We start from the raw sequence: 407,420 nt of genomic DNA on the forward strand, positions 1-407,420 counted from the left end.
GGGACCAACATTATGCACTAGTCAGGGTTGTGGGCAGCTGGGGGGGGGGCGCAGGTGTAATAGCTGGGGGGCATGTACAGATGGCCCTCTAATGTGATGTCACCACTTCCATCTGGGCAGGTGGCCAGAGGCCATCTTGGCATGGCAATACATTCCAGTCCTTGAGTGAAATATAGAACAGTTTTATTATTAGTAGAAACCCCCACTGTTTTTTTTTTAATTGTTTTTTTCTTTTTTACTCCCATGAACTGGGAGCTGTAAGATCAAGACAACTTTTGGATTGTGGGTAACAGCTTTTGTTAAGGAAGACAGACCAAATGTGCTTTTGTTCATTAGAGTGGCCAGGCCTGGATGTTATTTGCAGGATGGTTCCTGATCAAAGTTCTGCATACACTTCATTAGGGGAGAGCATTCTATTTAACCAAAGAGCAGGTTGACTATTTATGTGATCAGTCCTTGGGGATTATTTCAAACAAGTTTGAAAAAGCTTTGTCTCAAGTAGATGACAGATGTTGAATAGTGACTAAGACTCATGGAGGAGACTATCACTCTGAGTAGTTAAAATTGGGTATTGGGCTGTGTTGGCTGTAAGAAGGAATCTGGCTGTTGATGCTAAAGCATGAAGATTTAAAAGCATCATTCCCTAACCTCCCTTATCAGCACTTAAAGTTCAGACTATAGAAAGTAAGTTTTAAATATTACTGCCTTTGCCTGTGTGAACAAAAATGGTGATCCTGATCAATATCTTCAGAAAATCAGCAAGAAATAATCATGTCTACCAGTTATACCAACACGTTGTCAAACTAATTAAGTAATCTGGCCAGTTTTGTTGTTTTCTGTAATTTATCCCTTATATGTATTTGTTTGTTTGAATGTCTGTGCTTTTTTGTGTGCGTGGGGCTGAAAAAAGGACTTTTGATTTTATTGCATAGACCAATTTGATTACATTGTTTAATTTTTGCTCTGCGATTGTTACTATATTGTTAAGAAATTACTATGTACTTTGCTTAAAATACAAACTGGAATTAATTTACCAGACTGGGTTTTCAGAAGTCTGGTTAAGAAACATCAGAGCCAATTTTGAGGATCTTTGAAGGTTTTAATTTTACTGTGTTGTGAACACAGGGTTAGAAAGGCTGATTTGGTTTGCCTGTTTATTTCCATGTCATTAAGATGCAATATGAAACCTATGTGCAAACTGGCACAAATTCGACTGTCCTCAAAGAATAAGGTTTTAACCTGAGACAATGGTTGTGTAATTGGTGCCTCGATTAATCAGCAGCAGCAAATAATTCAGTTGTTGTTTAAATTCTTCATGTTTTGATGTTTCGTTCTAATCCGTTCTAATACCAGATACTTTTGGTTCTTAAGAGGCCGTGAGAGGCCTTTCCAGATGATTTCAGTCACAAATTCATTTCTGTTGCTATACCCCAAGAAGCTGCTTGGTATACAATGTTATAGACTAGGCCAGACCACTCAAAATATTCTAAAGCAGGCAGCCCCAGACCATAACTTTGCAACTTGTTTTGGTAAGTGTACAGTGAAACTCATCCAGAGTAAGCTAGTTCGGTTCAGTACTAGAGGGTAAAACAGACAAAAGTGTATTCACAAAATTACACAATGAAACGCAAAGAACAGAATATATAACTCCTGAAAAACTCAACCTATCCAACCAGATTTAATTATGCTGTTCCAAATATATACACCAGTCCCAATAAGTATTCTCCCTTTAAAAAATAGAATAAATGGAACACATGCTTACAGGTTGACGTTGAAGGCAGAAAAAGAGAGAGAGATTTTCCACACAGCTCCCTGTTGAACTTCCAACCAGTTCAAGACTGAACTAAAACTGCCCAGCTCAGCTACAGAGCTGACCACTCCCTGTTTATCACACAGGTCACTTCTAAAACATGACCACTTTGGCCTGACGTCTCATCTGCTTACATATAAACAAAAGGCCTCTCAAAATCCTTTTCATCTTTGTACCAAACAAGACTGACCGGAGCCTGGCCCAGTTTATTGCCCCTCTGAAAAAATTCAAGGACAGTCTCCTTTAGCCAAGGAACAGCATTTAGAAAAAAAGGGACTAGCTTTGTGACAACAAATCAGTTTATGTATTTTTATGTTTGAGTTCACTGTCTCCAAATGTGATCATTGAAGATGATGTCTTTCACCTCTAATATGTGGAAATGTATCAATCAATCAGCTGTAAGTCAGAATAGGAGACAAGGGGTTCAGCATGTCTCAGTTGATTGACTTTGGTGCCTTTTTGATAAAAATGTTAAACGAAGACAATGCAAGTTAAGATTATCTCATTATGTTTTCCTGACTTGGGCAACTTTTGCTCTGGAAAGTGCTGTGTCCATTTTAATCACTATATTTTCCACTTTAACCATTTTGAATCCATGAAAATCGCAGGTATTAAAGACCAGATAATGAAATTGAAAATTCACCAGTTTAAAGTTTGATTTTAAATTGCTGACTGTTGGGTAATGGCAAATCAGTGGTAGTTAATAACATATATTATCTTGTTGAGTATTTCAACAGAGTTAAGCTAATTTTTAAAAATTTTTATTTGGTCTATCTTTTGACTATAGTGCAAGATTAAGGTATCTTCCATGGACTAAAAGTATATTGTTGGGAGACCCTTGCCCTGTTGAATGAGATGAACAGATGTCCACGTGCATGATATTAAAAATCACACAACACCAGGTTATAGTCCAACAGGTTTATTTGGAAGCACTAGTTTTCAGAGCGCTGCTCCTTCCAAATCATTACATGCACGATGGCATTCCAATGAGCATCTGATCTTGTTGGAGTGGACCAAACAGAGCAGTGAAATCGACGTTTCGGGCAAAAGCTCTTCATCAGCAATAAAGGCAGTGAGCCTGAAGCATGGAGAGATAAGCTAGAGCTTATCTCTCCACGCTTCAGGCTCACTGCCTTTATTCCTGATGAAGGGCTTTTGCCCGAAATGTCGATTTCGCTGCACTTTGGATGCTGCCTGAACTGCTGTGCTCTTCCAGCACCACTAATCCAGATATCTGGTTTCCAGCATCTGTAGTCATTGTTTTTACCCCAAACAGAGCAGTATTGACTCAACTCAATATGGAATGATGCCAACTCACAGAATAAAAATGTAATCATTTCTGACTCTTTGAGCTTTGCACATGCGCAGTCGATAACTGCTGCCGTACTAAAATGCTTTACAGGGAATGAAATATATCCATTTAACTATAAAATTACACTTTGTATTGCCACGATTTGATTTCTCATGTTAGCTTCAATGTCCTGTTCTTAAATAGAAGCAAGATACTCTGAGGATATGTTCACAGTATTTTCACAAGGTTTTAATGGATAATTTTCTTAAAAGATTAGCTTTCTTCCTCTGAAAGCTGGTCAGAAAGAAAACATTTGTGTCACCATGGATTCGGCTTAACAAAATTGAGAAGTGAAGTGAGCCAAGACTGGCTTTATGTACCTTCACTTCCTTAGATGTTCCCTTGCATTTAGAAGAAAATAAGAATCAAAAAAACATTTCCATCTCAATTTATGTGCATGAGATTTAAGAGCCAAATGAAATGACCATATGCTGCTCACTCTCTGGATTGGTACATTAAGTAGTAAGCAAGCAGGTTAATGTGTTTAAAGCTTCTGCGAAGTTGCATGCTTTCGGGGTAAACTAAAGGACAAATCAAATTCCTGGTTTTAAACTACATTTACTGGAAAGATAACCCTCTTTTCTAATGCCAGTAAAACAGGACTTAACTGATTTAAAAGAAACATGGAGGAACTCTTCAATTGTGATTAATACTGATCTAAAGTAGATTGAAATTTTCAATGAAAAGTGAACAAAAAAGCAGAAATTGGTGCAGTTGAGTGGAAGGATCTATAGTGTTCAGTGCATAATACAACATGGGATGTTTATTATTCTGAAAATCTTTGGAAGAAACTTGATGTACTTAAATCAGACAATGAAAGTAAATCACATGCCATGTTGGGAACAGAAAGAAAATCTATCTTATATTGCTGTACGAATTTATTCACCCCAGAGGAATGGTTTCCTACTGCTGATTTTAGTAGACTAATAATTCAGAACCCTAGACTAATGATCCAGAAATACGGGTTCAAATCTCCATCACATCAGTTAGGACATTTTAAGTCCACTTAATTAAATAAAATGAGAATAAAACAATTAATACTGTATCACTAATGATAACAACACAACTGGTTCACTAAGGTCCTTTAGGGAAGGCAATTAATTGCCCTCATGCAATCAAGGTTGCCTAGTCTCCAGACCTTCAGCAATGTAGTTGACTCTATAGTGCCTTCTTACATGGTCTATCACAGCGTTTAGTTAATAAAGCTGCTCACAATCATCTCAAGGACAATTGCAAAAAGCCAATTAAATGTTGGGCTTGTGCTGCCCACATCCCAGACTGAAGTGAAACAGATGATTGAGACTTTAATCTAGTGGACCAACAACCAGAGACCATGAATTTAAACCTTGTGGTAAACTGTGAAAATGGGGAATCAAGTAACAATGAAGGCTGCTGGATTATTGTAACATACAACTAATTAATTGATATTTGTGGGGGAAAGTTAATTTTCCCATTCCTTTCTGATCTGGGATAAAGGTGATTCCACCTCCACACTACTTGAGTATTAGCCTCCACTCTTCAAACCGTTCATTTGTAAAACCTTGGAACAAGAGGCTAGGCATCAAGGTACTCATAAGACAAAGTTATGGAGTTTAGAAATCCCAAGACTAATTATCATCCATGCTTCAAGGTAAATTGCTTTATTCTCTACTCCCACTAGTTTATCAGGTTTTGTTATCCTAGAATACATTAGGTGCTGTATTAGAATTGGAATTTGCAGACAAGGGTGAGAGAGAACAAAAAACAGTTTCCCACATCTGCACTGACTTATCATAGCCTTGTGCTACTCATGGACAGAAATTCAGCACTAGTACAAGTACATATCCATCAAGACCATCAATAAGGATTCCATCAAGCTAAGTGCACAAAGCAGAACCTCAGGCAACTGGACAGGTCACCATGGGTGAGGACCTTTGTCATCTCCTACATGGTCCAGAGCTTTCTTTTGTGACAGGACCATGGGGTTCAGGGGCGACAGTCCAAAACTGAAGGCATCAATGTAAGTGCAGGCAATGTGGAAGCAGTTACAGAAGCGTCAATATATTAGGTATTCATCCAAGGTATATTTCGCTGTGACCAACATACATCAATGAAATTGCCTGAAGCTGCCTTCTTCAATGCAGTTCCCTGTGAGGCTAATTTGCAATCCACCAGCTTTAGAGGTTTTGACTGCATCATTATTTCCTCCGTAGCAGTGACTCTTCTTGTTTCCAACAAAAAAAACCAGGCCACAGGAAATGCTAGTATCTATCTGAGCTCCAGCATATCTGGATCCAGGCAAACACTGAAACTGCTCCATTGGTTTCCATTGGAGTAGTAACAAAAGTCCGCTGGGATGACCATGCAATTTTAGCAAGATGGTCTTGCCACTCGATTCTCATGGTTTCCTGCAGTTATGTGACTTTGAACCTATTTACTCATATTAATGTGTTTATGCACTAATGGAGTAGGTGTGTTGTTGACTCACATTATTGACAACCTATTGAGATTCTTGTCAATACGCATCCCTGGACTGGTCCAATATGTAAATCAATTCTGTCCAAGATTGACAATTGAATAATTTTACTCCTATGTTCTTTCATGACACATTTTGAGAGGTACCAATCAAAGTTTTTGTTGGGTCCTGAAACTCATCTTGAGTATTTTAGGGGTCAGAGAGGAGCTGAAATCATTAATACTAACAATAGAGTGAGTTAGAATCAGGAGAATAGTAGAAAGATTTGGAATTGGAACAACTTACATTGGTGGGGAGGATGAGGCCATGCAACATGGAATGAAGGTTTTGAATTTAAAATGTCAGAGAACTGGGAGGCAATACAGCCAATGGGGACAAAAGGGTAATAGATTAGTAGGATTTGATGCAAAATAGGCAAAATATTTATAAAAACTGGAGCCTATAGATACTAGACAGATGATTTACCAGGGAATTATTACACTAATCAGGGCAGATAGGAGAAAGACACAGATAAGGGCTTGATTGGCAGATAAACTGAACTTGGGGTGGAGATGGTCAAGAAGATGGAAAAAGACAGTCTATGTGATAGTGTCTGCAGAGGAACCTTGATTGTCCGAACAAGATGGGCAGGAACTATTTCGTTCAGATAATTGATTATTCGGTTAATTGATTCAATGCCTCTCCTCTGGGGCTCAGAGTTTTCTGAAGTTTCTTTTTTTCCTTGCTCTGCCTGCCTTGCTCTGTCTCTGTGTCTCAGGTTTTGTTTCTGAGCGGACAAACATTTGTGTGTAAGGGACCTGCAGCATTGCTGAAGTCTGCCCCCCTCCCATCAGTTCAATGGGATTGACACAGTGGGCACTTGCTAAGTACACTGCATGCGAGCCCCTGCCCCACCCCCCATCTGCCCCAATCGCTGCCCCAACCCCATCCAACCCGCCCCACCATCTGCCCCACCCATTGTCTGCCCCTCCCCTGTCCGACCCAGCTGCCCCATATCCCGTGCGCCTCCATCCCAGTCAGCTTCCGTGAGCCCCCATCTGTCCCCCCACCCCCTCTCTGGGCAGCCAGACTTGGCACCAACAGCAATAAGACTGCAAGACTGCTGCTGCCTTTGGTGAGTGAGTTTCAACACACACACATGCACGCGCATACACTCACACAGACACACACAGACACACACACGCACACACAGACACACACACACACACGCACATATGCACACAGCCATACAAAAATCTTAGCTGCAACTTGTTGATAGGTTCCATCTTTGCCCTGTACAGGACAATGTTGGAGAGATTATCTGAGGAAGGTGGGGGTTTAGGGTACACCCCTGTGTAGAACTCCGGGGAAAGTGTGAGAGAGAAAGAGAGGGTGGCAGGTTAGTCATATGGAATCGGTGCTTAGGCTATCATCTATGTCTAGAACTGTTCTCGGTAGCATTTCACGAAGCTGGGTTTCATTTTAATCATTGTAAACAAAAGACGCGATCAGTGGTGGAAACACCTCTTTGATGTAATGTTTCTATTGGGACCTTGAGATCTTCTTCAGATAATCCGAAATTCGGATAATTGATATTCAGATAATTGAGGTTCCTCTGTATAAGGAGCTCAGCTTTGCGAAATTAATTACATCACTGAGGTTGTGAATAAATAGTGGCTTGGAGAGTAATAAAGTTGAAAGTGGAAGTATGGAGTATGTGGTTTTGAGTTAGAAATGATCATCTTGATTTTTTTCCAATGTTTACTGGGTGAAATGTATTGGATGCCCAAAATGTGGACGCGCTGGTGTAGGACTGGGGTGGACCAAGTTAAAAATCTCACAATTCCAGGTTATAGTCCAACAGGTTTATTTGGAAGTACTAGCTTATGAAGCGTAGCTACCTGAGGAAGGAGCAGCACTCTGAAACTGAGTGCTTCCAAATAAACCTGTTGGACCTTAACCTGCTGTTGTATGATTTTTTTAACTTGGTTGACCAAGACTGGGCATTGGGATAACATTCACTGAACAGAAGGCGAGGAGCTGGGTTGAGAGTAATGGTGGAAGGATATAGCAAGGTATTATCAAGACACATGTGGAAGCTGACTGCATCAATGGAAGAGGGCACTGCACAGGGAAATAGCAGATTTTGCAGATGAAAGATGGGCCTCGTGTAACCATGCTGTGGTTTAAACCAGATAGGTAAAAGTGGAGAGAGGAGAAGACAATCCCACCAAGTTAGACAACATCAGAGAGGTATTGAGGAGAAGCACATTACCAACTATGTAGAAGATCATGGTGGCACAATGGTTAGCACTACTGCCTCACAGCGCCAAGGTTCCAGGTTCGATTCCAGCCTTGAGCGACTGTGTGGAGTTCGCACGTTCTCCTTGTGTCTACGTGGGTTTCCTCTGGGTGCTCTCGTTTCCTCCCACTGTCCAAAGATGTGCAGGTTAGGTGATTTGGCCATTCAAAATTGCCCATAGTATTAAGTGCATTCGTCAGAGGGAAATGGATCTGGGTGGATTACTCTTCAGGGGGTTGGTTTAGGCTGAAGGGTCTGTTTCCACACTGTAGGTAATCTAATCTAAAAATCACGAAATGGAAGTTGAAATAGAATATTAGGCCCTCAGGCCAGTTCAATCACTAAATATGATTAGAGCTCATCCTTAGCCTCAATTTCATTTTCCTGCTGATTCTCCTTATCCTATGGTTTCCTGATCAATTGGTTTTCAATTTTTTTGGCACCGCACTTTATCGCATTATACTCCATCTGCCATCTTGTCACCCACTCGGTTCCTTTAGATCAGTGGCAAACTTTGATAAATTGTTCTCTGTCTTTTCATCTAAATCTAAGAATGATAATGCATCATAACCATAGAATACTGTTTCTGACTTTGGTTGAGGTTGTTTCAGTACAGTTCTCAAAGGGATGAATAGAAACGTGATTAGAGATTCCAATAGAGTTACTGGGAAGATTGGCATGGATTTCTAAAATAACAATACATTGGAATTTTGACAGGGAAAGAAGTGTAGAGATGGAGCAACTTATCAGCACAAGAAGAGTCAAAGGTGTGCCTTTTAAGGGAGAAGCAATTGCAGCTACCTGCAAGGGAAAGAGACAATAAGCTCTTATTTACAATGTCAGCTAGTACAGGGACCATTAAGGGAATTCATGTGTTCAGCAGTTTTGTTGGAATAGAATTGAGGGAGCTGGAGAATGAATGAGATAAGCTTATCAACAACTGAGGTAGAGTGGAGGGAAATTAGGCATAGACATATCCCAGCACTATGTGGAAACAGGTATCTAATTTGCTGTCAGTATCAATCAGCCTGTCTGCAAATTAAATGCAGACAAAATCCTTTTCCATCTCTATTAGAAATTCTGCTACATCAGAGTTCTCAGTGCAGTTCCAAAAAAACAATCACTTTTGTGTCTCATTCCCACTCTAACCGTTCTGCAGTATCCCATTTCCTTTCTTCATTGTATCATTATTAATGCTACATCTGCAGCCAAAATCACCGTTCACTTCTGGTAATACCTTGAGTCTTATAAATGCTCACAGTAATATCTTCATCCCTACTATCTCATATATTACCTCCAGCAGTCCTGCCACATTTATGTCAGTGACAAAATTTGAAAGCAGTCTGCGCATTTGCAAGACAAGTATTAATCAGCACATTAGCACAATATCTCGAGGCACTTTTCTCCCCTATACTGGGTGATATTTTCTGTAATGACTTCTTTTGATAGCAGAGATAAATCTGAATGCTGCAGTCCACAGTGGCTGTCAGCCTTGGGTAATCATTTCGGAAGTGTTTGCAAGTTGGAATAAAAACCCAGCCTAGTTTTTGCACTCTGTTTTTTACAGTTGTCACATCATATTTGAGTACCAAAGACCCATCTCTGATGGGATGGGTGGGATCACAATTAATGATACGTGAGCAGAGGTCAAGAACAAATTATGTTCTGAAGTCCTACATCCAATGATTCTTTTTGATGTGTTAAACTATTTTGTATTGTGAAGAATATGAGATGGTTTAACAGTTTGCAACATGGATATTTGTCCTTTTCAGATTGACAGTTCATTAAAAATGCATCAGGTTAATGAACACTAGTTAGCTGCTAAAGGAGGTAGCACTATGTGTTAATATTGATTGCAGACATCTGGTTGGCTGTATCATGGTTTTCATTACCTTCAATAAAACTAAAACTTGTGTAATTAGATCCACTGCATTATTTTGCTGCTTACATGAAAGGTCACCTTTCCAGTACAGTGTACTGGACGATGTGACGCAAAATAGCACATGGAACAGCAAGTCAAAACAATCCTGGTCATTGTCTCTGTCTCTGGGGAATAGTGCAGTTTCCCCACATTTTAAAAAGTACCTGCTACAACTCATCAGCACCAACAAGTTTTCTCCATTGCCTACCGGTAGAAGCTTAGACCACACTGAACTCAATTTCTGTCTCACAAACAGAATGTGCTGGAGAAACTTAGCAGGTTGGGAGGTACCTGTAGAGAGAGAAGCAGAGTTAATGTTTCAAGTCCAGTGACCCTTCTTCAGAGCTCAAACTTGTTGGGGAAGGATGGTATTGATGTTGATGGCTGAATGAGGTTGCAGGTGGGGAGAAAAGAGCACATAGAAATGTTGCCCAGAGAGAGAGAAACTGAAAAAGGGTTAGGCAAACAAAGTGAATGCTGGTGATAAGCTGAGAGTGAAATAATTGCTACGAGGGTGCGAACAAGAAGAGTAAATGGTTGAAAATGGGTTGGCTGTGCGGGAGCAGCCCAAAGAACCTGGAGGTTTGCAGGTAGATAACGAACAAGGAAGGGGGAGTTCATGTTCTGTCTGCATGTGTACTGTCCAAACTGGCGTCATGACTCATGGCTGCATGAGTATACCTTATGTCTATTAGCCAACCACCAGACATATACATCAGCCTCCCTGAACATGTTGGCTCCAAAGTTGTTTCTTACAATGAAACCTTCAAGGGCTGACACTGCACTGCATTGCATCGAGACACAGGATGTACAGGTTGGGATCTCATACAACCTGAATATTACAGGGGAATCCTTGGCTTTTCAAGATAATCTGCAAGTCTTCAGGGATAAGGATAAACTTCAGTGTCACATGAATTCTGCCGATTACCCCATTGGCGTGGCGAAGCTGATGATAGGCTTAAAATAGAATGGCCCTTTTTTAGTACAGTTTTAAATATGATAAAGCCATTAGCTATACCAAACAGTCATTTGTTGGATGTTAGTCCTTGCATTTGCCAAGCTGATGAGATTCAGACCATACCCTGGAAAGCTGTTGTCCGCTTCATTTTCGATATGCTGCATGTCCTGATTGCTCCTCAAGGCCTTCAATGGTGTTGCTATAAATCAGAGCTGCACGTTACAGGGTTGAAGCATAGATGGTACACAATCAGCTCCTCCAATTTTTCCAGACACTCGAATGAACTAACTATAAGTAACATGAATATTCCTCCAGTGGTCACATACGTCGCATTTGGGTTGATCATCTCCACTTCCCTGGGATTCCTTTCTCTTCCTTTAAGTATCTTTAAGTCCTTTAAGAAGATACCAGAGCATTTTGTCTCTTATGGCCAGACTGTGCAATAATTTATTTCCCCAAGCCATCAGGCTTCTTAACAATTTTTAGATTAGGTTCCCTATAGTATGGAAACAGAACCTTCGGCCCAACAAGTCCATACCGACCCTCTGAAGAGGAGCCCACCCAGACCCATTCCTCATATTCCCCCCTGACTATGGGCAATTTCAAGTGACCAATTCACCTGGATTGTGGGAGGAAACCGGAGCACCCCCACGCAGACACGGGGAGAATGTGCAAACTCCACACAGACAGTCACCAAAGGCAGGGTTTGAATCTGGGTCCTTGGAACTGTGAGGCAGCAGTGCTAACCACTGAGCCACTGTGATTACACACTTCCATTGTAATTTTTGGATGGTTATTTGAATTATAGAGTCATAGAGTCATAGAGATGTAGAGCATGGAAACAGGCCCTTTAGTCCAACCCATCCATGTGGACCAGATATCCCAACCCAATCTAGTCCCACCTGCCAGCACCTGGCCCACATCCTTCCAAACCCTTCCTATTCATATACCCATCCAGATGCCTCTTAAATGTTGCAATTGTGCTAGCCTCCACCACATCCTCTGGCAGCTCATTCCATACATGTACCACCCTCTGTGTGATAAAGTTGCCCCTTAGGTCTCTTTTATATCTTTCCCCTATCACCCTAAACCTATGCCCTCTAGTTCTGTATTCCCCACCCAGGGAAAAGACTTTGCCTATTTACCCTACCAATGCCCCTCATGATTTTGTAAACCTCTATAATGTCACCCCTCAGCCTCCAACGCTCCAGGGAAAACAGTCCCAGCCTGTTCAGCCTCACCCTATAGCTCAAATCCTGGCAACATTCTTGTAAATCTTTTCTGAACCCTTTTAAGTTTCACAATTGTTGCTAAAATAATGTTTTTTTAATTATCAATCATTGTTACATTATAATTTGTCCACCAGTGTACCTGTTGTTTTGTCCTGTCAGGAATTGCTGTGCTGTCTTGCATGTTTTGCACTTTTCTATGCACTTTATGCTGCCCTGTGTATGACTGTGTGTAGTCTGTGTGTTCATGTAGCACGTTGGTCCAATGTAGTCTGTGTGTTCATGTAGCACGTTGATCCTGGAGGAACACTGTCAAGTTTATTATAACAGCTGTAAATGGTAGACACAACAAATAAAGCTACTCTACTCATCCTTCCCCTTCACCACCTCTCCATTTTCTATTATTGGAGCAATGGAGTAGCTATCAAGTTGTCTACTTAACATCTGAATTTAAACCAAAATAAATGACCTAAGGGAAAACTGCAGACTCTAATGAGTTCATAATGATTTAACTATTGCTGTAATGTAGATGCAGTATAATCCAATTACAGTGACTTATCCTAATTCATCTATTTGCTGGTGTAATGATTATGGATCACTGGAATCACGTAACTATGGGTGCCGATGCACACAAGAAAATATTAGTGTAACTTGATGTTTCTTGAATGGTTGTCAATGGCAAAAATGTTCATCTTCTTTATTTCAGTCCATCGGCCAATTGGCTTTGGGTGCAGTGACCTTTCAGCCAACATTAAAAAATCATGATTTGTGAGACAACTCACTTTTATTGAAACTCTTGTCCTTTACTGTGGTTCAACAATATCCAGCCAGATTATGCAGATCTGACAAGTGTAAATTGAAACAGAAATTCTACCTCTATCCCCTTCCAGTTGACACTTCCCCTCTGAGCGATCTCAAATTGGAGAACTCAAAGGTAACTTTTGAAAAATAATTATGTTGAATTTGTAGACTTTTGAACAAATACTTGCTTGGAGCACCTATCACTATAGACATTGACTTTCACAGTTTCTCCTTTACTGAGCATATTCATAATGAACTAGAAGTCAGTTGGTCATGTGATTATGGTCTCAAAAGATCCACTCTATGTTCTCATGAAGAAGACCCATTTATGATACTTCGTAAGAATCAAGCTAATTTTTTATCTGCTAAAAAGTAATCAATGAACCCAAAACAATTTCACAATATTTCTAAATCTGCAATTTGCAAAATGAAAGGTTAAACATTCACATCATCAATTTTTGTTTTGATTTTGAAAGTTAAAATCTTTTGGTTTGTCAAGTTGGGTTGCTCACCTAAAAATAACATTCTTAATATAGTAAGCACATTGTGAAATCCAGCTCATTCAGTGACAGAGCAGTGGGGCTTGTTGCTGAGTTCAAACGAAGCTGACTACAAACATTCATAATTGGAGCTGGGTTCACTTTTCCCAAGGTGTGTTTGAAATCAGCACTAAGTCTCCAGGCATCAGGCAAAAAGAATGTCTTCGAGCAGGACAAACAGCCAATCACATTGAAGTATTCTCACAGGAAGCAAACCAGGAAGCAAAAACAACAATCATTTCACTTAGATTTTGCTGTCTGTAATGTTTAAATTAATGGAAGGAGAACATTGGGTTAAGGTAGATGCTAAAGGATCAAACAAACTTTTAAAAAGCAGAAGTTTATTATTTCTTCTCTCAATGGAGAAATTTGATTTTCCACAAATATAAAGTTATTCTTTCAAGACCAGTGTGGTTTCTCAGTGGTAATCATGAATTTATTACCTCATTAAAAATCGAATTATAACTTGTATGGCAAGATGAAAGGTTTGTTTTAAAGGCTTTTGCAGTGAGACTAAAATCATGAAAGTGGAAATCCACATCAGTTCAATAATTTTTAGTTGATTAGGCAATCTTCAACATCACTCATAAATCCTGGAACAATGTTGCTGTCCATTTCTGAGATGTGATAATAGTGAATGCTATGTTTTCACCTACCTCCTGTGGTAATAGCACAAGAGCTGGATCATTGAACAGTCATTGATTATTGAAAGCAAAATTAAAGACTATGTCAATAAGCTCTGTGACCTAGCTTTCTAAAACTTTGTACATCTTGTGGGAATATCCAAGGTCTGATATTAGCTGCACTGTCCTCTAACCCTTATCTGCAGAGAGTGACCAGATAGAGATTTTTTGAGTTAAAATTACTTAGCTACAGCCAGGGACTCGAGAATATGTAAAACTTAAATGCTGGAGACAGAGAACAGCGGTTACTCTTGAATTCAGCCACAAGAAATTAACATATACCAATTAAGATATACCAGTTATCTAAATTGAATCATTGCTATTGATTGGGTTTACGTCACACATAAAATATAACTGGAATTAACCTATCACTACAGAGGTATGCCTATCTAATTGTAATGATTGCACTATCAGGTCTGATCGCACTATAGCCTACAATTCGTCCTCACGCAATAGATCCTGTCTGACTAGAGTATATCAATCAATAAGGGTCCTAGTTGCCAATCTCCCCTCCCACCTATCTGATTCACCGTCCCCTGACCTATCACCTTCATCCCCAACTCCATCCACCATTGTACTCTTTGCTACCTTCCCCCACCCTCCCCTCTGACCTATCACCTCCATCCCCATCCCCTTTCACTGATTGTACTCTTTGCTATCTTCTCCCAGCCCCACCCACCCCTACTTTATCTCTCCTCCTTGAAGGCTCCCTGCCTCCATTCCTGATGAAGGGTTTTTGCCTGAAACGTCGAATTTCCTGCTCCTCGGATGCTGCCTGACCTGTTGTACTTTTCCAGCACCACTTTAATCTAGACTCTGGTTTCCAGCATCTGCAGTCCTCGCTTTAGCCGGTATCAATCTCTCTCACTTGTCCAATGCCCTTGGTATTTCAACAGCTTCTTTCAAGGCTCAGGGAATCTAGGAATAAACAATTCCTTGTTTAGACTATGGGCATCGTCATCCTTTTCCTTTGCTATCTTGCAAAACGTTGGCTCCGAGACAAATGTTCCAATGTATTGTTTAACTAACAGTGTCGTGTCCATGTGAGTTATTGCAGCCAAAAGTTTCCAACTGTATGCTAAAAATATTGTTCTGCAAGTTTTTTTTACTAAATTATTATTTTTAAACTCTTTCAGTACAAATCTCTGCTCGTGCATGGACTTGGTCTTGCAGAATGCTGTATCCAAGATCTGGGAATTGTTTTTAAATCTGAGAATTGGATAGGGGGAATAGCCAAGATCTTTTTCCTAGGTTGGGGAGTCCGATACTAGCGGGCATAGGTTGAAGGTGATTGGAGGAAGATTTAAGAAGGACCTGTGGAGTAATCTTTTCTCACAGAGGGTGGTATGTAAATGGAATGAGCGGCCAGAGCAAGTGGCGGAGGTGGGTACAATAACAATACTTAAAAGGAATCTGAATGGGTATATGTACAGAAAGGGTTTAGAGAGATATGGGCTAAATGCTGGCAAGTGGAACTAGGTCAGATTAGGATGTTTGGTCGGCATTGCTGAGTTTGACCAAAGGGTCTGTTTCCATTCTGTCTGACTCTAATTCTTGCAATGGCTTGCAGTTGCATGTTAAAATGCTAACAGCTTCCACTGGGGCTACCAAATATGTATGAATTGGCATTAATTCCTTGGTGTTGTTTTACACATGCAAGTATCATTATACTTCTTGTACTTTCACAGCTGAAATGGTTTTTCATCTCCTCATGCTGCTCAGAATCACTCTCACCCATTCCTGGCAGTTTGAGATTCTTTTAACAGATATAGATGCTGTCTCTCCTGCCTCCATCCCATTTTTTCCATCCCATCTGCTCAGCAATCTTAGACTGGCATACTGTCTTCATTCAGGTTTCACAGAAAGAGTGCTATTTAATTATTGGATCTTAAATCCTTCATCATTGTCAAAACTATGGAAGCCAAGTGGTTTTCAGCTGCATTCTCAAAAGGTGTCCTAAATTACAGAAAATGCATTTGGCGACATCCACATTTTTCATTGGTCGTGGATGCCACTGTTAGTAAGTCCCATAAGTGGTTGTACTTTTGAGAGTTGAGCTACATCTGCATTTATAATAGAGTCCCAGAGCTGGTACTATAACATTTCCTTGTCACGTTGAATAATTTACATATCATTTGCTTATCTTTTGCAGTCTTTGAAGGCAGACTGTACAATCATTTAGTGACTCAAGGTTTCATAGAACAGTGACCTTATCTTAGAGCAAGGTAAACTTACAAAATGCAGTTATTATTAAACTCACTTGATATAGAAGTACAATTGATGTTCTACAAAATAGAACATCCAATGCTAGCTTTCAATCTCACTGGCCATACTTGTTTCAATTTTTGAATTCTATTCACAGCCAGACTGGAGGAATCAACTTTACAACAAAATGGGTATTATATATTGTCTATTATAGACAAGATGACAGATTCTGCATTGTTTAGTCTCTGAGGAAAATTCAGTTCAAAACTTTTTGTCCAGAATATGGTGAAAAATATGACATAATAACGAGTGTCTTTCGTTTCATGCAGTAATTATCCACTTATTCTCACTTGCCGGTAGAAATATTCAGTAATATGATTTTGGTGAATTTAACCCTCTTGCTGCAAGATCAATTCAATATTTCTGTTTTGTTCATTTTATAACTTCATTTATTTTCAACTTTAGTGTTCTCTCAAGATTTTCAATCATGATTTAAAGAGTTTAAAATGGAACCAGTTTGTAATTCAGATGAAATCAGTAGTCCATAGAGTAATTTAGATAAGTTTGCAAGGTAGATGCCAGTTAAAGTGAAAGATGCACTTTGTGATGGGAAAGTCCATGCATATTTACACCATTTCGGCTTCCTATTAAAGGTGACAGATTAAGAGAGCAAGTTGCTAGTATTTGTCTCCCATTACAGGCAAACAAATTGAGAGGTAGTTACAGGAAAAATAAAAGTATTTTTATATGTGCATAACTGCAAAAATGCACTATAATTTGCATCTATAATATCTTCATGTATCTGCATTTGGGTGATTATACATAGTGTTTGTTTTTGCAAATGATGACATTTTAGAGAAAGTAAAGGGAGGATACAAATGAGGAAAATACTTCATCACAAACCATCAATTATAAGCTTACAGCCAAAAGAGTTAGGGTTATTTAGTTTGTTGAAATGCCTGTGATTGAGCTTATGACTGAGGGCTATGAAATGATGCCAGCACAATACTGTGAAGTGATACATTCTGGTAGCAAAGATGATGAAAGGCAGTATAAAATAATAGTACAATTCGAAACAAGGACCTGAGGGTGTATGTGCATAAATCATTCAATGGGGTAGGAGATGTTGACAAAGCACTTAATGAGGCATACGTATCCTGGAGTTTTCTGTATACAGGCATCGAATACAAAAAGAAAGAAGTTTTGATTAAGCTTTATGAAGCAGTGCTCTCGATTGGAGTGTGGTGCCCAATGCCGGGCACTGCACTTTAGTGGGGATGTGATTGCTTTAGATAGTGCAGAAAAGATTAATGAGTGATTGATTCCAGAGCTGAGGAACTTCAATTAAATGGACAGTTGGAGCTGGTCTCCTTGGAGAAGAGAAAGTTGAAAAACTTCTGACAAAGGTGTTCAAAATTTTCAGGTTTAGACCAAGTAGGTAGGTAGTTCCCATTGGTGGAATGATTAAGAACAAGAGGATGCCAGATGATGATGACTGACAAAATAATTAATGGGGACTCAAAGACTTTTCAAAGAATTCAGTGACTGGTTCAGAACTCAAAGTTACCAGAGAGTACGGTGAAGGTAGAATCAATCTCAGCTGTAAAGGCAGAATGCATAAACACCTGGAGGAGAAAACATTAATATGGGGGCGGGGTGCTATAAGAAAGCGATGGGAATGGAACCAGCTGAATTATTCTTATTGAGTCCCACATGGGCAGAATGATACAAATAGCCTTCTGAGCTACCAATATTCTTTGATTCTGTTCAACAAATTGGTTGCTAAGTCAGTCAGTCTGTCCATTACTTTCTGGAGAATTTAACAGTCCGCATTGTTTGCTAAATCTCTAACTTTGTACCATCAACAGGTTTCAAGGTTAATTCCTTCGATAATGTTCTACCCCATCCTGATGAGTCCAGAACAAAGGATGGCACTAACACTGACCTGGCTATTTTCTCGTCCACTCCTCCTCTGACAGATACTAAAATGTCGAACACTCAGTCTGTTTGCGAGGTTTCTATCCACTCTGTTGCAATTCTTCTTTTCCTGTACATCCAATGTTTTGTTTCGGAAAAAAACATTCTTGTGGGATTTGAATATTTTCTGAAGAAGTGTTGGTTTTGATTTTCCATTCAGGTTTAAACTAGCATTGTGAATGACCTGCTGAATGTAACTAATGGAATCAGGCATTACCCATTTTACATCAAAAAAGCAAATTGAAAATCTATTTTCACACCAATCATTCTCTGTACTTCGGTAGATGATTGCTCCTCCAAAAACTTGTCAGTTTGTCCGATACCTGCATCTTTAAGAAATGCACGATGGGCCATGATTCGTTCAAGTATTTGCAAATCTTAAATACTGACCACTAGTTATCCAAAGAACATACTAATCATCCTTCGAAGTTCAAACTATTTAAAACCAAATTAGTTGAGCAATAGTGTTTTATTTGTAGACAAGCAAAATTAACTACATTCATTTTAAAATGCAATCAAAACAAAGGATTGTGATAGTGAATAATTTGTATAAAGAGCACTTCGGCCATAATTTCAAACAATGGATAACATGCAGTTTGTGAGATTTGGTATTGTCAATGTAATTTATAATTATTTGTGGCATTGCTCCTGAACTTGTTGGTTAACACACAGTTGATATATTTTTCCTGTATGATTAGAGTTCAATATATGCACACTAATGTATGATTTAAATATGCACTGAGTTGCTTTACCTAGCATTATACAAATAGCATTTCTTCCGTGTTACCATAACAACAGTTCTCAAGCCCGTATAATGTAATAGGTAATTGCATTGACAGATCATTAGACATGTATTTATCTTCCACTCTGCCTATATAGTACAGAATAACTAATTTTATTATTCAATACGTATTAAAAATGATTTGAAATGACCTAAAAGCCACAATTGGAAAAGAAAACAAACCACACTGACCATGTACCAAACTCAAGTAAGATCACAATTTGCTGGATCTGCATGAATGCTATGATATACTAAAATTCATGCGGGTTTTTATTTCTCCTGCCCATCAGTACTTTCAACAAAATTTCTGCTAGTCACTGCAGCATATGGAGTGCAAAAAAATGCATGAATAAACAACAATCATGTCCCTCCATTAATTTTCATTGCTCAAAAAACAACTTAAAATTTTGAAGCAATCATTGCACATAAGTTACGGCAATTGTGGAAGCACTTGCAAATATTCTAGCAATCATTTAAAAATATAGAAATTAATCTACAAGTATCAGCATAAAAAAAAGCAACATCAGTATAAAGCTGTATGAATAGGATTTTTGGTCCCTTTAAATGTTTAGCTTTAATCTCTGCCTCTGCAGAGCATCAGTGTGAAGTCAGGAAATTAAGATGAGCAGTTCTTTTGCTTGGAGTTAAGTCACCGATTCCACCCTCACCTCGTGAGGGCATTTAGTCAGAGGTTTTTTACTGTATTAGTACAACAGATCAAAGAATCTTAAACATAGTTTAAAGGCTGCTGCAAGGCAATTGAAACTCAATTTTAATGTTCTTGTATGTAAAATTGACACTATGGTCATATTTAGCCTGTTATTTTGACTCAAGTTTCCTGGAAGCTCTGTTCCATAATACCATTGTATACAGTTCAGTCTGGTCCTCATGATAATCTGTCCAATCAAAGCATTCGTATGCACCATCTTTCTTACCATAATTTGATTTTGTTGGTGCAACTAAAAAACAACAAATTTTCTCATGAACCACCTGATGGGCATGAGTTATTGAAGAGTGTGATATTTGAGCTAATTGCTGCCACTAGTACCTCTGCCAGTATGTGGCAAAAAGCAAAAGGTTGTGTTAGTCTGTTGTCACCAATCCTCTTCTGTCTAGGTCTGTCTGTCATTGGCCAGTCTTAACAGAAGAGGAACTTAACTTAGTCAACTATTGCATGATAGCAATAAATTCAATTTACATTACTACTCAGGCATAATTACTAAGAACTCTTGGGAGTGGTAGAAAAAACATATGCTCCCTATGAAGGTTAATATCAAACACAACTGCCTGTACTCTATATACAATTATCTCTTCGCGCTGAGGTCAATTTAGCATGAATATTAGCTACTCCAAAACCATTACCATGCACAACTCAGTGGTTAATATTTGACAACAAGATTTTATCTACCTAAATATCACAACAGGATAATATCTTGATACAAAATTGGTCTCTATTGGCTAATGATTTATATTTGACATAGTTAGCAAATTGAAAAACATATGTTACTGTTTACCATTACATTTCACATATTTTAAGAGAAGATTGTCACAGTTTCCAATTGATTTTGTTTCTCACCATTCTGTTCTTTCTAATCTTGTCAATCCTGAATATTTCAGAATAAAAGTAGAGATTCGCCAAGCAGCTTTATTATAATTTTGAGATCTTTGTATCAATGGACTAAATTTGCATGTGTCTTGATGTGCTGTGTATGCAGCTTTAGGGAGGTGTATTTTAAATTGCTGCCATTCATAGTGTACCTCCAAAGGATGTGATCCAATAATCCCATGATTTTCAGTCAGCCTGAGAAACACTATTAGAAATCAGAATGTACTATACTGAGCTCCCAGTGAATGTATTTGAAAATAAGATTGCATCTAAGTTAAAAATCCACATTGTTCCACCAATCTTTGTGTATGATTGGTATGTTCATGTCAAAGAAAAAAATGCAACAATATTCACCTTTTTGCATAACGAATTAGTAATAAAGCTTTGACTGAAATCTGTTAAACCCCTTCCAGTGAATACACATACATTTCCTGATAACTTACATATACAGCTTCTTTTCATTTTTCCTAATTCAGCTTTGCCCTATGTTGTCCGAATTTCATTTACAGTCATGCTTTTGTTTTCCAAAACTCTATTTTCCTTTATTCCTTGAGTCAAATTCCAGTTTGTTCTCCTTCACATTTACACACATTCACCTCTGTTCTTACTCAGCCAATGTTATTTAGATCAAAGGTAATTATTTTTACATAGATGACATATACTTTCATAACAATTTTTGGCCATTTAGAGCTTCCAGCATATAAATATCCTTCATTACAGTTATTATCCTATTATAATATATACTCACTGGAGCCTGAGAGAAAACACTGGCAATCCCTCATGCTGAGCCTGTTTATTAATTTGACTCCAACTGTAATTGATACCATTTATTAAGTTTCTCACCTGGTTGTTCTGAAATTTGATGTTAAATTCAGAATCCAAATGGGGAAAAAAATAATGTTGGAAATATTAAACAACCAGAAAATGCTAGAAATGAAACATTTTGAATTGTAGTAAGAGTCTGAACACAATGAGTATTAGATTTTAGCAGTGCTTTGCTGCTCTCACCCCACTGCTGGTGGAATTTAGCTTGCTGCCTTTTTTAAATATTTAAGAGCTTTACTGAATAACCAAGGGAAGGCAATGGAAAAAGCATCTGACTCAGCAAGGTACACATTGGACTGACTAAATATGAACCATGTATGGGAATAGACAACCTTTTAACATTTTGAGAATAGAATAGTGTCACAAAATGAAAGATCTCTTTAGGCTATCTGGATCATGTAATGGCTGCGGGGTAGCTTTGTTTCATGTTGGGTTGTTCAGGTCTGACATTCCTTAGGTGAGAGAGTGGTCCTCATAAAGCCCCAGTAAAATCATTGAAGATAAGTTTCAGTTTATTAAAATCATTGGCATTTACATTAACAAAAATGCAACACCAACACCGACGAAGCATCATGTTGACCATTGTAACAATGTGGGGAAGCAGACATAAAATCTAGAAGATCAATCACACCCAGCAGCAGTAGGCAGTGCATCCCATATGAGAGTTAGTGTTTTCCTAAGCATCATAAATTATTTCTGCTATACGGAACAACCTCGATTATCTGAACAAGACAGGTGGGGAGTATTTTGTTCAGATAACTGATTGTTTGGATATTTGATCTGATCGTCAACAAAGCAAGCATTTACAGGACCTTAAGATCTTCTTTGGATAATCTGAAATTCAGATAATTTGATGTTCAGATACCTCAGGTTGTTCTGTATAGCACTACCCACACGATAACTTTGTGGTTTTTCTAGTGGGGAGACCAAATATTGGACATCTCTGACACCCATTAAAGACAGTCAGCATCTCTTAAAGGGAATGTGCATTCAGGGGTCAGAAAACAAGGAAGCAGAGCTATATAGTACAGCAAGTACTGAGAGGTCACCAGGTAATTGAAGGGAGGACAAAGATCACCTCACCCCACCCCACCCCCCTCACCCATTGCTAATAATAGCCCCACTCATGCCTACCAGTGGCAAGACCAATCATGTTCCCTTATACTCAATGCAAAATTCCACCAGAATTTCTTGTCCACCTCCTTCCATTCTTATGTAGCCACTTCACACTTTATCTCACTTCCTTCTCAGATTCATACCCTCATCACAATTGCAACTCTCACTTCCATCCTCTTACAGCGTGACCCACCATAGGTTAACTACTGACTCAGTCCAGTAAACACTACATTGGTAAACTGCAAGTGCTTTAGAGCCTTTTATCCCTGTACATTCACGACTGTGTGGCCACATTCTGATCGCATGCCATCTACAAGTTTGCTGACGACATGGTAGGATGGGTATCAAACAATAGTGAGTCAGAATACAGAAAGGAGTTAGAGGGCTTGGTGTGGTGGTGCAATGATGATAACCTCTCTGTCAATGTCAGCAAAACAAAAGAACTGATGTTTGACTTCAGAAAGAAAGGAAAATGTGTCCCCATCTACATCAACAGTGGAGATTGAGAGTGTCAAGTTCCTAGATACAATGATAACCAACAGCTTGTCCTGAACTTCCCACATCGATGCCATGGTCAAGAAAGCATAACAATGCCCCTCTGTCTTGGTGGCTTAGGAAGTTCGACATGTCCATAAGGACTCCCACTAACCTGTACAGATGCACCAGAAAAAGCATACTGTCCGGGTGTATAACAGTCTGGTATGGCAACTGGTCTACCATAAGAAACTACAAAAAGTTGTGTGCACAGTGCAGACCATCAAGGAAACCAATCTCCCATCCAGGGAGTCCATTTTCACTTCTTGTTACCACAGAAAGGTTGTCAACATCATCAAAGACTCCTCCCATACTGGTAATGCTCTTGTACAATCTCTTTCATCAGGTAGGAGATACAGAAGCTTGAACACATGCACCAATAGATTCAAGAACAGCTTCTTCCTTGCTGTTATAGACTGACAAAAGAACTCTCCAACTTAAATAATGTTTGTCTTGTTCATGTTGATCATGCTTCATGCACCTCCTGCGTAGTGTAACCTGTATGCCTCACTCTGTATGACCTTGCATACTACGATCTGCCTGTACTAGTCGCAAACAAATTTTTTTCTCCGTATACTTTCAGGGCATGTATTTGCCATTTCAGTGAGGGTCAACCTGCCTGCTTGATAAAGCTGCATCAATGTATCTCACGCTGATAAGCACCAATTCAGAGACTGCAGCCACATCAAGATTAGTTTGGGACACTTTATCTATGACTTACTGAGGGCAACATTGGAGCCAAGACAGGAGGTTAGAATGTTCCGGATGCCAGTTTTCATGTCAGTTCTGCTGCAGGGAGCTCAGATGCACTAGCCTATCTTCTTTCAAAATTACCATTGTGGTAAAATGGGGACAGAGAATGTGAATGGAATTGCCAGGATTGGGAAATTTGAGCAAACATCATCACTTGCTCCTTTGGGGAGCATGGTAGCTTTGCATTGATTTCAACTGGTGCGTATGGATTTGGGAATATAGTCTGCAGAAAGATATTTGTAATTGAAATGTTAATAATCCAGAAAGACAGGGAAAGTCTGTGACAATGGATGCCATAAGGTTGTTTGTGTGACCTGGGGAACATGCCTGCGCAGACACTGATTAAATGAACAGATATTGTTTAAAACTTGAACCAGTCCACCTCCAGCCGAAAGAAGTTGTATGTAGAAGAGTTGTGATTCCCATTTTATCTAAAATATAGTGTGAGGACAAACTAGAAAAGGAGTGCAGTGATAATGATTTTATCTAATAAAAACTGTGGCTGTTAATGACTTTATATGAAGAGGAACATTAAACCATGTCAATCAGAAGCATATAAGTTTTCAACATTCTTGTCCAGATGCAAGAATATTATTGTTGATCAATAGTTCACTAGAGAAACTGTGATTTTCAGTTTCATTCATTGTAAAAAGATATATAAGGCAGTGAGTTGAATACATAAATATTCTATAATATAGATACATGTCCCTTTAAGGTTACAGAATTTCATGACTCTTAACTGAATGAGTTAGTTGACTACTATTTTAGATTGAAGGTCAATAAAGAACCTAAAGGTTTTCTAGCACTTTTAAAGAAGGCACAAAATGCTTCTTGAAACACTAAAGACAACCAAGCAGAGCTCAGTAGTTTCAGTTCAAGCTAACACATTTCCCTACCTTTTGCAAATCACTCGTTCATAGTCCCTGCCACGCACAGCCATTTCATTCTCTTGTCTCTTATTCTGTTGACAGTCTACCCCATGCAACCACCTCTCCATTAAAAAGGAAACACAAATCTAAGCTGCAATATTAGCAACTAACATAAATGGAAGAGCTAAAACTGATAACTTTATTCTTGCCAACTCTCCAGAATGGATGAGGACATTTTCATTGTATAAAGTTATTGACTTCCTTGGCCAAAGTAAGCATTTTGTTCAAACAAAAATTATTTTCTCCCCCATCAAAAGCCTTCAGAAAATTTATATTCAGCTATCATTATGATGTCAGTTATTTTACTTTTCAGCACTTGTAACTTCTTCAAAATTCATATCACCAACTTATTTGAACAATCCTGTCTCCATCTGGGTTTGAAAGCTGACAAACTAATTATTGATCATTGGATGTGTCAGCCTCTAGTGGAATGACCACCTTTTATGAAAGGTGACCTGTATACAATATCTTTCATTCCGCCATCTATAATAAGTGAAATAGTGAAATCTTATCTAATTCAACTAAAACAGATTCAGTGGTTTTAAATCTGCAACTTTAATAGAATTTCACTGGTATGTCCTTGTACTTTTTAAAAGCTTCATTGAGGAAACATAACTGTCCATGAAAGAGCTTTGAAAAGCACAACATGAATTTGCATAAGCACATTAGTGGTTTGTGACAGTAGCTATGTTTATTTACTAAGAATATTTTTATTTGGCATCCGAGATAAGCTCAAAAGCCCATTTCTGATCATTTGCAATAGATAATAGTGGCTAAGGGAGATAACCCTGGGGCAAATAGATACATCACTGCATAGCATGGAATACTAGTAAGCTTTCTAACACTTTAGATCCATCTCCATGAAACTGACAACGTAATTTTGGACTTTGTCAGATTTCTGTTTAAATTCTAAGGCCCTGCATTTGACAAAGTGGCAGATTATATATCACACCTTCTAACTATCAGGCAGCAAAAGCTTTACTTTAGGATTATATATAACATTGAAACAGTAGCTTTGCAATATAGTGTGGCTAGCTTTAGCTACACGAGTCCACCCTCTTTTTGGATGACTGAGAGGAAAGTGAAGCAGAGCCTGTGTACCAGATAATGCACTCTTCTATTGCTTCAAATCTAACTTGTTCAAAGCTTGTTCTCTTTTTGTTGTGATCTTGTTGATCAGCATTGAACTCACTTTCTGTACAGAAAGCAATTATTTCTAAAATTGTGACTACTTAGAATGAGCCAGTTGCAAAAGGGTACTTGGCTGCATTTTACAGTGGCACCATTTGTTAGATTTGCACTTTTTTGTTAGCCTCTTGTATCACAGGTTCCTGTCCAGTAACTGTCAAAAAGACACAAAATCTTCTGAAATAGGATTTGCTTTGACAGACGGTAAGCAAGAAGGCATAAATTCATTGTGTGAGAGTTGCAAATGGAATTGACCACATCTGACCTTCCAGTGGAGGGAAGGTCACTGATGAAGTTGTTAAACATGGTTTGGTCTCGAACTCTATCTTGAGGAACTTTTGCAATGATGTGTTGGAGCAGAGATAATTGACTCCCAACTTTAAGAGCAGAACTCTTTTTTTTTGGAAGACATAAAGATAGGTAGGTCCTCTGGGCCAGACGGGATATACCCTCAGTTACTACAGGAGGTGAGGGAAGAAATTACTGGGCCTTTAATGATAATCTTTGAGTCCTCACTGTCCACTAGAGTAGTGCCAGATGATTGGAGGGTAGCAAATGTTATTTCCTTCTTCAAGAAAGAGAGTAGGAATAATCCTGGGAATCACAGACCAGTCAGTCTTACGTAAGTGGTGGGCAAAGTATTGGAGAGGATTCTGAGAGACAGGATTATTTGAAAAATCATAGTTTGATTAGTGATAGTCAACATGGCTTTGTGAGGGGCAGGTCATGCCTCTCAAACCTTATTGAATTCTTTGAGGATGTGACAAAACACGTTAATGTAGGTAGAGCAGTAGATGTGGTGTGCATGGATTTTAGCAGGCATTCGAGAAGGTTCCCATGGTAGGCTCATTCAGAAAGTAAGAAGGCATGGGCTACAGGGAAATTTGGCTGTCTGGATATGGAATTGGCTGGCCCATAGAACACAGAGGGCGAAGGTAGATGGTAGATTCAGCTTGGAGCTTAGTGACCAGTGGTGTTCCACAGAGATCGGTTCTGGGACCTCTGCTCTTTATGATCTTCATAAATGATTTGGATGAGGAAATGGAAGGGTGGGTTAGTAATTTTTCCAATGACAAGAAGGTTGGTGAAATTATGGATAGTGTGGAGGGTTGTTATTGGTTGCAACAGGGCATTGACAGGATGCAGATCTGGGCTGATAAGTGGCAGGTGGAGTTCAACCTGGAAAAGCGTGAAGTCATTCACTTTGGAAGGTTGAATTTGAATGCAGATTACAGGGTTAAAAGTGTGAAAAGAACAGAGGGATCTTGGGGTCCACATCCATAGATCTATCAAAGTTACCATCCAAGTTGATAGGGTTGTTAAGAAGACACATGGTGTGTTTGCTTTCATTTGCAGGGGAATTGAGTTTACGAGCCGTAAGGTTATTCTGTAGCTCTATAAAGTCCTGGTTAGACCACACTTGAATATTGTGTTCACTTCTGGTCATCTCATTATAAGAAGGATATGGAAACTTTAGAGAGGGTGCAGAGGAGATTTACCAAGATGCTGCCTGGACTGGAGGGCATGTCTTATGAAGAAAGGTTGAGGAAGCTAGGGCTTTTATCATTGGAGTGAAGAAAGATGAGAGGTGGCTTGATAGAGATGTACAAAATGATGAGAGGCAGAGGTAGAATGGATAGCCAGAGACTTTTTCCCAGAGTGGATATGTCTATCACAGGGAACATAATTTTAAGGTGATTGGGGAAGGTTTTGGGGGAATGTCAGAGGTAGGTTCTTTACTCAGAGAGTGGTGGGTGCGTGGAATGCACTGCCAACAGTGGTAGTACAGTCAGATACATTAGGGACATTTAAGCAATTCTTGGATAGGCACATGGAAGATAGTACAATGATGGGGACATAGGTTAGTCTGATCTTAGAATAAGATAAAAGGCTAGCCTGACATCAAGGGCTGAAGGGCCTGTACTATGCTGTACTGTTCTATGATCTATGTAACTGACTACTTAGCTGCTTGAGCCCACTTGTCCATTCAATATGATCAAAACTCATCTTTGGCCTCAACTGCATTTCCCCAGCAGCTCCCCATATACCTAGATTTCCTGAGTTCAAAACTCTGCCTATCTTCATCTTAAATATATTTAATAATGAAACATTTATAACCCTTTGTGAGCAGAGAATCATAAAAATTTATAAATTTTTGATTAAAATTTCTCAGCTCAGTTAAACAAGTGAAAACAAACTACTGAAGAGGCTGAAATAAAAACAGTTCTGGAGAAACTCCACAGATCTGGCACCATCTCTGTAGAAAGAGAAACACAGTCGAAGTTTCAAGTCCAATATGACTTCTCCAGAACCCTGGGTTCCAAAGAAGTGTCATTGGACTCCAAACATTAACTCTGTTCTTCTCTCTCTATAGATGCTGCCAGACCTGCTGAGATTCTCCTGCACTGTATTTCATTTCAGTCCTAACTGATCCGCTATTTATTCTGAGACTGTGCCTTATGTTCTAGATTAAACCCTTTCTGTTAAACCCCTTCAAAATCTGGTTTCTTTAAATGAGATCACCATTTAACTCGAATAAATTCCATTGATTTGATTTTGTTGTCACGTTTACCTAAGTACAGTGAAACACTTTGTGAGCAGTACGGGCAGATCATAGTAAGCAAGGACATAGAGACCATAGGGTGCTTAGACAGAGTGAGGCGTACAGGTTACATTGCACAGGAGGTGTGTGAAGCAAGATCAACATTAACAGGATCAACATTATTTGAATTTAGAGAGTCTATTTGTCAGTCTAATAGTGGCAGAGAAGAAGCTGTTCTTCAACCTTTTGGTTGATGTGTTCAAACTTCTGTATCTTCTGCTTGACAGAAGAGGTTGTAGGAGTGCATTACCGAGGTGGGATGACAACTTTTCCATGGCAATGAGAAATGTCAATGGAATCCATGGATGGGAAGGCTGGCTTCCAGGATGCTCTGCGCTGTTTACACAAACTTCTTTAGTTTCTTACGGTCCTGGGCAGAGCAGTTGCCACACCAGACTGCATCCCTGGGAGAATAGACCAAATTTACTCCATCTCTCCTCATACCAGTACAAAGGAAGATGACTATAACTCCAGCCAGTAGAGAGTTTTTTGTTACCTAGACAATTAGACAATAGACAATAGGTGCAGGAGTAGGCCATTCAGCCCTTCGAGCCTGCACCGCCATTCAATATGATCATGGCTGATCATTCCTAATTAGTATCCTCTTCCTGCCTTATCTCCATAACCCTTGATTCCACTATCTTTGAAAGCTCTATCCAACTCTTTCTTAAATGATCCAGAGACTGGGCCTCCACTGCCCTCTGGGGCAGAGCATTCCACACAGCCACCACTCTCTGGGTGAAGAAGTTTCTCCTCACCTCTGTCCTAAATGGTCTACCCAGTATTTTTAAGCTGTGTCCTCTGGTTCGGCACTCACCCATCAACGGAAACATGTTTCCTGCTGCCAGAGTGTACAATCCTTTCATAATCTTATGTCTCAATCAGATCCCCTCTCAGTCTTCTAAACTCAAGGGTATACAAGCCCAGTCGCTTCAGTCTTTCAGTGTAAGGTAATCCCGCCATTCCAAGAATTGACCTCGTGAACCTCCGCTGCACTCTCTCAACAGCCAGAATGTCTTTCCTCAAATTTGGAGACCAGAACTGCACACAGTGTTCCAGTCTCACCAGGGCCCTGTACAGCTGCAGAAGCACCTCTTTGCTTCTATATTCAATTCCACTTGTTATGAAGGCCAGCATGCTATTAGACTTCTTCACTACCTGCTGTACCTGAATGCTTGCCTTCATTGACTGGTGTACAAGAACACCCAGATCTCTCTGTACTGCCCCTTTACCTAAATTGACTCCATTGAGGTAGTAATATGCCTTCCTGTTCTTACCACCAAAGTGGATAACCATACATTTATCCACATTAAACTGCATCTGCCATGCATCTGCCCACTCTCCCAACTTGTCCACGTCACCCTGTAATCTCCTATCATCCTCATCACATTTCACCCTGCCACCCAGCTTAGTATCATCAGCAAATTTGCTAATGTTATTGCTGATACCATCTTCTATATCATTAACATATATTGTAAAAAGCTGTGATCCCGGCACGGATCCCTGCAATACCCCACTGGTCACTGCCTGCCATTCCGAAATGGAGCCATTTATCACTACCCTTTGTTTCCTATTAGCCAACCAATTTTCAATCCAATCTAGTACTTTGCCCCCAATACCATGCGCCCTAATTTTACTCACTAACCTCCTGTGTGGGACTTTATCAAAAACTTTCTGAAAGTCCAGGTACACTACATCTACTGGATCTCCCTCATTCATCTTCAGAGTTACATCCTCAAAAAATTGAAGAAGATTAGTCAAGCATGATTTCCCCTTCATAAACCCATGCTGACTCTGTCCTATCCTGTTACTATATCCAGATGTGCTGTAATTTTATCCTTTATAATAGACTTCAGCATCTTTCCCACCACTGAGGTCAGACTAACTGGTCTATAATTTCCTGCTTTCTCTCTCCCCCCTTTCTTAAAAAGTGGTATAACATTAGCCACCCTCCAATCCTCAGGAACCGACCCCGAATCTATCGAACTCTGGAAAACGCATACACGATTTCCCGAGCCACCTCCTTCAGTACCCTGGGATGTAGACCATCAGGCCCCAGGGATTTATCAACCTTCAGACCTAATGGTCTCTCCAACACTAATTCCTGGCAAATATAGATTCCCTTAAGTTCAGGTCCTTCAGCCACTGTTACCTCAGGGAGATGCTTGTGTCTTCCCCAGTGAACACAGATCTGAAGCACCCATTTAATTCTTCTGCCATTTCTTTGTGCCCCGTAATATATTCCCCTGTTTCTGTCTTCAAGGGCCCAATTTTGGTCCTAACCATTTTTTTGCCTTGCACATACTTAAAAAAGCTTTACTATCCTCCTTTATATTATTGGCCAGTTTACCTTCATACCTCATCTTTCCTCTGCGTATTTCCTTCTTCGTAATCCTTTGTTGCTCTTTAAAAGCTTTCCAGTCCTCAGTTTTCCCACTTATCTTTGCTATGTCATACTTTTCCTCTTTTAAGTCTATATGTTTCTTAACTTCCCTCATCAGCCACGGCCACCCATCCCTCCTCCTAGGATCTTTCTTCCTTTTAGGAATGAACGTATCCTACAACTTCTGCATTATACACAGAAATATCCACCATTGTTCCTCCACGGTCATCCCTGCTAAGGTATTGCACCATTGAACTTTGGCCAGCTCCTCCCTCATAGCTCCATAGTTCCCTTTATTCAACAGAAATATTGTCACTTCGATTGTACCCTCTCCCTCTCAAATTGTAGATTGAAACTTAATGTATTATGGTCACTATTTCCCAATGGCTCCTTCACTTCAAGGTCTCTGACCAATTCTGGTTCATTACACAATACCAGATACAGAATTGCCTTCTCCCTGGTTGGCTCCAGCACCAGCTGCTCTAAGAATCCATCTCAGAGGCACTCCACAAAGTCCCTTTCTTGAGGTCCAATACCATCCTGATTCTCCCAGTCTACTGCATGTTAAAATCCCCCATAACAACTGTAGTAACATCTTTGTGACAGGCCAATTTCAGCTCCTGATTCAACTTATATCTGACATCCAGACTATTGTTTGGGGGCTTGAATGTCTCCCAAGAGGGTCTTTTCACCCTTAGTATTTCGCAGCTCTATCCACACTGACTCTACAAGGCCACCCCACCCCCTCTGCCCATCAGTCTGTCCTTACGATAGCACGTGTAGCCTTGAATATTCATTTCCCAGGCCCTGTCCACTTGAAGCCACGTCTCAGTTATCCCCACAATATCATATCTGCCAATTTCCAAAAGAGCCTCAAGCTCATCCATCTTATGTCTAATGCTTCGTGCATTCATATATAGTATTTTTAATTTGTTACTGCTCTCACCCTTCCCATCAACCCCTATTTCACTCAACCTTACAGCATGATCCCTTTCCGAGTTTTCTGCCTCATTGATACAGTTGACTTCTCTTGTTCTAACTTTCCCTTCAATTTCCTTTTTAAACATCCAGTTTGTCCCCTCCTCCCCGCTACTTAGTTTAAATGTAGCGGTGTTGCAGTAGAAAACCTGCCTGCCAGAATGCTGATCCCTAACCTATCAAGGTGCAAACCGTCTCTCTTGTAGAATTTATGCTTACCACAAAATATACCCCAGTGATCGAAGAACTTAAATCCTTGCTTCCTGCACCAGTTCCCCAGCCACACGTTCAAGTCCATTATCTCCCTGTTTCTGGCCTCACCAGCCTGAGGAACTGGAAGCAAACCAGAGATAACCACCTTGGACGTCCTGCTTTTCAGCCTGCGTCCTGGTTCTCTGAAGTCCCGCTGTAGTATGTTCCTCCTCTTCTTCCCGACATCATTTGTGCCGACATGTACCACCACCTCTCGCTCTTCACCTTCATCCTTGAGGATTTCCCGCACTCTGTCCGCAATGTCTTTCACCCTGGCACCAGGAAGGCAACACACCATCCTTAAATCCCGTCTACTGCCACAAAAACCCCGGTCAGTTCCTCTCACGATGAAGTCTCCTAATACCTCTGTGCGATGTAAGACTCTTCCACTCTGCCTCTGCACCAACGTTTGATTGACAGGCCTGGCCGCCTCGCGGACTGGCAGTGCCATCAGTCTCTACTGTTTTCAAAAGCTTCAACTTGTTCCTGACAGGTACTTCTCCCGGGGTCTCTTGCACCTGTCTCTTCTCTGCCTAGTTCTCGTTTAAGTTTTACAAGGCCTATTTGATGCCATGTGCAGTCAAATTATGCTTAGGTATCAAAGACAGTCACTCTCACCATCTGGATCATCACTAAATGCTTGAAGGAATTGGCCCCATCGAATTTTGTACATTGTACAATGATCCGAGTTATGGGAACCCTGGACGAGTTGGGTTTTCAATATGCTGATATTATGGTCACAATTCTTTGAAGAACAGAATGTTTGAAATAACTAAAAGAAAAGAAAATAAGTGTCAGGATCCTGGGGTTGAACTGTAACACCAAAAACAAAGATATGTATATGCACTTTAACAAAATAAACATAAGTAATACAGAGCAAACATGTATACTGAGCAGGCAAGATAATGATGCTAAACAGTGTGGGAGTAGGAGTAGGCATTCAGCCTATTGCAACTGCTTCACCACTCTCTTCCCCACAATCTCCATATCCGTTGATGCAATTGATCTCCAATCTATTCATTTCTCCCTTCATCCTCTTTGCCCTGCCCCCAAATTCCGAAGATTCACCACCCTTGAAATCAAGAGATTTCTTGCAATCTCTGTTTTAAATGGCCTCATTCCTATCCTGAGATTATGGCCCCTGGTTCATATTCACCAGCCAGGAGAAACCTCTTCTCTAGTTCTATCCTAAATATTTAGATTCTAACTTTCAGGATTAACATGAGGTAAATATGAGTTAACAGTAAAACTTGAGTTGAACATTGACAGACGTTTATTTGAATGGCCAGTGTGATTAAAATAGATCTCTCTCTGGCATCAGTGAGCCACTAAATCTCATTAAGACTGTCTCCATCACAATGGACTATAATTCTACAAGCCTGAAGACATAGTTTTGTAACAGCCTCAGATTTAGACAACCTCAACAAATGCTCACATCTTGATAATTCAATCACTTCTCCAAAGACCGACCTCCCCAGGATTCCTGAAACTGCACCCGGTCTGCCCTGAAGCATCTGATTACTAACACAATTTCTGCAGCTATCAAACAATCAGTTTCACCATACTGCTGCTTAATTTCTCAAAGTTCCAATGTTTCTGATCTGCATCAAATAAATAATGTTTGTAAGCATCTTTTACTCTATTCTCAGCTGCACCAAACTATCAATGATTCGTAGGGCTTATTTTTGATTAAAAGGCTCCCCCCCTCCCCATAACACCATTCCCTAAAACATCCCCTCTGTCTTACATGCCTCGCATTTTTGCAAGAGGTAGGGTGGGAAGAGGTGTAATCCTGGTAGCTGTGAGAGTCAGTGAGTTTGTAAAAAATGTCAGTGTCAAGTCGGTCGTCATTAATGGAGATGGAGAGGTCCAGGAAAGGGAGGGAGGTGTCAGAGATGGTCCAGGTAAATTTAAGGTCAGGGTGGAATGTGTTGGTGAAGTTGATGAATTGCTCAACCTCCCCGCGGGAGCATGAGGTGGCGCCAATGCAGTCATCAATGTAGCGGAGGAAGAGGTGGGGAGTGGTGCCAGTGTAATTACGGAAGATCAATTGTTCTACGTAGCCAACAAAGAGACAGGCATAGCTGGGGCCCATACATGTGCCCATGGCTACCCCTTTGGTCTGGAGGAAGTGGGAGGATTCGAAGGAGAAATTGTTACGGGTGAGGACCAGTTCGGCCAAACAAATGAGAGTGTCAGTGGAAGGATACTGTTGGGGACACCTGGAGAGGAAAACACGGAGGGCTTGGAGGCCCTGGTCATGGTGGATGGAGGTGTAGGGGGATTGGATATCCATGGTGAAGATGAGGTGTTGGGGTCTGGGGAAACGGAAGTCTTGGAGGAGGTGGAGGGCATGGGTGGTGTCTCAAATGTATGTGGGGAGTTCCTGGACTAGGGGGGATAGGACAGTGTTGAGGTAGGTAGAGATGAGGTCAGTGGGGCAGGAGCATGCTGAGACAATGGGTCGGCCAGGGTGGTCAGGCTTGTGGATCTTGGAAAGGAGGTAGAACCGGGCAGTGCGGGGTTCCTGGTCTATGAGGTTGGAAGCTGTGGGTGGGAGATCTCCTGAGGTGATGAGTTCTGTATGGTCTGGGAGATGATGGTTTGGTGATGGGGGTGTGGGGTCATGGTCGAGGGGACAGTAGGAAGAGATGTCCTCGAGTTGGCGTTTGGCTTCATCGGTGTAGAGGTCAGTGCGCCAGACTACCACTGCACCTCCGTTATCCGCTGGCTTGATGGTGAGGCTGGGATTGGAGCAGAGGGAGTGGAAGGCTGCACGTTGTGAGGGTGAGAGGTTGGAGTGGGGGAGGAGGGTAGACATGTTGAGGCGGTTAATGTCCCGGCGGCAGTTGGAAATGAAGAGGTCGAGGGCAGGTAATAGGCCAGCATGGGGTGTCCAGGTGGATGCAGTGTATTGGAGGTGGGTGAAGGGGTCCTCGGAAGATGGGCGGGAATCCTGATTGTGAAAGTGAGCTCGGAGGCGGAGACGACGCAAGAATTGTTTGACGTCACGGCGTGTATTAAATTCATTGATGCGTGGACAGAGGGGGATGAAGGTGAGTCCTTTGCTGAGGACTGATCGTTCATCCTCAGTGAGGGGGAGGTCTGGAGGGATGGTGAAAACTCGGCAGGGCTGGGAGCTGGGATATGGTATGCGTGTGGAACTGGGAATAGGGGCAGAACCTGTAAATGGAGTGGGTGTGGTGGTTGGGGGAATGGGGGTGGAGTCATGAGCAGGGGTATTGTTCCCCTTGGGGTTCTGGGGGGTGGGGATAGTGACATTGTGGTTTGTGGGGAGCGTGTCAGTGGAATGCAAGTGAGTGGCGCTGGTGGGGGTGGAAGTGGTGGTGACCACGGCAGTAGGAGTGGCGGAAGTCACTGAGCATGTGGCATCAGCGATGATGTGAGGAGCGGAAGTGATGTCACGTGTGATGCATGAGGAATTGTGAGGGGCGGAAGTGGTTGTGGGAGTAGCCATGATGGGGGCGGAAGTGACATCATTAATCAGCATGGGAGTGGCAGCTGCATCAGTCGCATGGCTAATGCCATCTGAGTAGTTTCTGAGGCCAGGGGAATCTTCTGGAATGTTTGAGGAGCGCTGGTTATGGAGGTGGGGAGATAAAAGTTTGTTTGAGATGGAATTGAAATACTTTTCGTTGAGAGAATGAATTCTCCTGAGGATATAGTACAGAAAGGGTCCTTTGCAATTCTGAGAGAGTGTGGCCCTCAGCTGAGGCAGGGTTGACTGTAGAGAGGTTAGGTGCCGGCGCATTGCTGCGAGGGTGGAGCGGAGGATCTTGAAGGAGAACCGTTGCTGGTGTTTTTGAATCTGTAGTCTGTACTGTTTGTCCTACTGCCTACTGCCCCCTCTTCCTACTGTCCCCTCGACCATGACCCCACACCCCCATCACCAAACCATCATCTCCCAGACCATACAGAACCTCATCACCTCAGGAGATCTCCCACCCACAGCTTCCAACCTCATAGTCCGGGAACCCCGCACTGCCCGATTCTACCTCCTTCCCAAAATCCACAAGCCTGACCACCCTGGCCGACCCATTGTCTCAACATGCTCCTGCCCCACTGAACTCATCTCTACCTACCTCAACACTGTCCTATCTCCCCTAGTTCAGGAACTCCCCACATACGTTTGAGATACCACCCACGCCCTCCACCTCCTCCAAGACTTCCATTTCCCCAGCCCCCAATGCCTCATCTTCACCATGGATATCCAATCCCTCTACACCTTCATCCACCAAAGCCAAGGCTTCCAAGCCCTCCGTTTTTTCCTCTCCAGGCGTCCCCAACAGTACCCTTCCACTGACACTCTCATTCGTTTGGCCGAACTGGTCCTCACCCTTAACAATTTCTCCTTCAAATCCTCCCACTTCCTCCAGACCAAAGGGGTAGCCATGGGCACACGTATGGGCCCCAGCTATGCCTGTCTCTTTGTTGGCTACGTAGAACAGTCGATCTTCCGTAATTACAGCGGCACTGCTCCCCACCTCTTCCTCTGCTACATTGATGACTGCATTGGCGCCACCTCGTTCTCCTGTGAGGAGGTTGAGCAATTCATCAACTTCACCAACACATTCCACCCTGACCTTAAATTTAACTGGACCATCTCTGACACCTCCCTCCCCTTCCTGGACCTCTCCATTTCCATTAATGACGACCGACTTGACACTGACATTTTTTACAAACCCACCGACTCTCACAGCTACCTGGATTACATCTCTTGCCACCCTACCTCTTGCAAAAACGCCATCCCGTATTCCCAACTCCTCCGGCCCCGCCGTATCTGCTCCCAGGAGGACCAGTTCCACCACAGAACACACCAGATGGCCTCCTTCTTTAGAGACCGCAATTTCCCTTCCCACATGGTTAAAGATGCCCTCCAACGCATCTCATCCACATCCCGCACTTCTGCCCTCCGACCCCAACTCTCCAACCGTAACAAGGACAGAATGTCCCTGGTGCTCACCTACCACCCTACCAACCTTGGCATAAACCAAATCATCTGCCAACATTTCCACCACCTCCAAAAAGACCCAACCACCAGGGGTATATTTCTCTCCCCACCCCTCTCCGCCTTCTGCAAAGACTGTTGCCTCGGTGACTACCTGGTCAGGTCCACGCCCCCCTACAACCCACCCTACCATCCTGGCACCTTCTCCTGCCACCACAGGAACTATAAAACCTGTGCCCACACCTCCTCCCTCACCTCTATCCAAGGCCCTAAAGGAGCCTTCCATATCCATCAAAGTTTTACCTGCACATCCACTAATATCATTTATTGAATCCGTTGCTCCCGATGCGGTCTCCTCTACATTGGGGAGACTGGGCGCCTCCTAGCAGAGCGCTTTATGGAACATCTCCAGGACACCCGTACCAATCAACCACACCGCCCCGTGGCCCAACATTTCAACTCCCCCTCCCACTCTGCCAAGTACATGGAGGTCCTGGGCCTCCTTCACCACTGCTCCCTCACCACCAGACGCCTGGAGGAGGAACGCCTCATCTTCCACCTCGGAACACATCAACCCCAGGGCATCAATGTGGACTTCAACAGTTTCCTCATTTCCCTTTCCCCCACCTCACCCTAGTTCCAACTTCCAGCCCAGCACTGTCCCCATGACTTGTCCAGACTTGTCCTACCTGCCTATCTCCTTTTCCACCTATCCACTCCACCCTCTCCTCCCTGACCTATCACCTTCATCCCCTCCCCACTCATCTATTGTATCTGTGCTACTTTCTCCCCATCCCCACCCTCCTCTAGCTTATCTCTCCACGCTTCAGGCTCTTTGCTTTTATTCCTGATGAAGGGCTTTTGCCCGAAACGTTGATTTCGCTGCACCTTGGATGCTGCCTGAACTGCTGTGCTCTTCCAGCACCACTAATCCAGAATCTTGGTTTAATAAGCCCATCTACTGTTTTGACAGTTCCATCCCTTTTGTTTAGATTCTATTAAAAAAATGTGGGTAACCCCCAAAATTACCATTTGGTTTAGATGTTTTTGTAATCAATAAAATCCAAATTTCAATTAACTCATCTTCTTAGGTACTGACCTCCTTAAAACAACATGATCCCAGATGAAGTTCAAAGAATTTCAATTGCATTCATCCCACTTTCTACTGTTAATTTTTACTTTGAGAAATTAAAGTTTATACTGAAACACATGTATCCTTAGATATTCACAACAGTAGTATGGTACTTCATATGGTGCCCCCAAACATAAAATGATAGAATCTCCTAATCCCTAAAAGCCCCAGTATTGTATGAATAACAGAATAGACTACGTAAGTAAAAAGGGGCATGTTACAAAGTGACCACACTGAGGGCATTGCATTCCTAGATGTTGTGTCTTGCTGTTGATCTAGCTATCTTCAAATAAAGCAGTTGAACTAAACTGGTGCCATTTTCCCTCATAAATCAGCCACTGATACATTAATGGTTATCAGTTGAGATCTTAGCTATCTTTTTTATGACAGATCTATCAGTCATATTTCTGTTTGCTGCTCTGTCTCTTTTTTTTTGTTAGGCTGTCATACACTCTTTCCGAGAATTAAATGTTAGGAATTCGCTCAAGTCAATTCATGACAAGAAATTCATCCCCTACATCATAAACATACAGCCTAATAGCAGTGTAATCATTTTTCCAGCCTCCAATGCTTTCACAGTCAGATTAAAATAACCACAGTAAAATAATTTCCATGACACCAGCTAAGCCCGACAGTCAGAAACGTGCCATGTTGCTTGACCCAGCTGAATGACTGATGTCCAAATTATAGTGTTACACATGCTTATATCTGACTGTGAAAGGATGGGTCATTTGGTTTATCTGGCACATCAACAACTTTTTTAAAAACAAGAAGCCAGAAATTATCAATGTATTGAACGTTGTATTTACAGACCAGAAATAGGCTGTTTGGTGAAACTGGTACATCCCGGCTTTTATGTTCTATTTGAGCATCCTCCAACCCTCTCCCATCCCCTCTATTAGCATATCCTATCCTGCAGGGTTTTAAGCATAGCAACAATCCCAAAATTCTTCAGAAGTGTCTAATCAGACAGATTTTATTAATTTTTACCTATCAAGTGTAGTATTGTAAAAGAATGACATGATGTGTTAAATTCAGTTGTGTTTTCCTTTTAGTTCTCCACACCAACGTTGGAACATCTGAATAAATTGAATGTGTACTGTAGTTTCCTGCGACAACTGAACTTCAAGTTTATTAATCTGACTCTGAAAACAAAGACAGCTTTGACTAATTTAACTAATGTCTGATATTCTACTATAATGCTTTGGTGTAAATCGTAGAGGTACCGGCTATAACCTCCCAAACCTCCTTAGATACAGTTGCAGTGCCAGAGGGCTGCAGAACTACAAATATTATAAACAAAAGCAGAAATTGCTGGAGAAGTCTAGCAGCATCTATGGAGAGAAAACATGGTTAAAATTTTGAGTCCTGTGATGTTTCTTCAGAACCATTCTTTAGAAGTCGAAACATTAACTCTGCTATCTCTCCATAGATTCTGCCAGATTTCCTGAATTTCTCCAGTAATTTCGGTTTTTGTTTGTTTCAGATCTCCAGCATCCGAAGTTCATTGTTTTGTTTTTATACAAATGTTACACTGCTGTTGAAGAAAGACCTGCAGTTTCTGAGCTAATCCTTACACCTTATCAGTTTGATCGCTGTTTCAAAAGCTTTGGGAAATGCGATTTCAGCGGTTTGCAATAGGGGGCACTCATAATTGCAAAAGATCAAAACAAAACATCTCCAATTAGATGTGATCCTGCAATTGGGCAGCATTTGCTTAACAATTCTGAGTGCACTTCCAGCTATGCTAACGACAGTTTAAGATAATGATCTGATCATGTAATGTAGCTCATTTATGTATGTTAGTAGTGCATTGCATTCAGACTCAGGATCCATTCTCTGTCATCCAAAAGAATATGTTCAAGATTTGCATCTTTTCCGGAAATTATTCAAAAGCCGAGGGAATCTTTAGTTTCCCATTGCTTTCTCCATGGCAACATCTCAGTCAGTAGGAATTGACTTGAGGAATAATCAGCACCCTTTTATTTTGCATAAAATTTTGTACACATTTAAAACTTGGCATTCTTTTGCTTGTCCAAATGAGGGAAAGATGAAACAGTTTGGCACCGTATCACTCTACAACAATATAAAATTGTACTGTTTAGATCCACATATTAGAATAAAGCAAGCCACCATCCCCAGAGAACTTTGTACTGTTAAAAAAAACCCGATGCCATTTTTAGCAGTGGAATGAAACCGGTGTCTGTCACCTGTTGGAAAGAGTTGTTACGTATGACGCTGGCCAGATTTAGGTCTAGTAAAAATTCAAACAGTTTAGCAACAACGAACTTGTCCTTTGAGTGTAAAAATGTTTGGATCCTTCCCAGTTATTTTGACATTGAGATAGAAGTTATATATTTTGTTTCATTGGGCAGAATTCAGCCTGAGTGGGATTGCAAAATAAATAGTATCACAATTGCCACATTTGTTTTGCCAAAACTAATATTTAATTTCATTCACTTCTCTTTTAATAAGCTTTGCTGTCAGCATGTTTGTGGAATTTGTCATTGTAAAAGCTAATCCAATTCATAAACAAAGATGCACAGAGCTTTGTATCTAAATTCCTCTCTATTTAGTTTGTTTTGTTGGCAAATGCTTATAATTTGGCCATCAGATTCATAGTTATCACTTCACGAATTTGCTTAAGCTCCCTCTCTCAGATTCATCCGAAAAGCAAAGTCCCAGCTGTTCATACATTCTAGTGAGGGTCCTATAAATGTTCTTTTCTGACATTCAGATTATTGTCAGAATCAAAGGAGGCATATACAAGAAAAAGATGCTGAACATTTTGAGACCTTAAATTTAAAACTTATGAATTGGCTGGAAGGGTGACAAATTCTCACAATTTGAGCTGTTTTAAGGGGCTTGAGGCTTTAAGAAAATGTGCATGTGCTTTCCATTTAAGAATGGGACAGGTTAGAAGCAAGCTTTGTCACAGTAACATCACGTTAAAGTAAGCACTTTGCTTTGTTTTAAGTTACATTGTGCAATATATAAATGAAAGCTGATTTCTAAACACTTTCAGTAATACCTACAAAGAACTTGATGTGGCATTGGTATATAAGAAGCAATGCTTCAGATCATTCTTCAATATCTTCAAGTGCTGCATGCTCAAAGAACTATGAAAAGTTCTCAATTTTAAGAATATGTAGAGTATTTGTTGGAGAAGGCAGATCGTACCATACATCATGGTAGCGCATCAGGGTAGCAGTACAGAAAGCAGAATATAATGTTACAGCTACAGAGAAGGTGCAGAGAGAGAGGTCAGAACTAACATTTGAGAGGTCCATTCAACAGTCTGATAACAGCAGGGAAGAAGCTGTTCTTGAATCTGTTTGTATGTGTATTCAAACTGTTATATCTTATGAGCGAAGGAACAAGGTAGGAGGGGTCTTTGATTATGCTGGTTGCTTTCCCAAGGCAGCTGGAAGTATAGATGGAGTCACTGGATGGAAGGTTGGTTTGTGTGATGGACTGGCCTGCTTTTGCAACTCTACTTTTTCTTGCAGTCTTGGGAAGAGTAGTTGCCATACCATCCAGGTAAGATTTTTTCTAAGGTGTATCTATAAAAATTGCTGAGAGTCTTTGTAGACATTTTGAATTTTCTTAGCTTGCTGAGGAAATAGCCAAGTTGTTGTGTTTTTTTTACCATCACATTGATGTGGGTGGACCAGGACTGATTGTCGATCGTCACTCCCAGGAACTTGACGCTCTCAACCATCTCCACTTTTGACGCAGATGGGCATGCCCTCCAATCCTCTTCCTGAAGTCAATAACCCCAGCTCCTTCATTTTGTTGATGGAGAGACTGTTGTCTTTACACCATGCTGCTAAGAACTCAATCTCTTTCCTGCACTCAGTCTTGTCATTGTTTGTGCTCCGACCTACAATGATGATGTCATCAGTAAACTTATAAATGGAGTTGGGGTGAAATTTGGCCCCAGAGTCATCAGCGTATAGGGCGTATAGTCAGGGTTTTTTACATAGCCTTATGGACCACACTTTTCACTGTTTCTCTGTACATGTGACAATAATAAATGAAACTCAAACACAAGCTAACTGCCAATGTTAACTTGAAGCAACGAGTGATGGCTTAAGCCTGCAAAACAAAGTTAAGCCAAAGTAGGTAAGGTTTGTTATTGAACTTCGCAACAGAAGGAGGATCCATGAATATTAACCTGCCAAATCCTTTGTCCTACCTACTTGGCTGGCCGAGTTTTGAGCTGATTCAGGGAAAAAGACTTATATCAAACCATCTACTTTGGTAGCCAGATTGGAGGAGGCAGGGGTATTCGCATCAGTGCTCATTCCTTCACAGTGAAATAGACCAGCATAGTAATGTATGACCTGTGTTTCAGAATTTCTAGTACTGAATCTCATCTGCTTTTGTAAAACTTATGGACAAGATAGCTGCATCACATCTTTTTTGAGTATTATGAAATTGAGATTAAAGTTGGGTGTGCTAAGAAACATTTATAGATGTTGGCATCTTGACTTCACTATCTTTTCTAAATAAAAACTACAACTCCCAAGCTTCAAAGAGTTTCATGCACCATCAAGTCATGGAACACATGATCTGTATTTTCCCTCGACATCTAATCATTCTACCAGCGACACAATCTTTATTGTGCCTCTGTTACAAAAGCTACTGTGGTAAATAATTGTCAAAGCTTCTGCCTATCTTGTTTTGTTTAAACTCCAAATATGATGTTTTATACATGCTCCTACCTTTATGCTTCAAGGCAGTCCTACATCTAGGAATGTCCTACTAATAAAAGTCATCCAACACCGAGGTGTATTAATATAAATTTTGAAGATCCAACGTGTGAAAGTTTCTTCATAATTACAAAAAGCTATTTTATATTATCCTGTACTATGTTCTGACTTGTGTACAAATCGACTTGTGAAGTGAGTTAAGAATGGAACCCACTTACAACCTGGGGACTGCCGAGGTATTGTTGTAAAATCTGTTTCATTACACACTTTTCAACTCCTACTTTCCCAGGGCATGAAAATGTCATCCCATTGTTCAAACCTAAGCTTGTCTACAATTTTAAGCCATTGAAGCCCAAACTTGGTACTACTTTAAATCTCATCTCTTTCAGGCTTTTGATTTTTGTGGAGCCGCATGAAAAGCGTTCAATAGGAACAAATGCTGGGTGCACATTAAGTGTGTGGTCAGATCATTGGCCTGTTGATGAATTGTTCCCAGGCCCTCGGAGAGATATTCCTGAAAGCTGACCATCTCAGCCACCTCTCTCCAAAACAGTGAACATTTGTCCAGGAGTTCGCGTATCTCAATTGGTGGGAAAGAGAATTTCTGTCTTTACCAGCTCTTCTTCCACCTGCACCTCCAAAAGAAATGGTGAATTGTCTGCAGTTTATTTTGCACTTTTGCAGCATTGAAGTAGCAATATCATTCGAGTGAATCCGATGTCCCTTTAAAAGTGAACATTTCCTACTTTGAAAAAGCCTCACCTGGTTCCTTTTTTTATTATTTATTTTTTAAAAAGCTTTATTTGAGTAACTGGAAATTAAGTTTGTGAATGTTCAGCACACAGGACCAATTTTCTTCTGGGGTGGGCTAGGGGTGAGTGGGTGGATGATAGGATTGTGGGGAAGGATGGGCAGCATTCACACACAAGCGCACGTGCGTGCACACTTACACATGCGTGCGCACATACACACACACACACACACACACACAGTCTCTCCCGCAGACCATCTCTCATGCACATACTGTCTCTCAGAGACACACACATACATCCTACACACACATCCTCACAGGCTTATACTCCGTCACACTTATGCACACACATTTCCCCGCTCGCGCACTCATACATACACGCACACTCTCTCACTGTCTCTCTCAAACTCTCTCCCTCACGCACTCTCTCCCTCACGCACTCTCTCTCTCCCGCACTGTCTCTCGAACACACTCTCTCTAACGCACTCTCTCTTTTACTCTCTCTTGTGCTCGCTCTATCTCTCGCGCTCTCTCACACTCTCTCTCACTCTCTCTCTCTCTCACACACACACACACACACACACACACACACATAAGTCTATGGGGTGAATTTGCATTTGCAGATTTGTATTTGCAGATACATTCTATTTTGTTCAAAAAGCGCACAACCTGAAGGCAGTCAATCCATGTAATATTTCATAAATTTCTACTTTGGAGATAGAACCAGTCTGACTCAAGATTAGAATACAGACAGACTCTAATCTCAAACCTTTAATGCTTGTCTGAGCTGAGATGTCACTTTTTTTTTATCATAAAACCTTCAGTTATGTCAGGAATGTGACTTGAAAGAAGTTCTGGCATTTACACATTAATTAATTGAAACCTGCAACCCATTCTAAAAGGTGAAAGATTTAACAGCAATCTAAGTTTGTTCAATATATCATATCAGTTGCATGACACTATGATCTTTTGCTATAAATTCTGTGTTTTATGATCCTGCCCTGCTAATTACCTGAAGAAGGAGCAATGCTTCAAAAGCTCGTAATTCCAAATAAACCTGTTGGACTATAACCTGGTGTTACGACTTTTAACTTTGTCCATCCCAATCCAACACTGGCACATCCACATCAAAAGAAAGTAGGCCATTTGTCTAGTGATAATCCTTGTTAACGTAGCATATTACTGAAGCAAAGCTTTCAAATGGTACCAAATCATCAGTAAAAACTATTTATTTGAGACATTTGCTTACTTCCATAGCAGCAAAATTCTCAAAAGGAAATTCCTTGTCATGGTAAATAAATCATTAAATTCTAATAAGCACATAAAGACTGGAAAACTAAAGCAATGCCTGCTTCTCGCAGCAACTCCATTTTGTTTCTGTCAGGACTCATCCTGGGTAAAGTAAAATGCTATTTTAATTTCCACATGGTAAAATTGCACATCAGATTGTTGTTCTTATAGGGAGAAATCATCTTCCCCATCCCCTCACCCCCTCCATATAAAAAAGTAAATCTTATTTTTGCATTTTTCTCCACAGTTTTACAGAATTTCTGGATCCATTCCAGCGAGTTATTCAACCAGAAGAAATTTGGCTGTACAAAAACCCCATTGTGCAGTCAGACCACATACCTACTCGCATTATGTTTGTAAGTACAATCCTGGACTTGTGTAGCAATTGAAAAATGCCAGAATATCAGTTAATAGTGATTCATTTCAGATTGTCCAGTGAGATCTTGCTGAACAATTGGTTATATTAATAATATCATAACTGGCTTCTTTTCTGCAGGAGGACTTTCTGTCAAGATGTGCATCATTAGCAATCAATATGATTAGATAGAACTAAAAGTGAACTACAATAAGAAATATGTAGACATCAGAAACTGGGCTAATTTTCCACAATTGGAAGTCTGAGAGGAGCATTATCCAGTGTTGCAATTTCTATAGATTTCAGGATGTAATTCACTAATTGTTGCTTTAAATGGTCAAATGATCATATACAATGTGTGCTTATTTGCAATATATGCTCACTGTGGGTAAGGTTTTATACTGAGAGTACAAGGTCAGAAAATTATCCATTAAAAGTGTAGCAAATGACCAACAGAATTAGTGTTCCATAAACATTTGAATTGCTCATTTCACAGATCTTTCATTGCATTCCTTACAATATTTTTGTTTGATCAAGAAAGATTCCCAAATCTTTTTCCTCAAAAAAAATTAAAAGCACAGATCCTTGAATCAATTGGCTTTGTCAAGAGATTAAAACTAATTTTAAAACTATTCACTAATCAGATATTCATTTTCTGGGGTGCTGTGTCTTTAAGCTTTACTCAGCTCACTGCTAAATACTGTTTGAGTCGTTCATCTGCTGTGCCCTTGGTATGCAGTTTGGGGTGTGGAATACATGAAATTGAAAGGCTGTCAATTTTATCTGGATCTCCAATAACAGAAAATGTAACATTAAAAACAGCCTAGATCTCTGACGCAATGGTGTCAGGAAACAATCACTACTTCCTAATCTCAATATTTGCTTTCTTTTAAAAATTGATTGGCCAGGAAAAGAATAAATTGGTTCTAGTTTTATGATTTCTGTTCAATTGAAATATGACATTTTCCATCTGTTGATTCAGCATTTATGGATCTTTGTAATTCAAGAGAATTCTGCACCGTGGTTGAATGAAACTTGTGAGAAATTCGACTTGTGTCCAAAACAGACAAAAGCCGGCAGAGTGGTGGTTTCATAGTCTGTTAAGAACGAAGCCAAATTCAGTGAGGCAATGTCAAAATGCCCCCAGCAAGTTGGCATCACTAAGTGGGATCCTGCTGCAGTTTGCCTGTCGTTGATGGTGAGATACTGGTGGTTCCTGGACTTTCCTGAGGTCTAGGAGAGGAAAGTGAGCCCATGAGAGGACTCCAAAGTTCTGACACTGGCCCAGGAATGTTGTTTTTAGTTTCAGGCCAAAAATACCACTCTGGTTTCTCCTGGATGGACAAAAATAAAACTGATAAAGTCCTGTCCTTCCTTTTGTGGTCTTTTCAAATATCTTTCTAATTCCTGGCGCAGCTAGGTGCAACTCCATTCTGTTATCTCTGAATTTTACATTTGGGTTCCTAAAACAGATACAGAACTCCACTTTCCACCCCTGTATGAATATTATAATTACTGTTGTCTGTCCTTATGGTCAGATTGAATAAGATTTATGGGTAATCTGTTTCAGTATAAATTTTACGGTAGTTTTACACAATAAAACTCGCATTCAATGGATACAGGATTGAAATGATGCAAACCCCTATTTCATATGATAACGATTACAGCTGTCAAAAAATAAGAAAATTTAATTAAACCTATATGAATTTGACTTGAACATAAGACTATTGAACAATAATGCCCACTGGATTACATGATTCCTCCAAGAGCAATGTTTAATAAAAGCTATTTAATTAAATTCTGACTTCTGCAGCAAACTGCATAATTGTGACCCAATGTTCAGCACAGCTACAATGTAAGGCTGCTTGGAAGAAGGTGGAGCAGCTGCTAAAAAGGAACCATCATGGTGCACCAAGTTGCTTTTGGTGTCCTGGGACCTTTAAAGATATGAACAAAATCATAAAAATCCATTATATATCAATGTAAATCCACACAACCACTTATATTATACGACCACGTGAAGCCATATTTTTGTCTATTATTGCATGTTGAGCTTGATATATTAAAATCTAAGGTCTCTAGATTTAGATCTGTTTACACAATTTTATAACCAGGGTGGGCATTAAATTTAGGATAACATCCAAAATCCTTGGATGGACTTAACAGTTTTGGAACATGTCCACTTCCTCCCTTTCTATTAGGATCAAGAGGGAAAGAATAAAGCAGATCGTACATCAGTTTAATTTATCTTTTATACACAGGAGACCATTCATTACTCAACCTAAATTGTTGTAAATGACTGTTCCCATTGAACTGCTGCACTGCTTGTGCTCAGCCAATGCTGCTGATTCTCAGAATTGTCTGTGCCAACATCTCATCCTTTAACCCACTTTAGATGGGAGCACAATTATATACTGTACACTCAAATGGATTTGACTCTGCAAGGCATTAAATCAGAAGGTTCATCTAAAACAAAGGAATGGCCGAAGCAAAGTATTGCATACATCAAAAGAAGGTACAAATCTATTCATGTTAGTGCATGAAGCCACCCTGAGTGAAGAGTACAGTGGTCAGAATAAAGTCTTCTAGCTCTCCTATACAAATAGCACTGAAAGGAAAAGCAAGATGGAATGATCATCATGCATGTGGGAGGCAGTTTTACACGTAAGAGTTACAATTTTAAATGGCAGTTAAGCTTTTGACAATTTGAGTACAGGAGCAAAGATGCCTTGCTCCAATTGTATGCAGCCTTTAGTGAGGCTGCCCCTGGAATGTGGAAACACAAAATGCTGGAAATCACAGTGGGTCAGGAAGCATCTGTGGAGAGAGAGCAAGCTGACATGTCAAGTCTAGATAACTCTTCATCAGACCTGGAGGAATGTTTATATTTCTGGTTTCCTTACCTAAGGACAGATGGAGTGCCAGAGAGGAAGTCCAATGAAGGTTCACGTACTGATTCTGAGGATGTTGGATCGTCATTTGAGGAAACTGGTCCTATCTTCTCATGAGGTTAGAAAAATGAGAGGCGATCTTATTGGAATATGTAAGGTTCTCGCAGGATTCAACAGGATAGACACAAAAACAATGTTTACCCAAGTTGGGTGTTCTAGAACTACTGGAATTTCTTCACTCAGAGAGTGGCAAGTCTTTGAAATTCTATACCCCAAAAGGAATGGAAGCTCCATCATTGAGTACGATCAAGAAGGAGATTTCTGATTAAAATTATCAAAGAATGTGGGGATGGTGCTGAAAATGATTTTAAGGTAGAAGATCAACATCGCCTACTGGAATGACACAGAAAACTTGAAGAGCTAACTTCTGCTCCTTGCTACAGTATAAGCTTACTTGTTAAGCTTAGAAAGAAATGTTGGACTTTTGCGGTACAGTGCTACTGTCTCTATCTGCGTCCCATGTTCAAGTCCCACCATCTCCAGTGATGTATCATAACATATCTGAACTGGTTCATTCAAAAATATCTAAAAGCAATGTTTTCTGAAGCCCTTATATTCTGGCTGAGTCAAGATGTAACGAGATGGCCTGCATACCTTGCTTATTGACAATGCTGGCGAACTGTGCCAGACCTAATGTAGCAATCTGTGCCACGTTCCCTGGATGATAGAGATATGTTGAAGTGTTTCTGCTGACTGGATTGCCAGTGAATACCACTGCCCTTTGTTCCATTCCATTTAGAGGCATCCAGAATACTGACCTTCTTCTTTCAGCCATTTAATCTAACCTCACATAAAAATATTCTGTCGTTTAGCATCCACAGCCCTCAGGAGATTCAGTTGTGAATTTCTTTCCTGGCCACGTCACTAGAAGTTCCATGGACAATGCTACTGGGACAGAAGGCTGCAATGAATATATCATTTCAAGAATTCATGTGATCGACTTAATACAAATTTTGTAGGTGTTGTGCTCACTGCTACAAAAGTCATCCTACTTTAGAACTATGATTCTGCTTCAGTATGAGAGAGAGCTTTGAAACTACATTCTGATACTTATCACTGTAAGTGGTTTATAGTATTATTGCCAGAATCATAGTTACTGTCATTGTTTAGAATGTGATTATTCTTACTATGATAGTCTTTAAAATCCATTGCTAACTCAATTTTTTCACATCAGTGTATCGACTGGGTTTTGTAAGTAAAAGTAATGAGGGTAAGGCCAAAAATGTCACTGCAATTAAGGGTAAATTGGAGAGCAGTATCTAGTGACTGCGTTGACACAGTTAATGATGGAAATAAAGAAGCTGTTGTCTGGGATTAGCCTATTTCCCATCATATTGATACTTTACCAGAGACCTAATATTCAAATGCAGAGTGACCAGACCTGAGGTGGTGATTCCGATGTTACACATTCCCACCAAACTTACTGAAAACGTTGGGTGTTGCCTGTTCCACTGTAAGTTAATTTGTATTGGCATGATATGTATCAATTGCAGCCAAGCAGCCTGTATGGCACTGAAAATTAATGTTTCTAATTAAAAAGCCACACTCCTTCAAATTTTGATTATTGTTAGAGTTATTTTAAAATGTATTCTTTTACACTTTTTTCTGTCTCATTTTATTTTCTGTTGTTTCACACTCTTCTGTATTTGGTGTTGAATTAGGTATTTTAATTGACACTTCCTAGTTCAGTACCTTTATACTAGGAATCATCAAGCTGCAGTTTTTGAGCATAGGGTCACACAATTTGGGACCAACTCTCTCTCTCATTCAACCTCAGGTGGCAACACATGAACTTGGTCGCCTGAATGATTATCCTATTGGTCCAAGTGGCTACTAGAATGTTCTTCTGTCTTAAATGTTTCTTACCTCCACAGTCACACTGTGGGACCAGGCTGTATTGCAGGGAACCTGTATGGTCCATCTGGCCCACTCTCCTCGAAGGCTGACTGTTCCTCTTCAATGGGTGTTACACTGAAGCACGTTGCTGCAAGTTAAAATGGATAACAATTGAATACCTGGGCAAGGCAGAGATAGGGCTTCATCATGATTGATATGATGGTGAAGGCATTGGTAGTAGAGGTGGACAAGACTAGCAGTGTCATGACTTTGTAGGAGGCCAAGGGAACCTCAAAGCCCACTATTTGAAGGGAATTACAATGTGAGAGGTAAAATCCCAGATTCTGGATCTGAGAACATGGCAGCAGTGCTATATAACGTCAGATGACTTCAAACATGTGGTCAAGGTCATTTGTAGATGACTTTTTTTTATTCATCACAACATCTCTACCAGTCAACATGCCAATTTCTCACATGGCCCCATGCACCATACTGCCATCACTACAGCACTGCCTGGCACTCTGGGCATACAACTTTACATCCAGACACTCCATTTCACTTCAAAGTTTGGGAGAAGATTTGTAGCTCGGATGCTCATTGTTGTGATTCTGTTCGCCGAGCTGGGAATTTGTGTTACAGATGTTTCATCCCCTGTCTAGGTGACATCCTCAGTGCTTGGGAGCCTCCTGTGAAGTGCTTCTGTGATCTTTCCTCCGGCATTTGTAGTGGTTTGAATCTGCCGCTTCCAAGTGTCCGACAGCTGGAACTGACAACCAGAAGCGGCAGATTCAAACCACTACAAATGCCGGAGGAAAGATCACAGAAGCGCTTCACAGGAGGCTCCCAAGCACTGAGGATGTCACCTAGACAGGGGACGAAATGTCTGCAACACAAATTCCCAGCTCGGCGAACAGAACCACAACAACTCCATTTCACTCAATACCGATGATACTTCCAGCTCTGGCAAGTCTATCATTCGAATACTATGCTGTGTAACTATAGGCATTTTTCCCTCCCTGTCAAAACAAGGTGGCATGTAATACAAGGTAACAGAGCAGAATTGGCAAGAGCCAAGGTCCCCTGCACTTCCTGAATCTGCCTTAGAGGACTGCTCCCAGCATCAGGGAACTGGCTGTGACAGTACTCCTGACATCCACATGGCTGAGAACATTGAGGTTGACAGTACATTTCTGCCTTACGCCCCTTCCAAACTCTCAGCACATCCTAATCCCACTGTCTAACATGATCAGCAAGCTTCTGATGGTGTGACCATGGATCCCACATCTCATCTCTCCAACCCTCAAAACTGATTCCTGCTTTCAAATGTCCTCTGCCCAGCCACAGCAGAGGCTGCCCAAAGAGAGAAAGAGACAGAGAGTGAGTGAGTGTGTGAGAGAGACAGCAGGAGTAACAGTAAAATAGATTACTACTTGAATGGTAAAAGGTTGCAGCATGCTGCTGTGCAGAGGGACCTGGGTGTCCTTGTGTTTGAATCACAGAAGATTGGTCTGCAGGTACAACCACTAATTAGGAAGGCAAATGGAATTTTAAATGTCTTTGCTAAAGGGGGTGAATTTAAAAGCAGAGAGGTAATGTTCAAGCTGTACAAAGTGCTGGTGAGGCCACACCTGGAGTAGTGTGTGCAGTTTTGGTCTCCTTACTTGAGAAAGGATGTACTGGCACTGGAGGGGGTGCAGAGGAGGTTCACTAGGTTGGTTCCAGAGTTAAGGGGATTAGCTTATGAGGACAGGATGAGTAGATTTGGATTATATTCATTGGCATTCAGAAGAATGAGGGGGGATCTTATAGAAGCATATAAAATTATGAAGGGAACGGATAAAATAGAAGTAGAGAGGATGTTTCCACTGGTGAATGAAACTAAGACAAGAGGACATAACCTCAAGATTAGAGGAAGCAGGTTTAGAACTGAAATGAGAAGGAATCTCTTCACCCAGAGGGTTGTTAATCTGTGGAATTCCTTGCCCAGGGCAGTAGTTGATGCTACTTCAGTAATCACTTTTAAAGCCAAGATAGATACTTTTTTGAAAAATAAAGGAATTAAGGGATATGGTGAAAACATGGGTAACTGGAGCTGAGTCCATGAAAAGATTAGCCAGGATCTTATTGAGTGGCGGAGCAGGCTTGAAGGGCCAGACGGCCTAATCCTGCTCCTAGTTCATGTGACAGACTCACAGAAAGGCAGGTCCCATCATTTGGATCATAGTCAACCATCTGCTCAGACAGTTGCATTGTTCCTACCTTGGAGGCTAGTATAGGGTTCAGATCAGCATGTAATGAGTCTCTGAGCACATATGAATCGAGACCAGCTTAAGGGTAAAGACAGTTCATTTTCCAATTCTTGCAAGGGTGATGTAATGAATGATATTTTCTGCAATGGACTCTGATGAGGACTTCACACTAAGTGAACACTGCTGGGAATGCTTGAAGTTTTTGCTCAAATAACAGCCAGTCACTGCCCAGAAGAATGGAGGCGTTCAACTCCATGTTGGCAGAGAGAGTAATGTGTAACCAGTTTTCTAAACAAACTATGTTGTGTACTTGTCTTGTGATAAATCTAGAGACAGTGGAAATACAGCCATCTTAGCTGCTGTAGCTTCCCATGGATAGGTCTCCTATTCCTCTGACCTGTCTTTGGGAATCTTACAGTGTCCCTGCTGGATCTGTTGAAAGAATGATGAGTGTGTTCACACGCACGACCCGTGAGGTCCAGGTTTGGACTCCAGGTGATGCACTCCAAAGGAACTGTAGTGGGCCACCATAGTGCCTCTTGAGGCAGCTCCAACTGACTAGTCTTCCAGCCCTTGCTGTGTTTGAGGAAGAATTTGTGAATCAGATGGCAAAGCGATCTCCTGTAGAGAGAGAGAGACTCTTAAAATGGATTTGTGAATATGGCATGTTTGGATTGAAAAGCCCATTGAAATATGTGGGCAAGTACAAGAATGAGCTCGTTTGCTGCTAAGAATGGATTGTGGATGCTTCCTTCATTTTATCCCCAGGTTCACCATTTCCCCCTGTGATCAGACTTGAGATGATCAAAATTTGAAATACATTGTTCAACAAACTTTGACAAAACTGGGCTGTTAAAGATGGATGTTTCAGCGGAGTGCCAACTTTGTCTTCAATTACCAATAGAAAAATGTTTTTTTTTTCTGTAAACACTACAATAATGTGTAACTTGTATACAATACTGTACAAACCAAATCTGACCCAAAGGGTTTTGAACTCATTCCAAATTGAAATTCTGTTCCTTTGACGGTTGAGCTACCAGTTTTGTAGAATCACAAATAACTGAGAAGGTATGTGTACACTGTCAATGCATGACACTGAACATAATTTCAAAGCAGCAGTGCATCCATTACTTATGTCATACAAGAGTAGGAGATCTGTCTGGTTCTGTCCCTAAACTGCATGTGGTTATTTTAAGTTTAGTGATTGAAATATTACTTCTGTCCCACTAACTGTATTCATTCATTTTAAATTTTGTCAGCTTATCTACCAGGAGCAATGATCACACTTTGTTTCATATTTTGAATACACAAACTATGGCACAGATGGTATTTTGGGGTGGCAGTAGTTAGCACTGCTGCTTCAGAGGAGTCTGATATGCCTCGGGTGACTGCCTGTGTGGAGTTTGCACATTCTCCCTGTGTCTGCGTGGGTTTCCTCCGGGTGCTCCAGTTTCCTCCCACTGTCCAAAGATGTGCAGGTTATGTGGATTGGCCAAGCTAAATTGCCCATTGTGTATAGGGATACTCTTTGGAGGGTCGGTACAGACTCAATGGGCCAAATGTCCTCTTCCTGCACTGTAGGGATTCTATCTTTCCACCATTTGTCCCTTTGAACCTGAAACAACTTTGCCTGGAAAGTATTGGCCAACCAAAAGGGGTCTTGAAATGCTGAACTGTCCATTTTTAAATCACATTCCTTGATGTTGAAACAATCTCTCTACTTAGTTGGCAGAAGTAACTTAACTACAAAATTAACTACAATCCAACAATTTACATTTTATATCATGTCTTTGTAATGGTAGAAGACAGGCCACAATTTTTTTGTTTATCGAGGACTCCCCTTATGTGCTATATTTTGATTTTTGGGGCTTTTCTTCTGTTTTTGGGTTATGCTATCAATCTCACTGATTCCTTTATTCGCTAATATAGTTACATTACCTTCTGTATTTCTACTGTTAGGGAGGATATCTGAATTTTGAACAGAAGCAAAATTAGAAGAATTTATATCCTCAGTAATTATCAACTCCATTAATTTTAAACCCACAACACACAAGGAGCAGATTAATATCTAGGTACAACGATGTTGAAGTTGACACAACACAACAGCCAATAGTTAGCAAGAGTTTTTTTTCAAAAATTTCTGACACATGACAAACCAAAAATTATCTGCCAAAACCTATCTTTTAGGGACTGCTGAGGACAGAGCTAATGAGTTTCTGTCACACATTCACAAAGGTGGAGTATTTTAAATGAGCAGTTAGAGTCCTTTTTAACCAGATCTTGGATCTTAATCTCAGACTTAAATTTAACAGTTGACAATGTGGCTGCTGTTTTAATGAATCTAACGACCTTTCCTCATTTAGGAGCTCCTGAATGTGTGCAGCTTAAGCTAGTGACACCACATTCATTTGAGAAATAAGGTATTACCTCAGTGAATATTGAAGGCCGTGCAGATGCTTCTTGCTTCTGAACCTTACACCTCACTCCCTCACCCAACTGCTCCTCCAACCACAGGAATCAGTAGCTTCCATTCTGTTTACATGGGGTGACTTTTCTTAAGACAGCCCAAGACTGAGTTTTCCTGGGTGATTTGGGGATTTACAGTTGTGGATTCGTCCACTGTCTCCATGTAACAAGCGTATGGCCTTCGAGGGATTTATAAACTTTAATGCAAGTTTTAATTTCAGCGTTACTTGTCATGGGAAGCCAGTTGGGCTTTTACACAGAAACATAATTAGAAGAATTTATCAATATATCCCATTAAGCACAAAACACAAGGGTAATGTGTGAATAATATTGGTGCAAATCAGCATCTGCCCAAAGCTCATTGCAGACGCTGGTTGTCAGCTCTTCATGGTTCAGCAGTGAGATCATTGAGCATTATTATGGTAATGTACTCTGAAATTTAACTGTGTAATAGTGGATTGAGAGAGTACTTAATCAAGATCGGCTGATATATGTAAGACCAAGGTGCCAGTGAATAGTCAGTTTTTGTCAACCTCAGCTAGAATTCATTGTGGCTAATCATAAGAATTATGGATCTGACCTGTGATACCAGCACATGTAGCCATTGATATATAGTGATTACTAAAGGTTAAAAAAATCCATGCTTATGAGAATCACAGGAACATAGAAATGAACCTGGCATGCAAAGGAATTCTTCCAGATGGAAACTGAAGTTCCTGCACAAATATCCACTCTGTTAGAAACTGGCTGATCCAATCATTTCTGACTGCCAGCCTAATGAAATAGAAAATACAAGTTCAAATTTAGTTACAGCAAACAGCTTGTTCAACTCGTAACTCCTACATACTTACGCTTGATTCCCAACAAGTATGTACATAGAACCACAAAGCCGATCTCAGTTTTGCACAACTGATAGTGTACAGAGTCAAGGGGGCCCACATGAGACACAATGAGTTTCTCCAGAACCTGAGCCTTTTTGACAGCCATACATTCTCTCATTCTGCAAGAGTGAGGATAACGCTGTTGAAAAGACTGCCAAAATTTGGACTGTGACCTTTCGGAGAAGGGACTTTTTAAGATGGTAGTATTGCACCAATCTCAGAATGAGGTCCTCCAATCTCTGTTTGCTGCCATGCAGGATGAAATTGCTGCTATCCTGGCTGTAGATGCAAGAGGATCTTGTGAGCTCCGACAGCAATCCACCAATCCGTTCTATCCACAGACTGATAGAATTGTTGAGGTCCAGGGAAGGGATGTCTACAGCATGGAACAACCATCCCCTCTGAGGATATCAGTATTTGTGCTTTCTGACATTGTCAGTGCCCTAGCTGTTACCGATCCACCAGCTTGCCTAGACTGCAGCTGTTTGTGCCAAGGAAGAGCAGACCAAAGGTGGGCCAACCACTGCCCACTTGGACTCATCCTGCCTGGCTAGCTGCAGCTTCTCTCACTGAAAGCCAGCAGCCTCTGACTGCCCTGCTGCTGGGAGTGTGTGAAAGGACACGGACAGGCAAACGCACCCCCTAAGCTAAACACTGAAGGAAGTGCACAAAGAGAATTAATTGGCTATTGAATAGCTAATTAGATGAAGTAGAAAGAACATTTACTGTTTGGTTTTGTTTTCGGATTGAGGCTAAGAGGATTCTGTGTCTGTGCTTATGTTTGAGCCCAGGTGTCTTTTTGAGAGGGCGCATTCAGTGTCTATTGACGCTCTGGATGCCTTTAGAGACAGGTAGGCACTGCAGGGTATACAGCATTTTATTCTCTTCCTCCAACTCCATTTTGATTTCATTCCTCTCTCTCTCTTCCTCACTCTGCATGCTCCTCCCCCCCCACACCCATGGTTTGCATTGCCCATAATAGGCTCTGTTTGTAAATATTCAATTGCCTACCTGAGTGGTTTACTAGTGATGTTTACTCGTTTGAAAAACTAAGTTAATGTGATTTTGGTGGTGGGAAAGTCACTCGATTGTGCATAATGGCACTTCAGATTATTTAAACAAAAGTCACGGTGATTTGATGTTGGGAAAGTTGTTCAGCTGTGTGTGATAGCACTTCCGGATTTAAAAAAGAAAGAGGATGTTGTGATGGTCAGTATCAGAGGGATGATAAAATGGGTGATTCTTGTACAATGGGGACATTATTTTGTGCTCACAGGAGCCAAAGGTGACCATGGACAGCCTGGTCAGTGAAGTGGTCTCCTTCCTCTGCTCCCTCATCCCCAACCTGTTTTCCTCCTTCCACCTCTGCTGCTCACACAGTGTCTTTGGTATTAAGGACTGGGTCCTCACAAAGTCCAAGTTGTGGAAAATACACCATGACTCAGCCACCTGTTCTGGTGAGCCCTATTACAGGTGCATCTGCTCTCTGCTGCTTTGCTGTCAGCCAGTCTGACTGTCACCAAGTTCCAGTTGGCCAATTGTGGTTGGATTGCAACGTAAAGCCATAGGCCAACTGTTAAACAGATAGGCCTTATCATGCAGCAGCCACCTTCTCCTTTAAAGTGTCAAATACTGAGGAAATCATAAACTGGCACAGAATGAAAGCACTACTGTTCAGATATTGGGCACTGACTATGCAGAGTTTGGTTCCACACCTATTGCATGGTGAGTGGTAGACTTTGCAGCTGTGGTCCATGTCTGTATTAAAATATGGCCACTACAAAGTTGCATGTGAGCACTGAGTGGGAGCCTGCACCACAGAGAAGCTTGCTGTACTGGCAAAACTATGTTCATGCTACACCTGTTTCTCTGTGGTCAGAGAGAGCAATTGCATCCTCCTCCAGCAGTAAAATATTTGATACCTCTGTCTGTCTTATGCAGCAAGAAATGTTCAAGACATCACTTGCTCCAGCCTGGGATGAAATGAAACTCCTTGCCACAATCACCTTCGCAGCCACTGACAGTGCCTTCCTTACCCTGTTCTGATCCAGTAAGTCATGGCAGAGCTCACGGAGTACCTCATTCATAAAATCCAGATAGTGCCTCCATCTAGGCCAGGACAAGTGTGTGTCATGCTGCAATTGACCTTGAATGAATAAGACCTCCAGCTAAGAACCTCTGTCTACTTTCTCTCATCCCTGTGTAGGTGGCTTCTTCTTTGTTGTCTCTGCCCTATCTCCCTTGCTGTTCTCATTGACCTGTGATGATAACACCATGACTGGGAGCGAGTGCTAGAGCAGAACCTTTTGAAGTCAGAGCTAAATGCTTTGCCATATTTAGTGATGCTTGCTGTCAGATCTCACCACTTTTAAACAACTTTGAAGACCAAAAAGCACTTCTACAAACTCAGAGTCCAAAGCAAACCTCATCACTTTAAACAGAACTGCAGCAATGTTTCTTTCTGCTGCTGAATGCCTGTTCAGTTATGCAAGGATATGGGAGAGCATTAGCTGGAGTAGTGAAGTAGTGAGTGTTGGTGTGAAAACTGTGGGTAGAATCTTACTGGAGCCTGAGAGGTGTGGGCTACACTGAAATGGTCAATCGGGGCAAGTGGTCATCTTGACATCGTGACCGCCTTGACATAACTTCCCCCTCCACCCCCAACCTTTGTTCGGGTGATTTGTTGAGATTCACCAAATCCCCAAGTTCCCAATTGTTGCTCTTTGTTGTTTGTTAAATGGCTTTTCAGTCTAACTCCTCACGGCTTGTGATCTTACCAAATGCACCACACAAACAGCAGGAAAATGAAACAACATGAAAGCCAGAATGGGGCTTGGCAGTTTCAACTCGTCATTTGCTTCAAAAGGCTCCATGCTGATCACCAGGCGCCATTATCTCAGGGCACACCCTACAGGCACTGGCCACATGCATCCCATGTTCACAGTCATCAGCATCTAGTATATTGCTGGCCTCAGTGAACCCTCATGGCACTGTCCTTACAGGATACTTCTGCCCCTTCGATGTTGTATCTCGAGCTACACCAGTAACTATTTTTGTAAAATGGCAGTGAGGAGTCTGTGTACTCAGGCCCACACACCGAGCTCATGGACCAGACCAGCTTGCATCTCCGGGCTCCTCGCTTGCTGTCACAGCACTTGCTCACTCTGAGCCTAGCCGAGTGCTCACAGTCATGGCATTTGGCATTGACACAAAGCCAGGAAGTTTGCCATGTTTGTCAGTAAGTTTAAGTCCAGTCAAATGGGTTTAGCCTTTGCTCCAGGATCCTGGAAGAGGTCAAGGGCAACCTCCTAAATCAGCTGAGATCCTGCTCAGTGCAGTTAGAGTCAGGATCTTCCACTCATGAGATGTGAGGAGCTGAATGATGTGCAGTTCATTGCCTGTATTAGTAATTTATGCCCTGTTGGGTGTTGTTATGTCCCTGGAATGAGAGGTGGGTGGGTATTATGAAGATGAAAGTAGGTGGCACTACCAGTACTGTTAGTACAGGTTTCCTGAGTGAGTGAGTAAGCAGGTGTTGCCTTTGGAGTGGGTGAGGGTGAGTGTGGAAGATGTTGCAGGCATTAGTGAGATTGGTAATCATGATTCTTCATGGGATATGGTACAGGAGCAGCGATAGTGAGTGTGAAGTATTGGAGAGAAATTGTGACACTTGCACTGAAGGAATGGAGAAGGACATTGACCTCTTGTCTGTGTAGCTGGGCATTCCTTCAAATGGCTAAGACCGCTTTAATTCAGGGAACAACCTTGGAGCTGGCATGGTCTACTGTTGTGGCTTTGCTGCTGGCCCTGAGGGCAAGGGAGGTCCTGCCTGAGTACCAGCCTGTCCAGTGAGATCTCCAGGACTATGTCCACAAAATGGGGTGAGGATTTTCCCTCAGTCTGCCAATAAATATTCCCTCTAATTCTTTCTTTTGGAGCAGACTTCTGTAGCCAATGCCTGGCATCGACTTCTGAAACAGAAGCCAACATGTCAGCACACTGTCTGGCTGGTGTGCAACTTCGGAGAAACCTTGGCGGGACTGTGCAGTCAGGCAGCTTCAGGGAGCATCAGGTAAACGTCAGCAACTGTCCAGAGCAGGTCCAGGCTGGTAGTGCCATCTGGGTACTGAACAGCTAGTGCCAGGGATGATGCCCAATTCCAGAATCTCCTGTGAGTGGTGAGTTGACCCGGGGAATGGCAGATGGAGAGTTGGGACAGATAATCCGTCCTGATTCTCACTGCGAGGACTCAAAGAGTGATTAAAGCAGCAAGTTTAATGAGATATGACAAGCAAACGCAGACAAGTTCACAGCAAGAGTCACTCTGCCAAACTTGCTCTCTGCCAAAAATATGGCAAGGTTCTGCCTGGTGTTAAACACTGACTGAAGAAGTCACAATCTGACATCTGGGCGAAGTTCTAAAGACTACACACTCACCCTCTCCAAGTGGTTTTTGTAACAGCTACACTGTACACTCTGCCCTGATGCCAAAACAGCACCTGCTGAAACAAAATTCTGGTTATTGTATATTTCATGGTGTAAATAGCAGGATGTGGAGCTAAGTATCTAAGTTGCTTGATAAAATAAAGACAAGCAATACAGATGGAAGCAAACATCTAGAGCTATCCAATGATTAAATGAATGAACAAAAATGTGGCAAATGAATCACACCATAGGTAAGTATCCACTCCAGATCTCAAAAGAATAATGTAGAGTACTTCTTAACTACGCAAAGTGAGAAGCAGTGTTGATCCAAAGGATGCTTTATGAGTTCATGCACACAATCCGTTGCTCTCTAGGCACTTGCCTCAGCTTATAGAGTGTCTCTTAAAACTACCACCAACATTAAAGCTTGTTCTAATTCTTCTGTCCTATTAGCAGTCTGTTCCAGGGCACGTACTCCAGAATCCCGAGAAAGCTGCAGGATGTGTCCCTTTGACTGTAGGTTATCTCCCTCCCACGTCTGGCTCTGATAACTCTCAAAGCAAAGCTCTTTCTCATCCCTGCTGATGACACAACTACGCACAGTCCATAAGATTAAATTTATAAGGAAGCTGATTCCAAATTGCTTCCTCTTTCACATGGCAAGTTAAAACAAAATAGCTTTGAATCTGAGTAAAAATGGTCATTATCTATGATCAACCTCCTCTCTTTCATCTTGGAAATAAATGGACAGTTTATTGTACAACCTGATATTTACAGCAATTTTTTGGGACCTTGGGAGACTTAGTCTATTCATTGGAAATGGAGACAGCTACGATATCTCCAATTGTAGCTGTCTCACTTTTCAGAAAAACAAATTAAATCTTCCTCTGATGTCTAACAATCAAACCACTTGAGGCTTACAATCAGGCAGACTTCAGAACAGGGTGCATGACCACCTCATATTCCGCAAATATAAAGCTACAATCCCAAAATGTAATAATCTTTTAACCTACATGGTGGCACGGTGGCTCAGTGTTTAGCGCTGCTGCCGCACTGTGCCAGGGACCTGGGTTCAATTCCAGCCATCTACTCTGTGTGAAGTTTGCACATTCTCCCTGTGCCTGTGGCGTTTCCTCCCAAGTCACAAAGATATATGGGTTAGTAGTGGGCAGTGCAGGGATGGTTCTGGGTGGGATGCTCTTTGGAGGGTCAGTATGGACTGAATGGCCTGCTCCCACACTATAGGGATTCTACGACATGATTGCATCAACAACCTTGAATACTGAGGCAGAACTTTTCTCTCATTGGTGTGGCATGGGCAATGATGAAAATGGTAGGAAGTTATGGTGAGAATGAAAATAATCAGAATTTCAATGTGAGAAATTCTTTTCTGACTTTCCCCTTAATCTTCAATGGCAACATCAGACCCTTATCTATCAAGTGGCAATTACTGTTTTTCAATGCAGTTGAGACTCTTTAAAGCCTCAACCTACTTTATCAGGACACTACTTCCCATTCTCCTTTCCTTCTGAGGAAACATGCAAATCCTGACATGTCAATCAAAACGGGAACCTGCTGGCTGCAGCTTGCTGGCTGCTTGTCCTGGCCAATCAACAACACGATATCGATCAGGATAAAGCAGCGTGGTTGTTTGGCACCACTTCCACAGGCATCCGGTCTCTCCACTGGCGACAGTAGCAGCATCTGAAGGATATACTGCAGAAATTCATCAAAAATCCTTAGACAGCACCTTCCAAACCCACAATCACTTCCATCTAGAAGGACCAGGGCAACAGATACATGGGAACAGCACCTGTATGACCTCCTCCAAGCTGCTCACCATCCTGACTTGGAAATATATCACCATTTCTTCATTTTCACGAGGTTCAAAATCCCTGGATTCCCTCCCTCATGGCATTGTGGACCTACCTCCAGTACAGGGACTGCAGCAGCTCAGAAGGGCAGCTCATCATCAACACCTTCTGAAGGGCAACTAGGGACAGGCAGTAAATGCTGGCCCAGCCAGTGGCATCCACGCCCCACAAATGAATTAGAAACAAATTCCACAGCAACCTTCTGAGGATGATGTTGAGGATCAAGATCATGACTTTGACCAGGAAGGACAAAGAGTCATAGTCATACAGTCATAGAGATGTCCAGCATGGAAACAGACCCTTTGGTCCAACCTGTCCCTACGGACAAGATATCCCAACCCAATCTAGTCCCACCTGCCAGCACCCAGCCCATATCCCTCCAAAACCTTTCTATTCATATACCCATCTAAATACCTCTTAAATGTTGCAATTGTACCAGCCTCCACCACATCCTCTGGCAGCTCATTCCATATATGCACCACCCTCTGTGTGAAAAGGTTGCCCCTTAGGTCTCTTTTATATCTTTCCCCTATCACCCTAAACCTATGCCCTCTAATTCTGGACTCCCCGATCTCTTGGAAAAGACTTTGTCTATTTATCCTATCCATGCCCCTCATAATTTTGTAAACCTCTATAAAGTCACCCCTCAGCCTCCGACGCTCCAGGGAAAACAGCCCCAGACTGTTCAGCCTATCCCTATAGCTCAAATCCTCCAACCCTGGCAACATCCTTGTAAATATTTTCTAAACCCTTTCAAATTTCACAGCATCTTTCCGATAGGAAGGAGACCAGAATTGCACACAATTTTCCACAGTGGTCTAACCAATGTTCTGTACAGCCGCAACATGACCTCCCAACTCCTGTACTCAATACTCTGACCAATAAAGGAAAGCATACCAAACGCCTTCTTCACTTTCCTATCTACCTGCAACTCCACTTTCAAGGAGCTATGAACCTGCATTCCAAGGTCTCTTTGTTCAGCAACACTCCCTAGGACCTTACCATTAAGTGTATAAGCCCTGCTAAGATTTGCTTTCCCAAAATGCAGCACCTCACATTTATCTGAATTAAACTCCATCTGTCACTTCTCAGCCCATTGGCCCATCTGGTCCAGATCCTGTTGTAATCTGAGGTAACATTCTTCACTGTCCACTACACCTCCAATTTTGGTGTCATCTGCAAACTAACTAACTGTACCTCTTATAGTCGCATCCAAATCATTTATGTAAATGACAAAAAGTAGAGGACGCAGCACCGATCCTTGTGGCACTCCACTGGTCACAGGCCTCCAGTCTGAAAAACAACCCTCCACCTATCTTCTACCTTTGAGTCAGTTCTGTATCCAAAAGGTTAGTTCTCCCTGTATTCCAAAGAAGCATAATAGAATGATGAGCCAAGCATGAGAAACCAAAGAGAACCAAATTAAAACCCATTTTCAAGATGAGTGGACTTCCTTTAATTGCAGAAGACTCTGTTAATCTGGAAAGCAGACCTTGCTTAGCGCAAAGGCCATGACGGCCATGTTCTTGCTTCAGTCCTTGACATTTACTGTTCCTGAATAAACATCTCATTGTCCCCTGATTGTACACTTGATATCTTCAAGTGATCCCACTTTCAAGTATCTAAACATTATACCCCCTTTCTTCCCTCCCACAACAATCAATAGGGTTCTTGGTCCTGACTTTCCACCCCACTAGCTTCTATATCCAAAGGATTATAATTGTAATTTTTCCAGTGGAATGGCACTATCAGACACACATTCCCCTCCCCTTCTCTTGTCAGAATTTCACAAGTTTCCCTCCCGGACACCGTGGTACACCTGTCCACTCCCAATACTTCCCCACAGCACCATGACACCTTCGCATGCAATTGCAGGGAAATGTGCCTGTTTACCTTCTCCCCCTCAGTATCCAAGGCCCCAGGCACACCTTCCAGATGTTTAGCTGCACTTCACTCAATTTGGTTGATTGTATTCACTGCTCACAGTGTGGTCTTCTTTACACAGGGAATATGAAATGTAGTCTTGACAATAACATGCATTCTGTCTATAAAAAATTACCCTGAGCTTCCTGTTCCCTGCCACTACAACAATTCGACATCTGTGTCTCAGGCTTGCTGCGAAGCTCAGCACAAGCTGGAATAGCTACACCTCATTTTCCACTTGGGCGCCTGGAGACTTCTGGACTCAAGATCAAGTTCAATAATATTCGAGTCTGATCACCTTTTTCCAAGTCCCTTACCCATCCCGACACCAAAAGCCTATCATAATATTGGCTGCTTTCTGCACAACCAACCCATTTTCAACTACTCATTGTTTCCATTACCAATTCTTCTCCCTCTTTGGCTCACTACCAGCCATCTCAATCTGTCCACTTTCCCCATGCCCACGACCCCCCCCCACCACCAGCCCTCTCATCTGATCCCCTTTCAACAGCATATGTACTTCCCTTTCCTAGCTACTGTCAGCTCTGTAGATGGGTCACTGCACTCAAAACTCTCAGTTGTGGCCAGACTTGCTGAATTTCTCAAGCAACTTCTGTTTTCATTTCAGATCTTCAGCATCTGCATTTCTTTGTTTTAGTTTACACGTTACATGTCCTGTTGACCATTAAGAGAAACTCAGCGACAAAAGTGGGCAAAACAATATCCCATCGTGCTCAGATTGGATAGCTCTTCGGGATTTAGTCAGGACCTCACATCCAAGTGCTGCGCAGTGAAGTCTCTTATGATAGACTCTGGTAGAGAGGAATCCTGAGGAAACTCCTATTGACCTTCTATCATTACTCTTGCTTCAATATTTGAATGTGCGTAGAATATAATGTTCTCCTGAAATGCGTGAGCATCCTGGAGGCCAGTGTTAAATCTGAGACAGGGCTCAGTGCAATGTAGGGCTGAGCAATTCTGCACAATGAAGGAGAGAACATGTGAATTACCCATTGTATGCCTCCCAGCCTTGAATGACAGTATGCTCACTTGAAGAGCTGATAGCTAAAAAGAGCCTTTCCTTCCAGAGAGATGTACTATCAGTGATTCCATACTCACTCACGAGATGGATTAAATATAGAATGGGGTATGCAGGCCAGACCTGAGCATTATCTCTGTATATTGCCTTTAGCCTCTGTCTTAACCAGATTAAAGTACAATGTCTTGGCTGCAGTCTGAACATCGTGGTTCAAGGATCCCTGACTTCTGAGGCTATCTGCGATAAAGCAGTCTGTAGCGAGGGAGAAATGAGCAATGCTTGGCGAATTACAAATGCTTTTATTCTTGCTATATCTGAAGTTAATCTTTCACATTGGTATTACTTAAACAGGTCCAGCAGTGAAAAACACTCTGGAAAAGACATTTTGAAGAGTGCATGTGAAGATATAATTACAAACTTACAAGGTAATTTAAAGTACGCATCAGCTATGCTAACTCTGAGAATATATTTTTCTTCTCCTCCCTCCCAATACACTAAGTGCGGCCCTGAGTCCCACAGTTGGGGTGAAAGGAGCCTGCTCCTTAGTTGAAGTTCTTGGGCATGGGGCATTTAGTCATGGAGCGCCCACACCTACTGAGAATGCTATGCCCAGATATAGGTTCAGTCCTTCAGCTGGAGCCCATGGGATCAATTTCTGCCTGGACACATTTTCAATTACCCCCATCTTCACTGCCTTCTGAGGCAGTTACTTCTAAAGTCGCACAGCCCTCTGAAGAAAAACAAACATTTCCTCATTTCTGTCCTTACAATGGAGCCATTTTGAAACAGCGCCCCTTATTTTTGGACTGACCCACAAGAGGTAACATCTTTTACACATTCACCTTGTGAAGACCATTCAGGGTCTTAAACATGTCAAACAACTTACCTCCCCATTCTTCCAAGCTCCAGTGGGAATGAGCCCAGTCTGTCCAATCAACCTCATAAAACACACTATTCCAGTTATCAATCTCGTAACCCTGCTCTGAACTTCCACCAATGCATTTACATCCCTCCTTAAATAAGGAGACAAAAACTCACCATATTTGAGGTGTGGTCTAATCAAAGCCCTGTATGACTGAAGCATAAGATCCTTACTTTTATATTTAATTCTTATCGAGATAAAGGATAGCATCACATTAGCTTTCTTGATACTTGCTGTACCTGCACACATAATACTTTGTGACTTGTGCACCAGAACACCAAAATCTCTCCGCAGCTTGAGAATTCTGCAGTTCAAGTGGTACTTTTTATCTTTCCAGCCAAAGTGAACCACTTCACACTGTCCATATGGTAGTCCATCTGCCAGATATTTGTCCATTCGCTCAACCTATTCAAATTCATATGTGACTTCCTTATGTTTTCTTCACCAGCTATTTTCCTACCTATATTGGTGCCATCTCTGAATTTAGCTCCTATGCATCTGTTCTGCTCATTCAAGTCATTGATATGAATTGTAAAAAGTTGCATCTCCAGCCCAGATGCCTGAGGGACTCCTCACATCCTGATAATCAGACACAGGCCTGTTGATGCATACTGTTTCCTGCTGGCCAGTCAATCTTCTATTGATGCAAATATGTTAGCTCTAACACCATGAGCTTTTATTTTTCACAATAACATTAGATGTGACACCTTATCGAACACCTTCTGCAAATCCAAGTTTAGTACATCTCACAGGTACCTCTCTATTCACAGTGCATTTGAGTTCTTTGCAGATCTCCAGTAAACCAGTTAAACATGATTTCTCTCTGACCAAATATGGTGAGTTTTTGTCTCCTTATTTAAGGAGGGATGTAAATGCATTGGCAGACGTTCAGAGCAGGGTTACGAGATTGATAACTGGAATAGTGTGTTTTATGAGGTTGATTGGACAGACTGGGCTCATTTCCACTGGATCTTAGAAGAGTGGGGAGGTAAGTTGTTTGACATGTCTAAGTGACCTACTCAGTGTGTTCATACGGGTTTCCAATAGATTCTGCAACATAGAAGTGGGGAGGGGGGGGGGCTTTCACCCATTAGCATCTCTTTTCACTTTTACCAGTCAGCAGGAAACTTGCAGCAGCTTACATATCATGCAATAAAATCCTCATCTGACATTTCTTTTCATCGGCATCCAGCCAAATGCAAATCGGAAGTGCTGTATAGATGAGCACTCCACTGTCAGCAGTTTTTTATTGTATCTATGCCATTTTTCTGCTGGAACAATTCCAAACTAAATTCCACTTTCCCGATTTCTCTCAGTAGGCTTGTAATTATTTTCTGCTTTGAATATTTATCCAGGTTTACAGCAAAGACCACAATGGTTTCTGCTACAGCCATTCTCAATGGGAATATATTCTATGTCCCAGTGATGTTCTGAGGAAATAAATTTGTTCTAACGTCTCTGATCGATCTTTTAGCAATAACTTTAAATTAATGAGCCTTCATCACTGTTCTTCCAGTCAGAAGAAATTGTTATTCTCTATTTCCTCTGTTAAAACACTTCATCATTTTATAAAACTCTTAAATCTCTGAACATTCTCGGTTCCCCACGAAATAGTCATACTGTGCAGAATCTTACACCTGATTGTTGTGGTGGGATGGGACTTAATAGAGCAGGAGTAGACCCCACCACTTTAGTGTCTACACTTTGAATAAAGCCCTGGTTGCAAGGCTTGGTGAACATTCTTAGTGCTCCACTACTAATTGAGACCCCTGCATGGGTAATGAATGCCCACTTAAAGGTATCTTCCTTCTGCTGCTGATATTGACCCAGTAGGAAGGCAAAGTACTGGGCATGTGAGAATCATGACAAATAAATCCATGCAGGGCTACCTGTGGCCTGTTGGATGGGGCATTTCATTTGAATAGGTACTCATTGTCTGATTGAGGAACTCAGTAACTGGAAAATTCACTGAAAGACCTTGCTGTCAACCCCCTTCTCATTCTCCCATGACCCTTGCTCCATAACCTGCCCCCAATCTCCCGTCCACCTGTGGCCTGAGATCCAGCCTGTTTGTAGGTGGAACTTATGCCTGGTGGGTCTTGATCCATGGGATCAAGATAAGGCCCATTGCTGTCCTGTTAAATCCTCTGAGTGACTTTACCAGGCCATTCCCATAAAAATTAATACAGTGTTCTTGCTGGACTTTGAGCCAGTGGCAAGATCCACTTTGACTCCAATAAAGACCACTCATTATTATAAATTGCTCTTATAACTTTGGTTCCCCTTCTATCATCCAGATAAAACTAATGCCTTTCTAAAATTGGGGCACTCAAAACCATACACACCACTTTCTGTGGTCATAAGACCCATAAGATACAGGAGCAGAATTAGGCCATTCATCCAATTGAGTTTGCTCTACTATTTGATGATGGCTGATATATTTCTCAATCCCATTCTCCTGCCTTCTCCCTGTGACATTTGATCCCGTCAGTAATCAAGAACCTAGCTATCTCTGTCTTAAATACACTTAAATACATCCTGGCTTAACAAATGATTTATATAAATTGATTACTGCTTTTTTTTCTTGTGTTCTTTGCTCTTATTTATATAGTCAAATTTCAAGTTAATTTTTTCATGTCTTATCTTCCCTGTGTTAACTTTCAGGAAATTATTTGGATTCCTATTTGTTTTTATCTCTCCCCCATCATGTTATTCCACACTTATCCATATTAATTTGCATATCTGCCTCCCATCTGCCATATATATCAGCTTGTTTATGTTTTAGTAGTTTATTTTGAAAGAAACAATCTCAGCTATTTGATAATTCTCTCATCTTTGCTATCATCAATAAATTTCAATAGTATGTTCACTATGTCTAAATCAAAATTGGCCATTTTTGATAAACACCAAAGTGGATCCAGCATTGATCCCTATATATCACCACTAATGTTCTCCAGCCTAAATAACACCCATTTATGTCACACTTTATTTCATATCTGTCACATAACATTATTATTTCATCCCTTTAGGATTCCTCGCCAGCTTTTTGTAAGATGCTTTAACAATTGCCTTTGGAAAGTCCATTTATAATACATACCATCAGTTTTCTTCTGATTCTAAGGTTTCAATAGAAGATGTTGTGTATTTTGCACAATAGAAGTGACTTGTCAAATATACAGAAACCTAAGCTTCAAAAAGTTAAGCTTCCAGAAGTGTCATTGGTCTAAAAAGCTGCTTCTAAATAAAACTCCTCTTTAATCAATCTCATCTGCCATTAAATTTTAAATTTATTTTTAGAACAACATATTATTTTAAAGAAGGTTAAAAGTTAACAGAGGAAAATATTCAGTATTCTGAATTATGCAAACCACAGCATAGAAACAAAATGGATTCCCAATAATGGAAAACAATTGTAAGTAGCGTTATGCTCCCAGCTGCTAGACAAATCAGAATGAAACCTGTTCTTTAAGATCCTAGCTTTATTTTTCTTAAACTCTAGAGGTCACTTACTGAATACATGCACAAGAGACTATTCCACTTTTGGTAGAAAACATAAATTTTATTTGTCACAAGGAACACAAATGATATTACAGAAAACAGAAAAATTGAAAAGGCTTCATTACAATATCAAGAAAAAAAAAATTCACATTAATCCTTTGATACAGCCATGTCCTTCCAAAAACACCCAAATCTCTCTCTCCAGACTAATTCAACCTAGTAAGCTGATAACTTGTTTCTTTTCAAATAATTGTTGTGCATTCACTTTTCTTCATTTTTCTCCATCTGATATCTCTCCCTAATGTACTTAAAACAAGTGGTAAACTAAACTAATTCATGTTAAAAGCAAGTTCCCTAAACTCAGTTTACTGCATTTCTTTAACCAGAATCGTTACGGGAGTTTTGACACTGCAGCCTCCGCTCTCTAGGACTCTCTCACACACTCACTGACTTTCTGGTTTGGTCTGTCCTTCTGTATATTACTGGATCCCTGTAACTAGGCAAAAGAGTACATGTTTTTCTCTAAATATTTTTTAATGCATTCAGTTGTTAAACACCAGTTCTTCACTGCATGATTGTAAAACACATTAAAATGCAAGGAAATAAAACAGGCTTTCAGACTTATTGGCACTAAGACAACAAAATCCACTCAAAAAATGATTGTTTCTTGCTCTTGTTATCACAAAAAAAAGTTCAACTGAAGTTAGACATTTTTCTTAACATTGTAAGTGGCACAGTGGCTTAGTGGTTAGCACTACTGCCTCACAACACTAGGGACTGGGGTTTGATTCCAGCCTCAGGTGACTGTCTGTGTGGAGTTTGCACATTCTTCCCATGTCTGCATGGGTTTCCTCCCACAATCCAAAGATGTGCAGGTTAGGTGAATTGGCTGTGCTAAATTGCCCATAGTGTTCAGGGATATGTAGGTTAGGTGCATTAGTCAGGGGTAAAACATAGGGGAATGGGTCTTCAAAGTTTGTGAGAAGATTTGTAGCTCGGGTGCTCATTGTTGTGGTTCTGTTTGCCAAGCTGAGAGTTTTTGTTGCAAACGTTTCGTCCTCTTTCTAGGTGACATCTTCAGTGCTTGGGAGCCTCCTGTGAAGCGCTTCTGTGCTGATTCCTCTGGCATTTATACTGGTTTGAATCTGCCGCTTCCGGTTGTCAGTTGCTGTCCGCTGCAGTGGCCGGTATATAGGGTCTAGTTCGATGTGTCTGTTGATAGAATTTGTGGATGAGTGCCATCCCTGGCTGTTCTCTGTTTGGCCTGCCCTATAATAGTGGTGTTGTCCCAATCAAATTTGTGTTGTTTGTCATCTGAGTGTATGGCTACTAGGGATAGCTGGTCCTGTCGTTTCGTGGCTAGTTGGTGTTCATGGATGCGGGTTGTTAGCTGTCTTCCTGTTTGTCCTATGTAATGTTTTGTGCAATCCTTGCATGGGATTTTGTACACTACGTTGGTTTTGCTCATGCTGGGTATCAGGTCCTTTGTCCTAGTGAGTTGTTGTCTGAGAGTGGCTGTTGGTTTGTGTGCTGTTATGAGTCCTAGTGGTCGCAGCAGTCTGGCTGTTAGTTCAGAAATGCTCCTGATGTATGGGAGTGTGGCCAGTCCTTTGGGTTGTGGCATGTCCTCATTTCGTTGTCTTTCCCTAAGGCATCTGTTGATGAAATTGCGCGGGTATCCGTTTTTGGTGAATACCTTGTATAGGTGTTCTTCTTCCTCTTTTTGTAGTTCAGGTGTGCTGCAGTGTGTTGTGGCCATTTTGAATAATGTCCAGATGCAACTTCGTTTGTGTGTGTTGGGGTGGTTGCTTTCATAGTTCAGGACTTGGTCTGTGTGTGTGGCTTTTCTGTATACCTTCGTGGTGAATTCTCCATTTGGTGTTCTTTGTACCATCACGTCCAGGAATGGGAGCTGGTTGTCCTTTTCTTCCTCTCTCGTGAATCGGATTCCTGTCAGTGTGGCGTTGATGATCTGGTGTGTGTTCTCTATTTCTGTGTTTTTAATGATTACAAAGGTGTCGTCCACGTATCTGACCCAGAGTTTGGGTTGTATTTGCGGTAAGACTATTTGTTCTAACCTTTGCATTACTGCTTCTGCTATGAGTCCGGAGATCGGTGAGCCCATGGGTGTTCCGTTGATTTGTTCATATATCTGGTTGTTGAATGTGAAGTGTGTTGGGAAGCACAGGTCCAGTAGTTTAAGTATGCCGTCTTTGTTAATAGGTTCAGCGTCCTGTTGTCTGTTATGTATGTCCAGCAGGTTGGATATTATTTCTCTGGCTAGGGTTTTGTCAATAGAAGTGAACAGTGCCGTTACATCGAATGGGTCTGGGTGCATGACTCTTCGGAGGGTTGGTGTGGACTTGTCGAGCCAAAAGGCCTGTTTCTGTACTGCAGGGGTTCCATGATTAAACTCAAGATGGAAGAAGAGCTGGCAGTGTAAGCTGTCCCATCATCAGACTTGGTGGAAATTTCAATTTCTACCCTCTGAAGTTCAAAATACACCAGAATTATGATCAGATCTTTCTCATTTAGTCTATAACAGTGCAATGAATGCTAAAATCAGAGGTCACCATAGCTGAAGAGAAATTAACAGATACCTACCTTTTGAAATAAGTCATCAATTAAACATTTCCAAATTATCATATCACTGCTGTTTAAATAATGTTAGAATTTTGCTAAGCCTGAGGTTCTCGCCCATAACACCATTAATCTTGTGTATGATGAAGAGGAGTTGGATCTGCTCCTGACATTGATTTACAAATGAAGTGGTCATTGTTTTGCCTAATCCTAATGTATTGCAGTGCCAAGCCATGATGATTTTCTTTGTGAATATTCAGACAAAGAAAAGTGCCTTTAACTGCACAAGTGAAGAGAGTCTTATCGGGCACAAGGGAGTGATCTTATTAGATTTGAAATGTAAGACATCAGGTTGAAATATGTGCTGTTGTATTGGCCAGATTTATACTTAAAGACATCAATGTTGTGATGACAGCCAAAAAACTGGTTAGTTGTACAGGGGAGCGGTGTGTGATTAGTGTGCTTAACTGGCAACAGATTGAATATCAACTAATGGCCTTGCAACAGACCTTCAGAAAAAGGCGAAGGAAAAACATCCAGACATGTGATGTGCAATTATTTTAACAACAAGAAATAATTAGGACCAAACCTTCCGAGCTGTCTTTTTTAATATTTTCTTGCTAAAGTTAGCAACTGCTACTATTATAATCACAGCATTCTTGCAAACAGGGCAATTCTAATATTTCTACCTTAATGGAGTCTCAAAGCAGATGTTGTAATGGGGAAGTTACGCGACAGCAATCGTGTGTGCCTGTGGGAAAAGAACTTGTTGGTTTTTTTTGTGTGGAAGTAAAGATTTTCCAACGTAGTGGTAAGCAAATAGATCTTGTTCATTTGTTGTTGTTTCCAAGAGGAATTTGCAAAATAGATGCTTACAGGGCGAAGGCAAAATAATCCAGATTCTAGAAATCCGAAATACCAACAGGAATTCTGTTTCACACTCCATATGCTGCCAGACATGTTAACCATTTCCAGTGTTTTCTGTTTTTAATATGAATAAACTAGTGTTTACTGTATGGCATTGATTTATTTTCTGCATTTTAAGTAGGATAATAATTAGGGATAAGTGGGAGATATGGCTAGCATTAATTTGATGTAAGATGAGAAAGGTTTTGAGAACTCTTCCTGGATGTGCTTAGGCAGACCAAAGATTTTCCAGTATGCAAGGTACTGATACCACAAGATTACTAGGATGTGCCTGGTTTACATTGCTTCAGTGATTCCCATTGACAGTTTTATCTAAGTGGTGGAGTTCACTACAGAGAAAGGAGCAGGAGATTCGCGATGCTGCACAATTCTGCTGCCATTCTGCAGTGTAAATGGAAGTCCTCCTTCATGCCAAAAACAATGTATTTGGCTTGTTTCAACAATTGAGGTTACACTTTTATTCTTGAGCAGTAATAGTTGACAGGCCTCAGCATACAGCATACATTCTTTGCTGTGTTGTAACACACAGTTGGATTTCTTGAAGCCAGTGTCCTGATCTGCCTCTATCTGTCTGCAGTGGAGAATTAGCAACATCCTTGATATAATCAGGATAGAAAATATTACCAGTACAGATGACATGTACAGGCTTACTGATGAAAACATAAAATTCTGTGCTTAAGTGCATTCCCTGAGGAATGTCTGTGTAGCTTTTGCAGTAGGATGACAAATGCTCATTTATCATAATCTCATGTTTGTGTCCAATGGTTAACAATCACCAGGCAGAGTGCAAGAGGTCAGCATCTTATGGAGACCAGGACAATATACTGTACACTGTTACAGACAATGGAATACATTGAACAGTGTTTTGCCTTCTTGTTTTCCAGCCAGTTTACATTTCAAATAATTGAACTTGTAGAGCAGTTAAATTGTTCCAGGAGTGCATGATCTACTAATGTGTTTGTCACTGCACTGAAAATAACTGATAGACAGTTGTCTGAAAGACTTCCATCAAACATGCCTGTTACCTGCCCATTTCCATAACAGGCTTTAAATTTGCTTTTGTTTCACATATAGTTTAACCAACTGTTGGCCAACCTGCCATTTCATGAATCTTCTGATAAGCCTGAGATCCATGCACCAGTCTTCAGAGACCAGTTAGCAAAGGAGTTCTTATCTCACCTATGATGATGTTTTTCTGTGTGGACTGTACCACAACGACCTGTCCTGTGCTCCTACAAGCCATCCCTGGATTGGCACCTTCCTGAATGCCAGATTTGTGGTCAGGTTCGCTGTTGTGATTGACATAGAATCATTTGAGGATTTTAGTTTTGATCAGCTAGTTGTTTGGCACACAGATTTGACAAATCTTCACCTCTCAATTCTTGCATAATATTATAATGGTTGGATGTGGGGTAATTGTTAGAATGTTGCTGTCACTGACAATGTTCCACATTTCTGTTCCAACACAGTGCAAGATCGTAAAACAGAGGAGCTGAATTAGGCCATCCAGCCCATCAAGGCAGCTCTGCCATTTGATCATGACTGATATGTTTCTCAATTCTATTCTTGTAAAACAGTTGTTAAATATATTCAATGATGTGGCCTCCACAGCCCTCTGTGACAATGTCTTCCACAGATTTACGACCTTCTGGCTGAAGATATTTCCTCTCATCTCAGTTCTAAAGGGTTGTCCTTTCACTCTGAGGCTGTGTCCTTGTGTCCGAGTCTCTTCGACTAGTGGAAACATCTTATCCACATTCACTTTATTCAGGCTTCTTGGTGTTCCATAAGTTTCAACAAGTTTCCTCCTTCATCCTTTTAAGTAACATCAGGTGCAGACACAGAGTCCTCAACTATTCTTCACACGACAAGCTCTTCATCATCATCATTCTTATAAATCTTCTGTGGATCACGTCCAAGGCTAACACATCCTTCCTTACATATGGGGCCCCAAGCTGTTCACAATATTCCAAATGAGGTGTGACCAGAGATGTATACAGCCTCTGCAGGATGTCTCTGCTCTCAGATACTTGTCCCCTTAAAATGAATGCTAATGTTGCATTTGCCTTCCCGATTGCCAACTGAACCTGCATGTTAACATTAAGAGAATCCTGAAGTAGGAGTCTCTAGTCCCTTTGTGCTTCAGAATTCCAAAGCCTTTCCACATTTAGGCAATAGTCTACGCTTCTTTTTTTCCTACTAAAATAAATAACCTCACACATTCTCACATTGTATTCTACCTACCACTTCTTTGCCCACTCTCCCAGCCTCGTCCAAGTCCTCTGGCGGCCTCTCTAACTTCGAGTAAAAAATGAGGTCTGCAGATGCTGGAGATCACAGCTGAAAATGTGTTGCTGGTCAAAGCACAGCAGGCCAGGCAGCATCTCAGGAATAAGGAATTCGACGTTTCGAGCATAAGCCCTTCATCAGGAATGAGAGAGAGTAGCCAAGCAGGCTAAGCTAAAAGGTAGGGAGGAGGGACTTGGGGGAGGGGCGATGGAGGTGGGATAGGTGGAAGGAGGTCAAGGTGAGGGTGATAGGCCGGAGTGGGGTGGGGGCGGAGAGGTCAGCAAGGAGATTGCAGGTTAGGAGGGCGGTGCTGAGTTGAGGGAACCGACTGAGACAAGGTGGGGGGAGGGGAAATGAGGAAACTGGAAAAATCTGAATTCATACCTTGTGGTTGGAGGGTTCCCAGGCGGAAGATGAGGCGCTCCTCCTCCAGCCGTCGTGTTGTTATGTTCTGCCGGTGGAGGAGTCCAAGGACCTCTCTCATTCCTGATGAAGGGCTTATGCTCGAAACGTCGAATTCCCTATTCCTGAGATGCTGCCTGGCCTGCTGTGCTTTGACCAGCAACACATTTTCAGCCTCCTAACCTGCAATCTCCTTACTGACCTCTCCGCCCCCACCCCACTCCGGCCTATCACCCTCCCCTTGACCTCCTTCCACCTATCCCACCTCCATCGCCCCTCCCCCAAGTCCCTCCTCCCTACCTTTTATCTTAGCCTGCTTGGCTACTCTCTCTCATTCCTGATGAAGGGCTTATGCTCGAAACGTCGAATTCCCTATTCCTGAGATGCTGCCTGGCCTGCTGTGCTTTGACCAGCAACACATTTTCAGATCCTTCCATATCCGCCACAAGTTCACCTGTACCTCCACAATCCTTCCATATCCGCCACAAGTTCACCTGTACCTCCACACACATCATCTATTGCATCCGCTGCACCCGATGTGGCCTCCTCTATATTGGGGAGACAGGCCGCTTACTTGCAGAACGCTTCAGAGAACACCTCTGGGCCGCCCGGACCAACCAACCCAACCACCCTGTGGCTCAACACTTTAACTCTCCCTCCCACTCCACCGAGGACATGCAGGTCCTTGGACTCCTCCACCGGCAGAACATAACAACACGACGGCTGGAGGAGGAGCGCCTCATCTTCTGCCTGGGAACCCTCCAACCACAAGGTATGAATTCAGATTTCTCCCGTTTCCTCATTTCCCCTCCCCCCACCTTGTCTCAGTCAGTTCCCTCAACTCAGCACCGCCCTCCTAACCTGCAATCTCCTACTGACCTCTCCGCCCCCACCCCACTCCGGCCTATCACCCTCACCTTGACCTCCTTCCACCTATCCCACCTCCATCGCCCCTCCCCCAAGTCCCTCCTCCCTACCTTTTATCTTAGCCTGCTTGGCTACTCTCTCTCATTCCTGATGAAGGGCTTATGCTCGAAACGTCGAATTCCCTATTCCTGAGATGCTGCCTGGCCTGCTGTGCTTTGACCAGCAACACATTTTCAGCGGCCTCTCTACCTTCTCAACACACCCTGTCTCTCCATCTATCTTTGAGTCACTTGTGAACTGAGCAACAATGCTCTCCATTCCTTTGTCCAGATCATTAATGTATGATGTGATTAATTGTAGTCCCAACACTGTGGAACTCTGCTAGACATCAACTACCACCCTGAAAAAGACCCCTTTATTCCCACGCTGCCTTCTCCCAGTCAGGCAATCCTCTATCCATGCTAGTACCTTGCCATTGACACCATCTTATCATAATTAACAGCAAAGTCACAACTTGTCAAAGGCCTTCTGGAATTCTAAGTAGATCGCATTTGTCTCTTTTGTCTAATTTGTTTGTTACCTCCTCAAAGAATTCAAACAGATTTACCATGCATTACCTCCCCTTGATAAGCCATACTAACTCAGTCCTATTTTACCATGTTTTCCAAGTACTCTGCAATCTCATTCTTAATAATGGTTCTCTAATATCTTACAACGATGGGTCAGGCTAACCAGCCTATCATTTCCCATCTTTTGCCCCCCTTCCTTCTTCAACATGAGCATTGCCTTAGCCATTTACCCATCCTCTGGGACCCTCCTGACTCCAAACATTCCTGGAAGATCAACACCAATGCCTCCACAATCTCCTCAGCTATCTCTGTAGTATATCCAGTCTAAGTGATGTATCCACTTTCAGACTTTTCAGCTTCCTGCACCTTTTCCTTAATGATGGCGACTACACTTAACTCTGCCCTCTGACTCTCTTGAAGTTCTGATGTGCTGCTTGTGTCCTTCACTGTGAAGATTGATGCAAAGTACCTATTCAGTTACTCTGCCTGTACTGTTACCCATTACCAATTCTCCAGCCTTGTGTTCTAGCAGTCCAATATCCACTCTTGCCTCTCTCTTATCTTATATATATCTTTTTTAAACAAACGGATCGGGGCAGAGGTGGTAGAAATACCGACCTCCAATGTTGAGGAATTTCATTTTAATGTTCAGTTGGGAGAGGAATGAAACTGAAATCTATATCTGTCTCACAATTCTGATGGGTGCAAATCCTCTGAAAGAATTGGGTTTTATAAAAACATGAAGTTAAAATGATATTCATGCTTTTCTGGAAAGACTATAGAAATATGTTTACATTTTTTGAGCCCGTTGTTTGTCACTTGCCCTGTTGACACTTCATCTTTCCCAAACCTTTGTCTTTATTGACGTAATGATTTAAACTTTGAGACCAGTATTGACACTAATGTATTTTCAAATGGAATTCTTGCATTAGACCTGTCTCAAAGAGGGCACAGAACTATAGAAGGATGCCAGATTGATCTGGGTGCATGTAAAATCCTTTGTGCCAACCTGCATATATGCATGAAGATGAATGTGCTGGTACAGACTCCTCTTGCCAAATGCACTTAGGGAAGCTCAAATGGCTGAGACTTTATAAGTATTGCTGCATTAAAAGCATCCCAGTCAGAAAGTATCATGATCTCACAGTATTACATGAAATGAGACACTGCAGTGAGATCAAAAGCGGATGCTACTAGGCTTTTTTTTTCAGACATTGGTACATTCAACATGGTGCAGAATGACAGCCCTGAGGACTGAATCAGCAAACAGTATTACAATCCTAACTCTTCAAAGGACACCTTCAGCTACAACACAGCACTGGGATGCTGCATGGTATAATAATTCTGCCACTGCCAGGTTGATACTTCAGTTATTGGAAAAGGTTATAAGAGATAGGATTTATAATCATCTAGAAAAGAATAATTTGATTAGGGTTAGTCAGCACGGGTTTGTGAGGGGTAGGTCGTGCCTCACAAACCTTATTGAGTTCTTTGAGAAGTTGACCAAACAGGTAGATGAGAGCAAACCAATTGATGTGGTGTATTTGGATTTCAGCAAGGTGTTCGAAAAGGTTCCCCCCAGTAGGCTACTGTACAAAATGCGGAAGAGTGGGATTGTGGGAAATATAGCAGTTTGGATCAGTAATTGGCTTGCTGAAAGAAGACAGAGGGTGGTGATTGATGGGAAATGTTCATCCTGGAATCCAGTTACCAGCGGTGTACCGCAAGGGTCGGTGTTGGGTCCACTGCTATTCATCATTTTTATAAACGACCTGGATGAGGGCGTAGAAGGGTGAGTTGGTAAATTTGCAGACGACACTAAGGTCAGTGGAGTTGTGAATAGTGACGAAGGATGTAGTAGGTTACAGAGAGATATAGATAAGCTGCAGAGCTGGGCTGAAAGGTGGCAAATGGAGTTTAATGCGGACAAGTGTGAGGTGATTCACTTTGGTCGGAGTAACCAGAATGCAAAGTACTGGGCTAATGATAAGATTCTTGGTAGTGTAGATGAGAAGAGAGATGTCGGTGTCCAGGTACACAGATCCTTGAAAGTTGCCACCCAGATTGACAGGGTCATTCAGAAGGCATACAGTGTTTTAGCTTTTATTAATAGAGGGATCAAGTTCCAGAACCTTGAGGTTATGCTACAGCCGTACAAAACTCTGGTGTGGCCACATTTGGAGTATTGTGTACAGTTCTGGTCACCGCATTATACGAAGGATGTGGAAGCTTTGGAAAGGGTGCAGAGGAGATTTACAAGGATGTTGCCTGGTATGGAGGAAAGGTCTTATGAGGAAAGGCTGAGGGACTTGAGGCTGTTTTCGTTGGAGAGAAGAAGGTTAAGAGGTGACTTAAGACATATAAAATAATCAGAGGGTTAGATAGAGTGGACAGGGAGAGCCTTTTCCAAGTATGGTGACAGCGAGCACGAGGAGGCATAGCTTTAAATTGAGGGGTGATAGATATAGGACAGATGTCAGAGGTAGTTTCTTTACTCAGAGAGTAGTAAGGGTATGGAATGCTTTGCCTGCAACGGTAGTAGATTCACCAACTTTAAGTACATTTAAGTCGTCATTAAACAAGTATATGGACATACATGGAATAGTGTAGGTTAGATGGGCTTCAGATTGGTATGACAGGTCGGCGCAAAATCGAGGACCGAGGGGCCTGTACTGCGCTGTAATGTTCTATGTTCTATGTTCTATGATATGGGTGCCTGTGAGATGCTTTTTGCCAAGATGCCTGCTAATGTACCAGCCTAAAACTGCCATACTGCAGTGGGATGCCTGTTTGAAGCGTGCATTTCACTGGCCGCAATGCAATGAAACCTGCCTCTGAAATGAATGGGCTAATGCTTCACTGGAGAGCAAGGGTTACCATCAGAGTGTTATATCAGCTGGCTATCCAAGAGCCCAAACCTCCCCTTATGAATAACTCACAGGCGCAAATATATCGGACCGCCATCTTTCAGCAGCTCTTCCCTTGCAGTTAATATCAACAATATCTGAGCTGTTGCAGGAGAAATTAAAAACCTTTCAGAATTCTTGGCCTACTGACGTTTTATCTGGTTCATTCTGTTGATTGTAGTAAAAGTACAATGGTCCAATTTATAGCTTGGGTGTGAAGTTCAGATACTGTAATTTTATAATAATCAGGGGAGGGATTCTTGGCAAGTAAAAGGTTTTACCCCTCACTGCCCCCCGTTGCACCAATTAAAGGAAACAAAACTTTGATGGGGTGTTTCTACATTTTCTAATCAACCTGTTGAGAGATATTGTTACAGCCTCTTGGCTCAGCAGTACAGACGCTATCCCTCTCAATAGATGCTTTAAATTAGAAGTAATAATTACAAAGTTAGATTACAAAATGACACTGTAACAAAATAATGTGGTTTTACTTGCTCTTTCTTTTCCAAAATTCACTAATCCATTTCTGCTTCACTGTTTTATAATGAACCTGTTCTCAGTATGTCTTAAATATCTGACTCGATCTATAGGTGGGAGTTGAAGAAATTCTATCTCTTGCCTGATAATTAACTTTGGCATCAACCCCCACAATATCAAGATACTGGGAAATTGAGCTGCTCTGTAACCATGCAATACACTGCTCCTAAATGTTTTTTTTTCTCCCTGATGTATTTGTCACATCATTTCAACAGCAGAAGTGGATTTTTTCTTGCAAACTGTTTTTATATCCTAACGTACAGCTCAGTACTTGTGTGGCGCATTTAAACCCAAGGAAATCTGGAGCTTGGGTACCTAAAGTTTATTTCATGCATGGATGTATTAGATTGTATTTAAGTACTTCTGATACACCTTAATACATGGGCTCAATTTTAATTGTTTTTGGCTTAGTGGTTTAATCAATCAGTGATTAACACAGAACATGCTCAGTTGCTCATTTAATTCCCACATAACATTAATAGCTGCCTTTATCTTCGCAGAAACTGCCATCAGAGAGCTGCCTCCTGGCATTCATGCTGCTAAATCCAGTTTCCTATCCGAGCTGTGGATTTAGACGCAAGTTGTCACGGGTCTATGAGCATGCCACTCATAACAAAGCCCATGTTCAGGGCATCAACTTGGGCTCTTGGGCATCAGTCTTCTGATATTGAAGCAGTGCCAACACAGACAACTAATTCCTCACATTTAACGAGCATGTTAAAACTGCAGAAGGACTCAGCAGAATCCCATTAAGTAACACCATTTGGGAGGTAACTAATGGAATAATATTTTGTGAATTCTACAGTGTAGGTACCACAGCCCATTTGGTACTGTTACATACTTAGCAAAAGGAGCAGCAGCAACAACCATATGGTTCAACAGCCTTTGGCATACAGCACAGAATGCAATTCAGTCCATTGTGTCCCTGTCAGCTCTTTGAATAACTATCCCAATCAGTCATACAAAAGTCCTGCAACTTTTTTCCCCTTTTCAAGTACTTACTTAGCTCCCTTTTAGAAGTTAATATTGAATCTGCTTTTGCCGCCATTTCATGGAATATATTCTTAATGACTTGCAGAAAGGGACTTACAGAACATGATAGCAACTTCACTGGAGGGAGACAATTGCTAAAATGCATACCATAAGAACATTAGCAATGACCTATGCTTAATGGGAAGGTACCTTGAACCTGGAGTTGGATCTTGTAACTCAGAGTTAAGCCACTGTTTGGCAATAAGATGGCTCAACTGGGAACTGAGCAACCAACACACTCAATTTCAGTGTCTGATATTTCCAAGGTGACAACAGGAAACACTTCAGTCCAACTAGTGTTTAGATATAATATGTAATGACACAGAGATAGCAAGCTAAACTGAATCAGCCTCACTATCACCGGATTCACAATACAATGCAATTAAAACATTCAATGACCCTCAACATTGTCCCAGTTGAATAACAAATCTTTGACACCAAGTATAACTGGAACAAAAATTAACAATTTATTATTAATCATGTAACTTCAACAGAACACAAATAAACAACAAGATAATGTAATTAATATCTATGATCTAAAGTGCTATCCTCTTTGATTATAACCTCCACTGACAGAGAGACAAATAAGCATTGTAATTTGTTAGTTTAATAAACAATTTCAAATGATAGATACCAGGCCTTCAAGAAATCCTTGGGCAATGGTTTATTCACAGGAAAGTAGGACCATATATCTTGCTTGAATTACAAAGTCACTGGCTTCCAGAAGCATTCACCTATTTCTTATTGACTGGGATTCCTTTCTCAGAACATTCAACAACTCAATGACTTGATAGAAAGCTAGAGAGAGAAGAAGACAACAACAGTCTCCAGAGCTTCCAAAAAATCACTCTACTGCCAAAACCTAGTCAGAACCATTTACTTTTGTCATTCTTATCTATATTTGCTGTGGTTGGCAGGTAAGCACTAATCCTCCTTTGATTAATTAATTCAACATCCAGCCAAATGCTAGCCCTGAACATAGCAATAACTTTGTGGCTAATTCATCTGCAGTGTCCTTCACACAATAATTAAGTTGCATTATCATCAACTCCAGTTCCCAACAGCAAGCATCTGTCTTTCTTTTCCCTTTAAAATAAGCTGCAGTTTAAAGTTCAACTCTTAACGTGAACTCAGTTCCAAACCAAAAAAAAAGTGGAAGTAAAATAGTGAGGGTTTCTATAGTATGCAATGGATACAAACTCCTTTCTGCCATACAATGGTCTGCGTCAAATTTAGAAGTGACGTGCAACAGTAGCTGACAATAATGATCCAATTTAAGCAGGCAATTATGGAATTCTCCAAACACTACCTCCTTTGATTGCACTTGTAATGCTACTTACGTACTTTTGGATAGTAACTTCCTATCTAACAGCTGTTCACTCAATGTTTGAATGTGGTGCAACCATCAGCGAAAACAAATGAAACCAATTAAGTTAATTCAAAATTTAGAATTTGCTACTACATAGCATTACAGTAATTAAATAGAAGCCAGAAAAACACACAAGGCTTTCACATTTACAGCATTGTCATCAGATTGACTTCTTTCTTCAAGTTACATATCTAGATCTGTGGGTAGGAAATGGATTTAATGTGGTAATCAGACCTTATAGCTGTGAGATGTCATGTTTTTCTGAATCTAACAGGTTCTCCACCACTTCCACCCCCTCCTCCCCCAGTATTAGGACCAACTGACTCCTCCCATCCCTTGCTGTTGTGTGGACGAAGTTGGTCAACAGTATAAGACAAAATATAAAGAAGTGGGCTGCTTGTTAAATAACACAAAAACGTGTGTGGTTTCTCTGGCTACAGAGTTGTGATTATCTGCAATTATGGCCACAGTCTATACATTACGATGGACTGGCAGTGCAAGTGTATGACTTTGAATGCCTAATAGGCATGCTGTAATCAAAACTCTTAATAGATCTCAGGATGTAATCAATGCTGCTTTCACACTCCACAAAATGTCATCTGCACAAAGCTGGCTAAAGAATGAATTAACCATTTGTTGAAGGTCTTCATTTATAAAGTGATTGAATTAGGACAAATAATGGGAGACCATTTCAACATTCAATCCAGGCCATCTCTGAATGGGGCTACTTTGATCCCAATTATCCCTCAAGTTGTTCGGGGTAAATGGATCAGTAAGAACAACAACTGACCCCCATGTCTGCACTGAACTTGTGGCTCTCACCTATGGTGTTGGTCAGGTCATGACAATATGAAGGAAGAATGGGCTAAATTTGTCACTACCTAATTATCAACCCTTGATCTAGGCTGGGTTTGGTTCTGCTTTGATGCATTCTGCTAAGCCGGTCAGATTTATTTTTTTTTGGCAACTTGACTTCGGGGTCATCTGACCTTGCACTTACCGCAGGGAGTTCTTGAAAGCAATGTCCTCACTTGTTGGGGGATTCTGCAGGGCTACTCTGAGGGCTGCAATTCTGGACCCTCCGGCCAACAGGAGAAGCAGGTACTGCTGATGTTCTTCAACACCGGTGAAGATGCCTTGATACGGTGGCTCCATCTCCCTGTGCGGCATGGGCAACTCCCCATTCCAGTGGCAAGATTGGGATAGAGGCAAAATCTCTCTGTCAGCGTCTTAACACAAGGGCTGTTCCAGCTGTGGGAAAGGTTTGGCAATGCTATGAAATTACCCAGAATTTGGGCCCAAGCGATTGTTGCGGATGTATTTTTAAGGTGTGAGGAGAGAGATTTAAAAAAAGGCATGAGAGGCAAATTTTTTACACGGAGGGTTGTTCACATGTGGAATGAACTTCCTGAAGAAGTGGTGGATGTGAGCACACAGTTACAACATTCAAAAGACACACAGATAAGTACATGAATAGGAAAGGTTTGGAGAGATATGGGCCAGGAACAGGCAAGTGTGACTAGTTTGGGATTATGTGCGGCATGGACTGGTTGGATTGAAAGGTCTATCTCTGTGCTGTATGACTTGATTTTTGTGGTTGCATTGGGGAGTATACTATCATATCTCCTCAACCCCTCCAACTCTGTCTCCATGGGTTTGGGAAAATCTAGTATGATCTCGTTCAGGTTTGAGATTTCATTAAGGTAATTGAACCTCAGTGATGAGGCATGAGGGTAAGATAGAGAAAGAGATGATTATTCATGTAGTTTATTATTGGCCCACAAGGCAATTTGTAGATCCTCCATCATAAAGACGTAGTTTAAATGAATATATGTCCAAAATGCTTCTTCATTTTCAAGAGTTCCTTGTCTTAGTGGTCTAGAAAAGCTTCTAATGAATGAATAAGTACCATTAGTTTGAATTAGTTGTGCATTGATAGATTTAGTTACTTCTAATGTATTGACATCATCTCTTACCAGAGAAACTGAATTACTTTTGGGATTGTAGATTTTCTCTCCTGATCTAGCCATCCTTCTTGAAATGCTTTGAAACTTTCAGATGGCGTGTTGCTCCCTTGTTTATATTGACCCATCTTTCAGAAATGCCTGAGTTATACATTTTCCATTGCAGCATAGTACTGTAGTGTTGCTGACTTTTATCCCACAAAGACATTTGAAAGCTGCACTGGTTAGCTGAATTGAGGTTATTTTTTGCTTGTTGTTATTTTAATTGGACCTGTTATGACACATATCTCGGGCAGGTCAGACTTCAACCTGGCCCAGACCTTCTGACCCAGATTTCATTTGTAGATATCTTTAATCAATGCTATGACATACTTCTGGAATAATTGAACCCAGTCCTTCTGGCCCAGAGATACGGACATTGTGCAAATTGTCCATGACTTTATAACCCCTTTTTAAAATTTGTATCGGTAGTGTGTAGGTGCATACTTTTCTAATCAGAGCTTAATTTTTGGTATTTTTAAAAAATAACCCATTCAGACATGAAATGGCACACATATGGGGCAGGTGGGATTTAAACCTAGATTGGCAGGCACAAAGGTAGGGACACTACAACTGTACTGCAAGAGCTTTCAATTTTTGTTTGTATTCTTGGCTGTAGAACAGCTGAGTGTTTGATTAAAGTTATCTACAGTAGAGAAGGCAGATTATTGGTTATTCTGCCTTCAACTTAATTAATTTAAAGGCTCAATAATGGCTGTCTAAAGATTGCCAGTTAATTCCTGAGTCCCTACATAACAGCTGCCAATTAATAGGAGCTAGTTTAGTTAAACAATCTGTGTCACCTTTTGCCTTTTAGGAAACTATTTGAAAAAAGGTTTAAAAGTGTCCAGCGGGGAATTGTTTTATGACTTGGCTTGCATTAATTGCTTTTACTTAATACAAATTAATCATCAATCTGAAACAGTCATTCTGGGCAGAAATAAAATCACAAACTCACTTCATAGCTTGAAGGCTTTTTTGTTGGAAGTATTAAAGTCGCTTGCCTTGTTGTAATTGGACAGATTACCAGTGTTAGTCTAAAATCAATAGAGGGAAATTTGTGGTTCACCAAGCTGATTTATAATGGGTTTATTATGATGTTGTAATTAGATTTATTTTGTTCTGAAATCAACACAAAATAAGATCCTTGAAAATGGTTCGAATTTTATTCTTCCAGCTGAAACGTGCTCAGGATCAAAGAACATATTTTCAATGTTTACTGGTAGTTTCAAAATATATATTGATTTTAAACCACTGTACTTTTGCAAGCAATCTCTTTTCAATTCTCCAATCTAGCAAATTGATCCTTTTCTTGTCTCTATTCAATGTTCAAAGATCCTTGCTGTTCTAACTGCTTTTCAATTGCTTTTTTAAGATACCAAAGAGAATCTGATCTGGCTGTTTAACATTTAACTTAACTAGCTTCTTTTTCAATATCACTACATTTTGAAGACATTATTAAATAGAAATTAATTGACTACTAACTAATATTCAGTAAAAATATGGTTGTGTCATACCAAAATATTTTCATTTTGAGAAGTCACCTATGTTTGTTTCCATTAGTGTATGAAATGATTTATTCAATTATCTTTCCAGATCTTATCTGCCACAGGAACATTTGCAAAAGTTACATGTCCTATTTTATCGCTTAACTGATAAAAGATTATTGATCTGAACCATTCACCCAGATCTTCCAAATGGAAAAAAAGCCATTGTGCATTTTTTCCTGCAAGATATATTATGGGATTGCTGAGATGTCTCAACAGAGTGACAGGGAGGAAATTGCCTGGGAAGTTTAAACTTCTAATGGCAATTAATTGACATCTGGAAGGCTGTAATGAAGTCTTCAACTCTGAGTTATACAGTCAGAAACCACAAAGAATTCTGACTAACTTACCCAAATAATTACCCAGGAGACATTGGACAGTTGAGAATGTCTGAGTGATTCTACAACTAACCTCTCACTCCGGCTCTGGTCCCCGATCCTGAACTGTTGTATTGCATTGCTAAAAAAGATAGAATCGGTACAATGCTGAGAGGAAGATCTCTGATCTGAAGAATAAAATGTGGAATCTGTTTGGGTGGTGCTAAGAATCAGCAAAAGCAGCAAACATTGAGGGCAACAAAGGCTGAGGTTTCTTTATAGACCACCAAGCAGTAATGGAGTATTAATCAAGACATTAGAGAAACATGCCATGTAAATAATGCAATAATCATGGGTGACTTCATTCTCCACGCCAACTAAATAAATACAATGAACTTTTATGCTGTGGTTGGGGAGTTTCTGGAATATACCAGTGATGGTTTTCTAGAATAGCATGTCTATGAACTGACGAGAGAACAGGCTACGTTAGATCTAGTGTTATTTCATAAAAAAGGCTAATTGATAAACTTAATGGAAAGAACCTTTGGGGGTTGAGTAAAGATAATTTGGGAGAATTTGACATAATTTTTGAAAGTGAGATAATTCAACCTGAATCCAGAGTGTAAAATCTGAATAAAGAAACTATGGAGGTATAAGGGAAAAATTGTTTGAGGTGGATTGGAATAATACATTAAGATGTATGATGGTACATTGGCAATGGATAATCTTCAAATAATTTGTACATAGTTTAAAGCAACTGCCAATTACGGCAAGGTGATAAAAGCTAAAGAAGTCAGTTAACTATGGCTAACAAAGGAAGTCAAGTATAAGATTAAAAGAAAAGACGTATAAAGTTAACAGAACGAATAATAAACCTGCCAATTGGGTTAAGTTTAGAATGTGACTAAAGAATTAATTAAGAGAGGGAGAATACCATATGTATGTAAACTAGCAAAATACATAAAAACGGACTATAAAAATTCTATAGATAAGTAATAAGGAAATGGTTAGCAAAGACAAATGTGAATCATTTCAGAGTCAGAAAATTTTGTAAGTAGAGGGAGTAGAGAAATACTAAAGAAGCTAAATGATTAATTTATGTCTGTCTTCACTAAGATAGAAACAAGAAATTTCCCAGGACAGGAGATCCAAGGGAGGATAAAAAATTGAAAAAATGTGTTATTAGTAAGAAGGTTATATTGAAGAAATTAATGGTATTGAAAGTTGGTAAGTTTCCAGGAGATGATATTCTACAACCCAGTATGCTGTAAGAGGTAGCTATGGTAATTAATGGATGCATTGGTGATCATCCAATATTTTTATAGATTCTGTAATGGATCCTAGAGATTTAGAAGGTAGCAATGTTATCCCACCATTTAAGAAGGGAAGGAGAGAGAAAACAGATCTTTAACCTTACATCAGCAGTAGGGAAAATGCTACAATCCGATTTATATTATGTGATAAATAGATACTTGAGTAATAATGATTAGACATAGTCCACATTGATTTGCGAATGGGAAATCATGCCTAATGAACCGATTGAAGTTTTTTGGGGATATGAATAATGATAAAGGGGAGTTGATGGACATAGCTTCATTGGATTGTCAGGAAGTTTTGATAAAGTCCCCCAGCGAAGGCTTGTCAGCATAATTAAAGCACATGGGATAGGCAGTAATGCACTGGCATGATTTAAGATTGACTAACAGGCAGAAAACAAAGAACAAAGATCAACAGCTCATTCTGGTATTGGTAGGCTGTAACCAGTGAGATACTACAAGGATCAGTACTTGGATCCCACCTGGTCATGTTATATATCAATGATTTGAATGTATGAATTAAATGTAATATTTCTAAGTCTGTGAATGATACAGGACTAGGCAGTAATGTGCAAGGGTATGAGGAAAATGCAGAGTAGCTTCAAGAGGATTTAGAGAATCAGCTAGAGCATAGCAGATGGAATATAATGTGGAAAAAACAAGAGGTTATCTGTCTTGAGAGAAAGATCAAATGCATAGCATATTTTTTGAATGGTAAAAGGTTAAAAAAAATCATGATGTACAAGATGTACAAAGGGATTTGGTGTCCTCATCTATAATTCATTGAAGGCAGCAGGTAATTAGGAAGGCTAATGGTATGTCAGCCTAATCATGTGAGGATTTCAGCACAGGAGATGCAAATGTTATAGATCTTGGTTAGACTGAGTCCAGAACACTGTAGTTTTGTTCCCCTGACCTTAGAAGGGATATTATTGCCACTGAGGGAGTGCAATAAAGGTTCTCCTGACTTTTTCCTGAGACTGTGGAACTGTTCTGTGAAGAAGAGTTGAGCAAACTGGGTTTAGATTCGCTAGAGTTTATAAGATGTCATTGAAATCCTTATATCATTGAAATACTTAAAGGAATAGACAAAATAGATGCAGGTTAGTTGTTTCCCTTGGTTGGGCAGCCTAGAACCAGGGGATACATGGAACCAAAAGAGGAGAATGTTTTTCACTCAGTGGATGAGGATTCTTGTAATTCTCTACCCCAGAGGGCTATGAAAACTCAGTCATTGAATGTGTATAAAGTAGACATTGACAGGTTTCTGTTGAACAGTAATGCAGGCTCTACACATCAAATGGCCTGTTTCTGTTTCAAATCCTCCAACCTCCATCTTATCCATTTGCCCGGCACTTTATTCCCCCTCACAGATTCATTTGTCAATCTAGCCTCCATCTACCTGCTGCCCTATAAAATGAGCCATTCTCCCCACCCACATACCAAGCTACTTACTTAGCAACCTGGCATACAAATCCCCTCTCCCATCTGCCTCCCTACCCATCCACATTCCTTCCATTCAAGCCTTTCACCCACCTGGCAGTCTACCCACTACCTACCACTCTATTCCACACTCCTGTACCCACCCACCATCCACCCTGCTACTACACCCAGCAACATGGCACCCGGCTCTCTCATCTACCTACTTTCTCCACCACACCTGCACCCACATGCTTCCCTCCTCACTACCTCCCACAGTAGCACCTCACCCCACTTACCTTATATACTTACACTCTCTTTGTTGCTCATCAAAGTGGTTTTTGGATTTTCAAACCCCTGAACAGGACGTGGTTTGCCTTCAAATGATGATCTTGTGGTATGATGGAGACTCCCAGAAGATGAACACTCCTTATTTCTCAAGAGACCAACTTCAAAACTCCAGACCAGAATTGCAGAGCCCCTGGGCAAGATAAAAGAAAGGAGTAGTTGGCAAGTCAGCTTGGAAAATTCAATTCATTAACTCTCTCCATTTCTGCACATTGCTGCCGTATCCATTGGGTGTTTCCACTGCTTTCAGTTATTTATTTCAGCTTTCCAGTGACTGCATTACGTGTTTTTGTATTTGTGCTTCATTCACAGCCACCTGTGTACCAGGAACACCCGACTTATGTCAGTGCTGACCTCCTATTCAATGCGATTCCTGTTTGTACCTTTTCTCTTATTTGTTTTCAGTTGCTTTTTTTTTGTTTCCCTTTTTGTGTTTGATCGGTGTTTGACTTGATCATTAAATCTTACTCTCATAGCCACCATTCCAATGAGAGACCTGAAATGTTAACTCTGTTTCTTTCATCACAAAGGCCATTGGATCTGCTGAATATTTCCAGCATTTTCAGTTTTTATTTGAGATTTCCAAAATCTGAGTATTTTGCTTTAAGACTATAGTTTCTATTTTGGTGGGCTGACTCTAGAAAAATTTGTGAGACAAATATAGAAGACATTATATTCTACTTCATACATTTTCATAATGATCGTATATAAAAGTTTTATTCACTTGGTATCAAGGATCTGAAAATTATTGGCATATAGAGTCATACAGTTGTTGTTTAACATGGAAACAAACCCTTTGGTCCAACTCATTCATGCCAATTAGATATTCCAAATCAATCTCTTCCCATTTTCTAGCATTCAGCCCAGAACCCTCCAAACCCTTCCTATTCATGCATTCATCCAGGTAGTTTTTAAATATTGTAATTATACTAGCCTCCACTAGATTAGATTACTTACAGTGTGGAAACAGGCCCTTCGGCCCAACAAGTCCACACCGACCCGCCGAAGCGCAACCCACCCATACCCCTACATTTACCCCTTACCTAACACTACGGGCAATTTAGCATGGCCAATTCACCTGACCTGCACATCTTTGGACTGTGGGAGGAAACCGGAACACACAGACACGGGGAGAATGTGCAAACTCCACACAGTCAGTCGCCTGAGTCGGGAAATGAACCCGGGTCTCAGGCGCTGTGAGGCAGCAGTGCTAACCACTGTGCCACCGTGCCGCCCAACTTCCTCTGACAGCTCATTCCGAACAAACACCACTCTGTGCATGAAAAAGTTGTCCCTTAGGTCCCTTTTAAATCTTTCCCCTCTCACCTTAAACCTATCTCCTCTAGTTTTAGACTCCCCTACCCTGGGATAAACATCTCAAGTGGGCGGCACGGTGGCACAGTGGTTAGCACTGCTGCCTCACAGCGCCTGTAGACCCGGGTTCAATTCCCGACTCAGGTGACTGACTGTGTGGAGTTTGCACATTCTCCCCGTGTCTGCGTGGGTTTCCTCCGGGTGCTCCGGTTTCCTCCCACAGTCCAAAGATGCGCGGGTCAGGTGAATTGGACAAGCTAAATTGCCCGTAGTGTTAGGTAAGGGGTAAATGTATGGGTGGGTTGCGCTTCGGCGGGTCGGTGTGGACTTGTTGGGCCGAAGGGCCTGTTTCCACACTGTAAGTCTAATCTAATCTAAATCTAATCTAATCTAATCTCAACTGTTCACCCTATCCGGTGTCTGCAGTCCAGGGAAAATGGCCCTAGTCTTTTCAGCCTCTCCTACAGCTCAAACCCTCCAGCCCCAGCAATATCCTTGTAAAACTTTTCTGCATCCTTTTGAGTTTCACAACATCTCTCCTATAGGAGGGAGACCAGAATTGAATGCTGTATCCTAAAAGAGGCGTAACCAATGTCCTATACAGTTACAACATGACATCTCAACATCTATTAAGATGCAAATTTCTAATCATGAGAACTTGGTGTCTTTATGGAAGCCACTTTCTATCCAAGGGCATGTGGTGCCAAAATGAAGCTTGGACTTTAACATTCCTAGATGTTATTCTATTTTTCTGTGTCTGTCCTGCAGACAGTGCTGTCCACATAGTATTGTGATATCCATTTTGGAATTTGTATTATTTCTCCCTTGCATCTCATTATCATATTTGGCATAATCATCAATTTTACAGAATCTTGTCTGCGATATAGAATTATATTTTAAAAACAGAATACAATCCTGCATGTACTCATTGACTAATAACTAGTGACCATCCTTTGGGTTTCATGAAGGTAAATTTGAGCACTTTGGAGTTGAGTTGCTAGGAAGGAGATATCTCTGGTAGTAGGAGATTAAAAGGAAGTCCTGGAGGGTTTTTTGAAAGTGAACCAAAGACACGAGACAAACTCCAGGCCCCCACTCAGTCGTCCCAACAAAGCCATTTTTTAATTCACGTGACCTTTGGTCAGGGCGTAGGCCTGGCAACCTGGAAGATGCCTGTATGGCACCGTTGACAAAGGCAGGAGGCAGCCATGTTCAGGCTGATGTTATGTCAGTAAGCAGGCGGCTACTCAGAGGACAAGCAGCATCGTGGGGGATGATTGGGGCTAAAAAAGAAAATCACATCAGAGTGTAGTGCATGGGGAATTAAAATTCACAGGCAAATAACCAAGCTGAACATATGGAAATGCTGCTGAGCTGTGTGTTTTAAATATTTTAAATTCCAGGGGTGTCCCTCTACATACTCTTGCATATTCTCAACATATCACCAGTAGTTCCTAGGTGCTCTGGACTTAGATGAGTTAAATACAACTGTAGGGATCGAAAATGATTCATTACATGGATTTCTCAGTATTCTTTTGAATCTTTTAATGCTGATTGGCAAAATAATTCTGTCAATATTTGCATACTTAGTTATTGAATATTTCGTTATTGTGGCTCAGTATTCATGATGGTCCATTTGAATATTGGGCATTTCTCACAACAAGTGTGATCTGTTGGGAGGTGAATTGAGTCAAAGTTGATTTCAATTTGAGCCTTTAACCTCTTCCATTAATGGTACCAATGTTTTTTTCTTCCAAACAATAAAGTTCATGACGTGAAGATGCTGTGGCAAGCATTACACGGTGCTGCAGCTTGAACAGTAATAGGAGTGAAAAATGTACTGAAGAAGGGAAAGGCAATTAAAAATCTGGTCGAAAAAGATCTTGAGTAATGGATTTTACAAAATGTTACAACCATTATATTCACAGCCTAAGGAAAGCTTTTCATATGAAAAGATTGTACTGACACATACTACGTGTCGGACTTTGAGAATCTAATTGTAATTGCAGCTCTCTGTGTCTGATATATGATAATAAACCTTAAGCAGCAGAAGCTGGGCTATTTTTTTCTCTCTCTAGCTGCAGTGCTCCTACTGAGATTGAATTATTCCTTGTATCAGCTTCCATCCCATTTCATTGCATGATGTTCTGACTTCAGCAGCAATTAGGTGGCAGTCCAAACTGGAAAAGACAGTTGCTCTTGTTTCCACTCTTGCCTTAAGCTACTTATATAAATGATTCACTACAATGCCCAGTTTTTAATATACATTATTTTCCTTTATAAACAACTGCCAGATTTTGCCATTTTTAATGTGTAACCACCCAAATAATTCTCAACTTTTCAGAAACAAATCATTATTTTCACCGAGATATAAATAAACCCAAGCACATAATACTCCATATCTTTGAAAACAAGTTAACACCAAATCATGGAATGCAGGGTTTGGAAACGTGAGAAATATTTCTTTACAGCTTGACAATAAATTACCAACCTAGTTGCTAATGATAAAAAGAGACAATTTTAATAGAGGCCAAGTTTCTAAAGTATCTTGTGCTCAAGATTATTTTTTGTAAATCTTGCAGTCATTTATACATCTTCCAGAATAAACACATGAGCAAGTCTCACTGCTCGATCTTCTTTACTTCTCCCATTCTCAAGATCTCAAAATGCAGAATCTTGCTCCCTTGGTTCTTTGTTTTCTCATCCAATCTTAAAGCTATTGTGTAAGAGATGCCCGACAGGCAGAAGAGTCCACTGAGGCAGTGACAGCTACTATCCTTGTTAAGAGTTGGGATTAGAAGAAGATGAGCTGCATTACCGGGATGATCAGTGACACTGATCGATTGATTATAACATGTTTGACATTATTCACAGGGGCATTGGGTGGCACAGTGGCTCAGTGGTTAGCACTGCTGCCTCACAACACCATGGACCTTGGTTTGATTCCATTCTCGGGTGACTGTGTGGTTTTGCACATTCTCCCTGTGTCTACATGGGTTACCCCCAGGTGCTCTGGTTTCCTCCCACGGTCTAAAGATGTACGTGCTCAACTGTCCCATAATATGCAGCCTAGGTAGATTAGCCATGGGAAATGCAGGTTTAGGGCAGGGAGGATTGGTTCTGGGTGGGATATTCTGTGAAGGGTCAGTGTGGGCTGAATGGCCTGCTTCTGTATTGTTCAGTGTGATCTATTGCACAGGATGCAACTCACTGCTATGCCTCCTAACATGAAAAGGGATGTAACTGTAATTATAAGCATCTGAGTTCATGTCTGACTCCAGGATTTGAACACAAAAACGACAGCCGACACTCCAATTGCAGCAACTTGTTGGAGGTCTTATCTGTCAGAAACGATGTTAAGCAGAGGCGACTACCTGCCTCCTCGGGTAGATATGAAAAAGAACCACGTCACTAATTTGAAGAAAAGCAAGGGAGCAATCCCAGTTTATTGCTCAAAGACATTAAACATTGCTAAAAAATGACATGAAGTCATAACTTTTCAACTTGCACTTACCAGTACTGAAACACAAGAAAAAGACAATAAAGGAAGCAGCAGTTCATACAGCAAAAAAAAAAGGCAATTGTTGTGACTAGGGATGGCATGCAGATTCAGCTGGAAATATAAAATATCTTAAATAATAGACCAAATTCAAACTCGACAGGTTAACTCTAATTGGTCACGGCAGTGCCATGGAATTAAGTAGGAACTGGCTTGTCTGGATAACTGTTTGGTTAGTGTATGGACATATTCCTTTTGGCTGTGAAGAACAGGGCCTTATGTGTAAATAAATGCAGCTTCCAGAATGTACAAATGAAAAGAAATATAAGCCTGATCTCTCACTAACTCATTCTTTATGACATTCATGTCAACATATGTTTCTGTAGCCACCTCAGGGTCGCTCATACCCCTGTGCCACCCATTGGCCATTTAACCATCAATCATCAATGTTCTATTCATTCCATGATCCTTTGCAGGCCCATGACAACTCATCTGCTACCCACCACCTCTTGTCCTTCCCTCACCACACCAACACATCTATGATCATGTATAGGCATTCAGATGTCAAGACAGAAAATCAAGTCACCACTGTATTAGTTAAGCCACTATTGAAAATAACATGCCATAATTGATGCAAAACAAACCAATACAGTGAAATTGAAACAACAAGTTCCTTATGAAAACAAACGTTTCACTTATGTTTTCCAATACTTATTGAAACAAACATTTTGCTTGTGGTTAATACCTTGTGGCAATTAATGTCTACCTTAAATATTTAAAAACCTTAAGTCAATAACCATTTTGATTCAATGAGCAGGTGGAGCTGTTCCTCAAAGACACACCATTGAGAAAATTGTAACTTGGAAAATCAGCCATGCAGTACAAATCTTACAGTGATGTTATGTAGCCAAGCACTCTCAACTACCCTAGCAGTATTTATTTTTAACCATACCTAGGTTTTTGGACAAATTTGCAAATCCGAAGGAGTTTTCCCATTTTTTTTTACACACAAGGCTACCTTTCACAATCCTGAAGGGTATCTTACCTCTCCCAAAGGATACAAAGGTGTTTCAGGTCCATATCCAGAGAGGTACCTTACCACTCTAAAAGTGAGAAATTAAAAAATTCCTCCAGGATTCACCAATCATGCCCATACCTTGTTCCTTCACTGTCGCTGGGGCAAATTCTGGAATTCCCTCCCAGTAGCATTGTGGGTCAACACACAGCAGGTGGACCACAGCGGATCAAAAAGGCAGCTCATCACCACCTTCTCAAGGGCAACTAGGGATGGTCAATAAATAATGCTGGTCAGCCAGTGATGCCCACATCCCACGAATGAATAAAAAAACATATACCTATGCCAACTCACGCAGCCTAATACCCTCTGCGCATCCCCTGTATGACCCCAATACCACTATGCCAATTTACAGACTACTTTCTTCTCTCTTCACCTACCATGGGCCAACACTGATTATTCTGAATGAACAAAGCTGTAAAGCATTGGAAATCTTAGTGCTATCCCAGACAAGGCACTTATTGCACCCATCCACTACCTTTAATATTCCCTCCCTCCACCATTGACGGACAGTGCCAACAGTGTATATTTATATCATGCTCTGTAACAACTTTTCCCAAGACTCCTCAAGAGCGCCTTCTACATCAGTGAACCGTACACTATGAAGGGCAAAGAGTGAAGATACATGTGAGTACTAGCTTTGCACATTCCCCTCTATGTCATGCATCATTCTGACTTGGAAATATATCGCTGTTTGTCCACTATCGCAAATCTTGGAACTTCCTCCCTAACAGCACTATGGATGTCCTTACACCCTTAGGACTGCAGCAGTTCAAGAAGTCAGATTACCATTAGCTTCTCGCGGGCAATTAGACATGGACAATCAATGGTGTTCTAACCACAACGCCTAGATCTCAAGGATAATCCGCATATACTCACGCACATAGGAGAAAAAATATAGATCTGTTACTTAAATTCCCAACTACTTGAATGACTGCCATGTGGTATAGATATATCTATGATGTTGTTTGATAGGGAGTTCCAGAATTTTAATGCAATAACAGTGAAGGATCCACAATATAGTTCCAAGCCCAGATGGCACATATTTTGACAGGGAATTTGCAGATGGAGGTGTTCCCATGCATCTACTTCCCCTCATCGTTCTTGATAATAAAGGTCATGGATTCGGACAGTGCTGTTTGAAGGAACCATGGTGAGCTGCTGTAGTGCATTTTGTATGTGTCCCTACACACTGCAACAGTGGTGAGGGGAACAAATGGTTCTGGTGGTGGATGAGGTCCAGATCAAATGGGTTGCTTTATCCGGATGGTGTCACGCTTCTTGAGAGTTGATGGAGCTGCAGTCATCCAGGCAAGTGGAGAGTATTCCATTACCTTCCTGACTTGAACTTTGTAAAAATGAACAGGAGGTGAGCTGCTTGCTGCAGAATTCCCAGTCTTGGGTAATCCCAGTATTTGTACAGCTAGTCCAGTTCACTTACTGACCAATGTTGATAGTAGGGCATTGAGTGATACTATTGTCTTTGAATATCAAGGCAGATAGTTAGATTCTCAGATGGTTTGATTTTGAAGAGTTCTGAATAGTATTGGCACTGTATAAACATCAGGGGACATTCCAACTTTCAACTTGGTTTGAGAAATAGATCACATAAAGAAGTATCAAATGTAAGACTTGGGTTGGACACTTGAACTGAATGTAGTAAGGAATCATGAGTCAGGTATTTGTAGATCCAAATTCAAATCCAGAACGTGAGCATAATATTCAAGGTTGACGGTACAGTTCAGTACTGGCTGAGTGCTGCACTGTTGACAGTGGCATCTTTCAGATAAACAAGTAAACCAAGACTTGGTCTGCCATCTTGGATAAATTTGAAAGATCTCAAAGCTTCAGAACTTCAGAAAAGAGCAGGGCTATTGTCCCCAGTGTCTTAGCCAATATTTATCCCTTAACTGGCATCACAAATCCAAATAATTTGATCCTGTCACATTGCTGTTTATGGGAGTTTGTTGTGTGAAAATTCATTGCTATTGTTCCCTATATTACAATAGGAATAACACTTCAAAAGGACTTCATTATGGAAAATGCACCTTATAGATGCTATATAAATGCAAGTCTTTCTTTTGCTTCATGATTTAATTGTGGCATTAGATCAATGCGGAGTTAATTCTTTGAGCAATTTACATTTTAATTGAATTAAAGCTTTGTCACCACTCCATACTTTCCTCATTTTCATGTTTATCAGCTTCCATATTGAATGTTGCTAACTCATCAGTGGCAATTAATGCATTAAAAGTGTCCACTTTACAAAATACCATTGTGCTCCTTCGTGAATTATATGTACTTAACAATGAGCAAGGACAAGTCATTGTTGGATCATTATATACTGGCAAATTGGGCAGCATAGTGGCTCAGTGGTTAGCACTGCTGCCTCACAGCACCAGGGACTTGGGGTCAATTCCACCCTTGGGCGACTGTCTGTTTAGAGTTTGCACATCCTCCCCATGTCTGCGTGGGTTTCTTCCGGGTGCTCTGGTTTCCTTCCACAATCCAAAAAGATGTGCAGATAGGTGAATTGGCAGTGCTAAGTTACCCATAGTGTTCAGGGATGTATAGGTTATGTGCATTAGTCAGGGATAAATGTAGAGGAATGATTCTGGAGGGTCAGTTGTTGGGCTGAAGGGCCTGTTTCCACACTGTAGGGATTCTAATTCTAAAATGTAATGATATGCAACTTGCATTTATCTTAAGGTGGAAGAATGTTTAAAACTATAAAATTAGTTCACATTAGCATCAGAGTGATAATTGTGGAACAGACTTTACATCGGCTGTCTGTGAGAAAGAAAATATTGAAAAATAATTGTTGATTTAGTTTGATGTTTAATTAAAAATCCCCATCGTGCTGTTGATAAAGGATTGAAATTATTTTATTTGAGAGCAATTAATGACATCAGTTAAAACACAGAGATATCAGATGTCGGATATTGTGTATGATTTGCTGCATTCAGTAATAATCATGGAGGTGGAATTCTAAATGCACTTCTACTTTTGTGCCTCATTGTCTCCACAGGCTATTTCTTTCCTCACACCCCTGGCAGTGATCTTTGTTGTCAAAATAATTCGCAGAACAGATAAAACAGAGATTAAAGAGGCCTGTTTAGGTAAAGTATTCATTCAGTGTATGTTACCATGTTATGTATTTCAAATTCACATCCAGATATTTGTGATTCTCTGTTTTTAGTTTGAACGCATCTTACAATGCTTGTTTTTCTTTTTCAATACTTAGCTGTTTCTCTGGCCCTTGCTCTGAATGGAATCTTTACCAATACGATTAAGTTAATAGTGGGAAGGTAAGTTGTGATTTGTACAATACAGCATGTTAAAATTAGTGGTCCCATGAATTCTATAAAATTATGTAGCGTTGAGTTAGGAAAAAAAAAATGATCTCAGCTGGACAAATAAACAAGGAGCAAGTTAGCAAGAAATTTACCACAATGTTTCTTTAGAAGATCTAATGGGTAGTGCCTGTGATGTCATGGATTACATTGTATGGCAGACAAAATGAACAAAATTAATGTTTTGTTTTGAACAATTAAGAGTTTAACATCACATAAGAAGACTTAAGGCTTAGATGTAAAACAACTACAATAATGGAAGATTAAGATAGCCAACTTTGGTAAAAAAATCACAATATTCTGATAAACCAGTTGTGTTTTTGGATATGATGTTGATGGATAAGAGCTTGGTCCCGAAATTCACAAGGGCAGAATGTAACAGTTAATGGATGAAAACTGGGAGTTGGTGAGGTGGGGGATGTGATTGGTTGTTGGGAAGGGTTATAGTGACATCACCATTATTTCTAGACAGGCAACTGCTCTTGAGAAGAAAATGGTACTACACAGGAATTCAAGACATCAGTTATTTCCATATTCTGTAATTTTTCAGCATAGAGATGGTAAAGTCCCCTTTTGAAGGTACATAACAGGAGCCATTTCAGACTTGCTTCAGATGTAGCAAAGCCAGATTTTTAACACTGAAGTCTTTTCTCACACAGTGACATGCTTCTGCTTGAAAGCAATTGGGATTGTGCTGGGTGATGCATTTGTGTTAAATGGCTGTACAGTAGAAATTGGAAAAATGTTACTACCTTCTGGTTACCCCTGTTCTTGTCTGGAGTTGTCTGGTATTATGGATGACCTTGAAATTCACTTTGGCATTTTACAATGTGAAAAATTGAACGGTCAGGAGCAGTAATTTCATGACTTTGAGACCTTGCTGAGTGCAGTGCTTGGATTTGTGCTTAGCTTGAAGCCAGTTGGTGTGTTTTTATTGAGCTCAGCTCATTGTAAATCTGAGCACTGTGTATGAAGAGAATTTGCAACATTGCTGGCTTCATGCTGCACATCTGCTGCGTGCTTAACGCAACCACTTCCAGTGGAGTACAAACAGGAAGTGTTGGAGCAACTCAGGAGGTCTGACAGCATCGCTGGAGAGAGAAACAGAGTTAACATGTTGCATCCAATATAACGGAATTATGCCTAGAGTTGGTAAGGTTCTCATGCATTTGGAAGTAAAACTTGACAGTAACAGCATCAGTTCATTTTTGCTCAGCTTAAGGGGACTGCGTTTAGTGATCCCTCTCTTGTGATTTATGGAGGAACACTAAAAAAGGAACCAAGGAGAGCTGCCGACCAACCTTGGCAGCCTGTTGTAACTGTGGGCCCAGCAACAATGACCAAGCAAACCCTCGGCATTGCAGCTGAAGGCAAACTGAACCCCTTCTTTAGCCAGGAGGTTGCTGCACCTCCTTTGTCACCATCACTTGGTCAACTTGGCCCATACAATGCTTTTTCTTCTATTGCTTTCTCCAGTTTGTTATCAATTTCATCTGGCTTATGTCACACTGTGTTGCTGCTTGTAAATGTTTGGTGAGAATTACTCAGTGCATTGTGGGGTATTGATTTTCTCTGGATCACTGACAGCGACAAGCAGACTGTTGTACTCAGCCTAAGGGGAAATTAAACATAAACATGCACGCTGATGCTGCCCTACAAGAAACAATTCGAGGAGGCACAGTACCTTGTGGAAGTGATGGTCCTCTCCCCGGCCAGTTGGATAACCAACATGGAACCTACAGTACCACCTTTGGGTAAAGTCCACTGAAAGATAATCCATTCAGGCACTGGAAAAGTCAGCAAGGAACAGGACCCCAGCGACTCAGGTTCTACCTACCAAGAGCTGCTGGCCAATCAGAAGGTGGGAGGTCTCCAGGTTGATAGCGCCATAGGGAAGATGGTGGCTGCTACACAGAAGATCCTGACTGGAGATTCAGAAACATGGAACAACCCAAGCCCAGGTAAATGATGACGGGAGGAGATTTGTATGTGTGGTTAGGGAACATGAGGAGTACAACAACAGCTGAGAACAGTTCTCACCTGGCTCCTTTTCCTGGTGTCCTTGATCAGACCTTGATCTAGAGTGACCTGAACTCGAGACTAACTGAGAGAACTGGCTGTCTGATTTCTGTCAGTTTTACAATATTCAATTATGATCTTAAGTTGCTTCAAGAATGTTGCAGTTTCAGATAACAAACCTTTATAGGGACTTGATGATTTGCAGTGAATAAAGTTTTTTTAACATTGTGGTTTTAACATGTGCAAAGAGATGAATAAATCGCTTTTCTAAAAGCACTTTTTGTGCATTCTACTGTCACTCTATGGCTCATTGTTTTGAGAAAGTGCATTGTTGGGTAATGGGAACGGAAGGGCCATTTGTTGACATGATGGGTGATAGGGCCATGATGTCAGTTAGGTTGGATGATCAGGGCTGTGTGAGGGGTGAGGGCTGCAGGATGTTCCTGTTTTATTTTACATTGAGGATAGTCCCACAACCTTTTAAATGGGCTGGCTCCACAGCTGACATGCCCTGTGGCTGCCTCCGCACTTTGTCCGGGGTCAGCTGGTCCAAACTGCATCCATTCATGAAGATCTCACCCTTCTATCCAGAGTTTCCCAAGGTGGGCATGCAAAGGCAGGGATTGTCCAGACTCCCACTTCTCACCTTGGGAATAATTGGGGGCTTAGGAGAAAGTGAGGACTGCAGATGCTGGAGGGTCAGAGTCAAAAAGCACAGGAGATCAGGCAGCATCCGAGGAACAGCAGATCGACATTTCAGGCATATACCCTTTATCAGGAACGTGGTTGGAGCAAGGGGGCTGGGAGATAAATAGGAGGGGTGTGGGGCTGGAGGGTGAAGGTAGCTGGGAAGGCAATGGATAGATGCAGGTGATTGTGATAGGTTAGACGGGAGGCTGGGAAGGAAGATGGACAGGTAGGACTGTTCAAAGAGGGCTTGTGGAAGCTTGCTGTGTGAAAATTAACAGTGGCTTACCGACAATGACATCAGTGACTGTGCTTCAAAAGTATTTCATTGGCTGCAAAGCAACTTGGGACAACATGGAAAGTGCTATATAAATGCAAGTCTGCTTCATTTCTTTGTCTGCATTCCCATTCTTTATACCATCTTCAAGTAATGAAAGGTTTAACTTACAGGCCTAACAAAAAGTTTGCAACAATTTTTGTTAGTGCTTGCAAGTGGACATCCAAAAGGCAGATAATTCTACAACTTGAAACGATATTGATCTGGTTGAGACACACTTTATTGCTACTGGGCTATAGTGACATTTTATAAAGCCACTTAAAGCTGAGAATCTAATAATGGCTTCACATAATCAGAAACATTTTTATTGCCTGGAGAAGCTGAAGATCAAAAAGTGTAATGCCAGATTTTCATTTCAATGGCATTACATGCAAGTTACGCTGTAATCCATTTCAGTGTATTTTTCTCTCTATGTTGGAATAGTGTAGCAAATGAAAGCTTTATCAAATACATTTTCAAACCTTTATGTGTCTAATAACTTTACTTGCCACAATATTAGATTCACAATATTGTTTCCCTCCGAGAAGTGACAGGAAATGTCTACCACTCCTCAGCAATCCCAATTTGAATTCACCTAACAATCAGGTCAGAACAAGTGAAAAGTTAAGAAGGAGGATCATTTATGGGATCTGACTTGGTTCTGGATTGTAGTTATGTCTTAACTGTAATGAGAAATTGTATGATATTCAAAGAAAATGCATTTGTACACTTGGAGACAATGGTTTTGATGTTTACTAGGGACCATAGTGAGGGTGGAAAGAGAATTTCCCACGTGAAACTGCAGAGGAATGGATTCCCAGACACCTTGTCAAAGGAAACAGCAGCACACCTTGTCAATTTTTCATCAGGCTTGCCCCCTGTCAGCCTCCCTGATTGGCAGGTTGACTGTTAGGCAGGAAAGCAGCTGAGTGGATGGCAGCTAAACAGGATGAGTTGGAAATTGTTGGAAGATGGGAGGGCAATGGAAAGCAGGTTGGTGATTGCAACTTCTGTAATGACACCAGCTTGTTGGGGCCAACAGTAATGCTCCTGCTCATCCGGGCCCACATGAAGGGAGGAGCATAACTGATGGTCAATGACAGACCCTTCTTGCACTCTTCACCTACAGCATTCCCAGCTACAGAACCACTCGCTGGTTAAAAATTTTTTAAATCCTGAGAAGTAGGAGGTGCAAAGCCTTTTCCTGACTGACCACTTCAGTTCAAACCACCCCCATGTGGTTTTGAGTCTGATGTGAGGTTTAAGAATGGATTACTTCCCCACTGTCCCAAAGCTGCCTGTCCTTGCGGGGCTGACAATTGCCTCTTATATATTGTGGGGTCATATGCAAGTTCAGTTTTAAAAACTGAACCGCTGTTGCAATCTCTTACGTGGAATGCAACAGCTGGAACTAATGTGAAGAGGTCTCTAAGCATCTGGTATATTATATCAAGATATGTTCTGGTTGAATGTGTAGTTAATAAGGTATGCCCACATTACACTGAATGTGTGAGACTCCTCTATGTCCATTTATTAGTCTTGTCAGCCTGAATAAAGAATGATTTATACAAATTTGTATGATGATTGTGTTCATTCTGTGATGTGTTGAGATGGGAATTATGATTAAGTTTAGCAACAAAATTCTTACCATCTGTTTTAATCATAGGTATAAGCTAGTAGGGAGCTAATAAAATTCTTCTAGTACGATATTTGGGGGCAAGCATCCTAATGGTTAAAGCATTTATTGTTGACCAAGCGTCAGGCTGCTAATGACAAAGACAATGAATCTCAAGAATCAGATAACTTATGGATAATATGGCTTTAAGATTCCACCTCATACACACACCAAATTTGTATTCCATAAACTTTACTCAGTTGCAAAAGTGGAGAGAATGGGAGAAGACGAATAGCAGAACATGATGATTTATTTCCCCGACCTGTCTAAGACACAAAAATTGTACTTAACAATAGAATATTGTGTGGGATTGTACAAGGTGCAACTGCTTTCCCCACACCACCACCTAAAAGGGAAGGGGTTGTGTTTGGTCCTTTGCCACGATCACAATGGCTGCCCTGCACCAGTTTAATGCTGAGAGCGGAGTTAATTGCTTTAAGCAGGACTTCTGCCTCTATCCCAGCCTAGAGAGCTGTCAACCAATCCAATGGCTCCTGCTCTGTAGTGGCAGCAGTGCATGCTTGTATTGTGGCTACTGCTGGTACTACAGGCACACCTATCATGACAAAGTGCCCAGGGAATGAGTCTGGGATCTTGCTGAAGGGACATGAACATGTTCAAAAGACTGATGTAGAAGGTTAAAAGGTGGCATGACCTGAAGGACAGAGTCTTTTAGGAACACAGGGGATCTGTATAAGAATTTCTGTGCACTTTACCCAATACCAGGCAACTCAATCAAAACTACCAATCTTCCCACGCGATGGGGTGGGATGACAGAGGCCATTAATTGGGCCTGAAGGCTTCAATAAGCCCAAGGGTAGCATGCTGCCAATTCCTCTCCTGGCCCTCATGAAGTTTCAGATGGGCTGGAGGCAAATGGCTAGGCCACCTGTTGAATTTTACATGCCAACCCCCATCCCACTAACAATAGGTATAAAACCAGGTTCATTATTTCAATTTGCAAGCCAAATCTTAATACCTGAAAACTTCCATAATAAGGTAAATTCCCTGATCCTCTTTTATTTGAATGGAATATGAGTTGGCAAATTTTCACCATCTTTGACCTTTGTCCTCCCTAAGTGGAAGGTCTGCAGCTATCAGTGGTGAATTGCCAGACCTGCCCTAATAATTTATTCAATGTTGCTGCTTATTTGACTTCCCCATTCTAACCTAATTATAATTTGGTGCTGGCCCATCTTCCAATCAAGCCTCACTTTCAGTAAAGAGGCTTGGGAACCAAAAAATCAAGCAACGTTGGCGGGCTGGAGGGGTGGGGGGGATGGTGGTGGGTGGGGGGGAAGAAGTTTAATTTCCAAAATTCTCCTCACACTCTCCACTGTCTGGGTCAGGCATTCTTCTATTGCTTGAAACAATTTTTTCTTTCACCCATGACTGAGAGATTTTGATAAATGAACCATTAAGGACAGAACTGTAAACTTTGGAAGTATGAAAAATGGTGAAAATCAGAGTCCATAACAGACTGTTCAGAACTTGATAAAGGAACCTAGGTTAATGTTTCAAATGGAGTCCTGGAACTGATGGAGGATCCCATTCAGAATAATTCCCTGCCCACCTTCTCTTTCTGTTTTTTGTTGAAAAGTTTGATTAAGTAATTATACTTTGTAATGGTGTGTCATGAATGGACAGTGGTTATAATTTCTAATATTTCATCTATAGTCTAACAGAACTCTATAATATCGTTACAGAGCTCTTAAACATTTGGCAAGGGATTTCTGGCTCAATGCCTGGTTAATAATACAATGCCTCTTTATATTGCATTTTTTCTCTCTTTGTTTAAATGTATTAGCACTGTCAGATAGATGGTGCAAAGATTTATTCAGGCTATTTTCCTACAGTGGCATTCGTATTTTCCTTTTTCTCTAAATTGATCATTATGTCTGTATGCAAAACCAAAATAAAACTAATATTTGAAAACTGTGCGAAGAGGAATGAGCTAGGTCTCACAATAATTCAAAATTAGGCAGAGCAGTAGTGCGGCATCTCGAGGGGGAATAACAAGCTTGTGTTGATGTAATCCATTTTACCACATCAAGACATCCCAAAGCACCCTGCAGATAAGGAAGCACCTTTTAACTATAATACTGTCATAATGTCACAATCGTTCACTTTCTTCCTATTGGATAACCTGTTTTCATGGTGTTGGTTGATGGATAAAAATTTTGCCTGGGGAGCAGGGTAAAATTCCCTGTGCATTTTTGAAATGGTGTCCTGGAATCTAATTGCATCCAACTGGTAGGCTGGACAGGGGAAAGGTCAGTACCACTCTTAGTACTTAAATCCTAATTCTAATATTTCTATATGCTACCTGAGCTTTAATGTGTAGATAGCCCCTGCAAACTACAGTAATATAAATCACGTGGGATGGAGAATGAGAAACAAGCGTCCAACATACACCTCAGCAACCACACACCCCCACCCCACCGGTAACCACACAAGACCAGGAAGCCTGGCTATCCAAAGTTGAAGGGCCACTCTCACACTCACTCTCAGGTGCTGCTGCTGCTGCTCTGAAGGGAAACAGCCTCACTCACTGGCTCCCACATTGGGAATGGGAGTGGGATTAGGATTCCAGTTACCAGGGTCAGCGTCAAATTGCCTTCATGGAAACAGATAGATCCTCAGGTTTGTGACATTCCAGAGAAAGAGTCACCTGAGTGTCCTGTAGCCTTGAAGAGATTCTATACTTTGCAATTCAATTGACATTATCCTTTTCAAATGGACTACATAATCCTTCAATTGGTGTCTTCATATTGAGTTTTTTGACCTGCTGAGGCCTCTCCCTGAGAGGAGAGGCATGAAGATGTTTCTGGAATTGTTGGGTTCTTCACAAGGCATTACAATGACCATGGCAATCTTTATCTGTTGATGTTAGAGCAGAAAATTCCACAGGCATTCCAGCAAACTGATGAGGCTGCCCAACAATGTCAGATACATCCGACTCTCCGTGACAGTCCTTTTGTATATGAAGGACACTGAGATCAAGATTAATACGCTTTTGTAGCCAGTGTCTGACAGTCTTTAAGCCTCTTGTTTCCTGTTGTTCCAAATAACCCTGTGCACCTACTTCATGGCCACAATGACTCTTAGCAATTTTTTTAGATGCACCATAGAAAGCATCCTACCTGGATGCATCACAGCGTGGTATGACAACAGTTCTGCCCAAGACTGCAAGACGTTAGGTTTGTGAACACAACCCAGTCCATCATGAAAACTTCCTTCCATTAATTCAGTCTATACTTCCTGCTGCCTCAGGAAACAACCAAAATAATCAAAGACCCCTCCCAACCCTGTTATACTCTCTTCCACCCTTTTTCATTCAGCAGAAGATAGAAAAGTTTCAAAACTCGAACCAACAGGTTCAAGAATAGCTTCTTCCCTGCTGTAATGAAACTTATGAATAGACCTCTCATATTATAGTTGACCATTCTCTGCACCTCTCTGTAGCTGTAACACTATACTCTGCATTCTGTTCCATTACCCTGATGTATTTATAAGGTATGATTTGCCTGGATAAAACAAAACAATACTTTACACTGTATTTTGGTATATGTGACAACAATAATCTAAATTCAAATTTTAAAATATTTGCAGTGTTCATAATCCACTCCCTCTCCTTCCCACAGACTTAGTGACTATTTCCAAGTGAACCAAGTTCGGTGAATGATATTGTTGGTGGCAATGCTGTCTGAGAGGCAGGGAATTGAAATGTCTTCCATTTCCAGAATTGTAGGCTCTGGAGGATAAAAGTCACTATTGCTAACTTCAGTCTGTGCAAGCAGCATGCTATTTTATTGAGACACTTTCAATCACTTAAAAGAGCCTGGCAGTTGATGAGTGCTTGAAGAGTACATGGAAACAGTAAAGAATAGATACATGTAATCACGAACTAACTGAAACATCTTGATGCCCACATCTCTATTCCCAACTGCCAGGCCAGAGTTTGTTTCAATGATTGACAGAGTATCCGCTTCATAATAAATTAATGTGCAGATCTCTGTGCTTTCTCCTACAGTGACCTGCAGTTCCTTGCATTATATGCTATTCTCTTTTGCTGGAAGAATATGTTGTGCTAATTAGCTGTCACAATCTCCAGATCCTACAGCCAGAATCTTTTAGGATTTGTGAAATGCATGATGATAATAGTAGACGAAAGGAAACACAAAACTTGGATGAGAGACTTCAAGGTGCTGGCATGCATTACAGGCTAAAAGTGAAGCCAGGTTTCAGTGATTGTGAGGCAAGAAACAAAGTGGATATGATACCCTGAAGTCAATCCTTGAATATTACAGCTGGAAGTACCCAGCTGACTTTCTGTGTTTCTGTCAACTTTCCGATTATTCCGCTGACAACTGATTTTATTTTTTGCTAATCCTGTGATATTATTAGATTTCCTCTGACACTGCACTGGGATTCTTGAAGTTATTGAGGTACATTCAGACACAGATGTTTCTTTCTACTTGATCCGTGTTGCTGCATTTGAAGTTTTATTCCCATTTATTTCAACAGTTGCAGTCACGTTTTTGATTTAAAGCAATATAGTTTCATCAGCTGTCTCACAGAATCCTTATAGTATAGAAGCAGGCCATTTGTCCGATCAAGTCACACTGACCCCTCCAAAGAGCATCCCATCCAGACCCACCCTATCCTTGTAACCTGCATTTCCCATGGCTAATCCATCGATCCTGCACACTACTGGCAGCTTAGCCTGCCCACTTTACCTAGTCTGCATATCTTTGGACTGTGGGAGGAAAGCCGAGCACCCAGAGGAAACCCACACAGACACAGGGAGAATGTGCAAACTCCATACAGACAGTTGCCCGAGGCTGGAATCGAACCTGGGTCCATCAGTGCTGGCCACTAAGCCATCATGCTGCTCAGAAAATTAAACATTCAACCATTTCCCCTCTTCCAGCTATTTGCTTTAAATAGATGGTGTTCTGTAAATGAGAAATTACAGGACAGGTCTGCCAAATTTTAAAATATTCCATTCCATCAGCAAGACTTGTACTTTTGTCCTAGCTAGGATTCCGTAGAGGATCCGGGAATTCCAATCTGATCAGTGTCTGTTCCATAAAATGAATACAATTCAGTACAATTTATTTGCTTAATATGATGTCAGCAGAAATCACATGAGTATGGGAAGCCACAGTGTATAAAAGTATAGTTATTCAAACATTCCTTCCCATAATGTGAAAAGGGTATTGCATGCAGTATAATTTGCAAGTCACGCCACATCTAGAGTGTATAATGAAAATGATCATGCATGAATAAAAGTCTGTTTGTGCTTTCAATTTCATGTGTCCCTGCACACATGATGCACGCACAGTTTTTGTCACATCGTTTTGTGGTACCCTCGTGGGTTATTATCTGTTTGCTTGGTTTAGGCTTGTTCCTGAGGTGATGTTGCAACCCTTGGGAAATTTGCAGACAACATGGCTGTTGGCTGTGGGAAGGTATCAATGGTTCAGTTGAATGGGCATGGAAATGGTAAATAGAATTCAATGTGAAGAAGTGAGTGGTTATGTATTTGAGGAGGGAAAGCCAATCAAAAAAATGTAATATATAGGAGGATATTGAGAGGGATAAAAGAAGTGATAGACCCTTGAATACATGCCTATGGGTGCCTGAAGGTGACAGAATAGATGCCAAAGGTTGAATAGAAGGCATATGAAATGCTTTCTTTCCATGATTGAGCTAGTTAATACAAGATGTAATGCAGGAACTGTATTAGACACTAGATAGGCCGCAGCTGATTTTCTGTGTAGAGTTCAGGTCATTACATTACAGGAAGAACATATTTATTGTATAGAGAGTAGAGGAGAGCATGTTGTCAGAGCTTGAAAATGTAGCTATGGGGCAGGAATAAAGGAGGTTGAGGGGTAACCTTAAGAAAGTGCATGTTAAAATGAGAGGCTTGGATAGAATGAACAGTAAAGATGTGTTTCCCTTGGTGGAGAGAGAGGTAAAATATCAGTGAGAACAAATTTAAGACCAAATGATTAGAGGGGACATGAGGAAAGTCTTTTTCACCTAGAGGTTGGAGAATGTTTGAAATTCACTGGCCTGTTTGGTGATTCAGGCAGAAAGCCACAATCTGTTTCGAAGGAACCTGGATCTGTATCTGAACAGCTGTGAGCTGCAGGGCCGCAGACCAGCTGCTGAGAAACAGAATTAGAATATGGAGTATTTTATTTAGCTGGCACAAACATGATAGGCTGAATGGCCTAGTTCTGTACTGTACTTTTCTTATGGTTCCAAAGTAATTTGAAGTTACTAAGTGGACTAAACTTTTTTTAATCTTTAGCAATGTGTTTTTCATTTTAAGATTATAATATAGCTGAACTGATTTTCTCATGGTCCTTTTAGCAAATTTCAGCATTCCCTCAAACTTCCCATTTCGATGGGGGTAAAGTGGAGATGATGTGTAGTGCTGAATTTTTCAATCATTCAGGAAGTGTCTGAATTCTTCACTTGTGTACTGATGGGTCATTGACTTTGATCACATTGTCAGAAATACCATGATATCTGAATTGTGCTTTCAGGCTTTCTGTGACCTCAGGAGTAGTCATTGATGTCAGTTGGTCTAACTCACAGTGGTGTGACTGTGATGGGAGAATCAGTTCCAGTGAGAGAGGAGAGGTCTACTCCAAGCTCTATCCATGGTTTGTCTGGGATGCCATGAATGACAAGCTCAGAGAAATTTTGCACAGCTTTGTGATGTTGTATTTGACTTATGAGGGAGTGCATCTTTTGTCATCACCTGTGGAGTCAAACAAAGATATGTGTTTCCACTTTATACCATTTTGTACTACACTTGACTCTTATGCTTAATGCTGGAACTTGTTCCCATGTTTCCCCACTCTCCTGCAACTGCAAACTGGGGAGACTCCAGGACTCAAAAAAGCTCAAACAGCATATGGGCTCAAGGGGGTCTGCAGTTCATTGCTAGCTAGTGAAGAAAAGATCTCTCTATTTTCTTTTTTTTTAGCAATAACCTTACCAGCGTTTACAATGTTATTGAGAAGGAACTGCATTTGCATGGGATTAGCAATGCACCGTCTATGGATGGTGACCTGCCCCATGCAACAATGAAAACTAGGGTGGCGATATTTTTGTCAGACCTAGCAACCCCATGTTTAGTGAAACTGATTTTGTGCCATTTTGTGCTGGATTCCTGGGAGACCAGTAGAAGCCCTGCCGATTGTGAAGACCTTTGTGAACTAAAAGCAAGGCAATGGCAAAATATCAAAAAGCAATGTTTCTCTTGGCACATCCTTTCAAAATGTGTTGTCAATGGTATAAATAACAAAGAACAAACTATGAGCATTATTTGTAACTGTGTTTATCAGTATAGCAGCACTGCAATGGAATTAATGACCCAATACATCTCCTCTCCATTATACAACACTTGAATAGCCTTGTCAACCAGTTAGTTATTTAAAATCTTATGTATGTGAGAGGATTTCCCAGATGCCTACACTAATATAGGATGTTTTACGTGCACTGCTATGTTTTATGATTAGCTGCATTATTTTCCAAAACAGCACTGCTAGTTTACACATTTAAACACAGCTTGACACATTAGAGAAAATCTACAATTTACGGTCACTTTTGCATTCTCTGCACATTGCTGAATGTAAATGGGGTTCTGCAATCAATAGTCAATGATCATATTAATCTGAGTGATCAATCTTGTCACAAGCTCATTGCATTCCTCTAAACAGCTTCCCACAATGTTTAGAGGCTGATTTAAAAGTCTATGATCTCCCATTAGTTTCAGTATTCTGGACCTAGATCTATTACTTGAATCTTCAACACTAAAAGGAAGATCAACAATAGCAGATACTGCCAACAGTACTGATTCAATTTATTCATCAGATTCAGAGTTACTGAGTTTAATTTTCCATCTCACGCGAATGGCTTTATTATTGTTTTACTGCTTCACATTTAGGTTTCTTTCAGGTATTACATTGAAATGTAGAAGAATTTAGAGCAAAGTAGGAAATTATACAGTTGTTTGTGTCTTTGTTAATGTTTCTAGCGCTTTGACAGATTCAAGCAGTAATGCCATTGAACTAGTAATCAAGAGATCCATTTTGGTGATCTGACAACGAGGGTTCAAATCCCATGATGTGGAAATTGGTGGAATTTAAATACAATTAATAAATTTTGAATTTGTATACCATACATTGTTTGGAAAAACCCATTTAGTTCACTGACATCCCTAAGGAAGGACATCAACTATGCTTACCTGGACTGGGCTACATCATTGCAGACCCACAGCAATTTAGTTGACTCTTAAATAGCCTCTGAAATGGCTGAGTTATTCAATATTTCTGATTTAAATGAACACATTTGGAGTGTTCTAGGTGTAGAGGAGTTACCCAGTGCAATCTTCCATTTCCAGGCAATTCCTTCAGAGTCTGCCATGATAGAAATCCACAACATACCCACGCTGGGTGAACAACGTTCTTACCAACAGAAAATCCAGGCCAATTTTCTTTTCGAAGAATGAACATCTGTGAAATCTGTCTCCTGGACCTGTTTATCACTCTAGCTTGTGAAAGCTGTATGTATCAGTTTATGTGAAGCCACTACATGAATTAGTTCACATCCTTCTACGTTGTATAGAAAATAATGGGCACAGCGAAGGCTTTTCTTATTTGGTCACCATCAAGAGATTGTGCAAAATATGAAAGAGAATAGGCAGCAAAGGAAGGCCTCAGTCACTCTGTAACCTCTGACCTCAATGCTCTTAGTGACAACAAGTAGAACAGAGTTAAATGAGTGAATGCACATTCCTTTTCATAGATCAATTGGAAAACATTCAACACTTCTCAAAACATTATGTGACTTGACTTAATTTATTGTAGTCACATGTACCTACGTACAGTAAAAGCTTTGTTTTGCAAGCAGTACAGGCAAACGAGGAGATCTAGATCATTGGATGCTTCGACAGAGCAAGGCATTCAAGCTGCACAGGAGGTGCACAAAGCAAGATTAACATTAGCAAGATCAACATTATTTGATGTGGAGATGCCAGTATTAGACTGGGATGGACAAAGTTAAAAATCACACGACATCAGGTTATAGTCCAATAGGTTTATTTGGAAGTACAAGCTTTCGGAGCACTGCTCCTTCATCAGGTAGTTAGTGGGGCAGGATCATAGGACACAGAATTTATAGTAAAAGATCAAAGTGTCATATAATTGATGCGATGTATTGAACAAGCTAGATTGCTGTTAAGTCTTTAATCACTTAGAATAACAATGCAGGTTTCATGTTCTTCACAGCCTGCAGCACATTGTCGATGAGGATGACACCTCCGCAAGAGCTTCCCTAGCGTCCACTTCTCACCTTTAAACAACCACCAAACCTTAAATAGACCCTTGTTCGCAGCAAACTGCCCAGCCTTCAGGATATCACCAACTATACCTCCATACAACCCTGCCATGGCAACCACTGCAAGAGGTGTCAGAATGTTGATACTACCATTACATGTAGGGACATCACTCACCATGTGTGCGGCTGGTACCCCATGTGACTCAGCCAATGTTGTCTATCTCAAATGTTGCAGGCAAGGATGTCCCAAGACATGGTACATTAGCAAAACCAAGTAAACATTACAACAACAGATGAATGGACACAGTACAACAATCACCAGACAGGGATGTTCCCTTCCAGTCAGGGAACACTTCAGTGGTCTGAGACATTCGGCCTCAGACCTTCGGGTGACCACACACACCACACAGACATATACTTAGTCACACACACTCTCTTCTCTTTCTGTCTCCTTCACACATGCACACAGACATATAAATCTATGGGGTGAATTTGCACTTGCAGATACATTCTATTTTGCTCAAAAAGCATACAATCTGTAGGCAGTCAGTCCATGTTGCATTTTATGAATTTCTACTTTGGAAATAGAACCAGTCTGACTCAAGGTTAGGATACAGACAGACTCTAACCTCACACCTTTAATGCATTGTCTGAGCTGAGATGTCACTTTTTTTATAAAACCTTAAGTTAACTCAGGACAGTGACTTGAAAGAAGTTCTGGGACTTACATATTAATCACTTGAAACCTGCATCCCCATTCTTAGTGATAGACCTAATAGCAATCCAGGTTTGTTCAAGACTTTGCATCAGTTGTATGACAATTTGATCTTTTACTAAATTCTGTGTCCTATGATTTTGCTCCACTAGCTATCTGACGAAGGAGCAGTGCTCCAAAAGCTTGTATTTCCAAATCAACCTGTTTTACCTTTTATAACCTGTTGTTGTGTGATTTTAACATTATATGAAGTTAGAGGGGTCCATTCAACAGTCTAATAACAGCAGGGAAGAAGCTGTTCATCAACCTGTTGGTGCGTGTGTTCAAACTTCTGTATGTTTTGGATGTAGGTTTGCTTGCTGAGCTGGAAGGTTCGTTTTCAAACATTTTGTCACCATACTAGGTAACATCTTCAGTGAGCCTCCAGATTAAGCCCACTTTCTAATTATGTGTTTGGGTTTCCTTGGGTTGGTGATGTCATTTCCTATGGTGATGTCATTTTCTATTCTTTTTTTCAAGGGGTGATAAATGGTCTGTATCTTCTGCCTGATGGAAGAGGTTGGAAGAGAGGGGTCTTTGATGGTGTTGGCAGCCTTTTCATGGCAATGGGAAGTGTAAATGATGCTTATGAATGGGATTTTGGCTTCCATGATGGTCTGGGCTATGCACACAGCCTTGCAGCATTTCTTACGGTCCTGGGCAGTGTAGTTGCCATACCCGGCTGTTATGCACCAGACAGTATGCTTTCTACGGTGCATCTGTAAAAGTTGGTGAAGGTCCTTGTGGATTTGCTGAATTTCCTAAGAACAAGTTTAGAGCAAATTGTTAAGTAGTTTGGTCTGAGATAATTACTTAACTATCAAAGTATTGCTTTCTTCATTACAAAAACACTAAGTTATTGCACCTAAATCTTCATGATATATTTTCTTTCAGACCACGTCCTGATTTCTTCAACCGCTGCTTTCCGGACGGTGTGATGAACCCTGAGATGCACTGCACAGGTGATCCAGATATCGTGTCAGAGGGTAGAAAGAGTTTTCCTAGCAGTCATTCCTCCTGTAAGTCTAAAATTACCCTCTCTCTGTCTTCGTTACCCTTGGGTTACCGTTTGCATCTGCATGGATTATCGTGCTCCCAGTAGATTTGTCCTTTATCTACATGTTGATATGACTTTGACAAAGCACTCTCCTGTTCCCCTTGTTTATCTTCATATGCAAAAAGATAACTTCACATTATGTTATTTGAAACTTCTTTTGAAACAAGCTCCCTCTCAAGATCACACACCAACAGGTTATTATGCATCCTTCCCAAACATTATATTCAGTAAGTAAAGTTCAACTGTGAATATCAAAGTTAGCACCAAGAAAAATGTAAATCAAATTGACATGCTAACATTTGCAAATGTTCCCTGATGAAGAGCTTATGCTTGAAATGTTGGCCCTCCTGCTCATTAGATGCTGCCTGACTGGCTGTGCTTTTCCAGCGCCATACATTTTGACTTTGCAGATATTAGCACAAGTTAATATGATAAAGTTGGACTTCACCCACTTTCCCATGATAACTTTGGTAAAAGGATGCTAAAAGTCCTGGAGAAATACAGTAGAAGACCACTTATGCCCTATCTTACGATTTACAATAATATTCTTTCTTGGAAAGAAATCAGAATACCCCACAAGAAATTCCAGATGTACGAGATCCCAGATACAAGCATCTACTATTGAGATTTTTTTTGTTTGGAATATAAAACCTTGTGAAGCTAGCTTTATTTTTCATTATTCTAGTGTTACTTTCCCTCTTCCAGCAGTATATACAGATTTTGAGCATTGAAGGAGACCATTCAGGCCAAAACTTCGAGACTTGCACTTCTCTACACCAAGCATAAAACTAACCCCACTGCAGTTTTCTCTCTCCAGAGTTATGTATATTCCCCAGCTTTCAAACTTGAGGCACCTTTCCCCTCAAGCCTCAGTTGCCTCAGCAATTCCCTGTGGCAACAAATGCTCTATTCCAACAACTTTCTGCAAGGAAACATTTTTACAAACCTTTCTTTGTAGTCACTTAGTGGCTATTTTGCTATAGAATATGTGAAAGGACTTGAAGTGAATCTGTTGTTCTTTGATCACTGAGAACCCATTATCAATGAACAGTATTAACTTGACTAGCAACCCACAGCAGGAGATATGTCTGTGTCCCTGTGTTCATTCCAACTGAGATCTATTATTTAATGTGGAGCTATGGAGGACTTTCTTCTGAGAAGGTTATGAATGTTTGGAATTCTCTTCTCAAATGCTGCTAGGTCATTGAATATATTCACGACTGAGATAAACAGATTCTTGAAGTATAGCCGTGTTAATGGGAAACATTAGGAAAGTGGAATTGAAGCCAAGATCAGATCAGCCATGATTTTATTAAATGACAGAGCAGGTTTGAGGAGCAGTACTGCTCCAATTCTTTGTATTCTTATTCGTCTAACCTGAATATCCAATCTAACAGCTGTGTGTTGAAAAACATGAAGTGTTTAATAATCTTTCTTCAACCAAACCACAATGTATAAAATTCCTATGAAATGCAAAATTATACTTTTCCCATTATTCGATAATTCAAACTATTGCAACAGGTTGACATTGTTCATGCTAATGTTTTATTCTTTGGTGTGAGGCGGAGTGGAGAGATATTTGTGGATAAGGATTTCTTCTGAATTTGCTTATTTTGGTGAGTTATGTTCAGCTTCTAAAATTGTTCAATCTGAATATTCTGTATGCTTAAAAAACCTTTATCAGAAACATGCAGAAGCCAGGAGAGTCACAACTGCTTTGTATTCTAATAGTTTACAGTCACAAAATTACATCTAACAAAATAGTGACTGTGAGGTCCTTTCAACGGTTACAAAATTTTACAATTTCTTGCTTGATGTGTTGTCAAAATGCTATGTTGCCACTCTAAAGGTTAAGGTTTCAGTTGAGGCTGCATTGAATTTGCAATCTCTGATGGAAAGTGTTTGCATTATATGGGTTAATTTAAAAATTGATATCATGTAAATATAATGGTTTGGTGAAATAATATATAAAAGGTGACAGTATTGTGAAATAGTTTATTTATGCCCTCTACAGACTCAATACAACATCAACATTTAATGGGATGTCATAATAAATTACACTGGAAACATATCTTTTAGCATGGCATTCAGTCATTTCAGTGCAGCAGGCTGTGGCGAAGTTGATGGATGGGGCACTGTTGCTAAATTTAATTCTATCAAATTTAGGGAATCATTTTCAGCTTGATATTCACAGTGGTATGATTGTAGATTTGTATAACCAGCTAGTACTTCACATGAAATATCAAGTGTTCACCTTCCTACCTGTGCTGATTTTCTTCAGTCCTTGCCACTGCTCCAACATACAACAACAAAGTGTGCAGGGGGAACAGGTGAAGCAGAACCAAGCCCCCGAGTTATTGTGAAATTGTTAATTCTTTTCACATTGCTTATTATCTGTCATGTTTGTCATATAATTTAAGAGGAGGAATGCTAATATTGCCACATTCTTACGTCCCTGTTGTTGTTAGCCTTGTATCCATCTCCATATTCACATTTAATTGCACAATGATTACTGGATAACGGCAACGTTCTGACACAATTTAAAGTTTGCTCCCCAAATTGTTCTGGATGGTGCAATGGTGTTTGATGGGGTTGGTAATTATGCTTGAATGTAAGTATTGGATGCAGAAAGGGAACATTGAAGCAGCAGTCAAGTTCAGATCCAATATGTTACCATGTCAAATCAGAATCCAGTGGGACATATGATCCATTTCATAGAATCCATACAGCGTGGAAGCAGGCCATTCCACCTGTCGGGTTTATACTGGCCCTCCAAAGAGCATTCCACCCCCCCCCACCCACTCTCCCACCCCAACCCTATCCCTGTACCCCTGCATTTCCCATGGCTAATCCACCTAGCGTGCACATCCCTGGACACTATGCTCAAGTTAGCATGGTCAGTCCACCTATACTGCACAACCTCGGACTGTGGGAGGAAACTGGAGCATCTGAAGGAAGCACACACACAGACACAGGGAGAATGGGCAGCCTCCACACAGGCAAATGCCCAAGGTTGGAATTGAACCCAGGTTTCTGATGTCTGTGCTGTCCCAATTTCAATCTGCATATGCTACTGCAACTGTTGCTAACACTTCAGAACACCTTCTGGCCCAAATAAGTATGTGTAAAATAAATAAATACGTAGATATCACCCTTTGAATGTTACCATAATAGAAAATGGACCAGGATTAATGTGAGTGACATCCTGAAGGTAAATAACATTGATCCTTTTCTTGTCTGCGTGTAGACAATGAGATGCCTGCTGAATTTTTTCTGCTGAATATTCCTGCTGAATATAGTGCAAATGAAGTACAAACATTGCAGACCTCTCAAAGATAGAAGTTCTATCTGCTCTGGTTTTGGACCATGGGCAAAAGACTTTACTGACGTGGGCATTCCGAAAATACTTTGTGCACATTTTGTGTATAAATCTATTGCTAAGAATAGACATAGCTGCAAGCATTTCTTTAAGAACTAAAGGAGAAATTGCTGGAGAAACTCAGCAGATCTGGTAGCATCTGTGGAAAGAGGAACAGAGTTAGTGTTTTGAGTCTGGTATGATTCCTCTTCGTTAACTCTGTTTCTTTTTCCACAGTTGCTGCCAGACCTGCTGAATTTCTGTCGCAATTTCTGTTCTTGTTTCAGACCTCCAGCATCCACAGTATTTTGCTTCTAATTCCTTTAAAGATGTTACTTGTGCTATTAATTTAATAGTTCTATTGTCTGTCTATCTCAATGGGGAGGATGTGTTTTAATGAACACACTGTGAACAACAGACTTCAAAATCATCAAAGTCGACATGTTTACCGCAATATTTTACAGTCACACTTGGTATCATCCTCACAATCTTGAGTGATTAAGTCGGTTTTCACAGCTTCTAGCTCTTTAAATGCCCTCGGGTAAATTGTTCAGCAGTTTGCTGTTCATTTGCAGTGAATTGTTTTTCTCTGGCATCCATTACTAACGGCATTTCATTGCTATTCGTTTGGTATCCATTTTCCCTTGAATTGTCAAGAGACATCACTATGTCATCCACAGCCTTTACTCTCTTCACCTGGGACATTGTATTCAATTCCATTTATTTTCAAATATTCTGCTACAGGTCTTTTTTTTCTCTTTTTGTATATAGGACCTTCTCTCAAGCTTTTTATAGTGCCTTTTCAACAAAGGTACTGATTTTTGCAAATCGGGGAAGGAATTGGTTCAGCTTAGCTGTTGCTAAATCTGTTACCTTCCAGTACATTCAAATACACTCCACACTCAAATAAATACATGCAATTATAAAGTATTTACCTAAATGTCTCTTCCTTCAGAGCAAACAGTCATACTCAGGAGGTGATCATTTCACTGCATTGTCAATGTTCTGGCTTCATAACACACGATGGACGTATGACCATTTGGCCTTCAAAAAAGATTTGCAATTCTATAAATCAGTTACAAAGTTAAATTATTCCTAAATATGGAATTGGAACTGGATTAGGCCATTCAGAAACAGAAACCCGTCCACCACTCAATTAGATTAAAACAAAAACCAAGAACTGTAGATGCTGGAAATCTGAAACTAAAACAAAGTACTGGAGAAACTCAGGAGCTCTGGCAGCATATATGGAGGGTGAACAACATTAACTTCATTTCTCTGTTTGCAGGTTTTGCCAAATCTGCTGAGATTCTGTAGCACATTTTACCATTCAATTAGATTGCGGTGAATCTGCATTTCAGTTGCAGTTTGCTGGAAGATTGGATTCTTGGTGTAAACTGGATTACCGTACTTTCATAGCTGGAATTGTGGGCAAAATCTTGAAATAGTGATTTGAGGGTTGGCAAGGGGGCATTGATAGCTTGTGGGAGAATGTATCACTATTGATTTACTTGATGTCTGACTGTTTACAGTGTGAGACTCTCTTCCTTCTTCTATTACAGGCAAAGGACAGCAATACACTGAAACCACTAATTTACCTGCTGTCTGCAGAGAAAGCGATAGGATGTAATGCATGCAGATCAGCCTCTGAGGTATACTGTGATCTGCAAGTCTGGCCTAAGCTTGTATGAAGAACAGAAGAGCCCATACTAAAACAGTAATTAGACAATAGACAATAGGTGCAGGAGTAGGCCATTCAGCCTTCTGAGCCAGGACCACCATTCATTATGATCATGGCTGCTCATCCACAATCATTATCCTGTTCCTGCCTTATCCCCATAACCCTTGATTACACTATCTTCAAAAACTCTATCCAACTCTTTCTTGAAAGTGTCCAGAGACTTGGCCTCCACTGCCTTCTGGGCAGAGCATTTCTTATATCCACCACTCTCTGGGTGAAGACGTTTCTCCTCAACTCTGTTCTAAATGGCCTACCCCTTATCTTTAAACTGTGTTTAAAATGTATTTTAGTGCTTGAAAAAGCTAATGTTGGTGTTCCCAAACCTCCCATCAGTGTGTGGTCAATTTAAAACCAACAGCCGACTTTCATGGATTTAAATAGGCAAAGTTGTTGATTCATGCACACAGCTTGAAATGACTTCCAATTCTCAATCACACATCATACAACCAAGAGAGATAGAAAGTACTCATCACCAACCATTAAAACCCCACAAGATAGTTAGCAGTTCACATGTCTTTAAGAACAAATTGAAAATACTGGGGATACCTGTAAGAAACTCAGACAAAGCTGGAGAAACTCAGCAGGTCTGGCATCATCTATGCAGCGAGAGAAACAGAATTAACATTTAGAGACTGTTCAGAGACATGCCGTACAACTCTCAAAATTTTAACTCTCTTTCTCTCTCTGTGAATGCTGCCAGACCTGTTGAGCATTTCCATCATTTTCTAAGTTTGATTCATATATTTTTAAGAATCCAGTGAAGGAGAGGGCTTTCATTGCTCGGGTAATATTGTTAGGGTATCTTCAGATACTGAGGTCAGATTAAGATTAACTGCAGGGTTGCACTGAAATGAAGATTGTTCAATAGGTCATGCAGACAGGCACTGGTGACTACTGTAACCAGAAGACTAATTTCTTTACATGTGAAGTTGGAGCTTGTCAAAAGCCTTTAGAAGACTTCTTAAACCTCGCAGTTATTGAAAGGCAAGATTGCATAATGTTTCTCTGCTCCTGTTGTATTCTTGATGCTGAATTGCAGACATCCCAAGTCTTTCCTTGGTGTTTAAAAAGTAAGTCAGTATTTGAAAATAGGTTCAATCACATGATTACTGGCTATTGATACACAATAGAAAGAGGAAGAATTGGTTTCAGTTACATGCCCAAAGGCCAACAATATTCATTAGAGGGTAAATGATGGTCTTTCACATTTCACTTGTGGATATCTAGTCTGGATCACTGTCCTCTGTTACACTGCAGTCCTCTAGTTACAGTGTCCAGGAATCTACTGTCACTGTGTTTTGGACTATGCTTTGATAATAATAGTGAGAACTTCCACAAGAAGTTGTTGTGTTGGTTAGACATGTTCATTCAAGGGAAGCGATCGACACATATTAAGACTGAATTCAGAACTTTTCAGAAGCTTGATGGTCTATTTTGAAGTTTTAAAAAAGCCACATCATTCCTTGGTTTCTTAAGGAATACAATGTTAAAAAATGTTGTAACATTTTCCTGCCTGTACTAGCATGAAACTGCATAAAGCAAACATGAAGATATTACCATTTCTTTTAAAAAGCATATTTCTTCAGAAGTCAAGGAATCAAGCAGGCACATATGGTAGTTACTGGCACATTACACTGTTAAAAGTGACTTATATTAGCATATGATTGAATAATGGTTTCTGCACAGCAGATACTTGAGATGTTTTCAGAGCTTTAATGCAATTGCTCCATAGAGAGAATAATAATGTTACAGAAACATGGAGTAAACTTTTTAACTAATGGTTAATTGCAGGAATTATTGCTGTTTGGGAACCCATTGACAGCTTCAATAGCCTTAACCAAGCCTCTTAAATTGAACCACATCATTAGTTTCCAAGTAGACATGGATGAAAATGAATAGGTTAGTGTGTAGCAGGCGTGCAGATCCTCTAAATTAGACCAACAGAATCCAAGATCCTAGGAAGGTGATGAAGTTACATTGCATAGTACATTGAGGTGCCAAACTCAACACTAGCTGAGGAATAGACAGCAAACTCTGGTACTCTGTTGAGGTTCTTCCTGATACTTCTGTTGCTTTCAGTGTTGGGTGCTTCTTGAAGAACGAATCTTCCATAGTCTTCAGACTGCCACGCATGCATCTCTTTGACCAGAAAATATCTCTTTCCTGCATTCTACCATGTAGCTCACAGAGGACATACTGCCTTTTCCATTCTGCTGGGCAGACTGGCTTCAGCGTTTTATCTGTATGAAATGCTTCTCTCTCACTCTCCGTTCAAAAACTCAGAGTCTGAAGTCACAGGACACCAGGTTATAGTGCAACATGTTTATCTGGAATCACAAGCTTTCGGAGCAGTGCTCCTTCTTCAGGTAACTTCACTTGGTGTCACATGACTTCTGACCTTGTGCACCCCAGTCCAACACTGACATCTCCACCTCAAAATCTCAGACTGAAAACCCATCTATAGTTTATCCAGCTATTCTTGCCTTTGGTTTCAGGTGTAAACATCTTGCACGTTTCAGCAGTAAATCTCAACCCAGACACTTCCCCCGCCACCTATTTTCATAGTAACTAAGCCACTGAAGCTTGTTGCCAGGCAGAATTTGAAGCCCATCGCGTGATCCTCTTCATTCTGCTATTCTTTCTTGAAATAACGACATCCCAAAGCATAATTATCATATAAGACCTCACTTTCATTATACTGTCCTCCCAAAACATGAAAATTATTACTATGGTAATGCACTACCAAAATATACCATTATAAACTCCTAATGAAGTCACTTCCTTCGTACAGTCCAAGTAATATCGTCTACCTCTTTTCTTACCTGTAGAATTCACTACTCCAGAATTTGGTGGATGCTGGGACATTGATTAAATTTTTAAATAGAAATGGGTTGAAGTGTTATGGAGAGCAGGAAGGACCATAGAGTTGAGGCCAAGATGAGATCAGTCATGATTGTATCAAATGGCGGAGCAAGCTAAGGGGCTGAATTGCCTGTTCCTGCTCCTAATTTTTACATTCTTATGTGATATTCTCCTGGAGATCACATTTCCTCATTAAGAGTCTGCCTTGGGACTACTAAGGCTTAGCCCATCACAGCTAGTCTTGTATGTCAATTAAGATTTAAAGTTCAGTTTGTAGCAATATTTGGAATTCCAATTTTCCACCGTAAGAGAGTTCATCTTATTACAGGTTGCTTCAAATGACAAAAACTGTCATTTTCCTAAGTCTGCTTTCAGGACCCTGTCATAGGTGCCATTTGATCGATCGAGTTAGCTCCACCATTCAATGAGATCATGGCTGACTTTATCATCCTCAACTCAACTTTCCTGCCTTTTCCCCACTATCCTTGATTCCCTCGCTGATTAAACATCTGTCTATCTCAGCTTTGGATATACTTTTAACAACTCAGCCTCGACGGCCCTCTGCAGTAAAAACTGTCACAGACTGACCACGGTCTGAGAGAAAAAATTCCTCGGCTAACCCCATTACAGAGTGCACCACCTCATCCTGGTATGAGGTGCCTTTGGAGCAAGCAAAGTTGTGATGTACTGGATGCTAAGGGATTGGGGGAATGGGAACATGTTTTCCAATGATGAGGATGAGGACATTGAGAAGGAATTGGGAAGAATTTATCTATGACAGAACTCAGCTACATTGGGTGCGAAATAGACAGGACGTGGTTAATGCCTGGTTCTAGTTGATCAGAACTGGATGCAGCAGAGAGTTATGAAATGTAATATAGCTTTTGGTCATCATACCAGATGTCGGGGTGAAATGCAGTTTTGATTAGTTTTGTTCGTGTTCACTTTTGATGACTGCAAATAAAATGTTCCTTTTAATGATTCTGAGGAGTATCTGTGTTTTCATTTCTACTATCTTTGCCACTTTAAACAGATTCCGTTCATTATCAGATCTTTCATCTCAGCAGTTTTGCCAACAGTGATCTGCTGCTGCTCACACATTTATGAGACAATTTGTAACCATCAACCATAAATAGCAATTGTCCTTATCTAAGAAGCTTTATGGTCTTCTAGTTAGGACCCTTTTCCTAAAGGGACACCTTTTAGAATTATTCCATTAGCATTACTTCCCTGAGGCATTCAAAATCTGGTTCAATCTTGATCCCTTTATGACTTGTCAAGTATTATTTCCTTTTCCGCAATAAATTCCTCAAAAATCTGGTCATGTTTCTTCCTCAGATTTCTAGACTTCTGTCTGCAAACTTCTAGCACAAACCTAAAGGCGTTGTGAATAGCATTCTCCAGTTTGCCATAATCACTAGACTGGACAACTGAAGGCACTGAAAATACTTCTAATGCTTTCTCCACAAATTGCTGTGCAATAGGACTCTCCAATGTTTCCTCAGCCATTGTAACTTCATAGCAATTCTCACAAATTGAGACAAAATGATATCTTTCTCTTTTCTTTAATTCCTTTTTCACTGAATTTAGAAGAATCTTCATTGTCAAATCAGAACCTAGAGTTAAATCTGAAACATTGTACAGTTTCCTTGTATCTCCCAATTAAATTGTCTCTGTTGATTAAAGTTTCCTTTCTAATTTGTCTTGTCTCTGTTTCTCTTTTTTTATGTCTCTGTCTCTCTTTGAAATGCAAGTATTTCCTATTCTTTTGCTACTTGGAATTGAGGTTTTAGCAACTTTCCTCTCTTTTGAATTTAAATTCTTAAACTCTTTTGTTCTCAAAATCAGCTTTCCTCTTTCCTCTTCAGAATTCAGCCTATCTGATTGAAATTCTAGTTGTTTCATTTGTAATTGAATTCCAGCTACCCTTGGCTGTTTTGAATCGATTTTCAACTTCTCTGATACCGCCTTCAAATTTGTTGATGATCAAAAAACAATCACAGACAGATTTATATTAGATTAGACTAGATTCCCTACAGTATGGAAACAGGTTCTTCCGCCCAACAAGTTCACAGCAACCCTCCGAAGAGTAACCCACCCAGATCCACTTCTCTACTCTATATTTACCCTGACTAATGCACTTAACACTATGAGCAATTCACCTGACCTGCACATTTTTTGGATTGTGGGAGGAAACTGGAGCACCCTGAGGAAATCATGCAGACTCAGGGAAAATGTGCACACTCCACACAGACAGTCGCCCTAGGCAGGGATTGAACCCAGATCCCTGGTGCAGTGAGCCAACAGTGCTAACCACTGATCCACCATGCCACCCATTTTTTCTTTGAAGAGACACATCAGTAATATTTAGCCACACTAACCATTCAATGAATAGAACAGTAGCAACTGTGAAATCTTGAATTTTTAAACACTGGAAAATTCCAACGCACTCTCAATCTCAAAATTCATTTACTGACATTTTTTTTAAATGATCTCCATACAGATAGACAAGTGAATTCCCATTGACCAGGGGTAAGATGACAAGATTTCAAACTTTAAGATTTTTGCTGTAACTAAATCAACATCGACTAAACATTACCGCATCTGCAATTAATACACTAAACAACAGAAAAGATGACCATTATGAATGTTTTAATGTGATTGATAGCCCCACACTATATACATATGTATTACAACAGCACTCCACAGGATTACAGTCTTTACAGGAAATACAGTCCATTGTCACTCAACTTCCAATGTTTTCAGGTCTTCCCTTTTCACCGAGCAGCAATGTCAAGAGATGTTCAAAAGGCTCATCCCTGAGTTTTTCAGAGAATTCCAACCACCAGCAGTAAGACCCACTGGGATCATTTCTCTTCCCCATTTTGCAGAATGAATCTCCAGAGTCTTTCAATACATCTCTTTGCCCAGAGACTGTCCTCCAGCTTGTATTCTGCCTAGTGACTTACCAAGGACTCTCAGCCATCTCCACTCTGATGATCACATCAGCTGAAGTCTTTTGTCTCTGTGAAAATGTTGTGTCTCTCTCTATCATGTCATCAGGCTGAATTCAAAGTGAACTGCATTAGCTGCTTCATCCCTGCATTTGTCTTCAATTAACAGACATTCCAAAACACAATCATCTTAAACAACTTTGCATTCATAACACATATAAGGTGACTCAGTTGATGGACTACATTTTCTACTTTGGGTAGCTAATAGTGGCACTCCTGAGGAGGGATCAGAAACAGCCCAAGATATACTTCTACTCAATCACAAGAATATGCATTCATTCAAATCTCTGCACATATCCTATAGGTGTGCCCTCCAAAAATGGAGCTGTTATAACATAATGAACTAAAGTGCTGGACGTAGACAGCTAGCCCATTAATATCTGACAGCAGAAAAGATAGATTCATTTTTCAAAAGTCAAATCTTGTTCAGACCTGGAAACTGGTAGGTGAGAAAGCCCCTTGGAAACTATTGAAGAATCAGGAGTGATGTATAGGGAGACAGCTTGTTAATAAGCCAATTATCCAACAACACAACTCTTGAGAAACCAATGAGACTAGATCATAGTCAGGAGTGTAGTGCTGGAAAAGCACAGCAGGTCAGGCAGCATTCTAGATCATGCACAAAGAAAAGGTGCAGGAACAGACACAAACAGCTGCTCAAAATATAGCCAAATGAGAGATACAAATAAGGAAGTTAAATTATAAAAGTACAAATATTGTAGCTGATGTGAAATAAGAAAAGTAGAGTCTTCTGGAAGCACAGATCCACCAAAATCAAAACAAGGATAAGCCCAGGCCCCTCATGGATTTTCCTTTCACCTCCATTTTCCTCAACAACCATTCTCCCAAAAGGCTGACTTCATCTGTTCTTCACACAGCACAAGCGCCTATAATTGTAGCAGTTCACACATCATTCTCGTTTTTCAATAAACGGCAGCAATTTGCATCATCCCTTCAATCTAATATACTGCCACGTCTGATCTTAGTGCAGCCTCCTCAACATGACCCATGCCCAATCCCTCAACTCTTTCTGATTTTATGTCATCCTATATAGCAGGCTGTCTTATCTACCAGTTCTGAGAAAGGGTCGATAATCAAAACTTGTATTGGGTCTTTTCAGGTGCTATGAGCCCTCTATTACAGACTTGAGGCATTTACAGTCCTGCTTTCTTGAACCCAAATTCACTGCTTGAACCTCTTCTTTCTCAGTGGGAAGGCATCGAACTGAGAGGCCTCATAAGAAAACAACAGAAGAACTGGGAAATTAAGGGTGGGAATTCTTTTTCTTATAGTTCATAAATCATCTTGAATCCTAGACACAAACAGCATTTAATCTGAAATTCATTTGCCACACTTAATAGTTCTAGTCCCAGGCGACTTGCTCGCACACTTGTAAATGGAAGAGTAGGCACCTCAAGGGAAGAATTAAAACTGGATCAAAATGCATCAATCTGTACACTTTTTTTATTTCAATGGCCAGAAGTTGAAATAAAAAAATTCAAATTCAAAGTAGTCATATAGTGAAGTGCTGCCTTGGGGCCTTTCCTGAAAGTTCGAAGCCTTAGTATAATAAAAAAAACTGTCAGTGCCTCAATGTGGTTCACTATATTGTCTTCAATATAGTGAATGGATGGTTGTTGATAACATTAGACAATGAATCAAACCATCACGCCTTGTGTTTATAACCTTAGTAAACATGGAAGTCAGTATATAATACAGCAAACGAGGCTTTTTTGGCACCGTGGTAATATCCCTAGTTCATGTGTCATATCACGTCCAAATAAATTGATTGAAAGTAATTTTTACAACTCATAGCATTAAATCAATGTGATTTTTAAATGTTAACTTTGAAATAATACAGAAAATGATGGTAACACTCATCAGAGTAGATGATATTGATGCAAGCTAAAGTAAATTGGATGTAAAATATAAGTAAATTGTTGGTAGGGAAATGGTTTTATGTTTTCTAGTGAACATGCTGTTAATATTTTCAGTCATTCTTTCACTAGCTGCATGATACTTAATTAGAGACAATGAGCCACTGGGTCGTGAACTCCACGTATGGAGTCAGATATTACGAGGGGGCATAGCTTTAGATTAAGGGGTGGTAGGTATAGGACTAATGTTAGGGGTAGATTCTTTACTCAGCGAGTCATGAGTTCATGGAATGCCCTGCCAGTAACAGTGGTGGACTCTCCCTCTTTATGGGCATTTAAACGGGCATTGGATAGGCATATGGAGGATAGTGGGCTAGTGTAGGTTAGGTGGGCTTGGATCGGCGCAACATCGAGGGCCGAAGGGCCTGTACTACGCTGTATTTTTCTATGTTCTATGTTCTATGTTCTATGAATCACACCATAGTCATGGAGCAGAATATGACCATTCAGCTTATGGAGGATTAAAACTTGAGATATTATTCTTTTAAGTTGCTCATTGAGAATTTAAATATCTTTAAAAAGTTGTCCACATGTATGTGGATCATGTAAAAAACAGGATATGAATCCAGAAGTTGGACTGAGTGAGCTGGAATTTTCTCTCTGATCACTTTAACTTGGCGCCGATGCCCTGCCTTTTCCCTTTAACCCAGTTATTTTTAAATAATCATCCAATGCTTTGTTAAATACTTCAAGTGAAGCTGCCTCCAGCATACTTCCAGGCAATGCATTCCAGACCCTAACTACACACTGGGTGAACATGGTTGCTCTCACTTTGCATTTGCTTCTTTTACAAAACTCTTCAAAATTGTACCTTTTGGTTCTCAAATAATTGTATGAGTGGGAATTGTTTCTCCCTACCCACTCTGTCCTGATCCTTCATGATTTTGAAAACTTCTATCGATTCTGTTCTTAGCATTCTGCTCTGTAAGGAAACCTATTCCAACTTTTCCGTTCTTTTCTCATAACTGAGATGTCTTATTGCTGGAACCATTCTCATACACATCTTCTGCATTCTCATCAGACGCAGCCTTCCTATAGCATGTCATCCAGAACTCTGCACAGTGCTCCACTTGCGGTCTGGACAGTGCCTTTTATAAATTCATCATAACCACCCCGTTTTTATAATGTAGACCCTGATTTATGAAACTCAGAAACTGTATGCTTACTAACAGCTCTCTTTACTTGTCCTGGCACATATATGCATATATTCAGGTCTCTCTGCTCCGAAACACCAGTTAGAGTTGTACCCATAGTTCTATCACTCTATTCTGCAATTTCTTAGAATGCACAACATTTTTTTAAAAATTATCAATCTCCTTTAAAATTGCATTATACTTTTTAAAAATGTATTCATTTGAGGTGGACAGAATTTTTCTTCCATAACGGGCATTAGTAAATCAGTTCTTCACTCCAATCATCAATGGTTGAAATGGTGCAATCTTGGGAAATGTGAGGTTATCTATTATGCTAGGAATAGCAGTAACATGAACTATTATTTAAATAGTGGAAAACCGCAACATGCTGCCATGCAGAGGGATTTGGTTGTCCTTGTGGAAGAATTACAAAATGTTGGTTTGCAGGTGCAGCAGGTAATTAAGAAGGCAATGGAATATTGTCCTGCATTTCTAAAGGGGTGGTGTTATGCTGTTATAGCATGTACAGGGTGCTGGTGAGGCCATGCCTGAAGTAATTTCTACAGTTTTGGTCTCCTTACTTGAGAAAGGATGTACTGGCGCTGGAGGGGATGGAGAGGAGCTCATTAGGTTGATTCTGGAGTTGAGAGGGTTGGCCTATGAGGAGAGATTAAGTAGACTGGGAATATACTCATTGGAATTTAGAAGACTGATTGGTGGAATCTTACAGAAACATATAAAATTATGAAGGGAATCAATAAGGTAGAAGCAGGAATGTTTATTTCACTGGCAGGTGAAATTAGAACTAGAGGGCATATCCTCAAAATAAGGGGGAGCAGATTTTGGACTGAAATTCGGAGGAAATTCTTCACCCAGAGGGTTATGAATCTGTGAATTCAGTTGAGGCTACCTCACTGAATGTTTTGTAAGGCAAAAACTTATGAGCAGTAAAGGAATTAATGGTCATGGTGAGCAGGCCAGTGAGTGGAGCTGAGTCCACAAAAAGACCAGCCACAATCTTATTGAATGGCGGAGCAGGCTCGAGGGGTCAGATGGCCTACTCCTGCTCCGAGTTCTAATGGTTGCCATTAGGCTAGCCATCTCCTTTTATAGTAAATTAAAATTTCACCATCTGTTGTGGTTGGATTTGAACCCCTGTCATCAGAACATTAGCCTGGAGTCTGGAGTAGGGGCAGGGAATTCCATAGGTTCATAACCCGATTGGGTGACAAAGTTCCGCCTCAACTCAGTTCAGTGCTATTATAATTATGCAACCATTTCCCTCTTTCTTTGTCATTCTGTCTTTGTCTGACTATCTCTAATAGTTTATTTTTAATTCACTCATGACATGTGGGCATTTATTGCCCATCCCTAGTTCCCCTTCTTAAACTGCTGTTGCCCGTTTGGTGTAAGCACATTCACAGTGCTGGTAGGGATGGAGTTGCAGGCTTCAGGCCAAGTGGAGAGTGGCTTGGAGAGGAACTTGCAAGTTGTGGTTTCCCATGTATCTGCTGCCTTTGTCTTTCCACATGATTGTGATCGTGAGTTAGTATACACCAACTGTATAGCACAGAAAGGCAGCACAGTAGCTCAATGATTGGCACTGCTGCCTCTCAATGCCATCAACCTGGGTTTGATTCCAGCCTTGGGTGATTGTCAGTGTGGAGTTTGTAGTTTCTCCCCGTGTCTACGTGAGTTTCCTCCTACAGTCCAAAGATGTGCAGGCTCGGTGGATTGGTAAATTGCCCTGTGATGCTGAGTGATGTACATTCTAGGTGGGTTAGCCATGGTAAATGGGGTTATGTGGATGGGTGGGATGCTCTTCAGAGGATCAGTGCAGCCTTGATGGACTGAATGGTCTCTTTCTACACTGTAGGCATTCTGTGATTCTACAAAGAGATCGTTTGACCCTTTGTACTTGCACTGGGTTTTTTGTAAGAGCTGTTGTATAGTCCCACATTCCTAAGTTTATCAGGCACAAACTCTATAATTCTTGCTCTTCATGCACCTGCCCAAGTCCCTTTATAAATTATGTATGAAATCAGCTTCTACCAATTTTTCAGGTGCAGCCTTCCAGATCGTGATAAATCTGTCTGGAAAATGATTCTCTTTATTTCACCTTTAGATCATTTTGCAAATAATTTTAAATCTATGACCCCTCATTATTGACCCATTCACTCACAGAAATAATATTTCTGGGTCTAGTCCATCAAGAGCACTTATTATCTTGAAAACTTCTATTAATATCGGTGCATTTAAAAGATGTGATTATAAGTGCTGACAAGATCATTCGTTTTGATAATGAATAGAAAGGAAAGGTATTTAAAATGGTATGGAATTTTATGTATATGGGATTAAAGGTTAAAGTGTTATTGGATTAACTTAAATTGAGATGACTCTAGGTGGTGCTCAGATTGAAATTTAACTGACTGGAAATGATGTTATTCATTACCTTTAGTTTTCAAGAGCACTTCATTTAGCTGGTTATTTTTGCATTGGTTTTAGCATTGGGGTAAATGCAGCTCAGACGCAGAGGGCTGTAAGCTTAGCAATGAGGAAGGGAGAGTAGCTGAGGTCGGGAGAGCAATAGATCCAGTGATAATTGTCTTCCTTCCTGGGCCTCATAGGCTCTTGCGCAGGTGGTACTGTTCCAAAGCCTTGAGATCTCTGCTGTAGATAGTCCACATCTCAGAGCCATATAGGAGAACAGGAATCACCAAAGTTCTGTATACTATGAGCTTAGGTTCGATCTGCAGTTGTTGTCCATGAACACCCTTTTCCTCAGACAGCTGAATCTTGCACTGGCACACTGGAGGCTGTGCTGGATCTTGTCAACAATACCTGCTTTGGTCCACAGGACATTCCTGAGGTATTGGAAGTGACCAACATTCTTTAAGGCGTCCCCATCGACCTTGATGATTGTGGGTTCGCTCCACAATGCTAGGCCAGATTGGTGGACGATGTTCAGAGTGAGAGCAGTGCTCTCCTATGCCACCATAAATGTGCTGACGATGGTCTGGATGATCCAAGTGTAGCAAAGTCTATGGAAGTCACATTGGACTCACCCTCAGAGAGGAAAAGAGTCAATCTCTTTACAATGGACTGCCATTGATGACGATGATAATGTTGCGTGGTAGAGATTCTCAGTGTTGAAAACACGAGAGAGAATGGAAAACCATACATTGAAGCAGAAGAGGAGGATTCAACTTCTTAGGAACTGTAGAGAGACATAGAGTTAGAAAGGGAAGAAAAAGATAATCCCAATTGAAATTTTGACAGAGAAGATTTCTGCAGGTGAGAGAGATAGGGTAATGGTGTTTTTAGCAGAGGTTTCTGAATCACAAAATTATGTAATCATTTCAAAATCAGCACACTGAAGGTTTTTGTTTCCATAAGGCAACCAGAAACTGTTGGAGAAACTCAATAGGTCTGGTAGCATCTGTGGAGAAAAAAGTAGAGAATCCAGCAACCCTTTATCACAACTGAAAGCAGCTGCGAAAGGCTGGTGGTGAGGGATGGGAGTAGGGTTTGGGGGAAGACTGAAGATAGTAGATTGCATGGAGATAGTGCTGAGAAAGAGAAAGAAGGAGAGGCAGCCAGAGGAATTGCTGTTGATAAGCTGAGAAGGAGATAAATGTGGAGTTGAGTGTTAATGATTTGTTTTAGTAGTTTTTCCTTGCTGTAAGTCAGAAGCTAGATGCGTTTTAAGGATTTATATGAAGGTAGATTAAAAGGATGATGGCAAATGCACCTTTGCCATTTTCATTTCCCCCTGCAAAAGATTGAGGAAGGTGGCAGTGGGGGTGGGAATGGTGAGTCTGTGATGCTAACTTCTTCTGTCTTAACAACTTCGGACAAGGACATGAACAGGAACGTTTTAGAGAGATATGGACCAAATGCGGGCATATGGGACTAGTTTAGTTTGGGAAACCTGGTCAGCACTGGGGAGCTGGACCAAAGTGTCTGTTTTCCTGCTGTACGACTCTGTGACTCGACAGCTGCAAACGCTTTTTGCAGTGCAAATAGGGAGAAAGAGAAAGTAATTGTACCAAAGAGAAAATTCAACTGTTGGGACAGATACTACAAGATACAAGATCTGTGCTACTTAGCCCTGCTGAATGCATCATTTGCTTGGAATGAATATATCTGCATCAGGAGAACGACATATTCATTTAATATGTTTAAAGTCTGCTTAATTTCTAAAACAAAAACCAATCTGTAGTATTTCCAGCTCACTTCATTTAATCCCTCACCCTGCAGCTGAATTCTATTAAGTTGCTCGAGACGTTATTGAAATGTGAATAAACTGAAGGCATTAAATGAAGAAAAGTTTCTCCCTGGATCAGGAATTTTACACATTTGCACAATAATCATTTGAAGTTGATACCTGTTTGAAGTGATAATAAGGAAAATGGGTTTTGCATTGATAATCATTGAAGTTCAAAAGCCCAAATTCGCAGCCAGCCAACAACTGTAGTTAAATGAGAAAAAGGAGCAGGACTTTGGCAATCCATTCAGTTCTTCAACCCTGTTTCACCACCATTCAACGAGTTCATGATCTGATTGTAGCCTTAACTCAAACTTCTTGCTTTAGCTACCATAACCCTTGACTTGCTTATCTATTAAAACTCCATTTCAGCCTTGAAAATATTCAATGATCCAGCTCCAGTGCTCACCAGAGAAGGCATGTTGAATGACTGACAATCCTTAAAAAGAAGAAGTTCCTCCTTGACTCAGTCTTCCCTTCATTTTTTAAAACTGTAATCCCGAGTTCTCGATTCCACCTCCATACCAGAAGAATTGTCCTCTTAGCATCGACATTGTCAAGTTCAACCAGCTCAGCTTTATTCATAAGTCAACCCTTCGATTAGCCTAGCAGACCTTGTCTGGACTATTTCCAAGCAAGTATATCTCTTTTTAAGTAAGACAAACAAAACTTTGCACAGTACTCCAGGTGCAGTCTCATCAATTTCCTGTATAATCATATTAAAGTTTCTGTACTTTTATACTCTTTGCAATAGAAGCCAACATTTTACTTGTCTTCTTAATTACTTCCTGTGTAAAAAAAAGTGACGACTGCAGATGCTGGAAAACAGAGTTGAAAAGTGTGGCGCTGGAAGGGCCCAGCAGGGCAGGCACCAGCTGAGCAGCAGGCGAGTCAACGTTTCAGGCATAAGCCATTCCAGATGAAGGGTTTTTGCCTGAGATGTCGACTCTCCTGCTCCTTGAATGCTGCCTTACCTGCTGTGCTTTTCTAGTGGCACACTTTTCCACTCATTACTTCCTGTACCTACATTTTCTTTTCAGGTACAACAACACTGCTTTCTCTGCACTGTGGCATTCTTTAATCGCTGTCAATTTAAGTAATACGCTGTTCTTTTATTCTTCTAGTCATGTGGACAACGTCATATTTTCCGACATAAAGCCCCATCTGAGAAACCGTTGCCAAATCACTTAAGCTGCCTGTATGCCTTTGAGATTCTTTGTGTCTGCTTCACAACTTGCTTTCCCACCTACCTCTGGATCATCAGTAAATGTGGCTACAACACAGATGGTCACTTCATCCAAGTCATCAATACAGTTAATATGTAGGTGATAACTGTCCCAGAACATTACAGTTATGGCACAACCAACACACAAAAGTAGTGTGGCATCACCTGCTAGTTAAGGTAATGGATCTGACATGGGATGATGAAGGTATTGCGTGAGAACTTGGTTACATATATTAGTGTCATTTTTTGGGGCAACATAATTGTCCACTTACCTCCAAAATGGCATTTGCAGTGCCTGCATACGTCTGGTATGAATATGGTGGGTCTCCAGTTCCATGCAGAATAGCCAAGACTTTGCATTAGTCAGCATGTAATGCTTATTGGACACTCTGCATGATCGTCTGACCTGTGCTGAAGCAAGTAAGGAAGTTGGGAAACATATAAAGGAGAGTTTGCAAAGATAGTCTAATCTGTGAAAGCGTGAACAACCACAATATGCTGCAATGTTTTATTAATGTTCTACAGGCCATCAATCTCCTGTTCCTGGACTCTAGTCCAAAGCTGTTGAGAGGACTACATAATGTAAAGCTATTCTTTCATCCGTTAGAGTCTGTAGCTTCCAATGGCATGAGAAGTAGCTGGGCTGTCAGTCATTTCCAGTGTTCAAGATTGAGCAACACTGTTGTTTTGTTTCCTGTCTCACTGGGTAGTTATAATTCTGCCTATTCTGTGATCCCCTCACAACATTTCTAAAGCCTTTGTTCAGTTCAATTTGGTCATTGAACCTTTTGGTGAAAGTTGAAGATGTGAGCTTAAAAGCTGTGGGTGGTTTAAATGTTAACCAGTGTTAAGAAGTGTGCTTATCTCATTTAAATATATTCCACTATAACCACTTATCCTTCATAACAACCTTTGTATTATTGTAATGCAGACAGCCACAAATACTTTGTTCTCTGTCAGTCAGCAGATGCAAGGAAAATGTGAAACCACAAAATAGCTACTGGTTCCAAATTGTAAAGGTATATTAATCCTGGAGCTCAGACATGGCAAAACATGCACAGTCCTTTCAGCAAACTTGACTTGGGCATTTTGTATTAACAATTCTGCAGCTGTATTTCAAATCCAAGACATAAAAGCTGCAGAGAATATGTGTCAAAGCTGACCATAGTGCAGTTCCTGCTGGTGGAGTCCTCACACTGACAGTGGGAGCACCTGGAATGGTGTGATGAATATGAACATTCTAATGCAGAGTTATCCATCATTGATTTAGTTTGTTGGAGTTTCAGCTTTATGGGGAAACACTCAGTTGACCTTTCGCATCTGGACAATTCATGCAGGTCTTCTGTGCTCTCAGCAAACACATGACTTCTGATTGAAAGTGTGTGCAGCTACGTTTTAAAATAAAATCATTGAATACACAAGAGAGAACAGTAGATGGATAGAGTCATGCAACTTTCTGACATGGATATCTGTACCAACACCAGGTAATTACAGTTTCACATCAAAAATACTTCATTCACACAGATTAAATTCTCTTCTAAATGAATGGAAATAACATTCATTTACTTTTCTCTTTTGGACTCAGAAGCTATTAAACATCAAGAAGGTGACAATTACATTACATGGTCATGCCAATATTTACTGCTCAGCTAATACAGCAACATAAGATGCCTTTCCAATTCAACTTGACTACTGACTTTGTAAGAATGTAAGAAGAGGGTATCAGAGGTACAGTTAGCAAGTTTGCAGATGATACCAAAATTGGTGGTGTAGTGGACAGCGAAAAGGGTTCCCTCAGATTGCAACAGGATCTGGATCAGATGGGCCAATGGCTGAAAAGTGGCAGATGGAGTTTAATTCAGACAAATGCGAGGTGCTGCATTTTGGGAAAGCAAATCTTAGCAGGACTTATACACTTAATGGTAAGATCCTAGGGAGTGTTGCTGAACAAAGAGACCTTGTGGTGCAGGTTCATAGCTCCTTGAAAGTGGAGTCGCAGGTGGATAGGATAGTGATATGCTTTCCTTTATTGGTCAGAGTATTGAGTACAGGAGTTGGGAGGTCATGTTGCGGCTGTAGAGGACATTGGTTAGGCCACTGTTGGAATATTGCGTGCAATTCTGGTCTCCTTCCTATTGAAAAGATGTTGTGAAACTTGAAAGGGTTCCGAAAAGATTTATAAGGATGTTGCTAGGGTTGGAGGATTTGAGCTATAGGGAGAGACTGAACAGTCTGGGGCTGCTTTCCCTGGAGTGTCGGAGGCTGAGGGGTGTCCTTATAGAGGTTTACAAAATTATGAGGGGCATGGATAGGATAAATAGACAAAGTCTTTTCCCTGGGATCAGGGAGTCCATAACAAGAGGGCATAGGTTTAGGGTGAGAGGGGAAAGATATAAAAGAGATCTAAGGGGCAACGTTTTCACGCAAAGGGTGGTACGTGTGTGGAATGAGCTGCCAGAGGGTGTTAAGATGTATTTGGATGGGTATATGAATAGGAAGGGTTTGGAGGGATGGCAGGTGGGACTAGATTGGGTTGGGATATCTGGTCAGCGTGGAGAGATTGGACTGAAGGGTCTGTTTCCACGCTGCACATCTCTATGACTCTATGACTGTACTTACTTGCATCTCTCTGCCAGTTGTTAAAAGGAGGAGAACATGCCCCCATTTACATCAGCAGAACAGAGGCTGAGAATGTCAAGTTCCTTGGAATGACTACATTCAACAGCCTGTCCTGAACTTCCCATATCGATGTGATGGTCAAAAAGGCACAACAATGCTTCATCTTCCTCAGATGGCTTAGGAAATTCAGCATGTCCACAAGGACACTCACCAATTTTTACAGATGCACCACAGAAAGCATACTGTTCAGGTGCATAACAGCCTTGTACAGCAACCACTCTGCCCAGGACCATAAGAAACTACAGAAACTACAGAAGCTAGTGTGTGCAGCCCAGACCATCATGGAATCCAACGTCCCATCCATGGAATCAATTACACCTCTCATTGCCACAGAAAAGCTGCCAACATTATCCCTCCCACACTGGTAATGCTTTCCTACAACCTTTTCCATCAGGCAGACAATACAGAAGCTTGAACACACGCACCAGCAGGTTCAAGAATAGCTTCTTCCCTGCCATTATAGACTGATGAAGAGACTCTTTAACTTCAAATAATTTTGACTTTGTTAACGTTGACCTTGCTTCACATGCAGCCTGTGTGGTGTAACCTGTGTGCCTCACTCTGTTCAAGTCTTTTCTCACCCTATAATCTGTATGTCCTTGCTTACTATGATCTGCATGTACAGCTCACAAACAAAGCTTTTCATTGTACTTCGGTACACATGACAATAAATCAAATCAGATCAAATCATGCATAAACCTTATGGGATTTTATTCGGTCAATGTAGAAACTGACTAAAATTGTCAACATTTTAAGCCAACCCCTAAACATGATTGCCATCTGTGATTAGAGCCTTCCTGGAGGTTTACTAACATGACATTCTGAGCATGTAATAAGTAGTTGTGTAATTCCGGATCATGTGACATCTAGTCTCATGGCGTTAAACTGCAACAGGAAATTTCAAGTGTGATCTGATAGGCTACTGGACAGTGCTTGAAGAAGGAGTCCCAATTCGGGAAAGTTCCCCGATTTTTCAGGGGAAGTTTAAGAACTCCAGCCTTTACACCTCCAAAAATTGAAATTGTCTTAATTTTTTCTAACTATCGGAAAGATATTGTGAAACTTGAAAGGGTTCGGAAAAGAATGTCACCAGGGTTGGAGGATTTGAGGGAGAAGCTGAACAGGCTGGAGCTATTTCCCTTGGAGCGTCAGATACTGAGGGGTGACCTTACAGAAGGTTTACAAAATCATGGGGGGCACGGAGAGGATAAATAGACCAAGTCTTTTCCCTGGGGTTAGGGTGTCCAGAACTAGAGGGTGTAGGTTTAGGGTGAGAGGGGAAAGATATAAAAGCGACCTAAAAAAAGGAAGGGTTTGGAGGGATATGGGCCGGGTGCTGGCAGGTGGGACTAGATTGGGTTGGGATATCTGGTCGGCATGGACAGATGGGACCAAAGGGTCTGTTTCCGTGCTGTACATCTCTATGACTGTATCTATGACTTTACTTGCAGTAAAACTGTTGACTTCTGAAAATTAAACTGACCTTCAACACTTTGCAACCTTCAGCATTGTGCTCAGTTGACCTCCATACCTCCATTCTACCTTCTCATTTGTTAATAGTGCCATGCCTGGGTTTCTTGATTGTTACACTGATAGCAATCCATTCAAACTTGTTGTTACAATTAAATCTTGGACCTGATGTTTAGAAGCTTCTACATGGGTGGCATGGTGGCACAGTGGTTAACACTGCTGCCTCACAGCACCAGAGACCCGGGTTCAATTCCTGCCTCAGGTGACCCTCGGTGTGGAGTTTGCACATTCTCTCCGGGTGCTCCAGTTTCCTCCCACAATCCAAAAATGTGTAGGTGAGGTGAATTGGCCATGCTAAACTGCCTGTAGTGTTAGGTGAAGGGGTAAATGTAGGGGAATGGGTCTGGGTGGGTTACGCTTCGGCGGGTCGATATGGACTTGTTGGGCTGAAGAGCCTGTTTCCACATTGTAAGTAATCTAATCTAAATGACTGATGAAAAACCAATTACAGGTATCGATGCATCTTTTTTTCCATTATTTGGGCATTCAAACATTTCATCTTGTATTAATCAGCACCAACTCTCAAAAAAAAACAAAACCAACTAAAGTCTCGGTAATTTAGTAACTGAATCATGTGATTCATTGCCAGTGGTGATATAAATATTTGAACATTCAGTGGGAGTTGGGGAACATTCCCAGCTCATCCTGCCTGTCTGCAATGTGTCCTGGGATTTACATTGCATGGAGTGAGGACAGGCTAAATTTGGCCAGACAGCTTGGCAAAGAGATTGGGGGCAGCCCTAGGCTGTCAGGGACTGATGCATGCTGTTATAAAGGCTGGATCAGTGCTGAGGAACTTGGTCTCAGCTAGAATAAAAATAATACAACCCTTGCCCCCTCACCACTGACATTCCCATGCTTCATCCTTTTCATCTCATGCCCCTCCACCTGCCACCCAGGAGCCGTCACATTTTCCAAATGAGCTATGGCACTTGCATGCCCATTCAACCATTATACAGTTTTTATACAACCTGTGAATCCCATAGTCATAATAGTGTATATTAAAAAGCCTTTCTTGCTTCAAGTGTACAGAAGTTTGTTAGACAGCTCCTGGAGTACAATGTGCAGTTTGGTCTCCTCATCTTAGGAAAGATATTATTGCTACAGAGAGTGTGAAGTGAAGGGTCACCAGATTTTTTTCCCAGGATAGCAAGACTGTCCTATGGAAAGAGATTGGACAAGCTGGAACTGTATTCTCTAGATTTCAAAGAATGATAGGTGATCAAATTGAAACTTACAAAATGCTTAAAGAGTTAGGGTAGGTGCAGGCAAGATCTTCCTTGTTTGGGAGGTCTAGAACCAGGGGTCACAAATTAGAAATAAGAGGAATGCTATTTAGCTCTGAGACAAAATTTGTTTTACTCATAGGGTTGTCATCAAGTCTGGCAACATCTATGGAGAGGGAAATGGAGTTAATGTTTTGAGTTCATTTTGACTCTTCTATAGAAGATTCAGAAGAAGAGTCACATTTGAAGTAGAGAAGGAAATAAAACAACAGCCTTGATCACTCTTGAACTCTGGAAATGACTGACAGCCCAGCTACTTCTCATGCCATTGGAGGCTACAAACTCTAACAGGTGAAAGAATGAGACAATGATCGTCTTTCATAAGTTTACACTTACTTTTTAAAGAAAACTCCTTCTAGTACCGGCTAATAGAAATATCAATCATCCAAATCTTTCAAAGAACCAGTGGCAGAAATTGCAATAACTCAAGAACCACTTTACTTTGTGTAAATAAATATTGTGCAGTTGAGAAAAGCGAAGAAAACGTCAAAGCTAAATATCAATGTTTTTCCTGGAATTTAACTTTCCAATAATCTAAAGGTTATTTGACCTTTTGTCCAAAGCTCACCATGCATACTTGGAATAGATTAACATCAAGAACAATAGAATAGAAGCCTGCATTACAATATATCTAATAGAATAGTAATGCAGGCAATGCGATGGCTCAATAGCTAGCAGGGACTCAAGTTCGAATCCAGCCTTGGGCGATGGTCTGTGTGGAGTTTGCACATTGTCCCCTTGTCTGTGTGGGTTTCTTCCGGGTACACCAGTTTCCTCCCACAGTCCAAAGGTGGGCAGGTTAGGTGAATTGGCCATGTTAAATTGTCTACAGTGTTCAGGGATGTGTAGGTTAAGTCAGGGGTAAATGTAGAGAAATAGGGTAGGGGAATGGGTCTGGCTGGGTTACTGTTCAGACCTGTTGGGCCAAATGGTCTGTTTTCACACTGTAGGGATTCTATGAATATTCTATGAACAACGATACAAAAAGCTAAATATGTCTGAAACACCTAAACAGCAAGTAAGGATCACATCAAAGGATAATGAAACATTGTAGTAATAATCATAACAGTAAGAGTCCTATTTTAGAAGCGTTAGGGGCAGATAAACAATTATGGACCTTATCAGGAAAAAAAAATGAGGTTTGATTTTCACAAAGTCAGTCTGTCATTATGAAAAGAATTTTGGGGAAAAGAGAATTGGCTTGAATGCAATGGAAGAATTTAGACCGTTATTTGTAGAATGCAAACGTTCCCTACTAGTGTTGGCTATAATGCAGTTCCGGCCCCATTAGTTTACATGTGGCTATTACATGATTTTCATATAACAAGAGATCGCGCGAGAACCGAACCATCGCGTGATATCAGAACAGAATGTAGAGAGGAGAAATGTGTATGTCATTTCTCTCTGCAGATGCTGCCAGACCCATTGAGTATTTCCAGTATATCCTATTTTAATTTACCCCATTCCCTTTGTTATTAAGAATCCATCAATCTCTGGCTTGAATGTACCCATTAGCTTAGCATCCACAACATTTTGAAGAAATGAATCCCAAAGGTTTACGGTAAAGACACATCTCATCTCAGCCCTAAATCGCCAATATCTTGTTTTGAGACAATGAGTAGTTGTAGACTCTGAAGGCAAAGCAAACACTCCTGCAGCATTGGCAGATGGAGGAACAAAATCCTCATAACTCCCAACACGACCAAGTTCAAGGATAGACTGAGTACACAACAAATCGCATAACATGCAGATTTTGTATAACAATTCAAAAGCAGAAGCAATATTGAATGAATTTAGCCTGAGGTAAGTAATTGGTCTCTCTTAGTTAATGCTTCATATTCACTATTCGATGACTAGCAAGATGATGTTATGATCTGGATGTTGTTAGATCTACTTGAAACAACATCTTGCTTTTATATAGTACTTTTAATGCAAAAGATGCCCTCAAGACACATCACAGACTAATCAAGAAATTAATGAAATGATTCATCCAAAGCCCCATGTGCTGTCCCTGTGATGTCAGTAACATAGCAACATCTTTGCTGGACTTGACATCATTTCCAAGATGGGTAGAAACTGATCCAGATTGGAAATCAATGAACCCCTCACTGCTCCCTAAAAGAGCAACAAAGTCTATGTGAGCATGATATTGTGATCATTATAGCGCTGCTTAGCAACCAAAAGGCCATGTGTTTAGATTGAATGAAATAAATTTGGTAATCTATGAACTGACACCAAAAGTAAATAATCCTCATGTCAAGTTGTTGTAAACAGATTTGATTCACTAATCACTGGACTCAAAGTGGTGGTGGATTTTCTGTCTCCACAGATGCTGCCAGACCTGGTGAGTTTCCCCAGTCCTTTCTGTTTTTGATTCATTAATTTCTAGGGAAGGGAAACGAATGATGTTAATAGCCCATTAATCATTATTTTTAATCATTCGTTCAGACGTTATGAAGCAGGTAGAACTTGAACCAAAACTGTCTAGCCCAGAGGTACGGACAATACCACTGTGCCACAAGGCCCCAGTAATATTGTTAAGGTGATGAGTAAATATGTGTTGGATGTTAATTACTTCAGTGCATTGAGCACATATTTAGTTAATTTGTTACAGTGTCCCGACCTCTGGACCCCAGGAGTTCCAGGTCCAACTTTCATCTGCTCCGGAGGTGTGTAATAATATCTGTGAGCAGGTTGATTAGAATATCTGAAAGAGTATAGGGGCCCTTTTGGAGAAAGTGTATTGTCCCTACCTCTGGACCAAGAGGTACAGGTTCAACTCCTACCTGCTCCAGAGGTCATAGAGTCAGAGAGTCATACAGCACAGAAATAGACACTTTCGTCCAACCAGTCCATGCTGAACATAATCCCAAACTAAACTAATCCCACCAACCTGCTCCTGGCCCGTATCCCTCCAAATCTTTCAGGTATATATCCATATGTCTTTTAAATGTTGTAATTGTACTTCCATCCAGCACTTTGTCAGGAAGTTCATTCCATACGTGAACCACCTCTGTGTAAAAAAAATTGCCTCTCATGTCTTTTTAAACTTTCTTTCCTCTCACCTTAAAAAATGTGCCCCCTAGTCTTGAAATCCCCCATCCTAGGGAAAAGACAACTGCCATTAACTCTACCTGTACCTCTCATTAGTTTACAGACTTCTATCAGGTCTCCTCTCAACTTCCTATGCACCAGCAAAAAGTCCCAGCCTATCCGGCCTTTCACAAACCTTCCATACCCAGCCACAACTTGGTAAATCTCATCCGAACCCTCTCCAGCTTGATAATATCCTTCCTATAACTGGGCAACCAGAACTGGACACAGTATTTCAATGTCCTGTCCAAACTCAATATGACTCCCCAACTCCTATACCCAAAGGACTGAGCAATGAAGGCAAGCGTGGCAAACCCCTTTCTATCTGCCCTGTCTATCTATGATGCAAACTTCAAAGCGTTATGCACCCCTAGGTCCCTCTGATTCACTACCCAAGGCCCTACCATTAATTGTATAAGCCCCATCCTTGTCAGTTATACCAAAATACAGTACCTCGCACTTATCCTGATTGAACTCCATCTGCCAATTTTCAGCCCATTGACCCATTTGATCAAGGTCCCTTTGTGATCTTAGAAACCCTTCTTCACTGTCCACTATGCCACCAATTTTAGTGTCATCCCCAAAATTACTAGCCACGCCTTCTATACTCTCATCCAAATCATTGATATAAATGACGAACAAAAGAGGACCCAGTACCAATACAGGTTGATTAAAAAGTCTCCAGAAGAGTATTAAAGGTAAACAGTTGGGACACGCTGTGTCTGGATCTGGAAGACTGACCACCAAAGAATAGAGTGGCTATCAAGGAAAGATTTAACAACTCCTGGTTCCCTACCTGGCTCAAATCCATTTAACAGACTAACGTGACCTACAAGTGACCCCAGTCACAGACTGCTTTTGATTTTAGGAAGTTACTACCATGGTCAATAGCTATGCCACTCCTCGAGTTATCCCAAAGTTATCATTTTTCCCATCATGCCAACAGCCAAAACTTAAGATGAATATTTGAGATAAAATCCTTTCTATGCCCTGCCGTAAAATTATCTTTCTAGTTTTTTTAACAATTAATTCAAGTTCTCAGGAATTACAATATCTTCATTTACATATCTGACAATATGGCCTTGAAAGTGCATACGAATTCGACTGAACTTTCAACAGAACTCCACTTAGGCCACTGGGCTATAGCATTTCATTTGGAAACTTGTTCAAAGACAGACAGAACCACCCCCACCCCATGACTTTCAACACCTCTATAATTACACAACAGCATACAGACTGCAAGTATATAAAAGAACATTGTACTAATGCAGAGTTATTTACATTTTTAGTTCCACTCAAGTTGATTGACGAGTCATGAAATGAAAGTAGAGGGGGTAATTCTGATTTTCTTTCTTTTGAATTGCCTTCATAGTATAAGTGAGGACATACCTGAGTAAGAATATTAATTCATTGTTATTTGACCTTTATTTGTCTCCTTTCAATCAGTGCACGTCAAAGACCATTGTTCTTAAATATGGTTCCTTCAACCATACAGATTTTAAAAATTTGCAAAACCTCATCACATATAGCTGAATGGACATTTGCCTTCAAAAAGCACGTTTGAGAAAACATATTGGAAACAGAAATCTGAAAGGATCCCAATTTTCAGAATTGCTCTATTTCACTATAATTATATTGTTTAAGAAAATGAAAAACTTTCAGAGTGTAAATTATAAAGCAGCCTGTGAAGCAATACTGGCACAAAGAAACCTAATTTGAAAATTCAAAACGTTTTGACTGTTTCCAAGTTTCACTTCAATATACTTTTATTCATAACCTGAATATAGATGAAACAACCAGACTGTGGTACTAGAAATTGGTATTCAGGCATGTAATAACCTTTTCAGTTTACACAGTGAAACACTGATGCAATAGGAAACCAAATCCTATCAAAAAACATACCTGATTAAATACAGAAACATTATGTTGCATTTGGGTTACACAATAATGCAGTTGAATGGATTAAACCTTTTCTTGTCTATGCCCGTTCACCACTGAATCTTTATTGAGTATTCCTAATGTTTTTATGTGTAATTAAATTTGTTTTTCTGTCTTAGAATGCAGCCCCGGACTCATTGCTGTCTATAACACATATCTCCCTCAAAACTATGAGTTCAGATTCAGATAGGCATATTAGTATGGATACCAAAAGTAAAGTGGTAATGTACCAGTCTGCTTAACCTTAGACCCATGAAACTACAATACCAGTTTAAAAAAATATTCTGCAGCTCAGCTTTCTTTCCTGCTTGGAAAACAATAAAAGATACTCCATAGTTCCCTGACTGTTTTCATTGAAACCCTATCTAGTAGCAGATTTCTGTTCCTATAACCTGTTTTGAGGACATAGCAGCAGATTACTGTTGATTTATTGTGATGTACGGATCATGTTTTTGCCCAGGTGATGTTTAATGTGCCAGTTCACTATTTCATTTGCTCCATCTCAGCAGCATTTCGAGAGAGAAACAATTCAGCAGAATCAAAGAACCATTAAACAATAGGGCACAGAAGGAGATCATCCTGTCATTCTGTCCTTCATACCTGTGCAGGCTCTTTCAAAGTCCAATCCAGGTAGTCCTTCTCAGCTGGTCGTTTCCATATTCAACGGAGAGTTGGATGCTGCTGAAAAAGGTGGGGTCATTTTAAGAAGGAGACATTACTGAAATCTTAATGTTAAGAATAAGAGAGAACCTATTAATCTATCTGCTCCTTCTATCCATGATACTGGTGGTAAGAGAGATCACTGCATTATGTTGGTGGAGTCCAAATCCCACTTTCACACTTCAGCGATGCTCATGTCATTGAATGTCAAGGGCAGATTCCCTCTTCTCGGAGATGTTCATTACCGATTGCATGTGTGGCAATTTGTTTGGCACAACAGCACACTAAATAGCATAGCTTTAGATCAGACCTAGCAGTTCAAAACTGGGCATGAATGAAGTGCCGTGGGCCGTCAGAGAAGTGAATTGTATTCCATCACAATGAGTAACTTCATGGCCTAACATATCCCTGACATTACCATTACAATTAAACCATGAGGTTGTCCATGAATCCTAAATCATTGAATAGTGTGCCATAGATGAAGCTAAATGTTCCCAAAACAAATGCACCAAGTGAAAACTCTACAGTCCTTTCAAATTAATCATGAATGTTGGCAAACAATTAAACAATTATTAAGATGAGGAAACTCCATAAATATACTCACCCCGAATTACACGTTGATGCAAAAGACATGGCTATTCAAGCAGAAGTACAACGTGGACAGTCCATCTCGACTGAAATCCACAGCATTGTAGACGTCAGTCTTCAGCTAATCCAATTCACTTCATGTGATATCAAGAAGCATACTGCTTAGAACAAAGATATGGACCTTGGTAACACTCATGCTCTAAGATTGGAGCATTTTACTGTAAAACTAGCTGTGCCCCTTGCTAAGCTATTCAAGTAAAATAACAACATGACTAATGGAGAATTGCCTAGGTATCTCCTGTTTACAAAAAGAGAAATAAAGTCCAGTCAATTATTGCTTCATTACTTGACTCTTGATCATCAGGGAAGCGATAAAGGTGTTGCCAACTATGTCATCCAGCAGCTGTTTGGATCTCGCCAGGATCACTCAGCTCCAGACATCATTACAACTTTGGTACAAACCTGGATGAAAGCTAAGTTACAGAAGTGAGATGCAAGTTAGCTGCACTTGCCATCGAGACAGCTCCTGACAGACTGTGGTATCAAGGAGCCCTAGTAAAATTGGTTTAAATCAAGAGGGATTTCAACTGGCTAAGGGCATACCAAGGACAGAGGAATATTAAACTTCTAAAGGCCACACCCACACATTTCAATCAACACCTTTCATCACTTCATTAATAACCAAGAGATGACTGATTAGGACAATAATTGGCTGGTTCTGATTTGTCCTGCTCTTTGAAAACATACTTCAAGAACGTTAATGCTGGGGCATTCAGCAATGCTCATGCCATTGAATGTCAAGGGAAGATTCTTTCTTCTTGGAGACGTTCATTGCCTATTGCATGTGTGACACAAACGTTACTTACCATGTAACAGCCAAACCTGAAGTTTCTCTGAGCTTTGTTGCATGCAGGCATAAACTGCTTCATTATTTGAGGAGTTATGAATGTAATCATCAGTGAGCAGCCCCATTTCTGACTTTATGTTAGAGGAGACATTATTAATGAAGCAATGAAGGGTGGTTGGCTGATTAATCTGTGATGCTCTGAACTCCATCCTGAGGACCAACTTGCAACAATACCCTGTGATTGAGATGACCAGAAACTGGATAGAACAGGCACATATATGCTGCAGGTCAGGGCCTGGTATTGCGATATTATAGGAGTATGATGGAATATTTCCCACGTTTGGATGAGTGCAGCTCCAACAGCAGTCAAGAATCTTGATGCCATTCAAGGCAAAGCAGAATACTTCACTGACACCCTACCCACCATCTCTCTGCTGGAAAAATTCAGCAAGTCTCAGCATCTGTGGAGAGAAAGCAGAATTAACCTTTTGAATCCAGTGACCTTTCTTCAGAACTTTGCTGATAAGGCTGCCATTTATTGCTCATTCTTAATTGCCCCTGAGAAGTGCTGTAGTCCTCAATGCTGTTTGGAAGGGAGCTCCTCAGATTTATATACAGTGATCATGAAAGAGTAGCACCATAGTTACAAGTCAAGATGGTGAGTGACTTGGAGGGGAACACACAGGTGGTGGGATTCCCATATACTACTGCCCTTACCCTTTTAGGTGGTAGATATTTTGAAAAGTGCTGCCAAAACAGCCTTGCTGAGTTGCTGCAGTTCATTTTGTAGATGGTATGCCTAACTACAAAACAGGCCCAAGGTAAAATCTTTAATACATGTGAGCCTCATCAGCAATGCCCAGATCCATGGAGAAGTGAAACAAAAATGTTGCTATAGCAATTCTATCAACTTTGGTCAATGTCTGTTCAAAAGTGAAAAATAAGTAGTAGGTTAGTGAGCATGCATTACAGAACGCACATGTAAAGGGATGGTACCTGACAGGGGTATAAACCATTATAATTCTGGGTTTGCTATAGCTCAGAAAAGGATGGTCATAGTAGATCCTGATTTACTGATTTATTGTTGTCACATCTACTATGATATAGTGAAATGTTTTGTGTGCTATGCAAGCAGGTTGCATCATACAAAATGAATCATGGTATCAGAACAGAGTGCAGAATACAGAGATACATCCGCTGAGATGATGCAGAGCGAGAGAGATCAGAATTAACATCTGAGAGGTCTGTTCAGAAATCTGAAAACAGTGGGGAAAAAGCTATTCTTGAATCTATTTGTATGTGTATTCAAATGTTCATACTTTCTGCCCAACGGAAGAGGGTGGAAGAAAGTATAACTGGGACGGAAGTGGTCTTTAATTATCCTGCACTCAGATGTCTAATTTCTCTAGACTTTGGGGACAATTTTAAACCCTGCCAAATTTTGATCATATTAAAGCAAAATACTGGAGATGCTGGAAATCTGAATCAAACATCAAGAATGTTGGAGAAACTCAGCAGATCTGGCAGCATCAGTGAAGAGAGAAACTGAGATAATGTTTCAAGTCTGTTATGACTCTTCTTTAGAACTGAGAACTCTTCTTAAGAATTGAGTTTCTCCAGCATTCTCTGTTTGTTTCCAATTTTACTCACCGTTGAGTTCAATAAAGAGTAATATCAGGCAATAACACAGATGCCAGAACAGAATATGTCCATTTCCTATCAGGGATGGCATGTTGGTGTACAGTACCCCAATGTTTTGAGATTGATGAAGTAAGTTTTATGTAAATCCCCATGGAGAAATGTTTAAATCTGACTAGGTGCAATAATTCCTACATCAGTACAACTCTATATTTCCTCAAACCAACAAACTTATAACAGTTGGTGCCTAGATTAAATTATCTTGAATATTAATGTTTGAAATATTCTCCAGGAGTACCATGTTCACTTCTACTACAGAATGGTTAACAACTTAAGACAGGTTCACCCTGTGTGATGTTGTTAAGGTCATTTGGACAATCATTACCATCAACTGGTGTCTCAGCTTTAACTGAATGATTTATCATTTTTACACATTTTCATTTATTATTGGCAGCATGCCATTCAATGAATAGACTTTTCCCAAAAATTGTTCGGAACAATTTAACAAGTCAGAAATTAACCTCCTGAACTTTTATTTTAGTGTGCAATGTTACTTTGGTGATTTTATGCAAAATGGTTACCAAAGGGGAACAAACGAAATGATGAAGCTTCTCAGAAGTTGCAAAATGTCCATATTACAGAGGAACGTATAAAGGTGAATAAATTCCCAGGATCTGATCAGGTGTACCCTAGAACTCTGTGGGAAGCTAGAGAAGTGATTGCTGGGCCTCTTACTGTGACCAGTGGAGTGCCACAAGGATTGGTGCTGAGTTCTCTACTTGTTGTCATTTACATAAATGATTTGGATGCGAGCATAAGAGGTACAGTTAGTAAGTTTGCAGATGACACCAAAATTGGTGGTGTAGTGGACAGCAAAGAGGGTTACCTAAGATTACAACAAGACCTTGACCAGATGGGCCAATGGGCTGAGAAGTGGCAGATGGAGTTTAATTCAGATAAATGCAAGGTGCTGCATTTTGGGAAAGCAAATCTTAGCAGGACTTATACACTTAATGGTAAGGTCCTAGGGAGTGTTGCTGAATAAAGAGACCTTCGGGTGCAGGTTCATAGCTCCTTGAAAGTGGAGTCGCAGGTAGATAGGATAGTGATATGCTTCCCTTTATTGGTCAGAGTATTGAGTACAGGAGTTGGGAGGTCATGTTACGGCTGCAGAGGACATTGGTTAGGCCACTGTTGGAATATTGCGTGCAATTCTGGTCTCCTTCCTATTGGAAAGATGTTGTGAAACTTGAAAGGGTTCAGAAAAGATTTACAAGGATGTTGCCAGGGTTGGAGGATTTGAGCTATAGGGAGAGGCTGAACAGGCTGGGGCAATTTTCCCTGGAGCGGAGGCTGAGGGATGACCTTTTAATTACAAAATTATGAGGGGCATGGATAGGATAAATAGACAAAGTCTTTTCCCTGGGATCAGGGAGTCCCGAACTAGAGGGAATAGGTTTAGGGTGAGAAGGGAAAGATATAAATGAAACCTAAGGGGGAACTTTTTCACATAGAGGGTGGTACGTGTGTGGAATGAGCTGCCAGAGGATGTGGTGGAGGCTGGTACAATTGCAACATTGAAAAGGCATTTGGATGGGTATATGAATAGGAAGGGTTTGGAGGGATGGCAGGTGGGACTAGATTGGGTTGGGATATCTGGTCGGCATGGACGGGTTGAACTGAAGGGTCTGTTTCCATGCTGTACATCTCGATGACTCTATGACTGTAGGTGACAAAATAATTTATAATAGAAAAGATGGTAGTCTGCTATCTCTGTGGCCTCAACAAAAATTAATCCATGGCAGAATGCATTGAATACCTTTAAATGGTTATTGCCAGCCTCTGGCTCGAGTTGTACCCAGCAGACCTAAAGAAATGTTCAATGGAGCTAAGCATCCAGCCAAGAAGAAAATATCATTTAATTGTAAAGTCAATGGTAAATTTGAAAAGAAATGTCAGAAGCATAAACAATACGACGAAACATAGTTGTGCTTTATTCATTTAAGCCTTCAGATTGGTGATATCACTCTGATCCTATTCATCAGGAAGTTCTTCAATCAAACAAAAGTTCGAAGTTTTTGTTTTGTAACTAATTTTCTAAACCCACTTCCTCTCCTGAAAGTTACCGATAGCTGTCCAATGCATTTCTTTGGTCACTTCACTGAGTTTTGACCAATGGCAAACCAATCGTCATCAATGGGAATCATAGCCAAGCCAATCCACTCCATATCTACAGAGTAAACTATTACCATGTAGAGCGTTTGAGACCAGTAATGTAGCTGTTTTTAAGTGGGAGCTACTTAAATAGTGAGTGAGCCACGAATAGGAGGAAATGCTGATAGGGTGAGATAAAGTGCATTAAGAGGAGGCTAGCATTGAGCTGAATGGCCAGTCTGTGTTCTGTAAATTCTACAGCATTCAATGTAACATGTAATAGTAACCATTAAAAGAACCATTATTAGCGTGAGTTACCAGTAGGTGATGGGAGAATCAACAGAAGGGAATAATCAGCTAAACCTCATCCTGTTGTAGATGTGTTTATCTAGGATAACATAGGTAATCATTCTTTTCAAGATCAGCTCCTGTTTTTACACTGAGACCATCCTCCATAAAACTGTCTAGTGCAATTACTCTGCTAAATAGGTTAGATGTAAAACAAATCTAACAACTCTAAATTAGGCTTCTTTCATTTTTGCGTACTGATCAGCTTCAATATCCTTGTATTTCACCAGAAACTGTATATGGCCTTCCATATTTCTCATTACTTCATCACCATCAAGCTGGATGACAAAGCCAGTGTGAATGATGTATTGACCAGTATGTTGAGGACAACACCAAGAGTAACTGAAAATGAGATTTCAGCTGGTGAAGATGCAACACCCAGGTCTATATGCAAGCCTCTGCATGCCTACAAGTCAGGATTGTACTGGGATACTCTGCATTTGCCTGGATAGGATTAATTGCAACAATATTCTAATTTAAATTTGACAATTTACAAACATTGGTACCCTGCCACACTTTTAAGTAAGCTTTTACGAATTAACTTATAACATCAACAGTCTGCTCTTTCCCTTAAGTTAAATCCATATCATTTACATACAAGCACAATTCCTGAGAGCTCGCTGCTCATTGTGCTTCCAGTGTTGTCACCTGCTGCTTTCTCTGCTTGTTCTCTTGGCTATCATAACTAATAAAAAAAACACTATCAATCTAAAAGCTCAGGTAATATTTGGTTTGAATTCTGCTATGACAGAAGGTCAATAAATGTGAGGTGTTGCATTTTGGTAAGGCAAACTAGGACAAGATGTATACAGTTTAATCTGAAGGGTCTGGGGAATATTACTGAACAAAGGGACTAAGGGATGCAGGTGCGTAGTTGCTTGAAAGTGGTGTCACAGGTGGATAGGGTAGTGAAGAGGGCATTCAGTACATTTGCCTTCATTGATCAGTACATTGAGTATAGTAAAGGAGTTTGGGAGGTTATGTTGCAACTGTACAGGACACCAATGAGACCACTTTGAGAAAACTGCATTCAATTCTGGACTCCTTGCTATAGGGAAGATGTTAAATCTGAAAGGATTCAGAAAAAAATTTACAAGGATATTGCCAGGGTTGGGGGGTTTGAGCCATAGGGAGAGACTCAATAGGTTGGGGCTGTTTTCCTGGAGTGTTAGAGGCTGAGGGGTGACCTCATAGATGTTTATAAGATTGTGAGGGATATGGACAGGGTGAATAGCCAAGGTCTTTTTCCTAGGGTTGGGGAGTCCAAAACTAGTGCACATAGGTTTAACAATGTTAAAGGTGAAAGGGGAAAGGTTTAATAGGGACCTGGTGGGCTACTTTTTCACACAGAGGGTGGTGTGTGTATGGAATGAACTGCCATAGGAAGTGATGGAAGTGGGTACAGTTACAACATTTAAAACTTATCTGGATGAATCAGAAGGGTTTAGAGAAATATGGTCAAATGAGGGCAAATGGGACTAGATTTATATAAGATATCTGGTCGGCATAGATAAGTTGGATCAAAGGGTCTGCATCTATGCTGTATAACTCTCTGATTTTATGTATAACTAAAAAGAATTAAGAATCTAACACAACCATTGTCAATTGTCAGAAGAGCCCATATGGTTCACTAATGTCCTTTAGGGAAGGAAATCTGCCATTCTTACCTGGTCTGACCTACATATGACTCCAGACTAACAGCAATGTGGTTGACTCTTAACTGCCCTCTGGACAATCAAGGATGGACACTAAATGCTGGTCTAGGCATCAATACTCACATGCCTTGAATGCATGAAAATCCCAAAAATCATGCTGTGACAAAATTGTTATAAAAATGCCTCCCCAGATCCATGTCTTCCAAGATATTGTTATGATCCCGCTAAGGTTACTGCTGAACAAATCAGATCCCAGACTGCAATTTGGCTGGATTTTTAAAAATTTAATGTGGTAGTCTTTCACCGAAACACAAGTACTCAATGCTGCAGATCTGATTTTAACAATGGAACAGAGTTTTATTAAGCCACAGAAGAGAAGATAAACTAATATTCACCAAGCAATTTACATAACAAGATTTGAAAGATTTGAAACACACAGTAAAAGTACAATATTTCGTCTATCCCAGTTTCCCTTTACTGTACTCAAACATCAGAAAGTATTCCCATCTCTATCATATTTATAGGTCTGACTTAAAGCACTTAAAGGTGCTTTCAATTCCTGGTTTTGAGGGTCTTAAAAAACCTCTTCCTTGAGTATTCATACCACTGAGCTTAAACTTCCTAATTTTTGAGAACCCTTTTGGGTTCTAACCAAGCATTTGTAGTCTGGAACTTTCAAACTAAAACCCTTATACTGAGGTAAACTATTTCCTAGTTCTTCTGAATTATCTCCTTCGTTGGGAGCAAGTTTTTTTCTTATATCAAACCTCAACCAGGACTTTGATGAACTTAAACAAAAAACTTTCAAAGTTATGGAGCTTTTCCCCAAAGTAAAAAAAAAATCCCTGGTCCTTCAAACTGAAAACGAGTAAACTCCTCACTGTTTGCAATGTTCATTTGTAAAACACTGCCAACACAAACTCTCATTAGTGCTCCAGGAGCTAATGCTGTCATACTGGTTTCAAAACACTATGGCTCCAGAAATGCTGGCAAGTTAATCATTAATACATTTAGACCAAAGCCCACATGCTACTTGATGAAATTCCAAACTCTAAAATAAATGATATATTGAAATACACATAAATCACATTCCTTACTTCTCAAAATCATAACAGTTTCATGAATAGGTTATTAACATATGAAAAATCCTGGCTATAGAAGGTGAGTTTCACTTTGATCAAATCGTTCTCTGGCATTATCATTTGCAAGCAATATGGGAGCAAATTCAACTGCTCCTCATGGCTCCAAATCTCTAAATATTTCTTACAGTCCTATATGTTAGTCAATATTTACGTGGTGTGATCACTTTGTTAGCTGCCTCTTGACTATTATGTTAAAAATGGGTAAAAACAATGATGTCATCCCATATTCCCAATTCCTCCGCCTCCGCCTCCACCATATCTGCTTCCAGGAGGACCAGTTCCACCACAGAACACACCAGATGGCCTCCTTCTTTAGAGATCGCGATTTCCCTTCCCACTTGGTTAAAGATGCCCTCCAACGCATCTCATCCACATCCCGCACCTCCACCCTCAGACCCCACCCCTCCAACCGTAACAAGGACAGAATGCCCCTGGTGCTCACCTTCCACCCTACCAACCTTCGCATAAACCAAATCATCCGCCACCATTTCCGCCACTTCCAAACAGACCCCACCACCAGGGATATATTTCCCTCCCCACCTCTTTCCGCCTTCCGCAAAGACCGTTTCTTTCGTGACTACGTGGTCAGGTCCACGCCCCCCCCACAACACACCCGCCCATCCTGGCACCTTCCCCTGCCACCGCAGGAACTGCAAAACCTGCGCCCACACCTCCTCCCTCACCTCCATCCAAGGCCCTAAAGGAGCCTTCCACATCTATCAAAGTTTTACCTGCACATCCATTAATATCATTTATTGCATCCGTTGCTCCCGATGCGGTCTCCTCTACATTGAGGAGACTGGGCGCCTCATAGCAGAGCGCTTTAGGGAACATCTCCGGGACACCCGTACCAATCAACCACACCGCCCCGTGGCCAAACATTTCAACTCTCCCTCCCACTCTGCTGAGGACATGGAGGTCCTGGGCCTCCTTCACCGCCGCTCCCTCACCAGCTGACGTCTGGAGGAAGAAAGCCTCATCTTCCATCTTGGAAAACTTCAACCCCAGGGCATCAATGCGGACTTCAATAGCTTCCTCATTTCCCCTTCCCCCACCTGACCCTAGTTCCAAACTTCCAGCTCAGCACTGTCCCCATGACTTGTCCTACCTGCCTATCTTCTTTTCCACCTATCCACTCCACCCTCCTCCCTGGCCTATCACCTTCATCCCTTCCCCCACTCACCTATTGTACGCCATGCTACTTTCTTCCCACCCCCACCCTCCTCTAGCTTATCTCTCCAAGCTTCAGGCTCACTGCCTCTATTCCTGATGAAGGGTTTTTGCCCGAAACATCGATTTTGCTGCTCCTCGGATGCTGCCTGAACTGCTGTGCTCTTCCAGCACCACTAATCCAAAATATTATGCTAAAAATGTCAAGAGAGTACATATGTCAGCTTTTCATATCCTATACAATGATGGGAGAAAGAGTTTGCTCAACTTCTGAAAATTGTCCACCTGAAATAGATTTTTCTCCTAAATGTTGGCTACTTTTTAGTTGAAAGCATTCTCACTGAAGAACAAGATAGAGAGAGCATTGCCTATGTCCGAACTTGCACCAAATTCTGTTTGTGAACCACCCTTGTGACTAATGATCTACATTGACATTCATTCAAGCACACCACATTTCAAATTTTCATATTTGTTTTCAATACCAGCCATCGCCTTTCTCCTCACTATTTCTATTACATCCTCTAGCCCTATCCCCTTCAACATATCTGTATTATCTAATTCTGGCTTCCTGCATATCTCCAAATTTAGTCATTTCTTCTTTGACAGCCTTACCTTCAGCTGCCAAAACCCTGGAATTCTCTCCCTAAAACCTTGTACATCCCCACCTTGCTTTCCTCCTTTAGACCCTTCTTAAAACCTAACTCTTTTGCTAACCCTTGGCTGTTTGCTCTAATATTGATTAATGTATTCTGGGGGCAAATTTAATTTTATTCTGCAAAGTACCTTGAGATAATTTAATACCTTAAAGGCCAGTATCAATGTTGTTGATATTATTCATTAATTTGTAAACACAAGCATGGGCAATACACATTGTCATATGGCTCAATACTCGTGTTTTAAACATTTATTTACATATTTTTGTAAGAGAGTAAGATTATTGTGAATAGTTTACTTCTTTAGTTGCTGAATATTACTATATTTTGTTTAGCAAATATTAGCATGTCAACTCATTGACAACGTATGCTATTTTCTACGAGTAGCACAGTGGTGTTAAAAAAGATATCGCTGTAACGACATCTGCAACTAGCCAAAAATTGTCATTGGGCAATAATATTACAGAGCAACTCGTATTTCTGTAGAATAGGAGGATCCATTGTCATGAAAGGCAAAGATAATTTATTTACATTTATTTCAATCACAATCCACAAAATTGTTAATAACAATATCCACTGAAGAAAAGAATATGAAGTAAAATAGATGTTAAGTCGTTAAACTGTTGTCGCATTTTAAGAAACTATATATATTCAGAAGTCTTCATCGGCAAAGTATGTGTTTTCTGCTGTTCAGAGTTCCATATGTTTGATTGAAAGCTTCCTGCATAGCTATAGCCTGGAGCAAGGAAAGAGAGAGTAGCATTAGCATTAATAGCAACAATGTTCTTCACAGCTACAGGGAAAACAGTTCTAATTTCAAATCTATGATGGAATGGCTTTCTAGGAACATGTCAATGAGACTGAAATAACAACTAAGATTTTTAAGGAGCAAAGATTTGTCTTCTGATTGAATAATGCTTCAGCCTTTAAATTTGTTTTCCCCCTCTACAATTCCTCTAGGTGACAGCTGACAAATCAAAGATTCCACACACATTAGTTAGTATAACTGTGAAAAGTGATTAGAGCATGTTTCATATGCAAATACTCTACAAGCATAATTCAATTCATCCTCAATTACATTTGTTTATATTGTTTGGATTTTTGGTGCAAAATTATTAGTGGGGTTTAACTTGTTCTGTTCCACCCTTTAATTACTGATTTAATTGGCAATTCTGCACTGATACACTAATGGTTTGCAATCCTTAATTAAGTGTTGAATACGATAGCAATATAATACAGGGCAGATTCAAAACCCTGGAAATAATTTCTCACTAAGCACTGATGGCATAAACACGGTCACAGGTAGGTTAATTCTACTTTTAAAATTCGGTTTAGCTGTAAATTCTAAACTTGATTTCAAATGTGCGCTCAATAACCAGTAAGATATCACTTCGGAAAAGTGAAATAGTTTTGACTCTTTGCATCCAGTGACAGTATTAAGAGGGGTTGGTTATCTCAGTGGCTAAAGTGTCGGCAGAATAGCACCAACAGTGCATTTCAATCCCTCTACCAGCCATGTTAGGATCTCCTCACCCTCCCCAAGAAGGATATTGTGGCATTAGACATAATTAGCAATGCTTAGAAAATGAGGATGTTGGATAACGAGAGAGAGAGAGCAAGACTATTTAAACCATTGCTTGATATTAATTTTCACAGGTTAGGGAAGGATGGACAAGATTCCCTCTATATCTCCTTGGCAACAAGATCTGTTTGTGAATGTGTACTGCGACAAAATGCACTCAGATTGTGCCCTTCCTCAAACACTGTGTGATGAAGGGTCTACAGTTGAGATGAAAACCTACCTTTTCCTTTTTCAGATGCTGACAAACCTGATGTATGTTTCCAATGTTTTCTATTTTAATTAATCTATTCCCAAAATGTGGTCATCTGGGGACCTGGGCAAACAAAATATAACGGAATAAAATATTATGTAGAACACATAGGAGACGTGTAATTCAGAGCTCTTACATCTTTGGCAATAATGATGAAGAGTTCTTGTTAGTAAGAGAATAAAAAAGTTTTATTTCATAACCAGCTCCTGAGATCCAAGTATGGAAGTGGCTATGTGTCATTTGCCTCTTGGGGGAGTGTGAGAAACACAGGTTTTTTTGGAGGGGTTATACACAGGCACTATCAGGCTTGTGATCTCCACCAGGCTGGCAATACTAATAGGAACACTGAAGGGAACAAAAACTCGGAATTTATAAGCTGAATTATTCTTCATTAGCCTGATTTTTTGAATAATGTAAGGAAAACAGCAAATGCTGGAAATGCACCCAAGATTTGTCAGTGATGGAAAGAGAAAAATATAGATTAACAGTTCATATGCTCATGGAATGGTTACAGCGCAAAAAAAAAGCCATTCACCCCAGTCAGATCCAAGGTAACTCTCAGCAGGAGAATTTCACCGAGTCTAACTCCCCTGACTTCTGCGCAATAGTCCTGAAAACTCATCCTCTTTAGATAATGATCCATTTTTCTTTTGAAGGCCTAGTTTGAAGCTGCTTCCACTTCACTGTCAGGCAGTTTATTCCAGATGCTAACCATTCATAGCATGAAATATATCACCGTGTCTTCATAATTGCTGGGTCAGAATTATGAAACTTGACCTATTGCACTGAGGTTAAATCTATATCACATGATCTACAGCAGTTCAAGAAGACAGAACCCCATTAACTTCTCAATGGATTGGCAACGAATGCTGGCCTTGCCAGCAACTCCCACATCTCATGAATGATTTTAAAACATGATAGCACTGTTGAATTAAGCTTGCAAGTGGATAATAATTCAACTATAAACAGTAAGGGGAATTGGTTTAGCACAGTTGGCTGGATCGTTGGTTTGCAAAGCAACAGGATGCCAGCAGTATGGGCTCAATTCCCATCACCCATTTGAGGTTACCATGAAAGAGTTTCCTTCTCAACTTCTTCCCTTGCCTGGTGAGCCTCAGGTTAAATCACCACCAGTCACTTCTCCCTCTAGTAAGAGAGCAGCTCCTATGGTCTGGTGAGACAACAATAAATAGGAATGCTGTTATATTTAGCTACATGAACAGTTTTTCATTCAATTATCCTCACGTGTAGGGAATTAAGTCCTTGTTATATGCAAAACCACCACCAAAATTGATAGTCAGTTTACAAATTTAACCCCAGAAATTAAACTGTGTATCAAATTCCTTTTATTTTAATGAAGATATTAACCTTGGTGTATCTAATATTAACATTTTAGAAAATACAGGTTTTAATCTTTATTTGCAGTATGAGAATTGGAATGTGAACACCTCTGCCTCATCACAGCAGCTTTCATCTGTAATATTGGCACTGAATTGTTGTAGGTTAAATTCACATGAAAAATTCCTGTTACGATTATTCAGATTCCAATCCAAGATCTTTAAATAAAGCTCTCATGTCTTTCTTTTCTGAAAGCCGAAAGATCACTATATATTTAGATGGAAAAGAAGCTTTTCTAAATTCACCTCATGATCTCAGTCTTCCAAATTTTAAATGCCATGGGATTTTATTAGAATTTTATAGAGAGTAAGGCAAGTCATTACCTGCAACAGGAATTGCTGAATATATGAGTTGAAAAATGTGGTGCTGGAAAAACACAGCAGGCCAGACAGCATCCGAGGAGCAGCAGAATCAACGTTTCGGGCATAAGCCCTTCTTCAGGAATGAGGCTGGTGTGCCAGGTGGGCTGAGATAAAAGGGTGGGGGGAGGGAATTTGGGGGATGGGACTACAATAGGTGGAAGGGTGATAGGCCGGAGAGGGGGTGGGGGCGGAGAGGTCGGGAAGAAGATTGCAGGTCAAGAGGATGGTGCTGAATTCGAGGGTTGGGACTGAGATAAGGTGGGGGGAGGGGAAATACATTGTATCATCATCCGTCATTTCCGCCACCTCCGGACAGACCCCACCACCAGGGATATATTTCCCTCTCCACCCCTATCAGCATTCAGGAGAGACCACTCCCTCCGCGACTCCCTCGTCAAGTCCACACCCCCCACCAACCCAACCTCCACTCCCGGCACCGTCCCCTGCAACCGCAAGAAATGCAAAACTTGCACCCACACCTCCCTCCAAGGCCCCAATGGATCCTTCTATATCCAACGCAAATTCACCTGCACCTCCATACACATCACTTACTGTATCTGCTGCACCCGATGTAGTGTCCTCTATACTGGGGAGACAGGCCGTCTACGTGCGGAACGTTTCAGGGAGCACCTCTGGGACACCCGCACCAACCAACCCAACTGCCCCGTGGCTGAACACTTTAACTCCCCTTCCCACTCCGCCAATGACATGCAGGTCCTTGGCCTCTTCCATCGCCAGACCCTGGCCACATGACGCCTGGAGGAAGAGCGCCTCATCTTCTGCCTAGGAACCCTCCTACCACACTGGATGAATGTAGATTTCTCCAGCTTCCTCATTTCCCCTCCCCTCACCTTATCTCAGTCCGAACCCTCGGATTCAGCACCGCCCTCTTGACCTGCAATCTTCTTCCCGACCTCTCTGCCCTCACCCCCTCTCTGGCCTATCACCCTCACCTCCTTCCACCTATCGTATTCCCAGCACCCCTCCCCCAAGTTCCCTCCCCCCTACCTTTTATCTCAGCCCGCTTGGCACACCCTCCTCATTCCTGAAGAAGGGCTTATGCCCGAAACGTCAATTCTCCTGCTCCTCGGATGCTGCCTGGCCTGCTGTGTTTTTCCAGCACCACATTTTTCAACTCTGGTACTCCAGCATCTGCAATCCTCACTTTCTCCTAATTGCTGAATATATGCCTAACTCAAGTAATTGTGAGTTTTACAAAACTTACTGCTCTCTAAAAGTATAACCAGGTCTTCAATTCAACCTTTATGTTCAGTCTGTCTTGCAAGAAGGTATGCACAGCGATAGTTCCTTTAAATAAATTGAAAATCCAGTAATAATTTGTCATCAGTGGAGTGGGAAGGCTTGCTTTTAGTTTCTCTTTTCCCAAAGGTGATAATTCCTTCTGGGATACCATTTCACTAGCAGCTGCCTCTTATGGGTGGAAACTTATTCAGAAGAGTGTTAGGTGGCAAAAAATTGGGAGTCAAGGTAGGTCGTAACATAGAATATAGAACAATACAGCACTCGATGTTGCGCCCACCTGTGAACTAATTGAAGCCCATCCCCCTACACTATCCCATCATCATCCATGTGCTTATCCAAGGATTGTTTAAATCTCCCTAATGTGGCTGAGTTAACTACATTGGCAGGCAGGACATTCCACGCCCTTACCACTCTCTGAGTAAAGAACCTGCCTCTGACATCTGTCTTAAATCTATCACCCCTCAATTTGTAACTATGCCCCCTCGTACAAGCTGACATCATCATCCTAGGAAAAAGACTTTCACTGTCTACCCTATCTAATCCTCTGATCATCTTGTATGTTCTATCAAATCCCCTCTTAGCCTTCTTCTTTCCAATGAGAACAGACCCAAATCTCTCAGCCTTTCCTCAGCCCTCCAGACCAGGCAATATCCTGGTAAATCTCCTCTGCACCTTTTCCAGTGCTCCACATCCTTCCTGTAATGGGGCGACCAGAACTGTATACAATATTCCAAATGTGGCCGCACTCGTGTTTTTTATAGTTGCAGCATGACATTATGGCTCTGGAACTCAATCCCCCAACCAATAAAACCTAACACAATGTGTAGGTTTTATTAGTAGTAACACTATGGCCAACCCCGTAATTTTCCTATCAAAGCTGGAACCTGGCCCAAATGTATTCCTTCCTAGTTAATTATGAGGGTCTTATGACAGAGTGGGTGGTAGCTGAGCCACTAAACCAGAAGATCCATCTTCAAGTCATAATGACCAAGGAATGTGTATCAATAAACAGTATTAACTTGTAAATCCTTCTAGTACACATCAATGTTAAGAGCAGGAAGGGTTCCTGGTCAACCCTGGTGATGGAAAGAAACTGGAGTCTCCACCAACACTACCTATAGTTCCAAGCTACAATATGCATATAAAAGTGTATATTACCACAGCAACTCAGACGCTGTGGATGAGCATTGTGGAGTAGACTGATTTGATTTGATTTACTATTGTCATGTACCGAGATACAGTGAAAAATATTGTCTTGCATGCTAACAAGACAAATCATACCTTACATCAGTACATTAGGGTAATTGAACAGAATGAAGATTATAGTGTTACAGATACAGTGAAGGTGCAGAGAAAGATCAACTCTAATATATTAGAGGTCTGTTCAAAAGTCTGATAACAGCAGGGAAGAATCTGTTATTGGATCTGTTGGTACGTGTATTCAAACTTTTCTATTATCCACCCGATGTAAGAAGGTGGAAGAGAGTATAAATAGGATGGGAGGGGTCTTTGATAATGTTGACTGCTTTCCTGAGGCAGCAGGAAGCATAGACAATCAATGGAAGGAAGGTTGGTTTTCATGGTGGACTGGGCTGTTCTCACAACTCTCTGTAATTTCTTGTGGTCTTGGGCAGAGCAGTCACCATACCATGCAGTGATGCATCTGGATTGGATACTTTCTGTGGTGCATCAATAAAAAATGGTAAGTCATTGTGGACATGCTGAATTTCCTTCCTGAGGAAGTACAGGCATTGGTATTCTTTCTTGACTATAGCGTTGACCTGTGTGGACCAGGACAGATTGTCGGTGATATTAGGAACCTGAAGTTCTTGACCACCTCCAATGGAACAGACAGGAGCATTTCCTCCACTCCACTTCCTGAAGTCAATAACAGCTCTTACATTTTGCTGACATTAAGAGAGGGATTGTTGTCTTTACATCATGCTACTAAGCTATCTATCTCCACCTTGTACTCTGTCTCACCATAGTTTAAGAACTGACCCACTACGATGGTGTCATTAGCAAATTTGTACATGGAGTTAGAGCTGAGTTTGGCTACATAGTCTTGAGTGTATAAGGAGTATAACAGCATGGCCGTCAGTCCTTGAGCTAACGAGAGTGGATTCAGGATATGCTCCTTTGTCTTAAGGAGGAATTTAACAATGAAGTTTGTTTGGTATAAGCCCTATTGCCATTCCCACTGAAATCAATAACCTAAAGTATTTATGTTCAGATGGAGTATTTACCTACTCAGGCATAATGTAGAGGAGATTCAGAAAAACATTTTGAAGGCTGAGACTGTGTAGAGAAAGGCTGAAATGGTTCTGTATCACACACAACAGAAGTATTTGATCTACAAGATGAATTTACAGTAAGCACAGTGATTTGCAAATGGATAAACTAAATGCAGAACATTTATTAATGTAGAAATGATGCTTCCATTGAAAGATATGCACATTCCTCTCTCTTTAATATTTGAAAAGAAAAGAGCTTGGCCTGATGAATTTCATTGTTAAGTTATATTGTGTTGACAGTGAAATTGATTTAGTTGACCTGGGAGTTGCAGTGAGAGACAGACTCACTGAGATTCATGTAGAGAGAGGAGGAAAACCTTTTCAAGGCAGGCTTCCTTGCAAGAGGATTTGCAGTAGGGTTAAAATCAATGAGGTAAAAACAAGGACTGCAGATGCTGGAAACCAGGATCTAAATCAGAGTGGTGCTGGAAAAACACAGAAGGTCAGGCAGCATCCGAGGAGCAGGAAAATTGACATTTTGGGCAAAAGCGTTTCATCCTGATGAAGGGCTTTTGCCTGAAACGTTGATTTTCCTGCTCCTCAGATGCTGCCTGATCTGCTTGTTTTTACCTAGTGGAATTGATTTACCCTATCTCTTGCTGTTTATGGTGTTTAACGTGAAAGTAATTCTGTCTTGTAGTTTCACTAAGTTGGCACTTTACTCTTGCTATGCGTGGTTCTAACCCTGTCATGTCCTCCTACGTTCTTCACTGAACCAGAGTTGATCCTCTGGCATGATGATAATGATATATTGGGGTATATGCCAAGCCATGAGGTTTCAATTTGGGTTGAACTTCAATTCAGGCCCTCAGTGACTCAGGAATACCCAATCTTGAGTTGCTAGCACTGTGTACCTTCAGTAGAGTGTACCCTCGATGTGACAGTGAGGTTGTCTCCACAAGGACTGATGCAGCAGTCCCCTGCTCATACTGGCTGTCCCTCAGTGGTTAGCACTGCTGCCTCACAGAGCCAGCGACCCAGGTTCGATTCTAGCCTCGGGTGACTGTCTGTGTGGCATTCTCCCTGTGTCTGCATGTGTTTCCTCCAGGTGCTCTGGTTTCCTTGCACAAGAATCTCCGGTTAGGTGATTGACCATGCTAGATTGCTGATAGTGTCCAGGGATAGGTGGATTAACCAGGGGAATTGCAGGGTTAAAGGGATAGGTTGGGGTGATTGGGCTTGGGTGGGATGTACTTGGGACGGTCCGATTGGACTCAGTGAGCCAAATGGCCTGCCTCCATACCGTAGGGATTCTATGATTCTGTGGTGGTTACAAAATTAATTAGATTTTTGCTATCAGTAAGGAAATATTTCATCGCTGGTAATGAATTAAATTGAACCAATTCTACATCAATGTGAGAATTCCTTTATTCCAGAGATATTTGATTATCTAAGGGCAAATTGAATTTCCTGATTGCGCCATTGTATTGTTATCCCCTAGTTTGAGAAATAAGAACCTTTAATGTCACAAGGTATCCTATCTTGTTCTTTGCCTCAATCTTTGTAAATGCATAACACGTAACTGACAGATGCTCTTTCATCCAGATCAGAAACTTTTAAACAGATATGAAAACATTGTGAAATTAGGAATTGGTCTGAATCCTGATGCCCTGCATGATTTGCATATCTGTACAAATGTGGCCTTTGATGAGGATTTTCATCTCAAGCAACTGACTCAACATCATCCAAAGAAAAATGACAAAAATAATTTTTCACTCACAACTGGAGCTTAAATGGGTTATGGCAGATATACCCCAGTCTCCTGTGAACAGAAATCTATGACATTTAAGACTTATTTTGGTCTTCAAAATTCTGCATCTCATTATTCTAAATTAGAGAAACATGGTGTGCTGGAATAATTTTCACCTCCTGAACATGTTCACTTGACGCGACAACAAGATTTTCAGATTTACGTGAGGGACAAACAAAAGGCAAACTTCTCGATTTTTAAAATTATGATCTGAAGCACGATTTTCTCATTCAGCAGTTAAGTATATCTTTCTAACGAAACCAGTCACTTCAGGACTTTCTGATTTCTCATTGCCAATTCATTCCTCAGCAGCTCCTCGTGAGATCTGAGATCTGATAATGTTTTTCTTCAGGTGAATGTTGGGTGAAAGCTAATGAAGCTCCCAGTGTGGAAAGAAGGGGGACACAGGTTACTGGGACTTGTGCAGGAGCTGAAATGGTAGCTTCCCACTGGTGGGATGCAAGTTGGGAAGTAACCTGCTGGGGGATGAAAGACAGATCATAGTTCCTGAAAACAAGCAGCAGGGTCCTATTTTAATGTATCACTAAAGCACTTGGGCACTAAATTAAATTGAAATTTTGTGATTAAGTTGACACTAAATGAGATATAAATGCTTTCAGCTTGATGACTGATTCCATATAGTGGTGCAACTTGATTTGGAATAAGTAGGAACTGCTTTCCTCTAATGGAGACTTTTGTGGGGCAATGATAGAGAACACTGAGCAGTTGCATTGAACTCTGCAGGGTGGTGAAGGCATGTCTATCCAAGGGAAGGAGGTGGAAACCGTAGGAAAGGTTATGGAGGGATAAATGAGAGAGAGAGTTGGATGGCAGAGGGAAGGTCCAATACTAAAGGCATTGCAAATATTATAGAGGGCAGATCTGGAGAGATTGAAGGCAGATCAATAGTGAGGATTGATGAGTGGAAGGTAATGAAGGGCAGGTCAAGGAAAATCGAAATAGGGTTGGGATGGCAGTTAGAGTATTGATGATAAAGAGAGATGGGAGGGTGATGGCTTGTAGCTCCAGAGATCCAAGAGTGGCAGGTGGCATGGGGGTGCCTGAAGATCTTTCAGACAGACAGGATGCTACTGGCTGGTAGGGGAGTGGGTGCCTGTCCTAGTGGAACTTTGGTCATTATGAGATAAGAGTTAGTGTCTCCCTGTCCTTCCTCTTTGCATGTTTGGTTGTGTCCCTCAGCTGTGCATTGGTTGGGGCAACCATCCCACCCCTGACCAATTTTCCTGCTGACTTGTCATCTGCTGCTGCAACAGTATTAGAACATAGAGCATAACAGTGCAGTACAGGCCCTTCAGCCCTTGCTGTTGCGCCAACCTGTGAAATTAATCTGATTCCCATCTAACCTATACCGTTCCATTATTATCCATATGTATGTCCAATGCCTATTTAAATGCCCTTAACGTCAGCAAGTCTACTACTGTTGCAGGGAGACCGTTCCATGCCCCTACTACTCTCTGAATAAAGAAACTACCCCTGATATCTGTCTTAAATCTATCACCCCTCAATTTAAAGCTATGTCCCTTGTGTTAGCCTTCACCATCTGAGGAAAAAGGCTCTCACTGTCCTTCCTACCTAACCCTCTAATTATCTTGTGTGTCTCAATTAAGTCACCTCTCAACCTTCTTCTCTCCAACGAAAACAGCCTCAGTTCCCTCAGACTTTCCTCGTAAGGCATTCCCTCCTTAACAGGCAACATCCTAGTAAATCACTGCTGAATCCTTTCCAAAGCTTCCACATCCTTCCTATAATGCGGTGAATTTACTGCAGCTATACTCCAGGTGTAGCCTTACTAGTGTCTTGTACAGCTGAACGATGACCTCATGGCTCTGAAACTCAATCCCCTACCAATGACCCCCAATACACCATACACCTTCTTAACAACCCTGTCAACCTGGGTGGCAACTTTCAGGGATTTATGCATCTGGACATTGAGATCTCTCTGTTCATCTACCCTGCCAAGAATTTTACCATTAGCCCATTTTTCTGCATTCCTGTTCTTCCAAAATGAACTATCTCACACTTTTTTGCATTAAACCCCTCTTACCACTTCTCAGCCCAGCTCTGCATCTTATCTATGTCCCTCTGTAATCCACAACATCCTTCAGCACTATTCACAACTCTGCCTACCTTTGTATCATCTGCAAATTTACTAACCATTCTTCTAAGCCCACTTCGATATCATTTATAGAAATGACAAACAGCAGTGGCCTCAAAACAGATCCTTGTGGCACACCACTAGCAACTGAGCTCCAGAATGAACATTTCCCGTCAATCACCACCCTCTGCCTTCCTTCAGCTAGCTAATTTCTGATCCAAACCATTAAATCACCTTCAATCCTGTATTTTGTACAATAGCCTACTGTGTGGAACCTTAGCAAATGCCTAATGAAGTCCATATACACCACATCAACTGTCTTACCTTTATCCTCATGTTTTGTCACCTTCTTGAAGTACTCAATAAGGTTAATGGGGCATGACCTACCCTTCACAAAACCATGTTGACTATCTCTAATCAAATGATTCCTTTCATTTGATCATATAATCATAAGAGATATGATTATAAACCATATCTCTTATAATCTTTTCCAACACCTTACCCACAACTGAAGTAAAGCTCACTGGCCTATAATTACCAGTTGTCCCTACTGCCCTTTTTAAACAAGGGAACAACATTTGCTCTCCTCCAGTCTTCTGGCACTACTACTGTCGACAATGATGACATATCGATCAAAGCCACAAGTTCAGTCATCTCCTCCCTGGCTTCCCAGAGAATACGAGGATAAATCCCATCCAGTGCTGCAGTTTTATCTATTTATCTATCTTCCAAAATTGCTAAAACCTTCTCTTTATCCACCTCAATCCATCTAATCTAGTAGCCAGTATCTCCATATTCTCACTAACATTGCCCTTTTCCAATGTGAATACTGACGAAAAATACTCATTAAGCACTTCCCCTTGGTCCTCAGATTCCACACACAACTTCCCACCACTGTCTTTGATTGGCCCTAATCTTACTCTAGTCATTCTTTTATTGCTGATATACCTATAGAAGACCTTAGCGTTTTCCTTGATCCTATCTGCCAACAACTTCTCATGTCCCCTCCTGGCTCTTCTTAGCCCACCCTTTAGATCATCTCTTGCTAACCTATAACTCCCAAGCTCCCTAACTGAGCTTCACGCCTCATCCTCACAAGGCCCTCAAAGCCCACAAGTGAAAATACCCGTGTTTGTTGCCCGTGCTCACTGCATGGTGTGCCCTCTGCTCAGCTGTTCGGGATGAAGTCCTTAAGTGGGCATTAATTATCTGTTTAAGGGCTTCAGTTGGTTGCAAAGTAAGAAGGCTGTGCTGGAGCTTCCACTGCGAACCTATTTAGGATGGATGCAAGAGGAAGTGGGGGATAGCACAGGATTCCACTGAATATCCTTCACAAACTGATGTTGGGTTGAGTGCCAGTCAGTTGTGCTGCTTTGTCCTGAAAGCTATCGGGCTTTTTCATCATTGTTGGAGCTGCATCTTTACAGGCAAGTGGAAACTATCACAGCGTACTCCTGACTTCTAACTTGCAGGTTGTGAAAAGTCTTAAGGAAATAGTGAGGAGAAAGAGACTGAGTACAGAATTCCCAGCCTCTGAACTGCTCTTGTAGCCACAGTAGTTACCTTGCTGGTTCAGTTAATATTCTGGCAAATGCTTACTCACAGGATGTTGATAAGGGAAGGTACAGCAATGGTAGAATGTCGCTTACTGGCCGTAGTCATTGCCTGTCATTTGCATGGCACTAATGCTATTTTCCATTTATCAGCCCAAACCCAAATGTTGTTCAGGTCTTTTTACATTTGGACATGGACTTCTTCAGTATCTAAGGAATTAGGGACCTGAACTCTGTGCAAGCATCCTCACCTCTGACCTAATGATGGATGGAAGGTCACTGATGAAACTGTTGAGTGGGGTTGGCTTCAAGATGCAATCTCAGAAACTGAAGCATTGTCATTGAGTGAAGATGATTGGTTTATAGCAATGCTGAAAATGTGTTGCTGGAAAAGCGCAGCAGGTCCGGCAGCATCCAAGGAACAGGAGATTCGACGTTTCGGGCATAAGCCCTTCATCAGGAATGAGGAAAGTGTGTCCAGCAGGCTAAGATAAAAGGTAGGGAGGAGGGACTTGGGGGAGGGGCGATGGAGATGTGATAGGTGGAAGGAGGTCAAGGTGAGGGTGATAGGCTGGAGTGGGGTAGGGGTGGAGAGGTCAGGAAGAAGATTGCAGGTTAGGAGGGCGGTGCTGAGTTCAAGGGAATCAACTGAGACAAGGTGGGGGGAGGGGAAATGAGGAAATTGGAGAAATCTGAGTTCATCCCTTGTGGTTGGAGGGTTCCCAGGCGGAAGATGAGGCGCTCTTCCTCCAACCGTCGTGTTGTTATGTTCTGGCGATGGAGGAGTCCAAGGACCTGCATGTCCTCGGTGGAGTGGGAGGGAGAGTTAAAGTGTTGAGCCACGGGGTGGTTGGGTTGGTTGGTCCGGGTGTCCCAGAGGCGTTCTCTGAAGCATTCCGCAAGTAGGCGGCCTGTCTCCCCAATATAGAGGAGGCCACATCGGGTGTAGCGGATGCAATAGATGATGTGTGTGGAGGTGCAAGTGAATTTGTGGCGGATGTGGAAGGATCCCTTGGGGCCTTGGAAAGGAGTAAGGGAGGAGGTGTGGGCGCAAGTTTTGCATTTCTTGCGGTTGCAGGGGAAGGTGCCAGGAGTGGAGGTTGGGTTGGTGGGGGGTGTGGACCTGACGAGGGAAACACCCCCCCCCCCCAGTCTATAGCAATTACAACTACCTCCATTAGTGCAATGTGTGACTCCAACCAATATAGTGTGGACAAATGTGAGGTTATCCACTTTAGTAGCAAAAACAGTAGGGCAGATTATTAACTGAATGGCAATAAAATAAGAGCAGACAAGGTTCATTGACTCCTGGGTGTCTCTGTACACCAGTCACTGAAGGTAAATATGCAGGCGCAGCAGGTGGCAAAGAAGGTAAATGGTATGTTGGTCTCCATGGAAACCAATAAAATTCTGGCAGGACTAGATGGCAAGGATGTTCCCAAAAGTGAAGGAGTCCAGAACTGGGGACTATAGTCTAAGGATAGGGGGTAAACCATTTAGGACTGAGGTGAGGAGAAATACCTTTATCCAGAGAGTGGTGACCATGTGGAATTCATCAACACAGAAAGCCGTCTAGGCAGAAATGTAATCTGATTTCAAGAAAGAGTTGGATATAGCAGTTGGGGCTAAAGGCATCAAAGTCTATGGAAGAAAAATGGGAACAGGATGATCAGCCATGATCATAATGAATGGTGTAGCAGACTCAAAGGACTGAATGGTCTACACCTGCTCTTATTTTCTATTTTTCTCTGATATTCCTGATTCCCATTGGCCTCAATTTTTCTAAAGTTTCTTGATACACCATTCAGATTCTGTTGGTGCTCTGGTGTCCTCCCACAGTCTAAAGATCTGCAGGTTAGGTGGATGGGCCATGTTAAATTGCCCAGGGATGTTCAGGCTGGATTGTTTAGTCATGGGGACGGCAGGGTTACAGGGATAGGGGTAGGGGAATCAGGGATTGGGGTCTGAATTTGGGTGGGATGTTCTTTGGAGGGTCAGTGCAGACTTGATAGGCCGAATGTCGTAGGGATTCTATGATGCTCAATCTTTTTATCTATAATTGGATTAAGGCAGTAATGAGGTCTGAAGTTGAACGATGTTGCCAAAACTCAAAATGAACAGATTATTGGTGAGCAACTGTTGCTTCATAGCACCATCAGTTCCACCTTCAATCTGCTAATGATTGAGAGTAAGGCAATATTTGGCAGGATTGGATTTGTTCTGCATTTTGAGGACAGGACATACCTGGGTAATTTTCAATATTGTTGTTACTCCATTTGAATAGCTTCCATTGGGGTGCAATTCTGAAACAGAAGTCTTCAGCACTTACAGGTGGGACAGTATTGTGACAATAGCCTTTCCAGTATCCAGTATATTCAGCCATTTCTTGATATCATGTAATTTGAGTTGAATTGATTGAAGGTTGTTTTCTGAGAAGGCGAAGTTGGCTCAGGTCCAATTCTACAAACTGTTTGAGAGGTCGAAAAATATTCAAATTATTTAATGCACCAACCCTTAATTGAAAGTTAGTAATTGTGTGGAGGGGGTTGCCTCTTTTGCACCACTAGAAAATTGAGGTAAGTGTTCAATATTGATTAATATTCACACTTAGGCTACTCCTCAAAATTAGGTTGGCAAAATTTTCCAACCATATTTGAAAAGGAGCAAATATTGGCTTTCTTTCCTAGTTATCATTGGCACCTCCTTGAAGATTGACAAGGTGGAAATACCCATGGACTACAACATTATCATTTTCTTATGAAATGACACCTGCAGTATAGAGAGAGAAAAATAATCAAAGTAAAAGCATTTGGACTAGGCCATGTGATAATGGTTGGCAGACAGCAATTCCCTGGAGAAGTGGATCAGAACTGATACAGACCAATGATGTTAATGATACATTTTCATAACTTTGACTATTTAATAAAGAGTCCCTGATTTAATTAATCTACATAATTGATTGTTGCTGAGAATTACTTCTAAAGCTCTAATTATAGTTTCATCTTACAGCTCAGAAATGATTATGTTCAGTAAGTGACTTCATTGTTGCCCATCTAGTCATTGCTTAAATTGAAAATATAAAAGTGAATTGTTCACGCCAACACTTTAGTTTAATTACTGTTACAGAATACATCAGTTGTTATTTTTGTGTAACACAGATAAAAGGCATGTCACATCTTCAAGATAAATGCAGTGATTACCAAAATTGGTACCTCAACTCACTAAATTAATAACAGGGGCATAACCAATGATTCATACAGAATGCTGAAGAAAAAGCTTTAAGATTTTGATATGTTGGTATAACTGAAGAGTTATTGCAACATTCATTGGAACATTTAAATATTTATCTTCATTTGCTGCAATTTAGAAATAAAAGTAATATTTTCTGACCCATTCTGTATTTAAAATTTCCTTGGACATGCACTTGAAGTGGCATGATCTACAGGGCAACGGATCAAGAGCTAAACTAGGAATCTAAAAGAGAATTTTACCCTGCACACAGAGAATGTACTGAATGTTCTTCAGTGTTGTACATATTTCTATTTTACGCATATGTAGCATATTACTGAGTTCTCAGTGCATTTAAATTGTAGGAGCATATCACATTTGATACATAATATTTTCATACAGGATCTTAACTCCATACTGCAAGTTTAATGTGTCATATTTTAATGCCAAATGAAGTTCGAACAAGGCAGAAAAATATCAAGAATCTTGCCACAAATGAAGACATCTGTTCAATCAGATTTTGGTAGTGACTTGTCAGATAGCTGATTTGTAGAGTATGTGTAAAGCACATTCGATGTTGTGTCAAAATGCATCCTGGAATTAATTACAGGCAGAAGAGGCATACCACACATTTTCTCAAATCTTGGAGAAAAATAGTGACCACTTGAATTATACTGTTTCTGAGTCCACAGTGCAATCCTCGGCCTCTGCCCATCACCCACATCTGTTTGCCTGTTCCCAACAGATATGCCTGAAGACGTAGCCCTCACTCCCAGCAAACCACTCACTGCCCATGACCAGCAAACTGCTTGTCGGACCAGGGCTGGCACCTTTAGCTTGATGGTAATATTCTAATGGAGCTAGTGGGCCAATTTACCCTGATGTGGTGCTGCACCCACAGAGTACACTGCTCAGGATTGCAATTTGGGTGTGGTCCAACTTGGAGCAGATTCTGCAGGAGAGTAAATTTAATTACAATTACATCACAAAGCAAAGTAATTAGCTTTGTTTTGGTAGTAACTGTTTGAGAATTTTTTTACAACCCTAGAATTAAATGTGTCCGAGACTGATGAAATTAGATCCAATACAGGATCAATTCTACCCAAAGAATAACAAGGTATAGTTTATGATCAGATGTCAATTCCAGTTTTGATCTGTCCTCATAATGTGCAAGGTCCAAGTAAAGCTTTTTTTTATGTTTCGATAATTTTATGCAGTACCATTTTCATCGGCCACCTTACCCGAGTGTATAACTAGAGTTGAATCATTAATTAGACTTTGGCAGGAGTATGGATCTGATCATTTGGTCAAATGAATGCATTAACTCACAATTTGTTTCATCAGGAAGTGGCATGACATTTTTAAAATAACTTCCTTGATCCAGTGATTAAAAATAAATTGTAATTCTCACAATATTCTCAGTGACAGGGCCCAGTACAGGCATGCCAATCTTGTCCGCAGTTTATTTTTATTAATATGATTTTTTTAAATGTCAAATGTTTTTTCTGTCTTTTTGTCAAATTATTAGTCCAGTTAGCAAAATAAGCAGCATTGTTTGCACATCTTATGGGGGGAGTGAACGAAACATCACAGATTGCAAACCTAATTAAACAGATGGAACTGTTTTTATTTTTCAGAATAAGGTCAATCAAAAAGCCACATATTTAAAGCAAGATCCATGATTGTCACTCCAAGTGAGTGACACCTTGCTGTACTGGGTGAATTACTAATGGACGTTTCAGCAGTCACTGATGGTATATCAATATGCAGTACATTAACCATGGGAAATGATATTCTTTAATACAAAGAATCATATTTACCCCTTCCTCAAAACAAAGGATTAAATGATATTTTTCCACAATCTTAATAGCTCCAAATCAAAATTATGAATCTTTATAGTTTTGTCTCTGTTGATTTTGTGTGATATAATTACGTTTGTAGGAATAACAGAAAAAGCAGTCAGCCACATCGTACTTGCATTTCTTGTAACACTTTTGAATGATGAAATATTGAGTGCTCTGCAGTGCAGTGTAGAACTACTTTATATAATGGCTCAATGAACAGTGTCCTGAATACAGACAAAATATCCACTGAAGAGATGATAATAGACAATTGTGAATAGGCAAGCACTTAGATTGCTTAAATTACAATTGTTATCTCAGTAGAGAACAGTCACTTGTTTAGTTTTTATCTGAAATCTGAAAATCCATGCATTTTCAAAAAGAATGAAGATTCAAAGTTGACAGAAGTTTACTGCTGCAAAAATCAAAGAATGTGAATTCTAATTAGTTACACTCTATCTGAAATAGTAAGTCTACATTAAAGACATTAGAAGTACAATGAACACAGTTAATGTGCTTTCTTACAGTGATGTTCGTATAAAGATTCTCATGGAATGTAGCAATTCAAGGGCACTACTCCTTCTGAGGGCAGTTAGTGATGGGCAATAAATACTAGTCCAGCCAACAACCTGCATATCCTGCAAATGAATTTTAAAAAGTTACACCCAAGTTAACCTTCTTCAACTCAATTTCTTTCTATTTCCTTTGCATACCCAATAACTCAGGTCAATTCTTGACACAAATTGGGTGATTAGACACATGGTCTGAACACTGTCCCAAAGCTTCATAAAGACTGAAAATTACTTGGTGCCACTTACTTCCAGCAAGTTTATTCTTTCAAAATGTCCTCTAACCAGTCCCTGATTGTCAAGTCCCTGTTGAATACCAGCTACTGTTTATGTATTGCACAAAATTCCAACTCCATAAATGCAGCTCATGTGGCAAGCTCGCATAATAGCAATGGATAAAAGCAAATTACTGCAGATGCTAGAATCTGAAACCAAAAGAGAAAATGCTGGAAAATCTCAGCAGCTCTGGCAGCACCTATAAGGAGAGAAAAGAGCTGACATTTTGAGTCTAACTGACCCTTTGTCAAAGCTAAAAAAAGGGAGATATAGATATATAGATATATAGATATATATATATATAGATATATAACAGATCTATATATATATATATATATATACACCTCCCTATTTCTCCCTGTTTTTAGCTTTGACAAAGGGTCAGTTAGACTTGAAATGGCAGCTCTTTTCTTTCCTTACAGATGCTGCCAGACCTGCTGAGATTTTCCAGCATTTTCTCTTTTGGACACATAATAGCAAATAGTGTTTCAACTTTAAATTGGATTTCATTGCCAATATTGTGCATGTTTTTAACTTCATGTACAATGATTTAGGAGCAAGGATTGCTGGGATCCAGTGATATCCAACAAAACCAAGTCTTGCCAAAACAACTACCATTTTTAAAAAATCAATATCATTTCCTTTTTGTACATTTTTTGCTCTTAACCAAAGGACTAATGGATAGAGTCATCGAGCAGTGTATCCTAGATGGAGGCCCTTTCAACCATCAAGTATGCACTAGCTCTTCCAAAGAGCAAGCCAGTTAGAGTCATTGCTTGGCTCTTTTTCTATAGGCCGAATTTTTTTTTAAATTTCCTTCGAATATGTTTCAATTTCATTTTGAAACTCCTGTTGAATCTATTCCCATTACCTCATGAAGAGGATATTAAAGTGCAACTTTCACAAATTGCAGCCAATCCAAAGTATTAAATCCAACAGGATGAAATTGGACAAACTGTAAAACAATGCGTTAACCATCGTGCTTCATCTTTATAGGGTTTGTGTTGACAGTGCTCAATGCTGGTAGCAGCACATTGGAAAAATCTGCCCAACCCCAAATTCCTGCTTGTGATTTATTGGCAGTTATATATTCACCAACGTAAATACAATTGTACCCACAACACTCCAGAGAAAATATTATAATTTATGCTGATAGACATCAAGATATTTAATGTCATGATACCTACGGAATATCTACTAATAAATGTTTTACATATTGTTCTGAGCAGGTGTTTTTATCCAAAAATATGTTGGGACTCTTATATCTTGGTGAAATAACTTTTGAAATATTTATGATTGACTACAGGATTGTCCACTCACTAAAGAGAGAAGGTTTACAAGCCTCACCCCTTACACCCACGACTGGCAAAGTAAAAATTGCTGATTAAATTTTGCTTGTTATAAGTTAAAGTAAATGAAATTATTCATATGTTTACCTTCTGCAAGAACCTATTAGGTTTTCCATGCCTTTCTTGATTGATATGATAGGCCTTACAGAGGATAAAAAACATTTAAAATGCATACAAAGGGGAAAGAGAATATAATAATAACACTCTGTCTCTCATATATGGATTTCACACAATAATGGACTGCTCATTGTGGAGCTCAATTCCCAAAACACTGTCAAGCTCACAGCATGGAACAAGAGAAACAACTTAAGTGATTGATATGCTGAGATTCTCCTGGGGTTGTGGTTTGTATTGCCATCTGTTTTGAGGAAGAACCAATTTTTCTTTCCAGTTGCCTTGACAGGAGCTTCTCTTTCCAAGCTTATCTGTGACTTCATGAGTTCAGCCAGTCACTCTGAGACCACTAGGGAGGTACAGCTAAACCGGTTTCTCAGTGATAGCATTTCACCAGCTTCAAAGTTATCGATCATATTTCTGGTATTTTGGGAAGCGCAAACATTTATGTTGCTTTGACATGCCAAAGAAGATGGTAAAATTATAATTACGTATTAAGCATCATTTATTTTCTTGTTTGCAGTTAATTAAATCTCTTCCTCTCTCCCAGTTGCTTCCAGCTGCCTCGCGCCTATGTTCTGAACTGCTTTGATTAATGTGGCCATTCCCACTTCAGCTCAAGTACAAACCCTCTGAAAGTGTAATACTTGTGCCCAATATCAATTATGACCACACAAGACAGTATTATGCACAAGCCTGAGTGACACATTCCTTTTTCAAGAACAATAAGTCATCCTGTGGCATTTAAATAAAAAAAACAGTATTGCTTATTGTGCATGATCAATCAGGAAACAAAGTACTCACAGACATTTCTGCAATCTTTGTTTAATCAATTGATGAAATTCCTCCGTAACATCAGTCTTCCCTCCTTCTATCACCCAGATATACTGCACTCTGACCATTCTGCATACATCCAATTCTAGCTCCTTGTCTATTCATCCTTTGTTAAAAGCCCTATCCAGGGACAAAGTGAGTCTGGGTGCTAATTCTTTGAATTCCCTCCCTAAACCTCTCAGCCTCTCTACCAGGCCTTTAACATATTCCCTGGAAGCTACGTTTTGATCGAGCGTTCAGCCACCTGACTAAACATCTCCTTCTGTGTCTCAGTGTGGAGAGTCAGAGAGTTATCCAGCACAGAAACAGACCCTTCGGTCCAACCAGTCCATGCCGAACCTAATCCCAAACTAAACTAGTCCCACCTGCCTGTTCCTGGCCCATATCCCTCCAAACTTTTCCTATTCATGTACTTATCCAAATGTCTTTGAAACATTGTATTTGTGCCCTATCTACCACTTCCTCAGGAAGGTAATTTCATACGTGAACCATCCTCTGTGTAAAACATTTGTCCCTTGTGTCTTTTTTATATCTCTCTAGTCTTAAAATCCTCCATCCCAGGAAAAAGACAGCTACCATTAACTCTATCTATACCTCTCATTATTTTATAAACTTATTTTTGTATTGTTGTACTCCTGTATAGCAACTTGGGATATTTTGCCATGTCAGAGGCATCTATCTAAATGCAAGTTGTTCTTGTTGATCCAAACCTCATTATTAATGCATAATGTATTTTACTTTTTAACTTTCCATGAGAATATACCCTTCCTTTTACATTTCTCATTTACATGAGTTGGAGTTTCAACAGGGAAATTATGAACGGACAAAATCATACCAATTAGAAAACACGGGTAGATCAGCATTGATAGAAAAAGCAGCAATATTGATTCTCTCCTGGATATTAACTTTTAATCAGAAAGACAGGGAAGAATATCGCAATAACAATCATTGTCCCTGATTCCTGGTTTCCACACAAGCTGACAGCCAAATTGTTCCCACTGGGAATAGATTCAGGCACTTGGGGTCAAATTTGGAAATTAGAAATTTATGAGTTCATGAAAAATTCAAGCAGAGCAACTTCAGACAAGAGGAATGGGTACATGGAGAACATCACTATGGAATGCTATTGTAACAAATAGCACAAACGGCTCAAGGAACAACTAGATGTGGTTGCAGAGAAACAAAGACTTAGGGATGTGATCGGAAGTCAAGAATGTAAAGTTGACCAACCAAAACAGAAAGATTTATTGGCCTCTCCTGTTCCTGAAATCTCATACACACACCAGGCAGACCTACACATTCTTTATCTGTACACAGAGTGATGTGTGGGTACAGCTGATAGCATCCAACATGTCACAAGAATAACTTTTTGTCAAAATGAAAACCGGGATGATATTACAGCAGTGAAATTTGTTTCAAAGCACCTTTCAAGCATTTTGAAAAATTGCCAAAATAGATCTTCTTAAATAGACCCTTACAACCAGCAATTCCCAAAGGGACAACTGTAAAGTAACAATCAGAAATAAAACTCTCCAAAACAGTTGACCTCTGATGTACTTCATAATCTTAACGTGGCTTAGTTCACATTTACCCGTAGGGATGGGATTAGCAAAGCATCAAAGTGATTGTTTGTTTGTTTGTAAGATACCTCAATGGTTTTTCCAGTAGCAGGCATTCAACGACAGGTCTTTCTTGGAATCTTTTTCCTTTCTGCTGCTTTGAGAATACACTGCCCGCAGTGAGATAGTATGTTGTAAAATGAGGCAGACCAGCCACTAATAAACTAGACTTCTCTTGTATTTCTTTCATTAAAAAACTGTTCAGTCTACAAATTCAAGTAGATGGTTTTTAACATGCAGTGAGTTTCAAGTAAGGGTAGATTATCATGTGGGTCTGTGAGAACTTTCTCTTAATTCATCCATGAGGTGTGGCATTGCTGACTGAGCCAGCATTTAGAACCAACCCCTATCAATGTCTAGGGCCCCAGACTGCTATGTCCCTACTCCAGTGTCCTGTATAGTTCAGCCAGTGTGATATTGATAATGGAGCGCGTGAATGTTTAAGATGATGGATTGAGTGGTAATCAAATGACTACATTCTCCGGTATAGCACACTCATCCAAGCAAGATGACATTATTCCATTACGACCCTGAATTAAGCCTTGTAGAAAATTGATTAGCTTTGTGGAGTCAGGAGGTGACTTACCTGGTGCAGAGTTCCTCGTCTTTGCCAATGGACATCTCCAGGACTTTGTTGGTTGATGATTTAATGATAGTAATGATATTTGGTATCAAGAGAGTATAATTAGATTTGCTTAGTTGTAAGTGGCCTTTATCTGGCACTAGGTTGCCTAGAGTATTACTTGCCACTGATCAGTCTAAGTCTGAATGTTGTCCAGGTCTTGCTCCATATGGCCATGGTCTGGTTCAGTATCTGAGAAAATGAGAATGGAACTGCACACTCTGCAAACATTCTCAGATCTGACATTCTGATAGCAAGAAGGTCTTGAGAACCAACTGCAGTGGGTTGAGCCAAGGACTGTATCTGAAGGAACTCCTGCAGAAATATCCTGAGACTAGAACAAGTGACCTTCAATGACCACAACTATCCACCTTTATGCTGGGTAGTACTGTAACCAGTGGAGACTTTTCTCTGATTTCCATTGAACACATTTTTTTCTAAGACTTAATGATGACATGTTCAGACAAATGCAGCCTTGGTGGGCAGGGGCTACCACTCTTACCTCATCTCTTGAACCCACCTCTTTTGTAGTCTGGAGTTGAGTGACCCTGGTCCTGGGTGAATTCACACAAAACATGATGAGGTTTGCAGAATATGGTTGAACGGTAGCCCACAGCACCCCTGGATGCTAAGTTTTGAGTTCTGAATTCAATCCATTTATTATGATGGTAATGCAAGAAAACATTAATGAGGTTGTCTTTAGTGTGAACACAGCTGCCTGGATCTCTGATGTGTGTGTGCGTGTGTGTCTAGCATAATCTACACAGGCCTCAGTTAACACAGAGGAAGTTGACAGAATCCTGGGTTTTTGAAGTCCACAGTAGGAAAAAGAAGAAGACCCAGACAGGATTTCAAACAACAGCATGTGAGATCAGGTCAGCATCTACTTCAAGTGAAATTACTGCAGTGATTTGTTTCATTTAGTATTTTTTAATCGTTGCTTCTGAAAGGATAACAGCAATTGGTCCTGCTTTGAATCAGATAGCAGAACAAAAAGCTCTTTCCTATTTTGCATATCTGCTCTCTTTGAATTGTAGCAATTTAATTAAATGTGAAACCTTTTAATAAATCAGTGCAGTTGAAGAGAGAACTTGGAATGTACTAATGTGCGGATGTCAGTGCTGCACAGTATTTGTGTGAAAAACAACTGGGAATAAAATAGTTCTATAGAAATATTGCATATTATGTAAGTTCCATCTGTTTATCTTTCACTGTTATGTAGATCCAAAGATTAAATAGTAAGCATTGGAAGCAGCTAAGATAGCTCCAGCTGAGATAAACAGCTACTTATCCATAGCTTTGACTTTAGTGAGTGAGATAACTTCATTTACAAGTAGAACTGCAATGCATTCACATCACATGTATTTTCATTTATGTATCTAAGATCTGACAAATCAAAGTGGATTTATTTGTAAACCTGCAATAGGTGAGGAGAACAACGGCCTGGATTTTCTGAGGACTAGCAACCACAGTTAGATTGCCCTCTGCTCATACTTCTTTCTATTATTATTGAGCTCAATACTTCTAGCCAGGAATTCCAATCTTGCCTGCTTTAAAAATGCAAAATGTAGCTGAGATGAACACATTTCCCCCATAGTGGTGAGAGATGGTGACTGCACCAGTATGATAGTAGCTTTTAATGAAGCAGCCCTAATAAAACTGAAGTCATTGATATTGGGAGAAAAACCCTGCACTGACTCATAGATGGCACAAAGGAAGATGATTGTGCTTATTGGAAATCTGTCATCTCAGAGCATCACTCTAGCTTGTTCTAGGCCCAAACATCTTCAAGTACAGAGGAACCTCGATTATCTGAGGAAATGGGCGGGCAGTATTTCATTCAGTTAGTCAAATTCAGATAATTAAATGCCAGATAACATAGTTTAGCCGAACATTGGGACCTTGGGATCTTGCTGGATAATCCAATATTCGGATAATGGAATGCTGGATAATCAAGGTTCCTCTTTACTTCATAAATGACCTGCCTTCCATCATTAGGTCAAACATGGGCTGTTTGCTAATGACTGCACAATGTATGTTTCCACGTGCAGTTCCTCAGATACAGAAACAGTGTGTGCCCACTTTTGGCAAGTACTGGACAACATTCAGGCCTGGACTACAGATAATCATTGCCTATCTGTCCTATTCAAATGATAGGCGATGACTATCTCCAATAATAGATCATCTAATTATTTCCTCAAATAACAATGGCATTACTAACACTGAATCACCTCTAAGAACATCCTGGGGGGGCCACCATTTAGCAGAAACTGAACTGGACTAACAATCTACATAGCAGCAACAAGAGTAGGTTCATGTCTAGGAGCTCTCCAGCAAGTAACTCACTAGTTGACTCTTCAAAACCTATTCAAAGTATATATTACAAGTCAGAGACATGATGAAATTCTCTGCATTTGTCTGGATGACTGCGGCTGCAGGAACACTCAAGTTCATTACTATCCAAGTCAAAGTAATTCACTCAATTGCAAACCTGTCATCCATTTTAACTATTCACTTCCTCCATCATTAGCATATAATGGTAGCAAGGAGTATTAGTTCAAAATGCACTGTAGCAACTCGCCACGCTTCCTTTGACAAACTCTTCCAAACGCATCCTTTCTACAAGTTAGAAGAACAGGGGCAATAGGTGCATGGGAACCACCTCTAGTTCCCTCCAAATTACACATCATCCTGCCTTGGAACTACGTTGCCATTCCTTCATTGTTGCTGGTTCAAAGTCCTGATATTTCTAATAGCACTGTGGATGTACCTACTCAACGTGGATTGCAATGGTTCAAGAGCACAGCTCACCTCCACCTTTTCAAAGGGTATTAGGGATGGGCAATAAATGCTGGCCTTGCCAGTGACACCCACATACTTTGATGAATAGAACCTCCTTTACTGGCCCAACATTTGTTTTTCTTACACTTAGTGTGAAATGACTTGGGGGAATAAAATGACATTTAATAAATGTAAATTGCTGTTTGCCAGATGCTGAAACATAAATCTTTACATCCAACATTGTTTACTGTTGCGCTGCAAGCAACAGCAGAGGAAGACGATATTTTATATTTGACATTCACAAAGAGAATTACCCTAAGGGGCATGTAGTGCTCCCAATGCAGTGGGTCTGATATATCAATAAATATTCTTCCATATATGGAAACGTGCTGACGATGGAGGTGTTGCTTACATATAGAATCCCGAGTTTTAACTTTCAGGTGGTAATCTTGAGGGAAATTATTGTACAGTTATGGAAATATGATATCAGAGGAGTTGAATCAATTATCAAAACTCCAGAATGGTAACAGAGTGCATTTATTGGGTGCTGCTCAACAGCAGGTGCTCCACTCATTTCTCCATCATTGGTGATCCAATGCTTTACTCTTCCATTCTCATTAGATCCTCATTAAACCAAGTTCTGAGGAAGGATCGCTGGACCTGAAACATTAACTCTGCTTTCTCTCTATAGATGCTGCCAGACCTGCTGAGCTTTTCCAAAATTTCTGTTTTGTTGACCATAAGACCCTCCCATTTTCAACTTCAACGAGGAATATGAAATGGGAAAAGTGTACATAAGGTGGATTCCCACTGCCTTCCATATTTGCGCTGAAATGAAATACAAGTCCTTGTGAGAGTAAGCAGCCATTGTCCCGTGAAGGTTGAGTTTTCCACCATCAACACCCAACATTCACTGATTCCACTGTTGCTCCTGGCTCATGACCCTGAGCATGGCATCCTTACTTGGGTCTGAGGAAACTCTGAATAAGACTGTTCCCTGAAAACTCAAATAATCCTGCTATTTAAAACAGCTTTATATTGAAACAGCATTTTCACCTAATAAATGAACTCTGTTACCATTCTGGAGTTTATTACTGGTTGGTCTGCCTCATTTTACAACTGCACAAGGAGACTGCAAGATGGTTTCCACAGGACAATACTGACCAGAAGACTGCAAATACTATGAGAAATAAAACTTAGAGACATAATAATCCAGCACAGTGTTTTTAGTGTCTTAAGAATAAGTACAAAATTTCTAGTCCAACCTTTCCTGAATTGTATTAACCCAGATTGCTATTTATCTTACTGATTTAAGCTGTAGTATTTGTCATTATAATGCATTACATAGCAAAGTCTTCCAACATGCTGTGGTTTGAAGATTAGGATAAGATTTGGCCAGTCCTTGGCAGTCAGGGGTTATTGATATTCCTCTTACCTGGACAGTAAGGACATTACAGAATCCTACTTTAACTTATTAAAGTGTTGTAACCTTCAGTACTATTTTATGTCACCTATGAATTCTGAATATGAAGTGCTGCTGGAGATCGATAAAATGTATTGGCAAGGATCTGCTTTTGAGTCTGCAAGCCATGTTCTAACAGTGCCTAATTGTACACCTTTTCTGTATTCCTGGAGAGAATGCAAAACCAATTCAATGAGCTAAGAGGAGATGATTATCTCATCCACAGCCTGCAAACTAAATATCTTCACATTATCATTTTCTCCTTGTTTATTGTCAGTTGCAAGCATGCTATCCTGCATCCCCTTCCTCCTCACAAAGTTACAACTTAGAAAACAAATAAAAGCAAAGTAATGTGGATATTGCGATCTGAAAGAAAAGCAGAAAGTGCTGGAGAAATCCAGCTTGTCTGGCAACATTTGTGTAGCGGAAAACAAGGTTAATGTTTTGGGTTCATTTACTCTTCAGAACTGGTCAGCTTTGAAACATTAACACTGTTTTTCTCTTCACAGACGCTGCCTGATCTGTTTATCCAGCACTTTGATTTTCCTGCTGATATCTACTGTCAGTTACCACATTGGTGCTATTGGTTAAGAAAGGCCATAAGCAAAAGCCAGGGAACATTGGTGATCCAGATGTAAGAGGTGGATAAGTTGTTGGGAGGGGATACTGAGGGTCAAGTTTTACGGGTATTTCAAAAGGCAAGGACAGATTGTGGACAATTAACATGGCGTTGTGCATGGAAAATCATGCCTCACTAATTTGATTGAGTTTTTGAAGAAGTGACAAAGAGGATTGATGAAAGCAGATCGGCAGATGTTGTCTGTATGGACTTCAGCAAGGCCTGTGGTAAGCTTTCACAAGGTAGACTGGTTAGCAAGGTTAGATCACATCGAATCCAGGGCGAGTTAGCAAGTTGGATACAACATTGGTTTGAAGGTAGCGGACAGAGGGTGGTGGTGGAGAGTTGTTTTTCAGCCTGTGACCAGCAGTGTGCCGCAAAGATTGGTGCTGGATTTACTGTTTTTTGACATTTATATAAATTATTTGGATGTGAATATAGGAGGAATGGTTACTAAATACGTAGATGACACCAAAATATGATCTTGATCAGTTGGACCAATGGGCTGAGGAGTGACTGATGGAGCTTAATTTACATAAACAAACGTTGTTGCATTTTGGTAAGGCAAATCAGGGCAGGACTTATACAGTTAATGGTAGGGCCCTGGGAGTGTTGCCAAACAAAGAGACTTTGGGGTTCAGGTGAAAGTGGAGCTGCAGGTACACTGGGTAGCGAGGAAGGCGTTTGGTACACTTGTCTACATTAGTTGGTGCATTGAGTATAGAAGTTGGGACGTCATTTTTCGGCTGTGCAGCACTGTTTATGGCATGTTTAGAATACTACATACAATCTGGTCTCCCTGCTATAGGATGGATGTTGTTAAACCTGAAAGAGTTCAGAAAATATTTACAAGGAAATTGCTAGGATTGGAGGGTTTGAGCTGTAAAGGCTGAATAGGCTGGGGCTATTTTCCCCGAAGGGTTGGAGGCTGAGGAGTGATCTTATAGAGGTTTATAAATCATGAGGGGCATGATTAGGGTGAATAGGCAAGGTCTTTTTCCCATGATAGGGGAATCCAAATCTAGAGGTTTAATATGAGAAGGGAAAGATTTAAAACGGACCTGGGGGCAATTTTTTTCACACAGAGGGTGCTGCATGTATGGTATGAGCTGCCTGAGGAAGTGGTGGAGTCTTGTACAATTACAACATTTGAAAGGCATCTGGATGGGTATATGAATGAGAAAGGTTTACAGGGATAAGCGCCAAATGCTGACAAATGGGCCTAGATCAGTTTAGGATATCTGGTCGTCATAGACAAGTTGGACCGAAGGATCTGATTCCGTGCAATTTTTTAAAAAATTTATTTGTGGGACTTGGGTGTCGTTGGCTGGCCAGTATTGATAGCCCGTCCCTATTTGCCTTTGAGAAGGTGGGGGTGAGCTGCCCTCTCGAATCGCTGCAGTCCACTTGTTGTGAGTTGACCCACAATGCTGGTAGGGAGGGATTTCCAGGATTTTGACCCAATGACTGTGAAGGAACGAGAGTATATTTCAAAGTGAGAGTGGTGAGTGGCTTGGAGGGGAACTTATAGTGGTGGTGTTCCCAAGTACCTGTACAACTCTATGTTCTTTCCCTGCAAAATAATAAGTCTAACACCACAAAAACTGTGTAGTCTAACACCACAAAGACTGTGTAGTCTAACACCACAAAGCCTGTGTAGTCTAACACCACAAAGACTGTGTAGTCTAACACCACAAAGATTGCATTACAAATCATTCAACCTAATTTCAGACATTCTTGGGGTTCAGATCATAGTTTATTAAATATTCTCAGTCTGATGTTAAAGGTGGACTTCCTGAATGATTAAAAGCTAATTACTTTTGCAGTGAGAACAAACTCCATAATCTTTCAATTCCCAGGTTTAGCTTTTTTCTGACACTGCTTCCCTTTGAGTATTCCTTCAACTAAGACAGAGGTCTGAACAGCACTCAAGGACTCTCTCGCATTTTTGCGGTGTGTCGGATTAAATTATTTTGAAGGCTTTTCAGTAGACTGTCACAATTTTGTACATACCAAAAATTTTAAAGGAACAAATTCTAATAAATATGAGGACCACACAATGAAGGAAGGTTTGAATTTTTTGTTTGTTTCATCATCTGTTTCATTTTTCTGTTAACAAGTATCATTCTGGAGCAACAGTAAATTTTAAAAATGCAGGTCAAAGGGCAAATGGATGTGCCTCTTCCTTGAGGATTTTTTGGAAAGATGTCTCTGTCTTTAAAGAAGGAGGTCAGATACCTTTCTGAATAAATGTTTGACAAATCTGTAATACAGCATTAATTGTTTGTGAAACCATTATAAATCCCATAGAAGCAGACGTGAGGCAGGAATATCAATAACCAAAGTAGAAACAGTCTTTGCAACATTTTCTATTAAGTCTTGCTGTTCAGATGGATATTTGTGTACTATCTGGCTGGTCCCATCTAGACAAACAAAAATGTACTTCCTCCTCATATATTTCCGCTTTCACTGTGTCTGACTGCAAGTCTGCAATCATTCCAATTAAATTATAATTGATGGTATTTATTTGATGGTAAAAAAATTTGATGGTATTTTTTACTAGATTGTTTTCAGTTTACATTTAGTTTTATAGATCCGTGTACATTCAAAACTGTTATGTTATGAACAACAAGAATTGACAGCATTTACTTTTTTTTTAGAAAAGTCTTTGTATTAAAGTTGGTCAAGTAAAAATCTAGAGTTCAAGTTTTCATTTCAGTCACAAATGGTTGCAAGTGGATACATGCTTTGACTTTCAATAAGTTCTCTACATCTGTATTACATTCAAAATTAGCCTTTTTTCTGTAAGTCATATATGACAAGAACCCCTTTGTGATTAAAAAGCTGCACAGATAACACATTGTTCAAAGAGCTGGAATTTGACTAAATGTTGCAATTATGGTTTTTGTCTATGAAAGTCTACCTTCTAGCACACAAACTTGCTACAGAATGATAAATAAATGAATATAAGGCTGAGAATTTCATCCAACCATACAACTCAGATATCAGTCACAACTTACAAATAGCCTTTTTTGCCTTGTGTTGAACAGAATGCTTGCCCAGACATTCTGATCCTGCTTTCTAGCAGAAGAATGATTTTCTTAATTCATTCAAAGGGAATGTGTATGCCTCTGGCTGAGCCACTATTGATTAAATTGCTACAGTCTCTGGGGTGTAGGGGACACTCATAGTGCTGTTGGGAAGACAGTTCTAGGATATTGACCCAGTGACAGTGAAGGAATCAAAAGACTATAAGACCATAAGATATAAGTGCAGAAAGAGGCCCTTGAGCCCATCAAGTCTGTTCCACCTTTTGATCATGGCTGACATGTTTCTCAACCCCATTCGCCTGCCTTCTCCCCATAACCCTTGATCCCTTCACTAATCAAGAACCTATCTATCTCTTTCTTAAATATATTCAATGACTTGACCTCCTTCTGCAACAATGAGTTCCACCAAATCACCACCCTCTGGCTGAAGAAATTCCTCCTTGTCTTAGTTCTAAAGGGTCATCTCTCTACTCTGAGGCTGTGCCCTTGATCCTAGTGACTCTGATGAGTGGCAACATCTTCCCCACATCCACTCTATGAACGACAATACGATCCAGGTCAGGATGGTATGTGGCTTCAAGGGGAACTTGTCGATGGTGGGTTTCCCACACTTCTGCAGCCCTTGTCCTTCTACGTGTCAGAGGTCACAGGATTGGAAGATGCTGTCAGAGGGCTTTGATGAGCCATTGCTGTGAACGTTGCAGGTGATACACATTACTACAGTCAAGGGGCTGCTTTGTCCTGGATGGTGTCAAGGTTTTCAAGTGTTGTTAAAGCTGCACTCTTTCAAGCAAGTGGAGAGTGTTCCATCACACTCCTGACTTGTGCCTTGTAGATGGTGGACAGGCACTAAAGAGATAAAAGGGAGGAGTTTAAAAGAGATGTGTGAGACAAGCTTTTTACAAGAAGGTGTTAGGTGCCTGGAATATGCTTCCAGGGGAGCTGTTAGAGGCAGGTATGGTAGAGGTATTTGGACAGACACATGACCAAGCAGGAGATATCTAACAGTTGGGGTTAGTTTAAAATGGTGTCACAGTCAGCACAGACACAGTGGGCCAAAGGGCCTGTTCCTGTGCTATACTGTTCTCTGCTCTGTGTTACATGTATTATCCAAAGTGATCATTGCATATCCCACCCAGATCAGCAAGCAGGAAGTGTGACTCAATGAGGCATATGACAGTATCAGTTCATCATTCAGTCCAAGTGAAAATTTTTGACCTTTATACAACCTGCCTTTTGATATTACTTCTCATTCATTCTTGATAGAAGCAAGGGTTAAGGACAAAGGGTGAGATTTAGCCATGCCATGGAGGTACAAACCCAAGCAGTGAGATAGGAGGAGGCATGAGGGCTGAGGACTTATCGCCAAACTCCATGCCCACCTTGGGCCGCCTTCAAGAGATGGCAACCCTGACTTCAGCAAATCCCCATTGCTGCACCATGGGTAGGCACCACTAGGACGGATCACAACATTGGGCAGTCTCCCAACTCACAATTCCCACCTCAAAGGAGAAAATTCACCTCAAAGCTGAAGCTGTCACCGTTGGGATCGCAAGTGTATGGAATTCGTGATAGTGAGAGTAGAAAAGGGAGATGTGAGCATAAAGTGAAGAAGGCTCAAGATGTCTCTGCCCAAATCTTGCCCTCACTGTTGACCTTGATTTAACTTCTGGAGTCACAAACAGGGGAAGGCATAGGCCATTTGGCCCATCAAGCCTACTCTGTCATTCAGCCAGATCACAGCTAACCTTTCACCTCAGCACTGTTTTCCTGTATTATCCATGTATCTTTAATGTCTAGAAGTCCATCAATCTCACTTGAATATATTCAATGACAATGCCTCCACAATCCTCACGGTAGAGAATGCCAAAGACTCATTCCTGAGTGAAGACATTCCTCCTCCTACAAACCTATGAGTTAACAGCTGGAGTTGGACCACACAGTGCAATAAGTCTGCTCCATCGAGGCTGATCTCACTTGTCTATATTCTCTCCTACCTCTGATTAACCTTTCATTCCCTTGCTCATTAAGAATCTACCTCTGCCTTAAAAATATCTATGGAGTCATAGAGATGTACAGCACAGTTCATGCCAACCGGATATCCTAAGTTAATCTAGCCCCATTTGCCAGCATTTACACATATCCTTCTAAACCCTTCCTATTCATATACCCATCCAGATGCCTTTTAAATGTTGTAATTGTATCTGCCCCCACTATTTTCTTTGGCAGCTCCACCCTCTCCTAGACAAAGTAGTCCTTCAGGTCCCTTTTAAATCTTTTCCCCTCTCACCTTAAACCTACGCCTTCTAGTTTTGGACACTCCTACTCAGTGCTCTGTGCCCGAGAGTGTCCTTGGAATTTCCACAAGTTCTGTACATGATCGTGGCCAGTATCTACCTTTAGAAAAGTCAGGGCAATAAAGTCTGTTTCGTTGAGATCTCTGTGCAATTTGCAAGGGCCACTGACCTGGTGGACAGTATCTGTGACCAGCGTTTGAACCTCAAACATTTTCACATTGTATATATTTCACAAACTTGATGATGTGATTGCAAATGAAGTGTGGCTGCGTTTTGCAAATGAATGATCGATGTCTTTGCCCCCTGTCAATGTCCTTATATTCAGCAAAGGTGTAGTCTGTACTTATGCACATTAAACTGACATTGACTCAGGGTACTGTCAGAGGTTTACCTTTCTGTACCCAGAAGGCACATTTCCTTCAGCACCAACAGTGTGGAAATGCACCACAGCGAACTCCACCTCTTTGACATCTGAACCCCAATGTTACACTTTGATGATGCTCATCACGGTTCTCTATGCTTCCCCATAATGATGGTCAATGCCAATCATCTCACTTCCTATCATCTTCCATACCTCACCATTCTGTACTGTTTACCCACTTATACTTCAATTTTCCTCTTATCCCCACCTCAGCCCCCAGCCTTGAATGCCCCCAAGCCCTCTCCCCTCAATTCACTTTCCATCTCTCCCCCACTCAGTGCATGGACCCCAGGGATGACTGTTGTTGGGCCCCATGACTGACTTTACTACCCCAGAAAAGGACACACCAGATCCCTGATTCCGTCCTTGCAGCTCCCTGACTGATACGGTGTGTGTGTGTGTGTGTGTGTGTGTGTGTGTGTGTGTGTGTGTGTGTGTAAACAGTACTGGCAGCCTCTAGGCTCTGGCCAATGTTTCAATGCCCAAAAGGACATGGCATGGTGTAGCAAGGCAAACAATGCAGGGTTATATCCACTTTGACACTAAGTAAGTGAATATACAGACAGCAAGTGGGCAGCCTTCACATGAGGCTGGTCCAATCTGCCTGGACTTGTGGACAAGGTGTCCGTGCTGCAGCCTTTCAGTGTTAGTTGCCAGTGCATCCTGAAGGGAACCTTAAAAGTGTAGAGCTGTCCTTTAAGTGAATTGGAAAGATACCATAAGGGTCCTGTGAGGCTGCCTGCTGTCAGATGCCAATGTCCATAGATCCGAGATGCATGCAGCTGGTGCCCATATTCTGTCATAGAACATAGAACATAGAACAATACAGCACAGAACAGGCCCTTCGGCCCACGATGTTGTGCCGAACATTTGTCCTAGCTTAAGCACCCATCCATGTACCTATCCAATTGCCGCTTAAAGGTCACCAGTGATTCTGACTCTACCACTCCCACGGACAGTGCATTACATGCCCCCACCACTCTCTGGGTAAAGAACCCACCCCTGACATCTCCCCTATACCTTCCACCCTTCACCTTAAATTTATGTCCCCAGGATGGTGGCCAGGAGGAGCAAGCAGTGAGGTAAATTCATCAAGTATCCACTTTGACTTTCACGTTACTAATTGTTGATGTCTGCTTATTGGCAGTAGCATAGGAAGCTACATATTAATGAGGTGTGATATATTGTTAATGAGGCTGTTAACAAGCAATAATCATTGTTAATAGGCATGTCTCCATGCCTCATAATAATCTCATCTCAACAGCAGTCTGTTTGAAAATGCAACGATTTGCTCTCAACTTTGAAAAAGGCCTCACCTGATTTCTCACACAATCGCCTACAATTCTCATCAGAGCCCATATTAGGCCCTTGTAAGATTCTGCCCAGAGTCTAGAAGCTGTGGTGCACTCCTCAAGGCCAGCGGATTATCCCTGATTACGTGGAGTGCAGAACTGAACTCAGTACTCGGAATGGCACCTAACTAACACAACTTCCACTCCTTAATAAACCTGATTGTCACCATTGGTTATAACTGCTATAGGTACCAGGATGGCCGTGGAATTCCTCTGTGTTGCTAAGCTACAAGATACTTTGTGTAAATTTATTCTATCAATTACATCATATTTATTTCTGTTCATACTTTGTGGATACATACTGCAGTCTAAATTGGTGTGAATTCATTCTATCTGACATCAAGGAATTGATCATTTAATTGGAATAACACTGTACAAATAAGACAGCTTTGTGGATTTGTTGTAGGTTTGTCACACATTGATGATCATTACAGAAACTTACTTTGAAAGATTTTTGTCTTAGAACTGAAAAAGAACTGAGAGTTTATTGCTGCAGTGTCATTTGTCCTCAGAATCAAAACCTACTTGCAATGAGACAAAGTATAAATAATGCAACACTGCTGCTTAAGATATCCAGACATCTTCAGCAGCAACTCTGTCACAGAGTTTCTGTGTAATATTACAAGTATGTGCCTGACAGATTTGTTTTGGTGAACTGATTTGCAATGTTTCAATTAATGGCTGCATCAGCACATCCCAATAATATCCCACAGGAGACTTTTAATTTGATCATGATTTCATGTTCATACTGAGAAAGCAAATGATGATTTAAAGTCAGTTTGACCGTTACTGATGGATACAAAGGAATTTGTTTATGACTTTCAATCACAGTAGGTTAAGCAGAAGGTGAAAGCAGTTGGTAAAACCCCAAATTATCTGGAGAGTGTTTCAAATTGCTGTAAAGTCATCTAGCATACTGTACCAAAAATTTAATAAGTCAAGTCATCCAGAATTGCACCTGTATACCTCATTTTTCAATTGCTGGAAGTGGAAGCAGACCTACTTAAACATAAATGACCTGTTCTCACATTTAGCTGGGAAACAATTTGTTACAAAGGCAAAATTTGAAGAATGCAGCCTCAATAGAACCACCAATTTTTAAATATAATTCAATACTTTTTCTGCAAAATACATATTTGTTAAAAAATGACAATCAAAAGCCTGGAGACTGGCATACTGGTGTAACACTCATGCTTCTTTTGTGTGTGTCTCTATTTCTTCACTTTTTCAGTGTGGTACCTGTTCTTTGGCAAAAAATTAGGAATGTTTTGATTGATGTCTTACTCTTTGCAGCCTTACAAGGTTGGTGAACAAGCACTGGAAAATATAGTTTCAATATGAACTCGTCTAATTTCACTACTTTTACGAGAACACACAGCACCATTATACAATGGCATGAACGCAATTAAATTATTTGGTGTCCCAAATTTGTAGAGCAGCTGTGATGCAGACTATCCCTTACTATAAAATGGGGAGAGGGGTTATTTAATATAAAAATATGGTGCAGAACAGTTTAATTCAGTGCATTGCAGGGGCTATGCACTCCAAAAGGTTAGAATACAGCTAGTGTACATCATTTACATCAACGTTTCCTGTACTCATTATTCAAAACAATCTATAGCAAGAGTACAATGGTATTTTTGTAATTTTGAAAACATTATAAACTTACCATGCTGAGTTATAATAGCAGAGCCAGTTTGCTTATACTCTTGATCGACCTAGTGCTGAAGACCTGCCAGGTCACTTGGAAGAAGTATTAGAGACAAGTGAAGTGTTTTCACAAAGTGGTGAAATAAATTCTAAGGAGTAAAGTCAACTTGAGTTGCAACTGCACGTGCTATGGCTCTTCTTCCTGCTTCCATACTGTTGCTTCTGCAATCCTCCAGAATCCAGCCTCGGCCTCTTCTGATTGCCCATTGACCTGCTGCCCTTGCAAAATAATCCAAAAGCACAAAGTCAGTTTTCACGTGGACATTAGCATCATCCGGATCAACTCGTCGCCACTTCTCCCAACCCAAACACAATTACATTTGTGTGCACTGCAGTTGGGGAAAGTCTAGTCAGTCCTTTGCCTTTGGTACTGCCATGGAGCATTACACAGATATAAAGCTTCCAATTGTAAAGTGAAACATTGACAACCAATTACCCCCTGCAGACTGAATATGGGATGACGTTGACATGAAGTCCATTGTTAAGACTTCTTCTGCCCTTGTCTTGTCTGAGAAGAGACATCTATCAGGAACATAAGTGAACTTTAAAAGTAAAAGTGATTTTCATTATAATTACTTTGTATCTTTGCTTGTATGATCCAAGAACAACAGTGACTTATATAAGACCTACAATCATATTATTTTAAAATTCCTTCCATGTTCTAGTTGCTTTTTCAGGTCTGGGTTTTACCACCTTCTACTTAGCTGGAAAATTGCACTGCTTCACGGATATTGGTCAAGGAAAAAGTTGGAGACTGTGTGCAGCAATCCTCCCTTTGTATTGTGCTGTGATGATTGCCTTGTCGAGGACTTGTGACTACAAACATCACTGGCAAGGTGAGCTGTGCTGGCTGTCAAACATCCCCTGTCAAAATATTGCTTTGGTTGCAATTGCCTCTGTGAAGAGAGTAATTTCCGAGCGAGAGCTTTAAGGTGTTTCATTTTCAAGTGACTTGCAAGCCTTGTGTGTTGAGACTTAATGATCAAATGATTCAAAGCTTGCATTGTTTTTTATTCACGTCCACAGAACAAGGAAAACAAGAGGAAACTTGAACTGACAAGCCTGCCAGTGTAAAAATATTCAGTCAATATAATTTAGTCCTCATTATTCACATGAAAAATTGCACTCAGATTAAATGCACCAATCTTGACCTTTCTGAAGGAAAGCTCATTGATCTGCCACTGTTGGGTAGTGAGGCACATCTTAGCAATTTCATTGCTGAAAGAGGAAATCAGTTCACTCTGGTCTACTCTGTACATAGCAAGGTGTTTGCAACTCAAAGCAAAACACTACGACATGACAAGGGGTTTCCAAATGTTTGACACGAGTGGTCATGTAAATCCTGAAGTTGTCAGAAGATTGAACCCACAAAGGAAACAGAAGCAGGGAATTGTTCGACTGCCTTAACCTATGCTCTCGTTCACACACCAGCTACAATATTGAAGAACTAGTCATTCATTCCACCCATGGTTCTTTGCTGTGCACAAATACCCAGATGTGCCACAGTTGATGAGCTCCAGACATGAGAAAGAATTCACCAGCCACATGGGAAACATGGGAGTGTCAGTTACGATCTGAAACTCATTGCTGAGTCCAAAAGGCTCTTACATGCCAAATCAAAAGAAAGGTTTGTGTTTTGTTTTATAGGAGCAGTGTAGATAGGAGGGCAAGGAAAGAGAGATCTTAGCATTTTGCAATGTTTGGTTTTTGTGATACAGGAAGATATTTTTCTGAGGTCACTGAGTTCAGAATCAAAGAGAAACATGGGACCAAAAAAATGGAATTTCTCTTTAGGAAACCTAACATGGAGAAACAAGTAGAACGTATGATCATTATCTGTGACTTGATTCTCAGTAAGGACACCCTACGGCAATATTCAGTCCTAAGTCATAAACGCTAGAAATTACATTGTGCAAATTCTCAAAGGTATGAAACGCATTTATACTTAAACAGAATTAATAACCCATTTCTTGTAAATACCACAATCAAAGTGACAGAAACAAGTTGGCTCAGGTTTGACTGTCAGTAACAGCACTCATCCTAACCTCAAAGAAAGCTACTTACAAAGATCTAGGAGTCTGTGTGTTATGGATTCCCCTTGTCCAGAGTTAATCTGGTTGCCAGGTATCCAGCAACAGTGATGTCATCAGGTAGGGTAACACTCAATGATATTGAAGAATTATCACAGGAGTGAAAGGGCACTGATTAGCCTTTGCGCCTTTTAAATTTTATAGCAAGATAACGGTTGAGACATAGAAGTGGGATTAGAGCAGTAGTTGAAATATTATCAACACATTGAAAAAAACACATTTTTAACATCAAGGAAAGATTTGACATGACACAAATATAAAATCAATCTTCCAGAGTCAGAGAAGTTTTCAGGGGTAGTTATGGCATGAAGAAGGGTGATATTTAATGGCTTCCCTTGTGGTGGGTTCAGTGTTGAAGGGGCATTTTTTTTTTATTTCAAAAATATACTTTATTCATAAAATATGCATAGAATAATTTGATACACTGTACATTAGGTAATGCCATTCATATTTCCACATTTACATACACAGCTCCGAATTATCATTATTCCATACAGATCTGTGCATCTCTCACTCACATATTGAGCTAAGGCGTCAGCAGAGCCCAAATGACTGCATGGGCCCCCTGCTTTTCTTTCGACAGGCAGATGTTAAACGGTGGTCTTTCCCCACCGCGCCTTGGCGGCAGCTGCCCCAAGCTTCAGCGTGTCCCTCAACACGTAGTCTTGGACCTTGGAATGTGCCAGTCTGCAACACTCAGTCGGGGTCAACTCCTTCAGCTGGAAGATCAACAGGTTTCGGACCACCCAGAGAGCATCCTTCACCGAGTTGATGATCCTCCAGGCGCAGTTGATATTCGTCTCGGTGTGCGTCCCGGGGAACAGGCCGTAGAGCACGGAGTCCCGTGTCACGGCGCTGCTCGGGACGAACCTCGACAAATACCACTGCATTCCTCTCCAGACTTCCTCTGCATAGGCACATTCCAGAAGGAGGTGTGTGACAGTCTCGTCCCCCCCGCAGCCACTTCGAGGGCAGCGTGCGGTGCGGCAGAGAGTCCGGGCGTGCATAAACGATCTCACAGGTAGAGCCCTTCTCACCACCAGCCAAGCCATGTCTTGGTGCTTGTTAGAAAGTTCTGGCGATGAGGCATTCTGCCAAATTGCTTTGACAGTCTGCTCAGGGAACCACTCAACAGGATCCGCCCTCTCCTTTTCCCGAAGGGTCTCAAGGACGCTACGTGCTGACCACTTCCTGATGGACTTGTGGTCGCATTTAACCAGCATGAGGGTGGCAAGTGAGGACCTGTTGCCTTGCTTTTGCCCTGATTTATTCTGTGATCAGAAGGCTGTGTTTGGCCCATCACTGTCCAGCTGACTGTCTGATTTGCATTTGTGTCAATAAGCATTCCTTTAAAGAGGTGAAAAGAAGTATTTTATGACAGCAGGAAAACCTCCCATCGCCTACTTTACATTCCACCCAAGATTAGCTTTGTCATGGGCTGGGATTTAACAGGAATATTACAGTGTAAAAGGCAATTTCATGTCTGTTCAGTGATTCTAAAACCTGTGCCTGTAATGGAGAAACAAGGAATCACAGAGAGCAATATTTGAATTTTTGTGTTTAATTGTACGGGTACATGTGAGGACAATACGTGTTGCTGTCAGTGTCATGATAGAAAACTCCAACCTTCATAATTACAAAATGCAGGCCAGAGGCGTAGCATAGAAGCATGGAGGTTTACATTCATGAGGAGATACCTTCTGTATGACAAATTGTTTCCAGATTAACTCCTGACTAATCCTGCTATCATGTCCTTTCTCTATGTTAACATTCCTCTTTGAAATGTGCATCTCCCATAAAAGATGCAGTGGTTATTTCCTTAGCTACTCCCTGGGGCAAAGAATTCTCCTATCTTGAACAGAATAATCTCATTGGTGGGTCTGCTGAGTAATGCAAACGTATTAATTGTGTAAACGATGGTAGACACCCATAACTGTTCATAGTTAAAGCCTAAAAATTATGGGTCTTATATTTAAGATGGGGAAGAAAATTTTGTTTTCTGTCAGCGAGTTGTGACTCTTTGAAACTCACTTCCCGGAGTCTGGTTGAGGCAGGCTCATTGGATACTTTTAAGGCAGAGGTAGTGAAAGGTCATCAGGGATAGGCTGGAGTGTGGAATTGAGGCTGCGAGCTGATCCTGATCAGCCATGACTCTGTCGTATACCTGAGCAGCTTCAAAGGGCTGAATGGCCTACTCCTGCTCCTAATCTGTCTGTTCACATGACACATTCGTGAAAAGAGGTACTCCAAATCAGCACAGAGAAGTGAACTTTTGTTACGTGTTTGATGTTTGTTCTAGTGTGGGTTCCTCAGGACTTATTGCAAGTTCAGACCAAACTTCTTAGAGACTGATAAACTCTATTTTCTTTTGTTGCATACTACAGAGGAACCTCGATTATTTGGCATTCAATTATCTGAATTTTGGATTATCTGGCAAAATCACAAGTCCCAACGCTTGGCTAAACTATGTTATCCGGCATTCAATTAACTGAATGAAATATTCTCCGCCCGAGTCCTTTGGATAATCAAGGTTCCTCTGTATATGATGGGATAGCCGAGGAGTGGAGACTCTGAGCTGTGCAGGGCTCAGTCCAACACTCAGACATGACCACTGAGGTCTCAGCGACAGGAGTGTACCTCAACAATCCACTTACATATTCATTGAAGCCCATCGCCACACTGAGGACCCTGACGTTTGGTTTATTTCTGGGTCCAAGCCATGGTCAGTGTCAGCATGATGTGCCAGGTGCTGTTTTTAAATGGATGGAGAATGAGTGACCGGAGAGCATCCATGTACCCAGGAGCACAGAGGACAGCTCCCAAGGTTTGAGGGCCAACAGAAGGACCTTGAGCATTGAGAGAGTGGCAAAGCCACTGTCCAATGCAGACAAAAGAGAGAGGGCACAACAAAATGAAGGATCCCAGTCAAATATAACCCTGGTAACATTTATTCAGTAAAAACTGGCAACATCTGCAGTAGCACCATTGTGTCAGCTGGTGATATTTAAAAAGCCTTTTAAAGGACTTCCCCCTCTCCCTGCCTACTCTAATGCCAGGAAACTCCATCCACTTAGCAGCTACAGTGGTCAACAAGAATATCCTAGTCAGCACTGGCAATAGCCTTTTACTGAGCCCTTGAGCAGTCTCAGTGGACTATACCCCAGTTTAGGCCACATTAGCAAACTCTGGACCAGCCCAGCATTGGTCCTGTGTCCTTCAAAAATAGAGAACTCTGCCCAGAGTAATCACTTGAGTTTCAGATCCTGTTGATAAGGAGATTCTTTCTCAGGATCATCAAGATTTATTTCAAGGACAAGGATGTTTGAGCAAAATGAATATGAAATGCAAAAACAGGACAAATGCTGAACACTCTAAGTGTCAATCACTGTTGGGAAACTTGAAATGAGCTTTTGTATCTGTCATTTGTACAACTTGAATAATGTTTTCAGGAGCGAAGAAACTAATTGTGCCACAGATCAGATCAAATCAGAGTTTTGTCCCTTTCAAATTACATTTTAGTTAGAAGGAGTCCTATTGTCAGAATCTGGTCTTAATCTGCTTCAAGTTTATGTTAATTATATTGGTATCTGTTTCAATTGGAAATCATTCCCCAGCATAGGGTTTGTGAGATCACTGTAACTATTTTATTGTATGATGGAGCGAACATCTCAGAAACACTGAACTCGTCAATTCACAGTACGGTGGCTCAGTGGTTCGCCTTGCTGCCTACAGGACCAGGTTCACTTCCAGCCTCTGGCTACTGTCTGTGTGGGTTTCCTCCAGCTGCTCTAGTTTCCTCCCACAATCCAAAGTTAGAGTCATAGAGCAAGAAAGCAGACCTTTTGGTCCAAACAGTCCACGCTGAATATAACCCAAATTAAACTAGTCCCACCTGCCTGCTCTGGGCCCATATCCCTCCAAACCTTTCCTGTTCATGTACCTATCCAAATACCTTTTAAATATTATAATTGCACCCACATCCACCACTCCCTCAGGAAGTTCATTTCACACGTGAATCAGCCTATATTCATTTGAGTTTAGAAGAATGAGAGGTGTTCTCTTGAAACATATAAGATCTTGAGGATATTGAATAGAGTGGACACCTGTCATTTGCAAAATGCTACGATCTATTCACTCTGTTCTCAGGAGGACAGATTCTTTTTCAAAATAACCTCTGACAAATGCCTATGTGCAGCTTGAATTAGGTTTGATTCCAGCCTTGGGCAACTGTCTTGGGCAAATGTGGGAGTTAGCACATTCTCTCCGTGTCTGCGTGTGTTTCCTCCGGGTGCTCCAGTTTCCTCCCACAATCCAAAGATGTGCAGGTTAGGTGAATTGGCCGTGCTGAATTGCCCATAGTGTTCAGGGGTGTGTAGGTTAGGTGCATTTGTCATGGATAAATTAGAGTAATGGGGAATGATTGGGTGGGGTACTTTTCAGAGGCCTGAAGGGATTCTATGATTCTGTAGGGATCCTATGACTATTAGCATCCACCTTGGTCAATTTCCATTTCATAAACTGCAGTTTGGTACTCCTTCAGTCCCCCTGAAATTTTCAAAAGTGCAGAACCAAATTTTGCAATGTGTAGTGTAGGGTGTAGTGTGTTGTTTGAATGACAGACTTATTTCAGCTCCAAATACTGTAGGCAAGTCCAGCTTTTGGGGGAGAATGGAATTCGGGCCAAGACCGTCAAATGTGAAATGCTTCAAAGTTCTAGTATTGGGGTTACAGGGTCAACAAAGGTTATCTACATCCTCCTCAGAATAAAGTTCACAGAATAAGAAATGCACACTACCTGAGCTCAGATTTCCTGTACATCTAGTGGATTCTTACGTTATATCCTAATAAAATCCCTGACCCTTATCGCATCCTTGAATGAACTCCAGAGAAAGGGTTTTCTGTAATTTTGGACAAAAGAGTATGTCAAAGCATGCAAGCTGTATACATGTCACTTGGAAGTTGTTACAATGCTAATACAATCTGTTGTGTCTAAAAGGATTAAGCCACCATGTGATGTCTCCCTATACACAGCAGCTGCTGTCATTTCTCATATGTTGGATAATGGTGAGGATAGACAGATTGTGTTTGCCTCACGCAGCCTCAGTTGCCAGTGAGCAATTTTTGGATTAAGAACACTTCATAAGTACTTGTTTGGTTGTGGTTCCACAATTGAAATTGATTTTTAGCCTCTCATTGCCCACTTCAGTGACAGACCAAATGCAGAGCTACGTTTTGATACTGTGTGCATTTAAATGTGACATGAAGTGTATGCAATTAAAAGACTGACATCCTTACAGTGTCGAAGGAATCAACCCATCGAGTCCACAGTCACTCTACAGAGAGCATCCCATCCACCCTATAATCCTGCATATCCATGGCTAATCCACCTAGCCTGCACGCTGTGGGCAATTTAGCATGGCTAATCTATCTAACCTGCGTATCTTTGGACTGTGGGAGGAAACTGGAGCACATCCACGCAGAAAAGAGGAGAATGTGCAAACTCCACACAAACAGTTGTCCAAGTGTGGAATTGAACCCAGGTCCCTGGCACTGTGAGGCAGCAGTGCTAACCACTGAGCCACCATGCTGCACACAGGGAGGATATATTTTCCTTTTCAAATGTTAATGAGTTGACAGTCCAAGGAGATCATATTGGTTGAACAACTAATTGGAAACCCTTTGTTGTTAAGGATATATGACTAGATTGCAAATATTCTGTCAAAACAGATACTGGATTTAGAAATCAGGCCAATTTTTTATTTGTCAGTTGATGAAAGTTGTGTTATGTGGGAGACAGAGCTGTCACTCCAGAAAAGTCCAGATTACAGTTTCTATTTGAACTTCATGATCAACACAGGGATGAGTTTGACAAAGAATATAGCAAGAAGCTACCTTTGGAGTCCAGGATTGAATAAGGACACAGGAGACCAGTGTAGGGTATCTCAAGCTGTAGAAACCAGCAGCCATTGGTATCATGAAAATAGCCAACTAGAGTGTGGCAGAACCTATGCATTGATTTTGTAGAATGTTAAGGGCAATGCCTGTTCGTTGTGACAGATAGCTACTTGAACTGGGTTGAGCCATTTCTGATAAAGCAAACAAAAACTAGCAAAACTGTCAAGATTTTGTGTAGTTTGATTGCTGCTTGTAAGTTTCCAGAAGAAATTGTATCTGACAACAGAGTTCAGTCAGAAGAGCTGTCAAATTTCATGAGAATGAACAGGGTGGAACACTGAATAGTCCTACTTCAACTAGAGCAGCAAATTACATTGGACAAATTACACAGGACAAATTGCACAGGACAAATTGTTAAGCATGCTCATCTAAACAAATGCTGTACAAACCACAAGAAATGCCAGATGTCATTGACTCAAATATCAGTGATTTGTTTTGTTTATTTATTTTAACACATCACGTTCTATTACCAGTAGAATGTCAGTGGAATTATTCCTTAGAAGAAAATTTAGAATAAAGTTTTCTTTGCGGAAGCCATATTTAGCACAATCAGTCGAAGAAGAAATCCAGACAAGGAGGGAAACATGATCAAAATAAAGTTTTAATGGTTACACAAATACAATTTGTGCCTGTAACCACTTCAGATGTGAACTGGAGTCAAATAGACCTGTCTGATGAAGAGGAATTTTAGTCCTTGTTACTGAAATATTTTTGATCAGTTTCAGGCTAAAATGGATCAATTACCCAGCTTCTTAAATTTTGAGTAAAGAATGGAAGTATTCTCTTTGGAATAGGAAACCCATAGTTAGGTTTGATTCATAAATTAAATGATAAAGAACAGGTATGGGTACTGGGCCCATTTTTGTTTGTCATGTATATAAATTTGATTTGGATGAGAATTTAGGAGACATGGTTAGTATGTTTGCAGATAACACCAGAATTGGTGGGACAGTGAACAGTGAAGAAGGTTCTCTAAGTTTACTAAGAGATCTTGATCAATTGGGCCAATGGGCTCAGGAGTGGCAAATGGAGTTTGATTTGAATAAATGTGCAGTATTACATTTTGGTAACAAGGCAGGACTCATACAGTTAAAAGTAGGGCCTTAGGTAGTGTTACAGAACAGAGAGACCTAGGGTTCAGGTATACAATTCTGTGAAATTTGCATCACCGATAGACCGAGTAGTTAAGAAAGCGTTCAGCATGCTTGCCTTTATTGCTTAGATGTTTGCGTATAGGAATTGGGATATCATATTGAGTTGAACAGGACATTGATAAGGCCTCTTCTGGAGTATTTTGTGCAGTTCTGGTTGCTCTGTTATAGAAAAGATGTTATTAAACTATGGAGGGTTCAGAAGGAATTTACTGGTTTGAGTTATAAAAATAGACTGGATAGGGTAGGAGTTTTTTCACTGGATCGTAGGAGGTTGAGGAGTGGCCAAATAGAGGTTTATAAGATCATGAGGGGCATAAGTAAACTGAATAGCAAATGTCTTTTCGCTAATGTGGGGGTGTTGAAAACTACAAGGCATATTTTTAAATTGAGAGGCGAAAGATTGCGGAACTTTGAATGGAACTTTTAATATTGTGTAACATTTCCATAAAGGAGGAAGGAGTTCAACAGCTGTTTATCGTAATAGATAGCTATTTGAAGTGGGTTTAGATGTTTCCGATAAATCAAACAAAAATTAGTAAAACTTGTGGAAATGTGTATACATGTGTATATTTCTACAGATGTATTTATATACATTTTTTTATACATGTGTTTATGCCAGAATAAATTTGTTTGTTTGTGTTGGGTCTCCATGCGTTGCATATTGTCTTAGTGGATCATTCAAAATACGATACTTAACGTCTCCTTATGTCTGTCCCTTCACCAATCTCCAACAGTCCATTCCTCTGACTCTCACTTCTTGTCCATTCCATGTCCTGGTTGGGCCGAAGGGCCTGTTTCCACACTGTAAGGAATCTAATCTAATCTAATCTTTTGTCTGGCCAGTAAGGTTTGTATCCTACTGCTGCAACTGAAACTCGCCATGAGAATTCCCTCACAATTTTTGTACCTGCCATCTGACTGCTTCTTTGACTCAGTTTCTCGTTTCCTTGACAGCTCTGTGAAATGTTTTGGAGCACTTTAAAAGTATCATGGGGAGATTGGTACATATCATTTAACTCCTTATCTCTTTGTTTTAAATATGTAATTCTCTCAGATTTAAACAAAAGAATAATCTGTTATTCTTTTCCTTTATGAAACCAGAAGAAACAATGTTTCAAAATGGCATCTTCTAATATGAAATATAAATCATTTCCAACTGGATTTCCACAGTTGTTTGTGCATTGTAAAACTAGGTACAATGTCACACACATCATTCCTGTCCAAACTCCTACTAGTTACAGTTGCCAAATAAAATGCCTATACATTCCATTGTCAGAATCAGAATGTTGCAGATGCTGGGAACAAAAGCACAAAGCACTGGAAATACTCAGCATGTCTGGCATCATCTGTAGAATGAGAAACAGAGTTAATGTTTCAGGTCAATTACCTTGCATCAGATGCATGGTAGGAGCCCTCAAAGCCTAATGTTCCTTTAAAATACAGGCTTGTTAGCAGACATTGTAGCTGTCAGTAGTATCTGCTGGTTTAGCTTGATTGTCAATGCTCACAAGTTGTTAAGGGTTTGTTAGAAACTAAACCAGCAAGCATTTGCTAAAGGCTGAATGCTCAGCTGACATTTCACACCAGTGTGAATGCAATGCAGGCACTCCAGTCACACTGTCCTGGTAGATGCAAAGTCCATATTAGACCAGGGAAGGGTAGAGGGAGGCAGAGTCAGCCTTGAAGGAAGCCTCTATGAATGCAGGTAATGGCATAAGGCAGCTTATAAAGCAAAAGCTCACCAATATCAAAATGATCAGTTTTATGAAACTGTTCCAATTATCTTTTGTCAAGTCACCATCATCTCACCAGACCATAGGGTTGCTCTCTCATTTGAAAGACAACTGGTAGTGGTTTAACCTGAGGACCACCATGCCTCAGGTGAGGAGAGAAATTGAGAAGCAGAGTCCTTCATGGTAACTTCAGCCAGTACCAATGCTGTTGGCATCACATTCCAATTATCTAATCAATGTACAATTTACATCTTTGTACTATTGATGTGGAATAAAATGCTGACTGTAATTCAAATGAAAAGCTCCTGTTAAAGAAGGGATAGAAAGTTTGCACTTAGAGTCACAGATTCATAGAGATGTACAGCATGGAAACAGACCCTTGGGTCCAACTCGTCCATGCCGACCAGATATCCCACCCAATCTAGTCCCACCTGCCAGCACCCGGCCCATATCGATCCAAACCCTCCCTATTCATATACCCATCCAAATGTCTTTTAAATGTTGCAATTGTACTAGTCTCCACCACTTCCTCTGGCAGCTCATTCCATACACATACCACCCTGTGTATGAAAAAGTTGCCCCTTAGGTCTCTTTTATATCTTTCCCCTCTCACCCTAAACCTATGCCCGCTAGTTCTGGACTCCCCAACCCCAGGGAAAAGACTTTGTCTATTTATCCCATCCATGCCCCTCATGATTTTATAAACCTCTATAAGGCCACCCCTCAGCCTCCAATGCTCCAGGGAAAACAGCCCCAGCCTATTCAACCTCCCCTATAACTCAAATCCTCCTACCCTGGCAACATCCTTGTAAATCTTTTTCGAACCCTTTCAAGTTTCACAACATCTTTCTGATAGGAAGGAGACCATAATTGCACGCAATATTCCAACAGTGGCCTAACCAATGTCCTGTACAGCCACAACATAATCTCCCAACTTCTATACTCAATACTCTGACCAATAAAGGAGAGCATACCATCCTATCTACCTGCGACTCCACTTTCAAGGAACTATGACCTGCATTCTTTGTTCAGCAACACTCCCTCAGACCTACCAGTAAGTGTATAAGTCCTGCTAAGATTGGCTTTCCCAAAAGACAGCACCTCGCATTTATCTAAATTAAACTCCATCTGCGTCTCCTCAGCCCATTGACCCATCTAGTCAAGATCCCATTGTACTCTGTGGTAACCGTCTTCACTGTCCACTACACCTCCAATTTTGGTGTCATGTGCAAACTTACTAACTGTACCTCTTATGTTCACATCCAAATAATTTATATAAATGATGAAAAGTAGTGGACCCAGCACTAATCCTTGTGGCACTCCACTGGTCACAGGCCTCCAGTCTGAAAAACAACCCTCCACCACCACCCTCTGTCTTCTACCTTGGCGCCAGTTCTGTATCCAAATGGCTAGTTCTCCCTGTATTCCATGAGATCTAACCTTGCTAACCAGCCTCCTATGGGGAACTTTGTCAAATGCCTTCATGAACTCACAGGCTACAGGCTTCACTCAGCATCTCACTGCATTCTCATCTCTCGTAATTTGAATGATATGATGTAGTTACAAAATTGACACCTTTGTTCTGAGATTTTCAACCATAGCTGCTCACATTAAAGGTGCACAAACCATTACTCCAGGTTAGAGTAGTTTGAATTAATCTTTTATATGCTAATGCAAATGCTAGAGGTGACATTTATATTTAACCTTACTTCATACGGGTAGATCCAAGGGACCTAATGGGAAATGAAATTTCTGAAATCCCATCACAACACAGCAAGCAATCTGAACATTCTGGGGAAAAATTTCTGGCACAGAACTAATGAAACATACAGATACAATTGCTAAATTTTAAAAATGGACATCAGTAAGAGAGCAGACTGCTGTGAATGCACACTGGCAGTATGTTTGAAGGTGATAGCTACAAATCTCTGCTCAGTGTTTACATAAGTAATTTTTACAATAAAGGCTATGTATTTCCCTTGTTCTTTATAGTCACAACACACAATTCTAAACGAAATCATTCTCAATTGTACGTTTGAAGATATTTGTGAGATGTTTGGACAGTTTCTGTAAGGTTGCAGACATTTCTCCAAAATAGTGAAGGATATCAAACAGATCTTCAGGTTCTTAAGACCAATACCGTCAGACCTTGGAGCAACTTGCTGAGCCCTGAACAATGCTCTGAGGAGCACATTTTGGAGCTCTTCAGGGAAGGGCAGTAAATGACTAGACTTGACAGCTACATTCCCTCGAATGTTTCCTCTGAACATGTGGGCCTCTGAGGTCCACCAGCAGCAGCAGTCTGCACAGCCAGAGGTCAGTGCATCCAGCTAGGCACTAGCACAATGATTGGCGTAGACAGAACATAGTCATGCCAAATGCCAGGGCTGGATGGGAAGGGTGGGCAGGTGGAGACAGGCTGGCTGGGAACTTGGTGAAGTGTGAGGTATGTGGGGTTAATGGGATTGGCTACTAGAACAGGAATGCGTACATTTGGGAGCTCCCTGCTAGATTCAAGTTGAGGCTGGACCCATTGGCAGATGGACTCTCACTGTCACTTTCCATCATGATGCAAGTCAAAAGTGCTGAATGGGGAAGAAAATGGCTATGACCATGCTTGGAGTGGACATGATAAGCGAGAGGGGGGGCTGCAGCATCCACACATGATAGAGCCTTTGAAGGATGAGGGCACAGGTCACAGGCCCATGCAGTGGAGGGCTCTCATGAAGGATGTTGAATGAAGAGAAATGAAGGTGCCCCCAGAGACCAATGCCAGGTGTACCCATGGATCCTCCTGAATGCAGTAGGTTGTCAGTGCCAACCTCTGTCCATGGAGCCTTGTGTATGGCTATGCAGATGGTGCGAAGATACATTTAGAACCTCCACGGAGAGGTGAAAGTTAACATCAGGAACATTTAGAGCAGAAACTGAGTGATATGCAAGCCCTTAGCACTGGTGCAGCTGAAGTGCCTTTAAAATGTGTTCTTCTTTCTCTTCCTTTTACTTCACCTTCATGAAGACCCTGGTTCCACAGCTGGAGGAAGCCTGTTTGATCCTGGAGGTTTGGTCAGGTGGCCCCCGGTGAGCTTGGATCTGGATGGGCCAGTCATACCAAGGGACTTCATGTCAGGGGCATGTTGACCCTCCTCAGCTGGAACTTCCAAGGGTTGAAGGAGGACAGTCAGGGTGGAGGTGGAGAGCATACCCAGTTTTCAACCTCCTGAGTGGGTGCCTCCAATTAGGTGCCTCATAGCACTGCCCTGTGTCCTGTGGGAAGGGCATACAGAGACTGGGGTTAATAATTTCAGTCTCCCACCCCACCATCACTGTGCCATTGGTTTTGGGAACCAATGGATGGGACAATGGAGAGCAGTGTATGTGCATCTCCAGCAGACCCTGAGGGTACTGGACCTGGCCATCCATGACAGCCACTCACATGATTCACTGCAGTGCTACAGCTTCTGGGCTTTGGGGGTTATTGTGTCACTCATTCCTGTCTGTCTCTGCTGCTTCTCTGTGTGATTTTCCCAATTGCAGGAGCACAGGGTCATCTCCTACCTAGTACTGAGCAGGGACCTAGTATGTGCCTGTCCTTTGCATGCCAGCGGCCTGGCCGGTTTCTTCCAGCAACATTCTCCAACCAACAATAAGATCAATTTTATGTATTGGTGTAATGAGCAACAGATGCCAGATTAGCTGGGTTCAATCTCCAGTCCTGGTGTTTGTACTCTCACTGACACACAAAGAGCAAATGAGGCTGCAACCCTTTCGGTTGTGGGACGGGATACAAAGAGGTGATAAAAGTGGACCAAAAATCATGTCTCCTTAGGAGAGTGAGGTTTGAAAAATGCCCTCAAAATGCTAAAAGAATGAGCATTCCTATATTTATAAAATCAAATATGCCAATGCAAATCTCAGTTCTTACTGCAGTATTTCCCCATGATCAAAAATGTATATTTTCCCAGCTACTAAAATACATTTTTGCTGCTTTAGTTCATCCTGAAGTCTGTTCAATTCTAAACAGTCAGTTCACCCAGAACGGTTACGAGGTGTAGAGGAAAAGGTGCAGACATTTAATTAAAATTGAGCAGTCTTCACTAAAGGGTCACATTGATCTTTGTACAAAGATTCAGGGTCTTTTAAATTTCTTTAAATTGTATCCCAATCAATGCATCCCATTTTACTAAAGTTGGAGCTCACAAATGACAAATACAGATTTCCTTAAAAAGTGTGTTTCTGCAATGTTGATTTCAATAATAAATTTTTTATACAACAGTTTTCCAATTGTATTTGCAATTGCATTCAAAAATTTAGTTTTGAATAGGATTAGCAACTCCAAGAAAGAAATTTTTAAAATCATGGCAATCAACTTATTGAGAACAGCAAACAGGATCTGGCAGGCCTCATCTGTGCGATAGTGTGTTTTTCTTACTCTACGAAAAGAAATTTCTCCTGCTGTTACACATGGTAGCTATTTAAAAACATATAACAGATCCACATCCTGTGAGCTGCAATTTTCAGAAAATAAGCTCACGTTTTGAAAAAGGTCATTCGGCTTTGTTCTGATTGAAAAGAGATTGCAAGAAAATTGTGGTGATGTTCTGCCTGCAATATAGTTCCTATGACACCCTGTGCTATTACCTGGGATTAGGCAAAAGATATAACTTCAGAACAGAACAACAGAGAAATTAGTTAACTAAAAAAAAAACAGGCAGTGCCTATTAAATATATTTATTAGTGTTGCACTATATTTGAAACATTGGTGTGGCTGAAACCATCAAAGATATTGATGTTTGTCCATACCGAATCCTCCTTCTCACAGTCCACTTTCCCATATCCCATAATTTCGACTGCATTTCAAGATGAAGGTAGTGCAAGATCACATTTCTTGCTGCGCTGCCCAGAGCTCCTCCCTCACTCAATACAACCCCACCCTTTTACCTTATCCTTTCAGCTACTCAAGGACTGCAATCTGCCCAGAGAGTCCTGGCAGAGAATGAGATAGAAACCCAGTCGCTTTCTCTCACTCCCGGTCACCTCGCTCAAATACTGACACTGGGCCTTTGGATACCAGCTTCAAGGTAGGATCTGCACTTGGTGAGATTGTGGGCAGCAGGCAGGGCAAGGAACAAGGGCAGCCCAGGCTCCAGGCGATTGAAGGGTGAAGTGTGATGAGTTGTGTCACTGAGGTCTTTGAGGGGTAGGGCTGCCGAAAGAAGGAGTATACACTGAAATACAGGGCATTTGCAGACATGTCATAAAGCTTGCAGCCAACAACAAAGGCACAAGCCCTGGTTTGGAACAGGTTCCACACACAGCTTGACGCAATTCGTCCATTGTGGAAATGGTGATCAACACTTTCGCACACATCTGGGCCCAACCTTAATGCAGCAGCGCATGGCCAATGGTGCAACAAAAACAGGCTGCCCACTTTTGCCAACTTGCTGTCGTGCCAGTCCAGTTTTCGCCCATGTTGTCAGCATGGCTGCTGATGCCAGTGTTGAGAGAAGCCTTTGGGGTGTCACAGCAATCCTAACAATCGATCCTCCAGCAGCTGCCACTCAGTAGAATGGATTTGACCTGCACAACACCAACCCACTGTTCTATCCAGCAACTGTTACTCCTCTAGCGCCAGTTATTCTGCCACCATGTAGAGTCCTGGCAGAGAATGAGATAGCAACCTAGTCTGAATCCTATCCTGTTGGGATCTGTCCCAGGCCATCCTTTGAGTTTGAGTATTAGGCTGGGAGTTATTTCACTGGAGGCAAAATAGTCCTTATAACACCCAGAGAGGGGAGGCTAGAGGAGCCAAATTTCATGGCCAACATTTCTTTCAATAAAAGTGTACTTTTCACCCAGTTTTTCTTTTTTTTCCCACATCAACATTTTTTTTTCAAATATCAGCCATTTTAGCACAGCTTTATAGATTGTGTGTGTATAAAATTGGGTATTTTCATTTATCACAGTTTTTAGATTCCTGATATTGTCCCTTTGGAACCCTTCTCAACCAGACAGGTCATCTGGAAATACAGAGACAGCAAAGTGGTATGGTTAATGTGGAGTAGAGATCAGGACGATGTAGCTTTCTGCTGCTGGGAAATTATTTTAAGGAACCCAACCAGGTGCATTGAAATTAACGTCTCGAGGGAATAGAACTTCACAAAATCTGACTGGAGCACTCCATCATTAAAATACTGGATTAGCATGTTGAAAATAAACATCGACAGCCTATCTATTTAATAGCTGGTGATACGGGGAACAGAGTAAAAACTAGTTCAAGAAACTGGACTTGAAGGCTTTTAGCTGTCAGAAATGTTCAAATTCATTTTTAAAAAGCTCCATCTGATATTGCACAAGGATTGTAAATCTAGTGATTCGTCTGCATTAAAACAAGAAGTGCATTGTTATGAATATGTAATAATGTATAAAATCAGGATGTCTTTGGACAGAATGTCATCTATTTGACTCACAAGAATATGTTTACTGATGCAGAGATCTCAAGCATAACGACACATCTCTTGGAAGGATGTAACATGGGAATAAGAATTTAACTCTTACCCGATCAAATACTTAAGATTTTTCTTAGTTATTATTCCAATGGGAATGTATTCTATTGAGAGTTCAATTAAGAGAAATGGAAACCTGATTTGACAGTTATGGGATGATTTAGAGTTATTCAATAACATGGAGTGATGCCAAGTCTATTTGAACTTGACAGCATTGGTGATTCAATGGCTTCTCCCTGCAACTACTATGGAAAATGATTGGTCCTCAATGTGTTCAAGTTCGACAGGCTGGACATTAGCAGAGTTCATTAGTCACAGACTTAAACTGCATTGATGGCACATCCATTTTGCAATGAGAGCACTAACAGTTTTCAGAAAGTGATTATATTCTCCAACTCTATAATAATCACAAGATTCATGTCCATCACTCATTAACCCTAACCTTAATGCCACCAAGATCTTACTGTAACTCACACAACACTGAAATTCTTGCTGTCTGTCCCAGCAGAGGTAAATGTACAGTGAGTATCCTGAAGGTTGTCATCCTTTTTTTTAAGAAAGGTGAATGCAATTTAGGTAGAGAACCAAAGAGATAGCATCCAGATTTCACAGGATTATGTAAATACGCATAGCAGTGGTTAGCACTGCTGCCTCACAGCGCCTGTAGACCCGGGTTCAATTCCCGACTCAGGCGACTGACTGTGTGGAGTTTGCACGTTCTCCCCGTGTCTGCGTGGGTTTCCTCCGGGTGCTCCGGTTTCCTCCCACAGTCACAAAGATGTGCGGGTCAGGTGAATTGGCCATGCTAAATTGCCCGTAGTGTTAGGTAAGGGGTAAATGTAGGGGTCTGGGTGGGTTGCGCTTCACCGGGTCGGTGTGGACTTGTTGGGCCGAAGGGCCTGTTTCCACACTGTAAGTCTAATCAAAAACTTGTAAAATTAATTTGCAGTACAATTAAAAGAAATAGAACTGATGGAAGAATATATTGGAAGTATGTTAGTCAGTATTTCAAAATAATTAAGACATTGATGGAATTGGTAGTAGAATGTAGACAGCTGGAGTTAAAAATATCAATCTCACAAACAACTTAGATGAAAGAGATTACCAGCAGATACTTAAACTGCCACTGTTTGTTTCATATTTAAAATCAAAGCCAAGAACAAAACAGATATTGCTGGAAAAAAAAGCAGCAGGTCTTCAGCAGTTATGGAGAGAAATCAGTGCAGGTCCCAGAAGAAGTGTCACTGGACCTGAAACGGTACCTCTATTTTCTCTCCACAGATGCTGCCAGACCTACTGAGTTCTTGCAGCAATTTTTCTTCATAATTACGTATTACTGATCATCTTCTAATGGCTCTGAGAAATATTCTGTCATATTCTTCTAGGGATCTAGGCTAGACGTCAGACACATTTTTCCACAGTGGGTAAATGGCCATTGTAATAGGTTGCTGACTCATGCAGATTGTGTTCATAGAATCCCTACAGTGTGGAAGGAGGCCATTCAGCCCATCAAGTACACAGTGACCCTCCAAAGAGCATCCCACCATCATCCAGCCCCTCTACCCTATCCCTGTAACCCTGCTGTTTCCATGACTAACCCATCTAGCCTCCACATCCCTGGACACAATGGACAATTTAACATGGTCAATCCACATAATGTGCACATCTTTGGATTGTGGGAGGAAACTGGAGCACCCAGAGGAAACCCACGCAGACACGGGGAGAATGTGCAAACTCCACATAGACAGTCGCTTAAGGGTGGAGTTGAACCCAGGTCCCTGGTGCTATGAGGCAGCATTGCTAACCACTGAGCCATCATTCAGTGATAAATTGCTGGCTCATGCAGATTGTGACAAATTGCTGGTTCTTATAGATTGTAATAGGTTGCTGATTTGCAATCAGTGTTCAAAAGGGAGTTGGATAACCACCTGGAGGAGCTTGGTGTCATTACATACAAAAGGAAGGTGCTAAACTGGTGATGGATTTCTTGGCCATAGTAATCTCCAAGAACTGATTTTTGATCACCTTCAGAGATCCTTTGTTGAATTAGCCTGAAGCTTTTTAAAAGAGTAATCGAATAAGACATTCCTGATGGATGAGCAGATGTTTATCTATCTGTCTTTGTCATTTTCTTCAACTCACACTCAATGTTTCTTTTGGTTTTGTATTACAGATGCATTGGTTGGTGCTCTAATTGGCATTATTTTTGCCTACCTTGCCTACAGACAACACTATCCATCACTGAATCACACTGAATGTCACAAGCCACATGTCTGCCTCATGGTTCAGGTATCAGCTCAACAGGAAGAAGCCTCCACTCCAGACAAAGCTGTCAACCTGGCTTTAGAGGGTCTTACTGAAGGCCCTGTATGACTGCTACATTTCTAACTCGGACAATTATCCCTTCTAACATTCCACGTGGATCAAAACAAAATCTGTTGAAAGAAACAAATGTTAAAATCCATTCTATATCTCTATCGTGTATTTTTGTCCTTCATGTGTCCATTTGAAAGTAAACTTTGAAAGTAAAATAGGTTGCTACAAAAGTGACATGCATGTATGTCATCTGAGATAAGAAATCCATTTTCAAAAGGTTATCAGATATTAAACAATGGCAAAGTGCATTAAATGCATAGCAAATCAGAAAAATAGTTTTCAATGAGAAGTAATTACAGTATGAGATTGATGTAGCAGAATAGTTTTTACACAATATTGAAAAGAATACGCTTTAATTAAATATAATTACAATATGGACTGTATGAAGAGATCATGTATAAGGAGTTGATTAAAACGTAATTAAAATCTTTGATGGATGCAGTGAAATTAATATTGTGAAATGATGATAGAAATTTGCATTAGCAATGCGATTGCAAATGACAGGAAGTGAGCTACAACTGTTAGTCTGAATAAATGTATTAAAATTTCATTTTCTAGGCTGGAGTTATGTGGTATTATTCATTAGACCTGAAATTGTACAAAAGGATGTTTCTCGCATAGATTGTTCCACTGTTGGTTGATCAAAGCTATAATAATATTCCGTCTTTAATGTTAAACTTGGTTTAAGTATTTTTATGACTTTCTGTTTCATGTAATTGTCCTGCGCGACCTGATGCATGTATTGTTAATGCTTTTACCTTTGCAAACAGCATGCAAATATTGTGAATTACTTTTGATTCTCTATTTAACTATTTAGGTTTCAGCTCTATGATCAGCTTTCAACGTTTAGACAGGATAAGGGGGGGGGGGGGTAAATTCAATAAATCCCAAAAGTGGACACCGACATCATGATGGGTGATTAAGCTTCTTCCCATTCATTGCAACATAGGCAGAACATCAGCTTTTCACTGTCTGTTCTTTCGAATGATCTCTGTCTCCTAGCTGTAAATGGATACATCAGTAGAGAAGTGACATCATAGGCAGCCTGCTAACCCGTTCAAGGGAAGGTATACTGTGGCTGGAGCAGATGCTTGAAGTTGTGGTTGAAGATAATCTAACAAGGGAAAGGTTGAGGAATGGCATAACAGGGAAGAGAAGATTTTCAGAAATCCCACTAGAGGCCGTGGTAGATGTTCTGTACCCGCATCAGAGGAAGATCCCCTTCAGACAATTTCAACTAAGTGCAATGTTATCTTCTGCCAATGCTCAATGCACCAACCCCTTCACTCTACTACCAACAATCTCTTCCAATCAGAACTCATTACCTGACACTGGTAACTTTACTGCACACTCACAGACTTAACATTGCTGCAGCATCACCCCCAAATCTCTCCGCTTGCACACAACTGCTTAACCATGGCAATCACATCAAACAGTCACGTGACACTCACTGACATACTTTCCTCTTTCCTCCAGGACAGGGTTGTTGGATGAGTAATCTGCATCACTATGTTATGAGCCAGGCTGCATCATTTATTGAGTAAAAAATGAGGTCTGCAGATGCTGGAGATCACAGCTGCAAATGTGTTGCTGGTCAAAGCACAGCAGGTTAGGCAGCATCTCAGGAATAGAGAATTCGACGTTTCGAGTATTGAATACAGGAGTTGGGAGGTCATGTTGCGGCTGTACAGGACATTGGTTAGGCCACTGTTGGAATATTGCGTGCAATTCTGGTCTCCTTCCTATCGGAAAGATGCTGCAAAACTTGAAAGGGTTCAGTAAAGATTTCCAAGAATATTGCCAGGGTTGTAGGATTTGAGCTATAGGGAGAGGCTGAACAGGCTGGGGCTGTTTTCCCTAGAGCGTCGGAGGCTCAGTGGTGATCTTATAGAGGTTTAAAACATTATGAGGGGCATGGATAGGGTAAATAGGCAAAGTCTTTTCCCTGGGGTCGGGGAGTCCAGAACTAGAGGGCATAGGTTTAGGGTGAGTGGGGAAAGATATAAAAGAGACCCAAGGGGCAGCTTTTTCACACAGAGGATGGTACGTGTATGGAATGAGCTGCCAGAGGAAGTGGTGGAGGCTGGTACAATTGCAACATTTAAGAGGCATTTGGATGTGTATATGAATAGGGAGGGTTTGGAGGGATATGGGCTGGGTGCTGGCAGGTGCGAGTAGATTGGGTTGGGATATCTGGTCGGCATGGACGGATTGGACTGAAGGGTCTGTTTCCATATTGTACATCTCTATGACTCTTTGATTCTATACTTACCATGGGGTAGGACTGGTGTCACCATCCTCTTTTAGGGTAGGGATTTACAGGGCCAGCTTGGTCAAATGTTACAGAAGATAACTCTGGGTTGTCGAATGAGGCAAGGCTCCTGTCTGAAACAAGATTTGATTATTGCATGTTAGCAAATAGGTACAAGTTACACTGGTACGATAGACATTGTTACAGAGACTGTGAGGAGGGCACAGATGGTGCCATTCTTTCAAGTCACTAATCTATGTCCATCCAAGTCTGTATGACATTGCAGCAAGTGGTGCTATGGCACTCCCTGGTGTGAACATTTTCAGACCCTGAAGGCAACGCATAATGAAAGTGCGAGCCAACTGAAGAGAACCAGGGATCTGAATGTCCTTATCCAAGGGAGGGAACAGTGCTGGCCATTGCTGAGGCCATGTCTTGCAGGAGAGAGCTAAAAACATCAAAGATTATGATCTTCTCATACTTCATCCTCCTTCTCAAAACTCAATTCCTCTCATCCCACAAACGTTTCTGACTGGTAAGGCACAAATAGTTAAACATCCACCTCTTTACTTCCCCCTACATTCCCAATACCATCTGACCCTTTTGTCTTTCTGGTTTCAGATACCCAGAGCTGCAGCCCAGTTGGTCAGTGGAGGGACACAAAAATGATGATGATGAAGATATAACAATGTTACTTGGTGTATGACAGCTCCCACTCAGTCACACTGCATGTACCTCAGAGGCTTGGTTAAAGGCAGGATCTATATGACACCATTCTGACAGGGCAACAGCTCATCAGACAGCAAGGTCTGATTGAAGATCTCACTGGGGTGGTCTACAGGAAAGAAAATGATGAGTAGACGCACTGAAATGCTTGGTGCATTGGAAGCCTGCTGAGAGGCTGCAAATACTGTCAAGCAGCAGAGAGGAGTTCAGCACCAATCTCCAAAGGGTTTTGTACATCATTCACAAGTGGGCGTGATAGGCAATTCCATTCACAGTTTTGTAGATTTTACCAAGGTTAGAGTGTCTGGGGGCCAGTGTCTTAGCTTCCACTGCTGAATAATGAGCATTTAGCCAATATCAGCCATGAAGCTAACAGGAAGATTATGCAAGGCCAGCCTGTTTGGTGTCATGGCTGAGGATTACAGTAGTTCATTGTGTATGTATTACTACTCAAAGGAACAATTCACCTGGTATGACACTCGCCTCTTGACATAACACTGCATTTAAGATAACAATTCCCTCCTGAACCTCTCAGTTGATCCTGCCTCTATCACAATCTCAGACAACGTATTCGAGATCCTAACCACTTGCTGTATGAAACTGTCTCTTCTCTTGATGGTATTGCTTCTTTGGCCAATGACAGTAAGTCATGCCCCCTCAATTCTTCCAGTAATTGGAACAAATCTTCTCCATCTACTTGGTCTGACTTCTTATAATTTTGAATACTTCTATCAGAAGTTCTCTCAACTGCCTCTGATCCAGTAGAATAGTGTCAACTTCTTCAATCTAACCACGTAACTGAAGTTCCTCATCCCTGAACAATTCTCGTGAATCTTTTCTGCAGTCTCACTATTCAGCACAGTTTAGCACTGCTGCCTCACAGCACCAAGGACCCAGGCTCAATTCCACCCTTAGGCGACTGTGTGGAGTTTTTACATTCTCCCTATGTCTGCGTGGGTTTCTTCTGGGTGTTCCAGTTCCCTCTCCAGTCCACACATGTGTAGGGTAGATGGATTGGCCATGCTAAATTGTCCATAGTGTCCAGGGATGAGTAGGTTAGGTGGATTAACCATAGGAAATGCAGGGTTAAGGGATAAGTCGGGGGAGGGGTGTCTGGATGGGATGCTCTTCAGAGGGTCAATGTGGAGTTGATGGGCTGAATAGCCTGCTTCAACATTCTAGTGATTCTATCATTCTATCCTCCTATCTTCAATTGCTCATGCAGATATACAAAAATGTCCCTCTGATCCTGTACATGTCTTAGAATTGTACCCTTTAGTTTATATTGTCTTTCCATGTTGGTTCCACCAAAATGAATTATTTCCCTACATTAAATTGTGTCTGCATTTGTCTGCCATTTTTCCAACCTGTCAAAGCCTTTCTTACTCTCCTCATAGTTCACAAGGCTTTCAAGTTTATATTCTTTGCAAATTTTGATATGATGCTCTGAATGCCAATGTTTACTTCGTTAATATATTTCAGGAAGAGCAGGTCTGAAAAATAACCATTTACCATTCTTAGTTTCTTGTTGCTCAGTCAATTTCACACCTTGCTACAGCAACATATCCAATTGTCATCTTGTATATTACCCTCACTGATGTATTGTCAGTACTTACCATGCATATATATACACCAGTTAGTACCTGCCTTCATAAATACACACGTACTGTTTCTTTGCAGTTGTTACAAAGAGATTGTCAAAACGCCAAGCCAAATTACATCTAAGTTGTTCCCTGCAAATAAGAAATTGCTGCATGCTATCTCACCATTTCATTTAGATTTAAGTATATTTCAAAAGGAGAAAGTCATGCATGTTAACTTCTTGATTTACTGATATTTGATCAGATTCATAAAAAAGGAGGAGCTTTCAAAGCAAACTGGTCAAACTAAATAAAAAATTAAATCAAGTGTTGTGCCACTAGCATTCATCATTGAAATGAAGCAGAGTACTGAATTTTTTTTCCTTAAATTTGTAAGTTCATTACTTGATAAAATGATTTTCTTTCTTTATTGCCTGATCTCTAACTTTGTTCAGGTCCATTCAAATCAAACGTCCTTTGTAAGATCATGTACACAACCTTCAGCCCATCATGACCCTTATCAATCCTCACTATTACCTCATCAAAAACTCCAACAAGCTTGTTAAATATGATTTACTCTCCAGCAAATGTGTTAATTAACCAACATTTTCTCACTTGTTGCATAACTTTGTCTTTAACTGTAGCTCCTAGAAGATTCCCACCTCTGATTCTAGCCTTGATTAAACAAAGGTATAATGTTTACATTTCTCCAGTCCTCTGGCACTAGCCCTGAGTTCAGCCCTGAGGGATTAAGATGATTACACTGTTGGTGTGCCCTGGGTGTGGTCAAAGTAAATATTTATTGGAAGTACATGGAACAGGAAAATCATGACAACTACCAGCACACCACACTCAGGCTTGATATCAATGGTGTCATTTTGGAGTCCACGCTTGAGACACAGTCCTATATTAACCTTACATTACTCAGCATATGTGTGGCAACATACATCCTGATCTTGTGTAATTTAAATGGAGTCTGAACTATTTACAGTTTAGTCACTGGGTGATTTCTTTTGGCCATTGACATGACTCCATGAGTCTTTGGTTCTTTCGGCAGTTGTTACAAGTGATGCAGCAGGAACTGAAGGGGTTTTCGATTTCCTCAAGATTTCTGCAGAACCCAATTGTTCTTAGCCATGTTCACCCCCACAGATGGCAGATCTAGGGATGCATGGAGCACCCACAGACCAGCTGAGAATTCACTCTTTTTCTGAGTTTACCAATTTCACTGGAACCATCTCCAAAATTTTCAGAAAACTTTCAAATCTCTCTAATTCCTGAGGAGATTCACCAGGATGTTGCCTGGACTGGAGTGATTCTCCCACAAAGAGATTTGAGGTGGGCTGGAGTTATTTTCCTTAGGATTATTTTCCTTAGAGCAGAGAAGACTGAAGAGGGGCTTGATCAAGGCATACAAAATTATGAGGGCATAGTTAGGAAGTAGTTTTAGAAGAGGGTTCAATAACAAGGGAGCGCAGCTTTCTGGTAAACAGCATGTGTTTAGAGGGGATTCAAGGAAAAATGTTTCACCCAGAGGGTGGTGGGTATCTGGAACTCACTGACTAATGGGATGGTAGATGCAGAAACCATCAAGTCACTTAAGAATTGACTTAATGGCTCCCAAGCACTGAAGATGTCACCTAGAAAGGGGACGAAACGTTTGCAACAAAAACTCCCAGCTCGGCGAACAGAATCACTTAAGAATTATTTAACTAAGCCCTTGAAAGGCCATAGTATACAAAATTATGGGAAAAGTAGGATTACGGAAGATAATTTAGAATAGATCTGAACAGAGTGCAAACCAGCTAGAGTATAAAGACAATCCACATGGATTGTCATCAGGGAATGGTAAAGTGTAACCTGATTAGATTGTGCATGAGACGGAGTGCAATGTAAAACTGGGGAGAATTTATATCAGGAATAAGATAAACTGGGGAGATTGGAAATCAGGCAAACAATAGACTGTTCTGATGAAGAGTCATCAGACGCAAAATATTAACTCTGCTTTCTTCCCGGAAATGCTGCCAGACCTGCTGAGTTTCTCCAGCAATTACCGTTCCTATTTCAGATCTCCAGCATCTGCAGTTCTTTGTTTCATATAAAGAGTAAACCAAGTAGATTGTAAACCAGGTGGCATATCATCAAGTCAGACCAGGTAGGGGTAAAGTTGTTCCAATTTGAAACTGACCTGGGCTCAGTCCTGTGATCTCCTTAGACTATGCATCTAGTGCCATCTCAGATTTTAATTTATCCATCAACATCCATCAAAGTGATGGCTAATCAACTGATTTTTAAGCTCAAACTATTTCTCCACAACAGAATGCTCATTCATCTGCACAAGCAGTTGTGCATCTTACAATTTTATAGGGTACGCACTTTCTCTGAAAGAATGCAGCAGTTGGAACATTTAAGTGACAACAGTCATAATTACATAGACTGGGCAGCCTGATATAAAATCTTGACCAAATCAGCAGTAGATCTACTCAGTAAAGTTGAATCTGACTTTATTACTGGGTAAACCTTATTGATGGTTCCACCATTAGACTATCCAATCCAACAAACAATCCAAGTGAGATATATAACTAATTCAATTTCTCCAGAAACCTAAAAGGCAAATCAGAAGAGCTATAAAGGATATTTTTTTAAAACGCTGCTGCAGATATTGAAAGCATTCATGGGAATTTATCTGGAATAGTGAGGTCATCTCTGGTTGTCCCAATATCAATTTTATAGAAAGCCCAATGATGCTGCAGAAAAACAACACCAGGGTTGGCAAGACTGAGCTATGTTGATGCACTGAGTAAACTTCAATTACACCATAAAAACTGTGCTGAATTGAACTCTGGCAGGACCTTTTAGACTAAATGGAGGGCTAATCTCCCTAGGAAGAGAATACAAAACAATGGGATGATGGTACATTTTGAAAGGAGTTTGGTAAAAGCGAATCCTGGAAGAATACAAAGCGTTATGTACCTACAGAATCAGACAGCCATTGGGATGAAATCATTTGTCATGACTTAACTGGGAGGAGTATGGGCAGATGCTGGAGATTAGAGTCAAGATTAGAATGGTGTTGGAAAAGCACAACAGGTCAGGCAGCATCCAAGGAGCAGGAAAATTGACGTTTCGGGCAAAAGTCCTTGATCAGGAATGGGAGGCGTATGTCAATAATTTTGCTCAAGCAATCATAAAATGTATAAAATTCCAAAACATTCAACATGCCTGGCAGACTGCCAGTGTTCCCTCTAATTTCTTTTCTTCTGCACAGATCTCAAGTCCATGCACAACAGCAACTTCCAGAACTAGATGCTAATGCTGTGATCCACATCAGCACTCCAGTGATTGAGCATTGAACATTGGAGTGGCTGTGTGTGCGTGTGCAGCTGCATAGCTTAGAGGGAACGTTGTTCAATACTATTCTGGAGAAAAGCAATTTAGAACAAGTTTCATCAATAATAGAAAGTAACTTGTTATTGTAGCTCACTTAACGTTAAAAAATGGCAGAGAAATGAAAGGGTTGCTAACACACTATTAGTTAACCGAAACCATACCCCTTTAAAAACTCCAAATGCACAACATTCACTTACAATTAAAATAGACAAAAAAAGTTTGACACAGATGTTATAGTGGAAGCAATATAGTCAGGAAACAAACTTCTGAAGATTTAAAGTCCCGATCTCATGAATGGGTTAAATTGTCTCTCACGGTTCCTCTGACATTAGCAATGGTGACCTGCTGTTGTCTGTAAGTCAGTGGTCGTTTCTCACTCTGATGGTTGATCTGCTGGACCTGAGTATTTTGTTTTATTATTCCATCTGTTAAGCATTTGCTTTGTCTTTTTGAAGTGTGCCACCACTGGAGTTTTTGGACTTCTCTGCTGATTTATCGCAAACTGCAATTTGATCAATCAGAGGCGGCGATTGGTTGTCTCAAACAACTGGACAGCTGGTTGGTGATGCAGAGTGATGCCAACAGCACGGGTTCAATTTCCACTTGAAGTCACCCATTGCAGACCCTGCCTTCTCAACCTCTCCCATCACCCGGTGACCCTCAGGTTAAACGCACCACCACTTCTCTCGCTCTCTCTCTCAATGAGAGAGCGGTCCTCTGGGATTATGGCTATTTTACTCTTTTCCTTAAAACATAAACTCCCAGTGCTGCTCAGTCTCAAAGTTTATCCCCCCTCACTGCTTTGAAAAGCAAGAATGTCTTGCATAGCTAACAATGTGATTGGTTTTCCAATTTGCAAAACTCCCCTGATATTTCAGCTTTATAGCAATGTCTGACTTCCATTCCAGTTTACAGTCAAAAAAGGACTATTTTTTGTCAAAAAAACTATTCGGCCACTGACACATCAAAATGCTTGAAAAAGGGAATAGGAAAGAACAGGTAATAATGATTGTGGAGAAAAGACAGCAAGTTCAGACTGCAAAGAGAAAGGCTGCTTCAACAAAACAAATGATGCAATAGCATTAATGGATCAAACATTCTTCCTGTTCCTCTGAGAAACTATGATAGTTTGGCTGAATCACATTTAAGTGACAGAAACCACTGTACTTAGAATGGCATTCACTTCTTTAAAATAGTATCACTGGTTCCTTGAAAGTAAGAGACTTTTTGAGTTCCAACTTTCTTCCCCATTCCAATTTTGTAAAGCCTTCTGACAAGGATATTTTCCTAAACTTCATTCCTGAGATGTGGACATCACCGGCATTGTCCTTGAAAAGGTGTGGGTGAGCCACCTTGGTTTTACAGAACATTGGTGGGGCCACTTTTGGAGAAGTGTGTACAGTTCTAGTCACCCTGCTATAGGAAGGATATTATTAAATTGCAGAGGGCACAGAAAACATTTCCCTGATGTCATTGGGACCACGGGATTTGAGTTATAAGGAGTGGCTGAATAGGCTGGGACTTTTTTCATTGGAGCGTAGGAGGCTTAAGGATGACCTTATAGAAGTTTATAAAATCATGAGGAGCTTTGATAGGATAAACAGCCAAGGTCTTTTCCCCTGGGGTAGGGGGGTTCAGAAATAGAGGGCATAGGCCTAAGGTGAGAGGAGAAAGATTTAAAATGGTCCTGAGGGGCAACATTTTCCATACAGAGGTTGGTGCATATATGGAATGAACTGCTAGAGGAAGTGATAGAGACAGGTACAGTTACAACACTTTAAAGACTTTTGGACAAGTACACGAATAGGAAAGATTTACAGGGATATGAGTCAAAAGCAGACAAGTAGGACTAGTTTAGTTTGCAAAATCTAGTCGGCATGTACAAGTTGGACCAAAGGGTCTGTTTCCATGCTGTATGACTCTATGGCTCTATGTCATAGCAGTTTGGTGTTGGCTGAATGGTTTGTGAGGCAATTTCAGAAGATAGTTAAGTGTCAACCACATTGCGGCAATCACATGCAGGCTAGACTGGGCAAGGATGGTAAGATGCCTTTTCAAAATGACTTCAGTGAGCCAGATGGAGTTTATCCAACAATCTGGTTGCTATGTGATCAATGCTACTGATACTAGCACTTCATTCCAGATTTACAAAATGAACTGAATCCTAACACTCTGGCTACCATGGTGAGATATGCCCAGCCCTCTAGCTGAACAGTCCAGTAACATAACCACTGTGCTATTGTGCCCACCATCTGCTTGGCAGCATCCTTCCTATCAATGTGATTTGTGCTTGGAATAGGGTTTGTAATGTACCAGTTTGTTACAGAACCTTCAGATAAGAAGCAATTAAAATATCCAGCATTTATATTTGCCACCATATTTATCAAAATAATTTGAAACTAAGGTGACACAACAGAAAACACATTCAGAACCAAAAAGGAAGTTGAAAAGCTCTACAATTTTTCCAGTCTGAGTAGATTTACTTCTAGAATGTATAGCACATGATGTTATCTTATGGCGAGTTATTGAGATTAGCTTTTCAGATAAATTGCATAGCATTCTAAACATTCCTGCTTTAAAGCTTGACAAATGTGAAAATTATGCATTTTTAATAAGTGAAGGGGAGAAGGTTCTATGAGAGATAATCCCACCTTCCTGTTAATTCATCAGCAACTAGTTTAGGAGCAGATTTATGTAACGTCTCATGAATCATTAATACATTTAAAATTTATTCAAGGTTATTGCTGACATATATTTACCAGTTGAAGAAGCCTGATCCATAATCCATTCACAGAAAAAGCACCATCCCAATGCATTTTAATTTACAAACCAAAACTTAATTGATAAGGACCTCCCCCCACCATCAGGTCTCAACTTTTGGTAGCAGCAGGAAGTTAGGGTGCACTGAGCAACACGACTGGGAGAATTTGATACATTGGAACGAGATTGATAACCGCAAAATGTAGCATTGTACCAAGGATAGCAATGGTGCCTTTTAAGGGCTGTAGCTGATCCACATGCAGTAAATACATATTCCTATTGTTGAGCAAACAATACACCCTCCAAGCTACTCACCATTCTGACTTGGAAATATGTTGCTTTTCCTTCAGGGTCATTGCATCAAAATCCTGGAATTCTTTCCCAGCATCATTGTAGGTCTATGTATAACACATGGACTGCAGCGGTTCAAGAAGGCAGTACTACCACTACTCACCGCTACCCTCTCAAGAGTAACTTGTTATTCCATCACATTGGACAGAATATTTAAAAAAAAACAACAAAGAATTACAAAAAGATTAATAAAGAGGAAAAAAAATTAGAGTATAAGCAAAATCTAACCAAAATAGAGAACAGATAGGAAAGGTTTCTTCAGATATTTGAAAAATAGAGGTGACTGACTGTGTGGAGTTTGCCCATTCTCCCCACGTCTGCTTGGGTTTCCTCTGGGTGCTCTGGTTTCCTCCCACAGTCCAAAGATGTGCAGGTCAGGTGAATTGGCTATGCTAAATTGCCCGTAGTGTTAGGTGAAGGGGTAAATTTAGGGGTATGGGGTGGGTTGTGCTTTGGTGGGTTGGTGTGGACTTGTTGGACCGAAGGGCCTGTTTCAGCACTGTAAGTAATCTAATCTAGCAAGGTAAGTGTTGGTCCAATCAAAATTGGATATGGGTAATTGGTAATAAGGGACAGAGTAACTCAAGAAAACTGTAATTACAAGGGAAATAGTACTGATTAAATTGTTGGAACTCTAAGTTAACAAGTCCCCAGGTTCTGATGGACTTCATTTCTGGGTTTTAAAAGAAGTCACTAATGAAATAATTGACGCATTGATTTTAATTTTCCAATATTAACTGGGGAAGGGTCCCTCAGACTTGAAAATAGTTAAAGTAACACCTGCAGTCAAAAAGGTAGCAAGGTAAAAAGAAAGAAACTAAAGAAAATATTAAAAGCTAGTATTAAAACATTATAACGGCATTTTGATAAGCTCAAGGCAACATAGTTTTGTCAAGGGGAAATCAGGTTTAACTAATTTATTGGAGTTCTTTGAAAAAGCAATTTGCGCTGTAGATAAAGGGTAATCTGTGGATTTATTTTACTTTGATTTAATAGACGACATTTGATAAGACGACTGGTTGGCTGACAGGAAGCAAAGAGTACAGATAAATGGGTCTTTTTCAAGTCAATAGGATATGACTAGTTGTGTCCCATAGGGACCTGTACTGGGATCTCAGCTCTTTACCATCTATATAAATGACTTGGATGAAGGCACCAAAGATATTGAATTAATACCTGGAAGGAGTGGATTGCCTAATGAGGAAAGGCTCTATCCCGATTTGAAAATATATTGCCGTTTCTTCGCTGCTGCTGGGTCAAAGTCCTGGAATTCCCTCCCTAAGAATGGTGTGGATCTATCTAAAGCACATAAACTGCAGCAGTTCAAGAGGGCAGCTCATCAGCACCTTCTCAAGGGCAACTAGGGACAGGTAGTAAATGCTGGCCTGCCAGTGGTGTCCCCATCCCAGCAGTAAATAAATCTCTTGTTCCTTGTTTGTAACTAAAAGTGGTCCAGCCAGCCAGGCCTACATCTCATGTATGAACTAAAAAAAGTCAATGAAAGATTGAGCAGGTTGGTATAGCATTCACTGCAACTTAAGATTAAACTTGTTAAAATTAATATGATTCAGAGAGATTGGGTACTGATTGGTGCCCCTGTCATAAACACTGGTCCTTATAAGACAGTTATGTTTTCAAGTGTCTCATTTAATTCAAGTTAAGTAGAGTAGTATAGAGAAGGTGAGATAATGTGCAACAGTGTCAACATGGAGACAAGCTATGCATTATATCTGCACAGAAACAAGCCTATGTGGCCTGTTTATTATGGAAACAAAACTCGAGTCATAAATTATTTTAAAGTGTAATTTTTAACACACCAACAGAAAAATTGGAAGCAGGCAATGTTCCCTCCAAGCTGCCCGCCTGGAAAACTTTGCACACGTCAGTCACATGCTATTTCTAGAAGCTTCTATGCAGCTTAGTCCCTGGTTCCAGCCTGACTGCAGTCCTTCTCTCACTGTTGCAATATACAGCAGTATAAATAATATTTAGCAGGAGGGTCAGGTAAAGCGTTCTGAAAAAGTGCAGCAGTCACTTTAGCAGTCCTTCATTTACAAATAATCCTTTTTTCAAATCAATCCTCAATCTAAGACAGAAAAGTTACAAAAAAAATCTTTCCAACATTCCACCTGAACATTGATGGAATGGAATTCTCTTCTGTTGATGACCTTTTCAGATTGATGACATGGCATTGTCAAAGTAACGTGGGTGCCAATAGCACTTGGCATCTCGGGAAGACAGAGATGGTGAAGAATCTCACAGCCTGAGTTGCTTATCTCTCCTCATCGAAGCAATAGGATATAAAGAGCTATACTATGGAGAAAATGGCACCAGTAGTATCGCAAATACAATTATGCATTGAAGATAGGGAGATGCCTCATAGATCACCAGTTGCTCCTTAAGATGAGCCACTGGCTTAAATATTGGAAATGTAACCTGCCGTTGTTAGATTTTTTAACTTTGTCCACCCTGTCTAACACCAGCACCTCCACATCATAAACATTCATGACAGCTGTGATCTTGATGGCCACCAGGTCAGGATAATCACCTAGTGGTTCTGATTCCAAGTCCTGCTCTAGCAGATAATATAGTTCAACAGTGAGGGACTAGGAAATCCTAAATCAACCAGTGCACTGTCTTTCAGACAATTGAAAACAATGATACTGAGGCCTGTAGATGTGGGTGCTGACATTCTCCTCTGCTTCCGGGATCGATCTTTAGTTGCTGACTGTTGTCCTGGAGGCTATGCAGTATGATTTGTTTTTCGTGGGTATGCTGAAAAAGCAGTAATCACTATCTCATTCTATGTTGTCGATATAGGACCATCTCACTGCTTTTATACTCTATTTCACTTACAGTAAACATCAATGTTCCACTTGCCTCCTAATCACTTACTGACTGCACCTAATGGCATTATGATTTTCTAAACATCTTATTATCTGCTTAATAATAGATTCCATCTTTTTTTCCCCTGAGAAAGATGTTAAATTACATCTTACAATTTTTTTTTTGCTTTCTGTTTCTCTCCCTCCTCAACCATAATTGCTATATTTTCAGTTTTCAAATCTGCTTGAACCTTTCCAAAATCTGGGGAGTTTTGGAAGATTACAACCAACACATTAACTTTCTCTGAAGCCATTTCTTTGTGGACTCTATAATGCAAGCCATCTGCTCCAAGGACCCTTTAGCCTTTAGTTATAATAGATTTCCCAGTAACTTTTCCAAGATGTTTGTGATTGTTTTAAGTTCATCTTTCTCCTACCACTTGATTTTCAAATATTCTTGGGATCCTTTTTGTGTCTTTAATAGTGAAGAAAGTTATAAAAAAACTGTTCAACACTTGTATACTTTCCGTTTTTAAGAAAACATTATTAATACTCTAGTCTCATCTACTTAGGGGAACAATGTTCACATTAGTTCTTTTTTTTTTAATTCTTGTAGAAATTCTTACTGTTTTTATATTTCTTGCTCATTTCACCCATACTCTACATTCTTCCTCACTTTTCTATATTTTTTGTCAGTTTTTAAAATCTAATAATCTTCGCATCTACCACTATTCTTGTATATTTTCCATTTCAATTTGATGCTAGCCTCACATTCATCAGTTAAGATAGGACAGTCCAATGTTTACATAGTGTTCTTTTATCAATGAACTATCCCTTTACTGAGAGTTATGAAATACCTTTTTTAAATGTATGCTATCACTTCTGCACGTTAGCTAATTTTGTGGTCATAAATTTAATTAGAGCTATTTACAGGAACAAGATAATAGTCTGAGACCCAGACTTCTCACCCTCAAATTTAATAATATCACTTTCTTTAGGGTCTTTAGTATCAGGTCATTCATTAACTATCTCTCATTACACATTCCCAAGTCCAAAAGAACTTGCATCCCATTTTACACTTAGAGTCATAGAGATGTACAGCACGGAAACAGACCCTTCAGTCCAACCCGTCAATACCGACCAGATATCCCAACCCAATCTAGTCCCACCTACCAGCACCTGGCCCATATCCATCTAAACCCTTTCCTATTCATATATCCATCCAAATGCCTCTTAAATGTTGCAATTGTACCAGCCTCCACCACATCCTCTGGCAGCTCATTCCCTACACGTACCACCCTCTGTGTGAAAAAGTTGCCCCTTAGGTCTCTTTTATATCTTTCCCCTCTCACCCTAAAGCTAAGCCTTCTAGTCTGGACTCTCCGACCCCAGGGAAAAGACTTTGTCTATTTATCCTATCCATGCCTCTCATAATTTAGTAAACCTCTATAAGGTCACCCCTCAGCTTCCGATGCTCTAGGGAAAACTTACTGTGTTAAAAAATGCTTCGAGATTTACTCAAAGAATTCAACTTCCAGGTGATCGTTGTCAATCTGATTAGTCCAATCTGTCATAAGCGCAAAATCACTCTTGATTATTGTATGATCTTCCTCACAAGCCCCTTTTCTTCTTGCATATTCTGTCCAACTGTCTAGCTAATACTAAGGGCCTTAAAAAGTACTCTCACAATTGACTTCCTATCTTTGCTATTTCATATCTTTACCTAACCAATCCTCTGTCTTGATCTTCTGAACTATGTTGAGCTCTCACTACTACTGAATGTCATAGTTAATTAACAGATCTGTCCCAGCACCTTTTCCGAGATTATTGACTTTCTGAAATGTCAAACACCCTTGAATATCTAGATCCCAGGCTTGATCACTTAGCAACCATGTCTCTGAAACGGCCACCAGGTCAGAAATATTTATTTAAATTTGTGCTATCAATTCATTTATTTTTGATATGTATGTTGGTTATCTGTATACAGATTCAGAGCCTTTAATTTGTCTTTTTAACCATTATTGCAATCTCTGGTCTTATTCACTGATCCTCTCGAGCTTATACATGCTGTCCTTTCCCACCAGACTCTGGTTCATATTACTCCATTGATTACTATGCTCTATAGCAATGCCCTTTCTTTTAACTTTAAATTTCCCTTCATGTTATCTCCATTTCCCCCCAATCATCTTCTCTACTGCCCTATCTTTAAGAATTCACCAGAACACTTGGATCTAGTAGAAATAAACTGTTCCAACAGTATAGCTCCCACTTTGCGCATTTCTGGGCCTAATGCACTCAACACAAAGGAAGGCACAGCTGCTCTTGCCGTATAATACTCTTGGGACAGAATCGATGGGGAGTTTGGTGATGGAATATATTCAGGAAGGTGGTAGCTGCAGATCCTGCTGCCTTTCCATTTCTGCCCCAGTTCAGTCTGTGGTAGGACCATGGATAACAGCCTTCTCCTTGCTTCCTACTCACCTAAGGGTCCCAAATAAGATTCACTGAATAGCCTCAACCAGCAGGGGATTGAGGTAATTACTAGACAGGAAGACTGAAAAGCAAACATTATGGTGTTTATAGCCAGGCAGACAGAAATCAAATTCTGGTTTAAGTGGAAGAAATCATTTGCCTTAAAGTCATGTTTACACTTGGATTTCCAACTCCTTTTTTGACCCTCAGCATCTATTTCCCTTCTGCAAATGTTTTTGGGATATTTACTGAATTAAAACATTACATAAAAGCAAGGATGTGGCTTGTCTCATAATTAATGTTAACAATCCTCATGCTTTTCACTTGCCCCCTTAACCAAATATCAAATTAAAATACTCAAGTTATCAGTTAAAATTCCTGTAGCCTTCTATAGTAGTACCATTTAACTTTAACAATTACAAGTAATAATAAATATCTATCATTTGAGCATTAGCACTTTCAACCCTTACTGTAAACAATTAAAAATCTATCTCTTCACAATAAGATTGAAATTAAACTTCGCATTTTAGTTTACTGAGACATCTTAATTGCCTTCCACATTTAGTCTGAGTGCGACACAATCCCTACTCCCACAGTGCTATACCCACCAAACATTCCTTCTTGTTTTCCATGTTAGCTGATACTGTTAAAAGTCTACCCACTTTTTCAAACTGCCATCATTCCATCTTAAAAAGAAATCCTCGACCTCTGCCTTTGTAAATTACCTTCCTGTTGCCAAGCTTCCTTTCCTATCCAACGTATTGAATAAGTCACCTCCCAAATATATTCCCATCTTCATACAATTCCATGCTGTCTTGTTTGTCCTCAAGTGCATTATCTCTCACATTTCCTGGTTGAATTCCATTTGCCATTATTCTCCCCATCCAAGTTGAAAATTTTAAAATTGAGCCATTTATGCTTTCAAATCCTTCCATAAAGTTGTCCCTCTCTACCTTTGCAACACATACTAACCAAGTTTCTCTTTGGGTTGTAGACACACATTCTGTTGTAACACTTGATGACTTAGCAAGTGTTAAGAAGATTTGTAGCTCAGGTTGAGTACTTGATGACTAGAGTAATCCCTCCAAAGGTTGTGTGTGCTGCATTTTAAAAATAAACATTTTATCATTGTAGGCCACTCCTTTAGATGCTTTGACTCCAACCTCTGGAATTCCCTAAAACATCCCGCCTCATACCTCTTTCTTCCTAAATAATCCAGAAAGCACCAGCTAAAATTCAACAGTCATGGCGTGAAAGCTTGAGTTGTCTTTAAAAAAAAACGTATGAAATTGGAGCAAACCTAAAACTATCCTGGCCAGACCACACTAGTTTGACGATCAGAACTAAACAGAAGTGGGTACTGCAGACGCTGAAGATTAGAGTCAAGATTAGAGTGGTGTTGGAAAAGCACAGGAGGTCAGACAGCATCCGAGGAGCAGGAAAATCCTGCTTCTCGGATGCTGCCTGACCTGCAGTGTTTTTCCAGCATCACTCTAATCCTGATGATCAGAACTGCCAAGCACTATCAAGGGAGATGGTGGCATAGTGGTAATGTCACTGGAGAAGCGTAGTCTAATGAGCCCGGCTAACGTTGTGCGACACAGATTCAAATTCCACCATGGCAGTTACTACAATTCAATTGCAACTCATAATATCTGGAAAATTAAAGCTGGTCAGTGATGATGACTATGAAAATGATCAATTGTTGTAAAATAAAATAATCTTGTTCATCAATGACATTTAGGGACGAAACTCTCTTTTCCTGGTCTGGCCGAGTGGAATTCCAAGCCCTCAGAAACACAGAGGGGTTTTAACTGTCCAATGAATGGCCAGCAAGCCACTCATTCAAGGGCAATTTGTGATGAGCAACAAATGCCTTCCCAGTGAAGCCCGTGTCCCATGAGAGTTTGGTGGATAAAAACAACTATAAAATGGAAAAAGTGAAAATTAAACTTACAAGATTTGTACCAGAATTGAAGCTCAGAAAGATTGAACAGATTGCAATTTCTTTTCAACTCACTGAATTAAGCTTCCTGACGTATCCACTTTTCGAACCATCCCATATTAGCTCAAATTCTTTGGAACTGCATTCAGAGTCCTTGCCCTCTTTTGTTGCCTTTAAAGTCCTTCTGAAAATCCCTCATTTAAACTAAACATTGAATCACTGTTCCCAATTGGGATACTTTTGTACATCAGTATACTCTCAGGTTTTAAATAGCTCTTTTGCTTTCTGCTAATTATATCCTTCAATAGCATTTTTATTCTTCCATAGGATATAGGCATCACTGGCAAAACCAGCATTCACTGCCCCAAATTGCTTTAAATTAAGTGGCTTGATGAGCCATTTCAAAGAGCAGAAAAGAGTCAATCACATGACTGTAGGTCTGGCTTCACACATAGGCTGATCTGGTCAGGGCAGCATCTTTCCTCCCTTAGTGAGCCAGATGGAGTTTTTATGACAATTGATAATTGTCTCAGAGTCACCATTACTGAGACTAGTGTTAATTTTTAGATTTCATCAATCGAACCCATATACCCAGAGCACAAACCTGGGCCTTTGGACAGAGTGGCATTGCTACCATCTCTCCTTTTGTGTAATTAAACAACACCAGGAACATTCATTTACACACATCAGGGTTGAATTCTACGATCAGCCAGCAGTGCTCAATCTTAATTTTTCATTCAATAAAAGCCTAGAAAGTAAAGTTTGCCTACTTCGGGTAAAACGTGCACAGCATGTTAATAAGGCTGAAATGTTCAAGACTATACAGATTTGAACTTTCAAGTCACATGAATTATATATTTTTATTTGAAAAGAAAGCTCTTTCATATAAGCACTGGCAGTCTTACATAGGGAAGTGGGTGACTGAATTTCTTCCATCAATGTCAATCTTTGAATTACTTATGATTTGTGAATGTGTTCTCCGAATCTCCCTCAACAGTTGCAAGCAAAGGTGCCCTGCTCCAATTGAAAGATGTTCACCAAAATGAGAGATCTTGGAAATGCTCTGCAAATTAATCAGCTTCCATTCAAGAAGGAACGCTTAGGAATTTGAGCCTGATCCCCAACTGTTTCTTCACTGTTCTTCACTGATCCCCAACCTTCACTGTTTCTTTCTTGTCAGATGCTGTTGGGCCTATTACACATATTTTTGTTTTTCTTTCAAGGTTTTCAGGATTCTCATTTTTTTTAAAAGCCTATCCTCCTATGCCGGCAAACAAAGGTGAGGTCCATTAATGATTCCAAAACTAAAATATATACTAAAGAATGACAACTGAGACCCTTTTCAATGTTCAAGTGTTGATGAAAATTGACTCTTAAAAGTCACTAGGAAACCATTTTCTAAGCACAGAAGACAGCAAAGAATCTATATTTATTTTACAATTGCAATAAATTACATCAGAGGCTGGTTAACAGACGTTACTGCAGTTTCAATGTTGTTTCAGCAGTATCTGCACTTATAATCTTTGAAAGTTGTCAAGATCGGCACATACTTCCTTCCCCATGCTTGTTTATACTTCAATCTCATGCTCAGGCCTTCTCAAAGTTGACCATTTTTTTTCTATTTTAAGTAAAGGGGTTGTCTGGATTAGACAGGGCATACAATATCTTGTCCGAAGCAAAGTCACGGCAAGTAAATTCACTTCTTTTTCGTTAGTTATCTTGTACTTCATAATGTTGCCAAGAACACTGCATCTTCGAAACTAGCTTGAAGTAATCAGATAACTTTCATTTCTTGAAAATCACAAATAAAAAAGTTGCTTGTTGTGACAAGCTTGAAACTTAGGATTTTTCTTAAAAGTCTGAATAAAGCCAATCAGTTGGCATTTAGTAGTAAAAGGTTTTGCAAGAGAAAAGGTAGATAAGACAAACTTGAGGAATGGGCTTGGAGCTTCTTGTGAAAAAAAATACGAATACAAATAGGAAGCCATGTAACAGGTCCAGCGAGTAAGTCACAATTAATTGAATGGTACAATCAAATAGTCTACTTTTAGGGAAAGAGGGGTAAAGTTCTCCTGCGAAATGTCTGTAAATCTGTGGTTATTGATTTGATTCTTCAGTGCTGTCTTACTAGAATGAAGAGTAAAAACCAAAAAAAGAAAAGTAGAGTGGGTTAAGCTTTACATTCTGACAGCAACTTTGCAGTAAATATCCTTAGGCAGTGAAAATATAGAAGCACAAGGTAATGAGAAAGTAGAGCTGATGTATAGGAGAATTCCTATTTTTTTTTAAACCAGTTTGTTTTCCAAAACTCTGAACAAAGAACTGACTGCTACCTTAATATGGAATATTCCTGCAGAAGTCCAGTAAAACATTTCAACTTGTTCTACCTCCAGAGAGCACGGTCTTAATAGCTCAATAAGCAAAACACAGGACCTGAATACCAAACAGGCAAAAGAAATTCACACAGGAATTCTCCTAAGCTTTGATATGTCACATTCTAAATCGAGGGCTGTTCTATCATTATGAATCCAGTCAAAAGATTATCCAAGTTCCACAAATGGTGATCGCTGTCACTTATATTTGCAGCTGTCATTTATTCTTGCAGATTGGAGACTGCAACAGGATTCTTGGCATTGAAGTAGGAATTATGAATCAGTTCAATGGCGAATGCTAAGAAAATAATTTGTTCTACAATGCCGACAGATGGTGTACATTTAAATTTACTCGATGCTAACCTGAGACAAGAAAATCATCAATTGGAGTTATTTACAATTTGGCCAAAACTAAAAATATGCTTCCTGTTGTATAAGAATCTCATTATTTAGGCAAATTGCTACGTTTTCAGCAAGGCTGTCTTCATTTTTTCAAATGAGGTTTTGTTCTCTATAACAAATACACCAGGGTCATCACAAACAAAGGTTTAAATAACATTTCCAGCAGACATCATGCAGTTCTTATTTTCTCATTACTTGGCACAATCACTTCTTTTAACCTCGAATGGCAAAACAGTACAGGATAATTTGAGACACAATATGGTCAAATATCCTGAACACAAAGTTTTACAGCTTTACTTGTTTCCATTTCTCTTCCTTAATAAATGATGCAGTATTGACTGAAAGTAAAATAAAAACTATACCAGTTGCATGCCAGGTTTATATGACCTTCAACTTGCAGGATGTGGTAAGTGCAACATAATCCTATATACATACACAAAACCTAACAACAACAATGTCCAGATAGCTGGCTCATGTTTGACTCCTGGAGAGAGAAGGGACTGACATGTGCAGGGAAATTTAGAAGCAGTGTGCTACCAAAGTAAGGGGCTGGTGTTTGCATGTTTCGAGCCATACTTTCTCCCCCAGGATCTTTCACGTTCTATACCAACTTGAAATGTATCATCATAAGGTAGAGCTTTACTCCACAGAACACATTTAGCACCAAATACACTGATTGATTGTCTGAAGAAATATTTACTTGCATCTCTCTAGAGTTTAGCAAAAAAAAATCTGCATTCAACTTTTTGAAATTACCTGGATATAACACTGCCAAGGGTTTTGTTTCACATCCGGCAAGTGACTGACATAGTAAGAGGGGAAAAGGAGGTTAGTCAGAGCTTGGTAAAAGAGGAGACAAGGGTGACTTAAAGGTCTCTTCATAGCCCTGACATTAAATTTCCCAGTTGATTGGTTATATTATCCATACTGTAAAACAAAATGACCAGTAAGCTTAACTACATAACTAATGAGCAGTATATTCTGTCTAATTAGGTCCAATGACAAAATTCCATCAGTGATTTTCATAGCATTGATCACAATGCAAGTTCTTTATTTCATTACAACTCTCTGCATCTGATACCATTGGAAAAATCCAATGCCTTAACAGAGAACACCATCAAAGCTTATAAAACCCAAAAACATCTCATATATGGCAGCATCAACACCATGGCTTGAAGCAGCTATTACTTGGATTTTATGGAAAATTGAAAGTCAATAAAATCCACCTGAAAGCTTTCAATGGTGTGTTGAAACTGCAGAAATCAGTGTGATACATTGGTGTACTGTATTCCAAAAAATCTTACTGTCATTACACTGTGGTGGATCTGAAAAAAAAAGAGAACAGATGCTCTCTTGGAAGGGTATAGAGCTCCAACAAACACCATAGTTAGACAAGTAGTAAATTAAATTTGTAACTAAAGTGTTAATTTTTGCAGTTGAGGCGTGCCGTACATTCGAAGGATGCATCTTGAATTCACAGTGTGCAATCATTGTTGACGTCAGAATATTTACTGAGTACATGAGCCAGTAAACAATTAATAAAAACTAATATTTTGCCAGTTAATAAATGAAATATATATTTAAAAATGCATAACATTTGGCAGGAACATGGCTGGCCTCATTCATGGTACAACCGTGTAAACCCTAATTATTCACTTGTCTGAAGCAAGCCACTGCAGATTAAGGAAATGAATTCTACAATGAATGGAATGAGTTAACAGATCAGGAGAGAATAATTCATATTTCATCAGCTCGACCAGGCAAGCAAGTACCCTGAAAACAATATTTAAGTGATCTTAGGAGACTAATGAATAGTTTAGTTAGCAAATAAATCAGAACAGAAGTTTTCTCAAAGGATCAGTTTCACTGCTTCATTAATTTAACACAAGATACTTCTGAACTAGTGACAATCAAATAGAGTTACAGTTTTTCAAAGCAAGATCTTTTTCCTTTAGAGTCAGTTGCTTGTATTGTTGAATAATTGCAGACTGTATAAATACTGTCGTCCCAGAAGGAAGATCAGATACAACTACTGATCTCATTCACAGATCTAAATTTGTTGTTTCAACAGAGCTGATGATGAATCAGATGATCTGCCAAACAAAAAAAAAGCAGCATATTAAAAGAAGTCAACTTGTCTGTAAAATAGTGCTCAGTTAATGTTTTATACCAGGCAGGAATGCATAAACTAACAAATGATTCCTACTTTAGTCAGTAGTGTAGTACTGCAATTGCTGGTGGAGAGTTCCACAATTAAACTATTTATGCCATTAGATTGTAATCTCCCATAACCAGTCAAATTTATAAGACTGAGAAAATAAGCAAAGACATCAAGACAATTCTTACATTAAAATTATCAGCTCCCAATTGCATAACTAGATAATTTTAATCATAGCTAACTCATGAACTAAATCCATTAAAAACAAATTTACATCATGCAATGGCATTTGTACTTTGGAAATTATGTTTCCAAGTGTGTTAAACTGGGCAGGGTCCGGTGCAATCACTGGTCTTATAATATTGCCTTGAGCTTCTCAGATATCTATAGTTAAAAATGTTATCTAAGCTATATTACAAGAATCCTTTGTACCAACACATGGAGGATGATTTCTAAGTGGCGATGTTCTTGAAGACATCTGGAAACAGCTGTGTACACACAATGCAAGTACTAATTAAATCCTTAAATTGAAGGATGTCACTAAACATGGTCATGATGCAAGGTGAAAAGATTATCTTCCAAAGATGAATTTAGTTCCTGCTTGCACCTACCAAGGCTTTCAGATGGGTTTGTTGGGGCAAATAATAACTGGGCTCCCAGAATATGGCAGTTTTGTCCAGGTATTCATTAAGTTATCCATATTCTGGTCAATATCTATTCCTCAATCAATATCATAAAACAGATTACGTGGTGGTCATGATCAATCACAGTCAGGTTGTTGGCTTCATTAATTCAAAATAGTGCTGGAGGTATTAGCCTGTGATGCCAACACAGCACAATGGTTTCACGGAATAAGACCAGTGATTGCACTGGACCTGCCCAGCTTAACACACTTGGAAACATCATTTCCAAAGTACAAATGCCAGAACATGATGTAAATTGGTTTTTAATGGATTTAGTTCAAAACTGCCAAATAGATGCCAATCTTGGCACTTTGCAATAAGGCAGATAACCGAGTGGTTTGTTGAACATTCAGGGCACCTCTTTAAATTGTAGTCCCAAGCATGTCGTATGACATTATCGCATACACTCACAACACAATGGTGTTAACTACCAACATTAATTTAAATCAAGAAAGTTTTGTTCATCAACTTTCCAAACTCAAAAAGCAGATTTGCAAGTAGTTCTCTTTCAGTTAGTTGACTTGAAATGGGTGAACATAAAAGAAGAATATTGAAGCTTTCCAAGGAGATAACTAATGCATGGAAACAGAAAACTCACAACAAGCAGTGTCCTACCAGTAGTTTTGAGGATGATAATTACCCTGAATTTCTTTGGCACTGGCTCAATTTATTCACTCTAGATAGAGAGGAGGGGGACAATTTCTCCCATGTTTGTCCTTTAGATTCCTTGTAACTTTGGTACAAACAATGCACAAAGCCTTTCACTCTGATCCAGGCTGGAGAAAACTTCAAAGGCTCTGAGCCACAACCTAGTAGTCAGTCATTTCATTACAAACAAGCTTTAAGTTTTAAGCGCTTCGAGCTTGCACCAACCCAAGAAGATTTTCCAATGCTTTAAGTGCTCCCTTTCACCTGGAAGACTGTTCTAGCTCATCAACAGACTTTAGTTACAAATGGAAAGTGTGGATGATGTATTTCTCAAAAATAATAGGATATTAAAGTCACCTCTAATTCGCAACTGTCATTTGTGGTTGAGTTCAACTGATCCCAACTGAGACTCAGAACCTAACCTGGATGCTTCTGGATCTGCTTGGCTTACCTAATCAACAACTTGTTGATTTACTTAATAGACATGAAAATGCTGTAGCCCCAGAACTATTAAATATTTCTTCAGATACTCTGACATTTGGAGATCCCTTGCAACATGGGGTCTTTATAATGTAGTGCATGTACAATAGCTTTTGATAATTATAGAAGTTCTACCTCAGTTTGTCACAATCGCTGTAGAAACTAACAGTTCAAACAGAAATTTGAATTTTCAGTTATTTTCTGAAAGGAAGGTACCTCAAGATTTCACATTATGAGAGACCTGCTACTGTATCAATGACTAAAGAAAAAAAATCACTCATTAAACAACCTTCATTTTGTATGTAACATACACTTCAAACCACCTGGCAGATTTGCCCCTTTCTACTTGTACTGAGAGCCCCAACTGTTTAATGTTGCTCAGTCTCCTTATTAGACCCACCGCATTTAGAATCAATTCAAAGAGCTTTACAGTTCCCATGAGCTTATTTTTATGTCTTCCTTCCCAAATACTGTACTCACCCAGTATATTTTAGTTGTGCAGGCTCTCTAAGTTCAGCTGGGTGAAACCTCAAATTGTGTGTTAACTCCTCACAAATAATGTTGTTAGTCTAGGTCTGAGCTTCCATCATCATCCTGGATGGTGAACGATACAGTCAACATTTTCTCAAGGTGCAGACCTGGCCAATGTTTATACTTTTGCTTTCCCTCGACCAGTGGGCTTGCAGAGGGCTATTTGTGGTTTCAGATCACTTCAGGCCGAAACTACAAACCGCTCTCCGCAATCTCTCTGGTTTTAGTAGAAGCTGACCTTCGAACAGTTGCCTCTATACTCCTCAGCATGACAAAAGGAACTAGTTTTTTTTTATCCAAGTAAAAATGGTAAGCAAGTATCGCTAATTATCAATTTTTAGGAAGAAAATGACTAGATGCTGATAAAATCTTTTTTTATTGTGGACTTAAAAACGTTGTCCCCCAGATGTTAACATCTGTTGTCTAACCTTTCAATAACGCAAATTAATTCCCCTTTGGTCCATCCACTAAACCATCAAGTTTACTGTCAGACAGACTTAAACCCAGGATTCCTTTCATTTGAACTACATTTGAAAATACAGCATAAAACCATGATAACTTCCTAAAGCAAAAGATATATCTTCAAAGGACAGATTTGAGCAACAACTGGGCAAGCATGGGGCAGGCTGTCAGGTAGACAAAGGGCTTGTGGGCAAGTTATAAGGCGGCACGTTAATGATGGGGGTGATGCAGCAGTTGGGCAAGTGGAGAATAGTGCTAGATAGCTGAAGGTAGCGAAGCGGGCAAGTGTTTTGAGTGGGTTGAAAGATCAGTGGGGAGCATTGTCGGTTTGGGTGGAGTGGTTGAGGGGATGGGCCTTGGATCTCTGGGTGGACGGTGGGGATGCTGTCAGTTGCATTGTGTCAGGTCTGGCGGGGGTGGGGTGGGGGGTTCAGGGATGGTGTGTTGCACCCCAAACATGGTTGCATCAGAGGTGCTATGAGCTCTGGGATTGCAGCGTGTGATGCTGCATGTTTTGAGGTGCACAGGGTCTGTGGAGAGGAAGTTGAGGAGAATCAGTGTTGAGGTGGGTTTCAGCTTAATAGTTACCCAGGACATAGAGCAGGTTTTATTCCTCTAATGTTTTCTGGGTAGTTATCAAGTGTGTCAAACCACCAAAATCTCAACTCTAGCCGGAAATGGGAACTTTGTGGAGCGTTTCCGGCACTAAGTAATTTCCTAAAGAAATTCCAACTTCCGGGGCAATTTCCACATGATCCCAATTTACAATTCCAATTTATGCTACTACAACATAGAATTTCTGGGCCATTATAATCAGATATCATACACCTGTAATAGATTAAGGTTTAAACAGATACAAATCGAAAATAATTTAAATGTTGATGTTCACAACCTTAAGAAGCTGCAAACTGCTTTTATAGGCATTGAAGTGTTTTTGAAAGTGAGATTGTTATAAGGTAATAACCTATAGCCATTTTATCATATTCTATTTACAGAAACTGCTCAAAGCATTTCAACTTTTTAAAAGATCTGTGACTAAAATAGATCGCAAAATCTGTACAAAACAGCGAGTATTTACAAATGAAGATGCTATTCATCAGAATTTTGTAACACTGATTGATTTATTCTGATTAACTAGAATGCCAGTTACTCTGCCGGCATTGGTCAGTCAGGGTGCTAACAACATCAATTAAAATGAATTAATTGAACTTTTCTCTTGTCAAAAGTTAATACCGGTTTAGGAGTCAGCTTTGGTTTAGTGATAATATTTCTGCCTCACAGTCAGAAGGTCATGGGTTGAAGATCATTTTCTGAAACCTCAACATGTAATGAAAACTGACAGTTCAGTGGAGTACTGAAGTTGCTGATGCATGAGATGATACGTTAGACCAACTTTTTGTTTGACCTCTCAAGCTGATTTAGCACACATGGCATAGTTTGAAACACAGCAATTATTCTATCCTATTATTCTGGTCAAATATTTATCCATCAACTAACCCTAACAAATTATCTGGTCGTTTATCTCATTGTTGCTTGAGGAATTGTACCGGGATTGGCTAAATTGGTTGTTGCATTTCCTTGCAATAGAAACTGTTCTTCCACAGTACTTTGTTTGTTGTGCTACTCAACATCTTGAGGACAGAAAAACACCTGTTCAAATGGGAATGCCTTTTTAAGATAATAACATAATATGAATCGTCATTAAAAGCTGGATTTATCAAAACATCACTTCATTAATATTCATTGCATTTTGGAATATTTCAAAAACTTCCATTGTTTTTTCATATAAAATATAATAATAGACATCCCATGGGTCAATTTCAAAGAGATGTGGAAATTCTTCCCAGCTAGTTCAATCTTTCTTGGAAACTTACAACACCATATATCATATGACAAATCCACACCCTGAATTACACAATACATTTTGCTTCCATTGTCTACCTAGATGGTGATCCCAGGTATCAATGTAAAAAGAAACACATTCTGACAACGTTCTCTCTAAGTTGCGTGACTGTTTGTGGGCAGTTGCGCCTAGCACCCACACCCTGGCCATGGAAATCCACATAGCATGAAAACATAGCAGGAACACGGAATCTGACATCAGTTCTGAACTGGCCTGGATTCTCCTCTGTACAGCAAATTTATTTTGAACTGGTCTCTCAATTAAATTTTTCTAAACCAATTAATGTCTTAAATGCCTTTACATGGTTTTTTGCTTCTTTTTACATGATTTTCAAGACTTGAATTTTTTAAAAAATTAATTTGTGTATGGCTGGCTAAGCCAACATTTATTGTAAATCTCTGATTGCCTTGAGAAAATACTGAGTTGCCTTCTTAAACCACTCCAGTCCATGAGAGGTAGGTTCTTAGAAAGAGGCTTTTCAAGATTTTTGAGACAGTGATATTGAAGGGTCAGTAGGAGGGGAACTGCGGATGGGGATGCATCTGTTGCTATCATTGTTCTATATGGTAGGAGTTGTGGGTTTGGAAGGTGTTGTTAAAGCAGCTTGTTTTGTTAATATAGTGTATCTTGTGGATGGTGCACACTGCTGTGCTGGAGTGAATGCTGAAGTTGAATAATTGGGTGCCAATCAAGTGTGCTACTTTGTTCTTTGTTCTTGCTACCCCATTCCTATTGCTCTTTGAGGTCAGTGAAGGGTCACAAAAAGGATAGACCAGGTCAGGATTACTGATTTATTTCCCGTAAGAACATTAATGAACCAGATGGATTTTTATGAAAACCTGATAGTGGTGTCATGGCCATTGTTGGTGTAACTAGATTTCACTTTTATTTTGATTAATTATTTTAGCTTGTTAATTAAATTTCATCAGTTGCCATGGTAGGGTTTCAACCTGCCCATCCAGTGGATTAGCCTGGGCCTCTGGATTACTATTCCAGTAAGATTCCCACTACACCATATCTATGTGATCTCATCTTTATCCCAACTTTGACAAATTGTTTGATGATATCTGAAGCAGGCACAAGATCCCATCCTCCCACTTGCTTCTTGAAAATAATATCGCTGGATAGATAATAGCCATGATTGAACTGCTGTGCAACTTTGAACGTCGTGAAACTATGTTAAAAATTCCTAAACAGTGTTGACGCCACGTCAATTTTGAATTAAACTACTGTGGTAGTTTTCCAGGTGAGCACTCTTGGTAGTTTCTGGTATTTACTGCCTCTACTCGTGTGTGGTACCGATTGAGGTTGTTTGCATTAGTTTGGGGCCACCAATCCTGTTTTCTCTTTGATTTGGACCTCATAGCAACATTCACATCACATGGATGAATGAAAACAAAATGGTATACTGATAATAAAAAGATTAGGTTCAAAAAAGAACGTTTAAAAAATGAGCCAAAGCTTACCAATGTTGCTGAGGTAAATACAGCACACCCAGCGGCCATCAATGCTGTGGCTGTTCAGGACTGATGTCCATTGATTTGTAAACCTCTTTAAGAAAGAGCAACGCAGTGTCTTCCGATTCCCTATGGAAATCAAATGTACAATATTAGAATGAGAATTTGACAAATTTATTTTATACAGGGTAAATACTGCATTTCAGCATAAACTGAAATGGTGTTTTCATGATAATATGGTCTAACTTTCCCAATGATTGATTTTCCTTCATTTGTGTAATCACTGTAGACGATTATTTGCAAAAAGAACAACAATTTAGGCACCAGTTTTTAACGAAGCACAATGTGTGACAAACAATTATTCGCTGCCTCTAGTGTTAAATTTGATTTACCCAGGCTTGCAGGTGCTGCAGTCAAATTGCTAAACTCATTAGAAAAGATATGTTCGCCTTACTCTTGAGATACATTTTAATTGGGCAAACTAAAATTTTGAGCAGATTGCATACTTTCCAAAATCATCATCATTTCTATTGTGATTGTGCTTTCTGGGTACGCTTTCTGCTAACTTACTTATGCCAGATAAAAGGTAATCATACAAACAAAAATCACTGAAGTTATCACCTTCAACGATTCAGACGATAAATGTACCAGGGCAGTGGTCCTAACTTATTTGGTACAACATCAGTGAATGCATTTCAAAAGATATTTCTAGATTTAATATGTTTAACTGACTGTAAAGAACTTTTGAGATTATGAAAGGTGCTCTTCTTTGGTTTCCAAATGTAGAGAAGGAAGATTCCCATATATCCTTGAAAAGAATCCAACTTGATTTAAATCAGGCACTTGGCATCCTAGAAGGGTGTGATCCCAGAATTCCCCTTTTAAAAAACAGTAACCGACGGTTGGAAAGTGCATACATAGACATTTGTTAGAATATGATCACTTGCAGCCGTTGTCAAGTAGGTTACTGAAACTCATCACTTGTACTCCATATAAGGAGGCCAAAAGTAAGATACTGCAGGTGCTGGTAACCTGAGTAAAAACAAAAAGCTGGAAATACTAAGCAGTTTGGTAGCATCTGGAGGAAGAGAAATAAAATTAAAACTTCATGTTGAGTTCTAATCTTCCAGAGTTTTGATGTAAGTGCAATAGCTTTTATGCAGTGAAATGGAGAATGGTAGAAAAACAACCAAAATGAAGATCTGTGAAAGGGCAGGTGACAGGAACATGAACTGTCAAAAGGGTGGTTGGGACAGAACTAAAGGGAGTAGTGAGCAGACTTGTACAGAAACAAAAGATGGGTCCAGAACTGTGAATAGTAGCATAATAAACAGCTGCTGCAGTAAACAATAATAGAAAAATGATTAAAAGGTTGACATAAAGAAAATGAACCAAATTTGGGAGCAGAGGTTACAATCCAAAATTAATGAACCCAGAATTGAGTACAGAAGGCTGTAAGGTGCTTAATCAGACACTGAGATTCTGTTTTTGGTGCCTGTGTTGAGCTTTTTTGGAATCAGAGGTTTTAGTGTGAAAGCTAGGTAGAAAATTAAAACAGCTGGTCACTGAAAGCTTGGGTCACCTTTCGGGACCAGATGGACATACTCTGCAAAGTAGTCATGTAAAGCATGTTTGGCTTCTTCCATGTAGACAAGAGCACATATATGAACAGTAAATAGAGTGCACTAGTTTGAAAGGAACACATGAAAATTGCTGTTCGACTGAAGGAGTGTTTGTGGCTTTGGATAAGATAAAGAGATAGGTCTTACAACTCTTGTGATTGCATGGCAAGGTGCCTGGGGAAATACATCAGTGGTGTTATTGCATGGATCACGATGTCACAAAGGTAAAGGTCATTCCAGAAAGTGGAAATAGTGGGAGGGGAAGATGTGTTTGTTGATGGCAATGCTCTGGAAGTGACAGAAATATTAGAGCCATTGACCTTGTAGTCAATGGATCACCCTCCACCACTGCCTTAATTTAAAAAGGGTAAACATACTTAAGGCTAACATTTCTACTATAGAAATTAGTGTTCATATCACGTTCAGTTGGTTTGGTGTTTTATAGTACTATAAATATTATTTTATGTGGATCTTCCTGATGGCCATTTATGACAAGTACTCCTTTGCTCACGCAATTTAATGTGCTGACAATGAGACCTGATTATAATCACAATACCAGATACATTACTGTTGACTCATACAGACAGCTTGATGTTCCACTTCTTGTTCATGCAATTTCGCCATCAAAAAAATGTGCTCCAAAACCGACTTTTAATGGCATAAAACAGCAGCGTTTGGTCTAGCTAATTTATGTCCAACCTTATTACACTGGGATTAGTCAATGGATTTCCCCACAAATTGCATCTATGCTTGGCCACCACATGTATGTGCAAATCTCTTTGTGAATATTAAAATTTAAATAAAGATACACATGGAAACAATACCAATCCATATCAAGCAATTACTGTATAAAATGAAATTCGCCTACTCTTGCTAAGATATTGGTACAGTAATACCATTGTAGAATAAATCAAACACTTAATGCAAGTATTAGTAAGAGCACAGGGAGAAAGTGAGGACTGCAGATGCTGGAGATCAGAGTTGAGAGTGTGGTGCTGGAAAAGCACAGCAGGTCAGGTCGCATCCAAGGAGCAGGAGAATAGAAGTTTCGGGCATAAGCCTTTCATCAGGAAGGGCTTACAGATCGATTCTTCTGCTCCTCGGATGCTAGCTGACCTGCTGTGCTTTTCCAGCGGCACACTTTAGACATTAGTAAGAGCACACCAATCTTTGCTAAAATATTACTCTACGCTAAAGGACTTCATTTCCCCAAGTATGCATATATCCTGTTCTGGCAGACTTCATATAATTTAACCCAGAGCATCTTCATTATGATAGACGAGAATGGTGAAAGATATACAGGCTTACTTTCACAATCCTCTAACACTATTTATGCTGCAGTGTCTTTTGAACGGCATGTTCACACTGAGTTTTTCTGTTTCAACTGTACTCTGTATATAAATAGTAACTACATGTACTAATGATGCAAATATCCAAAGAAGGAAAGAAGAAGACATAATATTTAGAATAGAAAGAAAATCACTAATCTGAAGGAGAATATGCAAAATGAAGAAAAAAAAGCAGAATGAAAATTAGGCAAAGAATAAATACACAAACAACAAATATTTTAAAACGATGCAACGGCCTCAGTTTATCAACATATAAACCCCATTAAAGTATATAATACAAAGTAATATTTGACTATTGTTTAAATAATTGCTTGGTACATAGATTTCAAACCCATGTGCAGTTTTCTCCACTAATAGAATGCTGTTGTCATGCCAAAAAGATGCTTTGATGACCTCACAAATGCATAATGTATTGTATGAGTCTCAGTGCTAGTGTGATTCCAGGTACACAGGCCATGCATCTTAATGGCTGCCAGACCATACAAAATAACACAAATTGTTCACCATGTGCAGTGGGCAGTTTACCAGTTTTGCTCAATCGGCCAGCAATTGTAAGCCTCAGAAAAACATGCCCATCTTTAGATCTGATTCTGTTATTAGATATCATTTACTAAATAATCCAGATTGTGCTAACAATTACATCGGAAACCAATTCAAGATCACTGGTGGGCTTGCAATATGATGTATTTGCACTCCTGGATACTACATATTATCACATAGGACTTTGTTTTACACTGGCAAAAAGAATTTATACATTACAGTAACCAGCATCTACTTACCTAGTCTGAGAACTATGACTGACAGTTAACTGTTCTTGCTGCATCTCAATGTCATCAATGGCCAAACTAATCAGCATCCTTTTCTTATGCTGTATAATCAGTACCACCTATCCCAAACAAAAGGTCACAGGACCCAAAACGTTAACTCTGATTTCTCTTCACAGATGCTGCCAGACCTGTTGAGGTTTTCCAGCAATTTCTATTTGTGTTTCTGATTTACAGCGTCTGCAGTTCTTTCTGTTTTTATCCTTTATCCCATGGCTGCTTTTGTCTGCATCTTAGTCCAGATGAGTACAAGATGAAGAGCTTTGACTTCTATTCCCATTTTAGCAATATTTGAATTGTTTCATTCTTCTTATAGTAATTAGCGGCTTAATTCTGAAGTCTTTGAAATCGGATGTTTTGATCATTATGTTATATGCCCATTTTTCTTGTGGATAGAAATAAAGTGAAAAAAAGAACTACCTAATCGAAGAAAATCATTTAGCAGTGAATTATATTTTGAATGGTTGGTCATTTATTTTATATAATTTAGCTTCCAGCTCTTTACACTTCCAGCTTCCCAAATAATTTTTTGCACATCAAACACATATCAGCTCTTCTACGCTAATCCTACAAAGAGGAGAGAGAGCTTCCAAATAAACCAAAGAGGTTTTCCTTATGTGGCTTCAAGCTGTTCCAATATTTATTATGGCTGGTAAATGACATTTTCAATTATGCTTCCACCAGAGTACGCCAGAATAATGTCACATATAAAGCAAACATTGTTTGAATACAAGAGGAGCACATTTCCAAAGGATCAGCTTCCTTAAATTTGGATTGAGCACAATGAGAAGGTTTTAGCGGAAGAAAGTACAAACCATAAAATTCAGTGGAAAAAAAATTACACAGAACAAATCATTTCTCTCCTCCGTATCTTTTTTCATGTAATAACTTATACTTATTTATATTTATACCCATTAAATTCATATTACAGAAAGAACACTGATTAGTCAAGTGAAAAGGTTCACCAGGACAAGATTACTAGATATTTTCACACATATTATAACTGGATACTCCATTGTCACCGTGGATGTATTCTCTCTGCACAAACTAAAAATATCATTTTCTTTGAGCCATAGAACTCCCTGCATTTTGAAAAATGTTGTAAAACATTTAACTTCAAAATAACACCAGATACCATTTGAGCCGAGCTTTACAATGCACAGCATCCACAATCAGCAAAATAAACAAAACTAGTTGATGTGAAACTATTTTAATGAAAATCACTTTTGAGAAACCTTGCTCCATCCTCCCAACCACAGTAAAAATCTGACTACCTTTACTAGTCCAATATTTTTTATACTTGATAATTAAGAAGAAACCACTGTAATGGAAGAAAAACACCATTGCTTCTATAGTTTGATTCCTTTCACTACTAGTGAATGCCCTATTTGGAACTGTTCTACAATTAGGAAGTAATGATTATCTAATCTTGCTTTATACAGCAAGTCAGTTAATGTGAAGAAGTGCAATACATTGATTAACCTTCGGGGGAATAAACAAGTAACTGCCTTGTCTCATTATTTATTTATATTTAGTGGGACATAATTTATTGCAATGTTTTGCAAGATGGGCACACACTTCAGTCTGGAAATTTTTAATGAAAGTGCTTTGAATTATTCATTTTTAAATTAGGCCATGAAACATAAATTGCAGAACACATGGACTGACGACTGTTCTGCAATGTGAAGGTATCATGAAATAAGCACTACAGCTCACTGAAATAATCTTCTGATTATTTCCAATTTAAAAATTTTAGTGACAATATCTGATGTGTTAATCTGAAAGAAATTTAGGCAAATTAAACCAATTCCACAAAGGAAGTGAGCATAAATATCTCAAGTGGTTACGCCATATTTCATTCCTCCTTATTATACTTTACTCTTTGGACGTTTAGCCAATCTCAGAAAAATTAAGTACTAATATCTGTTCATCTTTTGCAAAACTGTTACGTGGAAAATTAAACTATTTAATCAATTCTGTGGTTAAAGATTCATTAGAAAAAGTGTGCTGCTTCTTAACAAATCTAGCCAAGTTCTGTCTAGTTATGAACCAGGATCTTGTCTGACTTAACTGCTGGACTTTAACTACAAAATCACTATCTACAGTACAGACTTTACTCATCATTATCAAAGATATTGCGACCAATGGCAAAGGCTAAAATTAATCTAACACGGCATTGTATTTTTCGATTACTTACATATTTTTGAAGTTGACTCACTAACCATTTCTGAAGTTAGCCCTTGAGTACAATTGAAATCATTAGTAAACATATTGTTGAAGTATCTCAAATTCTATTCATAAGAAATTACTATTTGAATATTTATATACATGAGGTATAATAATTCAATATTGGAAGCGTTCTTTCACTTCTTTCTAGAATATACCAGCAAAACTATTTTTTACTCTTCTGTTGAAATTTTTAAAAATATTAATGCCTTTCAATTCTTCACTGACTATCAATGCCAGCTTCTGAAAGGTAAGGAACAAAAAATTTCTCTAAAGCTGGTCTCTCAGTTTCAGGAAGCAAATAGTCTTACATTAATTTCATCATTGCTCCTCGTGTCTGACAAGCTATTTGCTAAAGCTCATTTCCACAGCTACATCACATACTTCAGTGAACGCATCTGGCTCAGATTCAGCACATATGGATTCCAACCCAAGTTTCTTTGTGTTTTGAATCTACCCAGGATCGTAGTATCTCAGTGATATTCAATGTTCCACAGACTGCTGCTCTCACCACATCTTGAAACTCACACTCCGTACCGTGTGCACTCTCGACCACTCCCTCCAACAGCACCACCTCACGCTGGTTCAGAGCTGCACTGCTCTCTAGTTCCACTTCTTCCTCCAGCTCATTCAACGTGCTAACAAGAAACACTTTCTTTTCCTTTCAGACATCTATACCCATGGCCCTTCAGAACCTTTGACCCCTTCTGTCTGACCCTATTCCCTCTCTCAAACGCCACTTCCTGCCATGCATTTACTATCCTGCCTAACCTTTTGTTCTCAGATGCTGAACATTCTGTACTCAACAAAGGTCTCTGTTTTATCCCTCTTTGTCCCCTAGCTTAATGAATTTTGGGTTTGAGATGACTTTGAACTCTTTCCCCAAGCCTGATGACAAATATAGTGCTATTGTTGTCTGGTGGACTGACCTCTGTATTGCAGAGGCTGGGTGCCAACTCTCAGCTCCTCCTATTTTCCCTGGATTATGACCCCACCACCAAGCCATTGTGTCCACTACTGTCATTAATCTCATTTTCTCTGGTAATCTTCCCCCTCTACTGCCTCCAAGCTCAATCTCCCAATTTCATACAGCTTGCTTCTACTCCTTCCCAAAATCCATAAATAGGAGTGCCCGGGCAAACCCATTGCTTTTGCCTGCTCTTTCCTCACACAACTCATCTCTTCATACCTCAACTTGATTTTTTTTCTCCCCTTATCCAGTTCCTTCCCATTTACATCCACAATTGAGGAATTGACACTTTACTTCAGTTTCAGAATTTCTAGTTTGCGGGCTCCAGCTGCTCTCTCTTTACATGAACAGGCAATCCCCTCACACATCCATCCCCCAGCAGGATGGTCTCAGGGTTCATCACCTCTTCCTGGAACAAAAGCCTGAACCATCCCCATTCACCGCCACTCTCTGTGGGCGGCATGGTGGCACAGTGGTTAGCACTGCTGCCTCACAGCGCCTGAGACCCGGGTTCAATTCCCGACTCAGGCGACTGACTGTGTGGAGTTTGCACGTTCTCCCCGTGTCAGCGTGGGTTTCCTCCGGGTGCTCCGGTTTCCTCCCACAGTCCAAAGATGTGCGGGTCAGGTGAATTGGCCATGCTAAATTGCCCGTAGTGTTAGGTAAGGGGTAAATGTAGGGATATGGGTGGGTTTCGCTTCGGCGGGTCAGTGTGGACTTGTTGGGCCGAAGGGCCTGTTTCCACACTGTAAGTCTAATCTAATCTCCTCCACCTGACTGAACTCATCTTCACCCTGACCAACGTCTCGTTTAACACCAGCTATGCCAGTCTCCGTGGAGTACTTGGAACATCCCTTGTTCCAGACCTATTCTGGCCCCACCTACAACTCTTTCTCCAGTGTATGATGATATCATTGTGCTGCTTCCCTCTCCCATTCAAATTGGAAACGTTTATCAATTTCGCTTCCAATTTCCACCCCGCTCTCACCTTCACCTGGTCCTTCACCGATTCTTCCTTTCCCTTCCTCAACATCTCATTTCCATTTCTGGAAATAGATTGGCCACCAATATCCACTACAAACTAACCACCTTCCATAGTTATCTTGACTATATATTCCCACACTGTGCTCCCTGTAAAGACTCTACTCCAGTCTCCCAGTTTCTCCATCTTTGTTGCATCAGTTCTGATGATGCCAACTTTGATAAGGGGGTCTGCAAAAATATCCATCTTTTTTCTCAACAGTGAATTCCCCAATACAATAGTTGACAAGGCCCTCAGCTGGATCCAATCCACTTCCTGCACTTCAGTCCTCACCACCTCTCTTCACTCCCAGAGTGATAGGGGTCTCCCTTGTCCTCACCTATCATCCCACCAGCATCCATATCCAGAGGATCATGAACTGCCATTTCCACCACCTCCACTGAGATGCCACCAACAGATAGATGTTTCCCTCCCCCTGTCAGCCTTCCACAATCATCGTTCCCTCCAGGACATCTTAGTCCACTCCTCCTCCACTCCCAAAGACCCACCTCTACAGCCCCATGGCACCTTTCCCTGCAACCATAGACTATGTAACACCTGCCTGTTTAATTCTTCCCTCCTCACTGTTCAAGGGCCCAAACATACTGCATTCGCTGCTCACTATGTAATTTCCTCTAAATTGGAGAAACAAAGCATTGACTGGATGAGCGGTTCACAGAACATCTAGTTCGGTCCACAAAAAAAGACCCTGAGCTTCCAGTTGCCTGTCACTTCAACACACCATCTTGTTCCCTGGCTAACATCTCTGTCTCAGGCTTATTGGAGAACTTCAGCAAAGCTCAGTGCAAGCTTCAAGAACAGCACCTTATTTTCCGCTCTGGAAATCTACTGCCTTCTGGACACAATATCAATTTTGTTTTAAGGACTTGAGGCACCTTCTCCCAGGTCCTTATCCCAACACACTCACACCAGGCCTTCTTATCATATGGTAAAAACAAGGACTGCAGATGCTGGAAACCAGAGACCAGATCAGAGTGGTGCTGGAAAAGCACAGCAGGTCAGGCAGTATCCGAGGAACAGGAAAATTGACGTTTCGGGCAAAAGCCCTTCATCAGGAATACAGACAGAGTGCCTGAAGGGTGGAGAAATAAATGAGAGGAGGGTGGGAGTGGGGAGAAAGTAGCATAGAGTGCAGCGAGAGAGAGACTCACTGAGATTCTTGTAGAGAGAGGAGGAAAACTTCTTCAAGGCAGGCATCCTTGCAAGAGGATTTGCAGTAGGGTAAAATCAACTAGGTAAAAACAAGGACTGCAGATGCTGCAAACCTCGGATGCTACCTGACCTGCTGTGCTTTTCCAGCACCACTTTGATCTAACTCTTGTTATCATATTACTCGTAATCCATTGTTAACCACTAATAATCTCCATTAGTAGCTATTCATGTCCTAGGATAATCGTTATCCACTCCTTTATCTGTCCAACTGTTCTCTCTCCTTGGACTCCATTTCCAACTATTGTATACTCCTTACTCCCTCTTCCCCCCTTCTTCCCCCCCCCAAGCTTCTGCACAAAAACCAACTTTTTCTTAGTTACCATCAGTTCTGAGGAATGGTCATTAGATCCGAAACGTTGACTCTCATTTCTCTCCACAGATGCTGCCAGACTTTTGCTAGCAAATTTCTGCTTTTGTAGCAAATATTGCATCTGCTTTATGGCATATGAATGTATATGAAGTTGAGGCTCCCTTTAAAAGCAGGATTGCCATGTAAAGTCCATGAAGTTGTGAAAAGGTGAAAGGTGCAATAGAGAGTTTCCTTACAATGCTTGCTATGTGCTTTTCAGCAGGGAGAGGAAATCAGATGAAGAGTCACTCTGTTTGTTTTGCATTTCTGTTGATCAGTTGATATAGTCATTAATCCATCATTTCACCTGCAGTCCATTCCAAACCACAAAGTTTAAGAATTAGGGAGAAAACACAGAATAATGTTTTCACTTGTTAAAAATTCAGAACATCAGATACTAAATTGAATACATCAAAGATCATGTTAAAATATCTAACACAGCACAGATAATGAGATGGTTTTGAAGCCAATTTGCAAACATAAAGTCAAAGGAAAGCTGTGCATGTGCTTGGAATACACTTGGATTTTGCAAACTATCTACCAGCAGATTTAATATGTATTTTAATAGATTTCATAAACCTGAGCCAATTGAATGCATTCATCCATTCATGAAAGTAGCTCGACCATCCATTAAATTTTCACAATCAGTATGGCCAAACATTTCAAAAATTCTCTTGGCAAGCATTAGAACATTTTTGTTTTGACTTACATGATTTCACTGAATAGGTTTCAATGAGAGGAGACAGCTGAGGCATTTCCCAGTGGTCAGTTATACTGTTTGGAAAAACCTCACAACCCCTTCAAACTTCAGTACCTAATTTCCAAGCTGAACATTTAAAAACTTTATCTAAAATTACTTAAGGACAAGCATTTGAAATCGTTCACGTTTATAAATACTGCAGGATACAGCAGCCACAGTGAAATGCTTAGGTGGGCAGGCCAAACTAGCTGATGGGAGCTTTGAGTCTCCTATCATCAGCAACTTCGGAATTTTTCTATTGTGGCATGCAAAGGCTCATTCAGACAATCAGGGAGGATGAGAATAATGTAAGGTTCAACTGCCTTGAAGGGGGTTTAACACCATGTTGTGGAACTAAATTTAACTATAACCAGACAACAGAGTTTTCAAATAAGGAACCTCTAATTTAAGCCGGAGATGAGATTTTAAAAGATTCGTCTTAGAGAGTTATTAGGCGATGGAATTGTCTTTCTGGAAAGCAGTGGAGTTGGTGTCATTGAAGATCTTTAAAGTTGAGTTCTTGATGGACAAAGGAACCAAACGGAAGAGAGCTGAGAAAGAGGAGAGACCTTTGGGCCACAACCAAATCAGCCATGATCTTAGCTAATGGTGGAGCAGGTTTGAGTGGCTCCTAGTTTCAGTGTTCAAATTTCTACAATCACTAACTGCATCCAGATCCATCTCGAGCCATCTAGACTTGTCTGACAGCTGAATCAAGATAAGATAGGATGAGAGACTTGAAGCTGATGTTGTGAAACCCTCCCATAGTATAACATGGCGGCTGCCACGTTCCTCACATTTCCATCATCAACACCACAATGAAACACCCGTGACATTATTTGTTCCAAAAGCAGTGTTGCAAGCTCCAGTAGCCTGACCCTCGTTATGCTTGATGAAACCTTAAAGCAGACTTTATAACTAAAAAAAATTACGAGTGGCATCCTTTACTCAGATGCGAAGGAGTATGGCGGCCTTTTGACTTTTCTCTTACACTGCTATTTTGGCACCAAGTTATAATAGGATTACAATCAAAGAATAAAAGGTTACACTGAGGGCCTGTATTAATTGGTACTCTAGGGAAGAATGGGCAGATTCCTGGGATGGCAGATCATACCTCAAGCAGATCTTTATGCTCAGAAGCCATTTGTCATCAAATTCATTCATAGAATCCAGGACCGGTGCATTGACATCTTCAAATCCTCAGACCATGACTCCTGTCGCTGCATCAAAACTGCAATCTAATGACATATCCTTTAAACTTCATTCTCTCTTAATTTATCCTGCCACTGCACAGACCTCAGAGGTCCATGCATGGAAGCGGCTTCTGGAATTAGAAATCAATGTAACCACATGCCACGAGTGGCTGTGCAGCTAATAAGGAACATTTCCCTAAATGTTGTTTGACACCTTATTTCAGGTAGCTCTGCATTCATGCCTTCATAATCACCCATCTTTAAGTTTAAAATACTAATTCTGGGCCCACTCTCCTGCTCCTCAAACTGAATGTAAACTTGATCGTATAATGGCCGCTGCTACCGATGTGTGTTCTCATAATGAAATTATTCACTAACCCTACCTCATTGCACAAGATGGGGTCTATAATAGTTTGGACTCTTGTTCGCTCCAGAAGGTGTTTTCTTCAGAAAATACCCCAAAAGCCCTTTATGAACTCTTCATCTAGTTACCTTTGGCCATTTGATTCTTTTTTCAGTCTACACATCAGTTAAAACCCCCCACGATTATCGCTGTATTTTTTTAGATAAGTTCCCATTATTGCTTCTTCTATACACCATCTAGTGCGTAGTTACTGTTAGGGAGGCTGTAAACCACTCCCAATAGTAATTCCTTGCCTTTATCGTTTCTCATCTCTAACCAAAGCGCTTTTGACATCTTGGTTTTCTGAACTTAGTCATCCCTCCTTACTGGGTTAATACCATCTTTTATTAACATTCATATTTTCGTACCTTCCTGTCTTTCCTAAGAGTGAAGTACCCTTCATAGATTATCTAAGTTATGTTGTAGCTATGTTTGTGTAAAACTTATTTCTATTTGCACCTTCAGTTCATCTATTTTGTTTTGGTTGCTATGTACATTCAGATACAGAGCCCTTAGTGTTGTCTTTTCAGTCTTTTAATTTTTGTCTTTGCACACATTAAGAGCATCCAATACCATCACTTTGGCTATGAAGCTCTGACTGCACATGGTCATTGCAGTACTAACTGTAATCTACACCACTGAAGGCATTTCTCTTGATCTGCCTATTAAATTCAGAGATAAACTGACCCACTAACCACTGTAACCCTTTCTTCCTGTTGTTATGCTGGAATTATACTAAGTAGATTCATAATGGAGCAAGGTACTCAAAATTGGATAAACTTATTTGGATGCCGTTAGCAGTAGAACTACATGTAATCATAATCTGCAACATCGCTACCCAGCATATTCCTCACTATCATTGGCAAAAAAACTAGGGTACCAACCCTGGCTTAATGAGATGGGCAGGAAGGTCTGGTAGAAACAGCAGCAAGCATATCTGAACTCAAGATGCCAACTCATGAAGGTACAACACAGAACTAACTATATGCATGCTAAACAGCAGAGGCAGTATGTGAGATGCAGAGATAGGTGATCACACAAAGAACAGATCAAATCCAGAAGCTCTGTAATCCTGCCAATTAAATAATTGTGGAGTGTGCCTGTGTGGAGTTTGCACATTCTCCCAGTGTCTGCGTGGGTTTCCCCTCACAATCCAAAGATGCGCAGGTTAGGCGAATTGGCCATGCTAAATTACCCATACTGTAGGTTATTAATCAGCAGTAAATATAGGTTAGGGGAATGGGTCTGGGTGGGTTGGTCTTCAGAGGGTCAGTGTGGACTTGTTGGGCCAAAGGGCCTGTTTCAACACTGTCGGGATTCTAATTCTAATCTTAATTAATTCCAAAGCTAGACAACAATATAGAAAATATATTGGCTAGATATCCAATATGTACAAAGCAGAGCAAATTCAAACCAACCTGTTACACACGACTGATCTCCTATTTAAGTAATGGAAGTTGTCAACAGTGCAATCAAACAGCACTTACTCAGAAATTTTCACAATTTGTCCACCATCTATAATGCACATGCTTGGCATGTAATGGCATATTCTCCACTTGCCTGGATTAATGTTGTTTCAGTAACATTCAAAAAGCCATCATCCAAGGCAAAACAGCCTCTTGATTAGCGCCCTATCAACCACCTTAACAATTCATTTCTTCCACCACTAATGCATAGTGACAGCAGTGTGAGAAATCTACAGGATTCACTGTACTGATAGCATGTTCAAAACCCATGACCGCTACCCTCTTAAAGAATAAGGGCAACAAATGCAAGTAGGCACCATCACAAACCCCCAAGTCATGCACTGTTGGGACTTGAAACCATATTAATGTTCTTTACTGTCACTAGGTGAAAATCTTGGAATTCCCTTCCCAGTGGTACTACATACACCCAAACTGTGGGAACATTGACCCTAAAGAAATTGGCTGAACGCCATCTTCTCAGGACTAATGTGGGTTACAGGGAAGTAGGGAGAGAATAAGGATAGCAAATCTGCTCGCTAACAAACTGTAAGTTAATTGGTGTATTTAAAGCGTGGGATTTGTTTGCACAATTCCAGTGATGGCCTATATTTATTCATTGTGTGTCGGTAGGCCATCACCTAGAAATGTGTAAATGCTTTACTTCAAAGTTGCGGTCATGTGTAAAGGGTCAGACAAAAAATTTCTTAATCCCAGAGGAGGTATTGAATTGATTCAGTGATTTCAATTTTGTTCAGCTACACTGGGCAGGATCAGGATTTGTAGCTGTCCCTTTATCTTCAAACCCATGGCTCACAAATCAAGGTGAATCACAACAGTCTTCTTTTGTAAATTTTGTAACTTGTTAGTAATTTTATTCTGTTGCCTACAGTTTGCAATAAATTTATTCTTACATGGATTTAATGTTTTGCTATATAGCTAAATGTAAATATCAAGCACTAATTAATTTATATTAGATCCATGCCAATGTATTTTAGTTAAAGCAAAAGACTGAAAAAAGGAAGAAATTCCACTGATATTATTTTAATAATTCCGCACTTTGCATCACTTAAATTCAATATCAATTCTCCTGTCAAACCTGTATCAGCTTTGCTTCCAGATACACTTTGCAGCAATCTAATTTTAACTACAATCTGGAAAGTTGAGGTTTTTCATCACTCTTTCTCTCTGCTTTATATTTCTACACAGCAGCATAGCACAGTTTAAAAATTCAGTTGCTTAGGGCATCAAATATGCTTTCCTCTCCTAGAGATGGATGGCCATGTGTTAAGCTGCCAAGGTATTTCCCAGTTTCAATTTTTAAAGTCAAGAAAAGAATTATACATTTCATACCAGAATGCCATACAGCAATATTACTTTTCACATAATTTTAAAAGATGTTGGCTGGGCAGCATTTATTGCCATTCCTTAATAGTTCTGAAGAAGATGGTGATGAGCTGTTTTCGTGACCCTCTGAAGTCCAAGTAATTGAGGCACACCTACAGTGCATTTAGAAGGCCGTTCTAAGACTTTGACCCAGCAATGGTGAAGGAATTACTATATTGTTCAAGTTGGGATAATGTGTGGCTGGCTGTTCCTTTCCTTCTAGGTGGTATAGCTTGCAGGTTAGGAAATGGATCCTTGTTAAATTGCTGCATTGTATGTTGAAGATGTTACACACTGCTGTCACTGTGTTTGGAAGGTAAAGGGGGTGCCATCCAAGTAGGCTGCTTTGTTCTGGATAGTGCTGGAGGTTTTTGAGCATTGGATCGATATCAGTTGAGATAAGAGAAGAGAATTCCAACACGTGGGTCTTGCAGATAGTGACAGGCACTGGGGAGGTGAGTTGTGTGTTGAACAATTTTTGATCTATGACCTGCTCTGGTAGCAAATGCTTTAAACGGAAGGTCCAGTTTCTGGTGGGAGGCAACCATCAGGATGTGACTCATTGAGGATTCAATAATGGTAACACCAATGAAAGTCAAGGACAGATGGTCAGGTTCAGCCTTTTCTGGAAATAATCTTCCCCTGGCACTTTAGTGGCACAAACATTACTTGTGATTTATCAGTCTAAGCCTGGACTCTTGTCCAGATCTAGCTGGATATGGAGAGTGACTACTTTAGTAACTAATGTGACGACAATGTGACTTTAAGAAGTTATTTTGCCCTGGCATTTTTTGAAGGGTGGTTGTAAGGCAGACATATTTAGCAGTCTACCAGAACCACTAGAATAAACAGCTTGGAAGGGGTAACTTTCAAAAAAAACAGCCTGCATGGGTGTGCCAGCTCTTAGATTTAGATTTCTGGGTTTTGGCATAAGAAGCCTTTGGGGTCGCAAAAGAGTTGGAAGCTTCAGTGAATGTCTCCAAGCTGCTAGTTTATCTGAATTTTCTCTTGATTTTTTTTTCCACCTGGATTGGAGAACTGCATGCCAGAATCTGTGTCTGAATTTGCCTTTTTGCCAAAGCGTGCTTATTGGAAGTTACTGTACTGGAACAGTTCATTAGTAATAGGTAATGTATTTACTATTCAGTTAGGTTTTCCAAGAGTTAAGTTACTCTAAATTTGTATTTCTTTTGTTTGCATTTTAACTATAATAAATTGTGTTTTGCTTAACATCGAGTAGTTTGACCAGTTGCATCACACCTGGAAAGCGGCACTTCACATCTACCTTTAAAATAAGAAAAAGTTAAGGTCTAGGCTACCTTCTTAAAATATTTTGAGGTGGTCAAGTCTGGTCCATGATACAAAGAATCTGCAATCACCCCCATTTGACTTCATGTTGGAACTCAGGTCAATGCTGAAACAGCTGAAAATGGTGGACTATAGACACTATCCTCAGGAACTTCTTCAGCTATATACCAGGACTGAGATGATGGATCTTCAATGATCACAAACATCTTCCTTTGTGCTAGGTAGGACTTCAAACAAAGGAGTCAGCTTCTTTACTAAAATTCCCATTAACTCAATTTTTGCTAGCGCTCCCTGAAGTCATAAACAGTCAAATGTAGTCTTTATGTGAAGGGTAAACATTCTCACTGGACTGCTGGAGTTCAGCTCTCATCCATAATCGGACTAAGGCTGCAATAAGGTGAAGAACTAAATAGTCCTGGCAGAATTCAAACTGAACAGTGAGTAAATTGTTGAGCTAGTGCCACTGATAGCAATATTGATGATAGCTTTCATCACTTTGCTAACGATTAAAAGTAGACCAATAGGAAACTAATTGCTGCGTCGAACTGGGTTGCTTTTGTAAACAAGGCAATTTTTCATCTTGCTGAGTAGATGCCTGTGTTGTTGCTGCACTGAGATAGTTTGTCAAGGGGTGTGCCTAGTTTGGGAGAATAGGTCTTCAGCACTATTGCTGGAATGCTGTCAGGGCCTATAAGTGTGTCTTGCTATCACTTGGTGTGAATCAAAATTGGCTGAAGACTGGCATCTGTGATGTTGAGATAATCAGGAAGCTGAGATGTATCATTCATACAGCACTTCTGAAAATGGTTGCAAATGCTTCAGTTGTGTCTTTTGCACTGATGGACTTTGCTCCCTCATTGCTGAGAATAGGGTTCTCACCAGAGTATTTTTCTTTGGTTAGTTTTTTAATTACAGCCACCAGACATGACTGGATGCGGCAGAAATGAAGAGCTTAGATCTGTTCCTTTAGTTATACAATCATTTAGTTCTGTCTATCACAGGTTAAATACTAGAAGCAGCATGCACATAGTCTTTGTTATTTAGGACAACTCGTTTTTGGGTATGCCTTGCATTGCTTCTGTCTTGTGTCCTACATTCTTCACTAAACTTGACAAATGCTAGGACAATGCATCAAACATTTTTGAAGTGCACGCACTTGTAGTACAAGAGCCAGCAGGATAAATTCTGCTTAACCTTCACCTAGAAATGGAGAAATACAAAGTAATCTGGAGCATCCTTCTGGGAGGTTTGTTCAAACTGCCTCTACAGCTGATAAACCCCCTGCTCACCATGAAGGGCAATGAGTCTGACCAATGTGATGACTAATATATAGAATCTTCCTTCCACACCTCATTCTAAGGCAAACATATTTTCAATAATGAATGGTCCAAACTTGACTTCAACAGTGGACAGTAATATTATGTGAACTGTTCACTTGAAAGTATGAGAAAAACTAAAAATGATAAAGGGAAAATATTTAAGACTATACAGGTACAAAATAATAAATACACATATCTATGCATTTTCAAACTCCTGTAGTTGCTATACTGACAACAAATGTAGGAGAAAGTGAGGACTGCAGATACTGGAGATCAGAGCTGAAAAATGTGTTGCTGGAAAAGCGCAACAGGTCAGGCAGCATCCAAGGAGCAGGAGAATTGACGTTTCGGGCATAAGCCCTTCTTCAGAAGAAGGGCTTATGCCCGAAACGTTGATTCTCCTGCTCCTTGGATGCTGCCTGACCTGCTGCGCTTTTCCAGCAACACATTTTTCAGCTCTGACAACAAATGTAATAAATGTATTTGCCATAATTAAATGCCAGGAAACTGCAAGACTCTAATTGCATTAAATTACATGACTACTAACTCTTCAACATCATAAATCTCTCAGGGCTACTACGAGAAGTACCAAGTATTTGGTCATTTGTAATCCTATATCCAGTCACACAAGGAAACTTTTTTTTATAAATCAAAATATTGCACCCATATTAAAGGTTATCCTTAAAGTATAAACTATGAAGATTTAAAGTTTACACTTAAAGTGTGCTGAGATAGTCCCTTCTAGTAATCCTAGCAATCCCCTTTAACAATTCATTCAGCAACAGGCAATTTTCAAGAACTGGTTAAAGAAACTAATAGCAATATAAGTATATTTCGGAGTGATAAAGCTACAATTCAAATCAGTGGGATTAAACACAGTTACAAACTAAACAACAAGTTTGAACAATTTCAATTATTGCCTGAAGTCAGATACTCTAAAACAATCATTTATTTCAAATCAAACGTTTTTTTTAAATAGGCGGATATTTGTATATCTCATGTACTATGGTTAGAAATAGGGCAAAAAAAATTTACTATTGTACATCTTGATATTGATTGCCAAAAACTTGGGTTATTAATTGTCAAAAACTTGGTAGGACAAGGGAAAGTAGTTTATCTCTGGCCTTTGGAAAACTCCCCATTCACAGAAGACTTGGAGTAGATAATGGAGAAAAATGGAGTAGATAATTGGCTTTAGCATGACTGAAGAAATTGTGTAGAGAAGGAGTAATATGAACATTGAGAATTCAATATTGGTAGCCCATAGTTTTAAAGTTTAGATTGAGATGTGTGAAGAAACAGAGGAAAACTTGGGAATATGTGAAAGCAACCTTCACCTAATACGCCCTGGTGATTATCTATGATTCCAATTTCACGTCCACTATATAACCTGCTCAATATTACTTTTCACTGACTAAAGGTAAAATTATTTCTAAGATTTTTCTAGCACTTAATATACTGCAATATTACTCAAAATTGCCAACTTGTTTGCAGTTAAGACCTGAAACAATGTTTCCTTGTTTCCTTAAAAATTGTCTAAGAGCTTACCAGTAACATAAGTGACTCTGAAGAGCAAACAAATATTCGTTGAAGCTCTCAATTGGTTTTTCCTGTAGAACATAATCAATGCGATGTCCGCCATTCAGCATTCCAATCTTCACTGTTGAATCCTCATCCTTAGGTGATTCTGGACTTTCCACCAACTTTTGTTCTAGGATTTAATTGACTACAGTTTAATCATGTAATTTCATGGTATTGTACAAAATAAAAGAGGTACCTGAACCATTATGCTGGTTTATAAAGATTTAGTGCCTGCTTCCAACACATTCAAGATAGTGGCCAAAAACCAACTCTAAAAGCACAACTTTGTGGGTTTGCACAAAAGGACCTCTACGACATGGTGATGATTTTCCTACCGAAGAATACTAACTTATATAACATTTGTTTAGCTACAAACTGTCTGTAACTGCAAGGTAGGTTGACTCCAGGAGTGCAACTTGCTTCATCCATGTGGCGTTGCCTAGTGCATACCTTGGTATTTGTGCAAGGAGCCCAGCGATACCCATCAATCCAAATTGTATCTGCAGGCCTATGGCTTATGACAGGACTGTAATGTTTGATACTTCAACTTCTTTTTATTTTTATACTTTTATGTGAAAATGACATACTGCTGAACTTTTTAAACTTATTTCTTTATTTTTCTATTTCTCTAACAAAGGTTTTGTACCAAGCTACTTTGTACCCAGGATGGCACAGTGTGTGGCAACACTGTACAGAGGAACTGCGATTATTCAGATTTGATTAACTGAATTTTGGATTATCTGAACAAGATCACAAGGTCCTGACACTTGGCCATCTATGCTAATGAGCATTTGATTAACTGAATGAAATACTCCCCGCCCGTGTCCTTTGGATAATCAAGGTTCCTCTGTACACTTTTCACTGTACTCTTGTCCCCTGTACTGAGTGACAAGGAAACCTTAACCTAAATTTAGCAAGTCAACCTCTTAAGGCAGAGATTATGTAAGAAAATGTGCCATGCATTATGCTGGAGTTATTGCTGAGGGGCTGTTTGATCCATAAGTTTCTTTGGTATTTTCTAATCCTATCCCCCTTTTATAGGTGGATTGTGGGTAATCCAAGATAGAGGACGGGAAAAATTTCTGGCTGTAAGAGCTGCTCCTATTTTTTTGAGGTATTTTTAGGTGTTAGAGGTGATTTCCTTGGAATATAGGAGCAGCAATTACTGTTTTATATGCTGTTGCATTGTTTTGGAACTCTGGAAAAAAAAAGGCAAAACAACAGCAGTTTAAAAGGGAGAAGAACAGACAAAGGAAGCACATAGTGAGGACAGTGCGAGAGAGAGAGAGAGAGAGAGAGAGAGTGCGAGAGAGAGAGAGAGAGAGAGAGAGAGAGAGTGAGTGAGAGAGAGAGTGAGAGAGAGAGTGAGTGAGAGAGTGAGAGAGAGTGAGAGAGAGAGTGAGAGAGAGAGTGAGAGAGAGAGTGAGAGAGAGAGTGAGAGAGAGAGAGTGAGAGAGTGAGAGAGATAGTGAGAGAGAGAGTGAGAGAGAGAGTGAGAGAGAGAGAGAGACCTGCACAGGCGCCGCCTTTGCTGTTTGAATTTAGTATCGCTGGACATCGGAGAAAATGAACAAACAGTGAAATTCACAACTAATCTTGGAAGAACTGTTAGGTGAAGTTCACAGCACAGAATCAGATAAGGTAATTGTTGTTTTAAGTCTGTCCAAGAGAAAGGCTGCAGTAGTGAGTATATTGGATTCTTTCTTGATTATATGTTTTTGGAGATAAGTCTCTTGATTAAACTTAAAATATAAGCCATAGCTATTAATTTAACCTGAGGCAATGTTTGTAGAGGAATAAGACGGTGTTATTTTCTGGGTCTGTAGATTGTGAAGGAGCAAAAATGGCCTTTGCAGTGATATGTACTTCTTGTCAGATGTGGGAGTTTAAAGACAGTTTAAGGGTTACTGCGGATTATATCTGCCATAAATGCTGTTGGATGCGAGTCTTATCAGATCGAGTGGGTCAGTTGGAGAAACAGATAGAAACGATGAGGAATTTGCAAGAGTAACAGTATGTGATGGATGGCAGTTATAGGAAGGGGAGAAAGTCTCAGATACAGTCACATAGATGGGTTAACTCCAGGAAGGGTGAGAGGGGTCGGCACCTAGGGCAGGAGTCTTTTGTGGATATACCCATTTCAAACAGTTATGCTGTTTTGGAAAATGTAGGGGGTGATTGATTCTCAGGGGAACGTAGCACGAACAGCCAAATTTCTGGTACTGAGACTAGCTCAAATGCAATGAGGGGTACGTCGGCTTCCAAGAGATCAATTGTGTTAGGGGATTCTGTGGCCAGCAGAGAAAAAGCAGAATGTTGTTTCCCTGGTGCCAGGATCACGGATGTCTCAGAGAGGGTGTTCTCACTGAGGAGAGGGGCCAGCAGGAGGTCATTGTTCACATTGGAACCAACGACATTGGAAGGGAAAAGGTTGAGACTCCGAAGGGAGATGACAGAGAGTTAGGCAGAAATTTAAAAAGAAGGTACTCAAGGGTAGTAATATCTGGATTACCCCCGGTGCTACGAGCTAGTGAGGGCAGAAATAGGAGGATAGAGCAGATGAATGCATGGCTGAGGAGCTGGTGTATGGGAGAAGGATTCACATTTTTGGATCATTGGAATCTCTTTTGGGGTAGAAGTGACCTGAGCAAGAAGGACGGACTGCACCTCAATTGGAAGGGGACTAATATATTGGCAGGGAAATTTGCTAGAACTGCTTGGGAGGATATAAACTAGTAAGGTGAGGGGGGTGGGACCCAGGGAGATAGTGAGGAAAGAGATCGATCTGTGACGGGTACAGCTGAGAACAGAAGTGAGTCAAACAGTCAGGGCAGGCAGGGACAAAGTAGGATTAATAAATTAAACTGCATTTATTTCAATACAAGGGACCTAACAGGGAAGGCAGATGAACTCAGGGCATGGTTAGGAACATGGGACTGGGATATCATAGCAATTATGGAAACATGACTCAGGGATGGGCAGGACTGGAAGCTTAATGTTCCAGGATACAAATGCGACAGGAAGGGTAGAAAGGGAGGCGAGAGAGGAGGGGGAGTGGCATTTTTGATAAGGGATAGCATTACATCTGTGCTGAGGGAGGGTATTCCCGGAAATACATCCAGGGAAGTTATTTGAGTGGAACTGAGAAGTAAGAAAGGGATGATCGCTTTATTGGGATTGCGGTATAGACCCCCTTATAGTCAGAGGGAAATTGAGAAACAAACTTGTAAGGAGATCTCAGCTATCTGTAAGTATAATAGGGTAGTTATGGTAGGGGATTTTAACTTTTCAGACATTAACTGGGACTGCCATAGTGTTAAAGGTTTAGATGGAGAGAAATTTCTTCAGTGTGTACAAGACAATTTTCTGATTCAGTATGTGGATGTACCTACTAGAGAAGGTGTAAAACTTGACCTATTCTTGGGAAATAAGGCAGGGCAGGTGACTGAGGTGTCAGAGGGGGAGCACTTTGGGGCCAGCGACCATAATTCTATTTGTTTTAAAGTAGTGATGGAAAAGGATATACCAGATCTAAAAGTTGAAGTTCTAAATTGAAAGGCCAATTTTGACGGTATTAGGCAAGAACTTTCGAAAGCTGATTGGAGGCAGATGTTCACAGGTAAAGGGACAGTTGGAAAATGGGAAGCCTTTAGAAATGAGATAACAAGAATCCAGAGAAAGTATATTCCTGTCAGGGTGAAAGGGAAGACTGGTCGGTATAGGGAATGATGGATGACTAAAGAAATTGAGGGCTTGGTTCAGAAAAAGAAGAAAGCATATGCCAGGTATAGACAGGACAGATCGAGTGAATCTTTAGAAGAGTATAAAGAAAGTAGGAGTATACTTAAGAGGGAAATCAGGAGGGCAAAGTTGTGACATAAGATAGCTTTGGCAAATAGAATTAAGGAGAATCCAAAGGGTTTTTATAAATATATTAAAGACAAAAGGGTAACTAGGGAGGGAATAGGGCCCCTCAAAGATCAGCAAGGCGTCCTTTGTGTGGACCCACAGAAAATGGGGGAGATACTAAATTAATATTTTGCATCAGTATTTACTGTGGAAAGGATAAGGAAGATATAGACTGTAGGGAAATAGATGGTGACAATTTGCAAAATGTCCAGATTACAGAGGAGGAAGTGCTGGATGCCTTGAAACATTTAAAAGTGGATAAATCCCCAGGACCTGATCAGGTAAACCTGAGAACTCTGTGGTAAGGTAGAGAAGTGATTGCTGGGCCTCTTGCTGAGATATTTGTATCATCGATAGTCACAGGTGATGTGCCGGAAGACTGGAGGTTGGCAAATGTGGTACCACTGTTTAAAGAAGGATGGTAAAGACAAGCCAGGGAACTATACACCGGTGAGCCTGACCTCGGTGGGGGGCAAGTTATTGGAGGGAATCCAAGGGACAGGATGTCCATGTATTTGGAAAGGCAAGGACTGATTCGGGATAATTAACATGGCTTTGTGCGTGGTAAATCATGCCTCACAAACTCGATTGAGTTTTTTGAAGAAGTAACAAAGAGGATTGATTAGGGCAGAGCAGTAGATGTGATCTATATGGACTTCAGTAAGGCGTTCGACAAGGTTCCCCATGGGAAACTGATTAGCAAAGTTAGATCTCATGAAATACAGGGAGAACCAGCCATTTGGATACAGAACTGGCTCAAAGGTAGAAGACAGAGGGTGGTGGTGGAGGGTTGTTTTTCAGAGTGGAGTCCCACAAGGATTGATGCTGGGCCCTCTACTTTTTGTCATTTACATAAGTGATTTGGATGCAAGCATAAGAGGTACAGTTAGTAAGTTTGGTAGATGACACCAAAATTGGAGGTGTAGTGGACAGCGAAGAGGGTTACCTCAGATTACAACAGGATCTGGACCAGATGGGCCAATGGGCTGAGACATGGCAGATGGAGTTTAATTCAGATAAAGGTGAACTGCTGCATTTTGGGAAAGCAAATCTTAGCAGGACCTATACATTTAATGGTAAGGTCCTAGGGAGTGTTGCTGAACAAAGAGACCTTGGAGTGCAGGTTCATAGTTCCTTGAAAGTGGAGTCACAGGTAGATAGGATAGTGAAAGCGGCGTTTGGTATGCTTTCCTTTATTGGTCAGAGTATTGAGTACAGGAGTTGGGAGGTCATATTGCGGCTGCGGCTGTACAGGACATTGTTAGGCCACTGTTGGAATATTGTGTGCAATTCTGGTCTCCTTCCTATCGGAAAGATGTTGTGAAACTTGAAAGGGTTCAGAAAAGATTTACAAGGATGTTGCCAGGGTTGGAGGATCTGAACTACAGGAAGAGGCTGAACAGGCTGGGGCTGTTTTGCCTGAAGCGTCGGAGGCTAAGGGATGACCTTATAGAGGTTTACAAAATTATGAGGGGCATGGATAGGATAAATAGACAAAGTCTTTTCCCTGGGGTCAGGGAGTCCAACACTAGAGGGCATAGTTTTAGGGTGAGAGGGGAAAGATATAAAAGAGACATAAGGGGCAACTTTTTCATGCAGAGGGTGGTACTTGCATGGAATGAGCTGCCAGAGGATGTGGTGGAGGCTGGTACAATTGCAACATTTAAGAGGCATTTGGATGGGTTTATGAATAGGAAGGGTTTGGAGGGATATGGGCCAAGTGCTAGCAGGTGGGACTAGATTGGGTTGGGATATCTGGTTGGCATGGATGGGTTGGACCAAAGGTTCTATTTCTATGCTGTACATCACAACGACTCTATAACTGTGACTCCTGCATCTATCTCGTAAGGCAAAACAAATGTAGTGATTTGGGGCATGCTCATGTGGTGTTCCACCTAGTGGTATTGTTGGCTGCAAACACAGCCTCATTACAGAGGTCTCATGTCGTATCTATTATCCTTACTAATTCTGAACAACATGGTTCAAGAAGGCAGGCTTAGCCTATGACTCCATATTCCAAGAGCAAAAATAAAAACTCTGCCTAGTAGCGATACGCCGGTTAAAATGTAGAAAGTCTCAGTTGCACAAGGTAATGATATATCACCGAGATCCCAATTCTAATTTAAATCAAATAAATGTATGAACTTTCTTCCAAACAAAATACAGTTCAATTATCATTCTTCCTATCTTTGCAAGAGGCAAACTGTATTTTTATCCTTCTCTGATCATAAAAAACAGGTTTTCAGAGAAAGGAAAAACATATTTTTAATTCTGGTGAGGTCAATAACTTTGTATCCAGTGCAGTGAGACATAATACGAATTAAGATGAAAATAAAATAAATGACTAAAGCACATTAGAAAAAGAGAAGGCAAAATCAAACCTTGCCGTTTTAAAACTATATTTGATAAAGTAAGGCATTCTATCATTTGACCGTTTCATTTGATACAACTATAATCTGACAGATGTTGTATGAAATGGAAGACAAATTAACATGGTATGGTGTTTAGCACATCTGCGGGCTGTGATGTGCTGAGGCAGCATTAGCAGAGAGTCTATTGTCTCTACCTCACGTATATACAAAGCACTGACAGGAGATTAAAATTAAATGAGACTGATTACTATCAGCATCAGTACCATCTTTCTGTCCATTTCCTGAAACTTGAATCTACTGAAGCCAAAGCTTTACTTTTAGTTCTCACATCCCCATTCCTTTCAAGATACCTCTTCAACTGTCAACTTGCTTAATCATATACATGCACACAGTCACTCCAATGTTCAGTGCAGCACAATGGTATATCAATCGCGGCACAAAGCCGTGCAGCCGGAAAGAAAATTATGGGGAATGTGTCTTAACATTCACCCTTCAATGTTCACATTCTGAACAAACGTTACTGGCATCTCTCCATCTTACTTCAAACCCAAGTACAAGAAGCTTCAATTTATCCAGCAATAAGTTCAGAGACTGTCTAGACAGCTGCATTTTTAAATCAATCCTTTTGCCTTACTACTCGGAGACGAGATATTTTTTCCCTTAACCACTTTCACCTTGAACCCGTTACTTCCTTTTTAAAAAAACTATCCTCTCTTACTCTCTCCAAGCTCATCTCATCGATAATAACCATCTCTTGCTTACTTGATTTCTTTTGCATTTCTGTCTCATGCAACCTCCAAACATACTATCCCAATTATGGCATAGTTAACTGCTCTCCATTCTGACATATTATGTATCTACCATTGAACAATGTAATTAACATTCCATACCTGTGAAATTAAGAACTTATCTTTCCATTTTCAATAATGCCTGATATCTTCAGTCTCTATTCCTTTAGCATATTGTCAACTCTCAACTGCACACATCATTTCTATAGTTTCTTGCTCCAATCTCTCCAGTTCAGCTTCCAAACTATTTAAAGTGTGAAACAAACCAAACTCTTGACAGATGTGCTCTGCAATTATGATGCATTATACTTCCTTTTCCTCTTCAAGCTTCCTACAGCAAGATTGATCAAAAACATCGTCCCCTTCCTCTGATGCCAGACTTCTTCATCCTACTCTGCGACACTCTCCTTGCACGATTTCATTACACTTATCGAAAAAATAGATGGACCATCATCAGCAATGGCTTCTCCCTTACTTCCCTGATGTGCCAAGAATCTCTCTCTAAAATGTGGACAATGTAAACACTTTCATAAACATACCATTACGTTGGATGAACAGAACACTAAAGGAATTCAGTAATCCTTGTGTAAGTAAATGCATCCTTCCATATGTACTAAAATTTTAAACTTGTTTGAAAGTGCTGGACAACATTTACCTTCCTCCACATGCTTTTCTTCCTCCTCTTTAATTTGGTTAGCTACTTTCTCTAGCTCAGCTTGCAGCTGGGTTGAAGAGGTGTGAGCACGTGCAAATTCATTGAGTGTCTGCCAGGCATTCTTCAGAGAACTAATGAAGCCTTGTTTCAAATCTGAGCCCATGCGAGACAGACTTTCCTTCAACTCTGGAAGAGAAAAGCAAGTAAATGAATGTCTTATCCACATGGGAATAAACCCAACTGCATCATCGTAGTCCTTTCACTCAGCAATATTAAATGAAAATCTGACAGCTTTGAGAAGAACAATCAAATATTAAAAGCAACAGTAAATACCGTCCTTGAGATAGGGCAAGATGTAATCCCCTTTCCTCTACTTGTGTTTAGGAGAATGATAAGTGATCCAAATGGAATAATTGATTAATACTTCAGATTTAGTTCATATAACATAAACTTAAAGGAACGTTTACGGGATCAGTGTACATGAGAAACGGGTCATTTTGTAAGAGAAATTGAACTCTTAAAAAATGGAACATGTTACAAGGTGGTCAGTTTCATTCTCTCTCACACACACACACATATATACATACAGTTTTTACTTTAATTTCACAGAAGTGCACTAAGGCATGCACTAAATACATGAAAAACTAGCAGCAGCATCTTCAGCACCAATTCTCACAGCAGCAGAGCAGGTCACAACAAATGAGGATAAGAGTGAAGAATACAGTGGAAAATTCAATGAGTTAGAATTTGGACTTCTAGTTGCTAGTAAATACAAATTCTTATTGTCAACTCTCATCAAATTCACTCAGATACACAGTCACTGATGTTCCCAAATATGCTGACATAGTCACTGCAGAATTGAAAAGCATGCACTTTTATTTTCAAAAGAATAGGTCAAATTGCTTGATGTGTCAGAAAAACAAGCATATATTACAGAAAGCTTAAAATATTCTCTCCAACCCAGCAAATAATCCAGATTTGCAGCAATGTTCAGAGTTAGCATTGATTTCGAGAATTTTTTTTTTGGAGTAAAAATGTCCAAAATGTCCAGTTAAAGTAATGGAGATATTAGAAACATTAGTTGCATTTTTGTTTTGGTGGCTAAATTGAGAATGGTTGAATTCTGTCATCCAAAGCTTCTCAAGGGGACAAAATGATGCATGGATTCATAAAAATGTTGGATTACTTATTAAATGAGAAACTTTTGTCGGTGGTTATCAAAGAAAATCTTCCAGATAAAGGAGCCAGAGATAAATTTTCACATTCAATAATGGTTTGCAAGAACAGAGCCAAAGGAAAGTATTTTTTTGAAAGAAGCATGGGAGCACGGGTTTGAAAGGGACACAGACATTGAAAGAGAATCATTTAGACAGTGTTTTAAAATTTAGTCATGGGATATGGGTGTTGCTGGCTGGGCCAGCATTTATTGCCTGTCCTTAGTTGCCCTTGAGAAGATGGTAGTGAGCTGCAGTCCGCGTACTGTAGGTAAACCCACAATATGATTGGGGAGTGAATTCTAATAATTTGACCCAGCAATACTGATGGTAAAGTGACTTAGATGGGAACTTGCAGGTGGTAATGTTCCCCAGGTATTGAGTATGAGGTGGATGAGAGGAATTTTGTTTGCTGGAATGAGAGCCACGAAGCAGGAGGACGATCTCATGAACAGTTTGTTCTTGGAAAGGAAATAAGGAAGATGATAGGTAGGAGAAAGAGATAGGTTTTGGGTTAGGTTTGCATGGGAAGTTTTCGAAGGAGAGAGGGGAAAAGCAGACAAGGCACATTAGCATATGGCTTATAACGCTGCACCAATGAAGTTGTGAGGTAGTGCCAATAATTGGAGATAAGCTCAAAAATGATAGGGAGAGGAGTTCAAGTAGACATCTATTAGCACAAAAGCATAAGGTTTTTTTTTTGCTGTTCAGAATAATCCCAAAGCAATATGTCATTTTGGCAGAGCAAGGCATGATCCAATATCCATTCTTGTCAACCAACCAACCTCTTATCTGGTTAAGCTCAAATGTGTGTCTTTTAGACTAAAGAAATGGCTGAACAAAAGAAAACAAAGAACTGTGGATTCTGTAAATCTGAAACAAAGACAAATTTCTGGACGATCAGAAGTAGGATCAATAGACCCGAAATATTAACTCTGCTTTTTCTTCACAGATGCTGTCCGACCTGCTCAGTTACTTTAGTAAAAAGTTAAAGAAATGACTGGACTGGAAGCAAAACAGAGGTGAGGTGGTGTATTAAAATTAATGAAGGGCCAGTGAGGATGTGGTTGGAAGTTTGAAAGTGCAGTTTGAAGTGTCTTGGAGGAAATATTTCTGAAAGAATCACAAAAGGCAAATTCACAATCAAAACATAATCTACATCTAAGTTTGTTTTAAAATTATTTAAATTATTTAAAAACTTAGGGCAGTCAAAACACTATTTTAAATTATGCTTTTAGTTGTAGCACTTTAATAAATGGGAAATTTGTGCATAAAATATTATCATCATTAATCAAAGTTTATCTCCAAATTAATTAGCGAAGAATCATATTACTTGGTGTTTTAGAAAGCCACAGTTGGAATGCACTCTGGCTGTCTTGCAATCTTTGATCAGATAATTAATATTGCAATAGACAAGAACTAATGTATTTCAAATCACATATCTCAAATTTGCATTTGTGAAATTAGGATAATAACTGAAATCAAACAACTTTGGAGAAAGATACTGATGAGGATAAGGAAAGTAAATACCACTCATGGATTTACTGTTTGCATAAATTACTACCTAATAATTTTCAGAAAAATATTTAGACTGATTGCCATGTTAACATTTAAATAGATGTTTATTCAAAATAAATTCAACAGATTAAGTTTTGAAAAAGCTCACATTTGTATTACACACTTCTCAGGTACAAAATATCCTGAAGTGATTTACAACTATTAAATCACTTCTTGAAATGTAGTTTTGCGACAAAGCAAACAGCAAGTTTCCACTTGCAAAGCCCTCCGCCTAATTATGAAGTCATGGAAGGCAGCAGAGCCAATCTCCAAGTTGGTGGGGCTGGACATTTCAGCCAGAAATGTGAATCAGAACTTGAGAGGTCTGGTCTAATAAAGAGAAGCTTCCCCTCACTGGCAGTGCCTTCTTGCTGCCACACCTACACTGCACAGTCTGTTGTAGCTCCTGTCCGGCTGGAGGAAGTGCCCAGGGGTCAGGGTTGTTGCTGCACCAATTGCTCCCTGCCACCTCCTCATCCAGTTTCCAGACATGAAGCAGCAGCTAACCAGAGTCTCCAGTGAACATGTTTAATGCAAAAACGCAAAATCCCCAGGTTGGAGTGATGAAGGCAGAAGAACATAAGAAACAGGAGCAGGGTTCTGCATGACAGACTAATTAGCAAAGTTAGATCACGTGGGATTCAGGGTGAGCTTGCCAATTGGGTACAATTAATCTGCCAGTAAGAGACGGAGGGTGGTGGTGGAGGGATTTTTTTGGATTGGAGGTCTGTGACCAGTGATGTTCCACAGAGATTGGTACTGGGTCCACTTTTGTTTGTTATTTATATAACGATTTGTATCACAATATGGGAGGCATGGTTAGTAAGTCTGCAGATGACTCAAAAATTGGTGATATAGTGGACAGTGAAGAAGGTTTTCTACGATTACAAAGAGATCTTGATCAAATGGGTCAAAGGACTGAGGAGTGGCAAATGAAATTTAATTTGGATAAATGTGAGGTACTGCATTTTGGTAAAATAAACAAGGGCAGGACTTATGCAATTTATTGTAGGGCCCTGGGTAGTATTATAGAACAGACATCCCTCGGGGTTCAGGTACGTAGTTCTTTGAAAATTATGTCACAGGTAGACAGGGTGGTTAAGAAGATGTTTAGCACACTTGCCTTTGTTACTCAGACCTTTGAGTATAGGGGTTGGGACATCATACTGAAATTGTACTCATTGGTGAGGCCTCTTAGTCATAGAGTCATGCAGCCATATAATAGCACAGAAACAGACCCTTCGGTCCAACCATTCCATGCTGAACTTCATTCCAAACTGAATTAGTCCCACTTGCCTGTTCCTGGCCCATATTGCTCCAATTTTTTCCTATTCATCCATACATCTAAATGTCTGTGCCCCCTACTCTTGAAATTCCCCAACCTAGGGAAAAGACAATTACCATCAACTCTATCTATACCTCATTATTTTATAAACTTCCTCTTCTGGAGTATTGCGTGCAGCTCTGGTCACCCTGCTATAGAAGGATATCATTAAATTGGAGAGAGTTCAGAAAAGACTTACTAGGATGTTGCAGGAATGGAGGGATTGAGTTATAATCTTACGTTGGGTCTTTTTTAACTGAAGCGTAGGGGGTTGAGGAGTGACCTTATTGTAAAATCATGAATGGCATAGATAAGATGAATAGCAAGGGCACTTTCCCAGGGTGGGGGTAGTTCAAGGTGAGGGGAGAAAGTTTATAAAAGGACCCGAGAGGTAACGTTTTGTTAATCTAGAAAATGGTTTCACATGGGGAATGCCAGAGGAAGTGCTGGATTCAGGTACAGTTACAACATTTAAAAGACACTTGGATAAGTACATTAATAAGAAAGGCTTGGAGGGATATGGTTGGCATGGACTAGTTGGACCAAAGAGTGTGTTTCCATTTGGATGACTATGAGTTGGTTATTTAGTCTTCCAAGCTTGCCCCACCATTCAATAAGATCATGGCTGATCTGCTCAGGCCTTAGCTCCTTTCATGCCAGCTCCTCATAGTTCTCAATTCCCTGATATTTCAAAAATCTGTCCACCACATCTGTAGGTAGTTTTTCCATACACGATGGTTGCGTTCTTGTGCAACCTTGTATTAGAGAAAAATCACGTTAAAGAAACAGCACTTAAACTGATGGCAATGTAATCAGGTTACAGCCAACATGTTTTAAGTGCTTTAGAATCAATATCCCCAATTTGTTAATCGTGTTACAGCAAATTTGCATAACGAAATGCGCCTCACGGTAGAACGACCTGTATTCTGAACTGGTTAACTCAGGTAAACTAGAGTTGAGTCTCATCCCAAAAAAGACTGGTGCAGAAATGAAGTGACTACATTTAAATTATGTTTAAAAAAAACTTAAGGAATATTGGAAAAGAAATAAAAATAGAAAACATTAATCTAGATGTCAATGAATATTAGAGCTTGTTGTAGAATGCAATCACAATTCTATATAAACTCTGAAACTTACGGATAAAGACACAATCTGAAATTACATGAGAACTGAAGACCGGAAATAAGCAGGCATTGGGAAATGTCGAATGAAAAATTTCTGCAAGATTTAAGTGTAAAAATGATTCTCCTTAACCTCAGGACATCATTAACAGGTTCCACAGTTCTTCAGGTTAATATCCTCGGCACACCATCTTCAGCTGTTTCAATGATCTTCCTTCCATAAGGTCAGAAGTGAGAAAGTTTGCTGATGATTGCATGATATTCAGTATATTAGCAAATCTTCAGCTCTTGAAACAGTCCTTGTCCAGATGCAGTAAGATCCAGACAAAAACCAGGCTTAAAGTGATAAGTGGTAACTAACAGGAGTATCTCAAAAGGTTGAACAAGAGAGAATTTAACCATTGCTCCTTAACATTCAATAGCATTACCACTGCTGAATCCCCCACTATCAGCATCCTAAGGGGTATTATTGACCAGAAACTGAACAGGAACAGCCATGCTGTGACAGCCATATGGCAAGTCAATATTTTTTGGGTTGGAGGAAGATTTAGAGTGGAGGTCCCCAGTGTAATGAGACCCTAGCTTTGCTGATACAATGATCTAGGATCTTGGTGAAGAGAAAACAATTTCAAAGGTGCAGTTGAGCCTAATTGTAAACTGTGAGGATGACTGTGTGCAACTGCAAAAGCACACTGACACATTGTCTACTACCTACCCGCCCACTCCACCAATGTTCAACGCAGGGATACGTGAGGTGATGCACTTTGATTGGAAGATCATTAAAAGACAATATAATTTGGCAGTGGAATTCCAAAGGGATGCAGGAGCAGTGGGGACTTGGTGTATATGTTCACAGATCATTAAAGGTGACAAGCAGGTGCAGTTAATAAAGCACACAATGTTCTTGGCTTTATTAATAGGGCAGAGAGTGCAAAAGCAAGAGGATTATTGAACTTAGACACACCACTTGTTGGAATTCAGGTGGAAGACCGTGTACAATTTTGGACACATTGTGTTAGAGGGGGTACAGAAATGATTTACAAGATTAGCTCCAGAATGAAATAAACATTGGACTTATCTCCTTGGAGAGAAGACAGCTGAAGAGGAGATTTGACAAAAGTTTTCAAAATCATTGGCAGGCTGTGTAAAGTATATATGGAGAAGCTGTTCCTGCCCATAAGAGAAAAAAATGAGAGCGCAGAAATTTAAAGTTACTTGTCAGAAAAGGAAGTGTGATGTCAGAAAAACCTTTTACACACAGCAAGTAGTGGAATATAAAATGTACAGCTTGGAAATGTGGTGCAGGTCCAGCTGGGCATTCAAGAGGGTACTGGATGACATTTGGACAGAAAAGGCACGCAGGCATAAAGGAAAAAGGCAGCAGATCGGTATTAGGCAATAGAACCGGTGCAGGCACAAGCTGAATGGTCTCCTTCTGTGCTGTAAACATTTTGTGATATAAATAGTGGTCAGAAGCCACTCTGGGGCGAGTATCCTACCTAACAATGCAGCAAAACCTGTTTACAAAGTGCAAGTCAGGTATGTGACAGACTCTCTAGCTGCCTGGATAAATGCTGCTCCAACAACATTCACACAGTTTGAGATCTTTCACGTCAAAAGCAGCCAACTTGATTGGCACTTATCCAATATCTCCATTATCAGTCCACAATAGCAGCGGTGTGTACTATCAACAAAATGCACTGAAGTAACTCATCAAGACCCTTCAGGCAACACCTTTTAAACCTATGATCACCACCATCCAGAAGGTTAAGGGCATGGGAGCCTCAAGATCTCCTCCAAGCCAATGTGTCATTCCGACTCAAAACTACATTACCATTCCTTCACTGTTGCTAGGTCAATACCTGGAACTAATTGCACTGTGGGCATAGCTCTCCCCATGGACTGCAGAGTTCAAGAACCAGCTCAGCACCTTCCAAAGGGCAACTAGAGATGACCAATAATTACTGGACTAGCCAGTGACGACCACATCTCAGGAATTTTTTTTTAAATCAAGAGTATAAACTAGATGGGGAAATTGGAAATAAGGTTCATGGACACATTAATCTGACGATTTTTATACACAAATCTCTTCAAGTGGCAAGGCAAGTTGATACAACTGTTAAGGCTTTATAAATTGGATTTATATCCAGAAGCTGAGAGCAGAAAATAAGCTTTGTTAGAAGCTTACAAAACATTCTTCTGGTTTCAGCTGAAGAAATGTACACCATTCTGGGCAGCTTGCTTGAGAAAGGACATCAAGGCCTTCAAGGAAACATGCAAGAGATCTCAGTAAGATCATGCAGCAAAGTTTAGAGAGATTGGGGAGACTGATATATTTTTCTTAGCTCTAAAGAGACTAACGTTGGGATTGAACAGGGGTGTTCAACATTACCAGGCGATTTGATTGTGCAAATAGAAAAAAACTGCCCCACCTGAGAGGGTTCAATAACCAGAGGATACCAACTTATATAACTGGCAGAAGAACCAGAAGGAAGAGAAGATTTTTTTAATATGATGATTGTGCACATATAGAATTTACTACCTAAAAGAAAATTATTAACAGAATCAAAAGTAACTTAAGATTCATTCAGACAAATCTATTTTATTGTTTTTATTCATTTATTGGATGTGGACCAGACCAGCATTTATTGCCCTGAGGGCTGTTAAGAGTCAACCACATTACTCTTAGTCTGAAGTAAAACGCAACCCAGACCAGGTGAGGACAGCAGTTTCCTTCTTAAAGGGAAGTAGTGAACCAGATGGATTTTTCCAACAATCAAACAATAGTTTAATGATCACCATCACACTTTTATTTCCCAATTCTTAATGGATTCAAATTACATCTGTCATGGACAGGATTCAAACCTGGGTCCCCTGAGCATTACTTTGGCCTCTGGAATAATAGCCTAATGAAAATATCACCAGGCCATCACCTCCCAGTTCAGACTAATTCAGTATTTCTTGAGCATATTTATTAACAGTCATTGCAAGTACTGCAGCTAATTAAATAAGAAAAAAAACTTGTACTGCATCAACTCACCATCAAGAGTTGGTTCTATTTGACTTTATTTGCCTAACAAATAAAGAACTCAAACATTGCTGCAAGTGATAAAGAAAATTGCTGCACTGAAAGAGTAATAACTATAAATCTGTGTATGTCAATACTCTGATACTTAGTCAAAGCAAGAAAAGCACCATCATTTAACTTCAACTACCTCAAACTATACTTATACTTTTACCCCATAATTTTGAAAAATACATTTGTGATTGCAGCTTCATTGTTACCATGAAGTGTGATTAATCTTAAACATAGCTTATTTAAATTATAAGTGACAAACATAACATTTACTGATTCATTTTGAAAGATATTTACCTCCGGGTTTTGAGAAGATTTGTAGCTCAAGTCGAGGTTCGCCCTGTAGGTTTGCTCGCTGAGCTGGAAGGTTTGTTTTCAGACACTTCATCACCACACTAGGTAACATCATCAGTGAGCATCCTGTGAAGCGCTGGTATTAGTGACTCGCTTTCTATTTGTGTGTTTAAGTTTCTTTGAGTTGGAATGTCATTTCCTGTGCTGATGTCATTTGCTGTTCTTTTTCTGAGGGTTATAAGTGGGGTCCAAGTCAATGTGTTTGTTAATAGAGTTCCAGTTGGAATGCCATGCTTTTAGGGATTCTCGTGCGTGTCTCTATTTAGCTTATCCTAGGTCAGATGTATTGTCCCAGTCGAAGTGGTGCCCTTTCTCATCTGTATGTAGGGATACTAGTGAGAGCAGAGTTTTTTTATGGCTAGTTGATTTTCATGTATTCTGCTGGCTAGTTTTCTGCCTGTTTGTCCAAAATAGTGTTTGTCACAGTTCTTGCAAGGTATTTTGTAAATGACAATAGTTTTCTACCAACACACTAAATCAGCAGCTAATGAACTTGAAAGACCCTATACAAACAACAAGCGAAACTAATGTCATTTACAAAATACCATGCAAGGACTGTAACAACACTACATTTGGACAAACAGGCAGAAAACTAGCCAACACGATATATGAACATCAACTAGCCATAAAAAAACCTGCTCTCACTAGTATCCTTACAAACAGATGAGGAAGGACACCACTTCGACTGGGACAACACATCCAACCTAGGAGAAACCAAACTGAGACACGCATGAGAACTCCGAGAAGCATGGCATTCCAACCGAAACTCTATCAACAAACACATCGACTTGGACCCCAACTACCACCCTCTGAGAAAAAGGACAGCAAATGACATCAGCACAGGAAATGACATAACCAAACCAAGGAAATCTAAACACATTAATAGAAAGTGGGTCACTAACACCAGTGCTTCACTGATGATGTTAACTAGTATGGTGACGAAATGTCTGAAAACTAACCTTCTAGCTCAGTGAACAAACTTATGTCCAATTTTACCTCTAATTGCTTACATTCTCTCCTCTTCCTTCTTTAATTTTATTTGCGAGGAAGTGGATATCATAGTCAGACCAATACTGCCTTCTTGTGACCTCCACAAACATCCAGTTTAAGCACACAAATAACTTAGCTGTATTTGTCATCCACAGTCCAATCATCTAAGTATCAAAAGCTCAGGATTTGAACCTAGCTGCTTCACCTAATTTGTATATCAGGCTACATATTAAATCATTGAAGTGCTCTCCAACCACCAATGATAATCCAGCTTAATTTTTTGAGCTGTGTCTATATTACATAAAAGTTGAGACAAGTGACCTATAGTTGAACGGTGCCAATGCATTGAATGAACAAAAAAGCTGCCTGAGAAATCAAATTTTCATTTCTACTTGATTCTTCCGTAACTGTCACCTCCAATAAAATCAACACTCTCCACTCAGGCATGCACTTAGCTAACATTAAACTATACAAAGAGATTTCAGATATAAGACAACATTCTACACAACAAAAATAGTGTTTGTGACAGGACCAGTGTACCATGTAATCAAGTACTGTCAAATAGTTGGATTGTGTTTGAAGATCAAACGTTCCCCTTGTACTTCCATCTATTTTCCCAATATTCTGTCTGCTTCATTTGCTGTTTCTTTGAATGCTTTTAAAAAAAACTCTTACACATTTATCTCACTTGTCATGTCAGCTTTACTGAATCAGACACTCCTCTAAAACACTTGGTTACATCTCATTATCTTCCCAAGTATCTCCCTCTTCTTCTGCAAGTCACCAGTGCTTGTGCTTCAATAGGATCCAAGTGGTCAATTGTAATAGGGGGCTCTCTAGTATGGGGCACAGACATACATTTCTGTAGCCGTCAGTGAGACATCAGGGTGGATTGTTGCCTCCCTGGTGCCACGGTCAAGAATGTCTGGGAGAGGATGCAGAATATCCTAAAAGGGGAGAGTGACCAGCAGAAACTCATTGTGCATGTTGGCACCGATGACATAGGTATGGAAAGGGATGCAGTTCTGCAGAGTCAATATAGGAAACTAGCAGGAGGTTAAGAAGTAGGTGCTCAAAAGTAGTAATGTCTGGACTACTCCCAGTGCCAACAACTTGGTGGAAAACAAGAGAAGACTGACAAATGCAAATGCATTTACTCCAACGCAAGAGATCTGACAGGTAAGGTAGATGAACACAGGCCATGGTTGGGAACATGGGACTGGAATATCATGGCTTTTACAGAAACGTGGCTCAGGAATGGACAGGACTAGTAGCTTAATGTTCTTTGTTGTAGATGCTATAAGAAAGATAGAAAGGGAGACAAAAGAGGAGGAGGAGTGGCATTTTTGGCTACGGATAACATTACGCTGTAATTGGGAAGGGTACTCCTGGGAGATTGTCCAGTGAAATTACATGGGTGGAACTGAGAAATAAGAAAGGGATCATCACATTGTTGAAATTGTATTATAGACACCCCAAGTCAGTAAAAGATTGAGAAGCTACTATATAGGTAGATCTCAGATATCTGTAAGGGTTGGAATGGTATGTGATTTTAATTTTCAAAACAGCATGGACTACCATTGTGTTAGGAGCTTGGATGGGGAGGAATTTGTTAAATGTGTACAAGAAAACTTTCTTCAATATGTGGATGTACCTGTTAGAGAAAGAGTTAAGATGACCTTCTGTTGGAAATAAGGCAGGGCAAGTTATGGAGGTGTCAGTGGAGGGGTTCTTTGGAGCAAGTAATCATCATTCTAATAGTTTTAAGCCAGTTATGTAAAAGAATAGAACTGGTTAAAAATTAAAGTTCTAAATTGGAGTAAGGACAATTTTGACGGTGTTAGATAGGAACTTCCAAAAGTTTATTGAGGGAGGCTTTTTGAAGTGAAGTTAGTTAGGAAGTGGGAGGCCTTTAAAAATGATATAAGAAGAGTTCAGAGACAGTCTGTTCTTGTTGGTATGAAGGCCAAGGCTGGCAGGTGCAGGAAATGCTGGATGACAAGAGAAATTAAGGCTCTGATCAAAAAAAAAGTGTGTATCAGATAGGGACAGCTGGAATCAAGTGAATCACTCGAGGATTATAAGGGCAGTACGATTACACTTAAGAGGCAAATCAGGAGGACAAAAAGACGACATGAGACAGCTTTGACAAATAGGATTAAGGAGAATCCAATGATATACTATAAACACATTAAGGGCAGAAGAGTAACTAGGGAGTGAATCAGGCCCCTTAAAGAAATAGAAGCTAGGGCTCTTAGGGAAATAAATAGTGATGTCTTGAAAAGAGTTCATATTACAGAAGAGGTGGTGCTGGACGTCTTAAAATATATAAAGGTAAATAAATCCCCATGACTTGATCAGGTGATTTCCAGAACTTTGTGGGAAGCTGGGGAAGAGATTACTGGGCCTCTTGTTGAGATATCATTGACAATCACAGATGAGTTGCTAGAAGACTGGAGGTTGGCTAATGTGGTGCAATTATTTAAGAAAGGCTGTAAGGAAAAGCCAGGGAATGACAGACTAGTAAGCCTTACATCAGGGATTGCCAAGTTGTTGGAGTGGATTCTGAGGGTCAGGACTGGAAAGGCATGGACTGGTCTGGGATAGTCATCATGGCTTTGTGGAAAATCGTGTCTCACTAATGTAATTGAGTTTTTGGAAAAGGTGACAAAGAAGATTGAAGAAGGCAGAGTAGCAGATGTTGTCTATTGGGACTTCAGCAAAGCATTCGGTAAGGTTCCGCATGGTGGACGAGTTAGTAAGGTTAGATCACATGGAATCCATGGGGAGCTAGCCAATTGAATACAAAATTGGCTTGAAGGCAGGAGGGGGAGAGAGGTGCTTTTTGGACTAGACGCCTATGACCAGCAGTCTGCCACAAGCATCAGTGCTGGGTGCACTGCTTTTCATCATTTATATAAATGATTTGGATGTGAATCTAGAAGGTATAGTTAGTAAGTTTTCAGATGACACCAAAATAGGTGGTGCAGTAGACAGTGAAGAAAGTTATCTCAGACTATAACAGGACCTTGATCAGATTGGCCAATGGGCAGAGGAATGGCAGATGAAGTTTGATGTTGATAAATGTGAGGCATTACATTTTTTGAGACAAACCAGGGCAGGACTTACACAGTTAATGGTAGGGCCCTGGAGAATGTTGTCAAAAAAAAACTGAGTTTTACTGCATAGTTCCCTCAAAGTGGAGTTGTAAGTAGACAGGAGGGTGAAGAAAGTGTTCAGCATGCTTGCCTTCACTGGTTAGAACATGGATTATAGGAGTTGGGATGTCATGTTGCGGTTGTATTGGACATTGGTGAGACCACTTTTAGAATACTGCATACAATTCTGGTCGCGCTTTTATAGGACAAAATGTTGTTAAACGTGAGAGTGTGCAAGAAAGAATTACAAGGAAAGCATCAGAATAACAAAACAAACATGTAGCTGCATAAAGTTAATTGGTAAGTCAGATGATGGATCAGAATATCAAGCATGGCAGTGTATGACTGAAAGGTTAATCAGGATGAATATGTTTGACTATGACAGAAAGATCACTAGATATGTAGCAACAGATAGTCGTTTCTGTAGAAGTCTAGCTAAGTAAGGAGTGTTGGCCTGCTAAATCATGAGAATGGGGCATTAATGGTAAAGGAGGAGGAAAGGGAGAATAAAATGAACAAACAGTTTGCTCCTGTTTACGCTACAAAAGAAACTCCGGAAATTATAATCATGAGGGTGTGCTAAATGCTAAGAAATAAAATTAAGCTGTAGGTTGATGAGCCCCTGGGTTTAGATGGGCTTCAGTCAAGGATCTAAAACGTGGCTGTTCATGAGGTAGATGTGGTCCCACTTGGAATGAGAATGTCGTTGTACGGGAAAGCTAGAGTTTAGAAGATTGAGAAGTGACTTGGTTGAATTGTATAACATCCTAAATGGTTTTTACTGGCTTGGAAAGGACGTTTATTTGTGTGGGCCTTTCAGGACTGAGACGCAGAGAAACTTTTTCTGTCAGGGTTGTAATTTGGAACTCTGTGCCTCAGGAGGGGGGGTCATCAAGTATTCTTAAGACAAAAGTTGATCGCTTCTGCTTAAGTAGGCGAAGCAAAGATTATTAGGGATATAGAGAAACATGGAACTCGAAACACTTATACAGTAGCCATGATCTCACTGAGCATGCCCAATGGTCTACATTTGCTGCCATTTCATAAATTCATATGAGAGCTTAGCAGATGGTTAGAAAGCTTGGGGGAAATGTCAGGCAGTTGTAAACTGTGGGAGATTGTCTGGACTGAAAGGATCAGTGGGGTGCAGGAATCAAAAGTTGCTCAGCAAGCGTATGGAACCAATGGGGTAGGAGCACTGAAGGTGGCACTGGGTTAGTGAAGCAACGAGCCTAAAAAAGCCACTAGGAAAGTCAGACAAAATGTTCATAAACTTTAAAAATTATTTAATTGGAGAATTAATTTCATGAAAAGCAAGGAGAAACCTGGAATTTTGTGGCCTTTTAAGATGGTCCTGGAGTGGCACTTCATGTGAAAATTCTTTTATATGAGTAATAGTAAATAGTTCATCATTACTGTCAGTGAGGTGCAGAATATGAATATTAGATTATGATGGTGGCATGAATAACTTTGAGAATTGACAGGAATAGAGAAGTAAAATCTGGGCTTTGGGGTGCAAATGTGATGAGAGATCCCAGGCTTGTGTGTATGGATAGAGGTCGTGGTTCTGTACTAAGGTGACAGGAAGCTAGTGGAGTTGCAGGACATAGGGGGAACCTTGCAGTTTAGCAACAATAGATAGGGTAGATCAATATTCATTCACTACAGAATTTATATTAAGAAATACGGCATGAGGAAAGGGGTCCTGCACTCCTACAATAAATTACACTGGAAAGTTCTAAATACACCTTCCACTGTAAAATCTTGAGAAGTACATTATCCTCAAATCACTCATTCCAATAAGCCCATGACAATAAAATAGAGCTTTATAGGGCAAATTTAATCATGTCTTTCTCAAAGATGCAATTTTTTTTGCTTGTTATATTGAACAAGCCAATGGGGTAATAGTAGCTGAAAATGTTTTTAAAATTACAGTGGCTCAGTGGTTAGCACTGCTGCCTCACAGCACCAGGGTCCCAGTTCAATTCCAGCCTCGGGTGACTGCGTGTGTGAAGTTTGCACATTTTCCCTCTGTCTGCGTGGGTTTCCTCCAGTTTCCTCCCACAGTCCAAAGATGTGCAGGGCAGGTGAAGTGGCCATGATAAAATTGCCCAGAGTGTTTGGTGCATTAGTCAAAGGGAAATGGATCTGGGTGGGTTAAACTTCGGAGGGTCGATGTGGACTTGTTGGGCCGAAGGGCCTGTTTCCACTCTGTAGGGAATCTAATCTAAAAAAAATCTAAATTTCCTTGCTATACAATCTGTATATATGTTAAAATGATAGTTAATAAAAATTGTCCACTAGTCAATTGGGTAGAAAAAAAAGAGTTCAGGTGCAATAGGTACAATTCAAATATTATCCTGTCAAACACACAGAAGCTGTATGTTAGTCTCTCAATATTTTAACTTGTAGGGCCCTGTGGTTATATTTCTTGTGTGTTGGCATTTGCATTAATCTGAAGTTGAAATAATTTAAAAAACAAAGCTCTGAAGAGATCAAATTCGAATAAGTGCTTTTTGGTGGCAAATGTAGGTGGCTCCCTCTTGTACACCTGCTTTTGAAAAGTCTTTTGCCCCAAAACATACATCATTTGCCCTCAGTCCTTGTACTACTACACTTGATCTTGTGGTCCTTAAACACTATGACTCTACCTCCAATCGCAGCCCCAAATTTGCACTCATCATTCCCACAACTTCAATTAAAATTCTGCCTCTTCCACAAAATATAAATAACCCCAAATCAAAGAGAAGATGATATCTTCCTTGACTGTAGTGTGTTATCCCTTTTGTGCCTCCCAAACACACTATATTCTGTGACACAGTTCTCTACAATGCATCATCTCATTGCTCAGCTCAATGTGGGACTGCATTCCTTCAATTTTCCTCTTACCTCATCAATCACAGTGAGAGTAAATCTAGAAGTGACAGATTTTCTTTATTTCCAGGTACAGTTACTCTGGTGTCCCTATGAATCTATCTTTGGTCTCTTCTTGTGGCCATTTTGAGGTGAATTTAAATGGACAAGGATTTTGAAAGAAAACTGACACCTTATGGGACATGGAGAAAGTGAGGTCTGCAGATGCTGGAGATCAGAGCTGAAAATGTGTTGCTGGAAAGGCGCAGCAGGTCAGGCAGCATCCAAGGAACAGGAAATTCGACATTTCGGGCATAAGCCCTTCCTGATGAAGGGCTTATGCCTGAAACATCGAATTTCCTGTTCCTTGGATGCTGCCTGACCTGCTGCGCTTTTCCAGCAACACATTTTCAGACCTTATGGGACATAACAAATACATGCACATCTTCACTAAAAAAAAACTTAGAACACTTCAAATTCTGTTTCAAATTTAATCAAAATAATTACTGTGGTTCATAAAATTACTAATTGTCAACACTACATTTTTCGCTCACATTCAGAGAAATCATAATGAAATCAATGCATTCAAATTATAAGGAAGAAACTGTTAGAAAAATATTGTGATATTATTGTTTAATAAAATATAAAAACTAAAGCATAGTTGTTATAAATAAAATATTGATCCCCTTTTGTGAATATATGTAAAATTAGCTTTCTAGAAAGATGTAATTCATTACTTTAGAATGACAATTGTGTTATATTCAGATGGGATTGCAAATTTCATGAAAATAGTTACATTTATACTAGGGATTAAATTTTCAGGATCTGTGCTTACCAAGATGAAGTCTCTTTCTACCCTTATGATGTGGAACAAGAACTGGTTTGATACTCAAGTCAGGGAGAATCATAGGCTCCATTCTATATGCCACAGGATCCAACTGCAAAAGATAATTTTTTTTTGTTATCAAGTATAAATGCATCTCTCTACAGGGTAAATTCTCAATCAGTACAAAGAAAATGACCAGTGGTTTTGTTAGAGATCATGGAAAAAAGTGTCCCAAACTAAAACAAAATCTCTAGTTAGTGATCCACTCACCAGAATATCAAAGCTTAAATTGGAAAACACAAATGTAAAATAAAATAGGAGCAATGTACACTTATAACAAATTTCTAATCAGCAGATTGCATACAGCATATCAAATAGCTTTGATAAAAAGAAAAAAATTACTTAAGCATTAGTCTGAAAGCACATGGTTAACTATTGAGGTCTAGCAACTAATACCCAAACCGTGATTTGCCAACGTAGAAGAAGATGTGATCATAATAAAACTGGCTCATAAAATCTCCAACCTCTTTCAAACATAAACAAAATAAATTGGATTTCTGAGCCTAATAATGAAAACCAAAGAAAAAAATTGTTCTTTTGAACAGAGGTGTCTCTGGACAGGCATAAAAGATTGGTTAACAAGATGTAGGTGAATTATCCAGAGGAATGCAAGGTGGAAAGAAAACACTTGTATTGTGCCTTTTAGAATTTCGTTTGTGCCATAATACTTAAAAGCTAAGAAGCGTAATCTCTATTGTAATGCAGGAAACATGGCAGCTTATTTTTGCGCAGCAAGGTCTCTCAAAGAGCAATGAGAAAAGTATATACAATCTGCAAGACAAACTATCCAATTTCTAGGGGCAAAACTTACTTTGTTGACAAATTAGTGAATGCAAGGTCCTCATCTGGTAATGGAACTTTACACACCCCTCAGATTCTACACTGTCAGACTGCACAATTTTTGTCAATTCATGCTTCCTATAACCTCAACTTGTATAAATAGAAAATTTGAAAATGGATATCAAAGATCGTGACCAGAAAAATAACTGCTGTTTGCATTCTGCTCCAATAGGTGAGATAGTGCAAGTTTATTTTCATCATTATTCTTTTAAACTAAAATAGGATATTACAGCACAGTCATAAAATAATTGTTTTAATGTTTCAAAATCCAAAATTTATAAAAGGTGAACATTTTTTCGATTACAAGACCTAAACCAATGTTTGTATTTCCTATGCCAGAAAAATCGAAGCGGGAGGAAAGGAAATTACAGTGGGACACACATTTCATTTCTTTGCTCTCACAATAGATTCCATTGCTGAAAGCAACATAGTAACTGCAAATTGGAGATAAAACAAAGCTTTATGAATAGGATGGATGCCAACAGAATGACCGTTAAACTAAATTACTGATAAATCAGATTACTGCATCGTGAAGGGTTTTAAAGAAATCAAGATAGGGACTGCTGCCACTTTTTTTGCAGTTAGACTAGCACATTTATAAAAATCGAAACGGATAATTATTTCAGAACTTCACAGAGCACAGAAGTCTTAATAACTGATATGTGCATCCCTTTTTGATGCATCATTCAAATATGATGTTAAAATTTTTCAAACTAGATAGCAACAGCTCGGCTAAAGTGTGGCAAAGTTATCAAAAACCAAACACTGAAGACTATTCAAATGGTTGAAGTTCTGGTTTGTAAAAAGAAAAATCTAGCTTCAAGGTTGCAAAACAAAAATGCTCCATGACTCATAGGTGTGAGGTTACACGGCTTTCATCTTTTTCTCCTTCCTCTGTATTTGAGAAATCAATAGTGAAAGGCACAATACATGACTAAATCTTGCAAATCTATATTTTTAGACTAGTCTGGACTCTCAAAAATACCTCCTTTCAGGAAACCACCCAAAACTAGTACTGTTTCTACAGAAACAAGCATACTGATTAAATGTCAGTCAATTCAGTCAGAAGGCATGTTTGACCTCTCCAGAACATTACTATAGAACTCTGTACTCTGAAAAAATACCCAATATTTAATAATTAACCATCCCTCCTAACCTTTTCGAGCGTTGTCAGTGATAGTGCTTCAGTGGTTGAAGTAAGAGAGGATTTGTTCTTCCAAGTTTTCTCTCCTGCATTTTACTGGATCACACTTTTTTTTTAAACATAATGCTTCATATTCTTTCAAATGATGTTCTATTCAGCACTGGTTCTAGTCTTGCATTTCCCACCACATTAATGGTTAAACAACCTACTTTTTATGCCATGTTTTAGTCAAGCCTTTTTATGCCCAATTATACAATGGAAACATGGGCTGGAGTGTTTTTAGATATTTGAGTTAATTTATTATAGGATTTCTGCATGTTCAAGTTTCTCCACCCTTCAGTGCTCTTATTCAACATGTGTACATATTCATTAGTAGTTACCAATAGGAGAATCTACCTTCTGTATTTGGCCAAAAATAATTTCATCAATAAATTACCATGCTCGTGCCTTATAGCGCAGAATAAAACACCAAGTTGCTGTTGTTACTGCTGATCACCAAGACACTAGATTCTAAGATGTTAGATTTTGTATTGCCTTATAGAACACTTAATTTTCATTTTTCAACTTTTTGTTTTTAACATCTTTTGGGAACAGCACAAATGCATCATTAAAATGTTCTCTGACCAAACAGAAAAGTATAAAATGTCACATTGACACACGTACACAGAAGAAAAATCAGTCCATCAGCATCTTGAAATGCCAGCACTAAACGACCGACCTACATCGTCAGCTTATACAACTTTCTACCATTTAACTTTCATGACAAAGACTGCAGCAAGTGCAAAGTATGCTCTCAAAGAAATTTTGAGTTTATTTATTGCAGATGCATCTCAAGTCACTTGGAAAAGCAGTCACACCCTCAAAACATTAATTAATGGCAAGAGTTGAACAAAGAGTTAATGCGACATGGTTCAAGTAAACAGAATATAACTGAACCTAAATACAATTTTCCACTTCAAACATAGCAAACTAGACTTGACCACATTGCACCATTGTGGTGGAGATAAAATGCAAAAGCAAATGTGAAACTGGTTCTGTTGAATGCATGAATGGATACTGTTGGATAGTTTACAAATAAACCTGAATTATGAACTGTCAAGGTTTTAATAATTTCTCAACAAGCCACTCACATTAGCCACAACAACAAGTTGTTTAACATAACAAATTAAGCTTTGTAGAAGTTTTGAAATCATTTCCAATCCTGATTTGTTTTTGCTCTTTTCTCCCCCCTTTTAAGTGTGCTGACTCCTTTTTGTGTTTATGTTTCTCAGTTGCAAATTCCCTAACTGTACCTCACCCAAATGGCAAATTTGTTTGAGTGTGTTGGCAAGTTAGTTTAAGTATCAACCCGAGATAGATTCTGTTCTTGCCCAACAATCTTGCAAATGTGCCAACAATGTAACTTACAGGAGGCACATTAAAAATCCCAGATTTCAATAAACTCCTCTATGCCATCTCTAATAGGAAATCTGGGAAGACTGAAGTCAGTTGTAGTGACCCTGTTCCTGCTTTTCATGGTATCAGCTAAGATAGTGGAACGTTCAGTTTTTATGTTCAGGAGATAACTATATCGTCATGGAGGGTAAGAACAGCATCTGCTGTTTTTCAAATGTAATCTCAACAACATGAACTTTAAAAACTCAAAAATACATGCTGCAAAATGCTGTAGTTCAGCCATGGCCTTATTGAGTGGCAGAGCAGACTCAAAGGGCTATATTTTATATGCTTGCACACTAAGTAGGAATGATTTCCAATTGTATTGCACTGCAATATATTTCAAAACAGGACAGAATTTCCCCAGGGCAAATGTAGCATCAACTGGATATTTGCAGAAGTACTGTAGGAATGTCATTTGATGACATTCAACTGACATACACGTCAATTATTACATATTGAATTCAAACTATCTAGATGCTTTTTTTTATTAGAATCTATGAATGCATTTTGAAAATATAAAATCATCAGCGGATACAAATATTGACAACTGGTTGTAAATGTAATTTATGACATAATTTGTAACTTAATAGCAGTATATCTGAATTTAATAGAAACCGGGCGCAAACATTTAAAGATTTCAGAATACTGACATTATTTATAAAAATCAAACTGCAGCAATTTTTTTTAATATATAAAAGCAAAATATTGTTCATGCTTGAATTCAAATAATGAAAAAAAAAGGATAAAAATACTTAGAGTTCAGGTGGCAGCTGAGGAAAAAAAAGGATGTCAGGCAGTGAACACCTCATATCTAAGACCACAAGAGAAAACCAGTGACTCACTTGCTGCACCCTTCCCCCCATCAAATCAGATGGTCAGGGTTTAAGTTTCACACTAGCCATGAGCATGTAATATAGTATGGTATTTCAATGTGTTGCTGGGGGCATGCAGCACTGAGCTGTTGTCTTTGGTCCCTTGCTAAAATTAGGTCAGTACCTCTGATGAAAGAAAGGATCTCATGCCATGAAGAGAAACAGGGTTTCTTGGTACTTTGATGAACACCACATAGTTTGGTCATTCCTTACTATGGCTTTAGGAACAGAAGCTATTGTTTGAGATTTAGTATTTGTTATAACATTGTTTATAAGACCTGAGACTACACTCATCAGTTGAGAAATGTTTTGAGATGTCGGCAGATAAAGTAAGATGTGATCCAAACGCTCGTCATTTCACCTGTTGCTAGAAACATTGCTTGTTAATATTACGTATATTTGTATTTTTTGTTTAAAAAAAGCAGTCAACTTCCTAATTCCTGTGAAGGATGGACAGGGAATCGTGGGAAAGATAGACACAAATTTGAAATGTGACAGCATCTTCAAAGGTTTTGAAAAGAAAGTATCAACCGTTGATGGATGGGACTAAGTGAGCAGGATAGGCATCACAACAAAATGAACCGTGTCTAGAAGAACTGAGATAACACCTGGTGAAAGACATGAGTAGGTGGCTCGCACAGCAGAGAAAATTTGGGAATGTTTGTCCAGCAGGGCCACAGGAAAGTAAGAGCAGCAGCTGAAAAGATGATTTCAATCTTTGCAATTTTTTTATTCTTCCATGAGACATGAGCATTGTGGCAAGGCCGGAATTGTTGTCAATTCCTAACTGCCCTTGAAAAGTAATAGCAACCTATCTTCAATTGCTAAATTCCATCTGCTCTAGATATATCCATGGTATTATTAAAAGAGGGAACACCAGGACTTTGACCAATCAACAGTGAAGAAGGTGCAAAATGCTTCCAGTCAGGATGGAGGGAGGCTTGGAAGGAATTTGCAGCTGCTAATATTCCAAGGTGTCTGCTGCTCATCTCTTTCTATGTGCTAGAAGTCACAGGTTTGAAAGGAGCTGCTAAAGCAGTCTTGATGAATCACAGTGCATCTTATAGGCAGTAAACACATCCACCAGTGTTGGTGATAGATGGAATGAATCTTTCAGGTGGTGGACGGGTACTGATCAAGTAGGCTGCTTTGTCTTAGATGCCATTGAGCCACTGGAGTGTTTTTTCTGCTATGCTTATTGAGGCAAATGGACAGTATTCCATCACACCTCTAACTTGGACTTGAGAAACAGTTAGACAGGCTTTGGAAATTTAGGTGATTAGAATCGTGGAGGCAGGGGAGATTTTATTGACAGGATGATTTGTACTAGAGGAAAGTAGGCAAAACAGAACCACACGTTGCACTGTAACCTCTTGGTCTGTGCTATTCAGCACACAGATATGCTGCATTTATCCATAAAGCCATTTGGGACTATTTTATATTTTATAGGTTAGTGTCAGGTTTGGAACTAAGAGTGGTTAACTTTGCAACCACATCAATGGAGACTTGGGAGTATCTTATTGGAAGTAAAGCAATCAATAATGTGAATCAATCTGGAAGTGGAATTAAGGCATATTAACAAACTAGTTTCAGTCATTCTACTGGAAAGACAAGGGGCCCAAAACTGTTGATAGAAGGCTTTCAGACCACAGCTGGAATTCTATAGCTTTTAGCAAAAACCTCCCTGCTCTTACACTTCATTTGATTTGAAATAACGGCCAATATTCCATTTGCCTTCCCTATTATCCACTAAACTTTGCTCATTTTTTTTAGATTCATAGATGACGACATCCACATAACTCCATTCTGCAGTTTTCTGCTGTATTTAGCCATTTAAATAATATTCAGCTCCTCCATTTTCCTTGCCAAAGAGCATAACCTCATTTTTCCAAACTGCATTCCTTTTCCAAAGTTGTTTCTCCACTCACTTAGCCAATTTACATCCCTCTGCAGATTCTATGTCATCTTCACCACTTGCCTTCTTACCTATTTTTGTGTCATCCACAGACTTGGTTATGCTACACTTTCCTCATCCAACTCATTAATACACACTGTAAGTAACTGGCCTCAGCACTTATCCCTTTGGCACTCCACAAGTTAGAAGATGCTGTCCTGAAAATGCCCTGTTTATCCGAACTCTTAGAAATAGTTAGCTAATCATCTATCCTTGCCAACATACTACTTCCAACACCATGAGGTCTTACATTATTAAATAACTTAATGGCGTGGTACCTTATGAAAATCTAAATAAGTCACACCCACTGCTTCTGCTTTATCGATCTTGCTTGCTATCACCTCAGAAAATTCTAGTACATTTTTCAGACATGTTAACATTGTTTGATCATATTATGTATTTCAAAATGCTCTACTATTACATCCTTTATAACAGTCTAACATATTCTCCTAACTGGCCTATAGTACTTTTTTTTAAACATCCTTTCCTATTAAAATAAAGATGCACCATTAGCAGTTTTCCAAACCTCTGGGACTTAGCTAGAGAAGACAAGGATGACATCAAATTGAAAGAAATATATACAATGTGGCAAACATCAGTAGCTAACCAATAGAAGGCGATCAAAAAAAGAGACAAAATACACTCTGAGGATAAGCTAGCAACTAATATCCAACATGACAGAACTTTGTTAAATAAATAGAGAAGCCAAAGTGAGCACAGGCCCCTTGGAGAATGAGGTTCGGGAAATAATAATGGGGAACCAGAAAATGGCAGAGAAATCTAAGGATTCTTGGAAGATAAATACCAGTGCATCTATTATCTCAGTAGCTATTTCCTTTAATATCTCAGCATGCATTCCATCTGGTCTGGAGGATCTACCAGTCTTTGGCCACATTAATTTCCCTAGCAATTTTTCTTTACTGATAGTTTTTTTTCGCTTTCCTCTTTTTACCCCACAAATATTTAGCTGTTTTACAATGTTATCATTGTCTTCTACTGTGGGGGCTGATGTAATGTTTTTCTTCAACTCCTCTATCATTACTTGGTTCCATAGCCTCATTCCCCAAGAAGGTTATGTTGGCTTCTCTCGTCCTTTTTATATATTTAACAAAACTCTCACGGTCGGTCTAGATCTTACATGCAAATTTATCCTTAAAGCTGGAAAAGGCAAGATATTTAAGAAGTAGATAAAATAAAAGAAACAATTGTTTCCAGAAATTGGCAGTAGATTAAATTTGAGACCTGCAAGAATAGTTATGTAATGCTATACTGCAGCCAAGTAAAAATTAGCAGAGTTTTTTTTAATTGAAACCCCACATCGAGTCATCTTCTTGTACCCTATCTGCATGTAGATTTCAGAAATTTGTTTTTGATGACCTTTTGATTTTTCTGCTCTTTTGTTTACTTTGGCAAGATTGGGCTTACAGTTTACTGCATAACTGGTTCAGCAAACTGCTTCTAGTATTCAGTGGAAAAAGAATACATTAATGTTATATTTAAATTTTAGTAGAAGGACCAATATTTTATAATTTTTATAGATAAGTTTGTGGGAATGAATATAAAGCAATCATCAATTGGAGGCAAGTGTTCATTATGATGCTATAAACTCCCAACTTTGAAAGGTTTTTTCTTGCTTTTACATATGTGCATCAAGAATCGGAATTGTATATTTACACTAATTGCATTTTATACTCAAAATTCTTGGAAGAAATTCAATTTCACAATCTCAAAAAAAAACAATAGTTGTGAAATGCGCCATTAAAAACAGAAGCAATTTTCACACATGGATATTTGAAGCAACACTTTATTAAGATGAATCATTTGTCATTTGTCTACTGTTCGGGGTTTAGGCGGTGATTAAATCCGGAATTATCCCTTTAATTAAAATGAGTCTAAATGACAATAATTCTGTCATGCACCATTGATGATTTATTTTCTCCTTCCATCACGCTCAGGTGAGACTCAAAACCTTATCTTTTGGTACTATGCTTCCAACTGCAAGATAAAGTTTAAAACAAAAAGCTGCAAGGTGAGATGGGCAAGGTGAGAATAAGCTTCTCTCCTCTCTAGATATGGAGCATGTGCAATAGATTTCACTAAAAGCAACTTATGCATCAATTACTTCCTCCCAAAAGGAATCAATACTCTGTGTGAGCCATGAAGATAAGGAAATGTAAGACAGAAAATTTCATTGCCTCAGATTTAAATATAAATCATCCTGATCTCTAATGTAATTAAATAGGAAAATGAAAATACTTTCAGATTTACACTGCACCTTTCATACCATCCAGGTATTGAAAAGTATTTCACAGTGAAAAAAACCTTTTAAAACCAATATCATTATTGTAGCCAAAAATCTTCATTACATTGATTCACACTCACAATGGGGAGACCAAATGTAAACGAGGTGACCACTTTGTACAACATATGTGTTGTTTGTAAACATGACTTCCAAGCTCACTCATCATTTGAATTCGTTACCTTGCTCCTAAGCAGACATCTCAAGCCATGTCCGAACAGCAACACTGCAGTGAGGCTTGGTGCAAGCTCTGGGATCACCACCCTAACTTTTGACTCAGCATCTTACAGCTTTCCAGATTCAACTCTGAAGTTCAACTGCTTTAGATCATAACTTCTGTCTCCACTGTGTTCTGTATATTTTGTTCCCCTTCATTTTTGTCAGATGTATTGGTGTGCTCAGTCACAAGGAACTAACAGCCACCTTCAATGGTGTGTTATTCTACAATTTCATCAAGCAGAATTGCATCAGGTTGAGTCTGACTTCATCAATGAGCAGGTGCTAAATACAAAGGCGAAAGTGAGTACTGCAGATGCTGGAAATTAGAGTAAAGAGTGTGGTACTGGAAAAGGACAGCAGGTCAGGCAGAATCCGAGAAGCTGGAAAACTGATGTTTTGGGCAAAAGCCTTTCATCAGGAATACAAAAGGTTTGGATCGTTTTAATCAAAAGTCAGATGTCAGCTTATATACAAGGCTATGAAAAATGATTCTTTTGTAGACTGACTTTCACACAGGAGCCACCATTACCAGAATATGTACAATTTTTAGCAGTAAAATATTCATGAGTTCTCACCCTTGAGTAATTATTTTATAGTTATCCACCGCATAATAGCAAGAACCCAATTCAGTCCTTCAACTTTTTTAAAATTTGGGACTCTTGAAAGAAAATCAATGTGGGACACAACAAGTACATTCTATAGCAGAATGCAGGACAAAGGATCTGGTTTTAATGTGGATTGACTGTCCAAGCTGCAGATCTTCAGCTGTTATGTGAAGAATAACAGCCAGTTGACCTTGTACACTGAAGATTCTTACATCGATCAATCTAAATTCTTGCAGAGACTTTTCAAGGTGGTTACATTTTTCTGAACAGATGTCATTACTACACTTGACTACCAGGTAAATGAAAACGCTTACCCAATTTAAACAAATAAAACAAATTGCCATCTGTTAGGAAGCTGAATGCTGCAGGTTTCTGCATAGCTGAGAATTTCACACAACTTGGCCAATAATTAATTAAATTACTTAAAAACAGAAAAGCTTGAATATTAATCTAAGCTGACATTCTAACAGCAAAATCTCAGATTTGGAAACCTAGTTCTCTCTTATAGGGTCATCAAGAAACTTCAATGCACAAGACATCAAAAAGACAACACCAGCAAGACATCTAATTTAACAATCACACCTTATAAATCTGAACTAATGTGTATAACTAATTGACCACTTTTCCTCTCCCAATTTATCTTCCTGCCAATTAAAAGCTGAATCATCAATATCTACCAAGACAACCAAGTATTTCACTCCATGGTCATTTGTCACAAGCAAATGCTCGGTGTACAAAATTAATATTCATTACAGAAAGTCAATGTTATTTTCCAAATTTAAGACTTTGCCCCTAGAGATTAGTTCTATCTTTCTGACAGGTTATGCTACTCAAAATACATGGGGGAAAAAATCTGGTGAAAATGCTGATCAAAAGAAAGAAAAATACACATGAACTTATAAACAAAATGTGAAAAGAACATACTAAAATTAGTTATAAGTAGTTGTATTTGCATCTTGCTTGTATTCCCGACTTTTGCTCTAGCATTTTCTAGGCATCAGTAGAAAGCATTTTGCAATCAAACGTTGAGCAATCAAGATTTATTTGACTACTCAACACATACCAATGAAGATGCATCAAACTGTTGACCTAAAGAATAACCAAAATTATACAGGTGAATACTTGAAGAATGAAGAGTCTTGGTGAGTTGAAGAAACAAATAACGTTCAACTGAATATTGCAATTAACAATAGGATCCCTCAGAGAACAATTAATCCATCATAACTTTAAAAATCTGAAGGATACAAGATATCAATAATACAATGTAAACAAATATTAGAATTTAGACTACAATCTGTCATTAGGAATCAAATAAACACAAGTTACAGACTGGCACTCCAAACTGTCTCATAATAAATCAGACTTACTGGATGATAAATATTGAAAAATCTCTTGCAGGTTGGTAATTGGTAGCTTTCATCAATCTTCTCCAGCCCACGCATCGTGAGAAACATACCAATAGGAGAACCCAAGACAAAGAAGTTATCTGGTTTGAAGTCTAGTGCTGGATAAACCACAGACACCTGAGAAATTAATGTAGTAAATAACGTAAATGAAATTAAAAATGCATGAGTCCAGCAATAGGAAAACTGCTCCGTAATGCATACACGTGATATGCAAGATTCAAAAATTACTTATAATGCCACAGCATGAAATTTGAACAGTAATATCAGCAGAAATGCAAGATTTAGTCTTATTATTGTTGGTAACAAACAGTTTCAATCTTTAAAAGTCACTGACAACATTATTTTCCACTTCTCATAACATTAAATTTACGACCCACAAGGTCTATGCTGATATTTATGCCCCAAGAGATGTCAAAGTCTATTTGAATATCCTTCTATTCCCTTCTCTATTAATGTATTTAAGCTATTCATTTGAACTATGTCTTGTAGTAGCAAGCCTCAGATTCTCAACACTAAGAAACAGCCAATGAAAATCACAACACAGGAGAGGCTATTCAGCCCAATTATGTCCATGTGAAGAGGTTTTCAGCCGGTTGCATTTACCTGCCTTTTACACATATCCAAACAATTTTGCTCTCTTCAGATGATTAGCAAATTCCCTTTATAAAGCCATATTTAAACATCTCTACAATATTCTCAGATAATGAATTCCAGATTTTCCCCACTCTTGACATATAAAGGTTCTTCCTCATCACCACTCAGTAAATCAGCTTCTTCTGGTTCTTAACTCTGTTCCTTGTGGTCGGAGTCACCTCATCTACTCTACATGATATTAACATTTCAGTTTACCCCTCCCTCCTCTTTCTACCAAAATGCTTAATTTTCTCACTTCTCATGAACTGAACATAGGCACCTTTCAATCAGTAGTTTATCCTGTCTAGGTGTCGTGGTTTTTCATTCGAGAATAAGCTTGGAGAATTTTCTTTTCTTTCACAGGAATGGGGGCACAGCTGGCTTGCCAGCATTTGTGACCCATCGCTAATTGCTCTGGAGATTGTACTGCTGCAGTTCATATGATGCAAAGTATTCACAGTGCCATCAGGGAGGGATTTTGACTCAGTGACAACAACGGAATGGTGATATCATTTTAAGTCAAGATGGTGTGTAGCTTGGAGAGGATCTTGGTTGTGATGATGTTCCAATGTATCTGTGAACTTTGTCCTTCTTGATGGCAGAAGTTGGATATTTGGAAGGTGCAGTCAAAGGAAGGTGAGAGTACTGGAGTGCATCTTGCAGTTGGTATACATTTCAGCCATTGTATGTCAATCAAAGATGGGGTGTCACTCAGGATGTACTATCCTGGAGCTTCTTGAGGATGGTTAGATATGCATCCAGGCAAGTGGGGTGCAAGTCCATCAGCTTATGACAAGTGCCTTGCAGATAGTGGAAGGGCTTTGGAAATCAAATGGTGAGTTATTCACTGCATAAATCCAAGCCTCTGGCTTCCTGTTGTATCTATAGTATTTATACAGCCGGTTCTATTCAATTTCTTGGAGAGTAAATAATAAATTAAATTTCAAAATTGTTCAATGTGAAGTGCACGTTTTGGTGAGAGAAATAAAAATACCATATATGCTTTGTGAAATAAGTCTGAACTGGGTAGAGGAATGATTGAATCAAGAGATTTAGATTTACATATCATTAAAAGCAGGAAGGTACGTTAATGTTATGAAGAGGACTTAGAAACACTAGTGAAAGTACCAACTCAGCAATAATAAATTATGCAACAAATTGCAGAGGTCTAGGATTCTTCTCTTGAATAAAGCGAAGGTTGAGCAATGATCCAAGAGATGTCTTTTAATATTACAAAAAAAATGGTTTTAGTAGGGTTGACATAGAGAAGGTGATTTCACTTGCGGAAGGAAATCATGTTATGTGTCCTAAAACTAATAGCTCCAATAAGAAATTCAAGAGTAACTTCTTTACCAAACAGTTGTTAGAACTTGTTGTACCATACACAAAAGCACTTTCAGTTAAGGCTTAACGTGTGCCAACCTAACTCAAAACAATGAGGAGAAAGTGAGGACTGCAGGCTGGAGATCAGAGGTGAAAACTGTGTTGCTGAAAAGCGCTTTTCCAGCAACACATGTTTCAGCTCTTTAACTCAAAACAATTCCTACTCCCAGACAATTACACAATCTCTCACTTGAAGAATGTACTCAGCATGCATTTTTTAAAAATACATTCAGACTCAAGGTTTAAAGTGGCACTTACCTGGCCAACACCTGCTTCAAAATGGTCGTAATGTACAGTGACAGATGAAATAGTAGTCCCAGTGTACGACAGCATCTTCTTCAAACCTAGCTGTTTTTCTGCTGTTAATGAGTTCATTTGATCAGTTCCATCCTTAGATTTTTGCATTTCTTCTTGCTGAGCTTTCTTCAGAGCTTCCAAAGCTGTCTTCCTCTCTTTTGCAGCTTTCTTCTTTGTCTGTCATATGGAAAAAATAAAACCATCCCAATTCATGATGTGGCAGTGCCTATGTTGGACGAGAGTGGACAAAGGTAAAAAATCACAACACCAGTTTAGAGTCCAATAGGTTTATTTGGAAATGCTAGCTTTCAGCACTGCTCCTTCATCAGGTAGCTGTGGAGCAGGACCATAAGACACAGAATTCTGTGCCTTATGATCCTGCTCCACAGCTACCAAATGAAGGAGCTGTGCACCGAAAACTAGTACTTTCACAGAAACCTGTTGGACTATAAGCTGGCATTGAGATTTTTAACTTTATCCAATTTTATGTCATGCATTTCAAAAAAGTCAATATTTTAATAATGACTTTGATCATCCACAATTTTACTACCACATGAGAAAAGTTCATAACTTGAAACTGGTTCACCAACAGAGGAAAGCTCTTAAAAAACATTAAAAATCTTAATGAAAGGCTGGTGAAAACACATTCTATCCTATAAAATTCAGCTGGTGGTTTTGTTTCGGAATGGTTGTAGGGATCATTCCACATGCCAACCACCCTCTGGGTGTAACAAGATTTTCCTCAAATGCCCTCAATCTCTTGCCTTTCACCTCAAAATTACATCCCCTTGTTAACAATGCTCCAATAGGGGGAAGAACTGCTTTCTACCCACCATGTTCATATCCATCTTAATCTTATATGCCTCCATCAGGTCGAACCTTCAACCTTCTCTGCTCCAAAGAAACCAACCCAAGTTTATCCAGTCTTTCTTCCTAGCTAAATTCTCAATCCCAGACAACATCATCCCTATAGTGCAGTGACCAGAACTATGTACAGTACTCAGTTGTGGCATAACATAACAAAGAATATAGCATAACCATTTTCTGGTAAGATTAGCATGATGTCATCTGGGGGTATGGAGTATGGGGAGCTATTAGCATCAGTAAAATTATATTCAACTATAATTACCATCTGGCTGGGAGATTAACCCCAGTTCAGTTTACAAAGTTATGAGAGGCATGGATAGGGTAAATAGGCAAAGTCTTTTCCCTGGGGTGGGTGAGTCCAGAACTAGACGGCACAGGTTTAGGGTGAGAGGGGAAAGATATAAAAGAGACCTAAGGGGCAACGTTTTCATGCAGAGGTACGTGTATGGAATGAGCTGCCAGAGGAAGTGGTGGATGCTGGTACAATTGCAACATTTAAGAGGCATTTGGATGGGTTTACGAATAGGAAGGGTTTGGAGAGATATGGGCTAGATGCTGGCAGGTGGGAGTAGAATGGGTTGGGATATCCGGTTGACATGGACGGGTTGGATCAAAGGGTCTATTTCCATGCTGTCCATCTCTATGACTCTAAAAGTGAAAATTGCAGAAGGGCATGCCCAGAGCAGCACTAAGCAAAACTAAACGTGAGGTGGAACTACAACATTTCAGCAATAGTACTAAAGACTTGTGTTCCATAAATAGCTGTGCCCTAGTCAAGCTCATGCAGCACAATTACAACTGTAGCATCTACCAATAAATGTGGAAAATTGCCCAAGTTATGTCCTGTCCACAAACAGCCAAAACAATTCAACCCAGCTAATTACTATCCGAATAGCCTACTTTCGATCATCAGCAATATGATGGAAGGGGTCATAAACAGTATATTCCAATGGTGCTTACACAATAATAACCTGCTCTCTGAATCTTAGCTTTGGTCCAATTTTCAATTACCCATAAACCTAGGAGCCTTTAGTTCCAATTTACTGTTGCCATTGCAACTACATACCAGAGTTGACTTTCCAATCAATTAGTTCCCTTTTGTCCTGGACTGTATATATTGTGAGAAATACAAGAATTCCAAATTTCAAATTGTCCTGATGAGTGCAAGATGAAATACCTTGCTTTTCAATAATATATCATTGACTTTGATGAAAATTTAGGTTATTTTTAGAGTAAAATGTCAGTATTACATGTGTTGAATGCACATAACCATTTGTTTGAAAAATTATTCTTGCATAATTTACTTGTATTTCTATGGATCAGTAATTTGCATTGCAACAAAATTAATAGACTAGTTTAAAATCTGCATTCATTCAAAACTGACCAGTATTTCAATTTCAAATAATTGCCTCGACAGAAAACAAAAGTCAATGTATAGGTTAGTCTTATCCCAACAGTCCTTTTTCTGACAATGACTTTAAATGTAAAATTGACTATACAGCTTAGAAATATTGTACCAACAGCTTTAAAAATAACAATACTCAATAGTAAAACAGTTATGGGGAAGGAACAGAGCGCTGACATTAATTGGATAGCTTTGCTAAAGACCTGGAACAGGGCATGCTGGAAGAAAACGGCCTCCTCTGCTGTATGGGTCAAGATTTTTCCCAAATAGACCAGAGACCTCTTTGGTACCAGAAGACTTTTCAAATGCATACCAATTTGTTGGAATAACACCACTAGGACTTAGGAGTGCGTCATAATAAAGTTAACAAAATCAAAATTGCAAAGAATGATGTATGGCTTTAAGTATGAAGGCCTGATGTGAAATACAATCATCTGTATCTTATAATTTCATTGTACACACAATATTTATAGCTATTTTTAATCAACCTGACCAGATATGTTACAATATACTTCGAGCAGAGGTGGGATTTGAACACTACCTCCTGGCTCAAAGTAAGGCACATTACCAATCCATCATAATAGTCTCTACAATACCCACCTGCTGTTTAAAAACTGGAATTTCAAGACAGAGGAAACTGTCCTTTATAGCAAAGTATTATTAACTGTTTTAAATTAAAAATTGGCAAAGATAACAGCAAATCAGCATTATATTTCTATACAACATGTATTCACAATCCTTTGCAAAGCCAAAATCATCTGATAACTAAGATGACCTAATTAAGTTACCGTATTCAAATCTCTCATAACTTGACAAAAAAAAAGCAGTGCAAAATTACGCACTATTACTACATGGTATTCATTCCTCCTCATACTGCCAGTCAAGATATCATAGTCAGATAAAGCAATGGGCACGTGAAGTAGTTTTCAGGAATAACAATACCTGTGCATTTACTCTCTCTTTTACAAAATTAGCGATTTTCTTTCTTGGTCCAAGAGGGATCCCCATTTCCTTTAAGTCATCAACAGTACACATGAGCTAAAATCGAGCAAAGGGAAAATACATCAAACTTTAATGTTAATGAAAGAAAGACATTCAAGATAAACATTTTTTCTCTAAAAGCTTATTTAAAGACTGTCATTGCATTTATATGAGCTAAAAATGTATTCTTCCCAGAAAAGAAATGCAAAATGCAACAATTAAGACAGATTTTGAAAAGTTAAATACATTCTTGGCAGATAATATATTCAGTGAAAATAAGAAAGAGCTCTTTGAACAGTGCAGTGCAAGTAGTTTACTCTTAACACGTTAAATAATAGTTTACGCTATCACAGAGGTCAAGTTATTTAAAACACCATAGAGTTTTAAAAAAAACAATTTTAACCATACAAAATTCTGAACAAAAAAACTGAGTAGAAGCTCAATTTAATATTTCTGGGTGGACCTTTTGATGTTAAGCATTTTGAATTGAAGAAATATCCTTACCAATGACTCCATGTCTATTTCTTCTTTTTCCAATGTGCTGAGGTACTCAGAAAGACCAACTGATTCCAATGCTTCTGGTAGTGTCAGGACATCCCCCTCCGGTTCATCTTTCAGTTCATCAGAAACATCAGGATCCTGACTATCTTGGTTCTCCTGGTAAATATTATAAATATATTATCCAGTTGGATTTCAGCTAAAACTAATCATAGCTAACACAACCAGGAAAAGCTTTCTCTCTCTAAATCATTAGATTAGATTAGACTAGATGAGATTAGATTACTTACAGTGTGGAAACAGGCCCTTCGGCCCAACAAGTCCACACCGACCCGCCGAAGTGCAACCCACCCATACCCATACATTTACCCCTGACCTAACACTACGGCCAATTTAGTATGGTCAATTCACCTGACCCACACATCTTTGGACTGTGGGAGGAAACCGGAGCACCCGGAGGAAACCCATGCAGACACGGGGAGAACGTGCACACTCCACACAGTCAGTCGCCTGAGTCGGGAAATGAACCCGGGTCTCAGGCGCTGTGAGGCAACAGTGCTAACCACTGTGCCACCGTTAGTAAAACGCATACACAGGGGATGAAATTAATTTTGCAATTTTGATAACTTTTTGTTTTTTATTTTCAGGATCCAGTAACATGATTCCTATTATAATGTTAATTTCTGAAAAAGGAGAAAAGTTCCATTCACAGATCAGCAACATCAGATATTTTTCAGAAAAACATCAGCCATTTAAACTGGAAAATAGAAAAAAATTGCTACCTTAAACATATATGATTATGAAAATATATTATGTACTACGACATGGGGTATACCCCTCTGCTAATTTAAACCAGCAAAACAGAAAAGATTCACCCTGCACTGTAATCTGTTACAAATCAAAAGGCAAAGAACTATCCCAAAAGTCGCTACTTAAAGTAAAAAATTAACAACTTTATTCTTTAAGTCTAACAGAGGATATTATCTAACAATTAGTCTCAACTCCTTAACTTTTGCCTTCCACTCTACAATACTTGTCTGATTAAAAAATCCTGATTACAATTTACAAAAAAAAATCACATTTCAAAACCAGTTAGCTTTGCCGAATCTCCTTTGTAGATTCTCTCCAGGTCAGTTTCTATGTTCTGGTGTGCAAGCTTCTTCCACAGACAGGTACCTCTCAGAGAGCTCTTAAACTAGCAGCCTACATCTGTCAGTCTTTTGGCAGTTCTCTCTCAACTGTGAAAAATGTCTGGTTTTATATCCCAAAACATCAGATTGTTTCACTGGTTTTAATATTCTCAAAATATTGATTGGAGTTTGGCATCTTGGGCATAATTTAAACTGACTGACTGAATTTGAATTTGTTTATGTCTCATGGCAACTCAGTTGCTCTATTTGTGTCAAACAAATGTTACATTGTTGGAGAAAGTGAGGACTGCAGATGCTGGAGATCAAGAGCTGAAAATGTGTTGCTGGAAAAGCGCAGCAGGTCAGGCAGCATCCAAGGAGCAGGAGAATCGACGTTTCGGGCATAAGCCCTCCTTCAGGAATGAGGAAAGTGTGCCAAGCAAGCTAAGATAAAAGGTAGGAAGGAGGGACTTGGGAGAGGGGTGTTGGAAATGCAATAAGTAGAAGGAGGTTAAGGTGAGGGTGATAAGCCGGAGTGGGGGTGGGGCGGAGAGGTCAGGAAGAAGATTGCAGGTTAGGAAGGTGGTGCTGAGTTCGAGGGTTGGGACTAAGACAAGGTGGGGGGAGGGGAAATAAGGAAACTGGAGAAATCCGAGTTCATCTCTTCTGGTTGGAGGGTTCCTAGGCAGAAGATGAGGCGCTCTTCCTCCAGGTGTCGTGTTGCTATGGTCTGGCGATGGAAGAGTCCAAGGACCTGCATGTCCTTGGTGGAGTGGGAGGGGGAGTTGAAGTGTTGAGCCATGGGGTGGTTGGGTTAGTTGGTCCGGGTGTCCCAGAGGTGTTCTCTGAAACGTTCCGCAAGTAGGCGGCCTGTCTCTCTAATATAGAGGTGGCCACATCGGGTGTATCTGCCAACCTGTGCCTAAATATTTGCATAGAAGCTTTACTGAAATAAACCATCCCAAAGTGCTTAAAGAGATGTGATTAAGGGGAAAAAAATTAAGGAGGAAAGGTTACCAGAAATTGGTGAAATATGTGGTTTCAATAAAGATCTTTAAGGATGAGAATGCGGTGGAAAAAGATATGAGGGGAGAATTTGAGCATACAGGATTTAGGGCTGCAGGAGATGAGAGAGAGATAGAGATAGAGACAGGCAGAGAGGCAGAGAGAGAGGTGAATGCAGAACTCGAGCAAGGATTGAGTGGTTAAGGTTTAGTAGGTGGATGAAGTGGATAAAATGCAAGTGGAGTGATCTGGGCAATCTCATGAATGAGCTGGCTAGAAGTGGAATAAAAGAGCTGGGAAAATTGGTTAAACAACTAAGATTCTTTAAGTTGTGGAAGAAATGCAACAACATCAGGTGTCCAGAGGAGGAGATGATATGTATACAATAGAGGAAAGAGTCTCTAGCTTTGATTTAATATTGAACCACATTGTCACTCTGACTTAAATATTGCAAGTGAGGGGTCGAATGTCACATCTGTGGAGGGATATAAGTTTGAAAGTTTTGAAACAGTTCATGTTTCAAACTGATAGCCTATTATCAAAACTGATGAATGATCTGAAATGCCGATTCCAATTGTTGCTCACACATGCTCCCAGACTTGAGTATTTCCAGAATTGTGTTCCTAATTTCAGATTTCCAGTAACAGCCCTATTTTGCTTTTGTAATCATGAATGTTAAACATTTCTTAACAAGAGAACAGACATTCGACTGTGAGATGCAGAGAAGCACAATGATTGTTAATCTACTCAAGGAGCAGGGAAGAGAAATGTGATAGGAAGGAGACCTTTATTGTAAATGTTACCTGGAATAATAAATTTGGAAATGACTATTGGCTGAAGTTTTTTAATGCTTAAAATTTAAAGAACTCGTGAAATGATAGATCTTCAAACAACACAAATGTAGACTGTGACATTTATAAATATCAACGAAGTCTCCAGATTAAGTAAATGGCATGGATTAGCACATGGACTTTACAGTTGGCTTATGGAGGATGTTAAACATAGTGAGGAGTTTCCATGCATGTTAACTAAACCAAAATAATGGATCAAAACAAACCTAGCAGACATAGAATTTATAAATTAAACACATTTAAAGATTTGCTCTAAAAATTAAATGACCATTTGATTATTTGAAAGGTATGGATAGAAATGTTTTATTGCCTGTTCTTTGTTTTTAAAGTCTAAAATGTTCAACTGTTAGCTATATATGGAATATAAATTTTGGGTTCCAAGACCTGGATTTAAATTATTACCTCTTGAATTTAACTATAGTTTATTCACTGGTAACTTGCTTTATGGCAAAATGTCATAATATATTCTCCCGTTTACAAAGTTTTCTAATAATGGATTTGTTTTTAACAGCAAAGCCTACATTTTCTTCATAAAAAGGTTTTATACTTTACACCTCTTGGATTTCAAATTCAACCATTCTATTTCACATGTATGCTGTGACTTGTGGGAAATCAAGGACAGCTCAAATGTCCCTGACAACTACATTTGCAGGACGTGCGTCCACTTGCAGCTCCTGTCAGATCACCTGGATCAGCTAGAGTGGCAACTGGACAAAAAGCAGGTTATAGGTTGGATACAGAAAACAGCAGAGAAGGTGGAGTAGCATTATTGATTACAACCAGAATCAGTTCTATAGTGAGGGAGAGCACAATGAGAGGAAAGCACTCAGTGGAGAGTTACAGGTGGAACTGAGGAACTATAAAAGGAACTAAACCACAATAGGTGTCATCTATAGACCACCTGCTGGCATCTTCGAAGTGTTAGATTTTATAAATGCTGAAATTAGGTAACAATGCAGCAAAGGCAGAGCAGTATTAAGGAGTGATTTTAATCTTAATATAAACTGAGATAGACAGACAAGCACCATGGCGAAAACTGTGGCAGGTGAATTTTAATATTAGCAAGAGGTCATCCATTTTGGCCCAAGAAAGGATAGAGCTGGTTATGATTTAGAATGCACAAAGAGAATGTCCAACGACATTTGGAGAGTTCAGGTGCACAGCTCTTTATAATGCCACAAATAGGTGCAGAAAATAGTTAAGGTGCCCCATGGAATGCTGGCCGTCATATCTAAAGGGCTGGAGTATTGGGATCAAGGCAGTGTCCCAGAAGTGAGCTGTGGCCGGAGGGACCAAGTCCCAGAAGTGAGTCACATCTGGAGGAGCAGCAGAGCAAGTGCAGGTGAAGTCCCAGAAGCAAGTCATGGCTGGAGGAGCAGCAGAGTGAGTGAAGGCCATGTCCTGGAAGAGAGTTATGGCTGGGGGAACAGAAGAGTGAGTGAAGGCCAAGTCCTGAAGCTGAGTCCCAGCCAAGAGTCTGCAGCAGGAGCAGAGCAAGGCTGGGTCGGCTGAGGAAATGAATCCTGGAGACGAGTTCGGGACAGAGGTAAGTGCATGGACTCGTGTTCTGAAGTTTGGCAGGCATGAACTCAAGGACTATAACTTGAGTACTTTACAGACACTTTTTATCATCATTTTGGACTTTTTAAACTGTGTTCCCATTGTAATCTATTTTTACTACAATTTCAATTCTGTGACAGAGTACCTGTACCCAGGTACCCTGTGGAGGAGAAAGTGAGGACTGCAGATGCTGGAGATCAGAGCTGAAAATGTGTTGCTGGAAATGCGCAGTAGGTCAGGCAGCATCCAAGAAACAGGAGAATCGACGTTTCGGGCATAAGCCCTTCTTCAGGAACCCAGGTACCCTGTTCCTAAGATGGCACTGAGAGGTGACATTACAAACATTTCACTGCACCCATTTGGTGCACATGACAATAAAGGCTATTCTATTCCGTGCAGACATAATGCTATTTCAACTATTATGAGCAGATCTGGGCACTACACCTTCGATACAGTCCTTTGGGCCCTTGAGGGAGGTCAAAGCAAGTTTACAAAGATGACACCTGGACTTCAGGGGTTAAGTTATGAGGAAAGATTAGACAAATTAGGGATTTTTCTCTAGAATTTAAAAGGTTCAGTGGTGAATTAAGTGATCGAGATAAAGGTAAAATATTCCCACCAGTTGAAGGTTTGAGAACCACGGGTGCATAGTCTAGGAATGAGAGTGAGGCCATTCAGGAGAGATATTAGAAAGCACTTTTACATGCACAGAGTAGCATAGGTTTGGAACCATCTTCTTGAAATGGAAGTCAATACTAATTCAACTATTAAATTAAAATCTGAAATAGACAAATTTTTATTAAGTATATCATGGAAATAGGCCCAACACTGGTATATGTCGTTAGGCCATAGATCCGCCACGATCTTACGGAATCACCAGGCTTGAGTAACTGAATGCAGAGGCCTCACCTTCACCCCGTACGCTCCCGGATCAATGAGTTCAACACTCGGCTCGACATCGAGCATTTCTTCGACGGCCTTTGCCTCCGCGCCTACTTCTTCAACAAGGACGCTACAGTGATGATTGTATTGGTGCTCCCACAAGGAGGTTGAACAGTTCATCCACTTTACTAACACCTTCCACCCCGACCTCAAATTTACCTGGACCGTCTCAGATTCCTCCCTCCCCTTCCTCGACCTCTCCATTTCTATCTCAGGCAACCGACTCAACACGGACATTTACTACAAACCGACCGACTCCCACAGCTACCTAGATTACACCTCCTCCCACCCTGCCCCCTGTAAAAATGCCATCCCAAATTCCCAATTCTTCCGCCTCTGCCGCATCTGCTCCCAGGAGGACCAATTCCAATACCGAACAACTCAAATGGCCTCCTTCTTCAAAGACCGCAATTTCCCCTCCGACATGGTCAACGACGCTCTCCACTGCTTTTCCTCCACTTCCCGCACCTCCGCCCTTGAACCCCGCCCTTCCAATCCCACCAGGACAGAACCCCACTGGTCCTCACCTTCCACCCCACCAACCTCCAGATACATCATATCATCCTCCGTCATTTCCGCCACCTCCAGACAGACCCCACCACCAGGGATATATTTCCCTCTCCTCCCCTATCAGCATTCAGGAGAGACCACTGCCTCCGCGACTCCCTCGTCAAGTCCACGCCCCCCACCAACCCAACCTCCACTCCCGGCACCTTCCCCTGCAACCACAGTGCAAAACCTGAGCCCACACCTCCCCCCCACCCTCAACTTCCTCCAAGACCCCAATGGATCCTTCTATATCTGTCGCAAATTCACCTGCACCTCCGCACACATCATTTACTGTACATTGCTGCACCCGATGTGGCCTCCTCTATATTAGGGAGACAGGCCGCCTACTTGCGGAACGTTTCAGGGAACACCTCTGGGACACCCGCACCAACCAACCCAACTGCCCCGTGGCTGAACACTTTAGCTCCCCCTCCCACTCCACCAATGACATGCAGGTCCTTGGCCTCCTCCTTCGCCAGACCCAGGCCACACGACGGCTGGAGGAAGAGCGCCTCATCTTCCGCCTAGGAACCCTCCAACCACACTGGATGAATGTAGATTTCTCCAGCTTCCTCATTTCCCCTTCCCCCACCTTATCTCAATCCCAACCCTCGGATTCGCTACCGCCCTCTTGACTTGCAATCTTCTTCCAGACCTCTCCACCCTGACTCCCTCTCCGGCCTATCATCCTCACCCTCACCTCCTTCCACCTATCGTATTCCCAGCGTCCCGCCCCCAAATTCCCTCCCCCCTACCTTTTATCTCAGCCCGGTAGCACACCAGCCTCATTCCTGAAGGGCTTATGCCTGAAACGTCGATTCTCCTGCTCCTCGAATGCTGCCTGGCCTGCTGTTTTTTGCCAGCACCACATTTTTCAACTTGAGTAACTGAATGGCCAATTTCCTGTTCCTGTTTCTAAATAGCATCTCTGAAGTGTGTAGTCATCACTGTTAACTGCTGTCTAAGAGAAATTATGAGCCATCCTTCTGTGAAGAAAATATTTAGATTCCCATTTAATGTGCAATACTTTTTCTTCATCCTAGGAATGCTCTTTCGCCTCTAAAATGCAAAGATCAAAAAGCCTTTTCATGGGTCTTAAAGAAAGGAAGGCGCATATTTATGTTAGGAATGAAAGGTTGCCAATGATCACTCAGTAAACACTTAAACTGAAACAACGAAAAACCTCAACAGGTATTAGCTGCCTTTCAAATAAACCTGTGCAATCTCACTTTATATCTTTTTAAAACATTCCTAGCAAGAGTTAGTTATTAGACACCAGATTGAAACCACTAGTTTGGGATTTTGCCCCAATAAAACAATGTTCACAGATTTGACACATCTGCTCAATAATTATTTCTTTGAATATTACCGCACCTGAGCCTCTTCCGGGATTATAGGGTCTTTCAGAGTCCCATTTGATGCCAATAGAGTAGGATCACCAGCGGAAGAGGAGCTTGTCTGATTGGCCAACAAATCAAACAAGATCAGAGAACCTATGGATAAATTAGAAGTGATGTACATTTATTTTACAAACCACTCTTGGAGGCACTTGTTTTTTTTAGTGAAGAATCCCAAACCTTTTACAAATGAAAATTGATTAAACATGGCTAATTTTAAGATTAACTGTATCTATTATTCTTTACTATGTAAAAGAAACCCAGTGGATTGCTTACAGTCAGAGGTTTAATGTACATTCTGCATAGCAATCCAGCACAGTGGAAATTTTAACTTTACATAATCCAATTAACCCTTTAATGCCACTCTTGAATGCTATGTTATCTGAACCATTAAAATACATTACTGCCTTATAATGCACTTCCATGTATAAATTGTTCTCGAGGGTTTGTGATCCTAGACTGCAACTGGGAAATCATATCCACCATTAATCAATACAAATAGAATCTCTACAGTGTGGAAACAAACCATTTAATCCAACAGGTCCACACCAACTCTCCAAAGAGCATCGCATCCATACTCACTCCCCTTCAATATCCCTGTCACAATAATTCTGGAACCCTGCATTTCCCATGGCTAATCCACCTAACCTACATATTCCTGGACACAATGGGTAATTTAGCATGGCCAATCCACCTAACCTACACATCTCTGGACTGCAGGAGGAAACTGAAGGAAACCCACGTAGACACGGGAAGAATATACAAACTCAACACAGACAGTTGCTCAAGACAGGAATTGAGCTGGGGTCCCTGGCACTTTGAGGCAGCAGTGTTAACCACTGAGCCACTGACGTAAACAAAATAAGTTGAACAAGAACATTGTGTCAATCAATTTTATTTTTCACAACACAGCAATAATTGCCATGGTCTCTTTGGAATTTGACATCTCAGATTAATGAAATTTTCTCGGATTAATTAATTTCTCAAGGACTGCAGTATAATCTTAGCAGCCACACCACTGTAAAACTATGAGTTGACTTAAAGTACATTTAGTTTTTAAAGGTATGTAAACAATATCATAAGTGGTGTGCAAGTACCATAAAGTGCATTTAATTGCATCAACAAGTGAACTCCAACAGAAAAATTATGTTAGTGATTACTGAATTTAGGGGTCACTAAACTGCAACTATTGGTGCAAAAGGCAAAGGGCTATATTGCCCTAGTTTACCAAATCATTTTCCACTAATTTGCTTTCAAAAATTCTCTACTTAAAATATAAAGAATCATCCAGCACAAAGTACAGTACCAAAGTTAAACTTTTAAACACATTTAGAAAAGCCTGACTCTCCATATCAAATACAATAGATTTTGCAGTGAACTGCATAAATATTTGTAAAGAGTTGACCATTGTGCATTAATGGCCAGAGAGGTGCCTTATCAGGTAATAAATCAAGCTGGAAAGCAAAACAAAATTAAGCAGTAAATTCAAATAAAAACATATTTCAAAATAAAGTTCTCAAAACATCTGCCGTGCACTTAACGTCAAGTTTATGTATCAAAATAAATTACACTGATTAACATGGTCATTACAAATGACTAATTTCTTCTTTATACCGTCCATTCACGAAAACATTTCTTGAAATTAGCACTGTTCCCTTCATGCTGTACAATATATATGGTTCTCTAAAAATCACTTATTTCTGACACCAATTAGAAACAAATGGCAAGCAGTAAATTCCACCTTTCCAAAGTCTATGCATTTACTAACAGTGCAGGTTATTACATCAATGTCGAGGAGGAATTGAATTTGCTTCAATTCAAATTAATGTGGCATAACACAATAAATATCTTTCAACACTTTTTCCCTTCTTTGTTATCACCTAAACAATGAGCTATTCAGCTTTTTACTGAGACAGAGACAGAAAGAGGGAGAGACTCCATGAGATAGACATAACACAAAGGGAATTAAATATCTGGAGAGGTAAAAATACTCAACAATTTTACTTCTTACCTAAACAATGAATTCTTTTTCAGTTTTGTTATTACTCAATTTTGCCTTCGTCATTGCAGCTAAATGCAAACTACATGCTCCTCAATCAGTTAGTTTCTAATGTGAGTTTTGTTGCACATTCTGGCAGGAATGGAACATCAGACAATAGTTGCAACTGTCGACAGCATTTAGCACTTTGTAATTCACAATGTGCTAGGAAATTTGCAGCAGACTGCTAAAGGTGCTGAGGAAAATCTATTGTTTAAGGTCAATAGGGCAGCCAAACAAGCACTAGTTTGAGAGAAGCTAGTTGAGAGTGTGATGCTGGAAAAGCACAGCAGGTCAGGTAGTATCCAAGGAGCAGGTGAATTGACATTTCGGGCAAGAGCCCTTCATCAGGAATGAGGCTTGTGGGCTGGTGGGCTGAGATAATAGGGAGGGGGATGGAGCTGGGGTGGGCGGGGGGTAGGTAGCTGATGGTGCGATAAGTAGATGGAGGTGGGGGTAATGGCAATTGGTTTGACAGGAAAGTGGACCGGATAGGTGGAAAGCAAGATGGACAGGAAGGACAGGTCATGATGGCGATGCCAAGTTGGAAGGTTGGAACTGGAATAAGGTTGGGGGGTGGGAGGTGGGGGGTGGGAGGTGGGGGGTGGGGGTGGGGGGTGAGAGAAGGGGGAATGAGGTCCACATTGATGCCGTGTGGTTGGAGGGTCCCAAGGCAGAAGAGAAGGTGTTCTTCCCCCAGACATCAGATGGTTTGGGTGTGGCGACTGAGGCGGCCCAGGACCTGCATGTCCTTGGAGGAGTGGGAGGGGGAATTGAAAGCGTTCGGCCACGGGGCAGTGGTGCAGGTGTCCTGGAATGGAAGCCAGAGTATAGATCAGATTGGTGCTGGAAAAGCACAGCAGGTCAGGTAGCATCCAAGGAGCAGGAAAATCGACAATAAATGATATTAGTGGATGTGCAGATAAAACTTTGATGGATGTGGAAGGCTCCTTTGGGGCCTTGGATGGAGGTGAGGGAGGAGATGTGAAATAGAAGCCAGGCCCATTCTCAGATACAGACTGAGGGACCAAGACAAAGAGACAGAAAAAGGGAGAGTGAGAGTGAGAGTGAGAGTGAGAGTGAGAGAGAGAGAGAGCTCGCACAAGACAGAAACACTCTAAAAAGGAGCCAGAGAGATTCAGAAACAGAGACACTCAAAGGGAGTAAAACAGAGACATTCCAGAAGGAAGCAAGAGAGAGACAGAAAAAAGGGAGTCAGAGACAGAGAGTTAGAACCATTCAAAAAGGGAGCGAGAGAGAGACAGAAAAAAGGGAGTGAGAGAGAGAGAAAAACACTCAAAAAGGGAGCCAGAGAGATTTAGAGACAGAGACACTCAAAAAGGGAGTAAGACAGAGACATTCCAGAAGGGAGTGAGAGAAAGAGACAAAAAGAGAGAGAGAGAGAGATTCAAAAAAGGAGCGACATTGAGAGACAGAAAAAGAGGGAGAGAGAGAGGGGGAGAGAGAGAGAGAGAGAGAGAGAGAGAGAGAAGGAAGGGAGGGAGACACAGAGTGACAGAAAAAGGGAGCGAGACAGTGACATTCAGAAAGGGAGTGAGAGAGACAGAGACAGAGACAGAAAAAAGGGAGCAAGAGAGAGAGACATTCAAAAAGGGAGCGAGAGAGAGAGAGAGACACACACACATTCAAAAAGGGAGCGAGAGAGAGAGAGAGAGAGAGACACACACACATTCAAAAAGGGAGCGAGAAACAGAAAAAGGGAACGAGAAAGACACACACAAAAAGGGGTAGAGAGAGAGAGATAGAAAAAAGGGAGCAAGAGAGAGAGATAGACAGACAGAGACAGAAAAAAGGGAGAGAGAGAGAGAGAGAGAGACACTCACAGGAAAAGGGAGTGAGCGAGATTGACAGAAAGTAAGCGAGAAAGAAATCGACACAGAAAAAAGGAAGGAGTGAGAAAGAGACCGACACAGAAAAAGGGAGTGAGAGGGAGACAGAAAAAAGGGAGCAAGAGGGAGTCAGAGAGACAGAAAATGGGAGCAATAGAGAGGGGGCCAAAAAAATGGAGGGGATGGACAGAAAAAATGGGTGGGTGGGAGGGGGCAAGAAGAAGAGAGACAAACACAGAAAAAGAGAGAGAGAAAAAGAAAGCGAGAGAGCATGCAAGTGAGAGAGAGAGAGAGAGAGCGAGCAAGAGAAAGTGGATAGAAAAAAGGAAAGGGAGAGAGGGAACACAGGAAACAGAGAACGGAGGGTATCTGAATTCAGGGGAGAGTGTAGCAGGGCACAAAACAGAGAGAGGGATGTGCGAGAGAGGGAGGGAGGGACAGACAGATGTGAAAAAGAGGGGCAGCGTAAATAAGACTAGTACAGAATGAGATGCCACAAAGCTTCCATTTCAAGTGCTTCCAAATCCTCTGCAGTCCTCACTTTCTCAGAGTTGAATTGCTCAAGCACATTATGCTCTTCCAAGACCCACAAGCTACAATAGTGATGGCCTCTCACAAATTTTGATGACATAAAAAGTAAAATATTAAGCAAAGTGCTACAGGCAATGCCAGTGGCACCAATTCATCCTCAACCTCTCTGACACATACTACTCTCAAATCATTACTACTACGTCACAAGAAAAACTGAGACCACAAAATATGGGTTAATTTTCCTCATGACAAGAATAGTAATGACATAAGTAACCAATGCCATACTCAAAACTACATGCAATCAATGCTACAGGAGACTGATTAATTGTTCAAACATCAACACATTACCAAGACTGTGTCCTGCAAGGGAGATTCCTCCTTTGAAGTTAGGATTTCGACTTAAGAAGAGAGCATATAGCCGATTGATTTCTGCAGCCGCTTTATCCACAATAGTCTGACAGTAGGCAGGGCTGTTGTAGAAGAATATATCCAATAATGTCTCATTGGTAAAGTGACGCAAACGACCTATACTTGGTAATGTGATTTTCTTCATATGCCTGATGTAATAAGAATATGAAATCAAGTCAATTAAAGTCACAGAGGTAAAGAATAATATTCCATCATTTAATTCTGAATCAATCAAAACTGAAATGAGAGCAAAATTTTGATCCAATTTATTTCTAAAAAGCATCACATGGAAATTACAGAACAGAAGCAAGCCATTTGACAAGTATTTACGCTCTACATAACTATCTTCTAACCCTGTTTGCCACATTCCATGCTGTCAATGTAGTCTTTCATTTTCTTCTGCCTCATACACTTAAGCAATATTTTTTGAGCATTCATGGAACAGATTTTGCAGTAGAAATAAAGTTGAAGCAATCAGTTATCAAAATAATTAACAGATAAATCATATGGCATTTTTCAGCATCCATATGTTCACTGCTAAAGACTGAAATCAAGACTTTACTGCCCAGGATGCCTTACTTCGCTCCAAGTTTCACTCCGTAAGACATAGGAGCAGAATTAGGTCATTCAGCTCATCGAGTCTGTTCTGCCACTCGACTACAGCTGATACATTTCTCACCGCCATTCTCCTGCTTCCTCCCTGAAATGTGTGATCTTCTAAGTAATCAAGAACTTACCAACCTCTGTCTTAAACACATTCAATGATGGCCTTCACAGCCCTCTGCACAATGAGTTCCATGAGTTCACCACTCTCTGGCTTAAGATATTCCTCCTCATTTCAGTTCTAAAGAGTCATCCCTTGACTGAGGCTGTGCCCTCAGGTCCTGGTCTTTCCTTATCCTTCTGAACTGAACGGAGTACAGACCCAGAATTCTCAACTGCTCTTCATCCCCACGATCATTCACATAAACCTCCTCTCGACTCCCCTCAAATAGCAGCACATCCGTCATAAGATATAGAAATGGAAGCAAGGTCACTTGGCCCATCGGGTCCACTCCACCATTTAATCATGGCTGATGGGTGTTTCAATTCCACTTACCCACACTCTCCCCGTAGCCCCTAATTCCTTACAAGATCAAGAATTTCTCAATCTCTACTTTGAAGACACCCAACATCCCAGCCTTTACTGCGCTCTGTGGCAATGAATTCCACAGACCCACCACTTTCTGGCTGAAACAAATGTCTCCTCATTTCCATTCTAAATTGACCCCCTCTAATTTTAAGGTTTTGCCTACAGGTCCTAGTCTTCCCGCCTAACAGAAACAACTTCCCGCTTCCACTCTTTCTAAGCCATGCAGTACCTTTTAAGTTTCTATTAGATCTTCTCTCAACCTTCTAAACCCTAATGAGTACAATCCCAGGATCCTAAGCCATTCATCATATGTTAGGTCTACCATTCCAGGGATCATCCGTGTGAATCTCCGCTGGACACGTTCTAGTGCCAGAATGTCCTTCCAATGGGCTCAACATTGGACACAGTATTCTAAATGGGGCCCAACTAGAGCTTTATAAAGTCTCAGAAGCACATCGCTGCTTTTATATTCCAACTCTCGAGATAAATGACAACATTACTTTGGCCTTCTTAATCACGCACTCAACATGCAAATCAAACTTTAGAGAATCCTGGACTAGCACTCCCAGGTACCTTTGTACATTGGCTTTATGAATTTTCTCCCTGTTTAAAAAGTAGTCAATGCCTGTATTCTTTTTTCCTAAATGCAAGACCTCGCACTTGCTCACGTTGAATTTCATGAGCCATTTCCTGGACCACTCTCTGCAGCCTCCCCGCCTCCCAGTACTACCTGCCTGTCCACCTAACTTGGTATCATCGGCAAACTTTGCCAGAATGCCCCGAATCCCTTCATCCAGATCACTAATATATAAAAAGTGAACAGCTGCGACCCTAACATTGAATCCTGTGGACACCACTTGTCACCAGCTGCCATTCTGAAAAAGATCCTTTTGTCCCAACTCTCTGCCTTCTGTCAGACAGCCAATCCCCAATCCATGCCAGTAGCTCACCTTGAACCCCATGGGCCCTCACCTTACTCAGCTGCCTCCCATGAGGCACCTTATCAAAGACCTTTTGGAAGTCTAGATAGACAACATCCATTGGGTTTCCCTGGTCTAACCTACTCGTTACCTCCTTAAGAATTCTAACAGGTTTGTGAGAAACGACCTCCCTTTACTCAATCCATGCATTGTTCTAATCCAACCCTGCACTTCCAAGAATTTAGAAATCTCATCCCTACTGATGGATTCTACAATTTTATCTACAACCAAGGTTAGGCTAATTGGCCTATAATTTTCCATCTTTTGTCTTGATCCTTTCTTGATACAGGGCCATCAACTGTTCACAATATTTCAAATGTAGTCTGACAACAGCTTCACACAGCCTCAGCAGTACATCACTGCTCCTGTATTCTAGCCCTCTTGAAATTAATTCTAACATTACATTTGCTCCTAAGTGCCAAATGAACCTGTGTTAACCTTAAGAGAATTCTGAACTAGCATTCCCAAATCTATGTGCTTCACATTTCTGAAGCCATTCTCGGTTTAGAAATTAGTCTATGCCTCTCTGTCCAATTAGGAACATTAACATTCAAATACATCAAAAGGCCCATGAAATTCATTAAATTAATTTCTAACAGTATGATCATTTTTAGTTTCCTCCAAATGACATCTCTCGTACTAAAAAATTACTTCTGGCAGTGCAAATTCAAACTTTATATAAATGTAGCCAGATAATTCACTAAAATAATAAATAAAAGTAACAGATAAATTTTTCTCTTATTAAAACCCGATGCAGCTAAGATAGGAGTTGAATATTTTGCTAACTGGTAAAACTATTTTGATCTTATCTTATAACCCATGGAGTAGTACAAAGAGAACAATGGAGTATGCCACCAGCCTCAGTCGTAACAAATCTAACTGGTTTAAGGAAACACAGTTGCTTGTGCAGTTAATACATTTCTTAGGTCTCCCATAGAGAATTCACATTGATTTGAATTTATAAGTACAGCAGATTCCAGTGTAAAAGGCTAGTCTGCCGGTGGACAAGTTTAACATATGACTTCCATTGTTTGTTGACCTCTGACTAAAATTCTTGGCCTTTTACATTACTGCATTAGCCACGTTTACTCCTGTTATACTTATTCAAATAATACAATAAGGTTGATTGAACATGATCTTCCCTTCTGAAATCCATGCTGATATTTTAAAATTTATCCAGCACATTTATACTGCAACGAATATGAGCTTTGAGAGGGGAAGGTGCCTCAGGTTTCCCTGAAACTCAAACATTAGTTTGCCAAGGCACAGGAAGGGAGAGCAGCAAAACTACGTAAGTGGCTACTTGCATTCAACTGAAAAAAAAAACAAATACATTTGGAGTGTGACAATGCTGTGGCTTTAAGAGGTATGTTTTGTTCTAGTTTCTTTTAGAGAAAGATTAGGAGACCAGTATTGAGCAGTCTGTGAGAAGATAGACAAATTGAGAGGCCTTAGTTTTTTTTTTAAAGTCGGAATAATAGAAGCAGCCTGAAGGAGTGTGGTCAAACTCCCACAGAATCAGGATCTTAAGTTTAGCTTTCAGCAGTTGTTTTTGGAGTCTGGAAGCCATTTTGTGCCCCTCTCTTGGTTACAACCAAAAAGCTGGAGGCTCTCTGCCCGCTACCAGAGTTGCATGTGTGACAATCTGTGTTTGAATTTGCATTTTGCCAAGGATGTATTTATGGGATCTTACTACACTGGAACAAGTAATTAGTAATAGTAACTGTATCTATTATTGTTAAGTTTTTAAATAAAGTTGTTATTCCAATTCCTTTCTTCTTTTCTTATATTTTAACTATAGTGCATGAATAAAGTATGATTTACTTTAAATCCGGTACTTTGACCAATTGAATTGCATCTGGAATGTAATACCTTTAACATAGTCTAGATCCTTCTTATTATCTTCTGAATATTTTGAGGGGGTTTGGTGTGGTACATAACAGGAGTTAAAACAAGATTGAAAGATTCCTCAAGTCTGTGCCAGAGAAAGTATCTCCGGGGAGAAAAAAATACTCTTGCTGTGAAAGAATTCTGAGATTAAAAGTTCCCACATTCAGGTAAGCCCTTGGAAATTAATAATTAGATTGGAGTGGTCCCAGGAGAATACACTGTCTTTTTAAGGGACAGTGTAAAGTATATTTATGAAGTGCGTTTTTGGTTACGCTAATAAAAAGGAATGTGCTGTTTTATTGTTTATGTTAGATATGTAGTTGGGTTTGTTTTGCCCCTTTAAGAGGGCAGGTCAGCTGACTCACTGCAATAGCTAGGGGAAGCAGTCTGGGAGCTGAGATGATCCACAATAGAGTACTCCCTGTTCAAGTTTATCCCCTGTTTACCTTGCCTTCCATTTATGTTCTAGTGAAAACAAAATTCATGGGACAGTAGAGGGACATATATTACTAGTGGTCATAAATGCTCACTCTGCGATGCCTGAGACGGTGGTCATGAAGTTGTTATCAGTGACAGCAACAATACACCGACTGGATGAAATATTTGTCTGATTTGGAAATGACAATGATCCACAGTTCAAGGAGTACTGGGAAAATCACAGAGTCAGATATGACAGATCAGCTCCATATTACCCAGTGACAAACAGCCAGGTGGAGACTTTTCTACAAACATGAAGCAGGCCTTACAAGGGGAGGGTTTGCTAGGATAGTGATTCAACAAGTTCCTCAGCATATACTGACCCAGTGCTGACCACCATCCTTTACGTTCAATCACCAGCTGAGAACTATATTTAACTTACTGTGGCCAGAAGAGATCAGAGAGATAGTAGCGTGAAATCAAGGAGGACAGATGGCCAGAGAGGGAGGAAACTCACGGTCAAGAGTATTCCTGTGCTGGTCCGGAATTATACATTAGGGAAAAATGGATCCCAGCAGTGGTGGTGGCTCAAATACGACTGCTATCATATACAGTGCAAACTAGGGTCGAATTAGTGCTGAGGAGTCATACAGACCAGCTGGTCACTGCACCTCACCAGGGTGGATGGAAAGTCCCTCAGAAAACTGAGCTAGTCCAGATGGAACCATTGGTGTCAACTACATCAGGTGTCCCCAAGCTGGGGAGAAGACAACAGCAGTGTCACAGGGTAACAACAGCCTGAGAAGGACATACCTGTGGAACAACAGGAGCTTCTAGAAGCCCAGGAGTCTACACTAGAAAATGTTCTTGAGGCAGCGTGAGTCGTCTAGCATTTGCCATCCCTCCTGAGGGGCTGACCATATCAATGTAACCTTTAGAAGGGTCGTTTTCTTTTCCCACACTTTTCAAAAAGAAAATTCCTGCCAATGTACATATGCTAGATGCAATGCCTGCATAATAATTACAATTGTTGGAGGTATATTTATTTATACATATATTAAAGGACAATATTGAAATAGAGGGAGAGGGGTGTTATGTACCTCTTTGGGTGTGTTGCCCCTTTAAGAAAATGGGTCAGGTTACCCAGAGACAGGAGCTAAAGAGAAGTCTAAAACCAATTGTGGAGCTGAAAGGGCCCATAATAAAGTACTCCCTGTACAAGTTTACCCTCCATGTATCTCATGTTCTATTTTTAGTTCTAGTGCTCCACAAGTAGCCAAAAAAGTCAGTAATTAGTCATTGATGCTTTCCGCATTCTGTTGCAGTAAAAGACTTAAAAAAATGAAATTTTCTTGTGCCATTCTTTTAGTAGCAGTTGTAAATGGAAATTTCTAATTTTTAAAAATATGCTTTCAGTCTCTGTACAAATTGTAACACAGGTGTTAGTTGTGGGATATATGTTGATGAGGTCACATTAATGGTTGCCATATTAAAGAAAGGATCTGGATGTTTTGGAGAGGGTGCAGAAGAGGTTTACCAGGATGCTGCCTACATTAGAGGGTCTGAGCTACAAGGAGCAGAAGAGGCTGAGAAGCTTGATGGAAGTCTATGAAATTATAAGATGCATTGATAAGATGGACTGTCAGAATCTTCTCCCCCAGAGTTGAAATGTCTAAAACTAGGGGGATTGCATTTAAGGAGTGAGAGGTAAAAGTCCAATGGAGATGTGAGGTGTAAGCATTTCTTTTTACTCAGAGACCGGCAGGAGTCTGGAATGCACTGTCAGGGGTGGTGGTGGTGGTGGTGGAGGTAGATATGATAGGGACACTTAAGGGATTTCTAGACAAGCAGTGCAAGGAATGGAAGGATATGGTCCAAAGACAGGCAGAAGGGATTAGTTTAATTTGGCGCCATGCTCGGCACAACATCGTGGGCCGAAGGGCCTGTTCCTATGCTGTACTGTTCAATGTTTTATGGCACAGAGGTAAGTGTACTACTTTGATTCAAATTGTCTTATGTAACATGATATATCAATCTGATAGAGCAGTCAGAGCCTTGGTTTACCATCTCACCTGACAGTGTAACACTTCATCAGTGCAGCACTGGCTGTTGCCCTCAAGTGGAATTTGAACCCACAGGCTTCTGACTCAGATGTGAACATGCTACAAACTGAATCATAGCTGACACAATTTAGTGAAGTAACTTTGGACAACTTTTCTCAAATTGTAAATAATGCTTGTTAATATTCAACGGCATCAGAAGTGGATGGATAAATATTCTGAAAAAGTAAAATTATGTAATTCTTAAACTGCATACGAGTGACAGAAGCATAAGAATGAGGTTAAAAGGTTTTGATATAAAGATCCAAGTTTTTGACAGTCCCTGAAACTGTTCACATGATTGGGGAAATTGCAAACCTTTGTCCTATTGCATGTTCAGCCCCATAGATCAATGATATTCAAGATTAGAATGATAAGTGCTACTACAAGTGTATCCATCAGCACTGAAATCTAGGACGCCAGCTATCAGTATTTATAAGCGGTATAGACATTGTCACTGAAAATAATCGTGAAAGAGGTAGGTTGAGTCCCTTATTTGTCAAGGATCTGAGGTCAGTTTGGGTAGATGGAATTGTAGATTTGAGATCAAATCAAAACAAATCACTGCATAGTGGACCAAGCTTGAGGAGTGAATAGCCTACTAATGCTCCTAATTTTTATGTTTATAAATTTATGAAACCCACCGTCCAGGAATTAAACGAGTGCTACAGTATCTTAGAGTGCAGACATAATTGATCAGTGGGTGAGTTCTTTCCTCTCACCAATCACTATTTTAAATCTTTAACTGGATTGGTCTATGATCAGAAATCCCCAAAGCTTTACGCAGATACATTTCATTTTAGATTATTAACTTGCTTTAACATGTTAAAGATGGTCTCATACACAATACATATGATGCATTCAATTTGTGGCAACAGCTTTAAAATTCAGTCTATACACTAACATTTTGTCCTAACAGAAATGGGAGAACATACCTGTCTACTCCAGTAGCATCTCCATGAAGAGCACTGTGCCAGTGAACAGGAAGGAATTCGATTCGTGTGATTTTTTTCTCATCTACTGCTTTTTTAAAGTGCGTGCGTAACAGTTTCAAAGAAACATTTCTGAAGTCATCAACTGCAAAACAGAGTGCAATGTTCTGGGTCTATAAATGACTACATCAAAATCTATGTATTAGACTCCCAAATAAAGAAACATTCTTTAGAGAATAAAGAAACATTGTACTGATGGTAAAATGCTGGAAATCGAAAACAAACATCAAAAAGATTTTTAAAAGCCCAGCAGCTCTGGCAGCATCTGTGGAGAGCAAAACACAGTTAAAGTTTCAAGTCTGGAATGACTTTTCTTCAGAACTGGTTCTGCACAAGAGTCATTCCAGACTTGAAACTAACTCTGTTTTGTTCTCCATAGATGATGCCAGACCTGCTGAGTTTCTCCAGCACTCTGTTTCTTTAACTAATGCACATTCTAACTGAAAATACTTAAGGGAAAGATATAATGATATCTTATAACAAAAAATGAGACTGGAAGAAAACAATGAGGATCTATTTACAGGCAGAATATTTCACTAGCATAGTGGATCATGGATGTTTATGCTCAATGTTGTGTCGGAACACACAATTCTCTTTCATTGGATCAACTCTGTATAGAACGATCATCAAGACAATTAAGCAGAGAAAAGTCATTCAGTCCATTAATCCTTGGCAGCTCTCTGTAACAATCTAGTTAGTGATATTTTTCCACTCTGACCTCATAGCCCTGTAGTTTAAATTCCTTTTGAAATCACTCATTGTTTCTGTTCCTTCCACACATGTAGGCAGTAAGGTCCATCCAGATATCATTCAATGCATAAAAAAGTTCTTCCTTCCATCCCCTGAATTTATGTCCCTTTGTTACATCCCCTGAATTAAAAAACTATGTCCAAAAATTCTGTACTATCTGCTAATGGAAACAGCTTTTCTTTCTGCAACTTACTGAAGCCTGTTAAGCTCATACACCCTCTCAAATCTCATCCTGATTTTCTTTATCTCAAAAGGGAAGAACTTAAAATTCTCCAAGTGAACCCGGAAGTCAAAATTCTTCATCATTAAAGTCTTAAAAGGATGAAGAAACCCTAAGTTTGAAAAGAAAATCAAAACGGATGTATAAACCAAACGCTTTAAATTAAATGCTTTTACTGGAAACACGGGGCATTTTATATCATACAGCACTTTCCAACAAAGCACTTTGCTACAGGAGAAAGAGAGACAAGCTATTCAGGGTAATGACCCAAAAATTCCGATCAAGGTCAGAAATCCAACATTGATTGGATAAATAAAATATTGCACTTACTTTTTGATCAGTTCTGCTCTACACTTTTCAGGACAGGAGCATTTTGGAATGAAAACAATGGATACCAATCCAGAAAGCATCCTAGCCAACAGTGGAGTTGACCCAATTGGAAATCACACTCCTTTTCAGCAGTGAGTGTACTGTGTTCTCTAATTTAAATACCAAACAGCCACTTTGACTTTGAACCAAAGTCAAGTACATAAGGCAAGTAAGGGCATAGGACCAGGTGGTTTGAGGTCTAAGGTGCAAGGTCATTGGTGAAGTTGGGCTTCAGCTTATTGGCTATCCAGGAGTTAGAACATGTTTTTAAATGTCCAAACATTTCTGAGTAATTATTAAGCTTAAATGAGTCAGAACCCACTGAATTCTCCGACTTTAAGGCACATTTTCAGGGAATGCTGAGAAATTTCAACTTCCCAGGCAATTCCCATGGAACCAGCTGTGTCAGGGTTTTCAATTGGTCCTACACTCAGTCTACCCAAAGACTTTAATGATGACGAATTTTGATTTCCGGGTTACGTTGGGGAATTCCAGTCTAGTCTGGAAGCAATTATTGCACCATTGGAATTTCTAGGCCAATGTTGCTCCCATCCTGTTAAGTACCATTACCAAATGAAATTCAAGCCCTTCTTTATCCAATAGTGACCTCTTGTGGTGCAGTTCCATCTTTTTAACAAAATGAACTCAAATAAATGAAAGGAATTAGATTAAACCAGCATTAATAACTTCACAATATGGTTTATAACTATCCATGTTATTCACTCAGGTTTACTACTTACATCCCTGAAGAATTTTTTCATAAGACCCATCAACCTTAAGAGTTATTTACTTCTATCGGTTTACTGCTGACTACCCATAAGTTTGCCGCAGTCGCCTGGAAAATTCTCTTCAGCTTCATCTATTCTCAGAGGTCAAAAGCTGTTTTCAGCATCTCTTGGCAGTGGGTTTCTCCGTCCTTCTTCTGGTTAATTCTCCAAATGTCCAAGTTAAGCTGCTTGACTTTGTGATGGCCTGTAAATTCTTCCCCCCCATTTCAAACCAAGTGCTCTTCAATTGAAACCAGAGAATCATCCTAAATTCCACCACCTCCATGATGACATAACCTGCTTTGGGCTATCCTCAAATTGAGCTTTAAGTTAATTACCCCTCATTAATAATTGTTTAATTTGATAAACTGAATGAATTTTTAAAATGTTCAGGGTTCACCAAGTAATAAAGCAATTTAACTGAACTGTCCAAAACAGAAACATCTCTCTGGATTATCATTACTAGAAGGAGGGCAGATATCATGTATTCCAGCTCTTCAGCTAAGTCAGCACACCTATTGTTTTATACCAAGTTCTTCTATTCCCACTTTAATAACCAACAAGGGCGCAGCTTTTGAACTGCTATTTCTTTGAGTTCTAGCAACCTCTTGAAGCTTAGTGATTTCAAAAAAACCTTTCCACCTGTTGTGCTAACCTCTTAACAGCATGTTCCAACCTCTTATGTGGAACCAGTCAAAAAAAACCTTGCTTTATCCTTTTTTTTACAATTAAATTTCACTGTAGAAAGTGAAACCTCATGGTGTAGGAGATAACACATTGGCATGGGCAGAAAATTAGATGGCTAACAGCAAACAGCAGTCATAAATGGGTCATTTTTTGGTTGGCAAGAAATAACAAGTGGTGTACCAAAGGAATCAGTGCGGACACTTCAGCTTTTTATGATTTAAAGAAATTACTTGTATGAAGATCTGAACCTATGGCTGCTTAATATGATGATACAAAAAAGAAATAGCAAGTAAGTGTGCAGAGGACATAAGGAAGTTGCAAAGAGATATAGATAGGTTAAGTAGGTGGGCAAAGATCTGGCAAATGTAAAATTGTCAATTCGGTATGAAGAATTTTAAAATGTACAATTTGTAAAAGGGGAAGAGGTTGAAGAGAAGGCCAACTAGTGCCTGAAATGGATATGTTTTCTTCTGAGGAAAAGTTGGACAGGTTAGGCTTGTATTTGATGGAGCACAGAAGAATAAAAGGCAAATTGCTTAAAATATGCAAGATACTGAAGGGTTGTGACAGGGTGGATATGGAGAGAATGCTTTCTCTTGTAGGAGAATGTAAAATTAGCAGACACTGCTTAAAAACAATGCATTGCCCATTTAAGATAGAGATGATTCATTGCCACAGAAGGCTATAGAGGCCAGGTCATTAAGTGTATTTAAGACAGAGGTAGATAGGCTCTTGATTGTCAAGAGGAACAAAAGGTTACGGAGAGAAAAGCAGGAGAATAGGGTCAAGAAACTTGTCAGCCATGGTTGAATGGCACAGCAGACACTATAGGCTGAATAGCCTAATTTCTGCTCCTATGTCTTATGGTTTTATGAAAATTCTCGGAGAGGGAAGCGAGTCTTTGGAATTCTCTTCCCGAAAAGCAGTGGGAGTGGATAACTCCAAATGACTTTTTTTTAAAAAGGCAGAAGTAAATAGACAGGCAAGAGGGTGAAAGATTATTGGGGTTGCAGGAATGTGGAGTAATCATATTAGCCATATCTTACTGACAATGGAGCAGGCCCAAGGGGTCGAGTGACCTACGTCTACTCCTCGATAGTACGTTTGTAAAACTACAGGCTTATATTCTAAAAGTCAAAAATTATATTTTGAAACACCTAAACCATGAATTGGATATTTTCAACAGTGTTAACAATAAATTGCAAGCTTGTGAATGGCTTGGTGATTCTTAACATGAAAGAAAAATCAAATTATAACTTGAATTGATAATACACATATCGCTCCTCTCTGGATACCCTGAGTACATTATTGTCAATGCAATTTCTGTAGTTAAATTGACAGGGTACATCAGGGTCCCGTGAGCAACAGTGGAATGAATAATCAAATAATCTGACCCTGGTGATGCTTCTCAAGGAAGAGTGTTGATTGAGACACTGAAAACATTACATGTTGCTTCAAAAAATGTGGCATGTAACATTACAACTTAGCCAAGCCATTGGAATGGAGCCTCAGTTTAATAGCTCACCCAAATGGCTGTATTAGTATCAATGCAAAATTCTCTTGATAATGCAATTAATTGTTGCCTCAGCTTGTGTGTAATAGTGCTTGAGTTCATGAGCCTTTTATAAGTGGCAAGAGCACAACTGACAAGCCTACCCGACTCTATCACTGAAAATATTTTTGGTGCCCAACAAATCACCCATCCAAACACTTACCTAACAACATCTTTCATTACTTTATTAGCCCTTTCCATTCAAAACTTTCATGATATTTCTAAACATTTATAATGGGAATTTACAACTTTTTTGCATAATAAAAGAAAAAAACTAGAGAGCATAGCTTTAAGGAGAGAGGGGAAAGGTTTTAAAGAAACATAAAGGGCAACTTTTCACGCAGAAGATGGTGCGTTATTATTGAACAAGCTGCCAGAGGAAGTGGTACAGGCGGGTACCATTACAATGTTTAGTGCATGGGAATGGTTTAGAGGGATGTGGCCAAGTGCAGGTAAATGAGATTAGTTCAGTTTAGGAATCCAGTTGGTATGGACAGGTTGTGCCAAACAGCCTGTTTCTGTGCTGTACGATTCTATGATTCTATTGTCGTGAAGCTATCAGTGTCACAGTGCCACCAAGTGACTAAACATGGAATTGCTGCAATATGAGAGTTTAAAAAGCTTTGTAAATAGAATAAACAAATGGTGAGCTATTAATAAAATGGGGAGGCTGAAGCCCTTTTGAAAATGACAGTCAACTGCAAACTTAGATAAGAAAAAGGATACATTGGTGCTATAAATGGAAGGGCAGAATAAATATTTCTCAAAGGGCTATTTGGAAAACAAAATGAATTGTCACAGGACCATTAAACAAGACAATTAGAGTTAAAAGGAACAAGGCTGCTGCTTCATTACAATATTGTCAGACGTACAGTGTTCTGGATAATACTAAAATGGATTAGAGAACTGTAGTTATGTACAATATGCAAATAGTAAACACACAAGGGGGCAAAAGCACTTTCTGTTGAAATACCTTGAGTTTTGATGACATTGCACTTCTGTACTAAATCATTCATGTTTAAAATAGAAATGTTATCCATCATGAGGTATGTTTACACTTTGACAAGTAGGAATAAAAACAAATTTTGAATGCGTTAAAGAACTCAATCAAGTTTTGTTCACAAGACAAAGTAAAGAAACTATATTTATTTGACAGTTGGCCAATGTATAAACTCAAGCTGAAAATCCAGGTCTGTCACTACTACCAAAAAGCATCAAGATCAATTTAATATTAGAAATGTCTCTTTCATTCAAGGAATGAAGCATTGTTCAAATTGCAGATCTATTCTCAGTCCCTGTGAACCTGAGAAAGCATGTAAGTGACTTGAACTATGTGTTACCATAATTATTAAAAAATATAAAGGTAGTTAGCATATCTAAGAAGCAGCATATCATGAGCTAAGCTCCAGGGCTAGGCTGGAAATGACAGCTCAGATCTTCTCCTCAGGACTGGAAACCCTATTTCCAATGTTTATCCTAAGGTTAAAAAGAGGAATCCTTCATGTGCACATATGGGCCAGGTGCCTCCTCAGATGAAGCAATCTAGTTCAGGCATTTTAGTCGTGATGAGAGATGGGGGCAGGATAGTCAAAAACTATCAAGGTGGGTATGTTTTTGGGTGGGGAGGTGGGGAGGTGGGGATTTTGGGAATCTGGGTTGGGGTTGCAAAATGTCAGGCTAGATGGAATTGTTGCTGAGCTGGAAGGTTCATTTCCAGACATTTCATCACTCTATTAGGTAACATCTTCAGTGGGCCTGCAGGCAAAGCACTGTTGATAATTCCTGCTTTCTATTTATATGTTTGGGTTGGTGACATCATCTCCTGTGGTGACATCATCTCCTGGTTTTATTTCAGGGAGCAGTAGATGGGGTCTAACTCGATGTGTTTGTTGAGAGAGTTCCAGTTGGAATGCCATGCTTCTAGGAATTCTCGTGCATGTCTGTTTGGCTTTTCCTAGGATGGATGTGTTGGCCCAATCGAAGTGGTGTCCTTCCTTATCTGTCTATAAGGATACCAGTGAGAGAGAGAGTCATGTCGTTTTGTGGCTAGTTGATGTTCAGGTATCCTGGTGGTTAGTGCAAGGTTTGTAGCTCAGGTTGAGGTTTAGGGTGTAGGTTTTCTCGCTGAGCTGTAGGTTTGATAGCCAGGTAATGAAACGTCTGGATAAGTAACATCATCAGTGGTGACCTCCAAGTGAAGCGAAGCTGTTGTCTCCTGCTTTCTATTTATATGTTTGTTCTGGATGGGGTTCCTGGGGTTTGTAGTGATATCACTTCCTGTTCATTTTCTGAGGGGTTGATAGATGGTATCTAGATCTACGTGTTTGTTTATGGCGTTGTGGTTGGAGTGCCAGGCCTCTAGGAATTCTCTGGCATGTCTTTGCTTAGCCTGTCCCAAGATAGATGTGTTGCCCCATTCGAAATGGTGGGTTTTTTCTTCCGTGTGTAGGGCTACGAGGGAGAGAGGGTCGTGTCTTTTTGTGGCTAGCTGGTGTTATAGAACACAGAACATAGAAAAATACAGCGCAGTACAAGCCCTTCGGCCCTCGATGTTGCGCCGACCAAAGCCTACCTAACCTACACTAGCCCAATAACCTCCAAATGCTTATCCAATGCCCGCTTAAATGACCATAAAGAGGGAGAGTCCACCACTGCTACTGGCAGGGCATTCCATGAACTCACAACCCGCTGAGTAAAAAATCTACCCCTAACATCTGTCCTATACCTACCACCCCTTAATTTAAAGCTGTGTCCCCTAGTAACAGCTGACTCCATTAGCGGAAAAAGGTTCTCACTGTCAACCCTATCTAAACCCCTAATCATCTTGTACACCTCTATCAAATCTCCCCTAAACCTTCTTTTCTCCAATGAGAACAGCCCCAAGTGCCTCAGCCTTTCCTCATACGATCTTCCTACCATGCCAGGCAACATCCTGGTAAACCTCCTCTGCACTCGTTCCAATGCCTCCACATCCTTCCTACAGTATGGCGACCAAAACTGCACACAATACTCCAGATGAGGCCGCACCAGAGTCTTATACAACTGCGACATGACCTCAGGACTCCGGAACTCAATTCCTCTACCAATAAAGCCCAGTACACCATATGCCTTCTTCACAGCACTATTTATCTGGGTGGCAACTTTCAGAGATCTGTGTACATGGACACCAAGATCCCTCTGCTCATCCACACTACCAAGTAGCCTACCATTAGCCCAGTACTCCATCTTCTTGTTACTCCTACCAAAGTGAATGACTTCACACTTAGCTACATTGAATTCCATTTGCCACCTTTCTGCCCAGCTCTGCAACTTATCTATATCCCGCTGTAACCTGCCACATCCTTCTTCGCTGTCCACAACTCCACCGACTTTCGTGTCATCCGCAAACTTGCTCACCCAGCTTTCAAGCCCCTCCTCTAGGTCATTTATAAAAATGAAAAACAGCAATGGTCCCAAAACAGATCCTTGTGGAACACCGCTAGTAACTGCACTCCAAGATGAACCTATACCATCAACTACTACCCTCTGTCTCCTTCCAGCCAGCCAATTCCTAATCCAAACCTCTAATGCACCCTCAATGCCATACCTCCATAGTTTTTGCATTAGCCTACCATGGGGTACCTTATCGAACGCCTTGCTAAAATCCATATACACCACATCTACTGCTTTACCCTCGTCCACTTCCTTGGTCACCTTCTCAAAGAACTTAAAAAGGTTTGTGAGGCACGACCTGCCCTTCACAAAACCATGCTGACTATCCTTGATCACATTATTCCTATCCAGATGTTCATAAATCCTATCCTTTACAATTCTCTCTAAGACTTTGCCCACAACAGAAGTGAGACTCACTGGCCTATAGTTACTCGGGCTATCCCTACTCCCCTTCTTGAACAAGGGGGCCACATTCGCTATCCTCCAGTCTTCTGGCATTATTCCCGTAGACAATGACGACATAAAAATCAAGGCCAATGGCTCCGCTATCTCCTCCCTAGCTTCCCAGAGGATCCTAGGATAAACGCCATCAGGCCCAGGGGACTTACCTATTTTCATCCTTTCCAGTATTCCCCAGACCTCTTCCCTACATACCTCAAGGTCATCCATTTTAATCACTTGTGATTCAATATTCACATCAGCAACAGTGTCCTGTTCCTGAGTGAATACTGACGAAAAGTATTGATTTAGTGTCTCTCCAATCTCCTCCGCCTCCACGCACAACTTCCCACTACTAACCTTGACTGGACCGATACCTACCCTAGTCATCCTTTTATTCCTGACATACCTATAGAAAGCCTTTGGGTTTTCCCTAATCCTACCAACTAAGGACTTTTCATGTCCCCATCTCGCTGCTCTTAGCTCTCTCTTTAGATCCTTCCTGGCTACCTTATAACTCTCAATCGCCCCAACTGAACCTTCACGCCTCATCTTTACATAGGCCGCCTCTTCCCTTTCACAAGGGATTCCAATTCCTTATTAAACCACGGCTCCCTCACAAGACCCTTTACTCCCTGCCTGACTGGTACATACTTATCAAGGACACCCAATAGTTGTTCCTTGAACAATCTCCACATATCATTTGTGTTCTTCCCTTGAAGCCTATTTTTCCAATCCACGCATCCTAAGTCATGCCTCACCGCATCATAATTTCCCTGCCCCCAGCTATAACTCTTGCCCTGCAGTGCACACTTATCCCTCTCCATCACTAGAGTAAAAGTCACCGAGTTGTGGTCACTGTCCCCGAAGTGCTCACCTACCTCCAAGTCTAACACCTGGCTTGGTTCATTACCTAGAACCAAATCCAGTATAGCCTCACCTCTTGTTGGCCTGTCTACATATTGTGTCAGGAAACCCTCCTGCACACATTGGACAAACACCGACCCATCTAACGAACTCGAGCTATAGCTTTCCCAGTCAATATCTGGGAAGTTAAAGTCCCCCATAACAACCACCCTGCTACTTTCACTCTTCTCCTGAATCATCCTCGCAATACTTTCCTCTACTTCTCTCGGACTATTAGGAGGCCTGTAGAAAACTCCTAACTGGGTGACCTCACCTTTCCTATTTCTAACCTCAGCCCAAACTACCTCAGATGGCAAGTCTTCCTCCATCGTCCTTTCCACCGCTGTAATACTATCCTTGACAAGCAATGCCACACCTCCCCCTCTTTTACCCCATCTCTGACCCTGCTAAAACATTTAAACCCTGGAACCTGCAACAGCCATTCCTGTCCCTGTTCTACCCACGTCTCTGTAATGGCCACAACATCGAAGTCCCACATACCAACCCACGTTGCAAGTTCACCTACCTTATTTCTTATACTTTTGGCATTGAAGTATACACACTTCAAGCCACTTTCCTGTTTACAGGCACACTCCTTCAAGATCGATGCCTTGTTCCTAACCTCCCTACACTCAAGGTCCTGTACCCTAAAGCTACAGTCCAGGTTCCCATGCCCCTGCAGAGTTAGTTTAAACCCCCCCCAAAGAGCACTAGCAAACCTCCCCCCAGGATACTGGCGCCCCTCAGGTTCAGGTGTAGGCCATCCTGTTTATAGAGGTCCCACCTTCCCCAGAAAGAACCCCAGTTGTCCAGAAACCGGAATCCCTCCCTCCTGCACCATCCCTGTAGCCATGCATTTAACTGTTCTCTCTCCCTATTCCTCGACTCTCTATCACATGGCACGGGTAACAAATCAGAGACAACAACTCTGTTCGTTCTAGCTCTGAGCTTCCAACCTAGCTCCCCAAAAGCCTGCCTAACATCCTCACCCCTCTTCCTACCTATGTCGTTGGTTCCAACGTGGACCACGATCTGGGGCTGCTCCCTCTCCCCGTTAAGGACCCGGAAAACACGATCAGAGACATATCACGTACCCTTGCACCTGGGAGGCAACATACCAATCGTGAGTCTCTGTCGCCCCCGCAAAACCGCCGATCTGTGCCCCTCACTATTGAGTCCCCAATAACTATCGCTCTACCTTTCTCCACCCTTCCCTTCTGAGCAACGGGGACAGGCTCCATGCCAGAGGCCTGAACCTCGTTGCTTACCCCTGGTAAGTCATCCCCCCAACAAGTATCCAAAACGGCATACTTGTTCTTGAGGGAAATGACCGCAGAGGGTCCCTGCACTGGCTGCTTCCTCCCACTCCCCCTCACTGTCTCCCATCTCTCTATAACTTTCGGACTAACTAATTCCCTAAAGCTCTGATCTATGACCACCTCTGCCTCCCGAATGATCCGCAGTTCATCCAACTCCAGCTCCAGTTCCCTAACACGGTCTTGGAGGAGCTGGAGATGGGTGCACTTCTTGCAAGTGTAATCAGCAGGGACGCTAATGGCTTCCCGCACCTCATACATGTTGCAAGAGGAACATTGCACTGCCTTCGCTGCCATCCCTCTAAAAGGTAAACTTTAAAAAACTAGATCTAAAGAAACAAACAAGCAAAATGCAGCACTTACCTGCTTACCACAACGGGTCTTATTATTAGGTTAGAGGAGGAGGGCGGGTGGGAGGCTTTACCCCTGTAGTGCCTCGGGTTCCTCGCCTGCGCGCTTATATAAGAAAAAAAACCTTCCCAGGTAAGCTAGCGCGACACCAGCTTCCGGGTCCGCTAGGCGCTTAAAAAAAAACTTTAAATTTTAGCCGTTAAGAAAGAAAAACTGGACTATACCCGCGACTTTAAAAAAAAACACACCACCAGACAGCCGTTACCTGCTCCGCCGAGAGAGTGTTCATGTATCCTGGTGGCTACCTTTTCTCCTGTTTGTCCAACATAGTATTTGTGGCAGTCCTTGCATGGAATTTTGTAGACGACGTTAGTTTTGTCCATGGGTTGTACTGGGTCTGTTAAGTTTGTTAGTTTTTGTTTGAAAGTGTTGGTGGGTTTGTGTGCTACTTGGATTCCGATGGGTCTTAGTAGTCGGGCTGTCATTTCTGAAACTTCTTTGATGTATGGTAAGGTGTTTAGGGTTTCTGGCTGTGTTTGGTCTGCTTGACGTGATGTGTTCTTGAGGAATCTGCGGACTGAATTTTTTGAGTATCCGTTTTTCTTAAATACGTTGTATAGGTGGCTCTCCTCTGTTTTCCAAAGTTCGTCTGTGCTGCAGTGTGAGGTGGCTCGTTGGATTAGCGTTCTGATACAGCTTTGTTCTTATGTGTTGGGATGGTTGCTGGCGTAGTTAAGTATTTGGTCAGTGTTTGTCGGTTTTCTGTATGTGCAGGTTTGTAGTTCTCAGTTGTCTGTTCTTTCGACTGTGACATCCAGGAATGCGAGTTTGTTGTCGGTTTCTTCCCCCTTGGTGAACTTTATGCCTGGTGGCTAGTTTTCTGCCTGTTTGTCTAATGTAGTGTTTGTTACAGTCCTTGCATGATATTTTGGTAATAATATTAGTTTTGCTTGTTGTCTGTATAGGGTCTTACAAGTTTTTTAGCTGCTGTTTTAGTGTGTTGGTGGCTTTGTGGGCTACTATGATGCCAAGGGGTCTGAGTAGTCTGGCAGTCATTTCCAAGATGTCTTTGATGTAGGGGAGAGTGGCTATGGTTTCTGGATGCGTTTTGTCTGTTCGCAAAGATGGAGTTTGTTTAGATCTGTGTCAGGGGTCAGATCGGGTCCAGTGGGAGGGATGTCAATGGTGAGTCAGGGGTAGTGTAATAATTACCTAGGAGTACTAGGCAACTATTAAGCTGACTCAATCGGAATCGTCATATGTTTCCAACTCTACAAAAATACTGGGGTCTTTTTTGGAACGTTAAGGCAGCAAACAATTGACTGTTGGAAGTTGCAAAGTCCAGGTAGTCAATGGCTGTGGGACATGATACCAAAGGAAAACTCCGATCAACAATGTTGCAATGACTATCTTCCCATTGGAAGATCTGGGTCAATATATCCCAAATCTCAAAAGATAATCTTTAACGGAGTGTCTAGGGAACAGGATGGAACTCAGTATGAATTTGTGGAGAATGCTTTAATTAAAAGGTGCAAGGGTAGTTTTCATCTGTCGTTAATTTGTCTCCTCCACATTCTACAGAACCATTCCAAAGTAACAAACTTTGAGAATAAGGAGGCACCTGCGATAGGAAGATAGAACCCAAGAAGCCAATATCTTCAGTAACTAATGTTCTGAAAATGTACCCTTGCTAAATCTATACAGGAGTAAGATATCCCAACAATGGCACAAACAATTTGGAATACACCTTTACCTGTTCCCCAAGTTTATTATCCAACATATGTTGGATCTGTTAGATAGAACATTACAGTGCAGTACAGGCCCTTCGGCCCTCAATATCGCGCTGACCTGTGATACCAATCTGAAGCCCATCTAACTTACACTATTCTATTATCATCCATATGTTTATCCAATGACCATTTAAATGCCCTTAAAGTTGGCAAGTCGACTACAATTGCAGACAGGGCGTTCCACATCCCTACTACATCTGTCCTATATCTATCATCCCTCCATTTAAAGCTGTCTCCTCTTGCTCGCTATCACCATCCGTGGAAAAAGGCTCTCACTGTCCACCCTATCTAACCCTCTGATTATCTTATATGTTTCAATTAAGTCACCTCTCAATCTTCTTCTCTCTAAGGAAAACAGCCTCAAGTCCCTCAGCGTTTCCTCACAAGATTTTCCTTCCATACCAGGCGATATCCTGGTAAATCTCCTCTGCACCCTTTCCAATGCTTCCACGTCCTTCTTAATAATGCGGTGACCAGAACTATACGCAATACTCTAAGTGCAGCTGTATCAGAGATTTGTACAGCTGCAACGTGACATCATGGCTTCGAAACTCAATCCCTCTGCCAATAAAAGTCAACACACCATATGTCTTCTTAACAACCCTATCAACGTGGGTGGCAACTTTCAAGGAACTATGCACATGGACACGGAGATCTCACTGATCATCTACACTACCAAGAATCTTACCATCAGCCCAGTACTCTCTATTCCTGTTACTCCTTCCAAAGTGAATCAGCTCATACTGTGCCACATTAAACTCTATTTGCCACTTCTCAGCTCAGCTCCGCAGCTTTTTTAGGTCCCTCTGTAACCTGCAATATCCTTCTGCACTGTCCACAACTCCACCGACCTTAATATCATCCGCAAATTTACTAACCCATCTTCCAAGCCCTCATCCAGGGCATTTATAAAAATGACGAACAGTAGTGGCCCCAAAACAGTTCCTTGTGGTACACTGCTAGCAACAGAACTCCAGCAACAGAACGTTTCCCATCAACCACCACGATGTCTTCGTACAACAGGCCAATTTCTGCTCCAAACCGCTAAATCACCCTCGATCCCATGCCTCCATATTTTCTACAATAGCCTACTGTGGGGAACCTTATCAAATGTTTTGCTAAAAGCCATATATCCCACATCCAACACTTTACCCTCATCCACCTGTTTGGTCACCTTCTCACTGAACTCAATAAGGTTTGTGAGGCACAACCTACTCTTCACAAAACCGTGTTGACTATCTCTAATCAAATTATTCCTTCCTAGATGATTATAAATCTTATCTCTTATAATCATTTCCAACACTTTACCCCAACTGAAATAAGGCTCACTGATCTGCAACTACCAGGGTTCTCTCTAATCCCCTTCTTGAACAAGGGGGCATTTGCTAACCTCCAGTCTTGTGGCACTATTCCTGTGGACAATGATGACATTAAGTTCAAAGCCAAAGGCCCTGCAATCTCCTCCCTTGTTTCCCAGAGAATCCTAGGATAAATTCCATCCAGCCCAGGGGACTTATCCATTTTCACACTTTCCACAATTGCTAACACCTCCTCCTTATGACTCTCAATCCTGCCTAGTCTAATATGCAACAGAGGCCATTACAAAGCATCATACCTGCATCTGCTCAAGATTATCAATTCACAAGAAATAATCGATGTTTTATGGAATGACTTTCTCGGATTGATTTAGTTCAGGGAAGCTATGCAACTGTCCAGTAGTGAAGTTTCTAGTGAATCCTTAACATGTGAAGTCGAGGATAAAACAAGATATAATAATTTGTTGACAAAATGAAATCGGGAAACCATTTAGAGAGTAAAATAGGATATGATTTTGAAACAACTTCTCTGGGAAAACAGGGCTGATTCATATCATCAAGGTTACAACAATGTGTATGATCACTGCAGAATTAATGACTCCAACTTGCCACGACTTTTACACTGACAATGGAAGATTGAAAGTTTAACTTATGAGTAAAGTACACTATTCAACTTGAAATAATACAAAAACTGTTAAGTATAAATCTGACTAACTTTAAACTAAGCTCAATTATGAAGAGTGTTATGCCTGCCAAAAGAGTTTTGCTTTTAGAAGTAGAAACAAATTTTAATTAGTACTTCTGAAATGTAATGTTGGAATCATGTAGCTACAAACACATCAGGGATTTTGGTCATTCTCTCCTGCCCTGAACCGTTTCTGCACTTACATTAAAAAACCTTTTCATCCTGGATAAATCTCTCAATGCCCCAAAATATTTCTGAACCTGGCTAGTTAAACTTTTTAAATGGTTATTTACCACATGTTTTCTTACAAAGCTACTTGAATTTAGGTTTTCTTCAAATATTCGAGATGCATTAATGACAAATTTTCAAAATATCAGCAAGGAAAATTCTTATTAACAATCAGACCTACCACATTCAGCAATGCTTCTGAAACGTAGGTCACATACAGGCCCAATTCCATGTGCCATGAACACAAGATGATTAACGTCTGGCAGCTCACCTAAATAATAAAATGAAAGTCTCAACAAAATGCAAGTTCTTAGCCTTTATCAAGATCAGGAGAAATTATTCAAGGCACTTCATATAAAAACGTAGCACTCAAAAAAGGCACTGACGGTTACATCACTTGCTGGTAAAGCAAGATCCTCCTCAGTATTTCTTCAAAAGACAGAGGTACTTTCAGTGATAAAATGTCAATTATTGGAGAACCAACAGCAACTAACATCAACAAAAAATCTCAAAATAGGGAGGTGACCATAGGATTGACCATAGTATTGTGAAAGCACTAATTTGTAATACAATAAAAGGAGATATTTAGTAGCTTTATATGTTTAATGATACTTTGTAGAATTTTCTTTGGCACTGAGAAAAGCAATTTTATTTACTCATGCTAATTTGTAGTTAGGAGAAAGTGACGACTGCAGAAGCCGGAGAATCAGAAAAGGCTGGGCCAGTGGAAAGCTCAGAAGGTCAGGCAGCATCCGAGGAGCAGGAGTCAACATTTCGGGCATAAACCCTTCATTAGAGGGTGCGAGGGAACGAGAGAGAAGATGACACATGCTCGAAAAGTCAACTCTCCTGCTCCTTGGATACTGCCTGCCCTGCTATGCTTTTCCAGTGCCACCCTTTTCAAGTCTGATTTGTAGTTACCTGATGCTACTCCCTCAATAGAATGGTGATCAGATTCATACCTTCAGGAATCTCATCATGGTCATCATCAATCCCACGTTTGACCACTCTTGGCCTAGTCTGCCCATCTGGTGTAGTTCCCCATTCATCTGGTTGTGAGGAAGCCTGGAACTGAACTATGACCTGAAAGTAAGCACAATTGATTGAAGTACGCCTTTTTAAAAATATTATTATTGAAAAGTGGAATCATAACATAGGCTTCAAAATACATTTATGTAGACAGAATCAATACAAAACCAGTCCAAGTTGACACAACTAGAGGAAGTTTCACACCTGGTGACAAAACCAGACCTCATATTTTCTTCTTTCCTAAAAACAGCAACTTACATTGCAGTTGGGTAACAGCGAGGATCACAGTGGCAGATACCAACATTGAACTCCTTCTATATCAATTTAACATATATTTTAAAAACCTTGTATCTGCAGGCACTCTTAAGCTTTTCTACGACAAGTTTGTGTTCCTATTTATAATGAAACAGCCTGTAAAAATCTGTAAGTACTCTACAGTCAATTAACATTATAGTTTGGACATATAAGTGTATCATGGAAATTAAAAGGCAGAACTTATAATTGTGAAATGAGGATTAAATTCCTGCCTAATTCTCCTACCGTCCAAATCTGCTTCATCTGCAGAACCACACTGATGCCCACAACACCAAAGTCAATGAAGTAGAAAAATTGGTCATTTCATGGCATCATGTAGTACAGAAGAGGCCTTTTGGCCCACTGAGTCTGTCCTGACACAACTGCTCTAGAGTTGCACTAGTCCCACTTTCCAGCACTTGGCCCATAGATTTGAACATCACAACATTAGATGGAATCACAATACATAAGAAACAAACAAACGACAGGCAAAAGTAGACATTGGGCCCCTTCAAACTGATGCAGGAAGCCTAGTGATGGGAGATAAGGAAATAGCAGGAGAACTTAACAAGTACTTTGCGTCAATCTTCACAGTGGAAGACATGAGTAATATCCCAACAATTAAGGGGGCTGAGTTGTGCATGGTTGCCATTACAAAAGAGAAAGTGTTAGAAAAGCTAAAAGGTCTTAAAATTGATAAATCTCCTGGCCCTGATGGGATACACCCTAGAGTTCTGAGAGAGGTGGCTGAGGAAATAGCGGAGGCAATGGTTGAGATCTTTCAAAGGTCACTGGAGTCAGGGAAAGTCCCGGATGATTGGAAGATTGCTGTTGTAACCCCCTTGTTCAAGAAAGGATCAAGACAAAAGGTGGAAAATTATAGGCCAATTAGCCTAACCTCGGTTGTTGGTAAAATTCTAGAATCCATCATTAAGGATGAGATTTCTAAATTCTTGGAAGAGCAGAGTCTGATTAGAACAAGTCAACATGGATTTAGTAAGGGGAGGTCGTGTCTGACAAACCTTTGAATTCTTTGAAGAGGTGACAAGTAGGTTAGACCAGAGAAACCCAGTGGATGTGGTCTATCTGGACTTCCAAAAGGCCTTTGATAAGGTGCCACACGGGAGGCTGCTGAGCAAGTTGAGGGCCCATGGTGTTCGAGGTGAGCTATGGCATGGATTGAGGATTGGCTGTCTGATAGAAGGCAGAGAGTTGGGATAAAAGGTTCTTTTTCGGAATGGTAAGCGGTGTCCCGCAGGGTTCAGTGTTGGGGCGCAGCTGTTCACATTATATTAATGATCTGGATGAAGAGACTGGGGGCATTCTAGCGAAGTTTGCAGATGATACGAAGTTAGGTGGACAGGCAGGTAGTACTGAGGAAGTGGGGAGGCTGCAGAAGGATTAGACAGTTTGGGAGAGTGGTCCAGGAAATGGCTGATGGAATTCAACGTGAGCAAATGTGAGGTCTTGCACTTTGGAAAAAAAGAATAAAAGCGTAGACTACTTTCTAAACAATGAGAAAATTCGTAAAGCCAAAGTACAAAGGGATCTGGGAGTGCTAGTCAAGGATTCTCTAAAGGTAAAAATGCAGGTTGAGTCAGTGATTAAGAAAGCGAATGCAATGTTGTCACTTATCTCAAGGGTTGGAATATAAAAGCAGCGATGTGCTGAGACTTTATAAAGCTCTGGTTAGGCCCCATTTGGAGTACTGTGTCCAGTTTTGGTCCCCACACCTCAGGAAGGACATACTGGCACTGGAACGTGTCCAGCGGAGATTCACACGGATGATCCCTGGAATGGTTGGTCTAACATATGAGGAACAGCTGAGGATCCTGGGATTGTATTCAGTGGAGTTTAGAAGATTAAGGGGAGACTTAATAGAAACTTACAAGATGATACATGGCTTGGAAAGGGTGGACGCTAGGAAATTGTTTCCATTAGGCGAGGAGACTAGGACCCATGGACACAGCCTGAGAATTAGAGGGGTTCAATGCAAAACAGAAATGCGGAGACATTTCTTCAGCCAGAGAGTGGTGGGCCTGTGGAATCATTGCCGCAGAGTGCAGTGGAGGCCGGGACACTAAATGTCTTCAAGGCAGAGATTGATAGATTCTTGATGTCATGAGGAATTAAGGGCTACGGGGAGAATGCGGGTAAGTGGAGTTGAAATGCCCATCAGCCATTAGATCCTATGTCTTAGGGTCTAACATTCTGAGTGCTCATGCAAGAGCTGTTTAAAGGTTTTGATTAGATTTTTTTTAAGATTACTTACAGTGTGGAAACAGGCCCTTCAGCCCAACAAGTCCACACCGACCCGCTGAGGCGCACCCACCCAGACCCATTCCACTACACCTAACACTACGGGCAATTTAGCGTGGCTAATTCACCTAACCTGCACATTTTTGGACTGTGGGAGGAAACCGGAGCACCCGGAGGAAACCCACACAGACATGGGGAGAATGTGCAAACTCCACACAGTCAGTCGCCTGAGGCGGGAATTGAACCCGGGTCTCTGGCTCTATGAGGCAGCAGTGTTAAACACTGTGCCACCGTTTCCACCGCAAATATCCACCGCCCTCTGAATGAAAAAAAGATTTCCTCAAACCTCTCTAAATCTCCTGCCTCACACCTTAAAATTGTGCACCTTTGTTACTGACCATTCAAGGGAAGAGCTTTCTATCCACCCTGTGCATGTCTCTCAACCTTACACTCCTCTATCAGATTCCCCTTCAGCCTCCTCTGCTCTAAAGGAAACAGCCCAAGCTTATTCAGCCTCTCTTTATAGCAGAATTCTCCATCCCAGATAATGTCCTGGTGAATCTCCTCTACCCCTCCTTCATTTCAATCACATTCTTCTGGGCGATAGCCAGAACTGCACACAGTATTCCAGCTGAGGCCTAACCAAAGTTTTATACAGCTCCAACTTAGCCTCCCTGCTCTTATAATCTATGTAACAACTAATAAAGCAAGGGTCACGTATGCGTTCTTAACAACCCTATTAACCTGTCCTGTCACCTTCAGGGATCTGTGGTCAAACAACCCAGCATTCCTCTGAATCATCTGAGTTTCCTAGTGTCTCGTCAATCATTGAGAACTCTCTTGTCTTGTGTTTGCTTCCAAAGTTCATCACCTCACTTTTCAGGTGGAATACCATCTGTCACTAAATTTGCCAATCCATCTCTATCCATCTGTAACCCAAGACCTTCTTCCTCACTATCAACCACCTCGCCAATCTTCTTGGCATCACAAACTTACTTAATATCACCCTTCCCACATTTTCTTATATAATTATTTAAATTTATCATTAACATTAAAGGGACTCAGCACTGATTCAAGCACTGGACTGTGGTCTCCATTCACATAAACAACCTTCTACCATCTATCTCCTTTCAGAAAGCCAATTTTGGATCTAACTTGCCAAGCTATCCTGAATTCCATATGTTTTGCCTTCTTTATCAATGGCTTTACTGACATTCATATAAGCTACATCAAAAACTACACCTGATCACGTCCTCAAAGAATTCAATTAAAATGGTTAGGTGAGACTGCTTACTGACAAAGCCGAACATAACCTCTTCAAATGGGGATTAATTCTCTCCTATTCAATTTTCTCCCATAGTTTCCCTACCACTGATATTACTGTTACTGATCTGTAACTTCCTGGCTTATCTCCACCAACCTTCTTGAAAATTAGAACCACCTTAGCAGGCCTCCAGTCCTCTGGCACCTCCCATAAACTTTCAATTTATTTCTGGTTGTGTCCAAGTCCCTGTGATTTCCTCTTTTGTCTCCTATCGTAGCCTAAGGTACAACACATCCTAACCTGAGAATCTGTCCACTTTTAAACCTGCCAAAACCTCTCATACCTTCTTACTCTCCATGTCAAGTAGCTCAAGAACTTCCCTCTTCCCAAAATTTCTGTACCTCCATTCCTCTTCTTCCAAGTGAAGACTGACAATAATACTTGTTGAACACCCTACTAATGTCCTCTGACACCATGCATAGATTGCCCCCTTGGTCCCTAATGAGCCTTGCTTTTTTTCCCTGATTCATCTTTTCTCCTTGATACATTTATCAAATATCTCGGAATTTTCCCTAATCTCACCCACCCGTGTTTTTCTCATGTCCCCTCTTTGCTCTTATAACTGCTCAAGTTCCCCACATACTGTCTATCTTCCAAATGGGGCTCTACTGATTTGCTCCCTTTGTGGCCATTAAAAGCCTCTATTTTTCCTTCTTACACAGTCATAGAGATGTACAGCATGGAAACAGGCCCTTCGGTCCAACCCAACCATGCCGATCTGATATTCCTAGGCATCCTGGGTTCTCTAGATTTCTTACTTCTATATTTCACTCTAACGGGAACATGTTGTGTCCTACTCTCCCCAGTTCCTTTGTGAACACATCCAATGTTCTGTTATAGATTTACTCACAAGTGGCTGTACCCAGTCCACTTTAACCAGAGCCTGCCTCATTTTAATAACATCTGCCTTATCCAAAACCAAAACAAACGTGTCTTCCAAAACAAACTTAAATCACACAGCATTTCAGTTGCTATCACTAAAATGCACCCTCGCTGCCACCTCAGAGGTCAGAGGTTCACGACATTAGGTGATAGTCCAACAGTTTTATTTGAAATCACAAGCTTTCAGAGCACTGCTCCTTCATCGGGTGAAATGGAGGGAAGTGCACAGACTCTGACTTTATAGGCAGAGAGATCATTGCAAGATAATTCCAAGTAATTAAGAGGGTCAAAAGATAGTACAAGATGTGAGTGGAGTGTTAACAGGCTGAATAACAAAAATTTGCAGGTGATCAAAAGTGTCAAATGGTGTGGGTAAAGTGTCAATAGCTGAACAGCAAGTGAAGGGATAACCTATGTCTTGAAGCTAGTCTTTTCTCAAAGCTACTGTACCCTTGAGTCTTTTTTTCCAAAGAGAGGGTAATTGACCAGGCTCCAGGTAGACTGGGTTTGAATAGATTATTGGGACCCTTTTTGTTTACCCCTAACAGATAATGCCTCTAGCCTAAGGCTTTCATGTCTTTAAAAAAAAGGTATAATTAAGGGGGCGCGGCCAGCTCTCTAGCTGCACAGGTCAGTTCAGTTCAGTTCGGGGGTTAGTTGAGTCAGGGTTACAGTTGAAACTAGATGCTCTCTTCCTTCTTCTGCCCTTCAAACTTCATAACCTGCAAGCTTTTTGTGTCATCTTTACTGTTGGTGCTAAGCGGTCTGTTTATTGGAACTGTTGCAAGTATTTTGGAACAGCATCATTAAGTTGGGATAGCCTGTCAGGTTCAGATAGGATAAGTTATTTAGGTATTCTATTTTCAGTTCATTTCATTGCGTTTCATTCTGCAATTTTGTAAATAACTTCTGTTTTTTTAGAACCTGGCAGTCGGACCAGCTTATTCGCTCTGGGAATATCCACTGCACACTTACCTGAAACAAATAGCAAAGTTACGGTCTAGGCTATCTGCTTAAAGATGTTCTGTTATGGATCCCTCAAAACATTTTTATGCAGGTAGCCCAGACTGTAACTTTGCTATTTGTTTCAAGTAAGCATACAGTGGATACAAACGTCCACGTCTCAGTGGTGACAACACCACTACAGTTCCACAGGGAGGTGATGGCCTAATGGCAATATTGCCAGACTGTTAATCCAGAGACAGAGGTAAAGTTCTGGGGACCTGGATTTGAGTCCTGCCACATCAAGTTGTGGAATTTGTTTCAATAAAAATCTGAAATTAAGAGCATGACGATGACCATGAAACCATTGTTGATTGTCAGGGAAAAAAAAATCTGTTCACTAATGTCCGTTTGGGAGGGAAACAGACACCCTTACCTAGTCTGGCCTACATGTGCCTCCAGATCCAGGAAAATGTCGTTGACTCTGAGCTGCCCTCTGGGATAGACAATAAATGCTGGTCTAGTCAGCAAGTCCCTCATCCCGTGAATGAGTAAAAATCACATCCTTAACTTATCTGTCTTATTGATAATACTCTTGGCATTAAAGTACAGCCTCGCTTTATTCCTTGAATCTCAATATGGCTGAACTCCCTCCACCTTGATTCCTTCACTGATGTATGCTATTGTACTAACAACTTGTGTCCCTTCCCTTTGCTGAAGTAGCTTTAACTCCTTCCAAAAGAGCTTGGGAAACCAACCCACAAGGATGTTGGTCCCATTCTGGTTCAGGTCCAAACCATCCCACTTGTACAGGACCCATCTTACCCAGAAATGGTCCTAGTGATCCAGGAATCTATAACTCACCCTTTTTCACCAACTCGAGCCAAGTATTCATCTATCCTATTCTCCAATTTTTGTACTCGGTAGCATTTCTGGACTGCTAAGTGTAAAATAAGAATGAATACTGCTGAACTATAACAAAAATCTCAATTTAATATCCTTCAAGGGCATTTTGACTATACTCTTACAAGTTAGAGTTAAATCCAGTTCCATATAACTGTGCTAGTTTTTAATGCTGGGAGGAACAGTGGCCTAGCTGTATTATTGCTAGCCTGTTAAGACAGAGACCATATAATGTTCTGGTGATCAGAGTTCAATTCCTGCCAAGGCAGATGGTCAAATTTGAATTCAATAAATATAAGTAAGAGTCTAAAGATGACTGTGAAACCACTGTTGATTGTCAGAGAGAGAAAAAAAATCTTGTTCACTAATGTCCTTTCAAGAAGGAAGCTGCCATCCTTACCTGGTCTGGCCTACACATGACTCCAGACTCACAGCAACGTGGCTGACGCTTAAATGCCCTCTGGGCAATAATGCTGGCCTAACTGGTTACATCCACATCTTGTGAATTAAAATAAGGGATTTTTTTTCAAATAGCTGATGTAAATTGGTAAAAACTAATCAGATAACGGCACTCACCAATCCCATTGGGAAACTGAAAATGAACAATTAATTCAACCATGGTAGCACCATCAACATACAGAGAACGAAAGGAAAATAGCTTTCCCCAAACATTGGCACCTGGCCCAGAGATCCAGTTTCCATTTGTGCTTATTATTAGTATGAGAGAAGGCTATTCAAATGCAAGAGAGCCTGTCTAATCCTATTCCTACCTGATGTCCATACATTTACACTTTTCAACAAGGAATTCTGTATGAAGATTGCAAGTCAGAGTTTGGATCATCTCCCCTTACCAACTCTCTCATTCCCAAATAGTTTTCACAGTATTACACATGCCCTCAGTATTACATTAATTGAGATTAAGCTATTCAGCACATGTGGATGATCAAAGCTTGGAATTCAAGTGACTCAAAGTACCTCATATAGTGTCTTTACCATTCAACCATTGGGAACACTTCACAACTAATACAGATCATTCCACAGTTGGAAGATGTTTCCACCAGTTATCTACCATTGTATAAGAAGCTCTTGTTTCTTCCCCACAAGGGCATTACAGTCCAAATATGGATCTATAATCTTCTTATGGATAAATGAGCTAGCTGCAGCAAACGTAAACATGAAATATTGTTTTACTGAAACAAAATACGATAATTGAAAACCAAATCAGTTGTTATTTCCCTTGATCAAATAGAAGCAAACATTTTTATGAAACCCATATCTTTATATCACTGATAGTGCATGAAAGATCACAACTCACTATTTCCAGTACACTATACCTTTGGATTATGCATGACAATGGTTTCCCCACTAGAGAACTCCAGTCTTTTATGCCACTGGTTGGTAGTTACAGTTTTTTTATATTCCCCCTGCAAAACAAGAGATACATTTTGAGAGACATCTAATTTGTTCAATTTGCTTTCCTCAACAAATTAAAATGAACTTAAGAATACACTGAAAGTTTCAAATTCACTTTTAGTAAATACTGATATGGAAAAATAAATACTATATGTTTTTAAAGCTTGAAAGGCTAATACAATTACTATGAGTTAACAGATTTCAAACTTATTTTCAAATGCCACAATGTATCTCTGCAGTAAATTATAAACAACATAAATGACAATTGCGTACAGAGAGTTCCTTAGATCCAGTAAATAAGTTAAATTACACAGAAGGGAAGTCACTAGATTCAACAATTAATTTGCTTCAGTGTCTTACACTGCAACGGAGCTGAAATTGCCTCCAGAAAATAATAATTATCTAACATAATTATTTTGAGAAAGGAGCACAAATGATTTTAGAAACCCCTTTTTCTGCAATGTCGAGATGATACAAAGCATACAACAATCACGAGAAGGGATCCAAGCATCTATACCAAATCCAAGTATTGCAGCAAGTTTTGTTGCTTCAAGTTCCAGTCAGAAGAAAGGAACAGTGCGATATCAGTTGTGTTAGACTTGCACAGGGAACATAAAATTTTTGCAAAAAGGCCAAATTGTTCCAAATCACTGGTAACAGTTGTTAAATGCAAAAGAAAATCTGCAAGTAATAGGCTTTGTGGTGTAACATGAGGAGTCAGGAGTGCCCATAAGAGTTTTTGAATTTGTGGTCTCCACCCCAAACCTATACCTCTTCAAATTGTGGTTAAAGCTGGTTTGGAGAAATACATTTGTTTTCAGATTCAAGAAGAATGTGAACAAAAAAAAAATGCTGTTTACTTACAGAATAATTTTGAGAAAAATTCCAATATCCCATGTGAAAATAAATAAAACTGCTGTCATTAAAATTTAAGGCTAAAAGTCATTAATATGGATTTTTAGCACTGAATGCCTATCTGTACAGGACCAGGACAAAAATCAGCTGCCAGGTTACTCATGACAATGGGCATGCTGGAAATGGAAATGGAAGGACCCCATTTCAGATAACTCAACAAGCCTACTCCCAGCGAACAGAGTTGGTTTCCCTTAATGCTGGATTACCACATAAACTTACCTCAGATTTGCCATTGCCATTTTGGTTAATTTCACAGAGAAATCTGTCTTCAGCAGTAGGAGCAAGCTGTCTAAAGTTCCTCCATGATCCTGCATGGATCTAACCACTGATTCTACTGAAAGTGGTTACATATTTCATAGAATTGTAGGCAGTTCTGGGAATTATATACGTAATCACTGGAAAATTTAGCCAAATCATTGAATATTTAATCAGCTGATTACATTTTTTTTCACAAGGCTAACAGCATGTGGCTGGAGAGGAGGGACGGCCTCTTCTGGCACAGGGTAGCATCCATGCAGCTGGACCAGGAGGCCCAGGTTCAAGTCCCACCTGTTCCATTGGCAGGTACTAATATCTCTGATTAAGTTAATTAGAAAAATAGGTTAAATTGAAAATTATTACTGCAGGTGGTCATGTAATTAACTCCTAAAGACGTGTTGGAGTGCAAGTTTTGAATGTTACACCCTTGCTCAACATGAACAGTGTAAATGAGTTAAAAATCACACAACACCAGATTATAGTCCAACAGGTTTAATTGGAAGCACACTAGCTTTCGGAGCGACGCTCCTTCATCAGGTGATTGTCTTCATCCTTCATCAGGTGAGTGTAAATAAGAATTGACGTTTCGGGCAAAAGCCCTTCATCATTGTCCGAAACATTGATTTACCTGCTCCTGATACTGCCTGACCTGCTGTGCTTTTTCAGCACCATTCTAATCTTGACTCTGATCTCCAGCCCTCACTTTCGCCATGAACAGTGTAAATGTAAAGTCCAGGTAATTTTCCTTGATTTACTCTTTGACCCAAGTGTTTTGTGTACTGTTGGCTCACCCAGAACTGCAAGTGGATGCTATAACATTTCATTGACTTATAAATGGCAGCTAAGGATAGCTCTATGGAATACTGTACCTCCAATTTTTCACTAAATTCCTCAGAGTAAGGAATAAACCTGCTGTCCATGTCCCCTTTATAAAACCACGTGCATCGCCTCACTTCAGATGGTTCCTCTTCCCAGTACACTGCATGTCGGGTGCGGTCATATAACTGAATGTCATAGCGACCTCCATCAGTGGATACAATCACATTTTCAGGGTCTGGTTGTACTGGAAGTTTTAAATTAAAATGGGTTGATTTAAATTTTGTAACAAAAAGTGACAACATCTAAAAATACTAAAAATGTATCTTTATACAATTAGGAAAAATAATTTTTGTATGAGAAAAAGACAATAGACATTATTGGTTAAATGGCATTTGGCCTACGCTTGCAAATGTTTCAAGTCTTATAAGTGACCAGGATAACAATCAAAAATGAAACCAAAAGATAAGAAGGTTATGATGTCATTATAAAAGATATTATGCCTGTCATTTAAATCAAGTCTGTTGATTGAATGTACTTTCTTTTTTCTTCTGAATGGTGAAGTTTTAGATTACTTCACCTTTCTGACGAAAGAATAACGAAAGAAACTCAATTACACAACCCCTTGAGAAAGGCTAAAAAATTAAGATTTCCAATCCTGAAAGAAAGTGAAATTTAAAGCTAACAAATTGTGTTGAACTGGTTAATGCATAGAATTACTTTAAAATAAACTGCAAGAATACAGCAAGTTCAAGTAAGTAAAGCTGAAATTTAGAACCAATATCTTATCAACATGGAGTGATCTTTTGGCAAAGAAACTAGAATGAGCAGCACCAGGTGCTGCAAGTAGAGAATTTACAAACTGGCATCCATGGCTTTCTGGGGGAATCATCTAAAGTGAGTCAATTGACTGCTTAATCACAATTATCTTTAATAAGGGAACTGAAAAAGGTAGATATTTCCTTCAGCCAGCATAAACATTTATATGTGCCTTGACTAACATCTCTCCAACTGGTGCAAGATGACTTCTTTCACTGCCTTATTTTACATACTTATAGTGACATTTAGCAGTGCAACATTTCAATATCCAAGCAGTTTAATGGTATTGAAATTTTAAAAACCCGTATTTCTCATTTGTTAGTTCAACACTATAGCTCCTTTTTTGTCACCCCCCACCCCCACTATTTTTTTTAAATCATGGAAAACTAGCCATAGCCTTTGACTAGTCAATTGTTAAAATATAAATTAACTGTCATGGATAGAATAAAAGTTAAAAAAAGATAACAGGTTGTAACAGCAGTTAACACAGGCTATGGTCAAAGACCAACCTATAAAGATGTTCTGACTGTCATTGTTAACAAGCAGCAAAACATGTCTTTGTTCCAATTTACATGGGGTCACAAAATTCAAAGGCATTGCTTTTGTATTCAACAAAATAAGTGTTTTGTATGAAATTAATGAAGTAATGCTGTAGCTTTAGGGGATTAAAACTGGATTCCATTTTCCATATTTTTTTCCATTATCAAACCAGTAGCTGGAGTGCTTATTTTCACAATATTTATAGATTATCACCATGGAACTAGACTTACTCAAAAAAGTGTTTTGGAGAATTAGACTTCTAGCTAATGAACTTTCAATCCATTCTCACATGAGAAATTTTAAACAATACCACATAAATTAGACTGGCATTTGAATCAAAGGTTCATTGAAAAATAGTACTGTATGTTTAAAAAGTTATTTGAGAACAACATATTGATTTGTATTATAAACACACCTGTGTCCTAGATTTTTTAGATTTTAAAAATGAATTTATCATCTTCTCTAATTAAAATTTCTAAGGACTGTGCTGTAATGTTCTATGAGTGCTTTTTAAATTCTATTACAACATGAAGTTATGATGGCTTGGTAAACCAATATCCATGATGCTGCATTAAATCACAAATCACTAAAGTTCAAATTTGTTAATTTGACCATTTCTCTCATCTATTCAAAACCAGCCAACCTGGCACTAGGGATGGTGTTGGTGCTGTAAGAGCTAAATGACACTTTCCAGTCTCTGATCGCAATTCATCTCTGAAGTGTGTATGAGCAGATGTAGGGCAGAGCAGGGATGGGCTTCACCGTGACTGTTGTATATTGTGTCAACATTGATAAGATACAAACATAAAATAGCTACATGTCGAGTAACCATTTATCATCCACTGATTAAATGTTTAGGAGAGGTCACAGCACAGAAACAGATCAGTGAATAGTTTTAAATGTGGCCTTGCTGTAAGTCGCAGTAGTGAGTAGAGGGGGTGTTTCTTGATTGTATGTTTTATTGAGGCATGTATCTTGATTAAATGTAAAAATATAAGCCATAAGTATTAATTTAACCTGGAACAGTGTTTTGTAGAGGAATTTTCTGGGTCTGCAGATTGGAAGAAGCAAAAATGGCCCTTAGGAGAGTGATATGCTCTTCATGTCAAATATGGGAGTTTAGGGAGAGTTTACGTGTTATTGAGGATTATATCTGCAATAAATGCCATTGGTTGCAAATCCTATCAGATAAAATAGATTGGTTGGCACAACAGTTAGAGGCGATGAGATATTTACAAAAGCAAGGAGGCGTGACGGATGGCAGTTATAGGAAGGGAGAAAAATCACAGATACAGTCACATAGATGGGTTAACTCCAGGAAAGGCGAGAGAGGTAGGCAGTTAATGCACGGGTCTTCTGTGGATACTCCCATTTCAAACAAGTATGCTGTTTTGGAAAATGTAGGAGATGATGGATTCCCAGGGGGATGTAGCACAAACAGCCAAGTTTCTGGTATTGAGACTGGCTCTAATGCAATGAGAGGTTCGTCAGGTTCCAAGCAATCGATTGTCTTATGGGACTCTCTAGTCCATGGCACATACAGACGTTTCTGTGGCCAGCAGCAAAAACTCAGGATGGTGTGTTGCCTCCCTGGTGCTAGGACCAAGGATGTCTCATAGAGGATGCAGAGTGTTCTCAAGGAGGAGAGTGCCCAGCTGCAGGTTATTGTACACATTGGTACCAATGACATAGGAAGGGAAAAGGACAAGATTCTGAAGGGAGATTACAGACAGTTAGGCAGGAATTTAAAAGGAAGTCCTAGAGAGTAGTAATATCTGGATTACCACCCCCCCCCCCACTATGAGCTACTCAGGGTAGGAATAGGAGGACAGAACAAATGAAAGCATGGCTGAGGAGCTGGTGTTTGGGAGAAGGATTCACATTTTTGGATCATTGGTATCTCTTCTAGAGTAGAAGTGGCATGTACAAGAAGGATGGATTGCACCTGAATTGGAAGGGGACTAATTTACTAGCAGGGAGATTTGCAAGAGCTGCTCAGGAGGATTTAAACTAGTAAAGTGGGAGGGATGGTACCCAGGGAGATAATGAGGAAAGAGGTCAATCTGAGACTGTTACAGCTGAGAAAAGAAACGAGTTAAACAGTCAGCGCTGGCAGTGACAAAGCAGAGAACAAGGGAGGACTGATTAATTAAACTGCACGTATTTCAATGCAAGAGGCCCAACAGGGAAGGCAGATAAACTCAGGGCAAGGTTTGGAACATGGGACTGGGATATCATAGCAATTACAGAAACGTGACTCAGGGATGGACGGGACTGGCAGCTTAATGTTCCAGGATACAAATGCTACAGAAACGAGAGAAAGGGAGGCAAAAGCGGAGGGGGAGTGGCATTTGGATAAGAGATAGCATTACAGCTGTGCTGAGGGAGGATATTCCTGGAAATACATCCAGGGAAATTATTTAGGTGGAATTGAGAAGTGAGAAAGGGATAATCACCTTAGTGGGATTGTATTATAGACCCCACAATAGTCAGCGGGAAATTGAGAAACAGATTTGTAAGGAGATGTCAGTTCTCTATAAAAATACTAGGTTGGTTATGGTAGGGGATTTAAACTTTCCAAAGATAGAGTGGGACTGCCATAGTGTTCAGATTTTAAATGGAGAGGAATTTGTTAAGCATGTACAAGAAAATTTTTGTGATTCAGTATGTGGAGAAGGTGCAAAACTTTACCTATTCTTGGGAAATAAGGCAGGGCAGGTGACTGAGGTGTCAGTGGGGAGAGCACTTTGAGCCAGCGACCATAATTCTAATAGTTTTAAAATTGTGATGGAAAAGAATTGACCAGATCTAAAAGTAGAATATCTAAATTGGAGAAAGGCCAAATTTTGATATTACACAAGACCTTTCAAAGGTTGATTGGGGGCAGATGTTCACAGGTAAAAGGACGGCTGGAAAATGGGAAACCTTCAGAAATGAGATAATGAGAATTCAGAGACAGGATATTCCTGTTAGGGAGAAAGGAAAGGCTGGATGACTAAAGACATTGAGGGTTTGATTAAGAAAAATAAGGAAGCATGTGTCAGGTATAGACAGGATAGATCGAGTGAATCCTGAGAAGAGTATAAAGGCAGTAAAAGGGAAATCAGGAGGGCAAAAAGGAGACATGAGATAGTTTTGGCAAATAGAGTTAAGGAGAATCCAAAGGGTTTTTACACATACATTAAGGACAAATGCGTAACTAGGGAGAGAATAGGGCCCCTCAAAGATCACCATGGGGGCCTTTGTGTGGAGCTGCAGGAGATACTAAACGAATATTTTGCATCAGTGTTTATTGTGGAAAAGGATATGGAAGATATAGAATGTAGGAAAATAGATGGTGACATCTTGAAAAATGCCCATTTAACAGCGGAGAAGCGCTGGATGTGTTGAAACGCATAAAAGTGGATAAATCCCCAAGCCCTGATCAGGTATACGCTAGAACTCTGTGGGAAGCTAGGGAAGTGATTGCTGGGCCTCTTACTAAAATAGTAGTATCATCGACAGTCATACGTGAGGTGCCGGAAGACTGGAGGTTGGCTAACGTGGTGCCACTATTTAAGAAAGGTGGCAAGGACAAGCCAGGGAACTATAGACCAGTGAGCCTGACGTCGGTGGTAGGCAAGTTGTTGGAGGGAATCCTGAGGGACAGGATGTACATGGATTTGGAAAGGCAAGGACTGACCAGGAAATGTCAACATAGCTTTGCGTGGGAGAAAATTATGTCTCACAAACTTGATTGTTTTTTTGAAGAAATAAGAAAGAGGACTGAGGAGGGCAGAGCAGTAGATATGATTTATATGGACTTCAGTAAGGCATTCAATAAGGCTTCCCATGGGAGACTTGTTTGCAAGGTGAGATCTCATGCAATACAGGGAGGACTAACCATTTGGATATAGAACTGACTCCAATGTAGAAAACAGAGGGTGGTTTTTCACACTGGAGGCCTGCGACCAGTGAAATGCCACAAGGATTGCTGCTGGGTCCACTACTTTTCATCATTTATATGAATGATTTGGATGTGAGCATGAGAGGTATAGTTAGTAAGTTTGCAGATGACACCAAAATTGGGAAATGTAGTAGACAGTGAAGGTGATTACCTCAGATTACAACAGGATCTGGATCAGATGGGCCAATGGGCTGAGGAGTAGCAGATGGAGTTTAATTTAGGTAAACGCAAGGTGCTGCATTTTGGGGAAGCAAAGCTCAGCATGACTTATATACTTAGTGGTAAGGTCCTAGAGAGTGTTGCTGAACAAACAGTCCTTGGAGCACAGGCTCATAGCTTGGTTTGAAGTATAGTGAAGGAGGCGTTTGGTATGCTTTCCTTTCTTGGTCTGAGTATTGAGTACAGGAGTTGGAAGGTCATGTTGCGGCTGTACAGGACATCGGTTAGGCCATTTTTTGAATATTGCTTGCAATTCTGGTCTCCTTCCTATCAGAAGGATGTTTTGAAGTTTGACAGGGTTCACAAAAGATTTACAAGGATGTTGCCAGGGTTGAAGGATTTGAGCTATAGGGAGAGGTTGAATAAGCTGGAGTTGTTTTCCCTGGAGCGTTGAAGGCCGAGGAGTGACCTTACAGAGTTTTATAAAATCATGAGGGCATGGCTAGCGTACATAGACAAGGTCTTTTTCCTGGGGTGGGGGAGTCCAGAACTAGAGGGCATAGGTTTAGGGTAAGAGGGGAAAGATATAAAAGAGACCTAAGGGGCAACTTTTTCATGCAGAGGGTGGTGCGTGTATGAAATGAGTTGCCAGAGGATGTAGTGGAGGCTGGTACAATTGCAACATTTAAAAGGGATTTGGATGGGTATATGAATAGGAAGAGTTTGGAGGGAATGGGAGCGGGTGCTGGCAGGTGAGACTAGATTGGGTTGAGATATCTGGTCAGCATGGACGAGTTGGACTGAAGGGTCTGTTTCCGTGTTGCACATCTCTATGACTCTAAGTGCCCAGGAATGATGTGAGGAATATTTAAAATGACCAAAATATTGTACATCTGCAGAGACTAAATTGCACAATTGGCATTTAATTGACAAACAGACTAGTGGAACCACTGTCTAACCATTCACAAACACAGATGCATACACTTGAAAGGAGGTCCGTGTTACCTGAAGCAGCATATTAGCAAAACAAACATCACATAACTAAATGTTCTCACTGAATGCTGTGTAACAAATATATTTGCTTAGTCAATGTCTATTTGTTAATAAATCTTGGGATTTATTCTAAACACAATAAGTACATAATTTAAAATCCAAATCTAGAATTTACAAAGCAGAAAGAGCATGACTGATTCAAGGGGAAAGTTATCCTGCATTACTTATCAAACATTTACCTGAAATAATTGTAAACTGTAGTCGTTTTTAGTCAGAAAACAAAACATTGTGTATAAAACAATTTTACCATTATACAAATAAAATTATTTCTACTCACTAGAGTTGTAAATTTCTTCCAGCTTTGCTGTGTCCAGGAAACTGAATGGCATCCAGATTGGTTTACCTTCCACCAGCTTGCAGTAGAACCAATGGGGTCGTACAGGCTCATAGATGTTACATGGCAAATTCAGTAAAGGTTGGACTGCGGCGGCTATAGATTTAGGAGCAGATGGGAGTAACACTCCCTGCCCTACACTGGCCTGAAAAGAGAGGGCACATCAATTTTATTTTAAAGCACTGAGTGAAGGTATGATTAAAATAATATTAGTGTCAGGAGATTTTTCTTTCCCCTTCAAGTTATTAGTGTCTGGAAGTGATAGTTAATCCAAGAAAAATTAATGGCTCGGATATATGAGAGAGACAAACTGAAAGGTACAAAAAGCAATAAATCATCACAGACCTGACAACTCAAACTGGGAGCAGTACCAATGGAGGAAATTAAGAAAGAAATCATGTGTCTGGCAAATACAAATAAAGGCTGCACATGCAATGGAGAGCTACAAGCTTGTAAGCTAGAGGAATGAAGATGATCAGATGTTTACACAAAGAGAAAGCGGATGGAGACAGAAAGAAGAACAGAAATGTTTCTTGTGAGAAGAAGCAAATCTCTCTCAGGAAATGTTCAACCTTTCTGGATGGCAGAAAAGGAGACACAGCACTTAGATGGTACTATATAAGCTAGATAAGAAGCTTCAAAACCTGGAAAGCTGTGACATAACTTGGAGATGGTAAACGGCTGGGTGGTTTCTCAAATATACCTCAACTGTGAAAAGGTGTTAGTTACAGACTGGTTGAAAAAAATCTCTCTCTCGATGAAATGTTTCTCGCTAATGATAGTCATAACAAGATGGGAGTACAATTAGCTCTTCAGGAACAGACTAGATCAAGGGAAAATACTTGAACATAAGAGGCTTCTCCTTTTTGAGAGAAAGGGCAGGAGATTTTTCTTTCCCCTCTCAAGTTATTAGTCTGTTTAATTCTCTTTGCAAAATCAGTGGAGATGGGGTGATTTAATTATCCTAAGGCAGATTTAGATAGATTCTTGATTGGCAAGAGAGTGACAGAGTATGGGGTAGACAGGAAAATAGAGTTGAGGTCACGTTCAGATCAGCTATAAATCTATTGAATGGCAGAGCAGACTTGAGGGACTACTTTTGTTTGTTTCAAATTATATACATATATGAAACTCAAAAGGCGAATGCTGATATTAGATAGGATTTCTGACTTATCCTGTATGAATAAGCAAGCACATTGTGGAACTGTGTAGCTATGATTTGTCACAACACTGCAAGGAACAATTTGAGTGCTTACAGTCCTAGAAGACACCTCTTGGTTTTATCGAACAAGTGAAATATAACTTCTTATTTGAAGTACAATCAGTGTCAATTCATACCTCTTTTACATTGCTTCTGATCTGCGTTTAAGTTTTTTTAAAAAATGAAATCTTGTCAGCAACTTCCATTTCTCTAATCATGTAATTAAAAATAGAAATCATGTAAGCTTTACTACACTGGTACCTTGTCAACAGGCTCATTTTCCCAGACACACAACAGTTTCAACTGGTGGTACTTAATTGATCGATATTCATTAAATATGCTAGAAACCTTAAGAACTTCTACTTGAAAGTTCATTTTATGTTTTTAACAGCATATTAAGAATCAATCAATCATTCATCGCCAAGCAAGCTCTCTGGCACTGAAAAACTCTAAGTATGGAATCTCATTCCTTCAGATTTCAATCCTTGGTCGATTTTATAAAATGTCATAAATTGAATACATTTTTTGATTATTCCTTTATTTCATTTATTATCTCTTTAATCCATCTTTCTCTCAGATTGTACATTGCTCACTGTATATAATTTGGTATTGAATTAAATACTCTAACTTACACTTTCAGGTTTCAGCTCTGCACCATCTGACTAAAGGTTCTTCAAACTGATAACTTAAGGAGACAGGATCAGAGTGGTGCTGGAAAAGCACAGCAGGTCAGGCAGCATCTGAGGAGCAGGAAAATCAACGTTTCGGGCAAAAGCCCTTCATCAGACTTTCGCCCGAAAAGTTGATTTTCCTGGTCCTCGGATGCTGCCAGACCTGCTGTGCTTTTCCAGCACCACTCTGATCTAAACTCTGGTTTTCAGCATCTGCAGTCCTCACTTTTGTCAACTTAAGGAGACAGCCCATTGTTTTTCCTCTTCACACAAGTTTCAGTACCCCTGACAAATGGAACTTGATAGAATAAATGTTAAGGATCTTACCATACACTTCCACATATAAAGATGTCAGACTCACAAACCTTAAGGGCTTTCTGGTTTAAATTTCAGATAGGACACAACAAAAAAGATAATTTGGCATTCCAGAGATTGTTCAAACCTACTGTTACTGTATTAGTACTATTCATGTGAACTGAGCAGAAGTCAATGTCAAGTTAAGATGGTGAATTTTATTCTGGGTTTGGGAAAGGTGGTTAAAACATCAAGTGTAGATGAAACATTAACACTGGAGTCAGATTTTTATATTCAAAAACTGCACATAGCAAGTGCTTTGAGAAGACAAAAGGCTGTTGAGAGTAGAAATTTTGATTTGTGATGCTACAGGAAGAATACTGAAAAACTATAAGAGAAGGGGACCATTGCAACATCTCGGTTTATCATTAACCAAAAGTAATCTTTATCAATTTGACTAAGTGAACCCAATCATAATTATTGCTCTGTGCACACATCTTGCAGAAGAACTCATATCACATCTCAACACACAAAGTTAACTTGAGATTACTATTAGAGCAATTGTAAAGATACATGTGAAAGACACAAATATCCATTTCAGGTTGTAAAGCAGTGCCCATATTTACTTCCTTGCAATGTACCACACAAGTAGCTATGGGATAAATGAACCTCAGAGTTTGGAGCAATAGGCCATTAGGCCCATCAAGCTGTTCCAACATTCCACATGATCACAGTTAATCAGGTTATAGTCTCAGTTCCACTGTCTGCATTACATAATCCTCATCTCACCTATCTATCAAAAATCTGTTTAACTCAGCCTTAAACAGATTTAAAGACCCAATCTCCAACTTTTTTTTCTGGGTAGAAAAATTAAACATCAAGATTTGTCTCAAAAGTGAGACTTTTTACTCTTAAATTGTATACCGTATTTGTAGTTTTTCCTGCAAGAGCAAACATCTTCCTGGTATTCAGTTCAAGACATTTTATCTTCTAGTCAGATCACCTCTCATTCCAATATATTTAGACCGAACCCCTTCACAGATTAAGTTTTTCATCCCTGGAATGAATTGAGTGAACCTTCTTTGATGTGCTTCGAAGTGATTATTGTTTTTCAAATAAGGAGACCAAAATGATTGACTGATTGTTCACAAGAAGAATAGGAGTAGACCATTCAGTTTGCCCTGTCACTCAATACAACCATGGCTGATCGAACACTTCAATAATATTTATTCTCCACATCCCCATTACTGTAGTATGCTATTGGTCATCAGAAATCTATCTACTCTAAACATACTCCAAGACTATGCATGTTACAGAATTCCAAAGGTTCACAACCCTCAGGGTTATTTGGCACCCCTTATTTTTAAATCGTGCCCATTGGTTTTTGACTCTCCAAGCAGAGGAAACATGTTGCCTGTCTATCTCTTTCAGTATTTTTTATGTTCCAATGAAGTTACCTCTCATTCTTCAAAATGCTAAAGGATACATGCTTGGCTGCCCATTCTCTCTTTTTTTTTTAAGAACTATCACTCTATCCTGGGGATAAGTCTGGTAAACCTTCACCACACTCGCTCGACGGCAATGATATCCTTCTGCAGATGTGGTTTCACTAACACATGTATAACTGCAGCACAACTTCCCGAGTTTTGTATTTCATTCCCCTTGCAATAAATTACAACATACCATTTGCCTTCCAGAACATTTGAAAATCTGCATATTAACTTTGTGATTCATGTGCCAGAATACCCAGTTCCTGCTGTAAAAATGAGTTCTGCAGCCTACCTCAATTTATATAATATGCTGCTTTTCTATCTGACCAAAATGGACAAGTTCGTATTTATACTTCATCTGCCAACTTTTTGCCCACTCACTTAACCTATCCATATCTCTTTGCAGACTCTTTACCTCCTCTTTACAACTTGCATTCCCTCCTATTTTGATATTATCAGTAAGCCTATTTTGTCAAAGATGCTTAAGTAATTTACATGAACAAATGATACCAGACAACGTGAAGTAATATGAATGACAGGATCAAATTCTTCATAAAAGGATTCTCATTCTTTTTCTTTTCAAATGCAAACAATGCACTTCACACGCATCCACAGTACACGGCAAAACGTTCTGCACCTTCCTATTTTCTGTCAAACTTATACCTGTGACTTAACCATTATTGGTTTAACAAAATGTTCACTGACTTAAATATGGGCAATTAAGAATAATTACTATGCTTCAAAAGTACTTCATTGATGAGGTTTTACTGTCTCTGGTCATTTTGAATAACTATTCCATTTGCAAGTAAACTAAGGATTACACAGTTGGTACAAACAGTATGTAAATATTTTGACATTAACTGATAGCTCAACATACCTGTGGTGGAGATGTTGGTGGTGTCTGGTACAGATGATTGACTGGGGGAGTAGACTGAAAGGAAGGCATCTGCTGGTGACCTTGGTTTTGGCTTTGCTGAAGTTGAGGTGGTGTAAAGTACGGACTGGCCCGGTTCGTCTGTGAACTTTGGCGATAAGGATTATAATGATGCTGAGTCTGAGGAGGGGACACAGGTGGAAAAGCAGTTGATGAGGAAGTGGCATGCTGAGTATTCTGATACGTTGTGCTAATATACTGAGACACAGGGGGCATCATGGAGCCAGGCTGAGGCTGCGGACTCTGAAATGTGAAAGGATCCTGCACAGAATGTCCTGCAGAAGTAAGGGGTACTTCAGTTGGAGCCATTGGAAACGAAGCTGTCCCTACAGGTGGTGCTGCTGTTGTTGTGAAAGGAGGATGTCCAATATTCGCAAAAGGATCATTGTTGTTTGCAGCCTGGGTGAAATAGCTGAAGGTTGATGGATGACTTGTGGAAGCAGAAGTCTGACCCACAAAACTATCCTCCTCACCAACATCTGTGGATTCATCTGTCGATTCAAAAACCAAAACAGCAAAACAAAGATTAGTCTTAAGTTAAAAAATTTAAAAACAATTGCCTTTATCTTCTGGATCATAAACATCTAAATCCCGTTCAGAATATTTTCAAAATAATAGTTTACTACCTTTTTTGGTGCTAATAATTTTGGTTTGATTTAGTGAGCGAATACTATCAACCTCACTGTGTTAGCACACCAACGATTAAGCCCCCCCCACATTAGTAACTTCACATTTTTATGGAAGCATGCAAATTCCCCAATTTACCAACAGACTAACTGAAAGATGTGATCACATTACTGTGCTTAACAAGAATGACCACTTATTACAAATAATGACGATACCTTACACGATGTTGCGTGTCATGAGCACATGTTAAATGGGAGAGACAAACAAATCTAGCAACTTGAGACTGTGCATCCATGAGGCACCGTAAGCCATCAGCAGCAGAAGAATCACACTCCAACACAATCTGTAACCTTATGGCTCAGGCTCTCCCCTCTACCAATACCATCAAGCCAGGAGATCAACTCTGGTAAAATGAAGAGTGCAGCAGGGCATGCAAAGAATGGAACTAGGCATACCTGCAAAAGATTGCAAAGCTACAAAACAGGACTACACTCATGCCAGCAACAGAAGCAGCAAGTGATAGAAAGGATTAAACAATCTTACAACTAATGGATCAGATCTAAAATCAGTCCTGTATATCCAAACATGAATGATAGTGGACAACTAAACAACTCACTGGAGGCAGCGGCTGCATTAATTTCCTCAGCCTTAAATGATGGGTGAGCTCCATACATATCAGTGTAAAAGATAAGGCTGAAACAGTCACAACAATCTTCAGCCAGACATGCTCAATGGATGAAGATATTTGGCCTCCTCCAGTGGTTCCCAGGATTATAGATACTAGTCTGCAGCCAATTTGATTCACTCAATCTGATATCAAACACAAGCTGGAGGCATTCAATATTACAAAGGCTGTGGGGCCTGACAACATCCAGCATTAGTACTTAAGAGTTGTGCTCCTGAACTTGCCACACCACAGGCAAACTGTTCCAATACAACACCTGACAATGTGGCAAAAAGCAGGACAAATCCAAACTGGTCAACTTCCAACCCATCAGTCTACTCTCGATCATCAACAGAGTGATAGCCAATGCCAAAAACAGTGCTATAAACCAACACCCGCTCAGCAATAACTGCTCAGTGATGCCCATTCAGCTCCTAACCTCATTGCAGCCTTGGGCTCAAAACCAGACAAAAGGACTAAGTTCCTGACGTGAAGTTCGGCAGCCCTTGAAGATGGCTGTGATTGTGGGAGGTCACACACCTTTAGCTGCTTCAGCAATTACCTTCCCTTCATTGCAAGGTCAGAAAGGGAGATGCTCATTGATGACTGTACATTGTTCAACACCATTTGCAACTCCTCAAATACTGAATCAGTCCATGCCCAAATGCAGCAATGCCTTGATAACAGCCTGGCTTAGATGGAAAAGTGGCAAGAAACATTTGTGCTGCACAAATGTCAGGCAATGACTATCTCGAATCAGTGACAATCTAACCATCACCCCACCACATTTAATAGGGTTATTCTCACTGCATTCCCCCACTATGAACTGGGGGGATTACCATTTAACCAGAAAGTAAACTGGATTCACCATATCAATAGTGGCAACAACAGCATGTCAGAAGTGAGGAATACTGCAGCAAGTAACTCAACTCCTGATTTCCCAAAGCCTTTCCACCATCGACAAGGCACAAATCAGGAGTGTGATGGTATACCTTGCCTAGATGAGTTCAGCTCCAATAACACTCAAGAAGCTTGACACCTTCCAGAACAAAGCACCCTGCTTGATTGGCTTACAATGCATTTCAGTAACTCACTATTAAAAAGTACAGTAATGACATCCACAATCCTTGGTTTTCAAACTTTACTTTTCCCATTTCAGTCCACAGTTTAAAATATTGAAAAATAAAAAGATACAGACTGTGTAAAACTAAGGAAATTGATTGGACGGATGCATGAATACATCTGAAATAACTAATCTGAACAAAGTAATCCCTACCACCATTTTTATACATTTATCATAGCAGAATGGCTGGGATTGTATTCTCAGGAGTTTAGAATTAGAGGACATCTCATTGCAACTTATTTCTGACAAAGCAGGCAGACTGGATGCAGGAATGATGTTTCCATGACTGTAGGGACGGAGGGGGGAATTCTAAAACAAGGATTCTCAGGATAGGAAGTAGGCCATTTCAAACTGAGAAGAGGAGAGGTTTCTTCACACAAAGGGTAGTCAAACTGTAAAAATCACCAGCTTGGAAGGTTGTGAAGGCCAAGTCACTGAATATTATTTAGAAACGATAGATTTCCAGAAAATAAGGATGTCAAAAGGTATAGAGAGACAGCAAGACGATAGTGTTGAGATAGCAGATCAGCCATGATCATGCTGAATTGGGGAATCGGCTTGACTGGTTAAATGTCTTACTGCTCCCCCACCTTTCCATGCTTCTAATCTAATGCTACTGTATCATGAGAACTGGAAACAAATGTAGTGGGAAAATTTGGAAGATAGGGTCAAAGAATAAGGTTTTGAGGACCTTTGAGATACCTTTACAAACAGAGTTCCTACTTTATGGGATTATAATGTATGAATCTTATGGGAATAGTACAACTCAACTCATTAATTCTTCAACCTTAACAACTCGAGCAAAGCAACTCCTTCAAAGTAAAAACACTTGCAATTTGACTTTATCTTTGGAAACAAATTTATTTTGCCTTAAACAGAATTTGTTTGGCTGTTTTGTTTCTTTATCCCCCCAAAGTGACTGATTCTGCCACTCCCAAGAGCTTCAAGGTATTTTTGCTAAAAAGTAACTTTAATCCCACAACCTGGGTAAGTTATTTGTGTAAAGTGATTTCTTTTTTTATTAAGGCTTCAGAACCAAATTGTTAACATTCTTTGAAAGCAGCACATGATATGTATATCTAAAAACCAACAGTTTTTTTTTAAAGCAAAGTTAGTTACAAATACAACAGGTACGAAAGTTTAAAATACCCCTTCAGTGCAACACACACATCAAAATAGATCCTTCTGCTTTTTAGGCAAGTTCATAAAACTAAATTATTTCTGGCCATATTTTCAACTGAAAATACAAAAGTTTACAGCGATCAAATGAAAACTAACAGACTATGCCTCCATCAGCATTTTCTTTAGCTTACATTTGCTTTCAGCTTCGGATCATTGTCACACAAATCCAGAAACAATAACATTTATCTATAGCAGAGTTCAGAAGTTGTTTACATAACAAACGATGTTGATCCCTGCAACATTTGATGACCAAAAATTCAACAAAATTACCACAAGCACAATCAATCTAAAAGCAAACTCACAAATGTACAATTGCAGTGAAATGAAATTGATGCATACACTCCAACAATAACACAACATGGTGGCTCAGTGGATAGCATTGCTGCCTCACAGCATCAGGGACCAGGTTCGATTCCAGCCTTGGGCGACTTTTTTTCACTTTAGTAAGGCATTCGACAAAGTACTCGATGGGAGACCGATTATCAAGGTTAGATCTCACGGAATACAGGAGAACTCGACATTTGGATATAGAACTGGCTCAAAGGTAGAAGACAGAGGGTGGTGGTGGAGGGTTGTTTTTCAGACTGGAGGCTTGTGACCTATGGAATGCCACAAGAGTCGGTGCTGGGTCCTCTATTTTTTACCATTTATATAAATGATTTGGATGCGAGCATAAGATGCATAGTTGGTAAGTTTGCAGATGACACCAAAATTGGAGATGTAGTGGACAGCGAAGAAGGTTACCTTAGATTTCAACAGGATCTTGATCAGATGGGCCAGTGGGCTGAGATGTGGCAGATGGAGTTTAATTCAGATAAATGCGAGATGCTGCATTTTGGGAAAGCAAATCTTAGCAGGACTTATACACTTTATGGTAAGGTCCTCGGGAGTGTTGCTGAACAGAGAGACCTTGGAGTGCAGGTTCATAGCTCCTTGAATGCAGAGTCATAGGTAGATCAGATATTGAAGAAAGCACTTGGCTTGCTTTCTTTTATTGGTCAGAATATCGAGTACAGGAGTTGGGAGGTTATGTTGCGGCTGTGCAGGATATTGGTTAGGCCACTGTTGGAATATTGCATGCAATTCTGGTCTCCTTCCTATCGGAAAGATGTTGTGAAAGTTGAAAGGGTTCAGAAAGGATTTACAAGGATGTTGCCAGGGTTGGAGGATTTGAGCTACAGGGAGAGGCTATACCGGCTGGGGCTGTTTTCTCTGGAGCGTTGGAGGCTGAGGGGTGACATTATAGATGTTTACAAAATTATGAGGGGGCATGGATAGGATAAATAGACGAAGTCCTTTCCCTGGGGTCGGGGAGTCCAGAACTAGAGGGCATAGTTTAGGGTGAGAAGGCAAAGATATAAAAGAGATCCTAAAGGTCAACATTTTCATGCAAAGAGTGGTACATGTATGGAATGAGTTGCCACAGGAAGTGGTGGAGGCTGGTACAATTACAACATTTAAGAGGCATTTGGATGGGTATATGAATAGGAAGGGTTTGGAGGGATATGGGAGTCTGGTGGGACTAGATTGGGTTGGAATATGTAGTCGACATGGACGGGTTAGATCAAAGAGTCTGTTTTCATGCTGTACATCTCTATGACTCTATAACAATTGTCGTAAGTTTAAAGAAGTGCAAAATGTAACTTGAAAGATAAAGAAACATCATAGCATGACCATTCTTTTTACTGCAAATTCCTGACTATTAGGTGCTTAACATTATCAAAAAGCAAACCTGACAGCAAATTCCACTGACCAGACATGTAGATAAAAACAAAAACCAAAAGATGCTATTTAGCTTCTCTGCTCCTCCACAAGCTTCAATTTAACAGTACTTCATTTAGGTGCATGATGTTGAAATATCTGGAATATTATGAGGGTGACATAGATTCCCACTAAAGACATAAGCAAGTTAGGAATCATCCATTTAAATGCAAATTAATGTCAGTCATAATTACTTGTAAAACATCCCACTGACCTTTGTTTTCTTCCAAAGCGTGTAGAATTTGATATCTTCATATTTTAAAATGTCATATGTATTTGTTCTTACCTTAACTGTATTAATATTATATTTCCATCTACTTGTGTTGCTTTCACTTGGAGAAAGAGGTGAATTAGATTTGACCAGGAACATTGGACAAATTGGCCCACTACTACCCACCCATCAATACTTATTCAGGGGCATAAGGAATCTTGCTCAAGCACAAACTGAAGCTTAAAATGGATCGATGACTGGGGAACTGGACCATTAAGCTCATTGCTGTGCCAAAACAGAACAGGTTATTAATAAGTGCATTGCCTTTCAAAGGAATAAGTATAACAATATCTTATACTTCCATCAGTACCACATTAGCATTGCATGGGTCCATAACAACACGAAGACAAGAAGCATGCCTCATGAATAGCATAACTAATACTAGTCAATTCAATGAACAATTAAAACCAAGATCCTGGCTGACTATTCATATTAGAGATATATAATAGTATTCAAGGATGAGCAAAGTTATCTTGACATTGTGGACAATATTCATAACTCAAGAAATGCCAAAGCCCATGTTAGCTAAGCTTATTCATCTTAACATTCATGGAACTGTACTGGCAAAGAATGGCTGCTGTCCGTGCTTCAATGGCAGCAATTATTATGCTTCAAAATTAATACATAATGCCACATTCTCTGGTATTTCAACATGACAAGGTATTTTATAATTTAAGTACTCAAATGAATACACAACAGAAAAGAAGTACTAATCACAAAAGGGAACATTCTTTTCAATTTAAGACTTAATTCTAAGTTCACTGCTGTAGAAACAAAATTCACCAAAAATTGAAATGGAGCCTTCTACTGGACAAAAACATTAAGAATACTATGACAACTAGATCACAAAGATTCCATTTAATAACTATATATTGAAAATGTAGCTTTATTTGTAAACTTCAATTCCTACCAGAGGAGAAAATGTTAATGCTATGACCTCATGCTTCAGAGCAAGGCTTCAAAAATTCAAAATTCACCAAATTTTGGATGAACATCTAGGAAATAGCTTTCCTAAACAGCTTTCCACCATTTGAGTGCATTTTGGCAATCCTGTAAAATGCCAAAGTTTAGTAGTCAAATTTACCATCTGTGCATTTGTTTGAGGTAAAAACTTGACCTCAAATTTCAATTGTTCAAATGCATGTACATCGAGATCATCTGCACTATGCACTCACAAAATAAAACATGTTAATAGAAAGTCTTGCATTCATGTGGCACTTTTCACAACCTCAGGAGACTCAAAAATGCTCTATAACCAATAAGGTTCCTTCAAATTGTGATCACTGTTCTAATGTAGGAAATATTGGAGTAAATATGGAGACAGAAATGATCTGCATTCAGTGATTTGATGCCCATAAACCTGTTTCATTCTTATGTTAGTTGAGGTATAAATGTTGGCAGTAATAACTTATTTGATTTTCCTTATGGATTTCCTACATGTAGCTTAAGAGTGTAGATAGAGTGTCCATTCATCTTTCCATGGAAAAGATAGTACCTCCTGTTAGTGCAAGATGCATTCAGTGCTGCACTAAACATCAAGCTAGATTGTGTGCTCAAGTACCCTGAGTGGGATTTACACTGTCAATCTCTGATTCAGAAAGGCAAATCTTCTACCACTGAGCGATAATTGCCAGTAGAGCAACTCCAGCATCTGGCAACATCAAAAGGAGTTGCCGAATGTAAATTTCCAACAAAATAAAATATGACATTCATGGTATACAAGCCAACAAAATGTAACTTGGGCTACAAACACAACAGGGCAAGTAAAACAAATCACAAGTGAGTCTAAGTCCGAATGATCAAAGTAACACCAGTTGTATATTTAAGGGCTGTCTTTTTGTTAGACCTGCTGTTGGGAATGGGCCAGTCAATTTTGTTTCAGTTACACGTCAGGCTCAAATCAGAGGATGCTCAGTGACACAAGCATCTGATTCGATCCCAATCTCCTCCCCCTTCTATGTATAGTGATAACGGTGCCTAAACATTGTATACGGCTGAACTAAACACCTCTGAATGAGTGTTCAAATCACAGACACTCAGCCCCTCTTGCCCCTCCCCCTCCCCCTCCCCGAGTGATGTTGCCCCTAGAGTTCGAGTGAGTGACTTCCCGATCCACAGAATGTCTGTCCGCGCCGCTCTCTCACACAAACCGCGGGGACTCATTCACCCACCGGCTGAGAGAAGGCTGCTGTCCGCCGCCTGGGCCTGGCTGACAGGGATGAAAGGCACCGGGAAACTGAACTCGGTGTCGGAGGAGAAAAGCAAGTTGACGCTGTTTTTCCTGTCGGCCATCTTTGCTCCGGCACCGACACGTCACCAGCGGCTCCGCGGAGCGGAGGTGGGAAGGGGTCAGAGGTGAAACCGGAGGGGGGCGAGCCGTGACGTCACGGCGCCGCCTGCGCGGGACGGGTCAGGGGTCAGCTGCTGCGTCAGTGACGCGATTTTCCCGCCATCGCCGTCGGCTTCTTTCACCCCCGCCCTGCCCCCACCCCTCCCTGTCCCGCAGCAACTTCTCAACATGCCGTGTGTTGACGATTGGGTCAACGACCCTCTGGGCGCCGTGCAGGGTATTTTTGGTGAGTTTACTTTCCTTCTCTCCTGCTGCCTAATCGCTTTCTATTTTTGTTTCCCCCCCCCCCCCTATTTACAAGTTCTTCCCTTTCCTGGTCTGCGATTGTTGTGTTTGTGCAGGCCTCCGTCTCCTAGTTCTCTGCTCCCCCCCCCACCACCTCCCCAAAACCCCAGCAGCTTCTCAACCTCACTCCCCCTCCCCCCCCCTCCCTTCTACCCCCCCTCCCTTCTCATAGAGAGCTTTAAACTTCAATTCAGAGACAGAAGTGAACTTTCACAGCTTAAGTTTTTATGTCAATCCCCGATCAAAAGGCAAGGCTTCAGCGAATCAATTGTTTCCTGTAAGCGGATTGCATGTTGGAGCATTTAAACTGTGAGGTACTTTTAAAACCATTGGCTTTATAATATGCTTTGTGCTATTAGAGAGCGAGTCTTTTAATATCAAAGACCCGAGCTGATCTACATGAGGGTGGAGAGTGTTGTGGAAATCTTGCATTCCGTTTTTCAGTTTTCCAAAATACTTCAGTGTTTTTTCGTTAACTTCCAAGTTATCGAAATATCAGAAGACTTGGCTGTTTTTTTATGCTGTGGCTCATTTCTTTTGTGCACGTGTAGGGGGACTTCTCTCAGTAGATGGATACGTGTTGATTTACGGAAAGGGTAGAATATATTCCAAATAACTAATTAAATGCCTGCCAATAATACAATTAACCAATTTCCAAGCTCCTCAAAGGATCGTATGTTGAATATAGTCTGGCATTAGACTTTTGACAACTCCTAGGTTTCCCAACTGATAAATATCTGTTTTCATTACTGTTTGATCTCGCATTGTAGTTAGACTAAAGTGAGTTTGTTGAGTGACCTTAATAAAATAAATCTTTGTTGAATATATTTCTGCACTTTTAACTGTTTGAATAGTTAATTGATTGTTTTGGAACATTGAAGAACCATATAAGAATGGAAATATAAACATTGTTACATATGCTGATTCCTAAATTGTGCGTGTATAATCTGCAAAACTGGTCAGTTTAAGGAGGCAGCAGATGCCAGAGCCTAGAATTTGATTAGCATGGATATTTGGCAGTTGTGGGGCTGGACACTAAACTAATAGGAATGGAGAGGTCACGGAGAGATTTGAAAATGAGGATGTGTTGCTTAACTGAAAGCCATTGTAGACCAGTGATCATAGCTGATTCAAGTGGCAATACTAAAGAATGTGTAAAAGGTGCTTGAAGGACAGTTTGTCCTGAAGTCTCCAACTTTCTTATATATAAACAACCTTGTTTGGCATTCAGTTCTGGATGAATAGAAGTTTCCTCCATTCAAAAGTTAGGGACACCAAACCATGATCTTTGGTTTTCACCCATTCCGTTCTTCTCCTGGTAACCATCTGAGGATCATCCACATTGTTGCAACCTTAGCGTCAAATTTAACACAAGATGACCATCTGAACATGTGAAAGTCATCACTACAACCTTTATGTTTTTGCCTCTGTGACGTTGCCTAATTGATCTGTCTCAGCGTGTCTTTGTTGATACCCTCATCCATGCCTTTCGTACCTAAGTACAGTTGTAACACTATCACTTATCAAAAATGCCACTCCCCCTCCTCTCTCGCCTCTCTTTCCATCCTTCCTGTACCATTCATATCCTGGAACATTAAGCTGCCAGTCCTGTCCATCCCTAAGTCACGTTTCTGTAATTGCTATGATATCCCAGTCCCATGTTCCTAACCATGCTCTGAGTTCATCTGCCTTCCCTGTTAGGCCTCTTGCATTGAAATAAATGCAGTTTAATTTATTAGTCCTACTTTGCTCTCTGCTTTGTTCCTGCTTGCCTTGACTGTTTGACTCGTTTCTTTTCTCAACTGTACCAGTCTCAGATTGCTCTCTTTCCTCACTCTCCCTGGGTTCCACCCAAGCAGCTCTAGCAAATCTCCCTGCCAGTATATTAGTCTCCTTCGAATTCTAGTGCAATCCATCCTTCTTGTACGATTACGTTTGCCCCGAAAGAGATTCCAATGATCTAAAAATATGAATCATTCTCCCACACGCCAGCTCCTCACACACACATTCATCTGCTCTATCTTCCTATTCGTACCCTCAGTAGCTCATAGCACCGGGAGTAATCCAGATATTCCTAACCTCAAGGACCTCCTTTTTAAATTCCTGCCTAACTTCCTATATTCTCCCTTCAGAATCTCATCCTTTTCCCTTCCTATGTTATTGGTTTCAATGTGTACAATAACCTCCTTCTGGTCTCTCTCCCCTTTGAGAACATTCTGCACCCTCTCTGAGACATCCTTGATCCTGGCACCAGGGAGGCAACATACCATTATGCTTATATAGATCTCCTAATAGTCAGTGGAAAATTGAGAAACAAATTTGTAAGGAGATCTCCATTATCTGTAAGAATAATAGGGTGGTTATGGTAGGGGGTTTTAACTTTCCAAACAGAAACTGGGACTGCCATAGTGTTAATGGTTAGATGAAGAGGAATTTAAGTGTCTGATGTACCTACTAGAGAAGGTGCAAAACTTGACGACCTACTCTTGGGAAATAAGAGCAGGTGACTGAGGTGTCAGTGGGGGAGCATTTTGGGGCCAGCGACCATAATTCTATTAGTTTTAAAATAGTGATGGAAAAGGATAGACCAAATCTGAAAGTTGAAGTTCTAAATTGGACAAAGGCTAATTTTGATGGTATTAAGCAAGAACTTTCAAAAGCTGATTGGGGTTGGATGTTCACAAGTAAAGCGACAGCTGGAAAATGGGACGTCTTCAGGAATGAGATAATGAGAGTCCAGAGATAGTATATTCCTATTAGGGTGAAAGGAAAGGCTGGTAGGTGTAGCGAATGCAGGATGACTAAAGAAATTGAGGGTTTGGTTTAGAAAAGAAGGAAGTATATGTCAGATATAGACAGGATACTGGTTTGCAAGGTTAGATCTCATGGGATACAGGAAGAATTAGCCATTTGGATACATAACTGGCTTGAAGGTAGAAAACAGAAGGTGGTAGAAAGTTGTTTTTCAGAATGTGACCAGTGGTGTGCCACAAGGATCAGTGCTGGGTCCACTATTTTTTGTCCTTTATATCAATGATTTGGATGTGAACATAGGAGGTATAGTTAGTAAGTTTGCAGATGACATTGAATTGAAGCGAAGAAAGTTACCTCAGATTTCAACTGGATCTTGATCAGATGGGCCAATGGACTGAGGAGTGGCAGATGGAGTTTCATTCAAGTAAATGTGAGGTGTTGTATTTTGGGAAAGCAAATGTTAGCAGGACTTGTATACTTAATGGTAAGGTCTCAGGGAGTGTTGTTGAACAAAGAGACCTTGGAGTGCAGGTTCATAGATCCCTGAAAGTGGAGTCACAGGTAGATAGGTTAGTGAAGAAGGCGTTTGGTATGCTTTCCTTTATTGGTCAGAGTGTTGAGTACAGGTGTTCAGAGGTCATGTTGCAGCTGTACAGGACATTGCTTAGGCCACTGTTGGAATGTTGCATACAATTCTGGTCTCCTTCCCATCGGAAGGATGTTGTGAAACTTGAAAGGGTTCAGAAAATATCTACCAGGATGTTGTCAGCATTGGAGGATTTGAGCTATAGGGACAGGCTGAATAGGCTGGGGCTATTGTCCCTGGTGTGTCGGAGGCTGAGGGGTGACCTTATAGAGGTTTATAAAATCATGAAGGGCATGGATAGGATAAATAGGCAAAGTATTTTCCCTGGGGTTGGGGAGTCCAGAACTAGAGGGCATAGGTTTAGGGTGAGAGGGGAAAGATGTAAAAGAGACCTAAGGGGCAACTTTTTCATGCAGAGAATTGTACGGTTATGGAATGAGCTGCCAGAGGAAGTGGTGGAGGCTGGTACAATTGAAACATTTTAAAAGACATCTGGATGAGTATATGAATAGGAATGGTTTAGAAAGATATGGTCCAGGTATGGGCAAGTGGGACTAGATTGGGTTGGGATATCTGATCGGCATGGACCAAAGGGCCTGTTTCCGTACGGTACATCTGTGATTATACTTCCGGTCGTGACAGTTCCAACCCAATCCTGGTCATCTCCATACATTCTAACTTCCATAAAGTTGAGATAATTGAAATACCTTTATCCATTTCATTTCTTACACCGAATCCTGTTCATTCATCAGGTATCCAGGCTAAATTAATTCGAGTGTCTTACTTGTTCAGGAGTATTAGTTGCTGTGCCGTTGGCATCTGTCCAACAACTTGTCTCCCTAAGATTTTGGTCACCTGCTATAATACTGACTTGTGTAGTTTAGTGTCGCATTCTTGGTTTATACTGTTCTGGAATTTATCACTGATGCTTTAGTGTGTTCACGTTTATTATATTTCATATAGACTGTCAGTATCCAGTGATTGGGAAACAGTTGTTTGTCCACGTGGGACAAATAATTCAATAGAAGTGACAATGTTATCTCCATCTGTACATTTGTTTGGTCTAGTGCACCTTTGCAGAGTCTGGAAAGTAGTTATGAGGAGCATTATTCAAGGGTCTGTTGGGGAATGAGAGTCCTGCCTTCCTGAAATCTTGAGTTGTGAAAGTTTAGCTATTACCTGTTAAGAATTCTTCAAAATCAGCACAAGAACTATTCCTTCGTAACTTATTACACTCCAGGATAATCATTTCAAAGGTTTTGGGGGTTGATTTAAGCATTGTCGGTTTGAACTGCTGTTTGCAACTTTTGAGTTTTATTTGAACCCTAGATGTGCTTCAAATCACCAAAGTCATTCCATCAAAAAGGTCTTTACTTTCTTTACCATCTCCTGTCTCCACCTCTACTTCAGCTTGTATGCTGTTGAAACTCTTGATCATGTCTTGACACTTCATGGCTTGATCACTCAGTGCTCTCATGGATGACCCCCCACTCTCCATGGTGTAAGGTCAGAAAATCTCTGCTATGCAAATCATATTACACACTTGAACTGACTAATTCTCTGTTCCTGTTTTGCTGCTTGACATAACCCTTCAGTCCCACGTTCCTTCCCATGTAACATTTCCATCTTTGAGTTTTAATATCTTTGTGGTTTTCCCTTCTCCCTTCTAAATCTACCAATTGTCTCCTCCCTAAACCGTCCATTCTTCTAAACCCTATTGTGGCTAAGCTTTATGCTGTCTAGGTCCACACTCTCTGAACCTCAATTACTTTCAACTTTTTACTTAAAATATATGTTTAGTAAGCCCTTAAAAAAGCTCCTGGTTTGGAGAGGTTTCTTTTTTTTTTGCTTGGTGATGTTTCTGAAGGACCATTGGATATTTTTATATCTGGGTGTTATATAAGTCATGTTCTAGCAGCTTTGACCGACCTCACCAATCCCATTACCTATGAAAATCAAACTGTGGGTGTGGAAATGTTTTCAAACCTGGAGTTTGATTGAAACTTTTACTGTTGCAGTTCAGAATGGTGCCAGTGGTGAGTGGGAGAAGAAAGTGATTGAATATTTCAGAGAAAAGTTGAAAGAAACGACTGCATCAAGTTGGGTAGGTGATTATATAAATTATGGTTTTGATTATATAAATATGGTTTAAACACAATGGCAGTATAAATGGGACTTTGTTTGTAATTGTGTGCAATTAAAACTTTTTAAAATTTTTGGCACTTATTGTTAACAGTTGTTCACTTGTTTTATCAAATGTTTATCAAAATTTCTAGTTTTGCCTCAAAACATTGGGTTTTGTGCCATAGTGACACAACTGAAGGAGCAAATGAATATAAAATAAGTCAGGATTAGAAAAATGATGCAGGTGGCCCAACTCATTATTGGTGCCAATTTGGAAAACCTGTGATTTTTTTAAAAAACATAATGCTTCAAGTACTCCATTGCTAACATAATTAATTACAGTAACCAGAGAGAGTTAGGCCACTGATGTATTTCACTGTTTAATAATTTTCTTTCAGGACAAAATCTATGATTTTGTGACAAAAGGAAACCCATAAGTGCTTTCCTTTTGGTCTTTGCTGGAGTGTCACTTGTGATTTAGACTCCAATTTTTAGGTTAAAACACTTTAGATGTTGTTGGCATTTGTTTTCCTTCCTGAATTGCTTACCTCAGATTTGAAAACTCTCTCCTCTGTTCCCTGAAGCTTTGACTATTTTACCAATTTCGAATTACCAACTTTATTCAAGCTACTGAATATCAAAAATTAGAGAAGGGTTAACATTCATTTGAATATTTTCTTGCGCAATTCAAATAATGGCTGGGAATTTGTGGTCACTTACAAAATACCTTTCGCTTGCAAGACTTCTTCACTGGAGGTTGCTGTGATTAGAAATCCACTTCACAATACCATCTTCGGGGACCTGGGGCCTGTGTGACCAGGGCCACAATGGTGTGTTGTCCTAACAGATCAGATTGAAGAATCCTAACTGATTCATGTAACATCTGAAGCAGGAAGAGTTAGTTAGAATATTTACTTAAATACCCCTATATCACATATAGAAAGTGAAATCAAAAGGAGACAAAGATGGGATTAAGGACGAGAGATATCAATTTTAAGATATTTGAAATAAACATGTTTTTTTTCTAAAGTTGCCAACTATAATTAAAACCTATCAATTAATTCTAAGTATCAGAGAGATTGTTTAATAGTAATTTAAACTTCCCACACTAAATATTCACTCTGAATAGTTTAGATTAGATTACTTACAGTGTGGAAACAGGCCCTTCGGCCCAACAAGTCCACACCGACCCGCCGAAGCGCAACCCACCCATACCCCTACACTTACCCCTTGCCTAACACTACGGGCAATTTAGCATGGCCAATTCACCTGACCCGCACATCTTTGGACTGTGGGAGGAAACCGGAGCACCCATGAAGACACGGGGAGAACCCGGGTCTCTGGCACTGTGAGGCAGCAGTGCTAACCACTGTGCCACCGTGCCACCCACATAGACAAGCTCTAACATTTTCTGACACGTTTAGTGTGAATATATCCTGCTGTCTCCCTACTTTCCACACTCTATGTAATTGACTGATTAATTTCTCTCTGCACTACTGGCATGATGCAGCTTCTGGAGAAGTAAAACAGCTTCCTGATTTTCATGTTTGTTGGCCACAAGTTGGTGTGCAGTTTACTCAACAGTTAGTGTTGTTACTATTATTATTGGTAACATATAATATACAGAGAAACCTCGATTATCGGGCATTCGATTATCTGAATATTGGATTATCCGGCAAGATCGCAAGGTCCTGATGCTCGGCTAAACTATGTAATCTGGCAATCGATTATCTGGAATTCGATTAACCGAATGAAATACTGCCCACCCGTGTCCTTCAGATAATCGAGGTTCTTCTGTAGACTGTTAGTTTTCATTGATCATGTGAATAAATTTTTTTAAAATTAGATTCCCTACAGGCCCTTCAGCCCAAGTCTACACGAACCCTCTGAAGAGCAACCCACCCAGACCCATTCCCCTATTTGCACCTAACACTATGGGCAATTTAGCATGGCTATTTCACCAAACCTGCACATCTTTGGATTGTGGGAGGAAACCGGAGCACCCGGTGGAAACCCACGCAGACACGGGGAGAACGTGCAAACTCCATACAGACAGTTGCCCAAGGCGGGAATTGAGGTAGCAGTGTGCACCACTGAGCCACCATGCCGTCCCAAATGTTTTCTACATCTAACATTTTCATAATACAATGGTGTGAATCCCTGAAATGTGTTTTGAAACAATATATTTAAACCTCTTTTAATTTCTGTTTATTGTTGATGTAATTTTCTGATAGTTTACATTGGGACAAAGTGGTTTTATCTTTTTGGTAGAGGCTATTTAGGACCATAGTTTAGTAGATCACTTTGTCCATAAGACCATAAGACATAGGAGTGGAAGTAAGGCCATTTGGCCCATCGAGTCCACTCCGCCATTCAATCATGGCTGATGAGCATTTCAACACCACTTACCCGCATTCTCCCCGTAGCCCTTAATTCCTTGAGACATCAAGGATCTATCAATCTCTGCCTTGAAGACATTCAGCATCCCGGCCTCCACTGCACTCTGTGGCAATGAATTCCACAGGCCCACCACACTCTGGCTGAAGAAATGTCTCCACATTTCTGTTCTGAATTGACCCCCTCTAATTCTAAGGCTGTGTCCACAGGTCCTAGTCTCCTCGCCCTTCGGAAAAAATTTTCTAGCGTCCACCCTTTCCATGTATCATCTTGGAAGTTTCTATTAAGTCTCCCCTTAATCTTCTAAACTCCACTGAATACAATCTCAGGATCCTCAGCCGTTCCTTGTATGTTTGACCAACCATTCCAGGGATCATCCGTGTGAATCTCCGCTGGACACGTTCCAGTGCCAGTATGTCCTTCCTGAGGTGTGGGGACCAAACCCATATGGGGCCTAATCAGAGCTTTATAAAGTCTCAGTAGCACAACGGTGCTTTTATATTCCAACCCTCTTGAGATAAGTGACAACATTGCATTCGCTTTCTTAATCACGGACTCAACCTGCATGTTAACCTTTAGAGAATCCTCGACTAGCACTCCCAGATCCCTTTGTACTTTGGCTTTACGAATTTTCTCACCGTTTAGAAAGTAGTCTATGCTTTTATTCTTTTTTCCAAAGTGCAAGACCTCGCATTTGCTCATGTTGAATTCCATTAGCCTTTTCCTGGACCACTCTTCCAAACTGTCTAGATCCTTCTACAGCCTTCCCACTTCCTCAGTACTACCTGCCTGTCCACCTAACTTCGTATCATCGGCAAAATCCATGTTGACTTGTTCTAATCAGACTCTGATCTTCCAAGAATTTAGAAACTTCATCCTTAATGATGGATTCTAGAATTTTACCAACAACTGAGGTTAGGCTAATTGGCCTACAATTTTCCATCTTTTGTCTTGATCCTTTCTTGAACAAGGGGGTTACAACAGCGATCTTCCAATCATCTGGGATTTTTCCTGACTCCAGTGACTCTTGAAAGATCTCAACCAATGCCTCCGCTATTTCCTCAGCCACCTCTCTCAGAACTCTAGAATGTATCCCATCGGGGCCAGGAGATTTATCAATTTTAAGACCTTTTAGCTTTTCTAGCACTTTCTTTTTTGTAACGGCAACCATACTCAACTCACCCCCCTGACTCCCTTTAATTGTTGGGATATTACTCATGTCTTCCACTGTGAAAACTGACGCAAAGTACTTGTTAAGTTCTCCTGTACTTGTTAAGGTTTGTCTTCACCCCTGCTCTGCTATTCAGTGAGACCATTGGTTCATCTGTAACTGAACTTCAAAAACCTGCTTTTGCCCCATGTTCCTTCGTATCATATCCTATTGTTAACTTTAGTACGACCTCCACAACCTTATGCCTTCATCTCATTCTCTGCTGGTAAATGGTGGAAGTGCTGTGTACCATCCACAAGTGCACTGCAGAAACTGCTCCTTAAACAGTGCATTCCAAATGTATGACGACCTAGAAGAATAAAGGCAGTTAATACATACAAACATTTCTGCACATTTCTTCCAAGCCACACACCATTCTGACTTGGAAACATATTGGTTCAAAATCATGGAAATCCTTTGCCACCAGCACTGAGGATGCATCTGCGCCTAAGGGACTGCAGCCATTCAAGAAGGTTTCTCACAAATACCTTCTTCAGGACTGGTGATAAATGCTGACCTAACCAGCAAGCATTTCCACCACCCTTTTTTTGTGTTTAAGTGCTTCCAAACTTCACTCCTGAAATATCTGGCTATGCCTCCTAGATTCCCCAACCAGCAGAACGAGTTTCTCTCTGCCTACCTGAACTGTTCCACTTAATAGCCTAAAAAATTTGATCAATTTGTTGTCCCGTTTTCCTCTTCAGTCGAAGCAAAATGCACAGAGATACAGTATGGTTTTGCCTCCTTCATCTTTATTCTGGACCCTGGAGGAAGGGAGAACGAAGCCCATGTGCACAGAGACATGAGTTCATGGTCTTCTCTGGAAAAGCAGTTTCTCAATGAACTATCTAGTCATTTTACAGGGAGGGGCATCCAGATAAGGCAACATACATATTGATTGGGTGACCGTTACAATTAGCGAGTGTCAATAGTAAAGATTAAGCCATCTGCTGTCACACAATGAATAGCTGGTTTTGCTTAATGAATATTTTTCACCTTGTTAAACTGACTTCACATACTGAATGCTTGCAATATTGTTAAATGGCTTGACATAATGAATGCTTTTCGACCTTAACCCATTACCCTTGCCTCCAGCACCCCATTGTTAAGTGTAAGTTGAGTCATGCTCAGCAGAACCTCCTGTTTCACAAAATTCATAACTTAACTCTTTCTCTGTCTGCTTATACACATTCTCAAAATGATCAACCAATCTTCTGAATTCTAGGGCGTTAACACTAGCTTTTGAAATCTCACTTCATTGTTTAACCTTTGGAGTCCAAGTATCTTTCTGTTCAAGGAAACACTTCACTCGTTGCCTGGCAATATATCCTTCCAATGGTGAGGTACATAGAGCTGTACTCAATTCTGCAGATGTAATCCAAACAGGACTGTTTATACCTGAAGTGAAACCTTCCAGTGAAATCAACCGAATCACATTTAGGTAACTGGAATAAGAACATTAAAACAAAGGGAATTTCAGACCACTTTATATCCACATTGTTTGCATTAGAATCAATTGAATGCATTTTGCCTTAAAATTTTGGTGTTACATAGTTGACAGCAAGGTTGGTTTTGTGCTGATTAAACTTAAGGTACAGTGGAGTAGAACGTGTATACAGAGAGAGCTGTGTTCCCTACCTATTTTCTATTGAGTAACTTTTTACTCCAAAGCTAAATGATTTGCATAAAAATTAGTGAATGAGAAATGCTTTGATTCCCTTTGAAGGACTTGATTGAAGTAAAACTTCTCCCACAGGTGCCCTCCTTGAATGATGTTCCACTGCATTACTTGAAGCCAAACAGCTTGGTCAAATTCCGCTGTGTGATACAGGATATGTTTGATCCAGAATTTTATATGGGAATTTATGAAACTGTGGAGACGTCTGCCAAATCTAGAGTAAGTATTTTATATGTGATATGGTACATCGAAACAGCTTTTAAATGTGATATAATCAATGATGACCATTAAACCAGGCCATGTCTCCACTCCCAATTGAGTCAACTTTCTCAGCCTTCACTTACTGAGATTTCACAAGAACTTTATTAGTTTCACATTAAAAGTTTTGTGTAATTTTCTAACTTGGAAGTAGAAGAGTTGCTCTGGCATGTTTTTCATGCATGTCCTGATACTTGCAGCTAAAAGCATATTGCAAAATATTGTGATGATAATTTGGAATTTTTCATTTCCATTGTGCTCAGATATTGTTCTTGGCTCCCTAAGGCTTAAAGCATCTGCCTGCCTTTGCCCATCTTGGAAATTTTGCATTCCTTTGACTTCTGTGTAATAATAAACATTGTGATTGTGCAAGTTTTATTTTAAAACAAAATGTTGACATACTTTATCAGTTCGAACCCTACAAGGCTTTTGAAGACATACTTCCAAACTGTTTACCTTGTGGTCACACGTGGTCAAAAGTAAATGAAGGGATGCTTTACCTTCAGGAGGAATTTGAGAATTCGTTGAAGAGATTGTTTCCTTACTAGAGGAAAAATTGGTACTCTTTGATATCACTAGCCATTAATTTCTTTTTTTTATGATGTCTGTTTTATCCTAGTGCAGTGCACCTGAGCAGGACTGGCCTATGTAGACTTTTAAGTATAGAATTAATGTAAATGCTGCATCGCACTAAAACTTTGTACTTTCCATAATCTTTGGAATCTCGTTTTTGAAAAATGGTCTAAAGTGCACAAAGCATCTCTGTTCCCTTTAGCTTTAACCTGAGTTTCAATTCTCATCCAAAGCTTTAGATACATATTAGACTTGACCAATATCGTATTTTATAGAATTTGTATATACATTTTTGGTTATAGTTTTGCTTGTCATTTGGGTCTCTTCATCTTTTCTCAGTGGTCTGTGAAGTGACTGAGAGTTTGTTATTTGAAAGACTGATAACCAGAGTTAGTACCTCTGACAGTTTGTTTGCTGTTGCTTTTGTAGGACGTGTGTTCAGTGTATGCAACAGAGATGACATTGCAGTGCAACAGTTTGCTGATCAGCAAATTTATCACATCCAGTTCTGTATCTATAAATTTTGACTGAGCATTCAATGATTTTTGATATTAATGTATTATGTACAGTCTTAAAATTTTGAATAATTTCTGCTAGACCAACGAAATTAACAGTTTCCTTTTGACCTCGGACAAGTTGATATATTGAATGGAAATCATCGCACAGAATGCAGCAAAGGGGCCTTTTCTGTTTGTTTTGCTGAGCTGCTCTCCATTGTCCCCTGCTACATTAGCAATTCTGAGACTAATTATGTAGTGGGATATAACTTAGCTAGTCAGCAACTTTCCTCCCACAAATTTCAATTTCTGCTCCACATACATTTTTCACCAACTATATTAGACTTTCCACTCCTTGCTATTTGGGATGTGACAGTAAAAAACTTGAATGTTTCAAGTATTTTTCTTCTTCTGTCCTTTCAGTTGAAAGAAGGTTTCCTTTATGGGAAGGAAGTCTTCTGGCTTACTTATGTGGTGCAAATGTTTGATCTTGATGTGTCATGCTGTCTTGAGCAAGAAGTTGAGTAGAACATATTAAGACAAAGATTTTTACAAAACCATTAAATGTGAATTCAAAGTTCAAGGATAATATTTCCAATTTGAATTTGATTATTTATTTGGTTTTTTTGTGGGGAGTATTAATATGTTCAACAATGATGTTTAAAGCCAAACCACTTCCAATTTTTCACAGCAATAGAGTATCAATGTAATAGCTCACAGGAGCTGGGTTTGCTGGGAACACCTCAATTTGGAAAGTCAGGTCAGTGAAGGTACCAATTCAGGCAACGATCATCTGGAATAACGATAAGCTCTAAAAGTCTGAATCCAATCCGGTGAATAGCTGCCACCAATACAACACTACCACCCCCACCCAACCAGTCCCCAGAATGTTGTTATTATACAGTGATAAACTGGCAATCGCAAGTCTGAATTTCTTAAATTTGATCATTTATTTTAAAACTTAAAGGGGATTCAGACTTCAATACATCTTCTAACTGTGTGAGTTTGCATCAGTGGCTATCTTTAGCCCATCAGTTCTGAATTGAATGTTTCCTTCCCTCCCTCCCAGGTAATCATCAAAAACATCCATGCATAGATGTGCTGAATTGGGCCAAAGTTTGTAGTACTTGATACTGTCGCAACACAGCGGTAATCCCTCCTGCTAATTAAACCAAACACACAGAAAAGCTCACCTCATCTCGTAATATGAGTGACAGAGAACTACCAAATTACACTATTTATGGGGAAACAAAAATTCTTTAATTCTAAAAGTGAACATTAAACAGCAACTATTTACAACTCTAAGCCTCCTTTCTCTTAAAGATTTGTTATCAATCTCCCACTGTCTATAACAATAAACTGATCCAATAAAGCCCCTATTAAGTTTACAGCAATTCAAGTTTCAGAGCTAGACAATGTTGATCTTCCTTTATTTGTAAATCTCCCTGGGTCATTTTCAGTCTTCTGCTGTAAAGATGTTTCATACGAAAAAGGTACCTTTTGGAGAGAGTGTGGTGAATAGCAGTCATTTGAATGGCAGATGGTGCTCTTTCTCTGACTAACTGTCCAAAATGTTTGCTTTTTATGCCCCAAGCATCAGATCATCTCATTGGTTCAATGGTGTCAAAACAGTAAAAATCAAATTCAATTGGGCTTTAGTATCTTGCTGCATAATTTAAACTGATTAAGTTTGAACTTCTGTGAAAACCTAGCACCCCAGCTCAGATATTGTTTCAATCCAAATGTTACATACTTCCAGTTTTCCAGGGCAGGCTGAGATTGCTCTCAGTCACATGACAGTTGTCTGCATTCACTCTCTCTTAAAGATGTAGTACATGTCTTCAACTTCACGGCAATAACATTACTCACCAATATTTGGCTCTCTGACTCTTGGAGCTTTTGGATTGTGAAGAATAGAACAATTTAGTTTCAAGTAGGATTGTTCTTTGACCTTGAACACTTTAAATACGTGTCCAATGTGGCATTCAATAGATACGCTCCTTGGTGTGGGCAGAAGGGCAGGGCCTTAGGATAGTGATGAATACATTTAAGACAGACTTCAGAAAGAATTCTTTATGCAGAGGGTGATGACAAGCTGGAATGGATAGTCAAAGCTTTTTAAAGAAATCACTGGATGCTAAGATACAAGAATGTAGAGGTGAAATTCTGGATGATGAGACCAGATGAGTTGAAGCATCATCTTAGTACAATCCTCCTTTGTGAATTAATCTAAAATGGAAATCACTAGTTGCATCATTCCTGTACTGTACTGGATTGTATTTTGAAAATTATAATACACTCAGCTTTGATGATATGCACAAAAGCACCCCAGCAAAAAAATGTTGTTCCAAACAATACTTGAAACTTGCTTGTTTGATTGTACTTGAACTTAACCTAGAAACATGTTTTTGTTTCCTGTCATTGATCTGTACACGTTTATCATGTTTATAGCTGACTGTGACTGCATGTACATCTCCACATTGTTATAATACTGCATATACTTTTTTCCAGTTAGTTTTTAATATTCCATTAACATTGAGAGGTTTCAAATTGTTAAATTGTTTTTTGATAGGTTCTACGCTTTGGAAAATACAAAGATGTTGCTGAGTGTGGAGTAAGTAGTTGTCTTCAAAGCACTTATCCTATTCACTGAGACAATTGCATATTGAGCACTATATTCCTCAGATTTTGTGTTTTTGACTTATAACTGCAATTAATGGATGAGTTAGCCTTGAAACAGGCAGCTGCTGTCCTAGAAACAATGTTTTAGCTAATGTAAGATTGTTGAAGCAGTAACATCTGCAAGAATCCTCTCAATTATAGAGACCTGCTGTAAAATGGCTAGATGCATAGTTATCTTACAACAGTAGATGGAGCTAGCATTTTATGTAACATTGACTGAATGCTGAAGACAGACAATTTCAAAAAAAGCAGAAATCCTTTTTATTATCGATGGTCACAGTCTTTTTATAGTAGTTGCTCATTGGTATTGTTGTATATTCTTTATTTTATAAAAGTTCTCTTTCCACTTTGACTCTTGTTTGTAAATGACTACCACCTTGCCCTGGTATTGTAAGTGCAAATACTTATGTTGGCTCAGTTGATACACAGCTCCTGTGAAAAAGGAAGGTTTAAGACCTTCACACACAGTGTCATTATCATTGCATTCCTGAAGAGATTTTGCTGAGATTTGGTTCTCCAAGCATCAATACCATGTCCACATTTCATCCTCGTGTTCTGTTGTTCAACTGTGAACGTAGCTGGTGGGTGTTAGCAGGTTATTCAAGGGTTCATAGCTCAGTTTGATCCATATCTTGCTCGGTGTTCAAGTGTATAATCCTCCAGCAGGCTATTGGTTTCAGAGTTATTAAAACCAATTGTAACAGCCAGCTTAGCTGAAATTCTTCATTTTCAATTATGTCCCTAGCAAATATCATATAAGGAAATGCAGCTTCTCTTTAAGTTTAAATTTGTTGCAGTATGTTACCTTTCATTATGTGTATTGATTGGTGTTGGGATATGGGATATGAATTGGGATATGCTAACTGAATTTTGTTGGTATGTTTACATAATTTATATTCCTCCCCAGCTCCAACAAGAGGTTGCCTTAAACTCTGCAAAATGTGTCACACTGGAGAGACAGACGTTTTACTGCATTCCAGTGCCTGGAGAGTCCGAATGGGTCAAAGAAATATCCTTTTGATGACATTTATTATTTCAACTTATTCTTGAAGTGCATTTTATCAGAATGAAATAATGAAAGCAATGTAACTGAGCAATCTAACCAGGTAATTCTGTTTTCCTTAAATTATCTTCATACGCCTATGCTAGTGCCAGTCAAGCACGTGGCAATCCTTCTACATCCTATACTCCAAGTCGACACAAAAGGAGTTATGAGGAGGATGAAGACATGGAAATGCAGTCTCCCAAATTAAAGGAGCAATGTGCAGGTAGGGGCATATATTCAGCAATTTTATACTTAGTAGAATTCGCTAAAAAGGATTGCAGAAACTCTGCAACAATCTAAATCTACATTCTGCTGGATACTGCTGTTTATTCTACACTGCAGTTTGTTCATGCTAACACCATGCAAACACCAGAGGTAATATTGTAGGAGTCTTGCTTGTTTCTCAAAGAGTCTATTAATGAATGATATAGCTCCCAAACTGCTGTTCTATCACACAGCAACATTCAAAAAAGGATCATACTTGATAGGATTTTATTCGTTCCACTATTTTTCAAGATGCATTTCAAGTGTGGAAATTACATTCCAACCCATCTGTCTCCCTCCAAGTATTAAAAAAAAGTCTAACTCCATGTGTTATAAAACACCTGTGAGTAATCAGTATGGCTGTGACTTGATGTAAATCTGATCTGTTCTGAATCTGTAAAATGCTGTGTTTGCACTTCGAGTGGCTAATAGGATGATGAATTTGAAACTCCACTTGTTCCTAATTAAGACTAAAAGTCAACCAAAGGGAAGGTATTGATCCTGTTTTTTTTTACCACTTGTGTACCAGGTGCTGGCTACAGTGGATCACAAGCATGTGGCGATGCTAAGCGCCTTGAAAAGGAAGCACCAGGTGCACGCCAGAATTTGCCTAACTGCACTACATCAATTGATCTCAACTTCCCATTACCTGGGGAGAAAGGCCCTGCATGTCTTGTGAAGGTAGTAATATGTTTCTTAAGGATGAACCACATAATGTCTGTGCATTCAGTGCGTAACAATAAATGATAGATTTCAATGATGTAATTTTCAAATCTTACAAAATAGATATTGAAAGTTCATCACTTTTTTGGTATGTAACTGTTGTAGATCTATTATAAGATACTATATGGTTATAAGGCAAAAATGACATTGTTTGTACATAAATTGGGTATTTTAGTTAAATATTGTCAGGTTGATTGAATTAAAATTTAATTGCAGCATTGTGATGGCAACTGTAATTGCATGTACACTAATTTCTAAAGCTTCCATTTTGTGTCTTGACCAACTAGAAGAAAGTAAAATCCCTTTGTGTCCTTAGTGTTTTTTTTCTCCAACATACTTGCATGCTCAAAAGTTCCTTGAAATCTGAGGGAGGGAACAGTGTCAAATGTGTTTCCCTTGGATACTATGGGTATACATGAATCCTAACCCTAACCCCATTGCTCTTTGTGCCTGACAAGATGTTAAACTTTGACCTTTTGAAACTCACCAAATTGCTACAGAGATCTTCTACTCCAAATATCCTGTCAAGTGCATATGCAGAAACTGAATGGGGAGTTTATCCAAAAGCTTCTAATTATTAATGGTTCTCATGAATTCAAGATTTAGCAAATTAAAATACACTTGCTGTAAACTGATTTTTCAATCCCATTCTACTGTTTTAAGGAAAACAACTGACTAGTTTCCTTGTATAAATGCCACTGTCGCCACTTTCAGTAAAGCAAGTACTTGTTCGTGTTGTGGTTGCATCCCTTACATTGTTGAGTAAAGCAACGCAGAAGGAAGCTGTTTCATCCATCACGTCTGAGTCAGCTCTTTGAAAATGCTGTCCAGTTTATCATCTTCCACCACTCTTGACTCTTGTATTTATCCAATTCTTGTTTGACAATTATTTGATTCACACTGCTTGTGCAATAATGTTTTATTCTTCTCTTTAATAGATCTATGAGGACTGGGATAATTTCAAAGTAAATGACATGCTGGAGGTTTATGGGATTTTATCAGTGGATCCAGCACTTGGTGTAATAAATGATGAGAGGTAAGTCACCCAGGTCACCAACATGAATGCTGCGCTCATCAACCAACGTGCGAGAATTGTTTAGTGAGCCTCTGTGATTCTTTAATTTTCATATCATTTTATCTGGAAGCATTTAGTCCTGCAGCAAAAATTAGAGGTTTCTTGTTTTTAGGAAGGTCAAGAATAAGCTTTTTATTCCTCAGCTACAGACCTTCTCTGAAGGTCTCTATTCACAGATACACCAGTCTTCAGCCTTCAGTTTTCCATGTGATAACAAGAAATGGTTGGAGGCACTGAATATTGCAAAAGACTACATTCTGGCAATAGGTATGAAGATTTGTTCCAGAACTTGCTGAGCCCTTCCCCCAAACTATTCCAGTACAGCTACAAGACTGAACTCTACCTGACAATGTAGAAGGTTGTCCAGGTATGCCTAATCCCCAAAAAGCAGGACAATTTAAACCTTGCCAATTATTACCCATCAGTTAATCCTCAATCGTTAGTAAACTTGTGGAAGATGTCATCTACAGTGCTATCAAGTAGCATCTGCTCAGTAATAACCTGCTCGATGTTGCCCAATTGGATTCCACCAGGGACTCTTACTCCTGACTCACTACAGCTGTAGTTCAATCATGAACAAAAGAACGGAATTCCAGAGGTGAGGAGAGAGTGGCAGCCCTTGATATCATGGTTACATTTGAATGACTGACATCAAGGAGCCCTAGCAAAACTGGAGTCAGTGGGAATCAGGAGATAAACTCTCTGCTGTTGTGAGTGCTTATTGGCATAATGGAAGGTGATTGTGATTGTTGGAGGGCAGTCATCCAGGACACCTTTGCATGAATTCCTCAGGTAATGTCCTAGTCCCAGCCATTTTTAATTGCTTCATCAACTACCGACCCTCCATCACAAGGTTCGAAGTGAGGATGTTCGCCGATGATTGCACAGTGTTCAGCACCATTCACAATTCCTCAGCTACTGATGTGGTCCATTTTCAATTGCAAGAAGACCTGGACAACATCCAAGTTTGTGCTGAAAAGTGCCAAATAACATTTCACACTGCACACATGGCCGGTAATAACCATCTCCAGTAAGAGAGAATCTCACCATTCCCCATGATTTTCAATGGTATTACCAGCATTGAATTCCCCAGTGACAATTGAACTGGACTGGCCATATAACTGGATGGATATGGGCCAGGAACAGGCAAGTGAGACGAGTTTAGTTTGGTATTATAGAACAAAGAACAGTACAGCACAGAACAGGCCCTTCAGCCCACAATGTTGTGCCGACCACTGATCCTCATGTATGCACCCTCAAATTTCTGTGACCATATGCATGTCCACTAGTCTCTTAAATATCCCCAATGATCTTGCTTCCACAACTGCTGCTGGCAACGCATTCCATGCTCTCACAACTCTCTGTGTAAAGAACCCGCCTCTGACATCCCCTCTATACTTGCCTCCAACCAGCTTAAAACTATGACTCCTCGTGTTAGTCATTTCTGCCCTGAGAAATAGTCTCTGGCTATCGACTCTATCTATGCCCCTCATTATCTTGTATACCTCAGTTAGGTCCCCTCTCCTCCTCCTTTTCTCCAATGAAAAAAGTCTGAGTTCAATCAACCTCTCGTCATAAGATAAGCCCTTCAGTCCAGGCAGCATCCTGGTAAACCTCCTCTGAACCCTCTCCAAAGCATCCACATCTTTCCTATAATAGGGCGACCAGAACTGTATTCCAAATGCGGTCTAACCAAAGTTTTATAGAGCTGCAACAAGATCTCACGACTCTTAAACTCAATCCCCCTGTTAATGAAAGCTAAAACATCATATACTTTCTTAACAACCCTCTCCACTTGGGTGGCCATTTTAAGGGATCTATGTACCTGCACACCAAGTTCCCCCTGTTCCTCCACACTGCCATGAATTCTATCCTTAATCCTGTACTCAGCTTTCAAATTCGACCTTCCAAAATGCATCACCTCGCATTTATCCAGGTTGAACTCCATCTCCCACCTCTCAGCCCATCTCTGCATCCTGTCAATGTCCCACTGCACCCTACAACAGCCCTCTATACTGTCAACGACACGTCCAACCTTTGTGTCGTCTGCAACCTTGCTGACCCATCCTTCAATCCCCTCATCCAAGTCATTAATAAAAATTACAAACAGTAGAGGCCCAAGGACAGAGCCCTCTGGAACACCACTCACCACAGACTTCCAGGCATCATCTGGTTGCACTAAAGGGTCTGTTTCTGTGCTGTATGACTCTGACACTACAAATATAGTGGCTAAAAGCATGTCAGAGGTTAGGAGTACTGGAGCAAGTAGCTCACCTGATTCCCCAGAATCTGTCCACCAGGCATGAGTCACGAGTGTGATGGAATACTCCCTATTTGCCTGGATGAGTCGAGATACAACAATACGAAGAAGCTTGACATCATCAGGACAATGCAGTCTTCTTGATTGGCATCACATCTACCACCACCACCAATGTTCAGTAACAGCAATATGTACCATCTACAAGATATACTGGAAATTCATCAAAGCTCTTTAGACAATATCTTCCAAACCTGTAATCACTTCCATCCAGAAGGACAGGGACAGCAGACACATGGAAACACCACCTTCTGCAAGCTCCCCTCCAACCACTCACTGTCCTGACTTGGTAATAAATTACTATTCCTTCAGTATTGTTGGGTCAAAATTCTAGAATTCCCTTCCTAATGGCATTGTGAGTCTACCGACAGCATGTGGACTGCAGCATTTCAAGAAGAGAGCTCATCACCACATTTTCAATGGCAACTAGGATTGGGCAATAAATGGTAGCCAACAACAGCTGGGTTCCTGGAGTGAATTTTAAAAATTAAGTATGATACAATGTTGATATCTTAGTCCCATTTGTCAGTTAATTTCCAGAGTGACTGAATTAAAATTTTAACAACTTATGTTTAATGCAACCAGGCCTGCTAAATACTCCATGATCTGATGCAAATTGTGTTGATTTGGTTATGAAATGGTAGTTCCAATTCTTCAGTTCCTGTCTGAACTTAAAGCTACGTTCTTCATTGAGATTTTGTCAAGATGTAGTTCAAAGCAGTGAAAAGCAGGAAATGGAAACTTTTTTTAAAACAGATTTTTCTTCTTACATGCTGAAAGTAGAAAGAAGTCAAATCTGAAGTTTGCAGCTTTGTTACCTCTGAAGCAATAGTATGAGTTTGTTCTTTTCTGATTGATATAGTACAAAGGATGGTTCATCAATTCTGGATCCAATCGAATGTATGGACACTATGGAGGAGCAGCGTGTTCACAGTCCTCCACCTTCACTGGTTCCAAGGCTTCATGCTATTGTGACTCACAAACTGCAGCATGTCAATCCTTTTCTTCCTGCCACCTTGAAAGATAAAGAAAGCAAAGATTGTGAGTCTCCATTTATCTGTGTTTTGTAAAATGTATTTTTAAATGGTATCTGTGTATGTGAGTGTCAGAGGCTTAGTTGTGGATCATGTGCAGACTCCTACTCTAGTAAGAATAATGGTGTGATAAATATTTCTGATGGACATGCAAGTTCTGATCAGCTGGAAACCGAAGGTGCAACCACTGTATTCTTTTAGAATGCTCTCAAAGTTTGTGAGAAGATTTGTAGCTCGGGTGTTCATTGTTGTGGTTCTGTTTGCCGAGCTGGGAATCTGTGTTGCAGACGTTTCGTCCCCTGTCTAGGTGACATCCTCAGTGCTTGGGAAACTCCTGTGAAGCGCTTCTGTCATCTTTCCTCCGGCATTTGTAGTGGTTTGAATCTGCCGCTTCTGGTTGTCAGTTCCAGCTGTCCGCTGCAGTGCTCGGCATATTGGGTCCAGGTCGATGAGCTAACGATCCACATCCATGAACACCAACTAGCCACAGAACGACACAACCAACTATCCTTAGTAGCCACACACGCAGATGACAAGCAACATGAGTTCAACTGGGACATCACTACTATTATAGGACAAGCCAAACAGAGAACAGCCAGGGAATTCCTAGAGGCATGGCATTCATTCACAGATTCAATCAATAAGCACATCGACCTGGACCCAATATACCGACCACTGCAGCGGACAGCTGGAACTGACAACCGGAAGCGGCAGATTCAAACCACTACAAATGCCGGAGGAAAGATCACAGTAGCTCTCAATTTACAAGTGATTTTGGTCTGTTGTAACTTCTTTTTATTGAGAAATTGTAACTGCCTAAAAAATATTTGCAATTACTTATTTAGCTGAAATTAATATTACCCTTCAGTGTCTTTTTCTGATTTATTACAGCTATCACAAACATTATGCCTGATTTGTCAACAGTCAGAGCAGAGTTGCTTGGATTCCTGACACATGTGTTACTGGGAGACAGTCTAGCTGCTGAATATCTTCTACTGCACTTAATATCTACAGTGTAATTATTATCTTCTTTATTTCCATCATATTTTATAAATGCATAATCTAGTACTTGCATTGAAACTAGACATCAACAAAGAGTGTTTTTTTACAAACATTAAAAAGACATTATGACCAGAACCCTACTCCAAAGAATGTATTCAATTTCAAATTCTGATGAAATTATAACCTTCTTTTGAGTAGCTGTACCTGTTATGTTGAGCAAAGGAATTGAGGTTTTGTAATCATGGGGAGATGTGTTTCTCAATTAAGGTGTTTGTATTTTTTGTTCATGTAATTACTGCAATCTGCCTTGTTCATAAACAGTATATGAATAAAAAATAATAGCAGTGACAGTTTTTATTTTCAAAGTTATAGTTTGTTCTGTTAGTAACAAAGAAGTACAAACTTATTCTTTCCAGTGTTCAGAATCACAGTTGTGTGTTATGAAGCAATCTGTTCTTTACAGCATATTTGCATCGCTGACTGACACTGCTTCTAATTGGGTTACATGTAGTTGGTGGGGGATGGGCTTTCATCTACAGTTCTTCAGTTGTATTTCACATTTTGCCCACTAATTTAGACTTTTTAAAATAAATGGTTAGTTGAAGACAACCAACTAATTTTATATTAGTGTGACCCACTATTGTTTGTTTTGTTAACTTCATATTGTTCCTGTTGCACTTGCAATCTTGGGTTTATGTAGATTGATGTTGAACATTCAGTGTCATTAGAACTTCCTTCTTCTTTTTGTTGCTCTTGAGTTCTCTTGTTGAAGGCAGATGAACACAGTGCTGTGATCTCCACCCCAGACAAGGCAAGCATGCAGGTGCCGAATCAAACTTAGCTAGAATGGAGATTAATAACTGTACTGTTGGCATCATTCTGATCCGCACCAGCCATTCAGCCAACTGGCCTCCCAAGGAATTTGTGTTTCTGTGGCAACATTAACTTCAGTACATTTCTTTCCATTATATGCTCTTGCACCCTGTCATTGGTGTTTGTTAAGAAGATTTACAAGTTGATGCACACCCTGTTTGATTGTGTATGAACGCACCTCCCTTGGCCATCAAATCCTGGAGTGGAGCTTGAATCTAGAGATTCTAGCTCAAAGGCAAGGACACTACCCAACACTTCTTAACTACTATCTATGCTACTCAAATTAAAATCTGCTTTCTGGACACCTTTTGTGAAAATCTATTGGGCAGTGAGTTGATATTGTTATGGACCAGGCCAGATCCCCTCAAAACTTTGAAAGAAAGAAGCCCAGACCCTAACTTTGCGAGTTGTTTAAGCAGATGTGGAGTGATATCCCAGCAGCCGCTTCATTTCAAACAAAACAGAATTTATTTACAAGATTATTGAATGAAATACAAAACAAAACAGAACAGACTATAGAATACTTTAACCTATTCGAAAACCCAACAGGCTATCCTAACTTAATGATGCTGTTCCAAATTACTGCAGCAATCCCCATAAACTCCTCCTCTTAGCAAACAAGGTAAAATCAAACACAGGGTCTTATAGGAGAGACAGAGATGGCAGAGGTATTCAGCATGGAACAACTTCTTACATGTAACTGTTTCTTGGACCAGTTTAAACTGACTAGCAGCTCTGAACTGCCACACTGCTGACCCAGAACAACCAGAGAACAGCTGAGCTGGGAGAACTGGCCAGTCCCCTTTCATTGTACAAGCGTTTGGTTTTAAAATTAAAGCCGCCTTCAAGTAGATAAATGCAGACAAAATGGAACCTCTGTCTTTACGACCCCTCTGAAAAAGAACAAGGACAACCTAACCTTGTTCAAGGAGCTGCATCATCACAATATGCACATGTTAAACAAACAAAGGGTGAAATGTTTTGTATTTCCTGCTTTGGATTGAGTGGGTAAAACTCTGGAGATGGTGCTAACAGCAAAATAACAGTGAGAAAGTTGGCAGATTAGTGTAAGAATGCAGGCAGAGCATTTTTGCAATTGAGACATTTTTATGCATTATGTTGTGTGGTTAAAAGTTATAATTGCATGTAGAAAAGATATCTTCTCTAATAAAATTAGGTGGCTGATGCAGTACTTATTAAGCTGTTTTGATTAATGTTGCAGATACTCACGGCGTGATATTCTTCCACTGGGTAAATTCACAGTAAATCTCAGTGGCTGCCCAAGAAATAATTCGTACACAAAGTATTTTCACAGGACCATTCAACAGCTGGTTCCCTCAGTAAGTAGTTAAATCAATGGAGATTGGGGATTATGATTATTTAACTCTGATGATTTGTCATTTTTTTTGTTAAATTTGTTTTTGTTTGAGCCACATCGAATTTCACCACAGTCAGAATCTATGTTTTCTTACTGCTAGCAGTGATTAAATGTCAGGATCCATGCATATAAGGAAGATATGCAACCAGGGATATGGACCTGAGGGATTATCGGTGCTTTGTGGTATCTCTCAAAATGTTTTGAAAAGAATAATAAGACTATAAAGTATGTAAAAATAAACTAATGTGACTAAGAGCCTTGAGCTTTAAATATAATAGTGTAATGCACATTGATGCTCAAGTTAAATGAAGAATCTCTACCACCAGTGCAGCATAGTGTCAAGCAGTGTACCCCTGCTTTTTTCTGAGGAAAAATTGATTATTTTAAATTAGCAATGTTAACATTTTACTACTGACCCACCAATTATTATATGTTTGCCAGTATTCCAGTTCCAAGTTGCAATGTTTGTTTAGTTTTGTAACACAAGGGTAATTTAGCGTGATTCAATGTTGACTCATGGAACTTTAGAGTACAGAAAGAATCCACTGAGCCTGTTGTATCTGAAATATTTGACTGTATTTGACAGTCTGCTTTGTCTATGTGGCCTTGTTGTATTTTCCTCATCTTCAAAAACCTGTCGAAAGTGCCTTTCTAAAACTGTTTATGGAAAGAGCTTCTATCCTGGTCAGGTAGTGTTCCAGATGACAATAATGGATTGGTGAAAATTCCCTTCTGAATGACCTTACCAATGATGTTAAATCTGTGACTTACTGTTTGTCTAGTGCCAGAAAGGATGGATTTTCTCCATCTACTCTACAGTTGCAGTACAGTTATTGGGACATCTGAAAATTCAGCCTTTACTTTTGTTTATTAATTTATTTACAAGATTATTGAATGAAATACAAAACCTTCTTCAATGAGAAGGCAACTTTAGGAACCAACCATAAGTCAGTGCGTGGCCTATTCTGGGCAAACAAGCTGTTAAACAATTTTCAAAGTGGGGATGATGCCCAAATTTTGTGATAGTAGTGTTTGCAAAATTGTTCAGAGTTATTCCTGCTCTGAAACTGACAGCCACTCTTGAATGCTTTTGTTCAAATGTCGACTGATAGATGTTTACAGCACAAAATGAGGCCATTCGCCCATCATTATTGCACCAGTCAAACAACATCTGACTACACTAATCTGATTTTCCTCTTTTTGGCTCAGTCAGAGCTGAGGCTGTTGCAACACAATTGAATATTTAAATACCACTGTTATGAGTTTCTGAGTCACCACCCTTTCAGTCAGTGAGATTGAGACTCCACCATCCTGAGTGTATTATCAGACAAATAGAATCAGTTAAAACTATCCATGGTATAATTTCCCCCATTTTCTTGCGGTTAACTGATTTATGCGCTAGATCAGGTTTACTTGCATCCAAGCAAATCATTCTTAGAATACCTTAAGCATTCTGTGTTACATATTCAAATGGCTGTTTCACCTTAACTAAACAAATTACAGCATGCTAGTTGTCAGGAATTCAGGTTAGGCAAGTTATTACAGGACAATGGAACCTTTCTCCATCTCTTTTACCCACTGGCAGCATGGACCACTCCCAGGTTTGAGACTTAATTTCCTTACACTGTGCATTATCATTGTAGCTTATTTCAAAGCAGTTATTTCCGAAGCAGTTCCCATCTCTCCTCTTAGCCTTCTATGTCATACCTTAAGTCTGTGTTCCCTGGGAATTGACTTTTACTAATGGAGAAAGGTATCTTGGTCCCACATAATTTTATACCGCTCTATCAGGTCCCCATCTCAACCTTCACTGCTGCAAAGAAAATATGCTAAAGTTAACATAGCAAAAAATCAATACTATCTATCCGATGTTCTAACATTCAGAATTAACTTGATTTGAAGTATGACTTAACTAGCAAGCTCTGGTCAAATATACACTATAGCTTGCAGATTGAGTTGCACACATGGCCAAGACAAATCCCACACATCTTCTCAGCAAACCATCCAGACATCAATGATCACCAACAATCAATCACAAAAAAACTTCTCAAGCTCTTGTCTTCCTCAGCATGGATTTCAGTTCTTTTCATTTGAGGATTTAGTTTCTGCTTTTCCCTCAGCAGCATCTCTGACTTGGCCCTGCAGGAGGCCCTCCTGCTGCTTCTGCCTGTATTGAATCTTTAGGCAATAGGACACAAACTCAGAATGCCCCATGGCTGCCTGTTTCCCAGTCACTCAATGAATTCACCTGAGGCTTTATCCCACTGGGTTTACAAGGCTGCACTCTGGCATCTAATCACTGACACGGTCCTAGTTCTCCAGCTGTGCCTGACAACTTGCCTCTCAATGTCATGGAGCAAACATTTACTTCAGCCTCACTGAGCTGATAGTTGCTCCTGAACTTTTTCCAAATCCCCAATTCTCACCTGTGCTGAGCAGATGCTTCTCTGAGCTCGCACTGCGCTGGGGCTTTCTTGTGTGCAGCTGCATGAGACAATTACTGCTTTTGGGCTTTTGCAGAGTCCCAGTTCCCCAGCTGCACTGATCTATTAATTGCCCCTGCTCAGCCAAATCTTGTCCCCCCTGGGTTCCTCCTTGTGCCAACTCCAGCTACCATGGTCAAGTTTTTCTGCCAAAACCTTAGTCACCTGAGGAAGTTTTCACATCCAGTATCAAGCACACTACCTGCTGCCTCTAGCCAAGTCTGTTTTCTTCTTTAGCTGTCACAAGTAACCTGGAAATGAACTGTGCATAACCTGTCTTATGCTTCACTCTGCCCTTCCCCCTGTTATTACGTATTTGTTTTCGAAGTTTTTTTGATATTCCAGCTTTTACCTTGATCTCATGTGATTGTTACACTCATTCATTCAACCCTGTAAAACTTCAAAGTCACCGATAACTGCTGCATTTTGCATCCTAGTTTGCAGTCTCTAAGAATACTTCAGTGTGACTGGCTGTTTACTCTGATTGATGATATCACTGTTGAAATCAACATGGCTTGAAAGCAAATTCAAACTAGTATCGGAAAATAGAAAATTTAAACATCTACAGGATATGCTAGATTTTTGTGGTCAACTTTCTTTAAAGTCAGTGGGGAAGCACTCTTTCTTCATCACTGACTATAAAATCTGGATTTAGAGATGCCGGTGTTGGACTGGGGTGTACAAAGTTAAAAATCACACAACACCAGGTTATAGTCCAACAGGTTTAATTGGAAGCACACTAGCTTTTGGAACTAGTGATGGAGTGTCGCTCTGAAAGCTAGTGTGCTTCCAATTAAACCTGTTGGACTATAACCTGATGTTATGTGATTTTTAACTTTATAAAATCTGGACCATTGTCCTGTGAATAGTTCATAAACTGGTCTTTATTGCTTTAAAGTATGGGCATAATACAAACAGAATCACAAAATAAATTGAAATGTTCACAACCAGGTGTAGTGCATACCTAAGAATAGTAGCGTGTACTGTGTAATTCACACATCATGACAGTTTAGAATTAAAGCTAAAGCAAGTTTTAAAAATCGTATTGTTATTTAACAAATTGCTTTGTTTCTCAAGTCATTGTTTACTGTACAGTCTATTCAAATGGGAGCTTTGTTTACATTCCCACTTAATTTTAATTTTGTGTTTTGTAGTCCTATTGTCTACCCATGACTCTTAACAACATGAACACCCTCCAGTTCATCCCGCATAAAGACTACACTGCAAACCGCCTTGTTACTGGAGTACTGCAGCTGGCCAGTAACACTTCACTCATGTTAGATGAGACTTCATTGGAACAAGGGCAGCTGGATGCTACAGGTCAGGACTAAATTTTACTGTTTGGATCAAGCTTTACTGCCGTGTGCTTGCTAAGCTATCTTTGTTCAACTGGAGTAGTTGTGTTGTTTCAAATGCTGATGTGAACTGAATAACTTGCATGCCCTCTAATCTGGGAACATGCATTGGAATCACTAAACAGAGGAGGAGAGTGATAAGATTTTGTAGAATTACAGGACAAGCTAAACTTAAAGGTTGTGAGGTCAACACAATTATTTGGAAAGCAGCCAAACTATCAGTCTCAGACTGACTCCGCCTCTTAGATTGAATTAATCACCATTGCAAATTTCTTCCAACTATACCAGTTCAAGCCCCTTTGAAAAGGCTCTTGAAATTAAGCTTTGTTTTCTTTAGACACTGGGCACTAATATGCACCTTTATCAAAATATTCAGGTATTGAATTTGCTAACAGACTACAGCACTTCAGTGAACCAGCTGAACGGTTGTGTATGCTTACTGAAAGTTATTTTATTCATTTAAACTTGAGTTACATCCTGTGGACTAGACCTGTAAAAATATATATGTTGTGGCAAATGTGTTTTTGGTGACAGTAATAAAATTGGAGCAAGTTGCTATTGAATATTTAGAGAATGTCTTTTAATGAAAGGGGACAAAGAAATGAATGTCCTAAAATGCTGTTGGGTGATATTATCTTTGTAAATAAGCTGGAATTAACCAGGCAAGTGATGGGGAGTTATTGGGAGTACAGGAACAAAGAAGTCTTGGGAACAAGCGTTTGTTGATTTAGTTGGAATTGGTTTAAATATGATAAGTACTGCGGCAGTTACTTGAATGCATTACTTTTACAAAACAACAGAATGTTAATTTTATTTTGCCCTCTTAGATTTCTGAGCCTGAAGCAGTAGTAATTGACCTGCCACATAAACAATGTCATAAACGATCACTGTAAATTCCCAATCTTTCACAGGTGTCCGAAATGTGACAGCACTTGGTAATTTGATTACCTGGCAGAAGGTGGACTATGACTTCAACTACCACCAGATGGAATTCCCTTGCAATATTAATGTACTCATCACTTCTGAAGGAAGGTCACTCTTACCGGTACATGTACTGTGTGGATGTGTCTCTTTGTATAATTCACATATATATCACATGCCATGTTCAGTTGACTTTTGTTCTAAATAAGTTGTGTGTAATCCACCTGTTTTTTTTTCACACCAATTAATCTATTATCATCGCCATATCTGTTAATTAGTTTTTGAGTTATAAGGAAGTCTTTTGAACTTCTGAATTTTTGAATCAACATTAATCATTAATATTCTATTTTATAACAAAACGTAGAAGTTTTATTATAGGATGCTGGTAATGCTTTTTTAGTTGCAAGTACCTCCCTTTACACAAGCCATTTTACCTTTATGGGTGAAATAAAAACACTCAGCAAGTTAAATCTTAAAAAAAAACTCCAACAATCTCTTGATCTTAGATTAGCCCAACAGGCTGAACCAGACGCATGATAGATTCAAGATCCCTTTAAAAACTTGAGGTTTTGTGATCCTGCTCCATTCATAAGACTTAAACTCTCTTGAGTAATGAACAAAAGTTTCTTTACTAATTTACTGGGATGTCAACAATTTAAAAATAAAGATTAATTTCTCAATTTAGTGTTTAAAAATTTGTTTAACTTGGTTTTACATGTACCTGTAATTGGTGCTACCACTTCATGTTTGTTTTGTTAGTGATGTTATTAGTACAGGTTTTGTGGACAAACTCAAACTGACCTGTTTATTGTGCCAATCGCTTCTACTGGAGCTTAATTTGACATCAATACAATAATTCTGAAGAAGAGTCATATCAGATTTAAAATATTAACTCTGTTTTTCTCTCTACGGGTGTTCAGTTTTCCAGCATTCTTTGTGTTTCTTTCAGATTTCCAGCATTCATAGTATTTTGCCTTGATACAATAATTCATAGATTCACACAGCGCAGAAAAGGCCCTTCGGTCGTCGAGTCTGCACCAACATAACTGCCAAGAAAAGTGCACTAATCCTAATTTCCTGCAATTGTCTCATATCTTTGAATGTTATGATATTTGAAATACCCATCCAAATATCTTTTAAAGGTTATAACGTTTCTAGCCTCCACTATCTCCCAAGCAGCGCATTCCAGATTCCCACCACCCGCAGAGTGAAAATGATTTTCCCCAAATCCCTTTGAATCTCCTGCTCCTTAACCTAAAACTATACCCGCTCGTGATTGATTCCTTGACCCATTCTATCCTTTGAACTTATGAACTCTTTATTTTGTATTTCACTCTATGATGCTGAAATTTACTTCTCTTATACTTTCTGTTAATGCTTTGTATGAAGTGTAGTGACCTCATAACTAAACAAATACACATGACGGCTTAGCAAAAGGAGTGAAATAGCAAGTATAATTTTCAATCATAATGTGTAATGTACATCTTAGTCATGTGCGTTTATTTTGCTAATAATAATGCTATGAATTATTAAAAGTAGGCAATGGGAATATTTTGTAAATTGCTCTTCCTCTTCATGTCAATTCTAATGCTGTCTTGTGAAATTTATTTAACTCTTTCTCTGATTTATAGTCTGACTGCCAAGTCCATCTACAGCCTCAGATGATGCCTACCAACATTGAAGAGTACATGACAAACTTACAAACAGCAGTAGTGCCTTCTATGCTCAAGAAATTTCGCATATATCTGAGCTTACTGAAACTGATGGACTATAGTATATCAGATGATGTGACCAAGGTATTGTGGATTCTTTTATTTTCTTTTCAAGTTTTGTACATGGTTGCATAATTTCAGTATTTAATTATCTATTTTGTAGGCAGTGGAAGAAGATTTTGTGGAGATGAGGAAGAGTGATCCTAGGAGCATAACTGCAGAAGATCTCCATCAGTTGCTTGTTGTTGCAAGGTAAATAATGTGATGATGAGATATGAAGTAGCTTATTTCATCCATTTTCTTTGAGGATTATAAGAACACTTCACAACAAATACATTAAACTGTTAATCACTTCTGTTTCCCCACTTGGCAGTTCTTGAATTGAAACATTACATGTTTTGAATAAACTCTTTTTGAGACCCTGAGACAGGTTAGGTTTGACTGTGGAAACTCGGTCACTCTTTCAAGCTCACTTCTTTCTCTGTTTCTCTTCCTCAGGCCCTATCTTTCGTTCATAGTTTCATTAAAACATTTGTATTGTTTGTGGGGTGATACTGGGATGGAGGAAGTTGCAAGGAAAATATTGGGGTGAAGTGAAAGATTCTAACTTAATGATATTTTGTAAGGGTGTCATTGTCAGTCATCGAGGAGAGGAGTAAATGAATGGGATAATGCACTATGACTTTAGGCATTTGGGGAGGTTAAAGGAAAGGAGGATAACAAGGAGTTCATTGGAACTTAAGAACAGGAGTAAGTCGTTGAGCTCCTCAAGTCTGTTCCACCATTTAATGAGATCATAGCTGACCTGTGGCCTAACTCTGTGTATATGTGCTTTTGGCATATATCCATGGCACGTCTGCTTAACAAAAAATTATTGAATTAGTTTTATGTTCACATACTCAAATGAGTAGTGAAAAATTTACATGTCTCCACCTATTGTACGAGGTACCAAGATACAGATTCTTCAGGACAAGTTCTTAGGGGAAAAAATTAGAAAAGTAAAGAAATCAAGCATCCAGCATTACAGATTGTAGGAATAAATTAGAAAATAGAGAAATAAAAATTTCAGAACAACAGTCCACCAACGCAGTCCATGCTGGAACCTAACCTCCGGATCATGCCAGGCTTCAACCTTAGGCCGGGAGATCGCTCTGGAACCACATTGAGGCTGGAAGTCCACCTTGGGCCATCTGGAAGCAGCCCAGATTTAAAACTAACAACTGATCTCATCAATTGCTATTTGTGCAAGAGAGAGTTTCAAACCTCTACCACCCTTTATTTGCTAAAGTGCTTCCTAACATCTTGCCTGAATGGTCTAGCCCTAATTCTCAGACTATGCCCCCTAGTTCTGGAATCTCCAACCAATGAAAATACCGTCTTTTGCTGTTAATAGCTTGAAGACTTCAGACCCCCCCTTCTAAATTCTAGAGAAAACTGGCCTAATTTGGATAATCTCTCCTCATAACTTCACCTCGGAAGTCCAGGTATCATACTCCCGCCAAAGTCAGTATATTCCTTCCTAAGGTTTGATGCTCAGATCTGCTCACAATACTCCACAGTGGGTCTAATCTGGGTTTTGTTTTTAATAACTGCAGCTGTATGTCTGCATCTTTATATCAAGAGGATTGGAATATGAAGATCAGCATTCCATTAGCCACTTTGATTATTTTCTCTACCTGTTTGGGCATTTTAAAGATCTTTGCACCTGAATTCCCAAATCTCTTTGGACATCCATTTAACTTCATACCATCTGGAAAGTAACCTGATCTTTCCTTTTTCAGTCCCAAATGGATACACCTTACGCTTGGGCTACTATAATTTTGCCTATTCTTCTAGACTATCCCTATCCCTTTGAAATTATGTGCTATCTCTACATTATCTGCAGTGCCGCCTGCCTTTGTGGAAGAGAATTTGAAATTAACAGTGTCATATCATATCAGAGATGTATGTACAGAAGGAAGTCAATAGTTTCTGTGCTGGCTCTTTGATAGAGCAACCTAAATCACAGTACTTTTAACTGCATTATTTATTATTTTGCTTTGACTGTCTAATTTTGCCTTGTATTCCAGTATGTAACATAGGGTCTCAAGTAGGGCTGTAGAGCATTTTAGGAGGTGGAAATAGTGGTCTGGGAGACTTTTTAAGGTCTGAAACTGAAATTTGAATAGAACTCTGGGATTAGAATCTTCCTTGATTAAAAGGCGTAACGTATTTGGACATGTTGTGACACATCTCCATGGCGATCACACCCTGAAGTAGGACTTGAATCTGGGCCTTGTGGCCCAGAAATAGGGACAGCACCACGTGTGCCCTTGGTGCATGTGAATGCAATGTTGACAGAGAAGTTGCTACTGGGTCTTGCCTTCTAAGCAGGTATTCTTCAACTGAGACGCTATAATTTTATCTATATAAATGTGCAAAATACTTAACAAGATTGTTACACATCGTGAAGAACTATCAGAATTTCCTTTCTCATTTTCAGTTCTAATAAATATCTGGATTGAACTGTCCTGATGATGACTATAACATTATTTATAGACAAGGTAGCTCGTAGTAAAGTTTGTAGGGAATAAAAGTATTAGTACCCATCATAGTGAGTTTGGGCTTATCTTCTGTGCCCAACTAGGCCCTTAACTTTCATATTTTTATAGTTTTTGAGGAATTAGCAGTTAGGCATTTATTTAATTTTGCTTTTTTCTAGCTAAGGAACTTTCCAGAAAGTGAATGTTCCATCCCATTAAGACAGCAAAACTGAGAAGTAATTTGGCAGTCGAGTTTATCAAAAAGAATTTGGTCTGTGTTTACGTAAACAATGGGCATGAGTGTTCAAGATATGCTTTCTGTTAGCCTAATGTAAACGTTCTTAAGCTATTAGTTAAATAAAGAACATTAATTAAAAAGCTAACTTTAATTTGTTTTTTAAAAGGTTGGTGTCACTGAGTGCTGGCCATGTGACCTTATCGCGAGAGAGATGGCAGCGAGCAAAGCAGTTGGAGGGTCTACGCAAAAGCCGGCTGCAGCAGCAAACCCATGTAAATGGCAATGAACCTTAATGATGGACAGTCTTTAAAATTCAACAGAGTATCAAACATGTCAGTGGGCTTTATTTAAATTTGAAGAACTAACATTCCTTCTCAGCCCACCTGCCAAGTGAGTCATCAGGTTGAGGAAAAACAAGTTTTTCCCTCTTTATACATCATTTGTATCAAATTTTCTTACAGAAATTTCTTAAATCTAAATTTTACTTTATTTCTAATTTGTGTTGCTTGAACTGCATTTTAGTTGAATGCATCCATTTGTGAAAATATCTTCTACATTCCTCTAACATAATTCTCAAATACAAACCTATTTTTGTAATTTTGTAAACTACATTTGCATAACATTGTACTTGTTTAAAATTGCCTTTTTTAAAAAAAAAGTGAACTATGAAGATTTCAACAGCTCTTACATTCTTGATCTCTTTTTGAAATGATTAATCTCATTGTGCGACAGGGATGAAGTTCTTGTAGTGTCTGAATATCCGGATCTAAATTTGTACAGAGACATTGGAACAAACAGTCAGTTTGTTTATATCACAGATTGAAGTATGGAGATGGCTAATCAGACGGGCTAACTTCTAACATTGAAGCATTCCCTTATTTATCACGTTTGATATTAGCACTCAGACTTTACTGAGTATTTAAATTATGTAGCAGCTACCTTCAAACCATAACTGTATTTTTGCATCTATTTCAAATGTGCTTCTTAGTTCAGTGAGGTTATCAACCAGCAGTTTATACTAATTGTAAGTCAAATGTGCAATTTGGCACACGTCTGATGCAGTGGAAAGGAATCCCTGATGGGGCAGATGGGCTGTGGAAAGAATGGCTGTGATGAGCTGAAATAGTCCTTCCTTTGTCCATACTTCGACCTTATTCAATTATGTAGAATATGTGCATCTGGTAACAAGTGAACAATTAAATTAGTAGTTTGTAGACTTGTGTAAGAAGCCAGGTTATATCATTTGCTTCAAATTAAGACTGTCAGAGCAAAAACTTGAGCAGCCTTAAATATTTTGATAATTTGATTCACTTGGTATTATAACACTTACTTTTTCACTTTTAATCTGAGTTGGTGGATTATGAGAAAAGGCAGTGCATTATCAGACAAGTAGAATCAGTTAAAAACTATTCCATCGTATAACTTTTCTCCACTTGCTTTGGTTTATTGGTTTATGTGCCAGATCCAAATTAATTGTATCTGAACAAATCATTCTTAAAGCACCTTAAACATTGTATTATTTACTGGACTGGGTAGTTAAGCTTAACTTAAAAAAAAAACATGCCAGTTGTCAGGAGTTCAAGTTAAGGAAGTTATTGCAGGATAATAGAACCTATCTTCTATACCCAGTGGCAACATGGACTACTCCCAGGATTAATACACAATTTTCCTGTACTTTGCCTCAATGCTGTAATTTATTACAAACACTGAACAGTTCCTATTCACTAATGTAAGACTTTAAATTTAGAGCAATTTTAAGTATCTTGGTTACCTTGAACTAGGAACAGAATTAAGACTGTCCAAACTTAAATAGTAGTGGAACCTTACAGCTAGCAGTGAAGGAGAGTAAATCAAGCACAGGTGGCTTCATGCACAGAACCAGAGAGATCAGGTCCATCTTCTCAAAACTGTGTGCTTCTCGACTCCTAAACCTGTCATGCATTTCATATGTTTTGTTAGAGCAGATGGTTAAGTGTCAATATCAATTTGAATAGGAACTTTTCTAGCTCCGAGTTCCAATGTAATTTTTTAAAAATATGCATTCAGTTTTGTATTTCCCTATTGAAGAATGTTGGAGGAACTAAATTTAAGCATCAAGTATTATGGTACAATTGAAGGCAGTGCGCAGCCATCTTTTTTGTCTCAACAATATCCTAAAACCACCTTTCTCCTGAATCTGTGCAATGTACTGAAGCAAAGCATATTATAATTGTGCCTTCCTGACCCTTTTTCAACAAGCAGCTGTTATTGAATAGGTGAAGCCATGATTTCCAGCAAGAAACTGTTGCTGCATTTAAGGATTAATTGAAAACTAAGTCTTTATCTAAGTGAGTGGCATGGTACACAAAACAGATTTAGTAAATGGCCGAAGCCTTACAACAAGAGAATTTGAGGTAAAGTTGATATACTTATGAGGATTTTCCCCAAATATGTTTAAAGATTGAATCATTTGCAGTTTTCAGTAAAAGTTTCAGTTTTGTAATGTCTTTGCACAAGAAACTCCTGAATACTCTTGAGGTGCTTTCCTTGATAATTTTGCTCCCCAAGGTTTTCATTTAACAAAATAACATGGTTGAATAGAATCAGTCTTCATTATCCTTTCAAAAGTACTGACTTTTGGAGTTCAGATCAGTTGTTAATAATTTGATTAATTCCTAAGAGTTGGTACAGAAACAAATTGCCTTTCGCATTATGATTTGAGTTGCATTCCAGAGTTCAAAAAAGACTTTGAGCTGACTTTGGTACGTGGTTATTAAAGAGGAACATATTATGCACTACCAGTGAATTGTAACGTTCCTGGTGTTCTCACATAATTCTGCCACATTGTTAAAATTTTGGATAGTTCCAGATTTGTCTCAAAAACAAATGTAACTAAAGGTTGGGATAGATCTTCATTTTCAGAAAAGAATTGAGGCAAGTGATTTTTCCATGTGATCTTTGAGGATTTCTGTACAATGACCATCAGGGATATTTACTGTAAACTACTGTTTAAAAAATTAAAAGCTACTTTTTTTAAACTTTGATGCTTTTGGAGTGGCAATTGTCTGTCAAAATTTGAAAAGATTGGAACCTGAAAGGCCCAGTGGAACAAGTTAAAATCCTCACTTCAAAACTTGCTCATTGCCAAGTTAGCTGATGCTGAATTGGCATTGGTCTCCTGAGCTCCAGAGGATCAGGATTCCAACATAATGCCTTCTCTTGCAGCAATTTCTGGCAGAAATACTTCAAGGGAATTTTCTTTTTGGTTGCGAGGTGGGTGGCTGGCTGGCTTCCCATGTTGAAGTAAAGCTTATCCAAACATTGAGCCCGTCACCTTCCATTTACCCACCACACAGGCCAGGTCCTGTCATGGCAGAGTGCTTTCAGCATAGCCACTTCTACCCACCTCTCTTCTCCAGCTTCATATCAACATTCCCTTTACCTAGCTTGTTTCCAACCTTCTCTGGGCTTTGTCTCTCCTTATCTCTTTCCTCCCTCCACCCCAATCCTGCTATCAAGATAAAAAAAAACTACTGTGCCTAGATCCTACCAGTTCTGAAGGTGGACACTAGACTCAAAACACAAACTCTGCTTTCTCCCTACAAATGTTGCAAGACCTTAAGAATTTCTCCTGGATTTATTCCCTCCTGTATTTTACCTTTTAGTTACTATTGCTTGAATTAGCTTTGTATTCCACATTAAATTTCAATCAAGTACGATAATGAGATTACATTGATATGACCAGAACATTGATGTTATTGGTCTTGACCATCGATGAAACAAAAAGGTTGTGGCTGAAAGAACCTAACAATTAGTCTCCAATAGCTGTAATCATTCTTCTTATGCCAATATGAGAACTTCCTCATCCCAAGCTACTCCACTTTGGAAAAGGCACCTCAGTTGTGTGGAGTATCAAACCAGTTATGGCAACCTTGTGATTCTATGAATGTTATCAGTCTAATTAAGAAATTAACACTCACCAAAGAAAATGGATTTGAAATAAACTTTATGCGTCTATTCTGACAATGCAACCTTGTAAATCAACACTTTGAAAATATTGTTTACCGTAGAACATAGAATAGTACAGGCCCTTCGGCCCTCAATGTTGTGCCGACCTTTTATCTTACTAAGATCAGACTAAGCTACATACCCTTCATTGTACTATCTTACACATGCCTATCCAAGAGTCACTTAAATGTCCCTCAGATGCATCTGACTCTAGAGTGTGGTAGGAAACTGAATTCCTGTCAGCAGTGGTAGTAAAAAAACCTACTCTGACATCTCCTCTAACCTCCTTCTCTCACCTTAAAATTATGCTCACTAGTGACAAACATTTCTGACTGGCAAAAATGTTTCTGCCTATTTAGGACTCTGATCATCTTGTACTTATATCAAATCACCTTTTATCCTCCTTTGCCCCAATGAGAAAATCCTTAGCTCCCTCAAAACTTTCTTCATAAGATATGGCCTCCAGTTCAAGGTTTGTGCGAAGATTTGTAGCTCGGGTGTTCGTTGGTGTGGTTCTGTTCACCGAGCTGGAAGTTTTTGTTGCAAACATTTCGTCCCCTGGCTAGGCGACATCATCAGTGCTTTGGAGCCTCCTGCGAAGCGCTTCTTTGATGTTTCTTCCGATATTTATAGTGGTCTGTCCTTGCCGCTTCCGGGTGTCAGTTTCAGCTGTCCGCTGTAGTGGTTGGTATATTGGGTCCAGGTCGATGTGTTTGTTGATGGAGTTTGTGGATGAATGCCATGCCTCTAGGAATTCCCTGGCTGTTCTCTGTCTGGCTTGCCCTATGATAGTAGTGTTTTCCCAGTCGAATTCATGTTGCTTCTTGTTTGTGGCTACTAGGGATAGCTGGTCGTGTCGTTTCGTGGCTAGTTGGTGTTCATGTATGCGGATTGTTAGCTGTCTTCCTGTTTGTCCTATATAGTGTTTTGTGCAGTCCTTGCATGGTATTTTGTAAACTACATTAGTTTTGCTCATGTTGGGTATCGGGTCCTTTGTTCTAGTGAGTTGTTGTCTGAGCGTGGCTGTTGGTTTGTGTGCCGTTATGAGTCCTAAGGGTAGCAGTAGTCTGTCTGTCAGTTCTGAAATGCTCCTGATGTATGGTAGTGTGGCTAGTCCTTTTGGTTGTGGCATGTCCTCGTTCTGTGGTCTGTCTCTTAGGTATCTGTTGATAAAGTTGCACGGGTATCCGTTTTTGGCAAATACCTTGTATAGGTGTTCCTCTTCCTCTTTTTGCAGTTCTGGTGTACTGCAGTGTGTTGTGGCCCTTTTGAATAGTGTCCTGATGCAGCTTCGTTTGTGTGTGTTGGGGTGGTTACTTTCATAGTTTAGGACTTGGTCTGTGTGTGTTGTTTTCCTGTGTACCCTTGTGGTGAATTCTCCGTTTGGTGTTCTCTGTACTATCACGTCTAGGAATGGGAGTTGGCTATCCTTTTCTTCTTCTCTCGTGAATCGGATTCCTGTGAGTGTGGCGTTGATGATCCGGTGTGTTTTTTCTATTTCCGTGTTTATGATGATTACAAACGTGTCATCGACATAACTGACCCAGAGTTTGGGTTGAATTTGTGGTAGGGCTGTTTGTTCTAACCTTTGCATAACTGCCTCTGCTATGACTCCCGAGATTGGTGATCCTATGGGTGTTCCGTTGATTTGTTCGTATATCTGGTTGTTGAATGTAAAGTGTGTAGTGAGGCACAAGTCCAGTAGTTTAAGTATGCCGTCTTTGTTGATAGGTTCCGCCTCCTGTTTTCTGTTCTGTATGTCCAGTAGGTTGGCTATTGTTTCTCTGGCTAGGGTTTTGTCAATCGAAGTGAACAGTGCCGTCATGTCGAATGAGATCATGGTTTCTTCTTTGTCTATGTGTGTATTCCTGATGACGTTCAAGAATTCCTGTATGGAGTGTTTGGATCCGCTGACCAGGTGTTTCAGTTTCTGTTGTAGTTCTTTGGCCAGTTTGTATGATGGTGTCCCTGGTAGTGATACTATGGGTCTGAGTGGGATGTCTGGTTTGTGTACTTTAGGTAGTCCATAGAATCTGGGGGTGTTGTTGCTTTCAGGTTTCATTCTTTGTAGGTCAGCTTTGGTTATCTGTCCGTTTTTTTGTAGATTCCTTAGTGTGTTATTTATTCTATTGGTGAGTTGTGGTGTGGGGTCAGATTCCTTCATTTGGTAGGTGTTGGTATCTGCGAGTAGTTGTTGTGCTTTTTTGATGTAATCTGATGTAACCCATGGGATCACCAATCTCAGGACTCATAGCAGAGGCAGTTATGCAAAGGTTAGAACAAACAGCCCTACCACAAATTCAACCCAAACTCTGGGTCAGATATGTCGATGACACATTTGTAATCATAAACACGGAAATAGAAAAAACACACCGGATCATCAACGCCACACTCACAGGAATCCGATTCACGAGAGAAGAAGAAAAGGATAGCCAACTCCCATTCCTAGACGTGATAGTACAGAGAACACCGAACGGAGAATTCACCACAAGGGTACACAGGAAAACAACACACAGACC

The 407,420-nt window shown here is 40.2% G+C and overlaps 3 protein-coding genes across 3 annotated transcripts; 2 read left to right on the forward strand and 1 right to left on the reverse strand.

The window, feature by feature from the left end:
* Nucleotides 1-20,817: 20,817 nt before the first annotated feature.
* Nucleotides 20,818-212,414, forward strand: LOC132826148 (phospholipid phosphatase 4-like). Its single transcript, XM_060841794.1, has 7 exons — nucleotides 20,818-20,912; nucleotides 45,232-45,370; nucleotides 98,778-98,868; nucleotides 98,994-99,057; nucleotides 114,811-114,935; nucleotides 193,269-193,439; nucleotides 212,215-212,414. The coding sequence occupies exons 1-7, from the start codon at nucleotides 20,818-20,820 to the stop codon at nucleotides 212,412-212,414; spliced, it is 885 nt and encodes a 294-aa protein (XP_060697777.1).
* Nucleotides 212,415-234,510: 22,096 nt separating this feature from the next.
* On the reverse strand, nucleotides 234,511-366,887 carry sec23ip (SEC23 interacting protein). Its single transcript, XM_060842074.1, has 19 exons — nucleotides 366,750-366,887; nucleotides 358,894-359,441; nucleotides 354,304-354,505; nucleotides 347,563-347,756; nucleotides 345,442-345,531; nucleotides 337,437-337,557; nucleotides 336,656-336,745; nucleotides 321,611-321,752; nucleotides 314,098-314,306; nucleotides 309,308-309,426; nucleotides 301,903-302,055; nucleotides 301,360-301,455; nucleotides 298,107-298,322; nucleotides 295,794-295,949; nucleotides 285,006-285,108; nucleotides 268,524-268,709; nucleotides 260,767-260,929; nucleotides 241,823-241,942; nucleotides 234,511-235,584 (listed from the first exon to the last, which is right to left on the reverse strand). The coding sequence occupies exons 1-18, from the start codon at nucleotides 366,868-366,870 to the stop codon at nucleotides 241,861-241,863; spliced, it is 2,991 nt and encodes a 996-aa protein (XP_060698057.1). The 5' UTR covers nucleotides 366,871-366,887; the 3' UTR covers nucleotides 234,511-235,584; nucleotides 241,823-241,860.
* A 177-nt stretch (nucleotides 366,888-367,064) lies between these two features.
* Nucleotides 367,065-403,915, forward strand: mcmbp (minichromosome maintenance complex binding protein). Its single transcript, XM_060842075.1, has 16 exons — nucleotides 367,065-367,154; nucleotides 372,572-372,657; nucleotides 378,041-378,181; nucleotides 381,863-381,904; nucleotides 382,880-382,981; nucleotides 383,111-383,240; nucleotides 383,811-383,962; nucleotides 384,943-385,040; nucleotides 388,259-388,437; nucleotides 389,322-389,445; nucleotides 391,528-391,645; nucleotides 395,321-395,486; nucleotides 396,433-396,566; nucleotides 398,074-398,238; nucleotides 398,318-398,406; nucleotides 401,081-403,915. Exons 1-16 carry the CDS (start codon nucleotides 367,097-367,099, stop codon nucleotides 401,205-401,207), a joined length of 1,911 nt encoding a protein of 636 aa, XP_060698058.1. The 5' UTR covers nucleotides 367,065-367,096; the 3' UTR covers nucleotides 401,208-403,915.
* The last annotated feature ends 3,505 nt before the right edge of the window (nucleotides 403,916-407,420 follow it).

Source organism: Hemiscyllium ocellatum, chromosome 22, assembly GCF_020745735.1.
Source record: "Hemiscyllium ocellatum isolate sHemOce1 chromosome 22, sHemOce1.pat.X.cur, whole genome shotgun sequence".
In the NCBI taxonomy this organism is placed as follows: Eukaryota; Metazoa; Chordata; class Chondrichthyes; order Orectolobiformes; family Hemiscylliidae; genus Hemiscyllium; species Hemiscyllium ocellatum.

What these genes read in the sequence shown, in the direction of transcription:
- LOC132826148 (XM_060841794.1), top strand. Translation starts at nt 20,818, where the DNA reads ATGTACTATACTGAGCTCCCAGTGAATGTATTTGAAAATAAGATTGCA. An exon ending in GATTAAAGAGGCCTGTTTAG is followed by an intron (nt 98,869 to 98,993) that starts GTAAAGTATTCA and finishes TTCAATACTTAG; the next exon opens with CTGTTTCTCTGGCCCTTGCT. An exon ending in CTACAAACATCACTGGCAAG is followed by an intron (nt 193,440 to 212,214) that starts GTGAGCTGTGCT and finishes TTTGTATTACAG; the next exon opens with ATGCATTGGTTGGTGCTCTA.
- sec23ip (XM_060842074.1), bottom strand. Translation starts at nt 366,870, where the DNA reads ATGGCCGACAGGAAAAACAGCGTCAACTTGCTTTTCTCCTCCGACACC. An exon ending in GGAAGAAATTTACAACTCTA is followed by an intron (nt 347,757 to 354,303) that starts GTGAGTAGAAAT and finishes TAAAACTTCCAG; the next exon opens with TACAACCAGACCCTGAAAAT. An exon ending in AATTTAGTGAAAAATTGGAG is followed by an intron (nt 345,532 to 347,562) that starts GTACAGTATTCC and finishes CTTGTTTTGCAG; the next exon opens with GGGGAATATAAAAAAACTGT.
- mcmbp (XM_060842075.1), top strand. Translation starts at nt 367,097, where the DNA reads ATGCCGTGTGTTGACGATTGGGTCAACGACCCTCTGGGCGCCGTGCAG. An exon ending in AGACGTCTGCCAAATCTAGA is followed by an intron (nt 378,182 to 381,862) that starts GTAAGTATTTTA and finishes GTTTTTTGATAG; the next exon opens with GTTCTACGCTTTGGAAAATA. An exon ending in AGTCCGAATGGGTCAAAGAA is followed by an intron (nt 382,982 to 383,110) that starts ATATCCTTTTGA and finishes TTATCTTCATAC; the next exon opens with GCCTATGCTAGTGCCAGTCA.